At 48.2% G+C, this 494,689-nt stretch overlaps 3 protein-coding genes across 7 annotated transcripts; 1 reads left to right on the top strand and 2 right to left on the bottom strand.

Annotated features, from left to right (window-relative positions):
• Positions 1-46,545: 46,545 nt before the first annotated feature.
• LOC138286694 (beta-galactosidase-1-like protein) lies at positions 46,546-343,069 on the bottom strand. 2 transcript variants are annotated; one of them, XM_069227181.1, is made up of 17 exons: positions 342,970-343,069; positions 276,303-276,408; positions 255,551-255,720; positions 228,206-228,356; positions 225,130-225,190; positions 218,370-218,464; positions 216,539-216,719; positions 200,237-200,295; positions 185,314-185,435; positions 184,214-184,254; positions 131,568-131,686; positions 108,492-108,566; positions 87,492-87,581; positions 83,753-83,866; positions 66,724-66,855; positions 58,914-59,147; positions 46,546-47,977 (listed from the first exon to the last, which is right to left on the bottom strand). In XM_069227181.1, exons 1-17 carry the CDS (start codon positions 342,996-342,998, stop codon positions 47,753-47,755), a joined length of 2,004 nt encoding a protein of 667 aa, XP_069083282.1. In that variant the 5' UTR covers positions 342,999-343,069; the 3' UTR covers positions 46,546-47,752. The 2 variants fall into 2 exon arrangements, with proteins under 2 accessions (XP_069083282.1, XP_069083280.1); XM_069227179.1 differs by lacking the exon at positions 342,970-343,069 and adding an exon at positions 279,663-279,832.
• Positions 336,444-342,628, bottom strand: LOC138286693 (apoptotic protease-activating factor 1-like). The gene has a single exon (XM_069227178.1). It carries the CDS (start codon positions 342,504-342,506, stop codon positions 338,748-338,750), a length of 3,759 nt encoding a protein of 1,252 aa, XP_069083279.1. The 5' UTR covers positions 342,507-342,628; the 3' UTR covers positions 336,444-338,747.
• A 221-nt stretch (positions 343,070-343,290) lies between the features above and the next one.
• Positions 343,291-463,409, top strand: STK16 (serine/threonine kinase 16). 4 transcript variants are annotated; one of them, XM_069227184.1, is made up of 9 exons: positions 343,326-343,399; positions 348,529-348,661; positions 362,480-362,589; positions 377,502-377,721; positions 380,709-380,842; positions 381,666-381,786; positions 390,558-390,653; positions 398,426-398,547; positions 461,508-463,409. In XM_069227184.1, exons 3-9 carry the CDS (start codon positions 362,504-362,506, stop codon positions 461,644-461,646), a joined length of 918 nt encoding a protein of 305 aa, XP_069083285.1. In that variant the 5' UTR covers positions 343,326-343,399; positions 348,529-348,661; positions 362,480-362,503; the 3' UTR covers positions 461,647-463,409. The 4 variants fall into 4 exon arrangements, with proteins under 4 accessions (XP_069083284.1, XP_069083285.1, XP_069083283.1 ...); XM_069227185.1 differs by lacking the exon at positions 343,326-343,399 and adding an exon at positions 343,866-344,009; XM_069227183.1 differs by lacking the exon at positions 348,529-348,661 and having other exon boundaries at positions 343,291-343,399.
• The last annotated feature ends 31,280 nt before the right edge of the window (positions 463,410-494,689 follow it).

Here is a 494,689-nt window from a genome sequence, read left to right as displayed (position 1 = left end):
TGCTACAATGCTATTGTCCCGTTCAATTCCAGTTGTTCAGTATGCAGACAGAGGGCCTAAGAAGGAGTGATAAACCATCAGCTTCATATAGATTGAAGCCCCAGGGGTTTGAGTAGGAAAGATAAGAAGCCATACATCATCAGTTTCTTAGTGGCTGGAGATGCCTGGGGCTGAGTAGGAGTGATAATGACTCATACGGTATCAGCTTCTTATTGCAGGGCTGAGCAGAAGCAATAAGGAATCATAAAGCATCGGCTTCTAAATGCTGAAAACGCGAGATGCAGGGCTGAGCAGAAGCAATAAAGAATCAAAGCATTGGCTTCTTATTGGCTGAAAACACGAGACACAGGGCTGAGCAGAAGCAATAATAAATCATAAAGCATCGGCCTCTTATTGGCTGAAGACTGTGGAGACACGGGGCTGAGTAGGAGCTAGAAGGCCACAGATTCCTATTGGCTGAGGGCGTAGTAGACACAGAGGGCTGAACATGAGCCATAAGACATCAGCTTCTTACTGGCTGAAAGCATTGGAGGCACAGAGCTAAGTCGGAGCGATCAGGAGTAATCCGGTAGCAGCTTCTTATTGGGGGATATTTGCGCCACCACCAGAAACCACCCAGCCCTGCATCTCAGTTTTCTTCTGGTGATTTCCTCTGTTAACAGCTGTTCTGTCATTACACCTTTTCATCACCGACTAACGGGGCTCTGTGTCAGTGACATTTTCAATTCTGAAACAACCGACCTCAATGAGGGTAACATCCAAAACATTAAAGCAGTTAGCGGTGAAGTCAATAGTGACGACAAGCATTCTCGCTCATCACAGACGTCCCTTGATACCACTTTGGTTTGTGCCTCTTTGACTGGATATAGAAAGGCGATGATGGAATTCTTGCTCACGAGCCAGTTGTGTAGATGTGTTCTTGTTAGCCAACACCACAAACACGAATTCTGAGAAGATCAGACGTTGCCTCTTTGCACAGTAGAGCGAGATCCTGTCTTTCTTGGCTCTTTATAGCACTAGATTGAGCATATTACATTTGATGTCAATTACACCCTTTCTTCTCATGCTTGTTAGTCTCAAATAGCAGACTGGTTTATGCAGACGAGATCGCCTTCACAACCCCAGCTTGCTTTCACCATCATTGGGTTCTGCAGCCAACACCATTGAGGTTGTGTTGCAACTTCCAGCCCCATCCTCTGGTAACAAAGGTTGCAAGGTAGGAAGTAAATCACTGGATCTAATGGAACAGACTCTGCTGCTGAGTGGTTACTTAGTAGTAAAACGTGAGCAAAGGGGCTACATTTGTGGATAAAATCCAAGTGCCCAAGAATGGCTGCAGCCCCTTTTAACATGCTGCATTAACATATGCAAGGCCCAAAGAAAAATGAACACATCACCCCCACTTGATGGAACCTTTGCTGGCCTGTATCACCTTCAAAGCCAACTACATTGTTAAAAAAAGCCCTCACAACCAGCACCCCTACTGATCTGGCACACACAACCCACCTCGGATCGCAGCCAAGACACCATGGTTATGAAGTGTAATAAAAAATAAAAAAACAGAGCAACATATCTTATCCATCCATGCACCCAAGATCTGGAACAACATTCCCATATCCTTCAAGACTGGCCCAGCGATGCTCCACATTAGGAATGAGCTGAAGGCGCACTTCTTTAAATAACACTACATTACTGCATTAACAGTCAATATACCAGCTATGTCTCCTGTCACTTTCCTGCCTTTTGGCTAGGTTTGGACTAGAGAAATATCCCCTACTGGCCTAGTTGTCCTCACTGAACCAAAAATGGAGAGAGAATTGTAGGAGTAGGTGTACCAGCAAAGTGGAGATCACCCTACCCAAGGTAGTGATTGCGGCATGAGTCATGTTCCTTGGCTTGCACAAGCCTGTGCTGAGGCAGCAGTTGGTGAAGCGATAGCTAGAGGAGTGATGTGGCTCACAAGGACATCCCATCAAAGCCCACTCAGGGAGAGAGGAGGCTTGGTGTAAAGCAGAAGTGTAGGAAGTTGGCTCTGTATGTGCTATTTCAAAGTAAGGAATAGCATGCACAGAGTCCAAGGGTTCCCCTTAGAGGTAAAATAGTGGTAAAAAGAGATAATACTAATGCTCTATTTTGTGGTAGTGTGGTCGAGCAGTAGGCTTATCCAAGGAGTAGTGTTAAGCATTTGTTGTACATACCCATAGACAATAAATGAGGTACACACACTCAGAGACAAATCCAGCCAATAGGTTTTGTTATAGAAAAATATCTTTTCTTAGTTTATTTTAAGAACCACAGGTTCAAATTTTACATGTAATAGCTCTTTTGAAAGGTATTGCAGGTAGGTACTCTAGGAACTTTGAATCATTACTTTAGCATGTATACTTTTCACATAAAACACAATAAGCTGTTTTAAAAGTGGACACTTAGTGCAATTTTCACAGTTCCTGGGGGAGGTAAGTTATTGTTAGTTTCAACAGGTAAGTAAGTCACTTACAGGTTTGAGTTTTTGGTCCAAGGTAGCCCACCGTTGGGGGTTCAGAGCAACCCCAAAGTTATCACACCAGCAGTTCAGGGCCGGTCAGGTGCAAAGGTCAAAGAGGTGCCCAAAACACATAGGCTATAATGGAGAGAAGGGGGTGCCCCGGTTCCAGTCTGCCAGCAGGTAAGTACCCGCGTCTTCGGAGGGCAGACCAGGGGGGTTTTGTAGGGCACCGGGGGGGACACAAAGTAGCACAGAAAGTACACCCTCAGCAGCCCGGGGGCAGCCGGGTGCAGTGTGCAAACATGCATCGGGTTTCCTTCAGGTTTCAATGGGAGACCAAGGGGTCTCTTCAGCGATGCAGGCAGGCAATGGGGGGGCTCCTCGGGGTAGCCACCACCTGGGCAAGGGGGAGGGCCTCCTGGGGGTCACTCCTGCACAGAAATTCCGTTTCTTTAGGGGCTGGGGGCTGCGGGTGCAGGGTCTTTTCCAGCCGTCGGGAAATGGAGTTCAGACAGTCGCGGTCAGGGGGAGCCTGGGGATTCCCTCTGCAGGCGTCGCTGTGGGGGCTCAGGAGGGACAACTTTGGTTACTCACAGTCGTAGAGTCGCCGGAGGGTCCTCCCTGAGTTGGTTGTTCTCCACCAGTCGAGTCGGGGTCGCCGGGTGCAGTGTTGCAAGTCTCACGCTTCTTGCGGGGAGTTGCAGGGGTCTTTAAATCTGCTCCTTGTAACAAAGTTGCAGTTCTTTTGGAGCAGTGCCGCTGTCCTCGGGAGTTTCTTGTCTTTTTCGAAGCAGGGCAGTCTTCAGAGGTCGCTGGTCCCTTGGAAAGCGTCGCTGGAGCAGGTTCTTTGGAAGGCAGGAGACAGGCCGGTAAGTCTGGGGCCAAGGCAGTTGGTGTCTTCTGGTCTTCCTCTGCAGGGGTTTGTCAGCTCGGCAGTCCTTCTTCTTGTAGTTGCAGGAATCTAAATCTTTAGGTTCAGGGAAGCCCTTAAATACTAAATTTAAGGGCGTGTTTAGGTCTGGGGGGTTAGTAGCCAATGGCTACTAGCCCTGAGGGTGGGTACACCCTCTTTGTGCCTCCTCCCAAGGGGAGGGGGTCACATCCCTAATCCTATTGGGGGAATCCTCCATCTGCAAGATGGAGGATTTCTAAAAGTTAGAGTCACCTCAGCTCAGGACACCTTAGGGGCTGTCCTGACTGGCCAGTGACTCCTCCTTGTTATTCTCATTATTTTCTCCGGCCTTGCCGCCAAAAGTGGGGGCCGGGGCCGGAGGGGGCGGGCAACTCCACTAGCTGGAGTGTCCTGCGGTGCTGTGACAAAGGGGTGAGCCTTTGAGGCTCACCGCCAGGTGTTACAGCTCCTGCCTGGGGGAGGTGTTAGCATCTCCACCCAGTGCAGGCTTTGTTACTGGCCTCAGAGTGACAAAGGCACTCTCCCCATGGGGCCAGCAACATGTCTCTAGTGTGGCAGGCTGCTGGAACCAGTCAGCCTACACAGATAGTCGGTTAAGTTTCAGGGGGCACCTCTAAGGTGCCCTCTGTGGTGTATTTTACAATAAAATGTACACTGGCATCAGTGTGCATTTATTGTGCTGAGAAGTTTGATACCAAACTTACCAGTTTTCAGTGTAGCCATTATGGTGCTGTGGAGTTCGTGTAAAACAGACTCCCAGACCATATACTCTTATGGCTACCCTGCACTTACAATGTCTAAGGTTTTGCTTAGACACTGTAGGGGCACAGTGCTCATGCACTGGTACCCTCACCTATGGTATAGTGCACCCTGCCTTAGGGCTGTAAGGCCTGCTAGAGGGGTGTCTTACCTATACTGCATAGGCAGTGAGAGGCTGGCATGGCACCCTGAGGGGAGTGCCATGTCGACTTACTCATTTTGTTCTCACTAGCACACACAAGCTGGTAAGCAGTGTGTCTGTGCTGAGTGAGGGGTCTCCAGGGTGGCATAATACATGCTGCATCCCTTAGAGACCTTGCCTGGCATCAGGGCCCTTGGTACCAGAGGTACCAGTTACAAGGGACTTATCTGGATGCCAGGTGTGCCAATTGTGGAATCAAAAGTACAGGTTAGGGAAAGAACACTGGTGCTGGGGCCAGGTTAGCAGGCCTCAGCACACTTTCAATTCAAAACATAGCATCAGCAAAGGCAAAAAGTCAGGGGGTAACCATGCCAAGGAGGCATTTCCTTACAAGAAGTGAAACAGTAGGATGTAGAGAGAAACCCTTGTGTAGTGCAATTTAAATCTAAAATATTATCAGGGTGAGTGAAATGCAGAAAGAACAAAGACTGACACAAAGGCTCTATACTCTTTTAAAATAAACAAAGCATTTTTTGAGAGATCAGCTAAGAGTAGATGAACTATTGATAAAGGCCTGTGATGATGTATGACATTTATGAGCGACACATAGTTTAACAGTTGTATGAGCACATTCTCCTGGACTCAGGAAAGTTATTTACTGCCACAATGTGTAATTCTGATGTCAAGAGGGTGAAAACGCCAGCTAAAAAGCAAATGTACATTCCCAGGCCCAGCTCTCCCCATGCTGCTGTATCACTCTTGCTCCTATCTTTCCCTTGCCTTTTCCCCAGTTTCTTGAGTGCCTTCTGTAGGAGGCTGGACTGGCTTGTAGTGAGTACCAAGGGGTACTTGCACCTTGCACCAGGCCCAGTTATCCCTTATTAGTGTATAGGGTGTCTAGCAGCTTAGGCTGATAGATAATGGTAGCTTAGCAGAGCAGCTTAGGCTGAACTAGGAGACGTGTGAAGCTACTACAGTACCACCTAGTGTCATATGCACAATATCATAAGAAAACACAATACACAGTTATACTAAAAATAAAGGTACTTTATTTTTATGACAATATGCCAAAGTATCTTAGAGTGTACCCTCAGTGAGAGGATAGGAAATATACACAAGATATATATACACAATAGCAAAAATATGCAGTATAGTCTTAGAAAACAGTGCAAACAATGTATAGTTACAATAGGATGCAATGGGGAAACATAGGGATAGGGGCAACACAAACCATATACTCCAGAAGTGGAATGCGAACCACGAATGGACCCCAAACCTATGTGACCTTGTAGAGGGTCGCTGGGACTATTAGAAAATAGTGAGAGTTAGCAAAATAACCCTCCCCAAGACCCTGAAAAGTGAGTGCAAAGTGCACTAAAGTTCCCCTAAGAACAAAAGAGTAGTGTTAGAGGAATAATGCAGGAAAGACACAAACCAGCAATGCAACAACTGTGGATTTCCAATCTAGGGTACCTGTAGAACAAGGGGACCAAGTCCAAAAGTCACAAGCAAGTCGTAGATGGGCAGATGCCCAGGAAATGCCAGCTGCGGGTGCAAAGAAGCTTCGACTGGACAGAAGAAGCTGAGGTTTCTGCAGGAACGAAAAGGGCTAGAGACTTCCCCTTTGGTGGACGGATCCCTCTCGCCTTGGAGAGTCGTGCAGAAGTGTTTTCCCGCCGGAAGGACGCCAACAAGCCTTGCTACACGCAAATCGTGCGTTTGGCGTTTTTGGACGCTGCTGGGGCCCAGGAGGGACCAGGAGGTCGCAAATTGGACCTGCAGAGAGAGGGGACGTCGAGCAAGACAAAGAGCCCTCACTGAAGCAGGTAGCTCCCGGAGAAGTGCCAGAAACAGGTACTACGAGGATGCGTGAAACGGTGCTCGCCGAAGTTGCACAAAGGAGTCCCACGTCGCCGGAGACCAACTTAGAAAGTCGTGCAATGCAGGTTAGAGTGCCGTGGACCCAGGCTTGGCTGTGCACGAAGGATTTCCGCCGGAAGTGCACAGGGGCCGGAGTAGCTGCAAAGTCGCGGTTCCCAGCAATGCAGCCCAGCGAGGTGAGGCAAGGACTTACCTCCACCAAACTTGGGCTGAAGAGTCACTGGACTGTGGGGGTCACTTGGACAGCGTCGCTGGATTCGAGGGACCTCGCTCGTCGTGCTGAGAGGAGACCCAAGGGACCGGTAATGCAGCTTTTTGGTGCCTGCGGTTGCAGGGGGAAGATTCCGTCGACCCACGGGAGATTTCTTCGGAGCTTCTGGTGCAGAGAGGAGGCAGACTACCCCCACAGCATGCACAAGCAGGAAAACAGTCGAGAAGGCGGCAGAATCAGCGTTACAGAGTTGCAGTAGTCGTCTTTGCTACTATGTTGCAGGTTTGCAGGCTTCCAGCGCGGTCAGCGGTCGATTCCTTATCAGAAGGTGAAGAGGGAGATGCAGAGGAACTCGGCTGAGCTCATGCATTCGTTATCTAAAGTTTCCCCAGAGACAGAGACCCTAAATAGCCAGAAAAGAGGGTTTGGCTACCTAGGAGAGAGGAAAGGCTACTAACACCTGAAGGAGCCTATCAGCAGGAGTCTCTGACGTCACCTGGTGGCACTGGCCACTCAGAGCAGTCCAGTGTGCCAGCAGCACCTCTGTTTCCAAGATGGCAGAGGTCTGGAGCACACTGGAGGAGCTCTGGACACCTCCCAGGGGAGGTGCAGGTCAGGGGAGTGGTCACTCCCCTTTCCTTTGTCCAGTTTCGCGCCAGAGCAGGGGCTAAGGGGTCCCTGAACCGGTGTAGACTGGCTTATGCAGAATTGGGCACATCTGTGCCCAACAAAGCATTTCCAGAGGCTGGGGGAGGCTACTCCTCCCCTGCCTTCACACCATTTTCCAAAGGGAGAGGGTGTCACACCCTCTCTCAGAGGAAGTTCTTTGTTCTGCCATCCTGGGCCAGGCCTGGCTGGACCCCAGGAGGGCAGCTGCCTGTCTGAGGGGTTGGCAGCAGCAGCAGCAGCAGCAGCTGCAGTGAAACCCCAGGAAGGGCAGTCTGGCAGTACCAGGGTCTGTGCTACAGACCACTGGGATCATGGAATTGTACCAACAATGCCAGGATGGCATAGAGGGGGCAATTCCATGATCATAGACATGTTACATGGCCATATTCGGAGTTACCATGGTGAAGCTACATATAGGTAGTGACCTATATGTAGTGCACGCGTGTAATGGTGTCCCCGCACTCACAAAGTTCAGTGAATTGGCTCTGAACAATGTGGGGGCACCTTGGCTAGTGCTAGGGTGCCCTCACACTAAGTAACTTTGCACCTAACCTTTACTAGGTAAAGGTTAGACATATAGGTGACTTATAAGTTACTTAAGTGCAGTGTAAAATGGCTGTGAAATAACGTGGACGTTATTTCACTCAGGCTGCAGTGGCAGGCCTGTGTAAGAATTGTCAGAGCTCCCTATGGGTGGCAAAAGAAATGCTGCAGCCCATAGGGATCTCCTGGAACCCCAATACCCTGGGTACCTCAGTACCATATACTAGGGAATTATAAGGGTGTTCCAGTAAGCCAATGTAAATTGGTAAAAATGGTCACTAGCCTGTCAGTGACAATTTGGAAAGAAATGAGAGAGCATAACCACTGAGGTTCTGATTAGCAGAGCCTCAGTGAGACAGTTAGTCACTACACAGGTAACACATTCAGGCACACTTATGAGCACTGGGGCCCTGGGTTACCAGGGTCCCAGTGACACATACAACTAAAACAACATATATACAGTGAAAAATGGGGGTAACATGCCAGGCAAGATGGTACTTTCCTACACCTTCTCCTTGCTTTTTCCTAATTTTCAATGCTCTGTCCCATTTTTGTGCCTTATCTCTTTTCCTTCGTTTCTTCCTGCTTTCTCCTTGCTTTTTCCCCTTAATATTGTGCAGCCTCCCCATGCAACTCCTGACCATCACTTCACTTCCGGAATTCCGAAGAGCCCTCAAGACCTGGCTGTTCGAATGAGTCTCCGGGACCTGCAAGTGCCTGGATACCCTGTCGGGTGATTAGCCACACACTACTAATCCTGATTGATTGAAAATGCTATAAAGGAGGCATATCACGGATGGCTCAGACACCCTCAGGAAGCAAGGCCTTTGTGTCTGGAAATAGGATAACAGACCAGATGCCATTGATAAAAGATTTTAAAAAATAATCATAGATGGCAACAAGCAAATCACACAAAAGATAGTATGGATATAAGAATTACATTCATGAATCAAAACACAGAAAAGATTTGAGACTGACTAACAAATGCAGAACATAAAATATCTGTCCTGGAGGATATCACTGCCATGCATGCAGGCCAAATAAGTGAATTACACCTTGCCGAGAAAGAAGAGAAACCTGCTGACCTAGAGGATAGGACAAAAAGAAACAATGTAAGACTTTGGGGACTACTAGAGGTCATGGTTTCAGACCCATAGGAGACCTTCTTGGAAACTTTCCTGCCAAAAGTCTTTGTGGACTAGGTCGACATTCAAGCGAATGGAGCACCCAGAACAGCTACGCAAGGGCCACCACAAGGAAGTTGCAGAGTATAATGATGATTCGCTTGCTAAGCTACAGAGATAAACGTGAAGATATTGACTCAGCAGCAAAAAGATATTTCCCACAGTGGCAACAACTGTCTTTTTAACCTGACTTTGGAGTAGAAACACAGAATAAGCATGAACCTTTTGACGAGGTGAAACAAACTGTGAGATAAAAATATTGCATGTGCATAACCGACTGCAGCTACGTTGAGAATAAACATACAGGATATAAGGGAATTCTCCGAACATCTGGACAAAGCACATAGATACGTGGAGTTGCTGGGGCCATGCGATTTATGCTCGCTACTTTATAACGTGAGCTATAGGATTAGTCACAGCTTGTGTTTAAAGATGGAAAGGTGCTTTTAACACATACTCAATATATTACTATATATTAAATAGAATAAGAATGGTGGTTGAAGTCACACTGGATAAAAGGTTAATGATGTATATTGTTTGGTAGCTTATGCTAACAAGCAGGCTCTGGTATTGCTTCCCAGATCTCCCTGTACTTAAAGATGGGTACAAGTTCAGACTGCAAAGAAAAGACAGAGTTGTCTATTATTATTTTTTTTAAAAATTATTTTTTTTTCCTTCCTTCTTTCCCTATATTTTTTTCCCGTTAATGGGATGGGATGGAATGGACCAAACAACATTATTGTGACCAAATTGGAGCTTGGGTCAAACAGACGGGTATAATGAAAAACTAATCATATATGGCAAACAGTCAGAGGATTAAATCTGAAGAGGATGGCTGGTTATATGTTTTATGGAATACAGTTATCTTGCAACATGAAGCGATAAAAGGGATGAATAAGAGACACAGGATCTGCTCTTGCATACACACAAAAAACATGATACACAGGAAACCTGTTAAGCTGGGCACCAAATACACAAGTCAGTGCTGGCACGCCTCATTCAACCAGATGAGTTTTGCTGTCACTGAGAAGAGATGCCCCAAAGAGAACAGAAACCACCATCTAGGATGAAGGAGGGGGATATGTAGAGGTAGCAGGGTCACTATATGGGAAAAAGATACTACTTACGAACAGTTATGCGCCTAATATTGACAATGAACACTTTCTCGCATTATCTGGACAAGCAACTTGAATTGCATTCTCAACAGGACGGTAGATAGTTCTACAGTATTGAGTAGAATATTGGGAGGAGCAGCCTCCTCCCTTCTGGAAACAATGGGTAAACTCAGCCTACCAGTATTAGGGCACACTGTTCATGGTAAAATTAGGGGATAGATGTACTTGCCTCCCCCTCTCAAACGTGATTCTTATTTGTGCATAGATAGATTTAAAACGATCACGTACCTAGACAGATGCATATCAGAGCACGCTCCTCCTTAGCGAGAGATCCCCATTGGGTCCAGTGTGGAGATTCCAGGCCAAAGCACGATAGGAAATCCATGTTTTCTGCATGGGCATCTGGATGTTTTTCCTTTTTGCTGCATCCCTGTATTTGTGCTTTCTTTAGAACTCTGTTCACTCTACTCCTTCTATTCTGTAGAAAAGAGCAGGCGCGCCCCATTTAACATGGTTGAACTTTTATATTTATTTGCCTATAAGTCCCTAGCACATGGCACAAAATGTGCCCAGGGCCTGTAGGTTAAATGCCGGATTGCAGCACCTATTGTGTGTGCTGTCCACTATAGTGATGGGCTAAATTGATAGCGCGTCCTCACAGTGATAGCCCCCGCCCCCCAAAGAAAGCAGGAAGGCTGGCTGGCGTACAGGGAAACAATGGGAAGCAGTATTGTATACTAACACCGGATCTCAGGAAAGGGAAAATAATAAAATCTAAAAAGAAATTGAGTTGTTTAAAATCCAAATCAATGATGAAGTCACATTTTTAATTCATATTAAAGAAAAGTAACATTTAGAAATGTACGCTTGACCAGTCGGAAAGCTTAATTAGCATAATCCTTTGCCATCTCTCAGCCAGTGATTAGCCTTCAGTAGGTGTAAAAAGCTATGAAATGCCTCCAAGGAGCAGACAATCGGCTGACCTGCATGGGCAGAGATGATTACTCTGAGCTCAGCAGAATATGCAGTGTGGGGCTGTGGCCCTACTCTTTGACAGCACAGTCTCGAATCCTGTTTGATAGGTCTGCTGGTCCACATGTAGCACTTGGGACATGCTTGAAATAGAACAGGATGCAAAGATAATTCTTGAGTATCCACCATCTGGTTGCTAGAGGACCTGCCTATTGTCCTACCAGACTCCTGTCTCTAGCTTTCTTGTGGGTTAGTGTTAGATGTCGGTGGGTGCTAGGACTACCATATAACACTCTCTCAACTCCCCCACGACCCAAGTTTAGTGTGGCTTAAGACCTTTGTAATCTTGAAAATGCCCTGACACTGCATTTTGAGCCTGTTTACTGTAAGGCAAACATGAACTATTGCAGACTTAGGTAGGTGAGGGCCTGAGAATATTTATCCATTCATTAGGGAGGGGCCAGGTTTCACCCCAACCCACTAGCTTATTCTTGGCACCCACTTCAGAACCCTTTCTGGACCTGTGGAAGATCAGAAGAGGACTGGACCTGGTGTATGTGACCTGAGGAGCCCTAAAGCACTTGATCCTCTTGTATCCAGGACAAAAAGGTGGACTCCAAGGATCAGTTGACTGGCCTCCTGGGTGGGTACAGGGAGATGACAAGCTACACAAGGCCTTTTTTTGGTAGTTCCCAACTGACCAGTAGCAACTGGATCCTACTGTTGGCCTTTGCCTGACACACCATGTCTCTTAGTGCCTCCTTTGGGATCCTGCGGTGGTGCTTTAGCAGTGTACGTCTTTGCTGGATTGGGACTTAAAAGACTAAGGGTTATATTTATAGTCCCCCTAGTGCCACCTTGCGCCACATTAATGTCATTATTTATGAGGTTAATGTGGCCCAACGAGGCCGAGATCTCCGTGCCGTATTTACAGGGTGGCGCAACGCATGCATTGTGCCACCCTGTAACCCTTTCCACTACATTATGCCTGTTCCAGGCATAATGTATGCAAAGGGGGCATTCCCCGTTAGGGGAGCCGGAAAAATGACAGAAGGAAATCTATGAGATTTCCTTGCGCCTTTCTTTTTTTTACAGCACTTTTAACTCCTGCTCAAGAGCAGGCATTAAAAGGGGGCTTCCATTTGTTTGAATGGGGTCCGATGTACTCTGCAGGAGTAGCGCCAATATTTTGGTGCTACTCCTGCAGAGTACATCAATAGCGTCATGTGAAATGACACTATTGCCCCCTACCCTGTGCCACGGTGTTAAAGGGCGCAGGGAAAGTGGCGCTGCACTCGGTGCAGCGCCACTTTCCATAAATCTGTCCCCAAGGTCCTGATTTAGATACTGGCATGTTACTGCATCACAATGGTGATGGATACCCCGTCCGCCGACATCTAAATCCTATTATGTCCTACGGGATTTAGATTTCGGCAGATGGGGTACGAGTCACGGTTGTGACAGAGTAACCCCTCCACCGAGCTCTAGTGCAGGCCCTAAGTCAGAAGGTAACATCTTTGGCCAGGATGAACCTGGTTGATGTATTCGACCCGCACGCCGTCGCTGTCAGCCTCAAATTGTGCTTTTTGGTGCTATTTCTATTTAAAGATTTACAAATGCATATTTCCAGTTCCCCCTATTGGATTTTTATCATTTTGGTTGGATTTTGATAATTAAATTTTACTAAGTTTTAATTTGGTTTGGGATTTTTTTAATGTTTTGCGTTTTGAATTATTTGAGGTTAATCACAATTCTGTAGACTGGTGCTGTGGGGAGAAAAAAAACAATGTGGAAAGGGATTAGGTGTGGAGGATGTTGGGGGCTGCAAAAAAGGACCCAGCATCTAGGACCAAAAACGCAGGATTAAAGGAGGCACCATGTTGTCTGGAGGAACACGACTAGAGAGCACACAGCAGTCGAGTGTAAAGGGGGAGATGAAAAGGAGGATGCAAGCATGGGTGGTTCATAGAGAACCAGAGAGACACGGATGCTGAAATAGGAACAGGTCAGAAGTTGATCCAAGGCAGGTTCGCTGAGTACAATCGGGAACCATTTAAAAGAGCGAAGGGCAGTGACTTAATGCATAAGATGTCTCTGCTGGATGTGGTGGAACTATGGGTAATAGATCATAATCAATAAATAATTGTATTGTATTGTGCAGTTTTTATAGAGCGCATTCCGGCAAAAAGCGTTGAAGCGCTAGTCCTTATGAGTTATAGGTAGACTGAAACCTTCCCTGGTAATGGTAACTAAAAATCCAACCTAATGCGAAAAGAGGCAAGTTTTTATTTTCTTTCTAAAAACAAAATACGTCTCTGTCTGTCTAATCGTCAGTGGTAGCGAATTCCAGAGTCTGGCCGCCTTCAGTGAGAAGGCTCTATCCCCCCACGTGACCCTGTGACAGTGGGGTACCGAAAAGAGATGACCGGATGAAGATCTAAGGCACATATTTATACTTTTTTAGCACCACATTTGCGTCATTTTTTAACGCAAAAGCAGCGCAAACTAACAAAATATAATTGTATTTTGTAAGTTTGCGCTGCTTTAGCGTCACAAAATGACGCAAATGCGGCACTAAAAAAGTATAAATATGGGCCAAAGAGTCCTAGATGGTAAATACGGTTGGAGGACTGAACTCGAATATTCACAGCCCTCCAGGTGGTAGGCCTTATAAGTTAGGCAGAGAGATTAAACTTGATCCTTTTATCGGCAGATAGCCAGTGAAGCTGTTTAAGACAGCTACTGGCGGAGGACAAACGGGGAAGATTCAAAATCAAGCCAGCCGCCACATTTTGGATGAGGTGCAGTTTATGAAGGGTGGATTTGCTGATATTAAGCAATAGAGCGTTGCAGTAGTCCAGTCTAGATATAACAAGTGCCAGGACCACTGGAACTTTCAGATTTTTAAGCAAAAATTGAAGAATTTTCTTCAGGGTTTTCAAAGCCCAAAAGCAGCCTTTAATCGTCTGATGAACCTGTTGCTCAAAGGAAAGGGAGCTGTCAAAAGTCATCCCCAGATTTCTAGCTGAGGTGCGCGGGACCAGACACTCACTGCAGGCTTCCGGCCACCAGCTGGCACTCCAAAGTTTACTATCTAGTCCAAAACAGATAATTTCTGGCTTACGGCCGTTTAATTTGAGCCAATTCTTACTTATCCATATGTTAATGGCAGTCATACAAAGCTGGAATCTATCCCTTGTTTCCTCACAGCGTGTCATCTGCGTGTGACACAATGTGGAAACCAAGGGAACGCACCAGACTTGCCAGTGGGGCCATATAAAGATTGAATAAAGTTGGACTAAGAGAAGACCCTGTGGAACCCCTCAAGGTAGTTGAAAAGGAGTTGCTCTGTAATTGCCGCAAGAATCGTACGGAGATCCAGATTTTACAACTGCCAGTAATTCGGCTATTCTGTTAGCCAGTAAAGGTTGAAAGCAATTCAGCCTATTGGCAGCATTAGGGGGAAGAGAATCCTCCAGCAAGCCCACCTCCACTTCCGGAGTAATTTGTGGGAAATTCGCCTGTAGTTGCATGATTTTGTTTTTAAAGAAATTTGCAACTTTTCGGCAGAAAGTATCTGAGTTCTCTAAACTAGGGGGCTGGGTGGTGAAATAAGCGAGCGGACTACCTTACACAGTTCCTTCGGTTCGCTCCGTGCCTCTCTAATGATGCGGGAGAAATATTCTGTATTCGCTGATCTAATGGCCAGTTTATAGACCTCCAAGGTATTCCTAAATTTGTCCCTCTCCGTGTTGGTTTTATTGAGCTGCCATTTACGTTCCTGTCTGCGGTAAATTCTCTGCAGATTTTTAAGTTCCTCAGAATACCAGGGGGCGGAGAGAGAGTGTCCTTGTTTTGGTAGAAATAGAGCCATGGGCGCTAAAGTGTCAATAGCAATTCTTGTTCCCGTTTCAAAGATCTCCAAATTTAACAAGTCAACGCTTTCGCCTGTTCCCATCCTGACTTAATGTGAGAAAGTAGCCTCTTTCTAGCCTTGTTACCCCCACTTTTGGCCTGTTGGTGAGTGTATGTCAGGGTGTTTTCACTGTCTCACTGGGATCCTGCTAGCCAGGGCCCAGTGCTCATAGTGAAAACCCTATGTTTTCAGTATGTTTGTTATGTGTCACTGGGACCCTGCTAGTCAGGACCCCAGTGCTCATAAGGTTGTAGCCTATATGTATGTGTTCCCTGTGTGGTGCCTAACTGTCTCACTGAGGCTCTGCTAACCAGAACCTCAGTGGTTATGCTCTCTCTGTACAAATTGTCACTAACAGGCTAGTGACCAATTTCACCAATTCAGATTGGCATACTGGAACACCCTTATAATTCCCTAGTATATGGTACTGAGGTACCCAGGGTATTGGGGTTCTGGGAAATCCCTATGGGCTGCAGCATTTCTTTTGCCACCCATAGGGAGCTCTGACAATTCTTACACAGGCCTGCCACTGCAGCCTGAGTGAAATAACGTCCACGTTATTTCACAGCCATTTTTCACTGCACTTAAGTAACTTATAAGTCACCTATATGTCTAACCTTTACCTGGTAAAGGTTGGGTGCTAAGTTACTTAGTGTGTGGGCACCCTGGCACTAGCCAAGGTGCCCCCACATTGTTCAGGGCACATTCCCCGGACTTTGTGAGTGCGGGGACACCATTAAACGCGTGCACTACACATAGGTCAATACCTATGTGTAGCTTCACAATGGTAACTCCGAATATGGCCATGTAACATGTCTATGATCATGGAATTGCCCCCTCTATGCCATCCTGGCATTGTTGGCACAATCCCATGATCCCACGGGTCTGTAGCACAGACCCGGGTACTGCCAAACTGCCTTTTCAGGGGTTTCACTGCAGCTGCTGCTGCTGCCAACCCCTCAGACAGGTTTCTGCCCTCCTGGGGTCCAGCCAGGGTTGGCCCAGGATGGCAGAACAAAGGACTTCCTCAGAGAGAGGGTGTTACACCCTCTCCCTTTGGAAAAAGGTGTTAAGGCAGGGGAGGAGTAGCCTCCCCCGGCCTCTGGAAATGCTTTCATGGGCACAGATGGTGCCCATTTCTGCATAAGCCAGACTACACCGGTTCAGGGACCCCTCAGCCCTGCTCTGGCGCGAAACTGGACAAAGGAAAGGGGAGTGACCACTCCCCTGACCTGCACCTCCCCTGGGAGGTGCCCAGAGCTCCTCCAGTGTGCTCCAGACCTCTGCCATCTTGGAAACAGAGGTGCTGCTGGCACACTGGACTGCTCTGAGTGGCCAGGGCCAGCAGGTGACGTCAGAGACTCCTTCTGATAGGCTCCTTCAGGTGTTGCCAGCCTATCCCCTCTCCTAAGTAGCCAAACCCTCTTTTCTGGCTATTTAGGGTCTCTGCTTTGGGGAATTCCTTAGATAACGAATGCAAGAGCTCATCCGAGTTCCTCTGCATCGCTTTCTTCACCTTCTGCCAAGGAATCGACTGCTGACCACGCTGGAAGCCTGCAAAACTGCAACAAAGTAGCGAAGACGACTACTGCAACTCTGTAACGCTGATCCTGCCGCCTTCTCTACTGTTTTCCTGGTGGTGCATGCTGTGGGGGTAGTCTGCCTCCTCTCTGCACTAGAAGCTCCGAAGAAATCTCCCGTGGGTCGACGGAATCGTCCCCCTGCAACCGCAGGCACCAAAGAACTGCATCACTGGTCCTCTGGGTCTCCTCTCAGCACGACGAGCGAGGTCCCTTGAATCCAGCAACTCTGTCCAAGTGACTCCCACAGTCCAGTGACTCTTCAGTCCAAGTTTGGTGGAGGTAAGTCCTTTCCTCCCCACGCCAGACTGCATTGCTGGGAACCGCGTGTTTTGCAGCTACTCCGGCTCCTGTGCACTTTCCGAGGGAATCCTTTGTGCACAGCCAAGCCTGGGTCCACGGCACTCTAACCTGCATTGCACGACCTCCTGAGTTGTCCTCCGGCGGCGTGGGACTCCTTTGTGCAACTTCGGGTGAGCACCGTTTCACTCCACTTCGTAGTGCCTGTTCCAGCACTTCTGCGGGTGCTGCCTGCTTCTGAGAGGGCTCCTTGTCTTGCTGGGCGCCCCCTCTGTCCCCTGACGCAATTGGCGACATCCTGGTCCCTCCTGGGCCACAGCAGCACCCAAAAACCCTAACCGCACGACTTGCAGCTAGCAAGGCTTGTTTGTGGTCTTTCTTCAGGAAAACACTTCTGCACGACACTCCACGGCGTGGGACATCCATCCTCCAAAGGGCAAGTTTCTAGCCCTTGTCGTTCTTGCAGAATCCTCAGCTTCTACTGTCCAGTAGCAGCTTCTTTGCACCCACAGCTGGCATTTCCTGGGCATCTGCCCACTCTCGACTTGATCGTGACTTTTGGACTTGGTCCCCTTGTTCCACAGGTACCCTCGTTTGGAAATCCATCGTTGTTGCATTGCTGGTTGTGGTCTTTCCTGCAGAATTTCCCTATCACGACTTCTGTGCTCTTTGGGGAACTTTACTGCACTTTGCACTCACTTTCCAGGGTCTTGGGGTGGGCTATTTTTCTAACCCTCACTGTTTCCTTACAGTCCCAGCGACCCTCTACAAGGTCACATAGGTTTGGGGTCCATTCGTGGTTCGCATTCTACTTCTAGAGTATATGGTTTGTGTTGCCCCTATCCCTATGTGCCCCCATTGCATTCTATTGTGACTATACATTGTTTGCACTGTTTTCTATTGCTATTACTGCATATTTTGGTATTGTGTACATATATCTTGTGTATATTTGCTATCCTCATACTGAGGGTACTCACTGAGATACTTTGGCATATTGTCATAAAAATAAAGTACCTTTATTTTTAGTATATCTGTGTATTGTGTTTTCTTATGATATTGTGCATATGACACTAGTGGTACTGTAGGAGCTTCACTCGTCTCCTAGTTCAGCCTAAGCTGCTCTGCTAAGCTACCTTTTCTACCAGCCTAAGCTGCTAGACACCCTATACACTAATAAGGGTTACCTGGGCCTGGTGCAAGGTGTAAGTACCCCTTGGTACTCACTACAAGCCAGTCCAGCCTCCTACACTTAAGAGCCAAGGCCAGGTTAGTCTCATATACCTTGTGCTAAGGTCTCCTAAGTTTTGACACAGGTTGAATTTTAGTAACCACCTCTGTACCAGCTAACTTAAAGGCCAATAAATGGTGGTCAGTCCAGTCCAGGACCCTATTAACTGGCCTGGTACTATTTTCATGCCGAAGGAAGATACCATCCAACATGTGCCCAGCGCAATGTGTTGTGAATAAATAATGCTGTACAGACCTGTTACTGTGGAAGATATTAGATGGATAGTCACACAACTAAAATCAGTCAAGGCCTCAGTAGAATTATTTAAAACATACGTGGCCTTATTTATGTAGTAGTTGTGTCGCTTGTGCACCATGCAACTGGGACACAACTACTAAATGTGACTTATCAAGCCAACTTGCGTGGCCCTGTGTGGCTTTATAAATCCAAAGTACCTCAACGTAACGCAGGTTGCTGTGTTGCGTTAACCTGCCCCGACGCAGGTGCTTCATGAGTGGATGCCCACATTTACCACTAGTGGTAGACCTGGGAATGCAGCAGAACTGCCACTCTCCCCAGGTGAGGCGTATTGAAGAGAAATGTTTATTTCTTCTCATTTTTACCCTTTTTATGGGTGCTACATTCTGCATTACACGTAGAAAGAGGAAAATGCCTCAGGATTGTTTTTGTACAGGAAGGCACCCTTTATTACAGACAATCCTGCTGACAATGCATACACCCTTGCATCAAGACGTAAGGGTGCCTGCATTGATGCTAGGCAGCACAGTGCACCAGTGAAGGGAAAAGACAGGAATGTGTCATACAATGTTAGATACGGCGCATTCCTGCCCTTTATCTCTGTCACGCAGTGCAGCAAGGTGACCTGCTGCGATGCGTGACATTTTCATAAATAAGCCACACGGTGAGCGTACGGTCAGGTTGCTGCTTGAGATGTACAGTGACACGTAACATTCATAAATTGCCACGTGCTATGATGGAAGCTACTATAACAATACTTCCTAAATCAAGAAGGGACCCCCTCGTGTGTGACCGTTGTCATTCTCTTCCACAGATAAGTGCTGACAAAATTCATTCTAGAAGAGGTTTTAGGGGCAGATTTGAGAGCCTCTAGCAACACTTTAGCGCCACCTTAGCGTCACTTTTTTGCGCTAAAGTGGCCTTTTCCCCACGCCCCATTTACAAAGTGGTGCAACGCATGCATTGCGCCACTTTGTAACCCCTTGCGCCACATTATGCATCCGCCATGCAGAATGCAGCACACAGAGCAAACAACGAGGAGAAATAAAGATTACTAATCGCTACGCCTCCCCTTGGGAGGCGTAAGTTTTTGAGGCATTCCCAGGTTTACACGGCTTGTAAATCTGGAAATCCATCAAAACCCATGAGTTTTGGATTGGAACACCCACCGCAACGCCCATAGAACGCCTCCCTGACACACTATAAGGCAACGCAGGGACTTGAGCTGCGTTGCCTTACTCCATATGTACGAGGGCAAGGTGGCTTTGCGTGGCCTCGTAGATATGGGTCTGCACTCCGCGCCACCAGACCATCACTAAAAGTGGCACCCGGCTGCACAAGAGGCTTGTAAATATGCCCGTAAATTCCAAGAATATTCCCTCAACAGTCGTAATGTCCTTCACATCTTTCTCAATGTTTAATATGAAGAAGGCAGTATAAGAGTGAGAGGGAGCGAGGCAGAGGGCCAATGGGACCCCAGCCTCCTCAGTGCTACCACATCTGGCCAGGTGGGAATGTAAACCAGAGCCAGGATTTTTAGGGTTTCTGTAAACTGCTAAAACTGCCTGGTTGCTTATAGCTCGGCGCAGGGATGGAACCTTGTATGAAACACCTTGAAAATCCAGCCGTCTTGGCACGGACTGACATCAGTACTGGATTTATTTTTGTTTTAATATTATGTATTATAATATGGTTTTTTTTTTGCCGCCTGTAAATGGCAACAGAAAGTGACAGAACTGTTTAATCGACTGCCCCATTGCATTTGACTGCTTTAATATTAGGACCAACTAGAGGCCCCTGGGATCAGTCAGACCTCCACTTTATGGTACAAACTAGAGGCACCTAGGATCAGTCAGACCTCCGCTTTACAAACTAGAGGCCCCTGGGATCAGTCAGACCTCCACTTTATGGTACAAACTAGAGACACCTGGGATCAGTCAGACCTCCGCTTCACGGTACAAACTGGAGGCCCCTGGGATCAGTCAGACCTCCACTTCACGGTACAAACTAGAGGCCCCTGGGATCAGTCAGACCTCCACTTTACAGTAAAAACTAGAGGCAACTGGGATTAGCAGACCTCCGCTTTACGGTACAAACCAGAGGTACGTGGGATTAGTCAGACCTCCACTTCCCGGTACAAACTAGAGGCCCCTGGGATCAGTCAGACCTCAGCTGTATGGTACAAACTAGAGGCACCTGGGATCAGTCAGACCTCCACTTCACGGTACAAACTAGAGGCCCCTGGGATCAGTCAGACCTCCGCTTTACGGTACAAACCAGAGGTACGTGGGATTAGTCAGACCTCCACTTCCCGGTACAAACTAGAGGCCCCTGGGATCAGTCAGACCTCAGCTGTATGGTACAAACTAGAGGCACCTGGGATCAGTCAGACCTCCACTTCACGGTACAAACTAGAGGCCCCTGGGATCAGTCAGACCTCCGCTTTACGGTACAAACCAGAGGTACGTGGGATTAGTCAGACCTCCACTTCCCGGTACAAACTAGAGGCCCCTGGGATCAGTCAGACCTCAGCTGTATGGTACAAACTAGAGGCACCTAGGATCAGTCAGACCTCCGCTTTACAAACTAGAAGCACCTGGGATCAGTCAGACCTCCGCTTTACATTACAAACCAGAGGTACTTGGGATTAGTCAGAACTCTGTTTTACAGTACAAACTGGAGGCACCTGGGATCAGTCAGACCTCCGCTTTACGGTACAAACTAGAGACACCTGAGATTAGTCAGACCTCTGCTTTACGGTACAAACCAGAGGCCCCTGGGATCAGTCAGACCTCCACTTTACGGTACAAACTAGAGGGCCCTGGGATCAGTCAGACCTCCACTTTACGGTACAAACTAGAGGGCCCTGGGATCAGTCAGACCTCCACTTTACGGTACAAACTAGAGGGCCCTGGGATCAGTCAGACCTCCACTTTACGGTACAAACTAGAGGGTCCTGGGATCAGTCAGACCTCCACTTCACGGTACAAACTGGAGGCACCTGGGATCAGTCAGACCTCCACTTCACGGTACAAACTAGAGACACCTGGGATTAGTCAGACCTCTGCTTTACATTACAAACTAGAGACACCTGGGATCAGTCAGACCTCACCTTACAGTACAAACTAGAGGCCCCTGGGAAGAGTCAGACCTCCGCTTCTTAGTTTAAACCAGAAGCACTTGGCGCTAGTGAGGTCATTAAAAATGCATCCAACTGCTGCATAAAGAGACGGGAGCAATGGGAAAGGGACAGTGTCAGTAAAGTACCAGTTATTCCAATGTGAGAAGTGGCATAAATGCAGGTTTCCCTTTGCTGCTGCAGCAGAGTGTTTGCTCCTGCAGAGGGCCCTGGAGGGACCGGGACACTGCTCTACGCGGGCGCCCGCTCACCTGCAATAGTATTGATATAGCGCTTACTACCCCTGACGAGGCACATGGAATATAAAATGTGGGTTGGATGTATGTGTATCGAATGTGTGGTCGGCGCTTTGCGGTGATGTAAAAGTTCAACGGCTTATTTTACAATACATTGTTCTACATTTATTGTTGTTTTGAGACGATAACGTAGAATATTTGACTCAAGGATCCGAGTTTTAGAGTTTATTGATCTCTCTGGGGGTGAACTGTGCATCAACAGGAGGTGAATGCCGCTCCAGGATGGCGACTACCTTTACTGGCCCGAGGGGCCCCGAGGGAGCCCCCACAGAGCCGGTCCCTTCCCTGCCCCCACACCGGTGGCACCTCTGCCAGAGCGGAGTGGCACCAACGGAGGCCAGTGCCCTGGGGGCGCCCCCGGGTCCGCCTTCAGGGTTAAACCTTCGAAGCCCCCTGTGGGCTGCACTTCAGAAGTGGGGTGCACTCACAGCCGGACGCCTACAAGTGTGGGGGCAGCTTTGAAGGGAGTGTACCAACAGGCACCTGCGGACCCCGCAGAATATTCTACAGGCGCAGAGTCCGGTGCTCTGCAGGGGGGCACCCCTTGAACACGACACACTTTCCTTTCAGGAAAGACTTACTTACCTTTCTGGAGAAAAAAAAAAGAATTTGTGGAAACCCGTCCAAACTAGGACGCATTCTAAACCCTTAATAAACGACCCCATATGTAATGTGCGCAGGAGCCTGGGCTGGGAACCCATCCTGGAGTTACCGCAGCGCTGTCCCGACGTATATACTGGTGGCGACCCGGCGCGCATGGCCGTGCAAGCGGGTCACCTACACATCCAGGGCCGCTGGGGCCACCGTCCAATGTCTGACATCATTCTCTGGCTCTGTAATCTCACTATCCTGTGCGAGGGAGTGGGCTTTTTTTTTTAGTTTCTATAGCAACACTTCAGGCCAGATTCATGAAAAGTTAGCGCCGCCTTTACGTCATTTTTTTTTTTTTTTTTAAATCTGTTTATTAAACACAACACACGAGCGGCAGTACATATAGCTTGAGTTAGTAAGAGAATAAACATTTTTCCCTTTTCATGTGTGCTTGCACGTACTTGTAATTCCCATACAGTACGGTTACATTTTTAATGTACTGGCGTGTAACTTAACTTGATACATTTTAAAACAATAACAATAGGCATATCTATGGTTTTATTTAAGTATATCTAATGGTATTCTAAGTGATTACGATAATATTCAACTGTATAGGCGTGAAATATGTTAGTGCTTGTTTACATGCTATATAGTTTTCAATGGGGCAAAGGCTGGGGTAGCAGGGCTTCAGGATCTTTTGTCAGTTTGTATATTCGTGTCTGGATGAAGTTGCGCTTGTTATCCAACTATATATTTCCGGGTTGATATGGCGAGGCTGGCTGGGACACTACTACGGATATGATTTATTACTTATCGTGGTTGCTAAGTGTTTACGTGTAGGTCGTTCTGTACGTGTCGCGTGTTTCAAGGGGGGTAATCATCATCTCTAGCCTCTATTTGTATTACAAAGTGATCCCACTGTGTGGCTCCCTCCTGTATCTGGCCTCTGAGTTGCAGCTGTCTTAGAGTGTGTGCCTCCGCTAGTGTGGAGCTGTGTAAGGCTGAAAGCCAGGTGCGGAATGAGGGGGCGTTAGGGGCCTTCCAGTGTGTAGCGATCGAACGCTTGTATATTATAAACGCAAGATCTATAAACTTGTGAGTGTGTTTTTCATTCTTGTCCCGGCGACGTATGCCCAATAAGCAGGATTCTGGTGTGGGAATAAGCGTGTTTCCTATTATGTCTGCAACCGTCTCGGTGATGCGGCACCAGCCAGTATGTATTGTGTGGCATTCCCAAACCATATGGTAGAAATTAGCAGCAGGGGTAGCGCATCTAGGGCATTCTGGCTTAGAGTTTGGGTATATTTTGTTGATGCGGGACGGAGATAGATATGCTTGATGGATATAATTGAATTGAGTATATCTTAGTCTAACATTACGGGATACAGATTTAATCGTGGTGAGGGCAGCTTTCCAGGATTTCTGATCAACTGGTGTGGGGAGGACCTCATCCCAGCGGCTCTTAACTTGGGTCAAAGCAGTGCAGGTATCTGTTAGGAGTATTTTATATAATTTAGTAATGCAGCCCTTAATGTTTCCTATAGTGAGTAATGAGGTGAGTAGGGGGGATTCATCAGGCTCGTTTGGGTTGCTCCCCCAAAAGTTTTGTAGAAGTTTGTTAATAGCATTAAATGTTAAGAAGGCCCCAGGTTGCATGATACCAGCAGTCACGAGCTCTGCGAAAGTGCTTGCTTTAGAGTTCAAGTACAAGTCTCCCATGTTCAGTGCCTTGGTTATCCGTATATCATGGTGATGGGAAAGAGCTCGGACACCTGGTACCTGAGCCAAAGGTATTGCAGGTGAATAAGGGGGAGTTAAGGTTTTGCCCTGGACATATCTCCGCCAGCAGTATCTAGCCGTTACTACTAGGGGATTTCTGTTAGATGGGTAAGGAGGTTTGGACATAAGTGATGACAGTATCGTTTGTGGTGCCACACAAGACATTATCGCTGTACACTCTGGGGTGGGTGGGTCGCTAAGCCACGTGGCTACCCATTGGAGTTGGGCTGCTGCGTAGTATAATTCAAAGTTCGGCATGCCAAGTCCGCCTTCCTCCTGTGGATATTGTGTAATGGCTAGAGCTACTCTTCGTCTGTCTCTGCCCCACAGCAAATCAGTCAGCAGAGAGTGTAGTTTATGAAAGAATGAACGTGGCAGGGATAATGGGAGCGCTGTAAAATAGTATAAAAATCTGGGTAATATTAACATTTTTGCTATGGCCGTGCGGCCCATGGGTGATAGTGGGAGGGAACTCCAAAATGCCATGGATCCCCGAGTTGAGCGTAGCAGCCTATCGAGATTGCCCTCGCGTAGGTCTGTCATAGAGTGGTAAACCTGAATCCCCAGATATTTAAAAGTCTGATATGCCCATGTCAGTTGATGTAGTGGTAATACCGATTGCTGTTCCGTAGGTATACGAGTGAGCGGGAAAATACATGATTTCGCCCAATTAACACATAAACCAGATGATAAAGCGAAGTTATCCAGGATTTGTATAACTTCTGCGAGGGAGGAGGTATAGTTACGCAAATATATTAGAGCATCATCTGCGTATAGGGAAATAATATGGTATGTGTTGGATTCTAGGATGCCCCACCTGCTTGCCCAGCTACGAAGTTTAATTGCCAATGGCTCCATAGCTATAGCAAATAATAAAGGGGATAAAGGACAACCTTGTCTGGTGCCTCTGCCGATGGGGAACGCGTCTGATATCATTTGGCCCGTTTTGACGCGAGCTATTGGTTTAGTGTATAGAGTGGCAATCCAGTTAATGAAACCGCTTTGAAAGCCGAACGCCTTCAGAGTGCGGAAGAGATATTCCCATCCGAGCGTATCAAATGCCTTCTCTATGTCCAATGCCACAGCCACTGCCTCAGTTTCTGTGGTACTGTGTAATATACGTATTAGGCGTCTTATATTTAAAAAAGTGTTCCTCCCTGGTACAAATCCAGATTGATCATGATGAATTAAGTCTGATAAATAAGGGAGTAGTCTATTTGCTAGAATTTTCCCCAGGAGTTTACAGTCCGTGTTTAATAGGGAGAGTGGTCTATAGGATTTGACATCAAGTGGATCGCGTCCTGGTTTTGGTAGCACCACTATCAATGCTTCGCGCATGGAGTCTGGCAGCTGCTTTCTATTACGTGCCTCGTTAAATACCTCAGTCAGGGGCTGCAGGAGATGAGCAGATAGTGAACTGTAATATTCCGTTGGTAGTCCGTCTGAGCCAGGAGTTTTGCCGCGCGCCATTTGAGAAAGAGCTAAGCGTAGTTCTTCGATAGTGATGGGACCGTCCAGTATGGCTGCGCTGTCAATGATATTCGTATTTTGGGGAATCAATGAGAGGAGTTCAGAAAGAAGTTGTTCATTTGGAGGGTGAGTGGGCTGATATAGTGAACGATAATACATATGAAAAGACTCATTGATTCCGGCTTGTGTGTTAATCACTTCCCCTGAGTGTGTTCTTATCGCGCCTATGGGTGAGGACTGTAATGGTTGACGGACCAACCATGCCAATAGCTTGCCCGATCTATCGCCTTCTGCGTGTTGACGGGTTTTAAAATGTCTATAGTCATGTCTGCTGAGCCTGTCATCCGCTTCTTTGTAGTCAGATTTCAGCGAATTTAGTGTTTCAAGCGAGGGCCCGCTAGTGGTGGTCTCGGTCTCTGCCCTGCGCATTTTTAATTCTATCTCTAGTAATTCCTTATTAAGCATTCTTTTGACCCCCAGCGAGGCTGCAAGGCAGTGGCCGCGTATAACCACTTTATGAGCGTCCCATTCCGTGGCGCGCGCTGTTGTTGTGTTTTTATTTAAAGCAAAGTAATCCGATAAGCACTTAGCTAGTTCAGCATGATAAGGGGGATCTATGAGGGCATCTGGTTGTAGACGCCATGTGGGAATGCACGTGTGTGTGCGGCCCGTTCTCAGGGTAGCTTGAAGCGGATTATGATCAGATATGGTGCGAGCCAGATAGCCTGATGTGGTTATTTTTGGGATTATATCTTTTGACGCAAACATCATGTCTATTCTAGTGTGCAATTTATGCACAGGGGAGTAGAAAGAATATTCACGGTGTGTGGGGTGGGCAGTTCTCCAAATGTCTCTTAGCCTATTGTTGGAGGCCCACTCTGCAAGTTCGAGTGAAGCACGTTTAGCTAGGGTATTATCTAACGGAGGGATAGAGCGATCTCTGTGAATGTCTAATACGCAATTAAAGTCACCGCCCCAAATAGTATCCATCTCCGGATCATTAAGTTTACTACTGTTAAGTGTCTGTAGGAATTCCCATTGATTTGAATTGGGGGTATATATTGATGCTAATGCCATGGGTTCCCCGTCTAGGGCACCTTCCAAAAGGACATATCGGCCATCTGGGTCACATTGTATGCGGGACGTAACATAAGGGACCCCGGGGGCTATCCAGATCGCCGCTCCCCTAGCATATGTTGAAAAAATGGTACCATATAATTGCCCCTTCCATTTTACTTTTGTGTTCTCCAAAGAGGACTTAGCCAGGTGTGTCTCCTGTAACATGGCAAAATGTATTTGATGTCTCCTGAGGTATGCGTGGATCTGTTGTCGTTTACGCGGGGATGCCATGCCCCTTATATTCCATGTGAGTATTTTATATTGCGGGTTATACTGTTGTCTTTGGGTTGCCATGGAACTTTTGTACTTGTATGTCCAGATTTTGTGGGTTTGGTGGGCCCACTCCTTTTACAACTATAGTGTATTTCACGCCCATTATGCTTGGCCAATTTATACTGCAGCTGCCTAGTATGTACTTATCATTAGCAATCAAACAGCTTTTACTACGAATACTATAATCTAAATTATGCCTCATAGATATGATTCTGCTAATTAAAACAATAACATTAACTATATCTAACAGTAACTGTGGTTGTGGCAAGGGCGTTAACGATACAATACTTGCCAACCAGATAGAACGTTCCATATGGTGCGGGGGTGTTTCAAGTAAATAAGTTCAAATCAATGCTGGTTCCGACCCGTTATGTTCTTGTTGAAGCTGCTACTTTCTGGGACCAGCCATGAGTCTTTTGCTGCGGTCGGGGGCAGCAGTGCGGTGGAAATGAGGTCAGCGTAGTAGACGATTAGTGACTACTTCTGTAGGATGTCGTGTGCCGTTGTGTCCGAGATTGGTATATATTAGCAGATGTCGTCTGCTGTTCGTGGAGTGAGATTGGGGGCACAGGCGGAGTCTGTAGAGTCAGAGAGTATCCCAAGCTCGGATTCTAATCCCGAGTGCGTCGATACAGACCCCGGGGATGCATTGGCGAAAAGGGATGTGGTTTGCAATAATAGAGAGCGTTCCACGCGAGACTGTTCAGGAGTAGGTTTAGTGTCTGGTTGCCTGCTGGGTTTGCGTTTGCCACTAGGAGGGTGATTTTTATCTTTGGAATTTCTTGTATTGGGAGGGTCAGCGAGTCCCTTGGCATGTAGCCAAGTCCATGCATCTTCTGGTGAGGTGAAAAAGAAAGTGCGGGTGTCGTCCTGTATTCGAAGTTTGGCCGGGAACAACAGAGCGTATTTGATATTGTGGTCTCTTAGTCGCTCTTTGACCCGAAAAAATGAGTTACGCTTTTTCTGTACCTCTGCTGTAAAGTCTGGATAGGCCGATATGATTGCCCCTTCGAAGCGCATTGGGCCTGCTTTTCGGAACAGCTGCAGTACGAGGTCCCTGTCACGGTAGTTGAGGAGTCTTGTTATTAGTGGGCGAGGCTGAGTGCCAGGTGGTGGGGGTTTTCCGGGAACCCTGTGGGCGCGTTCTATTGAAAAGAATTTCGGGACATTGTCCTTCAGTACTGTTTCTATTAGCCATTGCTCAATGAACAGTTCTGCGCATGGGTCCTCAACGCGCTCAGGAAAGCCCACGAAGCGGATATTATTACGTCTTGACCTTCCTTCTGCTTCTTCAGCTTTGCGCCTCAGAATCCCTAGTTCAGCTGTTACAGCCCCCATTTGCGACTGGAGTTTGGTTATCGCTGGTGAGAGGTGTGACGTGTCTGCTTCCAAGCCTGCGACCTTTTCAGCTAGCGTATGTTGGTCTGCACGCAATATGTTGACGTCTTCGATTACCGAACCTATTTTTGCTTCCAGAGTAATTTTGGTGTCCAGTATGGCTTGTAAAATCTTTTCAAATTGCGTTGTGTGCGTTTGGAGTGTTATTTCCATCTTTTGTAGTGCTTGTTGTGTGGTCGAGGCCTCCGCAGGTGGGGGTGGGGCATCAGAATCCATATTCCCAGAAGGTACGCGTGGGGTCTTTGGTTTGCCCATTGATTATTTACGTGACGGTATTGCTGTTAACTATTGTTTTTGAAGTGGCTTCGATTGATTAGGACTGCTGAGGCTTGTTCCTGAAAAATAGAAATCTTGCTGCGTATCAGGCAAAGAAGTTATACCGCTTACGGGTTCTAGGGCACCGTGACCGTCAGGATTTCGTGTTGCTTGCAAAGAAGCAGGGCCCCTAACTTGGGGTCAGCAGCACTGTTTGGAGTAGTGAAGATAAGATAGCAATACTTTGTTTGTGTGGTGTATCCTCTTTGTAGTGGAGAGCCTCAGGGCTTTTATGTCTGGTGAGAGCCTTGGTGGGAACGCTGCGGCTCGATTAGCGCCGCCGGTGCAGTGCCGCAGGAGGATATACTGTAGTGCCCTGTTATACGTATTATTTTCTGAAGGGGTCCGTTTTATTGCTGTGTTGCTGCTTGGAAGCTGGGATTGGTAGGGCTCAGTTTACTTGAACTTTGGTGGTCCCAACTCTTCTTGTTTCTTTTCTTTTTTTTTTTTGTTTTTTTTAAATTGTTATTTATTTGCTTTCCCAATTGTCTCTCCTCCTTAGTACTTGGTTATTTGTTAGCCCAGGCTTAATGCGCAAGGAAACGCCTGTTCAATGCCATCCGATTTTTTTTGGGGGTGTAGAGCCAAGATTCAAGGGCAGCCGGTGGGATCCCCTCCCCTTTCGCGGGGAACGCAGCTCCAGCCCGCACGGCACCCCCGAGTCTCAATGGTGGCCGCACGTCCCAGCGGTACCTGTCATGTGGAGCCAGCCGGCTTCACACGGGAGTGTGGCCGTATCGGGCCGAGCGCATCGGGTCGAACGCGGCCCCCAGGCGCGTGGTCCCGGAGCAGGGGATCAAGCGCCTCCTCACCTTCTTCGGCACCCGCCTTCCTGCCCCGGGAGACGGGTCAAGTCCCAGCGCGTCGGGAACCCGTCCGTGTCCCGCGACGCAGCTGCCTCGGCACTAAAGGTGCCGCGTCGCATCGGCCCCGGCAGGAAAGGTCCAGGCTCCACGGGCCTCGGCGGCCGCACCCAGGACCGCAGCCGACCCCGCGGCACCCGGAACGCCGCGGTCGGATCCAGTCAGAGCAGCGCCGGCATCTCAGGTAGAGCATACGGCGTCTCGCACGAACAGTAGTGCGGGCGCCTGTTAGAGGATATTTGACACGGGCCGGGATCAGAGCTACGAACTATGCGACCAGCCCGGTCGCCATTTTGGCCACGCCCCCCGCCTTTACGTCATTTTTTGACGCAAACTTACAAAATATAATTATATTTTCTAAGTTTGGGCCGCTTTTGCATCAAAAAATGACATAAAGGCGGCACTAACTTTTCATAAATCAGGCCCTTTGTTTCCAGTCAATCAATCAATGTATTTGTAGAGTGCGGCTATTCACCCGTTAGGGTCTCAAGGCGCTGGGGGCGGGGCAGAAGTGAAGGGCAGAGGGGATCAGGTGAAGAGCTAAGTTTTGAGGTCCTTTCTGAATTGCAATAGAGTGGGAGATCTTCTGAGGTGGATAGGAAGGGAGTTCCAGGTCTTGGCGGCGAGCTGGGAGAAGGACCTTCCTCCTGCTGTGGCCTTCCAGATGCATGGGACGGTGGCGAGTGCAAGATCGGCGGAGCGGAGATGCCTGATGGGCATGTGGAAGTGGAGTCTTTGGTTAAGCTATTCTGATCCAGGGTTGTGGAGGGCTTTGCATGCGTGGGTGAGAAGTCTGAATGGGATTCTCTTGTCTATTGGAGGCCAGTGCAGGCCTCTCAGTAGGGCGGACGTGTGGCTGTGTTTGGGAGCGTTCTTGATGACACGGGCAGAGGCATCCTGGATGCGATGTAGTTTATTCTGTATCTTGATGGTGGTTCCGGTGTAGAGTGCGTTGCCATAGTCTAAGCGGCTGCTGACGAGGGCCTGGGTGATGGTTCTTTTGGATTCAGTTGGGATCCATTTGAAGATCTTCCGGAGTATGAGCACGGTGTTCAAACAGGCAGAGGAGACTGCGCTGTCTTGACGGTTCATCAAGAGTGCTGAGTCCAGGATGAAACAGAGGTTGCAGGCGTGGTCGGTGGGGGCTGGAGCGTTTTCGAGGGCAGTAGGCCACCAGGAGATGTCCCAGGCTGAGGGGTTGTTACCAATGACGAGGACTTCTGTTTTTTAGGTATTTAGCTTAAGGCAACTCTCCTTCATCCAGGCTGCGACTGCCCTCATTCCGTTGTGGAAGTTGGCTTTGGCTGTGAGCGGGTCGTTGGTGAGGGAGATGATTAGCAGAGTGTCGTTGGCGTATGAGACAATGTTGAGTGCGTGGTGTCTGGCGATAGTGAATAGGGGGGCCATGTAGAGGTTGAAGAGGGTAGGGCTCAGAGAGGAGCTTTGCGGGACGCCGCAGATGATCTTGGTGGCCTCTGAGTAGAAGGGGGGGGCGGACTTTTTGGGTCCTGTCGGAGAGGAAGGAGGTGATACATTCTAGTGCCTTGTATCAGATGCCGGTGTCGAAGAGACGAGTCTGTAGAGTGTGGTGGGAGATGGTGTTGAAGGCGGCGGACAGGTCAAGGAGGATTAGAGCCACAGTCTCACCCCTATCTAGGAGGATGCAAATGTCTGTGGCGGCGAGGAGGGCGGTCTCAGTGCTGTTGTTGCTCCGGAAGTCTGACTGAGGGGGGGGTCAAGGATGTTGTAGAGTTCGATGTATTTGGTTAGTTGTCTGTTGACAGCCTTTTCAATGACCTTGGCTGGGAAGGGGAGTAAAGAGATGGGTCAGAAGTTGTTGAGGTCGTCTGGGTCTGCGGTTGGTTTCTTTAGTAAGGGGTTGATTTTGGCGTGTTTCCAGATTTCTGGGAAGGTGGTGGTTTCGAAGGAGCGGTTGGTGATGTGCCGGAGCTTGGGTGCAATGGTGCTGCTTGCTTTGTTGAAGATGTGGTGGGGGCAGGGTTCGGAGGGAGAGCCGGAGTGGATGGAGTTCACGATGTTAAGGGTTTTCCCGTCGGAGATGTTGGCCCAGGAGAGTAGGTGGTGAGGGTTTGGAGGAGCTTTGGTAGTGGCTATGACAGTGATGGGCCTGGGATGGTCCTGGGTCAGGAAGCTGTCGTAGATGTCTGCTATCTTACAGTGGAAGTAGGTGGAGAGGTTGTTGCAGAGTTCTTGTGAGGGGAGGATGTCCATGGAGTTGGCTCTAGGGTTGGTCAGTTCGCTGATGATCACGAAGAGCTCCTTGCCTTTTGTGTGCATTGTTGTTGATGTGCTTCTTGAAGACATTTCTCTTGGTGGTCCTGATGAGTTGGTGGTGTGTGTTGAAGACTTTTCTGAAGGCTTCGTGTTTGGTGGGGGTCTTCTCGGTGCGCCATTTCCTTTCGAGGCATCTGCAGTTTTGTTTGGACTCCTTGAGGGCGGGGATGAACCAGTTGGCTTTCCTTGCTGAGCGTCTGTGGAGGGTTTGTTGATGGGGGCTAATGTGTTGGCACAATCTAAGATCAAGTTGATGAGGTCCCGGGCAGCTGTGTTAGTGTCAAGTTGGTCTGGGGGGGTGAATTGTTGAGGCTGGTGAGCAGCTGGTCCTTGGTTATCTTGTTCCAGCTCCTGTGGGTGGTAGGTGAGCGAGGTGTCGGTCGGGGATTTGCTGAAGGTGAAGTGGATACAGTGGTGGTCGATCCATTGGAGTTCGGTGATGTGGCTGATGGAGATGTGGTTGCTGGCGGTGAAGATGGGGTCGAGTGTGTGTCCGGCGGAGTGGGTAAGTAAGATGATGAGTTGCTCGAGTCCGAGGTTGGCGAGGTTTTCGAGCAGCGTTGTGGAGTTGTCATTGGCGTACTCCAGGTGGAAATTGAGGTCCCCGAGGAGTATGTAGTCTTTGGAAGCGAGCGCGTGGGTGGTGATGTCAGCGATGGTGTTGCAGAATGAGGGCGGGGGCCCGGCAGCCTGTAGATGAGGGTGCCTCGCAGAGCGGTGTTAGGGTTGGTTCCAATCGGGAAGTGGAGGAGTTCCATGTTGATTGTAGATTCTTCAGTGCTAGTGGAGAGGCGAGAGTCTTTGTGGACAATGGCGATGCCTCCCTCATGCAGTCTTTGCAGATGATCTTGTAGCTGTCTGGGATGGCGATGTCTGGAGGCAAAGAGGGGTTATGGGAGGGTTCTGTGAGGAAGGCAACGTCCCGGGAAGACTTCTTCGAAGAAAAACAACTTGTAACACTCCGACCCAACACCAGATGGCGGGCTATGCACAACATGTGTATCTACAGCGACAGATGCCATCGAACATGAGGTTCCAGAGTTCGATGGCGTGCCTGTGGATGGAGCGAGTGATGATCAGGATACATCTGAGGTTGTGTTCTGTTTTGTGGGTCTTCGGGGGTGGGCTTGAGTGACGGAGGCTGGTGAATTTGCAGTGGCGACAGGTGAAGGGTCCCTTGATGTTACTTCGTGATGCCTGCTTAAAGTTGTTGTCCTGTCCTGGTTTGAGTGCGATGACTGCTGCTGACGAGTAGCGGTGGTGGATGGGAGGGCCAGGGGTCCTGGCGCTTGTCGCAGACAGGATTGCCTTTGGCGTGCCTCTGGCCCCCATTAAGTAGGGAGGGGGGGAGGAGAGGACAGCTTGGAGGCGGGAGCAGTAAACGGCGAGAAAAAGGGTGGCGGGCCGTGGGGGCAGCAGTGGTGAGGAGAGAAAGTGAGAGAGAGGAGGGGGCGCAGACTCTGGGGCAGCAGCGGCGGGGAGAGAGAGAGGAGAGAGAAAGAAGCACGAATGATAGGAAAAATGAGAAAATGCGAGGAAAAAGATAGAGGAAAGGGCACAATTAAAATAGCACACTCAAGATAAAAATGAGGCGTGAGGACGGAAAAAAGAGAAAAGAGGCAGATGGCAGCCCAGCAGAAGAGCAAAGTTTTCCCACTTGACCCCAGGGATGAGGCGCAGGCAGAAGCCTGCGGGTGGAGGGCCTTGAGCTTCTTACCGAGGTCAGAGTTCAAGTCAAAACGGGCTTCCACTTACTGGTGGAGCTATGCGGAGGCAGAGCAGTTCACTGACCAGTTCACTGATCTAGTGGGATCCCTAACATTGTAAACACATAGGGCAGATTTATGGAAAGTGGCACTGCACCTATTGCAGCGCCACTTTCCCTGCGCACCTTAACTCCCCCCTACCGCCACTATGTGTGCGCCATATTTAAAATACGGTGCACCATGTGTAGGAAAATATCCTCTTTCTTGGCATGGTTACCCCCTTTTTCTGCCTGATGTCAGTGTATTTGACTGGGTCTACTGGGATCCTATTAACCAGGACCCCACTGATTATGCTCTTGCTCCCAAACTCTGTATTTCATCCCACATTTGGCATACTGGTACCCACATGTAAGTCCCTAGTATATTGTACCTAGGCACCCAGGGCATTGGGATACCAGGGGATCCCCATGGGCTGCAGCATGTATTATGCCACCCATAGGGAGCCCGTGCTCACTGTTCAGCAGGCCTGCCATTGCAGCCTGCTTGAAAGGGTGCATGCACCCTTTCACTACAGGTCACTGCACCAGGTCACTGAAAGTCACCCATATGGTAGGTCCTCCTAGCCCAGAGGGAAGGGTGCAAGTACCTGTGTGTGAGGCAGTTAGAAAACAGTGTAAAACAATTTAAATCACAATAGTGAATAGCGACCCTAGGGGGAGCCCAAACCATATACTAAAAAAATGGAATGCGAATATTGGACTCCCACCCAGGTAAGTGGAATGTGTAGAGGGGAGCTGGGGGTACCATAAAACCACCACAGAGGTAAGTACCACAACAATACCCCCAGCAACCAGGAAGGAAGGGGTAAATCAGTAGAGTTTCCCCAAACTACTCACAAAGAAGAAAAGAGCAGAAATGCAAGACCCAGAAGAGACGCTAAGGTAGTATTGCCTCTATAGTATTTTTGGCATTGTGTTACCATAGTAAAGTACCTTTATTTTTGTAACACTGTGTGGTTTCTTTCATGTGTGTAAGTGATGAGTGAGTACAGGGGTATTGCATGAGCTTTGCATGGCTCCTAGATAAGCCATGGCTGCTCATCCACAGCTATCTCTAGTCAGCCTGGCTTCTAGACACTGCCTACACTTCACTGAGAGGGGATACCTGCACCTGATATAAGGTGTAAGTACCTTAGGTACCCACCACACACCAGGCCAGCTTCCTACACCATGGCACATAGTAGGGGGCAACAGTGTCATTTTATGTGACGCTATTGATGTACTCTGCAGGAGTAGCACCAAAATGTTGGCGCTACTCCTGAAGAGTACATAGGGGTCCATTCTAAATAATGGAATTCCCCTTTTGATGCCTGCTCCGAGCAAGCGTTAAAAGTGCCGTACAAAATGGCGCAAGTCAGTCTCTTAGATTTCCTTGCACCATTTTTTCGTCCCCCCTTGTGAGAGGAGGCCTCTTTTTACATGGTTAGCCCCCACTTTTTGCCTTATGTTGATGTGTTCTAGAAGTTCGTAGTGCCCAGGGCCCCTCCTAAACAGGTTTTCTTTCCCTAAATCTGTTATGGTGCTTGGCACAATTGGATACACTCTTAAATACCCATATAAGTCCCTAGTAAATGGGTACCCCAGTACCCAGGGCAAGCGATATTAAAAGTAGTCCCCTGGGGGTAGCAGCATTGATTGTGCCACCCCAAGGGCCCTGCACCCAGATGCACCTAGCATTGCCATTGCAGGCTGAGTGTACTGGGGCAAACCTAAAAAGACAAACTCGACATGGCACACTCTTGTGCACCCTGTCTACCGTACACTGCATATATTATGGATAAGACACCCCTCTGGCAGGCCTTCCAGCCCTAAGGCAGGGTGCACCATACTAGGTGTGAGGGCATAGCTGCATGAGTAATATGCCTCCACTGTGTCCTTGCCAAACCTAGGACATAGTGAGTGAATAGAGCAGCCATTTTAAATGCATGCACTGGACACTGGTCAAACACAAGTTTCCCAGTTACATGATGGCTACTCTGTTTGGTATCAAACAACTCAGAATGATAAATCCAAACTGGTGACAGTATTGGAATTATCCCTAAATGTACCCAGGGGTCACCTTAGAGGTGCACGCCTGCAAAAGCTAATCCTAACTGGCAGAGTTGCTGACTGGTTTCATCCAGCCTGCCATTCCAGACAGCCAATCTACAAACCTCGGGGAGTGCCATGGCTCTCTGGTTTGTAAGACAATGCCCTTCCTGAATGGAGGAGCAAACACTCCCTCCCTCAGGAATGTGCAATACCCTGGCGGTGAGCTCCAAAGGGCTACAGCCCCTGAAACTCGAGCCCCAGCCCTGCTGCTAGCAGCAGAGGGCTTCCCCCCTTGCAGACCCCCACTTTGGGTGGGAGCCAGGGCGGAAAACCAGACAAAGGGTAGGCGGAGTGGCCACTCTGAGCATGCAGCACCCCTCAGGACTGGCAAGCGAAGTGGACCCTCTGATTCAGTTTTCTCCATCTTGGAATGGAGGAAAACAGCCAATGAGGTTTAGGGAAGTGACCCTTCCCACAGGATGTGGTCACTGTATTGGGTGTAGCCACCCAAGGGTAAGTGTTCCATTGGATACTACCCGGTTCCCCCTAAAATGCCCACTAAATTCATTATTTAGTGGGCTCCCCTAGACCAAGATTTTAGATTTTGAAAAGGATCCCAAGAAGAAAGGAAGAACAGCACCAAAGAACCCGCCAGGACGAGAACAGAGGACCTGCTGCACCAGAAGAGGCACCAAGACCCCTGCTTGCTGCACTAGAGTCCCGACAATCGTGACTGAGGAGGAGCTGAACACTGGACCGCCCCAAGAAATCCAGGGGACCTCCAGGCTTCAAGGGTCACCCCAGATCTCCCTCCTGAGTGGAGGCACCACTCAAGAAAAACAAGAAACCTGCAAAGGACCAACAAACTAGTGAGGGTCACTTTTCTGAATCGCCGAAATCTCCGTGACCGGAATTCACAGCTGGACCCGACGACACATCGATGACCGCCTGGAAGTGCCCCATAACTGTGCCAAGTTTGGTGGCGCTGCGTCCCCTAGTGGCCGAGATACAGCAATACCCTGGGTACTGGTCAGCTGACGTCGGACCAGTAGAAAACCAGCTCCCTCAGAGCTGAAAAAGGATCAGGAGGAAGCCCTCGTCAAAGGACTTCAGGAACACCCCGGACCTCTTACCAGAGTGCCCCGTTATCCTGTAAGTCGCTCCCAAAGAGACTCACCTCCAGCTCCAGTGGACTCCGTTGTGCACAGTATCCAGTACCTCCAAAATGCCCTGCACCTCGCCACCCTGGGCCTTGCATCGCGGGATCTGCTGTGTGCCCCGGGTCCCTCACCCCTTGCGACCTCAGCAGCCCAAGGGGACCCCAAGGTACCATCTTTAAATCTGCAAACCAGCTTCTTCTCAAAGTGGCCCCTCCAGGTGGCCCTGTGCCAAGAACCTCTACAATGCTGCTCCTGCCGGAACCGGGACCTGCCCGAGACTCTCCAGCTGGCACAGTGTGCCCACAGACTGCTGCGACCGCCCTGCAAAAGAAGAGACTGGTAACTCAACCGTGAGATTTTTAATGCATTTTTAAAAGTGACTGCCTATTGATTCCAATGGTGCGTAATTATGCACAGAGAGACTAACTTTATTAAAACCTCAAAAAGTCATAACTCAAAAAGTACTTAACGTATTCTAAAGATTTTGGTCTTAAAAATTATATAAAAGTCTGAAGTATTTTTGTAAATTCTGGTCTCGAGTTATTCTTTGAGTGTGTGTGGTGCATGATTGGATTTGTGAGTACAGCAAATACTTAGCACGTCTCCTGGATTAGCCTAACTGCTCGACCAGCTACCTTAAAAATTAGAGCATTAGGTGGTCTGATTTTTACCTCTGGAAACCAACGTGTGGTTGCCTTCACCCTCTGCATAGTGTACTCGATTTGGTACACTACATAGAGGGCCAGCCTCCAACATTTGGTGTATCAGCGGTGGGATAAAGACTTTGTGTTTGCTGATACCACCTTTACAATTGTGTTAACACACAAATAACTCTCCAAATTGTCTTTTCGATAATTGTTTTTGATTTTTCTAATTGACTAACATTTTTACAAATTTTCAAAAGTAACTGTTAGGGCCCTGGTTAGGTCACTACAACTTTAGAAACAATTTAAAAGTCTTTGCTTTAGTTGGTTATCCAAAAATGGGAGTTCTGAATTCCAAAAAGGTCCCAACTTTAGTAAGATAAAAATGTCTGATTTTGAGTTCAGAAACCAGGAACTCAACCTGGAACCTTATGAGGCATATACCTATGACCAATAAAGGAACTCTGCAGACTATACAAAATTCAAACTGGAAAAAGCCCTAAAACAGAAAAACTTAGGTTTCTGGTGGCCCAGTATGAAAGATATCATCCCCCAGCTGATGATGATGATACATCTGAGGTGGATAAAGATCCTGTGGTGAATGGAGACGAGGGTAGCTCCTCTTCTCACGCAAGCTCTATAGCACCCACAGACACAAACCTGGAGCTTGCCAGGCTGACCAAAAGACTGGCTTTAGAAAGTCAGCTTTTGGAGATAGAACAAAAAAGAAAACAGTTGTGCTTGGCACCCATCTCTGGTGGCAGCATACAAGTGTTGAAGGAAAAAGCTTTCAACATTAAACTTCCAAAAGGAGAAGGGGATGATATAGTGAAATGGTTTTCTACCTTTGAAAGAGCCTGTATTGGGTGGGAAATTAAAAAGAAACACTGGGGCACACTGATGTGGGAGTTATTCTCAGGAAAGTGCAGGGATAGGCTCCTGACACTGAATGAGGCAGATTCTAAATCCTATGAACTCATGAATGGTACCTTAATTAAGGCCTTTGGATTTACAACTGAAGAGTACAGGATAAAGTTCAGGGAGGCTCGAAAATCCCAGAGCCAAACCTGGGTTGACTTTGTGGACTATTCAGTAAAAATGCTGGGTGTTGGTTAGCTGGAAACCAGGTACAAGATTATGATGGGCTGTATAATTTATTTCTGAAAGAGCATCTGTTGAGTATTTGTTCCAGTGATAGGCTACATCAACATCTGGTAGACCTGGGTCCACTTTCCCTCAAGAAATGGGGAGGAAGGCAGACCATTGGGTCAAAACAAGAGTTACCAAAACTACCACTGCTGGGGGAGACCAAAAGAAAGAGGCCAAAAAGCCCTCCCCCCCCCAAAGGGAAAGATGGGAGCCAGGGTAAAAACAACAACGAGTCTTCTTAAGGCCCCCAAAAATATACACCTGGGAGGGTGGGCCCAGAGACTACTCACGGTCTAGGGGTGAGCACAAAGGGAAACATTTTGACCCCAGCAAGGCTTGGTGCCAAGACTGTAAGACAAAAGGGCACTGAACTGGAGACTCTGGCTATAAAAACAAAAAGAATGCAGTTGCCAATATCCAGATGAGGTCAGCGGTGTGGCCTGACCATGTCAGTGTCCCCACAGAGGCAACATTAGTCACTGAGGGTGGGGTAGATTTATCCTGTGCTGCCTGGCCAAGTAATATGACCAAATACAGGCAGCACCCTGTGATTAATGGGGAGAAAACAGAAACCTTGAGGGATACACAGGGTCTAGCATCACTATGGTGTTCAGCACCTAGTTTCCTCAACTCAGTTCATAGTAGGGAGGTCTTATCCTGTCACCAAGGCTGACAATGAGACCAACTTCTACCCCATGGCTATGGTAAACTTTGAATGGGAAGGAGTAGCAGGGCAGAAAGAGGTGGTTGTGTCCTCATCCATCCATGTAGATTGCCTACTTGGTAATGATCTGGAGCATTCCATTTGGGCTGAGGTAGAGCTAAAGACCCATGCAGTAATCCTTGGAACCCTGAGTGGGTTTGTGTCAAGACTGGGGCACAGAGCAAACTTCAGAGAAAAAAGGAGAGCTGGGATCCTGAAATAGTGGACCAGCCTCCCAAGAGAAAAGGCAAGAAGACTGGGGGACCAGCTTCAAAACAGATCACAAGACAGGACTCCTCCCCTCAGGAGGAGGAGGGGTCACCCACCTTAGAGAGACCTGAGCCTGGGGAGCTTGGGCGTTACCACCCAGAGCTCTTGGGCCCAGGGGGACCTTCTAGGGAAGACCTGTGCCAGGGACAAAGAGAGTGTCCCACTCTTGAAGGCCTGAGACAGCAAGCTGCTCAGGAGGAGCTAGGAAATGTCAGTGATACCCACAGGGTCTACTGGGAGGAAGGGCTCCTGTTCACTGAAACCAGAGACCTCAACCCTGGTGCAACCAGGAGGGTGGTAGTGCCCTAGAAGTTCAGAGACGTCCTTCTCACTTTAGCCTATGACATCCCCCTAGCAGGGCATCTGGCCCAGAACAAGACATGGAGTAGGTTGGTTAACCACTTCTACTTGGCAGGTATGTCCCAAAAGGTGAAGGACATTTGCCAGTCCTGTCCCTCCTGCCAAGCCAGTGGCAAATCAGGTGGGCACTTAAAGGTCCCCTTAATTCCACTGCCTGTGGTTGGGGTTCCCTTTGAGAGGGTAGGGGTTGACATTGTTGGCCCCCTTGATCCTCCAACAGCATCAGGACGTAGATACATTCTAGTGGTAGTGGATCGTGCCACTAGGTATCCTGAGGCTATTCCCCTTAGGACTATCACTGCACCTGCAGTGGCCAAAGCCCTCCTGGGTGTCTTAACCAGGGTGGGGTTCCCTAAGGAGGTAGTATCAGACAGGGGGTCAAACTTAATGTCTGCATACTTGAAACATATTTGGCAGGAATGTGGAGTGACTTATACGTTCAGTACCCCCATACCATCCACAGACCAATGGGCTGGTAGAAAGGTTCAACCAGACCCTAAAAGGCATGATTGGAGGACTCCCTGAAAGACTCAGAAGGAGATGGATGTCCTTCTTTCTTGCCTGCTGTTTGCCTACAGAGAAGTGCACAAAAGGGAGTGGGTTTTTCACCCTTTGAACTTTTGTTTGGGCATCCTGTTAGGGGACCACTGAGTCTTGTAAGGAAATGCTGGGAGAGACCTTTCAAAGAACCCAAACAGGACATTGTGGACTATGTGTTTGGCCTATGTTCCAGAATGGCTGAGTACATGGACAAAGCCAGCAAAAACCTCAAAGCCAGCCAAGAGCTTCAAAAGCTCTGGTATTACCAAAAAGCTGCTATGATGGAGTTCCAACCAGGGCAGAAAGTTTGGGTGTTGGAGCCTGTTGCTCCAATGGCCTTCCAGGACAAATGGTCTGGGCCCTATCCCATTCTTGAAATAAAAGGGGAGGTCACTTATCTAGTAGACCTGGGCAGTTGCAAAAAAAACAAAAGGATCATCCATGTCAACCGCCTAAACCCCTTCTTTGACAGAGCTGATGTGACCATGCTCATGGTCACAGATGCGGGACAGAAGGATGAGAATGATCCTCTCCCTGATTTCCTCTCCAGCAATCCCCAAGATGGTTCTGTGGATGGAGTGATCTTGTAAGACACCATCTCAGGACAACAGCAGACTGATTGCAGGAAAGTGCTCAACCATTATGCTGGGCTTTTTTCTCTGACCCCTGGGAAGACAAACTGGTGTACCCATGATGTGGACACTGGTGACAGCCTGTCTGTCAAAAACAAAATTTACAGACAGTCTGACCATGTCAGAGACGGCATAGAAGCTGAAGTTAAGAAAATGATGGATTTGGGTGTCATTGAACCCTCAAAGAGCCCCTGGGCCAGCCCAGTACTGTTAGTCCCCAAACCTCACTCCAAGGGTGACAAGAAAGAAATAAGGTTTTATGTTGACTACATGGGCCTCAACTTAGTAACCAAAACAGATGCACACCCAATTCTAAGAGCTAATGAGCTCATAGACAGATTAGGGGCAGCCAAGTATCTGAGTACTTTTGATTTAACATCAGGGTACTGGCAGAGTGTCCAGACCCCTGGAGCAAAAGAGAGGTCAGCATTTTCTACTCCTAGTGGGCATTATCAGCTCACGGTTATACCCTTTGGACTCAAAAATGCACCTACCACCTTCCAAAGGTTGGTGAACCAAGTCCTTGCTGGGCTGGAAGCTTTTAGTGCAGCTTACTTAGATGACATAGCTCTCTAGTTCCACCTGGCAGGATCACCTGATCCAACTGGGAAAGGTCCTTGAGGCATTGCAGAAGGCAGGCCTCACTATCAAGGCCAGTAAGTGCCAGATACGGCAGGGAATTGTTGTGTACCTGGGCCACCTAGTTGGAGGCCATGTACAACCTGTACAACCCAAGATTCAGACTATTCTGGCTTAGGAAGCTCCTACAACCCAGACACAAGTCAGGGCATTCCTTGGCTTAACTGGACATTACAGGAGGTTTGTGAAGGATTATGGCACAATAGTTGCCCCCCTCACAGAACTTACCTCCAAGAAGATGGCCAGGAAGATCAATTGGACAGTGAGTTGTCAAGAGGCCTTTGATACTCCGAGGGAAGCAATGCGCTCTGCTCCAGTACTACAAGCACCAGACTACTCAAGGGAACTCATAGTCCAGACAGATGCTTCAGAATTTGGAATAGGAGCAGTCCTCTCCCAAAGGAATGATGATGGACATGACCAGCCAGTTGCTTTTATTAGCAAAAAGCTACTCCCTAGGGAACGTAAATGGAGTGCCGTAGAGAGGGAAGTCTTTGCTGTGGTTTGGGCCCTGAAAAAGTTGAGGCCATACTTGTTTGGCTCTCACTTCACTGTTCAGACCAACCACATGCCTCTCTGGTGGCTACAACAGATGAAAGGTGAAAATCCTAAACTGCTTAGGTGGTCCATCTCTCTACAGGGAATGGGCGTTAAAGTGGAACACAGACCTGGGACTGCCCATGCCAATGCAGATGGCCTCTCCAGGTTCTTCCACTTAGAAGATGAAGACTCACTAGGGAAAGGGCAGTCTCATCCTCTTTTGTTGGGGGGGGGGTAGTGTGAGAGGAGGCCTCTTTTTGCATGGTTAGCCCCCATTTTGTGCCTGATATTGATGTGTTCTAGAAGTTGGTAATGCCCAGGACCCCTCCTAAACAGGTTCTCTGGGCCAGAGCTCTTTCCCTAAATCTGTTGTGATGCTTGGCATAATTGGATACACTCTTAAATTCCCCTAGAAGTCCCCAGTAAATGGGTACCCCAGTACCCAGGGCAAGAGATATTAAGAGTAGGCCCCTGGGGGCAGCAGCTCTGATTGTGCCACCCCCAAGGGCCCTGCACCCAGATGCACCCAACATTGCCATTGCAGGCTGAGTGTACTGGGGCAAACCTAAACAGACAAACTCGACATGGCACACCCTCTGTGTGCCCTGCCCACCCCACACAGCATATATTATGGATAAGACACCCCTCTGGCAGGCCTTCCAGCCCCAAAGAGGGTGCACCATACTGTATGTGAGGGCATAGCTGTATGAGTAATATGCCCCCACTGTGCCCTTGCCAAACCTAGGACATATGAGTGAACAGAGAAGCCATTTTAAATGCATGTACTGGACACTGGTGAAACACAAGTTTCCCAGTTACACAATGGCTACTCTGCACCCTGGGTTGTTTGGTATCAAACAACTCAGAATGATCAATCCAAACTGGTGCCAGTGTTGGATTTATGCCTAAATGTACCCAGGGTCACCTTAGAGGTGCCCCCTGCAAAAGCTAACCCTAACTGGCAGAGTTGCTTACTGGTTTCATCCAGCCTGCCAATCCAGACAGCCAATCTACAAACCTGAGGGAGACCAATGGCTCTCTGGTTTGTAAGACAATGACCTTCCTGGGTGGAGGAGCTAATACCCCCTCCCTCAGGAATGTGCAACACCCTGGTGGTGAACTTCAAAGGGCTACAGCCCCTGAAACCTGAGCCCCATGCCTGCTGCCCCCCTTGTAAACCCTGACTTTGGGCGGGAGCCAGGGCGGGAAACCAGACAAAGGGTAGGCAGAGTGGCCTCACTGAGCATGCACCACCCCTCAGGGCTGGCATGCAAAGTGGGACCCTCTGATTCAGTTTTCTTCATCTTGGATTGGAGGAAAACAGCCAATGAGGTTTAGGGAAGTGACCCTTCCCACAGGAAGTGGTCACTGTATTGGGTGTAGCCACCCAAGGCTAAGTGTCCCATTGGATACTACCCGGTTCCCCCTAAAACACCCACTAAATTCAGTATTTAGTGGGCTCCCCTAGACCAAGGTTTTAGATTTTGAAAAGGATCCCAAGAAGAAAGGAAGACCAGCACCAAAGAACCTGCCAGGACGAGAACAAAGGAGGCACCAAGACCCCTGCTTGCTGCACCAGAGTCCCGACAATTGCGACTGCGGAGGAGCTGAACACTGGAGCGACCCAAAGAAACCCAGGGGACATCCAGGCTTCAAGTATCACCCCAGATCTCCCTCCTGAGTGGAGGCACCACTCAAGAAAAGTAAGCAACCTGCAAAGGACCAACAAACTAGTGAGGGTCACTTCACTGAATTGCCGATATCTCCATGACTGGAAGTCACAGCTAGACCTGGCGACACACCGATGACTGCCCGGAAGTGCCCCACAACTGTGCCAAGTTTGGCGGCGCTGCGCTCCCCGTAGTGGCTGAGATACAGCAATACCCTGGGTACTGGGCACCTGACATCAGACCAGAGGAAAACCAGCTCCCTCAGAGCTGAAAAAGGATCAGGAGGAAGCCCCAGTCGAGGGACTTCAGGAACACCCCGGACCTCCGACCAGAGTGCCTCCGTTTTCCTGTAAGTCGCTCCTAAAGAGACTCACCTCCAGCGGACTCCATTGCGCACAGCATCCAAGACCTCCAAAACGCCCTGCACCTGGCCGCCCTGGGCTTTCCATCATGGGATCTGCTGTGTGTCCCGGATCCCCCATCCCTTGCGACCTCAGCAGCCCAAGGGGCATGAATTGCGCACCTCTGTAAATGTGACATGAGGATTTTGGCTTTGTTGGGCCACATTAATGTAAAAAAAAAAATGACGCTAATGTGGCTCTAGGGACTTATAAATATACCCCATAGTGCCTGATTTAATGAAAGTGGCGCTGTGGGTGCAGCACCACTTTTCTTATGCCCCTTAGCGCCCCCCTAACACCACCATGTGTGCGCTGTATCTATTACACCATAGCGGTAGTTAGAGAACTAGCATCAACATTTTTTACACTAGTTCAGAGCTTGGCAGGATTACCGTAAAAAATGTTGACACTAATCCTGTAAAGCCCATTGAGGCCCATTGGAACCAATGGAAACCTCCTTTTAACGCCTGATCTGAGCAGGCGTTAAAAGTGCCAAAAAAAATGATGCAATAAATCTCTTCAATTCCTTTGTGCCATTTCTGCAGCCCCCCCCTAACGGGGGATAGCCCCCTTTGCATACATTATGCCTGGCGCAGGCATAATGTAGCGCAAAGGTTTACAAAGTGGCGCAATGCATGCATTGTGCCACTTTGTAAATTTGACACGCCGATTTTGGCCTCGTTGGGTCATATTAGCGAGAAAAAAAAAATGATGGTAATGTGGTGCAAGGAGGTGCTAGGGGCTCTTAAATCTTCCCCATAGTGTTTTTACTAAAATATGTTCTCATTCATCAGATCTATTCAAGAAAAACTCGCCTTGCCCAAAACTTGAGGGTAATATGTTATTAATATATTTCATCTCTCCAAGAGTAGAATGGATATATCACAGTAATCGTGCAGATAAAGGCTCGTTTGAATGCAGTACCGCCTGCGTCGATTAATGACAACCACTCTACATGTGCACACTTTAGTAATAATATGCCCCTTTCATTCTGCCTCTCCTATTTGTATTTGAAAAGTGTTCTTTGGTTCACTCTCTACCCACGCTTGGGCCTTTAGAAGTCTTGTTGAACAGTATCACTTTGCCCTCTGCCCACCTTGGTTACATTATATACACATTTTATTCGAGGGGACGCATTGTTTTCAGCTTCGTTCACCACACTGCATATTACACGCATCATTGCAATTCTCGTGTCAAACTCAAAGCCCCATCTTCAAAGCGGGATTTTGTTTGTGTTACCAGCTTACCCATAAACGGCAGATGCCACCACACTCAGACTTGGCAATTGATAAACTGGCAATATAGTAATCTACTGTGTGCGTCGTGTTGTACTGGGGCAGCTCTTTTAGGTCCATATTTATACTTTTTTATCGCTGCCTTTGCGCAGCTTTTTGACGCAAAAGTGGCACAAACGTACAAAATACAATTGTATTTTGTATGTTCGTGCCGCTTTTGCGTCAAAAAATTACGCAAATGTGGCGTTAAAAAAGTATAAATATGGACCTTAGTGCCTTTCTGTTGCTTCAACGATCCAAAGTGACGCAGAAAAGGGAGGTGCGTGATTTTAGAATATCTTACTTGATAGTACTTTGCAATCACACACAGAATGTTAAAGTGCTGTCCACTTGTTAATATTTCTACTCCTAGCCTTCCCCAGCGTTACTATTAGTCACCCAGCAGCTCCGATGGTGGGGCGGTGACAGTGGTGTTCCATTGGAATTAGCATAGCAGATTTAAAGTAGGATGCTAAATGGCAACATTTTCTTTATTTTGCTGCATGTATAGGTAAAGGTAAACGGAAGTGCTTTAGTTATATGTAGGGCACTGGAATTATGTGGCAGGAAAAGAGGAAATTATGAGGCGGGGTTGATCAATTTATGTGACAAGAAAAGTCCAGTTATGCATTTACCACACCAATAGCTCTAACTCAACCAAATGCAAGACCTGTTGCATTGCAAATGCTTGTTAGTGGCTATTCTCAGTAGCTGACTGCGGAGACATATTGTAAATTTGTGTTCGTGGATTATTGTATAAAAGTGAAGAGAAACAAGGCCCCAGGAACGTGGGAGCGTCTGGGAGGCATCGCAGGCCACAGCCAGTAGGAGGGTGCAGGCAGTCAGGCAACCGGAAGGGAGACAAGTCTCCAGGAGTAGGAAGCAATGACAGGCATCAGACCCTAGAGACAGAAAGAGGACTGTGGGAATGACGCCAGACTTGACAAGCACCAGACCTGGTAGAGGGTCTGAAATGTGACAAATCATATCTGTAATTCCGGAAGTTAAAAGCTCATTCAGGGTATGGTACACAAGTGAAGTCACTTCCAAAAAAAACAATGATAGCAAGCACATTATTCACTTAAATCTTTATTGAAAAGTTCAGAAATCAGTCTTCACAACAATCTTATATTAAAGCATAAACTGCACAAAAAGTTGACAGGGATTGTTTGGGCTTTGAATCAACGTCCCCTATAATGGTGTAAGTAACAATACTCATGGGTTAGCGGTACTCACGAAGAGTACGTACCCATGGCACAGTGGTCAGTGTAAGATGACCCTTGGTATCCAGGGTGCTTCACTGCAATACTGGTCAACCAACCACCTTCTCCTCAGAAGCAGGCGTTCTCATCTCAAACTAACTTTCAAAATACTCAAAGAAGTTCAACGTGGTGACCCAGAGAGCAGAGCACTTACAGAAGTCAGTGTTCAGGTAGAGGGCAGGGCTGGCACCACAGTCTTATGGAATGGAGAGGACCGTGTTCTAAAACGTGTCTACATTCTCCTGCTGGTCTGTGACCATCCACCCAGAAAGTGACTCCAATGGGTCAACATCCCTGTGTGAGCTAGGTGACTCAAGACAGGAGCCGAGCTGGTGGTATAGAAGCTTGAGTCATTCAAAATGACATTAAACAGCCCCAATAACATCAACAAATTCAGAAACAGAAATGGAAGTCATTCACTCATGCTGTGCTTGAGGGGAGTACCTTGCCTAGTCCTTCATGAATCCATCAACTACAGTAGATCCACCACTGCTCCTTTCCACCTGCACCTTCTTGGTCTCCTACTCAGCCACACAGCTTGTGGGCTCCCTTCAAGCACAAAGACCGGGCACTTCCTGCTCTGCTCCTGGGCCCCCATTCATCTGCTCCTAGCAGGAGGTTCCTCATCCGACGCTAGACCTCACTCGTTCCAAGGTCCTTCTTTGCTTATGGTCCCATTGGCACCTACCCCTTTTGGAATACCATGGTCTAATCCAGGTATCCTTATAGGATCAGCACCAAGGTCATTACAGAGGCTTTCTGACAGCAGGGCATCTCTGTGCGGTCTGGTTTGGGATACTAGTGCATAAAATGGTCAGTCTTGCATGTACCATCTAGCTTTCAGTGCCATGCTGAGGTTCTGTCCCTTAGTGGTCAGACTAGTTGTGCTTGAGATCACAGTCTAGTGTCTTGTGGCAGCATCAACGTCCTGTGGCAATAGTTGCTTGTGATCTTTGAGGCAGGGCATAGCAGGCTCATTGTGAAGGTAATTTTTCCGATGCTGTCGCACCATCTCCTCTCAGTTAAACTCCATGACCACTTCATTTTTGGTCCCGGTTCCGTTGAGAATGGGGCGGTCGATGAAGAGAGCCCATGGGCTGGCTGGAGCACCCATCAGCTCCAGGAGGGTGATGTTATTGGGGCGACTGGGTTCCAAGATGGTAGCGGGCACAAAGAGGGTCTGCTGGGGGCCTTTGGCTGGCCAGTAACGCCCAAGATTAAATCCGTTAATCCACACCTGGCCCTGTTAGAGAGAGAACCACGGGTAACAGGTTAAGTTACAGCGGTTAGTGGTCTTCAAAGCAGTGCAACCAATCCACAAGAACACAATTGCACCTACTGTGACATAAACTTAACTGAATGAAGCCAGAAGGCCGCAGGAAGGTGCACCAGTGAACATCATAATATCAACCACAGCGCAAACTGAACTCTTTGCTGAAAAAATCCTACCACACGTGAGAACATAGAGATTTAAACTCAAGTCACAGCACAGCAACGCCAAACTGCACTGAAACATCCTCGCTGCTAACACTCAAGGAGATCTCTATGGGATGTTAACTACTCATCCTCCACATCACAAACTAAACATACCTACAGCACTGCAGATAAATGCTTCAATAATTAAAAATAAGCATTGGCAATGCCAATGGTCCAGCTGATACTGGAAAGTGCAGACATCGGTGACTCATCACACATACACTGTTTCACTCATCCTTGCAGTCATACGTCCATTCCTCCACCACCTAACTCTTTCTAGTACTCAACCATACCATCCACAGTAAAACACTCTCACCAGGAGCATACAGTACAAATTAAAAGAATAAAAGAAGAATATATGAAAAATGCAGCTGCTTTAACATGGGGGGGGGGGAGGATATGCCAGCGATAAAAAAGATGAACATAGCAGCAGACAGTCATCTCTGAATGTTATTGTACATAGTTGATCATTGTCGTACTAAATCAAGATGACTGAAGTTACTTCTCCCTGTAGTGGCCATCTTGGAACGATAAAACAGTGATATAATATGGACAATACCATTCAAAGATGGTCACCCAATTTCAAAGCAGTGGCTGTGTGCAGGATCAGGTGCACTGCAGCTGAAATGAGGGGCACATGATCTCCCATTGTGCACTACCTGGTGTAAAGCCAGGTGCTCTAAAAATAAGAAGGAAATGAATGGGAAGGGACCTATAAAAAGGATACAATGCAAAACTAAAGGACTTCAGGGCATGAAGCATACTCCTTTTCAGGCTATGTACACATGCTCTGGGGGGAAATTCCTTCACTCGTAAAGCAATAGAGCCAGCGGCTGAAGACGTCTGAACAATTCTACACCCAGGGTTTGTTGGAGGGAGGGCAACACAAACACCCTTTCCATCTATCTTAATCTGTGAGCTTCCATGTAACAAGATACCTCTATGCAGGCTTTAACAGTGATACAGCAATTCACCCTTATAAGCCAATTATTGTAATGTATGCTTTTCACAAAAAGAAATAAGGCTGGCTCCTTTTGTCGTAATTTTTCATAAGAAACAGAAAATACTCATTGGAAGTAATATAACTTTTCTCAAAGAAGCAATTAGCGTACAGCCTTGATAAAAGGCTTGCCACTTTTACCAACTCAGGCCTACAGCCCTGACAGTAAGCTTTCCCACAAGGCACTGATTAAGTACACAGTCATAAGATTATCACTATGTAAAAAATTATACTTGCCAAAAAATATACAATCTTTCCCAAGAGTGGTTAACACAAATTATTACAGTGGCAATGTATCCTGGGGTTTAGTCAGAGAGGGTAATCAACATGAAATCCTTGCCTGCCAAGGTAATCCTTGAGATTCCTTTTCATGAAAATCCTCTGTACAGGCATTACCACTGAAATAACAATCCACCTTTAAAGTCCTATTGGCTTTAACATCTGGTATTCACAATAAGTATTTCAGATCTACTGGCATTTTAGTAACTTTTCTTAACAAACTGAGCAGACTGTCATCTGACCTAACTTTTTCCAGTGAACCAAGCAGGCCTTGATCAATGGCCTGTCACCAACACCAGCCGACTGTACTGAGCATAAGCTTGCACAAAGGGCAAAACAAGTGTTCTTTTCATAGGAAGGACACATCTTTAGCCCAATCAAAAGCTTGTAGAAAGGTAGATCAAAGTGGGTGGAGACTAAAGCCATCAGTACTGCTTCTTAAAAATCTTTTTCTGGTGATCACGTAAGGTAATGTGACAACTGAGCTGTTAAGCCAGACCTAACAACCTCTGCAGTCCATAAGCAGTTCAGGTACCTGCACAGCTGAAACGCAGAGTCTTGTGCGGTGTTTGGGGTCTGACACTCTTTGAAGCAGAGACATAACTACCGTCTTACAAAAGAAAGAGAACCCTGCAAAAAGGTGCCCCAGCTCTGAAGAACGCACCAGTGGGGGTTCCTCCTAAAGGGTGGAGGTGCATCGCCCCGCCTGCTGCGAGCGCCGCATGCAAACACAAATAAATAAAATGACATAATCCCATTTTATCTGGCCACCTGCTTGCGCAGTGTACTGCATGAGCGTGATGGCAAGGGGTGGGGCTGAATCCTGCGATTGCAGGATGACTGCTGCCCCTTTCAGTGCGCATGTCGGTTGGCCAGCTGTCTTGCTATAGCCAGCCCAATACGCGCACAGTAGACCCACCTACCTCAGGGCTCTAAAACAGCCAGGGGATTGCTGGCACAGGCCCTCGGCCTCAAAATGAGCACTGAGTTAGCCTGCTACCACCAATCCTGGAGCTGCTCTCATACTGACACAGCATGAGAGCAGCTCCAGGATTGGATGAATATGTGTTCCACTGAGCAGGAAGAAAGACCTTCCATTCCTGCTTATGGATGCCGAGGGGGAAGTGCCACACAGGGGTAGCCGCAAATATTGTGAGTTTGGCGCCATCGCGCACCACCATAATTTAGTCCTTCAGGCCTCCAATGGAACGCACAAGCAACCTCTGTATCTGGTCCTCGGTTCTGTATCCTACAAAGAAAAGTAGTGAAAGGCCACATCACCTGGGACACCACAAACACGTGTCCACACCAGACCTGGATCAGTAATATTCAGGAGACACAGTAAGTGACCCCAACATGCATGGGGCGCTCTAAAAGACGTGAACCCTAAACAAACACAACTCAATGAAGCTACAACACTGCCTGGCAATAAGGGACACCCAGTGCCCCAGAGACACCGTTACCATCTCTGCACTCCTAATGCTGCTCTCTGGACCCACAGCACTACTAAAGGGCAAACCAGCCCTGAAGGTGCAAGTCCTAATACTAATGACACCTTGCAGAAAACTTTAAGTCCCAGATTTACAGGGATTTGGCATAGGGCAGCGCCACAAGTCACCTTGCACCGACGCAGAATGCAGCACACAAGGAAAGAGGAAAAACGAGGAGAAATGAAGATATTTCTCCTCGTTGCGACCCCTCGAGCAAGGCATAAGGTGCTGGCACATCCCCAGGTTTACAGGCTCTTGTACGGCTGGTGATGCGTCAAAATCCATGGGTGTTACATGGGAAAACCCACTGCAACAACACTGGAACATCCCCCTCCCCCCCAGCACACAGTAAGGCTCCACAGCGATTTATGCTGCCTGGCCTTAATCCATATCTCTGAGGCCCTGCAAAGTGGCTTTTGCAACCTCATAGACATTGTTGAGAGGTTTGCGCCGACGGTGCGTTACTAATAGTGATGCAATGGCGGCACAAACCTCTCATAAATATGTCTCCAAGGGCCTCATTTACATCAAACTGGCTCATCGCTCATAATGCACCAGTTCGCTTGGGCTGCCCTGCGTTCCCCTAACTAGACCATGGCAGCCCTGTATTTACAATGCAGCGCACCATGGCGCTCGTTTTCTGATGCAGTTGTGACGCTTTGCTGGACTAGCATCAAAAAATTATGCTAGAATGACAGTGAAATCTTGTAGATTTCTCTGCCATTTCTGCGGGCCTCCTGGCGGGGGAGCGCCTACCTTGCATACATTATACCTGATGCAGATATAATGTGGCACAAGGGTTTACAAACTGGAGCAATGGACCCATTGACCCAGTTTGTAAATATGGCGCACGGTTGGGGAATGTTCTTCGCCACCTTAACGTCAAAAAAACGGATGCCAAGGCAGCACAAGGGGCTTGTAAATGAGCCCCAAAGTACCCACACCCCAGTAGGAAGGAACACCAGATGGCCACTTTAAGCACCTCAAATTCTGCTCCATCGACCTCAAGTACTACAAAGTGAGACCCGGCACAGGAGGCGTTCATGGAAAGTCTCTCTACCCCAGGTGCTGCTCCATTGACCCCCAATACTAGAGCATGACACTGGGCACAGGAGGCGTTCAGATAAAGGCTTTGTACCTTAGATGCTGCTCCATTGACCCCCAGTACTAGACAGCGAGACCCTGCACTTGAGGCGTTCAATGAAAGTCTCTGTACTCCAGATGCTGCTTCATCGACCCGCAGTACTAAAGAGTGAGACCCAGCACAGGAGGCATTCAGTGGAAGTCTCTGTACTCCAGATGCTGCTTCTTCGACCTGCAGTACTAGACAGCGAGACCGTGCACTTGAGGCATTCAGTGAAAGTCTCTATAGCTCACCCCCAGATGCTGCTCCATCGACCCCATTACTACAGAGTGAGACCTGGCAGAGGAGGCGTTCATGGAAAGTCTCTGTACCCAGATGCTGCTCCAGTGATCCCCAGTACTAGAGAGTGAGACCCGGCAGAGGAGGCGTTCATGGAAAGTCTCTGTACCCCAGATGCTGCTCCATTGACCCCCCAGTACTAGAGCGTGACGCTGGGCACAGGAGGTGTTCAGTGGAAGCCTCTGTACCCTATATGTTGCTCCATCGACCCGCAGTACTAGAGAGTGAGACCCAGCAAAGTAGGCATTCAGTGGAAGCCTCTGTACTCCAGATGCTGCTTCATCGACCTGCAGTACTAGAGAGCGAGACCCTGCACTTGAGGCGTTCAGGGAAAGTCTCTGTACCCCACCCCAGATGCTGTTCCATCGACCCGCAGAACTAGAGAGTGAGACTGGCACAGGAGGCGTTCAGGGAAAGTCTCTGTACCCAGATTCTGCTCCATCGACCCGCAGTACTAGACAGTGAGACCCAGCACTGGAGGCGTTCAGAGACATTCTATGTATCTTAGTTGGCACTCCAGGGACACCCCCCCCCAGTACTACAGGACGAACCAGGCACAGGAGGCATTCAGTGCAGTTCTCTGTATCCCTAATGCCGTTCCGGGACTTCCAGTGCCACGGAGCAAGACTAGTCTTTGTATTTCAATTGCTGCTCCCTGGACTCCCAGAATGGCAAAGTGAGACCTGGCACAGGAAGCATTCAATGAAAGCCTCTGAAGCTTGGAAAGATGGCATGTCAAAACCTGACAATGTCTTAAACTCTTAAACTCTTTGCAGCAAAGGTAGTTCAACGATTTCTAGAGCACTTTTGGAAGGATCCCCAGCACCTTAGCAATGTTTTCCTTCTTGAAGGTTGCTCAGTGATGTCCAGGAAGTGATAAGACCATTCACAGGAAGTCCACCCAGTCTCCATCCTAACATGCTCTGACCCAGACACCTAGGCTCCCAGAGTCCTCAACATCTAAGACAGGGTTGTCCTGTGTTCGTCCTCCACTCCAAGCCAGGTTATTAGAATAACCACTGCCTATTTAATGTATTTCCACTGTATGTAAAACGTTACTAGCCCTGTTCATAATTTGTAGTGCGTAGATTCACATACTTTGCATACTACTGCTTTCTAGTGTTTGGCTCAGATGTTTGCAAGTTGTTTTTCTTTAAAGAAAGTCTTTCGAATCACGAGGTGCAGAGTGACTCCTCTCTTAGTTGGCACTGCCTCTATATTAGATTATTTTTCACACACAGAGTGAAAGGAGTATGGAGTTGTGAGGTAATGCTGTATGGTGCACATGGGTATTACAAAAGGAAGTTAATATACTATGGGATCTGTGATCAGAGCCACATGCTTGCGGGGAGGAGGATGGGTGCATGTGAATCTACAGCACTACACACTATGAACAGATGCTGATGGGACATTTTCCATTCGTAGCATGTGTTGCTGTAGACACACATGCAGGACCCTATACAAGAGGTGGCTAGCATGTGGATGATGCAGATGTCTGAAATAGTGTTGTGAGGACCATTTAGTCAACCATTGCCCATCGTCTGGCTAAGCTGGCCACACAACAATATTTGGTAAAAGTGTGTGGGGTTGTCCAAGAAGCTGTTATATATCAGTCAACTCATGGAATATTTACCAGAAAAGCCATGGTTGCCGTCCTTTTTTCATGTAGAATGCACTCTGAGAGTAACAGGGAGGGCTCTTTTGACTTTGACAGCAAGTCTAGACCACTTGACTATCCATCTAGCGATACCCGCTTTGGAGATGGGCTGGCCCTTGTAAGGTTTAGGAAAGGTAACTTGTCAGCTTTGCAAAAGTGTTGGGTCTTGTCAATCTAGCACATGAGAGCATGTCAGTCCTCTTGAATGTGAAGGGATCTTTCTGCTACAGAGTCCGGGGAAAAGATTGGGAGCTATATGGTCTAACTGAAACCACTTTGGGAGGAACTTTAGGTTATTCCTTAGTACCACTCTATCTTTGTGAACCTGAGTGAAGGGTTCTTGTAGTGTAAGGGACTGCAGCTCCCGAATACGTCTGAGAGATGTTAGGCCACAAGAAAAGCTACCTTCCAGGAAAGGTACTGGAGAGGGACTGCAAAGGCTTTCAAGGGATCCCATGAGTCTAGTGAGGGCTATATTGTGATTCAAGACAAGATGCAGGGGGAAGTCTAGGAGGAATGACTCTTTAGAGACCCTCCATAAAGACTTCAACTACTGGTGTGTGGCAAAGAGGGAATGTTCCCTGTTTTGTATTTAAGCATCTATGTGGAGCTTTATGGAAATGCAGCCAAGACCTGACTTTTGCAAGTGAAGCAAGTAGCTGATAATGTCCTGGGCTGCAAGTTTAGGGGGTCCAGATGTTTTGGGATGGAGTAATGGACAAATATTTTCTATTTTGCTGTGTATCAGGCTTGGATGGTAGGCCTGTGGGACTCTCATAAGATGTGCATGCATTTCTGTGGAAGAGGTAGGTAGCCACACCCTAGGGCCTCAGGTGCCAAATCGCTAGATTGAGCTGTTTGAAGCCTGGATAGTTGATTTGGTCTAGATTCCTGTTGAGAATGTCCGGCCTGTTGGGGAACCTCTTGTAGGGGCTGATTGAGATCTTGAGGAGTGTTGATAACAGGGCTATCTAGCCGAGGTGGGCCTAGTAAGAGAATGAGCGTATGAGAGGTTTGTTGTATATTACTGACTACAAGTAGAAAGAGAGCGAGAGGTGGAAAAGAGTAAACAAATATCCCTGACCAGCTCATCCACGGTGCATTGCCCATGGACTGTGGGTTTGGGTACCTGGAGGTGAAGTTTGAGTATTTTGCATTTTCCAAGGTGGCAAACGGGTCTATATGAGGGGTGTCCCAGCACAGAAAGTAGTGGAGCTGGACTTGTTGGTGGAGTTCCCACTCGTGCGCTTGTTGATAAGTCATGCTGAGCAGGTTGGCCAAGTTGTTGCCCATTCCCGGAAGGTATTCCATCATGAGATGAATGCAGCGGCTGAGTGCCCCATGCCATGTCTGTTGTGCAGGTGGTGACAGGGACAGAGAGCGAGTGCCAGTATGTTTTTAGGAATCTTGCCCTGAATGACGGGAAAGAAGCCTTTGAGGGACAGATGTATAGCAAGGAGCCCGAGGTAGCAGATGTGGTGCCTCTGGTGATAAGAAGCCTACAATTCTTGTATGGTCGTGTGGTTCAGATGTGCCCTCCAGACAGCTTGAAAGTTGTCTGGTGGTGGTGACTTGTGGAATAGGCCCATATTTTTGGTATACCAACACTGCAGAGAGTGATGGGCGCCGGCCTTTACCAACACTAGATCTTCCCAGTGAACCTGGGCGTGGGGAACTGTGGCGATGCAGGAAGTCATCATGTCCAGGGACTGCAAAAGGGTTTAGACCGAGAGTTCATGATTTGGCTGAAAAAGAGCTACTGGAAAGCCTGTGGTAAGCTTTGCCTGTGACTGTGATTAGTACAGCTCCTGGAACGGGCTGGAGTTGAGGGGCTGTAGATGGGATATGGTGGGATGTATCATGAACCCGAGGCTGTGGAGGATTGAGATGGTAGCCTTGGTATCTGCTAGGTACTGATGCCTACCTGTGCTCTTGATCAGCCAATCGTTGAGGCAGGGGGCAAGTGGGTGGCTAGTACTGCGAGGCACTTTGTGTAGACTGTAGCGGCGCCGAAGGGAAGTACCTTGAATTGGTAATGCCTGGCTTTTACCATGAAGATGGATGACACCATGTGAGAGGTCTGGTGTCTGCAGTGGCCCTGAGGGAGCCGTTATTCTTGGTGATGAGAAAGTAAAGCGAGTAAGCACCCCAGTCCCGCTGGTGAGGTGGCACTGGTTCTACGGTCCTTTCTTAAAGGATCCTTTGTACTTCTTTCTGCAGAAGGGTGAGAGGCTTTCTGCTGAGGGTGTGGATGTGGGGTGGGATGTTTGCAGGAGGTGTGAGAAGTTCTAGGCAGTAGCCATGGCCAACCACCACTAACACTCATTTGTCTTATGTGATTTCCTGCAAATCTTGTAGTATCTCCGCCGACAACGTTTGTGTGATCGGGGGCGGGGGTTGGGAGTGGGGCTATGGCAAGAAGAGTCAGTGTTTTGAAGTAGAGACCCCTTTGCCAGAAACTCCTTTACCCCTTCTACTATCGATGTTGCCCCTATATACCCACCTAGTGTGCCCTCATGCTGCCAACTGGCGCTATTATTATTGCTGCCTTTGGTATGAGGATTTGGGGTCTGGGAAGGCAGCTTTGGAGCTTGCTCTGAGCTGTACTCTCTGAAAGAAGCCCCTAAGGAATGGGATCAAAAGAGGATCCATGGCTTTTGCAGTTTTGTTGTGCTTTTTAACATCTGATCAACCTGCAGGCCAAAAATCATTGAACGGCGCATTGCGCAGATCTTGCTGAACCTTCGTCTTGAATCCTGAGATGCAGATCCAAGCCTGTAGTCTGATAAGGACGCTATTGTTGATCCCCCAGCATGCATTTTCTGGGGCATCAAAGGTGCAGCGGATGTTGACTTTGGAGATAGTTTTACTGTCTGCAACTCTCCTCTCTCTTTTTAAAGTTTTCTGGGAGATACTTGAGTAGCTCCTACATCTTGTCCCAGTGAGCCCTGTCACAGCGGGAGAGGAGGCCCACAAAGTTGGCTACCCCCCAGTAGGAAGTAAGTCCTATGCTACACTTTTACCATCAGCATCCAGATTTTTGATCTCCTTGTTGGGTGGGGGATCATCTCCCATGGATATAGCGGAAGACTGCCTGCATGCTGTGTGGACCACAAGGAAGTTGGGTGGGATGCGAACCGTGATGTTGGCTGGGTCAGTGAGGGAAGGCTTATACGTTTTTTCAACCCGTGGTTTTACCATCCTGACACTAAAAGGCTCCTTAAAAGATTTTAGCATGCCCTTCAAAATAGGGAGAAACAATACAATTCTCTCTGACTTGGATAATGTCTCCAACAGGAAATAGTCTTCCTCATGGAGGACATGCATGCCCACTTGTGGTAGGCCATGGTGCCGTCTAGGGGAAATGCCCTTACAAGGTAATGATCCGGATCTGGTTCCCCCAAGGGATCAACGTCATAGTCGTCCATGGGTCATCTGTGGGCACGGTGTTAAATGGTGCCTCGTAATAGCGGGTGGAACCAGAGGAGGAATGTGGGGATCCCTCCGGTGAGTGTGGGGTAAACGGAGGTGGTAAGGGTGGTGGCGGTGGAGGAGATGGAGAAGAGGAGGAGGTGGAGCATAGGGGAGAGGGCTGCTGCCTCTATCTCCGTGTTTTTTAGGCTTGGGTGGTGGAAGAGGCTCTGAAGCAAGCTGCTCTTTTAATGTTAGTTTCCTCTTCAGAGGTAATTTCTACAAAGGTTTTGATGGAGGGAACCCACCGCAACATCCATGGAATGCCTCCGTTGCACAGAGTAAGGCAACGCAGTGATTTGCACTGCCTTGCCTTATTCCATATTTTTTAAGAATTTCAGAGCCACCAAAGTGACCTTGCATGGCTTAAAAAATATGACGTGGTTGTTTGCGCTACGCATTTACCACGTTGCATAGACCAAGCATGGTGCAAACCGCTCATAAATATGCCCTTAAGAATCTCAGAATACTAATTCAACTCATGACACCAGGATCAGACCGAGCTCAACGAACCTCTGAACATAAACACAACTCAAAAATTTCTTGGCCATCTGGGAATGGGCACAACGTGCTAAGCTCAAAAGCCCACACAGCCAAAAATATCTTAATGAACCTGTGACTGGTGCTCACTGGGCCAGAGTGCCCACTCCATAGCTATGTGTGTGCGCTTATCGCTACCAGTCAAATCACTGGCCCCTGCAAGGGCTGCTCCTTTCATGCTTGTGACTGACTCAGGCACACCAGCCTGTCAGAAGCACCGGTCTGTCCAGGATTCTGCCACACGGACAGTCCACTTCTGCTCCTCCTTCAGTATAGAGCAACCATCCACACAAAGTCCTGACCAGAATTTACACACAGTCCCAATTTGGGGTTCTGGTAAGAGTTGTTCAGAATGATTATCTGCTTAGATCTCTATTGGCACAAGACTAAAGGCCCCCTGCAGACCCTGGATGTCTTATCTCCACCTGCGAGTCCCATTATCCCGTCAGTACCTTTGTCTGCTGTGGGGAGCCCCCTCTTTACCTTTGTCTGCCCTGGGGAGCCCCCTCTTTACCTTTGTCTGCTGTGGGGAGTCTCTGCTCTTAGCGTTGTCCACTGCAAGGGCCCATGTTTTTCCCTCGTCCACTGCTGGAGCTGCTGCTGTTACCTCTGTTCACTGTAGGAGCCCCTCTTCTTACTTTGTCCATGTTGAACCCCTGCTGTTTCCTTTGCTCCTGGTGGGAGCCGCTGTTGTTACCTTTGTCCACAATGGGAGCCCTTGCCATTTCCCTTGTCAATGGTGAGAGCCCCTCTGGGTACCTTTGTCCATGGTGGGAGCCCCAACTGTTAATTTTGTTAACAGTGGGAACCCCTGATGCTACCCTAATCCACAGCGAGTCTTACCTTTGTCCAATGTGGGAGCTTCAGAAAGGTGTCGTGGTTGGGCCCCGGAAGTTGGAAACAGGCGGAGTAAAATGCGGGCCCTGTGGACTGCAGGACGCTGCGCTGCTTCTCCCGAGGAATAAGGCTTGACCAGTACTCGATCCATCGCATTCTGACGGCGTCGTCGATACTCAGAGGGTACATTTCCCAGCCCTCCAGAATGTAGGTACCGAGGGAAATGTTCTGCACCAATCCCTGAAAGAACCACAAAGATACTTCAGACCCAAGAACACAAGCAGAGGCGATGAGGTGAACTGGTACCTACTTAAAGTGAGGGTTGTTCATTGAAGACACCTGTGAGGGTTACCACTCTCCTTACAAGTCTAGGATCCCAAGTACAACTTAAGTAGTATTAGGCATTTAATAGATGCATACATAACTCAACATTGTCTGTAAGCTGGATGCGGTCACCTCAATGCCAAAATAGCCGTTTTTGCTAAGTCATACAATGTGGGACACAGTAATGTAGTTATTAAAGCAAATTCATTTCACACTGGTATGATATATTTAACATTTATTGAAATGTCTTCAATTTTCATTGTCCTCCACTTTCTTTGTCATGATGTGCGCTTATGAGAGACAATGACCTGTGGATAGCCAACACGTGTTTTCCCATCACTGGTGTGCAAGCCTGTGGCTTTTTCAAAGCTTAGTCAGACGACATGTCAAGGTTAGGACTGGGCAGAGTGACCAAAAATCTCCGCCGTGCTACGCGGAGTTCTGCAAAGAGGTGGAGTGTGTTGGATCGCGCCGTTCTCGCTGATTGGTCCTGTGCTGTAAAATCAGTGCGAGCGGCATCACATGCAGCGCAAGTAGATTTTCTACATGAGCTGAGGCTTCCTCAACACGAGTGGTAGCTACCATATGGGACCTCCCGCGTTGAAAAATCTCACCGGGAGGTGGTCTGGAGTAAGATTTTCCTCGCTTGCACTCGCTAACTTAATGCTGGCGAGGGCGAGGCAGGAAAAAGCTCCGCTATGCAAAGTTTTTTGGGAACTCCACGCTCTAAGTGTGCCGCAGAGTGGGAAAAACTCTGCAAACTCCGCGAGCAGAGTTCACCACCCACCCCTATTCAAGGTCTGTTTTAAACATGTACTCGGTGACATTAAGATGTACAGACCTGTTGTGGTGCCGTCTAGTCTCAGAAAAACATTAGTATGAGAAGAATCAGAGGAGAGCGGCTTCTGCTTTCTGGTCACAGCTGTGGTCCCGCAGTAGTCCTTATTGCAGCTGACATTCGAACCCTCCCACTGCTTACTGAGACTTGTTTCCAAAATCACCTACACCCATTCTACTTGGACCTACTTCCAAACCCACCAACACCCATTCTACTAGGACCTGCTTCCGAACCAACCCATGTCCATTCTACTGGGACCTGCTCCTGAACCCACCCATGCCCATTCTACTGGGACCTGCTCCTGAACCCACCCATGCCCATTCTACTGGGACCTGCTCCTGAACCCACCCACGCCCTTTCTACTGGGACCTGCTCCTGAACCCACCCATGCCCATTCTACTGGGACCTGCTCCTGAACCCATCCACACCCTTTCTACTGGGACCTGCTTCAGAACCCACCCATGCCCTTTCTACTGGGACCTACTTCCAAACCCACCAACACCCATTCTACTAGGACTTGCTTCCGAACCAACCCATGTCCATTCTACTGGGACCTGCTCCTGAACCCACCCATGCCCATTCTACTGGGACCTGCTCCTGAACCCACCCACGCCCTTTCTACTGGGACCTGCTTCAGAACCCACCCATGCCCTTTCTACTGGGACCTGCTTCAGAACCCACCCACGCCCTTTCTACTGGGACCTGCTTCAGAACCCACCCATGCCCTTTCTACTGGGATCTGCTTCAGAACCCACCAATGCCCTTTCTAGTGGAACCTGCTCTTGAACCCACCCATGCCCATTCTACTGGGACCTGCTCCTGAACCCACCCATGCCCATTCTACTGGGACCTGCTCCTGAACCCACCCACGCCCTTTCTACTGGGACCTGCTTCAGAACCCACCCATGCCCTTTCTACTGGGACCTGCTTCAGAACCCACCCACGCCCTTTCTAGTGGGACCTGCTCTTGAACCCACCCATGCCCATTCTACTGGGACCTGCTACTTAACCCACCCATGCCCATTCTACTGGGACCTGCTTCTGAACCCCTCCATGCCCATTCTACTGGTACCTGCTTCCGAACCCACCCATGCCCTTTCTAGTAGGACCAGCTCCTGAACCCACCCATGCCCATTCTACTGGGACCTGCTTCTGAACCCATCCACGTCCATTCTACTGGGACCAGCTTCCAAACCTACCCACACCCATTCTAATGGGACCTGCTTTCAAACCCACCCACACCCAATCTACTGGGACCTGTTTCCAAACCCACCCACGCCCATTCTACTGGGACCTGCTTTCAAACCCACCCACACCCAATCTACTAGGACCTGCTTCCAAACCCACACACGCCCATTCTACTGGGACCTGCTTCCGAACCCACCCACACCCAATCTACTGGGACCTGCTTTCACACCCATAAACACACATTCTACTGGGACCTGTTTCCAAACCCACCCACGACCATTCTACTGGGACCGGCTTCCGAACCCACCCATGCCCATTCTACTGAGAGCTGCTTCCAAACCCACCCATGCCCTGCTGAGAGATGTGCTTTAAGGGCCCACAGTTTTAAGACAGAAATCATCACAGTGGGTTTGTAAAGCCGTATCACTCTGCCCTGACCTGTCCTATCTCCCATCCCCCCCCACCCCCCCAGGAGGTGCTGCCCCCTTTGTTTTTTATTGACAGCAAGTTTAGCAGAACTTAGTTTAAGATGAGTTGGAAAGAGGTACACCTATACAACCCCTGTCACCAGGCTCAGATCACTGCTTTGGCAACCCTTGTCTGACTACTCTTGCCAATTAAGTGCATGTATTATACTCATATTTTTGTATTTCATATTCGGAGGGCTCCAACTGAACTATCCTGTGATTGGCTATTTCCATAATCTCGAAGAATCTGGATACAGGATACATTTCTTAATGATGGGAGGAAGAGTTTGAATTTTCACCAAATCAGAACTTTGGTAGGCACAGGGTTCTTGTGTTTGCCTCCAGAGTTATATAAATATTACCCTCCCGAGGCAGTAATTTGTGAATCACCCAAGCTTTGAGGAAACCTTTCAAATCAGAATTGGACATGGGACTTCCCAGGACAAACTCTTTTCTGGCTGACATCCTCCTCACTCCGGATCCCTACAACTCCTTGGCGCTATGACCAGCGTAAGAGAAGATGGGGTTGTAGGAGGCTGGACTGGCTTGTAGTGGTACCAAGGGGTACTTACACTCTGCACCAGGTCCAGGTATCGCTTATTAGTGTAGAGGGTGTCTAGCAGCTTAGGCTGATAGATAATGGTAGCTTAGCAGAGCAGCTTAGGCTGAACTAGGAGACAAGTGAAGCTCCTACAGTACCACTGGTGTCATATGCACAATATCATAAGAAAACACAATACACAGATATACTAAAAATAAAGGTACTTTATTTTTATGACAATATGCCAAAAGTATCTCAGTGAGTACCCTCAGTATGAGGATAGCAAATATACACAAGATATATGTACACAATACCAAAATTATGCAGTAATAGCAATAGAAAACAGTGCAAACAATGTATAGTCACAATAGATTGCAATGGGAGCACATAGGTACAGGGGCAACACAAACCATATACTCCAAAAGTGGAATGCGAACCACGAATGGACCCCAAACCAATGTGAGCTTGTAGAGGGTCGCTGGGACTGTAAGAAAACAGTGAGGGTTAGAAAAATAGCCCACCCCAAGACCCTGAAAAGTGGGTGCAAAGTGCACCTAAGTTCCCCAGAGAGCACAGAAGTCATGATAGGGGAATTCTGCAAGGAAGACCAACACCAGCAATGCAACAACGATGGATTTCCAGACGAGAGGACCTGTGGAACAAGGGAACCAAGTCCAAGAGTCACGATCAAGTCGGGAGTGGGCAGATGCCCAGGAAATGCCAGCTGTGGGTGCAAAGAAGCTGCCACCGGATGGTAGAAGCTGTGGATTCTGCAAGAACGAAGAGGGCTAGAAACTTCCCCTTTGGAGGATGGATGTCCCACGTCGTGAAGAAGCTTGCAGAGGTGTTTCCGTGCAGAAAGACCGCGAACAAGCCTTGCTAGCTGCAAGGGTCGCGGTTAGGGTTTTTGGATGCTGCTGTGGCCCAGGAGGGACCAGGATGTCGCCAATTGCGTGAGGAGACAGAGGGGGCGTCCAGCAAGGCAAGGAGCCCACTCAGAAGCAAGCAGCGCCCGCAGAAGTGCCGGAACAGGCACTACGAAGAAGAGTGAACCGGAGCTCACCCGAAGTCACAAAAGAAAGGCCCACGACGCCGGAGGACAACTCAGGAGGTCGTGCACTGCAGGTTAGAGTGTCGGGGACCCAGGCGTGGCTGTGCACAAAGGAAATCCTGCAAGAGTGCACAGGAGCCGGAGCAGCTGCAAATCACGCGGTACCCAGCAATGCAGTCTGGCGTGGGGAGGCAAGGACTTACCTCCACCAAACTTGGACTGAAGAGTCACTGGACTGTGGGAGTCACTTGGACAGAGTTGCTGAGTTCCAGGGACCACGCTCGTCGTGCTGAGAGGGGACCCAGAGGACCGATGATGCAGTCTTTTGGTGCCTGCGGTTGCAGGGGGAAGATTCCGTCGACCCACAGAAGATTTCTTCGGAGCTTCTAGTGCAGAGAGGAGGCAGACTACCCCCACAGCATGCACCACCAGGAAAACAGTCGAGAAGGCGGCAGGATCAGCGATACAAGGTTGCAGTAGTCGTCTTTGCTACTTTGTTGCGGTTTTGCAGGCTTCCAGCGCAGTCAGCAGTCGATTCCTTGGCAGAAGGTGAAGAGAGAGATGCAGAGGAACTCTGATGAGCTCTTGCATTCGTTATCTGAAGAATTCCCCAAAGCAGAGACCCTAAATAGCCAGAAAAGGAGGTTTGGCTACCTAGGAAGGAGGATAGGCTAGCAACACAGGTAAGAGCCTATCAGAAGGAGTCTCTGACGTCACCTGCTGGCCCTGGCCACTCAGAGCAGTCCAGTGTGCCAGCAGCACCTCTGTTTCCAAGATGGCAGAGGTCTGGAGCACACTGGAGGAGCTCTGGCCACCTCCCAGGGGAGGTGCAGGTCAGGGGAGTGGTCACTCCCCTTCCCTTTGTCCAGTTTCGCGCCAGAGCAGGGCTGGGGGATCCCTGAACCGGTGTAGACTGGCTTATGCAGAGATGGGCACCATCTGTGCCCATCAAAGCATTTCCAGAGGCTGGGGGAGGCTACTCCTCCCAAGCCCTGACACCTTTTTCCAAAGGGAGAGGGTGTAACACCCTCTCTCTGAGGAAGTCCTTTGTTCTGCCTTCCTGGGCCAGGCCTGGCTGGACCCCAGGAGGGCAGAAACCTGTCTGAGGGGTTGGCAGCAGCAGCTGCAGTGAAACCCCAGGAAAGGCAGTTTGGCAGTACCCGGGTCTGTGCTAGAGACCCGGGGGATCATGGGATTGTCTCACCAATGCCAGGATGGCATTGGGGGGGCAATTCCATGATCTTAGACATGTTACATGGCCATGTTCGGAGTTACCATTGTGAAGCTATACATAGGTAGGGACCTATGTATAGTGCACGCGTGTAATGGTGTCCCCGCACTCACAAAGTCCAGGGAATTTGCCCTGAACGATGTGGGGGCACCTTGGCTAGTGCCAGGGTGCCCACACACTAAGTAACTTAGCACCCAACCTTTACCAGGTAAAGGTTAGACATATAGGTGACTTATAAGTTACTTAAGTGCAGTGGTAAATGGCTGTGAAATAACGTGGACGTTATTTCACTCAGGCTGCAGTGGCAGGCCTGTGTAAGAATTGTCAGAGCTCCCTATGGGTGGCAAAAGAAATGCTGCAGCCCATAGGGATCCCCTGGAACCCCAATACCCTGGGTACCTTAGTACCATATACTAGGGAATTATAAGGGTGTTCCAGTATGCCAATGCAAATTGGTGAAATTGGTCACTAGCCTGTTAGTGACAATTTGGAAAGAAATGAGAGAGCATAACCACTGAGGTTCTGGTTAGCAGAGCCTCAGTGAGACAGTTAGTCATCACACAGGTAACACACACAGGGCACACTTATGAGCACTGGGGCCCTGGCTGGCAGGGTCCCAGTGACACATACAACTAAAACAACATATATACAGTGAAATATGGGGGTAACATGCCAGGCAAGATGGTACTTTCCTACAGGGGTGGATTTTCTAAAAGGAGAGAAGCTGACCCTTGACCATGTGGATACTTGTACAAGATAGAGTTGTCTGCTGCATCTTCATGGATGGTGCCTTATTGGCTTGAGCTGCACAGGAAGCACAAAATCTGTGCTGCCCAGATTAAGACGAAAAACAAAGGTTAACCATTGCGTGGGCCATGGAGCTGTAGAGTCTCCTGTGAGTCTGCAGTAGTCCTTATCACAGTAGGATGTAGGTGCAGGCCCCAGTAGAATGGAAATGGGTGGTCTGGGGATCAGGTCTCAGTAGAATATGAATGGGTGGGTTCAGCAGCAGGTCACAGTAGAATGGACGTGGCTGGGTTCAGCAGCAGGTCACAGTAGAACAGGAATGGGTGGGCTTGGGAGAAGGTCCCAGAAGAATGGAAATGGGTGGGCTTGGGAGCAGGTCCCTGTACAGTGGAAAAGGGTGGTCTGGGGAGCAGGTCCCAGTAGAATGGAAATGGGTGGTCTGGGGATCAGGTCCCAGTAGAATAGAAATGGGTGGGCTTGAGAGCAGGAACCAGTAGAATGAGTATGGGTGGGCTCAGAAGCAGGTCCCAGTAGAATAGGATTGGGTGGGTTCCGGAGTAGGTCCCTGTAGAATGGGCGTGGGTGGTTCAGAGGCAGGTCCCAGGAGAACAGGAATGGGTGAGCTTGAGAGCAGGACCCAGTAGAATGGAATTGGGTGGGCTTGGGAGCAGGGCCCAGTAGAATGGAAATGGGTGGGCTTGGGAGCAGGACACAGTAGAATGGAAATGGGTGGGCTTGGGAGAAGATCCCAGTAGAAGAATGGAAGTGGGTGGGCTTGATAGCAGGTGCCAGAAGAATTGGAAATTAATGGGTTCGCAAGCTGGTCTCAGTAGAATGGAAAAGGATGGGTTCGGAAGCAGGTCCCAGTAGTATGGGTGTGAGTGGATTTGGGAAAAGGTCCCAGTACAGTGGGTGTGGGTAGGTTCGAAAGCAGATGACAGTAGAATGGGAGTGGGTGGATTCGGGAACAGGTCCCAGTAGATGGGAATGGGTGGATTTGAGAACATGTTCCAGTACAACAGGAATGGATAGGTTAGGGAGCAGGTCACAGTACAACGGGTATGGATGGAGTTGGGAACAGGTTCCAGTAGAACAGGAATGGGTGGGTTCCGAAGCTGGTCACAGTAGAATGGGCATGAGTGGATTCGACATGTCAACCACACCATACTTTCCAGGTGCTATCCCCATTTGAAAGCCTTGATGTTCCAGTGCGAAGCATCAACATGCATTGCATTAGACTGTCTGGTCCCCACTTAATGCCTCCCACACATGCATTGTTCCAAGGACATTGTAAGCAATGGTGAGATCTGAATCTAGATTTGTATGTTTTATTTTTATCCGGGACCTTAACATTAAGAACTTATGGGCATGTTGAGACTGAAAAAGGGCACTATTCCAAATACACAGCGCTGCTCCCACACCTCCTTACCTTGAAGTCATTGAAGTTGGCTCCAAAGTTGAGGCGCCCCATGTTCTCCACAAGAATGTCCAGGCTGTCGCCCATCCTGCCCACCACATTGATGACAAGGGAGTCCTCTCTCTCAAACACCCCAACATATTCCTGGTCAATGGATGAAAAGGGCAATGTGAAAGCAGGATCTGCGGCACCCCACATGTATCCGGCACAGGGGGTATCCCTCAATATGCACCCAAACATGGAGAAAAACAGGTGTTAGTGCAGACACCTCCATATAACGAACACACACACACACACACCCCTCCCTCCCCCTACACCCCACCTGCCCCTTAAACACATACAAAAGTAAACTTGAAACCTAAATACACACATGTACAGGAGTAAATCTACAGCCTGAGGGGCAGATTCATGGCTTTTTGGCACAGGGCAGTGCAGCACGTCACCTTGCTGCGCTGCCCTGCATCAAAGAAAGGGCAGCAATGCACCGTATCTATGCAATACAGCACATTCCTGCCCTTTTCCCCTGCGCTGGTGCCATTTTGGCTGCCTAGCGTCAACGCAGGCATCCTTGCTCCATGGTGCAAGGGTTCCTGCATTGCATGCAGGATTGTTTTTGTGCAGGAAGGGGTACCTTCCTGCACAAAACCAATCCTGGGAGCCTTTCTCCTCTTTCTATGTCTGCTGCAGAATGCAGCAGACATAGAAAGAGGAAAAAAATGAGGAGAAATAAATATTTCTTCTCGTTGCACCTCACCTGGGGAGACGTAAGGTTTTAGAGCATTCCCAGGTTTACATGTTCTTGTAAATCTGGGGATGCCTCAAAACTCATGTATGTTGCATGGAAACAGCCACTGCAATGCCCATGGAATGCCTCCCTGGCCCAGAGTAACGTAGTGAGGCACACTGTCTTGCCTTACTCCATATCTAGAAGGCCATTCAAAGCCATGTAAAGTGGCTTTACGTGGCATCATAGATATGGTTTAAACGTCTGTGCCGCAGTTGCATAACTATAAGTGACACAACAGCAGCACAAGCCTCTCATAAATATGCCCCTTAAAATATACCAGGTAGGTGAGTCAATAGGCACAGTGAGAGCAAAACACCCCGTACACCAGACAGTGCTGTACCAGAGTACTGGCAGACATCTGGCACTGTTGGCACAGACCATGGGAGACCTGGCCAGGAGAGAAACTTACCCCTGAATGCACATACCTCCTCGGGGTGAAAAATTGCCAATGGCCCAATATCTCTAAAGTATATAAAAAAGGCCTGGTAGTTTGGGCTGGACGGTTCCCATTGGAGCAGGTTGAAGGCTGATTTGCATATAGATGGGTCCAAACTGAGGTGGCATGGTGTGCAAAATAACGATGGTCTGGGATGTGGCCTGAGTAATCACCAGTGGGTGAGATTAATTCAAGCATTCCAACAATCACCTTTTTTGAGTGCTGTAGACATCTCTATGCAGTGTATGTGGGTCACTCCCAATCAATATAATCGCAGGAACGAAAGGGAGGAAGGAAGTGCAAACAAAGAAGAGATCCTTCATGGATAGGGCCGAGGTGTTGGAAAGGAGTGGAGCCAGAATATATAAAGGAAAATAAAAAATGAGGAAGGAGAAAGAGACCAGAGAAAGGAGGAAGTCTTATAGGCTGCCAAAATATCTGGTAACACCAGGAGATATGAACCAACAGCATTTTTACTCTGTTAATAAATAGACCATTTTGAAGAGTAGGTGCTTTTCCCGAACCTAGACTCTGTGCTGCCCAATCAGCTGTCGGCTTCCATAACCTAGGGCCTGATTTAGAGTTTGGCAGACAGGTTACTCTGTCATAAACATGACGGATATTCCATCCACCGTATTATGCCTCCCATGGGATATAATGAGATCGTAATACGGCAAAGGGGATATCCATCACATTATAAGTCCCTAGTGTAGGAAAGTAGCCTCTTTCTAGCTTGGTTACCCCCACTTTTGGCCTGTTTGTCAGTGTGTTTGACTGTGTTCACTGGGATCCTGCTAACCAGGACCCCAGTGATTATGCTCTCTCTTCCAAATTTGGGTGCTACTAACTTTGGCTCTCCACAATTGGCATACTGATGCCCCCATGTAAGTCCCTAGTATATGGTACCTAGGTACCCAGGGCATCGGGGTTCCAGGGGATCCCTATGGTCTGCAGAAGTTATTCTGCCACCCAAAGAGGGCCCATGCAAAGGGTTCTGCACGCACCTGGTTTCACTACAGGTCACTGCACCAGGTCACTGTAAGTCACCCCTATGGTAGGCCCTCGCAGCCCAGAGGGCAGGGTGCAGGTACCTGTGTGTAAGGACACCCCTGCACTAGCAAAGGTGCTCCCATGAACTCCAGCTCCATTTTACTGGACTTTGGGAGTGCAGAACGCAATTTTACACGTGTACTGGACATAGATCACTAACCTATGTCCAGCTACATAATGGTAACTCAGAACCTGGGCATGTTTGGTATCAAACATGTCAGAATCATACCCCAATACTGTTGCAAGTAATGGAAGTATGATTCCATGCACTCTGAGAGCTCCTTAGAGGACCCCCAGCATTGTTACCACCAGTCTTACAGGGTTTCCCAGGCAGCCCAGCTGCTGCCACCCTCAGACGGGTTTCTGCCCTCCTGCTGCTTGATCTGATCAAGCCCAGGAAGGCAGAACAAAGGATTTCCTTTGAGAGAGTAGGTAACACCCTCTCCCTTTGTAAATAGGTGTGACTGACTTGGGAGGGGTAGCCTCCCCAAGCCAGTGGTTTTGCTTTGAAGGGCACATTTGGTGCCCTCTGAGCATAAACCAGTCCACACCAGTTCAGGGACCCCTAGCCCCTGCTCTGACGTGAAACTGGACAATGGAAAGGGGAGTGACCACTCTCCTGTCCATCACCCCCCCCCGTCGGTGGTGCCAGAGCTCCTCCAGAGGGTCCCTGGGTTCTGATTCCAAGGTTGGCAGGGAACTCTGGGAGCATCTGAGTAGCCAGGCAGGTGACGTCAGAGGCACCCTCTGATAAGTAGTTACCTGGTTAGGTGACCCTTCTTTGGGCTATATAGGGCCTTCCTCTGGGGTGGGTCCTCAGATTTGGCTTGCAAGACTCCAGCAGGACTCCTCTGCAACCTCTGCTTCGACTTCTGGCCTCGGGAACCACAACTGGACCCTCAAGGAACCTACAAGCTGCAGATCTATGAGGAAGACTCTTCTGCAACACTGTATCCGGAACTCCTGCCAGCTTTGCAACATTTCCCTGGTTGGGTTTCCCAAGAAGACTGCAACTCCGGCCTGCACAAGAAGAAGGAATTTCCCTTTGGGCGAAGGCATCACTCCCCCGTAACTACAGGTAACTGGCTGCATCGACGACCGGCTGCGTGGATCTCCCCTCATCCTGAGTGGTGTGGGTGCTGCATCACGGGTGGTGGTCCAGAGAGTCTCCCTTGGTCCTCTCTACCAACATTCGCACTTCGGAGGTGGTAAGTCCTTTCCACTCCACACAAGACAGTACTCCCGTGCACTGTGTCCTTTGCAGCTGCCAAGGCTTGTTACTTCACTTCCAAGAGGAACTTGAGGCGTCGTGTAGCTCCAGCCCCCAGCACTCCCTCCTACAACTTCTGGACCTCTGCGTGGCTCTCTGGCGATGTGGGAGCAACGTCTGTGATGCTGCGTGGGCTGCTTCAGCAACCTGTGTGTCCCTGTCCTGTGGGACTCCTGCGGCTGCTGCCGCTGCTCCTGTGGGTCTTCAGCGACGCGGAGTGTCCCCCGTGACTCCCCCTCCTGGGTAGAGTCCTCTTGGACCTACTGGTCCCTGCCAGCACCCCGTTTCCTCCAACCGCGAGTTTGCCTTTGCCAAGGCTTGTTGGTGAAAATCCTTTCCCAACACCCTTCTGCAATCCAGCTTCCAGTGCTGGGTGGTTAGTATCTCCTACTCCCCCTGGACTACACAGACACTTCTGGACTTGGTCCCCTCTCTCCACAGGTCTCCATCTTCGGCAATCTATGGCTGATTCCTTGCAGGCTGTTCTGGGTGTCTTCTTTTTCTTCTTTTCATCCTCTGGGGGGTTTGGGGAGAAATTCGTGTTTTACTCCTGCATTCCTGGTCACTGGGGGGGGGGGTACTGCATTACTCACCTATGTGGTTTGTTAGTAATCCCAGCTCCCCTCTACACAATTTACTTACCCAGGTGGGAGCCCTGTGTTTGCATTCCACTTTCTTAGTATATGGCTACTACTGCTTATTGCTATTTTACATTTTTATTCCCTTTACTGTTTATTAGTGTGTGTATCAATATATGGAAAATGTCACTTACACAGGTACATCTGTTCGGTGGCATGTGTAGCTGCAGATACACGTGCTGTGCATACTTCTGCCATCTAGTGTTGGGCTCAGAGTGTTTCTAGTTGTTTTTCTTCGAAGAAGTGTTTTCGAGTCACAGGATCGAGTGACTCCTCTTCTTCGGCTCCATTGCGCATGGGCATCGACTCCATGTTAGATTGTTTTCTTTCCGCCGTCGGGTTCGGACGTGTTTCCTTTCGCTCCGATAGTTCGATTCGTAAAACCTTGACAACGCTTCATTTCTCGTCAATTTACTTACCGCCTATTGGAGGGTTGCCTCTCTAGTATTTTCTGATAGTGTGTTCCAAAAATAAAGTACCTTTATTTTTGTACAACCAAGTATTTTCTTTCATGTATGTGAGTACTGTGTGACTGTAGTGGTATTGCATGAGCTTTGCACGTCTCCTAGATCAGCCTTGGCTGCTTATCCACAGCTACCTCTAGAGAGGCTGGCTTCTAGACACTGCCTACACTTCACTGAGAGGGGATACCTGGTATAAGGTGTAAGTACCATAGGTACCCACCACATACCAGGCCAGCTTCCTACACCTAGTATATGGTACTTAGGTACCCAGGGCATTGGAACACCAGGGGTCCCCCATTGGCTGCAGCATGTATTACGCCACCCAAGGGGAGCCCATGAAAAACGTGTCTGCAGGCCTGCCATTGCATTTCACCACAGGTCATTACACCAGGTCACTGTAAGTCACCCCTAAGGTAGGCCCTTCCAGCCCAAAGGGCAGGGTGCAGGCCCTGTGTGTGAGGGTACCCCTGCATGAGCAGAGGTGCCCCTACGAACTCCAGTTCCATTACACCGACTTCGTAAGTGCAGAGAAGCCATTTTACCTGTGTACTGGACAGAGATCACTACCTATGTGCAGCTACATAATGGTAACTTCGAACCTGGGCATGTTTGGTATCAAACATGTCAAAATCATACCCCAATACTAATGCCTGTATTGGTTGTATGACTCGATGCACTCTGGGGGCTCCTTAGAGGACCCCCAGCATTGCTCCTAGCAGTCTTGTGGGGTTTATCCGGCAGCCCAAGCTGCTGCCACCCCATAGACAGGTTTCTGCCCTCCTACTGCCTGCCCAGCAAAGGCAGAGGAAGGCACAACAAAGGATTTCCTGTAGGAGAGGAAGGCAAGACCCTCTCATTTGAAAATAGCTGTTTCAAGGCTTGAGAGGTGTAGCGTCCAAAAGCCACTGGTTTGCTTTGAAGGGTACATTTGGTGCCGTCCTCGCTTAAACCAGTTTGCACCAGTCCAGGGACCCCCTGGTTCCTACTCTGGCGCAAAACAGGACAAAGGAAAGAGGAGTCAACACTTCCCTGTCCATCACCACCTCAGGGGTGGTGCCCAGAGCTCCACCAGGTGGCCACTTGATTCTGCCATCTTGAAACCAAGATGTGCAGAGGCCCCTGGGTGCATCTGAGTGGCCAGGTCAGGCAAGTGACATCAGAGACCCCTCCTGATAAGTGGTCACCGTGCAAGGTGACCAAACCCCCTCTTAGAACTATTTAGGGCCTCCCTTGTGGATGGGTTCCCAGATTTCGACATGCAAGACTCCACCAGGTCTCCTCTACGGAGTTTACGCCTGCTCCTGGCCACTGGAACCACAGCGGGACACTTCAGGAACCAACAAGACTGCAATTCCAGAGACGACCTCACCTTGCAACATTGTTTTCCCGGCTCCATAAAGCAACTGCAACATTTCCCCGGCCGTGCATCCTCTGGCGTCAGCAAGATTTCAGAGTGCACCAAGAAGCAAGAAGGAATCTCCCTGGGAGTGAAGGAGGCACTCCTTTGCATCTGCAGGCACCTACAGCAACGATGTCCGGCTGCGTGGATCTGCTCTCCTCTGGAACTGCATGGATTCTGCATCACAGATGGTGGGCTGGAGTGGTCACCTTGGTCCTCTCTGCCCGCTGTCCAACTTGGGAGACAGTGAGCCCTTGCCTCTCCTTGCAGGACCGTTTCCCCGTGCACTGCAACTCTTGCAGCAACAAAGGCTTGTTGTCTGCTGCTCCAAGGGATCTTCAGGTTCCCAGTAGCCCCAGCCTCCAGCACTTCATCCTGCCAAGGACAGTTTCCTCTCTGCTGCTCGAGCAACGTGGGACTCCTCTCCGGGTGTGCTGATTGGGCCTCACTGCAACTTACTGTGCCTGCTGCCAGTGGGCTGCCTGTGGGGGCTGAGACTACTTTTGCTGGCTCTCCCAACTGCTCAGGGGCAGCCTGGCCTCCCTTCCAAGGGTCGAGTCCCCTGGTCTCCCTTCCAAGGGTCGAGTCCCCTGAACCTTGCTGGTCCTCTTCAGCCTTGCAACTCTTCATTTGCTTCTGCTTGCATTTGTCAAGGCTTGTTGGTGGTTCTCCTAACCACTGACCAACCGCGACCCGGCAACCGACGTGGGACACTATCTGCATCACTCCAAAGACTCCTCTTCAGCTCCTGGGCTCCACAGCTGGTCTTCTTCCCCCATCAACCTGGTTCGTCATCCACAGAAGGGTGGGTAGAGGCTCCTGCCCCAACTGGACACTTCATCGTGGTCTGGACTCTGTCCCCTTCTTCTGCAGGTCCTCTTCTTCCAGAATCCATCTTTTGGTTCCTCTGGTCTGGTCCTGTTCTTGCACAATCCATTTACCTCCGGTTGGGGGACTGCCTATAAGTAATCTAGTGTTGTTTTACTATAATAAAGTACCATTAGTTTTGTAACACTTTGGGGTTCTTTCATGTGTGTAAGTGCTGTGTGACTGAAGTGGTATTGCATATGTTTTGCAAGTCTTGGCTGCCCATCTGCAGCTACCTCTAGAGAGCCCTGGCTTCCTTACACTGCCTGCACCTCACTAATAGAGGATACCTGGGCCTGGTGTAAGGTGATAACACCATAGGTGCTCACCACACACCAGGCCAGCTTCCTACAAGGATAATGGAGCCTAGGAACTAGGACTACACAGGCCATGACAGTGGGTAAGTTGTACTTTCTTCTCTTTCCTTTCGCCCTTCCCCCGCACTGATGGGAAGTTACGTCTGGCAAGAGGGGGGGAACAGTAGGATGGTTCAGCAGACAAGTTGAATGGTTACATTAGACCATGGTTTTTTGTTGTTTTTGTTTAGTAAATCTCACATATTCACCCAAAACAATATATCTTGGTGCCACGAGAACACAGAAGCAAAGCAGTACACCAACCACTAATACCCAACCAGAAAAGATAATGGATAAAGAGGACTGTGGAAAAGCGAAGGACTTGATTTAGATTTCGGCCTGACGGGTTACTGTTGGAGGCTGGCCGTCTATTCAGTGTAAAAAACCAAGCACACTATGCAGAAGGTTCAGGCAACCACACGTTGGTTTCCAGAGGTAAAAATTAGACCACCTAATGCTCCAATTTTTAAGTTAGCTGGTCGAGCAGTTAGGCTAATCCAGGAGATGTGCTAAGCATTTGCTGTACTCACAAATCCAATCATACACAAAACACACTCAAAGAGTAACTTGAGATCTGAATTTATAAACAAATAAATACTTCAGACTTTTAAATAAATTTTAAGACCAAGATCTTTAGAGTACGTTAAGTACTTTTCAAGTTAGGACTTTTTGAAGTTTTAGCAAAGTTAGTCTTTCTGTGCGTAATTACGCACCATTGGAATCAATGCACAGTCACCTTTAAAAATGCAGTAAAAATCACACAGTTGAGTTACCAGTCTCTTCTCTTGCAGGGTGGTCGCAGCAGTTGGTGGGCACACTGTGCCAGCTGGAGAGTCTCAGGTGGCTCCCGGTTCCAGCGGGAGCAGCGTTGGAGAAATTCTTGGCACAGGCACAGGGCCACCGGGAGGGGCCACTTGGAAAAGGAGCTGGTTTGCAGGTTTAAATATAGCTCCTTGGGGTCCCCGTGGGCTGCTGAGGTCGCAAAGGGTTGGGGACCCGGGGCACACATTAGATCCCGCGATGCAAGTCCCAGAGTGGCCAGGTGCAGGGTAAGTTGGAGGTCCAGGAGCTGTGCGCAACTTTGGAGCTGCAGGTGAGTCACTTTGAGGGCTGCTTACAGGACAACAGGGGCACTCTGGTTGGAGGTCCAGGGTGTTCCTGAAGTCCCTCTGCTGGGGCTTCCTCCTCATCCTTTTTCAGCTCTGGGGGAGCTGGTTTTTCTACTTGTCCGACGTCAGCTAACCAGTGCTTAGTGTATTTGCATAACTCGGCAGTGCCACCACACTTGAAACAGTTGTGGGTCACATCCGGCTGTGACTTCCAGTCGCAGAGATATTGGCGATTCAGTGAAGTGACCCTCACTGGTTTGTTGGACCTTTCCCCTGGGTTTCTTGGGGTCAGTCCAGTGTCCAGCTCCTCCACAGCAGCAATTTTCGAGCCCTGGGTGCAGCAGGCAGGGTTTGGCGCATTTTCTTCTGCAGCAGGTCCTCAGTTCTCTTGCTGTGGTCTTCTTTTGGTGCTGGTCTTCTTTTCTTCTTCAAATCCTTTTCAAATCTGTTTTCTTGGTCTAGGGGAGCCCACTAAATACTGAATTTAGTGGGCGTTCTTAGGGGGAACCTGGTAGTGTCCAATGGGACCCTACCCCCTTGGGTGGCTACACCTACTACAGTGACCACTTCCTGTGGAAAGGGTCACTTCCTTAAACCTGATTGGCTATTTTCCTCCATTCCAAGATGGAGAAAAATGAAATGAAGGGTCCACTTCGCCTGCAACCACCTAGGGGTGGTGCATGCTCAGTGAGGCCACTCCTCCTACCCTTTGTGTGGTTTCCTGCCTTTGCTCCCTCCAGAAGTGGGGGTTTGCAAAGTGGGAGGCCATCTGCTGCTAGCAGCAGTCCTGGGGGTCGAGTTTCAAGGGCGGTATCCCTTTGAAGCTCACTGCCAGGGCGGTGCACATTCCTGAGGGAGGGGGAGTTAGCTCCTCCACCCAGGAAGGGATTTGTTTCACAAACCAGAGAGACAGGGTTCTCCCCCAGGGTTTGTGTATTGGCTGTCTGGATGTGGCATGCTTGCTGGAACCAGTCAGCAACCATGCCAGGATAGTTAGCTTTTTCAGGGGGCACCTTTAAGGTGACCTGGGTACTTTTTATAATAAATCCAGTACTGGTACTTTGGATTTATCATTCTGAGTTGTTTGATATCAAACAACCCAGAGTTCAGAGTAGCCATTATGTAGCTGGGAAACTCGTATTGACCAGTGTCCAGCACATATAGTAAAATGGCTGCTCTGTTCACTCACTATGTCTCAGGTTTGGCAAGGACACAGTGGGGACTGTCTTTGGTCAGGAGCTCGCTCCCCCACGATCGCAGCACCACCTAGCTGTGTCCGTGTCCCTGACCCCCGCTGCTGTTCGCGTGTTCGAGGCCCTCCTCCACCAGCAGGCACCCGCCTGCGCCTCATCCCTGGTGTCTAGTGGGCTTCTGGTAAGCGTCGCTAGACTTGTGCATTTGTTCCTTTTTGTTATTGTGCTTCGTTTCATTGCCTGATTTATTGTGCTGTTTTCCATCTGTTTTTCACTTTTTTGTGCCTTTCTGGCTTTTTGCGCTACGTTTTTGACCCTTGTGCGCTCCCCCGCTCCGGCTCTCTCTGAGCTTCTCACCGATCCCTGCCGCTGCGTCTCTGCGGCCCGCGCCCCCCTCACGCCCCCATTCTCCTCTCCCTCCCGCCTCCCAGCTGCTCCTCCCTCCCTCCTTCCTTTTTAATGGCGGTTGCTGAGTGTCGAGGGTGAGCACCCTCTGACCTACCTTTGGTCAGGAGCTCGCTCCCTCACGATCGCAGCACCACCTAGCTGTGTCCGTGGCCCTGACCCCCGCCCACGCTGCTGTTCGCGTGTTTGAGGCCCTCCTCCACCCGCAGGCACCCGCCTGCGCCTCATCCCTGGTGTCTAGTGGGCTTCTGGTAAGCGTCGCTAGACTTGTGCATTTGTTCCTTTTTGTTATTGTGCTTTGTTTCATTGCCTGATTTATTGTGCTGTTTTCCATCTGTTTTTCACTTTTTGGTGCCAGGTTTTTGCCCCTTGTGCGCTCCCCCGCTCCGGCTCTCTCTGAGCCGCTCTCCGATCCATGCCGCTGCGTCCCTGCCCCCCTCGCATCCCCATTCGCCTCTCCCTCCCGCCTCCCAGCTGCTCCTCCCTCCCTCCTCCCTTCTTAATGGCAGTCACTGCGCGTCCGCGCCGCTGGTGCACGAGAGGCGTGCCAGAGGCAAGCCCGTCCGCGCCTGGACCGCGACCAGTGCCACCCCCCCTGGTCCTCGGGACTCCCGCATCCCCAAACGCTGCTACATGGCCAGCGACCTCATCGCCCTCAACCCTGGCCACAACACAGGCTGCTTCCAGTCCTCTCCAAGGAACACCAACGGTCCTTTCTCCTGCCATACCTGCAAATTCACCTGCGACAGAACAACGAAGCCCGCCAAAGCCGGATCCAACCATCTCCACTGCATACTCCTCAACATTCACTCTGCACGCAAACACGCCATCACACTCTGGGACCAGCTCGACACCACTGCCCCAGACGTAGCCTTTCTGACCGAAATCTGGTGGAATGAATCCTTGGCGCCCGACATTGCCATAGCCATCCCGGATGGCTACAAGATCTCCCGAAGAGACCGCACCAATGGCATCGGAGGAGGAATAGTCATCGCCCACAAATCCACCCCCAAAGTCCACACCCACACGGACGACACCCTCAAGACCGCCGAACACCTACACTTCCAGATCCACATCGACCCCAACACCACCCTCAGAGGAACACTCATCTACAGACCTCTGGGACCAAGAGCACCCTTCAACGACTCTATCGCCGAACTCGCCAGCATCCACGCACTCCCCTCCACGGACTACATCCTCCTCGGAGACCTCAACTTCCACCTAGAGAACAACAACGACCCCAACTCCACCACGTTGATCGACAACCTCGCCAACCTCGGACTCCGGCAACTCGTCACCACACCCACCCACATCGCCGGCCACACGCTTGATCTCATCTTCTCCACAAGCGCCCACGTCACCTTCAACCACACCACCAAACTCTACTGGACCAACCACCACTGCATCCACTTCACCTTCAAGAAACACACCAAGCGTCACTGCACCCAACAACCACCCCGCCGCTGTTGGAGCAAAGTTACCGAAGACCAACTAACCAGCACCCTCGCCCAGAACCCTCCTACCGACCCCCACCGACCCAGGCACCGCTGCTCTCAACCTCAGACAGTGGATCACCAACTGTGCCAACTCCCTAGCGCCACTCAAGAATCCCCCCAACAACCAAGCCTACAAAAAAGCCACCTGGTTCACCGACAAGCTCCAAGCCGCCAAACACGGCTGCCGGAAACTAAAAAAGAAATGGCTCCATGAACGCACACCCGACAACCATACAGCCCTCAAGGACGCCTCCCGCAGGTACCACCAACTCATCAGAATAACCAAGAGATCCTCCTTCAAAGACCGCCTGGATAACAACGCACACGACAGCAAAGAGTTCTTCAACATCGTGAAAGAACTCTCCAACCCCAGCGCCAACGACATCCCACCATCACAAGAGCTCTGCGACTCTGTCCACCTTCTTCCTCCAGAAAATCTCTGACATCCACAACAGCTTCTCCACCACAACCACACCAGACCCCATCCCCGCAAGTACCACCCGCACCAACCACCTGACTTTCTGGACCACCGTCAACGACACAGAGACACTCAAGATCATGAACTCCATCCAATCAGGATCACCGTCTGACCCATGCCCACACCACGTGTACAACAAATCCGCCGCAATCATCGCCGCCCAACTACGGAAGGTCATCAACATCTCCTTCGAAACAGCAACATTCCTGGAAAATTGGAAGCACGCCGAAATCCACGCCCTCCTCAAGAAGCCCAAAGCTGACACAAGAGACCTCAAGAATTTCCGTCCCATCTCCCGGCGATGGTTATCGAGAAAATCGCCAACACGCAACTGACCCGCCACCTCGAAGACAACAACATCCTGGACCCATCCCAGTCCGGGTTAAGACAGAACCACAGCACTGAGACCGCCCTTCTAGCCGCCACCAGACGCCAACTGGACAACGGCGAAACATCAGCCCTCATTCTCCTGGACCTATCTGCCGCCTTCGACACAGTCTGCCACCGCACTCTAACAGCACGCCTCCACGAAGCCGGAATACAAGACAAAGCCCTCGACTGGATCACTTCCTTCCTCTGCGGTCGAACCCAAAGAATCCGCCTCCCTCCCTTCCGGTCCAGAGCCATCGACATCATCTGCGGCGTACCCCAGGGCTCTTCCCTCAGCCCAACACTGTTTAATATCTACATGGCCCCCCCTCGCACAAGTGGCCCGCCAACACAACCTCAACATCATCTCCTACGCCGATGACACCCAGCTCATCCTCTCCCTCACCAAAGACCCTCACACCGCCAAAACCAACCTTCACGAGGGTGTGAAGGCCATCGCCGAATGGATGAGAAGCAGCCGTCTGAAGCTGAATTCGGACAAAACGAGGGTCTTCATCCTCGATTCCTCCCTCTCCATGTCCAAACAGGTCAACGCAGTCTCCTCATCCTGCTACAACACCCTCCGCATGCTCCGCAGGATCTACAAATGGATCCCGACTGAAACAAGAAGAACCGTAACACAGGCCCTCGTCAGCAGCAGGCTAGACTACAGCAACGCACTCTACTCAGGCATCCCGGCCAAACACCTGCAATGCCTCCAACGCATCCAAAATGCCTCTGCCCGACTGATCCTCAACGTACCCTGCCGCAACCACATCTCCCACCACATGTGAGACCTTCACTGGCTCCCCGTAGACAAGAGGATCACATTCAAGCTCCTCACCCACGCGCACAAAGCCCTCCACAACACCGGACCAGCCTACCTGAACAACAGACTCAGCTTCTACACCCCCTCCCGCCAGCTCCGCTCCGCGAACCTCGCCCTCGCCGTTGTTTCCCGCATCCAGCGAAAGACCTCCGGTGGCAGATCCTTCTCCTACCTCGCCGCCAAGAGCTGGAACTCCCTCCCGACCAACTTACGCCTGACCCAAGACCTTCTCACCTTCAGAAGACTCCTCAAGACCTGGCTCTTTGATCAGTAGCAGCACTTCCCACATGCCCCCTCTCCCCAGCACCTTGAAACCCTCACGGGTACGTAGTGCGCTTTATAAATACGTTGATTGATTGATTGACATATTGCACATGGAATTATGCCCTCACATATAGTATGGTGCACCCCGCCTTAGGGCTGGAAGACCTGCTAGAGGGGTGACTTACCCATAACATATGCAGTGTAGGGTGGACAGGGCACACAGGGAGTGTGCCATGTCGAGTTTGTATTTTAGGTTTGCACCAGGACACTCAGCCTGCTATGGCAGTGCTGGGTGCATCTGGATGCATGGCCCTTGAGGGTGGCACAATCAGTGCTGCTGCCCTCAGGAGCCTACCCATAGTACCCCATGCCCTGGGTACCTAAGTACCTTTTACTAGGGACTTTTAGTGGCAGCTAAAAGTGTATCCAATTACTTTTACTCAGTTTTAGGGAAAGAACAATGGCACTGGGAACCTGATTAGCAGGATCCCAGTGCACTCCAGTCCAAGTTGCATTCATAAACCAGGCAAAACATTGGGGGGTACTGCAACAAGGGGCCAGTCTCTCAGAGTTACTCCGTCACAACGGTGACAGCTATCCCATCCGCTGAAATAGAAATCCCATAGGAAATAATAGGTTTTATATTTTGGCGGACGGGATATCACCATTGTGACGGGGTAACCCGTCTGACGAAATCGAAATCAAGCCCTAAGTTTTCAATATTTTTTGAATTTGCATAAATCTTTTTCCAAATATAGATGACGAGGTAGGGAGTTCTATCCAAGTGCTGCAGCTACAGAAGAAGGCCCGCTACCTAAGGAATGTATTCTTTATTTTGACATGATAAAACTATGATCCCAACCTTTACGTAACATCCATAGCTTAATAGATACAAAAGATTGGTTCCGTTGTTTAAGTGCAAGCTTTACAGAAGCTGCCAAGTCGATTGGCTCAGTGCAAAGCCTTTACTAATGGGCAAGAATCCCTTCTGAAGGAGAAATTACTCTACATGTATAGTACTATTGAACAAAAGAAACAACCCAGTTATCAAAGAAAGTCTTAGAATTCTGGCAGGGATTTGCCAATACATGTAACAAAGAGCCTGTCAGACTTCTGTTAAGCATGGAATGATCCACATAAAATGTGACATGCCGCTCAACACCAAAAATGTCAAGAACTCTGCATTAAAAGCGGGATTCAGAAAAACAAATAAAGGTAAAACCTGCAGGAAGGAAGGACCAGTACTTGGGACACAACTAAGGAAATATGTTACTTCCCTGTACCGCTGTTGAAACAAAACGGGGGTTCCCAGGGTGACGATGGGGAATTATTCTAGCATGTGAATCTATGAAAGATCCAGTGCTGGAGAAGCAGCCTTATGGCCCATGACTAAGAATGACCGATGGGGAGGTCTTCAAACTGAGGAAAGAGTGAATATGTCCTTCAAAGTGATATTTCACAATCTTATTCTGAAGTGAGAAACAACATTACTGCAGGGGTCTTAGGAAGGGATGTGGAAATGGGGGTCTTTGAGGTCAGAGCAGAGAGGCTCTGGAATGTGGTCACATTCCGCTTTCAAGCATGTTAGAAAAGAAGAAGGCACAGGACAGTCCTTAGACCTTCAGACTTCAGTTACCACCATAAACAGTAGAAGCCCCGGTGGAACCAGTCTAAAGGCCACAAGCTCCATAAACCTGTCTTCGCCAATGCGTCTATTCCGGGCAAAGGTACACGAGGAGCAAAGAAAGGAGGGACAATAGGAAGGGAAAGCATAAACCTGTCCTGGACCGCTGACAAAACCCATGGCTCCACCTACAAGTCAATGCAATTGGCGGATAACATCTGAATTTGAAAGAGTCCATGTTGGTGATTTTTCTCTGTGACAAGACTGCCTTACCCTTTTCACAGACCTCTGTCCTTACAGCTCTGGTGCTAGTTCAGGTGGTCTGCCCTGCACTTTGAACAACCCTCTCTCCCAAACCCCCCACACAATCTGAAAGCATCAGTGTTTGAGAAGGAGTTTGAGGTTTGCAATGGTTTTGTGAGGGGAATGGAGATGATCACTAGGGATTCTCGGTCACAACTTCAGCTTTGCATTGATGTAATACTTATTTGATGCATGTAGTGAAGAGCATCTGATCATGAAGTAGTGTGTAAAGAACTTTGTCCGATGCTTCTGACGGAGTGTAGCTGTAAGTCTCTAAACCGGTGCCCACCACACTCCACCTCTGGTCACTGTCTCACTATTATCCAAACCTGAATTAACAGCAAGTCTCCTTACTCGGCCTTCACATCATTGACAACTTCAGCATTCCTTTGGACCTCCTTCTCCTGACTCCATGGTTACAGTTTTCTCCACTGAGGGAACTCAAAACCTGCCTAAAGTCAGTCTACTCGTAGCCCATCATAAATAATGTTCATGGGTTTCTTACACACTGACACAACCACAGTGATTTCTGTTTATTCAAAAAGACATCGTAGGCCTGGCCTTTTCTGAAGTTTTTATCTAGATTCTTACCTGTTGGAGCGTTTACCTTTACAGCTCTGTGAACTCTTAGTCTATAGTCGCCAGTGGGAGCGGTGGGTTCCTCAGCCACAGACAGACTTGAGCCACAAACTGAAACCTGTTGATGCCTAGGCTCAAAGCAAGATAATAGGGGAACAAATGTGTCTCTAAAATCCAACAGGCCATGGAGTCCAGCAGTGACACAAAAAGATAAAGTTGGGAAGTGAAAAACAGGAAGGATCAGCTAGTACCATAAATCACAAACCAACGCATGCAAATGCAAGATGGATGATTTAAAAACAGTTTAAGAAAAGCACAGAGGGCAAACAGAGAACAATTAAAAGAGATGCACAATAGATTCTTCTGGTCAACAAAAAAAACATTCCACGAATGAGTCTGAACTTCAGACGCATAAAGACTCAAGCTAGTAGAGAACTGGAAACTGGCACTTTCAGCTACATCTAAGGCCACCTCATGATAGCCCTCAGGATAGCTTCCTACCTGGACCATCTTTCTTCGGTCCTCTTGACATGTTTCTGTAGCAGAGGTCATATGGAATCTTCTATTTCCTCAGCTCAGTCCTATCAAATTCATCAGCAATGCTGGATGTTTGCAGCATACAGAAACAACAAGGTGATGGATGGAATACTTGAATTAATCTCAGCCACTGGCAATCGCTCAGGCTGCACCCCAATCCATTGTTTTTTGCCCACCATGCTGCCAGTTTGGACCCAGCCACATGCAAATCAGTCTTAGCCCTGCTCCTTATGGGAGCAGTCCAGCCCGAACTGCCATGCTAGGTCCTCCCTGAGCCAGGACAAAGCAACCTAGGACAGGTTTTGTCCTAGTTATGGGCTCTTCAGCCAGATATAGCTTGGTTCCAGTGGCACAGTGAGCCCAGGACCCACGTCTGGGCATATCCGGTGCACTTCTGTACCCTGTCCACATTGCTATACCTTGTTTATAGTCCTTTCCCCCAGTTAGTATGACTTATCCCTTTGAGTGCACCTTACCCAGGTTTATCATTATTCACAAGTTTTCCCCTAACCTGTACCCCTTACCATATTCACCCATTCATAATGCCCCATCATGTCACCACACCATACATACTGAAGCATACTTTACCCCATTCAACATGACGTAGCCAAAGTCGTGCACCCCGTCACGTGGAGCCATCAGAGGGGTGGGTTCAAGGACATCTACAGGCAACCTGGTTCTGTACAGAACAAACCCGAAATACTGGAAGAGAAAGGGAGGTGTGAGTCAGATACCAGCATCCTTAGATATCACCGGGGATTAGCTGTCATATCATAGTATCAACACCTAGAAAAACTCTGGGCCCGATTTATAGTTTGGGGGATGAGGTTACTCCTTCACATACATGACGGATATCCCGTCCGCTGTATTATGATCCCATTATAGCCTACTGTTGGAGATGGCTCTCCTTAGGGGATTCCCCAGACTTTTTTGCTCTTTCCTCCTGGTCTTTTGCTAACTCTCTTTGTGTGGCCTTAGGGCTCCGGGCACTTGCCCACTGTACTGCAGGGGAAAGTGTGCATGCCCTGTCTACACGTGCTAAGAGATGGTGCTTACATGATTGGTTCAGGTGCTGTACCCCAGAGTGCCCTGTAAAAAGGTACACCACATACCCGGGGCAGGTACAGCCCTGGCTACTAGTGGGACATTGCACTGAGTGTGCCACCCACTAGAATAGCCGGTTAAGCATGTATCTGGCCTGCCAATGCAGGCCTGTGGAAGCTCAAATGAGCCTGGGCTTAAGTTGGCACTACCAACTTTGTAGCCAACCCTGAGGGGACTCTCTGCTACCCATATAGCACCCCCTGAAGTGCAGAGCAGGTGGCAGATGGAAGGCTGGGTATCCATGGGTGTCCCATGCCCGGTAATGAAGAAGCCGCATGTGGGTTTTCCCTACCTAGGGGGTCATTTCTGGAAAGGACCGTGCACCCTTCCTGTGTCGTGGCTGGCCTGGGCAAACTGGTCGCTAGTGTGTATCCCTCTGAAGTGTGCTCTCCAAGGGCTTGTTGGCTTGCACCTGTTCTCTTGTGGCGATCTCAGGGACATCAAAGACCTCCTGGGATGGATTTAAACCCTGTACCTATATCATATGGAGAGTGGTGCCCTCCTAAGTGCCTACATCATCTGCTGGATGTCACTTGGTAGCAGCGGTGTGAGCGTGAAACTAAGTATTGCGCCAGGAGGCCAAATTTGCCTCGCATGGAACCTTCAAAGTACTGCCCACCTTCAAGGAGTGTGGCCCTTCATCGTGGGGCCATGACACGCATAAGCGTCTGGTTGGTATTGAGTGTATTCACCGGTTGCAAGACCCAGCATGGCCCACTTTTGTAGTGTGCTGCATTTCACTCGTGCGACACCTAACTGCATGCTCATTGTGTGCCGTGTCTGATTCACTAGTCGCAACTCTTGGAGGTGGTGGCATACCCGGAACAGTGTTGCATTCTACCTCATGTGGCACACATCTGTGTGTGTGTGTCAGAATTTGTCTGGTGCGGCTCAAGTCATCGCACACCAGACTTTGTGCCTCATTCACGGGAGGTACAGGACTACAACTCTTCATGTGTGTTTGGGTTTGTCTGGTGCGGCTCAAGTCATTGCGCACCATATGTTGTGCCTCATTCCAGGGAAGTATGGGATTGGAATGCGTCGTGTGTGTCCAGAATTGTCTGGTGCAACTCCAGTCATCATGCACCAGATGTTGTGCTTCATTCCAGGGAAGAACGCAATTGGTAACTTTCCGTGTATGTTCGGAATTGTTTGGCATGACTCAAGTCATGGCACACTAGACGTGCCTCATTCCAGGGAGGTGCAGCATTAGTCAACTTGTGTATGCGATCAGAATTGTCTGTGCGATCCAAGTCATCGCGCACCAGATGTTGTGCTTTATTCCAGGAAGGCACGGAAATTGGTAACTCTTCGCGGGTGACTGGAATCGTCTGGTGTGACTCAAGTCATCACGCACCAGACGTGCCTTCTTCCAGGGAGGTGCGGTTTTGGAAACTCTTAGTGCGCAAATGGGACTCTCTGTGGCAACTCGAGTCGTTGTGCCCTCTTCAAGGGAGGTGCAGTATTGGTAACTATTTGTGTATTGGAGCACCTGGATAGGCTGTGCGCCACTGTGAACAACGTGTGTCCCAAGGTGACCCTCCCCCCCACCGTGCTTGGCAGACCGGGGCCCACGCCCGAACGTTTGGTGTGGAGACCCCTGAAAGAACTTCTTGAGTGGTGGCCAAACCTCCATTTGTCGACTGTTGCCTAATTAGCCATTAGTTCTCTCTTTTCCCACCACCTTTTCCCTGGGATCCTGAATAAGTGTAACACCAGTAGCATACGGTCTGGTATCCGGGTAAAGGTTGCTTTTCATCTCCAGCTTGTGGCGGGCGGAGCAGTAGGAACTGATTGGAGGGACAAGGAAGGTTTGCGCACTGCGAGCACATTGACCAGTAACCTGCCGGCTATCAGTGCGTTTTATACTACCTGCCTGATATCCATAGCACTGCATAGTGGTGCGGAGTGAGTGAGTGAGAGTGATTGCCTGTGACTGACTACACCGCACAGCGGTGTTGCCGTACATGTGATTCCCTGTCAGAGGACTATCACGGTTGAGATTGGGTTTTACCTGTGCAGTCTACGCCGTGGAGCTATTTAAAAGTACTGCAATTCTCTTTATGTCCCCATTGCTGCTATTGTTGTAAACCAGGGTGCACCCTATAACTATGTGATATTGAACCTGGGTAATCGCTACAGTGGGTCTCGTGCTGATAAGGTTTCAGCACCGCATGAGGGTGCTAGGAGGGAAAGTATTATTTTTTTCATTTGTACATACTGCTAATGTCGTTTTAACACAGTTGGGCCTAGCACTGCTACTGATATTTCAGAATGTAATTTATTCACAGATTTACATGATGTGCATGTTGGGTTAACTAATGTGTGTGTTGAATGCAAATTTCATTTACATACACTCCTGTGAAGTCTCTTTTGTGGTGCTCAGTGTATTTGTTGTGTGGCAGTGCTGTGCCAATGTTTTACACATTGCCCTTGTAATAAGCCTGCCTGCTCAAAGCCAAGCTACCCAAGGCTGAGCACAGGTTATATTATCACCCATCCCTGATGGGAGTTTGTAATCTCTGCCAGGATAGAGTCTCGCCACACCCAACCAGAGCGTGCCACCTCCAGCACCAATGGAAATTGTAATATGGCAGACAGGATATCTGTCACGTTTGTGATGGAGTGACTCATCTACCAAACTCTAAATCAGGCACTCTGTCTTGAAACAAATAGATTAATTGAGAACTGACCCCACAACATCCATTTGCTGCCACACGTGATGCACAGAGGGTCCACGTTGAATCTTGACGATAACTGAGGTGACACTTGTGGTTTAAATTCTATGTCCTTGTGAGAATGTCCTTATAACATCATAGCTATCAGTCTGAAGTATGTAATCTCATGCTACTCTTTCAGTACTTGTATCACAAGCGCCTCCCTCAACACAACCTCTGACTGCAGCTTCGCTGGTACCCAAGCAACAACCCAAGGTACACGAAGAACACAACAGCCCACCCCACACCACAAACACATACATAATACAGTCTTTCCCCACACAATACAGCCTTTGCCTACAAAATGCATCCCCTTCATAAACAATTCCTACATAATAGAACCTTTGCCTACATAACACAACCCCTACTTAAACAACATAGGCCTTTCCTACACACCTGCACAATACTACCTTTCCCTACACACTATAACTCCTCCCTGCACAACACAGCCTTTTGCTACACAATAAAGCCCAATACTTACAGCACAACATTAGTACCTGGCTTACCTGGTGCAGCTGCTCGAAGGTGAGAGGGAAGGTGGCCAGGACAGGTGGATAAACTGAGAGGATATCTAGCAGCTGCAGGAGGGCCCCGCTCTGTGCAAGAAACACAGGATCAGTCTCAGAACAAGGAGTCAGGGTTAGTAACAAGATAACACTTCTCTGGGTTGGCAAGAAACGTCTCCAAGAAGCAATAGCAGCCTTCTTATACATTTAACTAAGGCTCCCAGTTTTCCATTTTAACTGATGTTTATAGATAAATACAAAAACTAAACCATATGTTTCTTATCTGTATTAATTTTTAAAAGTGTAAAAATACAGAAAACTGGGCTTCTTGTGAAGGACTCTCTATGCTGCCCTTCATGAATTCCAGGCCAGCATCTGAGGAGATAGACAGCAATGGGGAGTTAAGAACAGGATGAGATTTCATTAACTACAGGCATACGTCAGCATACATTTGTATATAATGCTAATATTTTACCACATTGCATCAGCCTGACGCACATGATCGGCTATTGTCCTTCGGAGGGGTGTAGCTGGTGGCTTGCTGGAGAGTGGGGTTGGGCAGCCTGCCAGCACATTTCCATTTGCCTTATTGACGGTTCTCCATGCTAGAATGACATCTACTCTTCTCCCCTTTTCTCCTGGCTACATCACTCATGGTGCCCTATTACACATGCAGCGCTCTTTCTTTGCGCCAGACGTAGCTGTTTTAAGGTGCACCGTGGCGCAAACAGAGAAAGTGTGCCCTGTGTGTGATAGGGCTCCAGATGGAGTGTGGCTATCAAAGCAGGAAGCCTTCAGATATGGCCGGCTGCAGTGGGATAAGTTCCCCCAGGACTGAAGGATCCTTGGGACAAGTGAATACTGCAGAATATACATATAGTATCGCTCAGCAAGTACTGGGGACATCATTTATGAGCCTTAGGCGCAGGACAGCATCGCAAGCAATCTTGCTGCGCCGTCCTGCGTCAAAAGAAAAGGGCAGGAACGCACCGTATCTATAAGATAAGGTGCAGTCCTGTCCTTTTCCCCTCTGCTGACGCACAGTGGGCTTGCACCACGGTGCAAGAATGTCTGCATTGCAGAGATGATTTGTTTTGTGGAGGAAGGGGCACCTTCCTGCACAAGAGCACTCACGAGAGGTGTGTTCTTCTGTGTGTGCAGTAGAACGCAGCACACTTAGAAAAAGGAAAAACAAGGAGAAATAATGAAAATGTCACTTACCCAGTGTACATCTGTTCGTGGCATTGGTCGCTGCAGATTCACATGTTGTGCACAGTCCGCCATCTGGTGTTGGGTCGGAGTGTTACAAGTTGTTTTTCTTCGAAGAAGTCTTTCGAGTCACGAGACCGAGGGACTCCTCCTCTTTGCTTCCATTGCGCATGGGCGTCGGCTCCATCTTAGATTGTTTTCCCCGCAGAGGGTGAGGTAGGAGTTGTGTGTGTTAGTAATAGTGCCCATGCAATGGAATGAATAAGTATGTACAAATTAAGGTTAAGTAATATATATATATACAAATGTACAAATGTTGAAGATAACTTCCAACGGCTACAGGCTCCCGGGGAGGCGGGTGGGCACATGTGAATCTGCAGCGACCAATGCCACGAACAGATGTACACTGGGTAAGTGACATTTTCAGTTCGATGGCATCTGTTGCTGCAGATACACATGTTGTGCATAGACTAGTAAGCAGTTATCTCCCCAAAAGCGGTGGCGCAGCCTGTAGGAGTGGAAGTAGTCTGAAACAAAGTTCTCAGTACGGCTTGACCTACTGTGGCTTGTTGTGCGGATAGCACGTCTACACAGTAGTGTTTAGTAAATGTGTGAGGCGTGGACCATGTGGCTGCCTTACATATTTCGTGCATTGGAATATTTCCTAGGAATGCCATGGTAGCGCCTTTTTTTCTGGTTGAGTGTGCCCTTGGTGTAATGGGCAGTTGTCTTTTTGCTTTAAGGTAGCAGATTTGGATGCACTTAACTATCCATCTGGCTATACCTTGTTTTGATATTGGGTTTCCTGTATGAGGTTTTTGAAATGCAATAAACAGTTGTTTTGTTTTTCTAACCTCCTTTGTTCTGTCGATGTAGTACATTAGTGCTCTTTTGACATCTAATGTATGTAGTACCCTTTCAGCTACTGAGTCTGGCTGTGGGAAGAACACTGGTAGCTCTACAGTTTGATTTAAGTGGAACGGTGAAATAACCTTTGGTAGGAATTTAGGATTGGTTCTTAGTACAACCTTATTTTTGTGTATTTGGATAAAAGGTTCTTGTATTGTAAACGCCTGAATTTCACTTACTCTTCTTAGAGATGTGATGGCAATGAGAAATGCAACTTTCCAGGTTAAGAATTGTATTTCGCAAGAATGCATGGGTTCAAAAGGTGGTCCCATGAGTCTTGTCAAGACGATGTTAAGGTTCCATGAAGGAACAGGTGGTGTTCTTGGTGGTATTATTCTTCTTAGGCCTTCCATGAATGCTTTAATGACGGGTATCCTAAACAGTGAAGTTGAATGGGTAATCTGCAGGTATGCAGATATTGCTGCAAGGTGTATTTTAATGGAAGAGAAGGCTAGATGTGACTTTTGTAAGTGTAGTAAGTATCCCACTACATCTTTTGGGGATGCGTGTAATGGATGAACTTGATTATTATGGCAGTAGCAAACAAACCTTTTCCATTTGCTTGCATAGCAGTGTCTAGTGGATGGTCTTCTAGCTTGTTTTATGACTTCCATACATTCTTGAGTGAGGTTTAAATGTCCGAATTCTAGGATTTCAGGAGCCAGATTGCTAGATTGAGCGATGCTGGGTTTGGATGCCTGATCTGCTGTTTGTGTTGTGTTAACAGATCTGGCCTGTTGGGTAACTTGACGTGTGGTACTACTGACAGGTCTAGTAGTGTTGTGTACCAAGGTTGTCTTGCCCATGTTGGTGCTATTAATATAAGTTTGAGTTTGTTTTGACTCAATTTGTTTACTAGATATGGAAGGAGAGGGAGAGGGGGAAAAGCGTATGCAAATTTCCCTGACCAGTTCATCCATAGGGCATTGCCTTGAGACTGTCTGTGTGGGTACCTGGATGCGAAGTTTTGGCATTTTGCGTTCTCTTTTGTTGCAAATAGGTCTATTTGCGGTGTACCCCAAATTTTGAAGTAAGTGTTTAGGATTTGGGGGTGAATCTCCCATTCGTGAACCTGTTGGTGATCTCGAGAGAGATTGTCTGCTAGTTGATTTTGGATCCCTGGAATAAACTGTGCTATTAGGCGAATGTGGTTGTGAATTGCCCATTGCCATATCTTTTGTGCTAGGAGACATAGCTGTGTCGAGTGTGTTCCCCCTTGCTTGTTTAGGTAATACATTGTTGTCATGTTGTCTGTTTTGACAAGAACGTATTTGTGGGTTATGATGGGTTGAAATGCTTTTAGCGCCAGGAATACTGCTAGTAATTCGAGGTGATTTATATGCAGTTTTGTTTGATGTACGTCCCATTGTCCTTGGATGCTGTGGTGATCGAGGTGTGCTCCCCACCCTGTCTTGGAAGCATCTGTTGTTATTACGTATTGTGGCACTGGGTCTTGGAACGGCCGCCCTTTGTTTAAATTTGTACTGTTCCACCATAGAAGCGAGATGTATGTTTGGCGGTCTATCAACACCAGATCTAGAAGGTGACCCTGTGCATGTGACCATTGTGAGGCTAGGCACTGTTGTAAGGGCCTCATGTGCAGTCTTGCGTTTGGGACAATGGCTATGCATGAGGACATCATGCCTAGGAGTTTTAAAACCACTTTTGCCTGTATTTTTAGTGTTGGATACATGGCCTGTATGACCTTGTGAAAATTTTGAACCCTTTGTGGACTCGGAGTGGCTAATCCTTTTGTTGTGTTGATTACCGCTCCTAAGTAGTGCTGTATTTTGCACGGCACAATGTGTGATTTTGTGTAGTTGAGGGAGAACCCGAGTTTGTAGAGGGTTTGTATGACATACTCTGTGTGTTGTGAACACTTTGTTAGCGAGTTGGTCTTGATTAGCCAGTCGTCTAGATACGGGAATACGTGTATTTGCTGCCTTCTGATGTGTGCGGCTACTACTGCTAGGCATTTGGTAAATACTCTTGGTGCGGTTGTTATACCGAACTGTAAGACTTTGAATTGATAGTGTATTCCCTTGAATACAAACCTTAGGTATTTCCTGTGCGAAGGATGTATCGGTATGTGGAAATACGCGTCTTTGAGATCTAAGGTTGTCATGTAATCTTGTTGCTTTAGCAGTGGTAACACCTCCTGTAGCGTGACCATGTGAAAGTGGTCTGATTTGATGTAGGTGTTTAGTATTCTGAGATCTAAGATTGGCCTCAGTGTTTTGTCCTTTTTGGGTATTAGAAAGTACAGTGAATAGACTCCTGTGTTTATTTCTGTACATGGTACCAGTTCTATTGCTTCTTTTTGCAGTAGTGCTTGAACTTCTATTTCTAGGAGGTCTAAATGCTGTTTTGACATTTTTTGTGTTTTTGGTGGGATATTTGGAGGGATCTGTAGAAATTCTATGCAATAACCATGTTGGATAATTGCTAAGACCCAAGTGTCTGTTGTTATATCCACCCACGATTGATAAAACTGACTTAGTCTTCCCCCCACTGGTGTTATGTGGAGGGGTTGAGTGACTTGTAAGTCACTGTTTGGTTGTTGGGGTTTTGGGGCTTTGAAATTTTCCCTGGTTTCTCGGGAATTGTCCCCCTCTGTACTGGCCCCGAAAACCTCCCCTTTGGTACTGTCCCTGGTAGGTAGACGGTGTTGATTGTGAGGTGCTGGCTTGTGTGGCCTGACCCCGAAACCCCCCTCTGAAGGTTGTTTTACGGAAGGTGCCGAAAGTGCCTCTGCTTTGCGGGGAGTAGAGCGCGCCCATGGCCTTGGCTGTGTCAGTGTCCTTTTTCAGCTTCTCAATCGCCGTGTCAACCTCTGGTCCGAACAATTGTTGTTCGTTGAACGGCATATTGAGTACTGCTTGCTGTATTTCTGGTTTAAAGCCAGATGTGCATAACCATGCGTGCCTTCTGATGGTTACTGCAGTGTTTATTGTTCTTGCAGCTGTGTCCGCTGCATCCATAGAGGAGCGTATTTGGTTATTGGAGATGTTTTGTCCCTCCTCAACCACTTGTTTTGCCCGCTTTTGAAATTCTTTGGGTAGATGCTCGATGAGATGCTGCATCTCGTCCCAATGGGCTCTGTCATAACGCGCTAGGAGCGCCTGAGAGTTTGCGATGCGCCACTGGCTTGCAGCTTGTACAGCGACTCTTTTCCCAGCTGCGTCGAATTTTCGGCTTTCCTTATCCGGGGGTGGTGCATCGCCCGATGTGTGTGAATTGGCTCTTTTGCGAGCTGCTCCTACCACGACTGAGTCTGGTGGCAGTTGAGAGGTGATAAAAGCAGGGTCTGTGGGAGGTGCTTTATATTTTTTCTCTACCCTTGGAGTGATCGCTCTACTCTTGACAGGGTCTTTGAAGATTTGCTTTCCGTGCCTTAGCATTCCTGGAAGCATAGGCAGGCTTTGGTAGTTGCTATGGGTGGAGGAGAGGGTGTTAAAAAGGAAGTCATCCTCGACAGGTTCTGTGTGTAACGACACGTTGTGGAATTCTGCTGCCCTAGCTACCACCTGCGCATACGCTGTGCTGTCCTCGGGTGGTGAGGGCTTGGTAGGGTATGACTCTGGACTATTGTCTGATACTGGGGCGTCGTATAGGTCCCAAGCATCTTGGTCATCTTGGCTCATGGTGGTGTGAGCCGGTGAATGTGACGGAGTTTGTGCCGGTGATATCTGAGTTACAGGTGGAGGAGAGGGTGGCGGAGTTGCTTTCTTTGCCACTTTTGCTTGTGGTGTTAGTTGTTCAGTTTGGAACTCTAGTCTCCTTTTTCTCCTGATTGGTGGAAGAGTGCTAATCTTCCCTGTTCCACTCTGGATGAAGATCCTCTTTTGTGTATGGTCTACATCAGTGGTCTGTAACTCCTCTTCAAACCTGTGTTTACGCATTTGAGAGGACAATGATTGTTCCTCTGAATATGAGCCGGTAGTGGGTTCGGTTGCTGGTTGTTTTGGCACCAAAACTGTGTCTTTTTTTGTTTTCGGCTCCGAGGCGAATCTCTTCTTTTTCGGAGTCGAGCCTTCTCGGCGTCGATCATCCTCGGTGCCACTGTCTCTGCGTCGAGCAGCGTCGGCTCCGCTGTCTCGGCGTCTATCTTTTTCGGCAACACTTTCTCGGTCCCGAGAATGTTGCGTGCCTGTGTCTCGACCCGAGTCAGACGATCTGGGCACCAGTTCGGCCTTTTTCGGTGCCGATGGACGGTCACCTTTATGGGTTGAGCCATGGCCAGTTGGCAGTGGCGTCCCCTGGGCCTTGTCTGTTTTCTTGTGCTGTGTGCTTTTCGACGTCTTACTCACAGTTTCCTCGACGTCGAATTCATCCGAGTCCGATTCATGGATGGAGAAGGCTTCCTCCTCTTCTCCTTGTTCCTCGAACTCTCGGTGTTCTGTTGGCGTGGACGCCATCTGTAATCTTCTGGCTCGACGGTCACGGAGCGTTTTTCGGGACCGGAACGCACGACAGGCCTCACAAGTTTCTTCTTTGTGCTCGGGTGACAGGCACAAGTTACAGAGCAAATGTTGGTCTGTATATGGATATTTATTGTGGCATTTAGGACAGAATCGGAACGGGGTCCGTTCCATCGGTGTCGATGTTACACGCGGTCGGGCCGACCAGGCCCCGACGGGGGATCGAAATTACCCCGAAGGGCTACCGGAGCTCTTCACGATTCGGTGTCGATTCTAACTATCCCGATCCCGAGCGAAACAATACCGACGTAGTTTTTCGAAGTTTGACTATCTTTCCGTCCCGAAACCCGGAGCGAAAAGGAACACGTCCGAACCCGAGGGCGGAAAAAAAACAATCTAAGATGGAGCCGACGCCCATGCGCAATGGAAGCAAAGAGGAGGAGTCCCTCGGTCTCGTGACTCAAAAGACTTCTTCGAAGAAAAACAACTTGTAACACTCCGACCCAACACCAGATGGCGGACTGTGCACAACATGTGTATCTGCAGCAACAGATGCCATCGAACAGTTATTTCTCCTCGTTGCGTCTCCCTTACGCCTCCCCTGGAGAGGGGTCAGCTTTTGGCTCATTCCCAGGTTTTGAAAACCTGTTGCAGGGTGAGTCAGCGTAGCGACTTGCGCAGGGCGGCTTTACGTGGCCTTGTAAATATGGCCCTGCAGTGTGCACCGCCAGTGACGTTCTGGTGGCGCAAGCCGCTTGTAAATAAGCCCCTGGGTTCATATTTTTGAATCCGGACACCAACAAGCCATGTTCACCTGTACACAGAAGGAAGACAAGGACCACAGTGGAACCCTGCTGTAAACACAGGTAAAATACACACAAACTGCTTCTAACAGAACTACAGCGGTGTAGCCTATGAGTGTTACTGTAACTTGGAATATCTCTCCATGTCCATGTCCAGTGTTTGTCAGTGATTTTCCTAGGGTGCACAGAATGCACCATTGCCCCGCTTCCCAAATAAATGTTTAGTTCCGAGAAGACCCCGCAACCCCCGTACCCTGTCCAAGTTCTTTGTAAATTCTTTCAGTTTTATCATGTCGAGTCCTTCTGTCCTTAAAATTGCACCACTGGAAAACCATTTCCCAAAGTGTTCTCTGGACGAAGACAAAGGAAGATAATTTGTAGGATTAAGATGGTTCCTTGGGACTGAAAATATGGGGAGCCCCCAGACCTCTTGCAGGATTTGGCCCTGCACTACTGTCATGCTGGCTATTGCCTAGGAAGAGAGTCACAGGATGCTATGACATCCCAGCAGGTGCATTTATCAGGGGCGTAACAACGATGCCCCCGTCAACTGATGCCACACCCCTGCATGCATGAGATGCCAATCAAGTTGTAGATTCACCACATCCTTCTTCAAAACCTATCTGTCCTCCCTCCATTCCAATCCTCACCAGTCACTATGGTAACATCTATTCCAGTCCTCACCAGTTACTATAGTAACATCCATTCCAATTCTCACCAGTTACTATGGTAACATCCATTCCAATCCTCACCAGTTACTTTGGTAACCTCCATTCCACTTCTCACAAGTTACTGTGGTAACCTCCATTCCAAACCTCACCAGTTACTATGGTAACCTCTATTCCAAGCCTCACCAGTTACTGTGGTAACCTCTATTCCAAGCCTCACCAGTTACTGTGGTAACCTCCATTCCAATCCTCACCAGTTACTATGGTAACATCCATTCCAATCCTCACCAGTTACTATAGTACACCTCCATTCCAATCCTCACCAGTTACTTTGGTAACCTCCATTCCAATTCTCACCAGTTACTGTGGTAACATCCATTCCAATCCTCACCAGTTACTATGGTACACCTCCATTCCAATCCTCACCAGTTACTGTGGTAACCTCCATTCCAATCCTCACCAGTTAGTATGGTACACTGCAATTCCAATTCTCACCAGTCACTGTGGTAACCTCCATTCCAATCCTCACCAGTTACTTTGGTAATCACCATTCCAATTCTCACCAGTTACTATGATACACTTCCATTCCAATTCTCACCAGTTACTGTGGTAACCTCCATTCCAATCCTCACCAGGTACTACGGTACACCTCCATTACAATTCTCACCAATTACTGTGGTAACCTCCATTCCAATACTCACAAGTTACTATGGTAACCTCTATTCCAATCCTCACCAGTTACTGTGGTAACCCCCATTCCAATCTACACCAGTTACTTTGGTAACCTCCATTCCAATTCTCACCAGATACTGTGGTAACGTCCATTCTAATCCTTACCAGTTATTATGGTACACCTCCATTCCAGTTCTCACCAGTTACTGTGGAAACCTCCATTCCAATCCTCACCAGTTACTATGGTAACCTCTATTCCAATCTTCACCAGTTACTGTGGTAACCTCCATTCCAATCCTCACCAGTTACTATGGTAACCTCTATTCCAATCCTCACCAGTTACTGTGGTAACCTCCATTCCAATCCTCACCAGTTACTTTGATAACCTCCATTCCAATCCTCACCAGTTGCTACTGTGCCCTCCACTCAATTCTCACCAGTTACTATGGCGTGCTCCACCCAAATCCTCACCAGATACTATGGTGCCTTCCACTAAAAATCTCACCAGTTACTATGGGGTGCCCTCCATTCAAATCCTCACCAGTTACTATGGTGCCCACCACTCAAATCTTCACCAGTTACTACAGTGTCCTCCACTCATTACTCACCTGTTACTATGGTGCCCTCAATCCAAATCCTCACCACTTACTAAGGTGCCTTCGACTCAAATCCTCACCAGTTACTATGGTGCCCTTCATTCAAATCCTCACCAGTTACTACGGTGCCCTCCACTCATTCCTCACCAGTTACTATGGTGCCTACCATTCAGATCCTCAACAGTTACTACAGTGCCCACCATTCATATCCTCACTAGTTACTATGGTGCCCTTCACTCATTCCTTACCAGTTACTATGGTGCCCTCCATTCAAATCCTCAACAGTTACTACGGTGCCCTCTACACACATCTTCACCAGCAACTACAGTGCCCTCCACTCAAATCCTCACCAGTTACTACGGTGCCCTCCACTCAAATCCTCACCAGTTACTACGGTCGCCTCCACACAAATCCTCACCAGTTATTACAGTGCCCTCCATTCAAATCCTCATCAGTTACTACAGTGCCCTCCACTCAAATCCTAAACAATTACTACGGTGCCCTCCATACAAATCCTCACCATATACTATTGTACCCTCCACACAAATCCTCACCAGTTACTACGGTGCTGTCCATTCCTCACCAGTTACTACGGTGTCCTCCACTCAGATCCTCACCTGTTACTATGGTGCCCTCCACTAAAATCCTCACCAGTTACTGTGATGCCCTCTGATCAAAACCTCATTGTTACTATGGTGCCCTCCACCCAAATCCTCACCTGTTCCTACGGTGCCCTCCACTCAAATCTTTACCAGTTACTATGCTGTCCTCCATTCCAATCCTCACCTGTTGCTATAGTGTCCTCCACTCAAATCCTCACCTGTTACTATGGTGTCCTCCACACAAATCCTCACCAGTTACTTTGAGGCTCTCCATTTAGATCCTCACCAGTTACTACGGTGCTCTCCACTTAAATCCTCACCTGTTACTACCGTGCCCTCCACTCAAATCCTCACCTGTTACTATGGTGTCCTCCACACAAATCCTCACCAGTTACTTCGATGCTCTCTATTTAGATCCTCCCCTGTTGCTATAGTGTCCTCTACTCAAATCCTCACCTGTTACTACAGTGCCCTCCACTCAAATCCTCACCAGTTACTACGGTGCCCTCCACTCAAATCCTTACCAATTACTACGGTGCCCTCCATACAAATCCTCACCATATACTAATGCACCTTCTGTAGGAAGGTAGCCTCTTTCTAGCATTGTTACCCCCACTTTTGGCCTGTTTGTGAGTATATGTCAGTGTGTTTTTAGTGTCTCACTGGGATCCTGCTAGCCAGGATCCCAGTGCTCATAGTTTGTGGCCTGAATGTGTATACCTGTGTAGTGCCTAACTGTGTCACTGAGGCTCTGCTAACCAGAACCTCAGTGCTTATGCTCTCTCTGCCTTTAAAATTGTCACTATAGGCTAGTGACCACCTTTACCAATTTCAACTGGCACACTGGAACACCCTTATAACTCCCTAGTATATGGTATCTAGGTACCCAGTGTATTGGGGTTCTGGGAGATCCCTATGGGCTGCAGCATTTCTTTTGCCACCCATAGGGAGCTCAGACAAATCTTACACAGGACTGTCACTGCAGCCTGAGTGAAATAATGCACACGATATTTCACAGCCATTTTCACTGCACTTAAGTAACTTATAAGTCACCTATATGTCTAGCCTTCACTTGCTGAAGGTTAGGTGCAAAGTTACTAAGTGTGAGGGCACCCTTGCACTAGCAAAGGTGCCCCCACATACTTCAGAGCCATTTCCCTGGACTTTGTGAGTGCGGAGACACCATTACACGCGTGCACTACATACAGGTCAATACCTATATGTAGCTTCACAATGGTAACTCCGAATATGGCCATATAACATGTCTAAGATCATGGAATTGTCCCCCTATGCCAAATCTGGTATTGGGGTGCCAATCCCATGCATCCCAGAGGCTCCACTATGGACCCCGGGTACTGCCAAACCAGCTCTCTGGGGTTTTCACTGCAGCTACCGCTGCTGCCACCCCACAGACAGGGTTCTCCCCTCCTGGGGTTTGGGCAGCCCAGTCACAGGAAGGCAGAACAAAGAATTTCCTCTGAGAGAGGGTGTTTCACCCGCTCCCTTTGGAAATAGGTGTAGGGCTGGGGAGGAGTAGCCTCCCCCAGCCTCTGGAAATGCTTTGAAGGGCACAGATGGTGCCCTCCTTGCATAAGCCAGTCTACACTGGTTCAGAGAACCCCCAGTCCCTGCTCTGGTGCGAAACTGTACAAAGGAAAGGGGAGTGACCACTCCCCTGTCCATCACCACCCAAGGAGTGGTGCCTAGAGCTCCTCCGCTGTGTCTCAGACCTCTGCCATCTTGAATCCAGGGGTGGGAGAGCACACTGGAGGCCTCTGAGTGGCCAGTACCAGCAAGTGATGTCAGAGACCCCTCCTGATAGGTGCTTACCTGACTAGGTGGCCAGCCCTCCTCTGAGGGCTGTTTAGGGTCTCTGCAGTGGGATTTTCCTCAGATAACGACTTGCAAGAATTCACCAGAGTTCCTCTGCACCTCTCCTCAACTTCTGCCAAGGATCGACCGCTGACTGCTCCAGGACGCCTGCAAAACTGCAACAAAGTAGTAAGAAGCGACATTGTAGCGCCTAATCCTGCCGGCTTTCTCGACTGTTTCCTGGTGGTGCATGCTTTGGGGGCTGCCTGCCTTCATCCTGCACTGGAAGCCACGAAGAAATCTCCTGTGGGTTGACGGAATCTTCCCCCTGCTCCAGCAGACACCAAACTTCAGCGTCACCGGTACTCTGGGACCCCTCTCATCCTGACGAGCATGGCCCCTGGAACACAGGTGGTAGACCCAAGTGACTCAGACTGTCCAGTGGTCCAACTGTCCAAATTTGGAGGAGGTAAGTCCTTGCCTCCCCTCTCCAGACAGTAATCCTGTGCACCACGTGAACTGCAGCTGCTAGGGCTTCTGTGCACTTTTGCAAGGAATCCTTCGTGCAAAGCTTAGCCCAGGTCCCCAGCACTCCATCTTTCATTGCTCAAATGCCTGAGTTGACCTCCGACTTCATGGGACCCTCTTTTGTAGAGTTGAGACGACCGCCGTGCTCAGTCTTCTTGAACCTGTGTTCAAGAACTTTTGGGGGTGCTGCCTTCTTGAGCGCGGGCTCTCTGTATTGCTGAGGGCCCCCTCTGTCTCCTCTCCCAAGTGGCGACATCCTGGTCCTTCCTGGGCGCGGGCAGCACCCTTTTTCTTCAACTGCGACCTTTGCAGCTAGCAAGGCTTGTTTGCGGTCTTTCTCCAAAGAAGCAACTCTGCATCCTCTAGCACTCCGTGGGACATCTTCTGCACAGAGGAGAAGTTCCTAGCACCTTTCGTTGTTGCAGAATCTTCAGCTTCTTCTATCCAGAGGCAGCCATTTTGCACCTTCATCCGGGGTTTAGTGGGCTCCTACCCCCCCGGACACTTTCACGACTCTTGGACTTGGTCCCCTTCCTTTGCAGGTCCTCAGGTCCAGGAATCCGTCTTCAGTGCTTTGCAGTCTGTTGTGGATTTAGCAGAATCCTCTATCACGAGTTTAGTGTGTTTCTGGGGAAGTAGTAGCACTTTACTCCTACTTTTTAGAGTCTTGGGGTGAGGTATATTGGACACCCCTGGGGCCAGATGTAGCAAGGGTTTTGCGCCTCGCAAACGGCGAAAAACGCCGTTTACGAGGCGCAAAAGCCTCTACGCGATGCAGAAACGCATTTTGCGAGTCGGATCCGACTCGCAAAATGCGTTTCCGACTCGCAAATAGGAAGGGGTGTTCCCTTCCTATTTGCTACTCGCAACGCGATGCAAGTTGATTTGCGAACGCGAATGCGGTCGCAAATGAACTCGCAGTTACCATCCACTTGAAGTGGATTGTAACTCATTCGCAAACGGGAAGGGGTCCCCATGGGACCCCTTCCCCTTTGTGAATGATCAAAAAAATATTTTTTCAGAGCAGGCAGTGGTCCTATGGACCACTGCCTGCTCTGAAAACAAGCGAAACAAAAGTTTTTTTTTTTTTTTTTTCTAAGTGCAGCTCGTTTTCCTTTAAGGAAAACGGGCTGCAGATAGAAAAAAAAACCTGCTTTATTGCAAAAGCAGTCACGGACATGGTGGTCTGCTGTCTCCAGCAGGCCACCATCCCCGTGAGTGCCCAGACTCGCAATGGGGTCACAAACTGCGACCCACCTCATTAATATTAATGAGGTGGGTCTTTGCGACCCCATTGCGAGTCGCAGAAGGTGTCTGAGACACCTTTCTGCATGGCAAATTGCCAGTTGCAATTTGCTTTGTTCCTACATCTGGCCCCTAGTGTTTTCTTACACTCCCAGCGACCCTCTACACACTACACTAGCCTAGGAGTCCATTTGTGGTTCGCATTCCACTTTCTTAGTAGATGGTTTGTGTTGCCAGTAGGCCTATTGCATCCTATTGTATTCTACAGTGTTTGCACTACTTTCTGACTGTTTTACTTACCTGATTTTGGTTTGTCTGTATATTTTGTGTATTTTACTTACCTCCTAAGAGAGTATATCCTCTGAGATATTTTTGGCACATTGTCACTAAAATAAAGTACCTTTATTTTCAGTAAGCCTGAGTATTGTGTTTCTTATGATATAGTACCTATATGATATAAGTGGTATAGTAGGAGCTTTGCATGTCTCCTAGTTCAGCCTAAGCTGCTCTGCTATAGCTACCTCTATCAGCCTAAGCTGCTAGAACACTACTAATCTACTAATAGGGGGTAATTGGACCTTGCACAAGGTGTAAGTACCATCAGGTACCCACTATAAGCCAGGCCAGCCTCCTACATTGGTGGTACAGCGGTGGGATAAGTACTTGTAACTGCTTTACCACTTTGTCATTGGTGCTTTTCATAAGAAAAACTTATTTCAAATACTTAAAAATATACACAGTTAACCTAAACAGTCTAACTCCCTTTCTAAAAACTTACTACAAAGTTCATATAAAGTTTTTAAAAGGTTGAAAACGTTTTTCTCTTTTCTTTAAAAGTTTCTAAACTGTTTTCTCTCTATCCTAAACTCTTTCTTGCAACTATGTCTGTAGTAGAGGCCACTCCCTAAGTTGTCCAGACAACTTACGACAATTTAAACTTTAAAAGTTTGAGGGGTCTCTGCATAGAAATAAGTTTACGTATTGGTAAGAACCCTTCCAAAGATCTTCTCCTTAGCCTTCTCCCAGAAAGTGACCAGAACCAGTCTGGCCCATCCCAGGATCAGGAGGCAGAGGAGGAGGGTACCCAGGTAGAATCAGGGGAGTGCCCTGAGGACTCTGGGGAGGGTTCCTCCAAAGATCTGACAGCTAACAGGCCATCTAGTGAAGCTGGTAGTGGGAGGGGGTCACACATCAGTAGGGCACCTTTCACCTGCATCGTGGCTGGAGAAATGATGCAATACTCGCTTACGGCTGCTGAAAAAGACGCAAACCCCACGCAGTGCGGTTTCCATCACCGGGCAGCCGAATTTCTCACGCATCGTCGCTGGGTGTCAAAGTCATCGTGAACCTGTGCAGATCCGAGGTCCCCTGTCCGGAAATCTACACATTGCTCTCTTGCGGGCAGAAAAATGAAGCATCGCCTACCTTACCGGAGAAGAAACGACGCACGGCCTCACTTGCGAGTAAGGAATCAACGCATTGTTAACTTATCAGACGCACGCTCGCCCGTGCAGCTTTATTTTTTACGCAAACCAGGTACTTTGTGTAAAAACGACGTTTCCATTGTTTTCTATGGAGTAAGACTCTTTTTACTTTAAAAATTCATTTCTTGATTTGTGTATGTTGGATATTCGTCGTTTTGGTCTTGTTTGATTTAGATAAATATTGCCTATTTTTCTAAACTGGTGTGATGTCCATTTTGTAGGGTTTTCACTGTATTACGGTGTGTTTTGGTACAAATACTTTACACGTTGCCTTTGAGATAAGCATGACTGTTTGTGCCAAGCTACCAAGGGGGTGAGCAGGGGTTGTCTTCGGAGTGTAACTCCCTTACCCTGAGTAGAGTGAGGGTCCCCGCTTGTGCCAGAAACTGCCAACCAGAGACACCCTTTCTAACACCCACAAATAGAAAACTTTGGCCCACACTTCAGGATTAAAGTATGTTGGTAAAGCAGACAGATTAACTAAGGATGAAATGAGAGTACAACTCATTTTGAGATAAATGGGGGGCTAACCCTTGGAGCGCTTTAATACGTTGTTTAATGGTAAGCCACTGGGTCAGCAACCCTTGTCGTTTTCCACAAAGTTACGTGTCTTACTCCTCCGAGCAATTACATGCCCTAAATGTAAGTCCTAAAGGTAGTTGCCTTCACTCGATCGACCCTTGACCAGCAACACTTGCTTGTAATAGCAATTTCAGCCTCAGGGGGCAGTGTTAGTTCAAAGAAACTAATCCCTAGGAGCTGGAATTGTGGCAGCTGCTTCTGATTAACTGCAGATCACAAGCACAGCATAAACTAGATCTGTTTTCATTCATAAGCGATTTATATGCCGGATTAGGTATTTTAACAGGAACCTGGGATGTGATCCCCTAGATAAGGGGGACGGGTTGCAATAATTCATAAGGTGGTGCTATGCTGTGTTATTTCACCTTCACTATCGCCGGATTGTGAAAATACTTTATTCACTATGAAATTTATTCCCACCTTCACCATGTCTGGTGCCTTGGTGTATCATCCTCCGAGCCCAGCTGTACAGTTTACAATCTTTACCAGAGCTATTGGTAGCTTGGTGTTAAAAAACAGAAAGTTAACTTCACACTTTCGGGTAATCTGAATATTGATCTAGCTGACTCCAAATGTTCCAATGCTACTAAACCTGTACAGCATCTAGCCTCCTTACAGTTGGTTCAGTTAGTTACAGCACCAACTTACAAGAAAATCCATCTTCTTAAACCAGTTTTTACTAACCTTTCCACTATGTTAGTTATGAAACCTCTCCCAATTACTTGGTCTGAGCATTTTATAGTTCAAATTTTCCTCCCTGGTCAGAACGCTAGCAGTCCTTCACCCACCATACCAGGGATGGTCAAAATTAGACCCTATCAAACTGGAACGTACTCTCCTTAATACTAGACCTGACTTAGGGGATAATATTTTAGGGGCTTCTTTAAAATTCAATGAATGGATTAAGGCATCCTTAGATATGAACATCAAGTTTAGGAGTCACAAACGCATGTCATGTGACAAGGGTTCCATGGTTTAATCCCCATTTACATGGATTAAAAAAAGAATGTAATAGCTCAGAAAGCAATTCGGGAAAAAAAGTATGATTCTAGTAGCAAATATAAGAAAGCAGTAAAAAAAAAATATCATTATGGTATTAGAAGCTCACACCATGCCTACTATGCATTAAAAATAATGTGTTGAATCAAAGCCCTCTTGAAAAAACCCTCCGCTGACCCCGACGAACTCAAGAATTACTAACCCATCACTCTGCTCCCCTACCCGGCCAAAGTACTCGATAAGGCCATCAATCAGCAGCTCAGCAGGTTCCTGGAAAAAAACAACCTACTGGACACCTCCCAATCAGGTTTCCGCTCCAACTACAGCACTGAGCCTGCACTCATTGCCGCCACTGATGACATCAGAGCACTCCTCGACCATGGGGAAACGGCCGCCTCGACTTATCAGCCATTGACTGAACTTACACCAACCCGCCAGACACCAATGCTCCTCCGTGCGAGCCCTCGCACACACGCCCAGAAGCCGCCGCATCCCCAGCAGCTGCTGCTGCTCTTTTTTCCTACATTGCCGCCAAGGCCTGGGATGACCTACCCTTCCCCTCTGAACTGCACCCTCTCTGTCGGACTTCTGAAAGAGACTCAAGATCTGTCTCTTCAACAGAGACATCGCACCCCAGCAGCCATATCCCTAAGGGTGACAGTGACACGCTCTACAAATGACTGATTGATCGATTGAATTCTGCCAAAGAGCTTTTTGTGGTACTTAAAATTGTTATATCTCTAACAAATCTAGAGTGGATGGGACTGTGTAACACCATAAGTGGCCCGGGTTAATGACTCGGCTAATTTAAAAAAAAAAGAGCAGTTGAAGGTCGCAGCTTCTCTGTGTCAACCTGAGATGCTAAGAGAAACCTCCACCTCACCAAGGAAGAAGTCAGCGGTTCTAATGAATGCAGCAAAATCAGGTCTCCTCTCTACCCTGCTCCCCCGTACATTGCGATTCAAGGGGTGGGAATAATTTCCCTGCTGCTTTGGGAGGTGCTTAACCTCTCGCTAAGGACTGAGGTAGTGCTGTCTTCCTGAGTGGTAAAGCCGCTTCTATAAAATCCCTCTCCAGACCCCTCACTAGGAGAAAACTGCAGCCCGATATCCCTGTTTTCTAGCGTGGGAAGGTATAGGAAAAGCATGTCAATCAGCACTTATCAGCATGTCAATCAGTATTAATCAGCGTGTCAATCAGCAGTAATCAGCGTGTCAATCAGCAGTAATCAGCATGTCAATCAGCACTTATTAGTTTTGAAAAAAAATATTTTGTTTCATCCTACTCAAACTGGCTTTCGGCCCGGACACAGTACAGAGATGGCTCTTTTAGCAGTTGTGGGGTACGGTAAAATGACTCTAAATCAAGGGGGCTCAGCAGCAGTTATTCTGTTGGATCTGAGTGCTGCTTTCGACACAGTATGTCACTCAGTGCTGCTGCAGAGATTACAGTATTCACGAGTAACCGCCCTAGCACTGAATGGCTACCTTTGTTTTTGGAGGACAGGAGGTTGCAGGTCTATGACAAGCCATTTTACTCGGTTTCATTTTCCCTTAAGTGCAGAGTACCCCAAGGATCCTCAATGAGCCCCACACTATTTAACCTGTACGCCTATCCCTTGGCCAACTTTGTGCAATCTTATGGATTTTCAATAGCTTCATTTGCGGATGATACTCAAGATTGTAATTTCCATAACTCCAGGAAAGCTGTTCTAAACCAGACCAGCTTCAACCATGCCTGAAGGAGGTAGCAGACTGGATGGCAGCCTGTTGTTTGCAACTCATCGGAGATAAAACTGAAGTGATGGTGGTCGGCAACGACTTCAACTGCTGGTCCATGGTTTGCTGGCCTGATTCTTTAGGCAGCCTTTGCCTAAAGCAATGATATAAAAATTTAGGCATCTGACTGGACAATAACTTACTCTCAAGTCTCAGGTATGGATATGGATGGCCGCTATGGCATTGTGCGAATGCACAGAAAGATCACAGAATTTTTACATTCTTCATTGCAAAGGATCATGGTCCAGTCCTTAGTTCTTTCCCACCACAATTAAGATAATTCTCTTTATTTAGGATGCCAGCACCATGTCTTAAGGAGACTGCAGGCGGTGAAAAAAATTCAGCAGCACATCTGCTATTTAAGACACAGAAGCATCACCTGGTCTCGGGTTCATTGGCATCTTTGCATTGGCTATCCATTGAACAGAGGATCCAATTTAAAGCTCTGTATCGATCACTAAGTTTATCACAAAAAAGGCCCTGTGCTGTTACATCACTTGATATGATCTTATATGCTCCGCAGAACCTTGAAATCATCAACCTTACATCTGGTGGTGACCCCAATGGTGTGGAAAGTGAGAAGTGATGGGAGTTCTTTCTCTTATCTTGTTTCTAAATTATGGAACGCTCTGCCTGTCGGGTTTCAGAAGATGGAAGATGAATTGAGTTTTAGGAAGCAGCTTAAAACCTGGCTGTACGTCTAATTTGATTGAGTTGCGTCCTGGTGCTGGGAGCCATGTCCTAGGTAGCCACCTCTCTACAATGCCCTGAATAGAATAGAAATAGAACAGAATACTACCATGTGGATTGCTGTCATTTTGGGAGCAAGTACAGCACTGATGGATGGAAAATGACTGGGCTCACAACAGGGCAGAATCAATATATCCAATAGCGCGGGAGGATAGTTGCAATTAAAAAGTATTGAGACTCATTCTTTTAAACTGCTCCTGATTTAGGGTCTGATTTAGATTTTGGCTGATGGATTACACAGTCACAATGGTGATGGATAGCCAGTCTTCCGAAATATAAATCCCATTATATCCTACGAAATATAAATCCCATTATATCCTACGAAATATAAATCCCATTATATCCTATGGGATTTATATTTGAGCAGATTGGATATGTGATGTAGTAACCCATATGCCAAAATCGAAACCAGGCCCTAAGATTGATGGGGAGACCTTTAAAATACTGTGGAAATATTTAATGTCTTGTGCGGCAGAGAAAACATGAGAGAATCTAGTGAAAAGTACTCATGGTATTTAAGAAAAGGGGAAATCTGGGATCAACATATCAGATCTTACTAGAGAGCTGTATAATTAGGAATTGTAATGGGGTGTTCAGAATGATGACCAAGAATAATTTAGATAGTTTTCCCGCAGACATCACAATTAAGGCGAGCTATCGCTTGGTCCATTTGAAGAACGTCCATAGGGTATTCTACACAAGGACGTTGCTACATAAAATTGGGAAGGGTGGGGAGTGCACTACATCTGAGAAGGTGTGGGATGGAAGGTATTCTGCTACACACGTTGTGGAGTTGCCCGAAGCTGCGTTTATTTGTGAGGCAGTTTTCAAGTTGCTGGAGGAGGCCACAGGGTACCAATGCAGCTGCAACCCAGGCTCACAATGCCTGGAATATGGGAATCCTCTGACCTGTCGCAATATCAGAAGATTTTAGATACTATTCACTGAGACATTGGGCTTCAACCCCAATAATTAGAGATTCAGCGACCAGTCCATTGATGAAGTCTTTAGGAAATGCCAGATTATCTCAGGGATAAATAAGATATTGTCCAATATCAACACCCAGAGGAAATGGAGCATACGGGCTGATGGGAAATGATGCTGGTTGAAGACGTTGCCTTATGGAGGGACGCACAGAAGAATAAACAAAACATGTTCCTTACACAATCCTCCAATAAAATGTTGATGGGTTGCTACCTGGCCCCACACAGATGCAGTAAAATGTTCCTCAGCACTACCAACCTGTGTTGGAGAAAATGTGGGGAGGAAGGCCGTCCAATGCATTTATAACAGGGGTGACTGAAAATGTCCCTTTTTTGCAAGGAAATTCTGGCAGCCATTAAAAGGAGTAATAGATTCTCTATTCCCGATGATTCAAAGTACTGATACTAGAATTTGATCCAGAAAAGTGAGAGTCGACTAAATAGTGGTCCCTGGTCTTCTAACTCTTAGAAAACAGAGCTGCCTCATCATAGGTGCAAAGCCCATAAAGAAGACAGAAGCATAGTTAATTTTAGTTAAGGGATAATACGGATTAGTTAAGGGATAATATACTGCATTTTTGAAATATGAAATGTCTATCATCTGTTATTCTACAATTATTGTATGACATCACTGGAACATTGTCTTCAATTGACAATAAAAGTGTATTCTAAATAATGCTTTTAATGTGATTCTGTACCAAAGATAAGGGTATGTTGCCAAATGTGTAAAGGAGTCTCCCACACAGTTGTCATCAGTGTACCCGTCTCACCCAAAGATGACGAAGAGTCCAGAACTAGCGGGGGACGGGATGTGCCATCTGCTATCCCCCCCGTGCAGGCGCTGTGCGCTTGAAAATGTCTGAGAAGTATGCTAGTGCCCTTGTGAGGTCAGTACAAGAGCATCATTTCCATAAACTCATCAACAGGTTTCAGCCTTAAGACAACAAGCACAGTCTGACCTTCTTCAGGGGCACGTAGCCATAGCCTTCTTTGACGGTGGGCGGAGGCATCGGGCCCTGTGGAATTTCCATAAACTGAGGAAGGAAAAATAAAGTTATTAGGAAGGGAGAGACAGTGACTGTCACAAGAAAGAGAACACAGGGGCTAAGGAGAGACAGAGAGAACATCAGGGACATGACCCAAGAGTGGTGACTGGAGTACATGGGCAGACATCACCAAAACCTAACAGCAGCAGAACAGTTTTGAGACATGAGGGAGAGTGTGAGCATGAGCGAGGGGACATATTCTAAGTGAGGCATGAGGAGAGTGAGGAGTACAGTTGTAAGGCATGAGGGAGGGTGCAAAGAATAGGTATTAGGAATAAGGGAGAGTGTAGAGACAGGTCTGAAACATAAGAAAGGGGCAGAGTACAGGGATGAAACATGAGGGGGGTGGATTGCAAGTGAGGCATGGGTAGGGTGGAAAGAACAGATTTAAGACATGAGGGAGGATGCAGACTACAGGTACAAGGAATGAGCAGGGGGCAGAATTGAGATAAAAACATGAGGGAAGGGGCAGACAGTAAGTGAGGCATGAGGAAGGAGCAGAGAACGGGTGCCAGGCATGTGTAGTGTTACGTCACTGCATCTGGCACGCCATGTAAAGTGCCTGTGGAGGGGGGATGCAAGGGTCTCCCCTGAAGGCGTAGTTGTGTTGGTTCGTTCTGACGTCTACATCAGAAAGTTTATAAAACTAAGCCCAGGGATGGGTGTGGTTCAGTCAAGGACCACAAGTTATCCCAAGGATTGTGTCCGTGTGTCCTCATTGCCACAACGCTGCATTGGCAATAAGGTGGCCGCACAGCCTTCCGTGTGCGTTGCTCCTCTATCCTGCACCCAGAGGGGAAGAAGATTCCCGGGCGTGTCCGTGCCCTGAGCATTACACCTGCAGGCCTATGCTTTTAGCAGAGACCGCAACTCTGCAGAGGCAGCCTGCACTCACCCTGTATGCCGCCTCGTGCTGTTGACCCGACGAGCTGTGATGCCATCCGCCTCACATGGGGCCCAGCGACCCAGAGTTTCCAGCCAATGATCATCTTACCTGCTAGTTGAGCCCAGGCCTTCGTCGGCCTCACAGGAGGCTCTGCCCCACACTCTACACGACAGACGCACCACAGCTGCCACACCCAGACTCCTTAGGTCGAACAGTGTCTTCAACTGCTGCCTCCCTCCACGTGGCTCCATTACAGTGCTGAGTTAGCCCTCAAGTCACATATAAACTATCTACAGCGTGCTGTTTCTGGACAGTGGGTGAGCCAGATCCAGCCCCATGGACAAATGATTGCTGCCTCCACTGCTCTGTCACCAGACCTGCCCTTGGGCCACCCAGCATGCCCGACGCCAAGAGAAGTAAACCTTATTGTCAGCGCGCTTGTTTGCCCCACTCATTCTGTGCATGTTGGACCTGGACCTTTTTACAGGGTCATCCCCAAACCTTTTGCCTTTCTCCTCCTATTTTTCTGACCTCTTTTTGTTGGCTCTAGGACTCTGGGCACTTTATCACTGCTGATTGGTGCTAAAGTGCATGTGCTCTCCCTTCTAAACTTGGTATGATTGGCTTACACCTGACTGGCACATAAAATTTACCTTTAAGACCCATGTACTGTGGTATCCCCTATACCCATGGCCAGATTGCACCACCCACAGGAGTAGCCTTTCAAACCTGTCTCAGGCCTGCCACCGCAGGGTCTGTGTGCACAGTTTACTGTCACCCTGACTTGACAAATCAAACTACTTGCCGAGGCCTAAACTCCCTTTTTGCTGCACCTAAGTCACCCCTAAGGTAGGCCCTAGATAGCCCTATGGGCAGGGTGCTGTGTATGTAAAAGGTAGGACATATGTCTTTATGTGTTACATGTCCTCGTAGTGAAAAACAGCCTATTTGGTTTCTCACTACTGTGAGCGCTGCTCCTCTCATAGGATTGCATTGGGAATGCCGTGACATATGTCTATGTGGTATCTTTGTAGTGTGGTCAGTTTTTACGTATTCATTGCGCTTTAGCTTCAGGCTTTAGGCCTTTGTGCACTTTGCCCTGAATATATTTTATTTCATATGCTGATAGCTTAGAGCCTCTGTGCACTTTGCTCTACATGCTTTTTATTAGGCTTCGTACTGTTATTTTTCAAATAGCCAGTTCTACGGTGTTGTTTTTTTTATTCATATCACACTGTTTTGCCTACTTCAGCACTAGAGTTCTCCATAACATATTTACTCTGTGCTTCAGTCAAGGATACAGTCTGGTACATTGCCGATAGACGTGGTAGGAGTTTAGACTTGGCATTCCTGCGTAGGGACATTTTGTGATCACGATGACATGTTAGTTATAAAATCACTTCCTTGTCCCAATACACGCAAGAGGGAGATTCCGACCAGGGAACCACAACTAGACGCTGACTGCCTCGTTGCAGATGCTGAACCAAGATCACAGGTCTTTGCTCAGGTATGAGGGCTGATGTCTCCACAGTGATTCTGACAGGCAAGCTAGAAGCTTAACATGCTGTGCTCTAAATAGAACAAGCAGAGGGAGAGTAGAAACTGTTAGACAATTTGATAGCTTTGTTCTTATGTTTTACTCTCCTGGTGACTATTTCAATCCTACTGTGTTGTATCATTCTGGTTATTGCGGCTCACGCCTTAATATCTAAAATACAGTCGTTTTATTAAAATATTATATAAAACTTATACTGTCTTTGTCATTTGTATATGAGATCATATTGGAAATAAGAGAGTTGCTTTGGATCTGAGTGACCACGACTTCCCTGAGAAGTTCCAAAGATGTCATGCGCTCGGCTGCCAAATCATTCCTTCCTCATGGGAGAAATGAGGCACTGCTAGTTAGCCGGAGCAAAAAACGGATTTAGGGTGACAGAGTTCTTTACACGTGGGACAGACTCAGTCCCCCACACCGTTATCGATCCTGCTGCCTAGAAATCCAGTAGTCTCATTTAGAATAATGAGAGCCCACGCGACATGGCGCCGCCAACATTTGGTCTGGCTCTAATGTTTAGGTCCGACTGACTCTCTTGGTCTCATATATATTTTGACTCCTCGTTCCGTATACGGAGACGTCCGTGGGGCTGAGGGTTTCCGCCGCCACGGGATAGGTGCTTCCTATTGCTTGGTGGTTGGTTGTTCAAGCTTGAACTTTGAAAGGAAAACCCCGATATTGGTGTGCCTTCTCTGACCTAGAGCTATTTTTTACAAATGGCGAATCCTAATGTAGTGAATGTAGCAATCAATATGCGTCACCCGCTCACAGGACATCTGTTAGCACATGGACTGACGGTCCAGGGGGGTCCAGTCACTTTTGTGGTGGACGCCCATGCAGCCTATAGAACGGAACTTTTTTATTCTTGGGTCGGATTTCCAGCAGTGGATGGGGGTACAAATACTTTTCACGAATACACTGTTGCGAATGTCCCTGGACAATACAGGGCTTACGCTTATTTAGAAATACCTCTATCTTATCAAGAACACCATAATTGGCTTGATGGCGCCCTCCCACACACAGTAGCACAAGTTAGGTTAGGTCCGCTGAGTAATGATGGTCCTACCTGGCCTTTATTGGCTACATACACACCTCATCCTGCGGTTGCTCAATTGGCAGTGGTTGAAGTTCGTCGTTTATATACAGACTTAACGGCTACATATAGACGATTAGTTCAGTTTGTCATGCAGACACTAAATACAAATGCAGCGCGTGCTGCTCCAGCGCACCCACAGGCAGTGGTTCCGGGTATTAATCCGGCCACTGTACACTCCGTTATGGGTAAAGTACCGGCTACACGAGAGGAGACTCCGTTTTGGCTGGCGCAAAAAATTAATACGCTGGAAGCAGTATTTCCCCATACAGGACCTCAGGATCAACATAGAATTTTGACAATGTGTTTGCCGTATGGGATGGTTCCTCCGGTGGACCTTTGTAATACCTGGGGCACGGTGTTTGCCGCGCTCTACACTACGGCACACGGTACACCGACATTAGCTAATTTACCGGACGTGCTTAAACAAATTCAAGATGAATATGGGGCTGCCCCTGCCTTAGATTTGGGCATGCAGTTGCTGGGCAATTTTGCCACAGTTTCTTCTATTATTTTGAGTAATCTCAAGGGAGAGGCGGTAGCACTAGCAGTGCGAATGCGTCTTCGGGATGTTCCGCTGCTTAATCAGGAGCGGGAACTTCCGAGAATAATAGCGGAAACGTATTCTAGTGTTGGTCGAGATAGCCTAGGTGCTAGACCACAGAAACCCCAGTTACAGGGAAAGAATAATAAAGATAATGCTAAACAGCAACAACCTGAGGGTTCGAAAAAGCGCTGGGAAAAGAAACAGCAAACACCTAAAAAAGATGGTGGGCAGTCTCCGCAATCGGAGACCCCACAGAATAAGTATAATCTCAGGAATAGGGATACTTTGAAGACGCCTGATAGATATCAATATACTGATACACGCCAATCTCGTTCCTTTCAGGACTCCTCGGAAAAGAGAAGTGAGAGAGGTGGGCGGTCAGAGCGGAGGACGGAGTACGTGAAACCGAGACAGGATTCACAACGCTCGGCGGAGGTTTCTATTAAACAAGAAGAGAAACCGCTGCAACAAAAACAGCAATTTAAAAAGAAGAAAGTGGCAGCAGTCTCAGTTAGACATGCCGCTCAAGAAGAGAGTTCTCTTGACGAACAAGACATGGGCGTTAGCACTGTTAGACAGCGCAGCAGAGGTCACAATAGTTCGCCGGAGACATCTAGAGCATCTGGAGGTGAAAGCAACTGATTACTTCATACAAGTCGAGACGGCGGATATGCGAGTCTCTGATCCTGATAGAGTATATGAAGTGACTCTGCGATTGGAAGGGGACATTGACCGTATTATAAACGCCATTTTTTGGGACCATCTGGTAAAATCATATGATGTTCTGCTGGCCGAACAGGATTGGCCACCTGACTTTGTTCGCGACTGTCCGGTTGGGGAGGAGGTTATTACACCTTCCTTCTCACCACTTGTTCCGAAAGAACTAGCGGAGTCCTTTAGTAAATCATGGGCTCTAGCACAGGCTCCCGCCCTGTATAGAAATAACGTGGGGTGGGATAGACAATCACCTTATCATATAATTCCGATAAAGGGCGAACCTCAGCCACAACCGCAGTATCCTATCAAATTTGAAGCAAGGGCATCGGTTAGGAAAATTCTTACACAATTGGAGTACCAGGGTGTAATTGAGCCCTGTGTCTCGCCGATGAATAATCCCTTATTTCCGGTTGCTAAACCGGACCATTCATATAGGATTGTGGTGGATTACCGACATTTGAATAGTCATACATGCACATATGCAATACAGAATTCACATAGCGCAGCGCTTATGAATAATATCGTACGTAAGAAGTACAAGACAACATTAGATATCTCGAATGGATTTTTCTGCCAGAATATAGCGCCCGAAAGTCGGGACTATACCAGTTTCAGTGCGTTTGGCTCTCAGAATTTTTTTTGTCGTTTACCTCAGGGGTATAAGAATAGCCCAGGACTGTTTTCGGCTCGTGTAACTGAAATGCTGCATGAGTTCGACCCTGAAGCGTTATCATATGTTGATGACATATATCTGACAGACGATGAGATTCTGCAACATCTAAGGCGTGTATCGCGCATTGTTGTGGGGTTTGCTGATATTGGCTATAAGTTTAATTTTAAGAAATCAAAGATTGCCTTCCTCAGCGTAATTTTCCTGGGATATGAGTTGTCGAGTGAGGGCAAGAGCTTGGCGCCACATTTTTTGGAGAAATGTGCTTTATTGCAGCCTCCTAATACGGTTCGGAAGCTCCAGTCATTGTTGGGATTTCTGAATTTTGGCAGAACTTACATTCCTGATTATGCGACGCGTATAAAACCCTTATACGAGTTGATTCACCCGAATTTTTCTAGTAAATTTTGGACGATTGAACATACACACATACTACGAGAGTTACAGAATGATCTCTTAGCAGTTAAACACTTACACACACGGGACAATAAGACACATTTAGTCATCAGGGTGATACCTGGGGCTGTTGGGTTTACGTATGTCACCTTTAATGAGGGGGAGACAGTCCCGATTGCATACAAGTCTCACTTATATTCTGCTGCAGAACAACGATTTGCACAGACTGAGAAAATACTCACTGCAGTTCAGATGGCTGTTATTAAAGAAAGACCGCTTGCCCAGGGCCAACGCATCATGGTCGTTTCCCCGATTCCGGCCTTAGAGGCAGTTACAAAAGCGAGTGTTCCAAATTCGAAAGCTTTGCACCCGCGATGGATACAATGGGCTACGTCTTTGACAGCCACTAATGTAGATTACGTTTTTGACCCTAAACTGCAGACTCAAGAATTTCTTCAATATGAGATGGAATACCCTGTTCCTGCTGGTACGTTGCCTATTGACCAATATCAGGTGGTCATGTGTACCGATGGCTCTGCGCAACCAGCGGTTGGGACTAAACAACAGTATTCTGCTGCATGTGCAGTGGTGAGCGGCACTATGGAGGGGGAAGTGTTCTGCCCCCGACATACTTATACTAAAACCTTGGGAGATTCATATAAACAATGCTTAAAAATGCCATCACTGCGCCTTTTGCATGATACACTAACCCAGACAATGAATGGCTCCTCCTCCACAAAGCATGGCAACGGAGGGATGAATCCGTAGATGTGTTCTACAGCCGCCTAAAGGAACTGGCAAGCACATGCACGCTGCCTAATGAGGAGGATGAAGTAAAAGCGCAATTCATACAGGGGTGTGTATCCTTGAAACTACACAAGCACATCCTGCAAGAGCCGCACATATGTCCATGAGATACATCCTGGCTTGAGGACGGTTCAAAGAACTCTCTAATGCATGGACGGCCCCATGGACCCAGCTCACCCGTTCCCCATCAAAGAAGAACCCATCAATGCGATACACAGAGAACCCCGCAAGAAGAAGCCTGAGGCACCCAAACCAAAACCGATAGGCCAACCATGCAGATGGCGCAGCAGTTCATATCCCCATACAGCATACAGGTGATTGCCACACATGAGGAAAAATCTGCAGCTCCTGTGGCAAGCTCAATCATTTCTCCAAAGTCTGCTGCTTCAGCTCAAGACCACAATCGTCGTGACCGGAGGAGACCATCAGTGCAGTCGACTCCCACCCTGCCACACTCATCGAGAGCAACATCAACGATGATGAGCAAGAAGCAGTGTATGTCATATGGCAACTGACCCACACTGTGCCATGCACTGATCAACACCTACATGACTGGTGGGCATCCAAGGCCATCCAGTCTCTGCCCTCATCGACACTAGGGCTTCCATAAACCTCATGGCTGCCGAGGTGTACCATGATTTTCCTAGCCCTCCGTCTTTATGCACCACTGGAGTCCAAGTCTATGCTTTCAGCAACTGTACATATATGCATTTTGACAGAATGTTTCAAGCTGAAATCTTTCAAGGCATCATCAGAGCAAAAGTCTACATGTATCAAGATAGAGGGTGGTTCGCCTTAAGCTGCCGAACTGCTCAAATACTCAACCTGGTGCAATTTGCCTTCATCATACATACCAACGATCTGAAGAGGCTGCTACTGGAATTCTCACCCCTCTTTGAGTGTATTGGATGCCAGGAAAGCAAAGTTATCTGACTCCATATCAATGAATCAGTCGCTCCAGTGCCCCAAAGGTGAGAAAAAACTGAAACTCCTAGAAAAAGCAGGCATCAAGAGAGTAACCGTCCCAACCGCACAGGTCTCTCCCATCTTTGTTGCCAAAAAACCAAAGCAACCGGATTCCATGCGCATATGCATCAACATGAGAGTGCCCATTCTTGCCATCAAACATGAGCGCCATGTGACCCCGACCATCGATGACATCCTAGATCCAAGATGGATCTCTGATCTGGCTATTACCAGATACCACTGCATCCTGGTTCTTGGCTCATAACCACCTTTTCAACACGTCAGCCTTTGGCGGTACACCAGGTTAAACTTTGACATATCAAGTGCAGCCGGAATCTCATGAGTGCTGAATGTTAGTGGTGATATTTTGGTACACACCCAACTCTTGCCAGCAACTTCACTCGCCCTTGAGCAGTATTAACCTGGCGGAAGGAACATGGCTTGATGTTCGATTGGGAGAAATGTGAGTTTTTGAAGAGTGACATCAGCTTCTTTGGCTACCGATTCTCTGACTGAGAGGTTGGTCCCGACCGGGAGAAGGTGAGAGACATTCAGAATGCTCCAGCTCTACCATCAGTATCAGGCATCTGGAGTTTCCTGGGCATGGTAATGTACTGTCGATGTCTCATGAAAAACTTGTCAGAAGTCACAGGTCCCCTCTGGGATCTCACCAAATCCACCGGTCCCTGAGTGTGGGGTGAGGAACAAGAACAAGCATTCAGAAACACCAAGGATCCACTGTCGCTGCACACAACCCTGGTGTACTGCGATCCTCAGAAAGACTCTCAGTTGGTGGTGGATGTCAGCCCTACTGGGCTTGGAGCAGTACGGACACAATGTCAAAAGTGCAGGGAGTGGGCACTGGTCGCATATGCGAGCCAGACGCTCACGCCCACAAAGCAACGATACTCGCAAATAGAACGTGAAGCCACTGCCATTCATTAGGGATGCTGGCATTACTTCATTATTTATATGGACATCCGTTTACCATTCTTATAGATCACAAGCCATTAATTCCACTATTCCATGGATCCTCATCGAAACCACCCCTGAGAACTGAAAAATGCATCCTTCACAGTCAAATATCGGCCAGGTGCCTGGAGTCCTGCTGACTTCTTGTCTCGTCACGCTCTCCTGATCACCCCCTCTGAAGCAAGAGAAGCCCAAGAGACAGAAGAGTATGTCCGTCTGGTGTTCGATAGGTTTGTCAAAATCAGGACAGTGCGCGCTCTACGGGCGATGTAAAGCAATAAACTAACTCTTATGAAAGGTAATAATTCATGCATTATGTATTAATGCAGTATGTTAACCTTTTGCATTGCAGAGATTCATGTTGAAACATCTTTAATGCTGTTTGCCATGTACTGCGCATTTTCAAGGCTTTGCTGCAGTATTACAGGGTGTGATTAGGGTGTGGTCCCTATTCTAAGCCTTTCTAGAATCCCTTCCTGCAGCCTGGCTGGGTGTGGCACGTGGGGGGGGCCTGGGTCTATTTAAGGGACCCAGCCCAGCTCCACGTTCTCACTATTCAGAGGTCCCAGTGCAGAGCAGCAGCATTTTCCTGAGCTCCTGTTCCAAAGGCCTACCTAGGATTTCCAGGCCCTGTCTTCATTTCCTTTGGTGATCTTAAAGCAGGGCGGTAAGGCGGAGGTCGGGTTAGGCCCCGACTCAGTTTTCAGAAATACTCAAGTTTTGGGCCTTTTGGTAACATCGCGTGAGCAATGTTTTTCTTGGCATTTAACTCCTGCAGTTCGGATCGGCAGTGTGCGCAATCGTATCTTGGCATTTAACTCTTGATGGTTGAATCAGCAACAGAGTGCTCGATTCATTCTTGGCATTTAACTCTTGCAGTTCGGATCGGCAGTGTGCGCGATCATATTTTGGCATTTAAACTTTGATGGTTGAATCGGCAACAGCGTGCACGATTCATTCTTGGCATTTAACTTTCACAGTTCGGATCAGCAGAGTGCGCGATCGTATCCTGGCATTTAAACCTTGATGGTTGAATCGGCAGCAGTGTGCACAATTCATTCTTGGAATTTAACTTTCACAGTTCGGAACGGCAGAGTGCGTGATCGTATCCTGGCATTTAAACCTTGGTGATTGAATCGGCAGCAGTGTGCGTGATTCATTCTTGGCATTTAACTTTCACAGTTCGGATCGGCAGAGTGCGCAATCGTATCCTGGCATTTAAACCTTGGTGGTTGAATCGGCAGCAGTGTGCGCAATTCATTCTTTGGCATTTAACTTTCACAGTTCGGATCGGCATAGTGCGCAATCATATCCTGGCATTGAAACCTTGGTGGTTGAATCAGCCGCAGTGTGCGCGATTTATTTTTGGGCAATTAAAGCTTGCAACTCAGATCGGCAGAAGTGCGCAATCGTATTTTGACATTTGGATCCTGATGGTTGAATCAATGGCAGAGTGCGAAAGTCATTCTTGGCATTTAACCCTTGTGTTTCAGATCGGCAGAAAGCGCGATCATTTCTAGACATTGAAATCTTGATGCACAGTTTTGATATTTAAAGTGTAGAATAATTCTTAAGCAATTGAATCCTGAAGATCTAGACAAAGTGTGTCCTTGCAGTATCATTCATGAGCTTATCACAGTTTATTCCTAAAAACCAATGTGTGCATTGATTACTGTTATAGTGTGCCTTTGCAGTATCATTCATGAACCTAACGCATATTATTCCTGAAACCTAATGTGTGTATTGATCACTGTTATTAAGTAGTTTCTATTCAAAGAATAACTGGAGTTAGTTCAAGGTTCAGAGCCTCAGATTGTATTCTAAAGAAACGCTTTTATGGAAGCTTGCATAATCCTTATTTATTTTCCAGGTACTCAGAGCCAGTAAGGTTATGATATATAAAGGCTCTTGATCATTCATGTTATCAGTCCATAGCTATCCTGAACAAAGCTTATGAAAGTCAAAGTGTATAATCTGATTATTGTGTTCTTAACTTTTCCTTCCACAGGTCTCCTTCCACGTTGTTCCCAACCTAAAACCCCTTCCCCCCACTTGGCCATTCTTTAACTCTGTGCTATAACGGCTAGTACAGTTTGGAGCTGCCAAGAGGTGGACATATTGGGAACAGGCGCAAACCCCGAGGATCCGGACTCCTTGACAGAATAGTGAGCCCACAAATTTTTAATCCTCCTGGGTTGCGTTAGGTTGTCAATATGGCCACATTGGATGAGCTAGTCAAAGTAATTACGCAGCTCCAATCGGATATAGTAGCATCTAAAGATATAGCAACTAGTCTAGCTGAGAGAGTGAGTCAGTTGCAAGACAGAGTAGAAAAGAAGGAGCAAGGTCCTCTGGGTTCGGGTTGGTTCGGTCCTCCTACTCAAGGTTCAGGAGGAAATCCTCCAACTAACATTTCCCTCACAGTTCTCTCAGCTATCCCTTTGGCTTCTCCAGAAAGATTTTCAGGTGATCCTCAGAAAGCACAATCCTTTTTGACTCAAGTAGAATTGCATTTCACCTGTCGACCAAACACCTTCCCTGATGCCGAATCCCGGGTGGCCTTCCTGCTATCCTATTTGACTGGAGACGTGGCCACTTGGGCAATTCCTCTTGTGCGTATAGACAGCCCACTGCTTTATAATTGGAGAAACTTTGTCCAGGAAGTTGAAAGAGTGTTTGATCGAAGAACTGTCACTTTATCCGCAGACAGAGAACTGCTAGAATTGAGACAAGGCAATAAAGACTTGGTTTCGTATATGGCTAGCTTTAATCGTTTGATAGCAGAAACATCTTGGCCTGAAGAAAAACAAGCAGCCCTGTTTTATCAAGGACTCAAAGATGAGTTAAAAGACATTCTTGCTCAGATCGATCCTCAACCCACGGATTGTCAAGATTTGATAAATCTTGTTTTAAGACTAGACCATCATCTTTCTGAACGACAAGGAACACGCAAAAAGACTGAGAAACATTCCTGGCGTGTTCATGAACGCAGAGAATCACGAGTTCAGAAAGAGAATAATCATGAACCAATGGAAATTGGAACCATCAGACGGCCCTGGACGAAAGAAGAAAAAGATCTACGTAAAAATAACGGTCAATGCCTATACTGTGGTAGAAAGGGTCACCTCGTCAAAGAATGTACAGTAAAACCAAAAGGCAAACAAATCTCCACCAAGAAAGTGGCAGCTAACGTACAAATGGAGCCGGAAAACTAGAACACCCAAGGCGTAAAGAAGGGTTGCTCTTGGGTGTAACTATGGACCCTTCCGTCAAGACATCTCAAACTAGAGTTAGAAGTGCTAGTAAAAAAGAAGAGTTATCTAAAGAAAGCCTTAGTCGACTCAGGGGCTACCGGCAACTTTATCAATGCACAACTGGTTCAAACATGGGGGATCCCATGTAAGAAAAAGAAAACACCAGAAATAGTACAAGCCGTAGATGGAAAGCTCCTAGATGGAGGTCCAGTAACTCTACAGACCCTCCCCTTATCTGTGATCTGCAAAGGGTGGGAATCAAGATACCAAACACGTAGAAAAATTTATCTTTGACGTCATCCATGCTCCTTAGTATGGGATCATCCTTGGCATGCAGTGGTTAAGTCACCATAACCCTGTGATAGACTGGCAAGAGAGAAAAATCATGTTTTCTTCACTCATGTGTAAAGAAAAGAGTCACAGTTCCTCCCAAAACTCACATAGCCACAGCCGCTGAAAAAAATGTAATGTTACCCAGGCAGTATTCATCTTTTTTAGACGTCTTTGATGAAAAAGAACCAGAAACCTTGCCACCTCATAGACCCTATGACTGTCAAATTGATCTGACTCCTGGTGCTATACTCCCTAGTTGTTGTGTGTACGCCCTGTCAGAACACGAAAACCAACACCTGAGAAAATACTTAGACCAATTTCTAGCTAATGGATTCATTCGTCCCTCTAAGTCTCCTGCAGCATCTCCTCTTTTTTTTGTCCCAAAGGCTATTGGGGATCTTCGAACCTGTATAGACTACAGAGGATTGAATAAAATCACAGTAAAAAACAAATACCCATTACCCTTGATTCCTGTCTTGTTGGATCAAGTTAAAAAGGCCAAAATCTACACCAAGTTAGACCTAAGAGGTGCTTACCACTTAGTCAGAATGAGAGAAGGCGACAAATGGAAGACTGCTTTTAAAACTTGATATGGTCTATTTGAATACACAGTCATGCCCTTTGGAGTTTGTAATGCACCAGCAGCATTCCAATTCTTTTTTAATGATGTCCTCAGAGAATTTCTACATATATTTGCAATAGTCTATATCGATGATATTCTAATCTATTCAGATAACGAAGTCGAGCATGTACAACATGTCAAGAAGATTCTCACTGTTCTTCGAAAACGTCATCTATATTGCAAATTAACTAAATGTGAATTTCATGTTACCACCGTTGAATTTTTAGGGGTCATTCTTACCCCTAAAGGCATGGTCGTGGCAGAAAGAAAAGTACAAGCAGTATCTGATTGGCCAATTCCAAAGACTGTTGGAGATGTTCTATGCTTCCTAGGCTTTGCGAACTTCTATCGCAGGTTCATAGATCGTTTCTCACAGACAGTGGCACCAATCACCAAGCTATTACAAAAGAAAGAACCATTTGTATGGTCCCCAGAAGCTGACAAAGCTTTTTCCACCTTAAAGGACGCTTTCTCCACTGCCCCAGTCTTGACTCACCCAGACACTGAACGTCCGTTCGTAGTGGAAGCAGATGCTTCAGATGTGGCAATTGGCGCAGTGCTATCACAACGCAGTAAAGATACTGGTCAGCTACACCCCATAGCCTACATGTCTCGAAAACTAAACAAAGCTGAACGAAACTATGTCATCGCTGAGAAAGAGCTTTTAGCAATCCGTGATGCCTTCAAAGAGTGGAGACACTATTTGCTAGGTGCCAAGTACACTATCACAGTATACACAGATCATCGCAATCTTCAGTTCATGAGCTCAGCTAGACTTTTAACTCCTCGACAATTGCGTTGGATGTTGTTTTTTGCTGAGTTTGATTTTGTGGTAACCTTCCGTCCCGGTAAAGACAATCGTAAAGCGGATGCCTTGTCCAGACAAGATTCCACCATGTTACCCGCAATCCAGTCTCCACAAGCTAGCATTGCCCCAGACAAAATCCTCTGTATCATCAAAACCGAAGACTTTTTTGAAGAGATCCGTAACTCTTTCACCATTGAGAAATGGCAGAACTGGGCTCAAGCAGATCCCAAAAGATCAATCAAACAAGGCCTACCTTTTCTTGATGCATGTTTATTTGTTCCAACTACCAAGTTACACAAACTAGTGTTTCACTGGTTACATGTTATACCTACGGCAGGTCATCCAGGTATTCCTAAGACTCTTGAACTAATACAACAATACTTTTGGTGGCCTACTTTGACAAAAGACATCAAGCAAATGGTAGATAATTGCGAAGTTTGTGCTCGTATCAAGACAAGTCACTCAAAACCAAAAGGGTTGTTACATCCTCTCCCAACTCCACTCCGACCTTGGGAACACATATCATTAGACTTTATTACAGGACTACCAGTTGTTCAATCTCACTCAGTAATCCTGGTGGTAGTAGATAGTCTCACTAAGTATGCACATTTCATTGCTTGCAGGAAATTGCCTACCTCCAGTGAATTGGCAACAATACTTTTAAATCAAGTGGTCTGTTATCACGGATTACCAAAAGTGATCCTCTCCGATCGAGGATCACAATTTGCCTCTAACTTCTGGAAGACATGGTGCAAAACACTACAAGTTACATCCACACTATCTACTAGTGATCATCCTCAAACAGATGGCCAAACTGAGAGACTCAATCAGACATTGAAACAATAACTGCGTGCTTACGCTAAGAAAGCACTTCATTCTTGGAAATCAATGCTTTGGTTAGCCGAACTGGCCTATAACAACTCGTATCATACTTCCACTGGTGCAATGCCCTTTTTTGGCCTATTTGGCTACCATCCAGCTACATTGCCTATCACAATTCCACAAGAAAGCTCACTTACACCAGCGGTGTCAGAAACAATACGACAACTCCATCAAACCCAGAAACAAATCCATCAACACCTAGATAAAGCAAAACAAATGTATAAAAAATATTATGACAAAAAACATTGTAAAGGACCACAATATAAGCCAGGAGACAGAGTGTGGCTTTCCACACGCCATATTGATTTCAAGAAAAAACATATGTTTAATCCCAAATATATAGGTCCTTACACAGTCATTCAGCAGATCAATCCAGTAACATATAAGCTGCAGTTACCAAAATCACTACGTATTCATCCAGTATTTCATACTTCTCTCCTGAAAAGAGCAGTCCAAAAAACCCGCTCACAACCAGCTCCAGTTCTAGCACAGGGAGAGTTGGAATACAAAGTAAAACAGGTTCTGGATTCAAAACTTAGAGGTCATAATCTCTGGTATTTAATATCTTGGAAAGGTTACGTCCCGGAGACAATTCATGGGTCGCTGCATCTGACATTCATGCTCCACGACTAGTGCGACGTTTCCATCCCCTAAACCCAGACAAACCAGGCCCTAGTGCGCGTTCGGGAGGGGGAGTACTGTCAACATCAGGACAGTGAGCGCTCTACGGGCGACGTAATGCAATAAACTAACTCTTATGAAATGTAATAATTGATGCATTATGTATTAATGAAGTATGTTGACCTTTTGCATTGCAGAGATTCATGTTGAAACATCTTTAATGCTGTTTGCAATGTATTGCGCATTTTCAAGGCTTTGCTGCAGTATTACAGGGTGTGGTCCCTATACTAAGCCTTTCTAGAATCCCTTCCTGCAGCCTGGCTGGGTGTGGCACGTGGGCGGGGCCTGGGTCTATTTAAGGGACCCAGCCCAGCTCCAAGTGCTCACTATTCATAGGTCCCAGTGCAGAGCAGCAGCATTTTCCTGAGCTGCTGTTCTGAAGGCCTACCTAGGATTTACAGGCCCTGTCTTCATTTCCTTTGGTGATCTTCAAGCAGGGCGGTAAGGCGTAGGTTGAGTTAGGCCCCCGACTCAGTTTTCAGAAATACTCGAGTTTTAGGCCTTTTGGTAACATCGCGTGAGCAATGTTTTTCTTGCCATTTAACTCCTGCAGTTCGGATCGGCAGTGTGCGCGATCGTATCTTGGCATTTAACTCTTGATGGTTGAATCAGCAACAGAGTGCTCGATTCATTCTTGGCATTTAACTCTTGCAGTTCGGATCGACAGTGTGCGCGATCATATTTTGGCATTTAAACTTTGATGGTTGAATCGGCAACAGTGTGCCCGATTCATTCTTGGCATTTAACTTTCACAGTTCGGATCGGCAGTGTGCGCAATCGTATCCTGGCATTTAAACCTTGGTGGTTGAATCGGCAGCAGTATGCGCAATTCATTCTTTGGCATTTAACTTTCACAGTTCGGATCAGCATAGTGCGCAATCATATCCTGGCATTGAAACCTTGGTTGTTGAATCGGCTGCAGTGTGCGCAATTCATTTTTTGGCAATTAAAACTTGCAACTCAGATCGGCAGAAGTGCGCAATCGTATTTTGACATTTGGATCCTGATGGTTGAATCAATGGCAGAGTGCGAAAGTCATTCTTGGCATTTAACCCTTGTGTTTCAGATCGGCAGAAAGCGCGATCATTTCTAGACATTGAAATCTTGATGCACAGTTTTGATATTTAAAGTGTATAATAATTCTTAAGCAATTGAATCCTAAAGATCTAGACAAAGTGTGTCCTTGCAGTATCATTCATGAGCTTATCAAAGTTTATTCCTAAAAACCAATGTGTGCTTTGATTACTGTTATAGTGTGCCTTTGCAGTATCATTCATGAACCTAACGCATATTATTCCTGAAACCTAATGTGTTTATTGATCACTATTTTTAAGTAGTTTCTATTCAAAGAATAACTAGAGTTAGTTCAAGGTTCAGAGCCTCAGATTGTATTCTAAAGAAACGCTCTTATGGAAGCTTGCATAATCCTTATTTATTTTCCAGGTACTCAGAGCTAGTAAGGTTATGATATATAAAGGCTCTTGATCAATCATGTTATCAGTCCATAGCTATCCTGAACAAAGCTTATGAAAGTCAAAGTGTATAATCTGATTATTGTGTTCTTAACTTTTCCTTCCACAGGTCTCCTTCCACATTGTTCCCAACCTAAAACCCCTTCCCCCCACTTGGCCATTCTTTAACTCTGTGCTATAACGGCTAGTAGAGTTTGGAGCTGCCAAGAGGTGGACATATTGGGAACAGGCGCAAACCCTGAGGATCTGGACTCCTTGACAAGGTTCAAATCAATCCCTATGTCCCTCTCCAAGGTGGATGAAGTTGTCAAGCATGACAACTGCCTGCGAATAGCCATACAGTCAGTGCTGTCAGGGGACTGGTGACCTCTCAGCTCCCCATCCATGTACCGAACCAAAAATCCCAGGGCAACTCTTCAGTCCTTACACAATGCCTGACAAGATCTGTTAATCACAGAAGAAGGTTGCCTCCTGTGGGGCCCACGCATCATCCTTCCCGACTGTTTGAGGCAAAAAAAAATTCTCCTAGCGCATGGAACCCATCAAGGCATAGTAAAAGACTGAGAAGCAAGGTCTGGTTTCCAGGCCTCAATCAAAGAGTGGTAGAAGTGGTCAGAAGTTGCCCTGCCTGCCAAGCAACCGGACAGCCAGACCCGCCAGCACCCGTCATCACTGAAGAAGGCCATAGAGCTGCATGGCAGCAGCTCAGCAGGAGTTTGGGAGTATCCCAGATGGCTCCCACATGCTCATCACAGTGGATGATTTCTCTTGATATCTTGAAGTAGAAATTGTGTCGAACACCTCGGCGTTGGCGGTCATTCAGAAAGTTGAAAAAATGATGGCCACTCAGTGAGTGCCACACTGACAACAGTCCCTCCCTTAGCGGCCATGAGTGGCCTGAGTATTTGTGGTCTCGCCACATAAAACATCAACGCATAACTCCTTGATGATCTCAAGCCAAGGGAGAGGTGGAACACTAACAAAAGTCATTGATGTTGCCGCGGCCTAGGACATCGAGAGTGCCATCTACAACTTCCTCCAGGAGTACCAACTTACACCCCACTCCACCACTGGGATTGCCCCGAGCCAGCTGTGTTTCAGATTAACTATAACAGCCACCATTTCCCATCATCCCAGGCGGGATGACCAGCCAACTCCCCCAAACCACTCCGAAACCAGAAGAGCTCTCTACAATGAATATGCCTCCCAATGGCATCACGCCAAGCAATGCAACTTTCGTGTTGGAGAGAAAGCCCTCAATAAGGACTGCCATCTAGGTGGAAAATTCTGTCTAACATTTGAGGAGGCCCCTTGGACAATTGTTGAAATTAAAGGTGCCATGATAATGGCCCAAACAGAGACCAAGACTGTCATCCGGAACATCTCTCAGCTCAAACGAGCACCCTGGTTACAGAAAATGATCTGTGGAATAGGGACGCAGAAGAGGAGGTGCCCTGTACAGATCACATAAACCCAAGAAAAGGGTAGACAAAGCCACAGAGAATGCCTCAATGCCCAAGAGAACACCTCTCATCCATCCCGAAGAATCTCAGCCCTTCATGGCACCACTCTTCAGTGAACTTACTGTTGTGACAGTCAGGCTCTCAGCCACATCGGAGGCCACCCAAGAATCCATTTCTAGAAGTGGGCGCTATCAGCTGAGATCAAACCCTGGCCTCTTCAGCAGTTTTGCAGATTTTCTAACTGACTGAGAACTTGCAGGTCGAGCGTGTGGTCCAAACTCCTCCACACCACAATGCCCATTGGCAGATCCTGTGGTGGACTTGCATGTGTCCATGTTTTGTGTGTATTTTGTTTTCACATCTGTTTTCAATTTTATAGTTAAGGAGGACTGTAGTGTTCCATCACTACATCTGGCAACACCATGTAAAGTGCCCGAGGAGGGAGGATACAAGGGTTGGTTTGCTTGGACGGCTAAGTCAGAAAATGAATAAAGCTGAGCCTCAGGACGGGTGTGGTTCAGTCAAGGACCACAAGTTATCCCAAGCATTGTGTCCGTGTGTCCTCATTGCCACGCGTTGCCACATAGCTGCAGCATGAAGGAGGGTGCAGAGTACATGTAAGAGGCATGGGTGGTGCAGAGTACTTGAGTAAGGCAGGAAAGAGGCATGACCCCTATTGATCTTTTACGAGCTCTAACACCAAAAAGGTATCATGGTGGAATGAACCAAGTTGAATAATAAATAGCTGGGGAAACTTAAGAAATAGCAAGAGGAGTACAGAATTAGCAAAATTGAAGGGTCTCCAGGGCCTTCAGCTCTCTTCAGAACAGTCTGTAAGCAGACAAATGTGCCCCACATTGTGTATGCTTTAAACTTGAAATTTGGAGCAAGGTCTGCAAGTGGGACAGCAGAAGCCTAACCATGGCATTGGCAAGAAGAAGTTGGGTATGTTTAACATCAAGCCGATGAACTGAGTAGAGCGCCTTGAAAGGAATGCGCTGTGTGACAGGGAGCCAGTGTGACCTCATCTCTAATACAAGTGGAACATGGAGAGGCTGCAAGCAAGTCTAACTGACATGTTTACAGCAAACTGCTCCTTCTGTATCCCTGCTTCTGGGATGCCAAGGTGGAGGGCATCCCTGCAGTCCAGAGAAAAACACATGCATTCCCCCAGTCACCTGTGTATAATTAACATCCCTGATCTCCTCTGCATCCCATTCAACAATCTGGTAGCCACCCAACCATGGATGGTAGTCAACCATTCTCCCGGACTACCAATGTTACTGGAAGTTACTGGTCCAATCGTGCCCCCCACTGAGTGTCATCCAGGAAGGAGAAAAGTGAGTGAATAAATTTGCCAGTTTCACATATAGGATGAAGAGAACGGGAGATATTGTGGACCCCTGTACAATTCCACAAACAAAGACTGTACATCTGAAAGAAACAGACCCTCAAGAAGAACTAGTCTGGTAGGATCACAAGACCAGTACCATGGCCGCGCAAGAAGAACCAGCAGACAGATAGCAGCACAAGCCCAGCAGGGAAGCCTTCATCCTTGGCAGCACACAACTTGTCCACAGTAGCTAGGAGGTGGACGTCTGCTGTGCAATGGGTGACTTGATGAAGGGTGCAATGTAAACATGTGACAAGTGTACAGGTGTTAGACACAGAGAGGGCAATGTACACAGGAGTGAAACATAACCAAGGTGCAAGAACAAGTGTAGGAAAGAAGGAGGAATACCGATCTGAGATGTGGAAAAGTTGTGGTGTACCAGCGTGAGACGCAGAGATGGTTCAGTGCACAGGTCTAAGATGTGGGGAAGGTTCAGTGCACCGGTCTAAAATGTGGGGAGGATTCAGTGTGTTGTGGGTTCTCCATACTGCCTGGGTTGGACACCCTTGTTTTAGCCTTGGGCCCCTTTCTTGTGTCTTCAACATTCGGACACATTTCGTTTTATGTTCCTATTTTTTAAGCAAAGCTTGTTTTTAGCTAATTGTTTTTAGATTATAATCAGCTGCTTTATTTCAAGATGACATAATTGCTCGCCGCAGCACATTTTATCAGCCATTTGTACATGATGCACTTTGTGCCCTGTTCAAGGGTGTCTTGTTCAGTACATGGTATTCTGACTCGTACTTCCAGTCCCCCATTTCCAGACACATTAGGACGTCAGGCCTGTTCCTAGAACACGGAAGGATTTATGATATAAACAATGCATAGGACTAAGCGGAGCAGAGGGCATTCCAGTCATGACCGTCCTGAGACGCACATCATTCCATCGACAGCTTCACTGATCCTGACGCTGACCCTTCAGTTACCTAAGAGGATTGTCATTCAGACATCAGGCAGACCCTTGCCAACCGTTTCAAGTATGGGGTCGGAGTCACTGCCTTAGATCGGGACAGGCAGAAGGGTTACCACCGTTAGGCTCTCAGATCTTAGACACAGGGTGTAGGTAGGAATCTATAGGTTTTTAGGATCATCCAAAGATGGTGGGGTTGTTTATCTTCTTCACACTGATAATAACAATGATCCCCGTATTACGTTTTATCTGCCTAATTATTGCAGTTCATTCCTCTGATACAAGGATGCAATTGCTTCAATAAATGCATTGAAATCCAGTTTGCATCTCGTGTTTTGCCTTGACATGTGAGAGTCTCTGAGTAGCTGAGGGAAAGGGGAGTGATATGTTCACCGCAACTTCCCCTGAGGAGTCGGAGTGTCATGTTCAGGTTGCCACAAATCACCTCTTCCTTTCTAGGGTTGGGTGAGGCACTGCGGGATTACCAGGAGTTAGGCCGAGAGCTTCCAAAGTGGTGTGGGACTGACTCAGTCACCCAACTCGGTAGTGTTGCCGCCCTAAAAAATGCATTCTTATTACCATAATAGGAACTGCATGACAAGTGCACAGGTCTAAGATGTGGGAAGGGTTCAGTGCACAGGTCTAATATCGGGGGGAGGGTTTAGTGTACAGTGTGTGACACTGGGAGAGTAAAGTATAAAGGTGTAAGTCAAGGGGATGGTGAGACATGGGGCGGGTTCAGTGTACAGGTGTGAGACAATGGGAGGGTGCAGATTGCAAGAATGAGACATGGGGAGGGTTTAGTGTACAGGTGTGAGACAAGGGGAGGGTGCAAATTACAAGTATGATACATGGAGAGGGCTCAGTGTACAGTGTGAAACACCGTAAAGGTAAATTGTACAGGTGTGAGACAGAGCTATTCACAGTACAAGTGTGACACATAGGGAGGGTAAAGAAGCACGAGAGATGCAAAGGAGGAAGCAAGGAACAGTTGTGAGACATGAAGGATGAATGAACATGAGTAAGATATGCAGGAGAAAGCTATGTAAAGGTGTTACAATGAAGGGAGAGCAGTGTACCAGTGTGAGACATGAAGGAGGATGAAGATACATAAATAAGTCAAGAAGGAAGGAGCAGGAAGCAAGGAATAATGAAGGAACACAAGTGAGACGTGAAGGAGAGAGCTGCGCACAGGTATGAGACATGAAAAGGCAACATGTGAGATGTCAGAAAGGGAGCTTATACTGGTGTAACATGAAGAAGGATGCAACGGATGGGCAAGTGAAGGAGGGTGTAATGGACAGGCATGTGGTGTGAAAGACATTCAAAGGATAGGCATGTGGCATGAAAGATGGAGGAATGCGTAGGCATGTGACATGAAAGATTGCACAATAGATAGGCACGCAGCATGAAAGATGGTGCAATGCATAGGCATGTGACATGAAAGATGGCACAATAGATATGCATGCAGCATGAAAGATGGCGCAATGCATAGGCATGTGACATGAAAGATGGCACAATAGATAGGCATGTGGCATGAAAGATGGCGCAATGCATAGGCATGTGACATGAAATATGGTGCAATGGATAGGCACGTGGCATAAAGGAGCTTCACTGGATACCCACAGCTAATGGAAGGGAATACAAAGGATAAGCACATGGCCTGAAGGCGGGTACAATGGCTATGTATGTCTCATAAAGGAAGGTGCAATGGATATGCATGCATCATGAATGAGAGTGCAATGGATAGGCATGTGACATGAAAGCTGGCTCAATGCATAGGCATGTGACTTGAAAGACTGCGGAATGGATAGACATGTTACATAAAAGATGGCGCAATGCACAGACGTGGCATGAAAGATGGCGCAATGCATAGGCGCGTGACATGAAATATGGTTCAATGGATAGGCATGTGGCATAAAGGAGTTCCACTGGATACCCACAGCTAAGGGAAGAGGATACAAAGGATAGGCACATGGCCTGAAGGCGGGTACAGTGGCTATGTATGTCTCATGAATGAGAGTGCAATGGATAGGCACGTCTCATGAAGGAGGGTGGAATAGATAGGCACTTCTCATGAAGGAGGGTGCAATGGATAGGCACGTCTCATGAAGGAGGGTGCAATGGATAGGCACGTCTCATGAACGATGGTGCAGTGTATCAGCACGTCTCACGAAGGAGGGTGCAATGGATATGCACGTCTCATGAAGGAGGGTGCATGGTGCAGGTGTGAGCCATGAAGGATTGTGTAATGGTACAGTGCACTGGTGTGGTAGGTGAAGGCGGTGTAGTGTGTCAGTGTGAGACATAAGGGAATACTTGTGAGATGTGATGGAGGGAGCAGCAAGGCGTGAAGGGGGAGAAGAGAACTGGTGCGAGACAATGGGACTGTGTAATGGTGCAGTGTACTGGTGTCATACACAAGGGTGGTATAGTGAGTCAGCGTGAGACATAAGAAAACATTCAGTGTAATCATTGGATGCAGTAGTTAGACGTGTCATGTGTCATGAAGGACGGCACATATTACAGGTGTGTGATTTGAGCGTTGTGCAGTGCGTCTACCTTGCTGATGACACTCCTGATGGCATAGAGCTTCTCTGTGGGGTCGCCCGCTTCTGACAAGGGGGCATCATAGTCATAGCTGGTGGTGACTGGCTTAAACATCATCTTGTAGTCCGCGCCTGTGCAGAAGGGACAGGGAGAGACAGACAGGGACATGCTGTGTTAACATCGCACCAGAATGAAGTGTCTTTATTCTTTATTCTCCTAAATGCAGAACGTGGTATTTGCTGTTGAATATCCGGAGGTGGCCACTGTGCAGCTTACGTGGGGTTCCCCTCATGCTCTCTCATCAGTCTCTTTTGGCCAGACCTGTTCATTCTGATGCTGGAGCCTGGCTCATATGAGTAGTGTTCTGACTGTTCACTGCTGGGTATGGACATCTGAACTGTACTCAATGTCTGACCTGAGCATGGTGGCTGGACTGTCCTGAATGTCTGACCTCAGCAGGGCATCTGGCCCGCGCTGAATGTCTGACCTCAGAGGGGCCTCTGGGTTGTGCTGACTATCTGACCTGAGTGGGACCTCTAGGCTGTGCTGGCTATTTGACTTGGATAGTAAACATAAATTAGGTCAACTCGGGGGAAGTATATGCCTAGACTCCAGCGGCATTAGAAAATAATACAAACCTGTTATCTTAAAAATATATTATAGCCTCAAATTAATTTGTATCACCTTTTATTATTTAATCTAATGAAAAAATGTCTTTACTCATAAAAACTTAATTAAGTGCCTACTACCCATACAAACCTTTTTGGGGTGAAATTAGAACTACAATGATTTTTCAGAAAAATACGATTAAATAATTTCTTTAAGGATCGTCCTAATACGGTTCAGACGGAGGTGACAGGTTTTCGAACTCCTTCCTCTTTTACACCGACATCACATACTATGCCAATTGAAATACTGATGTTTGAAAAGATGGTCTCAAAGGATATTGACACTCTGAGTAAATTACACAAATATGTTAAATATAATCTCACGTATAATGAGAGTTTAGCGTTAAGGGGTTTGAAAGATAAACAGGATCTGATATTTAAAGCAGCAAATAAAGGTAACGGTATAGTTTTACAAAACAGAGTAGATTATTGTCAGGAGATTCGACATCAGGTAACAGACACTAGTTGTTATCAGAAAATGAAGAAAGATCCTACAGAGGAATTAAAGTTGGAGATTAATGGACTAACTATAGTAGGTTTAGAACAAGGTTTTTTAAGTAAGAGTGAACATCAGTTTCTAAATAGAAAATATCCTAGAATACCAGTATTATACACTTTACCAAAAATACACAAAAGATTGGAGAATCCTCGTGGGAGGCCAATTGCGTCAGTTTGCGGTTCGATTTTGGAACCTTTGTGTCAATACTTACATTTCTATTTGAAACCATTTGTTCCCCAGATGAGGTCATACGTTAGGGATAGTATGTCTAATTACTATGGTTGAAGGTGTGGAATTCAATAAGGACACAGCTATATTGGTTACAGTCTTTGTATACCAATATTCCACAATACAAAGCCCTTAGGGTTGTATCAGATGTATTAAATTCCCGCTCACAACCTATGCAGGTACCTACTGACTTCTTGATCTCCCTAATGGAAATAGCTATGGGAAAAAAATATTTCCAATTTGATGATGTTTTTTACTATCAAATCAAAGGAGTAGCTATGGGGGCCAGCTTCGCACCAGGTTTAGCGAATCTATATATGGCTCATTATGAGATACAATATGTCTATAATCTGATTAACCCTTATTTGGAGTGTATAAGAAGCTGGTTCAGATATATAGATGATGATTTCCTTATCTGGCAGGGTTCAACTATGGATTTACAAGCATTCTGGACCTGGCTTAATGCTAGGTCATAGATATACAATTTACGAAGGAATACAATAGAGAAAGTATTCCTTTTCTGGATTTATTAGTCCAGGTGGATGAAGAGAAGTTGTTTGTCTCCCTTTATAAGAAACCAACTGAGAGAAATACGCTATTACATTATAGCAGTAGTCACCCGAGGAGTTTAAGGGATAATCTTCCCTTTGGGCAGTTTCTTTGAATTCGTAGAAACTGTACAAAGAAGACAGATTATTTTTAAGAATCAGATATATTGATAGACAAACTGATCAAAAGAGATTACCCAAAAAGATTGGTAAAGAGAGCAAGAAAAAGAGCGTGGTACAACAATAGGGATTAGGATGATAATAAAAGACTAGCATGTGTCACGACTTTCAGTCCAGCTAGTGCTGAAATTAAGAAAATTGTGAAACGTCACTGGGACTTAGTCAAAGACCATCTTTCAATACAAGATTTGCCTCCTTTCTCTTTTAAAAGAGGAAGAAATATAAAAGACACATTGGTGAGGGCCTTGTTAACTCAAACATCTAAAATGAAGAATAATACGCTTTGCGGGCTCCCAGCGGTATTAGGCCATTACAAATGTGGATGTTGCCTAGCATGTAAATCTATCTTTAATACAAGAGATTTTTGTTATGGTGATAATGTGTTTAAGTTGAGTTCATTTTCAAATTGTAATACGCAGGATGTGATTTATGCAATTTGGTGCCTGTGCAACCTTATATATGTGGGACAAACAACACAAAAGGTGAAATGCAGGATTTTACAGCATAAAAGCAGAATTAAGTGCAAAACAGTGGGAGCACCATAAGTGGACCATTTTTCAAGACATCAACACAATAATGAAGACATCAGATGGCAATTGATTGAACAAGTGGCTTTGGGTCCCAGACAAGGGGACAAGACTGGATGGCTATCTAAGTATGAATTTTACTGGATGGAAAAATGTGATACAATAAATAATAGATTTAATAATTTCGAATATTGGAACCAAGCTTCAACTTTATGAGTACTATATGTGTACAGATTGTAAATTATTATATCTGCACTAGGTGATACAAATAAGACAAATCATTCTGTATTCCTTTTTAAATACATATTTATATGTGGCTGCATGAAACACTAAGGAGAAATGAAGTGAAGCCAAGTTGATTAATTATGTCCGTTTGGGTACAAAAGAAATACAAATTGGTTTATTTATATAACGCAAACATTGTCAAAAGGCGTGTACGCTTTGTCTTCCTAAAAGGATTAAGGAACACATGTTTTCAAACTGCTGAGATGTTTTGGTTACTTAATTACTTGATCGGACGAAGGAGTCATTGAGTCTCCCGTGATCACAAGGCGCGTAATTAGTAACGCATGCAAAGTAGATCACTAGTTTATTTAACCTTTGGGTCGTGTGGCGCCCGCGGCTGCAAAACGAACAGCTTTTCCTTTTAAATACGGACTCAGAAAGACGTCAAAAGTAAGTTCGGTTATAACCGATACTTTGTAAATACTGTTTGAGGATTATAGATGTGGGCTACTTATAGAAGGGTTACGATTAATCCTTTTTAGCAGTGCTCAGAGGTTGCCGGATGGCTTCTTCTAGTTAGTGAGCTGAAGATTCTCTTTCATGTATTCAGAGGCTGCCGGATGGCGTTTCGATGAGATCAGTCTTTTGACAAACATGCAAGCATTTTTTGCACAGTGTTTAAGGTATGATGATAATGATCCTTTAGCATGCGCATTTTATTAAATTTATGTAATTGTTGAGGTCTTCCGTTTTTTGAAAATATTATGGAGGTTCTTCCCGTTTTTTAATAAGATGGAATGAATGATGCTACAATTTTAATTTAGTTAATCCTAGCGTCTATATATATATATATAGATATATATATATATATATGTATAAAGAGAAAAAAAGAGGAATTATTTGATTTTATCTTTCAGGGCAAAATAAAGGAATGTCTTTGATGTTATATAATCATTAAAAGAGGTTTGACCAATTAAAGAGGTTATATGCTGCCAGAATCGAAAATTACGCAAGTAGAGATTTTGTTTACCAATACCCAAGTGTAGGGGTTAAAATCATCAAGATAATAGATAGAAGATATTTACTGGTAAAAAGAATAGTAAACAAAGTAATATTTTTCAATAATGACAAAGAGTAATTCCTATAGATTGGAATATATAAAAAAGTGATATTAAGTAACCGCAGAATTTTTCAAAAATAATTTATGTAATTTCATTGCAGAGAAGTGAGGAGACGTATTCCATGTACTACTAAGAATCACTCGTATAAAAAGGCTCATGTCAAAAAATCTTAGAATAATAGGTGAGTGTGACTTGGTCACTTTGGACTCAATCACATATGAGTTTACCAATAAGAGTATTATAAAAGAGTGTGTCTATTTTATTTTGTTTAGGTGTTTCCGGCTAGAAGAATTGTTCAGTCCTGAGGGTGACCCACTAATGATTTATGTCATGATACAGGGTTGAAATGTTGACTACATTATATGTGGATTATATATGAGTGACTTCAGGACACCTGGAATAAAGGGATCTCAATGAAGTTCGCTTTTTTCTTATATGCTTTTTAACCACATTTGTACATATTGTATATAACACTTTGGCACGAATATCACTTTATCACTTTCACTGCGCCGTTAATTTGGGAGCACCTATTTCTTAATGAAGTTTTTATGAGTAAAGATTTTTTTTTTCATTAGATTAAATAATAAAAGGTGATACGAATTAATTTGAGGCTATCATATATTTTTAAGATAACAGGTTTTTATTATTTTCTAATGCCGCGGAAGTCTAGGCATATACTTCCCCCGAGTTGACCTAATTGGTGTTTACTATTTAAATTACCCAGGTCTAAGGGTTATATGGGTTTGCCTCATTTGGTATAATAATGGCTATTTGACTTGAGCGGGTTGTCTGGACTGTGCTGAATGTCTGACCTGAGCAGGGAGTCTGGGCCGCGCTAAATGTCTGATCTGAGCGGTGCATCTGGGCTGTACTGACTATCTGACCTGAGCGAGTTGTCTAGGCTGAGCGGGGCATCTGGGCTGAGCAGAATATCTGACCTGAGCGGGACGTCTGGACTGTGCAGAATGTCTGACCTGAGAGGGGTGTCTGGGCCATTCTAAATGTCTGACCTGAGCAGGATATCTGGGTTGTGCTGGATGTCTGACCTGAGCGGGGCATCTGGGCTGTGCTGAATGTCTGACCTGAGCAGGGCGTCTGGGCTGTGCTGAATGTCTGACCTGTGCGGGGAGTCTGAGCTGGACATCTGGACAGAGTAAAAGATTTGTTCTGTGCTGTCTGGGTTGTGCAGAATGCCTACGTGGAGCATAGCGATAGCACCCCTAAGTTGGAGGCCCACCCGCATCCCAATAAAGGAGACCACACATGTTTACTTGGAAGAGAAATAATTGTTGGTGAATATGTTTATTTCTCCTCGTTTTTCCTTTTTCTATGTGTATTGGCAGCTTTCACGTACAAGCAATCCTTTTAATTTGCTTTGTTTTACATTTAAATAGAACGTAACTTTGCAGTATTTTGTTGTGTGGAGCAACTGAGCACTGAGGGCCTTGTCTGGAGGCCTGAAGGGTAAGGTGAGGACATGAGATCTCTGCTCAGAGCTAGTTACTGTTGGGACCTAGTTTGTTGACTTGGCTATATCTTCGGCGCTGTTTGATGAATCTTCATGAAATTTTCCAAAGTGTTCCCAAGAATCTTGTTGTACATGGGAAGGTTCGGGGTGATGAGTGAAACGGGGGCTGAGAAAAAAGGGGGGGGGGGTGTTTCCCATTATAATTTGCATACAGATTTCGAACTCGAATAAAGCCCAAACTGCTGGACGAAATTACACCAAATTTGTCAGAAAGGTAGCTTTTGGTCCAGAAAGAAGCCTTTCTTTTGTTTGGTGTAAATCCGCTCAGTAGCTTTTCAGATAACAAAAGAAAACTAAATATAGATATCTAGATGCGTGAAGGCTTTGTGAATACTCCCGATCTTGTGCAGAGATAGGATTGGCTGACAACACTTCAACTAAGAAGTGTTGACAGCCATTTTAAGACTTGTCTTCAGCCAAATCTAAAAAAAAAAGTGAAAAGTAAAAAGGAGATAGGGCACTGTTACCCTGCCCCTCTATCCTTGGTACAGGGATCCCCCAGAGACCCCTCAACCCCCACACCTCAGACTTAAAACAATTTTTTTTTATTCACAACAGAAATTGCGGCAGATCTGCAAATTTTGCATTGATTTAAAAAAAAAAAAAGCGCAGTCTACCGCTTTTGCTATTATTCTTGCCCCCGGGTGGGCCAGATCCCTGGAGCATTGGGGGGGAGGGGGGAGAAAGGAGGGGGCACACAGGCCCCCCGCCTAGGGCTTTTCAAAGCCCCAGGGATCACCACCTCCCCGGGGCAAAACATTTATTTTTAATGGGGAGGCCCATACGGCATCCCCTGCAGCCCTGGGGACCGCCACTTCCCTGGGGTTAAATATGTAATTAATTCAGAGGGCCTGCATGGCCCCCCTCCCGCAGCCTTGGGGACCGCCATCTCCCCAGGGCTGAAAAAAAAAATTAAGGGTCTGTCTCAGATCCCTGGCCCCGGGGACCACCACTCTCTGGAGCAAATTTAAACATTGGAGGGTGGGCTGCGCCGCCCCCCCTCATGGAGCCAATAATGGCCTTGGGGACCCCAACGCCCCAGGGCTGGCTCCTACTAGGTCCCAGGGTGCCCATCCCTGGGACACAGCTGTTTGCTCTAACTTGGCGGGAGTTTTGACACCTCCCACCATGTCAGTGTAAACACTCTTCCAGAAAGCGAGGGCTGTCAATGGGCTCTCACCTGCTGGAAGCAGTAGTTTCATTTCTTTCCCTTCCTGCAGAGATGCGACCAGGGAAAGAGATGAAACTATTGCTTGTGGATACAGGGAGCTGCATGTGTAGCAGCTCCCTGTGTGCAAGAGCAATGCTGGCCCCTGCAGGAGGCGTGGAGCAACCTGGTATCGCGGGGGCCCTAAGGCTCCCCCTGCAGTCCTATTGCAAAGTGGGTGCCCTAGGTAGGCTCCAGGGCACCCAGGGAGTGATGGCTGGGCCCCAGGAGATGGGGTCCCAGGGCCCATATTGGCCCGGGGAGGGGGGCTGCGAGGCCCTTCCCCCTATTGAATGAATGCTCGGCCCTGGGGGATGGTGTCCCCGGGACCGAAATCGGCCCAGGGAGGGGGCCAAGGGGCCCCACTCTCCTAGAGTCCATGGTTCTCCCTTTAAATTGCTATGATTATGCAAATGTGCAAATCACCTGGAAGCTGCACCCATGTTGCCAAAATGCACACAAGGTCACTAGTGACATTTCATTGTGTTCCATTACACAGCTGTCATGTAGAATACATTCTGGATATTTACCCAAGGAGGCAGAAAGAACTGCACTTGGATCAATATTTTATGCAAGGCCGTGGACTGCTGTTGGCTAAAAGGGCAGATGAGGTTAGATTATGGCTGAATCACTCACACAGCTTCTGACACCCCCACACAGATACTCATGCACCCACTCACAGACCCACTCAGAGACTCACGTACCCACTCCCAGACCCACTCAGACACTCGCGTACCCACTCACAGACCCACTTAGATACTCAAGTACCCACTCACAGATCCTCTCAGGCATTCATGCATCCACTCACAGACCCACTTGGGCTCACGCACTCAATAACAGACCCACTCATAAACTCATGCATTCACTAACAGACACACTCAGAGTCTCAAGCAACCACTCACAGAGACACTCTCACACCCAGAGACACCCTCTCACACCTACTCTCGCACCCAGACACTCACACCCACACAGACCCTCTCACACCCAGACACTGTCACACCCACTCTCACACCCAGAGACATCCTCTCACACCTTTTCCCAGCCAGTTTCCACCACACACAGCCAAAGGCTATGCCCAGCGCAGGGTTAGGTGGTTATGGGGAGTGGCCGCAGGCCCTGGACTGGTCATGCGTGGTGCAGGGTTGGGTTGTTGTGCACAGACAAAGGCCATATGCGGCAGTGGCTGGATTGAAGTATAGTAATGAAAATTACGTTAAAAAAACTAAAATTCAATGACAAAGCCAAAGGTTACAGGGATGTTATAGTTAGGAAACAAAATTTAAAAAATATAGAAAATCACTTAAAAAAACAAAGGTTACAAGGGGTTCTAAATTTAATCGCACAAAACCAGAAAAATGTGGCCGTTATAGTTAGAGTTATTTCAAGTAACTATAACTTGTGGCCTAAGGTAACTAAAACTCGCACACTCGCCATGCACTGCCAATTACCCCAGATATTACAGCACTCATAAAAACTTTTAGAATGTCAATAAAAATGTCAATAAAACACTAGTGGTCAAATTATTTACAAAACAACTGTGCATGGCAGAGGTGCAAGTTATAGTTACCTTAGGCCGCAAGTTTTGTGCGAGTAAATTCAGAACCTAATTATAACGTCCCGGTCGCCGACAAATTTCGTTCAGGTGGGACCATGGCTTTCCAGCAGTGATGCACCCAAGACCTTGGTAGATTTTGTTTTGTAAGTGGGTGTAGGGGCAGGTGTACTCACATGCTGAGCCGCTGTGATCGGTTGGCTGTCTTCTTCTGATCCTGGGTCAGAGTCGGAATCATGAATCGAAACTGCTGTCTGTACCTGCTCCTCCTCTAAGGTGTCGTGGACTCTGTATACTTCAACGTCATTTCGAGTTTTCTTGCTCTTCGGTCACGCAGTGTCTTTTTCGACCGAAATGAATGGCAAGCTTCACAATCTTCCTCTCAATGTTCAGGAGATAGGCAAAGCTTACATACCACGTGCTGGTCAGTATAAGGGAACTTCGCATGGCACTGAGGACAGAATCAGAATGGAGTCTGATCCATCAGGCTATGGCATGGTAGGTCCTGGGTCCTGAACAGGCCCAAGAAGGATGCAATCGGATCGATTGCAGATGTAAACGCAGTCGATACACTACCAATGTTATAATAAAGTGAATACAAAGTTTCCGAATCGAAAGTCTTGGAGCGAGAGGTAACACGTCCAAACCAGACGGCAGAAAGAAAACAATCTAACAAAGGAGTCGATGCCCATGCACACTTTCAATGAGAGGAGGAGTCGCTCGATCCTGTGACTCGAAAAAAGACTTCTTCGAAGAAAAACAACTTGTAACACTCCGAGCCCAACACTGGATGGCAAGATATGCACAGCATGTGTATCTGCAGCTACCCATGCCATCGAGAATATATATATATATACATATATATATATATATATATATATACATATATATATATATATATATATATATTTTGACGAATCTTCATGAACTTCTCCAAAATAAGTGTGCCCAAGTATCTTGTGCATGGGAAGTTTCTGGGTGATCCGTCAAGTGGGGGTCGAGAAAAAGGGTGGGGGGGTCAAAAAAGTGCATTTACCATTTTAATTCACATAGGAGTTTTGAACATAAGTACAGACCAAACCACTGGACAGAATGACACCAAATTTTGGCAGAAAGGTAGCTTTCAGTATGCAGATTATGCTTTTTGTTATTTGGTGTGAATCTGTTCAGTAGTTTAGGAGAAATTGAAGGGAAACCAAGGGGTGCAAAGACTTTGCGAATCCTTCCGATCGCGTCTCATGCAGAAATTGGATTGGCTGCCAACATTTCAGCCAGGAAGTGTTGGCAGCCATTTAAAAGGGGCAGGATACATTTACCCTAAACTCCTAGCCATGGTCCACGGGTCCCCCAGGAACCTCCTACCAAGCAAAAGCTAACAGCTTCTACTTGCTGAAAGCAGAGTTTTGATCTCTTTCCCTGCACGCAAACATGCATGCAGGGAAAGAGGTGAAAATATTGCTCCCGTAAGGTGGAAGCTGCTATTGAAAGCAGCTCCCTGCTTGCGGGAGCCATGCTGGCTACCGTAGGACGTGGGGAGCAGGCTAGGCCCTTGGGGCCTTAAGACTCCCCCTGGGCAGCAAATATCTTGCTTGTGTGCTGCTTTGAAGTCTTTCTATGGAGAGACCACTGAAATAACAACAGCAATGGTCTCTCCATAGAATGACTTCAAAACGGCACACAAGATAGATGTTTAGTGGAGATGTTATAGTTCAATTTTGATTCACAGCAGAATGGACTCACCTCTGGCCCACTGGTAAAGCTCTGGACTGTCACTCAGTAGGTTGAAGGTTCAAATCCTGGTATCTCATGGCAGTGTGTCTGTTTCTTTACTAGTGTTTTGAAAAGTAAACAGTTCTTGTGTAAAACTGAAGTCTTTTTCCTGGCAAAATCTTTGGGTTGAATGTCATAGTAATGTCTGGACACTCCGTAATCAGGAATAAGTTGTGGTGTAGTGGGTAAGGTCTTCAACACTCACACTAAAGGTTGAGGGTAAAAGTAGAGATGTATCTATTGTCATTTCCCTGCTTGAATTTCTTTTCAACTTCAAATGTTTAAGGTACATACTGAAAGGTGATCTCACTCTTTTTAATACATTTTTCTTTTCAATTCATCCTAAAACATCTCATTCTAAGTACTTTATTCATCAAAGTCTAGAAAAACTCTCTCTCTCCCTCAATTTCTCTCTGTCAAAGTCCTCCTCTTAATGCATCTCTCTCTCAATCTCTCAATTTCTCTCTCGTTCTCTCTTCCATCCCATAATGGGTTGGAAGAGAGAGTGAGAGAGATTGGTATTGCAATGGCTCTATATGTAATGACTTCAAAATGTCACACTAGCAAGATTTTTGGTTCAAATGTTATAACTATGTTTTGATGCAGAGTCACTTGTAACCTACAGGTAAAGCTCTTGGACTGACAGTAGGTTGAGGGTTCAAATTATCTCATAGTAGTGTGTCTGTTTATTTACTGATAATATATTTTGAATGTTAAACATTCCTCATGATGGAACATTGAAGTCTTTTTCCCAGAAAAATCTTTGAGTTGCGGATAACCCCCAAGAACCACCCAACCCCAGGTCAGGTCCTGCGGCCAACCTCGTGGCGCGGGGTTGGGTGGTTATAGAGGGTTGGCCACAAGTCCTGGCCCCAGGCCAGAACCCCACCACACAAAGTATAAGGGCATTCGTGGGACAGGTTTGGGTAGTTATAGGGGGTTGGGAAGGCCCTGCAGGCAACCTCCACCTTGCACGGCGGAGGTTAGATTAGCACATAGTAATTAAAATTACTTTACATTAAAAAAAAACAGAGAAATTCACTGAAAAAAACAAAGGTTACAGGGACGTTATAGTTAGGCTCACATTTTAAACGTACAAAACTATAGAAACTCAGTAGTTATAATTAGAGTTATTTCAAGGAACTAGCATTTGTGCCCTAAGGTAACTATGAGACGTGCCCTCACCATGCACTGCTAATTACCCCAGACATTACAGTACTCATGACATCTTTTATAACATCATTGATAATATCATTGTAACATTTGCAGTACAATTATTGATTAAAAAAAACTGTGCATGCAGAGGGCACAAGTTATAGTTACTTAAAATAACTCTAAGTATAACTGCTGAAGAATTTCTATGGTTTTGTACATTTGAAATGTGAGTCCAAATATAACATTCTTGTAACCTTTGTTTTATCAGTGAATAGTGAATATATATATATATATGTATATATATATATATATATAAAAATCCAACTACCTAGTGGAGTCTGCCACTAGGTAATATGCATACCTATGGAACATGGCACGAACAGATGTACACTGGGTAAGTGACATTTTCCGTTCAATGGCATGTGTAGCTGCAGATACATATGCTGTGCATAGACTAGAAAGCAGTTATTCCTCCCATAAAAGCGGTGGTCAGCCTGTAGGAGTTGAAGTTGTTTGAAATAGTGTTCTTAGTACAGCTTGACCTACTGTGGCTTGCTGCGCTGCTAAAACATCTACACAACAATGTTTAGTAAATGTATGTGGTGCTTCTATTGCTTGTTTGAGTAATAGAGATTTGACTTCTTCTTGCAACAGAATGATATGGTCTGTGGACAGCTTGTGTGGTTTTGGTGGAATATTTGGTGGAGTTTGTGTCAATTCTATGCAATAGCCATTGCGGATAATTGATAATACCCAGCTGTTTGTGGTAATGTTTAGCCAATTGTTGTGGAACTTTTGCAGTCTTCCCCCTACAGGTGAGGTGTGAATTGGGAAGGAATGGCACAAGTCACTGCTTAGTTTGTTGTGAGGCTTGTTTTGCTGTTTGATATTTTCCCCTGCCTCTGGGGTACTAGCCTCTATACGTGCTTTTGAAAACACCTCATTGGTATTGAGGTTGGTAGGCCGACTTAGGCTGTGAGGTGGATGCCTCAGCAGTTTGGGTTCTAAATCCACCTCTAAATTGGGGTTTACGAAAGGAGCCCCTGTATTGTGTGGTATACAGTGCACCCATGGCTTTTGCGGTGTCTGAATCCTTTTTCATCTTTTCAATTGCAGTGTCAACCTCTGGGCTGAAAAGTTGTTTTTGGTTGAATGGCATATTGAACACTGCCTGCTGGATTTCAGGCTTGAATTCTGAAGACCTAAGCCATGCATGTCTCCTTGTGGTTACAGCAGTGTTGATGGTTCTGGCTGCTGTATCTACAGAGTCTAGGGCTGAACTGATCTGATTATTAGTCATGGCTTGCCCTTCCTCTACTATCTGTTGTGCCCTTTTTTGCTGTTCTTTGGGGAGATGCTGGATTATATCTTTCATCTCGTCCCAGTGGGCCCTGTCATATCTAGCCAACAATACCTGAGAGTTGGCTATTCTCCACTGGTTGGCTGCCTGAGATGCCACCCTTTTCCCTGCAGCATCAAACTTCCTGCTCTCTGTCTGGTGGGGGTGCATCACCTGACGACTGCGAACTTGCTCTCTTCCTGGCAGCACTTACCACTACTGAGTCTGGAGGTAGTTGTTGGGTAATATAGACAGGATCGGAAGGAGGTGGCTTATATTTTTTCTCCACTCTAGGAGTAATTATCCTTGCTTTTACTGACTCCTTAAATATCTGACAGCATTTTTTAGCATGCCGGGGGGCATAGGAAGCAACTGATATGTTGCATGCGTGGAGGAGAGTGAATTAAGTAGGAAATCATCCTCTAATGGCTCAGTATGCATGGTGACATTGTGATATGATGCTGCCCTTGCTATGACTTGAGTGTAGCTTGTACTATCCTCTGGTGGTGAAGGCTTAGAGGGATAGCAATCTGGGTTATTGTCTGGAATGGGGTCTGGATCATAAAGACCCCATGGATCCACATTGTCCTGCTGCGAATCAAATGAGTGCGATGCTGACTGCATAGGTGTAGGACTGGTTGGCGGAGAGATATATAAATATGGAGAGTGAGGAGGAGACTGAAGAGGAGAAAATTGAGGAGGTGGAGGTCTCTTCTTTGTTCTTGACACTTTAGCTGGAGGCTGTGTAGTGTCCAATTCCTCCTGAAAGGCTAATTTCCTCTTTGGTTTTGGAGGAGGTGCGGTTAATATTCTGCCGGTCTCTTTATGGATGTGAATCCTGGCTTGCCTTTCATCCATTGCCTCTATTTTTGAGTCCTCCTCAGTAGTTTTGTGGCTTTCTTTAAGTGCTTGTGAAAGTCCATGCTCCTCAGTATAAATAGGCTTTTTCGGCTCCAAAGCTGGCTTTTTCGGTATCGAAACTGTTGGGGTTGAGGATGGTCTCAGCTCCAAAAATTATTTTCGAGATTTTGACTCGAAAGAGTGGTGTTTGCTCGGTTCGGAGACGGAGCTTCGGCTCGAGTCAGATGGCTTCGGAGGGGTGGCCTTTTTCGGTGTCGAGCTGGCGGGTTGGTCACCAAGCGTTTTCCTTCGGGTCGAGCCATGGCCTTCCGGCATTGGCGCTCCCAAGGCCTTATGTTTGGAGTTAGATGACACAGGGGCAGGCGTACTCACGTGATGTCCTGCCGTGACCGGTCTGTCCTCCTCGGAATCCTGGTCGGAGTCGGATCCTCGAACGGAGACTGCGGTCTGCATGATTTCTTCCTCTTCGATGTTGAGATGTTCAGTGCTTTTTGATGCCATCTCGAGTCTCCGTGCTCTTCTGTCTCGGAGCGTCTTTTTCGACCGGAAGGATCTGCAGGCCTCGCAATTTTCTTCCCGATGGTTGGGGGAAAGGCAGAGATTACAGACGAGGTGTTGGTCCGTATAAGGGAATTTAGCGTGGCACCGAGGACAGAATCGGAATGGAGTTCGATCCATGAGGCTTCCACACGGTCGGTCCAACGAGGCCAGAGTCGGAGCGGAAAGAAAACAATCTAACATGGAGTCGATGCCCATGCGCAATGGAGCCGGAGAGGAGGAGTCACTCGATCCTGTGACTTGAAAACAATTCTTCGAAGAAAAACAACTTGTAACACTCCGAGCCCAACACTAGATGGCAGACGTATTCACAGCATGTGTATCTGCAGCTATACATGCCATCGAACATATATATGTCAGGGGCAGGAGCCCTTTAAACTTCGCGGGACTGCTTTTGATTGGGCGGGAGGCCCTTTAACAACCACGTAGCACGCCCTCAGTCGCGGGACGCGCAGAGAAACTGTCAGGGGCAGGAGCCCTTTAAACTTCGCGGGACTGCTTTTGATTGGGCGGGAGGCCCTTTAACAACCACGTAGCGCGCCCGCAGCGCCGGACGCACGTGGCCGAAGCCCGGGCCAAGGGCAGGCCTGTCCTTCGCCCGTCATCGCCAGGAAGAGGCTGGGCCACCTCCCTTTAATTTTCGGTTCTTGCCCTCAAGGGCCCACTGCCTCTTAATTCAGCAGTCCAAGACCAAAGGGTAAGGGCCCGAAAGAAGCCTCGTCCTGAAAGAGCAGCCTAGGCTCCTTCCCGCCCTGCGAATTTCAGTTGAATTAGGATAGTGCAGTGAAGCCATTTAAGGCGGGTCAACCTATCCCACTTCTCCCTCCCCCTCATTATTTAGACAGGGTCTTCCGTATCCATATAAAATATGGGTAAAAGGAAGCACTCCAAATCAAATAATCCTACAAATCTAAAAGATAGTACATCTATATTAAAATATATTTCAGGGGCGATGGGCATGATAGACAAACAAATCGCCACCGTGGAAGAGAAATTGATGGGGTCTAAAGACCACTCCCTTGAACTATTAGAATCTGCAGAACTACTCAACAACCCCCCACAGAGCAAACATGGCGACGAGAACACAGAGCCAAGGTATATTAACGGATGTATTAAAGACACCTCTAATTTAATTTACTCCTTGGACGAAATTTCTCCTGTGGCCAAACGACCAAGGAAACCGGAGGTGGGCTTGGAGGACAAGAACCCTAAGAAACCCCAGTGTTAGGCACAACAATCACTTCAGCCATAAAACAACCTAAGAAACCATCTCGGAAGAAATCTTCAAATAATGTAGGAGATACGACTAGATCACTCCTTATAAACCTATATGAGCTAGTAAATACTCTGAAATCATCCATAGGACTCACTCTTGATTCCATGCTGGAGCGCCTAAAGGGGGTGGAGAATAAACTGGAGGCAGGTCTAGGATTAATAAAGGCTATACAACGGAAAGATTTACATCACGTACTAAAGGATCTTAATACACCACCTCTGATCCTAGATCAGGGAAACAACACCCAATTTTTCCTGCAAAACAGGATAAACGGCACACACCCGAATGTAGATCCCCTGAGAAAGATATCAACGCAGCCACCAGCATCCAACTTGAATCCAACTTTCCGGCCTTCACCCCCTGCTGCTACAGCTCAAGACTTTCTCCCTGATCAAGTAGACCCAAATCCTAGATTAGCTAAGAGAGTAGGCAACAGCCCACCGAGGACAATGACCACTCACCCCTACGTAAACCCAGTGAGGAATTCATACAGCAGGATTAAATCCCCAAATATCCGCAGTGCCGTACGACATTGCCCAAGTGATCTATTACATCTCCCTCCAGAGGTTACACCTTACGTAGTGATCTTGGCCAACGTTCCATCTTTAGACGATCAACAGATAGAATCTTGGACAGCTCAGAGAAATAAGGCCCTCAATTGGATAGGAGTCCGTTTGGGCTCAGGAATGGTTGGTCCCCTCTTTGAAAATATAAAAATGGTCAGGAGAATTAAGTGGATAGGCAGCAGTAAGAAAGTGCTGGAAGGCGACTGCGTGGTCCTTTCATTCAGGTCACCAAATTTAGTGGACAAACTTATCCACGAACTAGGAGCCACACAGGTCACTTCCCAAGGAATCTCACTACTACCCTTAGGTTTTTTCTATCAAAGCCCAGTGGGGTATAACTCCATAAGCCCACAACCAGCAAGAGTATTTTCTAATACACCAGACTTCCCAATAGGGCGCAACAGATTTCACCCCCTCACGGCCTTAGAAGACATAGATTGACTCAATAAAAATCAGACAGTTCCCCCAGATGAACTAGCCCAGACAGAACATAAAACAGGGTGGGCTTCAAACAAAGAACATATATCTCACACAATAGATTCTATAGCAAACAGGTCCCAACTCCACCTAACCCAAAGCAGTGCCCCCAGAAATACACCCCAGCCACCAGGAGACGTTCTACCTCCCTGTACACCAGTGGAGCAGTATGGCATCCCTAAACAGAAAGCAGAGATCGCTCTACTGTTCTGGAACATTGCAGGTTTAACCAACAAAATAGGCAATGAGACTTGGGTGAACTTTATAGAAAAATATTCATGCATATGCCTCCAAGAGACGTGGTTATTGAGTCCTCTCCACATTAATGGCTATAAAACATTTCACTCACCAGCTGCCCAGTCTAGGCACGGTAGACCAAAAGGGGGTCTATGCACATATATCTCTAACAAGTTACGACTACAAAACCTAGAGATGAAATTTACGAGTTTATACTATCAAATGATAGAGGGTAACTTGGATCATAAGACTCACCTAGTCATCATTAACTTTTATAATAATGCAGCCCCAGGAGAGTTTGCTAATATCCTAATGGAGATGGGAAATGATTTTAAAAAAATAAATAAGTATTAATAACAATCGTGAGACCTTTATGATCTGGGGTGGAGACTTCAATGTCCATCCCTGTAAAGAAACCTCAGATAAGGTATGTGGCTAGGATCCTGAAGGCGTTGGCTTAAGTCTCCATTTTGCACATAACACCCAAGGAGACGCATTGAATTTACTGGCACAAACCCACAATTTATCCTTTGCAAACGAATTATACTCTGCTGAATCACAGTTTAATCCAACATATAATGGAAAGGGTGCGAATACTGTGATTGATTACGTTTTAATGTCAACCCACTTTGCACACTACCTTAAGAATTATACCCTGCATGACATCATAATTAGCGATCATTACCCTCAGAGCCTGAACCTCCTAATAACTCCCCTTACAGTAGATAGAGATGACAGGCCCACCCTGATAGAGGATATCGAATTAATGCCGTGTAATGGATATACCCTGAAATGGTCACAGACTGACCCCGACTCTCTCCTGATACAGTTACTAAGCGACTGCAAGCATGCTTTTGCAGACTGTTTAAGTGAGAATCCAGACCCAGGGCGATGTTTAAGTGCCTTTACTTTGATTATGCAATCTATAAAGAAAGCCCTTACTATCAGAAGGGGTAAGCCGGGAAAAAAAAGGGCCACTGGATGGTTTGATTATAACTGCTCACAAGCACATAGGAAATTGAAAAAGGCTCTAAAAGCCCCAAAAAGGTCTTTAACTGAGATATGTAAGTGCAGACAAGAATATAAAGCAGCAATGAAGGGAAGGAAATTGACTTTAAAAAGAACTCTGTGGGAAACTCTACACACAGCTAGCCGAACGAAAGATAATATTCTTTTTTGGAAAACAATCAACTCTCCTATGTTCGGGGACAGAGACCCCCCCAGGATGGAAATAGCGATCTCCGAAGAAGACTGGATCGCACACTTCTCTATAATATATGCGCGGGCCAGCGATACGAACCCTACATTACCCGTGTATGTGATCCAGCCCTCCAGGAAGGTACACGCCTGTTAATAACCCCACAATTTAGCCTTGAGGAGGTAGAGGAAGCCATAACTTTAAGTAAATCAGGGAAAGCTCCAGGCCCCGATGGCGTCCCGATTGATATATACAAGGCCAATATCCACCTATGGGGGCCTGTACTGACGCACTCATTAAGGGCCATTTGCATACGAGGTCCCCTACCCCCTACCATCTTGGCGAGATTCCAATATAATTCCTATATATAAAAAAGGTGACCCCCTTAACCCAGCCTGTTACAGACCAATCTCCCTGCTGGACTCAACGGCTAAATTAGCTGGGAGAATTATCTTGAACAGGTTGCAAACATGGGCCGAAGAAAAGAGTGCTTTATCTCCTGTCCAATATGGATTCCGGAAAGGAATTGGGACAGTGGAACAAAGCCTGAATCTAAGTATTATTATAGGAAAGTATACAAGGATTAGAGAAGGTAACCTGCATCTGGCTTTCATTGACCTATCATCAGCATTTGATTGTGTATTACATGACAAGCTATGGGATATCTTAAGCAGCATGGGGTAGAACCAGCCATAATCCAGTTTATACGAGAAATGTATACAGGGTGCAGAGCAAGAGTGAGGTATGGCCTAAAGGGGAAAGTACTCGCCCTTTTGGCATATTTAGAGGCGTGCGCCAAGGCTGCGTTATTGCTCCGTTCCTGTTTTCAATGTATATAAATAACTTAGAAAATGTATTGGCTAGTAACTGCAAAGATCTACCCCAAATAGGCAATCGTGCTGTCCCGGTTTTACTTTACGCAGATGACGCAGTCTTAATGGCCAGGACCCCGTTAGCTCTACAAAAACTCTTAACTACCTGCATCACATTTATGTCACAACTGGGTCTTACTGTCAATCGCTCAAAAACGTTGATTATGAACTGTGGTGGGAAACGCGGCAAGTCCTATAACATTACAACCGCGGATGGGAGAGTAGAAACTGCGCGAACCTTTTCATACCTGGGCATAATGTTTGACAAACAGGGCTCCTGGGCTAATTGTAGGAAGATGAAAAAAGCCCAGCTTATTAAAACAACGATGGCTCTAAGGTTTTTTTCCAAAAGGTTAGGGGGGATTACTCCGCCAAATATGATAAAAATGTATAAAGCCAAGTGTACCCCAGCCGCCATGTATGGGTCTGGAATTTGGGGATACACCGACTGTAACCTGGTGCAGACGGTCGAAAATGATTTTATAAGACATCTATTGATGGTACCAAATGGTACATCATCATACATTATTCACTCAGAACTGGGGCTCCCCTTTATTACTGACTTGATAAAGATTCAACCCTTACTGCTATGGCACAAAGTCTGGACCTCGGAACATACTGAACTAAATAAGGCCATTTTGACTGACTGCATGGAGTCTATATACGCAGCAAGGGTGCCCTGGCTAAGATACATTATGACCTTTTTTGAAAACATGGGCAATAAAGCTTATTACACAAACCCAGCCTTGCTGGTAAAAATCTCTAGGAAGGACGTGAGTGCTCTGGCTTTAAAATATCTAGAAGATTTACGATGGGAGGTTGAATCAAAAAAGGCCACCGTCATTCACAATCAAATAATTCTGTAGACGGAGGCCATTCAGCCTTATTTGACGAATGTGATAAACCCCCGCCACCGTTTTGTTCTCACCAGACTGAGGCTGGATATATTCCACCGTCTAGTGACCTTTCCAACTATGAATGATTGGAGTACCACCCTGAAGGCTTGCCCATGTGATGCAAAGGCACCTCAAACCACAATTCATGTGGTTTTATTTTGTAAATTCTATGCCAAGCAAAGAAAGCACTTAGTAGCCCCTCTTCTAAAGTTAATTAATCTTCCCCAGTGTCGCACTGCGTATGCCAGCCTCCAGGTGCTATCCTCCATTGAGATGTGCGGAACCTTGGCCAATTTTTTATGCTCCGTATTAAATACAAGAAAGCGCATGGGGGTAGCAACATAATTTTAACTAGTTTACCCAACGGTTCGTATCTAGGAAATTTTTCTTCAAGATTTAAAAAAAAAAATCATGTATGGATCTTTTTAATTTAGTAAATCATTAATATTTTAGCTTATTTATTGTATTTATTGTATATTGAAATGTAAAATATTTGATACTTTTATGACTTGTTGAAAGTCGAATAAAGTTTTTGTACACACATATATATATATATATATATATGGAACTTGTCACGTTCCCAGTGTACATCTGTTCGTGGCATGTAGTGCTGCAGATTCACATGCTGTGCATAGTTTGCCATCTAGTGTTGGGCTCGGAGTGTTACAAGTTGTTTTTTTCGAGTCACAGGATCGAGTGACTCCTCCTCTTGGTGATGGTGCGCATGGACATCGACTCCTTTGCTGGATTGTTTTCCCGCAGAAGGGTATAGGAAGGAGTGATAGAGTGAAAGAATGTAAATGTACAACTAAATGTAATAAGTAAATAAGATGTCCATGCTAATGTAAATGTATATACATATGTACAAATAAATACTGCAACTACTACAGGCTTCCGGGGAGGAGGGAGGGCGCATGTGAATCTGCAGCAGAACATGCCACAAACAGATGTACACTGGGAAAGTGACATTTTCCGTTCTGTGGCATGTATAGCTGTAGATACACATGCTGTGCACAGACTAAAAAGCAGTCGTCCTCCCAATGAAGCGGTGGCTAGCCTGTATGGTTGATGTGGTTTGAAATAGTGTTTTTAGTACTGCTTGACCGACACTGGCCTGTTGCTTTGATAATACATCCACACATTAATGTTTTGTGAATGTATGTGGGACCATGTGGCAGCTTTGTATATGTCTGCCATTGGTATGTGTCCTAAAAATGCCATAGAAGCACCTTTTTTCCTTATGGAATGTGCTTTAGGAGTTATCAAAAGTTGTATTTTTGCTTTAATATAACATGTTTGAATACATCTCACAATCCATCTAGCTTACCCTTGTTTCGAGATAGGAGTACCCTTATGTGGCTGTTGGAAAGCAACAAAAAGCTGTTTAGTTTTCCTAAACTCTTTTGTTCTGTCAACATAGTACTTTAGAGCTCTTCTAAGATCAAGAGTGTAAAGTGCTCTTTCAGCAGTTGAGTCTGGCTGTGGAAAGAAGACTGGCAATTCCACTGATTGGTTAATGTGAAAAGGTGATACTACTTTTGGCAAACACTTTGGATTTGTCTTGAGTACAACTTTATGTTTGTGTACTTCGAAAAAAGGTTCCTCTGGAGTGTATGCTTGTATTTCACTCACTCTTCTTAATGGAGTAATTGCTACTAAGAAAGCAACTTTCCATGCGAGAAATTGAATATCACATGAATGCATGGTCGCGAATGGTGGTCCCATTAATCTTGTGAGTACAATATTGAGATTCCAAGCAGGAACTGGTGGAGTTATTGGTGGAATAATGAGTTTAAATCCTTCCATAAAGGCTTTTATGACAGGGACTCTGAAGAGAGAAGTATGTTGTATGGTTTGTAAATATGCTGATATAGCCGTGAGATGAATCTTAATAGAGACAAAAGCTAAATTTGTTTTTTTGTAAATAAAGCAGGTAACATACAATAGCTTGTATTGATGCTTTCAGTGGATCTATATTTTGAGGTTGACAGTAGTAACAAACCGTTTCCACTTGTTTGCATAGCATTGTCTAGTTGTTGTTTTGCTTGCTTGTTTTAGAACTGCCATATATTCTAATGGAAGGTGTAAGTATCCAAACTCTATGACCTTAGGAGCCAAATCGATAAGTTGAGTACACTGGGATGATTGGGATGCCTGTTTTGACCCTTGTTCTGTGTTAACAGATCTGGTCTATTTGGAAGTTTGTGATGGGGTACTACTGAGAGATCCAGAAGTGTTGTGTACCAGTGTTGGCGTGTCCACATGGGGGCTATGAGTACCATGGTGAGAGAGGTGTGATGCAGTTGACCAGAAATTGAATTAATGGGAGAGGGAGAAAAGCGTAAGCAAATATCCCTGACCAGATGATCCATAGATCTGATTGTGAGTAGCCCATTTCCATATTGTGTGGGCTAAAAGGGACAACTGGGATGAATGTGTCCCCCCCCTGTTTTTTCAGATAATACATTGTTGTAATATTGTCTGTTTTTATTAAGACTGTTTTGTGCCTGATCTGAGGTTGAAAAGAGTTTAGGGCCAGGAACACAGCTAACAATTCTAAATGGTTTAAGTGATAAGTTAATTGCATTGAGTTCCATTCCCCTTGTATGGTTAGGTTGTTGAGATGAGCTCCCCAACCTGTCACTGACGCATCTGTTGTGATTATGGTCTGTGGCACTGGGTCGTGAAATGGCCGCCCTTTTATTAAGTTGTTGTGGTTCCACCATTGCATAGATTTGTAGGTTTGGCGGTCTAACAACACTAGATCCTGTAACTGACCCTGTGTCTGAGACCATTGTTGTGAGAGACACTGCTGCAGTCGTCTCATGTTTAGTCTTGCGTGCAGTACTATTGCTATACGTGATGCCATCATTCCCAATAGTTTCATGATAAATCATACTGTGTAATTCTGATTGGGCCGTATTTGTGATATGAGGAATTAAAAAGCCTATATCCTTTGTGGATTTGGGCAGGCTAATGCTTTTTGAGTATTGGGAATGGCACCTAGTTAAGTTTGCACCTGTGCTGGTTGAAGACGAGATTTCTGGTAATTGATTGCGAACTCTAATGTGTGTAGGGTATCTATTGTGCATTGAGTGTGTTGTTGACACTGTAGAATATTGCTTGATTTTAATAGCCAATCATCTAGATAAGGGAAGGCATGTATTACTTGCCTTCTGAGGTGAGCTGCTACTACAGCTAGACATTTTGTGAAAACCCTTGGAGCTGTTGTTATGCAGAAGGGAAGTACTTTGAATTGGTAGTATTTGCCCGCTATTACAAATCGTAGGTATTTGCAGTGAGCTGGATGTATGGGAATATGGAAGTAAGCATCTTTGAGATCTAAATCAGTCATGTAATCGTGTTTCTGTAGTTGGGGAATTACGTCCTGCAGAGTTACTATGTCAAAATGTTCTGATAGGATGTATAGATTTAGAGGTCTGAGATCTAGGATGGGTCTGAGAGTACCATCCTTTTTTGGTATTAGGAAATATAGTGAATATACTCCTGTTCCTTGTTGTGATATTGAACCCTTTCTATTGCTCCTTTTAGTAATAGAGATTGTACCTCTTGTTTTAGCAGAACAGTGTGTTCTGGGGAGAGTCTGTGAAAACGAGGGGGAATGTTTGGTGGAGTAGAAATGAGTTCTAGGCAGTAACCATTGCGGATAATTGAAAGTACCCAATGATCTGTGGTGATGTTTTGCCAGTGAGAGTGGAATTGTTGCAGTCTTCCTCCCACAGGAGACGTGTGGGATTGTGGGATGTTGAGGAAGTCATTGTTTTGGGGGAGAGGTGACACTCCTTGTGGTATTACACTTTCCTCTGGCTCCAAAGTGTTGGCCTCTGTAAGAGCCTCTAAATGACCTCTTGGATAATATTGCTGCGTTTGTTTGGGATGGGAGGTGGAAGCCTCTGTAGTTTGGGGTTTGAAGCCTCCCCATAACTGTTGTTTGCGAAAGGAACCCCGAAAAGGTGTGGTATATAGGACTCCCATGGCTTGTGCAGTGTCAGAATCCTTTCAGAGTTTTTTGATAGTTGTATCTACTTCAGGTCCGAATAGATGTTCTTTATCGAAAGGCATGTTAAGCACTGCCTGCTGGATTTCGGGTTTAAACCCGGAGGATCTCAGCCATGCATGTCTACGAATTGTTATGCTAGTGTTGGTACTTCTAGCTGCAGTATCAGCTGCGTCAAGGGCAGATCTAATTTGATTATTAGTGATTACTTGTACCTCTTCAATAATTTGTTGTGCTCTCTTCTGATGCTCTTTGGGTAAATATAGCAAGAACTCTTGCATTTCATCCCCGTGTGCCCTGTCATACCTTGCTAGCAGGGCTTGGGAATTGGCAACACGCCATTGGTTAGCTGCTTGTGTAGCTACCCTTTTACCTGCAGCATCAAACTTCCTACTTTCTTTGTCAGGGGGAGGAGTATCCCCTGAAGACTGGCTGTTAGCCCTTTTCCTAGCAGCACTGACCACAATAGTGTCTGGTGGCACTTGTTGGGTAATGTAGACTGAGTCGGTTGGCGCAGGCTTATTTTTTATCTATTCTTGGGGTTAAAACTCTAGCCTTGGCTGGTTCCTTAAATATATCTCCAGCATGTCTAAGCATACCAGGCAGCATGGGTAAACACTGGTAGCGTGAGTGGGTGGACCAATGGTTCTGCCTGCATTGGAGCCCCATGGTATGCGGCTGCCCTAGATATGACCTGAGTGTAAACTGTACTATCCTCTGGTAGTGAAGGTTTGCTAGGATAGAGATCTGGGTCATTGGACGGTATAGGATCTGAGTCATACAATTCCCGAGGGTCCACTGTATCTCCCTGTGAGTAGGTGTGGGAGTGTGATGGTGAGGGTTGTGGTGGTGGGGTAGTAGGTGTTGGAGAAAAAGAAAGCTGTGGCGAATGTGGTGGAGAGAGCTGTAGAGGTGATGGTTTCTCCTTTCTTTTAAATATTTTTGCTGGTGGAGGACAGTGTCAAGAGTTTCTTGAAATGCCAGCTTCCTTTTGGTCTGTGGAGGAGGTGAAGCAATAATTTTTCTTGTCTGCTTATGGATATGTATCCTTCTGTGTCTACTGTTCATAACCTCCAAGATTGGCTGAATATCAGAGTCCTCAGATTGATATTCAGATGGTTTTATGCCTTTAGAGGATTGTTCAGTTATTGAGATGTGCTTTAGATGGTTCGAAAGTCCTGTCTCTTCTGTGTAGAAGGATTTTTTTGGCTTTGAAATGGTTGCTAATTTTTTTGTTCCTGAAGATACAAGTTGAGATTTCATCTCCGAAGCCGGACGTTGTATTTTAGACTCCCAAGAGTGTGGACGTAGGCTCGGCTTGGAGGTGAAGCTTTTTATTTGCTTGCTCGATTCTAGCACTGAAACAGGCCTGGCCTGTTGATTGGGTGACTTGGCCTTTTTCAGCGCCGAATCCGAGGGTTGGTCCCAAACAAATTTATTTCGGGTGGAACCATGGCTTTTTGGCAGTGGTGCACTCAAGGCCTTAATGGATTTCTTTGTAGTGGGCGTAGGGGCAGGTGTACTCACAAGCTGAGCCGCTATGATAGGTTAGCTGTCTTCATCTGAATCTGCTTCGGAGTCGGTGTCCTGAATCGAAACAGCTGTCAGTGACTGCTCCTCCTCTAGGGTGTTGGTGGACTCTGTATATTTCGACACCATTTCAAGTCTTCTGGCTCTCCGGTCACGCAGTGTCTTTTTTGACGAAATGAACGACAGGCTTCACAATCTTCCCCTCAATGTTCTGGAGAAAGGCAAAGATTACATACCACGTGCTGATCTGTGTAAGGGAATTTTGCGTGGCATCGAGGACAAAATCGTAATGGAGTCCGATCCATCAGGCTCTGGCATGGTAGCCTGAACAGGTCCAAGTAGGGCACAAGTGCCCGAAAGGGTGTTTTCTCGATCCCGACTGTACTATTGGATCAATTGCAGATATAAACGCGGTCGAAACAATACAAATGGTAGAATAAAGTTAATATAAATTTTCCGAATTGAAAGTCTCGGAACGAGAGGAAACACGTCCGAACCTGACTGCAGAAAGAAAATAATATAGCAAAGGAGTCGATGCACATGCTCACTATCACAGAGAGGAGGAGTCACTTGTTCCCGTGACTCCAAAAAATACTTCTTTGCAGAAAAACAACTTGTAACACTCCGAGCCCCGGTTGCTGAATATGCCTTTTAACGGACAGCAGCTGTTTGGGACGGAGGTGGACACTGCTATCGAAAAACTTAAAAAAGACACTGATACGGCCAAAGCCATTAGCGCACTCTACTCCCCACAGAGCAGAGGCACATTTCGCAAAACACAGTTTAGAGGGGGGTTTCGAGGACAAACTACTGAACCCACAACCTCACAAACAAGGCCCACTTATCAGAGCCAGTATCAGCGGGGAAGTTTTCGGGGACAATATAGAGGAGGACAATTCCAAAAGAGTAGAGGGAAGTTCCAGAGTCCCAAAACTCCTCAAACAAGCAGTGACTTACACGTCACAAATCCCCAACACATAACACCTGTTTGGGGAGACTAACCAATTTTTACAACAATTGGGAGGAAATAACAACAGACACTTGGGTCCTAGCAATTATCCTGCATGGTTATTGTATACAATTTCTCAAATTTCCTCCAAACGTCCCACAGAAAACACAAAATATGTCAAAACAACACATGGACCTTCTAGGACTAGAGGTCCAAGCGCTGCTACAAAAAGGAGCAATAGAATTAGTACCAATTCAACAGAAAGGAACAGGAGTTTACTCTCTGTACTTTCTCATACCCAAAAAAGACAAGACTCTAAGACCTATATTAGATCTCAGAACATTAAATACCTACATTAAATCAGATCACTTTCACATGGTGACATAACAGGACGTAATCCCATTGCTCAAACAACGAGACTACATGGCAACACTAGACCTAAAGGATGCATATTTCCATATACCGATACATCCTTCTCACAGAAAGTACTTAAGGTTTGTATTCCAAGGGGTACATTACCAATTCAAGGTGTTGCCATTCGGAATAACAACTGCGCCAAGAGTTTTCACAAAATGCCTGGCAGTGGTAGCTGCACATATCAGAAGGCAGCAAATACATGTGTTCCCGTACCTAGACGATTGGTTAATCAAAACAACACGCAAGAACGGTGTTCACAACACACAAAGTACGTCATAGAAACCCTCCACAAACTAGGTTTCTCAATCAACTACACAAAGTCACACCTTCAGACGTGTCAAACACAGCAATACTTAGGAGCGACAATCAACACAACAAAAGGGATTGCCACTCCAAGTCCACAAAGGGTACAAGCATTTCACAATGTAATACAGGCAATATATCCAAAACAAAGGATACAGGTCAAGATGGTGATGAAACTACTAGGCATGATGTCCTCATGCATAGCCACTGTCCCAAATGCCAGATTACACATGCAGCCCTTACAACAGTGCCTAGCATCACAATGGTCACAGGCACAGGGTCAACTTCTAGATCTAGTGTTGATAGACCGCCAAAGATACACCTCGCTTCTATGGTGGAACAATATCAATTTAAACCAAGGGCGGCCTTTCCAAGACCCAGTGCCTCAATACGTAATAACTACAGATGCCTCCATGATAGGGTGGGGAGAACACCTCAATCAACACAGCATTCAGGGACAATGGGATACTCACCAAAGACAGTTTCACATAAATCACTTAGAACTACTGGCAGTATTTCTAGCGTTGAAAGCATTTCAACCCATAATAAGTCACAAGCACATCCTTGTCAAAACAGACAACATGACAACGATGTATTATCTAAACAAACAGGGAGGAACACGCTCGACACAGTTGTGTCTCCTGGCACAGAGAATATGGCATTGGGCGATTCACAACCACATTCGCCTAATAGCACAGTTTATTCCAGGGATTCAGAATCAGTTAGCAGACAATCTCTCTCGGGATCACCAACAGATCCACGAATGGGAGATTCACCCCCAAATACTAAACACTTACTTCCAAAGATGGGGAACACCACAAATAGACCTATTTGCTACAAAAGAAAATGCAAAATGCCAAAACTTCGCATCCAGATACCCACAGGATCAGTCTCAGGGCAATGCGTTATGGATGAGTTGGTCAGGGATATTTGCATACGCTTTTCCCCCTCTCCCACTCCTTCCATATCTGGTAAACAAACTGAGTCAAAACAAACTCAAACTCCTACTTATAGCACCAACTTGGGCAAGACAACCTTGGTACACAACACTACTAGACCTCTCAGTAGTGCCTCATGTCAAACTACCAAACAGACCAGATCTGTTAACTCAACACAAACAACAGATCAGACACCCAAATCCAGCATCGCTGAATCTAGCAATTTGGCTCCTGAAGTCTTAGAATTCGGACACTTGGACCTTACACAGGAATGTATGGAGGTCATAAAACAAGCTAGGAAACCAACCACTAGACATTGCTATGCAAATAAGTGGAAAAGATTTGTTTATTATTGCCATAATAATCAAATCCAACCATTACACGCATCTGCTAAAGACATTGTAAGCTACTTACTACATCTGCAAAAGTCAAAGCTAGCCTTTTCATCCATTAAAATACATCTTACCGCAATTTCAGCTTATCTGCAAATTACGCACTCAACTTCATTATTTAAGATACCAGTCATAAAAGCGTTTATGGAAGGCTTAAAGAGAATTATACCACCAAGAACACCACCAGTTCCTTCGTGGAACCTCAACATTGTCTTAACACGACTCATGGGTCCACCTTTTGAACCCATGCACTCATGTGAAATGCAATACTTAACATGGAAAGTCGCATTTCTAATTGCCATCACATCTCTAAGAAGAGTAAGTGAGATACAAGCATTTACCATACAAGAACCATTTATTCAGATACACAAACATAAAGTAGTTTTACGAACAAATCCCAAATTCTTACCAAAAGTCATATCACCGTTCCACTTGAATCAAACGGTGGAACTACCAGTGTTCTTCCCAGAGCCAGATTCTGTAGCTGAAAGAGCACTACATACATTAGACATCAAAAGAGCGTTAATGTACTACATTGACAGAACAAAACAAATTCGGAAAACAAAACAATTATTGGTTGCTTTCCAAAAACCTCATGCAGGAAATCCAATTTCCAAACAAGGCATTGCTAGATGGATAGTTAAATGCATTCAAACCGGTTATCTCAAAGCAAAAAGACAACTGCCTATTACACCAAAGGCACACTCAACTAGAAAGAAAGGTGCTACTATGGCCTTTCTAGGAAACATTCCAATGACTGAAATATCTAAGGCAGCCACATGGTCTATGCCTCATACGTTTACCAAGCACTACTGTGTGGATGTGTTAACAGCACAACAAGCCACAGTAGGCCAAGCGGTATTACGAACTTTGTTTCAAACAACTTCAACTCCTACAGGCTGAACCACCGCTTTTGGGGAGATAACTGCTTACTAGTCTATGCAAAGCATGTGTATCTGCAGCTACACATGCCATTGAACGGAAAATGTCACTTACCCAGTGTACATCTGTTTGTGGCATGAGACGCTGCAGATTCACATGCGCCCACCCGCCTCCCCGGGAGCCTGTAGCCGTTTCGAAGTTGATCTTGAACATTTGTAAATTTGTAAATATATCACCTTAAACTATATTATGTACATACATATTTACTCCATTGCATGGGCACTATTACTATAATAAACAACTCCTACCTCACCCTCTGCGGGGAAAACAATCTAAGATGGAGTCGACGCCCATGCGCAATGGAGCCGAAAGGGGAGGAGTCCCTCGATCTTGTGACTCGAAAAGGCTTCTTCGAAGAAAAACAACTTGTAACACTCCGAGCCCAAGACTAGATGGCGGGATGTGCAAAGCATGTGAATCTGCAGCGTCTCATGCCACGAACAGATGTACACTGGGTAAGTGACATTTTCCATATATATATATATATATATGTGGAAAATGTCACTTACCCAGTGTACATCTGTTCGTGGCATGTTCTGCTGCAGACTCACATGCTGTGCATTAGTAGTCCACCATCTAGTGTTGGGCTCGGAGTGTTACAAGTTGTTTTTCTTCGAAGAAGTCTTTTCGAGTCACGGGATCGAGTGACTCCTCCTCTTCGGCTCCATTGTGCATGGGCATCGACTCCATTGTTAGATCGTTTTCCCGCAGAGGGTAAAGGAAGGAGTGATAGAGTATATAGGTACAAAGTAAAAGATGTCCATGCTAATGTAAATGTGTATATATATGTACAAATGTTTGTAACTTAAACGACTACAGGCTTCCGGGGAGGAGGGAGGGTGCATGTGAATCTGCAGCGGAACATGCCACGAACAAATGTACATTAGGTAAGTGACATTTTCCGTTCGATGGCATGTGTAGCTGCAGATACACATGCTGTGCATAGACTACAAAGCAGTTTGTCCTCCCATAAATTAGCGGTGGTTAGCCTGTAGGAGTTGAAGTTGTTTGAAATAATGTTCTTAGTACAGCTTGGCCTACTGTGGCTTGTTGTCGTGATAATACGTCTACACAGTAGTGTTTAGTGAATGTATGTGGTGTTGACCAAGTGGCTGCTTTACATATTTCAGCCATTGGTATATTCCCTACAAAAGCCATTGTTGCACCTTTTTTCCTTGTAGAATGTGCTTTAGGAGTAACTAAAAGCTGTCTCTTTGCTTTAATATGGCATGTTTAGATGCATCTTACAATCCATAGTGCTAACCCTTGTTTTGATATGGGATTGCCTCTATGAGGTTTTTGGAAAGCGACACATAGTTGTTTAGTCTTTCTAAACGGTTTAGTTCTATCTATATAGTACATTAAAGCTCTTTTGATGTCTAATGTATGTAGAGCTCTTTCTGCCAATGAATCTGGCTGTGGGAAGAAGACTGGCAGTTCCACTGTTTGATTTATATGAAATGGTGATACAACTTTTGGTAGAAATTTTGGGTTTGTTCTTAGTACAACTTTATGCTTGTGTACTTGGAAGAAAGGTTCTTCAAGAGTAAAGGCTTGGAGTTCACTTACTCTTTTTAAAGAAGTAATTGCCCATTAGGAAGGCAACCTTCCATGTTAGAAATTGAATTTGGCATGAGTGCATAGGCTCAAATGGTGGTCCCATAAGTCGTGTAAGCACTATATTTAGATTCCAAGAAGGAACTGGTGGTGTTCTGGGTGGAATGATGCGTTTTAAACCTTCCATGAAAGCTTTAATGACAGGAACTCTAAATAAAGAGCTATGTTGTATATTTGGTAAATATGCTGAAATTGCAGTAAGATTAATTTTTATTGAAGAGAATGCTAATGAAAATGTCACTTACCCAGTGTACATCTGTTCGTGGCATCAGTCGCTGAAGATTCACATGTTGTGCATAGCCCGCCATCTGGTGTTGGGTCGGAGTGTTACAAGTTGTTTTTCTTCGAAGAAGTCTTTCGAGTCACGGGACCGAGTGACTCCTCCTTTTGTCTCCATTGCGCATGGGCGTCGACTCCATCTTCGATTGTTTTCCCCGCAGAGGGTGACGTAGGAGTTGTGTTGTAGTAATAGTGCCCATGCAATGGAGTGACTAAGTATGTACCTATTTAAGGTTTAAATAATATATTTACAAATGTACAAAGCTTAAGCTAACTTCCGAACTGCTACAGGCTCCCGGGGAGGCGGGTGGGCACATGTGAATCTTCCGCGACTGATGCCACGAACAGATGTACACTGGGTAAGTGACATTTTCAGTTCGATGGCATCTGTCGCTGTAGATACACATGTTGTGCATAGACTAGTAAGCAGTTATCTCCCCAAAAGCGGTGGCTCAGCCTGTAGGAGTGGAAGTAGTTTGAAATAAGGTTCTTAACACAGCTTGACCTACTGTGGCTTGTTGTGCGGATAGCACGTCTACACAGTAGTGCTTGGTGAACGTGTGAGGCGTAGACCATGTGGCTGCCTTACATATTTCGTGCATTGGAATATTTCCTAGAAAGGCCATGGTGGCACCTTTCTTTCTGGTTGAGTGTGCCTTTGGTGTAATGGGCAGCTGTTGTTTTGCTTTAAGGTAGCAGATTTGGATGCACTTAACTATCCATCTGGCTATACCTTGTTTTGATATTGGGTTTCCTGCATGAGGTTTTTGGAATGCAATAAACAGTTGTTTAGTCTTTCTGATGTTCTTTGTTCTGTCAATGTAGTACATTAATGCTCTTTTGACATCTAATGTATGTAGTGCCCTCTCAGCTACGGAATCTGGCTGTGGGAAGAATACTGGTAGTTCTACCGTTTGATTTAGGTGGAATGGTGAAATAACCTTCGGTAAAAATTTAGGATTAGTCCTTAGGACTACCTTATTTTTGTGTAGTTGGATAAAAGGTTCTTGTATTGTAAACGCCTGAATTTCACTTACTCTTCTTAGAGATGTGATGGCGATGAGAAATGCAACTTTCCAGGTTAGGAATTGTACTTCGCAAGAATGCATAGGTTCAAAGGGTGGACCCATGAGTCTTGTTAAGACGATGTTGAGGTTCCATGAAGGAACGGGTGGTGTCCTTGGTGGTATAATTCTTTTGAGGCCTTCCATAAACGCTTTAATGACAGGTATCCTAAATAGTGAAGTTGAATGGGTAATCTGCAGGTATGCAGATATTGCTGCGAGGTGTATTTTAATGGAAGAGAAGGCCAGGTTCGATTTTTGTAAGTGTAGTAAGTAGCCCACTACATCCTTTGGAGATGCGTGTAATGGTTGAATTTGATTCTGATGGCAGTAGCAAACAAACCTTTTCCATTTGCTTGCATAGCAGTGTCTAGTGGATGGTCTTCTAGCTTGCTTTATGACTTCCATACATTCTTGTGTGAGGTTTAAGTGTCCGAATTCTAGGATTTCAGGAACCAGATTGCTAGATTCAGCGATGCTGGGTTTGGATGCCTGATCTGTTGTTTGTGTTGTGTTAACAGATCTGGCCTGTTGGGAAACTTGACGTGGGGTACTACTGATAGGTCTAGCAGTGTTGTGTACCAAGGTTGCCTTGCCCATGTTGGTGCTATCAGTATGAGTTTGAGTTTGTTTTGACTCAATTTGTTTACTAGATATGGAAGGAGAGGGAGAGGGGGAAAAGCGTACGCAAATATCCCTGACCAGTTCATCCATAGGGCATTGCCTTGAGACTGCCTGTGTGGGTATCTGGATGCGAAGTTTTGGCATTTTGCGTTCTCCTTTGTTGCAAATAAGTCTATTTGAGGTGTTCCCCAAAGTTTGAAGTAAGTGTTTAGAATTTGGGGGTGAATTTCCCATTCGTGGACCTGTTGGTGATCTCGAGAAAGATTGTCTGCAAGTTGATTCTGGATCCCTGGAATAAACTGTGCTATTAGGCGAACGTGGTTGTGAATTGCCCAGCGCCATATCTTTTGTGCTAGAAGGCTCAGCTGCGGTGAGTGTGTCCCCCCCTGTTTGTTTAGATAATACATTGTTGTCATGTTGTCTGTTTTGACAAGAATGTACTTGTGAGTTATGATTGGTTGGAATACTTTTAGTGCTTGAAAAACTGCTAGCAGTTCCAGGTGATTTATGTGCAGTTTTGTTTGATGTACGTCCCATTGTCCTTGTATGCTGTGTTGTTCGAGGTGTGCTCCCCACCCCGTCATGGAAGCATCTGTCGTTATTACGTATTGTGGCACTGGGTCTTGGAAAGGCCGCCCTTTGTTTAAATTTATACTGTTCCACCATAGAAGCGAGAGGTATGTTTGGCGGTCTATCAACACCAGATCTAGAAGGTGACCCTGTGCTTGTGACCATTGCGATGCTAGGCACTGTTGTAAGGGCCTCATGTGCAGTCTTGCGTTCGGGACAATGGCTATGCATGAGGACATCATGCCTAGGAGTTGTAATATCATTTTTGCTTGTATTCTCTGTGTTGGGTACATGCGTTGTATGATCTTGTTGAAATTTTGAATTCTCTGTGGACTTGGAGTGGCTAATCCTTTTGTTGAGTCTATTATGGCTCCTAGGTATTGTTGTACTTTGCACGGCAGAATGTGTGATTTTGCATAGTTGATGGTGAAACCGAGTTTGTAGAGGTTTTGTATGACCTGATTTGTGTGGTGTGAGCACCTTGTCAGTGAGTTGGTCTTGATTAGCCAGTCGTCTAGATACAGGAATACGTGTATTTGCTGCCTTCTGATGTGTGCAGCCACTACTGCTAGACATTTTGTAAAGACTCTTGGCGCGGTTGTTAAACCAAACGGCAATACTTTGAATTGGTAATGTATTCCTTTGAATACAAACCTGAGGTATTTCCTGTGCGACTGATGTATTGGTATGTGGAAATACGCGTCTTTGAGATCTAAGGTTGTCATGTAGTCCTGTTGCTTTAGCAATGGTAACACCTCTTGTAGCGTGACCATGTGAAAGTGTTCTGATTTGATGTAGGTGTTTAGTGTTCTGAGGTCTAGGATTGGTCTCAGTGTTTTGTCCTTTTTTGGTATTAGGAAGTACAGTGAATAAACTCCTGTGTTTATTTGTGTTTCTGGTACTAGTTCTATTGCGTTCTTTTGCAATAATGCTTGAACTTCTGTTTCCAGAAGGTCTGAATGTTGTTTTGATAAATTCTGTGCTTTTGGTGGTATGTTTGGAGGGATTTGTAGAAATTCTATGCAATAACCATGTTGGATAATTGCTAAGACCCAAGTGTCTGTAGTTATTTCCTCCCATGCTTGGTAATACTGACCTATTCTTCCCCCCACTGGTGTTGTGTGGAGGGGATGAGTGACATGTGAGTCACTGCTTGGTTGTAGGGGTTTTGGGGCTTTGAAATTTTCCCCTATTCCTAGGGAATTGTCCTCTGTATTGGCCCCGAAAGCCTCCCCTCTGGTACTGTCCCTGGTAGCTGGACGGTGTTGTCTGTGAGGTGCTGGCTTGTGTGGCCTGACCCCGAAACCCCCCTCTAAAGGTTGTCTTGCGGAAGGTGCTGTAAGTGCCTCTGCTCTGCGGGGAGTAGAGTGCGCCCATGGCTTTAGCAGTGTCAGTGTCCTTTTTCAGTTTCTCAATTGCCGTGTCCACCTCTGGTCCGAACAGTTGTTTTTCATTGAATGGCATATTGAGCACTGCCTGCTGTATCTCTGGTTTAAAACCAGACGTTCGTAGCCATGCGTGCCTTCTTATAGTCACAGATGTGTTAATTGTTCTCGCAGCTGTGTCCGCTGCGTTCATAGAGGAGCGTATCTGATTATTAGATATGTTCTGTCCTTCCTCAACCACCTGCTTCGCCCTCTTTTGCAGTTCGTTGGGTAGATGCTCAATGAGGTGTTGCATCTCGTCCCAATGGGCTCTGTCATAGCGCGCAAGTAGTGCTTGGGAGTTAGCGATGCGCCACTGGTTTGCAGCCTGTACTGCGACTCTCTTTCCGGCTGCATCGAACTTGCGTCTCTCTTTATCTGGGGGTGGTGCATCCCCAGATGTGTGGGAGTTGGCTCTCTTGCGAGCTGCTCCTACTACGACTGAATCTGGTGGCAGCTGTGTGGTGATGAAAACAGGGTCTGTGGGAGGCGCTTTATATTTCTTTTCCATCCTTGGTGTTATTGCCCTACTCTTGACCGGCTCCTTGAAGATTTCCTTTGCGTGCCGAAGCATTCCTGGGAGCATAGGCAAGCTTTGGTAGGAGTTGTGGGTGGAGGAGAGGGTGTTGAATAAGAAGTCATCCTCGACTGGTTCTGAGTGGAGGTTTACGTTGTGGAACTCTGCCGCTCTAGCCACCACTTGTGAATAAGCCGTGCTGTCTTCTGGTGGTGAGGGCTTTGTGGGATACGCCTCTGGACTGTTGTCCGACACTGGGGCGTCGTATAAGTCCCAAGCGTCTTGGTCCTGGTCACCTTGGCTCGTGGTGGTGTGAGCCGGGGAATGTGATGGAGTTTGTGCTGGTGAAACGTTAGTTACAGGTGGAGGAGAGGGTGGCGGAGTTACCTTTTTCACCAATTTTGTTTGTGGTGCTTGGTCTGTTTGAAACTCCAGTCTCCTTTTTCTCCTAATTGGGGGAAGGGTGCTTATTTTCCCTGTTCCTTCCTGTATGAAAATACGTTTCTGCGTATGTCCACGTCGGTGGATTGCAACTCTTCCTCAAATCTATGCTTTCGCATCTGAGAGGACAGTGATTGCTCCTCTGAATAGGAACCGGTAACTGGGTCGGTTGCGGCTCGTTTTGGCACCAAAACCCTGTTTGTACTCTTTTTCGGCTCCGAGGTGACTTTTTTCTTTTTTGGAGTCGAAACCTCTCGGCGTCGATCTTCCTCGGTGCCACTGTCTCGGCGTCGAGCCTTTTCGGCACCGCTATCCCGGCGTCGATCCTTTTCAGCAGCTCTGTCTCGGTCCCGAGCAGGCTGCGTGCCGGTGTCTCGACCGGAGTCGGACGATCTCGGCACTGTTTCGGCCTTTTTCGGTGCCGACGGTCGGTCACCGAATTTATGGGTCGAGCCATGGCCTGGTGGCAGTGGCGTCCCCTGGGCCTTGTCAATTTTCTTGTCTGTTGCCTTCGACGTCTTACTCACAGTTCTTTGATCGTCGAATTCCTCGGAGTCCGATTCGTGGATCGAGAAGGCTTCTTCCTCCTCTTGTTCCTCGAACTCTCGGTGTGCTGTCGGCGTGGACGCCATCTGAAGTCTTCTGGCTCGACGGTCACGGAGTGTCTTTCGGGACCGGAACGCACGACAGGCCTCGCAAGTCTGTTCACTGTGCTCAGGCGACAGGCACAGGTTACAGACCAAATGTTGGTCTGAATACGGGTATTTGTTGTGGCATTTGGGACAGAAACGAAACGGGGTCCGTTCCATCTGCGTTATCTGACACGCGGTCGGGCCGACCAGGCCCCGACGGGGGATCGAAAGCTACCCCGAAGGGCACCGGAGCTCTTCAAACTTCGATGCGGTGTCGATTCTATCTAAGCCGATCCCGAACGCAACAATCCCGACGTAATCTTCCGATAGTTAGCTAACTTTCCGTTCCGAAACTCGGAGCGACAGGAACACGTCCGAACCCGATGGCGGAAAGAAAACAATCGAAGATGGAGTCGACGCCTATGCGCAATGGAGACAAAAGGAGGAGTCACTCGGTCCCGTGACTCGAAAGACTTCTTCGAAGAAAAACAACTTGTAACACTCCGACCCAACACCAGATGGCGGGCTATGCACAACATGTGTATCTACAGCGACAGATGCCATCGAACATTAGATTTTTGTAAATGAAGTAAATAACATACAATATCTTGTATTGATGCTGTAAGAGGGTGTATATTTTTGGTTTGACAGTAACATACAAATCTTTTTGTTTGCATAGCACTGTCTAGTAGTGGGTTTTCTTGCTTGCTTAATAACTTCCATACATTCTGATGGGAGTTGTAAGTATCCAAACTCTATGACCTCAGGAGCCAAACTGCTAGATTGAGTGTGTTGGGATTTGGATGCCTAATTTGACCTCTGTTTTGTGTCAACAGATCTGGTCTGGTTGGGAGTTTGGAGAGTGGTACTACTGACAGGTCGAATAATGTTGTGTACCACGGTTGACGTGCCCATGTTGGTGCTATGATATCATGTTGAGTGAAGTCTGATGCAACTTGTTGACTAGAAACGGAAGGAGTGGGAGAGGGGGAAAAGCATGTGCAAATATCCCTGAGCAATTGATCTACAGAGCATTGCCCTTGTATAGGGGATGTGGGTGTCTGGATGCGAAGTTTTTGGCATTTTGTGTTTTCGCTTGTTGGGAACACGTCTATGTTTGGTGTTCCCCACTTTTGAAAGTACTTTTGAAGTACTTGAGGATGAATCTCCCATTCGTGAGTTTGTTGGTGATTTCTGCTGAGGAGATTTGCCAATTGATTGTCTATCCCTGGAATGTATTATGCTAATAGATACATTTGGCTGTGGATTGCCCATTTCCAAATTGTTTGGGCTAGAAGGGGATGAATGCGTCCCTCCCTGTTTGTTGCGATTGTACATGGTTGTCATGTTGTCTGTTTTGATAAGAACATTCTTCTGTGTCAGAAGAGGTTGAAAGGCTTTGAGGGCCAGAAAAACAGCTAAGAACTCCAAGTGGTTTATGTGTAGCTGTTTGTGTTTGACATACCATTGCCCTTGAATGTTGTAATTGTTTAGGTGAGCTCCCCAACCAAATATTGATGCATCTGTTGTGATTATGGTCTGAGGCACAGGGTCTTGAAACGACCGCCCTTTGATCAAACTGCTGCAATTCCACCACTGAAGGGACATATATGTTTGGCGGTCTATCGACACTAGATCTTGGAGTTGACCGTGTGCCTGTGACCATTGTTGTACAAGGCACTGTTGTAAGGGCTGCATGTTTAATCTTCCGTGTGGAACAATTGCAATGCAAGATGCCATCATTCCTAGGATTTTCATGACAAATCTTACAGTGTATTGTTGATTTGGTTGTATTTGTGGAATTAGATTTTGGAAAGCTTGTATCCTTTGTGTATTTGGATACGCAAGAGCTTGTTGAGTATTTAGGATCGCACCCAAATACCGTTGTACTTGTGCTGGTTGAGGGTGTGACTTTTGGTAGTTTATAGAGAAACCTAAGTTGTGTAGGGTTTCTATTACATAATGTGTATGATTTTGGCATTGTGTACGACTGCTTGATTTTATTAGCCAATCGTCTAGGTATGGAAAGACATGTATATGTTGTCTTCTTAGGTAGCCAGCTACTACTGCTAAGCACTTTGTAAATACCCTTGGAGCTGTTGTTATTCCAAAGGCTAACGCTTTGAACTCGTAGTGTGTTCCTTGAATGACAAACCTGAGGTATTGTCTGTGGGCTAGATGGATGGGTATGTGGAAATACGCATCTTTGAGGTCTAAGGCTGTCATAAAATGCTTATTTTTGTAGCAGTGGGATAACATCTTGCAGAGTTACCATGTGAAAATGTTCTGATAGGATTTAAAAATTGAGGGGCCCGAGGTCTAATATTGGCTTGAGGTAGCCATCTTTTTTGGTGATTAGAAAGTATAGTGAATAAACTCCTGTTCCCAGTTGAGACTGTGGACCTAACTCTATTGCTTGTTTGAGTATTAGAGATTGAACCTCTTTTTGTAACAGAACTGCATGTTCTGGGGTTAACTTGTGAAACCTTGGTGGAATATTTGGAGGAGTGTTTATCAATTCTAGGCAATGATAGCACCTAGTTGCCTGTGGTGATATTTTGCCAATGTGTGTGGAACTGCTGTAGTCTTCCCCCCACAGGAGATGTGTGGAGTGGAAGGGAGTGAGGAAAGTTACTGTTTTGGCTGTGTTGCCAATTGTTTAGAGGTTTGGAATTTACCTCTATGTCTAGAGTATTGTCCTCTATATGTGCCTCTAAAACCACCTCGCTGGTACTGGGTTTGGTAAGCTGGTTTTGTTTGGGAGGTTGATGCCTCTGACAGTTGTGGTCTGAAACCTCCTCGAAACTGAGTTTTACGAAATGACCCCCTACATGGTGTAGAATAGAGTGCCCCAATTGCCTTGGCTGTGTCTGAGTCTTTTCGTAGTTTTTCTATTGCCGTGTCTACCTCTGGCCCAAAAAGATGTTTTTTATCATAGGGCATGTTTAACACAGCCTGTTGTATTTCTGGTTTGAAACCAGAGGATCTCAGCCATGCATGTCTACGGATAGTGACTGCTGTGTTTACACTCCTTGCAGCGGTATCAGCTGCATCAAGGGCAGATCTTATTTGGTTATTAGTAATAACTTGACCTTCTTCTACTAGCAACTTTTGAGCCCTTTTCTGGTGCTCTTTTGGGAGATGCTGTATGATATCCTGCATCTCGTCCCAATGGGCTCCATCGTAACGAGCTAGCAGTGCCTGGGAATTTGCTATTCTCCATTGGTTTGCTGCTTGGGACGCAACTCTTTTTCTTGCAGCATCACATTTTCTGCTTTCCTTTTCAGGAGGGGCTGCATCTCCTGAGGACTGGCGATTTGCCCTCTTTCGTGCAGCACTAACCACTACTGATTCAGGTGGCACCTGATGGGTGATGTAATCAGGGTCAGAAGGTGCGGGTTTGTACTTTTTGCCTATCCTAGGTGTTATAATTCTTGCTTTCACAGGCTCATTAAAAATGTGGTCTGCGAGCTTTACCATGCCTGGTAGCATTGGAGGTATTGGTCCCTAGAATGAGTTGAGGATAATGTCTTGAATAAAAAATCTTCCTCTAGTGGTTCTGTGTGCATTGTAACCCCATGATAGGCTGCAGCCCTGGCTATCACCTGATTGTATACTGTAGTATCTTCAGGTGGAGATGGTTTAGAGGGTTAGCTGTCTGGTTCGTTGCTTGGGATGGGATCAGGGCGTAAAGATCCCATGGATCAACAGTGTCTTGTGAGTCAAAAGAATGCGTTGCAGAATGCATTGGTGTAGGACTTATTTGAGTATAGGTAGGTAGGTGTGGAGAATGAGGAGGAGAATGAGGAGAAGACTGAGGAGGTGCTGACTTCTCTTTCTGTTTTGGCACATTAGCTGGGGGCTGCGCAGTATCCAATTCCTCCTGAAATGCCAGCTTTCTTTTTGATTTTAAAGGAGGTGCTGTGATGATTCTCTCTGTTTCTTTATCGATGTGTATCCTGGACTGTCTCTCAACCGTAATTTGAAGGATTGGTTTAATCTCTGACCCTTTTCCCAGAGGTTGTATGGCTTTCTCTGAGTCTTTTGGAAAGACCTTGTTCCTCTGTATATCCTGTCTTTTTCGGCTCCGAAATGTGATGTTTTTTTGGGATCGAAAAAGGCGAGGAAGGTCTCGGCTCCGAAACTATTTTTCTTATTTTCGACTCCGAAAATTGTTCTCTACTGGAGTCTGAAATGGAGCTTTTTGTCGACTCCAAAGTCTTCGGAGGGGTGGTCTTTTTCGGAGCTGAACTCAAGGGTCGGTCACAGACAGTCTTTTTTTGGGGAGAGGCATGGCCTTCCAGCAGTGGCGTACCCAAGGCCTTCTGTTGTTTCTTATGTGGGGATGCAGGGCAGACGTACTCACATGCTGGCCTGCTGTGACAGGTCTGTCTTCCTTGGATTCCTGCTCTGACTCTGTATCTCGGATCGAGACTGCTATCTGCATTTGTTCTTCTTTTACGTCAAAATGTTCTCTAGTCTTCGACGCCATTTCCAGCCTTCTTGCACTTCGGTCCCTCAGAGTCTTTATCGATCGGAACGATCGAAAGGCCTTGCAGTTTTCCTCCCGATGGTCTGGAGAAAGGCAGAGGTTGCAAACCAGATGTTGGTCTGTGTAAGGGTACATCGCATGGCACCGAGGGCAGAATCGGAATGAAGTCCAATCCATGAGGCTCTCCACGTGGTCAGCCGAATAGGCCAGAGTTGGGCGTGCGCGCCCTGAAGGGCGAACAAAGTTGTTTACCAATGATACTGCTGTTTTTTTAAAGTTTTCCAAATCGAAATCTCGGAGCGAGAGAAAACACGTCCGAACCCGACGGCGGAAAGAAAACAATCTAACAATGGAGTCGATGCCCATGCGCAATAGAACCGAAGAGGTAGTCACTCGATCCCATGACTAAAAGACTTCGAAGAAAAACAACTTGTAACACTCCAAGCCCAACACTAGTTGTCGGAATCCATATGCATAGCATTTGTATCTGCAGCTCCACATGCCATCGAACATGTGGAAAATGTCACTTACCCAGTGTACATCTGTTCGTGGCATTAGTTGCTGCAGATTCACATGCTGTGCACATCCCGCCATCTGGTGTTGGGCTCGGAGTGTTACAAGTTGTTTTTCTTCGAAGAAGTCTTTTCGAGTCACGAGACCGAGGGACTCCTCCCATTTCGGCTCCATTGCGCATGGGCGTTGACTCCATCTTAGATTGTTTTCCCCCGCAGAGGGTGAGGTAGGAGTTGTGTATGCTAGTAATAGTGCCCATGCAATGGAGTAATGTACATAATGTAGTTTAAAGTAATATATTTTCAAATTTACAAAGGTTCAAGATCAACTTTTTAACGGCTACAGGCTTCCGGGGAGGCGGGTGGGCGCATGTGAATCTGCAGCAACTAATGCCACGAACAGATGTACACTGGGTAAGTGACATTTTCCATTCGATGGCATGTGTAGCTGCAGATACACATGCTGTGCATAGACTAGTAAGCAGTTATCTCCCCAAAAGCGGTGGTTCAGCCTTTAGGAGTTGAAGTTGTCTGAAACAATGTTCGTAGTACTGCTTGACCTACTGTGGCTTGTTGTGCCGTTAGCACATCTACACAGTAGTGTTTGGTAAATGTATGAGGCGTAGACCATGTAGCTGCTTTACATATTTCGGTCATTGGAATGTTTCCTAGAAAGGCCATGGTAGCACCTTTCTTTCTGGTTAAGTGTGCCTTTGGTGTAATAGGCAGTTCTCTCTTTGCTTTAAGATAGCAGGTTTGAATACACTTAACTATCCATCTAGCAATGCCTTGTTTAGAGATTGGATTACCTGTATGAGGTTTTTGGAAAGCAACAAATAATTGTTTTGTTTTTCGAATTAGTTTTGTTCTGTCAATGTAGTACATTAACGCTCTTTTGATGTCTAATGTATGTAGTGCTCTTTGAGCTACAGAGTCTGGCTGTGGGAAGAACACTGGTAATTCTACTGTTTGATTCAAGTGGAACGGTGATATAACTTTTGGTAAAAATGTTGGATTTGTCCGTAGAACTACTTTATGCTTGTGTATTTGAATAAATGGTTCTTGTATGGTAAATGCTTGAATTTCACTCACTCTTCTTAGAGATGTGATGCAATTAAAAATGCAACTTTCCATGTTAAGTATTGCATTTCACAAGAGTGCATGGGCTCAAAAGGTGGACCCATGAGTCGTGTTAAGACAATGTTGAGGTTCCATGAAGGAACTGGTGGTGTTCTTGGTGGTATAATTCTCTTTAGTCCTTCCATAAACGCCTTTATGACTGGTATCCTAAATAGTGACGTTGAGTGCGTAATTTGCAGGTAAGCTGAAATTGCGGTAAGATGTAACTTTATGGAAGAGAAAGCTAGCTTTGACTTTTGCAAATGTAGTAAGTAACTTACGATGTCCTTGGCAGATGCGTGTAAGGGTTGAATTTGATTATTGTGGCAGTAATAAACAAATCTTTTCCACTTATTTGCATAGCAATGTCTAGTGGTCGGTTTTCTAGCTTGTTTTATGACCTCCATACATTCCTGTGTAAGGTCTAAGTGTCCGAATTCTAGGACTTCAGGAGCCAAATTGCTAGATTCAGTGATGCTGGATTTGGATGTCTGATCTGTTGTTTGTGTTGTGTTAACAGATCTGGTCTGTTTGGTAGTTTGACATGAGGCACTACAGAGAGGTCTAGTAGTGTTGTGTACCAAGGTTGTCTTGCCCATGTTGGCGCTATTAGTATGAGTTTGAGTTTCTTTTGACTCAATTTGTTTACCAGATATGGAAGGAGTGGGAGAGGGGGAAAAGCGTAAGCAAATATCCCTGACCAGCTCATCCATAACGCATTGCCCTGAGACTGATCCTGTGGGTATCTGGATGCGAAGTTTTGGCATTTTGCGTTTTCTTTTGTAGCAAATAGGTCTATTTGTGGTGTTCCCCATCTTTGGAAGTAAGTGTTTAGTATTTGGGGGTGAATCTCCCATTCGTGGATCTGTTGGTGATCCCGAGAGAGATTGTCTGCTAACTGGTTCCGAATTCCTGGAATAAATTGTGCTATGAGGCGAATGTGGTTGTGAATCGCCCAATGCCATATTTTTTGTGCCAGGAGACACAACTGTGTTGAGTGTGTCCCTCCCTGTTTGTTTAGGTAATACATTGTTGTCATGTTGTCTGTTTTGACAAGAATGTGTTTGTGGGTTATTATGGGTTGAAACGCTTTTAGCGCTAGAAATACTGCTAATAGTTCTAAGTGATTTATGTGAAACTGTTTTTGCTGAGTGTTCCATTGTCCTTGGATGCTGTGTTGATTGAGATGTGCTCCCCACCCTATCATGGAGGCATCTGTTGTTATTACATATTGTGGCACTGGGTCTTGGAAAGGCCGCCCTTGGTTTAAATTTATACTGTTCCACCATTGAAGCGAGGTGTATGTTTGGCGGTCTACCAACACCAGATCTAGAAGTTGACCCTGTGCTTGTGACCATTGTGATGCTAGGCACTGTTGTAAGGGCCGCATGTGCAACCTTGCGTTCGGGACAATGGCTATGCATGAGGACATCATGCCTAGTAGTTTCATCACCATTTTGACTTGTATCTTTTGTTTTGGATACATGGTCTTTATTACATTGTGAAATGCTTGAACCCTTTGTGGGCTTGGAGTAGCAATCCCTTTTGCTGTGTTGATTGTCGCCCCTAAGTATTGCTGTGTTTGACACGGCAGAAGGTGTGACTTTGTGTAGTTGATTGAGAAACCTAGATTGTGGAGGATTTCTATGACGTACCTCGTGTGTTGTGAACACCGTTTTAGCGTGTTGGTTTTGATTAACCAATCGTCTAGGTACGGGAACACATGTATTTGCTGCCTTCTGATATGTGCAGCTACTACTGCTAGGCATTTTGTAAAAACTCTTGGCGCCGTTGTTATTCCGAATGGCAACACCTTGAACTGGTAATGTACCCCTTGGAATACAAACCTTAGGTACTTTCTGTGTGAAGGATGTATCGGTATATGGAAATATGCATCCTTTAGGTCGAGTGTTGTCATGTAGTCTTGTTTTTTGAGCAGTGGGATTACGTCCTGTAATGTCACCATGTGAAAGTGATCTGATTTGATGTATGTATTTAATGTTCTGAGATCTAGTATAGGTCTCAGACTCTAGTCTTTTTTGGGTATGAGAAAGTACAGAGAGTAAACTCCTGTCCCTTTCTGTTGGTTTGGTACTAATTCTATTGCTTCTTTTTGTAGCAATGCCTGAACTTCTAGTACTAGAAGATCTATATGTTGTTTTGACATACTGTGTGTTTTCGGTGGGACGTTTGGAGGGAATTTGAGAAATTCTATGCAATAGCCATGCTGGATAATTGCCAGGACCCAAGTGTCTGTTGTTATTTCCTCCCAATGTTTGTAAAATTTGGTTAGTCTCCCCCCAACAGATGTTATGTGTTGGGGATGTGTGACTTGAAAATATATTACTTTAAACTACATTATGTACATTACTCCATTGCATGGGCACTATTACTAGCATACACAACTCATAGAGAGAGAGAGAGAGAGATACACACGCACATAAATCATGACCCACACATCACTCTGATTAATAACGATAATCAGCGTATTACACCCAGTGCACCTGCATGTACACCATTCTGATTCAAACTTAAATAATAAATGATAATGATTTTTTATGGACCCGGTGTGCAGGAGTTGTCTTCTGAAACCACTGAAGGACACAGTCCTTATCTGGATTGAGAAATCCTAAACCCTAAGGCCCATATTTATGTGCTTTGTGGCTCAGAGCAGCGCAGCAAGTCACCTTTTTGCACTGCCCGGCGTCACAAGGAAAGGGCAGGAATGCACCGTGTTAATCCAATGTGGCACATTCGTGTCCTTTTCCCTTGGGGTGGTGCAAAATTGGCTGCCTAGCCCTAGCACGGGCACCTTGCACCATGGTGCAAGGGTGCCTGTGTTGCATGCAGTCGCGGCTCGCTTTGCTCACAAGGGGCTGGGCGGGTGTGGCGCACCAGGGTGAGGCTGGGAAGGGGTAAAATTTAATTAAAAAACGTACCTTCTCTGTTGCCGCCGCGCCGCTCCTCTTTACCTCGTCGTCACTCCAGGCTGCAGGCACAGGCTCCCAGCCTGCCCTGAGGCCAATCCCGACGCTGCTCAGAGCAGCGTTAGGATTGGCTGGGAGCGCCCAGCCATGGCGCTCATAGGCAGACTGGGAGCCTGTGGAGGCTCTCTCCAACCTGGCAACTGTGTTACTGGGTGGGAGATACCCTACTACGCATGTGTTTTTGGCTGGCTCGAGACGCCCGACTAAACAAACATGTGCACTGAGGGTAGTGCACAGTGCACTCCCCTCACGGCTCGCCACCCCCGTGGCCCGCCCTTTTAATAAACAAAACAATAATAAACCTCGTTATTATCGTTTCATTTGTTAAAGGCTTTGCAGCTTCTGCTGCTGGCAGGGAGCTGTCGTGGTTGCATGCAGGATTGTTTTTGTGCAGGAAGGGGCTCCTTCCTGCACAAAAATAATCCTTAGAGGCATATTCTACTTCCTATTCTACACAGTAAAAATTGCCTCTAAGGAATGAAAGAGGAACAGAAAAAGAGGAAACAAGAGAAATAATGAAAATGTCACTTACCCAGTGTACATCTGTTCGTGGCATCAGTCGCAGTAGATTCGCATGTTCTGCAATAGCTCGCCATCTGGTGTTGGGCCGGAGTGTTACAAGTTGTTTTTCTTCGAAGAAGTCTTTCGAGTCACGGGACCGAGTGACTCCTCCTTTTGTCTCCATTGCGCATGGGCGTCGACTCCATCCTCGATTGTTTTTCCCCGCAGAGGGTGAGGTAGGAGTTGAATTGTAGTAATAGTGCCCATGCAATGGAGTGACTAAGTATGCACCTATTTAAGGTTGAGATGATACATATATAAATAATTGAAGGTAACTTCCAAACTGCTACAGGCTCCCGGGGAGGCGGGTGGGCACATGCGAATCTACTGCGACTGATGCCACGAACAGATGTACACTGGGTAAGTGACATTTTCAGTTCGATGGCATCTGTCGCTGTAGATACGCATGTTCTGCATAGACTAGTAAGCAGTTATTTCCCCAAAAGCGGTGGATCAGCCTGTAGGAGTGGAAGTAGTTTGAAATAATGTCCTTAATACGGCTTGACCTACTGTGGCTTGTTGTGCGGATAACACGTCTACACAGTAGTGCTTGGTGAATGTGTGAGGCGTAGACCATGTGGCTGCCTTACATATTTCTTGCATTGGGATGTTTCCTAGAAAGGCCATGGTAGCACCTTTCTTTCTGGTTGAGTGTGCCCTTGGTGTAATGGGCAGCTGTCGTTTAGCTTTAAGGTAGCAGATTTGGATGCATTTAACTATCCATCTGGCTATACCTTGTTTTGAAATTGGGTTTCCTGCATGAGGTTTTTGAAATGCAATAAAGAGTTGTTTAGTCTTTCTGATGTTCTTTGTTCTGTCAATGTAATACATCAATGCTCTTTTGACATCTAATGTATGTAGTGCCCTTTCAGCTACGGTATCTGGCTGTGGAAAGAACACTGGAAGTTCCACTGTTTGATTTAGATGGAACGGTGAAATAACCTTTGGCAAAAATTTAGGATTGGTCCTTAGGACGACTTTATTTTTGTGTAGTTGTATAAAAGGTTCCTGTATAGTAAACGCCTGAATCTCGCTTACTCTTCTCAGGGAAGTAATGGCGATGAGAAATGCCACCTTCCAGGTTAGGAACTGTATGTCGCAGGAGTGCATGGGTTCAAAAGGTGGACCCATAAGTCTAGTTAGGACAACATTTAGGTTCCATGAAGGAACAGGTAGTGTTCTTGGTGGTATAATTCTCCTAAGGCCCTCCATGAATGCTTTAATGACTGGTATTCTATATAGGGAAGTTGAATAGGTAGTCTGCAGGTATGCAGATATTGCTGCAAGGTGAATCTTAATGGAAGAGAAAGCTAGGTTAGATTTTTGTAAGTGAAGCAAGTAACCCACTACATGTTCTGGAGTTGTGTGTAATGGTTGTATTTGATTAATATGGCAGTAGCAAACAAACCTCTTCCATTTACTTGCATAGCAGTGCCTGGTGGATGGCCTTCTTGCTTGTTTTATGACTTCCATACATTCTTGGGTAAGTTGTAAGTGCCCGAATTCTAGGATTTCAGGAGCCAGATTGCTAGATTCAGCGATGCTGGATCTGGGTGTCTGATCTTTTGGTTGTGCTGTGTCAACAGATCTGGCCTGTTGGGCAATTTGATGCAGGGTACCACTGAGAGGTCTAGCAGCGTTGTGTACCAGGGTTGCCTTGCCCAAGTTGGTGCTATCAATATGAGTTTGAGTTTGCTTTGACTGAGTTTGTTTACCAGGTAAGGAAGGAGAGGGAGAGGAGGAAAAGCGTAAGCAAATATCCCTGACCAGTTCATCCATAGGGCATTGCCTTGGGATTGTTTGTGTGGGTACCTGGATGCGAAGTTTTGGCATTTTGCGTTCTCCCTTGTCGCAAACAAGTCTATCTGAGGTGTTCCCCAGAGTTTGAAATAAGTGTTCAGAATTTGGGGGTGAATTTCCCATTCGTGGACCTGTTGGTGATCTCGAGAGAGATTGTCTGCGAGTTGATTTTGTATCCCTGGTATAAACTGTGCAATTAGGCGAATTTGGTTGTGAATTGCCCAATGCCAAATTTTTTGTGCTAGCAGGCTTAACTGCGTGGAGTGCGTCCCTCCCTGCTTGTTTAGATAATACATTGTTGTCATGTTGTCTGTTTTGACGAGAATGTATTTGTGAACTATTATTGGTTGGAAAGCTTTTAGTGCTTGAAAAACTGCTAGAAGTTCTAGGTGATTGATATGCAGTTTTGTTTGATGTACGTTCCATTGTCCTTGTATGCTGTGTTGATCGAGGTGTGCTCCCCACCCTGTCATGGAAGCATCTGTTGTTATTACGTATTGTGGCACTGGGTCTTGGAAAGGCCGCCCCTTGTTTAAATTTATGTTGTTCCACCACAGAAGCGAGAGGTAAGTTTGGCGGTCTATTAACACCAGATCTAGAAGGTGACCCTGTGCTTGAGACCACTGCGATGCTAGGCATTGTTGTAAGGGCCTCATGTGCAGTCTTGCGTTTGGGACAATGGCTATGCATGATGACATCATGCCTAGGAGTTGTAATACCATCTTTGCCTGTATCTTTTGTGTTGGATACATGCGTTGTATGATGGTGTTGAAATTTTGAATTCTTTGTGGACTTGGAGTGGCTACTCCCTTTGATGTGTCTATTATGGCTCCCAGGTATTGTTGTACCTTGCGTGGCAGAATTTTGGATTTTGTGAAATTGACGGTGAACCCGAGTTTGAAGAGGGTTTGTATGATCTGATTTGTGTGATTTGAGCACTGTATGAACGAATGGGCCTTGATTAGCCAGTCGTCCAAATATGGGAACACATGTATTTGCTGCCTTCTTATGTGTGCAGCGACTACCGCTAGACATTTGGTAAAGACTCTTGGTGCGGTTGTTAATCCGAAAGGCAGTACCTTGAATTGGTAATGTATTCCTTTGAATACAAACCTTAGGTATTTCCTGTGCGATGGGTGTATTGGTATATGGAAATAAGCATCCTTGAGGTCTAAAGTTGCCATGTAGTCGTGTAGTTTTAGCAATGGCAATACTTCTTGTAGTGTGACCATGTGGAAGTGGTCTGATTTGATGAAAGTGTTCACTACTCTGAGGTCTAGGATTGGTCTCAGCGTTTTGTCCTTCTTTGGTATCAGAAAGTACAGTGAGTAAACTCCTGTGTTTATTTGTGTGTTTGGCACTAATTCGATTGCATTCTTTTGCAATAGTGCCTGCACTTCTATCTCCAGGAGATTGGAATGGTGTGTTGTTAAATTTTGTGCTTTTGGTGGTATGTTTGGAGGGAATTGTAGAAATTCTATGCAATAACCATGTTGGATAATTGCTAGAACCCAAGTGTCTGTAGTGATTTCCTCCCATGCTTTGTAATAATGACCTATTCTTCCCCCCACTGGTGTTGTGTGGAGGGGGTGAGTGACATGTGAGTCATTGTTTAGTAGTAGGGGTTTTGGGGCTTTGAAATCTCCCTCTATTTCTAGGGAATTGCCCTCCTCTATATTGTCCCCGAAAACCTCCTCTATACTGTCCCTGGTAAGTGGACGGTGTTGCTTGTGAGGTGCTGGCTTGTGTGCTTTGACCCCGAAACCCCCCTCGAAAGGGCGTTTTACGGAATGTGCTGTAATTCCCTCTGCTCTGCGGGGAGTAGAGTGCGCCCATGGCTTTGGCAGTGTCCGTATCTTTTTTGAGTTTCTCAATCGCTGTGTCCACTTCTGGACCGAACAGTTCTTTTTCATTAAAAGGCATATTGAGAACTGCTTGTTGAATCTCTGGTTTAAATCCAGACGTTCGGACCCATGCATGCCTTCTGATAGTTACAGATGTATTAATTGTCCGTGCAGCTGTATCTGCAGCGTCCATGGAGGAACGTATCTGGTTGTTGGAGATGGTCTGTCCCTCCTCAACCACTTGTTTTGCCCTATTTTGGAAGTCCTTGGGCAGATGTTCAATGAGATGTTGCATCTCGTCCCAGTGGGCTCTGTCATAGCGCGCAAGTAGTGCCTGGGAGTTCGCGATGCGCCACTGGTTTGCAGCTTGTGCTGCGACTCTCTTACCAGCTGCATCGAACTTGCGGCTTTCTTTATCTGGGGGTGGTGCATCTCCAGATGTGTGAGAGTTGGCCCTTTTCCTAGCTGCTCCTACAACAACAGAGTCTGGTGGCAGCTGTGTAGTGATGAAAACCGGGTCCGTAGGAGGCGGCTTATACTTTTTTTCCACCCTTGGTGTGATTGCCCTACTTTTGACCGGCTCCTTAAATATGTCTTTTGCGTGCCGGAGCATACCAGGGAGCATAGGCAGGCTTTGGTAGGAGCTGTGGGTGGAGGAGAGTGTGTTGAACAAGAAATCATCCTCGACCTGTTCTGAGTGGAGGCTTACGTTATGAAATTGTGCTGCTCTAGCCACCACCTGAGAGTACGCGGTGCTGTCTTCTGGTGGAGATGGCTTTGTAGGGTATGCCTCCGGGCTGTTATCTGACACTGGGGCGTCGTATAGGTCCCATGCGTCCTGATCTTGGTCACCCTGGCTTATGGTGGTGTGAGCTGGGGAGTGAGATGGAGTTTGTGCTGGTGAAACGTTAATCACGGGCGGAGGAGAGGGTGGTGGTGTAACTCTTTTCACCACTTTTGGTTGTGGTGCTTGTTCCGTCTGGAACTCCAACCTTCTCTTTCTCCTAATGGGGGGAAGGGTGCTTATTTTTCCTGTCCCCTGCTGAATGAAGATACGCTTTTGCGTATGGTCCACATCAGTTGCTTGTAGCTCTTCCTCAAACCTATGCTTTTGCATTTGGGAGGTTAGCGAGTGCTCTTCTGTATAAGAGCCTGAAGCTGGGTCGCTTGCAGTTTGTTTCGGCGTCGAAACTTTGTCTGCGTGTTTTTTCGGCTCCGAGGAGACTTGTTTCCTTTTCGGGGCCGAAACCTCTCGGCGTCGATCTGTTTCGGTGCCGCTGTCTCGGCGTCGAGCCGTGTCCACACCGGCATCTCGGTGTCGAGGCTTGTCTCCAGCACTTTCTCGGTCCCGAGAAGGCTGCGTGCCGGTGTCTCGACCGGAGTCGGACGATCTCGGCACTGTTTGGGCCTTTTTCGGTGCCGACGGTCGGTCACCGAATTTATGGGTCGAGCCATGGCCTGGTGGCAGTGGCGTCCCCTGGGCCTTGTAAATGTTTCTTTGTGTGGTTTTCGACGTCTTACTCACGGTTTGTGTGTCGTCGAATCCTTCGGAGTCTGAGTCTTGGATCGAGAAGGTACCTTCTTCTTCCTGTTCCTCGAACTCCCGTTGGGCTGTCGGTGCGGACGCCATTTGAAGTCTTCTAGCTCGACGGTCTCGGAGTGTTTTTCGGGACCGGAACGCACGACAGGCCTCGCAGGTGTCTTCGCTGTGCTCAGGTGACAGGCTCAGGTTGCAGACCAAGTGTTGGTCTGTGTAAGGGTACTTATTGTGGCATTTGGGGCAGAAACGGAACGGGGTCCGTTCCATCGGCGTTCTTCAGCACGCGGTCGGGCCGACCAGGCCCCGACGGAGGATCGAAAAACTACCCCGAAGGGCACCGGAGCTCTTCGATCTTCGATGCGGTGTGGAATCTAAGTACGCCGATCCCGAACGCAACAATACCGACGAAAATCTTCAGAAATTAGCTAATTTTCCGTTCCGAAACTCGGAGCGACAGGAACACGTCCGAACCCGATGGCGGAAAAAAAACAATCGAGGATGGAGTCGACGCCCATGCGCAATGGAGACAAAAGGAGGAGTCACTCGGTCCCGTGACTCGAAAGACTTCTTCGAAGAAAAACAACTTGTAACACTCCGGCCCAACACCAGATGGCGAGCTATTGCAGAACATGCGTATCTACAGCGACAGATGCCATCGAACACATATTTCTCCTCATTACGCCTCTCGTGGGGAGGCCTTTCTTTCTGGGGCATTCCCAGGTTTACATCTTCCTTTAAATCTGGGAATGCTTCAAAATCCATGGATGTTGCATGGGAAGATCGACGCAATATCCATAGAAACACATCACAGATGCAGAATAATGCAACACAGAGATTTGCACTGCGCCATGTTACATTACTCAAGATTTAGGAAGCCACTCAGGGTCATGCGAGGTGGCCTTGTGTGGCTTCATAAAGCTCACTTAAGGTTTGCATTGCTCTTACACCACGTTTCGTGGTGCAAGAGTGACGCAGAGCAGACTCTTAATGTGGGAATCCAGGAGAAGGAAGAGCAGAGTGTGGATGCCACTGAAAGAGCACAGTCATTTACCAGCAGTAGGTGCGCAGAATCGACCTCCGGCCAGCCAACATTCAGAGGGAGAGGACCCACTCCGCTGAAACCTTCTTGTAGAAATTAATGGAGGGTTTCAACACTTTGGGGAGCTGACAGTGATTTCAGGGTAGCTTCTTCCATCTTCTATCCTACATCACTTGCAAAAGACCGTACTGAGGCAACAGCTCTCTTTTCTCTTTCTCTGCTGAACTCTCGGGGATGTGGCCTGCTGGCATAAGTGGCAAAATCTTCTCAGACATCATTAACAGTGAAAGAGCTGTACTTACCTGTCCATTTAACAGTCTCCATGCACTGCAGGTTGGGATTAAAATCGTTTTATTTTCCAGAAATGGTTGCACTGATGTTAAATTTAGTTTACTAAGCAACACCTATTAATACGCACAGAACTTTTAGAGTGCAGCAGTAACTGCTTGGGTATATGTTAGACTATTAATCCAGACACCAAGATCCTACCATAAGACTGGTTGGCTGCTTAGGAAATTTAGGAGAGTCAAAGAGGTGCTCCAGACATGCTTTGCCAATCGATTGGGCTATGTGTGAGCACCTGGAGGAAGCAATATGGACATGCAAGCTGAAAACTCACCGCTCCAATAGCCAAAGTTGGTGCCCCCTTCAAACATGTACCTGAAAGAGAGAAGATCCATCAGCTCAATCACAGAAAGGTCAAAGGCCCAAGGGTTCGGAGGTGAGCAAGCATGGCTATCGTAGGCACTACTGGCTAAACACAGAAAGGGACTAGGTTTGCTTAAAGGTCCAGCATGTAAGCTCCATAAGATACTATTTACTAAAATAGGTTTGCAGATCCTAAGAAGGGAGAAAAGGAAGAGGAAGGGAAAGGGAAAGAAAGTCTAGGCCAGAGGCAACAGATCAGTTGGGAGACAGGCATCAGTCAATCACTGTTTCCACTAAATATTCAGTGTGTGTGGCTTCACTATGTACAAATGGGCTGGAAGGTGCTGGAGCCCACTGGAGAGAAAGGAAGTGGTCCATTTAGTAGGTCTTTGGATTCTGCCAGACACACCAGTCTGTGACTTATCTCCTGATACTCTACCCCAAAAAAGTAAATAATCCTCCTGGGTTTAAGAGGCCACCAGCTAAATCCGTTCATCTAGCAGAGTTTGTCCGCCAGAGTGAAACTGGCTCCTCCCACTGACTTGCCCTTGAGTGTCATCCACTTGTGAGTTGGCCTTCCAGTCTGGAGCCATTTCACATCCACCTGGGCTGGCCCAAACTGGTCTCAGAAGTTACATCAGGGCAAATGGTGCATGCCATGGGGAGAGCATGCTGGGAACTAGTACCTGCAGGGGCCCAGGACATTCAAACAGATCTCCCCGTGATTCCCTAGTGCTTTTGTGCATCTTTCCTGCACCACGTGCGACTCCTGGATTATCAGCATCTGTCTTGTCTGTTCAGACTAAAGGGTCAAGACTTTGCTGAGATTGTAATGTCCGTTTGTCTTACACTTGAACTTCCTGATCCTGCCATGCTAGTTCAGTCTAGTGTGTAAGCATGTGCGTGCATATGTACATAGGTACACATGCACTGATATGCACACACACGCAGGCACCCCCATTCATGTGCCGCATGATCTCCCTGCCCCTGACCAAGGGTGAATGTCCACATCCTGATGAGTAGCCCCAGGCCCCACAATAACCTAATCCCACCACGGCTGCAGACACTCACATGTTGACACTGGCACCGATCTCCAGCATGGCCTCCAGGGATGCAGCCACCTTTCCAGTTTCAGCATTAGAATGGTTTCCTCCCCAGTAATCCAGCCAGCCTGTGTAATACTCCGAATTAACCTGTGGATTGATAGTGAGGAAGAAAGAGTGATGAGATTGGTGGTAAATATAGGGATGAGATATAGGACAATTAGTGTGGTGAGAGATAGGATAAAAAGAGGGGCAAGATACAGGATAAAGAAAACAGTAGAATACCGATAAAGAGAGTAGACAGTTACAGGATAAAGAAGGGGTGGGATATAGGTTAAAGAAAGTAGTGAGATACAGAAAACAGTAGAACACGGACAAAGAGAGTAAAGAGATACAAGATACAGATAGTGGCAAGATAGAGGATAAATCAAGTGTTGAGATAAGAAGTAAAGAGAGGGGTGAGATACAGAATTAAGAGAGTGACAGGATCCAGGGTAAACAGCGGGTGAGATACAGGATAAAGAGAGTGGAGGGATACAGGATAAAGAGAGTAGAGAGATACAGCAGTGGTTCCCAACCCTTTGACTTCTGTGGACCCCCATTTTATCAATACTGGAGCCCGGGGACCCCAACTGAATCATTATTGGAACATGGGGACCCCACTGAGTCATTATTGATAGCTGGGACCTAATATTATTAAATTTTTTAAGCAGTCGCGGACCTCCTGAGGAGGCTTCGCGGACCCCCAGGGGTCCACGGCCCACAGGTTGGGAACCACTGAGATACAGGATAAAGAGAGTAGAGGGGGGCATGATAAAGAGAGTGGAGGGATACAGTATAAAGAGAGTAAAGAGATACATGATAAAGAGAGTAGAGTGATACAGGATAAAGAGAGTGGGGGACTACAGGATAAAGAGAGTGGGGGACTACAGGATAAAGAGAGTAGAGAGATACAGGATACAGAAAATAGTGAGACACCGAATAAAGAAAGTGGTAGAACACGCATAAAAAGAGTAGTGAGATACAGGATAAAGAATGAGGTGAGATATAGATTAAAGAAAGTAGTGAGATACAGAATAAAGAAAGTGGTAGAACACGCATAAAAAGAGTAGCGAGATACAGGATAAAGAATGAGGTGAGATATAGATTAAAGAAAGTAGTGAGATACAGAATAAAGAAAGTGGTAGAACACGGATAAAGAGAGTAGACAGATACAGGATAAAGAATGCGGTGAGATTTAGGTTAAAGAAAGTAGTGAGATACAGAATAAAGAGAGTGGGGGACTACAGGATAAAGAGAGTAGAGGGGGGCATGATAAAGAGAGTGGAGGGATACAGTATAAAGAGAGTAAAGAGATACATGATAAAGAGAGTAGAGTGATACAGGATAAAGAGAGTGGGGGACTACAGGATAAAGAGAGTAGAGGGATACAGGATAAAGAGAGTGGAGGGATACAGGATAAAGAGAGTGGGGGACTACAGGATAAAGAGAGTAGAGAGATACAGGATAAAGAGAGTAGAGGGATACAGGATAAAGAGAGTAAAGAGATACATGATAAAGAGAGTAGAGTGATACAGGATAAAGAGAGTGGGGGACTACAGGATAAAGAGAGTGGAGGGATACAGGATAAAGAGAGTAGAGTGATACAGGATAAAGAGAGTGGGGGACTACAGGATAAAGAGAGTGGAGGGATACAGGATAAAGAGAGTAGAGTGATACAGGATAAAGAGAGTGGGGGACTACAGGATAAAGAGAGTGGAGGGATACAGGATAAAGAGAGTAGAGTGATACAGGATAAAGAGAGTGGGGGACTACAGGATAAAGAGAGTGGAGGGATACAGGATAAAGAGAGTAGAGTGATACAGGATAAAGAGAGTGGGGGACTACAGGATAAAGAGAGTAGAGGGATACAGGATAAAGAGAGTAGAGAGATACAGGATACAGAAAATAGTGAGACACCGAATAAAGAAAGTGGTAGAACACGCATAAAAAGAGTAGTGAGATACAGGATAAAGAATGAGGTGAGATATAGGTTAAAGAAAGTAGTGAGATACAGAATAAAGAAAGTGGTAGAATACGGATAAAGAGAGTAGACAGATACAGGATAAAGAATGCGGTGAGATTTAGGTTAAAGAAAGTAGTGAGATACAGAATAAAGAAAGCGGTAGAACACGCATAAAAAGAGCAGTGAGATACAGGATAAAGAGAGTAGAGAGATACAGGATAAAGAGAGTGGTGAGATAGAAAATAAATTGAGTGTTGAGATAAGACGTAAAGAGAGGGGTGAGATACAGAATTAGGAGAGTGTCAGGATACAGGGTTAGCAGCGGGGTGGGATACAGGAGAAAGAGTTGTGAGATACAGGATACAGAGAGTAGACAGATACAGGATAAAGAGAGTAAAGAAAAAGAGATGGGTGAGATAGATAAAGCAAGTGGTGAGATAAGGGATAAAGAAAAGGGTGAGATTCTTAACAATTTAAAGCTATATAAATGATAACAAGACTGGGTGAGATATGGGAAAATAAGATGGGTACGAAGTATATTAAAATCAGGGGTCAATATGCTACAATATTGGTGCAATAAAGGGAGAGATGTAGGACAATAGGAGGAGGTAAGATACAGGATAGTAAAATGGACCAGGTGTAGAAGAAAGAGGTGAGTCACAGAATGTTGTGTGATATAGAGTGATACGAGGGCGAGATACAGGACAGTAAGGGAAGCAAGATTATGAAGCAGGATAATAACAGAGATGAGATACAGAATTAGAAATTGATACAGAGTAGAAGTAGTAGTCAAACTGAGTAATAAGAGGCGTGAGCTACAAAATAATAAGAATGGATGATGTACAGAATAATGCGAGTGGGTGACATACAGGATAATAGGAGTGGGTGTTACACAGGATAATACGAGTGCATAAGATACAGGCTAGTAAGAAGGGTGATACAAGTGGATGAGATACAGGATAATATCAGTGGATGAAATACAGAATAGTAAGAGAGGGGGTGACATACAAGATAATACGAGTGGGTGAGATACAGGATAGTAAGAGGGGTGAGATACCGGGTGATACAAGTGGGTGAGCTACAGGATGATATGAGTGGATGAGATACAGGATAATATCAGTGGATGAAATGCAGGATAATACAAGTAGATGAGATATAGGATAATATGTTTGGATGAGATAAAGGATAATATGAGTGGGTGAGAAACAGAATAGTAAGAGAGGTGACAATACAGGATAATAAAAGTCAATGAAATACAGGATAATACGATGTGATATAGAGAATAGTAAGAGGGGTGACATACAGGATAATACTAGTCGGTGTGATACAGACTAGTAAGAGGGGTGAGATACAGGATAATACAAGTGAATTAGATGCAGGATAATTATATATAGGTTAATGAGATACAGGATAGACTAGTAAGAGGATGAGATGCTGGATAATGCGAGTGGATGAGATAACAGGATAATAGGAGTGGGTTATATACAGAATAATACATGTGGAGAAGATACAGGAAAGTAAGAGGGGTGAGATACAGGATAATACAAGTGGATGAAAAACAGAATAGTAATATAAAGGATAATATCAGTGTATGAGATACAGGATAACACAAGTGGATGAGATCCAGGGTAATAGGAGTGGATGAGATACAGAATAATACGAGTGGATGAGGCAGAGGATAGAACGAGTGGATAAGATACAGCATAGAAAGAGGGGTGAGACAGAGTTCAACATGAGTGGATGATATATAGGATAATATGAGTGGATAAGGCAGCGGATAATACAAGTGGGTGAGATACAGGATAATACTAGAGGATAAGATACAGGATAATACAAGAGGATGAAATACAGGATAATACGAGTGGAAGAGGCAGAGGATAGTACGAGTGGATAAGATACAGCATAGTAAGATCAATCAGGATTCAATCTGCCACTATAGCTAAGACGACGACTCCTGTCAAGACTTAATCAGTTGACTATCACTAATACACAACATTTAACATTTTGAAGTCAACTGTGTGAGCTTCTGAGAGTATCTGATAATTTCTGGGTAATTATTTCAGAACAACTAATAATCCCTCTAATTGGAAACTGGTGCGAGTGTGGTATGGCGAGGTATTAGGGCATGGAGAGGGGTCAATCATTCCTTTGTAGACAGGAGTACGTCATTAAGAAGGGCGTGCCTGTTGGCGGAGAGATAGCAACCTCCGAGACTGACCCTCGGGTAGGTCGCTCCCGCAGCGCTCCCGCAGCGCCACCAGTCCCCGACTGCCCTCCTCACCGTCTCTCCTCCTGTGAGTGTGTGTGAGTGTGCTCCTTCTTTACCCGTGTACCCCGAGTGCTTGTGTTGACGGACTGACTGGAATCCTCTTTTTTCCCGTGTATCCCGTGCGTGTGCCCCTGAGTGCCCCTGAGTGCCGTGTGCCCCCTCCCGCCGTTCTTCCTCACTCTCAGCCCCTCCCTTTTAGAGTTTTACTAGGCCTTCTCGCCGTTCTTTTGCCGCCTTTTTTTGCCGCCTTTTCTTTTCCCCAGGCCTCCTCGCCGCTCCTTTTCCCGCCTCCAGTTTCCCCCGCCCGCCCGCCTCCCGCCTCCCAGCTGACCCCTCCTCCCCGGCTACCCTTAAATGGCGGCCGCTGCGAGGCCGCACAGCGGGCGCGCCGCTGGCGCGCCAAAGGCGCGCCTAAGGCAAGCCCGTCTGCGCCCGTCTGCGCCTGGACCGCGCCTAGCGCCACAACCCCTGGCCCCCGCGACCCCCACCTCCCCCGCCTGACCCACAACTCCGCCGTCCTCACCGCTCTCAACCCCGGCCGCACGCCGGGCTGCTGCCGCGCCACCCCAAAGCGGACCCACGGACCCTTCACCTGCCACAACTGCCATTTCACCTGCCTACGAACTCACACCACACCCAACAGGAACGACTCGCCCGGAAACAACCTCGACTGCATCCTGGTCAACACCAGATCCATCCACAGGCACGGCATCGAACTGTGGAACCTCATCGACTCTACAAACCCGGACATCGCCTTCCTCACCGAGACCTGGATGAACCCCTCCTCGGCACCCGACATCGCCATAGCCATCCCCGACGGCTACAAAATCATCAGGAAAGACCGCACCAACAGCACCGGAGGAGGCATCGCCATCGCCCACAAGAGCTCCATTCGCATCGCAACCTACACCGACAACTCACTGCCCGACGCCGAGCACCTCCACTTCTCAATCAACAGCGACCCCAAGACCACCCTCAGAGGCACCCTCATATACAGACCACCAGGACCACGCACAAAGTTCAGCGAAGACATCGCAGACTTCATCAGCCCACACGCACTCCCGTCCACCAACTACATCCTCCTAGGGGACCTCAACTTCCACCTGGAGAATCGCACCGACAACAACACCACCGCCTTATTGGACAACCTCGCCAACCTGGGACTGAAACAACTAGTCAACACCCCCACCCACTAAGCCGGACACACGCTCGACCCCATCTTCTCCTCCAGCAAACACATCTCTTTCAGCCACACCACCGTACTCTCCTGGACAGACCACAGCTGTGTCCACTTCAGTTTCAAGAAGACCAACGTACACCACCACGCCCAACAACCACCAAGAAGACAGTGGAACCGAATCTCCTCGGAACAACTCGCATCGACCCTCTCTCAGAACCCACCCACCAGCACTACAGACCCCAACGAAGCCGCCAACAACCTCACGAGCTGGATCTCAGACTGCGCCAACCTCCTGGCCCCCCTGAAGACCCAAGCAAACAGAAACAGCCACAAGAAAAATTCCTGGTTTACCCCCGACCTCAAGGAATCCAAAAAAGAATGCCGCACCCTCGAGAAGACTTGGCGCCTCAACCAGACCGACGAGAACATGTCTGCCCTCAAAAACGCCACCCGCAAACACCACCAACTCCTCCGCGCAGCACGAAAATCAGCCTTCCAGAACAGACTAGACAGCAACGCCCACAACAGCAAGGAACTATTTGGCATCGTCAAAGAGCTCTCCAACCCCGACGCCGAAAACAACTCCATCCCTCCCTCACAGGACCTCTGCGACTCCCTCGCAGCCTTCTTCCACCACAAGATCACCGACATCTACAACAGCTTCACCACAACCAACACGAGCCCTCCACCGGAACCCGCCACCGACAACACCACCATCCACACCTGGAACCCAACCTCCACTGAGGAAACCACCCGCGTCATGAACTCCATCCACTCAGGATCACCATCCGACCCCTGCGCGCACCACATCTTCAACAAAGCCGACAACATCATCGCACCCCACCTCCGAGACGTCATCAACACATCTTTTTCCACCGCCACCTTCCCGGAGAACTGGAAGCACGCCGAACTGAACGCCCTCCTAAAGAAACCAACAGCAGACCCCACCGAACTCAAAAACTTCCGGCCCATCTCGCTCCTACCGTTCCCCGCCAAAGTGATTGAGAAAATCGTCAACGCTCAACTCACCACCGCCCTGGAAACCAACGACTCACTCGACCCCTCACAGTTCGGCTTCAGAGCTAACCACAGCACCGAGACCACCCTCATCGCAGCCACAGACGACATCAGATCCCTGACCGACAAAGGAGAAACCGTGGCCCTCATACTCCTGGACCTCTCTGCAGCATTCGACACGGTCTGCCACCGTACCCTGATACGTCGCCTCAGCAACGCCGGCATCAGAGGCAAGGCCCTGGAATGGATCACCTCCTTCCTCTCCGGAAGAACTCAGAGAGTCCGCCTCCCCCCCTTCAGATCCACAGCTACGGAGATCATCTGCGGCGTCCCCCAGGGATCCTCCCTCAGCCCCACCCTCTTCAACATCTACATGACCCCCCTGGCAAACATCGCACGCAAACACGGACTCGACCTCATATCCTACGCAGACGACACCCAGCTCATCCTATCCCTCACCAACAACCCCACCTCAGCAAGAACCAGACTACACGAAGGCATGAAGGAAGTAGCGAACTGGATGACAGACAGCCGGCTTAAACTGAATACAGAGAAGACGGAGGTCCTCATCCTCGGCCCTACACCAACCGCCTGGGACGACTCCTGGTGGCCTCCCGCCCTAGGCAGCACTCCCCAACCCACCGACCACGCACGCAACCTCGGTTTCATCCTGGACTCTTCCCTCTCCATGACCAGACAGGTCAACTCGGTGACCTCAGCATGCTTCAACACCCTCTGCATGCTCCGCAAGATCTTCCGCTGGATCCCCACCGACACCAGGAAGACCGTCACCCACGCCCTCGTCACCAGTCGCTTGGACTATGGGAACGTTCTGTACGCCGGCATCACCATCAAGCTGCAGAGGAAACTTCAACGAATCCAGAACGCTGCCGCACGACTCATCCTGAACATACCCCGCCACCACCACATCTCCGGACACCTGAAGAAACTCCACTGGCTCCCAGTCAACAAGAGGATCACCTTCAGACTCCTCACCCACGCACACAAAGCCCTGCACAACCTCGGACCAAAACTCATCAACCACCGCATCTCCTTCTACACTCCTCCTCGCACCCTACGCTCGACCGGACAAGCCCTGGCAGCCGTACCTCGCATTCGCAAAGCCACCGCCGGAGGCAGGTCCTTCTCTTACCTAGCAGCGAAGACCTGGAACTCTCTTCCCAGCCACCTTTGCGCCATACAAGACCACCTCCACTTCAGAAGGCAGCTCAAGACCTGGCTCTTCGAGCACTGACCCCCCCCCCCCCCAGCGCCTTGAGACCCTTACGGGTGAGTAGCGCGCTTTATAAATGTGATTGATTGATTAAGAAGGGTGAGACAGAGGATAACATGAGGGAAAGAGATACAGGATAATAGGAGTCAATGAAATACAGGATAATTCGAGTAGATGACATATGGATAATACAAGTAGATGAGATTCAGGATAATACGAGGGGATGAGGTAGTGGATAGTACGAGTGGATGAGATACAGCATAGTAAGAGGGGTGAGACAGAGGATAACATAAGTGGATGATATATAGGATAATATGAGAGGATAAGGCAGCGGATAATACGAGTGGGTGAGATACAGGATAATATTAGAGGATGAGATACAGGATAATACAAGAGGATGAAATACAGGATAATACCAGGGGATTGGATACAGGATAATACAAGTGGATGAGATACAGGACAATATCAGTGTAGGAGATACATGATAATACAAGTGGAAGAGGTACAGGATAATACAAGTGAGTGGATGAAATACAGGGTAATACGAGTGGATGAGGCAGAGGATAGTAAGAGTGGATGAGATACAGCATAGTAAGGGGGGTGAGATAGAGGATAACACAAGTGGATGAGATACGAGTAGGTGAGATACAGGATTGAAATTGTTACTTACCCAGTAGACACCTGTTTGTGGCATGTAGTGCTGTAGATTCACATGCTTTGCAAAGGTCTGCCATCTAGTGTCGGGCTCAGAGTGTTACAAGTTGTTTTTCTTCGAAGACGTTTTTCGAGTTATGGGATCGATGATGACTCCTCTTGGTAATAGTGCGCATGGGCATCAAGTTCGTTGTTAGATTGTTTTCCCGCAGGCGGGTGAAGTAAAGAGTGTATATATGTACATGTAGATATATAACCAAGAAATGAGATGTCCATGCGATGTATATACATTTTTACAACATATTGTACTGCTACAGGCTCCCAGGGAGGAGGGAGGGCGCCTGTGAATCTACAGCACTGCATGCCAAGAACAGATGTATTCTGGATAAGTAACCTTTTCTATTCAATGCCAAGTGTAGCTGTAGATACACATGCTTTGCATAAACTGTAAAGCAGTCCCCTCCACAGTAAGCAGTGGTTAGCCTGGAGGAGTTGGAGTAGCTTGAAATAATGTTCTAAGTACTGCCTGTCCAACATTTGCTTGTTGGAGAGCTAACAAATCCACACAGTAGTGTTTAGTGAATGTGTGTGGTGTAGACCATGTGGCAGCTTTACATATGTCTGCCATTGGTATATTCCTTAAGAATGCCATTGAAGCTCCTTTTTTCCTAGTGGAATGTGCTTTAGGAGTTACCAGTAACTGTCTTTTAGCCTAAAGATAGCAAGTTTGAATACACTTTACTACCCATCTGGCAAACCAATTTTTTTGAGATAGGATTACCTTTGTGAGGTCCTGAAAATGCCACGAAGCGTTATTTTGATTTCCCAAACTTTTTTGTTCTATCTACATAGTACATGAGACCCCTTATAACATAAAGTGTCCGTAGAGCTCTTTCAGCAACTGAGTCTGGCTGTGGAAAGAAGACTGGCAATTCCACTGACTGATTGATATGGAAAGGTGAAACTATATTTGGTAGAAATTTTGGATGTGTTCTAAGAACTCATTTGTCTTTATGAACATGAAAGAAAGGTTCTTCTAAGGTGACCGCTTGAAGTTCGCTATCTCTTCTTAAAGAAGTGATTTCTACTAAGAAAGCAACCTTCCATGATAAGAACTGTAGAGTACAAAAATGCATGGGTTCAAATGGCGGCCCCATAAGTCTTGTGAGTACGATGTTAAGATTCCACACAGGGGCCGGAGGGACTCTAGGTGGACTAACCATTTTAAGACCCTCTATAAGGGCTTTTATAACAGGAATCCTAAGGGGGAACTATGTTGTCTGTTTTGCAGGTAAGCAGCTATAGCTGTTAAATGAAGCCTAATTGAGGAAAATGTCAGATTTGCTTTTTGTAAGCGTAGCAAATAGCAGACAGTATCTTCTAGTGAAGCCTTAAGTGGATCAATATTTTTGGGTTGACAATAGTAGACAAAACGTTTCCATTTAGCAGAATAACATTTTCTAGTTGTGGGTTTGCGTGCTTCCTTTAGAATATCCATGCATTCACAAAGAAGTTGTAGATATCAAAACTCTATGACTTGAGGAGCCAAATCGCCAGGTTGCGTATGCTGGGATTTGGGTGTCTGATTTGGCCTCTCTTTTGAGTTACATAGTGTTGTGTACCAGTGTTGACGTGACCATGTGGGAGCTATGACGATCATAGTGAGTGAGGGGTTTTTCATCTTTATTATCAGAGATGGAATGATTGGACAGGTGGAAAAGTGTAAGCAAATATCCCTGACCCGTTGATCCATAGAGCATTGAGGATGCGGGTACCTGAATGCAAAGCTTTGGCATTTTGAGTTTTCATTGTGGCGAAAAGGTCTATGTCTGGGGTTCCCCACATTTGAAAGAATTGTTGAATTATTTGTGGGTGAATTTCCCATTTGTGGACTTGTTGCTGCGTCCTACTTAACAGGTCCGCTAGTTAATTGTCTATCCCTGGGAGATACACAGTCACTAATTGAATGTGATTGTGAATTGCCTATTTCCAGATTGTCTGTGCTAAAAGGGACAGTTGAGATGAGTGCCCCCCCCCCCGTTTTTTGCAGGTAATACATTGTTGTCATTTTGTCTCTCCATATTAACACTACTTTGTGTGTGATTTGTGTCAGAAAAGATTTGAGTGCTAGGACTACTGCTAGTAACTCCAAGTAGTTTATATGATAAGTTTGTTGGTTGGAGTCCCTTTCCTCTTGTGTAGGGAGGTTGTTGAGATGAGATCCCCAACCTATCAGTGATGCGTCTGTTGTGATTGTGGTCTGAGGCGCAGGGTTCTGAAAGGGCCGCCCCTTTGATAGGTTGGTGTAATCCCACCGCTGCAGAGAGCAGTGAGTCTGGCGGTCCAACAACACTAGATCCTGAAGTTGACCCTGTGAGTGAGACCACTGTTGGGAAAGGCACTGCTGCAGTGGTCACATGTGCAGTCTTGCAGTTGGAACTAAGGCTATACATGAAGCCATCTTTCCTAATAGTTTCATCACCAATTTTATTCTAAAATTGTGGTTGTGTTGTAGTTGAGATATTAGATTGTGAAATGCTTTAATTCTTACCAGGTTTGGATGTGCCAACCCTGAGTGTGAGTTCAGAATTGCTCCCAAATACGGCTTTATCTGTGATGGTTGCAGGTGGGATTTGTGATAATTGAATGTGAATCCTAGATTGTGAAGGATATCTAAGGTATATTGAGTGTGTTGTTTACAAATTTGGACTGTACTAGCGTGTAGGAGCCAGTCGTCTATATATGGGAAGACATGAAGAATGCTGCAACCACCGCTAAACATTTGGTGAACGCACTTGGCGCTGTTGTTACTGCAAATGGTAGTACTTTGAATTGGTAGTGTTTTTCCGCTATGACAAATCTTAGGTATTTGCTAGATGTATGGGAATGTGGAAATAGGCATCTTTGAGGTCTAATGCTGTCATGTAATCCTGTTTTTGTAAGTAGGGGAATGACATATTGTAGAGTGACCATATGAAAGTGTTCTGTAAGGATGTATAGATTGAGGGGTCTGAGATCTAAAATTGGTCTTGGAGTACCGTCTTTCTTTGGTATCAAAAAATATAGTGACTATACTCCTGATCCCTGTTGGGATATAGGTACTATATCTTTGGCTCCTTTGAGGAGTAGTGATTGTACCTCCTCTTTTAGCAGAGTAAGATGTTCATGAGAAAGTCTGTGTGAATGAGGGGGAATGTTTGGTCGAGTGGAAAGGAGTTCTAGACAATAGCCATTTTGGATAATGGACAGAACCGATTGATCTGTAGTGATGTTGTGCCATTGTGGATAGAAATTTACCAGTCTTCCTCCCACAGGAGATGTGTGCTCTTTGGGAATGGTGAGAAGGTCACTGTTTGTTTGAGGTAGAGGAACCTCTGGAAGTGGATGGTTTGCCTCTTCCTCTACTGTTGGATCCTCTGCAGGAGCCTCTAAATGATCCTCGTGTGTAGAAGTGTGAAGATTGTTTTTGTTGGGAAGTCGCTGTTTCTGTGGTTGATGCTTTGAGGCCCCCTCTAAACTGTGGACTACAAAAAGTTCCTCTGATGGGTGTGGTGTGTAATGCACGCATTGCCTTAGCGGTTTCAGAATCTTTTTTAAGTTTGTCTGTAGTTGTGTCAACTTCTGGGCCGAATAGATGTTCCTTGTCAAAGGGCTTATTTAAGACAGCTTGCTGTATCTCGGGTTTGAACCCTGAGCATCTTAACCAAGCATGTCTTCTGATGAGTACACTGGTGTTGACTGCTCTGGATGAGGTACCAGCTGCGTCTGCAGCAGATCTAACAGCATTATTAGATATTGCTTGCCCTTCTGTGACTATGTGCTGTCCCCTTTTTTGATGCTCTGGTGGAAGGTACTGCAACAGTTGTTCCATCTCGTCCCAGTTGGGTATCCTGCAGTGATTTGCAGCTTGTGAAGTTGCCCTTTTACCTGCTGCATCTATCTTCTTGCTCTCTGTGTCTGGAGGAGGAGCATCTCCCATGGACTGACTGTTGGCCCTTTTCCTTGCTGCACTAACCACTGAGTCAGGTGGTAACTGAGTTTTGATAAACACTGGGTCTGAGGGTGCTGGTTTATAATTTTTATCCACTCTAGGAGTGATAATTCTGGGCTTCACCAGTTCTTTAAAAATGTCAGATGAATGTCCGAGAATTCCTGGGAGCACTGGGAGACACTGATATTCCCTGTGTGAAGACACCAACGTGTCAAAGAGGAAATCTTCCTCTATATGATCTATATACATCTGCACGTTACTATAGGCAGCTGCTCTGGCTATAACCTGGTTATATGCAGTAGTATATTCTGGTGGAAAAGGTCAAGCAGGATACAAGTCTGGATCATTTGGTAGCATGGGATCAGGATCATATTTGGATCCCATGGATCTATATCCTGCTGGTGATCACTAAGATCATCCCTGTGTGGTGAGAGTGATGATGTCTGTGGTGAAAACTGCGTTTCATATGTGGGTGATGGTGCTGGTGTGAAAGGAAGAACAGGAGAATGGGGTGATGAAGGCTGTTTTTGTAGTGTAGCCTTTTCCCTCTACCTGTCTTTTGAGACCTTCTTTGGTGAAGGTGCATCCTCTAAGGTCTTTTGAAAAGTTAATTTCCTCTTAAAAGACACTGGAGGAGAAGCAATTCTTCTTGTGTACTTCTGAATGTGCAATTTTCGCAGTTTAGTGTCCATCACCTCTAAAATAGGTTGTATGTCCAATGATTCTTGGGTAGAAGTAGCATGTTTACTACTTGTGGCTTTCGGCTCCAAAGGTTTAAAACACCAAGTGTTTAACTCGAACCGAAAATGTAGGCTCCGAAGTTGTTGCCATTTTTTTTGGCTCCAAAGATGTCCCTTCAATTTTTCGGTTTGGTACTGAGATGGCTGCAGCAGTCTGTTTTGTTGATGCCAAGTGCACTTTAGTCTTTGTCCTCAGCGCCAAACCCGAAGGTTGGTGATCCGGACTTGTTTTTTGGATCTGACCATGGCCCGAAGGCAGTGGAGGACCGACTACCAGTGCTGGAGTCTTTTTTAGAGTCTTTGTGTGGTGTGACGGGGCAAGTGTGTTCACGTACTGTGCCGGAGGTATGTAGTGGCTATCACCATCGGAGTGTTGATTGGATTCTGCGTCTTGGATGGAAAATGCCGCCCCTTGTTGTTCTTCCTCCTGCGCGTTCTTCACCGAAAATATCAGGTGTGTCTTTTGTGGATTTGGACGCCATTTTGAGATGAAGAGCAGGTGTCGCAAGTCTTCTTGATGAGTAGGAGACCGAGATTACACACGGAATGTTGGTCGGTGTATGGGAATGTAACATGTCACTGAGGACAGAATCAAAACGGAGTTCGTTCCATCAGCCTGACATTGAAGTAGGGGCTAAAAAAGCGAGGCCCATTTTAAGGGTGAAAATTCGACCCCAACGGTCTAAATCAGATCAACTATAAATAGATCACAATTGATACAATACCAACGGTATTATAGAAAGGTAGAATAAGTTCAGAAGTACCGAACCGAGATCCACCGGAGCGAAAGTAAACACATACGAACCCGACGGTAGAAAGAAAACAATCTAACAAAGGACTTGATGCCCATGCGCACTATTCCTGAGGGGAGGAGTCACACGATCCCGTGACTCGAAAACCTTCTAAGAAAATTGTAACACTCCAGGCTCAACACTAGATGGCGGACTTATGGAAAGCATGTGTATCTACAGCTACATATGCCATCGAACAATAATATACAGGATACTAGTGTATGACATACAAGATAATACGAGTGGATGAGATGCAGGATAATGCAAGTGAATGAGATACAGGATAATAGAAGTGGGGTTTATATAGAGAATAATCTGAGTGGATAGAATACAGGATAGAAAGAGGAGTGGGATACAGCATAATACAAGTGGATGAGATACAGGATAGTCATATACAGGATAATATCAGTGTATGAAATACAGGATAATACAAGTGGATGAGATACAGGATAATACGAGTGGATGAAATACAAGGTAATACGAGTGGATGAGGCAGAGGATAGGACAAGTGGATGGGATACAGCATAGTAAGAGGGTGAGACAGAGGATAACATGAGTGGATGAGATACAGGATAATATGAGTGGATGATATAGAGGATAATACAAGAGGATGAGATACAAGATAACACGAGTGGATGAGGTAGAGGATAATACGAGTGGGTGAGATACAGAGTAATACAAGAGTATGATATACAGGATAATACAAGAGGATGAAATACAGGATAATAGGAGTATATGAGGTAGAGGATAATACGAGTGGGTGAGATACAGGATAATAATATATAGGATAATGTGAGTCGAACTATGGATAATACGAGTAGATGAAATACAGGATAATATGAGCAGATGAGATACAGCATAGTAAGAAGTAAGAGGGGTGAGATTCAGGAAAGGAGGAAGACAGCAAAATAAGGTTGGATAAACTACATGATAAGAGAGTAAGAAACTGGATAATAAGAAAATGTGACAACAAGGACAGTGTTAGAGAGTGATTCAGGATAACCAGAGAGAGATACACAGGGTCATTAAAGGGAGTGGGATACAGGATAACACCATCCCACGAGCCTCACCAGGGGTCCTTTTGGTTCGATTCGACGCTGCGCTTGAAAATCCTTGGTGATGTTGGGACCTGCAATCAGTAACAAAAAGTTATCAGCCCAGTGTGGTGTGTAGGTGCTCCTTCAGCAGGCCTGATCTCCACTCCCCTGTGCTCCAGCGGGTAGGGTGGTGTAGTGCACTACCATCTATTCTATCCCTTGCCTCGGTCATACAGCTGGATGTGTGCATGGCTGGCAATCACTGCATGACATATCCCTGGCCTCACCTGATAGATGCATGTGCCTGCTATCATGTCTACTGCAGCTGTGTGTTCACAAAGCACCCTGAACTCACAAACAAACTTGGGTATCTCTTAAGCAGTTAAAACCTCTTGTTTTCAATCTTCTAGTACCACGCCCCAGCTCTGAGAGAGCACAAGCCTCTCATAATCACACACATTCATAAACACAAATAGACACACAAACACTAACATAATGCGACTCCCCAGTCCTGCAATGTCTTGGGCAATCACTGATGACTGGATTATGGAATCTGACTATCACTGTTACTGAATCTGCACTAAATCTAGAGATTTGTACCTGTGGGACATACAATAGCCGGTGTCAGTAGGTACAGCATCTAAACATCTAAGGTCATACTCCACACTAACCGCAATCACAACTGGTGCAGAAGTGAGATATGACTATGGTCAGCTTCGAAATAAATAAAAATTAAATAATACAATACTCCACCACAAAGGTGGTCACTGGAGATATGTGATGCTGAGCAAAGATGTCCAGCTAACAATGCCACTTCTGCAAGTAGAGGAAGACAGCAGTTCTCCCTCAGTAGGAGAGGATGACCAGTAGGGGGAGGTGGAGGCTTCGGTCAGGTGGGACAAGGCGATAGCTCATAAAAGTTTCGTTTACAGGCAAGTAACTCTGTAGCCTCCCAGCAATCCACCCTACCACCGACCCAAGAGCTCAAACCGAGGGGGAAGGAAGAGCATTTATACCAATACGGGATCCAGCAGACGGGCACCACATCTGTTACCTAGCACCGCAATCCAGACAAGACCAACCTACGAGAATGAGAGGGTGGTCACACAGCTTCTACAAGTCTGAAAAGACTACCTTGGAGAAGAGCTGATGAGACAGCTTCATCTGGACCCAGAGGAGACCTACTGATGGCAGCTTGGAGAAGAGCTGATGACACAACTTCAGCTGGTCCCATAAGAGACCTACTGATGACAGCTTGGAGAAGAGCTGATGAGACAGCTTCAGCTGGCCCCAGAAGAGACCTCTTAATGACAGCTTGAAGAAGAAGTACTGAGACAGCTTCAGGTGGTCCCAGAAGAAACCTACTGAATACCGTTCAGATGCACATTGAACAAATCCAGGAGGATCCTGGGTGCAGAACCTGCACACGTGAAGCAGGGGAGCTTGACATCACATTCAAGTATGGTAATAGTGGTAGCAAGGATGGCTATCCTATGGTGGACAGAGTCACTCCTGCTTCCCGAATGAGTGAAGGTATCTGAGGAAACAAAGTAAGCAGAAGCTTAATAGAGGCAACTTAATGTGGAGCTAAAGGACATCCAAAGGGCACCACAAAAAGGAAGAATGGCTTCGGAGTGAACAATCCTGGGGAACCCAAAGCCAAGTTGCGATCCAGCAGCTTCAAGAAAACAAAGATCGCAGTGACCGCCGCCTCCTTCTGCTTCTCCCCTGCAGGGCAACCTCCAGTGAAAGACACCCCATTGTAGTTATCTAATCACTGCTTACAAGACATATTCTACACCAGGGCCACTAGAATAATGCGATTCTGCGGCCACTGCTATTTTCGCATAGTTATGGATTTGCCACGTAATCTAGCATCTGCTGCATAATCTGCACATTTTAATTTTAAAAAATTGTTTCTAGCTCAACAGTTGTTGAAAACACAGCAACATGTGTTCACGCACAGAGGAAGTCCTTTCGCTAAAGGTTAACTGGTCACCTTTAATTTTTCTTACTTCTGTATTTAGTTGTAAAACTGGCACTAATTAGGTAAAATCTTTCCCCAGACAGTTTTACCATATGTAAAAATACCAAAATAATTAATTAATAGTATCACAATTTGTGCAACATTATACTGCATAATTTGTTTTTTCTTGCTGTATTGTTAAGTCAACTGTGCCGCAGAATTTGGTGCTTCCCTGCAGCATAATTCTAGTGGCCCTGCTAATACCCCGGGTAATAGTTTCCCAGTTTAGTATCCACCTCACAAAGGAGTGTTGGAGGAGCATCGTAAGATGACGACACTCTTCATGGAGAAATGTAACCTCTCTATGGACACTTTCACTTACTACCCTCTGAATGCCTATTAGGAATTTACTGCTGCATTACCTCATCCTTGTGGCCAGTGCTTAATTTGAGCTGGTGGTTTCCTTCACTTAATCGTCAACACCGGCACTTGCTTGTCAACACTGGGACTTATGACAGTCAACCCCATGGTGGCGCTGTGTGTCTAATTTTGTGCTGAACACAACAGCAGTTTTTTAATAACTCTATATATAAATTAAAATGACTAACACCTGTCAGCCAAAGCTATATAAGTAGCTTGGATGGCATGTATTAGTCATTTTTAATGTATAAAAACTCTGAATTGTCATTAGTAGCGCATGGATGGTGCAAGCTGCAGGGGTCTCCTGACAAGGGCGCTGGCGCTTATTTCTTTACAAATTAAGCACTGCTGGTTGCGATCGTTGCAAGAGGTAAACAGGAGAAACACAGCGGGTTATTTAAGAGCCTCTCATGATTTCAGTCTGGGTCAGACTAAGTATGCATTACGTCTGGTTTTAGGCCAAAGACTATGCTGTGTCTGGCAGACATATGGACACTAAACTTCATCTTCAGCACAGTTCTCTAAGCCTTGCGGGGCATGCTCTGAGTCGCAGCACCAGAAGCCACGCCTAGCTTGCAGAGTAATATACAGATCTAAACCAGGGGGCTGATGTAACCTTACCGCAGGCTCTTCTATGGTTAACAGTCTCTACCTCAGGGTCAGAGATGGATTATCCACGAGCTTGACCCAATATACTGGGGGAACCAGCATCATCGTGACCTCTACTTCTGTGTACTCGCTTGCTGACCACACTACGGTAGCCCAGTGTTTTTGGTGTTGGTCCACATTCTGGCACCATGAACCGCAGCTACTGCTGCTGATGCCACCCTCTCTGCGGCTCGCGAAGAGCCCCAGACAGGTATATCAGAGGCACGCAGGGCAGTTACTTCCTTCGACAATGGTTTTTTCTTTCTGGGCAGTTACTTCCTGTGACAATGGTTTTTTCTTTCTGTGAATGTGTTTTTCACGACCACGGTGCCACCGACCTCAAATGCACATGGTTGACATGGGTCACAGGGTGTCATTCAAACAGTTTTACCCCCAGCAATCTAAATTTTGGGTCTGGCTGCATTAAGTTAGAAAGCCTTGCCCTGGAAAGTGCAACATGTATGAATAATTATATGGGCAGACAATGTGAGCCCGTCATGGTGGAGTCGGGGAAGACAGGCTTGGAGCCACTATTCCCACTTACACAGAGGTGGCTGAAGTGGGTGATAAGCACACAGCCCTGAGACACCTCTTTCTCGCTATTTGCCTCATGGTTTCACTATACTGTGGTTGTTGTACTGTTGTGGGTAAGAGCTTGATACCCATCAATAGGTCTACCTTCAAGTGCCAGCCTTTGTCAGTTCCAAGTTTCTGCATCAACAGTGTTTTTATATCTAGGAAGAGAAGATCACAGTCGTAGGGGAAGTTTCACCCAACACTGTGCCCATTTCATGGCCCACGGTACAGAATCATCCTGTCATTTTATTTTTTGCAGTGTAACTTCTGTCACCATTTCCCAAGTTTAACACCTGACAGTTAACCTTTACCAGCTGAGGTATTTACCTTCCTTGCTGTTGTCTGACAAGCTGAAAATGGATGCACCTTAACATATCAAACTTCATTCAACTTGAAGGCAAACTTTTTTCTAAATCAAAAGGGGAAATGCACTTGTGATGCAGCTAAGCACACAGCATCCTGCCTGAAGAGTGTTCACTGTAACGTTTGTTTAAATACACAGTAAATGTTTGTAGATGGGGAGCTCAGCATTCACACCCATTGTTTCATGCCAGTGGTGGAGAAAGGATTCCTACCTTCCAAAGAGTACGCATGTGACCAGGTTACTCATGTGTAAGAAGGGGCAGTAGGAGCTGAAAATAAGGCGTGTTTTCATTGATTGGCAGACATGCGTTAGATGGCAGGGTGAATCCTGATAAGATGCTCGGAAGATATTACAGAACGTTGGTGCTGGAGCTGACTGAAAGCTGTGAGTCTGTGATGTCACCATGACAACTAGCAGCTGCATCTGATATAAAGCTGTGAGTCTGTGATGTCATCACAGAATGTTGGTGCTGGAGCTGACTGGAAGCTGTGAGTCTGTGATGTCATCACAGAATGTTGGTGCTGGAGCTGACTGAGAGCTGTGAGTCTGTGATGTCATCATACAAATTAGAAGCTGGAGGTTATTCAAACCTGTGAGTCTGTAATGTCACCATAGAAACTAGGAGCGGGATCTGATTTAAAGCTGTGAGTCTCTGATGTCATCACAGAATGTTGGTGCTGGAGCTGACTGAAAGCTGTGAGTCTGGATGTCATCACAGAATGTTGGTTCTGGAGCTGACTGACAGCTGTGAGTCTGTGATGTCATCACAGAATGTTGGTTGTGGAGCTGACTGAAAGCTGTGAGTCTGTGATGTCATCATAAAAATTAGAGCTGAATCTGACTGAAAGTCTGTGATGTCATCACGGAAGGTTGGAACTGGAACGGACTGAATGCGGTGCTTAAAGGGGTCCCCAATGCAGAGAGGAAACAATCGCAGCTTTCTTTGTCTATTCCTGCATCACTACGATTCACCCACAGCAGGCAGTCTAGAACGTTGCACTGGTCGGTCATGCTTGCTTGAGACCTGCTGTGGCATCATTCACCAGATGGGCCATTTAAGCAGGAAGAGGGCTGTTCTACTCGTCACCCTGTGCACCCACCCAGAAGCCAGAGGTGAGCAAAGACCTCAAGAAAAACTAACCATTCCTTGGAGAGCCCAGTATCACAATCCCTATGGTTTTACCTCTTCAGGCCGAAGAAATAGATTATATTTCCGCCTTTCTTCATTTAATTGGCCAACTCCTTAAGCACGTCTGGTAGACTCTGCGAGTCAGGGGAGGAAGACGTGGACGATGACGAGGAAGACACTGATAAAGGCAGGACCAATGCACTACATTCAAAAGAAACTAACACTAGCTATCAAAGGCCCACCAAACACAGAGCACTTCGATGGGAAACCCCGCGTTTGCCTAAACAGGACTCATCCGGCGGATACCAACAAGAACCACCCCTGTTACGCACCCTACTTCTGAAAGCAGATTGCTTGCACAGCATTATGGCATGATCCTGCTAAGTAAAGACGTTCTAGAAATACACACGTCTTGTGCTGTGCTTGATGCCCACCATACCAGGGACAACTAGAACTTAGTGGTTTATGGCGGAGATATGAGACACCGGTTTTGGAGATACCAATGCCGTTCAGTTTCACTCCAACTTAACTGACAACATGTATGATTATTTGGAGGGGACATGGCCACCAGATCTCGCCCTGATACTTTAGACAGCCCGATCTCTTTTCCCAGACACATGGGCTGGACCGTGACAGGATACACTTGAAGACAACAGTGATTGCGTTTCATTTTCTGACCATTTTTATTTATTTTTTTCTGAAAAAGTTTGAAATCTAAATGTTGTGATGAATGTGCAAGACGTGTTGCTGAACATGGCACCAAATCTAGTAAAGTGGTAAGCAGAGATGTCGCCAGACACTTCTGTGAGAATCACCAGGAGAAGGGGACTGTCTCTGCCCATAAGTTGGGAGCCAAGAAGCATGGTTTGATAGGGCAGAAATTTTGTGTTTCCGCAAAAAAGTGCTTGCCCTCCACACAGCTGTGTGAGCTTGAACTTTTAGGGGCACACGTGAAATTGTAATGCTATTAAAGTGTCTTGGATAACTAGATAATATAAGATCTTTTTCTCTGGCTGCCGCAAACATGGGAGGAGGGTGGGCAGTCATTAAGCCAGATTTTTAGGCCTGGCTTGATAGTGGAACTATCACCAAATCTTTTAACCTACAACAATATTTCTCTACAGCTCTTTGCTTCCACACAAATGCATATTCATTCTCATGCTAGCTGCTTGTAATGCTTTACGTTACAATACAACATTCCTTTAAAACCAGACCTACTGGCATTGCCAATGCTGGTCTTGTGGGAGTTACTGATATGACAGCGAGAGTGTATAGTGCCCATATGCATGAATTTAACTTTGCCATCACATACAGGATGAATAAACAGAGGTAATGGGCTTTGGTTGAGGCAGACCCTAGACCGTTAGTGCGGCACATTAGCATCAACACACATTTGTCACCAATAAGTTGGTAGGAATTAGAAATAACACACATTGATAAGAAGTGATCTTTTTGGTAATCATTTGGTTACAACAGAGATTCAATTGCCCCAAAGATCTGCGCATGAAGCCGTAGGGGCTGAGGAACATGGAGGGGTCCATTGTATATCACCCTTTGTATCTTCAGGATGGAAATAATTGAGAGACTGAGCTTTAGGGACGATGAATAGCCAAAAGGGTCAGTAGTATAATAATAATAGTTCTGCATTTTTACACCGCACAGGTCATATTTTTCCGATAATCCTTTTTGAACAATTGTGAGGTGTGGAGAGTGGATTTAGCATGCATTTCCGTACTGATGATGGTGAAGACCACACACTGAAGCTGTGTTACTGCTACGGCTGCTGGCCAGCCAGTGCTTAATTTGATCCAGTGGTCTGCTGGACACCGCACTTAATTGTCAAAACCGGCAGTTATAACAGTCTGCCACATGGTGGCGCTATTTGTATGATTATAGCCTTAGAACCCGCCGTAGCGGACTCTACCGGCTATTAAAGGCCCGCTCCCCGCGTTAAATGCCCGAGCCGAAGGCGAGGGCATTTAACAAGGGAGAGGGACATTAATAGCCGGTAGAGCACGCTACGGCGGGTTCTAAGGCTATTAGAACATTCTGCCACACAGGGCAGAATGTTCTATTAAAAAAAAAAAATGTTCACGGAGCCCGAGGGGATTTAAATCCTCTCGGGCTCCGTGAGGCTTTGTTCACAGCTGTTGCTGTGAACAAAGCGAACATTGGAATGTTGGCGCTGCGGGCTTTTACCGGCCAGTAAAAGCCCGCAGCAGTCCATTGTTTTCAATGGACATGCCAACATTCCAATGTTCTAATTAGTGTTAAGCACAAGAACAGCTGTTCATTAATTCAACCTACATTTAAAGTGACTAATACCTGCCACCCAAGCCATTCTTATAACTTCAGGGGCCTGGGATAGTTTGAACTGTCACTCTTGTAAGAGTGTGAGGTTAGTAGTTGTGATGATCCTGTCATTGGAAGCACTTGCAGGGGCAGTGCGTGGTGGAAGCTGCAGTGGCCTCCTAACAAGGGCCCTGGCATTTATGTTTTTACAAAATGATCACTCCTGCCAGCACATATGTCAAGCCTCCCTACATGCTTGGTCATGCACGTGTGGCTGCAGGAAGTTCCACTGCACCCAGCGGAGGATGCCGCTGGCTCTTCCTCACAAGCTTGAGAAAATATGGGGAGGAAGAGGTTGAGGGTCATAGGAACCACCGGAGGGATTTTCCATTTGGATACCTTGCTAAACGTTTTGTTTTGAAGCAGTGAAGGTACTACCGCTCGTGTAGACTTTGTGTGTGCAGTGAAGCACCACAATCACACACAAGGGGTGGCCCCTTTGAGCTAATTTAGCAGATCTTCCAAGAAGGGATGGCGCAGGGTGACCCACACCACAGGTGTGGCACTTACTTGTGAAATTCATGTCCCTTGACTACATCATCTTTCCCCTGTCAGAGCCTAGGCGAAGGCTGTTTGTGACTTCACTACACACGCGCGCAAGTCCTGCATTGAGAGAGAGAGAACAGAGCCTCCTGCGTCCTTTCAAAGAGAGAGAGAGAAAACAGAGCCTCCTGCGTCCTTTCAAAGAGAGAGAGAGAGAGAGAGAACAGAGCCTCCTGCATCCTTTCAAAGAGAGAGAGAGAAAACAGAGCCTCCTGCGTCCTTTCAAAGAGAGAGAGAGAGAGAACAGAGCCTCCTGCGTCCTTTCAAAGAGAGAGAGAGAACAGAGCCTCCTGCATCCTTTCAAAGAGAGAGAGAGAACAGAGCCTCCTGCATCCTTTCAGAGAGAGAGAGAGAGAGAGAACAGAGCCTCCTTCAACCTTTCAAAGAGAGAGGGAGAGAGAACAGAGCCTCCTGCGTCCTTTCAAAGAGAGAGAGAGAAAACAGAGCCTCCTGCGTCCTTTCAAAGAGAGAGAGAGAGAGAGAACAGAGCCTCCTGCGTCCTTTCAAAGAGAGAGAGAGAGAGAGAGAGAGAACAGAGCCTCCTTCATCCTTCCAAAGAGAGAGAGAGAGAGAGAGAACAGAGCCTCCTGCGTCCTTTCAAAGAGAGAGAGAGAGAACAGAGCCTCCTGCGTCCTTTCAAAGAGAGAGAGAGAGAGAGAGAACAGAGCCTCCTGCATCCTTTCAAAGAGAGAGAGAGAAAACAGAGCCTCCTGCGTCCTTTCAAAGAGAGAGAGAGAAAACAGAGCCTCCTGCATCCTTTCAAAGAGAGAGAGAGAAAACAGAGCCTCCTGCATCCTTTCAGAGAGAGAACAGAGCCTCCTGCGTCCTTTCAAAGAGAGAGTGAGAGAGAACAGAGCCTCCTGCGTCCTTTCAAAGAGAGAGAGAGAGAGAGAGAACAGAGCCTCCTGCATCCTTCCAAAGAGAGAGAGAGAGAGAGAGAACAGAGCCTCCTGCGTCCTTTCAAAGAGAGAGAGAGAGAGAGAACAGAGCCTCCTGCGTCCTTTCAAAGAGAGAGAGAGAGAGAGAGAACAGAGCCTCCTGCATCCTTCCAAAGAGAGAGAGAGAAAACAGAGCCTCCTGCGTCCTTTCAAAGAGAGAGAGAGAGAGAGAGAACAGAGCCTCCTGCGTCCTTTCAAAGAGAGAGAGAGAGAACAGAGCCTCCTGCGTCCTTTCAAAGAGAGAGAGAGAGAGAACAGAGCCTCCTGCGTCCTTTCAAAGAGAGAGAGAGAAAACAGAGCCTCCTGCGTCCTTTCAAAGAGAGAGAGAGAGAGAACAGAGCCTCCTGCATCCTTTCAGAGAGAGAGAGAGAGAGAGAGAGAGAGAACAGAGCCTCCTTCAACCTTTCAAAGAGAGAGGGAGAGAGAACAGAGCCTCCTGCGTCCTTTCAAAGAGAGAGAGAGAAAACAGAGCCTCCTGCGTCCTTTCAAAGAAAGAGAGAGAGAGAACAGAGCCTCCTGCATCCTTTCAGAGAGAGAGAGAACAGAGCCTCCTGCGTCCTTTCAAAGAGAGAGTGAGAGAGAACAGAGCCTCCTGCGTCCTTTCAAAGAGAGAGAGAGAAAACAGAGCCTCCTGCGTCCTTTCAAAGAGAGAGAGAGAGAGAGAGAACAGAGCCTCCTGCGTCCTTTCAAAGAGAGAGAGAGAGAACAGAGCCTCCTGCATCCTTTCAGAGAGAGAGAGAACAGAGCCTCCTGCGTCCTTTCAAAGAGAGAGTGAGAGAGAACAGAGCCTCCTGCGTCCTTTCAAAGAGAGACAGAGAAAACAGAGCCTCCTGCGTCCTTTCAAAGAGAGAGAGAGAGAGAGAACAGAGCCTCCTGCGTCCTTTCAAAGAGAGAGAGAGAGAACAGAGCCTCCTGCATCCTTTCAGAGAGAGAGAGAGAGAACAGAGCCTCCTGCGTCCTTTCAGAGAGAGAGAGAGAGAACAGAGCCTCCTGCGTCCTTTCAAAGAGAGAGAGAGAGAACAGAGCCTCCTGCATCCTTTCAAAGAGAGAGAGAGAGAGAACAGAGCCTCCTGCGTCCTTTCAAAGAGAGAGAGAGAGAACAGAGCCTCCTGCGTCCTTTCAAAGAGAGAGAGAGAACAGAGCCTCCTGCGTCCTTTCAAAGAGAGAGAGAGAGAGAACAGAGCCTCCTGCGTCCTTTCAAAGAGAGAGAGAGAGAGAACAGAGCCTCCTGCGTCCTTTCAAAGAGAGAGAGAGAACAGAGCCTCCTGCATCCTTTCAAAGAGAGAGAGAGAACAGAGCCTCCTGCATCCTTTCAAAGAGAGAGAGAGAACAGAGCCTCCTGCATCCTTCCAAAGAGAGAGAGAGAACAGAGCCTCCTGCGTCCTTTCAAAGAGAGAGAGAGAGAGAACAGAGCCTCCTGCGTCCTTTCAAAGAGAGAGAGAGAACAGAGCCTCCTGCATCCTTTCAAAGAGAGAGAGAGAACAGAGCCTCCTGCATCCTTCCAAAGAGAGAGAGAGAACAGAGCCTCCTGCGTCCTTTCAAAGAGAGAGAGAGAGAGAGAACAGAGCCTCCTGCGTCCTTTCAAAGAGAGAGAGAGAGAGAACAGAGCCTCCTGCGTCCTTTCAAAGAGAGAGAAAACAGAGCCTCCTGCGTCCTTTCAAAGAGAGAGAGAGAGAGAGAACAGAGCATCCTGCATCCTTTCAGAGAGAGAGAGAGAGAGAGAGAGAGAACAGAGCCTCCTTCAACCTTTCAAAGAGAGAGAGAGAGAGAACAGAGCCTCCTGCGTCCTTTCAAAGAGAGAGAGAGAAAACAGAGCCTCCTGCATCCTTTCAGAGAGAGAGAGAACAGAGCCTCCTGCGTCCTTTCAAAGAGAGAGAGAGAGAGAGAACAGAGCCTCCTGCGTCCTTTCAAAGAGAGAGAGAGAAAACAGAGCCTCCTGCGTCCTTTCAAAGAGAGAGAGAGAGAGAGAACAGAGCCTCCTGCATCCTTTCAAAGAGAGAGAGAGAGAGAACAGAGCCTCCTGCATCCTTTCAGAGAGAGAGAGAGAGAACAGAGCCTCCTGCGTCCTTTCAAAGAGAGAGAGATAGAACAGAGCCTCCTGCATCCTTTCAGAGAGAGAGAGAGAGAGAACAGAGCCTCCTGCATCCTTTCAAAGAGAGAGAGAGAGAGAACAGAGCCTCCTGCATCCTTTCAGAGAGAGAGAGAGAGAGAGAGAGAGAGAGAACAGAGCCTCCTGCGTCCTTTCAAAGAGAGAGAGAGAGAGAACAGAGCCTCCTGCGTCCTTTCAAAGAGAGAGAGAGAGAGAGAGAGAGAGAGAGAACAGAGCCTCCTGCATCCTTTCAAAGAGAGAGAGAGAAAACAGAGCCTCCTGCGTCCTTTCAAAGAGAGAGAGAGAGAGAACAGAGCCTCCTGCATCCTTTCAGAGAGAGAGAGAACAGAGCCTCCTGCGTCCTTTCAAAGAGAGAGTGAGAGAGAACAGAGCCTCCTGCGTCCTTTCAAAGAGAGAGAGAGAAAACAGAGCCTCCTGCGTCCTTTCAAAGAGAGAGAGAGAACAGAGCCTCCTGCATCCTTTCAGAGAGAGAGAGAGAGAGAGAGAGAGAGAACAGAGCCTCCTTCAACCTTTCAAAGAGAGAGGGAGAGAGAACAGAGCCTCCTGCGTCCTTTCAAAGAGAGAGAGAGAAAACAGAGCCTCCTGCGTCCTTTCAAAGAAAGAGAGAGAGAGAACAGAGCCTCCTGCATCCTTTCAGAGAGAGAGAGAACAGAGCCTCCTGCGTCCTTTCAAAGAGAGAGTGAGAGAGAACAGAGCCTCCTGCGTCCTTTCAAAGAGAGAGAAAACAGAGCCTCCTGCGTCCTTTCAAAGAGAGAGAGAGAACAGAGCCTCCTGCATCCTTTCAGAGAGAGAGAGAGAGAGAGAGAGAGAGAGAACAGAGCCTCCTGCGTCCTTTCAAAGAGAGAGTGAGAGAGAACAGAGCCTCCTGCGTCCTTTCAAAGAGAGAGAGAGAGAGAGAGAACAGAGCCTCCTGCATCCTTCCAAAGAGAGAGAGAGAGAGAGAGAACAGAGCCTCCTGCGTCCTTTCAAAGAGAGAGTGAGAGAGAACAGAGCCTCCTGCGTCCTTTCAAAGAGAGAGAGAGAGAGAGAGAGAACAGAGCCTCCTGCATCCTTCCAAAGAGAGAGAGAGAAAACAGAGCCTCCTGCGTCCTTTCAAAGAGAGAGAGAGAGAGAGAGAACAGAGCCTCCTGCGTCCTTTCAAAGAGAGAGAGAGAGAGAACAGAGCCTCCTGCGTCCTTTCAAAGAGAGAGAGAGAAAACAGAGCCTCCTGCGTCCTTTCAAAGAGAGAGAGAGAGAGAACAGAGCCTCCTGCATCCTTTCAGAGAGAGAGAGAGAGAGAGAGAACAGAGCCTCCTTCAACCTTTCAAAGAGAGAGGGAGAGAGAACAGAGCCTCCTGCGTCCTTTCAAAGAGAGAGAGAGAAAACAGAGCCTCCTGCGTCCTTTCAAAGAAAGAGAGAGAGAGAACAGAGCCTCCTGCATCCTTTCAGAGAGAGAGAGAACAGAGCCTCCTGCGTCCTTTCAAAGAGAGAGTGAGAGAGAACAGAGCCTCCTGCGTCCTTTCAAAGAGAGAGAGAGAAAACAGAGCCTCCTGCGTCCTTTCAAAGAGAGAGAGAGAGAGAGAGAACAGAGCCTCCTGCGTCCTTTCAAAGAGAGAGAGAGAGAACAGAGCCTCCTGCATCCTTTCAGAGAGAGAGAGAACAGAGCCTCCTGCGTCCTTTCAAAGAGAGTGAGAGAGAACAGAGCCTCCTGCGTCCTTTCAAAGAGAGACAGAGAAAACAGAGCCTCCTGCGTCCTTTCAAAGAGAGAGAGAGAGAGAGAACAGAGCCTCCTGCGTCCTTTCAAAGAGAGAGAGAGAGAACAGAGCCTCCTGCATCCTTTCAGAGAGAGAGAGAGAGAACAGAGCCTCCTGCGTCCTTTCAGAGAGAGAGAGAGAGAACAGAGCCTCCTGCGTCCTTTCAAAGAGAGAGAGAGAGAACAGAGCCTCCTGCATCCTTTCAAAGAGAGAGAGAGAGAGAACAGAGCCTCCTGCGTCCTTTCAAAGAGAGAGAGAGAGAACAGAGCCTCCTGCGTCCTTTCAAAGAGAGAGAGAGAACAGAGCCTCCTGCGTCCTTTCAAAGAGAGAGAGAGAACAGAGCCTCCTGCGTCCTTTCAAAGAGAGAGAGAGAGAGAACAGAGCCTCCTGCGTCCTTTCAAAGAGAGAGAAAACAGAGCCTCCTGCGTCCTTTCAAAGAGAGAGAGAGAGAGAGAACAGAGCCTCCTTCAACCTTTCAAAGAGAGAGAGAGAGAGAACAGAGCCTCCTGCATCCTTCCAAAGAGAGAGAGAGAACAGAGCCTCCTGCGTCCTTTCAAAGAGAGAGAGAGAGAGAGAACAGAGCCTCCTGCGTCCTTTCAAAGAGAGAGAGAGAGAGAACAGAGCCTCCTGCGTCCTTTCAAAGAGAGAGAAAACAGAGCCTCCTGCGTCCTTTCAAAGAGAGAGAGAGAGAGAGAACAGAGCATCCTGCATCCTTTCAGAGAGAGAGAGAGAGAACAGAGCCTCCTTCAACCTTTCAAAGAGAGAGAGAGAGAGAACAGAGCCTCCTGCGTCCTTTCAAAGAGAGAGAGAGAAAACAGAGCCTCCTGCATCCTTTCAGAGAGAGAGAGAACAGAGCCTCCTGCGTCCTTTCAAAGAGAGAGAGAGAGAGAGAGAACAGAGCCTCCTGCGTCCTTTCAAAGAGAGAGAGAGAAAACAGAGCCTCCTGCGTCCTTTCAAAGAGAGAGAGAGAGAGAGAACAGAGCCTCCTGCATCCTTTCAAAGAGAGAGAGAGAGAGAACAGAGCCTCCTGCATCCTTTCAGAGAGAGAGAGAGAGAGAACAGAGCCTCCTGCGTCCTTTCAAAGAGAGAGAGAGAGAACAGAGCCTCCTGCATCCTTTCAGAGAGAGAGAGAGAGAGAACAGAGCCTCCTGCATCCTTTCAAAGAGAGAGAGAGAGAGAACAGAGCCTCCTGCATCCTTTCAGAGAGAGAGAGAGAGAGAGAGAGAGAGAGAGAACAGAGCCTCCTGCGTCCTTTCAAAGAGAGAGAGAGAGAGAACAGAGCCTCCTGCATCCTTTCAGAGAGAGAGAGAGAGAACAGAGCATCCTGCATCCTTTCAAAGAAAGAGAGAAAACAGACCCTCCTGCATCCTTTCAAAGAGAGAGAGAGAGAGAGAACAGACCCTCCTGCATCCTTTCAAAGAAAGAGAGAGAGTGAACAGACCCTCCGGCATCCTTTCAAAGAGAGAGAGAGAACAGACCCTCCTGCATCCTTTCAAAGAGAGAGAGAGAACAGAGCCTCCTGCATCCTTTCAAAGAGAGAGAGAGAGAACAGAGCCTCCTGCATCCTTTCAAAGAGAGAGAGAGAGAGAGAGAGAGAGAGAGAGAGAGAGAGAGAGAGAGAGAGAAAAGACCCTCCTGCATTCTTTCAAAGAGAGAGAGAGAACAGACCCTCCTGCATCCTTTCAAAGAGAGAGAGAGAACAGAGCCTCCTGCATCCTTTCAAATAGAGAGAGAGAGAGAGAGAGAGAACAGAGCCTCCTGCATCCTTTCAAAGAGAGAGAGAGAGAACAGAGCCTCCTGCGTCCTTTCAAAGAGAGAGAGAGAACAGACCCTCCTGCATCCTTTCAAAGAGAGCGAAAGAACAGACCCTCCTGCATCCTTTCAAAGAGAGAGAGAGAACAGAGCCTCCTGCATCCTTTCAAAGAGAGAGAGAGAGAGAGAACAGAGCCTCCTGCATCCTTTCAAAGAGAGAGAGAGAGAACAGAGCCTCCTGCGTCCTTTCAAAGAGAGAGAGAGTGAGAACAGACCCTCCTGCATCCTTTCAAAGAGAGAGAGAGAACAGACCCTCCTGCATCCTTTCAAAGAGAGAGAGAGAACAGCCCCTCCTGCATCCTTTCAAAGAGAGAGAGAGAACAGAGCCTCCTGGATCCTTTCAAAGACAGAAAAAACTGAGTCTCCTTCATCAGAACAGAGCATGCACAGGTTCAAAAGAGAGAGAACAGGCCATGCACTTGTCCAAAAGAGAGAGAACAGAACATGCATAGGTCCAAAGAGAGAAAGAGAACAGAGCATGTGCAGGTTCAAAGAGAGAGAGAACACAGCATGCACTGGTCCAAAGAGAGAGAACAGGCCATGCACTTGACCAAAAGAGAGAGAGCAGAACATGCACTGCTCCAAAGCGAGAGAGCAGAGCATGCACAGGTCCAAAGAGAGAGAACAGAGCATGTGCAGGTTCACATAGAGAGAACAGAGCATGGACAGGTCCAAAGAGCGAGAGAGAACAGAGCATGCGCAGGTCCACATAGAGAGAACAGAACATGGACAGGTCCAAAGAGAGAGAGAGAACACAGCATGCACTGGTCCAAAGAGAGAGAACAGGCCATGCACTTGTCCAAAAGAGAGAGAGCAGAACATGCACTGCTCCAAAGCGAGAGAGCAGAGCATGCACAGGTCCAAAGAGAGAGAGAGAGAACAGAGCATGCGCAGGTCCACATAGAGAGAACAGAGCATGGACAGGTCCAAAGAGCGAGAGAGAACAGAGCATGCGCAGGTCCACATAGAGAGAACAGAGCATGGACAGGTCCAAAGAGCGAGAGAGAACAGAGCATGCACAGGTCCACCAAGATAGATCAGAACATGCACTGGTGCAAAGAGAGAGAACAGAGCATGCGCAGGTCCACATAGAGAGAACAGAACATGGACAGGTCCAAAGAGAGAGAGCAGAACAGAGCATGCACAGGTCCAAAGAGTGAGAGAGAACAGAGCATGCACAGGTCCAAAGAGCGAGAGAGAACAGAGCATGCACAGGTTAACATAGAGAGAACAGAGCATGCACAGGTTAACATAGAGAGAACAGAGCATGGACAGGTCCACATAGAGAGAACAGAGCATGGACAGGTCCAAAGAGCGAGAGAGAACAGAGCATGCGCAGGTCCACATAGAGAGTACAGAACATGGACAGGTCCAAAGAGAGAGAGCAGAGCATGCACAGGTCCAAAGAGAGAGAGAGAGAGACCAGAGCATGCACAGGTCCACATAGAGAGAACAGAACATGGACAGGTCCAAAGAGAGAGAGCAGAACATGCACTGCTCCAAAGCGAGAGAGCAGAGCATGCACAGGTCCAAAGAGCGAGAGAGAACAGAGCATGCGCAGGTCCACAAAGAGAGAACAGAGCATGGACAGGTCCAAAGAGCGAGAGTGAACAGAGCATGCACAGGGCCACCAAGATAGATCAGAACATGCACTGGTGCAAAGAGAGAGAACAGAGCATGGACAGGTCCAAAGAGAGAGAACAGAGCATTTGCCCATATAAAGAAGGAGTACAGGTTGAATTACTTGGTCCGAAGTCCACTGTGGCGTACAAGCCTTGCAAGGTCCCGCACCTCAGCTCTTTATCCGAGTTTCCATCAGTGGTGAAGAGTACAACATTGTCCCCTAGGATAGACTCGAACTTCGCCTTCAGGTGTCGTAGGTAGTTGTAATCACAGGCAAAGTAGCTTCCATATTCATTTTCCACCTGAAGGAGAAGTACATTGAAGCAATTAAGTACTATAGCAATATGTTTCATGTTGACCCGCATCCTCCACCTCATCCTAGTGCCTTGACCCCTACACTGCTCTGACTATGCACTTGAATCCTAAAGCATCACTTCCATATGTCAGGAGGAAAACGCATACATTGTTTTGCACTTCAAACCTAACAAGCAATGCTCCCTTAATCCACAAAAGAACACAGAGACATACTTCAGTCCTAACCTGTAGCTCCTTCCGGCTATGCAAGAACTGAGATCCACAGAGAGTTTGGCGCTGTATTGAGCTCCAGCCCTACTATTTCAGTACTGAGCTGCAAGTAAACGTCTCAGCCTCAACCTGCACCCTTATGCAGAGCTAGATCCCACACACTGTCCAGCAAAGGTACCGCAATAATTTCCTGGCCTGTAACAGTCTCTGCTGGTTCAATACTGGGCATTGCAACCTCGCCAGACTTACCTTTCAAGCTCTTCTAAACCTCTCCATCCTTCTCCATGACCTGGGATCAATGAAGAGGAACAAATTACTCGCTCACAGATGAGAGAGAGAAGTCCGGCCAGTCTAACACACTCAGCCTCCGCAATGAATGTCCAGCTTGAGAACAAGCACATACAACCAGTAGGGCTCTTGCAGAGCCACGCTGCTCTGTGAGCATGTCCAGACACAGAACGACTCCACCGTCAGACTCCACACAGGCCTGTTGGGTCTTGGGGGCTTATTTACAAAATGATGTGTGTCGTTCTTGCTCCACACAACCTGACGTAAGAGCGACGCAATCTTAAGTCAGATTTATGAAGCCACACAAGGCCACTTTGCGTGCCCCTGATTGGCTTCATAAATCTGGAGTAAAGCAATGCAGAGCAAATCGCTGCGTTGCCTCACTCTGCCATGGGAAGGCGTTCCATGGGCGCTGCGTGGGTGTTACCACGCAGCTCCCATGGTTTTGGCGCATTCCCAGACTTACCAGAAGTGGCAAACCGGGGAATGCACTAAAAAGATACCACTTCCCAGGAGAGGCATGACAAGGACAAATCTCTTTATTTCTCCTCATAATTTACTCTTTCCCTCTGAGCTGCAGAATGCAGCACACATAGATAGAGGGCTATGCCTTTCAGGATTGTTTTTGTGCAAGAAGGTGTCCCTTTCTGCCCAAAAACAATGCTGCATGCAACGCAGGCACCCTTGCACCATGGTGCGGGGTGCTTGTGCTGGTGCTAGGGTGCCAAAAGGGCACCGGTGCAGAGGAATGCATCATATTGCCTTATTTATGGTGCATTCCTGCCCCTTCCCTGTCACACAGCGCAGCGCAGCCAGGTGACTTGCCCTACTGTACTGCACAACTTTGTCATAAATAGGCCCCTTCGTGTGGCAGCGGCTGCTCTACGCGGGTGTAAAGGAAGGATTTGCTTCAGGGTTTGGCTGCAGCAGCTGCATGAGCCCCAGAACACACCCCTCCCAACTGCGGCAAACAGCACCGCTTGAGTGCTGTTGTCTCTTGGGCGACTGACATGGATCACTGTCACTAGAGACCAGTCCAGACAAGCAGCTACCCCGCTCATCCAGCGTCACTCTGCCCTCACGTTTGGTGCCTAGGCGCGTGTAGTCCGCCATCCTTGCTGTACTGGTTCACAACATACCTGGACACTGATGATGTTTCCACCATTCTGGTAAAGTCTGGGCCTCATTTTGGGAAGGAGAACATCCAGCCAGGTGTTGACAGCATTCAGGTAATCTACAATCACGGAGATGTACAGCAAACAAGAGATCATTTGAAAATCAGTAACACACAGAATGTAAAGTAAATTACATATAATCCTATTTATCTTTCGTGGGTGTCTCTGTTAAAATGCATGAACACTTGGAACACGATTTATAACCACACACATCTTGTTACACTGAAAACGTAAGTCTATCTGAGACCATTTTTAAATCAATAATAATCAATTTGCCACTCTCCATGGCAGGCAGGGGGAGGGGGGCTATTTAAAATGGTTGCTCTCCCTCGTTTTCTGTATGTCTCTATGCGCTGCCACCCATATTGATTGCAGAGCTACTGGACAGAAAGAACCCGTTCCTCTTGGCAGGAAAACCCCACGCGTCTCCTTCGAAAAATGTTTCTCAACACCATTTGAGGCGGGTTTGGTCTTGGCCAATGTCCGACTCTGGTATTGGGCGTCCCAGTTGATCCTCATCAATGACTGGCTTTACCCAGATAGAGATGACCCTGCTTTGAGGTTGGGGTTCGACCTCATTTGTCCCCAGGGAACTCTCAGCCTCCTCTACAGTAAGACCCTTCCTCAAGCCTTGCCCCGCTACACGCCTTCCCGGCCTCTGCTGAGACGCTGCATGAAGACACATCAAACGTCACACCAAAATCACAGCAGCGACACTGCTGTGGCAGGGCGCGTGGCTATCAGAAATGGTGAAACTCTCTGGGTTCACTGCTGGGACTTAACAGGTATCTCCGCCCTTGGAGGTGTCTGGAGGGGCGGTCACATTCGGTCCTCTCAGGAATTAGTTGGTGAGTTCAAGCTCCACTCTTCGTGATTCTATCAGTAGCTACAGCTGAGACGTGCACTAGACACTTATAGAGAAAGTCACGTAGAATGTCACTTAATGCTAGACACCCTAGGCAAGAGGGTATCTGGCGGCTATATAAAAACTGATTAATACCGCAGCGACTCCCTGTTGGCTCTCATGGCAAAATGGGAAGCAGGTCTGGCTGCCCCAGAGGGTGATAAGTGGCCTGGGGCAGCGATGGCCCCCAGGCTGCTGGGTATCTCAGTGTGTCCACATGTGTATGAAATCTTTCACAAATCCTACTTTTCTCCGTCCGAGTGGTGGCAGATTGGACGAACAGGGCTTGCTTGCCTCCACTGGAGGGTCTTGCCAGGCACCTTCTTTCACATGGTCTGGGACTGCCCGATTACTCATGCATATCTGTTATCTGTCAACAGAGCCCGGGTGCATGATAGTCTGTTGAATCAAACTAGATGCTAACATCACTCTGCAGGGTATCTTGGACAACCGGGGGGGGGGGGCTTGGAGCATCCGAGCCCCGATAACCACGGGCGACTCGGTGGCAAAGAAAGATATAGCATGCCACTGGTGAGACGTCCATATGCCGCCTCACTTGCTGAATGGACTAAATGGATAAACCACTGTGACGCAGTGGAGAAACTGGTATACACAGCCCACGGGGCTCATAAAAACCATGTAAAGATTTGGGAGCCTGTGGTATCCCTGCCATTGTGCACCCTGCTTCAGAGACTTGAGTGCTGCGGAGTACAGTGGCATGGAGTAGAGTGGAGTGGTATAGAGTGGAACGGCATAAAGTGACTTACAATGGAGCACAGTAGAGTGACATGGAGCGGTGTAGAGTGACGTACAATGGAGTCCTGTAGAGTGGAGTGGCATGGAGTGAAGTGGCATTCTGTAGAGTGGCATAGATTCGTTTGGTATGAGTAGATTGGTGTGGAGTGGCAGAGACTGGAGTGACAGAGTAGAGTGGCGTAGCCTAGAGGGGCATGGAGTGGAGTGGTAAAGAGCAGAGTAGTGCAGAGTGGCATAGAGTGTAGTGGAACAGAGTGAGGTGAAGTAGAGTGGCATAGAGTAGCGTAGAGTAGAGTGGCGTAGAGTAGTACATTTGAGCATGTAAGTAACTAAAGGGTCAACAGAGACAGCAGATAGGGTGAAAACAACATAAAATAAGAAGCAGTATTCCTGTGTTAAAAGTAGGAAAGCACATTGCATGCCCAGAAAGAATACTGAAATGCTTCTAAAATAAAAAAATAGGTTGTTGCAAAAAGATGAGGAAGAACAAAGATGGGGAAGAACACATGTACTTGGACCATGCTCCAGGGAGGAACTAACACAAGAAAGGAAGGGTAGCCTATGGGAGCTCAGCAATCAAAAGATTGCAAATGAGATTTACAACAAAAACAACCAATGGTATACTGTGGGTGGGTTGTAAGCCCACTGAAAAGTAAACAATATGGCCCTCATTACAAACCTGGCGGAAAATCCTGCTTTCCGCCGTGCAGAAGACCGCCAACATACCGTTGCGGCAGCAGAATTCCGCTACAGGTATTACGACTCACAGCTTGGAATCCGCCACAATACAGACACCCACACAAGTCCGCCACACCAAAGGTCAGTGATAAATTGGCGATACCAAAACCTACACCGTCACGGCAACAGGAATACGCCCACAGTATCACGACCCACGAATCAACGCGGCGGTCTTTCAACCGCGGTAATCCATTGGCGGTACACACTGCTGCGGTCGAAATACACACACATTTATAAAACACTACCACATTGGACAATTCAAAATACACACACCTGACACACACACACCACACCCACACCCCCAATCCAATATAAAGCACATACCCACATCACCCACAAACCCTTACAACCAGAAATCAGAAAGAAGGTCAGAGAGAGACTACCTAACACAACCCCAGCATCCACAGACACACAACACCATCACTTATACAACATCCAAGCACCTCAAACAACACACACCAACACATCCCCCTCACACATCACAACAGACAGCACCTCACACATCACCCACACCACATCATAGCACCTCAAAGACACCCCAGGTTCTCTGAGGAGGAGCTCAGGGTCATGGTGGAGGAAATCGTCCGGGTAGAGCCACAGCTATTCAGATCACAGGTGCAGCAGACGTCCATTGCAAGGAAGATGGAGCTATGGCGGAGAATTGTCAGACAGGGTCAACGCAGTGGGACAGCATCCAAGAACACGGGATGACATCAGGAAGAGGTGAAACTACCTACGGGGGAAGGTACATTCCGTGGTATCCAGACACCAGATTGCTGTACAGAGGACTGGCAGTGGACCCCCACCTCCTCCCCCACAACTAACAACATGGGAGGAGCAAGTCTTGGCGATCATGCATCCTGAGGGCCTCGCAGGAGGAGCAGGAGGACTGGACTCTGGTAAGTCAAATCTTTACTACTTTATCCCCCCCACCCCACCTGCATGCCATCACATACTCCCACCCTCACCCTCACACCCATCACCCCAATAACCCACTGATACCCCACTAACACAACCCACACATCCCAAAACCAAGCCCTGCATGTAACACGAATGCATGGACACCCATCACCAAAGCATGTCCAGTAGAGAGACTCACTCATGCCCCAAAATCACCAATCACATAAGGGACACGGCACTAATGCAAGGGAGATTCTATTGGGCATGTTAGAGTCAGATTCTTCTGCTGCTGAAAGGCTGGAATGTATTTGTTAAGCTGGAGAGTGACTACTACAAAAATAGGAGCCTTGTGACTGCTGTGACTGCTAACTGTGTCAACTCCTGCTCTTCATCCAATCCCAGCCCGCTCAGGTGTACTGAAGAAAATAGACCAGCCACCATCAACCACTCCAAGTTGTGTTTGGAACAACAGCTTTGTCTTCCAGTGATCTGAGTTTTTTCTTCTGAGAGTCCAATCTGCAACTCTACTTTGCCACTACCCTGGTGTAATCAGGAAAATAAAGATATCTACACCCTCATATCGAATCAGCCCGATCTATCTTGCGGTCCACACAACAGCATCCTTATCACTATATTTCACTAGGTGACACTTACAGTGGTGCCCAGGGGATGCGGTATGATAGGTGCAACAAGTGCACTGTCCACAGATAACACTTGCAACAGATCCCTGGGCATCAGAACATTGATTGTCAAATCCTCTATATAGAGTTCCATATTCCCTTCCTCTATTTGTTCAGGCAGGCCCACCATTCATAGATTATTTCATCTGGATCTACCATCTGCATCCCCTGCTTTCTAGCCTTGATCTGTTGCTTTTTCATGTTGGGTCACCAGTTCTTATTTGAGTGACAATATATCATTCCATGTCACAAAAGACTTGAACCCACTTCCTTGACACTTTTGATGATCTTATGGAGGTCAGCTCTTACCAGGCTGAGGCCCAACACCACACTGTCTATTCTGGATTCCAGGGACTACTTCATGTCTGGGAACCAATGAACTTAGACTACATTTTCTATCTGGCACACAACATCTCTATAACAACCAGTTTTAGGTAAAATTATCCTTCTCATCTTGGTTATTGCAACTGATGCAGTTGTTCTCCAGTCGCACAAAACATAGAAAGGAAAATAGAACAGGCTGGCCTTGCTGTTGTTTTTTTCTTGGTGTAGGTGTAATTCAAGCCAGGTTACAACCTGATCTACAAGTACTGCTTTGGTCCAGTCCAGGAGCAGTGAACAACAAAATGCTTCTCCTTCCTTCTGGATTGGGCACTAAAGCCAGACAGTCGTACACAATATGAGGAGCATGGAACGAGAGGAGCAGTGAGGGGAGTTGCATGAAGATACAGCAGATACAAAAACAGCCAGTTCTGAAGAATAAGCACAGCTGAACCACAAATGTGCCACAAAATAAACTTTACTGTACCCGAGAATAAGCTATACTGAGCCAGAACATAACAGTATAGGCAGTGAAGAGAACGTTCAAGAGTGGTCCAAGGCATAAGTGGAGAACTGCTCAGAAATTATTAAAGTAGAAAATGCATTCTCTCCCAAGGAGCATCCACAGGGTCTGTTCTAGTTCCTGCACTGTTCAATATTTACCTGGAACAGTTAAGTGACCTCCTCAGGAACTCTGACATATGCTATCACCAATTTGCAGATGGCACCCAACTATACTTGAGAGTTTTCTCCCTGAATAACATCTTCAGACTGGCTACAACTCAATACAAAATACATTCTTGGATTCAACCCATCATCTCAAGCTAAACTCCCAAAAGACATTTTCTTCTTTTCTCACTTAAAGTATCCACCACTCACCTTCGACCAACTTCCTAGGTTGCCCTACTACCATTTCTGAGAATGGCAACTCCATAGGCTTCACTCTGTATGGAAAATTGAGCTTTCTTATCCACATCAAAGTGACTACAAGATCGGCAAACTACCATATTAAGCTCATCCGGGGCATGAAACCCTTTCTATCTGACCAAGACCTGAAAACAGCATTAAAGGTTAATGTGCTTTCAAGACTGGACTATAAGAATTCCATGCTAGCCGGGATCTTCAAAACATGCACTGCTCCGATGAAAGCCTCATTACGTGCCATGCCGCTGCTCGTCTGCCTCAGGGGCTAATCGATTTGACCACATCACCCAATCTTGTCTTAAAATGGATGCCTACTGATGAGAAGCTGCATGAGTAAAGGTGCCTGCAAAGTAAACAGACTCATTCACTCTGATCAACTGCATTACCTACCAAGAAACTGAAGAGCTGTGGAGAATCAACTCTCACCACCTCTAGAAATCCCAACCGGCAAGAAAAAACAATCCCAGGCTTAGTCCTTTTCTTGATATGCTCCTAAAATATGGAACTTTATTCAGAAAATGTGAATGTTGTCCCCTCTACCAGCGTTTAAGACACAGCTCAAATTCTTCTTCCTCAATAAGTTTGTACCTAGCCAAACCCCACCATAAGCAGAACAGTAACTGTGCAGGTGGATACGGACGATAAAGCCAACCCCTAACATTGGACTGGAGCCGTGGACTCGGATCGACCTCTTCTATGACCTGATGCTAATGGACGTGGCTACTCCCAGGGTTTATAGAATGGACCAAGCGCACCTTACTTCACTTCAATAAGACTACGGGCCTGATTTAGAACTTGGCAGATGGGTTACTCCGTCACAACGGTGACGGATATCCCATTCGCCGAAATCTAAATCTTACTATGTCCCATGAGATTTCGATGGGATATCCGTCACCGTTGTGATGGAGTAACCCGTCCGTAGAGTTCTAAAACAGGCCCTAAGTCACAATATGCTTGTATATAAATGGTTTAAACGCGTGCCTTTTAATACACATGATATCGTGGAACGGCCACAGTTCATGGGACTCATCCTGCTAATGACTATGTGCTCTTATACTGTACACAATACCCTCACACTGCGCCCTCTCTTCGAGTTCCCTACATTCACATGTTGTTGTGTTATGTAAAGTGCACTGATGCTTCAAGGCCTAGTACCCACTATATAAAAACATTCAATAAATAAGTCTAGCAACAACCTGAGAATTGGAATAAACTCTGCAAGAGAATAAGCTCAGGTCTATCAGAATATACACAGTTCTGCTAAAGAATAAACCCAACTGTACTAGACCAATATGTCGAGGTCCAAAAATAAGTTTATCAGTGTCTAAGAAAATACCACTCTGTGTCAAAGAATAAAATAATTCTTAGGGTAAAAGAGAATTAAACCCTATTATATTAATTAATACTCCTAATTATCTCAGTAATCTCAACTGTGCCACTGAAGAAATCCCCTATACTTTAAAAGAAGGTTGTATTTGTCTGAGAAGAGACAGCGCCTTACCTGGATGTGAGGATCTCAGGGTGATGTTGGGGTTCTGCAGAAGCCAGGCTGGGAGGCCTCCCTGAAAAGGGGTATTTTTGGGGCATAGAAAAAAAGAAAGTAACAAGTCACAAATAATAGTGTACAGGGCTACACCAACTCAAACAGTTTCCCTTCTCTCTCTCTCTTGTGAGACATCAGAACCCTTTCCTCTCCCTACTCACTGCTGACCCCCCTTTTTCTCTCAGACAGAGCAGTATTCCCCAGTACCACACCCGACAGCACAGGCATCCCACTATATGTCCTCCAAACAGGGTAGGGCCTCTACTAGATTTGCTAGGACAGAGCAGAGCATTCATCTTTCCTTCTTGTGCTCTCATGTGTACAGGGCAGTGCATGCTCTGCCCCCTCCTTCTGGCCCTCACATCAGAAACTCTCCTATGTCCCTCGTGGATGTCTCAGGTCATTAACATTTCATCTCCCCTGCTCATCTCATTTCTTGCCATGTGAGGGTCACCCACCACTGGAGACAGGTGTTTCAGCAATGGCAGAGGTAGGCAGTGGCATGAGAGGTAGGCAGTGGCAGTAGAGGTGGACAGTGGCAGGAGAGGTGGACAGTGGCAGGAGAGGTGGACAGTGGCAGGAGAGGTAGGCAGTAGCAAGAGAGGTAGGCAGTGGCATGAGAGGTGGACAGTGGCAGGAGAGGTGGCTAGTGGTGGACAGTGAGATGAGAGGAGGACAATGAAGGGAGAGGAGCAGGGTGACAGGAGAGGTGATAGCGGTTGGTGGCAAATAGGTCAATTTTGTGCAGAAAGGTGGACAATGTCAGGAGAAAGGGACGGTAACGGGCAGTGGCGTGAGATCTGGGCAGTATTCTGGGTAATGACAGGACAGCTGTGCATGGAGCACATTGTTGCTGCCACAGCAGATGAGGTCATGAGCAGCACTGCGAGGAGACACAAAGGCCACAAAGAAGAGAACAGAAGACTCAACAGAGAGGAAGAGAAGTGTGTACGCGAGCGATGGCTCAGTCCTGTGGCCCGCAGTACAATCCCCACTGGACCAATGATCGAATATGTTTCCTTCCTCTCAACATCATCCAACCCGTCACCCCTGACCAGTGCTTAATTTGAGCCAGTGGCTTCCGGTGCTCGACACGCGCACTTAATCGTCAATACCTGCACTTATGACAGTCTGTGAGGCTAGTAGTTGTGTTAGCATTGTCGTTTGGCAGTGGTGGCACACACCTGTGTGGGGCAAGGTGTAGTGGCCTCCTGACGAGGGCCCTGGCACTTATTTTTTTTTTTACAAATTAAGCACTGCCCCTGACAAAGTTTAAGGGGCTTGACTAGAATTATAATGGATTCTGCAGGCACCTACGAGTGCATTGGATGTCAGCAGCAGCCATCTCCAATCTTCCGGCTTGGTGTTGAACCTCAGGAAATCTCACTGCCTCTGGTGTAGTAAGGTGTACAACTAAGATTCCTTCCAACCCTGTCGGCGACCAAGCTACTGACAAGACTGTGAACCCTCTGATAGTCCAAAGCCTCAGTAGTGGATACAGGTGCCGCATGGATGTTTTTAGTCCAACGGGCGAGGAATCATCAGCAGCCCCTGGTCCACCATGCCCTACATTCCTAATCTACAGCCACAAGAGCCCAAAGCTGGGGTCTCTGAAGGGGAGCTCTCCTTGTGGCAACTTAGCAAGGAGATTGGACATCTGACATTCAGATCCCCTTCTCCTGACCACGTCACCAGCATGCAGGAGAGGACCGACCACCCCTAGATCCTGGTGCATGATTTACTTCCTACCAATTACTCATGCGTGCAGTGGATCCCAGTTCAAGGGCTTCTTTCTATATCCTCACACAGTAAGAGATGAGACACAAAGGGGACATGTCTGAATTACTTTCTGGTCATCTTCATTACGCCGTGTCCTGCTTCTCCTCATCATGGCCTGGAAGCCCCCTCTCCCTGTGTTCACTGGAGCTCTGGATTCAGAGATAATTGCATGTTATTTGACTGGTACATCAGGGGAGTGTGAACTTTTTAGACTGTCCTCAGGGGAGAAGCTTAAACAAGCACTGGCAGAGCCAATAGGTCTCTCACTGGCTTCCAGCCTATTGGCTTTGTTAAGGACTGTTTTTTGTCAATTTCTTTTTAAACTTTATTGGTGGGAGAGCTGCTGGGCCCTTGCCAATATACCAACAAGCATTTACAATGCAACGGGTCTCGCGTTTTCTCATGTTGGAGCTGATCGCGTTGTAAACTCCTAACCCGACTTTTCACCCACCGGGCAAAAGTGCATTTATGTACATAACCCGAAAAAGTGAAATTAACTATGTAAAGCGCTCGACTTCTGCCAAGCGAGATCGCGCTCGTAAATTAGAGAAAAAGAAGTCCACGAGCCCGATGGAAAACAGCGAGCCTCGCATGTTTTCTGTACTTGGTCGCTGCGCTCGAGGAGGGCTAGCTACCGGAAAAGGCATGATGTATGCGTGCCTTCGACTAATGAAAGCAAGCAGATTTTATTAGGCAAGCCCACGAACCAATAAAAAACACTGACGTGCCCTTTTCTAAATACTAAAGCGTCTCGCTGCGATACGCATGCGCGAGCGCATGCAACGCAGGCTCAACCCTAAAAATGGTTAAAGTCAACATTATATATTTTTGCCTCAAATTTCCCACGTTGCCAGAGCAGTCCTCCACACTGAAGAGAACTACCTTATGGGAATGGGCTCCTTGTGGAAGGGCAGAATTAAGTCACTCGCAGTGAAGTTAGCCAGTAGCCGAAGTGGGCTGCCGCATGCTTTAGCCGGCAGAAGAAAAATAACACAACAGACCAATGGGTAAAGACTGCTGGCTGAAAGCCCACATAAGTATATTATACACATATTTTAGTAAAATCAAAAAGGTACTGGCCAGACTTGTAAACACCTAGATTATGTTTCTATTAATTTATTTTTTAGCCAAAGAGGGGCCCATCTCCAGGGGTGAGAGTCACTGTCACATGAGGAGAACAGTGAAAAGGCTATGAATGGTGCGGCCAAGTCATTCCCTTTACTACCATCGTGTTCTCTGATATAAGTGGCCTTACCATGTCCCATTCTGCACAGATGTAGGGTCCGGGCCGCAGTATCACCAGGAGCCCAATCTGCTGTGCCAGCTCCAGAAAGTGCTCAACATCGCGATCGTTCTGGAAGTTGTAGACGCCGGGCGTCTCCTCGTGGAAGTTCCAGGGAATATACCTGCACATGGAAACAAGAAGCAACACCATAAGGCAGCGGTACAGAGAGCCTTAGCCATGATCTGAGAGCACGCACGCTTTCATCGAAAGTCAGTGTTAATAAAGTGTACTGTTCCGCTAGGGGTCCTCGATCGTATTTTAGGCATCTAGATCCAAGTAGGTCATTGGAAGCATTAGCTATGTGGAGAGCGGGAACATGGAAGATGGGTAGGTGCAGCACCCTGGACTCTCCCTCTGGGAAATGACCAGGGAATGGTCCGGTCTCCACGTATCCTAAGAGACCCTCGATTCAGGAAATTACGGTCATTAATGTTACAAATTGACTACACTCCTAAGCAAGGGATGTAAATTTTGGGGCAACAGCTATTATCATCTCCTTATTTTGCCTTTCACTAAGGGGGGGTTATCTTATATCTTAGAATGTGTAGGAACTCTGGCACAAGAGAAGAATAGGTAGCTGTTGTAAGGTCCTGATGAACTGCCGTAGATCCTCAGGGACAGGGAAGGCAAAAAACATATTGAACAACTACCGAACAATAATGACCAGACCATCTACAGACCAATAACGACCAAACAAACTACCGACCAACAACGACCAGACCAACTACCGACCAACAACGACCAGACCATCTACCGACCAATAACGACCAGACCAACTACCGACCAATAACGACCAGACCAACTACCGACCAACAACGCCAAGATCAACTAGCGATCAACAACGACAAGATCAACTAGCGATCAACAACGACGAGATCAACTAGCGACCAATAACAACCAGACCAACTACCGACCAATAACGACCAGTCCAACTACCAACCAATAATGACCAGACCATGTACAGACCAATAATGACCAGACCAACTACAGAACAATTATGACCAGACCAACTACCGACCAACAACGACCAGACCATCTACAGACCAATAATGACCAGACCAACTACCGACCAATAACGACTAGACCAACTACCAACCAACGGCGAGATCAACTACCGACCAATAACGACCAGACCAACTATCGACCAATACTGACCAGACCAACAATGACCAGACCAACTACCAACCAATAATGACCAGACCAACTACCAACCAATAATGACCAGACCGACTACCGACCAATAACGACCAGACCAACTACCGACCAATAACAACCAGACCAACTACAGACCAATAACGACCAGACCAACTACTGACCAATAACAACCAGATCAACTACCAACCAACGACAAGATCAACTACCGAGCAATGACGACCAGACCAACTGCAGACCAATAACTATCAGACCAACTACCGACCAATAATGACCAGCTCAACTACCGACCAATAATGACCAGACCAACTACCGACCAATAATGACCAGACCAACTACAGACCAATAACGACCAGACCAACTACAGACCAATAACGACCAGACCAACTACAGACCAACGACGACTAGATCAACTACCGACCAGTGACCACCAAGTGAGAATACAATCTCTGATTTGTTTTTAACCTTTAACATAGACTTCAGGAACAAATCAACTAGGGGAGTAAGGTTTCTATACTTAATTTTAACTTGCACGGCTCCTCACAAATCTTCTTAGATAGTCTTCGGTGTCCATTTCACATTGCAGACTTTAGAGTTGCAGACTCTCTACCCGATAGACAACAAATAAAATCTCTGGCAAAGAGTCCGCTAGAGGGGCCATTGGAGCGATGGTCCACATGGAGCACCGATTGATGATGAAGCATGCCACCTTTGGGTGGGTGAGGGCTAGTGCTCCACATAACTAGCGCTTCCAATTACCTACTTGGATCTATACACCTAATATACTATCTAGGACCCCTAGCGGAACAGTATACTTCAGTGATTCCCGGGGGTCCATGAACCCTCCTCAAGGGGTCTATGACTGCTTAGAAAATGAAATAATATCGATCAATTAATAGAGTGTATATAAATTAAGTGACTAAATGTACAACCGAAAATTTTCAAACATACTCTAAATGTGAAGTAATTTGAAACTGGAGGATAAAAATGAAATTAGTGTCCCCAGATTGATTGGTGGGAGCAGTGCATGTGCATCAAACAGAAAGCTCCAACCTTCTGATTAAAATTACATTTGTTCTTTTTTTTTTTTTTACATATTTGTTTGCAAATTAAATAAAATGTGGTATTTGTGTATGTGTTTGATGAAAGCTTGTTTCTGTTTTTTGTGTGTATTGTTTTGTGGTTCAAATAATCAACAATGTTTATGCCGGGGTCCCCGGCTTCTGGTAATGACTCAGTGGGGGTTCCTCAGATTCCAATAATGATTCAATGATTTAGTAATGATAATGTTAGGAACCATTGGTATATTTTATTAACATTGATATTGCCTGGGAGAGTGTACACTGGACCAGAGTTTCTTAGTACTTTTCTTTTAAAGATTTCATTGAGAGTCCTCAGGGAGTCTGAAGTAACCACCTGTCAGGCCCCATGTGGAGGCCTGGAGTCAGGCAGGGGCTACTGGGCCACAGCTGTGGGGACTGGAGCAGTTTGCCTCTACTGTCCCCAGATCCATCTTACCAAGGCTCTGCAAACTGGGGCAAGTACAACCCTTTCAGCACTTAACGCTCAGTGAGGTTAGTGTGGGAGTAGGCATGCTCCGCAAACAAAACCACGCCCATCAGCCCAAAAATATCATTGCCCAGCCCAGTGCTTCTCGATTGAAAAAGACAAGTACTTTATTTTACCAAAAGGCAAAATATGATACAGTAAGTGTAGCATTAGATAGCTGATGCTCAGGTGCAAGTCATGGGTTTTTCAAGGTGAGGCTCCAGATATGCTCTCTTCCCCTTCATCTGCTTCATACACTCTATGGCCTTGGGATTATGATGTTGTAGTCCCTGAATCTGGTGCAGTGATTACCCATCTCGCAGCACACAGCCTGTGTTGTCTCTTTTCCGTTCCTCGTCTGGTGGCGTAAAGCTGCAATGGCTTTCCCCCGGGTGGGCGGGTTCCCTGATGGTGAACAGGACCACATACTCAGTATGTTGCCGTTGCACTAAGGTTGGGCGGGTGCAGGCTGCCCGTTGAACCATTTGATGGCGGAAGGTGGAGTGGCAGGTTCTGGCCATGGCCCTCTTCCAGGCACTGCCATTCTTTCTGGACAGGCGGACCTCATGAGCCCGGTGAGCCAATATCCGCCATAGAGGATGCTATCGGTCATGCTGTGGCCTCCCTGTATGGCAGTGGTTCTGCAGTCCTCTTCCCCAGATGCAAGACTTTGGCAAAAACAGTACTTGTAGGTGCTATTTGGAATATGATTGCAGTAGTCCACTTGGATGCTGGGATCTTCAGTACCTTGGTTGCTAGGCACTAATTCACCACATAGTGTCTTGAGGTGATGGCCGCATTCTTCAGAAAAGCATAGTCCACTTGGCATCATTTGGGGTCTGCTCAATGGGGGGCTATCCTGGGTGGGTATAGGAGGCTGGCCTGGCTTATAGTGGGTACCTGATGGTACTTACACCTTGTGCCAGGTCCAGTTATCCCTTATTAGTAGATTAGTAGTGTTCTAGCAGATTAGGCTGAAAGAGGTAGCTATAGCAGAGCAGCTTAGGCTGAACTAGGAGACATGCAAAGCTCCTACTAGACCACTTATATCATATAGCACTATATCATAAGAATCACAATACTCAGAGTTACTAAAAATAAAGGTACTTTATTTTAGTGACAATGTGCCAAAAATATCTCAGAGGATATACTCCCTTAGGAGGTAAGTAAAATACACAAAATATACACACAAACCAAAATCAGGTAAGTAAGCAGTTAGAAAAGTAGTGCAAACATGGTATGATACAATAGGATGCAATAGGCCTAGGGGCAACACAAACCATATATTAAGAAAGTGGAATGCGAACCACTTAGGGACCCCAGGCCTAGTGTAGTGTGTAGAGGGTCGCTGGGAGTGTAAGAAAACACTAAGGTTGTCCAAGATACCCCACCCCAAGACCCTGAAAAGTAGGAGTATAGTGACCCTACTTCCCCAAAAACACACTTAAGTCGTGATAGGAGATTCTGCAAAGACAACAAATGACTGCAAAGCACTGAAGATGGATTCCTGGACCTGAGGCCCTGTAAAGGAAGGGGACCATGTCCAAGAGTCACAAAGTGTCCCAGGGGGGCAGGATCCCACTAAACCCCGGATGAAGGTGCAAAATGGCTGCCTCCGGGTGGAAGAAGCTGAAGATTCTGCAACATCGGAAGATGCCAGGAACTTCTCCTATGCACAGAAGATGTCCCACGGCGTGTGGAGGATGCAGAGTGTTTCCATGCAGAAAGACCACAAACAAGCCTTGCTAGCTGCAAAGGTGACGGTTAAAGAAAATGGGTGCTGCCTGTGCCCTGGAAGGACCAGGAGGTCGCCCCTTGGAGGAGGAGACAGAGGGGGTGCTCAGCAGCACAGAGAGCCCACGCAGAAGCAGGCAGCACCCGCAGAAGCACTTGAACAGGGGTTCAAGAAATCTGAGGACGGCGGTCGTCTCAACACTGCAAAAGAGGGTCCCACAAAGCCGGTGGTCAACTCAGCGAGTTGAGCAATGCAGGACGGAGTGCTGGGGACCTGGGCTATGCTGTGCACGAAGGAGTCCTTGCAAAAGTGCACAGAAGCCCTAGCAGCTGCAGATCACGCATTACATAGGATTACTGTCTGGCGTGAGGAGGCAATGACTTACCTCCACCAAATTTGGACAGATGGCCTACTGGATTGTCGGGGTCACTTGGATCCAGCTCCTGTGTTCCAGGGACCACGCTTGTCAAGATGAGAGGAGACCCAGAGGACCGGTGATGCAGGAGTTTGGTGCCTGCGTTACCAGGGGGAAGATTCCGTCGACCCACGGGAGATTTCTTCTTGGCTTCCAGTGCAGGGTGAAGGAAGACAGCCCTCAGAGCATGTACCACCAAGAAACAGTCGAGAAAACTGGCAGGATTAGGCGCTACAATGTTGCTGGTAGTCATCTTGCTACTTTGTTGCGGTTTTGCAGGCGTCCTGGAGCAGTCAGCGGTCGATCCTTGGCAGAAGTTGAAGAGGGAGAATCAGAGGAACTCTGGTGAGCTCTTGCATTGGTTATCTGACGAGAAACCCACAGGAGAGACCCTAAATAGCCCACAGAGGAGGATTGGCTACCTAACCAGGTAAGCACCTATCAGGAGTGGTCTCTGACGTCACCTGCTGGCACTGGCCACTCAGAGGCCTCCACTGTGCCCTCACACCTCTGCATTCAAGATGCCAGAGGTCTAGGACACACTGGAGGAGCTCTGGGCACCACCCCTGGGGTGGTGATGGCCAGGGGAGTGGTCACTCCCCTTTCCTTTGTCCAGTTTCACGCCAGAGCAGGGGCTGGGGGAACCCTGAACCGGTGTAGACTGGCTTATGCAAGGAGGGCACCATCTGTGCCCTTCAAAGCATTTCCAGAGGCTAAGAGAGGCTACTCCTCCGCAGCCCTTAACATCTAATTCCAAAGGGAGAGAGGGCATAACACCCTCTCTCAGAGGAAATCCTTTGTTCTGCTTTCCTGGGACAGGGCTGCCCAGGCCCCAGGGGGGAAAAACCTGTCTGAGGGTTGGCAGCAGCGGTAGCTGCAGTGAAAACCCCAGAGAGCTAGTTTGGCAGTACCCAGGGTCCATGCTGGAGCTCCGGGATGCATGGGATTGCCACCCCAATACCAGATTTGGCATAGGGGGACAATTCCATGATCTTAGACAAGTTACATGGCCATATTCGGAGTTACCATTGTGACACTGTACATAGGTAGTGACCTATGTACAGTGCACGCGTGTAATGGTGTCCCCGCACACACAACGTCTGGGGAAATTGCCCTGAACGATGTGGGGGCACCTTAGCTAGTGCCAGGGTGCCACACACTTATTAACTTTGCACCCAACCTTCACCAGGTGAAGGTTAGACATATAGGTGACTTATAAGTTACTTAAGTGCAGTGGTAAATGGCTGTGAAATAACGTGGACGTTATTTCACGCAGGCTGCAGTGGCAGGCCTGTGCAAGAAATGTCTGCGCTCCCTATGGGTGGCAAAAGAAATGCTGCAGCCCATAGGGATCTCCTGTAACCCCAATACCCTCAGTACCTAGGTACCATATACTAGGGAATTACAAGGGTGTTCCAGTGTGCCAATCAGAATTGGTAAAGATGGTCACTAGCCTGCAGTGACACTTTTAAAGACAGAGAGAGCATAAGCACTGAGGTTCTGGTTAGGAGAGCATCAGTAACACAGTTAGCACCACACAAGGAACACATTCAGGCCACAAATTATGAGCACTGGGGTCCTGGCTAGCAGGATCCCAGTGAGACAGGCAGAAACAAACGAACACACAAGTAAAAATGGTGGTAACATGCCAGGCAAGATGGTACTTTCCTACAGTGGGAATCACAGGTTTTGTAGTCTTCACTTTAAGGGTGGCTGTGACTGCATGATACAGTCTACAGTGTCACATTCACACCATTTGGGGGATCGCAGACATGCAGCGAGTGCCATGGGCTGAATGTCCAAACGTTGGGCCACCCAAACTGGCACACGTCTACAAGGACCATGGCAGAGATAACAGCAGTGAGACAGGAGGGCACTCTGAGACGCTTCAAAACTGCAGTGGTTCCTCTAAGCATCTCTGGGACTGGTCTGCAACTTTGATTACGCCAGTCTCTGGTGGCGAAACCGCTGCACCAGGGTGAACAGTTTCTGGCCGCTTCCAACACTGGGCTCCTCCTTCACGAGTGGATCTCTCCTTTCTTCTTGCTCAGGACTCCTTGGGTCCCAGGACAAGTCAGGCAGTTCTTCTTCCAGATCCGACTCCAGGTGATATCCCCTCACCTCTGGGGAGCTGTCTGTCAGGCAGACGCTAGACTGGGTTACGCAGTAGACCTCTGGGTACTCTCCTATAGCAAAAAGAACTTGGAACTGGAACAAGCAGATCAGCAGCTCCGACTTTTAAAGAGGATTAGCAGATGGGGATGGGGATTCTGTCTGCGTTTGCAGAACCAGTTTAGGTCAGTACCCCTCTCGTGTCCTTCTCAGGGTGTCCTGCAAGCTATAGTGACACTTCTCACATCAAAGCCATCTCCATGTTGAAGCACCCTGTCGTAGTTTGTCTCTTGCTCTACGCAAGACTGCTGGTTTAGGGATGACAGCACTTTCGTGACTAGGCCAATCCTACAACAGGTCGCAACTGTCGGCTCAACCCTGCCGGCTCACAAGAAGCACCTCACCACACACCCAAACAGTAAAAGGTGATTTGTGTCAGCCTTTACAAATGGACTCTAGTGTATGACATCTCAGGGGAGTCGTGGTTAAACAGAGAGTACCCTTTTCTCACATGAGCAACAAGTCTCAGTCATACACTGGCAATGAAAGAGATGCAGTAAAGTTTTCAATAAGTTTTATTAACAAGACTGCGATCTACTGTAAGGCTTGGCGGTTCCTGACTTTGAGTCCTATTATTTGGCTGCTCAGCTGCAATGGTTGACCCGATGGGTAGCAGCAAGAAGAACCGGAGAGGAGGGCTCCTCCTTAATCCTTGTTGGCGGGGATGTTTCTGGGCCGCACTGCCCTGGAACTCGGGCTGTCCCCTAATGCTGGAGTGCTGGCTCGATGCTGGAGGCACTGTCTCTGGCGCTCCAGATTGGCGGTGCCTTATGCACTGGAGATCCCGATGACTTGGCTTTGATGGCTACCTAGAGCTGGGGACTGGAGAGGACTGCTGGCGTGGGAGGAAGCGGGAGCTCTGGAGAGGAGGCACTTCTATAGAGAGGGTACTCTTTTGCCCTTTGAGGACGTTTGAGTGGTGGAAGAACCTGCCCTCCATCGCCCGAGCACCTACATTATAACTTCAGACGGCACGCGAAGGGCGATTACCAACCTATACAGAGCAATCACTGCTGGGGCCTCTAGTGGATCTGAAGCACAAATGGGAAACAGACCTGGGGACCCAGATTTTAGAAGATGACTGGGAACAGGTCCTGGGGAGGGTCCCGAAGATATCCAGGAACTCACGATTTCAGCTCATCCAATTTTACATTATACACAGAGCATACCTCATCCCGCGGAGGCTCCGAGATCATTTTCAGATCTTAGACGCGAAATGCCCCCGTTGTGGGACAGAGGCAGCAGAATTCTTCCATATGCTCTGGTCTTGCCCTAAGCTGGGGGCATACTGGAGCTCAGTGGCGAATGAAGTGGCAGTAGTCACAGACGGCGAGGTTCCTGTTGATGCCACGCACTGCTTATTACACTGGTTTCCCCACACCCCCAAAAACCGAGCAACTAGTAGATTTCAAGATTTAGCATTCATATTGGCCGAACCAAAACTGACAAAGAACTGGAAGAGCGTGGCTGGCCACGCCTTCCTGGTTGGAGAAGGGAGCTTCGAAAGTGGTTGGAGAATGAGGGAATGGCTACACAGATAGAACTTAGGAGGGGTGGAGGTTCTCCAGAGTTGAAGGAGGCCTGGGGCCAGCTTCTGATTAAACTGCGGGAGGGGCCGGACCCCCCTCCGCGGGGGATGCAGAATTAGCTCCCACATCCATTGACTAACAGGACACCGCACACCGCAGCCCCTGAGAGGGTCACTGATCAAAGCAAGGAGCACACCTGATCATTCCACCCTGAGGGATCGATGAGACACAGGGGCAGTTCGGGGAGAGATTGCAGACTATACTAAGTAGGGCGCAGGGACGGCGAGTTCGCGGGGATATAGAGGGGTGTTTAGAGTTAGGTAACATGGCAGTTATACACCAAACACCAGGCAACACCTCGGCGGCACTAGCTAGCGCATTTAATCATTAATACTTGACAACTAGCGTGTGTGAAGAGGGCAAGCACTGGAGGTAGCCCTGCTCACAGGCCACACGACCCGATCCTGACTTATGTGAATTGAGATGAATACCAATATTAGGTTGTTTCTATTAATGGTTGTGATTAAACTGTCACTATTTCAGAATGTTTTGTATCAACTTGAATATACGAGAAATTAATTTAAAAAAATTAAAAAACAAACAAAGAAAAGACTGCAATCTACTGTAAAATGCATGAGCTACAATGAGTGGGATAATGCACGGTGCAAGAATCATGACTGTGAAAATGAGAGTCGTAAATATAAAGACCCCCACCATCTTGCGATAGACATAAGATGCAAAAAACCCTAACACCCTAGCATGGTGACCTAATCTCTAACCTAAAGAGAGCTCTGTGTGTTAAACCTCTTCTGCCAGTATCATGTCCATGAGAAGAGCTCCCAACCCTCGTTACCTTAGAATTAGGTCTCTATGTCAGACTCCGTGGGGACACGAAGGCTGGGTCTGTATCAATGCGACGTGTAGCATAGATAGCGTTGATGGTATGCGGTAGGAATCCCTCATAATAACCCTGTCTGTGTGAGATGTATTTTTTTACAGATCTTGTAAGTCCCCTGACGCAGGCATGTTTCCAAACAATAGGCAAGGAGGCATGCTTGGGGTGGCAATTATGTCAACAATTCCCTCAAAAGGTACATTATGTTCCTGTCACACATAAGTGAGAAATGGACGCGATGTGAATACCTACGTATATCACTTGTCTTTGACACTGATAGGGACGCCTTTACAGAGTGGCACTGATAACGGGAAATCAAAACATTTTCCTAACTATAAAAACATAGAAACCATCTTTGAAGAAATAATTAAATGTGCTAAAATGGAGCAGGCTAAGTAGGTTAAAAGTCACTGGGAGACGGGGCAGAGGCTTGCAGGCTAAAGGCTAAGCGATCTCCTGCTTCCCACTAAAACCAAATAGTATTCACCACACTCACAAGAGAGGCACAAAGAGATGTGAAAAGACTGAACCTGACTGTCACCTGCCAAATCTGAGAATGAAATGGAAGACAGACCAAGGGCTGCTTCTCTTCTACAGGAACAGTCACACCCTGACAACAGAAAATGCTCAGGACAACTAATCCGCAGCTCTCTGAATCAAAAAGGACCTAAGCACATTCTTAAGGGGAAACCTGTTTCTTCTTTCCCGATTTCAGTGCCTGGGTTCCCTCCTCCAGTGCATATTTATTTATCTTGAAATAAGAGCTAGTGTCCCCCGGCCAGCACTGACAGATGTTGAGAATGGTGAGTACCAAGGTTGCACTTATGCCTGTTTCTTCCACCACCAGACACTCCCTGCCCTTTTATTTCATTCTTGCAGGTTATTGTTTTTCGTCTCTCTTGCTCTCGATCGAAGTCAGTTGGGAAAAAATAGGTTCCGGTCCCTAAAATTGAGTGCCCCCCGCATACTTCGGCTGCAAATTAAGCTCTGCCTGTCTCTAATCTAGGGAACGTGATGCAATCCATGTCCAAACAACCTCATCTCCATCCTGTGCACATAAACAAACAAGGGACTTCCACAATAGAAGCCACAGGTCTGTTTCACTTTGATTCACTTGAGCACTCAACACAATACATACCAAACATCACTCGCATACATGCACACATCCGTGTGCACAAGATCTTGGAGCTAGGATTCCAGGTTCAATATCAGCAGCAGAACTTTAGGTGAATGGCCTGGTAGGCTCCAGTTCACATGACATATGTAAAAGGCTGTCATAGTATTATCACTAGGAAAAGCAGTGTGCTGCCACCACAACACGAGTGACCCCGTGACATGGACTGTAGTCCTGTCACTACAGAGGGTTTGCTTGGTTCATCCCTCTAGGCCCAGGACAGGTTCTGGACCAGTAGTTTGTCAAGGTCAGGCCTAGGCCTTTGAGCACATGCCAGATTACAGTGAGACTGGGCCTAAAATCTGAAAACCAGGATACCAGATTCTTGCTGTTGGGGACGTTACAGAGGCCCCGACTACACACCATGCAGGGGACGTTGCAGTCCCAACCACCTGTGCTAAGATTCACTCTAACCTACAGCGCATGGAGGGGGAACGTGACCCCCCAGGAATCCAATGTGGTACCTGTGTTAAGATTTGCTCTTACCAACACTGCATTGAGGGGAAGATGTGATTTTGGGTGAATCAGATGTGGACCCCTGTGCTAAGATTCACTCTTACTTATACTGCACACAAATAGTTTATGTTGCCAATTTATTTGACAACTTAACGTATCAAAGAGCAAAAGTGATTCCTGAAGGTGAATTTAATCTTCCAGCCCTGGACTATGCCTAACTGTACACTCACCCGAAGTCAGCAAACTCTCTTGAACACTCACACTGACTTAGAGCAATTGTGCAAAGATACCTCCAGTATAATAAATCTACTTATCAATAGGTTAATGTATGTATGTATCCTACATCTGAATGCTCTCAGGAGCCTGCTTGTGAAATCAAATCAAATCAAATCTTTAACATTTATAAAGCGCGCTACTCACCCGTGCGGGTCTCAAGGCGCTAGGGGAAAGGGGGGGTTACTGCTGCTCGAATAGCCAGGTTTTTAGGAGTCTCCGGAAAGCGGAGTGGTCCTGGGTGGTCCTGAGGCTGGTGGGGAGGGAGTTCCAGGTCTTGGCCGCCAGGAAGGAGAAAGATCTCCCACCCGCTGTGGAGCGGCGGATGCGAGGGACGGCAGCGAGTGCGAGACCAGAGGAACGGAGGAGGCGGGTGGGGACGTAGAAGCTGAGGCGTCGGTTGAGGTATTCCGGTCCCTTGTTGTGGAGGGCTTTGTGTGCGTGGGTGAGAAGTCGAAAGGTGATCCTTTTGCTGACTGGGAGCCAATGCAGGTGTCTCAGGTGTGCGGAGATGTGGCTGTTGCGGGGTACGTCGAGGATGAGGCGTGCCGATGCGTTTTGAATGCGTTGCAGGCGATTTTGGAGTTTGGCTGTGGTCCCGGCGTAGAGGGTGTTGCCGTAGTCCAGGCGGCTCGTGACGAGGGCGTGGGTCACGGTTTTTCTAGTGTCGGCGGGGATCCAGCGGAAGATCTTGCGGAGCATGCGGAGGGTGAGGAAGCAGGCGGAGGACACGGCGTTGACTTGCTTGGTCATGGTGAGAAGAGGGTCCAAGATGAAGCCGAGGTTGCGGGCGTGGTTTGTGGGGGTCGGTGCGGTGCCGAGGGCCGTGGGCCACCAGGAGTCGTCCCAGGCGGACGGGGTGTTGCCGAGGATGAGGACTTCCATTTTTTCAGAGTTCAGCTTTAGGTGGCTGAGCCTCATCCAATCTGCGACGTCCTTCATACCCTCTTGTAGGTTGGTCTTGGCGCTGGCGGGGTCCTTGGTGAGGGAGAGTATAAGTTGGGTGTCGTCGGCGTAGGAGGTGATGATGATGTCGTGCTTGCGAACGATGTTGGCGAGGGGGCTCATGTAGACATTGAAGAGTGTCGGGCTGAGCGATGAGCCTTGAGGTACGCCGCAGATGATCTCGGTGGGTTCTGAGTGAAACGGAAGGAGGTAAACTCTTTGGGAAAGGTTTGAGAGGAAGGAGGCGATCCAGTCCAGGGCCTGGCCTTGGATCCCGGTGGAGCGGAGGCGGGTGATTAGGATGCGGTGACAGACGGTGTCGAAGGCAGCAGAGAGGTCGAGGAGAATGAGGGCGACAGTTTCAACGTTGTCCATCAGGGTTCTGATGTCGTCAGTGACTGAGATGAGGGCGGTTTCCGTGCTGTGGTTGGTTCGGAACCCGGTTTGTGAAGGGTCGAGCAGGTTGTTGTTTTCCAGGAAGGTGGTCAGCTGTTTGTTGACATCCTGCAGTAATTAGAAAGGTCACACTCTGCTAACTCCCCTCCTCAAAGTGGGAGCCCCTCTTTAGAATGCATGGATCAGACATCTCATGGCCAGAAACAAGACTTCAAACACATTGCACTTATGTTCTGCCACTGAACATTAGTACAGACTCAAGGAGGAAACACCCACCAAAAATGCAACCAAGTATATGGTATTTCTATAGTGCAAACCTAGCCAAAAGGCAGCCCTCACTTGCACTTTGCTAATAGTGACCTCAATAAAATATACTGTTTGAAAAGAGAACCGCACCACTTTAACTAGGGCTATGCATTCCCTATGTCCCGCCCTCTCCCTGCATGGGTGCTCCACCCCTCCATCTGTACCTGTTCAAGTTAATACCATCACTCCTCTATCTCTCTCCAGCGTTTGACACAGTGTACCATCACACCCTCCTCAACAGACTCCACAACATAGGCATTCATCGAAACATCCTCGAATGAATAGCATCATTCATCTCAGGCAGCACTCATAGCATCTGCCTCCTCCACTTCACCTCCGCACCCAAGAACATCACCTGTGGCGTACTCCAGGGATCCTCCCTCAGCCCCACCCAATTCAACATCTACATTACCTCCCTTGCACACATCGTCAGGTCACACGGACTCAACATTGTCTCCTATCCCGACGACACTCAAATGCTCCTCTCACTCACCGAGGATCCGCTCAACGCCAAAACCAATTTCCGTAACGCCCATGACTGAAGTAGCATCATGGATGAGAGAGCTGCCTCAAGCCAAACACTGACAAAACAGAGGTCCTGCTCTTCGGTAACAACACCACCATACAGTTGGTGGCCTGAGAAACTCGGACCCACTCCCGCCCATCAAACCACATGTGCAACCTCGGAATCATCCTCAACAACCAACTATCCATGGAGAAACAAGTAAACTTGGTCACCTCCTCCTGCTTCTATAACCTCTAAATGCTCTGCTGCACCTTGAGGTGTATCCCCATTGACAACAAAAAAACTGTCATGCACGCCCTGATCATCAGGTGAATTTCCTCCTGCCTTTTCGAATGACTTCAAACTCTTCAGAACACCGCCACCAGACGCATCCTGGACCTTCCCAAATGAGCGATCATCATGCCCCACCTCAAACAACTCCACTGGCTTCCCATCCAGAAGATCCTCACATTCACCTCCAATGCGTTACACAACATCCCTGCGGCCTACATCAACCACCGTCCCCTCCAGAATCCTTCGCTCTGCGTCGGTCAATCACGCACACACACCCTGCATCTACTGCAGCAGAGGCAGCTCCTTCTCTCACACAGCAGCTAAGTACTGAAACAGCCTGCCCCTCCCCCTCAGAACAGCCCCCTTCCTGTCCAATTTCAGAAGAAGACTCAAGACTTGGCTGCTCAACACCAAAGCGGCTACCACAGCACCCAGATACCCCTAGGGGTGACAGTGCTGCACTATATCAAATGATCGATTGATTGCTTGACCAGCCTCCTCAACCTTTCCCATTTCCCACTGTGGTATATGAGATGAATTGCATCACACATAGAATGTAGAACGTCAGGGGTGTTCCATTTCCCCAAGGCTGAAGGTTGGCAGAGCTGTTGCCTTGTAAGTGTGGATGGGATGCTCTTACTAAAGAACCCAGTAAAGACCAAACCTAGTCTTGGATTAACTTCTACACTGGCGACGAGTGGAAGAACTTGGGTGTCCCAACACCTTGCAGCAAGTTTCATTTGGTATCTTGCATAAACTGATTGGCATTTTGGTGAATTTCCGATTTTGGAACCGGCGCGACAACTTTCTGAAACATATGTCCATTTGATGGTTAATGAGCAGCAGGATACAGAAGGAGAGACATTGAAAAGGAGACTTCATTTGGGATTGTAATTTTGTGCATTTGCTCGACAGCACTTTCACAAGTTTCACAAATACGTTCATCCCTACAGTCAACTTTCAGATTTTGGTGAGGCGAGCTGTTTTTATTTCAGTCACGTTACCTGAGACATTTTATTCTCCATTTTCAAATAACAACTGTTTCAAATATCAACAAAACCGTCACTTGGCTAGAGGCTCTCTCGTGTTCTTAAGTTTCTCTGCTGTGCCGCTTTCGGAATCTGTGGCATCTGGACTCTTGACTACTCCTGTGCGACGCTGTGATCATACACCAGGACTTCCTTTGCAGCTACTTACTACATTGTACGTCATCTACGTCAACTACGTTTAAAAAAACAACAGCCTATGTGCGGATTTCCATAAAAAAACACCCTTCGTGTTTTCCAAATTCCGTGCGTGTGTATTTTAAAGTAAACCCGCGTCTACTGCAGAGGCCAACTCATCGAAGGATTCGATGCATGCAGGATAACGAATTTGCTGGAATTACTCGCAAGTTTGTATGTCTACAGCGACATATACACTATTTTATTTTGATTACGATACGTGTAATTACAGAAGGAAAAAAGAAAGAAATACGGGGCTCCATTCTACAATATATTTTTGCGTGAACTATTGTGACAGATACAGCAATTTGCTAATTGTAATTTTGTATTTTTCTGTTTGTTCGTCAATTCTGTGTTCTACCCAAGAGTAACTATGCAAAAGATACCGGCCTCACCCTTTTTACTGAATAAGCCGGGTGATCCGCCAGTAGTATGGTCTAAATGGAAAAAGTGTTTCCTTCATTATGCTAGAGGGTGTGGTACCAATTTGTTTAATGAAAGGAAGAAGTCTTTGCTTATGCGCTATCTGGGGAGTGAGGGTCAGGAAGTTTTTGAAACATTACCTGATCCAGGTGATGAAGTCACAGATTTAAATGAGTTTGAAATATGTTTTAAAAAAATTTGATTTACATTAGCTGCCTAAAATTAGTATAATTTTGGAGCATTATCATTTTGGCATGAGAGAACTGAAACCCAATGAAAGTGTAGAATAGTATTTAACGTCTTAGTGAAAACTGGCTTAATCCTACAGATTTTGGTCCACAATGGAGGAACGCATAGGAGATAAATTTATGTTAAGATGTTGCAGTGATAAAATTAGACAGGAACTTTGGGGGAAGGATGATCCTTCCCTACATGAAGTAATCACTTTGGCGAGGAATGTGGAACATACACTAGCTTGTATAGAGAAATTGGAAAAAAGTATGAACCCTGTACTGAATAAGGTTTATGCAAAGAATGAACAGGGAAGGAGATAAGGACGAAGAAAAAAGTACGCAAGGACAGTGGGCAAGGTTCAGAGATACAAAATGCTATAGATGTGGGAATGTTGGCCATTTTGCTTCTTATAAAAAGTGTCCAGCGCCCAACATGGCATGCAAGATTTGTAATAAAAAGGGACATTTTGCCAAATGTTGTAAGTCAGGCAAGTGTCCCAATGTTGCACCAGTAAAGTTAGTTGAAGATTGTATTTTATTGGTGTTTGCGGAGCCCGAGCAAAAGAAACATCCCAGAGATAAAGTCACTATTATGGGTATTGAGAGTGAGGGTTTGTTTGACTGTGGAGCATGGCTGACTCTGATATCCAATGAATTATTTGACAAGCAGTTAAGTCACAGAATGAACTTAAAGAAACCAGATGTGATTCCGGGTGCTTATGGTGGGCAAGTTATAGAACTAAGAGGGTATTTTGAATCTGATATTTCATTCATGTCTAACACTGTGTTTGGGAAGATATATGTTCCGGTGAAGGGGGACAGTGTTCTGAGTTGGACACATCAGAGAGGGTTACATATCATTTTAGACCCGAATTCTCCTACACCCATAATGATCAAAAGTGATTTTTTAGAGGACATATGTGTAAATGATGTACATGACCTTAAGGTGCAAAAAGAAAAGATTGTACCGGTACCTAAGTTCTTGGATGAGTTTGAGGAAGAATTCATTGACAAATTAGGATGTTTAAAAGGTATGCACACCGAATAAAAATCAAGGTGGGGGCAGTGCCTGTTGTTGCTAAGGTTCGACCTATTCCAATATCTATGAACGATGATGTTGAGAATGAAATCAAAAGACTATGCAAAGATGGTGTGATTGAACCGGTGGAGTGTTCTGAATGGGTTGCACCGATTGTTGTTGTGCGTAAACACTCAGGTGACATCAGGTTGTGTAAAGATTTGAGGGGTCTCAATAGGTGTATATTGAGTGATCAGTTTCCGATTCTCAACATAACTGAAATGGTTTCACTTCTTCATGGATCCACATTTTTCAGTAATCTAGACTTGACCTCTGCATATTATCAATTCATGTTGCATCCAGACACAAGATATTACACCACATTTATCACTCCATTTGGAACTTATTGTTTTATAAGAATGCCATTTGGATTGGTATCGGCTGCTGCTGTCTTTCAGCGCATAATGTATATCTTGTTTGGGTCAGAGCCGGGAATTAAGTACTTTCAAAATGATATTTTGATTCATGGGCAGACTGAGATGGAGCATGATATGAGGTTGGGAAGAATTTTAACTATTTTGAGAGATCATGGTTTAACTCTCAAATTGAACAAATGCCCCTTCAAGAGGACATCAATTCAGTATTTGGGTCACAAAATTACTTCTGATGGTTTATATCCAAAGAGTGAGTTAGTCACGAACATATTGAAGTTGCACAATCCAGAAGGGAAGGATGAGTTATTGTCCTTTCTGGGTATGATAGAATTTCATGTTAAGTTCTTGCCCAATTTAGCCTCCAAAACTGCACACGAGGAGACTACTTTAAAAAGGCATAGAGTTTTCATGGGATGAGGAATGTGAGAAGGAGTTTGTTAGTATGAAAAAGTAGTTATCAGCAGCTGATTGTGTAAACTCATTCAATCCTGCAAAAAAATGTGTAATCATGACATATGTTTCGAGGACGTTGCGCCGAGCAGATATGAAATACTCAACAATAGAAAGGGAGGCTCTGAGTGTGTTCTGGGCAATTAACAAGTTCAAAAATGTTATGTGGGGAAAGGAATTTTCCATTGATATGGAACATAAGCCGATTTTTGAGGTCTTTACAAAAAAGGGTTTGGATATGATTTTTAGAAGGATTTGCAGATGGATTGTTGGACTTCAAGATTTTTGTTTCAAAATATTCTATGTACCAGAACCGAACAATAAGATTGCTGATTGTTTGTCGAGACTCAGTTCTGAAGTTGAGGATTGTGTAATAGCGGAAGAGAAGAATGAAATCAAAGTATGCAGTATTACAGAATTAACAGTAGAGCAAGAAGAGTGTTTGAAAGCAGAGGCTGAAGATTCTACTCTACAGCGAGTGTGAGAGGCGCATGGATGGAGATCGAATATGAAGCATGATGAGTTTCTTGTTGGTTATTGGAGAGTTAGAGATGAGTTGTCTGTGGTAGATGGATTTCTCTTGTGTGGTTTAAGATTAGTTGTTCATTCTGTGTTAGTTAACAAGATTATGGATTTGGGACAAGTCGGGCATCAGGGAATGAGTAAAACAAAAGGCAGAATTTGGCTCAATTATTGGTGGTCGGGCATGGATCTAATGATAGAGAAGTTAGTCGGAGAATGTCCTGACTGTTCTAACAGTGACAAAGTGTACAAAACTAGAGTACCTCCAATGTGTGTTAGAGAATTTTCTAGTAGACCTTGGGATGTAGTGGCTGTGGATATAGTAGGACCGATCTACGCAAAAGGAGGGCCCAACTATCTTCTGGTGTTAATAGATCCGTTTTCTAGGTGGGCTGAAATAGGCATTCAGCTGTATTGAAACCAGGAGAGTGATCGAGTTTTTCAATTAGATATTTAGTCGTGAAGGTTTTCCTAGCACGAGAGTGACCGATAATGGTCCACAATTTGTTTCTCTTGAGATGGGTGAATTTCTAAAGTGCAAAGGTATTGAGCACAAAGTGTGTTCTTTGTATCATCCTGAAGGGAATGGTACTGTAGAAAGATTCAATAAAAGCATTAAGGAATGTGTGCAATTGGAAGTTTCAGCTGGTAGGAGTTGGAAAGAAGGCTTGAAGGAATTTCTCCCCACACAACGACCGGAGAAGTACCCTTTGAGGTGTTTAGAGGTTATAAAGGTAACACCCAGTTGGCTCCTGGTTGGGTATCCTGGGGTAAAAATGGCTGTGTTTCCTGGTCTAGGATGAAAGGGGGTAATGAATGTGAGAAAAAATGTGTGGAGAGACGGAAAGAATATTATGAAAGTTAGCAAGAGTGTAGCAGATGTTGGAATAACCGTGGGGGATGTTATTCTAGTAAAAAAAACTACACTGTGTAAGAGCGGAAGCAAGTTTATGGGTCCATTCAAGGTTATTTAACTTTTCAGTAATGCAGTGAGAATTGAGGATGGGAGAATATGGAATCTGAATTGAGTTGTAAAGTTAAAAAAAAATGTGAAAAAATGTGAGTCTTTTGTTTACTAAGAATGATTTTTGTTGTAGTAAACGTATATTTATTTCGGTGTTTTTTTTAGGTTCAATGGCATTTTCTTGAGAATTTTGTGTTCTGTGTTATACTATGGTATTGTAGTTAGAATTTAGTTTTATGGGTTAATAGAGATGGGTTTCAAATTTTATGGGGGGAAGGTGTGTGGCACATGAGATGAATTGCATCACACATAGAATGTAGAACGTGAGGAGTGTTCCATTTCCCCAAGGCTGAAGGTTTGCAGAGCTGTTGCCTTGTAAGTGTGGATGGGATGCTCCTAATGAAGAACCCAGTAAAGACCAAACCTAGTTTGGATTAACTTCTACACCCAACACACTTGCTTCATCATGAGATGTTATTGGCAACCCATAGAACTGAATCGCTCTCCCATAACAATCCCCCATCACACCTGCCTCACCATCAGTCCTCCTCAGAACCGATGCCCTCTCCCATAACAATCCCCCATCACACTTACTTCACCATCAGACCTCCACAGAACCGATGCGCTCTCCCAAAACAATCCCCCATCACACTTCCTTCACCATCAGACCTCCACAGAACCGATGCGCTCTCCCATAACAATCCTCCACCACACTTCCTTCACCATCAGACCTCCATAGAACCGATGCGTTCTCCCATAACGATCCCCCAATCATACCTGCTTCACCATCAGACCTCCATAGAACTGATGTGCTCTCCCATAATCAAATCAAATCATTAACATTTATAAAGCGCGCTACTCACCCGTGCGGGTCTCAAGGCGCTAGGGGGAAGGGGGTTACTGCTGCTCGAAGAGCCAGGTCTTGAGGAGTCTCTGGAAAACGGAGTGGTCCTGGCTGGTCCTGAGGCTGGTGGGGAGGGTGTTCCAAGTCTTGGCCGCCAGGTAGGAGAAGGACCTCCCAACCGCTGTGGATCGGCGGATGCGAGGGACGGCGGCGAGAGTGAGGCTGGTGGAGCGGAGAAGACGGGTGGGGGCGTAGAAGCTGAGGCGTTGGTTGAGGTATTCTGGTCCCTTGTTGTGGAGGGCTTTGTGTGCGTGGGTGAGAAGTCGGAAGGTGATCCTTTTGCTGACGGGGAGCCAATGCAGGTGTCTCAGGTGGGCGGAGATGTGGCTGTTGCGGGGTATGTCGAGGATGAGGCAGGCGGAGGCGTTTTGAATACGTTGCAGACGTTTCTGGAGTTTTGCGGTGGTCCCAGCATAAAGGGTGTTGCCGTAGTCCAGGCGGCTAGTGACGAGGGCGTGTGTCATGGTCTTTCTGGTGTTGGCGGGGATCCAGCGGAAGATCTTACGGAGCATGCGGAGGGTGAGGAAGCAGGAGGAGGACACGGCGTTGACTTGTTTGGTCATGGTGAGAAGAGGGTCCAAGAGGAAGCCGAGGTTGCGAGCGTGATCTGAGGGGGTCGGTGCGGTGCCAAGGGCCGTGGGCCACCAGGAGTCGTCCCAGGCGGTCGGGGTGTTGCCGAGGATGAGGACTTCTGTTCTGTCTGAGTTCAGTTTCAGACGGCTGAGCCTCATCCAATCTGCGACATCCTTCATGCCATCTTGCAGGTTGGTCTTTGCGCTGGCGGGATCCTTGGTGAGGGAGAGTATAAGTTGAGTGTCGTCGGCGTAGGAGGTGATGATGCTGTGCTTGCGTACGATGTCGGCGAGGGGGCTCATGTAGACATTGAAGAGTGTTGGGCTGAGCGAGGAGCCTTGAGGGACGCCGCAGATGATCTCAGTGGGGTCTGAGCGAAAAGGTGGGAGGTAGACTGAGAGCGGTTGGAGAGGAAGGAGGCAATCCAGTCCAGGGCCTAGCCTTGGATCCCGGTGGAGCGGAGGCGGGTTATTAGGGTGCGGTGACAGACGGTGTCCAAGGCAGCCGAGAGGTCGAGGAGGATGAGGGCGACTGTTTCACCGTTGTCCATCAGGGTTCTGATGTTGTCTGTGACTGAGATGAGGGCGGTTTCAGTGTTGTGGTTGGCTCGGAATCCCGATTGTGAGGGGTCGAGAAGGTTGTTGTCTTCAAGGAAGTTGGTAAGCTGTTTGTTGACGGTCTTCTCTATGACTTTGGCAGGGAAGGGGAGGAGCGAGATGGGGCGGAAGTTCTTCAGGTCGCTTGGGTCAGCCGTAGGTGTCTTTAGTAGGGCGGTGACTTCGGCGTGTTTCCAGCTTTCGGGGAAGGTAGCAGACGAAAAAGAGGAGTTGATGATGGTCTGGAGGTGTGGGGCGATGATGTCGTCGGCTTTATTGAAGATGAAGTGTGGGCAGGGGTCCGAGGGGGCACCGGAGTGGATTGAGTTCATGGTGGTTTTGGTTCCTTCTGTGTTGATGTGGGTCCAGGCGTTGAGGGTGATGGCTGGGGGTGTAGGTTCAGTGTTGGTCGGCTGGGTCTGGTGTCCGAAGCTGTCGTAAAGGTCGGTACTCTTATGATGGAAGAAGGTGGCGAGGGAGTTGCACAGGTCTTGTGAGGGCGTGATGGCGTTGGCGTTGGGGTTGGAGAACTCTTTTACGATGCTGAAGAGTTCTCTGCTGTTGTGGCTGTTTTTGTCCAGTCTATCAGTGAAGAAATTCCTTTTGGCTGCGCGGATCAGGTGGTGGTGTTCGCGGGTAGCGTTCTTGAGGGCGGTCATGTTGTCAGCGGTGTGGTCCTTACTCCAGGCTTTCTCGAGGGCGCGACAGGTTTTCTTTGATTCCTTAAGGGTGTCCGAGAACCAGAGAGGTTTTTTGGAGTTGGCCTGTCTTGGAAGGCGTCTGAGGGGAGCAAGGTTGTCTGCGCAGTTGGTGAGCCAGTTCGTGAGGCTGAGGGCTGCGTCGTTGGGGTCGGTGGTGAAGGTGGGTTGGTTGTCGATGAGCGTGGAGAAAAGCTGTTCTTTGGGGATTTTGTTCCACTGTCGACAAGGGATGGGTTGAGTGCGGAGGTGGCGGGTCACGCGTCGGAAGGTGAAATGGACACAGCTGTGGTCGGTCCAGTGTAGAGCGGAGGCGTAGCTGAAGGAAACGTGTTTGCTGGCGGAGAAGAGGGGGTCAAGCGTGTGTCCGGCGGTGTTCACCAGTTTCTTGAGGCCGAGGTTGGCGAGGTTGTCGAGCAGGGCAGTGGTGTTGGGGTCGTTGTTCTGTTCTAGATGGAAGTTGAGGTCGCCGAGGAGGATGTAGTCTGGCGAGGCGAGGGCGTGCGGGGAGATGAAGTCGGTGATGGAGTCGCTGAAAAGGGCGCGCGGTCCGGGGGGGCGGTAGATGAGTGTTCCTCTGAGGGTGGTCCTGGGGTCAGTGCGGATCTGGAAGTGCAGGTGCTCGGCGGCGAGGGGGGTGTCTTCGGTGGAGGTGGTGACGCTGATGGAGTCTTTGAAGACGATGGCGATTCCTCCTCCTATTTGGTTGGTGCGGTCTTTCCTGGAAATCTTGTAGCCTTCGGGGATGGCTATGGCGATGTCGGGGGCCGAAGAGGCGTTCATCCAGGTCTCCGTGATGAAGGCGACGTCTGGTGCTGTGGAGTCCAGGAGGTCCCAGAGTTCAACGGCGTGCTTGTGGACGGATCGAGCGTTGACCAGGATGCATTTGAGGTGGTTGATGGCGCGTGAGCTGGTGGTCGTGGTAGTCTCGTGGTGGAAGATACGTTTGCAGGTGTGACATGCGAAAGGTCCATGGGTACGTTTCGGCTTAGCTTGGAAGCAGGTGCTGGAGCGCCCTGGGTTGAGGGCGTGGAGGGTGGTGGGGTCGTAGCGGTGCAGCAGGGTTTGGGAGTGCTGAGTACCAGGGGTCGGGGGGTTGTAGAGGTGGGTGAGGGTGAGAGGTAGAGTGAAAGGATAGGAAGATAGGGGTGGTTACGAGGGGGTGGCGAGTGAGGGGGAAAGATGGAGAGATAGGTAGACAGGTAGATAGGAGGAGGTGGTGAGTGAGGGAGACAGATAGAGAGATAGGTAGATAGGGGTGATACAGAGGGGGAGGCGAGTGAGGGAGAGAGACGAGACAGGAGCAGGAGGACAGGCGCGGGAAGAACCAGGGAGCAGGTAAAAGAAGAAGAGGAGCCGAAGAGGAGCCGAAGAACAGAAGACAGAAGACCACAGAAGAAGGTAAAGAAGAAGAGGAGCCGAAGAACAGAAGACAGAGGACCACAGAAGAAGATAAAGAAGAAGAGGAGCCGAAGAACAGAAGACAGAGGACCACAGAAGAAGGTAAAGAAGAAGAGGAGCCGAAGAACAGAAGACAGAAGAGTACAGAAGAAGGTAAAGAAGAAGAGGAGCGCAGAAGACAGAAAAATACAGAAGACGAGACAGGAGCAGGAGGACAGGCGCGGGAAGAACCAGGGAGCAGGTATAAGAAGAAGAGGAGCCGAAGAGGAGCCGAAGAACAGAAGACAGAAGACCACAGAAGAAGGTAAAGAAGAAGAGGAGCCGAAGAACAGAAGACAGAGGACCACAGAAGATAAAGAAGAAGAGGAGCCGAAGAACAGAAGACAGAGGACCACAGAAGAAGGTAAAGAAGAAGAGGAGCCGAAGAACAGAAGACAGAAGAGTACAGAAGAAGGTAAAGAAGAAGAGGAGCGCAGAAGACAGAAAAATACAGAAGAAGGTGAAGAAGAGGAGCGCAGAAGACAGAGGAAGGTGAAGAAGAAGAGGAGCGACGAGCAGCTCTCCCATAACTATCCCCCATCACACCTGCTCCACCATCAGACCTGCATAGGTAATCCAGAAGTGATGCACTCTCCCTTCCTCGATCCTGCTAGTTGGGTCAGGAATGCCCCTGCTAGGTAATCAAGTGTGTACTCCGGCCCTGAGTATCCGATTCCAGGACTTGTCAGGCGCATGGAGAGGGAGAACCAATCGTGGGATCAAGTAGTGGAGGGAGGACCAGTGCCCATGTCCTGGGTTTATCAGATAAAGCAGTGGTGGCAGCATACCATGTTTTATGATTTGTGGTGTGACCCAGACCTTATTCCCTGTGTCTTCTGACCTCTCTCTTGAAAAGTTCTGCTGTTATGAGAGAAGTAGAGCCTGTGCCTACAGATCATGTGCATATCAACTGAGAGACCGAGAGAACAGAGAGAATGTGTGTGTAAGCACGTACACACACACACACATGATTGAACACCCCTATATGTGTGAGTGCCTGTGTCTGCCTGTCTGTCTTGGTCCATTCTGGACGCCTATGTTTAACACAGCTTAGGATGCAGGATGGATACAGCTTCCCCAGACAGATGAAGTGTGCTGACTGCATTCCTTCGGCAGAGGGTAGCAACCCAGACTCCGAAGCAAGGAGGATGGAGAAAGGGCTGCTTTAGAAATTCCATGATGTCTTTGATAGCAAGTGTAGGAAAGTACCCTCTTTCTTGGCATGGTTACCCCCTTTTTCTGCCTGATGTCAGTGTGACCAGGACCCCAGTGATTATGCCCTCCCTCCCAAAACTCTGTATTTCATCCCCAATTGGCACACCGTGCTCCATTATAAGTCCCTAGTATATGGTACCTAGGTATCCAGGGCATTAGGGTTCCAGCGGATCCTTATGGGCTGCAGCATATATTTTGTCACCCATAGGGAGCCCATGCAAAGGTGTCTGTAGGTCTACCATTGCAGCCTGCGTGAAAAGGTGCAAGAACCCTTTCACTGCCATTTTTCACTACACCAGATTACTTATAAGTCACCCCTTTGGTAGGCCTTCTATCCCAGGAGGCAGGGTGCAAAGTACCTGTGTGTGAGGGCACCCCTGCACTAGCAGAGGGGCCCCCACAAGCTCCAGGCCCATTTTTCCAGACTTCGTGAGTGTGGGGACGCCATTTTACGCATGTCCTGGACATAGGTCACTACCTATGTCCAGCTACATAATGGTAACTCCTAACATAGGCATGCTTGGTATCAAACATGTGGCAATCATAACCCAGGGCTTTTGCAAGCATTGGCTGTATGATTCCATGCACTCTGGGGGCTCGTTAGAGAACCCCCAGTACTGCCATTACAGCCGTCTGAGGGTTTCCAGGCAGCCCCAGCTGCTGCCACCTCACACACAGGTTTCTGCCTTCCTGTTGCTTGAAAAGCTGAAGCCCAGGATAGCAGAACAAAGGATTTCCTTTGGGGAGGGGTTTTACACCCTCTCCTTTTGGAAATAGGTTACAGGAGTTAGTGGAACAATGGTGCTGCCGGGGACCAGTAAGGCCCAGGAAGACTCAACCCAGGATGGGGAGTCACAGGGGACCCTCAGCGACACAGAGGACTCACAGAAGAGGAGGCAGCACCCACAGGAGTCACACAGGACGGGGACACAGAAGTTGCTGAAGGAGCCCACAAAACACTACAGAAAGGGATCTCACGCCGCAGGAGAACCACGCATAGGGCTGTGAGTCACAGGGAGGAGTGCTGGGGACTGAAGCTACACGTTGCCTGAAGATCCCTTGGAGGAGATGCAAACAAGCCTTGGCAGCTGCAAGAGACGTGGTGCACAGGGGTACTGTGCTGCGTGGGAAGGCAAGGGCTTACCTCCACCAAAGTTGGACAGCTGGCAGAGAGCACCAAGTGGACTACTCCGGACCACCACCCGTGATGCAGGATCCATGCAGTTCAGATTAGGGAAGATCCACGCAGTCGGTCGTCGTTGCAGCAGGTGCCTGCGGATGCAGGGGAGTGACCCCTTCACTCCAAGCGAGATTCCTTCTTTCTTCTAGTGCAGTCTGAAGACACGTCGCCCTCAGTGGATCCACAGCCGGCGGAAATGTTGCAGTTGCTTGAAGGAGCCCTGGAAACAATGTTGCAGAAGAGTTCTTTTTTTCAGAGGCAGCTTGTCAGGTCCTGGAGGTTCCAGTCGCAGTTCCAGAGGCCAGAAGTCGAAGTAGAGGTTGCAGAAGAGTCCTGCTGGAATCTTGCAAGCCGAATCTGAGGACCCACCCAAGAGAGATTTTGGTCTCCTAACCAGGTAAGCAGCTATCAGGAGGTGGCTCTGACATCACCTGCCTGGCCTGGCCACTCAGATGCTCCCAGAGTTCCCTGCCAGTCTTGGAAACAAGATGGCAGAACCCAGGGACCCTCTGGAGGAGTTCTGGGCACCACCCTTGGGGTGATGATGGACACAGGAGTGGTCAATCCCCTTTCCATTGTGCAGTTTCACGCCAGAGCAGGGAACGGGGTCCCTGCATTGGTGCAAACTGGTTTATACAAGGAGGGCACCAAATGTGCCCTTCAAAGCATACCGGTAGCATGGTGAGGCTACACCTCCAAAGCTATGTAACACCCATTTCTAATGGTGTTACCTCCCTCTCCCTCAGGAAATCCTTTGTTCGGTCTTCCTTTGCCCTAGCTGGTCAAGCAGCAGGAGGGCAGAAACCTGCCTGAGGGGTGGCACCAGCGCGGGCTGCATGGAAAACCCCAGACAACTGGAAGAAGCAATGCTGGGGATCCTCTAAGGAGCCCCCAGAGTGCATGGAATCCTACAACCAATACTGGCAACAGTATTGGGGTATGATTCCGACATATTTGATACCAAACATGCCCAGGTTTGGACTTACCATTATGTAGCTGGACATAGGTAGGGACCTATGTCCAGTACATGGGTAAAATGGCATCTCCTCACTTACAAAGTCCGGTGTGATGGAGCTGGAGTTCGTAGGGGAAACTCTGCTGGTGCAGGGGTGCCCTCATACACAGGTACTTGCGCCCTGCCCTCTGCTCTTGGAGGGCCTACCACAGGGGTGACTTACAGTGACCTGAAGTGAAAGGGTGCATGCACCTTTTCACGCAGGCTGCAATGGCAGGCCAGCAGACACATTTTGCATGGGCTCCCATTGGTGGCAAAATACATGCTGCAGCACATGGGGAACCCCTGGGACCACAATGCCCTGGGTACCTGGGTACCATACAGTAAGGACTTATATGGGGGCACCAGTATGCCAGTTCAGGGGTATGCCAAGTCCTAAGCAACCAAATTTAGGGGGAGAGAGCACAGTCACTGGGGTCCTGGTTAGCAAGATCCCAGTGAACACAGTCAAAACACACTGACCGCAGGCAGAAAGTGGGGGTAACCATGCCACAAAGAGGGTACTTCCCTACAGATGCCACGCCCCTTCACCGCGCAGAGAGCTGCAAAGGCTTCCACCCCCTCTTACCCTCTCCTCCCTTCTTATTCCAACCTGCAGCAGGGGCTTCTACCCCCTCCGAGATGCCACTTACATTTGGATGGCGTTGAGCCCTGCCATGTACATCTTCAGGAGTCGGTCCTTCCAGTACTCGGGCGGGATGCGGAAGTAGTGGATGCTGCCGGAGACGTACTGGAACTTGAGGCCATCCTTCCGGAAGCAGTCATTCTCATAGTCGATTTCGAATGTGGGGCTGGAGGAGGCCTAAGGGCAGAAGACACAGGTAGGATCAAATATCAGTCTCCCCAAGAGTGTTAGTGCAGGGCCCTCCCTTACAGAGCCTGGGCAGGGCCCTCCCTCACAGTACCGGTGCAGGGCCCTCCCTCACAGTGCCGGTGCAGGGCCCTCCCTCACAGTACCGGTGCAGGGCCCTCCCTCACAGTGCCGGTGCAGGGCCCTCCCTCACAGTGCCGGTTCAGGGCCCTCCCTCACAGGGCAGGCGCAGGGCCCTCCCTCACAGTGCCGGCGCAGGGCCCTCCCTTACAGTGCCGGTGCAGGGCTCTCCCTCCCCATTCCGGTGCCCGACCCTCCCTTACAGTGCTGGTGCAGGGCCCTCCCTCACAGTACCGGTGCAGGGCCCTCCCTTACAGTGTAGAGACCTCCCTTACAGTGCCGGTGCAGGGCCCTCCCTTACAGTACTGGTGCCCTCCCTTACAGTGCAGGTGCAGGGCCCTCCCTTACAGTGCCGGGGCAGGGTCCTCCCTTACAGTGCCGGGGCAGGGCCCTCCCTTACAGTGCTGGTACAGGGCCCTCCCTTGTAGTGCAGGGTCCTCCCTCACAGTGCCGGTGCGCGACCCTCCCTCACAGTGCCGGTGCAGGACCCTCCCTCACAGTACAGGGCCCTCCCTCACAGTGCCGGTGCAGGGCCCTCCCTCACAGTACCGGGGCAGGGCCCTCCCTCACAGTACTGGGGCAGGGCCCTCCCTTACAGTGCCAGTGCAGGGCCCTCCCTCACAGTGCCAGTGCAGGGCCCTCCCTCACAGTGCCAGGGTAGGGCCCTCCCTCACAGTGCCAGTGCAGGGCTCTCCCTCACAGTGCCGGTGCAGGGCCCTCCCTCACAGTGCCGGTGCAGGGCCCTCCCTCACAGTGCCGGTGCTGGGCCCTCCCTTACAGTGCCGGTGCTGGGCCCACCCTTACAGTGCCGGTGCTGGGCCCACCCTTACAGTGCCGGTGCTCGACCCTACCTTACAGTGCCGGTGCAGGGTCCTCCCTCACAGTGCCAGTGCAGGGCCCTCCCTTACAGTGCCGGTGCAGGGCCCTCCCTCACAGTGCTGGTGCAGGGCCCTCCCTTGCGGTGCCGGTGCAGGGCCCTCCCTTACAGTACTGATGCCCTCCCTCGCAGTGCCGGTGCAGGGCACTCCCTCGCAGTGCCGGTGCAGGGCCCTCCCTCACAGTGCCGGTTCAGGGCCCTCCTTTACAGTGCCGGTGCAGGGCCCTCCCTCACAGTACCGGTGCACGGCCCTCCCTCACAGTACCGGTGCACGGCCCTCCCTCAGAGTGCCGGGGCAGGGCCCTCCCTTGCAGTGCCGTGGCAGGGCCCTCCCTTGCAGTGCCGGTGCAGGGCCCTCCCAGGGCCCTCCCTCACAGTGCTGGTGCAGGGCCCTCCCTTACAGTGCAGGGTCCTCCCTTGCAGTGCCGGTGGAGGGCCCTCCCTTACAGTGCCGGTGCACGGCCCTCCCTCACAGTGCCGGTGCAGGGCCCTCCCTTGAAGTGCCGGTGCAGGGCCCTCCCTTGCAGTGCTGGTGCAGGGCCCTCCCTCGCAGTGCTGGTGCAGGGCCCTCCCTCGCAGTACCGGTGCAGGGCCCTCCCTCACAGTGCCGGTGGAGAGCCCTCCCTCACAGTGCTGGTGCAGGGCCCTCCCTCCCTGTGAGAAAGTAGCCTCTTTCTAGCCTTGTTACCCCCACTTTTGGCCTGTTTGTGAGTGTATGTCAGGGTGTTTTCACTGTCTCACTGGGATCCTGCTAGCCAGGGCCCAGTGCTCATAGTGAAAAACCTATGTTTTCAGTATGTTTGTTATGTGTCACTGGGACCCTGCTAGTCAGGATCCCAGTGCTCATAAGTTTGTGGCCTATATGTATGTGTTCCCTGTGTGGTGCCTAACTGTCTCACTGAGGCTCTGCTAACCAGAACCTCAGTGGTTATGCTCTCTCATTTCTTTCAAATTGTCACTAACAGGCTAGTGACTAATTTTTCCAATTTACATTGGCTTACTGGAACACCCTTATAATTCCCTAGTATATGGTACTGAGGTACCCAGGGTATTGGGGTTCCAGGAGATCCCTATGGGCTGCAGCATTTCTTTTGCCACCCATAGGGAGCTCTGACAATTCTTACACAGGCCTGCCACTGCAGCCTGAGTGAAATAACGTCCACGTTATTTCACAGCCATTTTACACTGCACTTAAGTAACTTATAAGTCACCTATATGTCTAACCTTTACCTGGTAAAGGTTAGGTGCAAAGTTACTTAGTGTGAGGGCACCCTGGCACTAGCCAAGGTGCCCCCACATTGTTCAGGGCCAATTCCCCGGACTTTGTGAGTGCGGGGACACCATTACAAGCGTGCACTACATATAGGTCACTACCTATATGTAGCTTCACAATGGTAACTCCGAATATGACAAGTAACATGTCTATGATCATGGAATTGCCCCCTCTATGCCATCCTGGCATAGTTGGCACAATCCCATGATCCCAGTGGTCTGTAGCACAGACCCTGGTACTGCCAAACTGCCTTTCCTGGCGTTTCACTGCAGCTGCTGCTGCTGCCAACCCCTCAGACAGGTTTCTGCCCCCCTGGGGTCAAGTCAGGCTTGTCCCAGAATGGCAGAACAAAGGACTTCCTCAGAGAGAGGGTGTTACACCCTCTCCCTTTGGAAAATGGTGTGAAGGCAGGGGAGGAGTAGCCTCCCCCAGCCTCTGGAAATGCTTTCTTGGGCACAGATGTGCCCAATTCTGCATAAACCAGTCTACACCGGTTCAGGGACCCCTTAGCCCTGCTCTGGCGCGAAACTGGACAAAGGAAAGGGGAGTGACCACTCCCCTGACCTGCACCTCCCCTGGGAGGTGTCCAGAGCTCCTCCAGTGTGCTCCAGACCTCTGCCATCTTGGAAACAGAGGTGCTGCTGGCACACTGGACTGCTCTGAGTGGCCAGTGCCACCAGGTGACGTCAGAGACTCCTTCTGATAGGCTCCTTCAGGTGTTAGTAGCCTATCCTCTCTCCTAGGTAGCCAAACCCTCTTTTCTGGCTATTTAGGGTCTCTGTCTCTGGGGAAACTTTAGATAACGAATGCAAGAGCTCATCCGAGTTCCTCTGCATCTCTCTCTTCACCTTCTGCCAAGGAATCGACTGCTGACCGCGCTGGAAGCCTGCAAACCTGCAACATAGTAGCAAAGACGACTACTGCAACTCTGTAACGCTGATCCTGCCGCCTTCTCGACTGTTTTCCTGGTGGTGCATGCTGTGGGGGTAGTCTGCCTCCTCTCTGCACTAGAAGCTCCGAAGAAATCTCCCGTGGGTCGACGGAATCTTCCCCCTGCAACCGCAGGCACCAAAAAGCTGCATTACCGGTCCCTTGGGTCTCCTCTCAGCACGACGAGCGAGGTCCCTCGAATCCAGCAACTCTGTCCAAGTGACTCCCACAGTCCAGTGACTCTTCAGTCCAAGTTTGGTGGAGGTAAGTCCTTGCCTCACCTCGCTAGACTGCATTGCTGGGAACCGCGACTTTTGCAGCTACTCCGGCCCCTGTGCACTTCCGGCGGAAATCCTTTGTGCACAGCCAAGCCTGGGTCCACAGCACTCTAACCTGCATTGCACGACTTTCTAAGTTGGTCTCCGGCGACGTGGGACTCCTTTGTGTAACTTCGGGTGAGCACCGTTTCACGCATACTCGTAGTGCCTGTTTCTGGCACTTCTCCGGGTGCTACCTGCTGCTAAGAGGGCTCCTTGTCTTGCTCGACGTCCCCTCTCTCTCCTAGTCCAATTTGCGACCTCCTGGTCCCTCCTGGGCCACAGCAGCGTCCAAAAACGCTAACCGCACAATTTGCAGCTAGCAAGGCTTGTTGGCGTTCTTTCGGCGGGAAAACACTTCTGCACGACTCTCCACGGCGAGAGGGATCCGTCCACCAAAGGGGAAGTCTCTAGCCCTTTTCGTTCCTGCAGAAACCTCAGCTTCTTCTGTCCAGTAGAAGCTTCTTTGCACCCACAGCTGGCATTTCCTGGGCATATGCCCATCTCCGACTTGCTTGTGACTTTTGGACTTGGTCCCCTTGTTCCACAGGTACCCTAGATTGGAAATCCATCGTTGTTGCATTGTTGGTTTGTGTCTTTCCTGCATTATTCCTCTATCACGACTTCTATGTCCTTGCGGGAACTTTAGTGCACTTTGCACTCACTTTTCAGGGTCTTGGGGAGGGCTAATTTTCTAACTCTCACTATTTTCTAATAGTCCCAGCGACCCTCTACAAGGTCACATAGGTTTGGGGTCCATTCGTGGTTCGCATTCCACTTTTGGAGTATATGGTTTATGTTGCCCCTATCCCTATGTGTCCCCATTGCATCCTATTGTAACTATACATTGTTTGCACTGTTTTCTAAGACTATACTGCATATTTTTGCTATTGTGTACATATATCTTGTGTATATTTCCTATCCTCTCACTGAGGGTACACTCTAAGATACTTTGGCATATTGTCATAAAAATAAAGTACCTTTATTTTTAGTATAACTGTGTATTGTGTTTTCTTATGATAGTGTGCAAGTGACACTTGTGGTACTGTAGTAGCTTCACTCGTCTCCTAGTTCAGCCTAAGCTGCTCTGCTAAGCTACCATTATCTATCAGCCTAAGCTGCTAGACACCCTATACACTAATAAGGGATAACTGGGCTTGGTGCAAGGTGCAAGTACCCCTTGGTACTCACTACAAGCCAGTCCAGCCTCCTACACTCCCCATGCCGGTGCGTGACCCTCCCTCACAGTGCCGGTGCGTGACCCTCCCTCACAGTGCCGGTGCAGGTGCCCCCTTTACAGTGCCGGTGCAGGGGCCCCCTTTACAGTGCCGGTGCAGGACCCTCCCTCACAGTGCCGGTGCAGGGCCCTCCCTTACAGTGCCGGTGCAGGGCCCTCCCTCACAGTGCTGGTGCAGGGCCCTCCCTTACAGTGCAGGGTCCTCCCTCGCAGTGCCGGTGGAGGGCCCTCCCTTACAGTGCCGGTGCAGGGCCCTCCCTCACAGTGCCTGTGCAGGGCCCTCCCTCACAGTGCCTGTGCAGGGCCCTCCCTTACAGTCCCGGTGCAGGGCCCTCCTTTACAGTGCTGGTGCAGGGTCCTGCCTCTCAGTACTGGTGCAGGGCCCTCCCTCACAGTCCCGGTGCAGGGCCCTCCCTCACAGTACCAGTGCAGGGCCCTCCCTCACAGTACCGGTGCAGGGCCCTCCCTCACAGTGCCGGTGCAGGGGCCCCCTTTACAGTGCCGGTGCAGGGCCCTCCCAGGTCCCTCCCTCACAGTGCTGGTGCAGGGCCCTCCCTTACAGTGCCGGTGCAGGGCCCTCCCTCGCAGTGCTGGTGCAGGGCCCTCCCTCACAGTGCAGGCGCAGGGCCCTCCCTCACAGTGCAGGCGCAGGGCCCTCCCTCACAGTGCAGGTGCAGGGCCCTCGCTCACAGTGCCGGCGCAGGGCCCTCCCTTACAGTGCCGGTGCAGGGCCCTCCTCACAGTGCCGGTGCAGGGCCCTCCCTTACAGTGCCGGTGCAGGGCCCTCCCTCACAGTGCCCTCACTCACAGTGCCGGTGCAGGGCCCTCCCTCACAGTGCCTGTGCATTGCGTTCCCTCCCCATGCCGGTGCCCGACCCTCCCTCACAGTGCTGGTGCAGGGGCCCCCCTTACAGTGCTGGTGCAGGGCCCTCCCTCACAGTGCCTGTGCAGGGCCCTCCCTCACAGTACCGGTGCAGGGCCCTCCCAGGTTCCTCCCTCACAGTGCTGGTGCAGGGCCCTCCCTTACAGTGCAGGGCCCTCCCTTACAGTGCCGGTGCAGGGCCCTCCCTTACAGTACTGGTGCCCTCCCTTACAGTGCCTGTGCAGGGCCCTCCCTCACAGTACCGGTGCAGGGCCCTCCCAGGTCCCTCCCTCACAGTGCTGGTGCAGGGTCCTCCCTTACAGTGTAGGGCCAATCCTTACAGTGCCGGTGCAGGGCCCTCCCTTACAGTGCCGGTGCAGGGCCCTCCCTTACAGTACTGGTGCCCTCCCTTACAGTGCCGGGGCAGGTCCTCCCTTATAGTGCTGGTGCATGGCCCTCCCTTACAGTGCCGGTGCAGGGCCCTCCCTTGCAGTGCAGGGTCCTCCCTCACAGTGCCGGTGCAGGGCCTTCCCTCCTTATGCCGGTGCGTGACCCTCCCTCACATTGCCGGTGCAGGGGCCCCCCTTAAAGTGCTGGTGCAGGACCCTCCCTTAAAGTGCTGGTGCAGGGCCCTCCCTCACAGTGCCGGTGCAGGGCCCTCCCTCACAGTGCCGGGGCAGGGCCCTCCCTCGCAGTGCCGGGGCAGGGCCCTCCCTCGCAGTGCCGGGGCAGGGCCCTCCCTCGCAGTGCCGGGGCAGGGCCCTCCCTCGCAGTGCCGGGGCAGGGCCCTCCCTCACAGTGCCTGTGCAGGGCCCTCCCTCACAGTACCGGTGCAGGGCCCTCCCAGGTTCCTCCCTCACAGTGCTGGTGCAGGGCCCTCCCTTACAGTGCAGGGCCCTCCCTTACAGTGCCGGTGCAGGGCCCTCCCTTACAGTACTGGTGCCCTCCCTTACAGTGCCTGTGCAGGGCCCTCCCAGGTCCCTCCCTCACAGTGCTGGTGCAGGGCCCTCCCTTACAGTGTAGGGCCCTCCCTTACAGTGCTGGTGCAGGGCCCTCCCTTACAGTGCCGGTGCAGGGCCCTCCCTTACAGTACTGGTGCCCTCCCTTACAGTGCCGGGGCAGGTCCTCCCTTATAGTGCTGGTGCATGGCCCTCCCTTACAGTGCCGGTGCAGGGCCCTCCCTTGCAGTGCAGGGTCCTCCCTCACAGTGCCGGTGCAGGGCCTTCCCTCCTTATGCCAGTGCGTGACCCTCCCTCACATTGCCGGTGCAGGGGCCCCCTTTAAAGTGCTGGTGCAGGACCCTCCCTTAAAGTGCTGGTGCAGGGCCCTCCCTCGCAGTGCCGGGGCAGGGCCCTCCCTCGCAGTGCCGGGGCAGGGCCCTCCCTCGCAGTGCCGGGGCAGGGCCCTCCCTCGCAGTGCCGGGGCAGGGCCCCTCCCTCGCAGTGCCGGGGCAGGGCCCTCCCTCGCAGTGCCGGGGCAGGGCCCTACCTTGCAGTGCCGGGGCAGGGCCCTCCCTCACAGTGCCGGTGCAGGGCCCTCCCTCACAGTGCCGGTGCAGGGCCCTCCCTCACAGTGCCGGTGCAGGGCCCTCCCTTACAGTGCCGGTGCTGGGCCCTCCCTTACAGTGCCGGTGCAGGGCCCTCCCTTACAGTACTGGTGCCCTCCCTTACAGTGCCTGTGCAGGGCCCTCCCAGGTCCCTCCCTCACAGTGCTGGTGCAGGGCCCTCCCTTACAGTGTAGGGCCCTCCCTTACAGTGCTGGTGCAGGGCCCTCCCTTACAGTGCCGGTGCAGGGCCCTCCCTTACAGTACTGGTGCCCTCCCTTACAGTGCCGGGGCAGGTCCTCCCTTATAGTGCTGGTGCATGGCCCTCCCTTACAGTGCCGGTGCAGGGCCCTCCCTTGCAGTGCAGGGTCCTCCCTCACAGTGCCGGTGCAGGGCCTTCCCTCCTTATGCCAGTGCGTGACCCTCCCTCACATTGCCGGTGCAGGGGCCCCCTTTAAAGTGCTGGTGCAGGACCCTCCCTTAAAGTGCTGGTGCAGGGCCCTCCCTCGCAGTGCCGGGGCAGGGCCCTCCCTCGCAGTGCCGGGGCAGGGCCCTCCCTCGCAGTGCCGGGGCAGGGCCCCTCCCTCGCAGTGCCGGGGCAGGGCCCCTCCCTCGCAGTGCCGGGGCAGGGCCCCTCCCTCGCAGTGCCGGGGCAGGGCCCCTCCCTCGCAGTGCCGGGGCAGGGCCCTCCCTCGCAGTGCCGGGGCAGGGCCCTACCTAGCAGTGCCGGGGCAGGGCCCTCCCTCACAGTGCCGGTGCAGGGCCCTCCCTCACAGTGCCGGTGCAGGGCCCTCCCTCACAGTGCCGGTGCAGGGCCCTCCCTTACAGTGCCGGTGCTGGGCCCTCCCTTACAGTGCCGGTGCTGGGCCCTCCCTTACAGTGCCGGTGCGCAACCCTACCTTACAGTGCCGGTGCAGGGTCCTCCCTCGCAGTGCCAATGCAGGGCCCTCCCTCGCAGTGCCGGTGCAGGGCCCTCCCTCGCAGTGCCGGTGCAGGTCCCTCCCTCGCAGTGCCGGTGCAGGGCCCTCCCTCGCAGTGCCGGTGCAGGGCCCTCCCTCGCAGTGCCGGTGCAGGGCCCTCCCTCACAGTGCCGGTGCAGGGCCCTCCCTCACAGTGCCGGTGCAGGGCCCTCCCTTACAGTGCCGGTGCATGGTCCTCCCCGGTGCAGGGCCCTCACTCACAGTGCCGGTGCAGGGCCCTCACTCACAGTGCCGGTGCAGGGTCCTCCCTTGCAGTGCAGGGCCCTCGCTCCCTATTCCGGTGCACGGCCCTCCCTCACAGTGCCGGTGCAGGGGCCCCCTTTACAGTGCCGGTGCAGGGCCCTCCCTTACAGTGCCGGTGCAGGGCCCTCCCTCACAGTGCCGGTGCAGGGCCCTCCCTCACAGTGCTGGTGCAGGGCCCTCTCTCACAGTGCTGGTGCAGGGCCCTCCCTCACAGTGCCGGTGCAGGGCCCTCCCTCACAGTACCGGTGCAGGGCCCTCCCTCACAGTACCGGTGCAGGGCCCTCCCTCACAGTACCGGTGCAGGGCCCTCCCTCACAGTACCGGTGCACGGCCCTCCCTCAGAGTGCCGGGGCAGGGCCATCCCTTACAGTGCCGGTGCAAGGCCCTCCCTCACAGTGCCGGTGCAGGGCCCTCCCTCACAGTACCCGTGCACGGCCCTCCCTCACAGTACCGGGGCACGGCCCTCCCTTAGAGTGCCGGGGCAGGGCCCCCCATTACAGTGCTGGAGCAGGGCCCTCCCTTACAGTGCCGGTGCAGGGCCCTCCCTTACAGTGCCGGTGCAGGGCCCTCCCTCACGTGCTGGTGCAGGGCCCTCCCTCACAGTGCCGGTGCAGGGCCCTCCCTCACAGTGCCGGTGCAGGGCCCTCCCTCACAGTACCGGTCCATGCACGGCCCTCCCTCACAGTACCGGTGCACGGCCCTCCCTCAGAGTGCTGGGGCAGGGCCATCCCTTACAGTGCTGGTGCAGGGCCCTCCCTTACAGTGCCGGTGCAGGGCCCTCCCTTACAGTGCCGGTGCAGGGCCCTCCCTCACAGTGCTGGTGCAGGGCCCTCCCTCACGTGCTGGTGTAGGGCCCTCCCTCACAGTGCCGGTGCAGGGCCCTCCCTCACAGTACCGGTCCATGCACGGCCCTCCCTCACAGTACCGGTGCACGGCCCTCCCTCAGAGTGCCGGGGCAGGGCCATCCCTTACAGTGCTGGTGCAAGGCCCTCCCTCACAGTGCCGGTGCAGGGCCGTCCCTCACAGTATTGGTGCAGGGCCCTCCCTCACAGTGCCGGTGGAGGGTCCTCCCTTACAGTGACGGTGGAGGGTCCTCCCTTACAGTGCCGGGCAGGGCCCTCCCTTACAGTGCCGGGGTAGGGCCGTCCCTCACAGTATTGGTGCTGGACCCCCCCTCACAGTGCCGGTGGAGGGCCCTCCCTTACAGAGCCGGGACAGGGCCCTGCCTCACAGTGCCAGTCCAGGGCCCTCCCTTACAGTCCTGGTTCAGGGCCCTCCTTTACAGTGCCGGTGCAGGGTCCTCCCTCACAGTACCGGTGCAGGGCCCTCCCTCACAGTACCGGTGCAGGGCTCTCCCTCACAGTCCCGGTGCAGGGCTCTCCCTCACAGTGCCGGTGCTGGGCTCTCCCTTACAGTGCCGGTGCTGGGCTCTCCCTTACAGTGCCGGTGGAGAGCCCTCCCTTGCAGTGCCGGTGGAGAGCCCTCACTCACAGTGTTGGTGCAGGGCCCTCCCTCCCCATCCCGGTGCGTGACCCTCCCTCACAGTGCCGGTGCAGGGGCCCCCCTTACAGTGCCGGTGCAGGACCCTCCCTTACAGTGCCGGTGCAGGGCCCTCCTTCACAGTAAACATGCACGGCCCTCCCTCACAGTACCGGTGCACGGCCCTCCCTCACAGTACCGGTGCACGGCCCTCCCTCACAGTACCGGTGCAGGGCCTTCCCTCACAGTGCCGGTGCAGGGCCCTCCCTCACAGTGCCGGTGCAGGGCCCTCCCTCACAGTACCCTTGCAGGGCCCTCCCTCACAGTACCCTTGCAGGGCCCTCCCTCACAGTACCCGTGCAGGGCCCTCCCTCACAGTACCCGTGCAGGGCCCTCCCTCACAGTACCGGGGCAGGGCCCTCCCTTAGAGTGCCGGGGCAGGGCCCTCCCTTACAGTGCCGGTGCAGGCCCTCCCTTACAGTGCCGGTGCAGGGTCCTGCCCTCCCTTGCAAAGCCGGTGCAGAGCCCTCCCTCGCAGTGCCGGTGCAGGGCCCTCCCTCGCAGTGCCGGTGCAGGGCCCCCCTTACAGTGCCGGTGCAGGGCCCTCCCTCGCAGTGCCAGTGCAGGGCCCTCCCTTACAGTACTGGTGCCCTCGCTCGCAGTGCCGGTGCAGGGCGCTCCCTCGCAGTGCCGGTGCAGGACCCTCCCTTACAGTGCCGGTGCTGGGCCCTCCCTTACAGTGCCGGTGCTGGGCCCTCCCTTACAGTGCCGGTGCTGGGCCCTCCCTTACAGTGCCGGTGCTGGGCCCTCCCTTACAGTGCCGGTGCAGGGCCCTCCCTCACAGTGCCGGTGCAGGGCCCTCCCTCACAGTGCCAGTGCAGGGGCCCCCTTTACAGTGCCGGTGCAGGGCCCTCCCTCACAGTACCCGTGCACGGCCCTCCCTCACAGTACCCGTGCACGGCCTTCCCTCACAGTACCCGTGCACGGCCCTCCCTCACAGTACCGGGGCACGGCCCTCCCTTAGAGTGCCGGGGCAGGGCCCTCCCTTACAGTGCTGGTGCAGGGCCCTCCCTTACAGTGCCGGTGCAGGGTCCTCCCTTACAGTGCCGGTGGAGGGCCCTGCCCTCCCTTGCAAAGCCGGTGCAGAGCCCTCCCTCGCAGTGCCGGTGCAGGGCCCTCCCTCGCAGTGCCGGTGCAGGACCCCCCTTACAGTGCCGGTGCAGGGCCCTCCCTCGCAGTGTCGGTGCAGGGCCCTCCCTTACAGTACTGGTGCCCTCGCTCGCAGTGCCGGTGCAGGGCCCTTCCTCACAGTGCCGGTGCTGGGCCCTCCCTTACAGTGCTGGTGCAGGGCCCTCCTTCACAGTGTCGGTGCAGAGGCCCCCTTTACAGTGCCGGTGCAGGGCCCTCCCTCACTGTACACGTGCACGGCCCTCCCTCACAGTACCCGTGCACGGCCCTCCCTCACAGTACCCGTGCACGGCCCTCCCTCACAGTACCGGGGCACTGACCTCCCTTAGAGTGCCGGGGCAGGGCCCTCCCTTACAGTGCTGGTGCAGGGCCCTCCCTTACAGTGCCGGTGCAGGGTACTCCCTTACAGTGCCGGTGGAGGGCCCTGCCCTCCCTTGCAAAGCTGGTGCAGAGCCCTCCCTCGCAGTGCCGGTGCAGGGCCCCCCTTACAGTGCTGGTGCAGGGACCTCCCTCGCAGTGCCGGTGCAGGGCCCTCCCTTACAGTGCCGGTGGAGGGCCCTCCCTCGCAGTGCCGGTGGAGGGCCCCCCTTACAGTGCCGGTGCAGGGCCCTCCCTTACAGTACTGGTGCCCTCCCTCGCAGTGCCGGTGCAGGGCGCTCCCTCGCAGTGCCGGTGCAGGGCCCTCCCTCACAGTGCCGGTGCAGGGCCCTCCCTTACAGTGCCGGTGCAGGGTCCTCCTTCGCAGTGCCGGTGCAGGGCCCTCCCTTACAGTGCCGGTGCAAGGTCCTGCCCTCCCTTGCAAAGCCGGTGCAGAGCCCTCCCTCGCAGTGCCGGTGCAGGGCCCTCCCTCGCAGTGCCGGTGCAGGGCCCCCCTTACAGTGCCGGTGCAGGGCCCTCCCTCGCAGTGCCGGTGCAGGGCCCTCCCTTACAGTACTGGTGCCCTCGCTCGCAGTGCCGGTGCAGGGCGCTCCCTCGCAGTGCCGGTGCAGGGCCCTCCCTCACAGTGCCGGTGCAGGGCCCTCCCTTACAGTGCCGGTGGAGGGCCCTCCCTCACAGTGCTGGTGCAAGGCCCTCCCTCACAGTGCCGGTGCAGGGGCCCCCTTTACAGTGCCGGTGCACGGCCCTCCCTCACAATACCCGTGCACGGCCCTCCCTCACAGTACCCGTGCACGGCCCTCCCTCACAGTACCCGTGCACGGCCCTCCCTCACAGTACCCGTGCACGGCCCTCCCTCACAGTACCGGGGCACGGCCCTCCCTTAGAGTGCTGGGGCACGGCCCTCCCTTACAGTGCCGGTGCAGGGTCCTCCCTTACAGTGCCGGTGTAGGGCCCTGCCCTCCCTTGCAAAGCCGGTGCAGAGCCCTCCCTCGCAGTGCCGGTGCAGGGCCCTCCCTTACAGTACTGGTGCCCTCGCTCGCAGTGCCGGTGCAGGGCCCTCCCTCACAGTGCCGGTGCTGGGCCCTCCCTTACAGTGCCGGTGCAGGGCCCTCCCTCACAGTGCTGGTGGAGGGCCCTCCCTCACAGTGCCGGTGCAGGGGTCCCCTTTACAGTGCCGGTGCAGGGTCCTCCCTCACAGTACCCGTGCACGGCCCTCCCTCACAGTACCCGTGCACGGCCCTCCCTCACAGTACCCGTGCACGGCATTCCCTCACAGTACCGGGGCACGGACCTCCCTTAGAGTGCCGGGGCAGGGCCCTCCCTTGCAAAGCCGATGCAGAGCCCTCCCTCGCAGTGCCGGTGCAGGTCCCTCCCTCGCAGTGCCGGTGCAGGGCCCCCCTTACAGTGCCGGTGCAGGGCCCTCCCTCGCAGTGCCGGTGCAGGGCCCTCCCTCGCAGTGCCGGTGTAGGGCCCTCCCTTACAGTACTGGTGCCCTCCCTCGCAGTGCCGGTGCTGGGCCCTCCCTTACAGTGCCGGTGCAGAGCCCTCCCTTGCAGTGGCGGTGCAGGGCCCTCCCTCGCAGTGCCGGTGCAGGGCGCTCCCTTACAGTGCCGGTGCTGGGCCCTCCCTTACAGTGCCGGTGCAGGGCCCTCCCTCACAGTGCCGGGGCAGGACCCTCCCTCGCAGTGCCGGGGCAGGACCCTCCCTCGCAGTGGCGGTGCTGGGCCCTCCCTTACAGTACTGGTGCCCTCGCTCGCAGTGCCGGTGCAGGGCGCTCCCTCGCAGTGCCGGTGCAGGGCCCTCCCTCACAGTGCCGGTGCAGGGCCCTCCCTTACAGTGCTGGTGCAGGGCCCTCCTTCACAGTGTCGGTGCAGAGGCCCCCTTTACAGTGCCGGTGCAGGGCCCTCCCTCACTGTACCCGTGCACGGCCCTCCCTCACAGTACCCGTGCACGGCCCTCCCTCACAGTACCCGTGCACGGCCCTCCCTCACAGTACCGGGGCACTGACCTCCCTTACAGTGCTGGTGCAGGGCCCTCCCTTACAGTGCCGGTGCAGGGTCCTCCCTTACAGTGCCGGTGGAGGGCCCTGCCCTCCCTTGCAAAGCTGGTGCAGAGCCCTCCCTCGCAGTGCCGGTGCAGGGCCCCCCTTGCAGTGCTGGTGCAGGGACCTCCCTCGCAGTGCCGGTGCAGGGCCCTCCCTTACAGTGCCGGTGGAGGGCCCTCCCTCGCAGTGCCGGTGCAGGGCCCCCCTTACAGTGCCGGTGCAGGGCCCTCCCTTACAGTACTGGTGCCCTCCCTCGCAGTGCCGGTGCAGGGCGCTCCCTCGCAGTGCCGGTGCAGGGCCCTCCCTCACAGTGCCGGTGCTGGGCCCTCCCTAACAGTGCCGGTGCAGGGCCCTCCCTTACAGTGCCGGTGCAGGGCCCTCCCTTACAGTGCCGGTGCAGGGCCCTCCCTTACAGTGCCGGTGCAAGGTCCTGCCCTCCCTTGCAAAGCCGGTGCAGAGCCCTCCCTCGCAGTGCCGGTGCAGGGCCCTCCCTCGCAGTGCCGGTGCAGGGCCCCCCTTACAGTGCCGGTGCAGGGCCCTCCCTCGCAGTGCCGGTGCAGGGCCCTCCCTTACAGTACTGGTGCCCTCGCTCGCAGTGCCGGTGCAGGGTGCTCCCTCGCAGTGCCGGTGCAGGGCCCTCCCTCACAGTGCCGGTGCAGGGCCCTACCTTACAGTGCCGATGGAGGGCCCTCCCTCACAGTGCTGGTGCAAGGCCCTCCCTCACAGTGACTGTGCAGGGGCCCCCTTTACAGTGCCGGTGCAGGGCCCTCCCTCACAGTACCCGTGCACGGCCCTCCCTCACAATACCCGTGCACGGCCCTCCCTCACAGTACCCGTGCACGGCCCTCCCTCACAGTACCCGTGCACGGCCCTCCCTCACAGTACCCGTGCACGGCCCTCCCTCACAGTACCCGTGCACGGCCCACCCTCACAGTACCGGGGCACGGCCCTCCCTTAGAGTGCCGGGGCACGGCCCTCCCTTAGAGTGCCGGTGCAGGGTCCTCCCTTACAGTGCCGGTGGAGGGCCCTGCCCTCCCTTGCAAAGCCGGTGCAGAGCCCTCCCTCGCAGTGCCGGTGCAGGGCCCTCCCTCGCAGTGCCGGTGCAGGGCCCTCCCTCGCAGTGCCGGTGCAGGGCCCTCCCTCGCAGTGCCGGTGCAGGGCCCTCCCTTACAGTACTGGTGCCCTCGCTCGCAGTGCCGGTGCAGGGCCCTCCCTCACAGTGCCGGTGCTGGGCCCTCCCTTACAGTGCCGGTGCAGGGCCCTCCCTTACAGTGCCGGTGGAGGGCCCTCCCTCACAGTGCTGGTGGAGGGCCGTCCCTCACAGTGCCGGTGCAGGGGTCCCCTTTACAGTGCCGGTGCAGGGTCCTCCCTCACAGTACCCGTGCACGGTCCTCCCTCACAGTACCCGTGCAGGGCCCTCCCTCACAGTACCCGTGCACGGCATTCCCTCACAGTACCGGGGCACGGACCTCCCTTAGAGTGCCGGGGCAGGGCCCTCCCTTGCAAAGCCGGTGCAGAGCCCTCCCTCGCAGTGCCGGTGCAGGTCCCTCCCTCGCAGTGCCGGTGCAGGGCCCCCCTTACAGTGCCGGTGCAGGGCCCTCCCTCGCAGTGCCGGTGCAGGGCCCTCCCTCACAGTGCCGGTGCAGGGCCCTCCCTCACAGTGCCGGTGCAGGGCCCTCCCTCACAGTGCCGGTGCAGGGCCCTCCCTCACAGTGCCGGTGCAGGGCCCTCCCTCACAGTACCCTTGCAGGGCCCTCCCTCACAGTACCCGTGCAGGGCCCTCCCTCACAGTACCCGTGCAGGGCCCTCCTTCACAGTACCGGGGCAGGGCCCTCCCTTACAGTGCCGGTGCAGGGTCCTGCCCTCCCTTGCAAAGCCGGTGCAGAGCCCTCCCTTGCAGTGCCGGTGCAGGGCCCTCCCTCGCAGTGCCGGTGCAGGGCCCCCCTTACAGTGCCGGTGCAGGGCCCTCCCTCGCAGTGCCAGTGCAGGGCCCTCCCTTACAGTACTGGTGCCCTCGCTCGCAGTGCCGGTGCAGGGCGCTCCCTCGCAGTGCCGGTGCAGGGCCCTCCCTTACAGTGCCGGTGCTGGGCCCTCCCTTACAGTGCCGGTGCTGGGCCCTCCCTTACAGTGCCGGTGCTGGGCCCTCCCTTACAGTGCCGGTGCAGGGCCATCCCTTACAGTGCCGGTGCAGGGCCATCCCTTACAGTGCCGGTGCAGGGCCCTCCCTCACAGTGCCGGTGCAGGGCCCTCCCTCACAGTGCCAGTGCAGGGGCCCCCTTTACAGTGCCGGTGCAGGGCCCTCCCTCACAGTACCCGTGCACGGCCCTCCCTCACAGTACCCGTGCACGGCCCTCCCTCACAGTACCGGGGCACGGCCCTCCCTTAGAGTGCCGGGGCAGGGCCCTCCCTTACAGTGCTGGTGCAGGGCCCTCCCTTACAGTGCCGGTGCAGGGTCCTCCCTTACAGTGCCGGTGGAGGGCCCTGCCCTCCCTTGCAAAGCCGGTGCAGAGCCCTCCCTCGCAGTGCCGGTGCAGGGCCCTCCCTCGCAGTGCCGGTGCAGGACCCCCCCTTACAGTGCCGGTGCAGGGCCCTCCCTCGCAGTGTCGGTGCAGGGCCCTCCCTTACAGTACTGGTGCCCTCACTCGCAGTGCCGGTGCAGGGCCCTTCCTCACAGTGCCGGTGCTGGGCCCTCCCTTACAGTGCTGGTGCAGGGCCCTCCTTCACAGTGTCGGTGCAGAGGCCCCCTTTACAGTGCCGGTGCAGGGCCCTCCCTCACTGTACCCGTGCACGGCCCTCCCTCACAGTACCCGTGCACGGCCCTCCCTCACAGTACCCGTGCACGGCCCTCCCTCACAGTACCGGGGCACTGACCTCCCTTAGAGTGCCGGGGCAGGGCCCTCCCTTACAGTGCTGGTGCAGGGCCCTCCCTTACAGTGCCGGTGCAGGGCCCTCCCTCACAGTGCCGGTGCAGGGCCCTCCCTCACAGTACCCGTGCAGGGCCCTCCCTCACAGTACCCGTACAGGGCCCTCCCTCACAGTACCCGTGCAGGGCCCTCCCTCACAGTACCGGGGCAGGGCCTTCCCTTAGAGTGCCGGGGCAGGGCCCTCCCTTACAGTGCCGGTGCAGGGTCCTGCCCTCCCTTGCAAAGCCGGTGCAGAGCCCTCCCTTGCAGTGCCGGTGCAGGGCCCTCCCTCGCAGTGCCGGTGCAGGGCCCCCCTTACAGTGCCGGTGCAGGGCCCTCCCTCGCAGTGCCAGTGCAGGGCCCTCCCTTACAGTACTGGTGCCCTCCCTCGCAGTGCCGGTGCAGGGCGCTCCCTCGCAGTGCCGGTGCAGGGCCCTCCCTCACAGTGCCGGTGCTGGGCCCTCCCTAACAGTGCCGGTGCAGGGCCCTCCCTTACAGTGCCGGTGCAGGGCCCTCCCTCGCAGTGCCGGTGCAGGGCCCTCCCTCGCAGTGCCGGTGCAGGGCCCTCCCTTACAGTACAGGTGCCCTCGCCCGCAGTGCCGGTGCAGGGCGCTCCCTCGCAGTGCCGGTGCAGGGCCCTCCCTCACAGTGCCGGTGCAGGGCCCTACCTTACAGTGCCGGTGGAGGGCCCTCCCTCACAGTGCTGGTGCAAGGCCCTCCCTCACAGTGCCGGTGCAGGGGCCCCCTTTACAGTGCCGGTGCAGGGCCCTCCCTCACAGTACCCGTGCACGGCCCTCCCTCACAATACCCGTGCACGGCCCTCCCTCACAATACCCGTGCACGGCCCTCCCTCACAGTACCCGTGCACGGCCCTCCCTTACAGTACCCGTGCACGGCCCTCCCTCACAGTACCCGTGCACGGCCCTCCCTCACAGTACCCGTGCACGGCCCTCCCTCACAGTACCCGTGCACGGCCCTCCCTCACAGTACCGGGGCACGGCCCTCCCTTAGAGTGCCGGGGCACGGCCCTCCCTTAGAGTGCCGGTGCAGGGTCCTCCCTTACAGTGCCGGTGGAGGGCCCTGCCCTCCCTTGCAAAGCCGGTGCAGAGCCCTCCCTCGCAGTGCCGGTGCAGGGCCCTCCCTCGCAGTGCCGGTGCAGGGCCCTCCCTCGCAGTGCCAGTGCAGGGCCCTCCCTCGCAGTACTGGTGCCCTCGCTCGCAGTGCCGGTGCAGGGCCCTCCCTCACAGTGCCGGTGCTGGGCCCTCCCTTACAGTGCCGGTGCAGGGCCCTCCCTTACAGTGCCGGTGGAGGGCCCTCCCTCACAGTGCTGGTGGAGGGCCCTCCCTCAGTGCCGGTGCAGGGGTCCCCTTTACAGTGCCGGTGCAGGGTCCTCCCTCACAGTACCCGTGCACGGCCCTCCCTCACAGTACCCGTGCACGGCCCTCCCTCACAGTACCCGTGCACGGCATTCCCTCACAGTACCGGGGCACGGACCTCCCTTAGAGTGCCGGGGCAGGGCCCTCCCTTGCAAAGCCGGTGCAGAGCCCTCCCTCGCAGTGCCGGTGCAGGGCCCCCCTTACAGTGCCGGTGCAGGGCCCTCCCTCGCAGTGCCGGTGCAGGGCCCTCCCTCGCAGTGCCGGTGTAGGGCCCTCCCTTGCAGTACTGGTGCCCTCCCTCGCAGTGCCGGTGCTGGGCCCTCCCTTACAGTGCCGGTGCAGGGCCCTCCCTTACAGTGGCGGTGCAGGGCCCTCCCTCGCAGTGCCGGTGCAGGGCGCTCCCTCGCAGTGCCGGTGCAGGGCGCTCCCTTACAGTGCCGGTGCTGGGCCCTCCCTTACAGTGCCGGTGCAGGGCCCTCCCTCGCAGTGCCGGGGCAGGACCCTCCCTCGCAGTGCCGGGGCAGGACCCTCCCTCGCAGTGGCGGTGCTGGGCCCTCCCTCGCAGTGGCGGTGCTGGGCGCTCCCTCGCAGTGCCGGTGCAGGTCCCTCCCTCGCAGTGCCGGTGCAGGTCCCTCCCTCGCAGTGCCGGTGCAGGGCCCCCCTTACAGTGCCGGTGCAGGGCCCTCCCTTACAGTACTGGTGCCCTCCCTCGCAGTGCCGGTGCAGGGCGCTCCCTCGCAGTGCCGGTGCTGGGCCCTCCCTTACAGTGCCGGTGCTGGGCCCTCCCTTACAGTGCCGGTGCTGGGCCCTCCCTTACAGTGCCGGTGCTGGGCCCTCCCTTACAGTGCCGGTGCTGGGCCCTCCCTCGCAGTGCCGGGGCAGGACCCTCCCTCGCAGTGCCGGTGCAGGGCCCTCCCTCACAGTGCCGGTGCAGTGCCCTCCCTCGCAGTGCCGGTGCAGGGCCCTCCCTCGCAGTGCCGGTGCAGGGCCCTCCCTCACAGTGGCGGTGCTGGGCGCTCCCTCGCAGTGCCGGTGCAGGGCCCTCCCTCGCAGTGCCGGTGCAGGGCCCTCCCTCGCAGTGCCGGTGCAGGGCCCTCCCTCGCAGTGCCGGTGCAGGGCCCTCCCTCGCAGTGCCGGTGGAGGGCCCTCCCTCACAGTGCCGGTGGAGGGCCCTCCCTTACAGTGCCGGTGCAGGGCCCTCCCTCACAGTGCCGGGGCAGGACCCTCCCTTACAGTACTGGTGCCCTCGCTCGCAGTGCCGGTGCAGGGCCCTCCCTCGCAGTGCCGGTGCAGGGCCCTCCCTCGCAGTGCCGGTGCAGGGCCCTCCCTCGCAGTGCCGGTGCTGGGCCCTCCCTTACAGTGCCGGTGCAGGGTGCTCCCTCACAGTGCCGGGGCAGGACCCTCCCTCACAGTGCCGGTGCAGGGCCCTCCCTCACAGTGCCGGGGCAGGACCCTCCCTTACAGTACTGGTGCCCTCGCTCGCAGTGCCGGTGAAGGGCCCTCCCTCACAGTGCCTGTGCTGGGCCCTCCCTCACAGTGCCGGTGCAGGGCCCTCCCTCGCAGTGCCGGTGCAGGGCCCTCCCTCACAGTGGCGGTGCTGGGCGCTCCCTCGCAGTGCCGGTGCAGGGCCCTCCCTCGCAGTGCCGGTGCAGGGCCCTCCCTCGCAGTGCCGGTGCAGGGCCCTCCCTCGCAGTGCCGGTGGAGGGCCCTCCCTCACAGTGCCGGTGGAGGGCCCTCCCTTACAGTGCCGGTGCAGGGCCCTCCCTCACAGTGCCGGGGCAGGACCCTCCCTTACAGTACTGGTGCCCTCGCTCGCAGTGCCGGTGCAGGGCCCTCCCTCGCAGTGCCGGTGCAGGGCCCTCCCTCGCAGTGCCGGTGCAGGGCCCTCCCTCGCAGTGCCGGTGCTGGGCCCTCCCTTACAGTGCCGGTGCAGGGTGCTCCCTCACAGTGCCGGGGCAGGACCCTCCCTCACAGTGCCGGTGCAGGGCCCTCCCTCACAGTGCCGGGGCAGGACCCTCCCTTACAGTACTGGTGCCCTCGCTCGCAGTGCCGGTGAAGGGCCCTCCCTCACAGTGCCTGTGCTGGGCCCTCCCTCACAGTGCCGGTGGAGGGCCCTCCCTCACAGTGCCGGTGCAGGGCCCTCCCTCACAGTGCCGGTGCTGGGCCCTCCCTTACAGTGCCGGTGCAGGGCCCTCCCTCACAGTGCCGGTGCAGGGCCCTCCCTCACAGTGCCGGGGCAGGACCCTCCCTCACAGTGCCAGTGCAGGGCTCTCCCTCACAGTGCCGGTGCAGGGCCCTCCCTCACAGTGCCGGTGCAGGGCCCTCCCTCACAGTGCCGGGGCAGGGCCCTCCCTCACAGTGCCGGGGCAGGACCCTCCCTCACAGTGGCGGGGCAGGACCCTCCCTCACAGTGCCGGTGCAGGGCCCTCCTTCGCAGTGCCGGGACGGCGCCCTGGGCAGATACCGAGGCTGCACATGTCAGTTCATATTAGTTGCAGGAGGCAGACTGCTCAGGGCCCGGGGCCCCAGGGGTTCCCTCATGTTACAGCTGAAGTGCACCCCGCTTTGGGGGATGTACTATGGGTATTCAGAGTTGTACTCTAATTATTCCATATTTTCCATAAGGCAGAGAGGTGTAAATGTATTTTTATATAAGGATATTCTGTCAGTCAGTCTGTGCCAGGGAACCACGAGCCCTCAGTAATGTCCCTGTGATATCAGCGCCCTCCATCCATCCATGATCCCGCGCACTCTGCGCCTACTGGCTGCACGCGCTCTGCTGAAGGCGCTACATGAACTCAGTACAGAGGTGCACTCACTCACCATCACACCCAGGTACCACAGGGCGGGCAGGAGGGCGGTCCGCAGGGGGGCCATGGATGGGGTTCGCTTGACCTCTGACCTCGTCTGCTCCACGCCTGGGATCCTCCTGCGGGGAATGAGAACATTTAATAAATACCTTGTGATATTATACAGAGGCTGCTGCCACAGACACAGCTTCATGGCTGAAGTGCGAGACTCGAAGCTTCTGAAAGCCCCTCGAGTGCAGCTATCACACTCCTGCTTTACAGACAACAGCACGTTGCATGCTGGGATTTGTAGTTTCGATGTTTCCACCACGCATCAGGCCTTGCACGCTCCATGCTGGTGTGTTAAGCAGGAGTGCCAGAAAGCGCTGCATAACATACGACCTATGTCACGAGGACCCTTTGTTTCCAGTCGGGGGCTTTAATTAAACACCGGTGTGCATGCTGGGAGTTGTAGTTCAGGTGCAAGTCAACCGACTGGACAACCGCACCAAACAAGGACTTCTGGGCGCAGGGGAGGACAAGGAGTCTCCTTGACTCTATAAAGAGGACATGGGTCCCTGCAGCACTGTCTGTACTCACTCCATCACCGGGATGAAAGGCTGAGCATGCCCCACCCAGAGGGACCCAGTGACACACACATCTCTGCAGCAGGTGCACTGACCCACTGAGCACTGACTGGACCTGCACAGACCCTCTCCCCTGCTTCAGTTCACTACCAGCCCTCTCCTGGTCCTGAGGTCTGAACCCTCACTCACTGCCCTCCCTGAGGTCCCAGCTCCAGGAGAGGTCTCCTGTGACCCTCGGCACCTCCCCCAGTCCTGGTACTGAACCCTCACTCACTGCCCTCACTGAGGTCCCAGCTGCAGGGAGGTGTCTTATGACTCTCCTGTGACCCTCGGCACCTCCCCCAGTCCTGGTACTGAACCCTCACTCACTGCCCTCACTGAGGTCCCAGCTGCAGGGAGGTCTCCTGTCACTCTCCTGTGACTCTCGGCACCTCCCTCAGCCCTGGTACCGAACGCTCACTCACTGCCCTTACTGAGGTCTCAGCTCCAGGGGAGGTCTCCTGTGACCCTTGGTACCTCCCTCAGCCCTGGTACTGAATCTTCACTCACTGAACTCACTGAGGTCCCAGCTACAGGGATGTGTCTTGTGACTCTCCTGTGACCCTCGGCACCTCCCTCAGTCCTGGTACTGAACCCTCACTCACTGCCCTCACTGAGGTCCCAGCTGCAGGGAGGTCTCCTGTCACTCTCCTGTGACCCTCGGCACCTCCCTCGGCCCTGAACCCTCACTCACTGCCCTCACTGAGGTCCCAGCTGCAGGGAGGTGTCTTGTGACTCTCCTGTGTCCCTCGGCACCTCCCTCAGTCCTGGTATTGAACCCTCACTCACTGCCCTCCCTGAGGTCCCAGCTGCAGGGAGGTGTCTTGTGATCTCTCCTGTGACCCTCGGCACCTACCCCAGTCCTGGTACTGAACCCTCACTCACTGCCCTCACTGAGGTCCCAGCTGCAGGGAGGTCTCCTGTCACTCTCCTGTCACTCTCGGCACCTCCCTCAGCCCTGGTACCGAACGCTCACTCACTGCCCTTACTGAGGTCTCAGCTCCAGGGGAGGTCTCCTGTGACCCTTGGTACCTCCCTCAGCCCTGGTACTGAATCTTCACTCACTGAACTCACTGAGGTCCCAGCTGCAGGGAGGTGTCTTGTGACTCTCCTGTGTCCCTCGGCACCTCCCTCAGTCCTGGTATTGAACCCTCACTCACTGCCCTCCCTGAGGTCCCAGCTGCAGGGAGGTGTCTTGTGACCCTCGGCACCTCCCTCAGCCCTGGTACTGAACCCTCACTGAGGTCCCAGCTCCAGGGAGGTCTCCTGTGACTCTCGGCACCTCCCTCAGCCCTGGTACCGAACGCTCACTCACTGCCCTCACTGAGGTCCCAGCTACAGGGATGTGTCTTGTGACTCTCCTGTGACCCTGGCACCTCCCTCAGTCCTGGTACTGAACCCTCACTCACTGCCCTCACTGAGGTCCCAGCTGCAGGGAGGTCTCCTGTGACTCTCCTGTGACCCTCGGCACCTCCCTCAGCCCTGGTACTGAACCCTCACTGAGGGCACAGCTGCAGGGATGTCTCCTGTGACTCTCCTGCGACCCTCGGCACCTCCCTCAGTCCTGGTATTGAACCCTCACTCACTGCCCTCACTGAGGTCCCAGCTGCAGGGAGGTCTCCTGTGACTCTCCTGTGACCCTCGGCACCTCCCTCAGTCCTGGTATTGAACCCTCACTCACTGCCCTCCCTGAGGTCCCAGCTACAGGGGAAGTCTCCTGTGACCCTTGGTACCTCCCTCAGCCCTGGTACTGAACCCTCACTGAGGTCCCAGCTGCAGGGAGGTCTCCTGTGACTCTCGGCACCTCCCTCAGCCCTGGTACCGAACGCTCACTCACTGCCCTCACTGAGGTCCCAGCTACAGGGATGTGTCTTGTGACTCTCCTGTGACCCTCGGCACCTCCCTCAGTCCTGGTACTGATCCCTCACTCACTGCCCTCACTGAGGTCCCAGCTGCAGGGAGGTCTCCTGTGACTCTCCTGTGACCCTCGGCACCTCCCTCAGCCCTGGTACTGAACCCTCACTGAGGGCACAGCTGCAGGGAGGTCTCCTGTGACTCTCCTGTGACCCTCGGCACCTCCCTCAGTCCTGGTATTGAACCCTCACTCACTGCCCTCCCTGAGGTCCCAGCTACAGGGGAAGTCTCCTGTGACCCTTGGTACCTCCCTCAGCCCTGGTACTGAACCCTCACTGAGGTCCCAGCTGCAGGGAGGTCTCCTGTGACTCTCGGCACCTCCCTCAGCCCTGGTACCGAACGCTCACTCACTGCCCTCACTGAGGTCCCAGCTACAGGGATGTGTCTTGTGACTCTCCTGTGACCCTCGGCACCTCCCTCAGTCCTGGTATTGAACCCTCACTCACTGCCCTCCCTGAGGTCCCAGCTGCAGGGAGGTGTCTTGTGACCCTCGGCACCTCCCTCAGCCCTGGTACTGAACCCTCACTGAGGTCCCAGCTGCAGGGAGGTGTCTTGTGATCTCTCCTGTGACCCTCGGCACCTCCCTCAGTCCTGGTATTGAACCCTCACTCACTGCCCTCACTGAGGTCCCAGCTACAGGGGAAGTCTCCTGTGACCCTCGGCACCTCCCTCAGTCCTGGTATTGAACCCTCACTCACTGCCCTCACTGAGGTCCCAGCTACAGGGGAAGTCTCCTGTGACCCTTGGTACCTCCCTCAGCCCTGGTACTGAACCCTCACTGAGGTCCCAGCTGCAGGGAGGTCCCCTGTGACTCTCCTGTGACCCTCGGCACCTCCATCAGTCCCGGTACTGACCTCACTCCTCGGTCACTGTCAGTCCATGTCCAGGTCCAGAGCCCTCTCTCTCGGCCCCTGCAGCCCTCACAGCCCCCGCAGCCCCCACCTCTCGTGACACCGGGTGTGCACAGGATGCACAAAAGAGACATAAAAGTCAAGAATTTCAGAGGCATGTGATCTCCAGGGCGGCGCAGCCACAGGGTCCTAGTGGGAGGAGGGTTCAGGGGACAGAGCAGGGGAGAGAGGCCAGGGTAGAGAGCAGGGGAGAGAGGCCAGAGAGAGAGAGCAGAGGAGGGGACAGAGGAGAGCAGGAGACAGGGGAGAGAGGCCAGGGTAGAGAGCAGGGGAGAGAGGCCAGGGTAGAGAGCAGGGGAGAGAGGCCAGGGTAGAGAGCAGGGGAAGAGGCCTGGGGGTAGAGTCCGGCACAGGGGAGAAAGGCCAGAGAGAGAGCAGAGGCGGGGACAGGGGAGAGAGGCCAGGGTAGAGAGCAGGGGAGAAAGGCCAGAGAGAGAGAGCAGAGGAGGGGACAGAGGAGAGAAGAAAGGGAGAGAGGAGAGCAGGAGACAGGGGAGAGAGGCCAGGGAGAGAGCAGAGGAGGGGACAGAGGAGAGAAGCCAGGGAGAGAGGAGAGCAGGAGACAGGGGAGAGAGGCCAGGGTAGAGAGCAGGGGAGAGAGGCCAGGGTAGAGAGCAGGGGAAGAGGCCTGGGGGTAGAGTCCGGCACAGGGAAGAAAGGCCAGAGAGAGAGCAGAGGAGGGGACAGGGGAGAGAGGCCATGGGAGAGGACAGCAGGGGACAGAGGAGGCCAGGGAGAGAGGAGAGCAGGGGAGGATAGGAGAGGAGAGAGTCCAGGGTAGAGGGCAGAGCACGGGGCAGGGTGGAGAGCAGGGGTGGGAAGCCAAGATAGAGAGCAGAGCAGGGGGCAAGGGATAGAGGGCCAGGGTAGAGAGGGGAGCAGAGGACTGGGGAGAGACGCCAGGGTAGAGAGAAGGGGACACGGGAGAGAGGACAGGGTAGAGAGCAGGGGAGAGAGGCCAGGGTAGAGAGCAGGGGAAGAGGCCTGGGGGTAGAGTCCGGCACAGGGGAGAAAGGCCAGAGAGAGAGCAGAGGCGGGGACAGGGGAGAGAGGCCATGGGAGAGGACAGAGGAGGCCAGGGAGAGAGGAGAGCAGGGGAGGATAGGAGAGGAGAGAGTCCAGGGTAGAGGGCAGAGCATGGGGCAGGGTGGAGAGCAGGGGTGGGAAGCCAAGATAGAGAGCAGAGCAGGGGGCAAGGGATAGAGGGCCAGGGTAGAGAAGGGGACACGGGAGAGAGGACAGGGTAGAGAGCAGGGGACAGAGGAGAGAGGCCAGGGAGGGAGCAGGGGAGAGAGGCCAGGGAGAGAGCAGCGCAGGGGAGAGAGGCCAGGGAGGGAGCAGGGGAGAGAGGCCAGGGAGGGCGCAGGGGGCAGGGGAGAGAGGCCAGGGTAGAGAGCAGGGAGCAGGGGAGAGAGGCCAGGGAGGGAGCAGGAGAGAGAGGCCAGGGAGAGAGCAGCGCTGGGGTGAGAGGCCAGGGAGGGAGCAGGGGAGAGAGCAAAGCAGAGGGCAGGGGAGAGAGGCCAGGGAGATAGCAGAGCAGGGAGAAAGGCAAGGGTAGAGAGCAAAGCAGGGGACAAGGGAAAGAGGCCAGGGTAGAGTGGAGAGCAGGGGACAGGGGAGAAAGGCCAGGGTAGAGAGCAGGGGGCAGGGGAGAGAGGCCAGGGAGAGAGCAGCGCAGGGGTGAGAGGCCAGGGAGGGAGCAGGAGAGAGAGGCCAGGGAGGGAGCAGGGGGCAGGGGAGAGAAGCCAGGTAGGGAGCAGGGGGGAGAGGCCAAGGAGAGAGCAGCGGACAGGGGAAAGAGGCCAGGGTAGAGAGAAAGGGACACGGGAGAGAGGCCAGGGTAGAGAGCAGGGGGCAGGGGAGAGAGGCCAGGGAGAGAGCAGGGGAGAGAGGCCAGGGAGAGAGCAGCGGAGGGGTGAGAGGCCAGGGAGGGAGCAGGAGAGAGAGGCCAGGGAGGGAGCAGGGGAGAGAAGCCAGGTAGGGAGCAGGGGGGAGAGGCCAAGGAGAGAGCAGGGGATAGAGGCCAGGGAGAGAGCAGGGGGCAGGAGAGAGAGGCCAGGGATGGAGCAGGAGAGAGAGGCCAGGGAGAGAGCAGCACAGGGGCGAGAGGCCAGGGAGGGAGCAGGGGGGAGAGAGAGAGCAGGGAGCAGGGGAGAGGGCATCCCAGTTTTTACCCTGGTACCCACCTTTCGGTTGTGAGGTGGCTTTGGGCCCACCCTCCTGGACAGATTCTTGGGGGCCTAAAGACTCCTTTTCTTTATTTCCAGGGTGCTCCATCCTTTTCTCTGGGGGGGGGGGGGATTCGGCGGGAGTGGTTTCCCTGACTCTTTATTTTGGTCACACCCTCAAGTCTGGGTTTTGGACACCCTAGTTTTCACCCAATGGTCAGCCTTCCTCTCAAACTCTTGGGGGTAGACTGGCCCCAAATCTACTACATAATGGTGCAACCTGTCATGGACACAATTACTCAAAAGGTGTTCTTTCATCATCTAGTTGTACAGCCCTTCATAATCATGTACTTTGTTGCCTTCTAACCAACCTCCTAGCGTTTTTACTGAGAAGTCCACAAACACTACCCAGGACTGACTCTGGGATTTTTGAGTCTCCCTGAATTATATGCAATATTCCTCAGTGGTAAATCCAAATCCTTCAATCAGGGAACCCTTCATAAGGTCACAGGATTCAGCATCTGTTTCACTCAGTGTCAGGAGCCCATCCCTGCACTTCCCGGAGAACAATTCCCATAACGGAGAGCTCCAGTGCTTCTTTTGGACAGCCCTACCAATGGAGCTCCTTCAAAGGCAATGAAATGAACCATTTCTGGATATCATCTCCTTCTTGGTAGGGGGGACAACTCCTTTTACGAGTCTTAGCTTGAAAGGTTTCTCTTCCTCCCTATTTATTATTATGCTGCCACCGGAAATGAGTCCTAGGCCCAACTCTTTTCACTGTTTCTCTAGCTCCAAAAGCTGACTCTCTACGGCCAGTCTCTTGGTCAGCCTGGCTTTATCCAGGTCTGCTTCTGTGGGTGCTCTAGTGATGGAGTGGGAGGAGCTACCCTCATCTCCTTCGTCCGCAGCTTCTTCATCCACCACAGATGTATCATCGTCTATCTCATCTGTGGGATTATCAATTTCATGCTGGGCCACCAGAGACCTAGGTTTCTGTGCACTGGGGCTTTTTCCAGTACAAATTTGATACAGTATGCAGAGTTTCCTTAATTAGGCAAAGCTATATGCCTCATAAGGTTCTAGGTCGAGCTTCAGGTTCTGGGTCTCTGCATCTGTCATTTTTATTTTACTAAAGTTGGAACCTTTTTAAGAATCTCAAATCCCCTTTTTAGATAGGCCAACTAAAGTAAGGACTTTTAAACGTTTGCTATTGCTATAGGGATCTAACCAGGGCCCTAGCAATTATTTGAAAAAAATTGTAAAAAATGTTAGCCAATTGAAAAACAAAAAGCTAAAGGCAATTTGGAGAGTTACCCATGTGCCCACTTCTGACCTCCAGTTGACAGGATAAGAATCAAATGCTAAACTTCATAAGAAAGATATTGTTGTGTAGCCATTTTACTTATAGCTCCATGCACGTTAGTTTAATACACTAGGCCGCTGTGCACCTCGACCTAGATATATTTTATTCAGCTTCACATTGTTATTTTTACAATAACCAGTTTTACGGTCTTGTTTTAATTTCTTCTATCTAACTGTTTGCTTAGCCCAGCACTGTTCGCAAACAAGACATTCTTGATCACTTTGTGCTTCAGTCAAGGCTACAGTTTGGTACATGCCGGTGAACGTGGTAGAAGTTTAGTCTCCAACATTCGTTGAAAATACACGTCCTTACGTAGGGATATTTTCTTAGAACATTAGCTGTGTTATTATAAAAACACTTCCTACACATTAAGAGGGATATTCCACCCAGGGAACCACAACTGTATGCTGAATGCTTTGTTGCAGATGCTAACGCAGATTACAGGCCTTTGCTCAGGTATGAGGGTTGATGTCCTCCCAGGGGAACCTCAAAGGCAGATTAGAGCTTAACATGCCGTGCTCAAAATATGATTCAGATAGAAAATAGTCCATTGACTTTAGTGGCAATATGATAGCATTATTCTTATGCTTCACTCTCATCCTCACCATTTTAATATTGTCATGTTGTGTCTTTCTGGTTATTGCAGCTCACGCTTTGCTATATAAAATGCAGTTGTTTTATTAAACCAATCTTCAAAACTTATACTGCTCTTATTGTCATTTATATATGAGACCGAATTACGAATGAGAGAACCGGATGCGATTCCCTGAGAAGTACGATATGTCATGCGCTCGGCTGCCCAATCATCACTATCCTTTGGTAGGGATGAGGCACTGCTAGTTAGCCGGAGCAAAGCCCGGATTTGGAGTGACAGGTGTCACCCACCGTGTGTCAGACTCAGTCTCCCACACCGTGGACGATCTTCCTGCTCAAAATCCAATAGTTTCATTAGAATAATGAGAGCCTACGCGACAATATTAACAACCCGAACTGGGACTTTCAGGCTACCGTTCCCAAACTAACTAGGATTGAAAAGGATGGGATCTGATAACAGACCCTTTGGGAGTTCACGAGAGATAAGGTCCGGGTCAGAGACAGAGTCCCCAATTTTCACTAAATGAGAGTACCCTGATGGATATGTGTGAAACCATTTCAGAATGTTACCCCAGACCTATCCTGTTTTTGAGAACATCCTAGAGACTTTGATGGTCAACGCTGGTAAATCCAGAAGGATGAGAAGGCAAGAGGGGTCTTCATCAGAGGTGCGTTCATGTCACAGATTCCTTTCTGTGGCCTGCCCTAGAAACAGGCGGCAGCATTTCCAGAAGGTAATTTTCTTGGATGAAGTTAATTAGTCTGGGGGTGACTGTGAGAAAGTAGCCTCTTTCTAGCCTTGTTACCCCCACTTTTGGCCTGTTTGTGAGTGTATGTCAGGGTGTTTTCACTGTCTCACTGGGATCCTGCTAGCCAGGGCCCAGTGCTCATAGTGAAAACCCTATGTTTTCAGTATGTTTGTTATGTGTCACTGGGACCCTGCTAGTCAGGACCCCAGTGCTCATAAGTTTGTGGCCTATATGTGTGTGTTCCCTGTGTGGTGCCTAACTGTCTCACTGAGGCTCTGCTAACCAGAACCTCAGTGGTTATGCTCTCTCATTTCTTTCAAATTGTCACTAACAGGCTAGTGACCAATTTTACCAATTTACATTGGCATACTGGAACACCCTTATAATTCCCTAGTATATGGTACTGAGGTACCCAGGGTATTGGGGTTCCAGGAGATCCCTATGGGCTGCAGCATTTCTTTTGCCACCCATAGGGAGCTCTGACAATTCTTGCACAGGCCTGCCACTGCAGCCTGAGTGAAATAACGTCCACGTTATTTCACAGCCATTTTACACTGCACTTAAGTAACTTATAAGTCACCTATATGTCTAACCTTTACCTGGTAAAGGTTAGGTGCAAAGTTACTTAGTGTGAGGGCACCCTGGCACTAGCCAAGGTGCCCCCACATTGTTCAGAGCCAATTCCCTGAACTTTGTGAGTGCGGGGACACCATTACACGCGTGCACTACATATAGGTCACTACCTATATGTAGCTTCACAATGGTAACACCGAATATGGCCATGTAACATGTCTAAGATCATGGAATTGCCCCCTCTATGCCATCCTGGCATAGTTGGCACAATCCCATGATCCCAGTGGTCTGTAGCACAGACCCTGGTACTGCCAAACTGCCTTTCCTGGGGTTTCACTGCAGCTGCTGCTGCTGCCAACCCCTCAGACAGGTTTCTGCCCCCGTGGGGTCAAGCCAGGCTTGTCCCAGGATGGCAGAACAAAGGACTTCCTCTGAGAGAGGGTGTTACACCCTCTCCCTTTGGAAAATGGTGTGAAGGCAGGGGAGGAGTAGCCTCCCCCAGCCTCTGGAAATGCTTTCTTGGGCACAGATGTGCCCAATTCTGCATAAGCCAGTCTTCACCGGTTCAGGGACCCCTTAGCCCCTGCTCTGGCGGGAAACTGGACAAAGGAAAGGGGAGTGACCACTCCCCTGACCTGCACCTCCCCTGGGAGGTGTCCAGAGCTCCTCCAGTGTGCTCCAGACCTCTGCCATCTTGGAAACAGAGGTGCTGCCAGCACACTGGACTGCTCTGAGTGGCCAGTGCCACCAGGTGACGTCAGAGACTCCTTCTGATAGGCTCCTTCAGGTGTTAGTAGCCTATCCTCTCTCCTAGGTAGCCAAACCCTCTTTTCTGGCTATTTAGGGTCTCTGTCTCTGGGGAAACTTTAGATAACGAATGCAAGAGCTCATCCGAGTTCCTCTGCATCTCTCTCTTCACCTTCTGCCAAGGAATCGACTGCTGACCGCGCTGGAAGCCTGCAAACCTGCAACATAGTAGCAAAGACGACTACTGCAACTCTGTAACGCTGATCCTGCCGCCTTCTCGACTGTTTTCCTGCTTGTGCATGCTGTGGGGGTAGTCTGCCTCCTCTCTGCACCAGAAGCTCCGAAGAAATCTCCTGTGGGTCGGCGGAATCTTCCCCCTGCAACCGCAGGCACCAAAAAGCTGCATTACCGGTCCCTTGGGTCTCCTCTCAGCACGACGAGCGAGGTCCCTCGAATCCAGCGACTCTGTCCAAGTGACCCCCACAGTCCAGTGACTCTTCAGTCCAAGTTTGGTGGAGGTAAGTCCTTGCCTCACCTCGCTGGGCTGCATTGCTGGGAACCGCGACTTTTGCAGCTACTCCGGCCCCTGTGCACTTCCGGCGGAAATCCTTTGTGCACAGCCAAGCCTGGGTCCACGGCACCCTAACCTGCATTGCACGACTTTCTAAGTTGGTCTCCGGCGACGTGGGACTCCTTTGTGCGACTTCGGGTGAGCACCGTTTCACGCATCCTCGTAGTGCCTGTTTCTGGCACTTCTCCGGGTGCTACCTGCTGCTGAGAGGGCTCCTTGTCTTGCTTGACGTCCCCTCTCTCTCCTGGTCCAATTTGCGACCTCCTGGTCCCTCCAGGGCCACAGCAGCGTCCAAAAACGCTAACCGCACGATTTGCAGCTAGCAAGGCTTGTTGGCGTTCTTTCGGCGGGAAAACACTTCTGCACGACTCTCCACGGCGAGAGGGATCCGTCCACCAAAGGGGAAGTCTCTAGCCCTTTTCGTTCCTGCAGAAACCTCAGCTTCTTCTGTCCAGTAGAAGCTTCTTTGCACCCGCAGCTGGCATTTCCTGGGCATTTGCCCATCTCCGACTTGCTTGTGACTTTTGGACTTGGTCCCCTTGTTCCACAGGTACCCTAGATTGGAAATCCACAGTTGTTGCATTGTTGGTTTGTGTCTTTCCTGCATTATTCCTCTAACACGACTTCTTTGTCCTTAGGGGAACTTTAGTGCACTTTGCACTCACTTTTCAGGGTCTTGGGGAGGGTTATTTTGCTAACTCTCACTATTTTCTAATAGTCCCAGCGACCCTCTACAAGGTCACATAGGTTTGGGGTCCATTCGTGGTTCGCATTCCACTTCTGGAGTATATGGTTTGTGTTGCCCCTATCCCTATGTTTCCCCATTGCATCCTATTGTAACTATACATTGTTTGCACTGTTTTCTAAGACTATACTGCATATTTTTGCTATTGTGTATATATATCTTGTGTATATTTCCTATCCTCTCACTGAGGGTACACTCTAAGATACTTTGGCATATTGTCATAAAAATAAAGTACCTTTGTTTTTAGTATAACTGTGTATTGTGTTTTCTTATGATATTGTGCATATGACACTAAGTGGTACTGTAGTAGCTTCACACGTCTCCTAGTTCAGCCTAAGCTGCTCTGCTAAGCTACCATTATCTATCAGCCTAAGCTGCTAGACACCCTATACACTAATAAGGGATAACTGGGCCTGGTGCAAGGTGCAAGTACCCCTTGGTACTCACTACAAGCTAGTCCAGCCTCCTACATTGGTTGTGCAGTGGTGGGATAAGTGCTTTGAGACTACTTACCACTCTTGTCATTGTACTTTTCATAAGAGAAAAATATACAAAACAAGTTCAGTGTGTGTACACAGTGCTAAAAAGTTTTGCATTTCCTCTTTTCACTCTTTTCTAAAGTGCTGAAAAGTACTTCTAAACTTTCAAAAAGTTCTTAAAAGTTTAAAAAGTTTTTTTCTGTCTTTCTAAAAAGTTCTGAAAACTTTTTTCTCTTTTTCTATCACTTTAACTCTCTCTAAAAATGTCTGGCACAGGCCAAAATGTTGACCTGTCTAAGATTGCATATGATCACCTTAGCTGGAAAGGAGCAAGGAGTCTCTGCATAGAGAGAGGTTTGAGTGTAGGGAAGAATCCTTCCTTGGAACTGTTAATTAACATGCTTAGAGAACAGGATAAGGCTAAAAGTGCCCCATCTGTTGAAAAAGTAGCTAATGGTTCTCAATCTGATCCAGGGACACCCCCAGGTAAAGGTTCAGGAAAGAAACTTCTTAGCCTTCCCATTACAAGACAGTCTAGCATAGTTGGTACTGAGGTGGAGTCACATCATACAGATGATGTGCTCTCACATTACACTGTCAGCCAAGCTGTTAGGGTGCCCTCTGTAAGGGACAGGTCTCCTTCTGTTCATTCCCATCATACCTCTGTATCTAGAAATGTCCCTCCCACCAACCCTGATGACAGAATGTTAGAAAGGGAGCTCAATAGATTGAGAGTGGAGCAATCCAGACTGAAGCTTAAACAGCAACAGCTGGATTTAGATAGACAATCCTTAGAAGTAGAGAAGGAAAGACAGAAATTGGGTTTTGAAACCCATGGTGGCAGCAGCAGTATTCCCCATAGTCATCCTGTAAAAGAGCATGATTCCAGGAATCTGCACAAGATAGTTCCCCCTTATAAGGAGGGGGATGACATTAACAAGTGGTTTGCTGCACTTGAGAGGGCCTGTGTTGTACAGGATGTCCCTCAAAGGCAGTGGGCTGCTATCCTATGGCTATCATTTAATGGAAAAGGTAGGGATAGGCTCCTTACTGTGAAAGAAAGTGATGCCAATAATTTCCAAGTTCTTAAGAATGCACTCCTGGATGGTTATGGCTTAACCACTGAACAATACAGGATAAAGTTCAGAGAGACCAAAAAGGAGTCTTCACAAGACTGGGTTGATTTCATTGACCATTCAGTGAAGGCCTTGGAGGGGTGGTTACATGGCAGTAAGTTTACTGACTTTGAAAGCCTGTATAACTTGATCCTGAGAGAGCATATTCTTAATAATTGTGTGTCTGATTTGTTGCACCAGTACCTGGTAGACTCTGATCTGACCTCTCCCCAAGAATTGGGAAAGAAGGCAGACAAATGGGTCAGAACAAGGGTGAACAGAAAAGTTCATACAGGGGGTGACAAAGATGGCAATAAGAAGAAAGATAGTGAAAAATCTCAAGATAAGCATGGGGATAAGGGTAAAACCAAAGATCCTTCTTCAAATCTTAAACACTCTTCAGAGGGTGGGGATAAAACAAATTCTTCCTCTTCTTCTCAACCCACACACATTAAAAAGCCTTGGTGCTTTGTGTGTAAAAACAAAGGCCATAGGCCAGGGGATAAGTCCTGTCCAGGTAAACCCCCTGAGCCTACCACAACTAATACATCAAGCTCTAGTGCCCCTAGCAGTAGTGGTACTAGTGGTGGGACTGCTGGCAACAGTCAAGTTAAGGGTGTAGTTGGGTTCACTTATGGGTCCATAGTAGAAACTGGGGTAGTCACTCCCAAGACAGTTTCTGTCACACCTAGTGGCATTGGCCTTGCCACACTGGCTGCTTGTCCCCTTACAATGGATAAGTACAGGCAGACAGTTTCAATAAATGGTGTTGAGGCCTTGGCCTACAGGGACACAGGTGCCAGTATCACTTTGGTGACTGAAAACCTAGTGCATCCTGAACAACACATCATTGGACAACAATATAAGATTATTGATGTCCATAACTCCACTAAGTTTCTTCCCTTAGCTATAATTCAGTTTAGTTGGGGTGGAGTTACTGGTCCTAAGCAGGTGGTGGTATCACCTAGCTTACCTGTAGACTGTCTCTTAGGTAATGACCTAGAGGCCTCAGGTTGGGCTGATGTAGAGTTTTATGCCCATGCAGCCATGCTGGGCATCCCAGAGGAATTGTTCCCTCTCATTTCTACTGAAATGAAAAAGCAAAGGAGAGAAGGCCTGAAAACACAGGATCCCTCTCCATCAACAGGTAACAAGGGTATCACAGTATCCCCTAACCACCCTACCATTCAGGATACCATTCCTGTGGTGGGAGAAACCTCTGCTGGGGTGGCACCTGTTCCAAGGGAATCATCAGCTAGCAAAGCTGGACTCCCTGAGGTGGAAGTACCTCTCTGTGGGATAACTAACATTGGTGACAAAAAGAGCACCATTTTAGTTAACATGGAGCATCCCTCCAACCCTCCCAGAGAAACTTTAGTGCAGAAACCCTGCACTGCCTCACAACACTTAGGACAGCATCCCTGCCCTAGTGTGGAGCTTATAGGACAGCATCCCTGCCCTGCTCCAACTCAAGAGAAACAGCATCCCTGTTCTCTCTTCCAGCCATATGGACAACGTTTTTGCCCAGCTATGGCTTTACTGAGACAGCATCTCTGTCTGGCATTTCCATCACTACAAATAGGTTCAGTGGACAATTCCCACTGCTCTAAACTAAATCTTACTGATAGAAACTCTGAAAATACATCTTCACATTGTTGCTTAGCTAAAAAACTTCAAACAGGGTGGTTTACATCCCCACAGGGAAGTAACCATATAGTGGATGATAAAGGGAGTAACCAGTCTATTGCAGAGCTACTCTCTACTTATCACCACTTAGACAATAAAGTCTCAACTGGCCAAGGTTAGCCTTATTGTCCTTCGTTTGGGGGGGGGTTGTGTGAGAAAGTAGCCTCTTTCTAGCCTTGTTACCCCCACTTTTGGCCTGTTTGTGAGTGTATGTCAGGGTGTTTTCACTGTCTCACTGGGATCCTGCTAGCCAGGGCCCAGTGCTCATAGTGAAAACCCTATGTTTTCAGTATGTTTGTTATGTGTCACTGGGACCCTGCTAGTCAGGACCCCAGTGCTCATAAGTTTGTGGCCTATATGTGTGTGTTCCCTGTGTGGTGCCTAACTGTCTCACTGAGGCTCTGCTAACCAGAACCTCAGTGGTTATGCTCTCTCATTTCTTTCAAATTGTCACTAACAGGCTAGTGACCAATTTTACCAATTTACATTGGCATACTGGAACACCCTTATAATTCCCTAGTATATGGTACTGAGGTACCCAGGGTATTGGGGTTCCAGGAGATCCCTATGGGCTGCAGCATTTCTTTTGCCACCCATAGGGAGCTCTGACAATTCTTGCACAGGCCTGCCACTGCAGCCTGAGTGAAATAACGTCCACGTTATTTCACAGCCATTTTACACTGCACTTAAGTAACTTATAAGTCACCTATATGTCTAACCTTTACCTGGTAAAGGTTAGGTGCAAAGTTACTTAGTGTGAGGGCACCCTGGCACTAGCCAAGGTGACCCTACATTGTTCAGAGCCAATTCCCTGAACTTTGTGAGTGCGGGGACACCATTACACGCATGCACTACATATAGGTCACTACCTATATGTAGCTTCACAATGGTAACTCCGAATATGGCCATGTAACATGTCTAAGATCATGGAATTGCCCCCTCTATGCCATCCTGGCATAGTTGGCACAATCCCATGATCCCAGTGGTCTGTAGCACAGACCCTGGTACTGCCAAACTGCCTTTCCTGGGGTTTCACTGCAGCTGCTGCTGCTGCCAACCCCTCAGACAGGTTTCTGCCCCCCTGGGGTCAAGCCAGGCTTGTCCCAGGATGGCAGAACAAAGGACTTCCTCTGAGAGAGGGTGTTACACCCTCTCCCTTTGGAAAATGGTGTGAAGGCAGGGGAGGAGTAGCCTCCCCCTGCCTCTGGAAATGCTTTCTTGGGCACAGATGTGCCCAATTCTGCATAAGCCAGTCTACACCGGTTCAGGGACCCCTTAGCCCCTGCTCTGGCGGGAAACTGGACAAAGGAAAGGGGAGTGACCACTCCCCTGACCTGCACCTCCCCTGGGAGGTGTCCAGAGCTCCTCCAGTGTGCTCCAGACCTCTGCCATCTTGGAAACAGAGGTGCTGCCAGCACACTGGACTGCTCTGAGTGGCCAGTGCCACCAGGTGACGTCAGAGACTCCTTCTGATAGGCTCCTTCAGGTGTTAGTAGCCTATCCTCTCTCCTAGGTAGCCAAACCCTCTTTTCTGGCTATTTAGGGTCTCTGTCTCTGGGGAAACTTTAGATAACGAATGCAAGAGCTCATCCGAGTTCCTCTGCATCTCTCTCTTCACCTTCTGCCAAGGAATCGACTGCTGACCGCGCTGGAAGCCTGCAAACCTGCAACATAGTAGCAAAGACGACTACTGCAACTCTGTAACGCTGATCCTGCCGCCTTCTCGACTGTTTTCCTGCTTGTGCATGCTGTGGGGGTAGTCTGCCTCCTCTCTGCACCAGAAGCTCCGAAGAAATCTCCCGTGGGTCGACGGAATCTTCCCCCTGCAACCGCAGGCACCAAAAAGCTGCATTACCGGTCCCTTGGGTCTCCTCTCAGCACGACGAGCGAGGTCCCTCGAATCCAGCGACTCTGTCCAAGTGACCCCCACAGTCCAGTGACTCTTCAGTCCAAGTTTGGTGGAGGTAAGTCCTTGCCTCACCTCGCTGGGCTGCATTGCTGGGAACCGCGACTTTTGCAGCTACTCCGGCCCCTGTGCACTTCCGGCGGAAATCCTTTGTGCACAGCCAAGCCTGGGTCCACGGCACCCTAACCTGCATTGCACGACTTTCTAAGTTGGTCTCCGGCGACGTGGGACTCCTTTGTGCGACTTCGGGTGAGCACCGTTTCACGCATCCTCGTAGTGCCTGTTTCTGGCACTTCTCCGGGTGCTACCTGCTGCTGAGAGGGCTCCTTGTCTTGCTCGACGTCCCCTCTCTCTCCTGGTCCAATTTGCGACCTCCTGGTCCCTCCAGGGCCACAGCAGCGTCCAAAAACGCTAACCGCACGATTTGCAGCTAGCCAGGCTTGTTGGCGTTCTTTCGGCGGGAAAACACTTCTGCACGACTCTCCACGGCGAGAGGGATCCGTCCACGAAAGGGGAAGTCTCTAGCCCTTTTCGTTCCTGCAGAAACCTCAGCTTCTTCTGTCCAGTAGAAGCTTCTTTGCACCCGCAGCTGGCATTTCCTGGGCATTTGCCCATCTCCGACTTGCTTGTGACTTTTGGACTTGGTCCCCTTGTTCCACAGGTACCCTAGATTGGAAATCCACAGTTGTTGCATTGTTGGTTAGTGTCTTTCCTGCATTATTCCTCTAACACGACTTCTTTGTCCTTAGGGGAACTTTAGTGCACTTTGCACTCACTTTTCAGGGTCTTGGGGAGGGTTATTTTTCTAACTCTCATTATTTTCTAATAGTCCCAGCGACCCTCTACAAGGTCACATAGGTTTGGGGGCCATTCGTGGTTCGCATTCCACTTTTGGAGTATATGGTTTGTGTTGCCCCTATCCCTATGTTTCCCCATTGCATCCTATTGTAACTATACATTGTTTGCACTGTTTTCTAAGACTATACTGCATATTTTTGCTATTGTGTATATATATCTTGTGTATATTTCCTATCCTCTTACTGAGGGTACACTCTAAGATACTTTGGCATATTGTCATAAAAATAAAGTACCTTTGTTTTTAGTATAACTGTGTATTGTGTTTTCTTATGATATTGTGCATATGACACTAAGTGGTACTGTAGTAGCTTCACACGTCTCCTAGTTCAGCCTAAGCTGCTCTGCTAAGCTACCATTATCTATCAGCCTAAGCTGCTAGACACCCTATACACTAATAAGGGATAACTGGGCCTGGTACAATGTGTAAGTACCACCTTGGTACTCACTAAAAGCCAGTCCAGCCTCCTACAGTGACACATTTCTCAGTGGTCTTAGTGATGAGAGGTAGACCAGAAATAAGGTGATAGTTCTCAACATCAATTCTCAACGGTTCATTTTCTAAGGAGGGGCTCAACCTGAGCCGCTTTCATGCCGTTTAGTATAGCCTCAACATGGAAGGAGGAAGCCCTGAGGGCCAACCAGTGAGGGAGAAAGGCGTGAACCAGGTGGCAATCGTAGGAGGGAGAGGGTCATTGGATGAGCTTGAGAAACAGTTGAGGGAAGGATTGCTTCAGAGCAGGGAGTGAAGGAACGCTAATGGAAATCGACTCAGTGTGAGGGTTTGACAGCAAAGCAGAGGAGGGATATCAGAGGGTTCTGCTCTGAAGGAGGATATGTTATTTGAGACATCAAGCTTCTGTCTGATATCGTTCATGTTGTCAAAGAAAAGCAAACACATTTGTTGTATCCGGAAGCATCAAGAACTGAAGAGGAGGTTCTGCTCTGAGATGTGTTCATATCTGTCAGGAACAAGTAAGAGATGTGAATGGCAGAGGAGGGACTATTTCTGGACGGACTGCAATTTTAAATACTAGAGAGAGCAGCCAAGAGCTACCCTTCCAGAGCGCCTCATCCTTGGTGACAGCAAATGAGTAGAAGCGTAGACTCCAAAGGGTTGTGCTGCCTGCCCAAGGCCTGTGTTGATAGATGTGTTGATGTGACGATGGAGGTGTCCAGAGGGGACTGGAGCCAAGTGAGATCATGCGATGAGAACGGTGTGTCAGACATCTCAGGGACGGGGCCAGACACCCAGGAGGAGCCACGACCAGATGTCCCGCCAGTGACAGCCGGGAACATTATCTGAATAAAAGGAACTCGTCTGTCGGCACAGACACACTGACCGGCACCTGCGGGAGTGTGCGTGGCCCATGTGGGGGCCTGAGCCACTGGACACAGGAGCTGTGGGTAGTGTGAAGCGCCCAGAGACGTGCGGGAGCGACGGCCCCGCACGAGGCGCTTTGAATTGTTAAATGTTGTTTAGGTTTGGGGACACGGATACCGTGAATGGGGGTTGGGGGGGGGGGGGGGGGTGTCAGTTCACGAATCACGGCACGGTAAAGTGGGGAGGGGGTTGAGGGGGGGTAGTGTCAGATACACGCAGAGACCGGATCCCCGCCAGGCACGAGGCGGAAATAATTCTGTTCCATGAAACACACATGGGGGACGACTAGGTGGGGGTAAATATAACGAGGCAGCAGCGTGCACACACGCCAGGCTCTAGGGGTGTCACCTGTGTGCGGGTACCCTGGGTACCGGGAGAGCGGGGGTGAAGGGGTGATGCTGAGTAATGCATGTGCTCCACCAGGGCTGCAAGCGGTGATGCTGCAACACGTGGGTGATTACTGATGGATATTCTCCCAGCCCTTGGGGTACTGTGAGGGGGGTTCAACCTAGTGCTGAACTCCCAACTGGAGAGGATGAGCACATGGCCGGGGGGGGCGAGAGTCGGGACGTTTGAGGGGTTGATGTGGCACTAGGACTGGCTGCTTCTGGCAGAAGCTTAATGTCCAGGTGAGAGGATATTCATTCATATGATACGCGGCCTCGTTTCCCAACACCGCAGGCCGTCCTGCACAGACCCACAGAGGCTAGGTACTCAGTGCGGGGACCACTGACCACCCCCCTCTGGTCATTACCCTGGCTCCCAGAATGCAGGGAATGGAGGGATGGCACCTTGCGAATAAAAAGGCGGTGAAACATCTGGATAGAGCGACACAGCAGCATGTCAAAGAAAATACTAAGTCGGTCGGAAGTGCACTCATGCTCTAGGAGACATACAAAGGCACAATTAGAGGGACGATTATAGCGCTTGAGGTGAGTGAGAAGAGAGGAAGGCTTAGGCGCACGTCCAATCTGGAAGCAGAGCTGCTGCAATTAAAGTGTGGGTATGCTGCCTCCCTGACCCCCCTGGCAAACCCCCCCCCCCCTCCCCCCCCGAGCGAAAGCAGGAAGAATACTGCATCGTACTTCACAACAGATCAAAAGTTCCTATTCAGCGAAAGAGAAATGAATGTATGAGGCCGGGACAAAGCAGGACAGCCGCTGGCCTGGCTGGGGAGCCTGAGAGGGGGGGTCTGCACATCAGAGAGCTCAGGGTGGAGAGTGGGCTCACAGTGGCTGGGAGCCTGGAGGGACTGCACATCAGGGAGCTCAGGATGGAGAGTGGGCTCACAGCGACTGGGAGCCTGGAGAGGGGGGGACTGCACATCAGGGAGCTCAGGGTGGAGAGTGGGCTCACAGCGGCTGGGAGCCTGGAGAGGGGGGGACTGCACATCAGGGAGCTCAGGGTGGAGAGTGGGCTCACAGCTGCTGGGAGCCTGGAGAGGGGGGGACTGCACATCAGGGAGCTCAGGGTGGAGAGTGGGCTCACAGCGGCTGGGAGCCTGGAGAGGGGGGGATTGCACATCAGGGAGCTCAGGGTGGAGAGTGGGCTCACAGCGGCTGGGAGCCTGGAGAGGGGGGGACTGCACATCAGGGAGCTCAGGGTGGAGAGTGGGCTCACAGTGGCTGGGAGCCTGGAGGGACTGCACATCAGGGAGCTCAGGGTGGAGAGTGGGCTCACAGCGGCTGGGAGCCTGGAGAGGGGGGGACTGCACATCAGGGAGCTCAGGGTGGAGAGTGGGCTCACAGCGGCTGGGAGCCTGGAGAGGGGGGGACTGCACATCAGAGAGCTCAGGGTGGAGAGTGGGCTCACAGCGGCTGGGAGCCTGGAGAGGGGGGGACTGCACATCAGAGAGCTCAGGGTGGAGAGTGGGCTCACAGCGGCTGGGAGCCTGGAGAGGGAGGGACTGCACATCAGGGAGCTCAGGGTGGAGAGTGGGCTCACAGCGGCTGGGAGCCTGGAGGGACTGCACATCAGGGAGCTCAGGGTGGAGAGTGGGCTCACAGTGGCTGGGAGCCTGGAGGGACTGCACATCAGGGAGCTCAGGGTGGAGAGTGGGCTCACAGTGGCTGGGAGCCTGGAGGGACTGCACATCAGGGAGCTCAGGGTGGAGAGTGGGCTCACAGTGACTGGGAGCCTGGAGGGAGGGACTGCACATCAGGGAGCTCAGGGTGGAGAATGGGCTCACAGTGGCTGGGAGCCTGGAGGGAGGGACTGCACATCAGGGAGCTCAGGGTGGAGAGTGGGCTCACAGTGACTGGGAGCCTGGAGGGAGGGACTGCACATCAGGGAGCTCAGGGTGGAGAGTGGGCTCACAGTGGCTGGGAGCCTGGAGAGGGAGGGACTGCACATCAGGGAGCTCAGGGTGGAGAGTGGGCTCACAGCGGCTGGGAGCCTGGAGGGAGGGACTGCACATCAGGGAGCTCAGGGTGGAGAGTGGGCTCACAGCGACTGGGAGCCTGGAGAGGGGGGGACTGCACATCAGGGAGCTCAGGGTGGAGAGTGGGCTCACAGCGACTGGGAGCCTGGAGAGGGGGGGACTGCACATCAGAGAGCTCAGGGTGGAGAGTGGGCTCACAGTGACTGGGAGCCTGGAGGGAGGGACTGCACATCAGGGAGCTCAGGGTGGAGAGTGGGCTCACAGTGACTGGGAGCCTGGAGAGGGGGGGACTGCACATCAGAGAGCTCAGGATGGAGAGTGGGCTCACAGTGGCTGGGAGCCTGGAGAGGGGGGGACTGCACATCAGGGAGCTCAGGGTGGAGAGTGGGCTCACAGCGGCTGGGAGCCTGGAGAGGGAGGGACTGCACATCAGAGAGCTCAGGGTGGAGAGTGGGCTCACAGCGGCTGGGAGCCTGGAGAGGGGGGGACTGCACATCAGAGAGCTCAGGGTGGAGAGTGGGCTCACAGTGGCTGGGAGCCTGGAGGGACTGCACATCAGGAGCTCAGGGTGGAGAGTGGGCTCACAGTGACTGGGAGCCTGGAGAGGGGGGGACTGCACATCAGGGAGCTCAGGGTGGAGAGTGGGCTCACAGTGGCTGGGAGCCTGGAGGGACTGCACATCAGGGAGCTCAGGGTGGAGAGTGGGCTCACAGCGGCTGGGAGCCTGGAGAGGGGGGGACTGCACATCAGAGAGCTCAGGGTGGGGAGTGGGCTCACAGCGGCTGGGAGCCTGGAGAGGGAGGGACTGCACATCAGGGAGCTCAGGGTGGAGAGTGGGCTCACAGCGGCTGGGAGCCTGGAGAGGGGGGGACTGCACATCAGGGAGCTCAGGGTGGAGAGTGGGCTCACAGCGGCTGGGAGCCTGGAGAGGGGGGGACTGCACATCAGGGAGCTCAGGGTGGAGAGTGGGCTCACAGCGGCTGGGAGCCTGGAGAGGGGGGGGACTGCACATCAGAGAGCTCAGGGTGGAGAGTGGGCTCATAGTGACTGGGAGCCTGGAGGGACTGCACATCAGGGAGCTCAGGGTGGAGAGTGGGCTCACAGCGGCTGGGAGCCTGGAGGGAGGGACTGCACATCAGAGAGCTCAGAGTGGAGAGTGGGCTCACAGTGACTGGGAGCCTGGAGGGAGGGACTGCACATCAGGGAGCTCAGGGTGGAGAGTGGGCTCACAGCGGCTGGGAGCCTGGAGAGGGAGGGACTGCACATCAGGGAGCTCAGGGTGGAGAGTGGGCTCACAGCGGCTGGGAGCCTGGAGAGGGGGGGACTGCACATCAGGGAGCTCAGGGTGGAGAGTGGGCTCACAGCGGCTGGGAGCCTGGAGAGGGAGGGACTGCACATCAGGGAGCTCAGGGTGGAGAGTGGGCTCACAGTGGCTGGGAGCCTGGAGGGACTGCACATCAGGGAGCTCAGGGTGGAGAGTGGGCTCACAGCGGCTGGGAGCCTGGAGAGGGGGGGACTGCACATCAGAGAGCTCAGGGTGGAGAGTGGGCTCACAGCGGCTGGGAGCCTGGAGAGGGAGGGACTGCACATCAGAGAGCTCAGGGTGGAGAGTGGGCTCACAGCGGCTGGGAGCCTGGAGAGGGAGGGACTGCACATCAGAGAGCTCAGGGTGGAGAGTGGGCTCACAGCGGCTGGGAGCCTGGAGAGGGAGGGACTGCACATCAGGGAGCTCAGGGTGGAGAGTGGGCTCACAGCGGCTGGGAGCCTGGAGAGGGGGGGACTGCACATCAGAGAGCTCAGGGTGGAGAGTGGGCTCACAGTGACTGGGAGCCTGGAGAGGGGGGGACTGCACATCAGGGAGCTCAGGGTGGAGAGTGGGCTCACAGTGGCTGGGAGCCTGGAGGGACTGCACATCAGGGAGCTCAGGGTGGAGAGTGGGCTCACAGCGGCTGGGAGCCTGGAGAGGGGGGGACTGCACATCAGAGAGCTCAGGGTGGAGAGTGGGCTCACAGCGGCTGGGAGCCTGGAGAGGGAGGGACTGCACATCAGGGAGCTCAGGGTGGAGAGTGGGCTCACAGCGGCTGGGAGCCTGGAGAGGGAGGGACTGCACATCAGGGAGCTCAGGGTGGAGAGTGGGCTCACAGCGGCTGGGAGCCTGGAGAGGGGGGGACTGCACATCAGGGAGCTCAGGGTGGAGAGTGGGCTCACAGCGGCTGGGAGCCTGGAGAGGGGGGGACTGCACATCAGAGAGCTCAGGGTGGAGAGTGGGCTCACAGTGACTGGGAGCCTGGAGGGACTGCACATCAGGGAGCTCAGGGTGGAGAGTGGGCTCACAGCGGCTTTGAGCCTGGAGGGAGGGACTGCACATCAGAGAGCTCAGGGTGGAGAGTGGGCTCACAGTGACTGGGAGCCTGGAGGGAGGGACTGCACATCAGGGAGCTCAGGGTGGAGAGTGGGCTCACAGCGGCTGGGAGCCTGGAGAGGGGGGGACTGCACATCAGAGAGCTCAGGGTGGAGAGTGGGCTCACAGTGACTGGGAGCCTGAGAGGGGGGGGTCTGCACATCAGGGAGCTCAGGGTGGAGAGTGGGCTCACAGCGGCTGGGAGCCTGGAGGGACTGCACATCAGGGAGCTCAGGGTGGAGAGTGGGCTCACAGCGGCTGGGAGCCTGGAGGGAGGGACTGCACATCAGGGAGCTCAGGGTGGAGAGTGGGCTCACAGCGGCTGGGAGCCTGGAGAGGGGGGGACTGCACATCAGAGAGCTCAGGGTGGAGAGTGGGCTCACAGCGGCTGGGAGCCTGGAGAGGGGGGGACTGCACATCAGGGAGCTCAGGGTGGAGAGTGGGCTCACAGCGACTGGGAGCCTGGAGAGGGAGGGACTGCACATCAGGGAGCTCAGGGTGGGGAGTGGGCTCACAGCGGCTGGGAGCCTGGAGAGGGAGGGACTGCACATCAGGGAGCTCAGGGTGGAGAGTGGGCTCACAGCGGCTGGGAGCCTGGAGAGGGGGGGCCTGCACATCAGGGAGCTCAGGGTGGAGAGTGGGCTCACAGCGGCTGGGAGCCTGGAGAGGGAGGGACTGCACATCAGGGAGCTCAGGGTGGAGAGTGGGCTCACAGCGGCTGGGAGCCTGGAGAGGGAGGGACTGCACATCAGGGAGCTCAGGGTGGAGAGTGGGCTCACAGCGGCTGGGAGCCTGGAGAGGGAGGGACTGCACATCAGGGAGCTCAGGGTGGAGAGTGGGCTCACAGCGGCTGGGAGCCTGGAGAGGGGGGGACTGCACATCAGGGAGCTCAGGGTGGAGAGTGGGCTCACAGCGACTGGGAGCCTGGAGAGGGAGGGACTGCACATCAGGGAGCTCAGGGTGGAGAGTGGGCTCACAGCGGCTGGGAGCCTGGAGAGGGAGGGACTACACATCAGGGAGCTCAGGGTGGAGAGTGGGCTCACAGTGACTGGGAGGGAGGGACTGCACATCAGGGAGCTCAGGGTGGAGAGTGGGCTCACAGCGGCTGGGAGCCTGGAGAGGGGGGGCCTGGAGAGGGGGGGACTGCACATCAGGGAGCTCAGGGTGGAGAGTGGGCTCACAGCGGCTGGGAGCCTGGAGGGAGGGACTGCACATCAGGGAGCTCAGGGTGGAGAGTGGGCTCACAGTGGCTGGGAGCGTGGAGGGAGGGACTGCACATCAGGGAGCTCAGGGTGGAGAGTGGGCTCACAGCGGCTGGGAGCCTGGAGAGGGAGGGACTGCACATCAGAGAGCTCAGGGTGGAGAGTGGGCTCACAGCGGCTGGGAGCCTGGAGAGGGGGGGACTGCACATCAGGGAGCTCAGGGTGGAGAGTGGGCTCACAGTGGCTGGGAGCGTGGAGGGAGGGACTGCACATCAGGGAGCTCAGGGTGGAGAGTGGGCTCACAGCGGCTGGGAGCCTGGAGAGGGAGGGACTGCACATCAGGGAGCTCAGGGTGGAGAGTGGGCTCACAGTGACTGGGAGCACCAGGAAGCGGAGACGTTCGTGGACTACCTGGCGGACTTTTACAAGTCCAGACTGGTCGTGCCCTTGGAGGTGCAGGGGTTTGTGCGAGATTGCCCGACAAGGAAGCCGAGTTCAGCTAGTGGGAGGGAATTGCAGACTTTTCAGTGGAGGAAGTAACAATGGCAATCACACAGATGCAGTCAGGAATGGGCTTCCCATAGAGGGTCAGCATGTAGCTGCCTCCCTACATGCAATGCATGAAGAGGTACACTGAACAGGGGAACTTCCGGCACATATCCTGCCACAACCATTGTCCTCATCCCCAAGGAAGGGAAGCCACGGGATGACTCCTACAGACCAGTCTCTCTGCTCAATGCAGATGCCAAACTCCTGGCCAAAGGGTTAGCAAACAGAATGCGCAAGGTGGTGGCCGAACTGGTCCACCTGGACCAAACAGGAGCTACCTACACAGATCGACCAGGCTGAACCTACGCAACTTCACCATAGCCTGGCGCCTGTCCGGACGGGAGTGGACCTATGGGTTATTGGCTCCCTAGATGGCAAAAAGGCATTTGAATCAGTCAAATGGCCGCTCCTCTTTGAAATATTGGCTAAGATGGGTTTCGGGCCCGCTGTACCAACTCTATAGTGGCCGAAAGCCATGGTGAAGCTCAATGGCTGCTTATCCCAGGGATTTCAAACTGAGCATGGAACAAGACAGGGCTGCCCCCATCAGAGATGCTTTTCATGATGGCGGTAGAGGCGCTGGCCGAATGAATACGTGCAGATGCACAGATATGGGGATGGACCGGGGCGCAGGCTGGAAAGAGAGAATATCGCTCTACCCGGTTGATATAATGCTGTATCTCGTGAACCTGGACAGCCCCTCGCCAGATTGTGGGATGTCTTTCATACCTATGGGAGGCACTCCGGCTTTACGATTACCTGGGGTCAGTAAGTGCTAGTCCTGATGGATGGGTAGCATCAGGACAGGACGCTGTTACCTCATTAATTCAAATATTTGGGCATCTGGGTGACCAGAGGAGCAGAATCCCACTATGAGGAGAACCTGGGGACGATGGTAAAGGCGCTCGAGAATGATGTTAAACACTGGAATACACTCCAACTCTCAATACTGGGGAGGGCCGTGACGTTCATGATGATCGCACTGCCCGGGCTCCTCTATGTCTTGCAAAATAGCCCATATAGAACCACAGATGCCTGTTTACCAGGCCGGATGCCCTGCTCAGAACGCTTCTGTGGGCAGGACGACAGCAGTGTCAGTGCTGCAGCGAATCAAACCTGAGGGGGTTATAGTGCTGCCAAATGCCAGGAAGTATTATGAGGCCCCCCAGGTTAGTATGGTGAATGATGGGCATCCTTGGACTGGAACAATCCATCTTTCCGGAGGGAAAGACGGGGAATAGGCAATAGGAGTAACATGCACTCGCAGTGCTGTCAGCTTGGCACAGACTGAACAGAGAAAAGAAATGGGACAAACATCTAACTCCTAAACCCTGCTATGGGAGGGGACGAGGCTGGGGCTTGTTGGGAAACTGAGGAGCGTCCAGAGGTGGAATGACATTGGTCTCTCGACGCTGGCACGCGTATGGGATGCAAACGGGGTGGTCTCATTCGAGCACCTGCAGAGGGAGTATCAGCTGTCTGGAATGCAATGGCTCAAATATAGGCAGAAGACCCATGCACTCCAAAGCCGCATCCCTGGGAAGGAGACACGAGAGGCTTCTGCACTGGAGGGGAGAGTTTTAGACGGGCATGTTCGGACGAACGCCATCTCGCAAACATACGGAATACACAGAGGGAACTGTGGAGGCTGAGGAACCGCTGGGAACAGGATCTGGGTGAACTACATGACGTAGACCACTGGTTCCCAATCTGTGGTCCGGGGACCCCTGGGGGTCCACGAACACTCCTCAGGGGGTCCGCGACTGCTTAGAAAATTAAACAATGTTAACAGATTGGGTCCCCAGGTTTCAGTAATGACTCAGTGGGGGGTCCCCAGACTCCAATAATGAATCAGTTGGGGGGGCCCAGGTTCAACTGATCATAAAATGGGAGTCCACAGAAGCCAAAAGGTTGGGAACCACTGACGTAGACTGCCAGTCCACACTGCGTTCCCTGTGCAAGTGGCAATCAAGGCGAGCTATTGCTTAATTCAACTGAAGGTCCTTCACAGGACTTACGGAACACTGTGGTTCAAAATGGGAACGCGAGGGATGCAAGATGTCTCAGCAATGCGGGATGCAAGGCTTGCTCATGTATGCTTTGTGGCACTTCACGAAACTGCGTACCTTTTGGGAAGCAGTTAGAAGCTTGCTAGAAGAGGCGACTGGGACCCATAAAGAGATGCAACCCCGCCTCTCTCTGCTTGCAATATGGGGCCCTACATATTTGATGCATTATGAGATACTCCTGATAGATATAGGCTCCAAGGTGGCTAAGAGAGACATTACCCAGAAGTGGAGGAGTGAGCCCCCGATTGCAGGAAAGGGAGGGGGGTATGGACAGCTCCATGCTATTGGAGCGGGAAGTCTACCAAGGCAGGGAATGCCCACACAATATTGAGACGATATGGGGTGGTTGGGGACCAGGCACCGCGGCCAGGTAACATTGCTGGAGTGGGTGGGGGAAGGTGTTTTAGGAATGATCAGGTATGAGGAGGTTGTAGGGAAGCTAAAACAACCAGCGGGACTGGAGAGGAAAGCAACCTGGCCACCCTCATCGGGAGCCTGCGTTGGACACTGGCTGCAAACGCTTGATTGATTGATGGGGAATTGTTGCAGATGTAGGGTGAGAAAGATCCTGGGACCAGGCAAACTAAAGATTGTGCCATTGTATGATTTATGACTGTTGTTTATGCAAAAACAGTAAAAATGTATTGTAAAAAACAAAAACAAAGATGATTATACTAGAGTCAGGTGAGCAGGTTTCAGATAGAAAGTGCCGAAACGAAGATTCAGGAATCTGGCAAAACTGAAACAAATGTGGCTGAAAGGGAAACTGCAGACAAATGAGCCTGAGCTGATAAAGTGGACAAGCGCCCAGGACTGAACTTGCTGGAGACTGTAGCAACAGCTAAGTAAGAGAGCACCAGACCGTGAGGGTACACAGTTGGGAAGCATCCGTTTTAGGCGGTATATAGCGTACGAAAGGAGAGTATATGCAATAGCAAAACTGCAATGCACAGGCATTGGCTAAGACACTGGCCAGCTGCTATCTCATCTAAAAAAGTTTAGTTTTTAAATAGAGACTGGATGACGAGCACTTAAAGGCTTTGGTGCTGGTCAGATTTTTCCTGGAAAGAGGGATGAGGTCATTGACGCGGCTTTGGCAGAGGGACTGTTGTTGTCAAGGACAAGATTAGCATTGTTGTAGGCAGGTAGTTGAACGAAAGAGCAAAAGAGGAAACCGCTCAGGATACCTCCAGTTAGGAGCCAAAAGCCAGGATCCCCCACACACTGACTAGGTCTGAACTCTGTCAGCAGTGGTTTTAGATGTAGTGAGAAAGGGATCCGCTAGGGAGAAGACCAGTCTAAGGTAATGGGATTGAAGATGGAGCCGTGATCCTGTTTGGCAATGGTCAGGTCCAGGATTAAACCTCTGCTGCGGGTGAGTTTGCAACAATGTTGAAGTAGGTCATTGGCAGAGCAAAAGGTCGCGAGTTAAGAAGGGGGATGATGAAATGTGTTTTCAGGACTCGGGCTGTGTTCTGGCCCCTATATTGTTTCTTTTGTATATAAATGGTCTAGGTGCAGCCCTTTCTGGTGTCGCTTCGGATGTCTCTATGGTAGGTAGGAAAAAATTCCCAGTATTATTATATGCGGATGATGTAGTTTTATTATCCAGAACTCCCAATGGCCTCCATATTTTATTCCAGGAATTTGTTACCTTTATGGGATCCTTAGGCTTGGCTCCCAACCAAGCGAAAACTTTCATTATGGCTTGTAACTCAAAGAACCACAGGATGCTGGGTATAGCACTGAATGGTCAACCCGTTGCCCTGGTTAATGAGTTTTTGTATTTGGGGGTGGTAATGGACACCAGGTCAAGTCGGGGGGCCATGCATAACCAGGGTGAGGAATAGATTTGCTAGTACCGTAGGCTGTGTTTTTAATCTGGCCAAAAATACCGCCATGAAACCTGTGGCCCCTCTCTTGGAGGTGTACAAGAGAGAAAGTCTCCTTGTCCTCGATCATGGCGCTGGGCTTTGGGGGTATGTGAACTCTAGTGGTCTCCAGGCGGAACAGAATAGGGTTTTGAGAACACTTTTGGGAGTCCCACCCGCATGCTCCACTTTCATTGCTCATCAGGAACTTGGGGTGGAGGATGCAGAGGTTGCCCTTAAGCCTGCTCCTCTGGTGTTTCATCTGGGCCAACTCTCATGCTGTATTAAACAAAGAAATCAGTATGAAAAAGGTATGAAAATTCCATGGCTAGGTTATATTTTAACTGACTTAACTAAGCATGTCAGGCCATCCCTTTTTACCAGTCCAGCCTCCATTCAGAAGTCCAATCTATTGTGGGCTAAAACTGCCTTCATGGAGAGGTCAAGATCACTGAGGGAGTGTCACAAGTTTGAAAAGTGGTCTTTCAGAGATTAAGCGGCAGTCCACCTCTCTCTCACCATCTTGAGTGCGTGGATAAGTCCTTGGATAGGTGTCTGCTCACTAGGTTCAGGTTGAGTTTCGTGACATAGAATCTGGGGTTTCCTTTGGGCCAATTGAATCCACTAAGGCACTCTTATGCCCATGCGATAAAACCTCCTGCGCTTCGTTTTCTTCTATAAGTTTTCTAACGATTTGTTAATGCAGTGTTCAATACCGATTATCAGAATAAAGGGGATCAGATCTGCTGGAGCGGCTTTGGTATATTTACAACAGATGGATTCCCCTACCAATTGTATTACAATCTGTTCTTTTCTGCCCTCAGCAGGAGGAAATCTTTATTGTTTTAGTACAGTGGTTTTATTTGTTGACGGATTCCTGTGTATTTGATTGGGAACATCAACGTTTGCACTCTGCACTTGGTACTTTTATGTGCTTTTAATCTGTTTATTTTTTGATTTGCTGTACTGTGATGTTTCTATTGTGTTCACTTTTATGGTCCCACTTGTGGCCGAAATAAAGTTTTCTGAATGAATGACTCAGGAAGAGAGTCCCTGATGTGATGTCAGCTGCAATGGATGGGAGGAATGTCTCCTTGAATGCAGCTGTGCAGAGTGAGTGTGAAGTTGGAGGCTTTGGGTGGATGCATTCATTCCTCTTCCCACATGGAACTAAAGTAGTAGGACGAGTGAACAGCTGGGGGAGGGATAGGTGGATGAAAAAGTGATGAAGGATTCAAAGATATTACCCATCTAAATGATGGTTGGCAAAGTACCCTGTCCACCAAACTGACGCCTGCCCGTCCTATTTAGGGTATAAGGACCATCAGCTTTTCTTCAAATGAAGCCCCTTTGTCTGACTCGATGGAAAGCTGCCTCCAACACAGCCTGAGATCGTAGAGGCCGCCAAAGTAAAGCCATTCCACAGCCCACTCTGTTTAGAGCTGGTGTTTTTTTCTGTCTGGCATCACAAGGAAAAACTTGGCGGTGAGGGGCAGACAAACCAATAATGGCCCCACATCCTGGGGAAAACTCCCAGGGTGTGTGGGCCATTAGTACTTTGTTTTTCAAAGACAAAACATTATAGTCCTAATGGATGGCCATCAAAACCAGCAGCGGCCATTAAACAAACTATTTGTACCTTGAAGGAAACCACAGTGATAGCGGCTCTTTTCACCACTGAGGGATGACTGCAGTGATGGGTGTCATCTCTAAGTAAGATACACCATCGTCTGTCAGGGTGGTGGCTGTTAAGGCATCTGCCACCCTGACAGATTATACTCCATCCTCAATCAGACCTAAAGTCTCCGACAAATCAGACGGATCTTCAGGGGATTGTTGGGAGGAGCTGAGTGGAATGTTCTCCCCTTCAAAATTTGACATTTCTTGAAAGATGCTAAAGAGGCAAAGATCTCCTCTGTTCACTTCCAGGCATTGTTTATATGTTTTTTTTCCCTTGTGGTTTTCCCTTCTCTGGACTTTGCAAGTGCGTTTGTCTATTTCTGATAAAGACATATGCTATTTTCATCCCAGGTTCAGGCTTTTCTTCAAGCAGGTCCTAGTTCTACCACTTGTTAATGGCTTCGACCTTAGGCTAATGATTTGTGAAACAGAATCTCCATGTCGTGCCATCTTTGAGGTCAAAAAGCTAATGGTTGCAGCGAAATGTTGACAATTAATTCCATTTCAATCTTGGGCTTCTGCAGCCCAGAGATGGGGCCTTTGTTCTACGACATTGAGGATTCCTTCGAGCCATCAGTTCTCATGATCAATATGCGCATTTCAACAACTTATTAAAGATCCATCTCCCATGTGTAGACTCATGTTCATAGGCTAAGGGGGACGCAGGACTGCAAAGCTGCTCATCGCACCAACACTCCCATCACCAGCAGCCAGTTTTCATATTTTTACTGTAGAGCTTTGGAGCAGCGTCATACAATGACTGCTTGTGAGTTTCAGTTCCTAGGAAACATTTATTGAACTGTGTACCATGGACTTTACTTCATAGCTCCTCTTACCTGTAGTTTATGAATACGGTGAAGGACTGCGCTCCTCGCTCTCTGTCCACTCACTGGTCCCAGATTAACAGGCGAGGATCAGAAGATCTGGAGAAGATCCTGAAGCAATGTCCATGGAAAGAATCATGGGAGCATGGGGGCTCTTGATCAGAGCAGTTGTTAAGCCTCTACACATCCTTGTTGCTATCTCTGTAAATGTGACACCTAACACCCAAGGCTGGTACCAATTTAATACATGTTACACAAAGACGGGGGAGACCTGGAGCCACCCACAATCCATCTGGAGCGGGGTGGTCTATCCTCCATACTGAAAGGGTGTTCAGGATGTTAAACATGCTTTATAGGATAAGTACCACCATTGTCCATTATATCCAAGATGGAAGACTTGACGTCTAATAAAGACGCTTCAGTATACCTGTTTGACTACCAATCCTCAATAAGTTGTATAACTCAAGAAAACTTACAAATAGGCATTAAAAACCATCTCCAGGACTTTCAACAACAAAGGAGCATTCTAATCGGAACACTAGTTCTTAGATTTAGAGAACTGCACCAGTGTCAGCTCCCTTCCGCAGTGTGGTAAGTGAAATAGGACCACAGCAGTGTAACTTTCAATCAAAGATCACCAGCTGTCCAACTTGACCAAAGGGTATGGGTGCGTTGAGCGTCCTAGTTCTGGAAATGAGACGATATTTTACCAGGAAATATACATAGCAGAGTCATGAGGGGTGAAGGGGAAGAGACAGTCATCAGTGTGAGTTGTTAGTTTGTCATAAATATGGCCTGTGCGGGTGTTTGTTACTCCCTTCAGTGCACATGTGTTTGGCCGTCTGTCTCAGGCGGCCAAACACACATGCGCACTGAGCTCTCTCCAATACAGCACTGTGTTGCCAGGTTGAAGACAGCAGGCCCAGGCTCCCAGTCTGCCCAGGAGTGCAGAGCCAGGACACTCATGCCAATCCTAATGCTGCTCTCATGCTGCCAGCAGCATGAGAGCAGTGTTAGGATTGGCCGCAGGGCAGGCTGGGAGCCTGTGCCTGGGTGCCTGCAGTCCAGTGGAGACCTGAAGAGCCGCGGTGCAGCGGGGACAAGGTACGTTCAACCACCCGCCACTTTGCCGCACTTGCCAGCTGTGAATGGCATTACAGTGAGTGTTCCCACAAGACACCCATGGCATTTCACACATTCTCAGATTTATTCTTCTTGTTTTTCCATTTTATGTGTGATGCATTCTGCAGCACACATGGAAAGAGGAAAACACCTCTTGTGATTATTTTTGTGCAAGAAGGTGTCCCTTCCTTCACAAAAAGGGCAGCTGCATTGGCGCATGGCAGGCATTGTGCACCAGCGCAGGGAAACAGGGCAGGAAAGCGCTGTATCTCATAGATACGGCGCACTCCTGCCCTCTTCTTTTGATGCAGGACAGCGCAGCAAGAATCCTTGTGACGCTTCCCTGCGGGAAAACCTTGTGAATGAGGCCCTAAGCGTAAGCAGAGTTGGCCATACCACTAAGCAAATCCTTGCAAGGCAGCTTCCGTACTGACGTAAGTGCCTTAAACACGTACGCTGCCTATGTCAGCCTGGAAGAGAATAACCAACCCGGAAGTGAGCATTTCCATCAGGCGCTGGTCTGGTTTGCCACCTTCCACCGTCCAGTCTTTCAGAGTTTCCAGGTCTTTTCCCTGTCTGGCTGAGTGTGGCAGTGGGTGGAGGGAGGGTGGTAAAGGCTTCTTCCTGTTCTGCAATGCCTGGTTGTTTCCACGACTGCTGACAATACCCCCACCACTGAAGCCCTGCCTGCGGAAGCTGGCGGAAATGTTCACCCTCTCGGGGTACACTTCGAGTATGCGGGGAGCATGCAAAACCTACAAACCACTGAGGTCGGGTGCTAGACTAACTAGTTCAACGGAAAGAAGCCACGGCCATCAAACTCCAAGAAGGCAATAGGTCCCTGGTTCTTAAGCTGTGGTCCGGGGACCCCGGGGGTCTGTGAAGCCTACTCGGAGGTTCACAGCTGCTTAGAAAATTAAACAGTATTAACAGATAAATGAAGTGTATATAAATAAGGAAGCAAAACGCAAAATTAAAAATGTTATAACATTCTGTGAAGCTAAAAATAAATGCACTATCCTCAGATTGGTTCATGATTAATGGGAGAAGTCAATCAATCAATTAACATTTATACAGTGCAGCTTATCACCCAGGGGGTCTCAAGGCGCAGTGCAAGTACATGCAACAGAATGTAGTACAGTAGAGTGGCCTCAATTGAATTTAGAAAAGCTTCAATTTTCCAAATCAAATTTAGTTTTTTTTCATATTTGTTTGTGAATTAAATAAAATATTTTATCATTTGTATATGTTCGATGAAGCCTCAGATATGCATGTATTTATGTGTTGTTTTGAGGTTCAAATGATCAAAAATGCTTGGCCGACTTCCAATAATTACTCAGTAGGGGGTCTGAAAATTCCAATAATGATTCAGTGGGGGGTCCCTGGTTTCAGTAATGATCAAGTGGGGGTCCACAGAAGTCAAAAGGTTGAGAACCACTGCATTAGGTTATCACACGTAAACCTAACACTGGAGATGCTGCCTGTGATGAGGGAATCAGGTGGCCTATCTAAGTGCTAAGAGAAGAGGGAACCCAGACCACCCTCTTGGTTTCCCTTGGCTGTCAGCGGTGCCTGATCCTGACTGTGCTCACTCAGAAGAACACTTTATCATACCTGGAGCTGCAGTTCTCAGCCCCAGAAGGATGAGTGCCACTCCTGCCAGTGCCAGGCCCAGAAGAACACTTACTCACACCTGAGCTTGCGACTGTCAGCCGTGGAAAGATGTGTAGCTGTTGCTAATGTCAGGCCCAGAAGGATGTGTGCGACCCTTGCCCGTGGCAGGCCCGGAGTGGCACCTTCACACAAATCAACTTGCCACTGCCTGGCCCAGATAAAAGTGTCAGTTTTGCCAGAGCCGGCTCAGAAGACTTTCTCACACATGAACTTCCAGCAACCAGAAAGAGACACGCCTGGTCCAGAAAGAGACACACCTGTTCCAGGAAAGACATGCCTGATCCAGAAAGAGACACACCTGTTCCAGGAAAGACATGCCTGATCCAGAAAGAGACACGCCTAATCCAGAAAGAGACACGCCTGATCCAGAAAGAGACACGCCTGGTCCAGAAAGAGACACGCCTGGTCCAGAAAGAGACACGCCTGATCCAGAAAGAGACACGCCTGGTCCAGAAAGAGACACACCTGGTCCAGAAAGAGACATGCCTAATCCAGAAAGGAAACATGCCTGGTCCAGAAAGGAGACACACCTGTACCAGGAAAGACATGCCTGGTCCGGGAAGAGACAAACGTGATCCAGAAAGGAGACATGCCTGGTCCAGAAAGGAGACATATCTGATCCAGAAAGAGACATGCCTGATCCAGAAATAGACATATCTGATCCAGAAAGAGACACGCCTAGTCCAGAAAGAGACATGCCTGATCCAGGAAAGACATGCCTGATCCAGAAAGGAGACATGCCTGGTCCAGAAAGGAGACATGCCTGGTCCAGAAAGAGACAAACGTGATCCAGAAAGGAGACATGCCTGGTCCAGAAAGGAGACATATCTGATGCAGAAAGAGACATGCCTGGTCCAGAAAGAGACATGCCTGATCCAGAAAGGAGACATGCCTGATCCAGAAAGGAGACATGCCTGGTGCAGAAAGAGACAAACGTGATCCAGAAAGAGACAAACATGCCTGATCCAGAAAGAGACATGCCTGATCCGGAAAGAGAAATCACTGATCCAGAAAGAGACACACCTGATACAGAAAAGAGACGTAACTGATCTAGAAAGACACATGCCTGATCCAGCAAGAGACATGCCTGATCCAGAAAGAGAGATGCCTGATCCAGAAAGAGATATACATGAATCAGGAAGGGACATACCTGATCCAGAAAAAGACATATGATCCAGAAAGAGTCATGCTTGATCCAGACAGACATACCTGGGCCAGAAAGACCATGCCTGATCCAGAAAGAGACATGCCCGGTCCAGAAAGAGACATGCCTGGTCCAGAAAGAGACATGCCTGGTCCAGAAAGAGACACGCCTGGTCCAGAAAGAGATATGTGTAATCCAGAAAGACACATCCCTGAGTCAGAGATATATGCCTGATCCAGAAAGACACATACCACGCTTGCCAGTGCTACACCCAGAAGTACACATTTTCATGCCCGAACCTGTAGTTATCAGTCCTAGAAGGATGAACACCACTCCTGCCAGTGCCAGGCCCAGAAGAAGAGTCCTACGTTGTAAACTGTCAGCTGCAGAAGGATGCGTGCCACTCGAGTTTGTCAATGAATACTGAAAACATGAGTAAAGAAACTGCTCTGCATTAATTCCAATGATGCATTGGGAAGGACTGGTACAGACGCGCCAGGTGTGTGATCCCTCGAATAAGTAAATGAGGCCTGGAGTGAGTAACACCTTTGTGCGGCTGCACCTGCCGCAGCCAGACCTATAACAACATCCAACTTGTGATGCTTTGTGAGAAGCCAGAGCCAGTCTTCCTCGTTTCACGCGCCCATGGTCAATATCTGAAATAGTGATTATTTGGGCCCTGTGAGTTTTGTGCATTTATGTCTTGAAGTGGCTTAAGCATGTTTGTAGAAGAATACATGTGGGCTCTTTCAGAGTTAGAAAGTTGGGCTCCATGTAGGCTGCTATGTAGTGCACGATTGGCCTGTTCTGGGCTTGTACTTGTGATGTTTGGGCTTGGAAGCAGCTTCAGAATCTGGCAGGAGGACACCAGATCTGTGCACTGCAGACCGTGACAACCCCGGCCCTACTGGCCTCACCTCTCCATACAGGGCCCAGGCGTGATCTCAGATCCCAGGGAGCCCTTGCTGTCTCATGTCTACATCCGGGGGTGCCCCTCCTGCCCCCCGGTATCCCGAGCCCAGGCCTCGTTATTCCATCTCTAAGAGGAGCTGATGGTCCATGGTGAGAGGGCCCACGTGCCTCGACAGGGGCAGGTTCTGCCCCCACCACCACCGTGCGTTCAGTAAGAGACAGCCTCCGATGTCAGAGCTGCGGCTTTCTAAGAGACAGCCAGCGATCTTTGCCTGTTATGTACTTCGTGCACTACACATCACCCACATGCGTTTCACTTCCTGCCCCAGCCAACTTTCGGATCTGCCCCTCTGAAGGCAGTTTCTTCCTGTATGGGGAGCTCCCTGAAGGGCCCTGCAGTGCTTGGAAGCCTTTATAGTAATATAAAGGCGCTGTTGTCGTTCGGCTTACCTGGGGTCTCTGCCCCTCTCTTCTCCCTCAGAGATCTGCAGAAGGTTCACCCCTCTGGGCAGTCAGGTGGGGTGCGGGAGGGCAGGGGCACGTACACAGGGCAGGAAGGGTGACCCGTGCCAGCACGCCACCTACAGGACAGGCCCTGGAGGACGGGCTGTTACCATAGGGAAGGGTTCTGCTGTCTCCGGGGCGGTGACACCACAGGGCGGGTCACAAAGGGCTCGGTGTGGCAGCTGTCCACGACACCCCTGTAACATGGGCCCTCGCACGGGGCGGTAATACAGGGTAGTGATACAGGACAGTGACACAGGGACTGGTACATCACAGGCCCTCCCACTGGACAGTGACACAGGGTGGTGACACAGGCCCTCCCACAGCACAGTGACACAGGGTGGTGACACAGGACAGTGACACGGGGACTGACACATCACAGTCCCTCACACAGGGCAGAAACACAGGGTGGTGACATAGGCTCTCACTCAGGGCAGTGACACAAGATGGTGACACAGGGTGGTGACAGGCCCTCACACAGGGCAGAAACACATGCCTCTTGCAGGTCAGTGACACAGAACAGGCCCTCACACAGGGCAGTGTCACAGGGCAGTGACACAGGGACTGACACATCACAGGTCCTCCCACAGGGCGGTGACACAGGGCATTGATACGTCACAGGCCCTCACACTGGACAGTGACACATGAAGCTGACACAGGGCAGTGACACAGGGACTGATACATCACAGGCCCTCACACAGGGCGGTGACATCACAGGCCCTCCCACGGGGCAGTGACACAGGAAGCTGACACAGGGCAGTGACAAAGGGCGGTGACACAGGGCGGTGACACAGGCTCTCCCACAGGGCATCTCACACTGGGCAGTGACACAGGCTCTCACACAGGGCAATAACACAGGGTGGTGACACAGGACAGTGACACAGGCACTGACACATCACAGTCAATCACACAGGCTCTCACACAGGGCAGTGACACAGGGTAGTGACACAGGCTCTCACACAGGGCAGTGACACAGGAAGCTGGCACAGGGCAGTGACACAGGGCGGTGACACAGGCTCTCACACAGGGCAGTAACACAGGGTGGTGACACAGGCTCTCACACAGGGCAGTGACCCAGGGTGGTGATACAGGCTCTCACACAGGGCAGTAACACAGGGTGGTGACACAGGCTCTCACACAGGGCAGTGACCCAGGGTGGTGATACAGGCTCTCACACAGGGCAGTGTCCCAGCGTGGGGACACAGGCTCTCACACAAGACAATGAAACAGGAAGCTGACACAGGGCAGTGACACAGGGTGGTGACACAGGCTCTCACACAGGGCAGTGACACAGGGTGGTGACACAGGCTCTCACACACGGCAGTGACACAGGGTGGTGACACAGGCTCTCACACAGGGCAGTGACACAGGCTCTCACACAGGGCAATGACCCAGGGTGGTGACACAGGCTCTCACACAGGGCAGTGACCCAGGGTGGTGACACGTGACACATGGTGGTGACACAGGCTCTCACACAGGGCAGTGACACATGGTGGTGACACAGGCTCTCACACAGGGCAGTGACACAGGGTGGTAACTCAGGCTCTCACACAGGGCAGTGACCCAGGGTGGTGACACGGGCTCTCACACAGGGCAGTGACACAGAGTGTTGACACAGGCTCTCACACAGGGCAGTAACAGAGGGTGGTGAAACAGGCTCTCACACAGGGCAGTGACACAGGGTGGTGACACAGGCTCTCACACAGGGCAGTAACACAGAGTGTTGACACAGGCTCTCACACAGGGCAGTGACACAGGGTGGTGACACAGGCTCTCACACAGGGCAGTGACACAGGACAGAAACAAACGGTGATACAGGGCAGAAACACAGGGTCGTGACACAGGACAGTGACATAGGACAGTGACATAGGACAGAAATGGACCTCACACAGGGCAGAAACACAGGGTGGTGGTACAGGGCAGTGACACAGGGTGGTGACAGAGGACAATGACAGAGGCCAGTGACAGAGGGAAATGACACTGGACAGTGAATCAGAACGGTGACAGGGCAGTGACCCAGGACAGTGGCACAAGACAGTGATTCAGTCAAAGACAAAAGACAGTCACACAGGGCAGAGACACAGGGTGGTGACACAGGACAGTGACAGAGGGAAGTGACACTGGACAGTGACACAGAACGGTGACAGAGGGCAGTGTCCCAGGCAGAGACACAGGTCCCACAGGACAGAGACACAGGCCAGTCACACAGGAGAGACACAGGACAGAGACACGGCACAAAAGACCCTGGAGACTGCTCCTGAGATCAGCACCATGCAGTGAACCTGTGGGCTGAGACATCCAGCAAGCAGCTTCCTGGTCAAGTAGTTCGATTCATTCCGAGAGTGGGAGGCTGCATCCAGCACATCCTGTGGTACCCGGAAACACCAGATACTGGCTCCAGCCCCTGATAAGATAAGGACCTCTCTACTTCCGGTCTCTGGGCTTGTGAGCACATAGGTAGTTGTGTCTCTACACACCAGTATGAAGTGGAGCCATCCTGCGATGCAGCTGTTTTGCCGAATGTAACGCTTGATAGTGATGAAAACTCATCTTCGAGCTAACTTAAGGCAAACTAGGTGACCTCACAGATGCAGGTCCAGTCCTTCTAACCTAGGCAAAGAGGGCGACAGCCAGCAGGGCAGCAGTCCTCCCAGCAGCACAGCAGTCCTTCCAGCAGCACAGAAGTCCTTCAGATCAGCAATCCTCCCAGCAGCACAGCAGTCCTTCAGAGCAGCAGGGCAGCAGTCCTTCAGAGCAGCAGGGCAGTAGTCCTTCAGAACAGCAGTCCTCCCAGCAGCACAGCAGTCCTTAGAGCAGCAGTCCTCCCAGCAGCACAGCAGTCCTTCAGAGCAGCAGTCCTCCTAGCAGCACAGCAGTCCTTCAGAGCACCAATCCTCCCAGCAGCACAGCAGTCCTTCAGAGCACAAATCCTCCCAGCAGCACACCAGTCCTTCAGAGCAGCAGTCCTCCCAGCAGCAAGAGCAGCAGGGAAGCAGTCGTTCAGAGCAGCAGTCCTCCCAGCAGCATAGCATTCTTCCCAGCATCACAGCAGTCCTTAGAGCAGCAGTCCTCCCAGCAGCACAGCGGTCCTTAGAGCAGCAGTCCTCCCAGCAGCACAGCAGTCCTTCAGAGCAGCAGTCCTCCTAGCAGCACAGCAGTCCTTCAGAGCAGCAATCCTCCCAGCAGCACAGCAGTCCTTCAGAGCACAAATCCTCCCAGCAGCACACCAGTCCTTCAGAGCAGCAGTCCTCCCAGCAGCAAGAGCAGCAGGGAAGTAGTCGTTCAGAGCAGCAGTCCTCCCAGCAGCATAGCATTCTTCCCAGCATCACAGCAGTCCTTTATCCCAGCAGGATACCCACAGGTCCAGAAGGGCACTGAGGAGTTGGTGTCTGGTGTCCAATATTTATACCTGGGCCTTCCTTGGAAGTGTGAGAAGCATCTAGAGTTTCCCTTCCTGCCCTCACTTTTGGTATTTGTATGGAATTAATTTACATTAATATGATCTTAGTGTTTATGACAAAAATGGTTCACAAGACCAATTAACAAGCATATGGTAATAATATACACTAACAGTATTAACTAAGCTCTTTATCTGATAAAGGGAAACATGAATGAAGAGTCAGACTGACTTTTGTGATTAATCCGAAGGTAATAAACTTAATTATATTTATACTCAAATCTGATTATCTTCACCTACCTCTTATCTTAGGATCTAACTGAATTGTCTTTATTCTGTTCAAGGGATTCCTCCATGATTTATGTGATGGACATATGTGTGTACGTTCCCAACATTAATAGATAAATTGTATCTGTTTGGAGAGAGTCTTTCTGAAAGAAATTTACTTTGAATTTTATTTTTAGCATATGACGTGCAACGGCTATAGTGCATTAAGTATTGTTATGTGTTTATATTGTTTCAGCCTTGAGAACGCGACAGGAGTCGCAAGACGTGTTGGTTGGCATCATGTGTTATATAATTAAGGTGACTTAAATGCCGTTAATATTGATTTTGTCCTTTTGTGTGTTATGTTAACTCTATTGTATAGACAGGAAATGGAATGAATGCTTGTTAAATTGATGAAATATTTATTGGTAATTTTTGTAATTTTGTATTATTTGAATTTTTTGTAATTCAAATAACTTGCATTCTAAAAAGATATTTTTCCGCTTGGGGTGCCTCCTTCTTGAATTGTTTGTTTGCACATTTTTCTTTTGGGTAATCGTGGGCAGCTATCTCTTGGGTGTATCTATACGCTGGACAGATTATCCTTTCTTTTGCCCAAATATATTTATTGCAGTATGTTGTTCACATATAGACGACTGATTGTGAGAAACACTATGTAGTGGCATTATGAGAAACTGTTCAACGTATTCAGTAGCAAATGTGTCTCTTTTGCATTACTCCGAATGGTTCACAGCCTGTGAACCATGTACTCCCGTGTTGAGTGCATGAACTCCTTTGCTTAGGACCCTATAAAGCGGTGTGTTTTCTTGATGTGTGGGTCAGTCCCTCCCACTCACTTTACAAGGTGAATTTATGCTGGAATTCGGTCTTATTTCATGCTTTGCATTTTGATGACCTGAACTTTACAAAGTTCTTGATTGATTCTGTACTTCAGCTGTGCCTTGAAGTCTCATTTGTGGGTTACCAGATTCTGACAATATTGAATTAATGTGTTTGACTAAAATTCTAAAAATAAACCTTTAAGTTTGAGACTCCATTGTCTATCATTCTTCTGGAACTAAATGTGTTCTCCATTTCTGTTATTTGAAATTGTCACCTTTGATTTCTTAAATCAAGATGAGTCCAGCGAAGAGCACCAATGTCCGTCTAGGCACTACACCACTGCCGGTCCATCAAGTCACGCTTTGAAGAAAGCCTGAATGGGTTTTGCACAGGCCCCTCCATGGATAGCGCCGCAAGGGGGGCTTCTGTATGCCTCGCTATCCAGTGAGGACTCTTCTCCACTATCAGGCGGCTGGAGGCAGACACCACAGCTCCTTGAAGAATTCCTGAATGTCTCCTGTTACAGGAAATAAGGAGATGAGAACTCACTGCTGACTTGTTTTTTGAATCACAGCATCCTTGTTCTGCTTGAAGTCACCCTGCATTTTGAGGTTCTAGACAGATCACTGAAGACCGGTTCCATTCTCTTTGCTTTAGAACCCTTATCGCCATTAGTACGAAGCTGCACAGTTCATTCTAAATGTACTTAAACTGCTTTCACCATTGATATAAAGTGCCCAACTTCCCTTCTTGGTGCTTAGAACTGGTATCACCACAAATATGACACGCCCCAACTCTATTTTCTCTGTTTAGAAGCCCCAGTTTCATTCTCTGTGGTTAGAACTGGTCTTGCCACAGGCATGACTTGACCAAATTTCATTTTTTTTCCCTAGACCTAGCCTCATCACAGATATGAAATGGCCGGCTCCATTCTCTGTGTTTGGGACCAGTGTCACCACTGGTATAAAGCACCGCAAATCCATTCTCTGTGATTAGAACCAGTCTTGCCACAGGGGCGAAATGTCCCAGATCCATTCTTGGTGTTTAGAACTAGTCCAGATTTCTGTATGAAGCACCCCAGGCCCATTATTTGTGCTTAGGACAGGCCTTGCCATTGATGTTAATTGCCGTAGTTTTATTTTCTGTGCTTAGAGCCAACCATGTCATTGTTATGACTTGCCCCAGTTCAACTTTCTGTGCTTAGAACCGGTCTCGCAGTCATTATAAAAAGCCACTGTTCCATTCTCCGTGGTTAGAACTGGTCTCGCCATTGGTATGAAGTGCCTGTGAGAAATAGGATATGGTTTGGGTGGATGACTGCTTCCTCATGAAATAATCACAGCTCTTGTCAGGGTGAATCCTTAATGTTACTAACTTAATCTGAGATCAGCCCCCTGGTAGCTACAGCACAGAGCAGACAGGCTTAACTTAGGGCAATGTGTAAAGTATTTTTGCAGCACCAAAGCACTAATACAATCAAAACACCAAATGATAAAAATCCCAAACTGAACTAGAAACACAGAGTAAAATGTAATAAACAAAATGACATCAAAATGACAAAAAAAACTACTGAAGGGAACACCAGACATGAATTTAACAAATCTTAGGTGAAAATAGCACCAAAGAGTACAAACTGCTGATGATAATCAACAGTCATGATATAGGGGCCTCGGCATGATTTCAGGCCGACTGCAATGGATCTCAGGTCTGATACCCCAACCAGGTTTGTCTTGGTCAAAGATTTTACTTTATGATTTGATCTTCTAAGTCCTAACCAACCACAGGAATACACTTCTATGTCCCCCGGACCTCAGAGGAGGCACTTTCAGCTTCACAGGTTGTCATGCAGAGGCGAACACCAGGGCCCAGTCTACTTCCAGTTTCCGATGATCAGCTGGGTACTTCCAGGAAAAGGCCTTTTGCAGCTTGTTGTCTCCCTGTAGCCATACAAGAGGTCATTCAACTGACCCTTGGAGTCCACCTCTTTGTCTTGGGTACAAAAGGGAGCAGGTCCAGTCCTTCTTAGTTCCTCTCAGGTCACAGACAGCAAGTCTAGTGCTCTTCTGATCTTCCGCAGGTCCAGAAAGTGTTTTAAGGAAGGCTGGGTGAGGGTCCAGCTTTGTAGGGTTCACCTGACACCCTAAGACATCCCAAGTTCTTCTTGACCAGTTAACTAAACGTTCCCAGTCCATGACCTACCTACTTTTGAAGTAGTTCCTGTATGCCTAACTGCAAACAGCTCCAAAACGCAATGTGTCAGGGAGAATCCAAAATGGCAAAGGTCTTTGACGACACCAAACTTGGGCTCGGAGGCTGGGGTGTGAGTGGGGAGTGCACTATTGTAATCTTAGTGTCCTCCCACATCTAATACTGAAATCCACCTGAAGCAGGCACTGTACCCACAACAAACTCAGAGGCAGCCATCTGGTAGGACAAAAGCAGGGTCCTTTAGCAACCAGAAAGAGAACGAACAAGAATTGTGTTTGCATCTTGTTCTCCTCCTTTCAACTGTGCCCCCAAGTGTTACAAGTGGCTCAACTGACCTGTCAAATGGAGGCCCGCAGCCCCCACCCTGCGTGCTCCACTGAGCTCAGATCAGCCATCTCGGACTATTTAGGTCAGCCTGTTTACTCCTGGGAGGCATTTCACACCTCTTTTAGGCTGATCGCAGGCTGGGAGAAGCTGGAGAGCTATTACAAATTGGGCTCGAGGATCTTCTGGCAGCAAAAAGGTACCTTTTTAAAAGCTACTTTTCGTTAATATTTATGAAAATCTAGTGTCACTATTGAATTTTTAATAACCATAAAAATTGTTTTTCAATTATTTTTCTAGCTGGTCCTATTCCTGAAATTCAATGTGTGTGTTAATTTGTAATGCTTTTTACATAGGACAGCTAGGCCTGGCACAGTGAAAATAGTATTTTGAATCTTGTCACTGCAGAAATACTGTAACATTAGTTTTCTACATGTCCCACTTTTAAATACAATGCACCCTACCTTGTGAGCTTCCAGGCTGACCTAGGGGTGACTTTCTAATATTTAAAAGGGAGGTTTCTGGCTGCCAAAAAGGATATTTTAACAAGTCGCACTGCAGGTTTACAATGAAGAAGTCAGGCTATATAGGGTAGACCTGAAGCCATGTTTGTCCTGCCATTCGAGTGTTTGGCACAATAGTTGATGCAGTCTAAAAGTGGCATTTAACTTCCAGGCCTTGGGTTTAACTTTTTACACCATATGGAAGGGGCTTACAGGCAAGTTAAATGTGCCAATCACGAATACACCCATTTAATGATGATTAAACACACTTTACTACTGGTTAACAGGGATAAGGTGAAGTATTCTATGGTCAAAAAAAGATATTGGGTCCAGCAAAAGGTGAAAAATCTGAGGTGACCATGCAGAAAAGTCAGATTTCCTACAGTACCTCTGTGCTTAGGACTGGTCACGCTATTAGTATAACAGGCCTCAGCTTCATTTTCTGTGCTTAGAAATGGGCTCCCCACAGGTGTGGAGCACCCTAGTTCCTTTTTCTGTGCCGAGAGTCGATCTTGGCATTAATACAAGTGCAACTGTTTCATTCTCGGTGCTTGGGTCCAGTCTGCCATCAGTATGAAGTGTCCCAATTCCACTGTTTATGCTTAGAACCAGTCCCGCCATTGGTATGAGTCGCCCAAATTCTACTTGTTGTGGTTAGGATTGGTCTTGCACTAGGTATGAAGTGCCCCAGCTTCATTCTTTGAGCTTACTACAGCTATGAAACGCCCCACTTCCAATCTGTTTTCAGAACCATTTTCGCCACCGGTACGATGTCCCCCAGCTTAATTTTGCACATAGAACCGGACTCTCCATTGGATAGAAGTACCCCAGTTTCATTCTGTCCTTAGAGCAGATATTGCCACTGGTGTGAAGTGCCACAGTTTCATTCTCTGTTCTTAGAGCAGATATTGCCACTGGTGTGAAGTGCCACAGTTTCATTCTTGGTGTTTACAGTTGGTCTCTGCATTGATATGAAATGCCCCAGTTCCATTCTCTGTGCTTAGAACCAGTGCCACTACAGGTATGACAGTCCCCGGCTTATTATTATATGCTTAGAACTGGTGTCACCACGGGCGCGAACTGCCCCAGTTCCCTTCGCTATGTTAAGACCGGTCTCAGCATCGGTGTGAAGCGCCCCATGAACAGTGGGTTTTAGCTCTGAATGTTGCCCCTTTGTGCATCCAGCAATGGTAAGAACAGCAGGGGGTGCTGACTGCCATTACATTAATGGGTGGGAGGGGCTGTAAAAAGGGAAACAAAGAAAAGCACAGAAAACTAAGAGTGGTTTCTTCAGAAGGCAGCTCATTCACTGAGCCTTATTGGAATGTGACCTTTCTCAGTAACCAAGGCTAAGAATGCCAGGGTATACACCGGCCAGCCCTACAAGCCTTCACCCTACCGCGCTGTGGAGCCCCTTCCTTACCACCCCTACAGGGTCCATGTCCACCTAGCCTTGTGTGAAGCCTTCCCGCAGGCCCACCTGAAGGAAAGACCCCCTCCTCAGTTAGGATAAGGGTGATCATAGAATGAGGACTCGACTAATGAGTCTCTGCTCTTCAGGGACTTTTAGTCAAAGCAGAGTGCAGGTGTTCACTAGGTGCTCCCTCAAAGGGAACCGCATAGAGAAACCGGGAGACCCACACTCAGCACTGGTTGGTCCAGGCTTCTCTCTCGCAGGCTGTCAGCTTTCTCTGCATGTTCTTCACAAAAAAAGAACACACCAGGCTTCTCTATCTGTAAGGTCAGTCCTCCTGCAGAGCCAGACATACACCTTCCCTCTCTCCATAGGCAGACAGACATCTAGGCACTAGGCCGCCTATAGGTGATGTCCCCTTATCTGTGAGAGACTGCTGTCAGGCAGCCACCAGCAGTTCTTTGAGTACTCTGTGGAGCACTGGTGTGGTTATGAAGAACTTGGAACTGGAAAAAAGTAGGATGTTTGGACCTGACGTTTATACATGTTTTCCAGAGAGGGGATGTGGATCCACTATTTCAACCTTCAGAACCAGTTAGGTTGGTGCTCTTTTCAAGTGTCATTCTCAGGCAGGTCTCCAGGCACATTCTTTGTGTAAAGTGACTGTAGCACGGGCACTATCTCCAAGCAAGAACACCCACAAGAAGGGCTCAATGATGTGTGATTTTCTACATCGGGCTGTATTCAGTCTTTCTGAAGCAGTAACCAGAGACAGACAAAAGAACAGGCCTTACCTACAAACTTCCTCATCTTGAACAAAAGAAGCTAGAGTCCCACCGGTCACCCCTACTATCGACCAAATAGTAGGTCTCAAGAACAACAACTCAGCAGTCTTGAGCTAATCAAGTCTTCATGGAGTTTCTAAAGACAGCCCTGTCCCCATCCTCCTCACTTCAGTGTCTGGGTCTACACCAACTGGCCGCAGGAATGCAGACATTATACTTCCACTGCCCGGGAAGGCTGTGTTCATCCTCCTTTTTGTGCCATGCCAAACCTGAGCATCAAACATGGATCCCACTGTCTTCAGTACTCCCATCAGAGTCTTACTACCACACAGGTAAAACATGCATACTATATACACACTTGACATACACAGTGCAATGTTTGTGGTCTTACATAACAGCCAAACTTAACACAAGAGGGATCCGTAGGCCATCCACTCACTGACTCAGATATAAAGGTCCGGTCAACTATCAAATGTGGAATAGTGCCGCAAAGGCTTTAGGTGCTAAACCCAGGACAGGTAATGGAGTCATCTGGTTACTCTGAGGGCATTGTTGGTTCGCCCCACTAGGTCATAGGAACATCCTGGATATGTCAGGGGCATGCCTTGCCCTCATCAATTAGCATGACACCAGGGCCAAAATACAAATCAGGATATCAGTTTTACATGCACTTGGCCACTCAGGGAAGGGGTACATGGTAGTCTCCATGCAGGAGACATTCCTGCCCCAATAGTATCCATTTCCAATATCTCTGCCCCCTTTGTGGGTCTGTTCTATTCTGTGTGTGTGTGTGTGTGTGTGTGTAGGGGAGGATGGGGTGGGGTGCTCCCTCTGTTGTTTTCACCATCTTGTTCTGCTCTCCTTCAATTGCTTTTTGGTTTAGGGGGTATATCAGCTCCACCTTTCACTCCACTGTTCTCCAGGAGTCCACTACATCTTGTTTCTGAGTCTTCTGTGTCTCTCAGACTTTTCCCTCCAGCATTATGCCAACCATGCAGTGAGTCCACGGCATCATCTGGTGTCCAAAATACAAGTATTTCCTCTCTGCTGATACCAGGTCATGTACAACATCGTGTATGTAATTCCCGTTTGTAGTGTTTCCTTCTTTGCCACATTATTCTCCACTGTTTTTGCACTGCCTTGGTAAGAGCTGAAAAGAAAATGAAGTTAGCCACCTCATACTACAACGAGCCTTTCTCTCTTGCTGCTGAATGATGTTTCTGTCCCTAACACGGAGGATGTAAAATTATATCTCTGTCCCTACAAGTCATAGCCTTGGGTCTGCCCCTGGTGGGGAAGGAGGACCGGCACTCTATTTCCACCAAAAACAGTTTGGGAAGAACCTTTGGCTGCAGTACATCCATTTTGAGTGATTCCACAAACAGGTCAACCACCTGTCCCTCAGGTTGCTAAAGCACCCCCACAATTCTAAGCTTTTCCCTTCTGGAACACCCCTCAGTATCCTCCGCTTACACAGCCCGTCATTGCATGTCTCCCCTCAAGACCTGCATTTGTTTCTTCATATTCGTAATGTCCATGAAGTGCTCTAGAACCATCTTTTCAATGACCCCCCCTTTAATGGAGAATTTCCACAAGCCTATCCTCAATAGCCCAAGATTTGCTACCAGAGTGTAAATGTTCTGTTCTGTGGTGATTTTGGAGTCTCTCACTGGGGCCAAGTCTCTCAGGGTAGGATATTATTACTCTTTCTCGTCCGCCTCTGAGTTCATATCAAGTAAACTATCCCACTTGTCTCTCTGTGCCTCCCTTGAAATGACATTCTTGTACAGTTTGTTATGATTGGCTATCAAAGCACTTTTGAGGTCCACTTCAAGATACATGATATCTTTCTTTCTAGCCGACTGGGACTTTGCAGGGACCTTTTTCCTTGGGACAAGATACCCTCCTCAGATACATGGCCCCTGTGGTGCCCACAAAGCGGGCACAGAAGGAAAATGGATGGAGGGGTGGAACAAACAGCAGAGTTCTAAAACTTGGCCTCTTAATCCAGGGTAATCTTTGAGAGCTAGCAATGGGGAGGCGGACTTAACAGTTACTCTCACTCCACCCCCATCATCTAAGGTAGTGCTTTCACAACAGACACGACTCTAAAACCCTCCTCTCTCAAGAGATCCTCTACGCTGGGCCACCCTTTCTTCGTCCTTCCTCCACCAGCCTCGACCACAGTCCTCTCCCTCCTCCTCACTAAGCCGCCTCTGGTTTCCCTCTCACCTGTGAGGCCCTAACTTGCCCATCATGGCGGTCTCAGGGTCTGTCTGTCACTCCTCTTCATTGCGGGTTTCACTTATCTGCTCTGCTGCTGGTATCAGTGGGACCCATCAGCTCTTCTGCCCTGCATCCACTGGTATCTGTACCCATCTATGGGCCTGTCCTGCCTGTTCCCCTCCGCTCTAAGCTCCTCCGTTTTCCTATTTCCAAATGATATCCTTTCTGTCTGTCTGTGCAGCTCATGCAGTGGCTGGGACCTCTCCAATGGTACCTCACTGCTGCCGGCCAATAGTTTCTGACAAGCAGACAGGGCAGGTGAGAGAATGGCTGAACCATACCCAATCTGCTCACCCGCTGCAAATCCTCTTCTTTTTAGGTTAAGGCTACCAGACAGCACTAGGTGTCTATTTGCAAATGACCTATTGTGGGCTTACCAAGTTCTTGAAGGGGCTTATAGCCTGCCCATTGTTTACCAATGGTTGGTGTAGGAAACTGCCACTTGTTGCATTAACCCCCCCCACCCCACACTTTTTGACTGATATTGATGCTGACTTGACTGAGAGTGTGTTGGGATCCTGCTAACCAGGCCCCAGCACCAGTGTTCTTTCCCTAAAAATGTACCATTGCTTCCACAATTGGCACACCTCTGGCATACAAATAAGTCCCTTGTAAAAGGTACCAGTGGTACCAGGGGCCATGTGACCAGAGAGGGTCCCTAAGGGATGCAGCATGTGTTGTGCCACCCTAAGGGACCCATCACCTAACACATGCACACTGCCAAGGCAGATTGTGTGTGTTAATGGGGAGAAAAAGGCAAAGTCGACATGGCATCCCCCTCAGGATGCCATGCCCACAAAACACTGCCTGTGGCATAGGTAAGTCACCCCTCTAGTAGGCCTTACAGCCTTAAGGCAAGGTGCACCATACTACAGGTGAGGGAATAGCTTCATGAGCAATATGCCTCTAGAGAGTCTAAGTCCATTCTTAGACATTGTAAGTGCAGCGTGGCCATATTAAGTATATGGTCTGGGAGTTTGATAATTCAAACTCCACAGCTCCATAATGGCTTCACTGAATACTGGGGAGTTTGGTATCAAACTTCACAGCACAATAAACCCCCACTGATGCCAGTGTGAGATTTATTAAAAATACACACAGAGGGCATCTTAGAGATGCCCCCTGTATTTTACCCAATCCTCTAGTGTAGGACTGACTGGTCTATGCCAGCCTCCCGCGAGCACACACGTTTCTGACCCCATGGGGTGAGAGCCATTGTACTCTCTGAGACTAGAAACAAAGCCTGCTTTGGGTGGAGGTGCTTCACACCTCCCCCCTGCAGGAACTGTAACATCTGGCGGTGAGCCTGAAAGGCTCAGGCCTCGTGTTACAGTGCCCACGGGCACTCCAGCTAGTGGAGAGGCCCGCCCCCGGACAAAGCCCCACTTTTGGCAGAGTTCAGCGGGAAACTTAGGAAAAACAAGGAGGAGTGACTATTTCAGCTGGAACCACCCCTAAGGTGTCCAGTGCTGAAGTGACCCCTCCCTGCAGAATCCTCCATCATGGCTTGGAGGACAGGGACCAATAGGGATAGGAATGTGCCCCTCGCTCCAAAGGGAGTGGACACAAGGAGGGTGTATCCACCCTCGGGGACAGTAGCCATTGGCTGCTGCCCCCTGACCCCTGTAACGCCCCTAAATCTTGTATTTAAGGGCTTCCCTGAACCCAATATCACCAAATTCATGGCGACCCAAGAAGAAGAAGAAGGACTGCTAAGCTGAAACCCCAGCAGAGAAGAAGGAAGACGACAACTGATTTGGCCCCAGCCCTACTGACCTGTCTCCTGCTTCAAAGAACCTGCAAAAGAACAGCGACGTGTCCAGCAGGACCAGCGACCTCTGCCAAGCTCCAGAGGACTGCCCTGCAACCTAAAAGTCCAAGAACTCCAGAGGACAGCAGCCCTGTCTAAGAAAAACCAACAACAACTAAGGACTCCCACCTCACTCTGGATGTCATGTCCAGGGGGCCCAACAAGCTAGAGAGGATCTTAGGTGATTCTGAGCAAGTGCCCACCATGGGTTGACCTCTCCACCCCTCCACAACGATTCCTGCAGAGGGAATCCTGAGGACTCCCCTGACCATGAAATCTCTGGACAGAGGTATCCGATGCCATAGGACCCACTGCACCCGCAGCTCCCAGGCCTTGGAGAAACCAACACCCGGTGCAGCCATGTTCAGCAGGCGGCCCTCGTCCCTGTCCAACCAGTGGTGTGCCCGAGACATCCCCCTGGACCTCACCTGCAGCCTCTGAGTGACCCACGGGGTCACCTCATAGACCAGCATTGGAAATCCGACGTTCTGTTTGCGCCCTGCACTTGGCCGCCCCTGTGCCGCTGAGGGTGTGTGTCTACTTGTGGCCCCTCTGGTGATCCTCTAATCCCCCCTGGTCTGCCCTCCGAGGTGACAGGAACTTACCTGCAGGCAGACCTGATTCCGAGTACCCCCTGTCTCCATAGGGGCCCACGTTAAATTTGCTCATCTTTGACCTCTGCACTCGGCCAGCCCTGTGTCTCTGGTGGTGGGTGTTTGGGGTTAACTTGAACCCCAACCGGTGGACTTCCTAAAACCCGGAGACTGAAACTGTAAGTGTTGTACTTCCCTCTAAAACGATCTAACATTTCCCCCCCCCCCAGGAACTGTTTCTGAAAATTGCACTGTGCCCATTTTCAAAACAGATTATTGCCAATAATTAAAAAACTGTATAACTTATCGATTTGAAACAAAGTACTGTTGATACATGTGTGAAATACAAATCTATTGAAGTACTTACATGCAACTTTAATCTTGTGATTCTAAAAATAAATTAAGAAAAGGTATTTTTGCTACATACAAACCATTGGTCTGGAGTTAAGTCATTGAGTGTATGCTTCTTCTATTTTCTGTGTGTGTTCAACAAATGCTTTGCACTACCCTCTGATAAGCCTAACTGCTCGACCACACTACTACAAAAGAGCATTAGTATTATCTACTATGGCCTCTGTTAAGTCTCTGGGGAACCCCTGGACTCTGTGCACACTATGGGGGTGATTCTAAGCTTGGCCAAGCGGGAACCGCCAGAAGACCGTACCGCGGTCAAAAGACCGCGGCGGTCATTCTGGGTTTCCCACTGGGCTGGCGGGCGACCGCCAAAAGGCCGCCCGCCAGCCCAGTGGGAAACACCCTTCCCACGAGGAAGCCGGCTCCGAATGGAGCCGGCGGAGTGGGAAGGTGCGACGGGTGCAGTTGCACCCGTCGCGAATTTCAGTGTCTGCAAAGCAGACACTGAAATTCTTTGTGGGGCCCTCTTACGGGGGCCCCTGCAGTGCCCATGCCAATGGCATGGGCACTGCAGGGGCCCCACGACACCCCATACCGCCATCCTGTTCCTGGCGGGCGAACCGGCTGTACCGCCGCGGTCAGAATGCCCGGCGGAGCACCACCAGCCTGTTGGCGGTGCTACCGCCGACCCCGGCCCTGGTGGTATTTACCGCCAGGGTCAGAATGACCCCCTATATTTTGATATAGTATAGACAGAGCCAGCTTGCTACAGTTGGTTTTACCGTCACTCTAATATGTTTGTTTTTTATTCAATGGCTTTCCTTGTCCCAGCTTGTGTTTGTCCTACCCCTGCAGCATAGCCTCTTAACCATTTCTATGATTGGCTGGCTTCTATCATTCCACAGCTCACATTTGGGGCACAATTTTTTTTTGCTTAAGTATTCCAGCAGAGTACATGAGTCTTCCAACTTTACCTTGTGTGCTTCTCACCCCAGCAAATACCACCCCCTGCAGGCCCATGTTGCTCTCTCTCTTTTGTGCTTCTCCCCCTGAACTTCCTCCCTGCCCATGCTTTGTGTTGTTTTCTCGCTCACATGCTTCTTCTTGTTGCTCTCCCTCGTGTGCAGCTTTAGCCGTCCTCATCTACTCCAAGTTATTCCTCCTAACCTGCTCCCCAATTGCCCCCATGCCCACTGCCTTTTTTTTTAAAAGATATATTTTTAAATTGTATTTTGGGAAGAACCAGGCAGAAAATTACTGCTGACCTTAAAAAAAAAAAAAACTATTTCGTGTTATTTCTTTTGAATTTTTTAAAATTTATGGATCCATCATTAATATATAAATCAAAATGGCGCCCATGCATGTGTGTGCCTACAAAATGCTTTTTTTGCCATGCTGCACAGCATCTTGCTGATGTTGTACAGCATTGCCAGGTGTTGGCAAAGCAAACAAGTCCCAAAGGTGAGACTTACTGACTCTGCCAAAGCTTGTTTAACGTTTGGCTCACTCCATTGCCCTTGGACTCCTCACGTTGCCTGCTTGCCCCCCGGAATAGGTTGCTTTGTCTGGATTTATTTCCAGGATTTGTACTACAGAGGTTTTAGCTAAGGGAGCCAATCAGACCCCTAAATTTGTGATCAAAGCTGGAGGTCTGTGAAAGCACCCCAGGACCAATCAATCACCACAGATTATTCAACAAGAGAAAAGAAAATACTAGGTCACAGTCATTACTTTAAAAACAACCCCCCAAACAAGGTTTTACGACACAAGTTTCCATGGAAATGGAATGAACTTTCATGTGGTTCCTGTACTGTGTTTTGGAAAACAGATACTCGTACAAAGTTGATTAAATGTTCCATTACCACTAACGATTATGAAAACAAAGTCTACAACCTATGGATACTATAGGATATTACAGGGCAGGGGCAGTACGAAAAAAGAAACCTATAAAGGACTTAGGGGTCTGATGTACAAAGCAGTTTTTAACCCCAGAAGACAACCATCCATGTAATTCTAGTGAGTCGCAACTTGTGACCTACCTCATCAACATATTCATGAGGTAGGTCAGGTTACAACTCACTACAATTCAGAATATTAAAGACCAATCTATAAGTACATAGGTCAGCTTTTAAAATTCTTAACTGGTTGCAAATTACAACCATTTTTTTTGCAACCTGGGACAAAATGTACAAAGAGTTTTAGTGTATGAAAATTTTCAGAGGGTTTGTGAAAAGCCTTTTTCAGATGTTCTAAACCCATTTAGCAATTATACCAAACTGGTATTTGGAAGGGGTGTGTTTAGGGCATCGAGGGCTTTAAATGGTCGTATAGAGGTGCAGGTACGCACTATCCAGATTACATATTTGCTCTCGCAGAGTGCCAATACTCTTACGTTAAATGTACAGCGACAGTGCTGAGAAATGCCACTACTCTCTCAGTAAATGTACTGCAGCAGTGCTGAGGAGTGTGGGTACTCTCCCATTAAATGTATTGCAGCAGTGCTGAGGAGTGCTGGTACTCTCCCATTAAAGGTAGTGCCAGTACTCTCCCACTGAAAGTATTGCAGCAGTGCTGAGAAGTGCAGGTACTCTCTCAGTAAATGTACTGCGGCAGTGCTGAGGAGTGCGGGTACTCTCCCATTAAATGTATTGCAGCAGTGCTGAGGAGTGCTGGTACTCTCCCATTAAAGGTAGTGCCAGTACTCTCCCACTGAAAGTATTGCAGCAGTGCTGAGAAGTGCAGGTACTCTCTCAGTAAATGTACTGCGGCAGTGCTGAGGAGTGCGGGTACTCTCCCATTAAATGTATTGCAGCAGTGCTGAGGAGTGCTGGTACTCTCCCATTAAAGGTAGTGCCAGTACTCTCCCACTGAAAGTATTGCAGCAGTGCTGAGAAGTGCAGGTACTCTCTCAGTAAATGTATTGCAGCAGTGCTGAGTAGTGCAGGTACTCTTCATTTCAAATGAAAGAAGTGCAGGCACTCAGTATCAGACAGTACTTGCCCATTTGAAGCACTGAAGTCCCTTCCAAATACCAATTCCTTATGCTCTGTATTAATGTTTTGCGAACTAAATCCAGTCACAATCAATAAATATTTTACCAACACCCTAAAGAGGTGCTAATGCATTCACAAATGGGAAGGGATCTCCAAGGAACCCCTTTGTCAAAGTTGAAAAAAACGTGTTAAGGACTACGCCGTGGTCCCTGCGACCACTGCCTACTTCTAAAATAGTTTGCGAAACTTTCTTTAAAAAAAAAAAAAAAAAAAAACACATCCTATTTTTTTAAGGAAAACAAGTGGCGTTTTAAAAAATGACTAAGCGTGTGGGTTAAGTCCCCAAGCAATCGGTCATAGTCATGTATGGCTGCTGCGCTTGTTCAGTGTGCACCTATCTTGATATTTTGTGCACAACTGCCGCCTTGAATCCCCTGCCCTTTAAATCCCCCACATCAAACCCCAACTTCTCAATGAATTACCCCAGCCCCATTCCTTAAACAAAAAGCAGTAACATAACTATTACAATAGAGTGCAATCAAAAAGATCAGAATGCTCATCATTCTGTATGGCGGCCAGAAGTGAATTAGTGAGCGATGAGGCCCAATGACCCAGTGGGACCATTTGGTATTCTGCACCTATAAGAGGGAACACTTGTACAGGTGACTGTTCCATGTTATTGTTGGGCAGACTCTGTAGTCTGTTTTATCTTGGATACATACGTTGTAATACATTCCCATCCCCAGCGCCTTCCTCCCCTGACCCTAGGCAGGGGTGTAGAGCAGCTATCAAGGAGAAGGCGCATCTCAATCTCCGTGTGGTTAGTGTCAATGGTTGCTCCATACAGAAGAGTTGAAAGGTTGGTCATCATTCCGAATCATCGCATTGTGTTGCTCAGGAGTCTGCAGCTCTCCCACGGGGTTGTCTAGTTATTCCTTCTGTGTGTTTAATTAAGTAATTGCCCTCTTACAGTGGTGTAACCAGGTGGGTCTTGCCATCCAAGGTGTAGTGCTGCCTTGCTGAATACAACGTAGCGTACTGTATGTTCATGTCACGTAGGCCCAGATTACAACCTTGGCGGAGGGGATTACTCTGTCCCAAGCGTGACGGATATCCCGTCCGTCATATTACAAGTTCCGTAGGATACAATGTAACTTGTAATATGGGGGCAGGATATCCTTCACATTGGTAATGAAGTAATGCACTCCGCCAAGGTCGTAATCAGGTCCATGGTCTCTTCTTAGTTGGAATAAATGTTCTTCAAACTTCTTGAACTGCCTGGGTGAAATCGGGGTACAAAGATACAGTGGAGGCTTTGTGTTGTATAGTACCTTTTTCCCTGATTAGTTGCAGTATTTTATCCCTGTCTCAGTAATTTTTATAATGAGGGGCTGTGGTGGTGCTTCCAGGACAGGCCTGGGTACCAGTGATCCGTGTGCTTACTCCACTATAAACACTGACGAAAGATGTTCTTTACCAAAGATGTATGTTACAATTTTTTTTACATAGAGCTCAGCTTGCCGCATGTTTCTCGACTCCAGGATTCCAATTATGCTTAGGTTGGATCGTCGTGAGCGGCTTCCAAGTCCTCGCCTTTTGTTTTTACTTTTTCGAGCTATAGTCAAAGTTCTTCATGGACTTTGGTTTGCTTTGCTGTTTCATCCTCAATGTCAGAGATTCGTCTCTCCGGCATGTCGATTCAAGTTTGTTGGCGATCTAGGTGTTCCTTGCCATCCATTCTCTGTGACAATGAGTCTATTTTGTTAGTAATAGCTGCTGGGATACCCTTAATTTCCAGCGGGAGGGTTCTGGCTTCCTGCTGCTCCTCTGCTGGTGTGGAGAGAAGTCAGGAGGGCTGTCCGGGTCTGAGGAGCCGTCTTGTGCTTTGTTGCTCCTCCTCGCACCCTTGAAGGTGAGCTTAGATTGTTTACTATCCTGCTTGCCCATTATTCCGATGTTGCTGAGATCACTAACACTTGTACTTTTCCTCATCACCAGGTCAATCAACAGGAGGTGTGCACCTCTATTCACCCTAGCTGGCAGGGCTCAAGACCTGCAGAAGTTTACAACATGACAGGACAGGGTAGGTAGCGCAGCGGGATACAACGGCCACAGCAGCAGTCCCACATTCGGGGCCTAATCACTCTTGAGCTGCCCAATTCTCCCTGTGGACTATCAAGTGACAAGTGTCTATAGTTCTGGATGGGCCACCCACAGCGCCTTGGAGGTGCTGTAGAATGTTTGGTGTGAGAACGTTGCTGGTGGGGCCACGCTCACCGGTTGTAACCATGGGCCATGCAAACAGGGTTTTTAACTCCGGTGGGATCTGGCACTCACCTCAAGATGGCTGACAGGCACGAGCGTTCACTTAGCCCAGCAAGGCCGTATCTGCCCATTCACGCTTGCGTTGGAGCTCTGCGGGTGACCCGGCACCCTCTGGACAGCAGCTCGACCTCACTGGCTGCAGAGGCCAAGTCACTGCAGCAGTACTGCGGTTGCACGATCAGGTCTGCTGCTCAGGTTCCCCCAGCAGGCATCAGATTTCTCACACCACCCTGGTTTCCCCCTTTGCTTATTTACTCAGGTCCACATTAGCAAGTATTGATGGTCCCATTTTTAAAGAGATTTTATTGATACTTTAGCTCCTGCCTCGTGAGCTTAGTTAATGTGCCACCATCTTGCTCAATGCTGCTTGTGTTGGAGGTCTGAGACGCTGGGCTCATTGTCTCCTGACCTCGTCTTCCTGAACTGACAAGGGTATCACCTGTTTGGGCCTGTCAGCACCAGGAAGGGGCTTGGACCAGAACCCGTGTTTCACTGAAACCTACAAGATAAGATAAAATAGGGTGCCTAACCCAGCAGTCCATTCTACAAATCCCCATAACCGCACCCAGATAGAGATGATCCAGACACTCGCATAGCATTTGCACAACACCCAGACCCGACCTTGTTCACAATCCACTACCACACACCCTCAAACTACAGAACGCACATTGCAACTCTTGCTGATTAACACCCACTCTGCAGTACTTCACACACCAGACATTGCATCCCTTATAATCCATCATAAGCATGATGCACTCTTCATCACAGAAAAAAGGTTCATCCCCACATCTTTGCACCTCAGCTCCCACATGCACTGTGTGGAAACCACGCACATAAAAATGAAGGAGGACTCGGGCCATCCAAACGTCCTCTTGGTCCTCCACCCTATGCAAGCAAGTAAACACCCAACTCCCCTGAGCTAACATGCCATTTCCCTCTCAAGTTAACTCGGACCGTCAACTTCCATCTCATCTACAAAGTAACCTCTGCGACTAAGTCTGAATTACAAATAGCAATACAAAATATTTAAGCTACCAACACCTGTCTGAGTTAAAACTGAATTGAAAAGAAAACCTTTGGGAAGCAGTCTTGGGGGCAGAGAGTGTTCCAGAGTAGAGAAGCAATGCATGCTCTTCCCCTGTGTTATTTCTTCTATGGGAACATTTTTAAAGAAGTGCACAGCCCTCTAAAAGGCAAAAGTTTCTATTTAAAAAATGTCACGAAAGGTTGTAGGTCTACCGTGCTTTGCAGGCCGCAATCCTTGCACTTAGAGGCATTTTTATAAGGAAGCAAAATGCCTCTTGCCTAATTAATTTGAATAAGGCAGAACATTTTGTGACCTCCTGAGAAAAGTAAATTCTGCAGTGCTGCTAACTAGTACATCAATTGGACTGCAATATAAGCTGCTGCTCGCAAACCAGTTGGTGTGTAATTAGCGCATTCTGGTTTGCAAACACCCCTCTCTTCCTTAAAGCAGACTTTGGAGGAGAGGCCATGAGACTAACTGCAGTTTACTGCATGAAAGGCGGGCACGTGAATTTCCTGACAGAGGTGGCTAGTATCAGGTCTCATGTACGAAAGGTGAATTAATTATTTTTAGGGATTTAGAGATGATAACAGATCCAGCCACCTATCACTCACCTTAGGTAACAAAAACATCCAGGGAAATCCTGAAGTAAGTTTTAGGTGGCAGAGAAGGGTCAGAAGGCCAAACGTAGGGTTATATGTTCAACAAACATATGAGAGATTGGTCTGATATACATTTGTAGGAACCAAGATCAAGTCCTTTGATAACTGTACGCCCCAGTTTTTATTATTAAACTGGTTAAACGGTATCACTACTTGTTCAAAGGTTAAAACAATGTTATGAAAAAGGCAGCCACGCAGGACATCTCCTGACTTAAACCTGAAAGCTACACAAAACTTATAGAACATTCAGGCAAATATTAGATCTGAAAGGATTTTAAAATACAAAGAGTGAGAGAAACTAAGAGGTTTTTTTTAGAAAAATGTTTATACTGCCTAAATATAAATGCCGATCACATGAAGGACTATATAAATACATCAGACTTTTCCAAACATATGCAAGTTCAGGATGATGACCTGGAACCAGTGTAGATAGCTCATCATAGATATATCCCTCTTGAAATTAGGAAAGGCCACCATGCTTCAAGATTTTGGCAGCATGTGCAACAGAACGTTCACTCCAGCAGAAGAGGCATTATACTAGTTAACTCTCTTTATCCCTTTTTTGACCTTAAAAAACAATATTTACTCCACAGCAAAGGCCACCATGGTAGCACTGCCAAAGTCTCCCTAGGTTTATAAGCTAGTACTGACATACTGCTCTAATTAAGTCAGATACCAAGCTGTCTTGTAGAATTCTGACTTGTCAGTAAGATAGGCTATAGTGCTGATCCTTACGACCACGGATCGGATCGGCTTCACTCATGGCGGGCGAAGGTTCTAAAGCTCACTGATATCTCATGGAGAACAAAGACCCTTGCCACTGTTTTGACGCTAGATTCCAAAAGACTATGCGTCAGATGGATCTACTCGAGCCGGATCAAGGGGCAGTGGACCAGGGGCTGAACGTAATTAGGTATGAGTTTTTTTATTACTTGTTTCTTCTTAGATACTTTAGTACTCCTGAGAGGGGGGCAGGAGTGCTTCTTTGATCCCTGGCTCCTTGCCCTGGATAAAGAATTCTTAACCCACAGTCTCAGGTGGAATATAAGTATGCCAGGTATTGAATTCGGAAGAAACGCTTACATATCGGAACTAATCGCTGATGAAGTGTTAAATAAAATTAGCAAATCCTAAAGGGACTCTGGATGTTCTTGACGGTGAGCTGAGGGCATTTCATGAGATTGCTGGACTGAAAATTAATGAAAACAAGCCAGACATTTTCATTCTTCCCTAGAGCCAAACTATGTTGGCAAAATAGCTAGACAGGTTCTGTGGCAATCAAAATTGGATTGGAGGGTTGATTTGATCTCTTATGAGCTATTAATAGGTGAAAGTTGGAAAAGAGAATCTCATGTGCGAGAAAAAGCCCTACGGTCAAACATCCAAAACTGGCAATCACCTTCATAATCCTAAGCCTCTTGGACACTGCTGAATCATTTAAGGTTTTAATGTTGTATTTCAGCATTTCGATGCCTAGAGTGCTCTGAGGCTACCAAACCTACCAACACCTAATAAAAAATAAACATGAAGACCAAGCACAGACTTGCTTGCTGTACAACATAAAGAGCAATTGTAGAAGAGAATACATAGGTGGTATCTAAACCCCTTTAGAATCACAGTTCTAAACCCAGAGCATCTAATAAATGTGGAGGTACAAATGGAGGAAGGTGATAGGTTTATTTCAACCTCTCTAGATTCACATGTTCCTAGGTGCAAGGGCATGAAGGCAACATACAGGTGGGATTTGGACTCCTGGAGTCACAGTTAGGAGCAGGAGGCAGGAAGGATTGTTACTTCTTACAAGTTGGTCTTACAGTACAATCAAGTATGTGGGAGGGTGAATTCTACGACCAGCGGCACTGTGTGAAAGTGTCTGCCCATGGAATGGTTGCTTCTCGTGTGCAGCTTTTCTTGTGTAGGGACCCCGGAGGAGCATCCCTGTTGTGATAGGAAAGAGGAAACCTGGTCCCACACCCCTTCACTACAGCGAAGGTGACTGATGCAGCTTCATTTCACACTCTGTACAGACTGGTGGATGAACAAACCATGGCACACTTTTACAATGGAACATCTTGCATCAGTTGAAACACACATTTTTGATATTCTGTAAGAAAAAGATATGCTTTCAGTTAAAACACAATGGGGACATTGCCCAGTTAGGATTGGATCTCTTGAAATATCAGACATTTGAAATGCATTAATGCCATATTGTACTGTAGCAATGAATCACTTTTGGCTTGTCCTCAGACTTCTGCTTTATCCAGTTTTGCCTTCTGTGAATGGGTGGGAAGGAGGCTTTCTGCAGGTCTGTCTGCATCATATCCATGGTCTGTCTACTTGCGCTGAAAATGTTGATAATAATAGGCTTGTTTAGGTTGCATCTCAACTCCATAAACTGATAGAGTTTTCTAGTTTTGTGATCCACTATTTGAACTATCCCACAATTCTTTATGGTTAAGAAATGCCTATAGTGTTTCTTAAGAATAACTCTGACTGAACTCTCAGGACTGAACTTTAAAGTGTAGCAATGGTCACTGCTTCATAAAGGAAAGCTGCCCCTTTGGTAACAAACCAAAATTAGTCAATAGAAATCTTGCAATGATGATAGGGGATCGCCTCACTCTTTGGCAACAAATTCTGGTGTCTTCAAAGCCATGTTTCTTTTAATCTTTTTAGGATTTTCTGTAGATGTTTTTTCCTAGTTTCCCGCAGAGAATTGTGGATACTAATGCCTTTGACTTTCCAAGACTAGATTCAAAGTGCTGTTGCCAGAACCATTTTCGACCTATATTGACCATGTATCACATTAAATTTGCCAGGTACGGTGGTTTCCTATTCACATGGGAATATTATTTAAAAGCAGCTTGTATTAGGAACTGGATCCTCAATGCTTTTGCCCAGTTTTCTTGCAGAATATTTTTAGTAGGGATCATCCTTTTAGAGCCCTATGCTCTGCTTCTCAAAAACTCATGGTTGTCCCTAAAGTTCTATATAAAAAAAAGAAGGGGATGGATTAGCTTTCAGAGTCCATGGTACTCTGTTTTGGAATAACCGGTCTGTGAGATTAATAGCATTCCCGTCACATACTGTATTTTGCAAACACCTCAATAGTTGGCTGTTTGGCAACAATTAGATTTCTCGTCTATTTTCAACAGGTCTTGTGACTGCATCAGTGCCCAGGTTTGTATGTACCGTAGCACCGAGAGACCTCCCATGGGGGTGTACGCTACACTTTATAAATAGCCTTACAAAACTACATACAACATTATCAATATTCAAAGCTACACCGCCTATAAAGTAATGCTTACTTATTTGACTAAGGTATTACTGAATTGACAGGTATACAAATGGAGACTTGGCTGGCTAGTTGCAGAGCAATAGTACCTGAGGCCCTTGGCCACCAGTGGCAGACAACAGTATCATCAAGAATACTGCCCAGTTACCACTTGCTGCCCCAAGTCAAAGAGGAACGAACTGAATAAATAGTGTACAATAGAGATAGAAAGAGAGACTTATGGTCTAAAACAAATATTTCCGCACTCGCAGCAGGCTTCATCAGAACAGGGTCGTTTTCATGCATATTCAATTCTATATAGCAATTCAGGAAGAACTGAAACACCTCTCCTTTAATGGATGCAGTAGGTTGTATACTAAAACTTTCTCAACGTTTGCACTGTTCCCCTGCTTACCTTTTCAAAATGCATCATGCTTATTGCTGTATCCAGTTGTTGGCAGGCCACTTGCGGTGGTACCATTTTTAAAACAGCACAAAAAAAACACAGAATCTCTTGGTAACAATACACTAACAATCATGCTAAAAAGGCAGACGATTGCACATAATTTAGGTTCAATCCTTAAGACATTTGAGTATTTTCATTTCATAAGACGAAAGCCCTTTACCAGCTCATAACACTGCAAAGTAAGTGCCATCATAACATTTCCGGTATTATTCATGTCTCTTGGGTATTCATTCTAATACCTTCAAAACGTAGAGAATGCCGAGATTATCGATTGTAACAAATAACTGGAAGGTGGGAGAGACGTGAATTGACTTTGGACTTGTCCCTTGTGTATAGAAGGTCTGCAGGGATTCACCTGTTCTGGCATTCCACCACTTGAGATTACCTCCGGTGGAGACCAGCACTGCATTGTCAGAAGAGAAGTGAAGGTCTGTGACCCAGCCCAGGTGTACTATGTCTTCTTCATTGGCAGTCATGTGGGAGCAACAGCGAAGTAGAGTCCCTTCTGACACTCTCCAGATCCTTATTTCTCCATTGTCATCCCCAGTTGCTAAGAGTTTGCTGTCTGCTGAAAAGCGACAGCATCGCACGCATCCCTGGTGCCCCTTTAGTGTATAAAGCGGAGAAGAACTATCAAAGTTCCAGATCTTAGCTCTTGTATCCGCAGAAGCGGAGGCAAACTTCGTAGCATCATGTGAAACATCACAAGACAGTACAGCACCATGGTGGCAAAGGAAGTCTTTCTCTACTGTCCCAGTGTTTCTATTCCACAATTTCACTGTACCATCAAAGGACCAAGACAGCAGGCCAGAATTGCCTAAAAGCCTAAAGTTCTTCACAGGTTCCTTGTGTCCTTGCAGCACTCTGTAGTGCCCCGTCTGCCAGTCCCAAATCTGAATTGTGGCATCATCAGAGCTTGAAATAAGGGTCTTACTATCAATGGTAAACTCACAACGCTGTACGCATTGTGAGTGACCTATTATAGATCTCACAGTTCTTGCACTAGGTAATTCTAATACATGTACAGCTCCATCTTCATCTCCAAATGCAGCAAAGAGAAGATCAGAACTTAGGCAACAGCAAGTGATACTGGCGTCATGTGTTCCCGTCTGACAGATGATGTCTCCCACCCTTCCATTAATTAATTGCAAACGTCGTCTTCTGTCAGGAGCCAGTATCACTGGGTTATCATCCTTGAACACCACATCAAATTCCCGCTTTAAAATCATAGCTGTGGTCTTGCCCATTTTCCCTGTTTCCCACAGCCTTACTGTCTGGTCTTCGGAGGAAGAAAGAAGTGAAGAGCCATCAGGTGAAAAGTTCACACAGTGAACCCAACTTAAGTGTCCACGGCATTCTGCAACCTTTATGGATGATTCAGCATTCCAAAGTTCAACAAAATTATGGGCCAAGGCAAGAGCCACCAATTGACTACTCGGGCAGAAGTCGCAATATTGGATAGTTGTGTTGTGATTAGTCTGTAACTCAGCTAGTAAATCACTGGTTTCCACATCAAAAATAAGAAGTGTGTTCTTGGCAGCTACCATAACTCTAGAACAGTCACAGGACCAGGAGCAGCTTTTGACCAACACGTCGAAATCTTCCTCTTGGTCATCTTGAGTTTTTAAGAACTTTTTAATGCTAATAGATTTAAGCTCATTGGCCGATGGTACATCCCAGAGCTTTAAAGTTCCATCTGCAGAGCAGCTGGACAAATACTGATCATCAGGTGAAAATCTACAATGTCCGACAGGCTTCATGTGACCAAACAATGTATTACGACACTGATTCTGGCTTAACGTCCACAATTTGACTAAGCAGTCATTAGAACAGGTTGCTAGGAGAGGCTGACAATCTGTGTTGGTGAACTGACAGAAGTTAACTTGCTCCGTGTGTTCTTCATAGATGCTTAACAGTACACCTGTGACAGAATCCCAAATCTTTACTTTTGTATCTGCTGAACAGGTGGCTATAAATGTATCATTGAAAGAAAAGGCACAGCACAGCACTTCTTTGTCATGAGCGTTCACTTTCAAGAGATTCTCTCCAGTTTCAGATTGAAATACTTGCAATGTCTTATCAGCACCACAAGAAGCTATTCTATCCCCGGTGTGGGAGAAGCAGGCGTGGTAAACGGCATCAGTATGTGGGCGAACGACTAAACAGGACATATTCTCAATACTATTCTGGTTTATCCATTCTAGGTACAGGGCTCCTCCACCAAGTTCCTCTTTGGCTTGTAGTCTGGCTTGTTTGTAGACTGCTGAAGTCTCAGGCTGACAAAGGCCCAATTGAATGATATTTGGAAATGGACTGCGGCCGAGAAGGTGTCCGTTTAAGGATAAAAACTCTTGAAAATGTTCACGATCTGAATTGTCCTCATTATCGAGTATGTCTCTATATTCTATAAATTCATGAATCAAGTGAGCTGGCCCAAGAACTTCTGTTTTTGCTTTAATCCAATCCAATGAAAAAAGAAGTGAGCAGAGTTCCTGGTGCATGTTGGCACTGGCCATATGATAGGCTAGGAAATGGTACCAGTACCTACAGTATCCTTGAAAGGAAGTAGACCTGTTTTTGCTATGGTGTTTGTGGTACTGATGAACAACACTAGTATGAAGCTCATGCAACTGGCTGCGATATTTCTCTGTGAGAAAATCTAGCTGAAGGTCATGTAAGTAATACAAAAATGAAGTTCCATTTCGATCACAAAACAATAAGGATTTGTTCACAAACTCTTGCAGTATGTCTTCAACTTCTTCTGTCTCCAGGTCCCAAAGTATACTGAGGACCTGCGGAGGCACTTTAACACCTTTTTTCAGAACAGCGAGGTCTCTATAATAATCCCTGAAATCTTCGTGAAGTGTTTCCACACTGATGGACATTGCTTCATCAAGAGCATCATAGTCATATGATGAGGACTTCCTTATTCTTCTGAACTGCTTAATCTGAAGCTGTCGAAGGTAATAATCCCAACGATTTGGGAAGTCTCTTAACAATGCACCAATTAAAGAGACCACAAGCGGTGAACCTTTACATTCCTTTATGATTTCGTGAGCTTGGTCAGGTAAATCCCCAATTTTCAAGTCAACAAAGAGGGATAATACTTCCAAAGCCTTGTTATGAGGAAGTCCACTCTCCACGGGGACCAAGAATGTGTTTCCAGACACGGTGTCAAGCACGCTTCTATCTCTACTTGTGATAAGAACTCTGCACTGAACATCGAAGGCCTTCAAGACCCAGGAATCCCAAACATCATCTAGGATAAGGAGGCATTGAGGATGCTGATGCATAATCAACAGGCGCAGATGGTCTTTTGCCTCTTCAATGTTGAATGCTGGCCGCTGTGAAAACTGCCAGGTCTGCTCCAGTCTGGTGATGAGGTTCTGAACCTTCATTAGAAGCCCAGTCTTGTCCTGTTTGCCAACAGGCACCCAGTGGACACCTCCAGGAAAACAATCTTTCAAGACACTTTGGTCTCTTACTGCCTCTGCAGCCAGGACTGACTTTCCGCAACCTGCCATGCCATGCACCAGGACCCAACCAGCATCGTTCTGAAGGTGGTAGAGGTTCTTACGAATAGCATGTACCAGCTCTGGCCTAGTCACAAACACCACTGGCCTTTGGGGGACTCCCCCTTCAAGGAGGGCAGTCTTAACAAAGGGGACGGTCTGGTCCACTGAAGGGTGGTCTCGTGGAACAGCCCGGAGTGGGAGACCATCCTGCAGCATGGAAGCCAGATGCACGTAGCCCTCTTGAAGCAGAGCGTTGTACAGAGAGATGTAGGCGCGCCCATCTTTGTTCTGAAGCATGTCCAGAAGCACGGCAGCCCGGGCTGCCTGCGTTGGCTGAGCTCTCACTTGCTCCTCCTCTTCCAGGCTCAGCACCTCATCAGTCACCAGGTGGTCCATGATGTAGGGAGTTTTCAGGTCCCTTTGCAAGGCCCCTCTGTGCTGGAGCAGGAAGCTCCTGGCCCTCTCATCCATGGCACGTGCTCTGGGCCAGTGCTGCTCGGTTCTGACCAATGAGAGGGCAGGGCGTGGGTGGCTCCTCCCACCACTGTGTGCTCCCACACACCTGGCACGAGCTCGCAGGTAGAATCGGGGCTGACAGTGAGGAGGAGCGTCTGGGCTACAGTAGAGTAAACAAAGAGCCAGCACAAAATGAAAAGGTCGGCCATCTTGCAGTGGGGGTTTACCAGGCAACACACCACACGTACCCAGCTAAACAGCGCCTGAAACAATTTCTCAAGGTCAAGATATTTAAAAATATATATATATATTTAACAAATAATTGGTGAGCGGCATCATACGTGTCATGACATATAAATGTATATAAAACGGAGCTATACAGAAATAAACAAGAACCATGTTTTAATTAAGAAACTGAATACTCAATTTGAATTTCTTGTTTATTTACTGCGATGTGGTGGCTTTCGTATTCTGTTACCTGGTGTAAAGTATCACCATACCATCCATTCGGCCATGGTCGCTCGTACTCTCGGCTGCCGCCGCCGCCGTCCCTTCACGCCAATGACGTCAACTGACGTACTTGATGTGTATACGCTGCATGCGCAAATTTGGCACCTAGATTCTGAGGCAAAATACGCTTAATGTGCAAGTTCCTGCATTCGGACTCTTTGTCTACTGCTCAGAGCGACACTTCGCATTTAACAGGGTGTTCATTGATTTATAAGCGTGACTATCAATCTAAGAAACCGCCAACCAGGCCCTGGAGCAGAGTCACTGCTGTTGCAGTCTGCGCTTTAGTCCTCTTTCTGTTTCTTCTTCTGGTGGCTGTGCGGCGCCCAGTGATGACGCAATGAGTCACTGTCCTTCCTCTCTCTTGGGTGGACTGACTGGCTGCAGACCCGAGAAGGGTACGTCAACGCGGCTAAGAGTCGTTAGCGGGAGTTAGGGATGAGGAGGCGGGGACCGGGGTCATTGGAAAGAAAAGCTCCCATGACGGCTGCCTTGGCGGGTGGACTGGGGTGTCCAAACTCTTCTCTGTGTAGCTGGTGCACGGCGGCCATGTTAGGTCGGGAGGAAGCACATTCGGTTTTATTATGAGCAGCCATTACAGATTGGGAGGACTCTTATTGGGGGGGCTCAATTTTATGTGGTAGGGCCATCCTCGAGTTGGGGCAGAGGGGCCTTGTTTGCACATGTGCATTCCCCATTTTTAGGATTGGAGTAAAGAGGGGGATTCGCCACCTGACAGCTGCAGTCACGTGGTCTCCAGGCAACGAGGGGGGATCTGACAGCTGCACCCATGTTGTCTCTAGGCAACGGGGTGGACAGCTGTAGTCATGTGGTCTCCAGGCAACCAGGTGGGCATCTGGCAGCGGCAGTCATGTGGCCTCCAGGCAGTGGGGCGGTGAGCTGAGCATGGGGGCGTTTTAACTTCAGTTTACCATCATTCTACTTCATTGGATGATTGACTGTAGGAGAGATGCTTTAAAGGAACACTCCTATTCACGTGTTCAACTGGTAAATTGCATGAAAAAAAGTCCTTGAGGAACTATGTCCCTCCACTGTTGCACAGCTTCAGAGCACTGCTGCGTGTTTCCCTGTCAGTATTTTATTTGAGGTTTTCTAAAGTGCTACCAACCAGCCCTTGTGGTGACTGATATCACTTTGGGGTGTGATCGTTAAGTAAGAGGTGGTGGGGGGAGATTGCAATTTGGCACGTTTGTAAGAACTTGGCTGATCAGAGACAATTGTTCATCCAGCAGGGATGGGTGGCAATTTGCAATAACTGGGTTGAATAAATCCCCAACACGATGTTACGTTATGTTAAGTCTTCTGTAGAGCGCATGGCTACCCGAAGGCACCCCAGCGCTGAGCAGGGACTCTGAGAGAGAGTCTGAGGGGTTATGCTCTAAGTAGCCAGGTTTTAGTGCTCGCCGAAAGGAAAGTTCATGAGATGATGGAGAGCCTTGAGTGCTTGGACAAAGAAGAGTATTAGGCATCTCACTTTACAGGACTTGGGTTTCCAGATGAAGACGTTTGTCACAAAATGAGATTGATTATTGAAATTTTAGGTTAAAGAGGGAGTTCTTCATGGATCCTGATTTTGAGAAAGGTATTTTTCAGTTACAACTGAAGAGGAAGATAAATTCACAAGGAGGAGCACTCAGAAAGGGCAATCAGCCACCATATTTCTTGTATCCAAATGGATCAGTTGATTTGTACTGGTTGGTGAGTCTGTGGTTTGTGTAATAATAAATGAACAGCTTTGCAAGTGAGATCGAGCACCTTGTGTACGTGCCAATATGTTTTAAATATCACTCTTATTGGTTTGGTAGTCAGTACACAATATTAGTGATGATGTGATCTTGACATTTTGAGCTATAAAGCAGGCAAGCTGCATGTTTTTAAACTGTCGAATTTTGAGAGAGACATTTTTAAAAGAGGAATGGACACAGTTTGATTTAATGGGAACAAGTTTGCAGGAAGGGGATGATGGCAATGCTTTACCACTGATGGAGGGCTATATAAACACTATATAAGTATCACAGTTAGATAAGTTAACAGGTATTGCTTTGGTCCTGGAAATTGACTAGTTCTTCCTTGACATTTAGTAAAGTGGTGAGTGCCTGGATGGGGTCTGAATCCTAGCTGAAAGTCACTTCAGAGCCATTTGACCCCAGTATGAGGACAGTTGGCAGGTTACAACAATTTCAAGCACTTTCAAATACAAGGAAAACTAGCAATCGGTCTGGAATTAGATTGTCAGGGTAGGCAAAGGGTTTCTTTAGGAGAGGAGTGATGCTTGTTGGAGGGCTTGAGGTGTGTTTTTAGGGAGATGTATTTAGTCTGTTTATGATGGGTTTGAGGCCAAGGCTCATTGCTTAGCCAATACTGATATCACAAGTAGAAGAGTTTTTTTTTTTTTTTTTGAAGGACACAAATATATTACTTATGTCAGATTAGGAAATGGATGCAAACCAGTAGCGAGGGCTACCAATAGATAGGATGGCAAGTCTCCATGTTCCACGGAGTGATAGGGGCAATCAACCCCCTCAATTATCTGTGTTTTTTGGTAAAGAATGATGGACTGTTGCAAAGCCTGATAAGATAGTTGCCATGCTAGATGATAACCTTAGGTCCACCCTCTCCTTATAGATACGAAACAGTTCTTTGGTTGAATTGCTGATTCAGAAATGTGGGCATTAATGGGTTCTCTCTTAGCTCTGGCACAATTACAGCAGGCCTTATGATGAGAGTAATTTAGTTTCGGTCTACCTTGACTTTTCAACTGGAGGAGGCTGTTGGAATATAATGTTTTGATCTTCACAGGGCACAGTTTCCATGTAAATATGGATGCTAACATTTTTAGAACCCCAGTGAGTATGAATTTTATGAAAGAGGAGTTTCTAGAAGAGGATCTTTTATTTGAAGATGCAACAGGGTCAGTGCCTCAGAGTGTATTTTGTCCAGTTAACCGGTCTAGTCTATGTCAGTAGAATAATTAACTCTAGTGTCTTGCTCTTAATCACTGTTGAATTTAATTAGGTGGTGGGCATCCCAACATACCTGTTGGAACTCTAGGAGCTGGAGCTCAGGTTTCAAGGAGAACAATTTGCCAATACTATTTTCATCCTCATGTATTGGTCCTACTAGTGTTCTGGCTGTACTTGTTGGATGGAACATCTGTCCATTTGTTCTAAACAAACAAAATTCAAGATGGTTGGATTGCTTTGAGCAGGGTCAGTGACATCGTATAGGAAGGTAGTTTCCCTTTTGCACAGATAACATATGAGGTTGATATTTTGACTGTCTAGATTGAAAGGAGGTCAGTGAGTAGTAGGTCAGGCTTTGCAGTGTTTTGAAAGAGTGAATTGAGATGCACCAAAGTAATCCAGTTTCTCTCCTAAGATCTCTGCTTTTCTTCAGATGTTCTCGTTTGGAAGAAGGAGATTTACTATGCAGTCGCAAGTGCTGAAGATGTTGAGCCAAGTAAGCCTTGGTGGTTGCTAGGGACTGGAAGCCATTGTTTAAGATGAGGTCATGAATATCCTAGGCATTTTCAACCACACATTTTGCTTCAAGGAAGGGGCTTGCTAAGGCTTCAGGGAGAAAAGTATGGAATCATCAGGCAGGGGTGTGAAATTTTAGTAAAATATCTACTTGTCCATGGGGCATGTTGCTTTGCAAATCTACTTGTCCTGTAAAAAAAATCCACTTGTCCCTATGTTACCACATAGTGCAGCTGTAAACTAAGGCAGCAGTTTCATTATTTAAGAACTCTGGTAATAGCCTGTCTGATCATGCCAGAATTCTGATTGTTAGAATTCAAACCCTACTATAGTAGAGTTTGAATCCTAACAATTCCTGCATTCTGCTGCCTTTCACAGATCTACATACTGGGACTGAAGATGGCGTTAAGCAATAGTTCCAGGATTGGAATGTGCTTTGAAATCTGTGCAAACCTAAACCTACTAATTTTCATGTGTTAGGGGCTTCCATCAGCTCTTCTCTGACCTTTTCCCATACTGGGAAATGTCGGAAATGTACTCCTGATGAGGGCAGAAATAAAACGTCTTCTACGGTTGGAGAAAAAAGAGGTTGGAGGGAAAGTGAACTTGCAAACGCTCACCAGATTTTCACATGAGCAAATCTATACCTGCATGTTTGCTCGTGCTAAAATGCAGTTCACAAATATTTTCTGGGAGTACGATTTACTGGCCCACTTCTGTAAATTACTGTGTATTAATGAAAACTGTAAACCTGCACTAATGCAAGGGCATTTATCAGGATGTACTTTTGTGACTTTATTTAAGATTTGGTCCCCCTAATTAGGTTTTGAGTTAACCAAGACCATTTGCTTTTATTAAAATTCAGTTTTTGTCTTTTTCTATTTATAGACTGGCTTCACTGAGTGACAGCATTCTGCTCTTTCACAAGGAGCATATTGACACACAAAGTAATTTTGTTCAGTGCCTACTGTGGCAATGTGTCACAATATATTACAGATTTTTTCCAGTGTTTGTTATAATGGGGAGGGACGGGCAGCTCCCACAACAAAGTTTTACAAAAACCCATGTCGAAACTGGACACGTATTGACACAACCAAAAGACTGACAACCAAATGTCAGACCTATTAGTATTGTCAATGCTTTTTTATTTTCAAATTTCCGATAATCTTGTTGAACCTGGTTGCAATGATTTTCCATAATGTATATTTTTTGGAAATACTAGCATGCACCAACACATTTTAGTGGGTGATGCTTCCAAGAAATGGTACCTTACATTTCACAGTAGTTTGGCAAAACTTTTTTTTCCTAGTTCCATCTTTTGTGCATATTTACTTTGAAAGTAAAGACTCAATCTTACTTTCGAGCTTCTGCAAATATTTGCATCTAATTAGAGAGCATTCTGGGAGCATTATACATAGCCTCTTATTGTTAAACTTTGCCAACATGTGTACACATATTTATACTGAGACTACTGTCAGCAGTGCAGTCCAAGCTTATGACATTTCTTTAGAGTGCTCACCCTAATAATAAAGGCTTTGCATTAATGAACCATAAATACAAGTTTGAACAGTGTTAACATTTGGATACAGATATTACCTGAACTGCAGACAATGCCCGTCATTGATCCATAATGTGGTACTGTAAACTGGTATCCAAAGGGTTTGTGCTGCAGGAGAGTTGGGCCTACTTGTCCCAAGGACAAAATAAATAAGAAAACATGTTGTCCTTGACTCCTAACAATATTCCCTGGGAGTCGGGCTATATAAATTCCACACCCCTGGTCAGGGGAGGGGCTCAATCCGTGAAACCTGGAGCATAAGATTGGAAATGGGGAGATGTGAGAAAGTTCCAAGATTACTGGGACAGATGCTGGTGAGACAAAGGGTGAATCCAAGGAAGAGGATTGACTGCTTATGATTGTTTTTAACTTACTGGCTCAGGTTTAAGCCCCAAAGATTAAGACTATTTTCCTGAATCTTATCTTTCAGTTATTGTAGATGCTTATCAAGGAATGTTGTGCCTTTCAGGAGACTGCAATCTTCTACGCAGCAAATATGACTGATCTTGAGGGAGATGAGTAGTGTTTGTGAACACCCTTTCCCAAGCTAATGCATACAAAGTGGAGAACAGAAGGTTGCTGTTGCCATCTACTGGATTGATGTAGGTATTAGCATAAATTCTCCTGATAGATAGTGAGCATAATTGATTGAAGACTGTTTGCTCAGGTTCGAAATAGCAGTCAGAGATATGTACTATTTTGTCACACAGGAGACTGCCAGAAATGTATTCTTGCCGAGCATTATTTTAGAAATGTGTGTGACTGGGTGTGATTTATGTTGGTATTTTGACTTTCCTTACAGTTCTGGGAATCTTGCTGGCCATCGCAATGGTGGGCCTTACATTGTATTAGTTACTATTGGTTAATCTGAAGAGGATATGACTGATTCTGTCAGCTTTCCTTGTAGTGGTTTGTGTGGGTTGAGCAACATAAAAAGAAAACCTTCTGCACGCAGATCAAGTGGGGGCACAGTTGTCCTTATTCAGCATGAGATGGCTGTTCTTGAGAGGCATCAGTAGCAAATGAAATGGCTTCAGTGCAGTGTTGCATATGTGTGGGGTAGTATGCTGATATTTACATGTACTGAATGCGAGAGGATATGTGTGTGCTCTTGAAGTGGCAGCACAATCATTTGGAGTTGTGCATTGGGACTATAACTAGAGAAGGATAAAGATAGAGACAACCTATGTCCGTGGTTCACATACTCTTTCAACCCCCAGCTCCCTTGACCTATTGGCTGTTGTAGGAAAGTACCATCTTGCCTGGCATGTTACCCCCATTTTTCACTGTATATATGTTGTTTTAGTTGTATGTGTCACTGGCACCTGTGTTATGACTAACTGTCTCACTGAGGCTCTGCTAATCAGAACCTCAGTGGTTATGCTCTCTCATTTCTTTCAAATTGTCACTAACAGGCTAGTGACCAATTTTACCAATTTACATTGGCTTACTGGAACACCCTTATAATTCCCTAGTATATGGTACTGAGGTACCCAGGGTATTGGGGTTCCAGGAGATCCCTATGGGCTGCAGCATTTCTTTTGCCACCCATAGGGAGCTCTGACAATTCTTACACAGGCCTGCCACTGCAGCCTGAGTGAAATAACGTCCACGTTATTTCACAGCCATTTTACACTGCACTTAAGTAACTTATAAGTCACCTATATGTCTAACCTTTACCTGGTAAAGGTTGGGTGCTAAGTTACTTAGTGTGTGGGCACCCTGGCACTAGCCAAGGTGCCCCCACATTGTTCAGGGCCAGTTCCCCGGACTTTGTGAGTGCGGGGACACCATTACACGCGTGCACTACATATAGGTCACTACCTATATGTAGCTTCACAATGGTAACTCCGAATATGGCCATGTAATATGTCTATGATCATGGAATTGCCCCCTCTATACCATCCTGGCATAGTTGGCACAATCCCATGATCCCAGTGGTCTGTAGCACAGACCCTGGTATTGCCAAACTGCCTTTCCCGGGGATTCACTGCAGCTGCTGCTGCTGCCAACCCCTCAGACAGGCATCTGCCCTCCTGGGGTCCAGCCAGGCCTGGCCCAGGATGGCAGAACAAAGGACTTCCTCTGAGAGAGGGTGTTACACCCTCTCCCTTTGGAAAATGGTGTGAAGGCAGGGGAGGAGTAGCCTCCCCCAGCCTCTGGAAATGCTTTCATGGGTACACATGGTGCCCATTTCTGCATAAGCCAGTCTACACCGGTTCAGGGACCCCTTAGCCCTGCTCTGGCACGAAACTGGACAAAGGGAAGGGGAGTGACCACTCCCCTGACCTGTACCTCCCCTGGGAGGTGCCCAGAGCTCCTCCAGTGTGCTCCAGACCTCTGCCATCTTGGAAACAGAGGTGCTGCTGGCACACTGGACTGCTCTGAGTGGCCAGTGCCATCAGGTGACGTCAGAGACTCCTTCTGATAGGCTCCTTCAGGTGTTGCTAGCCTATCCTCTCTCCTAGGTAGCCAAACCCTCTTTTCTGGCTATTTAGGGTCTCTGTCTCTTGGGATTCCTTAGATAACGAATGCAAGAGCTCATCCGAGTTCCTCTGCATCTCTCTCTTCACCTTCTGCCAAGGAATCGACTGCTGACCGCGCTGGAAGCCTGCAAAACTGCAACATAGTAGCAAAGACGACAACTGCAACTCTGTAACGCTGATCCTGCCGCCTTCTCGACTGTTTTCCTGGTGGTGCATGCTGTGGGGGTAGCCTGCCTCCTCTCTGTACTAGAAGCTCCGAAGAAATCTCCCGTGGGTCGACGGAATCGTCCCCTGCAACCGCAGGCACCAAAGAACTGCATCACCGGTACCTTGGGTCTCCTCTCAGCACGACGAGCGAGGTCCCTTGAATCCAGCAACTCTGTCCAAGTGACTCCCACAGTCCAGTGACTCTTCAGTCCAAGTTTGGTGGAGGTAAGTCCTTGCCTCCCCACGCCAGACTGCATTGCTGGAAACCGCAACTTTTGCAGCTACTCCGGCCTCCGTGCACTTCCGGCGGAAATCCTTTGTGCACAGTCCAGCCTGGGTCCACGGCACTCTAACCTGCATTGCACGACCTCCTAAGTTGTTCTCCGGCGACGTGGGACTCCTTTGTGCGACTTCGGGTGAGCACCGTTTCACGCATCCTCGTAGTGCCTGTTTCTGGCACTTCTGCGGGTGCTGCCTGCTGCTGAGAGGGCTCCTTGTCTTGCTCGACGCCCCCTCTGTCCCCTGACGCAATTGGCGACATCCTGGTCCCTCCTGGGCCACAACAGCATCCAAAAACACTAACCGCACGATTTGCAGCTAGCAAGGCTTGTTGGCGGTCTTTCGGCGGGAAAACACTTCTGCATGACTCTCCACGGCGTGAGGGATCCGTCCTCCAAAGGGGAAGTCTCTAGCCCTTGTCGTTCTTGCAGAAACCTACGCTTCTACTGTCCAGTAGCAGCATTGTTGCACCCACAGCTGGCATTTCCTGGGCATCTGCCCATCTCCGACTTGCTTGTGACTTTTGGACTTGGTCCCCTTGTTCCACAGGTACCCTCGACTGGAAATCCATTGTTGTTGCATTGTTGGTTTGTGTCTTTCCTGCAGAATTCCCCTATCACGACTTCTATGTCCTTTGGGGAACTTTAGTGCACTTTGCACTCACTTTTCAGGGTCTTGGGGTGGGCTATTTTTCTAACCCTTACTATTTTCTAATAGTCCCAGCGACCCTCTGCAAGGTCACATAGGTTTGGGGTCCATTCGTGATTCACATTCCACTTTTGGAGTATATGGTTTGTGTTGCCCCTATCCCTATGTGTCTCCATTGCATCCTATTGTAACTATACATTGTTTGCACTGTTTTCTAATACTATTACTGCATATTTTGGTATTGTGTACATATATCTTGTGTATATTTGCTATCCTCATACTGAGGGTACTCACTGAGATACTTTTGGCATATTGTCATAAAAATAAAGTACCTTTATTTTTAGTATATCTGTGTATTGTGTTTTCTTATGATATTGTGCATATGACACTAAGTGGTACTGTAGGAGCTTCACTCGTCTCCTAGTTCAGCCTAAGCTGCTCTGCTAAGCTACCATTATCTATCAGCCTATGCTGCTAGACACCCTATACACTAATAAGGGATAACTGGGCCTGGTGCAAGGTGCAAGTACCCCTAGGTACTCACTACAAGCCAGTCCAGCCTCCTACAGCTGTTGGTCGTGACTCCCCATTATTTTACATTTTGTTTTGGCAGGTGTGGGAATGTAAGCCCAGACTTGGAAGTACTTCCATATTTCTCCCTGAAAATAATTGGGATGAAGCCGATGAAGGTATTATAATCATATATGGGCTGAAAGCCCAAAAACATGCCCATTGCCCCGGAATTACACAGGCAAATCTAAGACCACACCCACAGGGAACTAGCTTCTAGTCTTGCACAGGTCAGGCCCAGATACCGAATAAGTAGAAGCCAACAGTTCCCTATTCTGTGGCTCTTCTGATAGCTGTCCCCCTCGGCCCACCTCCTCTTAAACGTGCCGTCCTCTCAGTCGTTGTTTATTTTGTACTGTACTGTAAATACTAAGAGTAGGGTATTCCTGAAAAGAGTGTTTTCAGCAGACACTCATAGAATCAGTGGACATATGTCATACCAGTTGGAAATGCAGACCTGTATATCATATTTTGCTGTGTAAAAACAAAAGGCAGAAGAAAAAAAAGTTCGCTTTTCTCCCTGTTTTCAAGAATGGTGATATTGCTTGCGTAGATTTCAGTACCGTTTAGTGGTCCCCTAACTGTGTGATTGGTGCGCGGCACCCCTGGCTAGTTTTATGGCGCACCAGGGTGCGGCGCATAGATTAGAAACCACTGGTCTAGGTGATTCCACCGGATGGAGCTGTGTAGCAGCAATATAAACTGAGAAATAGAAAGAGGCGATATACAACAGTGTACTTGAATATTAATGGCTTTTAGCAACTGCTTTTTTATAGGACTGAATATTTACAAAGGGATGTTGAAAAAGGTATGAATGAGAGCCTTCGGGGTGGTGGTGTAGACTTTCTGTAGTTGTGACATAAATTAAAGGACTCTATGAGTATATTGTTATGCTATGTACAGAAATAATTTTCCTGTTCAATAAATAAAATGTCCTATTATTGTTCATAAGGTTTGAATAATGAACTTCTATCATGTATGCATAATATGTATGAACGTTATTGTGTGGAAATCAATAATATAAATAATTAGACAACATTTTATAAGAAGTTATTAGCCCTATCCTGGGTTAGCTACAAATTAAAAAAGAATATAGGTCAGACGGGTGTATATTGTGTGTGGTTAGATTTTTGTACCCATTCCAACGACTTTTTACTGTATAGGCTAGGGGTTCCTTATTTTTTGTGTAACCAGTTTCAGGTGTGCATGGGCCACGTGCACTTGGCTCAGAGGGATTGACGTATTGATAGGATTTCATGGGGTCTGATGGTGTGTATGTAAAGCAACTGCCCTGTTGTGGCAGGAGTGAGTTGGAGGCAGTGGGGTGTGAGACAACAGTGTCAGCTCTGATTGTTTGCACTCATTCTGAATAGTTGGCTAGATCTTGATATGTGGTAAATGCAGTGGAGGTGCATTGTGGCGAGGCAAAGTTCTGTGTGACTTTGAAGCGTTCTCTGCAGCTGTTTGCAGCTTGTACCAACCAGTAAGAAGTACCATCCGGTTAGGGAAGAAGGACGTTTTGGCTTCATGTTTTCCTTTTTGAGAGGCGATAAGTGCATGTCTGAGGTTAGTTATGGTTGATTTGGGTCGTTTTCTTCATGTTGTATCTCTTTGACTACATTATTTGAGAGGTCTGAGAGTGTCTGAATCGTTTCTTAATGCTTTGAAGGTAAATTGAAAGTGGTAACTGTTCCTTGAAGGTACAAAAACTGCTTTACAAACACATTTGCATGCAGGTAATGGCATTTGCTGGACCGTTGTTCACGCTCCCTGGCTCTAGTCACAAAGCCAGATCTGTCCCAAGGAGATGCCATGCAGGGGGTTTATGGTTGTTCAGTAGTTTGAGATCACAATTGAAGATGCACAGCATTAACAGATGCCATTCTGAACCTCAAAGAGAAGGAGAAGGTATATTTCATGCCTCCTACACTTTGTGATTTGGAATGGGTTGAAAAAGAAACTTCGAAGCCGAAAAGTTTTCTCGCTCGGGTCCTTATTTTGATGAACCTGCTGTGCTAGTAAAGTTCTCCTACGGACCAGGGCACCGCCCCATGTTGGTGAGGCATTGAACCCTCTGCAGCTTGGGTTGCTACAAGGGTGTCTGATTGTTGTGGCCTTGGAATCCTGTCTATTGGAGGGTGCGCAGTCTGTTATGTATGTAATGTTAGGTAAGTTTAATACCGCACCTGCTCACTCCCACTGGAGTACCCCAGTGCAACTCAAAAGGTCTTATAATAATAATAAGAACGCCCAGAATAACAAGATGCTTTTGATTAATTTAACAATATCCACGTTTTTAGTGTTTTTCTACATTTTCCTAGATCAGAGGACAAACATAGTTTATCTGGAAGCACTAGCCAGGAAAATAACTTGAGGCCTGTAAAAGTTTATCCTACTACTAATGTAGAGAGGTCCTTTAAGGTGGACTGCCTATGAAAATGGCACAGACACTTAAAAACCATTTGCTCATGATCTGGTAGCCAATAAAGGATTATCAAAATAGCAATAGAAGAAGATCTGGGAAGAAGGCAATTCAGCAGCCTGGCAGCAAACTTTTGAATTGTTTGTTGGCGCGTCTGTAGGTAATCATCCATACCCACACACAGGGCATTGCTATAGGACAGTTGACCCACTATGGAGCCCTTAGTGACATTTTCCTGCAGTGCAAAACTATCCTATTACAGATATCTTATGAAAAATGCGCAAGACGCCACAAGAGTCGCTACAAAGAGCTGAAACTCGTACCTTTACACAGAGAGTGTTATCGATTAAAACATCAAGATTTTTTTTTACCACTTTTTTGGAGGTTGGGGCAAGCCCTAGCTCAGGGGGCAACCATTCCTCAGAGAGGGTGATATAGATCCTACAAAAACAAGACCATTTCAGTTCTTTTGCCATTCAGTTTCAGGCAGTTCTGATTAAACCACCTTGCTACAGAGCATAAGCATTCACAAAAGTTAAACTTTGTGGACTCCTGATCATCATCTGAGGTGGATTCTACTTGCTGAGTACTGTCGGGATAAGATAACATTTCATATCCGAAGGCTGGCACTGTGCTGCTCACGGGGCCATATAGATTTTAAAAAGCGTAGGACTCAGTGGCATCCTGCACGGGATGGAAACAGGCTCTGATTTGAATGGTGGACAGATTATGAACTGTCTTATTTTGAGTGGATACCGATCTCATGCCTTCTTCTAATCATAATTGCTTGAGATACAGTAGCAAAAGCTGCAGAGAGGTCGAGTAGGATGAGCGCTGCCCACATCCAGACTCAGTCTGATCTCATCAGTGACCACAGGCAAGACAGTTTTGGTTCTGTTTTTAGCCCTGAATCCTGACTGAGTTGGCGCCAAAATATTATTCTCCTCTAACAGACAGCTACTGATTAACTAGTTCCTCAACTATTTTAGCAGGTAATGGAATAAGGGAAATGGGGCAATAATCAAAATACTTCAGTGAATTAGCCAAAGGGATATTAAGAAGTGGTAACACATTGGCATGCTTTCAAACCTGTGGGACATTAGCTGTAGAAGAGGAGAAATTAAAGAGCTCTGCCGGGTAATGATGTGGACAGACTTGGATCTTCGAGGGAGTCTGCAAGTATACACTGTATAATTTGTTCCACATCTAGTTTGGTGCTTGCCTTAGAATTTCCAAGACTACACCTTGTTCCAGAGTTTTACAGAATATTTTTTATGTGATTCAGTAGCCTTATATTTGGTTTTAATTTCAGTGTTGTCCTACATTTTCTTTATTTTCTCCTGAAATAGCTGGGCCATGTGGTACATAATTCCAGGGAAGCTGGAATAGACGTTTCACAGGCAAGAGGTTGCAAATATTCTTTTATGATGTTTAAAATGTATTTTGCTGAGGCCCCCATTAGTTTCAGTGCTTTTAGTAAGGAAGCTTCTCCAAAGGTGCTCTATTCTCTTACATGCTAGTTTTCGCTCTCTTTTAATTCGTTTGTCTATCATTTAGTAGAAGGTATTTTCCTAGTAGATTTACCAAATTTCACGGAGGCAGCCATGTCAATGTTTTAGACAGTACCCCTATAGTACTAATGTACAGCAATATTGATGCCCATTGACTGATCTCTAACAGACCATACTAACTTCTGTGACAGTATCTTTATTGAACAATTTCTATAAGCAATAATTGCGCCCTTGTCCGACTGCGTGATGTGGAGAGTTGCAAAAATAATGCTCAGGGTGTTTTTTATGGAGAATTTAGCAGGAAAAGGGAGCCCAACCTACTGTACAATCCAGGACATTTAGTAGGGCAGTTGTAGCATCATCTGCTGTAGCATGTCCTAGAGTGCTTTCAAGCATTTGCATGTAGCTCGGCAGCGAAGGGCGGGCCATGTTCACATGTAATGAATGACAAAAGCAGGCCCTCGCTGTTTAGTAGCCCACTATCCGCGATGCAGTACAAGAACGAATGCGCAACACATCTATTCCCATTGCTTCCTAAATGCAAAGAGGCGCTTTAAGTTAAATGGAAGAGGTCGAAGCCTCCTCTGCCACTCCGGACAATAGCATTATAATACCCTGTTCTAGAGGAGCTGCGCGGTGGTGTTTCTGTTTCTTGCCTCCTGGACTGCAGCACAGTGCTCAAATTAAAATAAAATAAAAATTCCTACTTTCTTTCCCTTTAGCACTTGCTGAGGACTGACTTTACTTCTCTGTGCTTCCTTCCCCTGAAGGTGTAAGTGCTTGTATCTTCATCAGAGGCCAGACATGGTCGTCTTCTTGTAACCTTGCATGTCTGCAGATAGGACATATTGTCCATCTCCCAGCCCGCCGTTGATTCCTTCGCAAGCCTTCTCAGGGCCTGCATGGAGTCTGTTTCAGCCAGTGTCTGCTCACCTTTTAGATTCTGGATTGACAGTAGAACAGTGCGACTTGCTCGAGGTTCTCTAGCAAGCCAGGTTTAATCTCGCTAACACCATCACACGTTTGTGCAGGAAAGGAGGTTCATTTTAATAAATTATGAACAATCAGATGTAGTTTTGAGATAGATTTCCTAGTTTGTGCTATGAATACAGTAAATGAGGCTCGTGTAAAGATAATTCTGTCAGAGACCAGAAGTCTATGGAGTTATTGAAACTACATAACCTGCTTGGAATGTCTTAAACCAATACTTACTATAAAAATATCAACTTGTCTCTTTATATTTCTCAGTACTGACATTCTTTTAATTTCTAAGTGCTATAGACAACAGGTTGTACTATTCCCCACTTTATTGGCACTTGATTTATTGACTTCAGAAGGATGAAAAACCGAGTGAACTCTGTCGGGAATCAAATTCATGAACTTCATATCACACCACATCTCTGAAGAAAACACTTTATAACCTGAGCATTCCACCAGCTGGCTGATGCAGGTTGCCAGAGTTTACATTTTGTCTTTCTGAGAATTGAATGTGTTTGGGTTTAGAGACACCGGCTCTTCTACAGAATATTGCTGTTGCTTGGACCACAAGATATCAGTAACAGACTATCTTCTATATTGCTGTTAAGTGTAACTGGAAGCTGGTAAACTGGGTATTCTAGAGGGCCGATGGGAAGGCAGTGCCACGCTATATAGATACATTTGCACCTCTGTGAATTTAGACAGCTGTAACCCAGAGACAGTTCCCATAGACCTGATTCTGTAGAACCCTGATCAGGTACTCCATCTGCTACTGACATTGAGTGACTCGTGTTCAGGGCTAAGCCCTTCTGGCTGATGTAAGAATGGTCTCCAGCTTTTTAAAATGTCAACCTGGGATTCTGCAGTTCTTCTTTCCTCGAAGTTTATCCATAATCCATTATCCTTAATCTTCCCTGGCTGCCATGCCCTCTCGTTCTGACATCTTTGTTCTGATTACTTGGATGATTCTCGGGAATGGTTGGCTTTCATCTTTGGTCCAGAATCATAGCTCCTGCTTTAGAAAGCTATTGGTCAGTTTCGATCTGCATGGAGCAGCTGGTGAATGGAACTGGATTTTAATTCCAGTGCTCAGATGTGGTCCACTTTAATTTTGTTGAAAAATTGGCAAATGTAAGAAATTCTTATTCGGCTGCCAGTCCCTCGTACATCCCCAGGTATCCAGCAGATGAGCATGCATGGAATGAAATGGAATACTGCATTTAGGTCTCCTCGGACTGAAACGTTCTATATTTGTAGTATGTTCAAAGTCCTGGAATTATTAGACTGTGAAGGAGGTAACAAAGAACTTCTATCCAAGGCCATACAAGTTGTACATCATATTTTGAAGGTAAAATAGGTTAGAAAAGTAGATTAGACATGAGCATTTACTGTGGAGAGAACAGGTTTTCATCTATCCAGCAAAACTTAGATGGCTACCACAACTGTTAGGGATCCATCTTTTCCCTCACACATGACACTCTGTAGCATTCAAAGCAAATTCTATAGACCTGTGGCCTCATTATTGATTTCCTGCGTTTCCTGACTCACTCTGGTGATACCACAGGTTCTGATAGATGGGTGCCTTCTATGAGACGTGCTTTGTTGGCAATGTCATTTACAATCAGGCAAGATGGGCAGGTATTGATAACGTTTTTTCATCAGTTTTCTGTTGAGTTCATTGGGTCAGTGTTTGTGGCAAAAATGGTGTAATATTACCCTTCGAACTTTACATGAAACTTTCTTTGTGTGGTCTAACATACAGGGAAGACTTCATTTTATGTGAGTGATCGACCAGAGCATTATTTCATCTGATTTAAATATGAAATAATAGTTACTTGTTGACTAGATAGAGATTGTCAGGAGTCGCTGGATCAGAGAAGGTCAGGGGTATTGCTGATGGTTGCCAGAGGAGCAGTAGAACAAAGTCATTGGGGCCACTGGAAAGGTTATGCATTGTGTGTTTTTCTTCTCTCCGTAGTAAGGGAAATGCACAACAGAAAAACCTGCCTATGTCCTTAATCAAATTTAGACTTGCATGCATGTGAGTATGAAACTCCACCTCTCCAGTAACACATGAACTGTTCATAAGAAACCTCAGTGCCATCAATGATTGAAGTCATGAAATTGGTATCTTCTCCAGGAAGGAAGTATTGACGTAAGCTGTCAAAGGTCCTCTTATCTGCATGCTGTAATTGTGTAATATTGCTTACATGTTTGGAAGGTGGAAGGAATATTATTCTTTTTGGTTCTTTCTCCACAAACGCATCAAAATGCACCCCCCCCCCCCTTACCAGCAGGTGAAGAAATCCCCTGAGCTCTGCCTCTGCCCAGCAGTGCGGAGACTAAACAAGATTATGCTGGGAGAGTAACCCCCGTCCAGTCTGACTATCTGAATGCCCTCTTCCTTCAAGAGACGAGCAAGAGTCTGACCAGATTGATTTCACCATTTCCAGTTAGTGCTTTTGTACCAGAATTCGCATATTGATGTCTGCTGAAAGAAGTGGCAGCCTTGTATAAACTGAGATCTACATGTCTGATTAATAAACTCTTATCTCATTAGAGTGAAGTCACTGACAGATTCTCTTTCAGATTATCTCTGTTAGCTGCAGAGGTTACACAAGAGCTTCTATCTATCGTGCTCACCCTTCAGGCTGGAGCTCCCAATGTAAGCCAGATGAGGCCCCCTTACTTCTGCAGCTCATCTTGGCACCAGACTGACAGACAACAGGTACTTATGTACAATCTGGGGGGGATGCAGTGTTCCCAGCCTCCACGTTAAAGACAGGTTTACCAGGGAGAGCCACTAACTACTTTCTCCACTGGAGTCATATTAAGAAAGGCCCACTCCCCACTACTAGATCAACTGATGTGATTCATTAGTAGTCTCATAATCTGGTCCATAGGGACTGTAGGCACTCATGTTGAAAGGAGTATATGCACTTTGGATGGCCCCCCGTACCCCAACAGAGTCTAGCACTCTGTTGTTTTGCAGCACACCATATTCACATAGAGTATTTCTCTAGACACTTGTGGCACTGATATCTTGAACCTGGGACCATGCTGTACGGCCAGGACACATCATCGCTACGGGAACACCCCCCCCCCCCTTCTCTGTGCCTTCTGGCCCTCCTCCCCTCTCCCCACCAAGGATCACTCCCAGGCTGTAACGAACCACCACCGTCCTATTGTTCATATATCTTTTTACTTTACAGGGAGTGCAGAATTATTAGGCAAGTTGTATTTTTGAGGATTAATTTTATTATTGAACAACAACCATGTTCTCAATGAACCCAAAAAACTCATTAATATCAAAGCTGAATATTTTTGGAAGTAGTTTTTAGTTTGTTTTTAGTTTTAGCTATGTTAGGGGGATATCTGTGTGTGCAGGTGACTATTACTGTGCATAATTATTAGGCAACTTAACAAAAAAAAATATATACCCATTTCAAATATTTATTATTACCAGTGAAACCAATATAACATCTCAACATTCACAAATATACATTTCTGACATTCAAAAACAAAACATAAACAAATCAGTGACCAATATAGCCACCTTTCTTTGCAAGGACACTCAAAAGCCTGCCATCCATGGATTCTGTCAGTGTTTTGATCTGTTCACCATCAACATTGCGTGCAGCAGCAACCACAGCCTCCCAGACACTGTTCAGAGAGGTGTACTGTTTTCCCTCCTTGTAAATCTCACATTTGATGATGGACCACAGGTTCTCAATGGGGTTCAGATCAGGTGAACAAGGAGGCCATGTCATTAGATTTCCTTCTTTTATACCCTTTCTTGCCAGCCACGCTGTGGAGTACTTGGACGCGTGTGATGGAGCATTGTCCTGCATGAAAACCATGTTTTTCTTGAAGGATGCAGACTTCTTCCTGTACCACTGCTTGAAGAAGGTGTCTTCCAGGAACTGGCAGTAGGACTGGGAGTTGAGCTTGACTCCATCCTCAACCCGAAAAGGCCCCACAAGCTCATCTTTGATGATACCAGTCCAAACCAGTACTCCACCTCCACCTTGCTGGCGTCTGAGTCGGACTGGAGCTCTCTGCCCTTTACCAATCCAGCCACGGGCCCATCCATCTGGCCCATCAAGACTCACTCTCATTTCATCAGTCCATAAAACCTTAGAAAAATCAGTCTTGAGATATTTCTTGACCCAGTCTTGACGTTTCAGCTTGTGTGTCTTGTTCAGTGGTGGTCGTCTTTCAGCCTTTCTTACCTTGGCCATGTCTCTGAGTATTGCACACCTTGTGCTTTTGGCCACTCCAGTGATGTTGCAGCTCTGAAATATGGCCAAACTGGTGGCAAGTGGCATCGTGGCAGCTGCACGCTTGACTTTTCTCAGTTCATGGGCAGTTATTTTGCGCCTTGGTTTTTCCACACGCTTCTTGCGACCCTGTTGACTATTTTGAATGAAACGCTTGATTGTTCGATGATCACGCTTCAGAAGCTTTGCAATTTTAAGAGTGCTGCATCCCTCTGCATGATATCTCACTATTTTTGACTTTTCTGAGCCTGTCAAGTCCTTCTTTTGACCCATTTTGCCAAAGGAAAGGAAGTTGCCTAATAATTATGCACACCTGATATAGGGTGTTGATGTCATTAGACCACACCCCTTCTCATTACAGAGATGCACATCACCTAATATGCTTAATTGGTAGTAGGCTTTCGAGCCTATACAGCTTGGAGTAAGACAACATGCATAAAGAGGATGATGTGGTCAAAATACTCATTTGCCTAATAATTCTGCACTCCCTGTATATCTTCTAGACTTTCCTATACTGTTCTCCACTTGCTATTGTTGAATTACATATTGCATTTTGGATATGGTAGCGCTCTGACGCTCGATTGTATATGATGTTGCATATTCAATACCAATAAAGAGATTTTTTTTTAAATGAGGCCCATGCTGTGGTATGAACATAGCACAAAGGAATCTCCGTTCCGAGAGTGCTGCCACCCAAATGCCCCCTAGCCTGGTAATCCTTAGACTTCATTAACAAAGAGATTCTGGCAGATTTGTGGAACATAATCTTCCCTAAGTGCAGAACAATATTCTGCTTGTAAAATCCCAGCTGGTGGGACCTCTGTGTTATGAAGCAATTTTCCCAGTTTGAAGGCAATGGTAATAGCAACTGCCTCGAACCTGGGAGACACTAGAAGTTGCTCTGTACTAATGTGTGATCTTCAGATCATGAGACTAGGGTGTGGAGGAAGTGTATGTTCTGCCTATTTACCTGCAGTATTCTCATGTATAGGCTCTCCCCTGCAGCTCCATTGTAATCATTGTGTTGACTTCTTTCCAGAGGCTGAAGAATGATCCAGGGACCATGGGACACACACTGTGTATCTGCTCTCGACCGACTGTGACCATTGATAATAAGCGGTATCGCTTCATTGAGAAACTTGGGGAAGGGTGAGTACTTGGAGACACAGTATATAGCGGGACAGTGGGCGATGCACAGGGCTACAGGCGTGAAAAGGGCACAGGGAATCATAGAAGGGAGAGGTATTCAAGATCCTGATAGTGAACTGCACTCAGAAGCCAAAGCCCGACAGCCACCTAGAGCCCCAGTTCCCGGTCCTAGTGGCCCCTGTGGAGGCTTAGCACAAGTCCATTGGGGGTCCGCAGAAGTCAGAAAGTTGAGAACCTCTAATCTACAAGGAAAGAGGTGGCCTTTGAAAGGATAAAAATAGACACTACACTCTTTCTAGCACAAGCGTTACCTCGAGAGTTGGCTACGGGGCAACAAGTTTCAGTGATTTAGAAGTTCCCTACTGCTCTGCTGGGGCAGTCAGGCCTCAAATGTAAAACCCTGTTGTGGCTGCTCAGCCTTCTACTCTCCAGAAGTTCAGTATATTCAGTAATAGTAACTCCTGCAAATTATAGCATTTATAGTTGACAAAAAATGGCAAAAAAACAACAAAGCATTATGAAGATATCCACATGTAGAGGAGCACAATGCACGTGCCGCAGTTTGTGAACTGGATGTGCTGGCTACGGTCTGAGCTCTCCCTCAGGTCTGATAATTGTGTGAGTTGTGAGCTTACCTGTCTCCAGGTTCACCGCTGAAGATATCTTTAGAGAACACTGGTACATTTGTGAAACCTTGTCCTGGAGGGCTTGTATGTCCACAGTCAGCAGTACAGGCTGCGCAAACAGTTAGAAGCAGTGCTGCACTTGTTCTTTGACACAGGTCAACAGGTAACTACACCACTTCCTTCTGCCTCACTCTCTATCTCACAGTAAGTAACAGAGGTTCACATATTAATTGATATCACACCCATCTTAATGGTCATGTCTACAGTATCCGGCTCCTAGGCCTCTCTGGCATGCTCTTCTTCCAAAGGCTCTTGAACCAGTAGCTGCTTTCCATGGCTGTTGTTAGAGACCCTGTATGAAAGACTTGTTTCTTGGACTTAGATACCATAGCTGCACCACCATGGCTGCGGATGGAGACCCTGTATGAAATCCTTGTGCTTGGCTCAAGATACCAGAGCTTGACTGCCATGGCTGCTGAGCGAGAGCTGGTTAGTAAGGACCCTGGATGAAAGCCTTGTGCCTTCGACCTTCAACCAGTCACTGTAGATAGAAAGTCTTCTAGGAAGGACCCTGGAGGAAAGCCTTGTGCCTTCGATCTTCAACCAGCCGCTGTAGATAGAAAGTCTTCTAGGAAGGACCCTGGAGGAAAGCCTTGTGCCTTCGATCTTCAACCAGCCGCTGTAGATAGAAAGTCTTCTAGGAAGGACCCTGCATGAAAGCCTTGTGCGTGGCTTTTTATCCAAGACCTGCACTGGTGCTGATGGAGAAGCAGTCCATGTAGCCCCAGGCCTCCCTGGCATGGCTTCTGTTTCAAGGGCTGCACCTCTTTAGCAATGGATGGAAAGCTAGTAAATGCAATCCAGGTATTGGTTCTGGCTCATAATCTGATGATTGCACTGAAGTAACTCGCTAGACAGCCAGTAAAAACAGTTCCAAATTCTTAGCTTAGTGCTGTATTTCACGGTGGAAGCTTCTTAAAGACGGTAAACGCAGCCCTAGTGTCGAATGCCCAGAATTTGACTCCTGACCGTGTAGGTGCACTGCCATAGCTGCCAAGAGCCAGAGGCTGCTCTGCTGTAGCTGATGATTGGACATTATGCTGTGTGCACTGGGTCTTTAGTAGCAGTTACATCGGGGTATCTCTTCTCAGACTGTCTCTCAGGGGGCAGAGCTCCACGTCTAAGGGCTGTGCTGCTCTGGCTCCTCTCTGAAAGCCAGTAAAACAACTCAGACTCACCTAGTGCTTAGCTGCCAGCCCCATGTATCTATTGCACTGCTGTAGCTCCTGATAAATGGCCAGTAATCACCGTCCTGAACACCGGGCCTGGTAACTCAGTCCTGATCCAAGGGTTGCACTACTCCAGCTCTTCATAGAGAGCCAATGAACACTGTCCTGCTCCCTAGGCCTAGGGTCCCAGCCCTGATCCAAGAGCTACACTGTTCCAGCTCTTGATGAAGAGCCAATAAACACTGTCCTGATCTCCAAGCCTGGTAGATCAGCCAAGATCCAAAGGCTGCACGGCACCAGCTCTTGATGGAGAGCCAATAAACACTGTCCTGCTCCCTAGGCCTAGGGTCCCAGCCCTGATCCAAGAGCTACACTGCTCTGCCTCGTGATAGAGAGCCAATAAACACTGTCCTGATATTCAGGTCTGGTGTTGCAGTCCTGATCCAAGAGCTGCACAGTTCCAGCTCTTGGTAGAGAGCCAATAAACACTGTCCCAGGTCTACAGGCCTGGTGTATCTGTCCCAATCCAGGTGCTGAACTGTTCCAGCTCTTGGTAGAGAGCCAATAAACACTGTCCCAGGTCTACAGGCCTGGTGTCTCTGTCCCGATCCAGGGGCTGCACTGCCCCAGCTCTTGATAGAGAGTAAATAAACACTGTCTCCATCTCCAGGCCTGATGTCTCAGTCCTGATCCAACGGCTTCACTGCTGTGGCTCTTAATAGATAGCAAACAAGAACTGACCCACTCCACAGGCCTGGTGTCTCTGTCCCGATCTAGGGGCTGCACTGCTCTACCTCTCTGATAGAGGGTCGATATACAATGTCCTGATCTCCAGGTCTGCAGGTGAAGTCCAGATTGAAAGGTTGCCGTGATTTCTGAGTTTTGCTATTTTTCTTTAGTCAACTGGACATGGAATGGCAACCCCCTGAAGAAGGGCTCCTGATGGTACAAACCTGAAATGCATCGGGATTGGTTAGTTAAATTGTTCAAAGCACCATTTGAACAATTTGAAGAACTTTTGGATGCAGCATGTTTTGTTTTTTACTGCATCGGTCATGAATACATTTTCAAATAATTAGACAATAAGTTTGTACAACAAAAGCAACAAAAAGTGAAAACATGTCAAAAATAAAGCTCAGTGGACACTGAAGAGGTGGTGCCACCAGGAAGGACAGATTCCCAGCAGGTGGGGTGTGTGCTCTCGTATACTGAAGACCTGGTGACCAGTGGGTGACACTCATGGCTGCACACAAAAATATCAATTAGTGGATTAAATTCAGTGTAAACGAGTAGTGCTAAGGACTTTAACATTTTCTGTTTATGTGGTATCATGGCATTATATAATGTGTAGTTGTGTGCTGTGCAGATCTAAATATTGTATTTATGTCATCTTGTCACACTAACATCACGGCTCCTTAAAGGTCTGGACCCCCTGATGTCAGTGTGCAGGGCACCGACTATGTTGGGTAGTAAATTGGTATCTTCATATTTGTTGTCCAGAGAAACACAGGGTTTGCTCAGTTAATTTTTTCCTAGTCGTATGTCTGCTTGAGGGTGTATGGCTGTATGTGTAGTGAAGGCTTCGGGGGAGAGCCAGGGTTGTTACCAGAGCATAAATACTACCGTTCTTTGGGAAGCATCTGGTGCACCTTCACAAGTACTTTTTGTTAAGAGTGCTAGCTCTGTGCCTGACTGGAAGCTGCTGGAGTGACTGGGGAGAGGGGACCTGCTGGAGTGGCAAGACCTTCTGGCGTGACCAGGGAGAGGGAACCTGCTGGCGTGACCAGGGAGAGGGGGACTCTGCTGGCGTGACCAGGGAGAGGGGGACTCTGCTGGCGTGGCCAGGGAGAGGGGGACTCTGCTGGCGTGGCCAGGGAGAGGGGGACTCTGCTGGCGTGGCCAGGGAGAGGGGGACTCTGCTGGAGTGGCCAGGGAGAGGGGGACTCTGCTGGAGTGGCCAGGGAGAGGGGGACTCTGCTGGAGTGGCCAGGGAGAGGGGGACTCTGCTGGAGTGGCCAGGGAGAGGGGGACTCTGCTGGAGTGGCCAGGGAGAGGGGGACTCTGCTGGAGTGGCCAGGGAGAGGGGGACTCTGCTGGAGTGGCCAGGGAGAGGGGACCTGCTAGAGTGGTGAGACCAGTAGGACAGGACCTGCTGGAGTGACTAGGGAGAGGGGACCTGCTGGAGTGACTAGGGAGAGGGGACCTGCTGGAGTGACTAGGGAGAGGGGACCTGCTGGAGTGACTAGGGAGAGGGGACCTGCTGGAGTGACTAGGGAGAGGGGACCTGCTGGAGTGACTAGGGAGAGGGGACCTGCTGGAGTGACTAGGGAGAGGGGACCTGCTGGAGTGACTAGGGAGAGGGGACCTGCTGGAGTGACTAGGGAGAGGGGACCTGCTGGAGTGACCGGGAAGAGGGGACCTGCTGGAGTGACCGGGAAGAGGGGACCTGCTGGAGTGACCTGGAAGAGGGAACCTGCTGGAGTGACCTGGAAGAGGGAGTGACCTGGAAGAGGGAACCTGCTGGAGTGACCTGGAAGAGGGAACCTGCTGGAGTGACCTGGAAGAGGGATCCTGCTGGAGTGACCTGGAAGAGGGGACCTGCGGCAGTGACCGGGGAGAGGGGAGATGCTGTAGTGACCAGGAAGAGGTGACCTGCTGAAGTGACGGGAACAGGGGACCTGCTGGAGTGGCCAGGGAGAGGGGACCTGCTGGAGTGGCCAGGGAGAGGGGACCTGCTGGAGTGACCGGGGAGAGGGGACCTGCTGGAGTGACCGGGGAGAGGGGACCTGCTGGAGTGACCGGGGAGAGGTGAACTGCTGGAGTGACCTGGAAGGGGGGGACCTGCGGCAGTGACCGAGGAGAGGGGACCTGCTGCAGTGACCAGGGAGAGGTGACTTGCTGAAGTGACCAGGGAGAGGGGACCTGCTGGAGTAACCATTGAGAGAGGATCTGCTGAAGTGACCAGGGAGATGGGACCTGATGGAGTGACCAGGGAGAGGGGACGTGCTGAAGTGACCTGGAAGAGGGAACCTGCGGCAGTGACCGGGGAGAGGGGACCTGCTAGAGTGACCAGGGAGAGGGGACCTGCTAGAGTGACCAGGCCGAGGAGACCTGCTGGAGTGGTGAGATCAGTAGGACAGGACCTGCTGCAGTGACCTGGAAGAGGGGACCTGCTGGAGTGACCAGGGAGAGGTGGCCTGCTGGAGTGGTGAGACCAGTAGGACAGGACCTGCTGGATTGACCAGGGAGAGGTGGCCTGCTGGAGTGGTGAGACCAGCAGGACAGGACCCGCTGGAGTGACCAGGGAGAGGGGACATGCTGGAGTGAGGGGACCTGCTGGAGTGACCTGGAAGAGGGGACCTGCTGAAGTGACCTGGAAGAGGGGACCTGCTGAAGTGACCTGGGAGAGGGGACCTGCTAGAGTGACCAGGCAGAGGAGACCTGCTGGAGTGGTGTGATCAGTAGGACAGGACCTGCTGCAGTGACCTGGAAGAGGGGACCTGCTGGAGTGACCAGGGAGAGGTGGCCTGCTGGAGTGGTGAGACCAGTAGGACAGGACCTGCTGGAGTGACCAGGGAGAGGGGACCTGCTGGAGTGAAAGGACCTGCTGGAGTGACCTGGAAGAGGGGACCTGCTGAAGTGACCTGGAAGAGGGGACCTGCTGGAGTGACCTGGAAGAGGGGACCTGCTGGAGTGACCTGGAAGAGGGGACCTGCTGGAGTGACCTGGAAGAGGGGACCTGCTGGAGTGACCTGGAAGATGGGACCTGCTGGAGTGACCAGGGAGAGGGGGCCTGCTGGAGTGACCAGGGAGAGGGGGCCTGCTGGAGTGGTGAGATCAATAGGACAGGACCTGCTGGAGTGACCGGGAAGAGGGGGCCTGCTGGAGTGACCAGGAAGAGGGGGCCTGCTGGAGTGACCAGGAAGAGGGGGCCTGCTGGAGTGACCAGGAAGAGGGGGCCTGCTGGAGTGACCAGGAAGAGGGGGCCTGCTGGAGTGACTGGGGAAAGGGGGACCTGCTGGAGTGACTGGGGAGAGGGAATCTGCTGGAGTGCCCAGGGAGAGGGGAGTGCTCAAACTCTCTGGGATACTGTACCATAGATGGAATAGGACTTGACCCCACAGTGCATTAGTGTTTCTAGGGTATGTGAATGTTCCTGAATAGCATAATCTCCTGAGACCCTTCCCTGGATCTTTGAAAATGACGTCAGCTTCCCCTTGTTAAGATTCATTGTGAATACAAATTTGTTTGTAGCGAACACTTTTTCTGCAATGGCTTTTGCTCTGTAGGATGGGGTATCAATTTAGAACTCAATGAATTTGTTGCTGTCTTGTCTCTGGGGCTGCGAGTAGCTCAGGATTCAGGAGCCTGCAAGAAGCATTGGAATTAGATTAGTAGGAGTAAGAAAGTCCTTGTGCACTCTACTCACTAGCATTTTTTTATTCTATTTATTTTGTATATTGCTCAGTGCTGCCGGGTGTCTTTTCCTGGGCATGTTTGAGATATGCGCTGTTAAACGCAGAGAGGTTGACTATCTAAAGAAAGTAGCTCTTAGATAAGGCAGACAGGATGTTGTGAGGCAGCGACAGAAAGGAAGGCCTTGAGAATCTGTTGCAATTTTTGACGATTGAATTGTTCGTAATTATTATTTGGCATTGTAGTAGTGAACTGGCTGCCATTAGAATTCCGTCAGAGTACGTTCTTGGTAGCCCAGGGATGACTTTCCATAGCCACAGCTAAGATTTCCAGTATAATTTAATTCTGTTAATTAACTGTTTGGAATGTGGGTGTTGTGTTGGGTACATGCACAGTGTTATAATGTATACTGTTGTAGGATAGCATGGGTGTGCCTTGGTGCTGTTGTGAGTGTGGTGGTACCACTTATCTGTGCTGCGTTGGTTGTGTGTCCTCTGTTATGTGTGTGTTTACTGTTGTAGGATAGCGTGGGTGTGCCTTAGTGCTGTTGTGAGTGTGGTGGTACCACTTATCTGTGCTGCGTTGGTTGTGTGCCCTCTGTTATGTATAATGTGTACTGTTGTAGGATAGTGTGGGTGTGCCTTGGTGCTGTTGTGAGTGTGGTGGTACCAGTTATGTATTCTGCATTGGTTGTGTGTGCTCTGTTATGTATACTGTGTACTGTTGTTGGATAGCGTGGGTGTGCCTTGGTGCTGTTGTGAGTTTAGCGGTACCACTCATCTGTGCTGTGTTGGTTGTGTGTCCTCTGTCATGTGTGTGTGTGTGCACTGTGGTAGGATAGTGTGGGTGTGCTTGGTGCTGTTGTGAGTTTAGCGGTACCACTTATCTGTGCTGCGTTGGTTGTGTGTCCTCTGTCATGTGTGTGTGCACTGTGGTAGGATAGTGTGGGTGTGCTTGGTGCTGTTGTGAGTGTGGCGGTACCACTTACTGTGCTGTGTTGATGGTGTGTCCTCTGTTATGTGTGTGTATTGTTAGAAGTTACAAGTGTGATCCTTGATAAGTAAGTTGCGTACTGTTTTATGCTTAGTGATACATAACATAATTCATCTAAGCTGTGTTGGGTGTGTGTGTAGTGTCTAATGTTTCCTGTTGAACTACATGCAGAGAATCATCCTTGCATTACTTGAATGATGCCAAGGCTTGTTTTTTTTTTTAGTTCTAACAGGAGTCAAGGTTGAACGAGATTATTATTTTTTTAAATAATTTTTTTTTTTGCTTTTAAACCCGGAAACAACGAGTCCGGCAAAATAATATAGCTCAGGCAGTTATTAGCATTTTTGTTAGAAACACAGAAAGAGGCTTCCCTAATTCCCACCTCCTCTCAACATTCTCAAAACACAATCCTACCAAAAGTGTACCTTCTTGTAGTGTCTTCCCAAGTGTCCCTATTCTATTTTGGTGTGGGTGTGCATGGAGTGTCTCTGACCACCCACCCTGACCCCTGTACTCTGGACGTTTCTGGCTATACTTCCATAGAGTAGTATGTTATCCAGTCTCCCCATATCTTTTGAAATTTCTGCGGGCATCCCCTGTTTATGTATGTCATTTTTTCCCCCATCATAAATCCATCCATCCCTCTTCTCCAGGTATTCAGGTTTGGCCGGGCCTGGGATCCCCACTGTCTGGCTATGTCTCTTTTCGCGACCATCAGTCCGAGTCCGCATAGCATAAGTTTCCTTCTGGGTAAATCTATGTCGTTGGGGATGCCCAAGAGTATGTATTTGGGATCTGGGGGGATCGTCTCGCTCAACACCCCCGAGAGCTCTCCCAGTACGCCTTACCAGAACTCTCTTATCACTGGACATTCCCATATTACGTGTATGAAGGTACCAGTTTCACCTTGGCATCTAACACATTGTGGGTGTCTGATCTTTCCCATTTTGTGTAGTCTGTTTGGGTCATAATACACTCTGTGCAGAATTTTGAATTGGATCAAGCGAAGTCTTGCTCTTATTGCCACCTCTCTCGGAAACATCAATGCAGCCTCCCAATCTATTTGTTCCAATTGCCCTACATCTTTCTCCCATTTGCTACGAAGGTTTATTAGTGTATTTGGCATGTTGTTGATAATGGTTTTTTATATCCGTGATACAGATTTTTCCATTATTTCATTTATTAACAGACGGCTCTCTAGGGGGGAGTATCCCACGATTTCTTGTCCTGTTAGCCCCTCCTTCCCCCACGCATGTTTGAGCCTTATGTATTGGAAATATTGTGTCTCGTTCAGTGCATATTCTTGTTGTAGTGACTCAAAGGGCTTGAGTCCACCGTTTAATATCAGGTCTCCTATCTTGGAGATCCCAATCATGTCCCAGCCCCTGAAGCCCCTAAGCTTCTTGATTTCCTGTGGCCAGTTTCCTTCCCATAACGGGGTCTCCATGGTAGGGCGTCTGTACCATCCTAACTTTTTATTAGCCTTTTTCCATGCCTGCAGGGTCACCTCCGTGGCAGGAGCTAGGTGACTGGTTAACTTTCCTTCATATAAGAATTGTTTACAGGATCTCCCTTCCCATTGCAGCCTCTCCAATCGAAAGGTGGAATGTTCATCTACAGCGAACATCAAATCATTGACATTGGCTAGGTGAGTCGCCCAGTAGTAAGCCTCAATGTCCGGCAGTGACAAACCACCCGCGTATTGGTTACGCTGTAGTGTGTTTAAGGCAACTCTCGGGTGTTTCCCCTCCCATAAGAAGAATCTGATATCCCTGTCTATGTTTTTGAATTGGCAGTTGGGGATTTGGTAGTATGTGTTTTGCAGCATGTACAGTAACTTTGGTAGCGCGATCATTTTTATCATTGCCACTCGGCCCATTAGCGTCAGGGGAAGCGTTTTCCATCTATTAAAATCATTACTACATTCTCTCGCTACCCTCCCTATGTTACGTTCGAGGCCTCTATTATCTTCATGGGTTACATATATCCCTAGATATTTAAATCCTTCTTTCGTTTTTTGTAGTTGCATCGGTAGAGGTGGGAGGGATGTCTCCTGCTGTGGTATATATAGTACCGATTTGTGCCAATTGATACAATAACCTGAGTGCCTGCCATATTCCTCTATCAGGAGGAACAACCTCGGGATTGTTACCTCTGGGCGCGTGACATATAGGAGAACATCATCCGCATATAGCGAGATGCGTTCCTCTTCTTCCCTTTTTGGTCTCAGTCTAAAACCAGTTATGCCGCTGGAGAGTCTAATCTTGCAAGCTAGGGATTCCAGTGTGAGGGCGAATAGCAGGGGGGAGAGGGGACATCCCTGTCTCGTTCCTCTCTCAATGGGGAATTGTAAGGAGAGAACTCCATTTACCCTAACCACCGCCACCGGTCCTGTGTATAGCAACTTTACCCATTGAATATATTTAGGGCCGAAGCCGAATCTTCTCAGGGTCTCCACCAGAAATGGCCAGTGTACTGCATCGAAAGCCTTTTCCGCATCTAATGCCAGGAACAGGTGGGGCTCTGAGCGGTTCAACACCGTGGCGAGCCACATGTGTACCCTTCTTAAATTATGTCTTGTGGATCGTCCCGGTATAAAACCGGTCTGGTCCATGTGTATTAGTGAGGGGATGTTTTTGATGATCCTGGTTGCCAGCACACTCGCTAGGGCCTTTACTTTAACATTTAGCAGGGATATCGGCCTATAAGAGGAACATTTATCTTAAGGTCTACCTTCTTTATGTACTACTGCTATTTCAGCCCTTCGTAGGTCTAGGGGGAGCACCCCTTGTTCTCGGGCCTCTAGGTACATATTTAATAAGTGTGGGGCCAGTATTTCCCTAAAACTTTTAAAGATTTCGGCCGGGAATCCATTCGGTCCCGGCGCCTTACCCGGCCTTAGTTTCGCTAGTGCGGCAGAAATCTCCTCTACTGTGATATCTTCCTCTAGCTCCTCTCGGTCTGCCACTTCTAGTCTCGGCAGGGTTATCTCATTTAAGTATTTAGCAATGGAGTCCATTTCTGCCAATGGTCTAGCTTTATAAAATTCTTTATAATGGCCTGCGAATGTTTCGGCTATGTCGCTATCTTCAGTAGCCCTGGTTCCATTTTGTGTCTCTATTTCTTGGACCCATTGCGCTTCCCTTTCCTTTTTCCCCAGCCATGCCAGTAGCTTCCCTGCTTTGTCTCCTATTTCATACAATCTGCATTGCGTTGCTCTCACGCGGGCCTTTGCCTCTTTTTCTGCTAGTTCCCTGTATTCAAGTTTTGCTAGTTCTAGTTGTCTCAGCAATGAGCCTGAGGGCATATGCGTCGCCTTTTTTTCAATCTCTAGAAGTTTGGCCTCTATTTCGCCTATTTATTTATTATCTCTCCGTTTCTTTTGGGCAACCAGGTTTTGCGCACTATCTCTGAGCACAGTCTTATATGCCTCCCATAAAATCACTGCTGATTCAACCGACCCTTCATTTTCTTTAAAGTAGAGGTCAGTGTCCAGTCTTAAACCTCTTGCCACTTCCCCGTCCCGCATGTCCCATGGATTCAATCTCCAGCTCCTTCCTTTCTCCGATTTCCCTCCTACAGTGACCATCAGGGGGGAATGATCTGACAAGCCTCTAGCGAGGTATTCCGCTCCTTGTATCTTGCCTATTTCCCCTGCTGGTGCGAAGATATAGTCCAGGCGAGAGAATACCCCATGGGCTCCTGAGAAATACGAGTATTTCCTCTCCCTCGGGTGTCTCCATCTCCATATATCTGTCAGTCCCAGGGCGACTGTAAAATCATGCAATGGGGTGCCCCGACCTGCTGTCTGTTTTCCCCCTGTTCTGTCTAGTGTGAGGTCCATTACATCATTAAAATCTCATCCCAAGACATGCAGGGAGGCTGAAGACTGCAGTAATATCTTTGCAATCTTTTCCAGAAGAGGGTCTTGCAGTCTCGGAGGAGCATATGTGCTCATGAGCATGACTTCACGCTGTCCCCACACTCCCTCCACTCCTACAAAGCGCCCATTTGTATCCTCCCATTTACGAGTGATCCTGAAAGGAGGGGTCCTACGGATCAGTATTGCACCCCCCTAGAGCCTGATGTGTAGCCGGCATGCACTAGTACCTCATAGGGGCCCCTTGCCAGAAAACCACATTTTGTACCTTTTAGGTGAGTTTCTTGTAGGAGTACTATATCTGGCTTTTGTCGCTTGATGTATTGGGAGACCAAACCTCTTTTAACTTTATCCCCTAGTCCATTAACGTTCCATGTGAGGACGGAGAATCCTCTTTCACTCTCTGGGAGCGACACTCTATTTCTATGTCTTGGGGTCATCTTGCTTTATGAATTTCCCCATTTGGGGTGTATAACCCAGTATGGACTCCGGTGTCCCCCTTCCGTGTTCTATAGGGAATCCCTCTTTTATTTTGAAATGGTGCTATCACTGCCTGAAGGTTTGAGCTAATTAAGAAACTTAACCTAATCAGTATATTAAACAACCGTAGAAAACTAGATACCCCTCCCTCCCCCCACCCTACCTCCCATAGGTCCCTGTGAGCTTGTTTTCCCATGTCCCAATCCCACTTGAGTCCGGAGGTCTGTGGCCCTCCCTTTCACCCCTTGTTATCCCTTACTATGTATGACTAAGAAAACTGTTCGAACCACCCCTATTTATAGGATTGTGTTTTAGTGGATTCGGAGGAGGGCAGAGACGGCTGCTCCTTTCCTTAACTTCTTGGATCTTGCAGTTGTCCCTCCGGGACTCCGATTGTCTGTGGGTCTTTTTCAACTTCCATCCTATCTATGGCCTCCATTAGTGGGTGCGGGGAACTCTCTCTCAGTCCGGATCTTTCGTTTGGGGTTTGCTGATCGTCGTCATGCTGTTTGTTTTGTGACCAGTTCCTCTTTCCATAATTTCCCTCTAAGTCAGTAGTGTCTGCTCTTCCCTCAGCTCATTTTTCGTTGGATTTCTCCAGGGCATGTTTCTACTTGTCCTCTGTCTTCTTCTGCCTTTGCGCACCAGGAGGGACCAATCCTTTGGTCTCGCTCCCTCAGTTCCTTTAGGTGTCCTGTTAGATTCGGCAGTTTCTTCTTTCCTTAGCCTGGGTCGTTCCTCAATCCAGTCCCAGGCTTCTTCTGGGGACTGAAAAAAGAAGGTTTTCCCTTGGAACATGACCTTTAGTTTTGCCGGGAAGAGGAGCATATATCTAAGCTGGAGGCCACGTAGCCTGGCTTTGACCCCGTCAAAGGCACGTCTTTGTCTTTGTACTTCTCTAGTATAGTCCGGGAAAACTAGTATCTTTGAGTTTTCGTGTCTTACTTCTCCCAGCTTTCTGGCCTCCGTTAAAATTGTTTCTCTGTCTTGGTAATTGAGAAAACGGGCTATCACTGGTCTGGGGGGGGGGGGCTCCCAGGGGGTGGAGGGCCACCCAATGCTCTGTGGGCTCTCTCTATTATGAAACATGTCGACAACTTATCTGGTGGCAGTATTTTCTTCAGCCATTTCACAAGGAAACCGTTCATGTCCGTTCCTTCTATTCCTTCAGCAAAACCCACAAAACGGAGGTTGTTACGGCGTGCTCTTGTTTTCCGAGTCTTCAAGGCGCCACACTACATCCTTGTTAATTACTTTGAGCTCCGATACATCCTTTCTTAGACTCCTTATAGTATCTTCTATTTCTGATATGCGCGCCTCCGCTGTTGTGACCCTCTCGGCTATTTTCCGCAAGTCCTGTCTTAGCAGTGTTACCTCTGAGTGCACCTCACCCATTCGTTCCTCCAGGGCACCCCTGGAGGCCTGTTTTGCCACCAAAAGCGCATTGTTGTCCTGAGCAGGAGGTGCATCGGCAATCTGGACCGGCGGGGTTACCACTTTTGTGTATCTGTCCATTTTGCCCTGGCGGGGGTTTTTGGGGTTTTTGTCTCTTGCCATCCAGTTTCTGCCTCCGCCTTGGCTAAGAAGTTTCGGGCCACAGGCCCTGAGTCCTATACTGTCTCTTACCCAAGGCACTGTCTATCTGAAGCCGTAGTCGGTCCGTTCCATCTGAGGATACCAGGCCTCTAGAACTTTGGCCGAACCCGGTTCTCGTTCCTCCCTTTTATTCTTGTGGGTTTATTTGTTCAGATCTTATTTCGTCATAAAACTAGTATCTCTCCCGATGCTGCGTCTCTCTTTCTCTCTCTATTCCGTTATATTCAGATCTTTTGGTCACTTCGGCCCGAATCAGAGGGGGAGGAAGTCCTCCACCGATCCCATTTCAGTCAGTCGTATACTCCCCTGTGGGCCTTTTACATTCATCCCCATAACTGCCAATTCCCAGCTCCGATCGTCGCTTCTTACTCCTTTTCTGGGGCGCTTCAGCTCATATCAAATATTTTCCGGCCTTCCCCCCCCTCCAAGGTCTCCTGTCTAGATTTTTCACCTGCGCTCCGGGTGTTGTAGGATCCGGTCTGCTGTTTAAGGGGTCTGCAACCGCGGTCGATCACCGGGGCCCCGTCCCGGTGCCAGCCAGTCTTCTATCTATGCAGTGGAGGGGGGGGCTTCTCGCTTATTCCACCTTCCCGGGTTCCTCTTCGATTCTAGGGCTCCTCCCTATTACCAATGCCGATATCTGCATCTTGCCCGGGCCTGCCTTGGCGGACTCACCTTCAGGCCGTTTGTGAGGCACTCTGGGCTTTAGTGCCCCTTGTCAGACCCTTTCCCATTTTGAGGCATCTCAGGGGGCTTGGATCTCCCGTCAGTTTTGCTTCTGCTCCCCCCCCCCCCCCGACGTCCGTGCCGGTGTCCGCTCCCCGCGTAGCGCTGCTTTCGGATCTCACATTCAGGCCACCTCCGATCATTCAGCGGTCTTTGTGCCGTTTTCAAATCTCTTTCTGGGTGGTGGCGTCTCCGAGGGGGAACCTCGGGATCTTATCACCCCTTCTCGCTGCTTTCTTCGCTCCGCCATTGCTTCTCTCTACGCACCGCTTTTATTCAGGCCCTGTCCGGCCTAGTCCGCATTTCCTTTGATTCTTTTCGAGGGCCGTTTTCCGTTTCGTGGCCGTTCTCTCAGGATCTGTGGTGACTGGGGAGTATAGGGATTTTTCTTTTCTCAGTTGGCGGTCTCCGGAGGGCGATTACTGCATGTAGGATCTCTTTTTCTGGAGGCCGTCCCGGAGCTCCGCAAGACGCGTCCGACTACGGCGCCATCTTGGCTCCTCCCCCGTTGAACGAGATTATTAAGCATTACTAGCCTTTGGCTTAAGAAAGGGCAGATGGAAACACATTGATCTCTGCAGCAGCTGCGCAGCCCGGAGAGCTGCTTTAAAAGGACACTGCACATAACCCCCCTTTTCCCAGGGTTTTCTGCTGGAGATTGTCTGGCTGCAGCTTGGTGACTAGACTCAGTCGCTCGTGGTACTCCTTAAACTAGAGAGCTTCTTTCAGAGTGTGTCTTCAGGTTGTAAAACGTTGTCGGGTGGTTGGCGAGTGGGTGGATCAGACCCAGCACCTTGTAATGACCTGACGAGAAGCCACTCATCACATATTACTGTAGGAGGCTGATGTGGCGTCCCATGCATCCTTCCTAGTAAAAAGGCAGGGTAGTGGTAATTAGTAGATATGATGACGGGAGAGTGTTCTGCAAACTTTAATTGTTTCTGACATTTTGCTGGTGTCTTGCAGTGGCTTCAGCTATGTGGACCTGGTGGAGGGAATCCACGATGGACGGTTCTACGCCTTGAAGCGAATCCTCTGCCATGACCGAGATGACCGAAAGGAGGCGCTGCACGAGGTGGAGATGCACCAGCTCTTCGATCACCCCAACATTCTGCACTTGGTGGCACACAGCATTGTGGAGAAGGGGCCCAAGTGGGAGGCCTTGCTTCTGCTCCCCTTTGTAAAGGTGAGGAACAGAGCAGTGCTGACCCTGGCCGAGCAGACCGTTGTGGATGACCATGAAGGGCGGCCTGTAATGGGGTGGAGGCTGTAGTGGGCTCTGAGAGGATTGATACTCATTAGCTGCGGATGTGCAGAATGGGACCCACTGCAGATGTGCTGAAGGGCATAGTGGCGTGGCTGGAGGTGACTGAGAAGGGGCAGAAGGGACCTGAGGGGCACCATAGGGTGGCTGGAGGTGACTGAGAAGGGGCAGAAGGGACCTGAGGGGCACCATAGGGTGGCTGGAGGTGAGTGGGAAGGGACAGAAGAGACCTGAGGGGCATCATGGGGTGGCTGGAGGTGAGTGGGAAGGTGGCAGAAGGGACCTGAGGGGCACCATAGGGTGGCTGGAGGTGAGTGGGAAGGGGCAGAAGAGACCTGAGGGGCATCATGGGGTGGCTGGAGGTGAGTGGGAAGGGGCAGAACAGACCTGAGGGGCACCATGGGGTGGCTGGAGGTGAGTGGGAAGGGGCAGAAGAGACCTGAGGGGCACCATGGGGTGGCTGGAGGTGAGTGGGAAGGGGCATTAGAGACCTGAGGGGCATCATGGGGTGGCTGGAGGTGAGTGGGAAGGGGCAGAAGAGACCTGAGGGGCATCATGGGGTGGCTGGAGGTGAGTGGGAAGGGGCAGAAGAGAGCTGAGGGGTATCATAGGGTGGCAGGAGGTGACTGTGAAGGGGCAGAAGAAAGCTGAGGGGCATCGTGGGGTCTCTGGAGGTGACTGAAAAAGGGCAGAAGGGAGCTGAGGGACAGCAGAAAGGAGGCTTCTGAGAAAATTGAAACTGTAAGAGAAAGATAGACTTCCTGGATCAGCAAGGCTCGACTGTGGTGGGTAAGACAGGGGAGCAGTGTTGGACGCTTGGGGCAGAGATGGAATAGGGCTCTACCAGAGATCGGTGGAAATGTATGCTGCAAAGGTACAGTAGGGAATATGAAGAGATGCAGTGGTGCTGGCGGAGAGCTGTACAGGTGGCGTTATACAAGGACCAGGGTGTCCTGGGACCGGGTGTGTGAGAGCAAGGAGCTATCCGAGGCACATATCGGGGTTGATGAAGGGCTGTTGCAGTGGATACAGAATTAGGGATGTCAAAGGGCAGAGCAAGGGCTGCAAAGGGGTAGATCCGGACGGTACATTGTCTGAGGAGTCTGTTGTGAGGATAAGGCTAGCACTGGTTGTCAGTGACCAGGGATGGGATGGACAGCTTTAGTAAAGGGAAATAAGTAGTAACAAGTGATTGTATAATTGCTCTTGTACAAGACGTAAAGTGGTGATGTTAACTTGGAATAAATGCAAGTTAGGATTTCTATGAAAAGATGAATAAGTAGCTGTAAAATGTTGGCACTGAGCTGGAAGGAGCGGAGGTGCACACTATGTGACGACTGTTAATTGGCAGCAGCGTTCCAGGGCTGCCATTATTGCACTCCATTTGCATAGTCAATGTACCCCTTTGGGCACTAGGGCAGACCTGTGCAGTCCAAGGCCTTTAATAGGTGGCAAATGTCAGAAATTCAGCTACAATAAAAAGAATATACCGTGGTCTATATGCTATTAGTTTAATTTGTAGAGAAGTTATCCGTTCAGTAAACCAGGGTGCTATCATGGTTCTGACACAGTTCTGTATTTGAGCGATGAATAGTGACTCGTATCGGGTGCTCCCACACAGACTGTAACCTGATTGGGTGAGTCATACATAGCTGGTGCATTATAAGGTCTGATCGTGGTATGAAGACGATGAAGTAACAGTGAAGCCCATCTTTGCTTCTGGCTCTCATGCAGGAGAAATACACCTTTGATGAGAAGCCTGTGTAAGGCGTTCAAATGAATACACCTCGTTTGGTACACTTGCAAGGGGTCTTTGTTTCAGCACACACATTCTGGACCCTCAGCAGTCAGGTTGTTGGTGTCTGCTTTGGGAGATGGGAATATGCACCACAGGGCCATGGATCCCACTGGACCCCTTTTGGGTCCCATGGGTCCTACAGGCAGACCATTTGAGATGCCACCAGGAATACTCCACACATAGCATTGAAGAACAACATAAGCTCTGTTCTCTGGAGTCGGAAACTCTGGGTAGGGCTGACAGGGCTGAGGTCTGGATGTGGGGGCCACAGGCGTTGACAGCCCTGGGCTGGAGTCCGATTTGGATAAATTATAGGCGCTGACTCCTCTGGTGCTACAATGACCGTTTCTGTCTTCTAAGGCGTGGGGAAGCACCTCAGCGACTTAGCTTTGGAACCCTGGCACCGTTCAGAGTCATGTTGTTGCTTCTTCATGTGCTTACATTTAGAGAACGTTGTGATGGTATCTCCGAAGTGACTTTGTCCTTCTGGCCCCTAGATTATCCCTGACAGGAGGCATCAATAGCTTGGCCTCCCTCTCTCTGATGGCCTTGGGGTGCATGCTCTTGAAGGACCTTGTGTTGAGCTCTGACCCCAGGCATTTCCTGTGGATCAGTGATGGACATTTGTCTATCACCATCCCTGCAGGGTTTGAAGCCTGATCTTCTTTTTGGGGGGGTATCCCAAAGAATCTGACGAACAAATCGACAAAGAACTGATTGAAAGTCTGAGGAGCGCACTCCAGAGCCGCGTAGATGCAGTGGAAAAAAGGGAACTGACATGAGCCCCCAGTGAGGGTACTTTATGGCTCTAGCAATGTCACGGTAGTACCCTTTCCAGTGCCAGGATGGAGCCAACGTCCCCTACCAGTGCGAAGACCAATGGAATCCAGTCTGACGCCTGGGATCTTTAAAAGCTGGTGAATCTGCAGGTAGGAGTGTCCATCAAAAACCAAGACCAGTACTTTGCTACAGATGCACTTGTGTAAGGCCTCATCCGTGACCTTGTCCGAAAATAGAATATTCAGCACCAGAGGCGTTGCAAGTTCTCATAAATGCATCCATCATTAGCAGTATTATGACGTATGATACCATGTCCGATTTTGTTTTCCAGGATGGTTCACTGTGGAATCTGGTTGAAGGTTTAAGGGACAAGAATCGTTTCTTACCAGAAGAAAACATTCTGCAAATTCTCCAGGGTATCTGTAAAGGGCTGAAAGCCATTCATAGCCGTGGCTATGCCCACAGGTAATGCCTGCTCTTACTTCTCTCTCCCTCATCTCTCTCTCTTCTCCCTCTCTGTCTCTCTCTTTGTCTCTCTCTTGTGCGCTCTCTCTGTCACACAGTCACACACGCACTCATTCAGCAGTGTGAGGCAGTGTTCTTGGAGCCCTTGGCACAATCAGTTACTGGGCAGTATTGACCACTGGGGTTACAGGACTGCCAGCACATGTGCCCTGAAGTTAGATAACCAAGTTACTCCCTTTCCTCACTTGAAGTAGGCCTGAAGAACACCTGAAAGCTTGCACCACAGTCGGAAGGCGAAGATTTCCGAGCAGTGTTTGCCCATGGTCCTGATTTGAAAGCTTCTCTTTGGAGGAGCAGTGGAGCATGTAAAATCCATTCCATTTTATTTCTGGAAAGTGAACTGAGTTACTTCTCCTAAGATAATGGCAAGCAAGTGCCATAAAGCAAACTAAAATCAAATCACATAATTGGTTGATGAAGTCCAGGATGTTTGTGTAGTGGGCATTGCAGACCGAGGTGCAGTGTTGCAGCTCAGAGTTGTGGTGGGTAGGAATGTGCCATTCAAACCTTGACACAGAGGCACATCAAGGCATGGCACTGGTACCAGCTGAGGGTTTATTGATGGTGTCAAGTAAAGCTATGTCCAGAATGGGAATTCAGAGACTTATTTCCATGTTCCCCATGAAGTCTGATTCCCTCGGCGAGTTCCTGGAGAGGGACAGCGTTTGGTTGCGTAAGGTCAGCAAAGGTTGGAACTGGCTTAGTGGATACTAAGGAATGAATGTATGTGAATGGCTGATTTCCTTTTCATGTTGTTTCCCAGGGACCTAAAACCCACCAACGTGTTACTAGAAGACAACGGCCGTCCGGTGCTGATGGACCTGGGCTCAATGAATAAGGCGCGCATCGAGGTGGTGAACTCTCGAGAAGCAATGGCACTGCAGGTACCTCAAACCACCCTATAATGCTGCCCTTACCTCAACCCGAAATAACCCCTACTACTCCTTAATGCTAATGTTTCCTGAATCCTAAAAGCCCTAACTACCCTTTCCTGAACCCTAAAAAGTCACTTATTGCTCACCTTCCATAAACCCTGAAAAATGACTGTTCATTATCACTACCCTTCCCTGAGCCCTAAAAGCCCCTAACTACCTGCTTAACACTACCAGTCGCGAACCCTACACACCCCTTATTACCGGCCTTTACTGAATCCTAAAAGCCCCTTACTCGTCCCCTGCCACTACCCCACCTCACTGTAAACGCTCCTTTCTACTTCAGCAGGATGCCCCCTTGCCCCCACTACCTTTGCCTTATAATTTGATTTCCTTTTTTCTGTTTTCTGTTCTATTTTTTCAGTAGACATTTTTGACACAACCTTTTTTCAGTCTATTTTTCTCCCCCACACTATTTTTATTACATAATATTCTTTCTTCGCTGTGCCCCATCATACACTTTTTAAATGGCAGCTCAGGCAGTACTTGTGCCACCAAAGAGCCTGTCCCCTTTCCATTCCCCATCGTACAGCACCATCACTGTGGGCGTTGTACTGTAGAGCCTGAGCCCTCCCTGTGCCCAGTGTACAGCACAGACACTGTGGTGTACTGTAGAGCCTGAGCCCCTCCTGTGCCCAGTGTACAGCACCGTCACTGTGGGTGGTGTACTGTAGAGCCTGAGCCCTCCCTGTGCCCAGTGTACAGCTCCATCACTGTGGGTGTTGTACTGTAGAGCCTGAGCCCTCCCTGTCCGAGTGCATAGCACCATCACTGTGGGTGGTGTACTGTAGAGCCTGAGCCCCTCCTGTGCCCAGTGCACAGCACCGTCACTGTGGGTGGTGTACTGTAGAGCCTGAGCCCTCCCTGTGCCCAGTGTACAGCTCCGTCACTGTGGGTGGTGTACTGTAGAGCCTGAGCCCTCCCTGTCCCAGTGCATAGCACCGTCACTGTGGGTGGTGTACTGTAGAGCCTGAGCCCCTCCTGTGCCCAGTGCACAGCACCGTCACTGTGGGTGGTGTACTATAGAGCCTAAGCCCCTCCTGTGCCCAGTGTACAGCACAGACACTGTGGTGTACTGTAGAGCCTGAGCCCTCCCTGTCCCAGTGTACAGCACAGACACTGTGGTGTACTGTAGAACCTGAGCCCTCCCTGTCCCAGTGCATAGCACCGTCACTGTGGGTGTTGTACTGAAGAGCCTGAGCCCTCCCTGTGCCCAGTGTACAGCTCCATCACTGTGGGTGTTGTACTGAAGAGCCTGAGCCCTCCCTGTGCCCAGTGTACAGCTCCATCACTGTGGGTGTTGTACTGAAGAGCCTGAGCCCCTCCTGTGCCCAGTGTACAGCACCGTCACTTTGGGTGTTCTACTGTACAGCCTGAGCCCTCCCTGTGCCAGTGCACAGCACCGTCACTGTGGGTGGTGTACTGTAGAGCCTGAGCCCTCCCTGTGCCCAGTGTACAGCTCCATCACTGTGGGTGGTGTACTGTAGAGCCTGAGCCCTCCCTGTGCCCAGTGTACAGCACAGACACTGTGGTGTACTGTAGAGCCTGAACCCCTCCTGTGCCCACTGTACAGCACCGTCACTGTGGGTGTTGTACTGTAGAGCCTGAGCCCTCCCTGTGCCCAGTGTACAGCACCGTCACAGTGGGTGTTGTACTGTAGAGCCTGAGCCCCTCCTGGCCCAGTGTACAGCACCGTCACTTTGGGTGTTGTACTGTAGGGGGTGAGCCCCTCCTGTGCCCAGTTTACAGCACCGTCACAGTGGGTGTTGTACTGTAGAGGGTGAGCCCCTCCTGTGCCCAGTTTACAGCACTGGTGCTGCAGGTATCATAGCAGTATCTCCAGCTCCCTTCCCCCAAGGCCTCATGTGTGCCCCTTGTGTAGTGCGATGTATCTTCAGTTCCTTCCCTCTGCCACCGTCGTCCATTGTTCTGCCAGGAAGCCCTTACCATCCCTCTGCCCTCTTTTCCTCATCTGTGGCATTGGAACAGTCTTGGCACAAAGTTTGTCTTCCTCCCAGAGGCAACGTCTTACAGCTGGCACTGCAGGTGTAACACTGTAGAGCAGACACCCCCCCAGTGCAGCTGTCATTAGGAGCTGTCATTGCCGATATCACAGTGGAGTGTGTCTTTACCCTTGGGCCAAGCCTACACCACTGGCACTGTAGGTATCCTGTACGCCCACCCCTCCCTGTGCCATGTCAATCAGCACAGTCGCTGCAGATTTACGCCGTCCTTTCTCCCCTTTCTTACAGCATCTGCCCCTGTTCCAGTACAGTACAGCAGTGGCACCGTGTCTCTCACCCTCATCCAGAGCTAGCATAGCAGGCGCCAGACAGTAGAACCTGCTTCAGCCCTTTGACTCCTTTGAACTGTGGTGGGAGAGGAGGGTACATACCATGCCACACTGCACAGACAAACTATTCACCCCACCTGCTCTGCGTTGTCCGTTAAACTCTGTTAAAATGACTAGTGTCATATGTGCCGCCTACTGACCACCCTGCCAGACAGCACTGACAGGGTGACTGTCACAGCAGATGTCTAACTGTGTAGCTGTCCCCTCATTGTACCCCTGTCACAGCAGATGTGGTACTGTACTCCTGTCCCCTCATTGTGCCCCTTTCAGACATCGCTGTCATAGCAGACGTGATACTGTACTCCTTTCCCCTCATTGTACCCCGTCACAGCAGACTTGATACTGTGTACCTGTCCCCTCATTGTGCCCCTGTCAGAAATCCCTGTCACAGCAGATGTGATACTGTACACCTGTCCCCTCATTGTGTACCTGTCACATCCCTGGCACACCAAATGTGATACCGTACTCCTGTCCCTTCGTTCTGCACCTGTCAGACATCTCTGTCACAGCATAGCTGATACTTTACTCCCAACCCCTCATTGTGCACCTGTCAGAGATCCCTGTCAGGGCAAATGTGATACCCTACTCCTGTCCCTTCATTGTGCACCAGTCAGACATCCCTGTCACAGCAGATGTGATACTGTACTCCTTTCCCCTCATTGTTCCCCTGTCAGACATCCCTGTCACAGCAGATGTGAATCTGTACTCCTGTCCCCTCATTGTGCACCTGTCAGACATCCCTGTCACAGCAGATGTGATACTGTACTCCTGTCCCCTCATTGTGCCCCTGTCAGACATCCCTGTTACAGCAGATGTGATACTTTACTCCTGTCCCCTCAATGTGCACCTGTCAGGCGTTCCTGTCACAGCAGATGTGATACTGTACACCTGTCCCTTCATTGTGTACCTGTCAGACATCACTGTCACAGCAGATGTGATACTGTACTCCTTTCCCCTCATTGTGCCTTTGTCACACCAGATGTGATACTGTACTCCTGTCCCTTCATTGTGCACCTGTCAGATATCCCCGTCACATCAGATGTGATACTGTACTCCTGTCCCCCCATTGTGCCCCTGTCAGACATCCCTGTCACAGCAGATGTGATTCTGTACTCCTGTCCCCTCATTGTTACCCTGTCAACGATCCCTGAAAGAGCAGACGTGATACTGTACTTCTTTCCCCTCATTGTGAACCTGTCGGACATCCCTGTCACAGCAGATGTGAATCTGTACTCCTGTCCCCTCATTGTGCACCTGTCAGACATCCCTGTCACAGCAGATGTGATACTGTACTCCTGTCCCCTCATTGTGCCCCTGTCAGACATCCCTGTTACAGCAGATGTGATACTGTACTCCTGTCCCCCCATTGTGCCCCTGTCAGACATCCCTGTCACAGCACATGTGATACCGTGTACCTTTCCCCCTCATTGTGTACCTGTCACATCCTTGTCACACCAAATGTGATACCGTACTCCTGTCCCTTCATTGTGCACCTGTCAGACATCTCTGTCACAGCATAGCTGATACTTTACTCCCAACCCCTCATTGTGCACCTGTCAGACATCCCTGTCAGGGCAAATGTGATACTGTACTCCTTTCTCCTCATTGTGCACCTGTCAGACATCCCTATCACACCCATTGTGATATTGTACTCCTATCCCCTCATTGTTCCCCTGTAAGACATCCCTGTTACAGCAGATGTGATACTTTACTCCTGTCCCCTCAATGTGCACCTGTCAGGCGTTCCTGTCACAGCAGATGTGGTACTGTACTCCTTTCCCCTCATTGTGCCTTTGTCACACCAGATGTGATACTGTACTCCTGTCCCTTCATTGTGCACCTGTCAGATATCCCTGTCACATCAGATGTGATACCGTACTCCTGTCCCCCCATTGTGCCCCTGTCAGACATCCCTGTCACAGCAGATGTGATTCTGTACTCCTGTCCCCTCATTGTTACCCTGTCAAACATCCCTGAAAGAGCAGACGTGATACTGTACTTCTTTCCCCTCATTGTGAACCTGTCAGACATCCCTATCACACCCATTGTGATATTGTACTCCTATCCCCTCATTGTTCCCCTGTAAGACATCCCTGTTACAGCAGATGTGATACTTTACTCCTGTCCCCTCAATGTGCACCTGTCAGGCGTTCCTGTCACAGCAGATGTGATACTGTACACCTGTCCCCTCATTGTGCACCTGTCAGAGCAGATGTGAATCTGTACTCCTATCCCCTCATTGTTCCCCTGTCAGACAGCCCTGTCACAGCAGATGTGATACTGTACTCCTGCCCCCTCATTGTGCACCTGTCACATCCCTGTCACAGCAGATGTGATACTGTACTCCTGTCCCTTCATTGTGCACCTGTCAGATATCCCCGTCACATCAGATGTGATACTGTACTCCTGTCCCCCCATTGTGCCCCTGTCAGACATCCCTGTCACAGCAGATGTGATTCTGTACTCCTGTCCCCTCATTGTTACCCTGTCAACGATCCCTGAAAGAGCAGACGTGATACTGTACTTCTTTCCCCTCATTGTGAACCTGTCGGACATCCCTGTCACAGCAGATGTGAATCTGTACTCCTGTCCCCTCATTGTGCACCTGTCAGACATCCCTGTCACAGCAGATGTGATACTGTACTCCTGTCCCCTCATTGTGCCCCTGTCAGACATCCCTGTTACAGCAGATGTGATACTGTACTCCTGTCCCCCCATTGTGCCCCTGTCAGACATCCCTGTCACAGCACATGTGATACCGTGTACCTGTCCCCCTCATTGTGTACCTGTCACATCCTTGTCACACCAAATGTGATACCGTACTCCTGTCCCTTCATTGTGCACCTGTCAGACATCTCTGTCACAGCATAGCTGATACTTTACTCCCAACCCCTCATTGTGCACCTGTCAGACATCCCTGTCAGGGCAAATGTGATACTGTACTCCTTTCTCCTCATTGTGCACCTGTCAGACATCCCTATCACACCCATTGTGATATTGTACTCCTATCCCCTCATTGTTCCCCTGTAAGACATCCCTGTTACAGCAGATGTGATACTTTACTCCTGTCCCCTCAATGTGCACCTGTCAGGCGTTCCTGTCACAGCAGATGTGATACTGTACACCTGTCCCCTCATTGTGCACCTGTCAGAGCAGATGTGAATCTGTACTCCTATCCCCTCATTGTTCCCCTGTCAGACAGCCCTGTCACAGCAGATGTGATACTGTACTCCTGCCCCCTCATTGTGCACCTGTCACATCCCTGTCACAGCAGATGTGATACTGTACTCCTGTCCCTTCATTGTGCACCTGTCAGATATCCCCGTCACAGCAGATGTGATACTGTACTCCTGTCCCTTCATTGTGTACCTGTCAGACATCCCTGTCACAGCAGATGTGGTACTGTACTCCTTTCCCCTCATTGTGCCTTTGTCACACCAGATGTGATACTGTACTCCTGTCCCTTCATTGTGCACCTGTCAGATATCCCTGTCACATCAGATGTGATACTGTACTCCTGTCCCCCCATTGTGCCCCTGTCAGACATCCCTGTCACAGCAGATGTGATTCTGTACTCCTGTCCCCTCATTGTTACCCTGTCAAACATCCCTGAAAGAGCAGACGTGATACTGTACTTCTTTCCCCTCATTGTGAACCTGTCAGACATCCCTGTCACAGCACATGTGATACCGTGTACCTGTCCCCCTCATTGTGTACCTGTCACATCCTTGTCACACCAAATGTGATACCGTACTCCTGTCCCTTCATTGTGCACCTGTCAGACATCTCTGTCACAGCATAGCTGATACTTTACTCCCAACCCCTCATTGTGCACCTGTCAGACATCCCTGTCAGGGCAAATGTGATACTGTACTCCTTTCTCCTCATTGTGCACCTGTCAGACATCCCTATCACACCCATTGTGATATTGTACTCCTATCCCCTCATTGTTCCCCTGTAAGACATCCCTGTTACAGCAGATGTGATACTTTACTCCTGTCCCCTCAATGTGCACCTGTCAGGCGTTCCTGTCACAGCAGATGTGATACTGTACACCTGTCCCCTCATTGTGCACCTGTCAGAGCAGATGTGAATCTGTACTCCTATCCCCTCATTGTTCCCCTGTCAGACAGCCCTGTCACAGCAGATGTGATACTGTACTCCTGCCCCCTCATTGTGCACCTGTCACATCCCTGTCACAGCAGATGTGATACTGTACTCCTGTCCCTTCATTGTGTACCTGTCAGACATCCCTGTCACAGCAGATGTGGTACTGTACTCCTTTCCCCTCATTGTGCCTTTGTCACACCAGATGTGATACTGTACTCCTGTCCCTTCATTGTGCACCTGTCAGATATCCCTGTCACATCAGATGTGATACTGTACTCCTGTCCCCCCATTGTGCCCCTGTCAGACATCCCTGTCACAGCAGATGTGATTCTGTACTCCTGTCCCCTCATTGTTACCCTGTCAAACATCCCTGAAAGAGCAGACGTGATACTGTACTTCTTTCCCCTCATTGTGAACCTGTCAGACATCCCTGTCACAGCACGTGATACCGTGTACCTGTCCCCCTCATTGTGTACCTGTCACATCCTTGTCACACCAAATGTGATACCGTACTCCTGTCCCTTCATTGTGCACCTGTCAGACATCTCTGTCACAGCATAGCTGATACTTTACTCCCAACCCCTCATTGTGCACCTGTCAGACATCCCTGTCAGGGCAAATGTGATACTGTACTCCTTTCTCCTCATTGTGCACCTGTCAGACATCCCTATCACACCCATTGTGATATTGTACTCCTATCCCCTCATTGTTCCCCTGTAAGACATCCCTGTTACAGCAGATGTGATACTTTACTCCGTTTCCCTCATTGTGCACCAGTCAGACATCCCTGTTACAGCAGATGTGATACTGTGTTCCTGTCCCCTCATCGTGTACATGTCAGACATCCCTGTCAGAGCAGATGATACTGTTTACCTGTCCCCTCATTGTGCACCAGTCAGACATCCTTGTCACAACGGATGTGATACTCTACTCCTATCCCCTCATTGTGTACCTGTCAGAAATCCCTGTCACAGCAGATGTGATACTGTACTCCGGCCCTCTCATTGTGCACCTGTCAGACATCCCTGTCCACTGCAGACGTGATACTGTACTCCTGTCCCCTCATTGTGCACCTGTCAGATATCCCTGTCACAACAAAAGTGATACTGTGTACCTGTCCCCTCATTGTGTACCTGTCAGACATCCCTGTCACAGCAGATGTGATACTGTACTCCTATCCCCTCATTGTGCACCTGTCAGACATCCCTGTCACAGCAGATGTGATACTGTACTCCTATCCCCTCATTGTGCACCTGTCACATCCCTGTCACAGCAGATGCGATACTGTACTCCTGTCCCCTCATTGTGCACCTGTCAGACATCCCTGTCACAGCAGATGTGATACTGTACTCCTATCCCCTCGTTGTGCACCTGTCACATCCCTGTCACAGCAGACGTGATACTGTACTCCTGTCCCCTCATTGTGCACCTGTCAGACATCCCTGTCACAGCAGATGTGATACTGTACTCCTATCCCCTCGTTGTGCACCTGTCACAGCAGATGTGATACTATACTCCTATCCCCTCATTGTGCACTGGTCAGACATTCCTGTCACAGCAGATGTGATACTGTACTCCTGTCCACTCATTGTGCACCAGTCAGACGTCCCTGTCACAGCCGATTTGATATTGTACTCCTGTTCCCTCGATGTGCACCTGTCCGACATCCCTGTCACAGCAGATGTGATACTGTAACTCCTGTCCCCTCATTGTGACCTTGTTAATGATAGCACTGTAGGCTTTTGGTCGCAAAGCACTTCTCTTCCATGTGCCCCATTCGTGCAGCGCTGGCATTGCAGCTATACTACTATAGAGCCTGCCCCCTCATTGTGCCCCTGTGCTACATTACTGCCATGCAGGTGTCGCACCATAGACCTGGTTCCTTTCCTAGTGCTCCAGTCATACAGCCCTGGCATCTGGCTGGTATTGCACTGTAGTGCCTCTGCCCTCAGTGTGCCCCTGTCCTGCATCGCTAACACGCAGGTGTCACACCGTAGACCTGGTTCCTTCCTAGTGCTCCAGTCATACAGCCCTGGCATCTGGCTGGCATCTGGCTGGCATTGCACTGTAGTGCCTGTGCCCTCAGTGTGCCCCTGTCCTGCCCCTGTCATACAGCCCTGGCAGTGGTTCTGACGGTTTTGATGAGAGATTCTGATAACTCGTGTGTTCTTGTGTTAGGGTTCAGGGCTGTGGCCCTCCTGCCCCTGTGCTCATGTGTGAGGGATCCCTCCTCTTCTCACTTTGTTTCTCTTGTTTGCAGGATTGGGCCTCTCAGCGCTGTACCATTTCCTACCGGGCACCAGAGCTCTTCAACGTAGAAAGCCAGTGTGTCATCGATGAGAGGACAGACATCTGGGTAAGGAAAGTGGACCCAGTGCCTCTTGCCGGACTTCACAATGTACTTGTGATGTGTGCTTACTAACCCATGAACTTCACATCCGACTAATCATTAAAGAAGTAATGTTAATTGGTTATCCCACCTTATCTCTCCCTCTCGCCGGGTGTAGCTACCAGGAAACACTCCTGGTCCGAACAGGAGCTGCCAAGCTACTCACTCTTCCAGGTATCAGATACGAGGTCTCAGGTCCCAGGCTGTGAGGGTTGTCTGATATTCATTTGACCTAATGTATGCATCTCAGCCCTGATGCTGTTTGCAATTTATGTTGTCAATGGTTCTGATTTATGTATCTCAGTTCTCATGCTGTGTCTCCTAACACTGATTCAAATGTACACCTCCCAGCCCCCAGCATGTTTTATTTGAAAAGGAATCCTTATCTAAAAGCAGCAATATTTCATATTTTTATTTTCTAGGGTGCTCTTGTTTGTCACTCAGAATCCCCTGTTAGAAAACTTCTCTGCTGAAGTTCTATATGTTATAAGCTAATGTACCATCAATACACTGCTAGCCCTGACTAATTAATATAGATTATAATCTAATATTGGAGGGGCCTTTGCATTGTGGGACAAAAGTCCTGCCTCAGGGGTTTGTTTCACACTGTGCTGCTCTGTGCTCCTGTAGGGGCAGCTGGAACCAGGCTTAGTAGCTGCCCCCTGCCCCTGACCCCTTAGAGGTGCAGAGAATCCCATGTGAAAATAACCAATCCAACAGCCCTTCACTGCCCCAAAGTGAGATCCCTCGTGCGACTGGCCGTAAACTAACCAGCGCCATTAAAGAGGTATTTAACACAAGCAGAGGTTTCCATCCCCTGGTCCTACTTACCAGCCCCAGAGTTTGTCTACAATGTTGTTAATTGTAGTTTATAATTTGGCTTGTTATTTGTATAAATATGTTCATATGTTCATATGTTTTTAGTATAGTTGTGCTTTTTTAGGTCTTGCCTTGAGATATCTTTAGCCGTTTGTGTTGTCAAAATACCTGGTGTGTACAATACCAATAATTACATGGGTTTTAGCATTGGTTTTCTTTTTTGTAAGTGTAATTTGCTGGCTGCTTATTCAATGGCTTTCTTTTATATTCTATGTTTGTTCCTCCACCTCAGCATAAATTCTTCAGCATGCGTTTTATTGGATGACTTGCACCTGGTCACAGCTAAAATCAGGCAGCTCCCTTTTTTCTATTTCATTGCTCTCTTCCTGTAGTCTGCTTGTTTCCCCTCACTTTGAGACCCCCCTCACCTCCACTCGGGTTTATCCTACACTCTACCACTTTCGTTTTTGTTTTCATTTTTATTTTATTTTTTGTGTTTTTTTGTTTTCATTTTTCACAAGGACCCTGACACTTTACACTGCTGCTTGGTATTTTGCTTTTTCAATGTGGCCCTTAACATTTTTTGTTAATTAATTTATTGTTTGAAAATGACCATCGGCCACTTTTGAATAGTAAATTAAATTTAAAAAGATAATGTCAGCTGGCGTGCCATGACGCATGCATCATTACATTACAATCGGTTTGCACAAGGCACATGCGTTGGTGGCTATCTTGGAATACTGCGTTTTCCCCCCTTTCATTATGGCTGATGCATGCACATACATTGTGATGCATCGACAGCCATTTTGGAACAGGTTTGGTCAAACAAAAAGCCTTCCAACATGGCATCATATTTATGTACATATGCATTATTCAGTTATATTGTGTGATGGATTATACGCCTCACTTGACTTAGTTTTTTACTCGATCATAACAAACCAAGATATGTTTTTCAGTTCACAAACCTTTATATTTGTGCTGAAATGCCACAAACCATGACTGTTAGACCTTTTTGTGCCTGCCTCCCTCCACTTTTTAGATAATGTTTTTGCTGGGTTTAAGACTCTGCGCACTTTACCACCGCTAACCAGTGCTAAAGTGCATATGCTCTCTCCCTTTAAACGTGGTAACATTGCATCATACCCAATAGGACTGTTTAATTTACTTATAAGTCCCTATTAAAATGGACTATATGTGCTCAGGGCCTGTAGAATAAATGCTATTAGTGGGCCTGCAGCACTGATTGTGCCACCCACTTCAGTAGCTCCTTAACCTTGTCTCAGGCCTGCCATTGCAAGGCCTGTGTGTGCAGTTTCACTGCCAATTTGGCTTAGCATTTAAAAGTACATGGCAAGCCTAAAACACCCCTTTTACTACATATAAGACACCCCTAAGGTATGCCCTAGGTAACCCATAGGGCAGGGTGCTGTGTAGGCAAAAGGCAGGACATGTACCTATGTAGTTTACATGTCCTGGTAGTGTAAAACTCCTAAATTCGTTTTTACACTGCTGTTGTGAGGCCTGCTCCCTTCATAGGCTAACATTAGGGCTGCCCTCATACATTGTTTGAGTGGTAGCTGCTGATCTGAAAGGAGTAGGAAGGTCATATTTAGTATGTCCTGAATGGTGATAAAAAAATCCAGCTGACTGGTGAAGTTGGATTTAATATTACTATTTTAGAAATGCCACTTTTAGAATTTGAGCATTTCTCTGCACTTACATTTTTCTGTGCCTTACAATTCACGTCTGGCTGGGTTTAGTTGACAGCTCCTTGTGCATTCACTCAGACACACCCCAAACACATGATACTCAGCCTCACTTGCATACATCTGCATTTTAAATGGGTCTTCCTGGGCTGGGAGTATGGAGGGCCTGCCCTCACACAAAGGACTGCCACACCCCCTACTGGGACCCTGGCAGACAGGATTGAACTGAAAGGGGACCTGGTGCACTTCTAAGCCACTCTTGGAAGTCTCCCCCACTTCAAAGGCACATTTGGATATATAAACAGGGCCTCTGCCCCTACCAACTCGGACACTTGCAGGAGAAGAAACTTGAACCAGAACCTGCATCCTGCCAATAACTGCCTGCCTGCCCAAAGGACTCACCTGTCTGCTTTCTGTGAAGGACTGCTGCCTTGCTGTTGCCCTGCTGCTCTCTGGCTGTGGTGAAGAAGTGCTCTCCAAGGGCTTGGATAGATCTTGCCTCCTGTTCCCTGTAGTCTCAGGACCAAAAAGAATTCAACTCTTCAAGAAGGACTCCTTGTGCGTCGTAATTCGACGCACAGCCTGCCAGAAACGACGCCCAGCCTGCACCACGGTGAAACTTTCACCGAACCGGAATGACGCAGCCCGACTTCGCAACGAGAAGATTGACGCAGCGCCAGCATAGCGACCGGAAATTCAACGTACAGGCCACCGAATCGACGCCGAGTCAGAACAACTCAGCCTGACTTCCAGAGAGGAATCGACGCAGCGCCTGCCGTGCGCTAGAAAATTCGACGCAACGCCCACCGGATCGAGACCGCTCCTATGACTTCCTCCTGCCAGTGCAGGAAATCCACGCACCGTCCCCGGGGCATCTCAAAACCCCGCAACCCGAAGAGGATCCACAACCGGGCAACAGAAATCAATGCACAGCCTTCCCTGCGTGAAAACGAAACGACGCATCACCGTATGCGGCCCGAGAAATTGACGCACACCCCTTTGTTTCCACGCTTCTCCTCCTCTGCGGTTCTTTGCAGAGATTTTTTACGCGAACCAGGTACTTTGTGCTTGAAAGAGACTTTGTTTTCTTTTAAAAGAGTTAAGACACTTTATATCACTTTTCAGTGATATCTCAACATTTACTTATTGCATCTTTAATCGGTTTCACCTTCATTTATCCAGATAAATATTATATATTTTTCTTAACACTGTTGTGTATTTTTGTGGTGCTACATTGTGTTTTTGTATGATTTATTGCACAAATACTTTCACATTGCCTTCTAAGTTAAGCCTGACTGCTCAGTGCCAAGCCACCAGAGGGTGGGCACAGGATAATTTGGATTGTGTGCGACTTATCCTGACTAGAGTGAGGGTCCTTGCATGGAGAGGGGGTAACCTGACTGCCAACCAAAGACCCCATTTCTAACAATGAAGAATTCATAAACACCTCCGCGTCGATAGAGCGTGAGCGGTAGATATAACCACATAACTGCAATCAAAGTGAGCCAGATTATCAAAAGGTTGCTTAGTTTACCATGTTTTTACTACACTTTCAAACCACTTGATTGGGGAACAGAGGCGTCACTGGATGCAGTTAAGGAGTAAATGTGACCATTCCCCACTGTTCATGACATTCAGGATCTGGAGCACATTCTGCCTGCTTTAAAATATTTTTATTGCTGCTTGATCAGACGTTCTTCACAAAATGTTGGGTATTTCAAGTCTTAAAATCTTCAACACTGTACAAACTCCCCTTGTTTTGAATGGCAGAAACATGTACTTGAATCCATTTCTTTAGCTCTCTGATGGGAATCGATGCAAAGATCACGCGTGTATTTTATACATATGTATGGTAGACATTGCAGTTTACAGTTTATGTTGTATGTAGTGTTGTGTCCACGTAGTTATGGAGTTTCCCGATTTTGGTGCAAAGTCCACCTCTTTAATTGACTTGCGTTGTGATCAGATCCATTACAATCCTTTACGCTGTCAGGATTCCCCGGAGTCACTTCCAACAGTAGATTTCCTACTTTAAGCACCTTGTTTGTTCTGATGTCGTTTGCCAGTGTTGGTCATTGGTGGGTGATTCATGTAGAGTCGTAGTCTGCAGTTCGTCCACGCAAAGGCTTTACTTTAATGCTACCTTGTAGAGGGGTCTCCATTGTTCCCCATCTTTTTGAAACAGATCGCTTTTCAGTTGCAGTTCTCTGAAAAAGCTGCTAGAATTGAAAGTTGTTCCACAATAGAAGAAAACAGCTGAGCACTTGCTCTTATCCCCTCTTCCTTCCATAAACCACTCTTAACTTAGGCCTCTCTGATTTTTCCATAAAGGAATACAACACTTCCCTGACAGAACAAAACCTTGTCATCCAATCATGAAATCCTTGGAAGCGGGCCTACAGTGAGCAAAATCTGACATGTTTTTGACTTATTAAATTTAGTGGAAAGCCAAACTGAGCCATATTCTTTGCTCATTTTCTTATTACCTGAATTACTACATTTCTAGCTAATCTCAGGAAATACTAAATACCTCAGCACAATTGAGGTGCTGCCAAAGACTACTTGTCTCCTTTGGCAGCACTCAGCTCACATTGTTCAGCACCAGATGAAGGCAACTATGAAACAATTGATTTTGGGGAAAAAAGCTCTTGGATAGCATAGCATGGCTGGAATAAGAAGAGACATTGATGTTGAATATTTGTAATAATTACATCTGTATGCCCGGCGAGGGAAGAGCCTTAGGTTTCCAGGTAAAGAAGACTTGCTTCACATCTGTAAACGCTGCTCATGGTCACCTGACACAGACCTTCAACCTTTCTGTGACACGTACACCTAAATATAAGACTTGGGTGCAAGGGGGTCAAGGTAGGAGCTTGCAGTTCAGCTTGTAAATCTTCTGCCATACAAAATTACCTCAATTGGCCTTGATATGTGGTAACCAAGTATTGAGAAGAATCCCTGATCACATAGAAAACCTATGTAATGTTAGTGATCTCAAAAGAAAGAGAGGGATATTGTATGTTTAAAGCCTTATTTAAGTGGTGCCAGGCAAGAAAAAGACCAACGAAAGCACCTACTAGATTTTCAAATGAACCTCAATATTTAAGAGCCAAATAGGAGAAGGAGTGCCTGCCTTGCTTGCCTCATTTAATCCATGCATGGAATATTCACTCCAGGATTTAAATAGTAATAACCATACATCATAATCAATAGTATTCCTTAAAAACAGTAATTAATTCATAGATCAGCTTGAACGGCCTTACTGTTCGTTCTTCATTGTGGATGTGGTTTCTTTCTAATGATCAACAGCCAGTTTTGGCTTCGCATTTCACGCCAACAACCACAGCCACATGTGTTTCTTTCCTTATGACTCGTATACCTGGGGATTTTTCAAGATGGTAACATCAAGGGAAGTATGTTCCAGTGAGCGTGGGGCTATCTGTAGCCTCGGTCTGTATGCTGTCCTAAATAAAAGGTGTGCGCTAAGCACAATAGATCACTAGGTCACGATCCACAGACCAGATATGCAATTGTGATTTATCCGTGAAAGAAGAAAAGCACATGCTCAGAGTATGTAATGGTCACTAGTGACATGAAGTCTAGCAGCCTCCTGGTACCAATCACACCATACCTTTCTATGTATTCTCATCTGACGTATATCTTTGCCACAAAGTTGTCCAGGTGTTGTGTGCATATTATTCCAATCTTGCTGTTGATTTTGTGACCACACCTCTGAGGTGCTTTCTCACATTCCCTCTCAAAGGAAGCACCTATGATCTGGCATGGCTAGCATGGACCACAGCTATTCATCTCTCAGGCGTGAAGAATGTCTCATTGGGCAGAGCTATTATTAAACCGCACATGTGCCATCAGTGAAGATATTCTGTTGCAGGTCTTCTTGCATGGTGGGATGTCTCCAACATTTTTAGGGGTAGCAGTAATGCCTAGGGCATCAAAAAAACAAGGTGGTTGAAGGAATCACTTGGTCCGCATCCCAGTCCATCATTTTTCACCCACCATGCCACCTCAATGTGCCCAGACGCGGGTCTTATACACAATGTGCCACTGGAACCAAGCTATACCTGGCTGATGAGCCCTAACCAGGGTGAAATCTGTCCTGGGTTGCTTGTGTTCTGGTTCACACCTAGTTTGGCAGTTCAGCCTGGACTATTCCCACTGGACCAGGGTCAAGTCTGATTCGTATATGGCTGGGTCCACACTGAGATGGAATGGTGGGCAAAAGAATGATGGATTAGGATGTGGCCCTGGTGATTATCAGTGGCTGAGATTAATTAGGTATTCCATCCACCCCCTTTTTTAGGGTCGAGCCTGCGTTGCATGCGCTCGCGCATGCGTATCGCAGCAAGACGCTTTAGTTATTAGAAAAGGGCTTGGAGCCCTGTCGACGTCACGTCAGTGTGTTTCATTGGTTCGTGGGCTTGCCTAGTAAAATCTGCTTGCTTTCATTATTGGAAGGCATGCACACGTCATGCCTTTTCCGGTGGTTAGCCCTCCTCGAGCGCAGCGACCAAGTACATAAAACATGCGAGGCTTGCTGTTTTCTGTCGGATCGTGGACGACTTTTTCTCTAATTTATTAGCTCGATTTCGCTTGGCAGAAGTCGAGCGCTTTACACAGTTAATTTCACTTTTTCGGTTTAGGTACATAAAAGCACTTTTGCCGATAGATGAAAAGTCAGGTTAGGAGTTTACAACGCGATCAGCTCTAATATGAGCAAACGCGAGACCCGTTGCGTTGCAAATGCTTGGCTTTATTGTAGCATAAATGCCGGCAGGATAGCTCAGTGTGGTAAGAACTCATAATGGCCTAAGGGTCGCGAGTTAGACTTCAACTTCCATGCTCCACTATTCTAAGGTCGGCCAATCAAGTACCATAACTTGGATAGTAATAACTTCTGGTATTTACAGCACTGAGAAATAGATATGTGTGGTATGATTCACTTTAAAATGTTATTATTATCATTATTATTGGTAGTAGCATGAGTTGCCAAGCAGGGTGTCGGGGTTTGTGCTCTGTCTTGAGATCTGTTCTGATCTCTGTTTCTCAGCCTATGTATCTTGTAACCGCTGTGAATCTGTTTCCCAGTCGTCAGTAGAGTACTGTGAGATTGCCTTTAATCTTCTTGTCATGTTCGTCTGACTGTGTCTGATCTGTTGTTTTGTGACAGTCTTAATCTTTCTGTATCTGCCACAGTCTCTAGGTTGTGTGCTGTTCTCGATGATGTTTGGCGAGGGCCCTTACGATATGATATTCCAGAAGGGGGACAGCGTGGCACTGGCTGTACAGAACAACGTCTCCATCCCCCAGTCCTCCAGGTAAGAGATTTTACCTGTATTACCAGGCGCCACACATGTTTAAGTCGCAGATCAGATAGGAATGTGTGGTCTGGAGAGAAGCAGATGCAATAAACAGGGAAATTAATGATCAGGGAAGCTGCAGTGTAGAGGGATTGCGGTGCATACTGAGGGGTTGCCTAAAAGAGAGGGTGCATTGCAGTAAGGATGAAGCAGTGGACACTAGGTTCCTCGGAGAGTGATTGGAGGAGGGAGAGTGCAACGGACAGGATGGAGCGAGCCTGGGTGTCTGCAGCATCAGAGGGGGTGCTGTGGAGAGGAGTTGGCTCTGATGAAGTTAATGGGTGCAGGATGCAATGGAGGGCTCAGTGTGCAGGGAAAGTGGGAGTGAGCAGTAGGACGTGCCCTTAGCCATGGAGATTACATTTGCAGAGCAAGAACTTTGGGCACAAAAGGGTACAGGTGGCAGCAGGGGATACACTGGAAATGAATGACGAGCATCGGGTACAGGGGAAAGGGAGGTGCTGATGATGTTGGAGAATGATGCAGACAAGGAAGGTAGCAATGGATGGAAACGAGTGCAGTGATGAGAGCGCATTCACCGTGGAAGGGTCTAGTCTTCGCTGGGGGGTGAAGTGCACTTTGGACGAGGATAGTGCTATTGATGGTTCTCTAGACATTGGAGGAGTTCAGTAGATGGTAAACGTTTCAGTGACCGATGCAGTGGATCCTGGAGGTTTTGGTGGAAGCTGGGATGGAGAGCGAGGGCTGTGACGATGTCACGAGTGCTTGCGACAGTGGTAGGTGCTGGAGATGGTGGTTACTCGAGGCTGCAGTTGAGAGTGCATAAGGCACTGGATGGAGTAGGTTGCAGTGGATGGTAAGGGGTGTACTTTGCTTCCGCCTCTTGGTCCTTTCCTGGAGCATCCACACATCATATAGTGTGGGCAGCATTCAATGAGCCAAAGGGGAAAGAAGGGGCTAAAATGAGTGCATTGGGTAAGGCAGGGTGTGGATGTTACAGTGGACGGAGCTCCGAGTGATCACTTTGAATGTTTAGTCCAGAAACTGGTGTCTTCATTAAATGTAGTCTCTTTCCCCCTGTCCTGCACCTACATTTTCAAGTGTCCCCCCCCTCACCTACATTCTGACTTGCTAAGCTTGGGTTCCGGGTGTTAACCAGTCATAGATGGAACAGTTTCCTACATCAGGACTTACAATGCTTGTTTATTGCTCTCCTTACTTTCATTTAAAACTGCTGAAAATACTTTGAATGCATTGTTATCAAAACTAATAAATAATTTAACTACACCAGTGATTCTTAACCTGGGGTCCGCGGAACACTCAGGGTCCGTAATGGCTACTGAGAGGGTCTGCAACTGTTTCCAGATTAAATAATAATAAAAGATTAAAGTAGTATAAAATAAAAAAGCTAAATCGAAAACTGAAAGTTTTAAAACGTTGTGTAAAAGTGAATCAATTTGAAACTGGAAGCTAACAATTAAGTTTGTATTCTTATCTTGATTTGCAAACGCAGTAAAGTGAATCTAGTGTATATAATTGGTGGCCCCAGTTGAAGAAGCACTGGTATGTGCTGTTAAAAAGAGAGCAGGCACTAGTAGAAAAAAAGGAAAAGTGATAGGCTCGAGTTTAGCCCATTGCTTTGTCTTTTTAAAATAAAAATACAATTGGAAATCCTCCAGGTGCCCATTGAAATTAAATTAAAATTAAAATTTCGATTTTCACCTATTTTATTGTTTGTGAATTAAATAAAATACTTTGTAACTTGTGTATTTTTTTTAAGTATACTAGTTTCTGTATTTTAAAAAATATATATGTTGTTTTATATACGTCAGCATACATATTAAACTTAACTCAACAAACCAAATTCCTTGACCACTACGAAGTTTTGAATCAGCCTCACTACAAAAAAAATCAAACCCACATCATTACCCACTGCCCACACCTCCATTCCCCCACCCTGACATCCCGGCCTGTGCACCTACAGATCATTCTTGGTGTCACGTTCACCCTCCCAGCTATGCTTTCGGTATGGGTGTCTGACTCACCCAAGTTCCCTATCGGTGCTCATTTCTCAGCTATCCCAGAATTTCCCAGATTTCTTTAGGCAGCCTCGCCCCCTGTAGACCTCACGTTCCATCACATTCAATATGACATTCCTATCTTGGAGTCACGTAGTTGCGGGGAAGTCCCAGATCCCCACTTTTGTGCAATATCACGCTTTGCTACCATCCATCCCTTGTTCACCAAGATCTTCTGATAATGAGAGCTATCTGTTGGGCCCCATATACCCAGGAGTGTTACCCAGGGATGTAACTCCATTAACTGCCCCAGGGGCCTTTTCTCTGGATTCTCTCACTGCTTCCCAGAAGAACTGCAAACAGGGGCAGCTCCAGAGGGTGTGGAAGAAAGTGCCCTCTAGCGCACTCCATCAAAGGCAGCGTACATCCTCCACTCTGCCCACCCTAGGCAGTAATGGTCATGTATAGTAAACCCTGTGTAGAATTTTCATCTGTATTAGGTAAAGCTGGCTTTGATTGCAACCTTTGCCGGGAGCACCAGAGCCTTCTGCCAGTCCTCTCCATCAAGATCCCCAAGATCCCTCTCCCATCTGTCTTACAGTTTCAGCAGAGGGGGTTGGGTATTGCACATGAGGGTGCTGTATGGCAGCGTGATCAGTTTCTTATCTATCCGCCCATCAGGTAGCTTCCTTTTCCAGTGGGGCCTCTTCTTGTGTTTCCTCCTCTAACGTCACATACTGTCAATTATGACGCAATTGTCTGTATCGTAGCCACTGGGACTCAGGCATTCTACACTCTTTTCTCAAGAAAGCAAAGGGTTTCATCCCATTTGCATCCCACACATCTGCTAGTGTGGATAGGCTGATATTGTCCTATCCTCAAAAACTCTGTGAGGCTGTCATGGGACACAGTCTCGCTCCCTCCCACAATGGCGTCCTTTGGGGACAGTGTATCTTTCCATCCTATTTCTCTGGTCAGTCTCTTCCGGACTTCCACTACTGTCAGAGTGGCCAGGCCCTGCCTCAGGCCACAACCTACCACTTACAGTCCATGCATAAAGCGCCTGCCACCTATGTGCAATCTGTCCTGGCCATATGACGGGTCTTCCCACTCTGCGTGTGCCCAGTCATGAACTACGCTCACTTGCGCTGTCCCGTAATATTTACAGACACATGGCAAAGCAATGCCACCCTCATATTTGGATCGGTTTAGGACGCTCACTGGTATTTGGGGCTGTCCACCCGCCCACAGCAGCATCCTAACCTGCGCATCCACCCTGGTGAACAGGGCGTCTGGTATTTTGTAGGGACTATTCTGTAGTATATATAGCAGTCTAGGGAGCGCTACCATCTTAAACAGTGCTGCCTTCCCAAGCATCGAAAGCGGCAGTGCCTGCCAGTGTTTTACATCCATCTTCAGCCATTTTATCATTTGACTCAGGTTTGCCTCATAGTGTGAGTCTGGAGTTTTAGTGACCCAGATTCCAAGATATTTAAATGTATTGGTCACCATTCTCAGTGGTAAAGCTTGTGTTTCCTCCAGCTTCCAATCTCCTATCAGGAACATTAGGCACTTATCCACATTAATAGCAATGCAGGAGTACCCCCCAAATATACAAAAAAGGTCTTTCAGTTGGGCCACTGTCAGGGCAGTGTTGGACAGATATAACAGGAAATTGTCGGCGTATAAGGAGATGCATTGATTCCACCCATTACAACCTGGCCAACCCCAGATCTGTGCATCTATTCGTATCCACTCCACCAGCCCTTCTATAGCGAGAGCAAACCGCATTGGTGAGAGAGGGCATCCCTGCGGGGTACGCCTGCATATGCAAAACGTCCTTGAAATGTAACCATTCACTTTCACTCTGGCAGTCGGTCTATCATAGACCAGTTTGACCCATCTGAGAAAGTTTGATGCAAACCCGGTCTTGGCTGGCACCCAGAAGAGGTACAGCCACGCCACAGAAGTGCCGGCTTTATTCACGTTTAGGCATGTGTGAGTGTACAAGCCAGCCCCTCCTCACTCGTCAATGGCCTCCGATGGCCCCCATTGGGTGTAAAGCCTTAGGTGGGACACTGGGTGCTCCAGCGCGGACTGCTGTTAACTCTGCTCTGTATCAGCTTCTCCGCTCTGCATGCTTCTCCCTCCGGGCCCAACGGGTCAGCTTAATCACAAGTGGTCTTCATCTTGTCCGCTTGCTTAGCCATCGAGAGGGCGCTGTCACATCTCACCAAAGTCCCTCTAAACATAGGTCCGCCACCACCAGTTAGCACCCTCAACAACACAGGATGGAGTACTAGCTCCTGTGTTTTTTATGAGGACACCTAGCCCCGGGGCCTCCGACGGGCAGAGGAGCTTGAGCTTACCGCTCCCACTCCATTGCAAGTCTGGCCAGGTCTCCTAGTTTCTGTATTTTTATTTACTATTTTTTGGTTCAAATCGTAGAAATTGTATAGATGGGAGCGGGAGGTCTCCAGCTTCCAATAGTGATTTCACTGGAGGTTCACAGAAGTCAAAGGGTTAAGAACTGCTGTCCTACACCATTAATAATGTGGAAATCCTTTGTCATACTACACAGGAGTGTGGCTGTGTCAGTGGGAAGAGGTGGAGGCAGTAAGCAGGCAAGGCTCAGTGGGATAAAAGAGGGTAGAGTAAGTGGACCAGGGTGCAGGGCACAAACCATTTCATTAATAGTGGTTCTCCATCATAGGAACTTCATCTCCAGGAACATTTTGAAAATATATATTCATATTTTAAAAAATCAGAATGTATTTTCTGTATTTTTTTCTTTTATATAGCTCTAATCCAGATGCTGCCTCTTTGATGCCACAGACCTTCTGCATTTAGTTATGTATACTATGTTTTACCTTTCTTCTACAGTTGTGCCTGTCTTCAGGCTTCCCCTCCCTTCATATTCAGAACTCAGTTACTTTCTGACTAGGTCCACCTTATACAAATCAAATGCACATATCTGTGTCTGTTTTCCATTTGACCAAAGAGGATCCCTGGACACTTGCAGCTCTTCACTGCATGTGTCCTCCCCCTGTACTTTTGCACCTTCCTTCCCTTCCTGTTTAGCTTCTAAATCTCCCAGTTTGCTGGTAAGAAGCATATAATACTTAGTATGAATCCCCCAAAGGTTTATCCGTAGCCATGGGTTTTCTGTCTGTCCAAAAATAATCTCTTGCTTATCTTTCGCCAGCACCACCTTTAGCACAAAGACAGTACAGCTGTGATAAACGTGGAATATTCAGAAAAATCTTTATTATTCCTAGATATTGCTTATTTCCTGCATAGAGTCTCCTTGAATCCTGATATATTAGGGCATTTGCTTCATTTTCACACCAGTTCAGAAATTGAAATTAAAATTGAAGTTGAAGAGCTGGTAATTGATTTTGCTTTGAAGCCTTCCCCTCCCATAATTGCTTAACCTGGATTTTAACTCTGAATCAGTAAATCAGGCCCTTGATGAGATGAGGTATAGAGGGCATGCCTCCTGGCCCAGCATTGGGTCTACCCTCTTTGTCTCTGGTTATCCAGTGAAGACCAGCCTCCAAGATATTAGCCGATTCTAGATCTAGACAGATCTCGAAAGTCCTTAAAAGTCCTGCTCCACCCAATCAAAAGCATGGTCACCATCAAACCATGTCAGCTCTGCTGACTCTCCTGTGGCTTCCATTTACAATACGGTTCATTACATTCCTTATACTACTGAGTGCCTGCTCTGCATTAATTCATCTGGATCGGCATCTTTCTGAGGCAGCACCTGCGCCACCATAGAAGCAGGTCTGTGTCACAGGTTTGTTAATCACCACAAGGTGCCTGTAAGATTAACCCAGTCAGTAAATAAGTTTAATTTTTATTGACTGATTAATCAAAATCTTCACAATATGTTCATGTCAAACAATAAAAAAAGATACGATTTCATATGCAGCAAACACGCTTGTTAAAAAGCAAACAATCTAAAACGCTATATTGTGTTAGCTCTGAGATCATACATACACGTTTAAATGTTTGTGGTCTTCAAAACAATACAGTATAAAGTGCATTCAAAGGGTTATGAATTGTTTGTAAAGCATTGTGACAGAAACTACAAGGTAACAGATCAACACAGTGTGGGTTCTTTCCAGGCTTCAGGGAAAGGGAAACTATTGCCTCTTCCATGTGGAAGGAGTCAGTGTAACTGACATCACTGAATGCTAAAAGGCCTTACATCTGGCATTTCACTAAATGAGACAGAAAAATACCCTTTTGAGCCAAGTGCTTTATTAGGTTTACAGGAAGTACTCCGCAAACTACTTTTGCCTCTGGATGAGTCCGTCTATAATTACCCCTGGTACTTGAGGTGAAGCCAGTAAGTATGAACCTGTTTGGCCTCTATCAAGGTAGTCTGAAGTGTACAGCATCTGGTAGAAGCCAGGAAAGCCCTTACGTTTTTTTTTTTTCTTCAAACAATTGGCTGCTTCCTTTAGGCTGACCTCCTGTTTTTAATTCCAAGTGGCCTTTGCCTTAGTTTTCAGTGCAAAAAGCCTATCTTTGTTGAGTTGATCCCTTGCCTAAGTCAGTTTGTAGTATACCTTTCCGAAGCATGCAGCCTTCTAGTAGGTCATCAGCTCAAAGCGTTCGTTCCAGTCTTGCATGCCAATTTTTCCGTTATCTAGTTTGCTCATCGTTTACTCAATTTTTAAAGTGAAGATACTTGCCAATTCTTTTCCTACCCTGTTCTTCCTGTTTGGCACAAAATAATAAGTTGGATATCATCAGGAAGTCAAACTTCTTTGTTAAGCCATGTGAAGGTTCAGTCTTCTGGAGACATGGCACTTGTGAATTTTATCATTAGGGAATCTTGGACACCTTAGCACACTTTCCCAAGAACATTAGTCCCTTCATATTCATCATTCTTCTGTTGTTTAAAGAGCTTTGTGAACATACTTGTTACTGACACACTTTTTAAAACTAGTTGTGGTATCTATCCGTGTGCTTTATGCCCCATGCCCCCTATTGCAGATTAGCCTCTGTTGGAGAGGAACTGATCAGGGGAGGAAACATGAAATCTGGCAGTGAAGGGGCAGTCAACAGAGGTCTGGAGGTAATGAGAGATGTAGTCTACCTGCCGTTGACATGTCCTGTCCCAGCATCTCAGACAGATACCTTCCAACAAGGAATTCACTGAAGAAATCTAAAACCGCATCACCTCTGCCTATAGTCAACCCACTAATTTCACTTTCCTTGGTGATTTTAAATTCCCTAGAGATGCAAGCATCATGAAAATGACAGGTGAATTTAACACACCCTTGACCCGATTCAAAAGCAACACCTTCTACATCATCATCATTCTATCAGAAGCTAGCCCTTCCTGACATCTTGTCATCCCCTCTTCATCCATCACAAAAAAACAACTTTCCAAGTCAACAAAAACATAAAATGAAACTATCGCTCTTTTAACTTCTTCTCCTTGGATACTTCTCCAAAAAGAACTTGTGAAGATGTTGAACTCCCACCATCCCTATTCATACATCAGCAGACTCTCCAAAATATACAACACTGACCTAAGAAATCTTGTGGACTTCAGACATATTCTTTAAAACCTTCAGCACAATGGTCCTGCTAAGAGCGTTACGCAAACAAGCTTTCCATTTGCAGATGAGAAAGGAAATGAAGACAGATCAAAGCACTGTTCTATCTCACCCAATCAAGCACTCTGCTCCGCATGCAGGTTTGACATCACCAAAGTATCCTCCTACGGATCACCATCAAAACAGTGACCAGTTGTAGAGAATCACTTTTCATGCAGTTTAACAAGGCATCCAGTTCCTCCTAGATATACCATTCTCACCATCAATTGCCTATTCTCTTAGAACTTAATGAAAATCAGAACCCATGCTTACAAAAGCAAACAGTCACATTGCTCCCAGACAGCTATCACTACACCCCCAACGGGCAGACTTCGAACCCTTCTTACGTTTTGTGCACATCATCCTCCTCCTCCAGGCACTCAATGCCACTTCCCACAAAGGCGTGGTTTTACCCCTCAGCCATTGTCGGATCCTTCCATGGAGATCTCCTCACATCACATACCTCTTTTCAGTGTTTTCAGCTCCTCCTTCGGGGCAATGATTTTCGCAGCCAACCCCTAAACAGGACAGATCCTCCACTGCTGAAAAGCTCACCATGGCCACAGACAAGCTTGTAAGCTATCTCCCCATCACCACCTTCCTCTCATTGGGAAATCATCAAGAAAACAATTTACCTTCAACTGGAAGATGGGATCATCAAACATACTCCTCTAGAGGGCTGCTAATCCAGCTTCACACCATGCTACAGCCCAGAGACTGCCACCCTTTTAATCACGGACAAGAATGACCCCGCGTCCTGTTCCTCCTCAACCTCTTTGCAGTCTGACACTTGACCACCAAATACTGATCCATACCTAAAAAAAGAAGAGATCTTTGACAAGATCCTGCAATGGTTCACCACCAACCATCACCTTGTCCATAAGAGAGCTTCAGGACCGCGAAATCTTCATGTCCTCTCTGGAGTATCGCTGGGCTCCGTTCTGAATGATCTTTGTTTTTTGCTTATATAACTCCATTGCATTTCATATATTAAATATATTTATTTATTTGAGCACACATTTCATATTTATAAACTCATACTGTATTTGGTATTGCTGGTACGTATATCATTCATAACATTTGCTCTATTCTAGTTTGTGCATTATGTATTCGTGTGTGTGTGTGTATGTGTATAATATATATATATATATATATATATATATATATATATATATATATATATAATATGTGTGTATATATATATATATATATATATATATGTATATGTAGAAAATGTCACTTTCCCAGTGTCCATCTGTTCGTGGTATGTTCTGCTGCAGATTCATATGCTATGCATACGTCTGCCATCTAGTGTTGGGCTCAGAGTGTTACAAGTTGCTTTTCTTCGAAGAAGTGTTTTCAAGTCACGGGATCGAGTGACTCCTCCTCTTCAGCTCCATTGCGCATGGGCGTCGACTCCATGTTAGATTGTTTTCCCGCAGAGGGTAAGGTAGGAATGATAGAGTATAAAGAAAAGAGATGTCCATGCAAATGGAATATATGTATATGTGTGTGTGTATATATATATATATATATATATATATATATATATATATATATATACACACACACACACACATATCTACAGGTGTTTGTTTAACTTAAACGGCTACAGGCTTCCGGGGAGGTGGGAGGGTGTGTGTGAATCTGCAGTGGAACATGCCACAAACAGATGTACACTGGGTAAGTGACATTTTCTGGTCAATGGCATGTGTAGCTGTAGATACACATGCTGAGCATATTCTAGAAAGCAGTTATTCCTCCCATAAAAGCGGTGGTCAGCCTGTAAGAGTTGAAGTTGTTTGAAATAATGTTCTTAATACAGCTTGACCTACTGTGGCTTGCTGTGCTGCTAAAACATCTACAGAATAATGTTTAGTAAATGTATGTGGTGTTGACCAAGTAGCTGCTTTACATATTTCAACCATTGGTATATTTCCCAAGAAGGCCATTTTAGCACCTTTCTTCCTTGTGGAATGTGCTTTAGGTGCAACTAAGAGCTTTACCGTAACATGTTTGGATGCATCTTACTATCCATTTTGCTAAACCTTGTTTTGAAATGGGATTACCAGTATGAGGTTTTTGAAAAGCTACAAATAGCTGTTTAGTTTTCCTGAATGGTTTTGTTCTATCTATATAGTACATTAGAGCTCTTTTAATGTCTAATATATGTAGAGTTCTTTCTGCCACAGAGTCTGGCTGTGGTAAGAAGACTGGTAGTTCCACTGTTTGATTGATATGAAACGGTGATACTACTTTAGGAAGAAATTTAGGGTTACTTCGTAGTACGGCTTTATGTTTATGTACTTGTATGAACGGTTCTTCAATAGTGAAAGCTTGAATTTCACTAACTCTTCGCAATGATGTAATTGCGACTAGGAAGGGAACCTTCCATGTTAAGAATTGCATTTGACATGAGTGCATAGGTTCAAATGGTGGGCCCATAAGTCGCGAAAGCACTATGTTTAAATTCCACAAAGGAACTGGAGGTGTTCTGCGTGGAATGATGTTTTTTAAACCTTCCATGAAGGCTTTGATAACAGGAACTCTAAATAAAGAGCTGTGTTGTATATTTTACAAATATGCAGAAATTGCAGTGAGATGTATTTTTATAGAAGAGAATGCTAAATTTGATTTCTGTAAATGAAGTAAATAGCATACAATATCATGCTTTGATGCTGAAAGAGGGGCAATTTGTTTAGATTGACAGTAATATACAAATCTTTTCCATTTGTTGGCATAGCACTGTCTGGTAGTGGGTTTTCTTGCTTGCTTAATTACTTCCATACATTCAGTTGGTAGTTGTAAATAGCCAAATTCTATGACCTCAGGAGCCAAATCGCTAGATTGAGTGTGTTGGGATTTGAGTGCCTGATCTGCCCTTTGTTTTGTGTCAACAGATCTGGTCTGTTTGGGAGATTGGCTTGTGGTACTACTGACAGGTCTAGTAGTGTTGTGTACCACGGCTGACGTGCCCACGTTGGGGCTATGAGTATCAGATTGAGCGTGTTTTGACACAATTTGTTGACTAGAAATGGAATGAGTGGGAGAGGGGTAAAAGCGTAAGCAAATATCCCTGACCAATTGATCCATAGAGCATTGCCCTTGGATAGGGGATGTGGGTATCTGGATGCGAAGTTTTGGCATTTTGCGTTTTTGCTGGTGGCAAACAGATCTATGTCTGGTGTTCCCCATTGATGGAAGTATTTTTGAAGTACTTGAGGGTGAATATCCCACTCGTGTGTCTGTTGATGATTTCTGCTGAGAACATCTGCTAATTGGTTGTGTATCCCTGGAATGTATTGTGCTACCAGGTGAATTTGGTTGTGTATTGCCCATTTCCACATTTTTGGAATTGGGATAATATATGGTGGTCATGTTGTCTGTTTTGATCAATACATTTTTGTGAATAAGAAGAGGCTGGAAAGCTTTGAGTGCTAGGAAGACAGCTAACAGCTCTAAGTGATTTATGTGTAGCTGTTTGTGTTGGGCATCCCATTGTCCTTGAATGTTGTGATTGTTGAGGTGAGCTCCCCAGCCAATTATTGATGCATCAGTTGTAAGTATGGTCTGAGGCACAGGGTCTTGAAATGGCTGCCCTTTGTTTAGATTTGTGGAATTCCACCACTGAAGGGACATGTATGTTTGGTGGTCTATCAACAGTAGATCTTGAAGGTGACCCTGTGCTTGTGATCATTGTTGTGCAAGGCACTGTTGCAAGGGCTGCATGTTTAGTCTTGCATGTGGAACAATTGCAATACCAAATGCCATCATGCCTAATACTTTCATGACCAATTTGACAGTGTACTGTTGACCTGTCTGTATTTGTGCCAATATATTGTGAAAAGCTTGTATTCTTTGCGTATTTGGACTTGCAAGCGCTTTTTGAGTATTTAGTATTGCCCCTAAATACTGTTGAATTTGCGCAGGTTGTAGTTGTGACTTTTGGCAGTTTATGGAGAACCCTAGCGTGTGCAGGGTTTGTATTACATAATGCGCATGGTTTTGGCACTGCGTATGACTGTGATTTTATTAGCCAATAGTCTAGAAATGGAAAGACATGAATATGTTGTCTTCTTAGGTAGGCTGAGACTACCACCAGGCACTTTGTGAATACCGTGGGAGCTGTTGTTATTCTGAAGGGTAACACCTTGAACTGATAGTGCTGTCCTTGAATGACAAACCTGAGATATTTTCTGTGCGCTGGATGGATGGTGTGAGAAGGTAGCCTCTTTCTAGCCTTGTTACCCCCACTTTTGGCCTGTTTGTGAGTGTATGTCAGGGTGTTTGTCACTGTTTTCACTGTCACACTGGGATCCTGATAGCCAGGCCTCAGTGCTCATAGTGAAAACACCATGTTTTCAGTATGGTTGTTATGTGTCACTGGGATCCTGCTGGTCAGGACCCCAGTGCTCATAGGTTTGTGGCCTATATGTATGTGTCACTGGGACCCTGTCACACAGGGCCCCAGTGCTCATAGGTGTGCATGTATATGTTCCCTGTGTGGTGCCTAACTGTCTCACTGAGGCTCTGCTAACCAGAACCTCAGTGGTTATGCTCTCTCATTACTTTCAAATTGTCACTGACAGGCTAGTGACCATTTTTACCAATTTACATTGGCTTACTGGAACACCCTTATAATTCCCTAGTATATGGTACTGAGGTACCCAGGGTATTGGGGTTCCAGGAGATCCCTATGGGCTGCAGCATTTCTTTTGCCACCCATAGGGAGCTCTGACAATTCTTACACAGGCCTGCCACTGCAGCCTGAGTGAAATAACGTCCACGTTATTTCACAGCCATTTTACACTGCACTTAAGTAACTTATAAGTCACCTATATGTCTAACCTTTACCTGGTAAAGGTTAGGTGCAAAGTTACTTAGTGTGAGGGCACCCTGGCACTAGCCAAGGTGCCCCCACATTGTTCAGAGCCAATTCACTGAACTTTGTGAGTGCGGGGACACCATTACACGCGTGCACTACATATAGGTCACTACCTATATGTAGCTTCACCATGGTAACTCCGAATATGGCCATGTAACATGTCTATGATCATGGAATTGCCCCCTCTATGCCATCCTGGCATTGTTGGTACAATTCCATGATCCCAGTGGTCTGTAGCACAGACCCTGGTACTGCCAGACTGCCCTTCCTGGGGTTTCTCTGCAGCTGCTGCTGCTGCCAACCCCTCAGACAGGCAGCTGCCCTCCTGGGGTCCAGCCAGGCCTGGCCCAGGATGGCAGAACAAAGAACTTCCTCTGAGAGAGGGTGTGACACCCTCTCCCTTTGGAAAATGGTGTGAAGGCAGGGGAGGAGTAGCCTCCCCCAGCCTCTGGAAATGCTTTGTTGGGCACAGATGTGCCCAATTCTGCATAAGCCAGTCTACACCGGTTCAGGGACCCCTTAGCCCCTGCTCTGGCGCGAAACTGGACAAAGGAAAGGGGAGTGACCACTCCCCTGACCTGCACCTCCCCTGGGAGGTGTCCAGAGCTCCTCCAGTGTGCTCCAGACCTCTGCCATCTTGGAAACAGAGGTGCTGCTGGCACACTGGACTGCTCTGAGTGGCCAGTGCCACCAGGTGACGTCAGAGACTCCTTGTGATAGGCTCCTTCAGGTGTTAGTAGCCTTTCCTCTCTCCTAAGTAGCCAAACCCTCTTTTCTGGCTATTTAGGGTCTCTGTCTCTGGGGAAACTTCAGATAACGAATGCATGAGCTCAGCCGAGTTCCTCTGCATCTCCCTCTTCACCTTCTGATAAGGAATCGACCGCTGACCGCGCTGGAAGCCTGCAAACCTGCAACATAGTAGCAAAGACGACTACTGCAACTCTGTAACGCTGATCCTGCCGCCTTCTCGACTGTTTTCCTGCTTGTGCATGCTGTGGGGGTAGTCTGCCTCCTCTCTGCACCAGAAGCTCCGAAGAAATCTCCCGTGGGTCGACGGAATCTTCCCCCTGCAACCGCAGGCACCAAAAAGCTGCATTACCGGTCCCTTGGGTCTCCTCTCAGCACGACGAGCGAGGTCCCTCGAATCCAGCGACACCGTCCAAGTGACCCCCACAGTCCAGTGACTCTTCAGCCCAAGTTTGGTGGAGGTAAGTCCTTGCCTCACCTCGCTGGGCTGCATTGCTGAGAACCGCGACTTTGCAAGCTACTCCGGCCCCTGTGCACTTCCGGCGGAAATCCTTCGTGCACAGCCAAGCCTGGGTCCACGGCACTCTAACCTGCATTGCACGACTTTCTAAGTTGGTCTCCGGCGACGTGGGACTCCTTTGTGCAACTTCGGCGAGCACCGTTTCACGCATCCTCGTAGTGCCTGTTTCTGGCACTTCTCCGGGTGCTACCTGCTTCAGTGAGGGCTCTTTGTCTTGCTCGACGTCCCCTCTCTCTACAGGTCCAATTTGCGACCTCCTGGTCTCTCCTGGGCCCCAGCAGCGTCCAAAAACGCTAAACGCTCGATTTGCGTGTAGCAAGGCTTGTTGGCGTCCATCCGGCGGGAAAACACTTCTGCACGACTCTCCTAGGCGTGGGGGATCCATCCTCCAAAGGGGAAGTCTCTAGCCCTTGTCGTTCCTGCAGTATTCACAGTTCTTCAGCCTAGTAAGAGCTTCTTTGCACCAACCGCTGGCATTTCTTGGGCATCTGCCCATCTCCGAGCTGCTTGTGACTTTTGGATTTGGTCCCCTTGTTCCACAGGTACCCTCAGTCAGGAATCCATCGTTGTTGCATTGCTGATTTCTGTTTTCCTTGCATTTTCCCTCTAACACGACTATTTTGTCCTTAGGGGAACTTTAGTGCACTTTGCACTCACTTTTCAGGGTCTTGGGGAGGGTTATTTTGCTAACTCTCACTATTTTCTAATAGTCCCAGCGACCCTCTACAAGGTCACATAGGTTTGGGGTCCATTCGTGGTTCGCATTCCACTTTTGGAGTATATGGTTTGTGTTGCCCCTATCCCTATGTTTCCCCATTGCATCCTATTGTAACTATACATTGTTTGCACTGTTTTCTAAGACTATACTGCATATTTTTGCTATTGTGTATATATATCTTGTGTATATTTCCTATCCTCTCACTGAGGGTACACTCTAAGATACTTTGGCATATTGTCATAAAAATAAAGTACCTTTATTTTTAGTATAACTGTGTATTGTGTTTTCTTATGATATTGTGCATATGACACTAAGTGGTACTGTAGTAGCTTCACATGTCTCCTAGTTCAGCCTAAGCTGCTCTGCTAAGCTACCATTATCTATCAGCCTAAGCTGCTAGACACCCTATACACTAATAAGGGATAACTGGGCCTGGTGCAAGGTGCAAGTACCCCTTGGAACTCACTACAAGCCAGTCCAGCCTCCTACAGATGGGTATGTGAAAATACACATCCTTGAGGTCTAATGTGGCCATGAAGTAGTGGGATAACATCCTGTAGTGTCACCATGTGAAAGTGTTCTGACAGGATGTAAAGATTGAGGGTTCTGAGATCTAATATTGCCTTAAGGTTCCATCCTTTATGGGAATGAGGAAATACAGTGGGTAAACTCCCGTCCCTATTTGATTTTGTGGCACAGCTTCTATTGCTTGTTTGATTAATAGAGATTTGACTTCTTCCTGCAACAGAGTGACATGATCTGTGGATAGCCTGTGTGGTTTTGGTGGAATGTTTGGTGGAGTTTGTATCAATTCTAGGCAATAGCCATTGTGGATAATTGATAATACCCAGCTGTCTGTGGTAATGTTTAGCCAATTGTTGTGGAACTTTTGCAGTTTTCCCCCCACAGGGGATGTGTGAATTGGAAAGGAATGGCACAAGTCACTGTTTACTTTGTTGTAAGGCTTGTTTTGGTGTTTGATATTTTCCCCTGCCTCTGGGGTACTAGCCTCTATAAGTGCTTTTGAAATCACCTCGTTGCTATTGAGGTTGGTAGGCCGGCTTTGGCTGTGACGTGGATGCCTCGGCAGTTTGGCCTCTGAATCCACCTCTAAATTGGGATTTATGAAAGGATCCCCTGTATTGTGTGGTATACAGTGCACCCATGGCTTTTGCAGTGTCTGAATCCTTTTGCATCTTTTGAATAGCAGTGTTAACTTTTGGGCCGAAAAGCTGTTTTTGGTTGAATGGCATATTCAACACTGCCTGTTGGATTTCACGTTTGAATCCTGAAGACCTAAGCCATGCATGTCTCCTTATGGTTACAGCAGTGTTGATGGTTCTGGCTGCTGTATCTGAGAGTCTAGGGCCGACCTAATCTGATTGGTAGTGATGGCTTTCCCTTCCTCTACTATCTGTTGTGCCCTTTTTTGCTGTTCTTTGGGGAGATGCTGGATTATATCTTTCATCTCGTCCCAGTGGGCCCTGTCATATCTAGCCAACAATGCCTGACAGTTGGCTATTCTCCACTGGTTGGCTGCCTGAGATGCCACCCTTTTCCCTGCAGCATCAAACCTCCTACTCTCTGTCTGGTGGGGGTGCATCACCTGACGACTGTGAACTTGCTCTCTTCCTGGCAGCACTTACCACTACTGAGTCTGGAGGTAGTTGTTGGGTAATATAGACAGGATCGGAAGGAGGTGGCTTATATTTTTTCTCCACTCTAGGAGTAATTATCCTTGCCTTTACTGGCTCTCTAAATATCTGGTCAGCATGTTTTAGCATGCCGGGGGCATAGGAAGCAACTGATATGTTGCATGCGTGGAGGAGAGTGTATTAAATAAGAAATCATCCTCTAATGGCTCAGTATGCATGGTGACATTGTGATATGTTGTCCCCCTAGCTATGACTTGAGTGTAGCCTGTACTATCCTCTGGTGGTGAAGGCTTAGAGGATAGCAATCTGGGTTATTGTCTGGAATGGGGTCTGGATCATAAAGATCCCATGGATCCACATTGTCCTGCTGCGAATCAAATGAGTGAGAGGGTGACTGCATAGGTGTAGAACTGGTAGGAGGAGAGATATGTAGATGTGGAGAGTGAGGAGGAAACTGAGGAGGAGAAAATTGAGGAGGTGGAGGTCTCTCCTTTGGTTTTGCCACTTTAGCTGGAGGCTGTGTAGTGTCCAATTCCTCCTGAAAGGCTAATTTCCTCTTCGGTTTTGGAGGAGGTGCGGTTAAAATTCTGCCAGTTTCTTTATGGATATGAATCCTGGCTTGCCTTTTATCCATTGCTTCTATTTGTGAGTCCTCCTCAGTAGTTTTGTGGCTTTCTTTAAGTGCTTGTGAAAGTCCATGCTCTTCAGTATAAATAGGTTTTTTCAACTCCGAAGCTGGCTTTTTCGGGAATCAAAAAAGATTGGGTTGAAGATGGTCTCGGCTCCGAAAATGATTTTCGAGATTTCGACTCTGAAGAGCGGTGTTTACTCGGTTCAGAGATGGAGCTTCGGCTCCAGTCCGATGGCTTCGGAGGGGTGGCCTTCTTCGGTACCGAGCTGGTGGGTTGGTCACCGAGCGTTTTATTTCGGTTCGAGCCATGGCCTTCCGGCAGTGGCGTTCCCAAGGCCTTATGTTTGGGCTTAGATGACACAGGGGCAGGTGCATTCGCGTGCTGTCCTGCCGTGACCGGTCTTTCCTCCTCTGAATCCTGGTCAGAGTCGGATCCTCGAACGGAGACTGCAGTCTGCATGATTTCTTCCTCTTCGATGTCGAGATGTTCGGTGCTCTTTGATGCCATCTCGAGTCTCTGTGCTCTTCTGTCTTGGAGCATCTTTTTGGACCGGAAGGATCTGCAGGCCTCGCAATTTTATTTGCGATGGTCGGGGGAAAGGCAGAGATTACAGACGAGGTTGGTCCGTATAAGGGAATTTAGTGTGGCACCGAGGCCAGAATCGGAATGGAGTCCGATCCATGAGGCTTCCACGCGGTCGGCCTGCCGAGGCCCGAGTTGGACGTGGGCACCCTGAAGGGCGAGTAAAGATGTTTGTTTCTATGGTACGGAAGTGTTGATAGAAGGTGTAACAGGGTCGAAAACAATACCGACGACAAATGAAGAGTTTTAAGCTTTCCCGAATCAAACTATTGGAGCGAAAGCAAACACATCCGAACCCAATGTCAGAAAGAAAACAATCTAACATGGAGTCGATGCCCAAGCGCAATGGAGCTGAAGAGGAGGAGTCACTTGATCCCGTGACTCAAAAACACTTCTTTGATGAAAAACAACTTGTAACACTCCGAGCCCAACACTAGATGGCAGATGTATGCATAGCATGTGTATCAGCAGTTACACATGCCATTGAATATATATGTATATTTATACAGTCACATTTGTTTTTTATAATGCCTTCTAGGATTAAGTGAAGGTGCAAGAAAATTAATGTGTTAATTCTTGCATTTGATATCCTACAATGTGTGGCTTGCCCTTTTTTCACAATAATCAGAAAAGTGTATTTAAGCTGGGAACAGACAAGAATGAGGCAGAGAGGAGAATCTTCGACTTACTGGGAGTCTTGGTTTGAGCCCACACAGCTATAAACATTCTTTGTAAAGGCTGCAGGCAGACATCTTAGAGCCAACCTGGCCTTCTTGGCTTGCTGGGAGCACCTCAACCTACTGAGTGCAGAGACAGAGAAAGACCACAATACGGAACAACAGAACTGTTGTTCAGTTATAGTATGCGGGTGAGACGCCTCCTTAGAAACTCATACAGGCCCATTTGGTGCTAAGTCAGCTTAGCTTGGGGCAAGAAAGGAGGGTTGCAGAACAGAGACTGGTTCCATCGTTGCACACAAGGAAACTTTGAAACCCTGATACACTGTGGCAGTTCTTTAATATTTTGGTTTTTTAAACAATCTCATTGCCATTATTTTGTTCTTCTTTATAGTCACAAGTATACACATTATTTGCACTAGAATAGGATGTTGATTTTAAATAAAATCAAACATATTCATAGTGCGTATTCTTTAGTGTGCATTCATAGTGAAGAAAAATATGGAATCTACTAACACAAATACTGTTGGGGGTCTTATAGAACTGATTGTTGCTAAGAACTCACCATCCTCGTGCAATGCACAGTTGTTCGTGGGTTACAGTCCACCAGGTTTCTAGTATCAAGATAGTACATTGTAATAGAGGCTGCACTCTTGCTGCTAGAGGGTCCTGAAAACCTAATCCCGGGCTTTATTTTGAATGAAACCAGAAAAAATATATCAATCCTGTCACCTGTCTTCTTCAGTCTCTGCATAGAACCCCCTCTTAAACCTGATCACCAACAGCAGCCTCAAGATACATAATACTCTGATGACACTCAACTGAAGATCTTATCAACTCAAATTGTGCATTGATCTCTTCCGGAACGGAATATCAAGTTTCTACCTAAAGCTCATCCTGACCACTTCACTCCCAACTCTTAAGGAATTACTGGGCAAGTCGCATCATCATCAATATCGGCTGCATCTCATATGGCACCGGCAGAAAAGACACCCCTGTATGCCTGGCCAAGAAAATAACGCTCAGATGGACAGCAGCATACATGAAGCCAGCAAGTTTTCAAAGTGGAAATGGAGAAATGTACAACAAAATAAATTACATCCCTATTACTAGCTGAACTGCTTTTAATGTCCTGCAGTTCATCAAAGAAAATAAATCCACACCTCTTCAGGCAACGCTGTGTCTCTACATGACAGGAACCACCTAACCCCAGAATATTATGCCTCTTGTACACAGTCATGTACCACATCCCAGGACTATGCCACACGTTTGAGGCTCCATTGTTTTGTAAGTTTTGTGCCACATAAACACCACCACACACATACACAGTGAACAGTAGATGGTGCAATAGCAGGGGTAGATGCAACATGTTTTGAATAGAGCACAGTAGCATAGAGTGGAGTGTGGTGGGCAGCTGAAAACTTATCTTTAAGCCTGTTACCCTGCACTGCATGAAAACAAAGAAATTTGAGCAATTGCATCATGTGCCGTTAGAGGTGTACAGATAGTTTGCAGTTTACTTTTTCTAGCCGATCATTTCCCTGCATGCACCGCATACATAAACCATGGCAGGAGGGAGGAAATAGTAGTGGAGAGAAGCACAGGTGGAGGGAGGTACATGCCTGTCTAAGTAAAAAAGAAGAGTTAGGAAGGTACGAGGTGGGCAGAACATATAGATGGACTGCAGAACCATTATTGTTTCCTTCCAAAAAGAAAACAACACATGGGGAAGGATGAGAAGGAAGGGAATGGAAGACACAGGTAATCAGGTGGGGAATAATCTGCAGGAAGGCCACCATCATTTAGCGTTCCACAGAGACCTCCCTACCGTTAAAGGGCCTAGACCCGTTAACTCGCATGCTCTCACCATCTTCACCACAACTTCCCATGGATGTGGCCCACCATCAGACACTAACTGTACTGCCTGTGATCAGCTTATTCATTTGCTCATCCAAACTATTCAATTAGGGGTGACACAGCTCCGTGCAAATCTGAAGGATAGCCTTTTGCTTAGAAATGTAGCATTTCCCAAGAACAAAGAGGCACAAGCATTGCTCATAACGATATCCATAGCGCCCTTTTATAGCCATAAGCATTGTCCAAAACTCCTATCACTGCTTTTGTTGCCACTTGCAAACATTCCAGCGCCACCAAGTACAATAGTCAACCTTTAGTATAATGTACCTCTGGCCACCACGCGATACACACAAAGGAGACGGCTTTACCCAAACCTTCTCCAGACAGCTTCAAGAGTGACACATTATTCTTTGACTTTTGCCACTCTGGGCACATGCACAACAACCACAAACTACAATTTCAGTATCTTCATGCATGATTAGCCACCATGCTTATTGTGCACTTTTGCCTGCTGGAACTTCGACCTAGATGTCTTATATGGGCCAATGCTGTATCTATGTCACACACCCTAAAGTACAAAAATGATCTCCGCTTTGAGTTTGGAAAAACCTTTCACTCTCCAACACCTAGCTAACCACTAGCGATCTTGAATTAATGCGTATTAATAACCTTACCCTGTGGAACTTCGACCCAACATTACTTTCTCCAGAGCACCTCTGCCCAGAACCATCCTCTACCTCCTTATTACCAACATCTTCCTCAACTGGTAACTTTGACAAGCAGTCTTACCTGGAATATATCGTTTAGAAAAAGGCACGCTGGAGAATCCACTTTCCACCTCATTTTGACTGATGGACATGCTGCTCCCTGTCATAAAATACACTGTCTTTGTAGTGAAATTTAGTTACTTATAGTTATATTGTATGTCCCAAACCTTGAACTTACCAGAACCTCACCATAATTCTTAATACCTCTTTCTCAATCACTCCACTCAGTGCTTTCAAATCAATCAAAACCACCATAATTTCTCTACTCTGAGGTTTACTATGTATAGCACTTCAAAGCTCCTTCATCAACCCAAAGCAAGTTCCCATGAACCTAACTCCTTCAGGTCCATAAAACCATGCTGACAAACCTCTGAGAGAATTCAGCTCCTTCCTTTAGCAGCTGTTTAGCAACTCTTAATGCATGTCTTGTTTAAGGAGTTAGGAACAAACTTTACCTAATACGCCGTTAACTGCAAGTATATTGAAGCCATAACAAGTAGAAAAAATAGACTGCCTTTGAGAAAAGTTGAAAACTGTGGCGAAATAATTTTTTTTTAAACAGCTTTGCTTGTTCTGAAAGCATGGCAAATGATGATCCTAGCATAGCAAACCTTTTGTTGATGCCATTTTTAGCAAACAATGTTTTTTCCACAGAACTATTTTCCCATTTTTCCCAAAAATCCAAAGCTTTGCTATATTTCAGCTGTTTTCTCGTCTCTCTTCAGAGGAATCCACAAACCCTGAAAACATTTAGACACCTCAAGATGTAGGAGAAAAGGATACAAATTCGGCCTGGCCACTTATGTGGAAAAAAGTTTTAAAGGCTCAAATGTGAAGTGCCCCGAAAGTCATAAAAAGTGCTTAGCATTCTAGGAGGGAAAAAGCTTAGTAGCCAAGGGATTAACACACCAAACAAGCCTGAAAATATTCAAATTCACCTTCCATCCTCCAAATTTTTCATCAGTCAAAAAAGTGTGTTTTCAAAAGTCTTCTCGGAAAGTTCAATACATGGTATTTACCTTGTTACTCACTGCTTTCTGTAAAAACCATATACCCCAACAACTTCCACTTTGACTTGCATATGTTTCTCAAACATATGACCAGAAGCCTCATTCTCAACGCAACAACTTCACTTGCTCCATATAGCAGGATACTCCATTGAGAAGCAACAGGGGCATGTAATATGTGTGTCCTGTATTTTCTCCTTGTTTGTAGCTTTGACAACCCTCTCACCCTCCCTCATGCATACAGCTCACTGCAGTGCATCAGATCTCACTCCCTAATATTCACATGCTTCCCACACTTGGCAAACATCAGCTTTTGAGTAACAAAGAGTATGTCATCCACAGGGTAATTCTCAGTCCCCCATAACCACGTCTGGTTCTTAGGATGAGGCTTGCAAGACCAGTGTATATCCTGAATCGCGATGCTGTAGGATTAGGATTGTGGGGTTCTATTCGTTGCCTTGATTCACCTGTATAGCCTTCCACAGCCTCAACAGGGTCCTGGTGGCAGTAGGAGAAAGTGTATCTCCCAACACCACATACATTGGCTGTCTTCCCGACATGCATTTGTCATTTACACATTGCTGTTTCATGCTCTCTACTCTCACAAGGAGCCTCATCAAGTTCTGGCAAATGGCTGAAGACCTGCAAAACTTTTGCACCTCAGCAATGTAAGAACATTGCTTTTTTGGATTCTCTTAAAACCTCTGATCACCTGTGTCTGGTGTGTCAGTGGACTCTCGTATCCACTACAGAAACCCGTGTTTGACCACATGGTCACAAGTTCACATCTCGGCTGGTTCACTCCTTTCATCCTTTGGAGTTTGGTAAGATGAGTACCTTTTAGTTAGGCAATAATGAACACCTGTTATTCAGTGCCAAGACACCTCAAGGGGTGAAAGGGAACTTTTCACATAAACGTTTTATGTTAAATTATATACTTCAAACAAGTCCATTGGATGCTCCCAATTATAATTTTGCTCACCCCTAACAGATAACAACTGGGCGGTGGGTTGGACTTATCTATTGACTCAAGATTGCTGTGGGTGGATGAACAGTGCACGCAAAGATGAATGAGGACAAATGTATCATAATTGTAAACCCTAGAAGTTCACTGTACTCTTCCTCCCTCCCTCCTTTTTTTTTTTTTTTTTTTTAGATTCAGCTTGGTTTTTATTATCATTTTTAAAAAAGCACCTCATCCGGCCTTCCCCAGGCTCCTGTCTATTAGTTCTTCCTCCGTTAGCAAATGGAAGTCATACAGGTCGACATCATGCACCAGACATTCCTTTATGAAACTGATCCCAAAACTCCCACTGATTCTGCGGCCACTACAGTAGTCCGCTTCAGTGGCTCTGAGCGCTGTTCCTTAGAATTCTTGGGCATGAGAGCCACCTGGCTTCTTTGATGAAAAACTCCAACAAAGTTGACCATGTTGTAGAAAATTCCTGTTCATTTCCTACCCTATTGTGGGAAATGTTTTTCATCCCGAATATTTGCCATACCTTATGCAACCAGTCTAGCACCACTGTACTGAAAGACGCAACATCCTGGTCCTCATATACAAAGTGTTGGGTCACAATGTCTCATAAAACAGTGGATTCAACCCAGACAGACATGAAGCCAGATTCTTTAGGGACGTTTATGCCCCACCCTGCTCACCGGATCTCTAGACCCCAGCTCACTATTGGGCTGGGACCCATCAAACAAAGGCCCCTTTCTCATTCGCTGGCTTCTGCCAGTGAGGCAGTGTGTTCTTGGTTAGATAGATAGATAGCCACAGTCCTTTACCTGTCCGTGTGGTTTGTCTTGAACGGTGGCATCCTGGATCCACCTCAGCTTGCCCATCTCTGAAGTATCAGACATTTCCAGTACTTTTTTGGCATTGTTTAGCAGATTTGGTGTGAAACTACTGCTTGTTACACTCAAGGATGAGTTGAAATGGGTGACTCCATCTGTAGGGTGTTTTGTTGGTCCTAAGGAAGTCTGTGGTCAGGTGGAACGTTCTTCGCATCTGATAGAAGGATATGTGGGATCCCTTCTTCTAGGCTGTTTCCATGATCTGTTGTTTTATTTGAAAATGGTGGACTCTAGTTAGGATGCCCGGTGATCTGGCTTTGTTGACATGACTCTTCTACTCTGGGTCCCGTCCAGCTCTGGAGTCATCCACCTCTGGCAACGCTCTGACCAATTACTTGAGTAATGTCTTGATGACGTTGCCTTCCACTCCCCTTAGCACTCTTCTAATGTGCATATTATTGCGCAGAGTATGATTTTCAATCTCTTACAGGGAGTGCAGAATTATTAGGCAAGTTGTATTTTTGAGGATTAATTTTATTATTGAACAACAACCATGTTCTCAATGAACCCAAAAAACTCATAAATATCAAAGCTGAATATTTTTGGAAGTAGTTTTTAGTTTGTTTTTAGTTTTAGCTATGTTAGGGGGATATCTGTGTGTGCAGGTGACTATTACTGTGCATAATTATTAGGCAACTTAACAAAAAACAAATATATACCCATTTCAATTATTTATTATTACCAGTGAAACCAATATAACATCTCAACATTCACAAATATACATTTCTGACATTCAAAAACAAAACAAAAACAAATCGGTGACCAATATAGCCACCTTTCTTTGCAAGGACACTCAAAAGCCTGCCATCCATGGATTCTGTCAGTGTTTTGATCTGTTCACCATCAACATTGCGTGCAGCAGCAACCACAGCCTCCCAGACACTGTTCAGAGAGGTGTACTGTTTTCCCTCCTTGTAAATCTCACATTTGATGATGGACCACAGGTTCTCAATGGGGTTCAGATCAGGTGAACAAGGAGGCCATGTCATTAGATTTCCTTCTTTTATACCCTTTCTTGCCAGCCACGCTGTGGAGTACTTGGACGCGTGTGATGGAGCATTGTGATGCATGAAAATCATGTTTTTCTTGAAGGATGCAGACTTCTTCCTGTACCACTGCTTGAAGAAGGTGTCTTCCAGGAACTGGCAGTAGGACTCGGAGTTGAGCTTGACTCCATCCTCAACCCGAAAAGGCCCCACAAGCTCATCTTTGATGATACCAGCCCAAACCAGTACTCCACCTCCACCTTGCTGGCGTCTGAGTCGGACTGGAGCTCTCTGCCCTTTACCAATCCAGCCACGGGCCCATCCATCTGGCCCATCAAGACTCACTCTCATTTCATCAGTCCATAAAACCTTAGAAAAATCAGTCTTGAGATATTTCTTGGCCCAGTCTTGACGTTTCAGCTTGTGTGTCTTGTTCAGTGGTGGTCGTCTTTCAGCCTTTCTTACCTTGGCCATGTCTCTGAGTATTGCACACCTTGTGCTTTTGGGCACTCCAGTGATGTTGCAGCTCTGAAATATGGGCAAACTGGTGGCAAGTGGCATCGTGGCAGCTGCACGCTTGACTTTTCTCAGTTCATGGGCAGTTATTTTGCGCCTTGGTTTTTCCACACGCTTCTTGCGACCCTGTTGACTATTTTGAATGAAACGCTTGATTGTTCGATGATCACGCTTCAGAAGCTTTGCAATTTTAAGAGTGCTGCATCCCTCTGCAAGATATCTCTCTATTTTTGACTTTTCTGAGCCTGTCAAGTCCTTCTTTTGACCCATTTTGCCAAAGGAAAGGAAGTTGCTTAATAATTATGCACACCTGATATAGGGTGTTGATGTCATTAGACCACACCCCTTCTCATTACAGAGATGCACATCACCTAATATGCTTAATTGGTAGTAGGCTTTCGAGCCTATACAGCTTGGAGTAAGACAACATGCATGAAGAGGATGATGTGGTCAAAATACTCATTTGCCTAATAATTCTGCACTCCCTGTATTCTAGATGAAAAAGTTTGGGCTCCTGTAACTTCATCACCTCGTGGCGCAAAAATTCTTGCTCCCTTATATGTGGTCTTCTAAGAGAGCTCAAGGTGCAGCACACTTTTGGAAAGGTTTTGGAAATAATTTTTTAAGAGATCTGGAATATTTTTCCATAAAGCTCTAAAGTCTTCTTTCAGGCCACGGAACAGTTGCCACATGAATTCTCATGTAACTTCTGAGGAAGACTTTGTGCTCATTTACTGCGCTAGGGTCGGAGTCCAGCTTTGGAATGGTATCAGCCTACTTCTTTCACTGTGGATCATTGTTTGGAAGGCGATGAGCATATGGGCAGTTTCTTCACTGTGGTGTGGCTCTTAGGGCCTGATTTAGAGTTTGGCGGATGGGGTACTCTGTCACAAATGTGATGGATATCCTGTCTGCTGTATTGCGATTTCCATAGGATACAATGGAATCGTACTACGACAGATGGGATACCCATCATGTTTGTGACAGAGTAGCCTCATCTACCAAACTCTAAACGAGGCCCAGAGTCTTACGTTGATGATAAGCTGCTAGAGCTCGATGTTTTGCTGCCGGTAATGATAGTTTCTATCCGGTGCCGTTGTCTTTGGTGCATGACATGCTCTTCTTTTGCTGCCATAGACTTCACTGAAAGGCTCTGATTATCCTCTCCCTGTTGGATATTGCCTATGGTGTTACTAAAACAGTGACCCCCAGCACCCACACCCAGATACTGTCCCCAGGGTACTGCTCAGTTCCTGATCACCAGTTGTAAAAGCCTGTTTACTGATACAGTAACTGAGTGAGCAATGGAAAAGCCAGCTGCACACTTGGTAGGTTGCCAGCCGCAATTTCTCTTGGTCAAGCAATGTGACCAGATTCTTCTTGGGCCTGGTTACGTGCCTCTACCTATTAGTTGAGGGGTGTGCTATTGCCATCTTCCTCTTCTGCGCTGGGCCTCTGATATCTTCTCCAGTCCTGGATGTGGGAAAGCCAAAAATGCCTGACTTCTGTGACCCACCTGTGATCGCCAAAGGTTCAGCAGGCTGCCAGGATCAGCTACAACTTGCTGTCAGCTGAAAGACGATGACACCTCTGCACCCTGGTTTGCTCATGTACCCTGGTTCCTTTTCCTACAGAAGCTCACAGCCTCATATCTGCTAAATGATTGCTTCCCTTCAGGCCCACGCTTACTGGCTTACCACCACAGATCCCAAGGGCTCGTGTGAGTTAGAGCCAGACCTTCTGCTCACAGTCATTTGGAGGGTAGAAGATTGTCCACGGTTATTAACCTTGCACCGCTCTGCATATCTTGATCTTTGCTGCTGTTCCAGCTGTGCTCCTCCTCACAGAAGGTGTGCTTATCCTCATGTGGCTTCCATCTTACCTTTCCTTTTCGGGGTACAGTTCTTGGAGAAATTTCTAATCAGCGCCTCGGTGATCGCACGTTCAGCCTGCCACAGATGCCTCTGCTGTAAAGCCTTCCATGCCAGCCTAGGTGAGCAGGAGAAGGGTATGCATCTGCTCAGTTAGATTGTGAAGACGGGTAGCTGGGCACAAGCAAGCTACATCAGGCCCAGCATCATGCTGCATCAAATAAACTACCCATGTTGCACCTGGATTCTCACTTTCTGTTTGGAGAAATAGATCCTAAATCCAATTTCCTTCTTCGTTTGACAGTGTTTATCTTTCTGGTGGGTGTGTGCACAGGGCAGTAGCACTGCCTGAGCTCTAATGTTAAAAGATAGAAATGTGCAAATACCAGCAACATATGACTTAGATGAGAGAGAAGAGCTTGCCTACTTGCAAAACACGTGCCTCGCCTTTTTTTCACTAGTTTCCTGTTATGGATGCCTACAGCATGCCCGCCCACAAGCCTCCCAAAAGTAAGAGAACATAGCTCCCAAAAACTTTACACACAATCACTGCACTGAGCCAGCATGCAGATGTCCTGTGCAAGAAAGATCCACCATTTGCAGATTCTCATGGACCACAGTAAAGGGTTGATTAAAGAATTATCATGAAACGACCAGACATGCTCCAAATGCTCTACTGCAAGACAGTGGGACACATAGAACTGCTCCTTCATAGGTCAGCGATAACTGTATTCCCATACCACCACGACTGATGATTGAAGACAAGCTTGTCACCATCTTTGGTTCAGTCCTTACAAACAAGAACAAACAGTAAGAGTAGATAACATGTCATGTGATGGTGGTAACTTATTTTGTTTTGTCACTTTCATTACAATGCATGCTTTTCATCTTGAACACGTACTGTTCTCTCTGGAGTCCAGTATTGACATTAAACACCACTAGAGACCGCTATAAAGTTGTGTGAGAATGGCAAGAAATACAAGAGGGGGGTGTTGTCTTATACACATGAACAGGTTAGAGGGAGTCATGACAGGGAGGAATGGGAGGTGGGGAAGGGGGAAAGAAGGAGGAAAGGGATGGGGTGGAAGAGGAGAGGAAAGAAAGGAGAGAGTGGCAAGGTGGAACGTGAATCGATGGGAGGATGGGGGAAAGGGGATAGGATGGGATACCTCTGCATTTCAAACCTGCTTGGAGGACTTGTCCCAACAACTGTAGGTGTATTGTTAATCACCTGTGTCTTCTTTGTGTGTGTGTGTGTGTGTGTGTGTGTGTGTGTGTGTGTGTGTGTGTGTGTAAGTCGAGTAACAACACCTCCCAATCTGCCGCTATGGGTTTTTTACGTAATCTGCAAGCCTCCTCCCTCCTTTCTGCATGCCCCCACTTCAGTGTCGCTACACACCAGTGAGTTATATCTGGTAACACCTGAGCTTTCCAATACACGGCTATTAGCCTGCGAGCTGTCAGCAATGCCAAATCAATGAAACGGTTCCCAGCTTTAGCTGTTTTGGAGCGCTTAAACAATCTCAACAATGAGTCCCCATCATGCATACATTCGTGCGGCCAGTCACTGCCACTAGTGCAGTGGATACCGCAGCCCATTACTTTGTTGCCTCCGGGCACTACCAGAACATATGCATTATGTCAGCTCCCGTCGGTTGGTCGAGCTTGCCACAGTCCATCATGGACCACCTCTGGATGAAGGTGAACCTCTTAACATCGAGATTCACTGTCATCGAGCCATTTGACTCCTTCGCAGAGGCTTCCATTCGTTTGAGCAGTCCTAGATACATTGGAGTTCAGGGCTTTCCCTCTGCCATAAAGGGTACAGGACATTCAGGTAATGATCCTGATGTTTCAGGTTCGGTCCTGGATCATGGTGTGAGCAGCTCTTAGTCTTCTTGGCCTTTTAACCTGCATCCTCCTCCGCTATGCCAGGTGGCCCTTACAGGCACTGCAATGTAACTTGAAGTTCGTGAGTCAAGCATCAAGTCAGTCTGCCCGATCTCGGAGGCGACAACTCAAGTCAGGCAGTGGTGGCTGCTTGAACGCCATTGGTCCTGACTGAAGACACGGACCAAAGGAACTTTCACGCAGGAATGGAAGTGGTCACCACCTGGATGAGAGTAAGCTGCCTCAAGCTCAACTGACAAGACTGAGCTCATCATCTTCGGAAACGCCACCTCAGCTTGGGATGACTCCTGGTGGCCCATAATCCCTCAGCACCCCCCCTCCCCCAGCCCCCTCCCACCCGCACTGACCGAGCACACCCACAACTTAGGAATCATCCTCGACTCGTCCCTATCCATGACCCGCCAGGTAAACTCTGTCACCTCCTTCTGCTGGCACACACTCCGCAAACTTCGGAAGATCTTCAGATGGATCCTAGCAGACTGTCGCAGGACAGTCACCCACGCCTTAGTGTAGGAAGTTAGCTCTGTATGTACTATTTCAAAGTAAGAAATAGCATGCACAGAGTCCAAGGGTTCCCCTTAGAGGTAAGATAGTGGCAAAAATAGATAATTCTAATGCTCTATTTTGTGGTAGTGTGGTCGAGCAGTAGGCTTATCAGAGGGTAGTGTTAAGCATTTGTTGTACACACACAGGCAATAAATGAGGAACACACACTCAAAGACAATTCCAGGCCGATAGGTTTTTGTATAGAAAAATACCTTTTTTTAGTTTATTTTAAGAACAACAGGTTCAAGATTTACAATCAATACTTTAAATGAAAGGTACTTCACTTAGGTATCATAGGAACTTTGAATCAGCAAAATAGCATGTACAGTTTTGGCAAAAATTGCAATAAGCTATTTTAAAACTAGACAGTGCAAATTTCAACAGTTCCTGGGGGAGGTAAGTATTGGTTAGTTTTGCAGGTAAGTAAACCACCTACAGGGTTCAAAGTTGGGTCCAAGGTAGCCCACCGTTGGGGGTTCAGGGCAACCCCAAAGTTACCACACCAGCAGCTCAGGGCTGGTCAGGTGCAGAGGTCAAAGTGGTGCCCAAAACACATAGGCATTAATGGAGAAGGGGTGCCCCAGTTCCATTCTGCCAGCAGGTAGGTACCCGCGACTTCGGAGGGCAGACCAGGGGGGTTTTGTAGGGCACCGGGGGGGGTGGGGGACACAAGTCAGCACAAAAAGTACACCCTCAGTGGCACGGGGGCGGCCGGGTGCAGAGTGCAAACAGGCGTCGGCTTTGCAATGGAGTTCAATGGGAGACCCGGGGGTCTCTTCAGCGAAGCAGGCAGGCAAGGGGGGGGGGGCTCCTCGGGGTAGCCATCACCTGGGCAAGGGAGAGGGCCACCTGGGGGTCGCTTCTGCACTGGAGATCGGATCCTTCGGGTCCTGGGGGCTGCGGGTGCAGTGTCTTTACCAGGCGTCTGGTTCTTAGAAGCAAGCAGTCGCGGTCAGGGGGAGCCTCTGGATTCCCTCTGCAGGCGTCGCTGCGGGGGCTCAGGGGGGTCAACTCTGGCTACTCACAGGGTCGCAATCGCCGGGGAGTCCTCCCTGTAGTGTTGTTTCTCCGCAGGTCGAGCCAGGGGCGTCGGGTGCAGAGTGGAAAGTCTCACACATCCGGCGGGAAACGTGCAGTCCTTTAAAAGTGGTTTCTTTGTTGCAAAGTTGTTTCTTCTTTGGAGCAGAGCCGCTGTCCTCGGGAGTTCTTGGTCCTTTTAGATGCAGGGTAGTCCTCTGAGGCTTCAGAGGTCGCTGGACCCTGGGGAACGCGTCGCTGTTGCAGTTTTTCTTGAAGTGGGGAGACCGGCCGGTAGGGCTGGGGCCAAAGCAGTTGGTGTCTCCGTCTTCTCTGCAGGGCTTTCAGGTCAGCAGTCCTTCTTCGTCTTCAGGTTGCAGGAATCTATCTTGCTAGGTTCTGGGGGCCCCTAAATACTCAATTTAGGAGTGTGTTTAGGTCTGGGGGGTTAGTAGCCAATGGCTACTAGCCCTGAGAGTGGCTACACCCTCTTTGTGCCTCCTCCCTGAGGGGAGGGGGGCACATCCCTAATCCTATTGGGAGAATCCTCCATCTGCAAGATGGAGGATTTCTAAAAGTCAGAGTCACCTCAGCTCAGGACACCTTAGGGGTTGTCCTGACTGGCCAGTGACTCCTCCTTGTTTTTCTCATTGTTTCCTCTGGCCTTGCCGCCAAAAGTGGGGCCGTGGCCGGAGGGGGCGGGCATCTCCACTAGCTGGAATGCCCTGTGGGGCTGTAACAAAGGGGGTGAGCCTTTGAGGCTCACCACCAGGTGTTACAGTTCCTGCAGGGGGAGATGCGAAGCACCTCCACCCAGTACAGGCTTTGTTACTAGCCACAGAGTGACAAAGGCACTCTTCCCCATGTGGCCAGCAACATGTCTGGTGTGTAGCAGGCGGGTAAAACTAGTCAGCCCACACTGGAAGTCGGGTATGTTTTCAGGGGGCATCTCTAAGATGCCCTCTGGGGTGTATTTCACAATAAAATGTACACTGGTATCAGTGTGCATTTATTGTGCTGAGAAGTTTGATACCAAACTTCCCAGTTTTCAGTGTAGCCATTATGGTGCTGTGGAGTTCGTGTATGACAGACTCCCAGACCATATACTCTTATGGCTACCCTGCACTTACAATGTCTAAGGTTTTGCTTAGAAACTGTAGGGGCATAGTGCTCATGCACCTATGCCCTCACCTATGGTATAGTGCACCCTGCCTTAGGGCTGTAAGGCCTGCTAGAGGGGTGAGGGGTCCCCAGGGTGGCATAAGACATGCTGCAGCCCTTAGAGACCTTCCCTGGCATCAGGGCCCTTGGTACCAGGGGTACCAATTACAAGGGACTTAGCCGGATGCCAGGGTGTGCCAATTGTGGAAACAAAGGTACAGTTTTAGGGAAAGAACACTGGTGCTGGGGCCTGGTTAGCAGGCCTCCGCACACCTTCAAATCATAACTTGGCATCAGGAAAGGCAAAAAGTCAGGGGGTAACCATGCCAAGGAGGCATTTCCTTACACATAGTCACGAGCAAGCTCGACTACGGCAACGCCCTCTACGCCAGCACCTCAACTCGGGACATAAAAAAACTTCAACTCATCCAGAAGGACTCATTCTGGACCTCACTCACTGAGAACACATTTCCCAACACCTGAGGACCCTCCACTGGCTACCCATCAGAAGCGAATAACCTTTAAGCTTCTCACCCACACGTACAAGGCCTTACATAACGCAGGACCATCCTACCTGAACAACCGCGTCGCCTTCCACAGGCCCGCCAGATCGCTACGCTCAGATGGCTCTGGCCGCCGTCCCTCTCATCCGCAAATCCACTGCCACTGCACTGCAGCAAAGAGCTGGAACAACCTCCCCCTGCACCTCAGACAAAGCTGGTTGCGCACCATCTTCAGGAAGATCCTCAAGACTTGGCTCTTTGGATGAGGCCCCTCCCTGCCCCGTGCCTTGAGACCCTCACTGGTGAGTAGTAGCGCTTTGCAAATATTGATTGATTGATATTGGTCCAGTGGCAGACTCAACACACTTTCCGACCCAGAGCTGACGTCTCTTTCGGGCTGGGGAGGTGGAAATCAGGGGGCTGTCTCTGGGGGTGCACTGGCTCCCATCAGTCTCCTGGATGTGCGGGCCATTCATCTGCCTCTGAAGGCTTTCCTGCCGACCTTCAAGGGAGAGCTCTAATGCAGATGCTCAAAACAAAATTGCCATGTGGTACTGCAAGAAGCATGGCAGAATGGGGTCCTGTGTCAGAAGGCTCTGCATCTCTGGAGGTGGTTGGAACACCAAGGCATTTTCCAAATAGCGAACTACCTGGTTGCTTGTCCTAATGCCAGAGCAGATGAACTGATCAGGCGGCATCTGGAAGATCACGAGTGGTGTCTACATCTCGAGGCAGTGCAGGGATCTTCGAATAGTGGGGAAAACCCAGGCTAGCTCTCTTTGCTATAGTTGAGAACACACAGTGTCAAACGTTTTGCATGTTGGAGTTTCCACAAGGACACTTATTAAGAGATGTATTCCAGCTTGAATGGCACATGGGACTCCTGTACTCCTTCCTGTCCCTGTCTCTACTGCCCTATGTTCTGAAAACAATCAGTAACAATGGGCCTAAGTCATCTTCGTGAGCCCATATTGAGCTAGAAGAGTGTGGTACCTGGAACTCCAGGACATCAGCATTGATCAGAGTGTCACTTCGCAAGGACCTCCTGTGTCAGCAACAGGACAGGGGTCGTCCACCAAAATCTGCGCAATCTACATTAGCGGAGATTGAGCGAAGGTGATTGACAGGGTTTGATTTACCACTTGAAGTGATGGATGTCATCTTTGTTGCCAGGCAACCTTCCAGGAAGTCCATTTTTGTCAGTCACTGGAACCAGTTTGTGGCCTGATGTGACATTTGCATGTCTGATCCCTTCCAAATAAAGCTGTTGGATGTCCAACTGTTTTATGTTCGGCCAAGCAAGGCCTTTTAATGGGAGCAATAAAATGTTATTTGTCAGGTCAAACCGTCCTTGTTTAAAGTGCCTGTTATGAAATTAAAATGGTTCCTGCCAAATTGTTTGTAATATCACTGTGGGACCTTAACTTGGTCTTGTTGCCATGTGTGCACCCTTTGAGCCAGTGCATAGCTGATTGTTGCACTAGTACTTTAAAGACGTTTTCCTCAGATCATTGTGTGAGTGAATTTCAGGCACTTTCATTACAACCATATTAAACCACCTTTTCTCAGACAAGTGTGAGTTCTCAAGCTCATTCTTGCCAAAATGTGTGACTACCTTCCCCATTGGGCCAATTCATCACTCTACCATCGTTCTTTGCTCCCGCTCACCATTTGAAAGAGGAGAGGCTTCATCATCTGGACCTGAAAAGAACTTTAAGCTTTTACATTGATAGAACCAAGGACCATTGAGTGAACAATCTACTTTATGGGATTCTCTGGGGTGAAATAAGGGAAGGTTGTACAGAAGAGGAGCCTGTCAAGGTGGGATAATCCTTTGCATTAAGATCCGATACTCAATGGCCAAGACGCAGCTCCCAGAAGTTCTAAGGCTCAGTCTGCCTGTCCTTGATATCTGCCAGACTGTGACGTGGATGTGAGACAGGGTCTCTTTTGACATGGTAGCCCCCCCCCCCCATTTTTCCCTGGAAAATTATGTTGTTTCATATTACAAGTGCCCTGGGCTCCTGCTAAACAGGTTCTCCGGGCCAGATCACTTTCCCCAAAGCTGTACTATGCTGGGCACTTAAGCCATCTTTGTAAGTCCCTAGTAAATGGTACCCCTGGTACATAGAGCATGGGTACTGAAGAGGGCCCCCCAGAGCTGCAGTACAAATTGTGCCATTCTGAGAGGGCCCCACACCAGCCTCATGTAGACTCCCATTGCAAGTGTATGACAAGGTGTATCCAAAGTTGCATCGTCAACATGGCACTCACCAAGAGTGCCCTGCCCACTAACACTGCATGCAATATAAGTCACCCTTCTGGCAAGCCTTGAAGATCTATGGCAGGGTGCACTATAATGCATGTAAGGGTATATGTGTGCATGAGCAAATATGCCCCTGCAATGTCTTTGCTAATTCTTAGACATGGTAAGTGTACAGGGAAGGCAAGCAAATGCATGTGCTGGACTCTGGCCATGACAAGTTCCTTAGTTACATAATGGCCTTTCTGAAACCTGGGTTGTTTGGTATCAAACAACTCAGAATAATAAACCCACAATGGTGCCAGAGTTGTATTTATTATATAATGTATCCAGAGTGCACCTTAGAGGTTCCTCCTGCAAAACCTAACACTCCTGGCATGGTTGCTGACTGGTCCTAACCAGCCTGCCACCACCAGATATGATTCTACACTGCTGAGGTGAGAGCCTTTTGCTCTCAGGAACCAGAACACAAAGCCTTTCCTAGGTGGAGGTGTTACACCTTCTCTCCTACGCAGGCACCCTGCACCAGCGGTCAGCTTCAAAGGCTTTACTGCCTGTGAAATCTGACCCCTGCCTCTGCTCCTAGCAGCAGATGGCTGCCCAACGGTTTTGCCCACACTTTAGGTGGGAAAACCAGCAGGAAAACTAGCAAGGAAGGGAGGATCCCAATCAAGGTTAGGGATATGACCCCTTCCCACATTAGTGGATGTAGCCAAACCAAAATAGGTGGCCCATTGGCCACTACCAGGTAGCCCTCCCATTCCCACTAAATGTAGTATTTAGTGGACATCCCTAGACCAACAGGTCAGATTCGATGGACACAAGAATATCAGGACCAAAGAAGACCTGAGGCATGAGAACAGTAGTTCAGTTGCAAAAAGAAAAAAGTGCCAAAACCTGCCTGCTGCTGCAAGGACTTGATAGTTATTGCTGAGGTGTTGCCTGCAAACCTGAGGGACTCCACAAAACCCCAGAGCACCTCCAGCCTTCTGCAAATCGCCAAGAACCTCACTCAAAGTGAAGGTATCACTGTCCTCACCCTGCAGGCAAGGAACCAGTGAAGTCCAGTTCACTGACTAGCTGCTGACTAATGAACCGGGCCCAGCAGCTTGTCCAAAATCCACACAACAGATCCAAAAGACAAAACCTACCAATGTGCCAAGTTTGGTGGCACTAGTACTTTCAGGGCCTGAAACGTACCATTACCTGGATTACTGGTCCCCCAATGCTGAACACCCAGAAGCTAAGTCCACTCCAGACTTCCAAAAGCCCAGACACAAGCACCAGTTGAGGGATTTCAGGACACTCACGAAACATCCCCCATGGTGGCCCTCCTGACCTGGAAACCATCCCCAAGTGACCTGCTCCTGGCTCCAAAGACTCCAAGACGCATCACTCCTGGCTGACCTATCTGCTCTGCACCCGGCCTCCCTGGCCCCTGCGTTGACAATCCCAGTGTGCTCTTGGGGTCCCTAACCCCTTGTGATCTCCACCTTCCAAGGGAACCCACCGGGCTTACCTTTAAGTCCATCTGTGCAGTGTGTTTCCAAGGGGTCCCCCTCTCCGTTGTGCACCGGCCCCAAGACTTTTAGCCGTTGCTCCCGCTTGAACCAGGAACTGCCCAGACTTCTCTAGCTGGCCCACAGGACATCGCGATGTCCTTGGCCTAAATATAGAAGGTGACACTTGTGAGAGCATTGCCTGATTTTTTTTAATGCATTTTAAAGTTGTTCCATTGAATCCTATGGTGCGTAATTATGCACAACAACAGAACATTTTCTAAACTTTGAAAAATCATGACTAAAAAAGTACTTACCATAAATTGATAATCTTGGTCTTAATAATGTTATAAAAATTTGGATTATTTTTGTAAATTGGTCTCAAGTTATTCTTACGAGTGTATGTCCACATTTATTGATACTGTGAGTACAACAAATGTTTAGCACATCTCTAAGATCAGCTTAACTGCTCGCCCACACTGCCACAAAAACAGAGCATTAGGTAGTTTGCTTTTTACCGCTGGATACCAAAGTGGGGCTGCTTGGACTCTATGCGCAGTGCATGTCATTTTCGTACACTATAGTATGTGCCTTGTATAAGTTAAAGATGAGCTGAGGTTTCCCACTTTATATGTGAAAGCTTACCCTTGCTTGGTGGTGCAGTGGGACAAGAGGATGTGTGTACAAGTTAATCACAAAGGATGAGAGGACTGACATCCACAGGACCCCTGCAGTGGATGCCACATACCTTCAAAGGCTGCAGAGGGGGAGAGTCCCCACTTATGATCTCCCTGAAATGAAAGATTTTTTAGGCAGAATGCTGTGGTCAGTGGTATCAAATATGGACAAGTCTAAGAAGACTGGCATCCCGGTTTCTCCTTTATTTGAAAGTTGAGAAAGGGGGGGCATGGTCTGGCCGCTGTAGCACATGGTTGCCTAACAGAAGAGCTCCACGCACTGCAGCGAAACAGAGGCTATGGGGGCGGGGGGTGTGACCACCAGGGGCTTACTGCAGGGGCTCCCAGTGCAAGCTGACCGGGCACCGGACCACAGGGGGCTTGAAAGCCGCTGCCGTGCGCCGGCAGAACAGCAAAGGAGATGCGACCTGCTTCGGCGAATGAGGCGGCGGCCTCGATTAAGACCGCGGCTCTGGAGCACAACGGAGCGCGACTGGGAGGATTGCTGTCCCCTTTCTGATGGTTACAACTACCTGTGGATTCCTCACCTAATGAATACTCCCATGGCGCCAGCATTCGACGGAAAACTTCTTACTAGTCTCTGCACGTCGACGAGGACGTCACTCTAGCCCACGCGACGCCGTCTGACGTCATACAGGCAATAAGAGGTCCTCGACGACGTGCCGACGTCAGTTCCCTTTTTTCCGTGCATTCGAAACGGTTATCTTCGAGGGAGCAACTGTTACTTTTGTGGTTACAGTGTATTTTTGCTGCGTAGTCTTTCGCTGTGGTGGTAATGTCGCAGAGAAAGTCTGGATTCAAGCCTTGTCGTGAGTGTGGAGGCAAGATGTCGGTGACGGATCCTCATTCCGATTGCCTTTGGTGTTTGAGCTCCGACCACGACGTCTCGACTTGTGATTCATGCCAGCACATGAATCCAAAGGCCCTCAAGGAACGTGAGGCGAAGCTGTTTATGGCGAAATCGAAGGAGAAGCATCACAAGAAGTCTTCTTCACCAAGACATCGGCGTCATCGAGACTCCGGGCGCCGTAGAGAATCTCGGCGTCATTCGAAGGAGACTCGTTCCAGGTCTTCGGATCGGCGCCGAAGGACATGGGAGATCAGTCCCACGGTTACGCCGCATCCTTCGACGCCGTTGCCCTCTCCGGCGTCTCCAACTTCACCTGGACAGGCGTCGGTGATTGAGGTATTGGAGCCTCAGGTGTTTTCTCCGGCGTTGCAGACGTCGAGGCCGGCGTCGGGGTCGCCTCCGAGACAGGCACCCCAGTATCCGGCTTTTCCCACCCCTGGAGCCGATAGTTCCGCATTCTTGAATGCGATGTATGCCATCTTCCAACAGATGGCTCCAGGGGGTGCTCCGGCTGGGCCTTTGGCCTTTTCATTGGGTGATCCTGCGCCTCTTCGGCCGGCACCCTTTATGCCCTTTCTCCCTTTTGGGAACCTGGGCTCGGCGCCAGTGTCGGCGCCGGTGGCCGCTCCGGTGGCTTCAGAGGGATTGGCCCCGGGGATTTCCATCCCGTCGACGTCGGGATTTCGGCCTGTGACTCCGGTGGGTCCATCTGCTTCGACTGCTCTTTCGTCGGCGCCGAAGTTACCTGTGGCGCCGGACGCGGCGTCGGTGGCTTCTGAAGATCGGCGCCGATCTTCGACTTCGGCGGAGGCATTGTCGACTCCGCGTATTGAACAACGGCTTCATTCGAGGAGACGTGCTCTCCGTGTATTAGAGGAGCAGGAGTACCAACGAGCCCTGGAGGAAGGAGAGCTAGAGGACTCGGGTGATGGGCTGCGTGGTCTGGAGTCGGCCAGTGGGCTGGACACTTCCCCTGAGTGGGATCTTTCGTCCCCGGGAGAATACACTGAGGAGGCTGCTTCCTTTCACGCAGTGGTACGGAAGGCAGCTAGTTTTTTGGACCTGCCTTTGCCGGTGGTGGAGGCTAAACAAAACCTTCTAACAGAGGTGCTACATCTGGCCTCAGCTGCGGCGGAGCCTCTTTTGCCATTTAATGACGCTCTGCTGGATCCGGTGTTAGAGGTGTGGAAGAGGCCGGCATCTTCCCCAGCAGTTCACAGAGCCGTGGCCAGGAGGTATCGGGCGGCTCCGACTGACCCTGGTTTTCTGTCTAGGCACCCTACGCCGGAGAGCTTGGTGGTGCAGGCCTCCTGTTCATCCAAGTCAGCGCCTGGTTCTTTCCCGACGGTGCCTGGGGACAGAGATTCAAAGAAACTAGAGGCGCAGTCCAAGAAGATTTTTTCGTCCTGCAGTCTGGCGTTGAAGGCCACCAACGCAACCTGTATCCTGGGGAGGTATATTCATGCTCTGATGGATGACATTTCCTCATCATTTACAGAGCTTCCCCAGGGTCTTTTGGATGTTGTTTCAAATGCCCAGGCTGCTGCGACCCAGATTATCCAGACGGGACTGGATACGACCGACTCGGTAGCCAGAGCAATGGGCACAACTGTGGTGGCAAGGAGGCAGGCCTGGCTCCGTAACTCGGGCTTTTCTGCGGATGTACAGTCCACATTGTTGGATCTCCCGTTTGATGGGGACAAACTGTTTGGAGCCAAGGCTGATTCGGCCTTGGAACGTTTTAAGGAGAGCAGGGCCACGGCTAAGTCGTTAGGGCTCCAAGCTCCTTCTTCCACGGCCTCTTCCAGATTTTTCAGGAGGTTTCGTGGATTTGGGCGTGGCTCTTCCTCCTCTTCCTTTCGGGGAAGATATCAGCAACCTGCCTCTTCCCATCCCTATAGATCTTTTAGAGGGAGAGGTAGGGTCCGCACCAGAGGAGCCTCTCAGCAGCACTCTGCCTCTTCCTCATCCTCTGGCGGGGTGCAGCAGGGGAAGCAGCCTTAGGCTTCCACCATTTCCCACTCACTCCTCTCCTGTAGGGGGAAGATTACAGCATTTTCTCACCAAATGGAAGACTGTTACAACGGACACTTGGGTTCTCAGTATTGTGGGAAAAGGCTACACCCTTCCCTTTCGGGAGTTCCCGCCCCTCATCCCGCCCGCCCTTCTTATTGTTCAGAAGAACACCTCCTGTTGCTAGAACAGGAGGTACAAGCCCTCCTTTCAAAGGGCGCGGTGGAGTTGGTCCCAGAGCAGGAAAGGGGTCAAGGATGTTACTCAAGGTATTTCCTGATTCCCAAGAAGGATGGTCGTTTGAGACCAATCCTGGACCTGAGGATCTTGAATTGGTTCCTCAAGCAGGAAAAGTTCAAGATGCTGACCCTAGCACAGGTGCTTTTGGCGTTGAACAAGGAAGACTGGATGGTGTCTGTCGACTTGCAGGATGCTTACTTTCATATCCCGATACTCAAGTCACACAGGAAGTATCTCCGGTTTGTGGTGGGATCGCAGCACTATCAGTTTGCGGTCCTTCCGTTTGGTCTTACTTCAGCACCTCGAGTCTTCACGAAGGTGATGTCGGTGGTTGCGGCAGAACTCAGAAGGAAGGGGATAGCAGTATTCCCTTACTTGGACGACTGGTTGATCAAAGCCAAGTCCCCGGAGCTTGTGTCGCATCATCTGCAGTCAACAACCCAGTTGTTGTTCGACCTGGGTTTTTCGGTGAATGAGCCCAAATCTCACCTAGAGCCCTCTCAGCGCCTCCTGTTCATAGGGGCAGTACTGGATACAACATTGGGTCGGGCCTTTCCGCCGCCTCAGTGGATTCAAGATATTCAGGATTTGGTTCCAATGTTTCGAAATGGAGCGGTAGTTCCAGTCCTCAAGGTCCTTCGTCTGCTCGGTCTGTTTGCCTCCTGCATTCTGTTGGTCACGCATGCTCGCTGGCACATGAGGGCTCTTCAGTGGTGCCTCCGAAGGCAGTGGTCTCAACACAAAGGGGATCTAGAGGGTACTGTCAAGATCTCCAGAGATGCTGCTGTGGATTTGAAGTGGTGGATTGCAAGCAACAATCTTTCACAAGGAAAGCCGTTCCAGCAGTCGCCACCAGTGGCCACAGTCATAACGGATGCTTCCACTCTAGGGTGGGGAGCTCATCTGGGGGATCTGGAGATCAAAGGCCTTTGGTCTCCAGAGGAACAGATGTTTCACATCAATCTGTTAGAGTTACGGGCTGTACGTCTGGCTCTCAAGGCCTTCCTCCCTTCCCTTCGTGGTCAGTCGGTACAGGTCCTAACGGACAATACTACCACGATGTGGTACATAAACAAGCAGGGAGGAGTGGGGTCGTACCTTCTCTGCAGAGAAGCTCTTCGACTATGGTCCTGGGCAAAGGACCATCAGATTTGCTTGATAGCAAACCATCTGGCCCGAGTCTTGAACGTGCGTGCGGACAGTCTCAGTCGCCAATTCTCGGCAGACCACGAGTGGCGTCTCCATCCAGATCAAGTCTGTTTAATCTTCCAGAGGTGGGGGTTTCCTCGGGTAGATCTGTTTGCCACTCGAGAGAACGCGCATTGTCCGTTATTCTGCAGCCTCCAGTATCCGATGCAGGGACCGTTGGGGGACGCGTTTCAAATAACCTGGTGCGGCCAGTTGCTTTACGCGTTTCCTCCCATACCCTTGATTCCTCGAGTATTGAGGAAGATTCGCCAGGACCGGGCTCTAGTCATCCTAATAGCTCCGGATTGGCCAAGGAGGGTATGGTACTCCGACCTTCTCCAACTCTCAATGTGCCCTCCGCTCCGTCTCCCTTTCAGGGCAGACCTCCTCTCGCAGTCGCAGGGGCAGGTTTTACACCCCAACCTCCAGAGTCTGCACCTACATGCCTGGAGATTGAACGGGGCAACCTGAGTTCCTTCTCTCTCCCGCCTGAGGTAGTGGATGTTATATTAGCGGCCAGGCGACACTCCACTAAATCTATCTACGCTAATAGATGGTCTAAATTTGTTGCGTGGTGTGGAGAGAGGCAGATTGATCCTTTGCATGCTCATCTATCGGACGTTTTGTCTTTTGCTCTGTCTCTAGCGCAGAAAGGTTGTGCAGTGGCTACCATTAAGGGTTATTTATCGGCCTTGTCAGCCTTCATATGTCTTCCAGACCAACCATCTTTATTTAAATCCCCTATTGTTATCAGATTCTTGAAAGGTCTTCTAAATAAATATCCTCCAAAGCCATTCGTTATGCCGCAATGGGATTTGTCCTTGGTCCTGACTTTCCTTATGGGGTCCCCTTTTGAACCTATGCATTCTTGCCCCTTAAGGTATTTGGTTTTAAAAACAGTCTTCCTGATAGCTATAACATCAGCAAGGAGAGTGAGTGAGTTGCAGGCCTTATCAGTAAAGCCCCCTTATACAACTTTTTATGGGGATAAGGTGGTGTTGAGGACCAAGGCTGCTTTCCTCCCGAAGGTTGTTTCACCTTTCCATTTGGCTCAGGCAATTACTTTGTCCACGTTCTATCCTCCGCCTCATCCTTCCAAAGAGGAAGAAAGACTGCACCGTCTGGACCCAAAGAGGGCGTTGAGCTTCTTTATTGATAGAACAAAGGATTTCAGGCTGGAGGATCAGCTGTTTATTGGATACGTGGGCAAGAGGAGAGGAAAGGCAGTCCACAAGAGAACACTATCCAGGTGGGTTGTTCTTTGCATTAAAATCTGTTACTCTTTGGCAAAGAAGGATCCTCCTGAGGGCATTAGTGCTCATTCCACCAGAGCTAAGTCGGCCACTTCGGCTTTGGCCAGAGGTGTTCCTGTGGTCGACATCTGCAAGGCCGCAACTTGGTCGTCCCTTCACACTTTTGCAAAACATTACTGTTTGGATTCTGAGGTTAGAAGGGACGGCCATTTTGCACGGTCAGTGCTGCAGGATTTCTTGGTTTGACCATTTAGGCACCCACCGCCGGGCGTGGTACTGCTTTGGGACTCTATTCATTAGGTGAGGAATCCACAGGTAGTTGTATCCATCAGAAGAACGAGTTACTTACCTTCGGTAACAACTTTTCTGCTGGATACATTAGCTACCTGTGGATTCCTCGCGGTCCCACCCGCCTCCCCGTTGCCTTTCTGGTCTTACCAAGTAATCCTTGAGTACGCTCCTCTTGGTCTTTGAGGGTGCAATAGATGTTGTATATATTATATTTATATATATGTATATATCTTTGTGTATATACTTGATGTGTATATATATATTTTTAAAAAGAGAGAGTTATATATATATATATAAAAGATTTACAGTTATTCATGCAATGTTGTGTATTTTTACAATGTAATGGGATGTTGCCTTGCTCTTTCATTGCATTGCCTGGTTGTTCTCATGCACGTAAAAAATGATTGGTACTGACGTCGGCACGTCGTCGAGGACCTCTTATTGCCTGTATGACGTCAGACGGCGTCGCGTGGGCTAGAGTGACGTCCTCGTCGACGTGCAGAGACTAGTAAGAAGATTTCCGTCGAATGCTGGCGCCATGGGAGTATTCATTAGGTGAGGAATCCACAGGTAGCTAATGTATCCACCAGAAAAGTCGTTACCGAAGGTAAGTAACTCGTTCGTTTGAGGAGGTGAGAGAACGGCATCCCGGTCCAGGAGGATCGCGGAGCCCCTCCACCCCCACAGACGTGAAGTTTGCAAAGGGAGGGCCCCTAGGATTTACGGAGGGCCCAGAAAAGGGGAAACAGAACCTGAAAACATGCGAGGAGCTGCGTAGTGTGGAGCCCCCCCCTACTACATAGAGTGTAGCTCCTGAGCAGCCCAGGGCCCACCATCGCCACCCAAGACCCTGTGGACGACGCTGGGGATGATTGCACGAACGGATGTGCCTCAGCCCCGGATCTGGTCCTCTATCCCCACCTTGCTGCATGAGAGACATAGAGGATCAATGGCCTGGGCAGGCCGCACCACAGAAGAATGCCAAGAAACTGATCCCCCATACGCCACGCTGTCCGACAGAGGGGCCCGGAGTGGGGAGAGGCTGTTTCCCACCAGAGGAGCTGTCCCGCAACCACAACCCAGAAAAGGCTAGGAGCTCGATTTTGTGTGGGTAGTGGGCCATTAGACGGTCAAGAGTCATAGGCTTGGACGAATTTAAGGTATGGGCTGCCCACCTGTCCGAGACAAAGACTATTATCCACGGAGCTGTGCAGACAGGCCTCCATCATAGCCGGATCAACCGTGCCCACGCCTTCCTGGGGCCCCCATTTTGGTACATTTTGGAGACATTCAGGAGCAATTCTCTTTCGCAAACGAGTGGGAGGACAAGGCGTAGAAACAACTTCTACCTTATTAATGGACAGACCTGTGAACCCATGCAAGGCTGGGATACATCCCCCCAACAGAGCATAGTGGGATGGGAAGACAAGGCCTATAACACCCACATCTCCTGTTTTCCCACACAGTAGTCAGACCACCTGGTCAATTAGCCCTGGACTCTAGAAGATACCTTCCCTACAAGGAAACAGATCAGCTATGCCAGTCACTCTATAGCAGAATATGTTTTAAAACCCCTGACTGCTGCCGGACGGGCACCTTGGCTCACAGGTTGGAGGCATAACTTTACTGCCAAAGGACTTTGCCCTGCCCCTCCCAGAATTCTTCATCATTGACGGCGATGCCCAGTGGAAAACCCTCCGGTAAGCACTCCCGCCAACTGCTCTTTTCAGAGGCCGTAGCCCAGCCGAAAGTCATGGCTGCCCAACAGGCCCTCTCCAGCCCAGCGACCGTCCCGGCCGACCCTCAAACACTGGATGCCACTGATCGTATTTTACAGGAGATTACAGCGGATGGACGGCACCTGGAAGCGATGGACTTAAAGATTACAGATCTGTCCGCAGCCTCTGCTTCTATCAGGACAGACATAGCCTGCTTCGGTGAGAAGGTAGCAGATCTGGATCAACACCTCACAAATGTAGAGGACCACATCAGGATGCTGCCGGAGCACGATGCGGAGCTACAGTCCCTACGAGATAAGCTCACAGATCTTGAAGACTGGAGTCGAAGGGACAACGTCAGTTTCTTTGGCATACCAGAAAGAAAGGAAGGTACAGATATCAAAGCATTCCTTCAAAGTTTGCTACCAGAGCTCCCGGGACTGACCTTCTCACCGCCACTCAAGTTCCAGAGAGTACACAGGGTCTGCCCTCCTCGCTCTGTATCCTCAGAGCGGCCCCACCCGATCATTGCGTGTTTTCTCCGGCACGAGCAGGCCCGGCAGGTCCTTCTGAAGGCACGGTCTCAGGGTCCATTCTTGTTGGAGCATCAGGAGGTCAGAGTGGCAGCGGATTTCTCCAGGATCACGAATGAAAAGCTCAAGGCGTTCCTGGCTCTCTGGCCTCAACTCCGCGAGCTAGACATTCAATTTGGACTATTCGAACCAGCACGCATGTGGATCACATACGTCGGCAAATCGAGGGATTTTCTGGAACCCACAAGCCTTAGCTCATTCTTAGATGACAACGCACAGCGTCCCAAGGACTGCACTCATGTGCCCTTGGGCCCTGATCCCCCCCTGCCGGGGGAGACACCTCTCTGGTCCCCTCTGTCTTCTCTCAACCTCATGTTGTTTCGCAGAAGAGGGGAAGGGTGTTCGATCGATCACCTAAAGTGCAGAATGGGCGAGACCATGCCCTGCAAGCAGTGATTGCACATACCCAAGACCAGGGCAGAGACAAGTCTCGTTCCCCCCTGTAACTGTCAACTACTGACCATACCTGATGATACCACGCCACCACTGAGGAACAACTAGAAGTGAAGCCTCCTGGAGAGGCCTTCCACGACGGACAACTAAGTGCTCTGGCTGCGGACCTTTCTTTTCGTTTTCTTAACCGTTGGGGGAGGGCAGGCAGGGGGGACTTGCATGCTACGGTGTGAGAAAGTAGCCTCTTTCTAGCCTTGTTACCCCCACTTTTGGCCTGTTTGTGAGTGTATGTCAGGGTGTTTTCACTGTCTCACTGGGATCCTGCTAGCCAGGGCCCAGTTCTCATAGTGAAAACCATATGTTTTCAATATGTTTGTTATGTGTCAATGGGACCCTGCTAGTCAGGATCCCAGTGCTCATAAGTTGTGGCCTATATGTATGTGTTCCCTGTGTAGTGCCTAACTGTCTCACTGAGGCTCTGCTAACCAGAACCTCAGTGGGTATGCTCTCTCATTTCTTTCAAATTGTCACTAACAGGCTAGTGACCAATTTTACCAATTTACATTGGCTTACTGGAACACCCTTATAATTCCCTAGTATATGGTACTGAGGTACCCAGGGTATTGGGGTTCCAGGAGATCCCTAGGGGCTGCAGCATTTCTTTTGCCACCCATAGGGAGCTCTGACAATTCTTACACAGGCCTGCCACTGCAGCCTGAGTGAAATAACGTCCACGTTATTTCACAGCCATTTTACACTGCACTTAAGTAACTTATAAGTCACCTATATGTCTAACCTTTACCTGGTAAAGGTTAGGTGCAAAGTTACTTAGTGTGAGGGCACCCTGGCACTAGCCAAGGTGCCCCCACATTGTTCAGGGCCAATTCCCCGGACTTTGTGAGTGCGGGGACACCATTACACGCGTGCACTACATATAGGTCACTACCTATATGTAACTTCACAATGGTAACTCCGAATATGGCCATGTAACATGTCTATGATCATGGAATTGCCCCCTCTATGCCATCCTGGCATAGTTGGCACAATCCCATGATCCCAGTGGTCTGTAGCACAGACCCTGGTACTGCCAAACTGCCTTTTCTGGGGTTTCACTGCAGCTGCTGCCAACCCCTCAGACAGGTTTCTGCCCCCCTGGGGTCAAGCCAGGCTTGTCCCAGGATGGCAGAACAAAGGACTTCCTCTGAGAGAGGGTGTTACACCCTCTCCCTTTGGAAAATGGTGTGAAGGCAGGGGAGGAGTAGCCTCCCCCAGCCTCTGTAAATGCTTTCTTGGGCACAGATGTGCCCAATTCTGCATAAGCCAGTCTACACCGGTTCTGGCGTGAAACTGGACAAAGGAAAGGGGAGTGACCACTCCCCTGACCTGCACCTCCCATGGGAGGTGTCCAGAGCTCCTCCAGTGTGCTCCAGACCTCTGCCATCTTGGAAACAGAGGTGCTGCTGGCACACTGGACTGCTCTGAGTGGCCAGTGCCACCAGGTGACGTCAGAGACTCCTTCTGATAGGCTCCTTCAGGTGTTAGTAGCCTATCCTCTCTCCTAAGTAGCCAAACCCTCTTTTCTGGCTATTTAGGGTCTCTGTCTCTGGGGAAACTTTAGAAAACGAATGCAAGAGCTCATCCGAGTTCCTCTGCATCTCTCTCTTCACCTTCTGCCAAGGAATCGACTGCTGACCGCGCTGGAAGCCTGCAAACCTGCAACATAATAGCAAAGACGACTACTGCAACTCTGTAACGCTGATCCTGCCGCCTTCTCGACTGTTTTCCTGGTGGTGCATGCTGTGGGGGTAGTCTGCCTCCTCTCTGCACTAGAAGCTCCGAAGAAATCTCCCGTGGGTTGTTGCAAAGTCATCTTTTTGCCCTGTTCATCCCCATTTTTTTTTTGTTGCTGACTGGTGCTGATGATAACTGACTCTGACTGTGCCCTGGACTCTGTTAACCAGACCCAGGCCAGTGCTATGTTAAAACACATACTTGTAGTAGAGTACACTGGGTATTGGTGTAACCTTTCGGTTGTCCTGACAGACCCTGTAAGTTCCTAGTATATAATGGGCAAGGGTGTACACTCTGCCTATAAGCCCCTATATAATAGGGCATGGAGATTAGCAGCCCAGCAGAATTTTTGCACTTGCATGTGGGCACTGCTGAAGGTTTTCTGTCATTTTAAAATGCAGCCTGACTCTGCAGACTGCATTTACATGGAAATGGTGTCCCAATTCGACTTTGGTGCTTTGGGCACTTTAAATGTAATGATCTACCTTATTTTCACATATTGGGTACCCCCAGAATCTCCCCTAGGTATCCCAGGGGCGGGGGTCATGTAACCATAAGCAGGGGTCTTATAAAAGAAGTTTTATAAACCCAGGTAAGGGAAAACTGACCATTTTATTTCCCCCCACTATAGATACTTGCCTTCATAAGCTATCATTGCTATATGGTATTTTCATGGTAAAAATAGTAAGGAAAAGCGCAGAAAAGTAGTTCAAGGACTTAAAAGATTTGTTTTGATAAATCCAGCAATTGGACATTGGTGAATTTATCACAACTTGTACAGAAAATAAGTTATAAGGCTTTTCTTTCTGTAAGCCAAAATCCAGCCTTCTGACTGTCCCTTTTGATTGGTCAGTGCTAACAGTATTAGCAGAGCTGCTTGATTAAGTGCTAAGTGGCTGTCCAGAGCATATCTGGTGAAGGGCAGCTCAGGGGCTACACAGGAATGCATGAGCAGGGGGAGGGGTAATAAAACATACAAACTCAAAGGAGAGCAAGACAGGAGAGAATGCCAGATCACCTAACCCCCACCTTCTGGACCCCTCAGTCAGATACTAGGGTTAAGGAAGGAATTTGCAGATGTTAGAAGGAGGAGAGCTATGGAAATGAGCCACACTGGAGGATGGTTTAGTCAGCTCTTAGTTTCAGACATCATGGATTTTGGAAAAATTGTGCTTTCTGGGGCAGGAATATGCCACACTTTGCAGGAAGTGGTCATGCATCTGGGCGTCACTCTGCATTCTATTGGTTGGGCGCCCCCCTTCCTGCTGCCCAGGAGCTGGTAATAAATATGTGAGAGCTGCATAGCCTCTCAGATCTGCTGCCTGAAACTACAAGAGAAAGAAAGACTGCCCTGCTGGAATCTGGATCTGCACCCTTGGCCTGCAGTGAACTGCGCCTGCTGCACAATCTGGTACTACAGCCCTGGGGACAGTGCCTTGCTTCAAAAAGGACTCAGGAGTGGACTCCCTGCAGCTACAGGTTAACAGAGCTTCACCTGCATCATCCCCAGCAAAAGTCCCCAGCCTGGAGTGCATCCAGTGGACTTTTAAGGATTTGGCCAGGTGCATTGCAGGAATTGTGGTCTACCTTCCCAAGGACCATCTAGGAGATTCCGGACCCTTGGATTTGTGTTTTGGACCCTCTGTACCTGCAAGGAGGACTTCAGGAGCCGCCTCCTGAAGATTGGAGAAGTTTGGAGAATTTTAGTAAAATTGGCGCTTTGTGTTTCTAAGCACTAGGAAGTGTTTATTCTTTTAAAAATTCATATCACTGGTTCCAAGGACCCACCCGGAGATTCCAGACTCTTGGGTTTGTGTTTTGGACCTTTTGTACCTGCAAGGAGGACTTCAGGAAACACCTCCCGAAGTTTGGAGAATTTTGGTAAAGTTGGCACTTTGTGTTTCTAAGGGCTAGAAAGTGTTTATTCTTTTAAAATTCATATCTCTGGTTCCCTACATTGAATTTTTGTCGTTTTGGTGTCTATGTACTCATAAAAATATAACCTATTTTTTATAAATTGGTGTGGGATTTTTATTGTGTGTTGTGTCTCACTTATTTACTGTATTGGTGTTTTTCAATGCTTTACACTCTTGTCTCCTAAGTTAGGCCTGCCTGCTCGGTTATAGCTACCAAGGGTTGAGCAAGGGGCTAATTTACTGGGACCTTTACTGACCCTGTATTTGGTTAGTGGCCTTAGTGCCAGTGGTAGGTTCATAGTTACCACTGCCAGTAACCCACTTTCCAACATGGGTCGACGGAATCTTCCCCCTGCAACCGCAGGCACCAAAAAGCTGAATTACCGGTCCCTTGGGTCTCCTCTCAGCACGACGAGCGAGGTCCCTCGAATCCAGCAACTCTGTCCAAGTGACTCCCACAGTCCAGTGACTCTTCAGTCCAAGTTTGGTGGAGGTAAGTCCTTGCCTCACCTCGCTAGACTGCATTGCTGGGAACCGTGACTTTTGCAGCTACTCCGGCCCCTGTGCACTTCCGGCGGAAATCATTTGTGCACAGCCAAGCCTGGGTCCACGGCACTCTAACCTGCATTGCACGACTTTCTAAGTTGGTCTCCGGCGACGTGGGACTCCTTTGTGCGACTTCGGGTGAGCACCGTTTCACGCATCCTCGTAGTGCCTGTTTCTGGCACTTCTCCGGGTGCTACCTGCTGCTAAGAGGGCTCCTTGTCTTGCTAGACGTCCCCTCTACCTCCTGGTCCAATTTGCGACATCCTGGTTCCTCCTGGGCCACAGCAGCGTCCAAAAACGCTAACCGCACGATTTGCAGCTAGCAAGGCTTGTTGGCGTTCTTTCGGCGGGAAAACACTTCTGCACGACTCTCCACGGCAAGAGGGATCCGTCCACCAAAGGGGAAGTCTCTAGCCCTTTTCGTTCTTGCAGAAACCTCAGCTTTTTCTGTCCAGTAGAAGCGCCTTTGCACCCACAGCTGGCATTTCCTGGGCATCTGCCCATCTCCGACTTGCTTGTGACTTTTGGACTTGGTCCCCTTGTTCCACAGGTACCCTAGATTGGAAATCCATCGTTGTTGCATTGTTGGTTTGTGTCTTTCCTGCATTATTCCACTATCACGACTTCTTTGTCTTTTGGGGAACTTCAGTGCACTTTGCACTCACTTTTCAGGGTCTTGGGGAGGGCTAATTTTCTAACTCTCACTATTTTCTAATAGTCCCAGCAACCCTCTACAAGGTCACATAGGTTTGGGGTCCATTCGTGGTTCGCATTCCACTTTTGGAGTATATGGTTTGTGTTGCCCCTATCCCTATGTGTCCCCATTGCATCCTATTGTAACTATACATTGTTTGCACTGTTTTCTAAGACTATACTGCATATTTTTGGTATTGTGTACATATATCTTGTGTGTATTTCCTATCCTCTCACTGAGGGTACACTCTAAGATACTTTGGCATATTGTCATAAAAATAAAGTACCTTTATTTTTAGTATAACTGTGTATTGTGTTTTCTTATGATATTGTGCAAGTGACACTTGTGGTACTGTAGTAGCTTCACACGTCTCCTAGTTCAGCCTAAGCTGCTCTGCTAAGCTACCATTATCTATCAGCCTAAGCTGCTAGACACCCTATACACTAATAAGGGATAACTGGGCCTGGTGCAAGGTGCAAGTACCCCTTGGTACTCACTACAAGCCAGTCCAGCCTCCTACATTGGTGGCAGCGGTGGGATAAGTGCTTTGAGACTACTTACCACTCTTGTCATTGTACTTTTCATAAGAGAAAAATATACAAAACAAGGTCAGTGTGTGTACACAGTGCTAAAAAGTTTTGCATTTCCTCTTTTCACTCTTTTCTAAAGTGCTGAAAAGTACTTCTAAACTTTCAAAAAGTTCTAAAAAGTTTTAAAAGTTTTTTTCTCTGTCTTTCAAAAAGCTCTGACAAACTTTTTTCTCTTTTTCTATCACTTTAACTCTCTCTAAAAATGTCTGGCACAGGCCAAAATGTTGATCTGTCCAAACTTGCATATGACCACCTTAGCTGGAAAGGAGCAAGGAGTCTCTGTATAGAGAGAGGTTTGAGTGTAGGGAAGAATCCTTCCTTGGAACTGTTACTTAACATGCTTAGAGAACAGGATAAGGCTAGAAGTGCCCCATCTGTAGAAAAAGCAGCTAATGGTTCCCAATCCAATCTGATCCAGGGACTCCCCCAGGAAAAGATTCAGGAAAGAAACTCCCTAGCCTGCCCATTACTAGACAGTCTAGCATAGTTGGTAATGATGGAGAGCCACACCATACAAATAGTGTTGTCTCACATCATAGCAAAAGCATTTATTCTCACCACAGTGGTACTGATGTTTCTGTTAGCCAAGCTGTTGGGGTGCCCTCTGTAAGGGACAGGTCTCCTTCTGTCCATTCTCACCATACTTCTGTTTCAAGACATGTCCCTCCCATCCACCCTGATGACAGATTGTTAGAAAGGGAGCTCAATAGATTGAGAGTGGAACAAACCAGACTGAAGCTCAAGAAGCAACAGCTGGATTTGGAGAGACAGACCTTAGAAGTAGAGAAGGAGAGACAGAAACTGGGTTTAGAAACCCATGGTGGCAGCAGCAGTATTCCCCATAGTCATCCTGCAAAAGAGCATGATTCCAGGAATCTGCACAAGATAGTTCCCCCTTATAAGGAGGGGGATGACATTAACAAGTGGTTTGCTGCACTTGAGAGGGCCTGTGTTGTACAGGATGTCCCTCAAAGGCAGTGGGCTGCTATCCTATGGCTATCATTTAGTGGAAAAGGTAGGGATAGGCTCCTTACTGTGAAAGAAAGTGATGCCAATAATTTTACAGTTCTTAAGAATGCACTCCTGGATGGTTATGGCTTAACCACTGAACAGTACAGGATAAAGTTCAGAGAGACCAAAAAGGAGTCTTCACAAGACTGGGTTGATTTCATTGACCATTCAGTGAAGGCCTTGGAGGGGTGGTTACATGGCAGTAAAGTTACTGATTATGACAGCCTGTATAACTTGATCCTGAGAGAGCATATTCTTAATAATTGTGTGTCTGATTTGTTGCACCAGTACTTGGTGGACTCTGATCTGACCTCTCCCCAAGAATTGGAAAAGAAGGCAGACAAATGGGTCAGAACAAGGGTGAACAGAAAAGTTCATACAGGGGTGACAAAGAGAACAACAAGAAGAAAGATGGTGAAAAATCTCAAGATAAGCATGGGGATAAGGGTAAAACCAAAGATCCCACTTCAAATCTTAAACACTCTTCAGGGGGTGGGGATAAAACAAATTCTTCCTCTTCTTCTCAACCTACACAATTTAAAAGGCCTTGGTGCTTTGTGTGTAAAAACAGAGGCCATAGGCCAGGGGATAAGTCCTGTCCAGGTAAACCCCCTGAGCCTACCACCACTAATACATCAAGCTCTAGTGCCCCTAGCAGTAGTGGTACTAGTGGTGGGACTGCTGGCAACAGTCAAGTTAAGGGTGTAGTTGGGTTCACTTATGGGTCCATAGTAGAAACTGGGGTAGTCAGTCCCAAGACAGTTTCTGTCACACCTAGTGGCATTGGCCTTGCCACACTGGCTGCTTTTCCCCTTACAATGGATAAGTACAGGCAGACAGTTTCAATAAATGGTGTTGAGGCCCAGGCCTACAGGGACACAGGTGCCAGTATCACTTTGGTGACTGAAAACCTAGTGCCTCCTGAACAACACATCATTGGACAACAGTATAAGATTATTGATGTCCATAACTCCACTAAGTTTCTTCCCTTAGCTATAATTCAGTTTAGTTGGGGTGGAGTTACTGGCCCTAAGCAGGTGGTGGTATCACCTAGCTTACCTGTAGACTGTCTCTTAGGTAATGACCTAGAGGCCTCAGGTTGGGCTGATGTAGAGTTTTATGCCAATGCAGCCATGCTGGGCATCCCTGAGGAATTGTTCCCTCTCATTTCTACTGAAATGAAAAAGCAAAGGAGAGAAGGCCTGAAAACTCAGGATCCCTCTCCATCAACAGGTAAAAAGGGTATCACAGTATCCCCTAACCACCCTACTATTCAGGATACCATTCCTGTGGTGGGAGAAACCTCTCCTGGGGTGGCACCTGTTCCAAGGGAATCATCAGTTGGCAAAACTGTACTCCCTGAGGTAGAAGTACCTCTCTGTGAAATAACTAACATTGGTGAGAAAAAGAGCACCATTTTAGTTCACATGGAGCATCCCTCCAACCCTCCCAGAGAAACTTTAGTGCAGAAACCCTGCACTGCCTCACAACACTTAGGACAGCATCCCTGCCCTAGTGTGGAGCTCATAGGACAGCATCCCTGCCCTGCTCCAACTCAAGAGAAACAGCATCCCTGTTCTCTCTTCCAGCCATATGGACAACGTTTTTGCCCTGCTATGGCTTTTCTGAGACAGCATCCCTGTCTGGCATTTCCATCACTACAAATAGGTTCAGTGGACAATTCCCACTGCTCTAAACTAAAACTTACTGATAGAAACTCTAAAAATACATCTTCACATTGTTGCTTAGCTAAAAAACTTCAAACAGGGTGGTTTACATCCCCACAGGGAAGTAACCATATAGTGGATGATAAAGGGAGTAACCAGTCTATTGCAGAGCTACTCTATACTTATCACCACTTAGACAATAAAGTCTCAACTGGCCAAGGTTAGCCTTATTGTCCTTCGTTTGGGGGGGGGTGGGGGGGGTTGTGTGAGAAAGTAGCCTCTTTCTAGCCTTGTTACCCCCACTTTTGGCCTGTTTGTGAGTGTATGTCAGGGTGTTTTCACTGTCTCACTGGGATCCTTCTAGCCAGGGCCCAGTTCTCATAGTGAAAACCCTATGTTTTCAGTATGTTTGTTATGTGTCACTGGGACCCTGCTAGTCAGGACCCCAGTGCTCATAAGTTGTGGCCTATATGTATGTGTTCCCTGTGTAGTGCCTAACTGTCTCACTGAGGCTCTGCTAACCAGAACCTCAGTGGGTATGCTCTCTCATTTCTTTCAAATTGTCACTAACAGGCTAGTGACCAATTTTACCAATTTACATTGGCTTACTGGAACACCCTTATAATTCCCTAGTATATGGTACTGAGGTACCCAGGGTATTGGGGTTCCAGGAGATCCCTAGGGGCTGCAGCATTTCTTTTGCCACCCATAGGGAGCTCTGACAATTCTTACACAGGCCTGCCACTGCAGCCTGAGTGAAATAACGTCACGTTATTTCACAGCCATTTTACACTGCACTTAAGTAACTTATAAGTCACCTATATGTCTAACCTTTACCTGGTAAAGGTTAGGTGCAAAGTTACTTAGTGTGAGGGCACCCTGGCACTAGCCAAGGTGCCCCCACATTGTTCAGGGCCAATTCCCCGGACTTTGTGAGTGCGGGAACACCATTACACGCGTGCACTACATATAGGTCACTACCTATATGTAACTTCACAATGATAACTCCGAATATGGCCATGTAACATGTCTATGATCATGGAATTGCCCCCTCTATGCCATCCTGGCATAGTTGGCACAATCCCATGATCCCAGTGGTCTGTAGCACAGACCCTGGTACTGCCAAACTGCCTTTTCTGGGGTTTCACTGCAGCTGCTGCTGCTGCCAACCCCTCAGACAGGTTTCTGCCCCCCTGGGGTCAAGCCAGGCTTGTCCCAGGATGGCAGAACAAAGGACTTCCTCTGAGAGAGGGTGTTACACCCTCTCCCTTTGGAAAATGGTGTGAAGGCAGGGGAGGAGTAGCCTCCCCCAGCCTCTGGAAATGCTTTCTTGGGCACAGATGTGCCCAATTCTGCATAAGCCAGTCTACACCAGTTCAGGGACCCCTTAGCCCTGCTCTGGCGCGAAACTGGACAAAGGAAAGGGGAGTGACCACTCCCCTGACCTGCACCTCCCCTGGGAGGTGTCCAGAGCTCCTCCAGTGTGCTCCAGACCTCTGCCATCTTGGAAACAGAGGTGCTGCTGGCACACTGGACTGCTCTGAGTGGCCAGTGCCACCAGGTGACGTCAGAGACTCCTTCTGATAGGCTCCTTCAGGTGTTAGTAGCCTATCCTCTCTCCTAAGTAGCCAAACCCTCTTTTCTGACTATTTAGGGTCTCTGTCTCTGGGGAAACTTTAGATAACGAATGCAAGAGCTCATCCGAGTTCCTCTGCATCTCTCTCTTCACCTTCTGCCAAGGAATCGACTGCTGACCGTGCTGGAAGCCTGCAAACCTGCAACATAGTAGCAAAGACGACTACTGCAACTCTGTAACGCTGATCCTGCCGCCTTCTCGACTGTTTTCCTGGTGGTGCATGCTGTGGGGGTAGTCTGCCTCCTCTCTGCACTAGAAGCTCCGAAGAAATCTCCCGTGGGTCGACGGAATCTTCCCCCTGCAACCGCAGGCACCAAAAAGCTGCATTACCGGTCCCATAGGTCTCCTCTCAGCACGACGAGCGAGGTCCCTCGAATCCAGCAACTCTGTCCAAGTGACTCCCACAGTCCAGTGACTCTTCAGTCCAAGTTTGGTGGAGGTAAGTCCTTGCCTCACCTCGCTAGACTGCATTGCTGGGAACCGCGACTTTTGCAGCTACTCCGGCCCCTGTGCACTTCCGGCGGAAATCCTTTGTGCACAGCCAAGCCTGGGTCCACGGCACTCTAACCTGCATTGCACGACTTTCTAAGTTGGTCTCCGGCGACGTGGGACTCCTTTGTGCGACTTCGGGTGAGCACCGTTTCACGCATCCTCGTAGTGCCTGTTTCTGGCACTTCTCCGGGTGCTACCTGCTGCTAAGAGGGCTCCTTGTCTTGCTCGACGTCCCCTCTACCTCCTGGTCCAATTTGCGACATCCTGGTCCCTCCTGGGCCACAGCAGCGTCCAAAAACGCTAACTGCACGATTTGCAGCTAGCAAGGCTTGTTGGCGTTCTTTCGGCGGGAAAACACTTCTGCACGACTCTCCACGGCAAGAGGGATCCGTCCACCAAAGGGGAAGTCTCTAGCCCTTTTCGTTCTTGCAGAAACCTCAGCTTCTTCTGTCCAGTAGAAGCTTCTTTGCACCCACAGCTGGCATTTCCTGGGCATCTGCCCATCTCCGACTTGCTTGTGACTTTTGGACTTGGTCCCCTTGTTCCACAGGTACCCTAGATTGGAAATCCATCGTTGTTGCATTGTTGGTTTGTGTCTTTCCTGCATTATTCCACTATCACGACTTCTTTGTCTTTTGGGGAACTTCAGTGCACTTTGCACTCACTTTTCAGGGTCTTGGGGAGGGCTAATTTTCTAACTCTCACTATTTTCTAATAGTCCCAGCGACCCTCTACAAGGTCACATAGGTTTGGGGTCCATTCGTGGTTTGCATTCCACTTTTGGAGTATATGGTTTGTGTTACCCCTATCCCTATGTGTCCCCATTGCATCCTATTGTAACTATACATTGTTTGCACTGTTTTCTAAGGCTATACTGCATATTTTTGGCATTGTGTACATATATCTTGTGTATATTTCCTATCCTCTCACTGAGGGTACACTCTAAGATACTTTGGCATATTGTCATAAAAATAAAGTACCTTTATTTTTAGTATAACTGTGTATTGTGTTTTCTTATGATATTGTGCAAGTGACACTTGTGGTACTGTAGTAGCTTCACACGTCTCCTAGTTCAGCCTAAGCTGCTCTGCTAAGCTACCATTATCTATCAGCCTAAGCTGCTAGACACCCTATACACTAATAAGGGATAACTGGGCCTGGTGCAAGGTGCAAGTACCCCTTGGTACTCACTACAAGCCAGTCCAGCCTCCTACATACGGCATTAATGTTTCAGTGTGATGGTAATGTTCTAGTGCTATTCCTGCGGACTGTTGTTTTCAGGATTGTTCATGAGTGGGCCCCAGGGGACACGTATTAAGTGTGGTTACCTTGTTTTGGCATGATGTTTTGATCACAGATGAACCCACATGCTCAATTACCTCGACCCTTGCTATTCTTCGTTACCCCGGTCCCAGCACATTAGGGTTATTTGACCCTTAAACAGGAGCTTGGTGCATGGCCATATCATTTTATTACCCATTGGACCTTGCTATACATAGTGATGGTTACCCCGCCCTGCTCTCTTCCTTCTTTTTCTTTCATTTTGTTTCCTGCATCATCAATGGACCTCATGACAAGTGTCACCTCCACCCAGTGGTTAATAGATGGCCCATATTAATGATTCATATACCTTTTATCGTCCGCGCGCGGCCATGTCGGCACCGACCCGCGGTTTAACAATATTACCGGAGGTGAGGACCCTTTCCTTACTTTTCACAGATATAGCTCTGTGTTCTGGGTCCTCCTCTTTCTTATTTTATTTTCCTACTTTCGGAGGCACGAGGTCTGGGTCCCTTCCTCCATACCTGCGGATTTACCCCCTTCTCTCCTCTCTTTTTCTTTTTTTCTCTTCTCTTTATATTTCTTGTGTTCCTCTCTTTCTCTCATTAGTGGTATCTGTTATTTTATCCCATTGCTTTTCCCTGCTCTCCACTGCCTTCAGGCTCGATCTCCTTATAGTCTTCGGCCGGGGACCCTTAATAAATCTTCCCTCCCCTTCCTTTGATTGCCCCTCACCAACGTACTCATATCCAGAGCCCCGTATCACTCCCCCTATAGCCTCTCCAGTTAGAATACTTCCCACTCTGAGATTTTGCATCCCTCCACTGCTGAACCATTGATATTTCTCAATGGGCTAACCACTAAAGGTTATTTCCTGGAATGTCCATGGAGTGACACATTACATTAAACAACAAAATATTCTGTCTCATCTCAGATCCGAACACACTGATGTCACTTTCTTTCAGGAAACCCACTTATCCTCAGAATCAGACAAGCTACGTAAGTAGGGAGGGACTGGGTGGGTCGGTGCTCCATAGCGGAGCGCCATCGGCGTGAGATGGCATACAGGGCACAGGACGTAGGTGCGGTGTGGCGATTCTCATTCGTCGATTATTACCGTTTAGACTTCTTAAGACATGGAGGGATCCAGAGGGGCGCTATGTCCTTGCCAAGTTAGTATTGGGCTCCTCCACAATATGCGTGGGATCTATTTATGCCCCCACAGGCTCTAAACGCTCCTTCTTTCTCGCTCTTAACAGAATACTGACAGAGATTGACGCTTCTCAGTACCTTTTGGGTGGGGACTGGAACCTAGCACCAAATGCTATTGTAGATAAATCAAACAAACGATGCGGGTAACAATGCAGACAGATCTCTCATGGGGAACATCATCTTCGACCACAGCCTGTAGGATCACTGGCGTCTCTCACCCCCTACAGACCAAGATTACACTTTTATGTCACCAGTACTTGGAACCCAATCCAGGCTAGACTACTTCCTAATTTCGAATCTGCTTTTACAAGCTGTTAATGAGTCTGAGATTCTTCCAGCAGCCTTGTCGGGTCACTCCCCGGTTTCACTGTCTCTATGACTCGGACAAGTTTCACCCTTCCGTAAACAATGGCGCCTTAATATCTCCCGCTACCGCACCCGGGAGGGAAAAGAGAAGCTTAGCTCTCATGTTACAGAATATCTCCATAATAACAAAGGCTCGGTAGCCTCACCTTAACTGCTTTGGGCTGCGGCTAAGGGTGGCGATCAGGGGGCAATTAATGAGAGACGCCGCCACTGCCAATGCCCAAAAGCGTGACCAGCAGAAAGCCCTAGAAGGCTGTATCCTACAAACTACACATGACTATAGCCGTACCCCTTCCACTCACCTCCGACGCCGATTGGACCACGCTAAAATGGAGCTTAACTCTCTTTACACATCTCGTGAAGAATATGCCCTACGGAGACTTAAGGGCCGCCATTATGAGCATGGGGAGAAAGCAAGCTGCCTATTAGCTGCCCAGCTCCGCCAAAGAAAGGCGACATTGGCCATTCCGGCTCTATACAACGCACATGATTCACTTATTACACATCCCCCAAGAAATTGCCAATGAGCTTGCTCACTTCTATCGGACCCTTTATGCTCCAGAGGTGACGGTAGATCAGGTAAAATTACCTGAATTTCTGGAGAAGGCGAACTTACAGCCCCTTTCGGAGGAAGGTAGGGCTTTGTTGCTGGAGACATTAGCAAAGAAGAAATCAGGCAGGCTATTGCCAATCTGCCATATCATAAGGCACCCAGTGGAATTCTATAAATGGGCGGGGGAGGATTTGGTGGCAACCCTCTGAGGCCTTCCACGGGGCCACACAAACTGGCTCTCTTCATCAATTATCCAAGCGAGCCTCTATTGTAGTACTGCCCAAACTGGGTAAGGACCCTCTTATGTGTGGCAGCTACTGCCCTATCTCCCTCTTCAATGGAGATGTTAAGATCCTGGCAGGGATACTCGTGGCACGTCTCAAGAAAGTTATACCCTCCCTGGTTCATCACACACAGGTTGGCTTTGTGACGGGCTGTTCTTCCAGAAATCACCTCAGCACACTATTCCATGCTATCTGGGCAACACGGGACTCACATGAGGAAACCCTAGCCCTCTCTTTGGATGCTGAGAAGGCCTTTGATTGCATAGAGAGGTTGTACCTCTTTGAAACACTAAAGCATTTTGGCCTCGGAACCAGTTTCATCAAAATGGTACACCTGCTATACGACTCTCCGACCGCACAGGTCAACTGCAGGGGGGTTCCTTTCTGATACGTTCCCGGTGCACAGGGATACCCGCCGGGGCTGCCCTCTGTCACCCTTGTTGTTCCTTCTGGCTGAGGAACCCTTGGCAGCCACGATACGTGGCTCGAGTGACATCTCATGGATATGCATTCCTGGTGGGGATTCTACTAGTTACCTATATGCTGATGATATTCTACTTACCCTTACCAACTTACCCAAGTCCTTGCCAGCACTGCGCACCATCCGCTCTGAGTTTGAGCTCCTGTCAGGTTATAGAATTAACTGGGGTAAGAGCAAGGCCTTACCGTTATCCCCGGTAACAGTGAGCTTGTCAGTCCGAGATTTCTCGGTCAAATGGAAATGATTGCACCTGCAATACCTTGGCAAATATATTAATAGAGGACTAGAGAACATGATCACAGATAATCTTGACCCGCTTTTAACCAATATGAAACGTGACTTTGATAAATGAACGCACCTAGGCTTATCCATGTGGGGCAGAGCACCGCTATGGGACAACGGGGGTTGCTTATAGGTAAGATAACCATCTTCTGGGAAAAATGGCGCTCAAAAGGCCTTTACGGACTGGACCAACTCCTGCATGGGGGCACATTGAAATCCTTTACAGAACTGAGAGAGGAATTTGATCTACCTGGGTATCACCTATGATGCTTTGTTCAGCTTAAACACTGCTTGGAGGGATGACTAGGAAGGCCCCCATGGGACCTTCCTCAGTCTCCGATACTTCACTTTTTGGAGACTTGGGGATCTTCCTGGGGTTCAATCTCCGGGCTCCACGCCCAGTTAAATCGTCACCTTGTCTCCTTCCCACTTTTACTCACCACTAAGGCAAAATGGCAGACACGCCTTCAGACTGAATGCGAATTGGAGGATTGGGCTGAACTGATAGCGGCCAAGGACCGGGGGCCTAGAGAAGCTCACCTGAAAGTTCAGCCTATTCAAGTCGCTGTACGATTGGTACTGGACCCTCAGAAGTTGCGCTCAGCGGGTTTATTATCTCATGCCTCTTGCTGGAGATGCCCTCATGATCATTGTGATCTGCTTCACATTCTGCATGATTGTCCAGCTATACACACTTTCTGGCAGAAGGTAGGGCATACCCTCAGAGAGACACTTCCATTACCAACCTCTCTCACTCCTTCCCTCATATTATTACATGATACCAGTGAATTAAGCTGCCTAATGCGACAACAACGTCTACTACATACTGCGCTTGCTTCAGCTAAGGTGTGCCTACTGAGACACTGGCATACAACTCAGGTTCCTCTTCATGGGGAATGGATTGCTGCTATGTGCCAGGCAGCCATGCATGAGAAACTAATTTATAGTCTCCAAGACAAGCTAGAGGTTTTCCTCCAGCCATGGGCACCCTTCCTGCGTCGAGGGATTAGGAGGCTACATGCCCACATACCGGTCTACCACCCTGCCTTCCCATTTGGAGATGTTGACCCCCTTCCTTCAGATGGGATATGCTCATCTATCACCCATTCATAAGGCTCCCTTCCTCTCCAGTACCTACCACCCCCTCTACGAATCAGCTACCACCACGCATATCCTCCCCCAGGACTCACCACAGTACAACCCCTCACCCTTCCCCGTTACGTCCCCATCTCCTCCCCTTACTTCTTCCCCCGGCCGACGCCCTTGTTTCTGTCCTTGTTCTTGTTCCCATTTCCACTCTATACCCTTCTCATAGTTTCATAATTATGTTTCATTTTTTCCCCTCTTTCTTCTAGGTCACGAATATTGTGTCCCTACTTCTCTCCTCCTTGCTGATTCTGGCTCCTCTACCTTACAGTTCAAAATGAATCCTTGAGCAGTGGAGCAACACGACCGACGTTCACTATTCTTAGGGCTCCAAGTCTAGCACCAGCTATTCTAACTCTTTCACCAACATGATCTCTATTGCCTCAAACTCTATGTACTAAGTGGGGGCGCCCCTACCACCTCAATACCACCCAGAGTGTGCTTGACAGGGCAATCAGTCAAGTCATCTCATCACATATCCCCCCCTTTCTCGACCCTCCCTGCATGTCCATTGACCCGCCTCCCCAGACCTATAAGCCCGGCCTGTCCTTCTTCTGATCTCCCTCCCTCTCTTCTATCATTTACCCCTGTATTACGGAACCCGGGATATACATGAACCAAGCATCCCCTTCCGTAGGCTTTTCTAGGAACGTCCCTACCTCGCGAGGTTCCCCTCTCTGTCACCCACAGATGTGGTAGTTGTGGTGTAGGGAGGTGGGAGGTACTTAATTAATGAGTGGGGATTGACATAACAATCTGGACCAACTGTGAATACTGTCATGGAGATTTGTTTGGAATCGTGGTTATTTCTTTCTACAACTATGAAGCTGCTTATGTTGGAATGTTAGTTACACTGTGTTATGGAATGCTGCTTTTGGTGTTGAAGCCATGCTTACCATTTATTTGCCCATGGTCATGTTGTAACTTCGCATGATTTTAGCCTTCTACATTTTTGGTTTTGTTTCGGTAGAGGGGCTGGGTCTAAGTACAGGACAGCTGTCTATTGTATGTTGAAAGTGATTGGAGCACTATGTTAATTTTTCTGTTCTTGCTTTTTTGCTTCTACAAATCTCTAATAAAGAAATACAACACACAAAAAAAGAAAGTTGAGAAAGATCACCAACAGCCGATATGCCCAACATAAGAAGTAAAATATAGCAGGTGTTTGCGCTGTATGCTCTGCAGGTGATGGGAAGACCAATAACACAAAGAACAATTGGTAGATGGATTGTGCAAAGTTGTGCTTGTTACCTTAATCAAAGAGCACACTGTGCTAGGTAAAAGCTCCTTCAGCAGTGTAGCTTTTAATGCAAGTGCTTAATAGACTTGTATGTGAAACTGCTCCACGTTCTTTTATTCACTCTGTTACTAAGCATTACTAGATGGATATTTAGAAACAAGAAGCAGCTTTAGGACAGATCATGTTAAAACATTCATACTTCGCTATCCATCACCTCAGGTGGAATAATGCTTAATAATTGAAAAACAGCCTGTAAATCGTGAATAATGTCACACTGCAAAAGGAAAAATTACCATACCTGTAACTACAGAGTTGCAGCTTAAGGCTATTCTAGATTGACAGGCTGCCATCTTGCTTCCCTAGTGAAGGGGTTAGTGCTAACATTAATGATTAAGCATATTTATACATTTCACCTTCACATCTGGCTAGAAACTGAGAGATGGTAACAGTGCCCAGAAAAGGTTTATGTTGATGGTTTTGCATTATCAGTCACCATATGGTCGACTAAGCCACCGCCTGAAGCTGCAGGACTATTGTTACAGGTGAGTAACTTATTTTCTCAGACAGACACAGATAAAGAATGACATTGACTTTCAGGACACTTCACAGTGCACCTCTTATGTATTTGATGGAAAGCACATTGCTCCCTACATAAATAGCCAGAAGGAAGGCTGTGTTGTGGAACTCTGATATTCATCAGTCTTTTCTTATCCCAACAGATACTCTCAGGAGCTGAAGGAGCTGCTGTCCGCCACAATGACTGTGGATCCCCAGGCCAGGCCTCACATTTCTTGGGTGTTAAATCAGGTGGACGCACTTCTCCCTCTCACCACTGGACAAGCCACGACCCGGATATGACATCAGAAGTTGCTCTGGCAGGATAAAACATCACCTGGTGACCTACTAGAAACAACACCTCAGTGTATGGTCGGAGGGTGCTTTGGCAGGATATGACATCAGAGGTTGCTCTGGCAGAATAAAACATCACTGGGTGACGTACAAGAAGCAACTCAGTGTATGGTCAAAGGATGCTTTGGCAGGATATGACATCAGCGGTTGCTGTAGCGGTATAAAACATCACAAGGTGACGTACAACAAACAACTCATGTATGGTCAAAGAGTGCTTTGGCAGGATATGACATTCCATGGTCTTTTCGTAGGATATGGCAACAGGAGTCTAAGCACTATAAGACATTCCATTGTATCCAGGCAGGATATGACTTCACAGGGTGACCCGACAAGTAATATGTCATCGTGCCCTGGCCGACTATGAGGTTTCAGGGCCTTTGAAGGGTATTACATCTGAAGGTATTTTGGCATGAAATGGCATCAAATATGGTCTCACAGGATATGACATTACCAAGTGCTCTATCCGGGTTTAACGTCACAAGCCGGCCTGTCAAGAAACATCACCTCAGTCTATGAAATATCAGGTTATCAATGCAAGATGTGGCATAGCAGGTGCAGAGTGCCCTATGAAAATTAGATACAATAATTTAAGCATCACAAATAGACTTTCTGAGCAGAGTTTTTCGCAGGATGTGACCTCACAAGAAGGCATGGCCAATGACGACCTGAGGAATATCACATAAAATGATTCAGAAAGTGAGACACTTGAATGGTTGTGACATTAAAAGACCTACATTTTCAGCTGAGAGTCCTACCAAGCTTTTTTGGTACATCCTTTCCTACTCGCGGGATGCCTTCTGTGTCATTTTAATCACGAAAAATTGATTTTTATTTTTATATTTTAGTCTCCGCTCGCCTGCCTGCACTTCTCTTAGGAGAGCGTGTGTATTGAAGGAGTCATTAGACTTTCTCTTATTCCATCTACTTATTTCCCCAGTGCCCCTATTCTCTTTTCTCCTCCCCCTTACATCTCCCACTGTTTGGGAATGTGAGTTCAACAGTTTCATCCCCTTCCACTTCCCTGAACTTTTTGTGGGGTATGAAAGTTCACCCCTCCTTAAACTTCGCCATGCCCCCTTACCTCTGGGATGGGTGTCTGTCAGTCACCTGCCTTCTCACTACCTCTCCTTTGAAGTATGTGTGGACTTGTTATAAAGTTTGTTTTAAAGTCTTTTATAGGTACTAAAAATTATACATTTTATGTTGTACTTAATTGCCTATGTTTTAAGCCTTTGTCGACATGTACTGTTTATTCCCTTTAGAGGGACAAAAAAGGTGACGTTTCACAGACCATCTCTGCTTGATGATCACTTTGAAATGTTCTTCTAGAAAAATGAAGGAGTTGTCTTTCGCCACCCCTATGTTTCGGAGCTTCTGCCCCTTCCCCATTCTTGGGGATCATAACCCCATCCACATTCTTTGAGGTTGTCACCCTCTCTCTGGTGGCGGAGGATTCCTTTGTCTGTATTTATTTTTCAGTATAAATAAATACACAAAATATGTCATCACATCTAGGCCAGTAGGCTAGATTGAAAGGTCAGGGAGCTAGGAAAAGGGAGTTGGGCTCTGCTAATGGATCTTAAAGGTTGCAGATTTGTACTTCTACGTTCATGTTTTCATGTGTGTATGATACATGGGTATTGACACCATTAAAACCCACCAGGCATTCAAGTACTGACATGAAAAATACAATAAATACCATGAACCTGGAAGTCTTAGTCATAAGTGTCTCTTCCTTGTTGGTTGTTGTATCCTTTTATGGAAGTCTTTATCACCTCTCCATCGGTGATTGCCATCACGCCCTCTTCACTGGTGGAGGCCTGTTGGTGGTGCTACTTTGGTCAATGTAGCCAACGAAGAAGATATAAACAGTATAGGCAGGCTTTAAACTGGGTGTCTTTTCACCCAGTTTAAAATATTACCTGGTCAGCTCTTCACTACCCTAACCACGCCCATGGTTCTCTGGACCTTTTCTCTTTATTGTTGTGACATGCAGTTTATCCTACTGTGCCTTTTGCCTACAGGGAATTTGGTTCAGCTCTATCTTGGGCTTTATTTGCCTCATTTTCTGCTTATTTAAGCATTCTGTGTTCCTTTCAGTATTCATTCTCTCTTGTGCATTTTATGCCTCCATTACCCCCTCTTTACAGTACTGGTCGGTCTGCCCTTTTCATACTACTTCCTCTTCACTGTGTGAGTATTTGTTTCCAGTCTACCCCACCTACTCTTTGCTCAGACACTTCTTCACTCTTTCCCCCTCTGTGTTGTGTGGGATATCTTTGTTTCTCTTGCTCTTCAGGGCATCCCATCACCCGTGCATCCCTAGCAAAGGGCAGACATTAACAATGACTTTGCCTTTCTAGGGCGGGCACAGAATAGAGCATCACTTGCCTGCAAGAGCCTTAAGCCATAACACCTGTTTCACTGAAACCTACAAGGTACGATATAATCATGCGCCCTGCCTAGCACCACTTATCACCATGCCGCGAAGACCTGGAACTCCCTTCCCATCCATCTCAGAAGATCTCCCATTCTATCGCTATTCAAAAAAGACCTAAAAACGGCTCTTCACCTGATCGCCTCTGTTCTTCGATGACCACTCACTTACTGTCCCCCCCACCCCGCGCCTTGAGACCCTAGCGGGTGACTAGTTGTGCTTTACAAGTACACTGATTGATTGAGACCCTAACTCATACACATCCTACTAACACACACCCTCAAACTAAGAACAACTCATGCTCATTAATGCTCGCTCTACAATACTCCACACCCCACACGTCTCACACCTCATCACCTGTTGCAGTCATTATGGCACCTTCAACACAGAAACATGGTTCACCCTCACATCCTTGAAGTCCTTCTTCCCACAGGCTATAGCATGCCTAGTAGACCAAGCACATAAGAAGGGAGGACACCTTGTTGTCTTCCAGAATTTTTCCTGGTCCTGTAGTCTAGGCAAGCAACAGGGAGCTACATGGAGCTGCTGACATACCATTTCCAATGCTCTGCAATTCAGGTCATCACCTCCCGTTTCATACAGATGTCCTGCGCAAAACATAGACTTCATTGATGAATTCTCAGATGTCCTTGACACCTTCTCCATCTGACATGCCCACGCCACCATCTTTGGTGACGTCAACCTCCCAGACAAAACAAGCAAACAAAAAAACAGCACCTCCCTCAACCTCTTTGACACCCTTAATGTAGTACTGCACGTCACACAACTGACACGGCCCTCCACTGTTACTCAAGCTTGTCCTCTCAACATCACCAGCAATCCAATGGACAACACCCACAGCTCCCGAGTGGACTGCCCACTTTGCCTTCCCTATCATTCTGCTCAGCATCCTGCCAACAAACTAAGGTCAACCTAAATGAGAAGACCAGACCTCCAGAGCCGTTCAAGACCTCTCCATAGGCAACCTATGTTCTCATTTTGTGGACATATTGGGGCAAATTTATGAGATGTGCGCCATCACGTTAGTGACGCAATGGTGGCGCACACTTTTCAACCATATTTATGAGGCCATACAAAGCCAGTTTGCTTCGCTTTTAATGGCCTCATAGACGTGGAGTGGGGCAAGGCAGCGCAAATTGCTGTTGCCTTACTCTGCGTTAGGAAGGCATTCCATGGGCATTGTCGTGGCTGTTCCTATGCAACATCCATGGATTTTCACACATCCCCAGGTGAGGCACAACAAGGAGAAAAATCTTTATTCCTCCTAATTTCTTTCCTCTTTCTATGTGTGCTGCATCCTGCAGCAGACACAGAGGAAAAAAGTCTCCCAGGATTTTATGTGTGCAGGAAGGTGCCACCTCCACCACTGTGCAAGGGTGCTTGCATCAGTGCTAGGCTGTTGAAACAGTGCCAGCACTGGGGGAAGGGACAGCAATGTGCTGTAAGCCATAGATAAGGTGCATTCCTGCCTTTTTACTTAAACGCAGGGCAGCGCATCAAGGGGACTTGCAACGCTGCCTTACGCCAAAACCCTATAATTCTGCGCCATTGTTTTATTTGATTTACCCTCCATAAAGTAGGCATTCTGTGTACCTTTTGGTGTGCACTTACTATTGTGCGGGCATCCCTAGATTTAGACAGTCACCTTCAAAAAATGGTGCATTAGTGTGAGAAGATTTAAAAACACTGCAAGGTGAACCTGCTTATATATCTCTCACCCCGCAGGTTTTAGACTGCTACAAAAACTGAAGTGTATGGCCCTGAGGTGGACGGTTCTTTAATCCTCTGTGCTGGCTGTGTGCCACTCCACGTGTGGGCATGGACTGGAGACAGCTTCTATAGTGTTACCAAAGCAGTCATTTCTTGCTACCACACTCACATACCTGCATCATGTTCTGTCATGCCCTACTCTCAAGTGTGGTCGCACATGCTGCACAGGTCCCTTGATTTCACTGCCAGTGTGGATACCAGATACTTCTGTCACACTGGAAGATTCTTTTCACAATCATTGCCATGTTAAGGTCTGGCTTGGCAGTGCAGCCGTCTATAATAAGTATTGTTACCAGTTCTGTAACATGGACATAGAGTGAGAGTTGCACTCAGAGGAATATACCTTTTCACCTCATGCTATTGGCTGTTTGGTGTATCACTAAGCTTCCACTGCAATGCACGAGGGACTATTTTACTTCTAAAAAAAATCGCTATCACTTGTACATGCACAGTATATGGAAAGTACAACTTTTTTTATATTTTCTTATTACATTAGGTTTTTTATAAAGTTTTGTCAGTACTGAAGTGTGTGTTGTTACCCCAACACCTCTGCTACCACACGAAGTAACATGACCAGTGCCACCATTACTGTGACCATTCCCACTTCTGCCATTACCACCTTAAGTGCTGGTAGTACCATTTCTACCACCATTACGAATACCACCTCAAGTGCTGCTACTACTATTACCACCACTACCACGTCAAGTGCTGCTACTACCATCATCACCATCTCAAGTGCCACCACTACCATTACTATCACCATTACCACCTTGTGATGCCACTACCATTACTACCACCATTAATGCCACCTGTACCGCCCCAAGTGCTGCCCCTAACATTACTACTGTTTCCATCTCAAGTGTCACTACTCCCATTAATATCACCTTTTCCACCTCAAGTGCCACAACTACCATTACTGCCACTATTACCACCTCAAGTGAGGCCACTACCATTACTACCACAATTACCACCCCACGTGCCACCACTACCATTACTGCCACTATTACCACTTTCAAGTGCCACCACTACCATTACAATACCATTACCACCTCAAGTGCCACCACTACCATTACCACCTCAAGTGCCACCACTACCATTACCACCTCAAGTGCTGATACTACAATTACTACCACCTCAAGTGCCACCACTATCACCATTACACCTCATGTGCCACCACTACCATCACTACCACCTCAGGTGCAACTACTATCATTATTACTTCAGGTGCCATACTACCATTACTATCACCATTACCACATTGTGTGCCATTGCTACCATTATTACCACCTTTACCACCCCAAGTGTTGCCACTAACATTACTACCACCATTACCACCTCAAGTGTCACTACTCCCATTACTATCACCATTATCACCTCAAGTCCCACCACTACTGCCACCATTACCACCTCAAGTACCACTACTACCATTACTTCCACCATTACCACCTCAAGTGCCACCACTATCATGTCTATCACCATTACCACTACCATTACTGCCACTATTACCACCTCAGGTGATGCCACTACCATTACTAACACCTCGGGTGCCACCACTACTACCAGCATTACCACCTCGTGCCACCATTACTACCACCTCAAGTGCCACCACTACCATTACTGCCACCGTTACACCACACGTGCTGCCACTACCATTACTACCACCTCAGGTGCCACTACCATCATTACCACCTCAGGTTCCACCACTATCATTACTACCACCATTACCACCTCAAGTGCCACTGCTACCATTACTACCACCATTACTATTACCACCTCAAGTGCCACTACTCCCAGTTCTACCACCATTACCACCTCAGGTGCCACCACTCCCATTACTATTACCACCTCAAGTACCACCACTACCTTTACTACCACCATTACACAAGGGCCACCACTACCATTACTACCACCATTACACAAATGCCACCACTACCATTTCTATCACCATTACCACCTCATGTGCCACCACTACCATTACTACCACCATTACACCACATGTACTCCCACAACCATTACTACCACCTTTACCACCTCAAGTGCCACAACTACCATTAAACCACCATTACCACCTCAGGTGACACTACTACCATTACTACCACCATTACTACCTCACATGCCACCACTACCATAACTGCCACTATTACCACCTCAGGTGATGCCCCTACCATTACTACCACCTCGGGTGCCACCACTACTACCACCATTACCACCTCATGTGCCACCATTACTACCACCATTACCACCTCAAGTGCCACCACTACTATTACTGCCACTGTTACACCACAAGTGCTGCCACTACCATTACTACCACCTCAGGTGCCACTACCATTATTACCACCTCAGGTTCCACCACTATCATTACTACCACCATTACCACCTCAAGTGCCACTGCTACCATTACTACCACCATTACTATTACCACCTCAAGTGCCACTAAACCCAGTTCTACCACCATTACCACCTCAGGTGCCACCACTCCCATTACTATTACCACCTCAAGTACCACCATTACACAAGGGCACCACTACCATTACTACCACCATTACACAAATGCCACCACTACCATTTCTATCACCATTACCACCTCATGTGCCACCACTACCACCTCATGTGCCGCCACTACCATTACTACCACCATTACACCACATGTACTGCCACAACCATTACTACCACCTTTACCACCTCAAGTGCCACCACTACCATTAAACCACCATTACCACCTCGGGTGACACTACTACCATTACTACCACCATTACTACCTCACATGCCACCACTACCTTTACTGCCACTATTACCACCTCAGGTGATGCCACTACCATTACTACCACCTCGGGTGCCACCACTACTACCACCATTACCACCTCATGTGCCACCATTACTACCACCATTACCACCTCAAGTGCCACCTCTACTATTACTGCCACCGTTACACCACAAGTGCTGCCACTACCATTACTACCACCTCAGGTGCCACTACCATTACTACCACCATTACCACCTCAGGTTCCATTACTACCACCATTACCACCTCAAGTGTCACTGCTACCATTACTACCACCATTACTATTACCACCTCAAGTGCCACTACTCCCATTACTATTACCACTACCACCTCAAGTACCACCACTACCTTTACTACCACCATTACACAAATGCCACCACTACCATTTCTATCACCATTACCACCTCATGTGCCACCATTACCACCTCACGTGCCGCCACTACCATTACTACCACCATTACACCACGTGTACTGCCACTACCATTACTACCACCTTTACCACCTCAAGTTCCACCACTACCATTATAACCACCATTACCACCTCAGGTGACACTGCTACCATTACTACCTCAGGTGCCATTACTACCATTACTATCACCATTACAACTTCAAGTACCACCACTACCATTACTACCACCATTACCACCTTAAGCGTCACCAATACCATTACTACCACCATTGCCACTACCATCTCAAGTGCCACCAATACCATTACTACCACCATTATCACCTCAAGTGCTGCCATGACCATTACTACCACCATTACCATCTCAGCTGCCACCACTACCACCATTACCACCTCAAGTGCCATCATTACTACTACCTCCTCAAGTGCCACCACTCCCATTGCTACTACTACCACTACCACCTCAAGTGCCACCATTACCAACTCGTGTCACCACTACTACTACTACCACCATTAACACCTCACATGCCACCACTACCAGTACTACCACCGTTACCACCTCAAGTGCCACCATTACTACCACCATTACCACTACCCCCTCAAGTGCCACCATTACCATTACTGCCACCATTACCACCTCAAGTGCGGCCACTACCATTAATGCCACCATTACCAGCCTTGCTCAGTGCCATGAGAGACAGTGGTGGCATCACTTAGTGCTGGACTCCCTTCTTGCCTTCAGACGCCCCCCCCCATCACCCTCTGGGAGGGATACTTGTGACTCTTCACACTAGAGACTGAACTCCTCAGGGTACTCAACCTTCACCTGCCCTGGTGTCTTTTGGGGGGGAGGGGCACGAAGCACTGTGCATTACCTCCTCTTTCTGCTACATCTAAATTAAAGCCTGCCCCAGGCCATCTGACTCCAGTGGCTGAAAAGGTCCAGAAGAAGCCACACTTTGGCATCTATCGGGGCCTCTCAGATCATCTGGACACCCACTCCCTGACACCCAAAGAGACCCCCCTGCTGGAACATATCAGAGCTCAGGGCAGTGTCCTGGCCCTAAAGGCACTTCTTCCAGTGGTCAGGTCTAGGGTAATGGTAGTCCACTCTGGCACACCATTTTTACCTTGCGTAAAGGTAATATTTCAGGGCTACTTGCCCTTTAGTGCACTGGTCCTTTGGATGTTGTCCAGGGCACTGGTCTTCCCAGCAGTCTGTCTACAGTTCTCGACCCACATGTGGCTATTCGACCAGGAGGCCCTCTAACCACTCACTAGGTTTTGGGCCCACCCAGCCGTGGTCTCCTTTCCCACCCACCATATTGCAAGCTTAGCTTCTTGAATGGCCAGAGACCCTGTACTCACACACTTAATATGAATCTCCACACACTACCGCTTTATTTACTCAAACACACTTGGGGACCGATTTCGATCTTGGCCGTATTACCGTCAATCTGCTGCTGCGACAGGCCCGAGTACTCTGTCAAGTAGACAGTGGTCCGCCTGCCGTATTTAGATGTTTTGTGGCTGAGCCGCTGACCACCACAACAGAGTGCTCTTCGCAGCCATCAGGGCTGCGGGTTCCCACCGCCCTTATTTAGATGTTACATTCCTGCAGGCAGTGTACTGACGGCGGATTGCTGACTGAGGAAGGAAGGACGTCTCAGGGCCCAATGGACATCGAACAATGGCAGTGGCTGTGGAATTGAGATAAGCCACACACACTCACTGTACATTAGCCATATGTGTCCCCCTGCACAACACACCACACAACACTCCACATATGCACTATTATCCACTGTTATTCCACCACAACAGGTACATGCCGTAGACACACCTTGCCATACATCCATAACACAAAATACACACACTATAAACACTACACACACACACACACACAACAACCACACCTGAGTGTTAAACACAGCAACACAACACACAACCAAACATACAAAACAGCAGACCCACATGCAAGTGACACAGCCACATCACCCACTACACCTCACCCAGCCAATCCAATCCAATCGCATACACGTACTGCCTTACATACACAACTGGTAGCACAAGAGTACAGGTAGATGTACCCCTGCAATGTGTCCACATGGACATAGTTGACAAGTATGATTGTGACGTTATTGTGGTGTGAGCATTCATTTAGCAAGGAATACTTACACCATAATGACAGCTCAGTATGTGTGTGAAATGTGTATTGTACCAGTGCATCCCCATCCATGTCTGACGCAATTGTCTTCTTGACATATGCATGTTACAATACTTTTTAAAAATGACTGTCATGTATGTGACTGCACTGGTCCCAAGCCATATTCTGTGACCCCATAATGTACACAAGCACTACGGGTTCACTACCTTCAAATCCGGCGACAGGGGAGTCGTGTTTTCTCTGTGTTCCCAGTGGCAGCAGGGACGGAAGGTCTTGTCCAGTCGAAAACAGAAGTGGGTATGGGGGAAAAAGGTACGTTTTTACTTCATTTCCCACCCAATCTGCCAACTCAGATGTGGAGGTCAGACCGCCACGGTTGGCTTGGTGGTAAGGCACATCCAAATCTGCCCAGTGATCAGAATGGCCGGCAGTCTACTGCCTAGTGGCCAACCAATATCTAAATGGGGCGGGCAGACTGCCAAGCCTGCGGGCGGGTTTTCCATCAAAAAAGGACGCGAGCCAGTTAACGCCAAGATCTAAATCAGGCTCTTAATGAGACTAGCACTTTATTTACTCAAATACACTTAATGTGAATGTCTGTGTGTCACATGGGAGCTGTGTCTGGATGTCCCATAGGAGCTGTGTCTGTGTGTCCTGTTGGAGCAGTGGCTGGGTAACCCATGGAAGCTGTGTCTGGGTGTCCTTTGAAAGCTGTGTCTGGGTGTCCTGTAAGAGCTGTTTCTTGGTGTCTCATGGGGAGCTGTGTCTGGTTGTCCCATGACAGCTGTGTCTGGGTGTCCTGTAGGAGCTGTTTCTTGGTATCCCATGGGAGTTGTGTCTGGGTGTCCTGTCGGAGCTGTGTCTGTGTGTTTAGATTTCCTGTGGGAGCTTTGCCTGGGTGTAAAGGGGGAGCTATATCTGGGTGTCCGGTGGGAGCTGTCTCGGTGTCAGTCTATCTAGGTGTCCCATGGGAAGTGTCTTGGTTTCCTGTAGAGCTGTGTCTAGTCCGTGTGTCTGGGTATCCCGTGCGAGCTGTGTGTGCGTGTTGTGTGGGAGCTGTATCTGGATGTCCTGCATAGTTCTGTCTTTGTGTCCTGTATGAGCTGCGTCTGGGTGTCCTGTGGGAGCTGTGCCTGGGTGTCCGTATGTTTAGGTGTCTTGTGGGAGCTGTTTCCGCAGATGCAGTGGGAGCTGTCTCTCTGTGTCCCATGGAAGCTTTGTCTTTGTGTCCCTCTGGAGCTGTGTATGGGTGTTCACCAGGAGATGTGTCTGGGTTTCCTGTGGGAGCTATGTGTGGGTGTCCCGTGGGATCTGTGTCTGGGTGTCCCGTGGGATCTGTGTCTGGGTGTCCCCTGGGATCTGTGTCTGGGTGTCCCCGGGGGGCTGTGTCTGGGTCTCCTGTGGGAGCTATATGTGGGTGTCCCGTGGGAGCTGTGTATGGGTGTCCCCTGGGAGCTGTGTATGGGTGTTCACCTGGAGATGTGTCTGGGTTTCCTGTGGGAGCTATGTGTGGGTGTCCCATGGGATCAGTGTCTGGGTCCCCTGTGGGATCAGTGTCTGGATCCCCTGTGGGATCTGTGACTGGGGGTCCCCGAGAGATGTGTCTGGGTCTCTCGTGGGAGCTAAGTGTGGGTGTCCTGTGGGATCTGTCAGTGTGTTCCCTGGGAGCTGTGTCTGGGTGTCCGTGTGCACATAGATTTTGTGCACACCACACATAATCAGTGCTCACCGCAATAGGATTCTGTGCATACCACATTATTCACAACTTTTGCCACAAAGATTCTCTGCAGACTACATATAATCGTAACCCACACAGGACATAGATTCTGTACACATGACACAATCATAACTCACACAGCACCTGTACACACTTATTCATAACTCACATAGTACATAGATTCTGTGGACTCCATAACTAATCACAACTCAGACAGCGTACAGATTCTGTGCACACCACCTGATCACAACTCGCATATCATTTTGATTCTGTGCAAGACACAACTAATCACAACTTGCAGCACGTAGATTCTGTACACACCACAACTAATCGCAACGCATGGCACATAGATTCTGTGCCCACCACAACTAATCACACCTCACAGCACATATAGCACATATTACGGGTGCACAAATAATCTCAATTCACACCGCATATATTCTGTGTTCACACCACAACTAATCACAAGTCACGGCACATAGATTCTGTGCACATCACAACTAATCACTAGTCGCAGTATATAGATTTGGTGCACACCACAACTAATCACAAGTTGCAGTACATATATTCTGTGCACACCACAACTAATCACAAGTCACAGCATAGATTCTTGCAATCGCTGCTAAAAACGTGGAACACTCTTCCCACCCACCTGCGACAGACCAAATACCTCCTTACCTTCAGGAAATGTCTCAAGACCTGGCTGTTCGAGCAGTAGCATCACCTCCCACCCTCCTTTCTCCCCCAACCCTCCTCAGTGCCATGAGACCCTCATGGGTGAGTAGTGCACTTTACCAATTTATGATTGATTGATTCATTGATTGATCACAAGTCACAGCACATATATTCTGTGCACACCACCACTAATCACAAGTCACAGCACATAGATTCTGTACATACCACAACTAATCACTAGTCGAAGTACATAGATTCAGTGCACACCACAACTAATCACAAGTCGCAGTACATATATTCTGGGCACACCACAACTAATCACAAGTCGCAGTACATATATTCTGGGCACATCACAACTCACATCAGATAGATTATGTACACACCACAAGTAATCACAAGTCACAGCACATAGATTCTGTGCACACCACAACTAATCACAAGTAGCAGTACATCGATTCTGTGCACATCACAACTAAATCACAAGTCTCAGTACATAGATTCTGTGCACACCACGAGTCACACCAGATAGATTCGGTGCACACCACAACTAATCACAACACCAAAACTAATCACAACTTACGCTGCATATATTCTGTGCACAGTACAACTAATCACAAGTTACGGCAAATAGATTCTGTATACACCACAACTAATCACGTGACAGCACATAGATTGTGCACACAACTGATCACAACTCCACAGCACAGATTCCATTTACCCACACCTCATCACAACCCCACAGCACATAGATTCTTTACATACCATATCTCATTACAGATCCACAGCAAAGATTTGATTCACCACAACTCATCACTACTCCACAGCACGTGGATTCTGCACACACCACAACTAACCACAAGTCACTGCACATAGATTCTGTGCATACCACAACTAATCACAAGTCACGGCACATAGTCTGTACACACCAGAACTAATCACAACTCATGGCACACATATTCTGTGCACACCACAACTAATCACAAGTCATGGCACATAGATTCTGTACACACCACAACTAATCACGTCACAGCACATAGATTCTGTGCGCACCACAACTAATCACAACTTCACAGCACATAGATTCTGTGCACACCACAACTAATCACAAGTCACAGCACACAGATTCGGTACACTCCAGAACTAATCACAATTCATGGCACATATATTCTGTGCACATCACAACTAATCTCAAGTCATGGCACATAGATTCTGTACACACCACAACTAATCAAGTCACAGCACATAGATTCTGTGCACACCACAACTAATCAAAATTTTACAGCACATAGATTCTTTGCACACCACAACTAATCACAGCACATATATTCTGTGCACACCACAACTAATTACAAGTCAAGGCACATATAGTCTGTGCACACCACAACTAATCACAAGTCACAGCACGTATATTCTGTGCACACCACAACTGATCACAACTTCACAGCACATATTCGGTGCGCACAACTAATCACAACTCACACCATATAGATTCTGTGCACACCACAACTAATCACAACTCACAGCACATAGATTCTATGCACACCACAACTAATCACAACTTCACAGCACGTAGATTCTGTGCACACCACAACTAATCACAAGTCACATCACATAGATTCTGTACACTCCAGAACTAATCACAACTCATGGCACATGTATTCTGTGCACACCACAACTAATCTCAAGTCATGGCACATAGATTCTGTACACACCACAACTAATCACGTCACAGCACATAGATTCTGTGCACAGTACTACTAATCACAACTCACGCAAGACAGATTCTGTGCACACCACAACTAATCACAACTCATCACACACAGATTTTGTGCACACCACAACTAATCACAACTCCACAGCACAGATTCCATGCTTACCCCCACCTCATCACATCCCCACAGCACATAGATTCTGTGCACACCACAACTAATCACAATTTTACAGCACATAGATTCTGTGTACACCACAACTAATCACAAGTCACTGCACATATATTCTGTGCACACCACAACTAATCACAGCACATATATTCTGTGCACACCACAACTAATTACAAGTCAATGCACATATAGTCTGTGCACACCACAACTAATCACAAGTCACAGCACATATATTCTGTGCACACCACAACTGATCACAACTTCACAGCACATAGATTCGGTGCACACAACTAATCACAACTCACACCATATAGATTCTGTGCACACCACAACTAATCACATCTCACAGCACATAGATTCTGTGCACATCACAACTAATCACAACTTCAAAGCACATAGATTCTGTGCACACCACAACTAATCACATGTCATAGCACATAGATTCTGTGCACACCACAACTAATCACAACTTCAAAGCACACAGATTTTGTGCACACCACAACTAATCACAAGTCACATCACATAGATTCTGTACACTCCAGAACTAATCACAACTCATTGCACATATATTCTGTGCACACCACAACTAATCTCAAGTCATGGCACATAGATTCTGTACACACCACAACTAATCATGTCACAGCACATAGATTATGTGCACAGTACTACTAATCACAACTCACGCAAGACAGATTCTGTGCACACCACAACTAATCACAACTCATCACACACAGATTTTGTGCACACCACAACTAATCACAACTCCACAGCACAGATTCCATGCTTACCCCCACCTCATCACATCCCCACAGCACATAGATTCTGTGCACACCACAACTAATCACAATTTTACAGCACATAGATTCTGTGTACACCACAACTAATCACAAGTCACTGCACATATATTCTGTGCACACCACAACTAATCACAGCACATATATTCTGTGCACACCACAACTAATTACAAGTCAAGGCACATATAGTCTGTGCACACCACAACTAATCACAAGTCACAGCACATATATTCTGTGCACACCACAACTGATCACAACTTCACAGCACATAGATTCGGTGCACACAACTAATCACAACTCACACCATATAGATTCTGTGCACACCACAACTAATCACATCTCACAGCACATAGATTCTGTGCACACCACAACTAATCACAACTTCACAGCACATAGATTCTGTGCACACCACAACTAATCACGTCATAGCACATAGATTCTGTGCACACCACAACTAATCACAACTTCAAAGCACACAGATTTTGTGCACACCACAACTAATCACAAGTCACATCACATAGATTCTGTACACTCCAGAACTAATCACAACTCATTGCACATATATTCTGTGCACACCACAACTAATCTCAAGTCATGGCACATAGATTCTGTACACACCACAACTAATCATGTCACAGCACATAGATTATGTGCACAGTACTACTAATCACAACTCACGCAAGACAGATTCTGTGCACACCACAACTAATCACAACTCATCACACACAGATTTTGTGCACACCACAACTAATCACAACTCCACAGCACAGATTCCATGCTTGCCCCCACCTCATCACATCCCCACAGCACATAGATTCTGTGCACACCACAACTAATCACAATTTTACAGCACATAGATTCTGTGCACACCACAACTAATTACAAGTCAAGGCACATATAGTCTGTGCACACCACAACTAATCACAAGTCAAAGCACATATATTCTGTGCACACCACAACTGATCACAACTTCACAGCACATAGATTCGGTGCACACAACTAATCACAACTCACACCATATAGATTCTGTGCACACCACAACTAATCACATCTCACAGCACATAGATTCTGTGCACACCACAACTAATCACAACTTCAAAGCACATAGATTCTGTGCACACCACAACTAATCACATGTCATAGCACATAGATTCTGTGCACACCACAACTAATCACAACTTCAAAGCACACAGATTTTGTGCATACCACAACTAATCACAAGTCACATCACATAGATTCTGTACACTCCAGAACTAATCACAACTCATTGCACATATATTCTGTGCACACCACAACTAATCTCAAGTCATGGCACATAGATTCTGTACACACCACAACTAATCATGTCACAGCACATAGATTATGTGCACAGTACTACTAATCACAACTCACGCAAGACAGATTCTGTGCACACCACAACTAATCACAACTCATCACACACAGATTTTGTGCACACCACAACTAATCACAACTCCACAGCACAGATTCCATGCTTACCACACCTCATCACATCCCCACAGCACATAGATTCTGTGCACACCACAACTAATCACAATTTTACAGCACATAGATTCTGTGCACACCACAACTAATCACAAGTCACTGCACATATACTCTGTGCACACCACAACTAATCACAGCACATATAGTCTGTGCACACCACAACTAATTACAAGTCAAGGCACATATAGTCTGTGCACACCACCACTAATCACAAGTCACAGCACATATATTCTGTGCACACCACAACTGATCACAACTTCATAGCACATAGATTTGGTGCACACCACAACTAATCACATCTCACAGCACATAGATTCTGTGCACACCACAACTAATCACAACTTCAAAGCACATAGATTCTGTGCACACCACAACTAATCACAACTTCAAAGCACATAGATTCTGTGCACACCACAACTAATCACAAGTCACATCACACAGATTCTGTACACTCTAGAACTAATCACAACTCATGGCACATATATTCTGTGCACACCACAACTAATCTCAAGTCATGGCACATAGATTCTGTACACACCACAACTAATCATGTCACAGCACATAGATTATGTGCACAGTACTACTAATCACAACTCACGCAAGACAGATTCTGTACACACCACAACTAATCACAACTCCACAGCACAGATTCCATGCTTACCACACCTCATCACATCCCCACAGCACATAGATTCTGTGCACACCACAACTAATCACAATTTTACAGCACATAGATTCTGTGTACACCACAACTAATCACAAGTCACTGCACATATATTCTGTGCACACCACAACTAATCACAGCACATATAGTCTGTGCACACCACAACTAATTACAAGTCAAGGCACATATAGTCTGTGCACACCACAACTAATCACAAGTCACAGCACATATATTCTGTGCACACCACAACTGATCACAACTTCAAAGCACATAGATTCGGTGCACACAACTAATCACAACTCACACCATATAGATTCTGTGCACACCACAACTAATCACATCTCACAGCACATAGATTCTGTGCACACCACAACTAATCACAACTTCAAAGCACATAGATTCTGTGCACACCACAACTAATCACAACTTCAAAGCACATAGATTCTGTGCACACCACAACTAATCACAAGTCACATCACACAGATTCTGTACACTCTAGAACTAATCACAACTCATGGCACATATATTCTATGCACACCACAACTAATCTCAAGTCATGGCACATAGATTCTGTACACACCACAACTAATCATGTCACAGCACATATTCCATGCTTACCACACCTCATCACATCCCTGCAGCAAATAGATTCTGTACATACCATATCTCATTACAACTCCACAGTACAGATTGAATTCACCACAACACAACCCCACAGCAGATTACATGCACCCCACATCTCATCACAACCCCACAGCAGATTACATGCACCCCACATCTCATCACAACCCCACAGCACATAGATTCTGTACATACCATATCTCATCACAAATCCATAGCACAGATTCCATTCACCACACCTCATCACAACTCCACAGCACAGATTCAATGCATACCACGTCGCATCACAACTCCACAGCAGATTCCATGCACATCAGACCGCATCACAACTCCACAGCACATACATTCTGTACATACCACATCTCATTACAGCTCCACAGCAAACAAATTCCATTCACCACATCACAACTCCACAGCACTAATTCCATGCACACCACATCACCGATTCCATGCATACCTCATTGCATCACAACTCCACAGCACAGATTCCATGCATACTGATCGCATCACAACTCCACAGCACATAGATTCTGTATGTACCATATATCATCACAACTCCACAGCACACAGATTCCATTCACCACACCTCACCGCAACTTCACAGCACAGATTCCATGCATGCTGCATCTCATCACCACTCCACAGCAGGAAAAAATGCCAGTCAGAGTCGGAGGAACCCCCACAAGTGTCCCACTGGCAGCAGACACAGGGAGACACAGAGGCGCCTCAGCGGCACAACAAAACAGGAGTCTCACATCGCAGAAGCTGCAGAGTGGAAGCTGATCTTGGAGTTGCAGAGTGCTGGAGCTTCTTGGAGTTTGAAGATCTCTGGAGAAAGAGCCAACAAACCTTGTCAAGAGCAACAGTTGCGGTCCACAGGGGTTCCATTCTAGTGGCTGCAGCAAGGGTCAACTGTCTCCCAAGTTGGTCAGAAGACAATTTGGACCTGGAAGGACCCAAAGAACCTTCACCTGCGAGCAGAGCCTTTTTGTTGTCCATGGGAGAGCAGGTTCCACCAGGCAGTCATTGTCATCTTGAGGTGCCTGCAGATGCAAGGGAGTGACTCCTTCACTCCAAGGGAGATTCCTTCTTGCTTCTTGGATGCAGGCAGAGCCCTTGTGACCCTGGAGGATGCACAGCTACGAATGTTGCAGAAATCTTGCAGGAGCTGGAGGAAACAATGTTGCAGTGGAAACCCTCCCAACTGGAGACAGTCTTGTTTCAGTTTCAAAAGCAGACCAGTTCCTTGAAGAGTCTTGCTTGACAAATCTGACAGCCTACCTTCGGGGGTGGGGGGGTAGCCCTTAAGTAACCCTAAAAAGTGTTTGGTCCTTCTCTGTAGTGACCCACCTATCAGAGGTGGTCAGGGACATCATCTTCCTGGCCTAACCAGCTAGATGCTCCCAGTGGCCTCTGCCCACCTTGTTTTCAAGATGGTAGAATCAACTGGCCACCTGGCAGTGCTCTGTGCACCTTCCTGGGGGAGGAACTGGACAGGGGGGTGGTCACTCCCCTGTCCTTTATGTGGTTTTGCCCCAGAGGGGGAACCAGGGGTTCCTGAACTGGTGGAAACCGGATTATGCAAGGATGGCACCTAATGTGCCCTTGAAAGCAGTCTGGTGGCGCTCAGAGGCCACCCCACCCGAGCCCAGAGACATCTATTTCAAAGGGAGAGGTGGTCAGACCTCTCCCTTGCAGGAAATCCTTTGTTCTGCCTTCCCCTGTTTGAGCCAGGCTCACCAGCAGGAGTGCAGAACAGCGTGTGGGGTCAGCAGCAGCGTGGGCTGGCAGCCAGACCCCGTAAGGCTGTACAGGCGGAACTGAGGGATCCTCTAAGGAACCCCCAGAGTACATGGGATCATTCAACTAGCACTGGAATCGATGTAGTTGCATGATTCCAACATCTTTGAAACCAAACCTGCCTATGTTTGGGGAGCCATTATGTAGTTGGACTATTTGTGTTGATCAGTGTCCACTACATACCTTAAAATGGCTTCCCTGCACTTACAAAGCCCAGGGAATATAGTCTGGGGTTTGCAGTGGTGCCATGCTCATGCAGGTGTACCCTCAGATGTAGGGACATGCACCCTGCCCTTGGGCTGAAGGGCCTACCAAAGGGGTGACTTACAGTGTCCAAGTGCAGTGACCGTGATATAAGGCAAGCCTTATATCTGAAGTGGAAGGTGCATGCACCATTTCACACAGGCTGCAATGGCAGGCCTGTGGCTATAGTTTGCATGGGCTTCCATGGATGGCATAATACATACTGCATCCCTTGGGAGACCCCTGGTATACCAATGCCCTGAGTACTTACGTACCATATACTAGGTACTTACATGGGTGCACCTGTATGCCAATTGTGGGGCGTAAAACTTTACCAGCAACCAGATTTAGAGGAGAGAGCACAGACACTGGGGTCCTGATTAGCAGGATCCCAGTGTACTACAGTCAAAACACACTGACACCAGGCAAAAAGTTGGGGTAAACATGTCAGAAAGATGCTACAAGTGGTACCCCCCATGCCCACAGGCTCAGCCGGAACCAACGGATTGTCGAAGGTTTCTGTTGAATGTAGCGCTTAGACGGGCTTTACTGCACTGGCGGTACCCCTCCTGCTCAGCTGGGGTCGATCATTTATCGAAGGATACTGGTGAATGTAGCGCCTGCATGTGCACCGGTGCTCATCCTGCTCAGAGGTTCAGAAGGGCTTAGATCTCACTCCATACTTTTTCTTTTTTTTTGATAGTCTGAAGGCTACGCCAATGTGGCAATGGTCTCACCACACAACAGTACCAACACTTGTCTCTAGCGCCTAGAAGAGGTACAGTACTTTCAGAATGAGTAATTAAGATCTCCATCTAACATGCAGTGGAAGAGATGGGAGCCTTAGAATGAGGAGCTTTTTGTGAAGTATTTGAGACCTCCCAGTGCATCGCCTTCTATCTCTTCTGGTTCAGCCTTCAGTATCCAGCGCATGGATATCCTCACGGGTGACAAGAAGCGCTCTACGTATCTACCGACTGATTGGTGAAGATTCACCTCCACAGCCTGGTTGGCACTGGGACTCACCCTTTAGTATCACAAAAGATGTTCAGTCTAGCTGGAGCCAGCATCTTCCGATGATCTAGTGCCTCGAGTGAGGCGCTGCATGGAACGCTCTGCAGTGCTTCAGGAATGTGGATCCACTTACATATTTAATATAGCCTTAGAACCCGCCGTAGCGGGCTCTACCGGCTATTAAAGGCCCGCTCCCCGCGTTAAATGCCCGAGCCGAAGGCGAGGGCATTTAACAAGGGAGAGGGACTTTAATAGCCGGTAGAGCCCGCTACGGCGGGTTCTAAGGCTATTAGAACATTCTGCCACACAGTGCAGAATATTCTATTAAAAAAAAAAAATGTTCACGGAGCCCGAGGGGATTTAAATCCCCTCCGGCTCCGTGAGGCTTTGTTCACAGCTCTTGCTGTGAACAAAGCGAACATTGGAATGTTGTCGCTGCGGGCTTTTACCGGCCTGTAACAGCCCGGAGCACTGCATTGTCTTCAATGGAGCCCCCAGCATTCCAATGTTCTAATGTCGCTCAGATCACGAAGAGGGTGTTTTTCTGCTATTTTCAGTGTGGTCTGATGAGTCAGGCGCGTGTCTGTAATATCTTTTTTTGTTATTCTTTTTTTTTACTTTATAAGGACTGACATCAAGCGCCAAACTAAGCACATTTTGGATTTTTAGGGCACGTTAAGCCTTTTTAAGACGCATCTTTTGAATCTGAAAGACGCCAAGGGTTTATGCATTATTGTGCAGGAGTCTAAAAATAAAATCATGCTATCAAGGTTTCCCAGCGCCTGAAGAAAACAGCGCTGTGCATGGAAGTGGTTCAATATCCTCAATTATCCGATTGCCACCTTTCTGAAGCATGCAATAAAGGGAACGTACTTGTTACCACTGCTTGTGCATTTTTGTAAGCGGTCGATCAATGTTTCTGATTTTGTGGCGGTTTCAAATTCCTTGTAATTTGTGAGAGGCAAAGGTGTGGGGACCTAGAAAGCTGTGGATGCCTGAAAGTTAGACACAATTCTGAGTAAGGCAAGAGGTCCTATTTCTGGAATAGTTAAGGTTGTCAAGGGCAGACCCACCGAGTAAATGGTGACTATAACCAGAGGCTTGAAGGGGGCTGCTGTCACCTCTAGTCTGGCCAAGCCACCAAAGTTAGATGCTGTCGGGGTCAACAGACTCTTCCAGTCACAGAAAGCTGTGATTTATCGAACATTGTGCGATATTCAGAACCAACATCCGAGCAGTGACGTAAAGTAATTTTCCACTATGGTTGGACCATTCACCACTTATTCATGAAAAATAAAAATAGCACAGGTTGAGTACCAAGAAAAGCCAGAAATTGTGCATGTTTATGGCTTACATCTCTTTACTGGCATTTTGTGCACATGTACTCACCTACAGCCACTCGAGGGCAGGCGTTGAAGTGACGCAAGGCTTTTAAAATGGGTCTCCCCGAACTTTGCTGGACTAGTGTCAAAATCAGCGCCCAAATGCATCAGACCTTCTGACACAGCTGCTAGTGAGCACCAGGGAGTGCTGTACTGTAAATAGAGCGCTACCATGGCATCATTAGGGGGGCACAGGGTGGCTCAAGCAAACTGGTGCATTGTGCTCGATGAAATGAGGCCCTTAAGGGCTTATTTCCAAGCCCCTGCCGCCACTATTGCATCATTTTGTTTGAAGCAGAGGTAGCGCAAAGCAGTGCCCTACAGTGCACCACATTTACAAACGGGTACAATGGGACCACTGCATCAGTTTGTAAAGCCTTGTGCCACATTATTCCTGCCCCAGGTATAATGTATGCAAGGTAGGCATTCCCCTGTTAAAAGCCACGCCGAACTGGTGCAGTGAAATTTACAAAATTTAGCAGGCGTTAAACTGACACATGGCGTTCGTCTATAGGGGCCTCCTGGAGTAACGTAATATTTTTTACGCTAGTCCAGCAATGGGTGACTTTAGCGCAACAGATGCATGAGAGTTTCTGACGCATCTGTGGAAATGTGCACCATGGAGCTTTGTATTGTAAATACAGTGCATCCATGGTGTCATTAGTGGGGCACAGTGCAGCGCAAGAAGTCTGACGCATCGGAGCAAATGCGTCACATTCTTGTAAATTAGGTCCTTAGGGCCATATTTGTGACCCAGCTTGCATCGCTCTTGCACCACGCAACATGGTGCAAGAGTGATGCAAACCTTAGGTCAGATTTTTGAAGTCACGCAAAGCCACTTTACGTGGCTTTGAATGGCTTCAAAAATCTGGAGTAATGCAACGCAGTGCAAATCGCTGCATTGCTTTACTCTGCATTAGGGAGGGTTTCCATGGGTGTTCCAACACATCTCCAATAGATTTTGATGCATTCCCAGATTTACCCACCCTGGTAAACCTGAGAATGCGCCAAAAAGATACGCCTCCTCAGGAGAGGTGTAACAAGGAGAAAAATATTTTTCTCCTCGTTACTTCCTCTTTCTATGTGTGCTGTGTTTTGCAGCACACATAAAAAGATGAAAAAACCTCTCAGGATTGTTTTTGTGTAGGAAGGTGCCCGTTCAATCCGGCCTACAACACAGGTGCAACAACATGGTGCAAGCGTGCCAGCATTGGTGCAAACGGTCCTAGCGCAGGGCAAAGGCAGGAATGCACCTTATTGGATAAATACTGTGCGTTCCTGCCCTTTCACTGTCACGCAGGTGACTTGCTATGCTGCACAGCGTGACTAGCCATAAATATGCCCTTTAGTAATGAGAAATAACGTTATCATAACTGTGGCATCACACAGCACAGTACGCTGACTGGGACCAGTTAGCTTGATACGCTTGTGCACGGGCCTGGGGGGGTGGGGTGCTGGGGGCATCATGTACTTTGCAGGGGGGGGTGGTCCCCTCAAGTTTTGTTATGTTGCTGCTTAGACTTTGTGTGCTATTAGGATGCCATGCCAAGAGCTCTCCAGAAGTATATTGTAAGAGTGTTCTGTAGATTTGAGTCACTGGCCCTTGGTCCTGTTTGGGCATGGATGGGTGCAGACGGGCCAGTCTTTGGTGGAACATCAGCGCTCCAGGGGCGCAACCGCACCTTAGCCTTATTTTTACAGGCAGTGGGGTGTGGGGCTCATTTCAGAGGCCTGCACAGCTAGTCTGCACAATGGCCCAAAATAGCAGCCATAAACGGCACCACCAACATGGTCATCTGACACTTCTGCTGCTGCAAAAAAAGATGGGTGGACCGGGAAGAGGAAATCGGGCTCAATAGAAAAGAACTACAGTACAAGTAGGTACCCAAACTGTAATGAGCAAAGTGCCAAGTACACTAAATAAAACACGGAGAAATATAGTAAAGTGCATGCAGTCCTTCCCCTAGAAGAATACAGGAGTGTGTGGGTTTCCTTGTATAGGATCTTCTATGAATAACATTGATGGTTATTTGTTCCTTCTACAGATTGTTCTGACAACAGAAGGAGAGATGGTTGTTAATACCTCTGGAGGGATGTTCATTGAACAGAAGCATTTCCTTCATGCAAGAAGGTAAAGCAGGTGATGGGGCAGCATCACCCATTACATTCTCTTTGCACTCACCTCCCAGGGTCCTCAGGCAGAGGTGGTCCTCCTATGGGCATCTGCATTGGCTGCCATGAGTTTCGCCGGCCTCCATCCCTCCAAAGTATTAGGATCATCATTAACTGAGCTCATACACAAGATTGCAGATGCAATCCACCCCTTGAAGGTGGTGGTCTTACTCTGCGCTTGGGAGGGAGGCATTCCATAGGTGTTATGTGGGTTTTCCCATGCAACACCCATAGATTTTGATACATCCCCAGATTTAGAAGACCTTGTAAACCTATGGATGAGTCAAAACCTTACACCCCCTGTGGTGAGGGAAAGCAGGCAAAAAAAAAAATTTCTCCTCGTTTTTTACCCTCTTTCCACGTGTGCTGCATTCTGCAGCACACACAGAAAGAGGAAACCCCCTCTCAGGATTGTTTTTGTGCAGGAAGGTACCCCTTCCTGCACAAAAACAACTCTGTGACAACACACGCACCCTTGCACTATGGTGCAAAGGTACCTGCATTTGCCCTAGGATGCCGAAACGGTGCCAGTGCAGAGGGAAAGGACATGAATGCACAGTATTGCATAAATATGGTGCATTCCTTCCCTGTCCTATGCCAATTTACCATAAATGAGCGCCTAAGTGAACTATCCTTCCATCACATCACTTAGACCTCATCCAGTATGCCTCATGTAGGTTGAATTAAAAACAAAGCATTACAACCATGCAGTCCACAGGGTGGCCATGAATCCAATGAAAACTGGAGAACTCACAAGCTTTTCCAGGGGTTTGAAGAGCTATATAAGTAATATAAGCAGACTACTCAGAAAATACTTTATGCCCTGCAAGAAGGGGTGTTTCTTTTTTAGGGCTGCGGGGCTGAGCCCCTCTGAAATTCCAACACATTCATATTAAAAAATATTAAATAGATCGATTTGTTTAGCGAGATGATTGAATCTCTAAACAAATCAATGCATTTAAGTCTGGGCTGTCTGTCCCAGGCTGCCTGCCCCACCTCACTTTAAAGCATGAGACGGAAGCAAGGCAGTAAATCAACATTCTACACTGATGTACGACGCAGGGCTGACTGCTCTAAAGCCCTTCATTTCCATTGTGGTCTCTGACAGTACCCACTATAGGCCAGTGCCACATTTTGCATCATGATTTTGGGCGTCAGAGTTTTCATCCCTGCGTGAGGGCAGTCGTCGGTCATTAACAGGCATCGATCCCACCATTTTCCTATTCGTCAAGCAGTAGGTGTGGATGCAAGCACGTGTGATTTAGTGCCTTGTCTTCAGTAACGGTAAGAGTTAGAATGTTAATTTTGTGTTATTTCTATGGTACTGAGACCCTTGTCATACTAGCCTCCCTGATGTGACACCCCAGGCTCTGGCTGCAGATGGAAGTGGAGCTGCTGTATCTGTTCCTCGTGAAACTGTTCCAAAACTCGAGCCAGGTTCTTGGTCCCTTGCGAAATGGATCCAAATATCCGGGTCAAGCGCAAGGGGAGAAATACGTGCTTACAGTAAAGGCAGTTATCTGCTGTATGGCGTTAAAACTGGCCATATCTTTATGCCATTAACATTAATGCCACAAACATGGATTGATTTGCGAACAATGAATGTTAAAATATCTGTTAATGTGTGTCAGCCATTTAGTTCCTCATATTTCACGTTTTACTTAATGTTGCATTCCCCAATAGAGTTAGCCATTTCATCATGCTGCGTTTCTGTGCATCATATTACCCTTGCATAGTGCACACTTTGACTCGTGCCAGGTGTTTGTGAAGGACTTTGTTTGGGAGCCCTGGTGCTGAGACTTAAGACAAAGCAAAGTGCCAGACAGTGGGTTGGTCTCTCTGCAGAGTACAGAACAATGGTCATGTATTCCAGCTGCAAATAAAACTCATTGTAAATGTGCGTGAAGGGGGCACAGAGAGGTCAAAATATTTAGAAGGCAAAAACAAAATGAAATAAAGTGCTTAAATGTGAATGAGTGCAGTGTATGTTTGGGGTGGTAAAATGAGGGTGATGTGAGGGAGTGCATTCAGGGGAGAGGGCAAACAGGGTGCTGAAGAGGAAAGAGAGGAGGTTGAAAATGTGCAGATGGATGAGATGTGAAGAGAAAAAGGGCAAATATATCTAATGTAAAGCACACATAACTGAAGGCCACACTCCTTCCCTAGGCCTCAATAATATTTAATTCAGTCTCAGAATTTCAGAATTGAAACATTTCCAATGTTAATTATTGATAACTAATAATTGTTGTTGCTCATTTATCATAAACAGCTAACAACCATTGACAAAGCCCATAGTACAGACAGGATTTAAGTGTATGTCAGTTGTTGTGTTATATTTCTGGATGCAATAACATCTCAGAGAGAAACCAAAATACAGGCCGAATGGCACACTATTGGAATCAAATAAATGTATTTTACATGTTCCCTTTTAGAGACCCCCTACTTTTTTTTCTATACCATTTAAAAATCTGTCTGCACATATTTCTGTATGATTTATTGCAGCCAGCGGCTGTGGCTGCTTATCAATTGATGCCTGGTTAGAGCATTTTCCCCCAAAGATGATGCTGCACGCAGTGAAAGATTCTGGGCAAGCACAGACTTTAAAGAGCCTGAAGTAGTTGTGCTGTACAATTTGCACATTAAAGTAACTTTTGAACGTATTAATGCAGTAAGATATGGGGCAGTTTTTAATGTGTTTAGTATGGCAGGACTATACGTTCCCACTGATTTATAAACCTTGCTTTCACACTAAATTCATTTGCTCTCAAAATGCGCCATTTATCAATCTTTTTTTAAATTTTTTCTTGTGATGAAGACCCACCCTGGATTCCATGTTTGTCGATTAGCCTTCTTTGTTTCACTCGCTACATAAAAGTCATACCCAACTTTTATGTCCCACCACTCAAGTGTCACCAGCCGCCACTGCCTGCAAAGTGCAAGGAAAGCACAATAAAAGGACCAGTACACAAGTACTGGGCTAGAGTGGCATCCATGAATTGTCCTTGGTGGAGGGGCCCCTTGTGCAGTCTGGCAGGCTTCTTCCTTTCGTTAAGTCCTGCATTGAATGAACTGACCACTGACACTGCTTGTGACATCACTGAGTTACTCAGTCACTTTCATCCCTTTCTGCAGCAGCTGTCCTATTGCACACATATCTCTGCCACCTCCTGGTCTTTGCTTCATGGGTGCACTCTGCGCTTTCCGAGAGGCTTTTGAGAGCTTCTCCTCCAAGCAAAGTTGGAATACATTGAGGCTGAATGGTGCCTTTTACTATGTAAGTTTTCAAATATGTTGGCTTTGAACCAATGTATTTTACAGGCATTTCTAAAAGGAAACTGTCTTTTATGGGGTTCCAGGGCAGTCATGGTATACCGGGGGGCGCAAGGCAGGCAGGGTATACTGGGGGCGTTTTACTCGTGTTCCGCGGCCACAATACTATTGCACTTAAACTGAATGAACCTGTGTAGCCCCTCTTAGCACCACACTCTCTCAGGGTACCAGGGTCAAGCAGGGATTGCTCCAGGAAATACTGTGGGGTTAGAAACTCTGAGAGAACACAGACTAAATTACATTGATCTCCGGTAGTGTCCAGGCAGTTCTATACTTTGACAAGACAGGGACTTTACTACACAATTTACTACTAAACCCAAACTTACAATCAGGATACACATCAGAAAGCAGAGGATCCTGGCATCTTCAGAGCGCTCAGAAAGCCAGAGGCCAGTGTTAACCAGTTGGTACGTTTTAGAGCGTTCAGAGTGCAATGCCAGCCATGGAGCAGAGGTGCCATATAGACAATCACAACATGGCACTATTTGTACGTGATATACCTGACCCTCTGATCCAATGGCAGAGACCACAGATGCTAGTTTTTAGAGTAATAATGAACGTAGGCACGCCCTCTAACCTAAGAAGACGAACACCCGGACATACAGGAACCCTCCCTTGAAGGCAGTTTTTCTTTTTGGTGTTTCCTGGGATCCTGATGGCTGGTCACAAGTGCCAAGGAGAGGGGAATATGCCCAATCGAATCCAGAGTATAAAATCTGTTGGGGTCCAAGACGGGTACAAGCCCTGCTTAATATCCCAGTACACAACCGGAATCACAGATCATCAAGGGGTGGAGGCTGCTAACTTAGAAAGCTTTACCTGGGCAGATGGCTGGGCCAACCATGCAGCTCCTGTGCAATATCTTGAAATTCCCATGCATGCCCTCACAATCAGCTGGGCCTCAGGTCCTTATGAGACAGGTGCAGTCCTTCTTTTGGCTGGGGCAACCTTGCAGCTCCTGGGCAATGCCAGTTCATCTCATAATTCCCATGCAAGTCCTTGCAGTCATCTGGGCCTCAGCTCCTTGTTAGACAGTTGCAGCTCTTCCTTTGACTGAGGCAACCTTGCAGCTCTTGGGCAAAAGCAGTCCATCTTGAAATTCACATACAGATCCTTGCAGTCAGTTGGGCCTGAGCTCCTTGTGAAAAAGGACAGTCCTTCTTTTGGCTGGCACATTTCCTCCCATCTCCAGGGCAGATAAGTCTTCTCTCACTCCTGGTACACCAGCAGGTGGTAACACTTGCTCCCTGACTTAGGCCCAGTCTGGAAGGTGTATGGTACCCCCGAGAGATTACTGGATCTTCAGGGTCTTGTGGACAGGACATCTTTGGTGATGATTCAGATCTCTGAACAAAGTACTGACTGATGTGGACCAGTACATATCCTCCTCTGGTGGCCAGGCCTTGCCAAACAGAGGAGGAGGCCCTTTTCAAAGTCCCAAGTGCTCCTCCAATCCTGGGGGAGCATTCTTCCAGCTCTGGGTATAACACTTGCAAGCTCTCTAGCATGTTGTCTTTCTCCTGAGACAAGTTTAAGTTGGCTCATGTGGATATGGTATTAGGATGTTCATGACAAACAGGAAATGCACAGGGCTGGTTCGAGTCTGGCAGGGGAAACCTGGCTACATCAAAAGCAAAAGTGCTGGTTACCTCTTCCACCTCTGTTTTGGGGAGAGGAATGTGTCGAGGAGTGAATGCTGAGGTCTGTTCAGTTTCCTTCCTGGTAGCCCAGAAGGGGTGACTCCTTTCCTCTAGCCGCAGTGCCATCCTGCACTTGAGAACACACGAAGGATGTCAAATGTCTCCTTACTAGGGTCTCGACTAGAAGTAAAAACCCACAAAGGGGAAAATCATTGCAACCTTGTTCCTCTTGATTGAAGATAACGAATTGTTTAGAAGGTAACAGCAAGGCACCAAGCTCCCTCTCGCATCAGGGAAGAGGAAAGAGTGAAGCGAGGGAATCAAGGAGTAGGTCCAATCAGTTCAACTGCAAGAACCAAACAGGGAGGAAAAAGTATCAAATGGGCGAAGAATGCGACAACAGATAAGGGATGTGATGCAATGCGTCGATCATTTGTAAATGCCTCCTTTTATATAATTCAAACAGGAAATTAGTTTACAGGGAAAGAGTCTACTTCATCTTGGACTGGGACCCTCAGACCTGAGAATCTCTAGACAGGACTCACAGGGCCTGACATAGATATTGGTGGAAGGTTGCTCTGTCACAATGGTGACTGGTATCCCATCTGCCGAAATCTAAATCAGGCCCTTTCTTGAAAAGGGCAGTTTATAAGACTTGACCACACCTTTTTATTGACACTCATGGTGTTGATTTAACAGTCCCAACATACTTCTTGCCCCATTCTCTGAAAAGCCAGTGCTGTTTAGCCGCCGAGGATGCTTACCCTTCTGCTCAGTGCAGTGTCCTGCAACATGCTGCCTCACTCCTTCTAGTGGTTGTACTTGTGCATGGCCTACGCTGAAGCTATCTAATTGGAGCACAAATTACATAAGATGTTAAAGGAGAGCGACCATGCCTGTTGTGTTCAAGAAAAGCCAAAAAGTCTGCAAACAAGCAGTTCTCCTTCAGCCAGCAGTCATGGAAAAAGATATTCTAGTTACAGAACCCCAACTAGGCACACATCCAAGCATGTGACAGCTCCAGAAGGATCCAAGGGAAAGTCTCTGCTTCTTAGGGTGGGAACCAGTGCAGCTGACTGATGGGCCCAAGGCTGGACTGCCAGTTTCACTGGAGACCTCGGAGACCAGTTTCATTGCAGACCTAGGAGAGATCTCCTTTGAAACATTGGGTCTGTCCATCACCAGACAGGGAGGCACATCAAATTCTAAAAACACCTGCAGCTGAGACTGTACCCATGATATGTCCAGAATCTCCAAATGTTGGTTGATCAAGCAGCGATTCCTGAGAAATGTCTAGATTTCTCCTTGATCATCGTGCGGTTCAGAGAGGTCATGGGGGATTCTTACTGACCCTGGACCTCACGGGGTTAAACAGGAAGGTGAAGATAACAAGGTTCAAGATAGAGACCCACGGGGGAATTACTTCACTCTTCACACCTTGGGTCTTTTTTTGCATGTTTGAACCTGAAATATGTTAATTACCAGGTACTAATAAGTTCAGGGTATCATTAGTTCCTGAGGTCTGTGAACAGGATGGTCATTATCAATTCATGGTTCTCTTCTCTGGGCTGGAGACTCCACCAAGAGTCTTTGCAGGGATATTAGTGTCGGCTGTTGCGTGTATGTGCATCCAATTCATATTGATGTTTGGATTCACTGGTGGCTGATTCAGAAGCCTTCTTCAGGATGAAGGTATGTAAAAACTAACAGGAGCATGAGTTCCTGGTCAACTTGGAAATGTTTCACCTAACTCCTTGGCAAGACCTCCAGTTCATCAGAGCCAGGTTCTGCATAAATCTGGAGTTTGTGTTCCTTCAAGAAGACAGAACTGTCAGGGTAAGGGATCTCCTGGTTTGGTTGCGTCACAGTACAGACTGATCAGTAAGGCAGTTTCTACACGTTAAGGGGGTTTGGTGCCATCTGTAGTGTTTGTGGTGCCGCAGGCCAAACTGCTCCTCAAACCACTAGGTCCACACCAGACTTCTAACTGGTCTCCGCACCAGAGGTGGGTTGACTAATTCCAGTGAACGTGAAGATCAAGGACACACTTCACTGGTGTCTGGTGCCCTTCATCCTTTCCAGAATTTGCAGCTGAATACTCCTAACTGGTGATAATTATAACAGATGCAGCAGTCTGGACTTTGGGTCACCAAAGAAACCCGGGACACTGGTCCTTGATCAAGGAAGCATGTTCATCCGATGAGAGAAATAGAAGCACTCGCTCATGCTCTTTCCTTCTAGAAGCAGCAGACAGAAGCAAGGTCTGGTTTATTACAAAGCGACAAGCTGAAGGCTCTAGTCTAGATGGACAGGTAGAGGCACTGAATCAAAGCTTCTTCTTGTGTCAATGGGTAGTGGTCCATCTCAGCAAATTACATCAGGGCAGAGACTGTTCTTGGGCAGGCGGGCAGGCTTAGTAGGGTGTTTTCCTGCATTCACGCAATGGTCTATTTCTGATCTGGCCAAGCGGCCTTTGGGAAGCTCTTCATCCAGTTCCCCTGGAGCTCATCGGTCCATAGGGGATGCACTGGAAGTAGCCACAGTTGCTCACTTTGGCCGGGAGGAGGCGGGTTTGATGGATGTATGAAGTTGAGGTGGTCCTAGAGTGGAGGTTTCTATAGCCCTCTGTTCTGACATCAGTGCCCATCATAAGTGCGTATGAAAATCCAGCTGGAAGTGCTGTCTTTTTAGAGCAGGGGTCTTCAAACTGGGGGGGCCAGGCCACCCTACAGGGGTCTCCAATGATCCCAGGTGGAGCACCAGGCTGTGGCCAAAAGAGGCATTGTGCTGATAGCAGGGCTTAGTTTAAGCTGGAAAAAAAGAGCAGCAGTAAACCGCTATGTAATGGGTCATCACTAATATGTTCTGTCATTTACATCCAAGCTGGGAGTATGTGTCAAAAGAGGAGGGAATCCAAATATTCTTCAAAAACCTCACCCACAATATTCATACTGTGGATACTTTTACACATTAGTAAGGCCAGCTTGACCAGATTAGGATGTTTGGCATCATCTATTTGATGACATTTTAAAAACAGTAACAGAACTTAATTGCAATGTTTAACTCTAGACATATTTAAACATTGCCAATTTAATAGAATAATTGTGAAAAATGTGGAGGGAGGCCCCAGTGATTTTTATTTTCCAGTGGGAGGTGCGGAATTCTAAAGTTTGAAGACCACTGCTCTACAGGGAGCATTAGCCTTGTGATGTTCTGGAAGGATTTCCATAATGATACTGTAAGTTTTTTCATGGGTGGTGCCTGGAGAAAGGGGTGTCTCTGATCCATGAGGTCCTACAGCTGGGACTGGGTTGGCTCTCTGTTGTGTCTTCTCTTAGACTCCAATGGGAAACATTACATGCAGGAAGGAAGTCTTGGGAGCAGAGGGGGCCTGATGCTGAGTGCAAAGTACCAGGATTGTTCTCATCTGCCCCTTGCACATGAATGTCAGTTCACCAAAATACCAGGGGTAGGGAAAATGACATCACACGCCATTTAACCTTCACTTTCAATCAACCACACATGCGCACACATACGCCCACCTTCACACATACACACACTTGCTCTCACATAAACACACTCTCACCACAAGCATGCACTCAAAATACATTTAAAACCATTTTTACTTACCTCAGGTGCCTGGGAGGGTCATATTCCAGCTAACTGTAATGAATTTGTTACTACACTAATAGTGAACAATAAAATATTTTTCACTATTAGTGTATAAAAAAATTGACAGAAAACAAAGAGAGTGGAGCCCCAACTGATGACTGATGACTACTACGAGCTGCTTAAGTGTTCCTGATACTAATTTTGCCACCTCTAAGGCCATAGGTCGCAAAGACAGTGCCAGAAGTCACAAAGGGCAATCCAGGGGTCGCAGTAATGACTCCCTGGCGACCCCTACACATGTCCATGCCCTTGCATAGGATCCAGCTGCCCCCGTGGGACCTCCCTGAGCCGCCACGGTTGGAGAA

Source organism: Pleurodeles waltl, chromosome 3_2 (assembly GCF_031143425.1).
Source record: "Pleurodeles waltl isolate 20211129_DDA chromosome 3_2, aPleWal1.hap1.20221129, whole genome shotgun sequence".
Taxonomy (NCBI): domain Eukaryota; kingdom Metazoa; phylum Chordata; class Amphibia; order Caudata; family Salamandridae; genus Pleurodeles; species Pleurodeles waltl.
Note: the sequence above shows the minus strand (reverse complement) of the source record. Positions and strands in the feature narration are given on the sequence as shown.

Coding starts and splice junctions, on each gene's coding strand:
- LOC138286693 (XM_069227178.1), bottom strand. CDS start 342,506: ATGGATGAGAGGGCCAGGAGCTTCCTGCTCCAGCACAGAGGGGCCTTG.
- STK16 (XM_069227182.1), top strand. CDS start 343,953: ATGATTGACTGTAGGAGAGATGCTTTAAAGGAACACTCCTATTCACGT. Junction 380,843..381,665: donor AGCCGTGGCTATGCCCACAG/GTAATGCCTGCT, acceptor GTTGTTTCCCAG/GGACCTAAAACCCACCAACG. Junction 390,654..398,425: donor ATGAGAGGACAGACATCTGG/GTAAGGAAAGTG, acceptor TATCTGCCACAG/TCTCTAGGTTGTGTGCTGTT.
- LOC138286694 (XM_069227179.1), bottom strand. CDS start 279,817: ATGCCTCTGAAATTCTTGACTTTTATGTCTCTTTTGTGCATCCTGTGC. Junction 131,687..184,213: donor CAACTTTGGCTATTGGAGCG/GTGAGTTTTCAG, acceptor CCTTCTGCACAG/GCGCGGACTACAAGATGATG. Junction 87,582..108,491: donor GCTACGTGCCCCTGAAGAAG/GTCAGACTGTGC, acceptor TTTCTTGCACAG/AGCGGGGCCCTCCTGCAGCT.